Below are 490,182 nucleotides of genomic sequence, written 5' to 3'. Positions count from 1 at the left end.
AATTTATGATTTGCATTATACATATCTTTCCCTTCTCCTAGCTATGTAGTTTTCCTGCAGAACCTTGAAAAACTGAAAGTGAGTTGTAACCTTCTGGTAGTCAAGTCATCAAGTCAAGTGTATTTCATTTAAAACCAGTCAAAATTTACTGCAAAAGTATTCACCTTGCAACTGAAAAGGGTCCAGGATTTCTTTAATTTATACAAGGAAATGGCACAGACTGAGACAGATGGAAACAAATCTCCAGCTGTACAGCCTGCTGACCACCTAGCATGCACTCAGGAAATAGTCCAAACAATATCTTATTCGGATGAGAGCTTAGATCTTGGGCTTTGACTGTTTCACAGAGGAACACAGCGAGAAGGGCACCAAGATCAGCCCTACAATGCCTGGCACCTTCTGAGGTGCACGAAGGGTGAGAAGCCATTTATATGACTTCCCAACGCTAAGGCTGGTGTTCTTAATCAGTGGGACATAGGGGAAGAGGCTTAAATGTGTGTGCAAGACAAGGACAAATAGGGATTGAATTTGTTTGATTTTACCATCCTATGTTAAATCCATTTTTCAGGCCCTGCTGTTCCTATCACTTCTAATTCCACTTTCACTGAATGGAGGAGCACCAAAGGTAACCTATATGCCAGAAGCAAGCCACATTAGCGTGGGTATCTCTGAAGTGTATAGGTTACCCTCAGAGCCAAGCAACTATAATCGATAGGATTTAGACTGGCTCATTTCTGTCATTTAATACATATGTGCAACAAGCCCCATCTAGGAATCCTCAGAAACAAATCCTAGAAAACAAATGAGCAGTAATAGGAGAATTCAATCATTTGACTCTGCAATCGAAAGTTTGCCATCGACTATACATGCAAAGCAAGTTGAAAGGCCTGGATTTCTCTACTTATTCAGTCATTTCCAGCATTTCCATGAGCCAGCGAGACTAAAGACTGATTTTGTTCTTTGCTGGGAAGTCCCAGTAATACTGTCCTTCCTGCTGGCCAATGGAAAAACGGTTTCAGGAGTGCACAGAGCACCTGCAGGTGTGGAAAGCCAGGCTGGGAAAGCAAAGGCATGTTCACATCTTCCCAAACATGCTGCTTCTCCTCTGCAATGTGACTGCATCAGTAAGTGGCAATACACAGCAGAAAGAAAGGGGGGAAAAGCAATGGCAGAGAAGGGGAGGTGGGTAACCAGAGCAGTAGGAGAAGTGGAGATACCAGAAAACAAGAAGACAAGGAGAAGGCAGGAAGACAACGCTAGTTCAGCAGTTATGATTCCCTAAACTAGATGTGGGCATTCCTGGCAAAAGGGGAAAATGGGAGCAATTTAGCTTCGATGTTAAAAAGGCAACGATCGTAGCTCAGTCTCAGTCTGGTGGAACCAGCCACAGCTGCCTACAGGCATGATGCCTACAGGCATGACATGATGTCACTCTGGCTACAAGAACTGGATGAAAGGGAAATCTGAGGATGGAAGATAGGTTCAATGGCTAGGGCTAACACGAGACAGTTTGCTCTTCAGCCTGACATTAGCCTCCTGGTTTTGCTAGCACCGTCTTTGGCCAGCTGATCTCCAAACAGTTGGCAACACTCTGAAATACATCATTATATACCTGACAGCAAGAAAATACATAAGCAGTGTTTTGCATACAGCTGGCTTTTCAAACATGTTTTCTCACCACTTCTGAGCCTCAGCTACTGAGTACATTGAGGGAGGAAAATCTGCACCTGTAAAACCTTGCATATGACAGGAAGAAAAAGCTGGAGTTTTTTTTGTTTTGTTTTTTGTTTTTTGCATTGTGCAGTTCCTCTCATTTCCTCCTCAGGAAAAAGTGGAAGAGATTAATAAAACCAGGGTCAGAGACTCATATATGTAATGTCTCAAGTCAGTGCCAATCTGAGATACGGTCTGCTTTCTGTGTAAATACAGAAAGTGTCCAGCTGAGACAACTAACCAAGCAGAACTGGCCTCTATAACTTTTAGTACCAATTGAACGATTACTATTAATCTCAACTATAAATTGCAGAGAGGCAGAGGCAGCTGTGATCCCGCACTGCAGGACCTTTGTTTTGCTACACGTCAACTCAGCAAGTGTGATCTGCCAGCCACAAAAGTGGCTTGTTACTGTTTCTTATGCTTCAGGATCTGTATTCTTGCAGGCTTAAGATCATATTCTGGGCTGCACTGTCCCACAGTCCCAACAGAGGATGCATAGAACAGGTGTTGGGAAGTAATCATGACTAAAGGGCTTTTCTATGTCAGCCAGCCCCTGCCAGTTCTAGTATAATTTAATCCAAAATGATACAGTTCCATAGGCCAGGAAACGTGGGGAGCTAGCAAGCTGGTCTTTGCTTATCTTTGTTAAGAGAAGTCAAGGCACTGGCACTGTCTTTATCCTGGGATTTGTGCTCCATGGGAACTGCTAGATATCACATTTCTGATTAATAATTTCTAGGCTCTTTCTGCAGGGGTACCAAGCTGGCGAATTAGGCCCCAAAGGGAGCAGAATATCCAATTTCAGCACGTTTGTCATTCATCTGATCTTTCCCGTAAATGGAGCCTCTCGGTCGAGTCCTGCATTCCCTCCCCCCTGCTCCTCTGTTCTCTCCTGACTCCAGGTCTTTGCTTCTCTGACTTATTTTAAACCTCACTGATGCAGAACATCAGTCCAAATGAGGGATGTTTGCCCAGAGAAAAGAGCCAAACAGGACATTTTCATCTTTTTCACAGTGACTTCATTGCAACTCCTCCACTCCCCCACCAACACAACTTTTTTGTTTCTCTGTCAGGAAAACAGGCATTAAGAAACAAACATCATAATTTGAATCCTTGGCCTATCCAAATCTTCCTCCCAACAGTTCAAAAACCCTGTCTTGCAGACTATGTAGTCAGCAACCAGCTCTGATTGCACCCATCAAACAAGAACCGTCCCTGGTAAATTTTGACTCTACTATGTTTTTGTGTATTTTCTGGGTAGATATATAAGAGCAGAAGTTTCTTGAGATCAAAACAGAAATAGAGCACCAACCTACAACAGAACGGCTGTTTTGTTCGAAGTGCTTTCTGTGGGAAAAAGAAACTGGCTACCGGAGACACTTCTAAGCAACCAGAATGTCCTGAGATTCAGAAGCGCCTGTCTGGGGACGGTATGCAACCCAAGTGCAGCTGCGTAGGAAATGTGCAGATGTCCTTCTTTTTCCATTCCGGGGAAGGGGGAAAGGTTTCCTAAAACAGTATATTTTCTCCCTGTCTCAGGAAAAGCTGCATTAATAAATAAGCATTACGCTTACACGAATTATATATTGGATGAATCTTTGCCCTGTCTCCATCTGTTAAGGCACTCTGAGACTGGAGGGATGGTCCTCACACAAATAACACTACGCATAAATTGCAGGCTGCTCTTCAATCCTCTCTCAGAAGCACAGACTCAGGAAGTACAGATAAATCCGCGCTACTAGGGTGAAAGACGTACCCTGCAGGGTTACAGAATTGCCTAGGTCCTTCATTAGTAACTGCTAATGTACAAATGGACCTTACAGAGCATTGGTCAGTTTTTTTGGCACTTGGCAGTGTTTTTTCAATCAGAAGCTGGATGAAACACTGAGGAAATGTCAGGCAGTTTCTGTTGGCCCCGGGGGAGTGCAGAGGCTATCTTGAGGCACGCTCTCCCCTGCAACATGGTTAACAGCGTGCAAGACAGAGCATGGGAGAGACCCAGGGCCCATAAAGCTTTTCCAGAGAAATTTCTCTCCCATTGCACCTGCGAAGCAGTTCCCCTTTAACATCTCCAAAGACTCTCCCAGCTATATTTTCTGCACTAAGATTTTGCATAAGTAGGCATAGATGTCACAGTTACAGCAAAGGAGGATAAAGAGTGCTAATGACCGGATACTGGCACACTTTTCTTCAGGAATGAAACAACCAGCTGCAACTGGAGAATAAACTTGAATGAACTCGGCCTTGGAAAGCAAACTATGCCTTGGCAAGGTGGTAGGTTGCTATTTCAAGAGTAGGAAGGGGCAGTTGGCAGTTTTTGGAATAAGGTTTACCACATAAATGAGATTTGGGTAACATTTGAATTGATTAAGTAAAATTACCCACAAGTACAAGCTGAAAGCAGGAGCACAATAGCTTTCCCTTCCCTCTGGGATCAATACCTCTTTGACGTCCCCAGTCCTTTGTTATACTAACAATACCTACTTTCTTTTGGTCTGTGTTCTAACCTTTAATTTTACTATTAGCACTCTTCCCTGTTACTAAGAGTCCTTTCTAGTTCAGATCCATTTCCTCTATCTTTGTCCCTTTTCCTCCTGAGCTTTCTAACTTCTCTGCATCCTTACTTCTATGGTCTGCTTTCTCTATATACATCAGTCTTCTGAAACTTTGATAACACTCATTCATGTTACTTCATAAACCGTCCAACAAGCCCGCATAATAATTCTCAGTATTTTGAAATCTCCAAATCCTTTCTAAGACTTCAATGTCTGTGCTTTCTATACATTTCTTCTAGTTTCTTTCCAAGCCTTTAGCTTTATACATGAGAATGACTGGCAATACTATAACGTCATTTTGTTGTAAACAGCTCACCAGATTCCTGTGTGCAATGGATACTCTGATCATGCGTGGGGTAACTCTAACCAAGTACCATGTCCTAGCAAATCTACGTCTCTTTGGAGCTGTTTTTTTGGAGGCTTGGACTCCTTAGGCTATCAAATCCTTTAGCTCTTTGCTCTTTAACTCATCCCATCTGAGCACAGAGGAAGTATGACTCAGTTGTGCTGATCCAAAACTTCCAGAGTAGCAATCGCAAAAGGTCAACAGCTGAATGCTGTGAGACTCATGACTAAGGACTGGATAAATCTCAGCGTCTCCCACTTGAGTTACTTGTTCGATCATTAAATAAAACGCCCACCAGTGTACCCAGGAGGTTACCCAATACATACCATTCTCAGCCTTTGCAACCCTGGCATTGTTCTGCCTCCAACAGCAGCCTCAGCTGGCTTCTCCACGTCCTGCTTGTATCCTTCCTATGACATAAGGTGCTATATAATACATAGCAACTTGTTTTTCATATATTGGCCAGGCGCAAAATGCTCTAACTGCTATACTTATACTTTTTAGCTGGATGTCTTGTCACTCACATTTTGGATAGCTTTTAAGTCTTTTTCTGTGTCCTTTCACTGAGAGGTATTAATGTCTGCCAGTAAGCTTTGCAGCTGGACTCTCACGCTCTGCTTCTCTTCCCACCAGTCCCTCCTGTCCACAGAGGTCCCAGGCAGACATCCCTAAGCTCATATTCTTACCCAGTCCCCCAAATCTCTTCTTTCCCTCCATTTTGGAACATTTTCCCTTGCAGCATGCCAGATTCCCTCCCTGCCCCCAATACCATCTCATCTACTGGTTACTTAAAAAAAGCACACATCACTTCTGTCACCATTTCCATGTAAAAGTATATACAGTTCTTGTGACAAAGCTGTCATGGCAACTTGAAGTTTGTCAGGTTTTCACATTATACATAATCTGCAAAACTGCACATTATTAAGCATGTTCTGAAGCTCCCAATTACTTACAAGTTATTCCATTGCCTAGATCCTACTGCTATATTCAGTCAACACTCATCATCCTGAAGAAAACTTCCAGATTAAGTTACTATCACTTCAGGACATTGAGGAGGGAGGGAGGTGCTCTGTCATGCCTTGAGCAGAATTAGGGGAGATCAAAGTTTCTAATACTTTTCTGGCTCAGTCGGTGGACTGAAGAGCTGCGAGAGGATGGGCTGCTAGGGAAACATGATTACTTCTGCAGGCATCTACTGAGCCTTGAAAATGTGATACAACAGCTGTTTTCACCCCTTTTTGAACACATTCTGCGCTAACATTCACACTTTGAGTTTCGCCAGCTAGCCTCAAATAAATGTACACTTATAGATCTAGACATAAATTACATAATGCATCACATTCTGCTGAAACTGTAATAGGTACTTAACAGCCCTACACTCTTCAGCTTGAAGCCTACAGATCACTATTATGTAGCCTTCCAAAGTCAGACATGTCATACACATCTCTGCTGATGACATTTCATTCACCAAATTCATTTCCCATTGCATTTGACTTGTGAACACCTATCCTGAGCCTGGCTCAGCCTCAAGTTTGTGGCAGATGGATTCTCCTTTTTTTTTTTTTTTTTATTAGGCAATAAGGCTGAAATGTGTGGAGACCACTTTATATCCTTTCTGATCTTAATTTCAAATGTAGTAACATGCAACTATTTTTCCACCAGTTACCTGATTTTCTTCCCCACATGCCTCAGACTTCATTGTAAATACTTTGTCCTGCAAAAAATTCTTGCTTTAAGAAAGAATACAGAGACTACTAACGCTTTTTTCTGTGAAATGCATTAATTGAATTTTAATTTTTAAATTTCCAGGTTTTTTTTTAACTCCCAAGAAACTTTTTGTATGGTACAGAAACTATACTAATGGATAAATAATTAACAAGCCAGTTATCAAGAATTAAAATAATAAAGTGCTGAACGAATAATTTAATAAAGTAATACATTGAGGTTCTTTTTTCCTGTATATGCAGAGTGACTTCTAGCTTATTCCTTACGTTGATGAAAAATCATATTTGCTCCACGTTCTCTGAACAGCTTGAAGAGGTTTATTCTATATTTGATCCCACCTGGATACCCTGGGGTAAAAAGCTCACAAAGTTTTAAGAAAATGCATATTTGCCACTAGTTGTGGGGAAAGATCAGGCCAAAGGACACATATTGCCTTCCCATCGAAACTCATTCTCCACACGGCTCGGCAGCATCCTGAGGTCTTTCTTCAATGTTACTTAGAAGGAAGGACACCATTACGTTTTTCTCCATCATTTCCCAGGAGCTGCTACCCTTTCAGTTACCTGTGTTATCCACTGGATGTCCACTGATCTGCATGGCAGTTTTTTCCCCATTTTAGGGAATTCTGAATGCAAAAGCAGCTATTGATAACTTCTTTTTAAGTCAGAATTAGCTGTAGTCACGCATCTCAACCTAACCCACTCTGTAAACCTCTCCCTAGCCACCTCTAGTCACATTAGAAACTCAGCTTGGTCTCTGCACTTTATGAAGCATTTGAGGACACAGTCCACAGCCTTATCCCAGTGACAGTACCTGTTCCTCCTCTGCAAAAATCCCTTTTTGTCCTCCCTGATGCTGCCAGAGCAAGCAGGACACCAGCAGCAGGAGTTCTGGCTCACTAGCTTTTGGTAGAGTTATCTCTTGGCATCCACCTGGGAAATGGGTGTTTGTCATTACACTGTAGTGCTTTCACTCCATGGTAGCCTCCGAATTTTCTGTCCTCCACCCACTTTCTAATGATTGTCAAATTGTCCACTTGCTTCTTTGGTGCTTCACCGCACTCCTCCACTTTTTCTGCCAGGGCTTCAGAAGTTGTAGCACACATCATCTCTCAGTTTGGTGATCTTTTGCACGACTGTATGAATTTTAACCTGCATCTTTTTCTTAATCTGTGTGTTTAACTTTCCATACCCTGTTTCAAGGTCTCATTTTGCTCTGCTGTAGCAGTAGGTTGTGTCTGTCAGGTCTGAAACAACTGCAGCTCTGCTCTATTCTTGACAGTATTCTGATGTTTGAAAAAAAAAAAAAAAAAAAAAAAGGTGATTTAGGGATTTTCAGCATCAGTTTCAAACAACTTTTTTGCCAGATGCTGCCAAATACTTCTCTCTGCATCTTCCCAGGACATCTAGCATCCCAGAGCACTCACTTTTTGCTCCTGGTAATTCTAAATCATGTTTTCAAGATCAGTAACAGCCCAGTCTGAAACAGGCTGCAAATAGCGAAGTGTTTATCCCCTTCAGACCATCAACTCTTCAACCTCCTTCAATCTCAGTACTTCTGCAGTACTGACTTCTGGTTTTCTCTTTAACTCATACTTTGTCACTGTAGGTCCCTGCTACTTTTGGTCAGTTATGGTTACTTTGCATTGCACATGCTTTCCTTTCAGAAAATATTTCTTGTATTTTCCAGCACAGGGAGCACAGTGGTCCAGTTTTTGCCTTTGCTCCTTCTTTCATGATTCACCATTTCCTCTCACTTGCTACAGCTGCTTTCAGATTTATTGATCCTTGCACCCAAGCGGTCTCTTTACTGAATTGCCCAGTGACCTGTGAAGTCTCCCCCAACAAAGGGCTTCCAGCTGCTTGCAAATGTTGTAAAGAGGCACTAGCATAAAGCACCTGAGAATTTAGTGTTGTTTGGAAGAGAAACACCTGTCTCAAATAAGCAGACAAATTGAGACTTCCAGTCTCTAGTCTTGCACTTTCTAATAGCTTCAAATGTTTTGTGTGTTTTCTTTGTCTTGAAACAGCCCTCAGCTCTTCTGACTGTAAACTTTGCATCCAGCAAACCATGTTGAGTTGGTTACTAAAAGCTGATGTAAAGGATTCTCCTTACATTAAACTTAAATATTGCCACAGCACTTAAGAAAGGATCGTGCATGAATGTTGTCAACAGACTCTGAACTTTATGGCAGAAAAAAGATAACAAGCAAAAAGTTGACAGCAACAGCAGGCAGTATACCCACCTAAGCTATGAAGGGTGTATGAAAGACTCGCTGTCTACATATAAAAGAAAATAGATCCACAATTCAAAGAAAAATCTGGTAAAAATAATCCCTATCCACTGGATTGAAACAGACTACTTCTTTGTACTGGTCTAATAGCATTTCGTCTGTCTGGAAATTTAATCCAGTTGTGCTCTGTGTGTGTACAAATATGGTGTTTTATTCATTTGAAATGACTAAGCAGAATTTGGCCTCCATAAACCTTAATACTAGCAATTACTCATCAAAAACATGACAATTATTGGACTTAAATATGACTTGAAATAGGATCAATAATTTCAGATTTACATACTGCAGGGGAAGCTTGCTGGACTGCAAGGCACAATTTCCTCTTTACATGACAAGTGTAACAAATTGCATTTGTCAGTCCATGAGGTCCTCATTTTTCATGGAGCTTTGAGACACCATTTTATGGCCAGGCAGGATCACGCTGAACCTTTGCTGTATTCCTGCATATTTAAGATCAGCTTGTGGGCTGTGTTTCCCAGAAGGTCAATAAAGTAAACTCAAACCAAGGCAGTGGGTAGTAAACCAGGCTAACACACCTCAATTCTGACATGGCCCGAGGCCAGGTAGTACAGTCTGGGAGGCTAGAAGGACTTAGTAACACTGGACACATCTCTTTTCCAAAGAAAAGTAACTCAGCACCATCTAGATTTACTGAGGCTTGGACAGTGCTCGTGTTGTTAATGATTTCTGGTCACACCCCAGTGATATCAGCCCCAGGGACCGTGTTTGAAGGGGAAATTCATTCTCTTCCAGTGTCAGCTGCTGGAGGCTGCATCTTCCCTGAGTTCCCATCACGTTTCTCCTTTTCTTCTAATCTCTCCCCAGTCATGAGCTCTTCCAGTTTTGCTGAAGCTCTGCCGATTCGGAGTAGCAAGGCAGATGGAGGAATGTCTCCCTGGGGAAAAAAGCCTGCTCCCAAACTGGAAACAGAGATAATTTTCAGATGTCCTGCTTTTTCCCACAGGATGGAGGGGCATCCCTTCTGCCCCTTTCCCCTCCCTCCGAGAATATATATATTTTTTTCTTGATCAGCAAATATGCATTAATAAATAAATATAATCAGTTGAATCCTTGTCCTGTCTGAATCTTTTTGCAAAATGCAAAATGATGCTTCTGAGGGAGTGAAATCGGTGACAATCTTGTATTTCAACTGAGAATATTCTAAATGTTAATTCTCCTACAATTTTATTTGAGTTGGGTTTTTTGTGTATAAGAAGAAATAAAACATCCTTGAGATTCAGGAAGAAATATAGCCTCACATGGGGACTTTTTTCTTTTTTTCAAATAGCTTTTCCATGGAAGCTGAGTACCCCAGCTACCAATTAGAACAGTGTTAAAATTCAGCAGTACCTGAATTACTGAATTTTTACCCTGCTACACACGGCAATAGATGTCATTCTTTCTTTCTTCTTTTTTTTTTTTTTTTTTTTTCCCCCATTTAGGCAATTCTCTTGTTTCCCCTGTTCCTCCACCTCCCCATTCTCAGGAAAATTGTGCTCATAAACGAACATCCCAAAGAGTCTAACGTAAGTCTCTGTGCGGAGTGGTCCTCAAAACTAGAGATTCCTCCCCCACAAAAAATTACAGCCGAGGTTTCTTTTTTCACCCAACTCAAAACCACAAGCATGAGGAAATACAGGTAAGCCAGCACCACTCCTCCATCTAACATGTCTCCTTACAAGCCATCTGGAAGATATTTAAAAGACCTAGCCAGTCTCATTCTGCAAAGCAATTTTTTTTTCTCACCGGTCTCAGACTTGTTTTCTGTGCAGTCTAAGTCTGTATCAGTCTTTGTCTATGGATCAAGCTGGATTTGCTAAAAAAAAAAAAATCTCCCTATGGCCCCACCTCAGCCTACCAAGCCACTTTGGCTTTCTCAGGGTTTGGAGGAAAAAGTCTGGGTGCCAGTAATGACGGGGACAGAGGCAGCTACCGAGCTTCAGTGCGGCTTCAGCACAAGAAATATCCATTACCCAAACCCGGATTCAGAGGAAAACAGATTTGACTTGCCGGGCTGGAGGGTGACGAACCCGTTGCTTCAGCACTTGAGCCCTCTCCTGGCTGCTGGGTGTTGGCAGGAAAAGCCGTTTCTCCACTTAACACTGGGGTTAGGCAGGGCAGCCGGACACGAGACCCTGGGCTGTGTTTGGTGGCAAGGGGCTGGAAGGAGAGCGCCTGGTAGACCGTAAGGGTTTGTGAAAAGAGTTAGGACTCTCAAAAAGGAGCATATTTGATGTCAGAGCTGCAGACAGGTGGGAAATCCTTGCTGCTGCTGACACTTTACAGAGTAGAAATGTGTTTTTAAGAGGGCATATATCTTTAGTTACATATAAATATATAGATCATATATATATATATTTAAAAGCATGTATGACACTTTCTAAAAGAAAGACAAATGTTTCCTCTTCTTTCTCTTCTACTTGGCCTGGGTGACGCAAGCAGCCTGTTGGAACTGTTTCCCTTCCCCCTCCCCCAAATTCGAGCATCCGTTTATCTTAATTTCCCTTTTTTTCACGTCGCCGGTGAACAGCAGGCACGCATGCCCTGTGGGGGCTAAGGAGGCTCCGGGCAGCTCCCCGCGTCGCTACGTCCATCTCGGGGGGCCTTGGGGGGTGCAGGGCCCCTGCTGCGTTTCGGGGCCACCCTGATGGCGTGTGACATGCACAGGGGGCCAGGGAGAGGTTGTGACGTCCCCGAACAGCCCATGGCCCCCCAGCAGCCCTCCCCACACCTGTGGCTCGACTCCTCTCCTCCCGCGGGTGAGCAAGGAATGGTGCTGTTGCTGTGTTTTAAGAACGGCAGTTCTTCACAAACAGGCAGACTGCCGTGTTTCCCAGTCTCAGCGCCACAAAATCGAACTTGTCACTTGTTGCCTGAGCCCTCCAGCTGCATAAGCCTTGGGCAGGGCTGTAATCGAAGGTAACTGTATGAAAACATCACTGTCCAGCTCCGTGCTCAACTCCTCTTCAGCACCAAATTCATAGCCATATCCTTGTTCTGTTTTGTATTAAGAAAATATCCTCAAGCTGCAGAAGGATTTTTGAATAAATGTCAACAGTGGGTATTTCCAATCAGCAGGGGACAAAACAAAATTGCATCTTACCTGTGATGCTCCCTTTCTTGGGTGCAAAGTTGCAATGCAGCATTCAGTTTTTACCAGCAAGCATCTCCATGCACTGGCTGCTCAACGCGTCTGGCCGTCTGGCACAGAAGCTCCCAAGCGCTGCAACTTTTCATCTTTAGGTGCTGGAAATATCCCAAATAGACCAGCCCTCTCCCCCGCAAAATCTCCCTGTGGGGGTCAGGCATGCACAGAGCAGCACACTGGGGGAAATATTCCCCTATTTACAGGTTTGTTCCAACTCCCCAAGTGACAGAGCAAGGGATGAAGTAGCAGGAAATTGTTCTCCAACTCAACTATTACAACAGAACTAGAAATCAGATTTCCAAATAGGGCAGTTCAGAAATACCGGAGGGTCTTTGTCTAAAAACGTAGAAACAGAGCTTAGTGAAGTGAAAGCATTTCTCTAAAATTGAAGTCAGACTTTTAAACCATTTGACAAAACTATGTCAAGCAAACAGTGACCCCAGGAGCTGAAAATGTTGAAGGAAAAGGTTTTGGCAGTCCTAGTGAGGTGGATCTGGGGACATTTACAGAAAAAAAATCCCCAGATTTTTGAAGAGCAGATACCACCATATAACTTCTATAGAAAGCCTGATATTTTTGGAAAACTCTGTTGCTGATGGTTCAGATAGGCTCTGTTTTGCACGCTGCAGGGCAGACTGCAATCTCGTTTAAGATCATGGGAAATCAGGGGGACAATTATTGCCGAACACAGCCGCTGTCTTTTCACAAAGCAATGACCCACCGCAACACACACCCCTGGCCTTGGCAGCACTTCCGCTGCACTGCTTTTCGCCTCTTGCCCGTACATGCTGCTAATAAGCACAAATCTGAATAAGAGGGAAATCTGCAGTGCTCATTTCCCAAACACTGGTGATCTCTTCATTACATTCATCAACGCATAGCACAGCCCAAATCCAAACACCCCAACAAATAAGTCTGGACTTGAACTATATGTATGGCTAAACCTCGGTTCTGTAATGGGTTTGCCTGAACCACAGGTTGAAATGTTCCCCGCTTCGCTTTCTGAGGCTGGATCATTTCGTGCCCATCCCATGGGGACACACATCCAAGTCTCAGTGCTTTTGTTCCCTGCCAGATTAGTCTTCAGCACTGGCACATGCAGAATTTGGAGACCACCTAAATATGCCCTCCTTCAAGGCGGAGGAGAGCCGCGGGTGGCGCGCACGGGGCAGCTCAGCACCCTGCCAGTGCAGCCCTGCACACTGAGCAAGGGGGAAGGAAAAAAAAATACAGGCTCAAAAATCCCGAACCCCCTCCGTGGCCCAATGCTTATTTTACAGATCAGGAGCAGGACTAAATGTCATGCAGTGCTGACAGCACAATAAATTGCTGCTATTGCATTTCTGTCCTTTAAAACTTGTCCACAAATATCCCATTAAAATGCACTAAAGACTTGACAGCTGACAGAGCGGGCGATGGAGGCTGCAGGAAGAGACTCCCGCACTTTTTTCCCATCATCTCGTGACCCTGAATCCAACCAAGCTCTGATATGACCAGAAGTCATGACCATCAGCTGCTCGTGGCAAGGTTGTGTGAGAAGAGGTGGTCATGGAGGGCTGGCACCGAGCGCCCCGCTGTCCTGGGCAGCTTCCACCGAGAGTACTGCCGAATAATTTAAATCACAGGGATTTAAAACTCTGGTTTTCACTAGGTATTAAAAGCAAGCCAAAATAGCTTAATTTAAATAGCAGGCTTTGATCTCGAGTTGAATACGTACTCTGCACTTTTTTTTAAACCAAAATTGAACTGCATCAGTGAAGAACCACTGGTGACAATATAAATAACCTTTGTGCAAAACTCGCTTTTTACTTTTCCTTACTTTTTACTATTCAGGAGGGTATAACACAAGGATGTACATGCTCATATAACTTCAAATATATGCATTGATATCCCCACTGTTAGCTTTTTTTAATCTTGTAAAAGAACAAATGACATTTCTTATTTTCTTAATTATTATTTCACTTGTGATTTGCTTGGGATGACAGATGTATATCTCTATTTTACAAGGGCAGTAATATAAAACTATACCACATGTACCAAACACAGGAGAGAAATAGTAAATTTATCTAAAAATGTTCTGTATTTAAAAACAGTTTATTACAAAGGACTTATAAGCTGGGATAGGTATACTTGAGCCTGAAATTTTTTGAATTGATAGACAGCTCCTCATACGTAGTTTGTGAGCATAGGCCAAAGGAACCAAGCAAATATTTCTACTTTTTAAACCCCCAGTTGCTTTTTCTATTATTACTTAGGTATTCTTTGGAAGGAACTACACTGAAATAAATACAATAAAAAGAATGATACATTCTATGAGTCTTCAAAAGAAGTCATGGCTATCAAAAGCTATTTTATCACTTCAGCAGACTCTGGCCCCAGTCATTTAGTTAAGAGATTCACATAGTTTCAGAACTTTACTCTATTTTAAACTCTGATGGCAACTATGTACTGCTTTATTTTTTGTTTTTATTACATTATTTTAATAGAATATAGTAACATTAGACATTGATATAAATTATTATAATTTCAAATGCAATTTTAATTAGATTTAATTTTTAAGTAAGCATACTTAAATCAGATAAAAGTTAAAAACTGATTTAACTCTAACTGTTTTTTATCTACCATCCCTGAAATACAAAGATCGAGCTGGCTTGGAAAAATCAACTTTCTCATTTGGTGGTGCTCAATCCTGGGAAAGCATCTTTCAATCTTCTGGATGCAGCTTTTTCTTATATTTTGTTTCATTAAATCAGATACATATATTCTGCTGTTAATGGTAAAAAGGCTGGCCTGTGAAATTCATGCTCTATCAGACTTGGAGTGATTTAAGAAAAAGAAGAAGAACAAACTCTGTTCTGAATTAGGTAAAGCACAGATTTTATTTTGGATTTTACAGACCTCAGTCACTACCCAGCAGGATTCAAATACACGGTCTGTTTCCACAAAACTGGTCAGAAATTCTGCTTTCTTCCAGGCTGGGTAAAAAATAGATTCTGGAAGCTCAGCAAAGGTGCCACAAAATGGGATTTTTCTCCTGCCAAGTCTGCTCCAGACTTTGCCAGGCCGGCAGCTCCTTGCCAGGCTCTGTGCAGCAGCAAGCTGAAGCCCTTGCTTCTATTTCTGTACCTGCACACGTCTGCGGATGCTCTCAACGTCTTCCTTGAAGAGCCACGACTCCTTGATGTTCACGGGAGCAATTTTGTTCCATCTTCAATCAACAGGTGCCCAGCTGGCCTCACTTTGTTCCCTGGAAATGGAGTATTTTCCTTGTGCTCTGATGGATTAGCAGTATAGTTTCCCTGAGAGGGTCTTAAGTGGAATTCAGATAGACAAGTACCAATTGCCTAACACTTTAATAGACTCTCTAAAAAAAGTTTTGCACTTTGTTCAAAGCGAGTGAGATTTAGTAGCTTTTATACGGTTGCACTTTGTACTCTTTTGTATGGGTATGAATTACTACCTAAGGCTTCAGATAGGAAGACTGTTTGCTTTAGTCTGAATGAACTGAACAGTCAAAAAGAAAATAGCTGCAAGACATCATTTAAAAGAAATTTGTTCCCTGACATGAATGGCTAAAAGCAGACAGGCAGATTAAGCTGTGATTATTTAATGCATTAAGAATCGGCAGGATACGTTCCCAGGATATTCTGAGACATTGACAGATCTTGTTTGTGTCCTGAATTTCCAAAAGATCAGAGCTGCATCGATAGCAAGACATTAACTGCCAGTAGTAACTACTTGACTATGATTTACTGCAGATTTCTGCCTAATAAACAAGCCTTGACGTATTCAGTGACCAGACCATTGTGAGTGACATCTTATTTTAAGTTGTTGCAAAATGAGTATCGATGCACAAAAAATCCTTTCAGCTACATATGCAAAGGTTACATCAACCTTGTAGAGCATTTTATTGATGTTACTAAGAGTAGAGCTAAAACTTTCCCTACAGTTTCTTCATTAGAATGACTTAGTTTTAACCATTTTATCTTTTTCCCATGTATCTGTGTTGTAATAGCTCCTCACCCTTCATAACAACCATTCACTGCTTTGCACTGGGGGTGGCAGCCTGAATCTGTATAAAATGCACATGAAGACAGGCAAGAGGTCTGCACATCATGCACAGAAAAGAATCAGGCTCTTATCCAGTACTTTGCAGTACTTGCAGTGCTCCCTTGCAGTACAACTGATCAAGTTCTAGTTTAAATTCTGCTTGCAAAACCAGGTGCTTACCCAAAGGCCTTGTTAGAGAAAGCATGAGGCTTGCCTCTGGCACAGTGGCATCCCCTCAAGACTTCTGTAGCCATTCAAACCAGCTGTTTCTTCCTTCAAAGGATGACTTTAACAAAGCCATCAGGAAGAGAAGGCACAAATGCTACTGTTTAAAGTGTTATAAGCAGAACTGACAGTGACCAGCCCAATCCTGTATTTAGTCCAGAGCTTCACCACACATGGAAGTTTCCAAATTCTCCATGCCAGGCTTTGCAAACTCTGAAGACAAGCAGCTACAACTACGATCACCTGGTGGAAACTTAGCAGAAAAAGAGGGCATGATGCCCATGTAAAACCAGACTGTGTTTCTCTGATAAAATTCAAAAGACAACAAGGTATATCTGAGGAAGGTGTGCATGCAGGAAGGGATGAAGAGCTGGGAACCATTGTCTGTCAGGCTCCTGTTGGTGACTGATGCCAACCATCTCAATGGACACTTGCCCTCCTCAAAATCACCTCTGGCATGTCATCAAGCAGGAGACCAAGACCTTGGCATGTGGAACTGGGTCACAGAGCCTGGTCCTCTGCAATGTAAGGTTGCCTTGTAGTAGATGGATGTCTGGTACAGATGGATCCACAGCACATCCTCTGTGCATGCCCTCGCCCACTTCACACTGCAAGAAAAGCTTCCCAAAGCCTGATTACAAACATAAAGTCAGATACAATGACAGCTCCTGAGAAAGAGTTGATGAGTTACCAGACAAGGTTACCAGAAGAAACGCGTGCCAAATCACACTCTAAGACTCCACTGCTAAGGCACATGCTCTGCCACCGGCAGATCTGAGCTTCTGAGAGTGTAGTACCTCTGAGTGGATTTGCAAACAGCAAAACCAAGAAAACCTGTTTGATTTACCCTGTCCTTCCTGGATACAAAAGACATGACCTTGGAAGATAATAAAAAATGGGTTTTCATGTGAGACACATGCTGCCTTCCCATGTTTTTTTCAAACTGCAAGGACTGCAGAGAAATAGACTGTGTAGAAGCACTTACCTGACCTGATCATATCAGGGCAGTCAGGGGTTGTAGCCCATGTTCTGCTGTGCGCCAGGGAAAAAGGTGGGGATATCCACAGAGCACGGGGCTCCAGTGGCAAGTTCTCTGAAGCAGAATGGAAAAAATCCTAGGTGCACTACTTGACCTATAGGAAATCCATTATTTTCCACTGAAAAACACTCCCATGCAAAGAGCTTTTTTATGAGTGAAATCAAGGACATGCTGAAATGACTCATGAGTGTGTAACCTGGCTACAGCTGACAATAAGATGACTGTGGATTGACAGGCAGGGATGACAAGCTAGAAGACAAGCTCCCAATGAAATCAATCTGAAAAGCAAAAACAAAGAAAGATCTAATGGCTGTTAATTTAACATAAAAAATTTATAACAGCACATGAAAGTGCTCAGGTGTGCAATTCATGACCTGCATGTAATAAAACAGATATGAGCAACAGTCACATGTGCACACAGAGGTGAAGGAACAATAGCAAGACACAGCATTACAAGAGAAGCAAATGTACAGGCACAGCAGGTTTGCAGCAGAGATGGATTGCATCATGCAAAGCAAAAAGCATGCCCAGCAAGGGGGAAGATGTACAGGGAAAACTATAAACAAACCCATTCTGCATATAGACTAGCAGAAGGGATCAGGGCATAGAGTGTAGAAACAGTGACAGAGATGGTTTGGGGTTGTATGTTTTTTACTATAGGACAAAATAAGATAATGACAGCAATAAAGCATTTGTAACTCACCATCTTAACAGGTCCTGAAGAAATCTCCATAATATTCAAAATTCAGACACAAATAAGACTTTTTCAGAGTAAAAGAAAAAGTCCAAACATTAACACTGTCTATATGAATGACACTAGGATGTTAAACGTTTACCATCTACAAAAATGCTGTATTAAAATGCAGGTACTGTCAATGATAGGAAAATGTCAGAATCTAGGCCTTTTTTATAATAAACATGTTTTCACATCAGTACTAGAAAGAAAATTCTTAAGACTATGAACTTGAAAAGAAACCCATTGGCAGTGGAGTTCATAAAACAAAAGCTCACATTGGAGGACATTGAGAAAAGCTGTCCTGATTCGTTTAAAATCTTACTGAGCTTTGCAAACACATGTTTTCTACCACTACTGCTAATAATAAGGACCAGAATAAAGGAGGGTCTTCAACTTACAGTACAATTATGTATTTTTGAAAAGGCAGAGGAACCATTGGCATGGACTAGGTTGAAAAGAATAACACAGGTGTAATTTGCATACACACACATATATATGTATACACACACATATACACACAGCTCCTTAAGAACTATGAAAAATAAGGATACTACAGCCTAAGACATCAGCTATAAGTCCTTGCAGTAAATACATTCACTGAACAAATAACTCAAGCCAGATACTGGCAGATTAGAAAAGATGGAGAAACAAGTTAGACACTTTCACAATTCCACGCTTTCCCTTAGAGACCTGATCAACTTGGCATGAGATGTGAAACATAAAACAAAGCACTTCCCAGATCAGTGGAAGAGACTGTATTTGAATTACATAAGAGAAAGAAAAGAATAGTTCACTCACTCTGTTTCCTACTAATGCAGAACTATCCCTACTGTATCAATTTATGCTTCTAGCTTGTTTTAGATATCCTAAGTGATAGATTATTCAAAGGGACATTCTTCCTGGCACTGAGCTCTAGCTCAACTTTCCGCTAATATTCAACCTAACATTTAAAAATTATTTTTAATTATCTATCACTTGAATAACACCTATGCATGAAGGATTCAGCAAATTAGTTATTCGTTATGTTGAGGTAATCTAACCCTTTTAGTAACAAGTTTCTGGGTTCTTTATAAGTTTACCTTTATCACAGAAAAGCAGTGACTCACTGGTGATCAGACAGGAGGGTATGATTGCACTGGGTACATTAGAGAGTAATGTTATTAGGCAAATTATGACATTAACAGCAGTGACAAAGTTAGCTCCACTGAGCATGATTTAGGATGGCATTTTAGAGAAGTTTTTTGAAGCAGTAACCATGTGATGGACTAAATAAATCATTCTTATTAGACCAGGATACATTATTGTTGTAACATCTAGCGTGTGTATCTGCAGGCTATTATTTGAAGCTTCTGATGACTGTATTTTTGTCTTAAAGTATTGTTTTGAAGTTTCCTTCCTTATTTATCTGTATGGAGCTTGGACCAAGTAAAGTGTGTTTATTGTCAAGCCATGAAGGTGCAGAGCTCTGCTAGCAGTAGCACAGGGAGGCTCTCACAGCTCTGCAGGCATCACTGGGCAGCAGCCATGGGCCTCCCTGAGCCGTATGTTTCTGTTCAATGGTGAGAAGGAAGCTGTTGATGTTATCCAGCTCAGGCCAGCCGGAAAGCCAAAGCTCCAATCTGGAAGCTGTGACACAAGTCTGGGTTCCCTTTGCTGCCCAACAGATAAGTGTAAATAGGAGAAAGATACTATTGATGGTGGCAATCTCATGGGGCAGGCCAGGAGCCAGACAGGCACCTAGAGCTGTGCCACGGGTATGTCCACATGGCCTAACAAGTTAGCATGGTGCTCCCCACAGGCCAGCTAGCTCTGCGGCGGTGCAGGGCACATCTCTCTGGATGAAGTCACACCACTGTCTTGCCCTCACCTAGGTGAGACCTCGCCTGGAGCTAGGTCAGGGATTTTTTATAGCACCACGATGTGCTGCATAACATCTCCTAGCTCCCCATTACAAGGGTTGGTTCTTCCAAGTTAGGGCTGAAACTTGCACTGATAATACCTGTGCTGCACCCCTCATGCGAACCCAAGCTCTCAAAGGTCTCTCAGTAGAGTCCTGCAACATCATTTAATCCCTATATAACACCAGCCTCTACAGATACCAGCTTATGGCAATTAAAGATAACCAAATATCATGCTTCCCTTGTCAAAAGTCTTGGGTTATTATTTTGCTGTATATCCTAGGCTTCCCAGTATTATGCTTTATTAATATTGTGCAGAACATACCATGTACCTCGGGGAGCAGTAAATGCTGCCACCTGAACCACATCAGCACACAGCTCTGAGAGTTTCATGGCAGATGCTGCCGTGGAGCTGGAGGTCCAGTTGGATTTGCTGTTGGTGGATCACTCATCAGCATCCCGCAAGAGGCCTGAGGCACTGGACCACACTGCTAAAGTGAAGGGATCAAACATCATGAGTAAGAGCTGAAAATAACTGTACATGTCAATTTTTACAACTCTGGAGACCCTTGAGGCCTGCTGGAGGACCTGTAACCCATGAAACACTTTCTGTAAGTCAGCACTGCAGTTGTACTCCGATGCCGTACACACTATTCACTTTAAAATAGACAGCTTTGACTTACTCAGACCACTCAAAAATAGATTCAGATCTCTCTAATCTCTTTGCACTCTACTTTTATGCAGCTGATACAATACGTGCAGCTTTCAATAACACGTATATAACAAAATATAGTAAATACTTCAAGTGTGTTACTCTTTAATTATTCTCCCTCCCCATCACCCAAACTTGGCCTTGGCCTGCAACCCTAACAGGACATGCTCCCAGTTACCTCTTTTTTTACCTCTGGCTGCCCTGAGGCTTTTCTCTTTTCTTCTGGGTTAAAGAGAAGTCCAGGGCAGTAGGCAGTGAGGAAGCTGAATTCATAGTGCAGCACTAGACCTCCCTTTCTACAACCGACCCTCAAAACCCAGGGTCACTTCTTGTGCTTCCACCCCCTGAAAAGGCCTTTAGATCAAACCACTTCATCTAGGTTTCGGCCAGCACGTTGTTCAGGCCAAAGCTGTTAAAGTTAATGACTCCACATACCTCATCTGCCAGAGATAAGCTTCAGCCTGTGTCAGCAAAGTGAGCATCTCTCTTTCACATAGGAGCATTTTGCAATACAGCACTTTCCATAACATCTCCAAAGCACCAAGCAGAATTAATAAAATGTACTTCAGTGGACTTCTTCCTATAGTGTCCCACTGGAACAGGGAGATTTTTAGTGTGAGAAGCAGAAAAGCAGATACTTACAAAGCACGTGATAGACCAACCTGTGCATGTCACACCTTATACTTACTTTTTCATGCTTCTACATTTCCAAAAACTGATGGGGTTCAGACTACATCAACCACCACCTGAAAAACTCTTCTGACAGTATTTCTATTATGATCAAGCTGTTTAATAAATGACAAGGAAACCTGTTGCAATATCTGTTGCAGATTCTATTTAGTAGATTCAGAAAGGTCACTAAAACATACCACTTTTGAATGGGAAACTGGATGTGCACAGCTGCAATTCAAATTTGCCTGAACTCATGGCCTGAGTCAGACTGAAACCAGAAGGGCAGGAATTCTGTGGGAGGGATCACAAATTGAGATAAGGTCACAACCTGTGAGACACTTGTATTCAAAACTTTAAAACAGGAGGGGGAGACAGCAGAGGGTTTTCAAATAGGATCACAGCTTGCAGCCACTGGCGGGATTTCACAGGGCTTGAGGAGTAAAAAGGGGAAAAAGAACTGGTGGGGATAGAGGCTCTTCAAGCAGAGACAACGGGAATTACTAATGAGGACACAGGGAACTAAAAGGAACAATTAAGAGCTCCAATACTTTTATTGGCGAGTTTGACATCTGGTTGAACAATATGCACATTTTAAGCTTGACATCCAGTAGCTCCTGTGTACAAACCAACATGATACGTCAGCAAATTCCCATTGCTGAAGAAAAAGCAATGTGGACACTCCAGGCTCTGAAGGGCAGAGCAGACAGCAGTACACAAGCGGGTTAGCTGGGATGGAGGGATGTTAGTGTGGATGGACGGAAGTTAGTGTGGATGGATGAAAGAGTGCTGGCCACCCAGTGTTACGCATCTGCCTTGGCTGGCTCAGCTGAACCAGCAGATTTCCCCAGGCTCCCTCTATAGAGACAGGCCTCTACAGAGGGCGATTCACCACACAACATTACACTCCTGCTCCCTAGGCCCTAGGGGAATATATACCTCTCACCACCAGCTACTGCACCAGCCAAGGGAGACCCAGTGGCTAATTTTGCAGCCTCTAGCTGGGGAGTGGGAGGTCTCCCTTCCCTTTGCCCTCCCTCTTCAACGACCTGTTTGCATTAGCATGCATACAAGTGGTATTCACCCTGTAGTCACAGCACAGGAGTTTGTCAAGAAGCAGGAGATTTTGTGTGCTGCCATACATAGGAGATACACATACACAGCAGATTTTAATTTCATTTTGATCTGAGATAGACTTTTGCATACACAAATCTCCTGTTTGCAACTCATGTGGATTTCAATCCATTCAAGTCAATAGGAGGCTTTCCACTGATTTTAACAAGATAGAGTAGATTTAAACAAATGTTGTAGGCAAAATCCATTCGCATAGCAAGCTCAAGTTGCTCCTAAAATCTGATTGATTTGGGAAAAAACACCCCACCTTTCCTTCCCTGTCCCAAACACTAACTGCACTGCATCCAATTTCTCAATGAACATGATTAACCTAAAGGAAGGAACTTTTATATCAGTATTGACTGGTTGTAATAATATATATCTTTACAATATACATGCTTCCTTATTAAAAATTTGCCTAAATGATAACATAGTAAAGAGATGCTGCCTTCTGTGTTTGAAGTGCAACAACTGCACACACTAAAGTTCGTTGCTATATGAACACAGACAGATGCTGTAATTAGAAAGTAAAAGGCAAAAGGAGGAATCGTTAATAGTTTTGTGCACTGCTTAGGCTTCTCCTAAAACTGAAATGCTTCTTCAGGGAAGTGGTGTCTTCATATGTAACCTTGGGACTACTATAAAATGCCAAACATCCATCCCACAGGTATGACACTCCATGACTGCACGGCTACATTTGCAAATTGCTCCAGCTCCTAAGGTTCGAGTCTATTTTTATCATTATTTCTACTGAATTTCAGTGTTTCCAGGAGTGTATTATTTCTCATTTTTTAAGTATGTATATTATTTTTAGGAGTGATCCGTTCACATGCTGAATCAGATGCAGAACACAAATGAAGGACAATTACACCCTGCTTTCAGTGCGAGAAAAGAAAAATATTTAGGTCCATCACAATGAAATATAGTGGAAAGCAGGCAGATGATGCATTAGTTTAATGTACTGTACTAATCTCTGATTGCTGGAAAAAATGGATTTCTATGTTGGCACAGAGTACCAGAGAAACTGAGTCAGTGAACTCAAGATGGTGTCTACTAAGAGACAAGATATTTCTTCTATTCGGGGTTGATACCAGTGTAGATTCTGTCTGAAGCTAGCTGATTTCCAATATAAAAAACAAAGGCACAAATACTAATTGGAGCGAACACCCAGGATAGTTCAGGGCATCTAGAAGGATAGGTCAGGACTGTGATGGCACAAGTTCTGCAGATCAAGTAGACTGGATAAATACTAATAAAGCAACTCTGTGTTTCATTCTAGATAATGCTATATGTCTCTCATTTTCAGACATATCTAAAAAGAGGAGGAAAAAAACTGGAAGGGAAATCGTGTCTAATATTTGCTGTACTCCAGGTTTTGCTCTTAGGGACATTTCCAACTGTATTTATTGGGAGCAACCATATGAAAAGTTGCTGCTGCTAGCTTCCTATATGCCTGGCAGGGCAGAGCAGGGCAACGTGTTGTCTAGTTCTGGCGCACATCAAAAGGCATTGGGTATGACCCAGGCTCTCCCGCCCACCCAGAGAGCCTAGGAGTCACAACTAGTCAAAGAGGAGGTAATTTAACAGAAATAGCAACTGTGTGATGAGCTGTAGCCCTACACCTTTCATGATGCCACATCCCTTCTTCCCTACGAGCGGCCTCAGGAACATATTTTCTCCGGCCGTTCACAGTGCTTTTGGATCTCCTCTGCGAGGTCGAGACACCGCAAAATTCTCCATTTCTCAGCAGCCAGCTCCTCCCTGGATACCTGGCCCAGCAGTTTTTTGGCAAAGAGGTTCTGATCCTGCATGAAAAGGCCCACAGCAGACCTCGGGGCTTGAGGGAAGTCCTCCAGGCAACCACTTGTGAAACAGAAGTTGATTTTCTTTTCACGTCTCATCCCTGGTCCTCTTTCTTCAATCCAAGTCAGAGGTCTAATGTGGAGGAGCAGAGAAACAAAAGAGCATTTATGTAGAAATGAAACAAACAGTTCTAGTTCTGTTCCTCAGCATTTACAGAAAACGTCCTAATAAATGTTCCATTTTTAACTTTCAGTCATTGCGTGTTTAGATAACACGTTCTGACCACTGTGCCTTATTACCCCACACAAGGTAACAGTCTTAACTCCACCACTCCTTCATGCCATGACTTTCAGCACACTACCTGATGATGAGCTGCAGCAGTAGCCACCACCTCTAGACCATGTGCTGGTGCCGCTGGCTACTGCACTGGCCCAGCTCCCCAACCCCTGTGCTTTCCTCCACACCTTCATGGAGAGAAGCACCATGGGACAGTGCTGCGTTGCTGCCGGGGTCTTAGCAAACCCCACATCATGGCCCAACACAGCAAACATTTGCAAAATGATCCTCAGCACCAGCCACAGACAACCCCTCTCCTCCTGCTCTTCTTTCAGCTGCCTAAATTGTACCATTAACTTTCTGCAGCCCATTCATCAGCACTCATTACTATTTCTGTTTAGAAGATGCAGACTATTTTTCTTCCTTGGTTATTGATAGCCCTTCCACAGTCCTTTATGGCCCACTTTAGTCTGCCACTCACAAATTACGAGGGCATTGATAGCATGAGAGAATAAATTCTGTCTCCAAGTACAGCCCGCTAAATCTTCAAGATCATTAGCTCTGGAAAGAAAGTCCTTGTCGGTCTAAGCTGAATGCACTCTGCAGAGCTCTCAGCTTCACGACTCTGCACCTCTTTCCCACTTAGGAGCCAGCTTCTATATGCACACTGCAATATCAATTATTCTTTGCTCACCCGTACTGCCATGCATACAACCTACAAAGTAAGCTTGGCCCAGATGGACCTGACTGAACAGAATTAAGCTACTGAAAAAAGCACCCACATCACAGCCTGGAAAAAATCAGATGGAAAATCCACACAGGACTATTAAATGTAAGGACACCACATCTGTTTCAGGAAGTCCCAAGGATACATGCCACTGCCAGCTAGAAGGCTGTATGAAGAACATTAGCACTCAGGGCTTCCCATGGTCTCATTCTCTTCCGTCCATGTTGCCTGCTGTCGACCATAGCTAGAGGCAGGACACTGAGCTAGCTGTGTTTTTCTCTCACTCATCACAGCTGTTTTTATATCCTTACAACAGCAAATAACCACAGAGGTTCCAGGCCACTGTTGCTGGGGGCTGCTTTGTCTCAGGTAAGTGTAAAGAAACTGCAGGTGGTCATAAGCAAACATCTTCCGCCATGTAATAGCAGGGAGTCTGAGACGTGACATGGTCCAAAATGGGCAATGTCAATATAGGCTCACCTCCCCAGAGTGATCTAGAGCAGATGCACATCAATGACGGGACTCAAGCTTATGCCTTCTTCTGCTCTAGCTTGGGAGAGCCACTGAGCCAAAAGCACAACCAGGTAGAGCAGGCAGAATTTAATCAAAGTGATTAAAATGACTGATTTAGATCCATTAGCAGAAAATTTTGATTTCACTCATAGATTTATCTTCTTCTGCAATTGGATTTTTAGTCATTTAACCAAAGCAAGGTTGATTCTATTTGATTAGTAACCAAAACAGGTTAATTCACAATTAATTACCACTTCTACAGTAAAATCGGTCCCTTTCTTGTTGTAAAGATATGCTGCAACTGTGCACATTACTTAAGCGATTATGTAGCTTAAGAAACAAGCTTGCATTTTATGTCAGAAATGTGTGAAGGGCTGCTATTTTTTAATAATTACCCATTTTCACTAAGGATTTGTATCAAAGTGTTATCTGGCTATGGATGTATTTATAAGTATTAGCAATGTTATTTAGAAGCAACAAACCCAGAATTTTTGGCAGATAAATAAAGCCACATTAATTATGCTGGACAGTTAAAGGAAAAAAAAAGTTTAACCAAACATGTGTTCCACTTTTATACTGACTTTTTACAAAGGAAGCACTATCTGCAGTAAAAAAAAACCTCACTGACTTTTTACGGTCACTGCACCTTTCCAGATATTAGACTAGCAGAGCTCTTGTAGCTAAATTTTATTCATAGTCTGGGGGAGAGTTTCTGCTTTTCTGATTCCCAGTTTCCTCAGATGATCAGGGGCCCTAGTGGTTGGACTGTACTAGCTGAATAAATCAAAATGAAGAACACACTCTCTTCATACTTGTAGAAGAGATTAAGCTGGTTTCATGCCTGAAAGCACTCTGGGTCCACTCAGATCAGTATTTTATGCAACAGCTTCTGCAGAAAGTACACACTACATGATTTTTTTGATATTCAGCTTCAAGTTATTTCATTAGACTTTTGCAAGCTTAGATCTTGATAAAGCATCATTTCAAACATTTATCATCAGAATATGTATTCAGAAAATGTATTCAATTTCTTTCAAACATCTCCCTTTTTATGCTTTGAAAATATCAATAATTTTTATTTACCATGCATCTGACAAGGACTACCTTACCTTAGAGGAGAACTAGACCTTATCCCTAGCTAACACCAAAATAGAGGTTGCACAAAGCACTGTCCCTCCAGCTTGCACTAAAAATTCCTTTTTGACATTTACTGAATCCAGGATCTGCAACACTGGGATAGGAACTGCAGTCCCAAACCAGCCGTACTGTCATTAGAGGTTTGTCTTTTTCCAGGCTTGCTCCATGTTATATCACAGAGAGGCTGTCAGCTCAACTGTCTTGGAAACACAACAGAGACAGAGGTCATCTCTCGGATAGCTGGGCTTTAGAAGTTAACACACACCTCCAAAATTCACCCGGAGACACAGCAGCAGCCAGTGTGGGTATGCAGGAGTGATGGACTACAGCCTTTGCACAAATCCCTGCTTAGCAAGCAGAACGCAGGCTGCTGCATTCTGCACCTGCTGCATTCAACGGGGCAGCAAATAGGCTGAATTCACCTGATTTCTCAAGGTTAGTGTGGTCATGCCTTTCCAAGAAGGATGGGACAACTCTCAGGAAAGGTGCAGACTTTTCCCAAGCTGCAGCAAAATATAGGCTGGGCAAATCCGAGCTGGGACAACACTGCCATTACTGCTGGGCCATAGCTTCGCTTGATTGAGAGGGGGGCCAAATTCTCTCCTGTTGTCACTCCGCTGACGTCAATGGAGGAAGGTCAGCAGGAAATCTGGCCCAGCAACCAAACAGCACACTAGAATGCTATGTAACTTGCCAGCCATGTAAATTATCCTAGAGGCATAAAACAGGCCATCACTGAAGACATTAAAATGCTAATGATGTCAAAACACTGACCGATACAAATAGTTAGCAGTGGGCTAAGAAAAGCAGGCCTCTGTTAGCTGTGTAGACCAGGAAATATATATATATTTCAGAAATTGTTCTGCATCTAACAAATACCATCCATAGCAGCTGAGGACTAGCTAAGAGACAGCACAGCCAGGGAAATGTTGAGCCACCCGCTAGTTCCACCTGCCGGAATTAATTCAAACCTCACTCGATATAGTTCGTTACAGCTACTTGCATTATCGGCAAATTGCTAAGAGCATGCATGTTTTATTTAGAGAGGGAGGAAGATTTAAAGGGCAGAGGCTTGACAAGCTGCATCGGGCTTTGTAGGAGCTGGCTGATAAATGCTTCAGCTAGACCCTCAGTGAAACTAACACTTCAAATGAGCCCTGATATTTCACTCCCCAAATATCTAGTTCTCCAGGTTATTGGTTTTTTAACTCAGCACTTATCTGAAGTTCTTAAATAAGTCATTAGTCGTGTGCTTTATTTTTTAAGTGTTTGATTCTAGCCATATATATGTGCAACAAAAAAAGAGAATTTATTACAAAGAAAGATAGGCCAGAATATGTTTCCATGGTGTACTCCTTCCCCATGCTCTCCCTAGTCTTCTCGTGTGCCTCTTCTCATATGCCTGTGAGTCTCCAAGGCAGAGAGAACAATATGGAGAAAGAAGGATATCAGAGCAAAAGGAAAAAAACATAAATTTTTCTATCCTCATTCCTACCTTCTAGAAAACATATAAATCTTGGGTAATTTCTCTATACCTTTTAGTATCAGACAACTCTTGTGCTGCAGCTCCAGCATGCAGCAGACTGTGGTTATAGGTGACTTCATAGGTGACTATAGGTGACTATCTGAAAGGACATGACCTGCATGTGGATGACCCACAATGATCAAAACAGAGACTTTCCAGCAAAACACACCACCAGACTTAGGACCAAGCTGAGTATTCATGACACAGTATGGAACACCAGCTGATGAATTACCTCATGCTCATAAAGTACTTAAAAATAAATTACTTTATAGCAAGGCTATTGTTATCATGTAGTAAAAGGTAGATTAACCTCATTACTATAGAATGCATAATCAGAAGAGTTTTACACAAGAAAGTCGTAGTGTAATGGTTGGACAATTGGACAGGTAATCCTGACTGTTGGATTCTGAATCTTGCAGCACGAGACTGGTGCAACAAAAACAAAAAGACAAGAAATGAGAACTAGACTAATGCCCTACTCAGGAAAATCCAAGGACACTTCAGGGCTTCAGACTTAAGCATTAGTCAAAAGCGAATTCCTCACCTTGGCCCTTCATTATACTTAGTTCGGTTCATTATACTTCTGTGCAAAATGTGTCATTCCCTCCTCACCTTCCACTGAGAGTACTACATGATACTAGTACAAGCATTATAGTGCCAAAAAGCTAACTATTATGAATAGTGCATATCTTTTCAAACAGTCACATATTTTCAACCATTAAAGAAAGGTTACTTTTTGACACACAACATAGAATGTCTGAAGATAAACAAAAACCATCCTGCCTCTGAACAATTTTTCTGAGTGTGAGAGGGGTCTTTCATACTTGGACTTGGTAAAATGCATTACAGACCCATTCCTATATGCTGGCATTGGAAAAGAACTTTTTAAACTGTAAATGGACATTGCTCTTTTTACTGTGAGTACCACAGAAAACACTTCCAGGTCTGTTTCTCTTGTACTACTGAATTTACACTGTCATGCCAGCATTCATCCATTCTATTTTCATGTGAGGAGGAGAAGATGCAGAATACCTGCAGAAGACACCAGAGCAGCCTGGCTGTTACTCACTTCTTGTTTGCAGTCTGAAAATGAACTGTCATTCTGGAATAATTCTTCTCCTTCTGCTCTTCTCGGGTGGCTGAGGTAACAGTGAGGTCTCCAAAAAGGTCAACCAGCCAAGTCAGTCGGGCAATTCCACTGAAAGCTGGGAATCCTGATTGCTTTTCATCAAGGACACTACCTGGTGCAACAGCAACACAACGACTTGAGAAATGGGAAAGAGAATATTGCCCTGCATAGGAAAGGCTGAAGAAATTTCAGAGGTGCGGGCTTGGCCATCAGGGTGTAGAGAGGCCGTCAGTGGAAATCTCACCATTTGGGAACTCAAAAACATGGTCAAACATGAAATGGATCAGCTGGTGGACTATTACAGCAAAGGCAGCACAAACTACAGACACAACAAACCCTTCAGGATGTGTTGAGGACAGAAGTGTGTACGTGGCTTCACAAGGAAATGGAGTAGGGAGAAAAAAATAGCTCAGCAATCTCTCCAACTCTTCCAGGACCAGAACACCAGTGGAAAAGCCTGAAGACCCCCACTGGAAACTGGGACACTTCCTCAGAACTTGTATTCCTCTCTATGAATGAGGGGCATTGGTCACTACCATCACAGCATAGGAGAGATGAGGAAGCACTCTCTCCCCCATTGAACAAGGTACACACTTACATTCTTCATCAGAAGTAGCAGAAAGAGATTAACAAAGCAATGGCCAGTTGTTGAGGTAAAAGTGTTTTTCAGACAGTTCTGTAATTTCATGGAAACATCCAGAACAGACATGTATATCTCTAGCCTGTTTATAGACACACTCTCATCTAAAATGAATGAATAAAGCCTAGAAGGGCTGACATCTCTACTGAGCAGGCAGACAAATCCAAGCAAACTTAGGTCTCCCCATAGCTACTGACCTGTGAAATGTAATGTTCCCTTCACGAGGTCTTTCCCAGCCACCTCCTTTTTCAGCTGCTTGTACTCTTCGGTCAGCAGTTCAATGTGCTCCACATGGAGGACTTTATCTGTTGGTAAGAAAAACAAAAATCAGGCCAGATTAAATAAGAGCTTTCTGCATGAATCAAAGAGTAGTGAAAGCTTCAACAGTCACCAGTGGGAGATCACTTAAAAACATCCTCATTCATGACTGGCAAAATGATGTCAGGGGAAAAATCAAACTCAGGCCCAGTGCTGAGCCACTAGTTTGGGTTCATGATTCTCAGGAGGCAACAAAGAGTCTATAATAACAGTAACCACTGTGATTAAGCAAAACTCTTCAATGAAACCAAACACCTAACTAAAGCTGAAGCTTTAGTCTTCAAAGTAAAACAAGGGTGAATTCTTGGCCTCCTTCCCCTCATACTTCTCTGTTCTACACTCTTCCTCCCAGGGTATTAGGAAAGCAGATTAAGAAGTTAAAAAACAGTACAATGCTTAGACTCAGATTGTAACAATATGTTCAGGAGCACCTCCCTCCATTGCAATTAATTGGGCTATTTTGCAATAGAGGCTATCGAATCCTCATCTGAATCTGGCCCTCATTCAATACATGCTTTTCTGGAAGGTGTCCAAGAGAGTCAATTTAGGCTGCTGACAGTAACTGCTGCTGCTTTGAGAGAAGAGGCATAAATTCTGCTTAACGGGAAGCCATTTGGCTAGGAACAAGTCAGTAATTGGTGTTGGTACAGAGAAATAGCAAAGTAGGAAATTCTATACCTCCGGTGTTTTAGCACAAAGTCACAATGGAAATTATTAAAAAGCAGTGGTATAAATAGTGCAACTTGTCCAAATGCTTTGTAGTCTCCTCCTGTCTAGCACTGTTCCTTTTTTTACAGCCCCATACAACCCCACTGATTGGCCTCAACTGAATTTGCCAGCCTCTGACCCTTAGTACTGCAGGGATGGACCACATGCTTTCCAGAAATAAAGAGATTTTGCTTAGAGACAAGTTTTCTTTCAGACAGGGAGGCCTTACTGGTCCACAATAGCAGGAACAACTGTGCATGACAAGCCTATGTCACAAACACTGGAAGCTAAGGGTGCTGCTTCCAGTTTTATTTTCAGTGCGTAAAAAGGCAGGGAGGTACACAAGTCCAACAGCTACATTCATTAAGTGCTTTACTATCACTATGACAGATTCCTTCTCTTTAGCTGCACTCTTAGTGCCCGAAACTTTGAAATCAGAGCTCCTGTGAGGGTAAACATACCTTAGTCTTAGCTTCAACATTTGTGCATTTACTTCTTCATTGGCACACATCTTAAATCCTAGATTGACAGCCCTCTGAGACAGGCACACTTCCTTGTACAGCATGATTAGTCAAGCCCTGTTCCCTGTCAGATGCCTTTGGTGCTACCCAATGTTTAAGTACACCCTTGAGAATAAATGCCATTACCTTTTCGCTCAGCCATCTCCCAGAGGTCATGGGCTGCTTTAGCAGACAAAGCCATGGGGTACTCAACTAGGACATGTTTCCCAGCTTCTAAAAACGTTCTGAAAGCAATACAATATCAATCTTTAAAAAGTGTATTATCACGATCATTCCTGTCCATTGTGCTAACTGCTTCTCACTCCTGCAGTCAGCCTCATATGGAGAAATGCACAATACGGAGTAACAGAAATAAAAGGCATCTTTCCTAGCAAGATGGTGTGGTGGCTACATCACATGTTTAAGCACCAGGAGAGCTGGGTTATATTTCTCCCTTTTCCATAGACCTTACCCACCTGCAGCAAGTCACTAAAATGCTGCAGTATTGAGCACTGCAATTTCTAACTTCCAGATACCCAAGGGGAAAACTGAGCCCTTCCTCTATATGATCTGCGAAGAAAGGCTCTGAATCCTGCTTTAAGCCACCTGTGCACCATGCACAGGCCTAGAGGTAGCCAACTGCAATTATAGGAGTCTGGCAGTCTCTCCTCAGGTGTTCACATCCTCTCCTTCAACAGCTTTACACAGCTTCTCTATGCTTCTAACTTACAGAAAAAACAAACAAACAAACAAAACCAAAAACAAATTAAGGGAAACAAACCCACAGAATACCTGATTGTTTCTTCATGACTTCTGTTCTCTGTGCTGATGAAGGCCACATGGATATCTTTGCTTCTTAGAGCATCTTCCAGGCTAATCTGCTTGGCCTCATTAATTTTGCCCAGATTTCTCCTGATTATTAACACAATAAACACAATAACACAATCAGAGCATAACTATTACAGTCCATTCTTCCCATTACATGCTGTGCAGCAGCACTTGAAATTGTTCCCATGGCCCACTGTCCCAGTGAGCTAAACCAGGGTAGAAAAGGAAGCTTGTGGTCTGGGAAACAGATAAGCACTTTCAGACAGCAGTGGAGTGCACAAAAGAACAAAATACATGGGTCAGTGTGTAGGTGGTGGTATCAGTATAGAAGCTGTCCAGCTGTTCAAATGTGTTTTTTTTTTTTTAAACAAGCATCATAACACAAGAACAGTTTTAAAAGTGTGACTTGAAAGGGGACAGTGCTTCTATGGGAGAGCTTCTCCCTCATGTGTTGGACTTGGCAGGCAAAAGCACCTAAGCTGTCAGGGCCACGTGCAACTACAAGCAGTGTGGAGAATCAGGAGAGGGACAAAGAGGCTCCTAGGCTCTGACGCCTCGCGATGCAACGTGCACACCATATCAGACAATGCTACAGGAAGGCTCTCTTGGCCACCTCCCTGAGCATATCACCCAACAAAAGCCCTCTGCATTAGTAAAGACTGGAGCAGACACCTTGATAGTAGTAGAATAGATGACAGAGAGGATGAGCATAGGCCACAAGCAGGACTTGAAAGCAAAGACAGGTATGTGTGGTTGGGATGTGAAGAGCAATGCGACATTTCCAACAACGAGGGAGGAAAACTGTCTCTGAAGTGTGTCTTTTGCTAGCACTATTTCTCCACAGAAGTAGTGGAAACCCTATCATTAATGTTCTTCGGTGCTAGCTGTAGCCCTGTTTGGCAGGGCAATAAAGTGGATGACCTAATGGATCCTTTCTGTCTCAAACAGCTCTGACTGCATGATTTAAATATAGCTGGAAAAAATACATTCACAGCCTGAGATCCATACATGTACCACCTAACTATTTAAAACCTTTATGCTTTGCTGTCATGCAGCAGGCAGTCTAGCAGGAATGCTCAGAGGGAGGTATGTGTGTAACATAGTCCTGCTAAACTTCCACTGCTCCAAGCTAGTGAGAGAAACAGTAACATTGCTCTCTAAAAGGCAACCTTACTGTAGGGATTATTAGGATTTTCTTTCAAAAAATCTACAGTTTCAATATCTGGCTAAAAAAAACCCCAGAATGTTATGAGGCAGTTACAGTGTCAGGAGTTCTACAAAAATATATATTAACTTTTCTTTTTGCAACACTTTAAACAGTTCTGTAAATATATTCTATACATTTCATACAGATATTAGCTCATTCACGTAGCTGTTATAAGTTCGTACCATCCTGAACCTACAGCAAATTTCAGTCAGTCAGAATTGCATTTCTTTTTAATCACACAGATCCTGCAGTGAGAAGGTCTCTTAGCTTTCATTTTAAATAGAGTCAAATCTGCACAGTGTCTCACTAAGGTAACCTATTTGCTCCCCTTGCAAAGCTTTTCTGTGCTCATTTCCTAGCTGATACTCAGAATGACAGGCATACTTGCATAAATTTTCCCTTGTCAGGCTGCCTTGATTGTAAGAGAAATATAAAACATTGGATATTCATGCTCCCCCATCCCCCTTAAATAACAGTCCTCCCTATAGAAAGGCAAGTGCACAGGGAGAAAGAGACATTGAAACATACATATTAAACACGCTAAGACGAAATTTCTAACCTGGATACAAATCCGAAGAGTTTCAGATGTTCAGAAGGGCTGGAAGGCATCGGACTCATCAAGTCTTGAATCCGTGCTAAGCCAGCGATTCCAAGTCCAACCACCACAGTCCCAAACATCATCTTAATCTGACCAAAGGAAAAAAACAACAACAAAAAAGACTTTTTGGGAGGGGGGAACAAATGGAGGGGGGAAGTGGGAGGATGCACGAGTCTTTAACCCCACTTTTACACAGCCATTTCAGATGTCAGCAACTAGCTAACAGAGATGTGATGCTACAAGGAACTCAGCCCACTCACATGCTATTGAAATGCGGTTCAAGTGTTTCAGCATGACGTACAACTGGCCTTGAGACTTGTATTTAACAGTTACTATACGCCAGCTCCAGCACAAAGTTCTTCCTTTCTGTGGAAGGAAGGCAGACTTCAAAAGTGAGACATTCTTCTATTTATTTCATAGCTTCCATGCTGGAAAGAAGCTGAAAGGTTCTGCAAACACAGCAAAGTTTTATATAAACTCTGTTCACTTCCATCTGCATCTGCAGCACAGTCTCCTCCGGGCTGACACATGGACATTAACACTGCATAGCAGCACAGCCAGAATACTTTGAGACAGGAAGCAAAGAATATCTATTTTTTTCCCCTTTATAACTGCTGGCAAACTCTACAGTGCCAGGATGCAACTATCCACCTGATAATTTGGCCAGGATGCTTGCTTGACATTTCCACGCTTAAAGCAAGCTCTTTAATGATAAGCTGCCACAGCCTCGAGATTTATACCTCCCAAAAGCACATCCCAGTCACAAAATTGCATTATGTGGAGCACTAGCCAGGGGCAGTACACTCACTGCCCTGGCTGCTGGGCCACAGGTAATAACCTCTCCTGCCTGTTCTCTGCTTGGTCATTGATTTGTGGATGCACTGAGCAGCCGGGGTAACTTTTCAAACCTGCATTGTTCCTCCACAAAAAAGAAGCCCTAAAAATCAAGGCGGGGGGGGGGGGGGCAGGGGGGAAAGCTCTACAATCCAGTCAGGTTGGCCTCTCCGCATTTTTTGTTCATTCCATCCTATTATAAGTTCCCTTCATTTCTGTTTCTTCTATTTTGGTGTTCTCTCTCTGCCAAACCCTTCGCTTGACTGAGCTCTTTTGATTACTTCCAGTACTTGACTGCAACCCTTCAAATCCTTCTGAGAATTAAACAGATAAATGGACAACTTCACTCAGCTGCTCCTTTTGCCTCTTGTCTGATGGGATCACAGTGCAGCAGCACAGCTGTGAGTAACAGTTCTTACAGTGCTAGAGGCTGACAGCTGCTAAGAAATCACATCAGCTGGCACAAAGGAAAAAAAAATAAAAGAAAGCCTTTATCCAATCACGTGTCATGTCTGGGTTTTGTTTCTTTATAACTTGGCTTACTTTATACATGCCAAAAGTGTACAAGGGTAAAACATTCAGTGACTTGTTTAATATGAAAGAAGAAAGGAGTGATATCGGAAGAGCTCTCCAGTGGGATTACAGTGACATGTCATTATCAAATATTTGTGGTATAACATAATGACACTGCTCACCAGTGACAAGAGATGTATGGGGCTCTCAGAAAGAGAGAGAGAGGAGAAAAGAGGACAGCAAGATCACCACAATGTAGTCTATTACGAATTGCATCCACAAGCAGAATTCAGGGATGGATTCTCATTTACACCCATTTTTCTCTACAGCCAACCCAACTCAGAATTACAGAATAACCTAGGTTGGAAGGAACCCCTGGAGGTTGTCTGACCCAAATCCTACTCAAAGGGGGGCCAACTACATTGGGTTGCTCATGAACCTTGTCATGTTCTGGCTGTGTCCATGGATGAAAATCCAGCAACCTCTCAAGGCCCCTGTTACAGTGTTTGACCACCTTCATAATGAAAATTCCATCCTAGTATCTATTCAGAGTTTCCCATGTTGCTCCTTGCCATTCCACTGTGCATCTCCCACTCTGGGTCCAGCTCCTCTACACCTTCCCAACTGTAGACAGCAAAAATCTCCCTTCAAAAAGTAGAACAAACCCAGTTGCCTCAGCTGCTCTTCATATGCTCCAGGCCCCTCCAGCTGGGGCAAAAAGGCATGGAGTACCTTTACCTTTGCCCCTTGCCCCATTGAGCAGCAGGCCCACATTTTCCTCAGCCTTCCTTTGGTTGCCAGTGTACTCATAGAAGCCCTTCCTGTTGTCTTTCACATCCTACTTTCAGCTTCATCTCAGCTTTGGCTTTTCCAACTCCATCCATGCAAGCTTGGGAATTATCTCTATATTCCTCTTGGGCAGTCCATCCTAGCTTCTGTCTTTGTGTCCTTTCTTTTCACGTTTGAGCTGTGAGGAGGTCGTCCCTGAAGATCAACCTCCAGGGCGGTCTCCCATGGGATCTTGCCAAGCAGGTCCACCAACAAGCCAGAACCTGCTCTCCTGAAATCTGTGGCTGTATTTCTTTAAAATCTGGATTCTTAAAGGGCTCCAGTGTGAATCAGGACCAGGTCAGTTGATATTCAGAACAGTCCAACTGGAGGACAGTTGATTGGGGCTTATCTTAAGTTCAGAAATGTTCAAGGTTACTGGAGTCTTAAGCTGTCAGTATTTGCTTACTGCCTTTAGTTGGATTGGCATTGGGAGTCACACAGCAGAAAACTCTCCTGAAGCTTCCACGGTTGCTGTTTCCAAGAACTGCTTTTTCTGGCTAGCTGCTGACCTCCACTTCACCTAAGCAGAAAAGGAGCGGGGAGCTGACCATCTTCTTCCACTGCCATGAACAACGAACAATTCTCAACAGATGCTCAGGTTGCCAAACATCAAAATTTTCACTTCTCCTTTGAAAAGCTTCCCTAATTTCATCTGAAGAACAACTTCTGACCTCCCAAAGCAGTCGTATTTAGGAGAAGCAAGGCCGTTTCAACCTTTTAACAGGAAGAAAAACTGTTACTATGCAACTTGTTGCCATAGCAACTAGCCAGTCCATTCAGGTCTTCCAGCTCTTCAAGGCTTCACAGGTCAATAGGGTATTCACCCAGAAAGAGACAGATACTAAATGTGCATTACAGAACCTTTGCCTGTGCATGTAGCTAAGAGAAAAATCACTATGTCTCCATCACTGGTGCTGTTTTTTATTTCCTTTATTTTATAAGGGCAACTGTCATGCACCGGAGACAGCAGAAATCAGTCCCGATGATTATATGAAAATTTACTCATTTCCTTCTTATTTCAAAACTTTACAGCAGGACAACAGTTACAGCTATCTTTCAAGCACAAAAATGATGAAAGTCCAAACTGTAAATTGCCTTGCCTGCCTTCCATGTCTTTTTCTTAAAATCTGTGACCTCGGCTCAAGCTTTGACAAAAAGATTTCAGCTGCATTTTCAAAGCTGCTGAACCTTAACACCTGTCGTATTGAAAAAACATACAGTAAGTGATATAGCAGTATGACAGAGAGCATCCAAAAGCATTTTTCTCTATCCTTTTCCTCTCCTAATTGGCCGAACGAAAGAAAAGGGGCTGGTGAGAAGATTATGAAGGAATCTCTGTCACACTTAGGGCGCATGATTAAAGTGTGCCCCCCCACTGCCCAGCAGCAGCCTCTCTGGCCTAGGCACAGAAGTCCTTCCTGAACTGGAGGCATGGTGGCTGCACACCAGAGCATAAGCTCTTCCCAACTGACAGAGATGAGCCCTGCACGACACCGAAAAGGGGTGAGGGAAAGGAATCTAGCTGAAAAGGCTCATTTATCCCCCACACATCTATCATTGCCTCTTTGCCCTTCTGCTCTCTGTTGAGCTCTCTGTGCTTATGCTGCTTTCTGATTCCTCCATTGACTAGATGGTTCCTCTGTAGCAAAAAGTGCTCCACACCTAAGTATGCTCAGGAAATTTTGCAGTAAAACAGGAATATTCAGCAGAAAAACAGGCAAGAGAGTATGCCCAGTGGGATCGGTCACACAGTAAAATGCATTCCTCCCCAGTGCAATCACAGCAGGACTTTAGCCCTTAATCTCAAAAATGCTAACGCTTACAGAGGCAAGCTCTAGGTAAGCAAGCTTTACCTCCATTTCGTCCAATGTTCCTAAGACAGTGCAAAGCCAGTGCAGAGGCAAGATAAAGGATGGAACTTAAGAATAAACAACCTATTTATGATAGGGCATATCATAAATGCCTTTCTTCACAGCATATCTAGACATTACAGGATGAGGGCAGGCACCTTCTCTTATGACATACAGCATATTTCAATAAGCTTTATGCATCCTCTCAGCAGTTTTCAAAGACTACTTTCTAGTTCCCACAGGTATGAATGAGTGACTCACATCAGAAATCAAAATATTTTGCAATTAATGTAATCTGCAGTAGCATAACAGTGATATGGGAAGCCTTCCTGAAGTGTTCTCAGTCTGGTCTTTTAAAATGTGCTACTTCAAATGACTAGTACTTTACTGCCACACATATCTGAAGACTAGCAGAAACCTTAAATATGAGTACTTAATCTGAAAATGCTACTGTCAAGGTTATCTCACTTTTGCATATTCAACAGTTGAACTATTTAACTCCCAAAGTAATTCTCTGGGAATTTTCACTCTCTGCAGTGCCCCCTTTCACCAGTCAGATCTTTGCTTATATTAAATTTATAACTTTCTCAAGCCAGAGTGCTTGAAATGTTGTCATTTCCCTCCTGCTACTTAAAAACACACAACACAGTCACCACTGACCTGACAGCCACCCTGTGCTACTCCTAAGACTAAAGAAACCCCAAAGGCAATCCAGGCTGGACTGAGGAAGTTTCCCAGAGCTTCATTTGCAGCAGACTCATGGATAAGACATTACAGAGATCGTTTTCTCTCTTACTGCAGCAAAGCATTGAGACAGGGTTGCAGCATCATCCTCATGGGAGGTTTTTAAGGCATGCCAGACAGACAGCAGCAGTCACTGTAAAATAGACAAGATGAAACCTCGATGTCTCTTCCAGCCCTACACATCTGATTCCAAACATACGGAACCCTGCCAGCATCGGTACTCGTGGTGCTGGCACATGTTGCAGGCTGTGTCATCCCTTCTTACTCTCACTACGGTCTGCTTCTAGCAAGACATACCTGCCTGGAGCAGAGAAAGCAGAGTCTGAGCAGCGTGGCTTTTGTTAGTGTTGTTTTTTTAAAAGGGCAGAACTGCACAAATGCTCCAGTTCAGCAGACTATTCAAAGGCATAAATAACCTTTGTTCTGCAGGGAACGACTTATGCACTTTAACCTCTAGAGGTGCTCAAGTACTTTTGCCAAGTAGACACAGCAAAGGCCTTATTGATCCTAACTAAAGGCAAAAGTTAAGAAAAGAAAAAACAGAATGGAGACGAAAAAAAGTAATTGTCTGAACACTAACATGCTAGAGTGGGAGTTTATGTTTTGCTCTGCCTTTGCTGCAACCTAGAGATAAAGAAAAGTCCTTCTGGAAGAAAGAGATAGTCAAAGACGTAACAGCCAACGCTCTGGCCCTTTGTTGCACCTCTTTAAAACATTAATTGTGTGGACAATGAAAGTCAGAGAAATTTTCTCAAAAAGCTGCCAAGTCCTTTTACAATCTCTATGTTTCAGAAGAAGACAATAGCATCTTGGGGTTTTAGATCAACCATGTACATTTTCCCTGTGAGCACTTTATTATGGTCTTATCTATCAACAGTCCTCTGCCTCTCCATTTCTAACCAGCTATCACAACCCAAGCCACAGTTTCCCGGCAGGCACAGAGGGTCTGGTCATAACTTCCAGGCATAGAAGGCATAGGCTTCTGGTTAAAACTTCTGGGCACTAGAGTTATAACTTCCAGGCAACAGCTTTCACACAGGTTTGCCATCAGAAAACAGTCTCTCATCCTGACTCGCGCCACTTGGATATAGCCAGAGCAAGCTTTCCTTCCTGGCTTTTAATGGCTATTTGAACAACACACCTGCATAGTTTGATATTTATATAAATGCTTTTTTGCCCAGGATTTCTGATTAAATTCTGGTTTTCCAGCTGGCTGCAGAAGCTGAAGTTGATATAGCTATATAAAGATACGGCCAGATGCTATGTTACAGGTGCCAAACACTTTTCAGAAATACTGTGATGCTTAATAATAAATGGCTGCACTTGTAATGGAAATACCATCTCCAGTATTAATACCTGAGCAGAAAGGAAAACTTTTAATAAAACATACTTTGGAAACCTAACTCTGCTGACTACAGTACACACCATCCACAGCTCTCCTGACTCACATCACAGGAACAGGCTGCTCTCCACAGCCTGCAACTCCATGCTGGCACCGAAACATTCACAGAGCTAATATAAAAGTGTGAAAGACTTACTGAAAGAATCTGAAGACCTGTTTTTAATGTATCCCATATCCCATCCTGTGGAGGAGTGAATCAAAAGTGCTATGAGAGGGTGGTCTGCTAGCAATTACAGCACTGTTATGTGAGTGGCTGGGTGGAAGCAACATATGAATACAAATTATTGTTTTTGTCCCGTTTTCCTTCTCTGTCCGCAGTCTCCCTTTGTGGTTCAGATTTGGTTGCGAGACAAAAGAGGAAAAAAGACAAATAACACTTCTGAGGAGGAGACTCAGATGTGAACAGAGAAGTTGGGTCCTTCTCCATCTGGCTAGTTTTGTTCGTAATTCCACTCTGGGACAAACTGTATTGCTCCAGTCTTGGGAAAAAAATGGTGATTCACGTGGCAGTTCAAATGGTGGGTCTTGTCTATTTAAGTGCTTTGCATGAGATAACTGATTTCTATAGGTGACAGTTGAGAGTCAAATTGCATTTGGGTACACCTACACTGCTAATGCTGACATTACCCAGATAAGAACTGGCCCCTCTGTTGGGCACCTGAAAAAATTAAGAGGAAGATATGAAGGGCTCTAGTTTTTATTTTATAAAAACATTTTTGTCATTAAAAAAAAGTTACTTATAACATTAAAGTTCCAGGGAATACTCTGGAGTGAATTGCAAAAAGCCCTGTGAATTTCTGGTGGGTAAATAAACAACTCCACATAACTGTAGCTTCATCACAGCTATTCTTTAACCAGTGTTTGTATGCAGCTGATTAGAATACAACTACAGAAAAGAGAGCCACAAACAATTCATGAACATTTGGTTTAGGTTTTAATATACTGTAACAGTTTTTGAAAGTGAATTAGTGCATGGTGGTAGAAGAAGAGAAGAAGGTTGTAACAGGCAATTGCCAGTTCCTTTGGAGTTAAGTCCAGTTTAGATGAGCATTCAGGAGAGTGAGCTGTGATACGGAGCTACCAGCAATTCACAGATCTGAATTCTCCATGGGATGAAATGATATTATTGCTACAGTACAATTTGTGCCTCAACACAAGCTGGAGGATTATAACCCTGAGTAAAGATAAATGTTACTAATGTTAGCTAAATGGCAGTAATCACCCCCCCCCCCAGATTGTGAAACACCAGTGATCAGCAGTGATTGCTCTCCCTTTCCCCTGAGCGTGTGCTGCACCATTTGCTTGCTTAACGTTCATGTAAGCCCTGAACCATCAGAGCTGAACTCAGAGCTGATCCCTGAGTACTGTGAACCCATATCCTCTTCCCTCCCTGCAGAAAAATAAAGCCAGAGTATAGTCTCCACCTGACTAAGTGGTTGAACGCTAACCACTGAGACTCTGCTTACACATCTATTTCTTACACAGACACTGCTGTTTTGTTTAATTTTAAAATTAAGAGCGTCTCATGTTCCATTTAGGAAAAAGCAGGACTACTCAATCCTACCTGCATTTTTGGGGAAACATTACTCAACCCAATCACAAGAGGTAAAGCTGACAGGGCAGTGGGCCGGGAAATGCCAAGGAATCTCAGCACATTCCCTTCCCTCCTCATGCTGCTCATTTTGTTTTCTCTGTGTCACCCATGGAGATGACAGGCTTCTTCAGGCACAGCCTCCACCTCGCTTGATACATTCCTGAGTGCTGGACAGGTAAACGCCGACCCCAGGAGCAGCTTCCAAACCATTGCTATAATACAAATGAAAGCAATGATGGACAATCACAGAAAAATGTTCTGAAATGTATTCTCAATTCTATGTCTGCCCCTGAATTTGCCCACCAATTACTGCAGTTCTGTAAGCAATTTCTTCATCAGAGGGCATAACGAATCCAGAACTGGGCTGGGCAGACCCAGGAAAGCTGTATTTCCAGACTGTTTTCTTACTTTCTCCCAAAAGTTTGCTGGGTGACCTAAAGCAAGCAAAACACATCACCTTTCCCTGTCAATCCTGCCCAATTCCAAAGCAGGGGAAATTTCTCTCTTCTGCAAAGCACCTTCAGACCTACTGATGAAAAGTATAAGAGGAAGGTATTATTACAACTTCTCCTCTTTGGCTGTAGGAAATCCCCCACAAATCAGATATATGAAGTGGCTATAACCAATTTTGTTTTTAAATATCTAAATAAAACAATGCAATACAATGCACAACAAGAAAATGTGTCTTTTCTTTCCTTTCTGTTGCTTTCTATTAAATTCATCTGAAACCCCAGCCCTGCAAAGAATTATATCCATGCTTAGCTTTAATCATGAGTAATCCCATTGATTTTAACAAGAATACTTATACCTGCACACTAAGAAATAGGAGCCTTTGCTGTTAAATGTAATATTAGTAGGCACAAGGACAAAACACATATCCGGCCACAGGCATGTCCTTTTAATATCTTTATAGACTCAAGCCAAGAGATGATATCTATCTTCCGGTCCACTAAAGGTCACCAAATCCCAGCTCTGTGACAGGATGACCTATTTTGAGATTCCCCCAAAAGAAAAATCCCCCCCTCCTGCTACAAGCTGCAGTCACTATAAAGCTAGTGCTTAGCATGGCTGGTGAAACCCTCAGCCTCCACCGTGAGCATGATGGCAGTTCATGCCACCAGGTGCCTGGCCCATACTCTCTGCAGATCAAATAATATATACATACAGAAATTGTAGCTGGTCAGACAAGTGCCTTTCTCACCTGACTTTCTCCCTCCCCCACCCCATCAAAAAAGTTTTCACCCTTCTAAAATAAATGGGTTGTGACAGAAAGCATTTGTTTTAAAACTAGATTAAGATCACTTGAGAAGTAGATGTTTTACAAAGCACTGTAATCTTAAAAAGGATGCATGCAATGGCTAATACTTGAGTCATTTTATCAGTCTACCACTCTTCAATAGGGCCTGGAAAAAGCAATTGATGCTTTCCACTCCCATTAAGTTTTGGAAAGCTACTGCCTGCAACAATTGCTTGAGAGTAGGAGAGAAAAAATTTCCAGAAGGAAGAGTAACTGAAGTTACTCAAATCCCTCCTACCTTTAAAGCCTACTCGTTGTTTTTATGTTATTGGCCATCATAATGTTCAAAAAGCATACAGGCCAGTCACCAGCCTTGTCTCTCAGAAACTGCTGGTCTGCAATTCAATGTGATTTAGCAGTCAACTTGTTCTGATATACCTCTTACCTATTAACATTGCCCCAAGAAATTGAAAACGCCCTCATTGAAATATCAGCCACTAGAGGGAGCTTTTGGTATGCCATTTACATCATAGTGCTAAAAAATAAAGTGAATAAAAGCATGTTTATACGAAGTTTACAGGATATACAAAGGAATACACAAATACTTTTCAAGTATTTTTCCCATGGTACTTCAATTGCACCTTATGTCTCACACAATTTTTTTGGAAGAATGATGCCCTGTGCGTAACAGGACACATTCCAAAAACAAATTCCACATCTCCCCTTGCAACGTCTCCTCCATTAAATACAGACATGCATTACACGCAGATAAGTACTGCATGTACAGTCAGACAGCTCTGAGCATGCCTAAACCTGAACCTTCAAATTTGAATGGGCCAACCCGGAGCTTGAAACTGTTACGAAAAATGAACTAGCAAAAGAATGACCTACAAAGTGGCTCCAATTTACAACCCTCTGCCTCTTTACAGATCCACCATCATCAGATTTATCACTACAGAAACCCTCCAAAAGAAATCTAATAAACAGCCATCAAGTTGTGGCCCACAGCAAGCAAACAGAAGCGCCTACTTGGTACAAGCCACTCTATCAAGTACTAATATTAAAAACATGTCTAAAGAAAGATAAATACATATTGCAGCTCACAGGACAGGTATGTGTGTCTTGTGCATAACATTAGCATTCTGATTGCTGCCTCCTACTACATGGGCCAGAACAAGTAAAACATTATGCTTTTAACGTTATGCCATCTGTTCATGCTCCTGTTTTTTTTCTTTCCCAAAAGACAGGTCTCTTTTTGTACCCTAAATAGAACAGTGTGTAGAGTCTCCTCAAGGCACTTGCATTTTTTGTTTAAACCAAATCACAAAAAGTATGGACACGTGATGAATATAAAACTCATTAAAAAGTGATTTCAGGACTCAATGGTTGGGCCCATGCAATAACAATAGCTGGCGAAGGATAGGGGATGGATTTTGCCAGCTTACCAGGGGTAGGGTAGATTCTAGGTATCTTGTTAAATCTTCTTGCACTGGGACCTGTGTTTGCCTTTGAAGCTGCTAGCAGCACCTACAAAGTTCATGACCCCCTCAAAAACCTCTGTAAAAAACCTACAATTGTTGAATATGCTTAAACAACATTGCTTTTCACCATCTGGTCTGTCTTCAAAGATGTGGAGCAGGAAGGTTTCAGTGAAGCTGACTACCTGCACACAGGAATATTTTAGATACACAACCTATTCAAGGCCAACATGGGCACGTAATCAGGACGAGAGAACCTGATATCACTCTTTTAATCTCTTCTGTCAAGTGAACCCACAAAGTGTGGGCCACTATGTTAATATAACAACAACTGTTGCAGAACAACTGGATAATATCCTGCCTTTGACAGGATAGCACAACTGCCTAACTTTGCAGTAACTAAAACAGCTACTGCAGAGATTCAGGAGCAGACAACATTCAGATCACTGCAAGAGGAAAATATGCCATGTAAAAGAGGTAGAAAAAAAAACCAGACTGTGAAAGGAAGGGATTTCCAAGAGTCAATACTTCCATCTGAAGCATAATACCAATAGTCTTATCTAGATTTTATCAGAATATATCTATTTCATTTTTTTCAGCAATATTTTGGTGAAGTCATTTATCAGTTACCCTTATAAGAGAAGAACTCCATTCTCTTCTAAAAGTTCATTTTCTTAACTATACCATTCCTTTAACTGTCCAAAGAGGACACTAAGTTCTGACAAAAAGAGAATGGCTGTACTGGAACACTACCATCCTGTGCTACCAATGGGAACAGAAAAGACATCCTAACATGTAAAGACAATCATGTTTGTTAGTTTAGTCAGCCTTGCTTTTTTAAATCTCAGTCCCAAACCCTTCTTTCCTCATTAGCTTATGCTAGTCTAATTTAAAGCATTTTGAGGTTCTGTGTGAGAAACTCACAGAATAATTTCTATTATTTAAATCATTCACCTCTCATGCATGAGACCAGCTGTGATTGGGGTCTCTCCATAAGACAAGTTTCAGACAAATCATTCTTCTCATTTATTTGACCAATAGAAATGGAAAATGCGAGGCATTCTACTTTTGTACCATAAACACAAACACTACACATGAGTATTTGCAAGTCATTGCTGTTTTATAGATTTCTGGTTTTGATATCAGACAATGAATCTCTGTTCTGCCCTCCCATGGACAGACCGCTGGACATAATGAAGATAGTGGAGCCCCAGCAGTTCAGAATATGTAACCAACAACTGTTTGCAATGATTTGTGAGCACAGCCTGTTCAGACCCATTTGCTTTGGTTAGGATTAGATGGAGCAGGGGAAAGGGCACAATGGTGTGGCCAAACGTTTGCTTGTGAGCCAGACTTACAGCTCACAAGCCATTTGAGTACACTTGCTTTCAGGCCAGACAGTTCTTCCTTCTGACCATATGGATTTTAGTTCCACAGTCTGGAATAGAAAAGAAGTTCATTCGGGACAGACATAGATAAAAATAAGGTCATGAAGAAGCTGGAAATTAAAAATAATTATGAGCACGGTGCAAAGAACGTACTTTGAACATCTTTTTATTCTTCTTACTCATTACGAGCCTCTTAATGAAAAAGGTCATCACTGTCAGCATGGTGGTATGAGATCTCGAAAATGAAAACTGAAGAGCTGAAGCCTCATCTAGTAAAAGTTGAAACAATAGAAACTTAATGGCTATGTCTTCAGGATTATCAGCACCCTCATGCTTCCTTAGGAGCTGATAACTCAGCAATACCTAGCAGGACTACACCTCCCACTTTCTAAAAACAGGACTATTTTGTTTCCAATATGATGGACCATTTGAGGCTAGGAAGGTCCCAGCCAACTGATGGAGACAGTACTAAGCTGCAGTGGACCAGCAGTAGTTGTGAAAAGTGCTCTCTAAACTTGAATACGCGAAGAGAAGACAACTGCTGACCCTCCATTTGGAAAAAAAAAACCAAAAAAGTTCATTATGCATTTCCCTGGTGCAAAATTAGCCCTCCTTTGTAGGCAGTGGGAAGCAAGACTTTGTTTTCCATTTCTGCCCTCATGAGAAAGCAGTGTCCTTTCTGGTGGAGCCTAACAGAAGAGCTGGCTTCAAAGTAGCGAGAATTATATTGCCACCTTCCCTGCTTAGAGGGCAACTGGAGTAGGAGGGATGTGAGAATCTTTCCTCTCTCTCTGAAACAACAGAGGACCAGCTGCAGCCTGGTATTTTTATGGTTCTTTTGCTGTGCTTTCATTTTGTCAATATTGCAAATATTATTAGATCAAGCTGGTTGCCACCAGGACCTATGCAGGAAGGACTGGGTTGGAAACATCTGTCAGAATACTGTTATTTTTAAACAGTAATCAGAGTCTACAACTGACCTGTTTATTTCGAAAAGATTTATTCAGTGGCCCTCAGTCTTAAGGGTCCATTACAAATGCCAGGCATATAAGAATGGATGGTATGTCTTATCTTTGTAAATACTGGGCTAAATGCAAGGATAGCTATATTGTGAAAGAAAACAAAAGTAAGATAGATTTCCAAATCAAAGCTTTGCTTAGCTGTTGCCATTTAAGAAGGTTACAAATTCCAAATGAGTATCATGTTTCTCAAAGCAAACATTTTCAATAGCCACCAATACTGGTTATCCCAAGTTCTGGATGATGAACGTAAGGCACTTCAGGCCTAATTCTAGCAGGTACTGCAGTCCAGAAGAGTTAAACTGCAAATTCAAGTAATCAATACTCAATATTTATGAAACAAATCAGGTCTACTCTGTGTTAAATTGGAAGCACTGAAAGCAGACAAAGTCTACAGTTACTTCCCACACCAGGGTTGGACCCACCCTGGTTTATAACCTCATTATTTAACAGACAGTGAGATATCACCAGTACAGAATTTATCTTTATCCTTTTCCGCAAGTTCCTCGCAGATTTTTGCCACAGGAGAATCATAGTTTTAGAAGACGACAGAGGTCAGGAGTTAATTTGCCTTCTCCATCCAAACTTTATAAACCTGTGATTTATCGAGGACAAAATCTCAGTCCTCTATATATTTATATCTGTCATTAGGACTAAGCACAGACAGACATTTATACAGACACGTTGCTCACACTTCCAGCAGAACACGTTGTGGATATACCTGAGAAAAATTAACAAATTACTCCAAAGACAAGTTTGAGCAAGCCACTGCAGTCTCTAAATTCATCACCAAATAATAGGCTAACCAATCTTCTGTTGCTAATCTGCTTCGTGGTCTGCAAAAAACAGTAAATACCAACTAAGGGCTGCTTGCTCTAGCAACGGACAGGTCTGCAGATCTTTTCAGCCTCGCTAAAAACATCCAAGGCATTTCAACTCGAATGACTATGGTCTAAACTCTTCCCCTCATACCCTGTACTACTACTCTCTCTTTTTTAGGAATTATGTGATTATTTACTAATTCCATATTCTTTCTTACAGCTTTCCCTTGCTCTCATTCACAGAACAAAGGTAGCGACAAGACAATAAAGATCTCATATTTTCTGCCTACACATTTTATTAAGAGGGAAAGCTAATAAACACAGTAACATTACTTGAGCCATGAGAACGGCTTTGTTTATTAGCAAATGCAGTGCAGCCTTTAATTTAGTGCTTAGCATAGTCATGCTAATGTAACAGGAAAACGAGTTGCCCAACCCAGGGTCTTGCTAACCGGCTTATAATACTATACTGAGGAAAAAAAAGAAAGAAAAAGAAAGAAACTTCTGTTATGCTAACAACTGAACACAAGTTGTTACAGAAAGTTCAATTCTATTTTTACATGGTGGATTTCATCCATCTGGAATAACAGGATTAGTAATTCCATTTCATTATCTTTCCCAGTCAGGTGTGTTTTCTGCAGTTCTTTCTAATTAGCACAGTAGATCTCTGTCTGGGTTGCAAATGTTTGTAGGAAGTGTTTAAGCTCAGTTAAACAAAGAGCCAAACCTCTTCTTGCTTAGTTGAGAAGAAAAAGGCCAACCTTATTTATATATTTATCACTATTACAGTTATTTTATAAAGTTTGAAGATGTAAGCCCAACAGTTTGGCCCTGTGTGCATGAGAACACTTTTCATGGTTTAAGGCCAGCTCCATAGGAGGGAGGCCCTCAACAACCTTTGTTCTCCTAAATTACAGCTGGGCATGTATACACTTAATATTTTTACCACAGGATTAAGCTGCTAAGTGCCTTGGCTTTCAAGTCTGCTTTTCTTCCCTAAACCCCATTCCCTCCCCTATTAATAAAGTAACTGTTTTAACTCCATACATCATGCTTGTACTGTACTTTACTGAGAAACTTCTCTTGCTACCCTAAGCACTAACTGAACGCTTCAGAAAGATGCAGTTCCTGAAAACTGTAAGTGAAAGAGTCATTCCTGGTCCCATACATGTCAATGTTGCTGTATCACTGTGCTGAAGGAACCCCTTGCCTGAGGAGTTACTGTTCCACTGGGGACACACATCCCAGCCCTTTCTGTTAGTTTCTCCACTTACTTTTAGCAATGGTTTGTTTTTATCTCCTATTACCTGACTGCTGTTTACCTGGCCAAGGAGGGCAGTACAAATAGTACTTTAATGGACTGCACTGGGGCTGACGGAAAACACTTACTTATTGAAGCTTCTACAGCAAATCTGTGCAGAGGTGCACAGGGCATAATATCCTATGAGCCAGACACAACTGTGGTGATTTAGAGGTACCATTAAAATGCACAAATGTCAATGAGCTTTTCACTCCTGCATTTTATTGAAATCCTGACACCCAAGTGCAAGATAGGAAGCAATTCCAGTTTTAATTCAGGAACTGGTCGGTTCATTTATCCATTCATCTTTACTTGTTTCAGCAAGGATGGTTCATGTTCAGTTGCGAAAAGGAGCAAAGATGAAGTTGGCCTTTTGCTCATCCTATTCTCACATGTTGAGCTTACTTTCTGAAGTGAGTGGATACTGCAGTCATTCTTCACTAAAACCAAAAAATAAGTTGGAAAACTAAGAAGAAAGATTCTCTATTTTAGCCACAAAAAGTAAGTATTGCCCTTCCTTTAAGAATAACACATGCCACACTTCATTGATCTAATTTCCAGTTGTTCCCAAACAGCAGCTCAACTGACTTTCAAAAGAAACTATGAGGTTAAGTATTACGAAGAAATCTGTTGACCATGTGCATGTGAAAATTAACAGGACAAGGTCCAGAATACACCAGCCCTCAAGTAGAAGGGAAGTTCTCTGATCTAATAGGAAGAATGATATTAATCACTAATATTTTAGAATCCATTATTGAATGTCTAAGTAACAGGTACTGCCTGTGACAAGAGTTTTAGTAAGGCTTTATTTAAGGCTTTCTGATATTTGCTGTTCACTTATAACTTTATTGAACAAATGTTCAGTAAGTATTTGTTTAGTTAACAAATCTGAATTGTAATCTTTTTGTTATTTGAAAGAGAAGTTTTACAATAGAAATGATACAATTTCCAAGACTAGTGAGATGAAAAAAAATACAACATTAGGCAAGCTGGTGAACTAAAATGAATATTTGTTTAGAAAACACTACTAGTTCTTAGTACAAAATCTGTGAAGAATATTTTATTCCAAACTGGAAACTTCATAAGGTAGGCAGGTCATTCACTACTTCTCTGAATATAAGTTTATCTATTGCTCTGTAGTTTGTAAAAATTAAAACTTTACAATGGAATCATATTATCAAATGTATTTTCTCATTTATTGGCGCAGACCACAGAAAGATGCTTAAACACTACATTATCAATTTTTGGCATTGTGTCATTCTGTGCTAGCATCTGTGATCAGAGGACCAAGAGCTGAATGACTGTTTTCATGAGAGAAAAATTAATTTGCCAAACCAATGCGAGGAGTCTGCTGATGCACTGCATTATCATCTTCTATTGCCCCCCAATACCTGGTGAAAGTTATTTTGCCTAAAACAAGTCCAATAAGTTGCTGTCCTAATTAACACTAACTAGCCTGTTTTTTTGAACAACCTCCAACACAGAAGTACAGCAGGATGCCAGGAAAGTTATATAAAGGCTGAGCCTATCTTTCACTGTGTATAGACTTGAAACAACCACTGAGCCATGATACATGTTTTCTAAGATAGTTTGAAGTAAGTGGTAGCTGTGACTACAGCATAAAGTAATATTAATAAAGTATCAATGTATTTTACACATACACATATATTTTACACATTCTACACAGTATCTGAGAACATAAGAATCACCCATCTCCCAGCAAGGGCCATGTGGAATATTTCAGTATCTCACAAGCCCCACTGCATTTCTTTGCAATAGGAAAATACTATCATCTACACTTTGCACATGGGTAAACTGAGGTACAGCAAGTGTAGCGGTCTATTTTGTCAGACGGGGTGTCAAACACCCCTGGTAACCACGGATTTTAACAGGCTTGCAGGAAGCTCTGCAGGTCCAAAAACAAGCCCAGAAGACACTTTGTATGAAAGGGTTTGAATGAACTCTCATTATCTCACCGTGCAGTGCTCTGGCCACCCCAATACTACTTGGTTACTTTCATATCATTTACGAGCTAACACTCCACTTTTACACAGAGCACCTTGGAAATGTTGCCAAACAAAGGGGTTTTCTGTTTTTCTTTTTTCCCTGTGTTTTTTTTTAACCCCCATCCCCCTTGAGTTCTGGCCTGTTCCCTCTACTCTGGCAGGTTGTTTCTGTCCTTGGAGCAACTAGGACAACACAAATACAAGACCTGCTGGACTCCCTCATCCCTTCACAACAGCAGAGGGGGGGAACACTGGTGGCAAGCGATCTTGGGAAAAGAGGAGGCAGTCAGAAGGCTGAAGTGGTGCTTCCAAATTGTAATTACTGTTAGCAGGGATTAAGTAATAGTCACTAACCTCTTCAGTTCACAGGAGAAACGTGATCCTATTTAATTCTCATCCACTCCCTGCAGCTCCTTCTTACACAACACTCAGCAGCTACAGCATATCAATGTGCTGCTCTCCCTGCTGCTCCTGCTGCTATCAGTGCAGCAACACCCCCTCGGCCAGGAATCCAATAAGGACACTAGAGGGGCGGGCTATAGCCAGCAGCAGCCATAGCAGCAGTTAAAGGCTGCTACAGGCGCTGAGGCTGGGAGGTTTCACCTCACCTAGAAAACACAGAGAAAGCCACACCTGGCTAGCAAGGGGCATCACCTCCCTGGCGACCAGGCCAAGGACCTGATTAACCCTCCGCAGCAGTGCTTGTCCCAGCCAGAGGAGCCCAACTGCGCGCCGGGCTGCGGAGTCTGGTACGTCAGCCTCCTACGCACCCATCCGGCTGCATCTGTAGGCTTTGCTGCAGGCTGAGACCTTGCTCAGAAGAGTGGGAGTTTCAGCAGCGTCATGCCTAGGGTAGCCTCCCCTGCAGGACAGCAAACACGCCAATCTGCATCTGTCTTTGCCCTGGCAGGCTGCCTACAGGAAGCAGCTGTAGGGAGGGCGCTTTCCAGGTTACGCAAGCTTACTCAAGATTACTTCTCCCCATTTCTACAGAAATTGCTTCCTGGCCCACAACACCATACTGGGCTTAAGTCCTAGCTTTTCCTTGGAGAGCCACTTTTTTACCAGATCTTACTCCCAGCCTCTTTACTAGCTTCTCATATGCATGTCTTATCTATATGCAGCAGTGCTTTCAGCAGGTTCATTTGGGGCTGGAAAGATAAAATCCTGGAAGGGTGTGGCTCTTTTCCCTGTGGTTTCTAGTTCCTGCAATGAACAGTGTATGCAATGAGGACAGTCTGAATTTCATAGACCATTCTACACTGTGCTGATGTTGGGCATCTGCAGGCTATTATAGCATCCCAAACTGTATCATATTAGGAGTGCAGATATGAGAGATCAAATTCTGTACTCATTCGTCTCAGATGTAACATAGAAATAAGTGGAGAAATCAGTAGCAATATTGTTTTGCTCTTGAGCGTGTTCAGTTCAATGTATTTCTGGCAAATCTTGGGGCTTGCTATGTGTAAGTAGTAATGGCATAAATAGTAATCTGTCTTCCTCCTATAAGGCTTAAGAAATCATTGCAGCTCTAGATTCCTTAAACTCTTTATTCTGAAATTCTGCAGCATGGGATCATAAGGATATGTGATACATCTTTTCATCTTTTCCCATTCATTTCTTCTGATTAGTTCATTTCCTTACCAGCAAGTACTCAGGAACTCAGTCTCCTAGGTACATCTGCTCCTCTCGAGCCAAGTTTTCTGAGCCAGATAGAGTTCGGACTCAGGCAAAACTTCCATGGTCTTACATGGCTTAATACCAACACAGCTTTCATACTGACACTACTATCCTGATGTTTCAAGTATGTTACAAGATGTTTCAAAAATCTCTTCTCCCCCTCTCACTTAATAGCACCATACCTAAAGCACAGATGTACAGAACAGCAGCTATAATTACAGTAGTTGCACAACTGCAGTAACAAGGAGCTTCAAAGTATGACTAACGAGTTACATACTAGACTAACAAGTAGGAAGCTTAAACTGCAGCAAAGAAAGAATGAAGGCCTGTAACATATGTGTGGTATTTCATAAAGGAGGATTTGCAGACCAGGAGATACAGCATCTAAAGATAAATAACATGAGGTCAATACATGGGACTGCTAATGACTAACACATGCTTATATGCTTAGCATAAAGGAATGAATCAATTAGCACATGATAGGAAACCATAACAAATAGCATAATGTATGAAATAATGCATGTGGGATTGATTAGAAGCAGCTGTAGCTCCAAGTCTTTGGATTCAGCAACAGTGCTAGCATTCGTACAGCCACGTGTTCAACAGGATCTTGGACCTGTTTGATCTTATAATTAACTTAGAAAAAAGAAAGAAAGAAAAAAAAACCCTACTTTCCAGAATGATCAGCTCCTAAAACAAGGAAGGGAGTGGCAACACGCAGCTAAACAGGAGGGCGGATTTGCCTCTTTCCAGCACAAGCACACTGTAGATTTAGGTTAGGTTAAACTAATCAGGTAACTACACTTTTTGGTACTACTACTTTATGTCCAATCCCCTGTATACAGCCTTGAGCTTGCTGTTTGCTCTAGGTTTATTTACTCAGGTGGCTAAGTAACAAATCAAACACTTAAGTGCATGTAGACCTGAGCAAGGTTAAGGGGGTTGAGGAACTGTTCCTTCAAAGAGGTGGAATGAGAAATAGGCGTTGGAGCAGGCATTCGTGGCTGCGTGGTGAGCAGCCATCATGGCAGGAGAAGCTGGGATCTCCAGTGTGGTGGCAGTGGTGAGAGGGAAACACAGACCTTGGAAGCAGCAGAACACAGCTCCCAGCATAGATATAGTTCTGCTGATACATAGATGCCTTAAAGAGTCTTCCCTCTTTCCATATGGAAATAACATAGAAAGTAACTATAAATAATGAGTAGCTTTCAATACCAGTAAAACTTCACCAAAATTGGATGGATGCTGTATAACTTTCAGCATTGCTGAATAACAAGGATAAGGCTTGTATGTGTAGTTAGGCCTATTCAGGCATAGTTGAGAACTGTAGACAAGCTTTTGGCACAAAACCCTTCTTCAGGTCTGGAACATGTAAAACAGATTTCCAAGTGAAATACAAGTTGAAAACCATTTTTCACAGAGACTAGCTAGATGTGTAAGAGTTAGACCACCTCTGAATATAAAGGTGGTTAGTCCCCACAAAGAAAGGATGTTAGTAGTCAGGGAGGAGAATGGAAAGAGGTTAAAAAACCCCATATAATTTTGTATACGAAACAGCTTCTTAACAGGGCTTATCTGCATGAGCATAGAAAGAGCTCCCATTAGAATTAGCTGCCTCCAGTTCCTTCCAGTGGTGCTGTATTTCTCCTTATCTATTTTTTGTCATATCTTCACATCTTTTCATCTGGTTCTACTGGTTGTCTTTTCATGTCTTGTTTCTCCCCGCTCTCACCTTCCCCAGTCCCACAAGCGTTGCAAGTCCTAGCAAGTAGCAGATGTATTAACTAACTTCAACTATAACCTAGCAATCTCCCACTTTTCCATTTTGCTGCTAACAACAAAGCAATGCAAAATAACATAATCACTCTGATGATAGGACTTGATTGGCAACCACTGGAAGTGCTTCATGGGAGAAAACAGTTATATTCGGGAGAACTCAATAAGCAGATAGTATTCCACTAAAACACAATGGCAGAAACAGGAGTTACAATCACAAGCCAACAGTGTAAATAGGAAGCTGGAAACTACTTGGATAAGAAAACAAACCGACTTTGCAAAAAGCACTGAAAAATGCTTGATTCAACTTCTCTCAGCTAGGAAGCTCATACAAGAAATATCAAAGCATGTATATCGTAGTAAGAAACAGCAGCAGAGCACACTGAAATTGGGACAGTCATCATTTAATTTCAGAGGAATCAAGACTACTGAGAGCTGACACTCAGGATCTTGTAATCTAGTAATGTTCACATACACTTTACTGAATGCTAAAGCCTAAATGCTGATCTCAGTTATACCCCTAGAAAACCTACTAAATAAACTCTGACAGCAACACAAGGTTATGTAGTACAATGATGGGGGACAAATCTAGAGTGAAAAGATAAGCAGAAGAGAGCAGTAATTAAATTAAACAGGCATATGTGTTTGTGGAATCAGTTCCCCAGACAGGATCTAAAATTCAAACCCAAGTCTTTCTTGACTGTTGAAAAGATACTTACAGAAACTGTTTACTTTAATGCATATGGGTGGCTTTAGTATTCCTTGTTTTGGGGCTTGCCCTGGAAAAATAATGAGGTAGCACAAAAGAGAATGACTTCCAGAACAAGGTAACAACTTTGTGTTTTGGATTAATGTTTCTAAACAGACAGTTTTGGATACATGGAGGCCTGCACTTTGCCATGAAAAGTTAGCTGAAAACTGCAGCTGTCTCTACACAGCCTTGTAAGACTCTGCTGTTAACTCTCTTTGCCAGCAAATATTATACCCTGCTGCCCGTGGGGAGCACAAGGCACCCGAGAAAAACAAACTTAAATATACAGTGTTTTAACCAGATATTCACAGGCAGCAAAATCCCCTTTTCTGCAGATCACCCCCTAGAGAAAGCAAGGAGCCCACTCAAGCCGCAGCCCCCATTTCATTGCCAGGGCCAAGGCCATAGCTGCGGGCCGCCCTCCCCCGGCCGCGACAAGCGGGCGAGGCACGGACCGAGGAAAGCCCCCGCTCCAGCCTCCGAGGAGCAGGACCCTAAGAAAAATATCCCCTTGTTTAAACACAGAAGGACGCAGCGCCGACGGGGCGCCCGCTGCCACCTTCCCGGCGGCCGGCCCTCCCCTCAGCGCCGCCCCTCAGCGCCGCCTGTCGCTGCCCGGCGCCGTCGCAGGCCGCGGCAATGGCGGCCCCCACAGCCCACGCGTGAGCCCTTCCGCCGACCGCCGTGCCGTGAGTGCAGGGGCAGCGGGGGCCGGGGCGCGGTGAGGGCGGTTACGGCCGTTAGGGCGGGGCCCCACCGCCCCCTCCCCGGGCGGCGCGGCGCACCCGGGCGGGACGCCTCTCCCCATCCCTTTGGCGCGCTCGGCGCTGCACAAAATGGCGGTGGCGGAGGGGCCCTGCGGGGCGGGGGTAGGGGGCGATCCCACACCTGTAAGTGCAGTATTGAATAAAAGGAATCGCGGGCGTGTTTAAAAAAAAAAAAAAGCGATAGCAGTGCAGATGTAAATGGGATAACCTAGGTGTGGAACAGCTGTACAACCAGCTGCCCGTGTTCCTGCCAAGCGAGCAGGCTTAACAGAGTAAGAGGATGAGGGAGTGCAGTAATTAAACGTACATCATCTCGCAGCATGATTACCAGAACAATTTTAATGGTAATTTTATATTTAAATACATCTTAACCGTTTTTAGAAACGGGATGCAAGGCAGATTCATCTAGCAGGCTGTAAACCCGATAAGCCGAGAATGCTTGAGTAATTGTAAAGCTCCGAGGGCTGGTTTCCTCTAAGGCTAGTTTCACCCACTTATAAATATAAGTTTCATTTCCAAGGGCTGTGCTGCCCAGGGACTGTGCTGGCGCGTTTTGGCTGGATAAAGCGTAGGCAGCAGTCACTTCGGCCCCAGCATGCGGAGGGGGCAGACTGTATCAAACCTGCAGGAAAGTGAAAACGGGCATGGAGCCATAATACTCCATGCTGGAGTAAACTGCTGGCAGAAGCATAGCTAGCAAGATTTGAAGAAACAGGGTTAATTTAAAGCAACTCAGCCATGGTGACTCTTGCCCATCTACTGAGGAACCTAAGGCCAGATTTGCTTTGCCACTCAAGCATGGCTTGAGAAGTGACTCATGATCCTTAAGCATGTATTTTTAATATTCATTCTGATGCCACAAAAAGTTGCTATTTCTCCCCCCCTTTAAAAAACCCAAGCCCTCCAGTTTAAGATCATTCTTGTCACTAAACCACACTATTCTCCCCACCCCTTTTTACTGTTCATTTTATCATTTTAAGGCTTTTAATATTTTATATAGATGCATCTCCATAGTTGGGTGTACTGCATTCATTTCTTCTTAGTGAACCAGGCAGGAGACCTGATCTGAGTTGAAACTAACCCAGCAAACTCTTTCTGCCTCCCAGCCTGGCTGTTTTTAACCAAGACCAATTACTTTCTGCTGATTTATATGAACTCTTAAAGCTCCATAGCAAGTATGTAGTGAGGGGTATAAGAGTGGGCTGGACTGCCAGTTTTCGATAAAGTATTGAAACATAAACATGAGTCTCCCCTCTCAGGCCAGCTTCACAGGTTGGAGTAATAGCAGGCTGTCACAGCAAGATGGCCCTATTCCACTGCTGCAGCAGCTGCAGGGCTCATATCAGATTAGGGATCCAGTGGGTTTTGAAGTCGATTTTCCATTGTATCGCAGCTTGCAAACATGACATACCCTGCAGCTACGCAGTCCAGCAGGAGGGAGGGAGAAGGGGCAAGAGCACCTCTTTCAGCAGAAACTTACAGCCACACTTAGGCATTAAAGCTGCATTAAATTGCCTCTTAACCTTTTGGTTTGATTCGACCCTTTGACTCACAAGTTTGAGTGGTAAACAGGTTTCATTTCATGCAGTAGCCCATGTTAAAGTTTTTCATGCTTGAGTGGGGGTTCATGTAGAAAACACAGATGTGTGCATGTTGATTGAGAGATGACAAAATACTATATTTTTGGCAGCCTGCTGCATAAAGATCATTTTTTCTTAGTTAAGACTTGAAAGGAATTGCTGGTCCTCAGCTTCTTAACTTTTCTTTGCACTTTTTATGTTGTTTTCACTGCAGTTTGGCTGATTTTGGATATTTCAGCATCTTAAAAATTGTTACTTTGCTAGTTTAAGATAACATAATTTATTGCATTTATTTCCCCTAAGGAAGAAAGGATTCTCATCAAGAGATGGGTGAAGAGGTTAGTTAAACTTAAAGTGTCATTTTTTTGTTAGATGAGCTTTAATTTGGACTCCTGTAAATTGAATGGAAGAACATGGAGAATGGAGATAAGGAGCTTTTGTGATTAGAAGAAAAATAAAACCCAAACCCTTCATTACTATCCTACAGCCTTTTCTAAGTAGCACTTTGCTGTTACAGTTCTGGAATTAATGAAGTGTGCATGAATTATTGCTGCATGTATTTTACTTCAGAGCTGGTAATTCCTTAGAAGTCAGAGGCTCTGCATGGCTGTTGAAATGTACTTTTCTTGGCCACTTTTCTAACACAGCTTTCTGGGTTTTGCCTCAATGGCAGAGTAGCAAAAAGAGTAAAATACATCCTTACATTGGCAGATCTGGGCCCGGCATAAGACAAAGCAGGAGGAAGGATTGATGCTGGGGGCTTTCATTAGACTTAACGTATTACAACTAAGTCTTGTTGCCCACACAAAGGGACAGGCATATGTGTGTCTTCTCCAATAACATGGCCATTATGGAAGTTGACCTGTAGTTTATACCAGCTACAGACTAGTCAACACAGGTGAATGTGACTTACCTACTAAACACCAGAGCTGCCATCCAGCATGGCTGTTTCACAACAGTTTCTCTGATTTGACCCAGAATAACTTACCTAAGAAAGTCTGCAGGACAGGCCTTTGAGCAGCAGGATTATGTGACAGCAAACCTCCTTGTGGTTTGTTCTGAGAATTATGATTGATCTTGAGATACAGATTTGAAGGCCACATCAGCTCTAGCATAGTTTTGTGCAGAGAGACCTCACCGCTTGTCTGAGTCTTGACTGTACTGAAGTGCCACAAAAGCTGAAGTCAGCAACGGATGTGCACGAACGCTTGATCTTGAAATGCTTGCATATTCAATGGAAAATAAAAAACTTAGTTGGATTTTTCTTTTTGTCCATAGAACTGTTAGTGACTAGGTCGAGAACTTAGAGTGTGATTTTGCATAGCTGAGGAGGTTGCAGAAAAAGGCTGTATTGTTTCTCAGTTTCTCTAAGTAGCAGTTACATGACCATAAAGCTAGTGTGGGAGGTAACCTCTTGAAGATGCAGACTTATTTTTTCTGTTCAGTATATCATAAGGAATAGAAACAATTTGAGAGCATGCTTCAGAAAAGCCATTTGATACACAAGAGCTTGAAACTTTACTAAAATGGTTGCACTGTGTAAATTCGGTGTTGCATCTTAGCCTTTCCCCACTGTGAGCAGCTTGAAAAGCGTCACTGGCTACTTGCACTGGCATTTGCTTTTAGAAGTGCTTCAGGCATGCATTCTGGTATTAGAGTGTCTTTAGACACTCTATTATTATTTAGAGTGGTTATGTGATAAAATACTTTATTGTGGTGGGGTAGGGGTTAGTCTTTTAAGAACTGCACAGCAGTAGTTTGTTGTAATTATATCCCACCTCCCACAGGGCAGGGTAATTTGTTCCTCTTGCTATTATGTACTTATATTAAATGATTGTACAGCATACCACAAGCAAACACTACATAGTTCCTGTTTCTGGAGCTGTCTGTTACAGAATGGTTTCAGATTATTCTGCATAACCTCAGCACGTAGCAGATTGGAGGCAGTGGCAGGGTGGGAACAAAAATTAAGTTGTTTCTGCCATTAATTTAAGCACTACAATAAATACAGTAAGACTCGTCATCCTTTGCCTACAAGGGGATTCTGCAGTCATGTTATTAGACCCCTCATAGATCAAACTGGAGACATGTGAACAGGAAGTGTTTTCCTTTTTCGTATCTGTAGCTGTGTCTGCTTTGAAGAATGGCTTCATAAGCTTCTCCCATTAGTAACTGACAAAGAGATAGAGATCTTCCACATCCCTGTGTGCTGCACTCCAGATGCAGATTAACTTCATTAATGCCAGCAGTAATTTCCCAGTCTGTCTGACAGGTGTTGGTCTATATTCCAGTAGTACTGTAGATGCTCACTTTGATGATCTGAAATGAGTTAGAGCCAAGAGTGTGCTTTTGAAGCAGGTCATCTCCATGTATTGCACTTTGGCTTGAGCTTGAAGTTCTTTCAGCTGGACCTCCAGAAGCTGCACTTCAGGAGTGTGCCAAATGCCCTCCAACTCCAAGTGGGTGCTAGAGTCCATAAAACTAGGCAAGAGCTAGTCCAAACTAACCACACCCTTCCAAAACTCACATAGTGGGAGCAGAGCCTTCAGCATCAGATGTGTCGATTTACAGATCAGCACTGTTTGCTGATCTAGATACAGCAGTCAGTTATAAAAGGGATCAGTCTAGCTTTCAATCAGTTAGAAATGGATCTATTGGGACTCTCCCAGAAGGGAGTCCCATAGGGAATGGGAACACTCTCAGGGAATTTTGATCCAGTAAAAGTCTAGCAGAATCCCAAAGATCAACTCTTGGACTTTCCAGCTTTTCATGCTTTCCAGGCTTTTAGTGGGCCACAAGAATCTCTAGCATTTCTTGTATAACATTGTAGAAAACCACAAATTGAGGGAGTAAACAAGGGTTAGTTTCTTATACTGATATCTAGACTGCTTGAAAAGAGGGACACATTTGAACAACATTCATTTTAATGTAACATGCAAAGTCATTCATCTGAGGATGGGGTAATGTATGTAGGGTCTTTAAAAGATGGGAGACAACGGTCAGGAATGCAGAGGCATTTGTATATACAGGGTGAATAGACTGCTCAACAAGAGCTCCCTGTACTGGGTTGTAGTGGAAGGAATACCAGTCCTGGGCACATAAGCAGAGAGACAGATTAGCAGTTAAGCAGGGACTGATGTCCTGCTCATGGCATAAGAGGGAACCATGAAGACAGTGCTAGCATTAAAAGCAGACACAGAACTTTAAGTTGAAAGATTAGAGAGAGAACTGCAAAAACTTACTCTGGAAAGCATGCTATAAGACATGAGGAGGCATGTTTAGAGGCAATTCAGTTGATCTCCATATAGGTATTTTTAGAGATTTCAACTGGGTTCAGTAGTTTTAGCCTGCTAGAAGAAAGACCATGAGCCAGTGGCTGAAAACCAGAGCTGGAGACAGGTGAAATTCAGGAATAAGGTATATGTTTCCACAGTGAGGAGAACAAGTCATAGAACAGCTCATTTAGCAGCACAGTAGTTTTGTTTGAAGCCTTAAAATTAGGAATGGGTATTGTCTTAAAGATCCTTTGGGTCTTGTCAGCTCAGCATCGACATCACTAAGGAAGGTTCTTTGACTTACGTACAACATGATCTCATTTTTTGTTGGCCTCTCCCCCAAATTAGATTGCTCCAAAACATACAGTAAGCATCTCTTCAGAAGCCTTCCCTGAAAGTTGCCTTGCCAAGCAGTCGACAAAGTCATTTTTCCTTTATGCTATCTGTCCATCATTATCCCCAGCCATAAGAGAAGAGAGACTGTAAAGAAACATTTGCCACACTTAATGGGGCTACTGGTCCAGCAAGTATGTTATTATTGAACATTTGGGGAAAAAGACACAGGATATCTGTCTAAATAGTGGCCTGACAGTATTCCCCCGTGACTTAGGATATCAGGCATTTAACCTACAGTAAAAAAATTTAGGATTAATTTTTTGCTATGCCCCTTTACTGTTGTTTTTCCTTTGGATTCTGAGAGCTTCAACATGATTTAGGTCATGTACCAAGCCATTTTGATTACTAAGTTTAAATGGATGAATGATGATGTTTATTCCACTAGAACTAGAAAGCAACTGTCAGCACTTACAGCTGTAAGAAGCCTGAGAAAACCCTCTGTTACATAGAAAACAGAGAACTGCGTACGGATTATGAGAACTGTGGTTGTCTAAGTTTAATCCTGACATCCAGGAACATTACCCTGGTTTCTACCAGAGATGTATATTAGTGGACATAGCTGAACAAGCACTGAAAGAAAACCAAAAGCCTGTCTGCTTCAGAGCCTGCAGTACATTTACAAAGGTACAGCATATTAGCACAACTGAAGAGGAAAAGTTGTTGTATATGTGAATAACCATAGGGATTTTTTTTTTATCACTACACTCAATCTAGGCAACAGTACAGATATGATACCACTTTAGCAGAAGTGCTGGTTTGTTACAGTACAGCATTTCCACACACTATATAGCTGGATAGCCCACCTAACTTAAGAGATGATATACGAGAAATAGTACCTTTAAAATTCCCTGTGCAGTACGGAGTAAGTTGAGAGATACCCAACAGAAGCTGGCACGCATCAGTTGGGAAAAGACAAGTAATAGTTTACCAAGAGTCCCATTTACACCAAATAACAGCCTTCAGTCCTTTGAAAAAAAATCAAATTTTTAAACAGTTAGTCACCTGCCTAAGGTTTCTGTAGACTCCAGCTGTAGAATGACCCTTCTTGACCCTGGAAGCTCTCAGGTGCCCTCTTTCAGTTCCTGCCTCCTATCAGGGGCTGCTTTTATCACCTTTCTCTTTCAAGCCTCCCAGGTGCAAGGCTTCCTTTTGGAAAATGTACTCTTTAACTCTTCCTTTCCCAGAAGTGTTGAGCAGCATGTTGCCCCGGTCTTTCCCCTGCTGCGTATGGAGACCCTGATCCTGAAACACAAATGTTCCAGGTTTTGCATAAGTAAAAATGAGTTGTCTGAATTTACATTTATTTCCTTTTTTCCAGTCAGAAATTAATTTTAAGTTCCTCAGGCTTCTGAGTAAATGATTTGAAATCTAGGGGTGTATGTGGGTTACAGTCCCTGTTAAACACAGGATGTTTTTTCCCCTTCATTACAAAATCTACAGTGATCTCCATTTCTTCTTCCATTTAATTAGAGTTTTGCCACAAACTTAAGTAGGAGTTAGTTCAGATCCCAAATTCATTAAAATATGGAAAGATTTACTCCAAATGTGGGATGTAGTAGAAGGATGATTAGAAAAGGAGCACTCCCTTTTGGCTGACAAACATGCCCAAGCTTGATGAAGTTCTTTCCTAAACCTAAACTGTGAGCAAGCAACCATGCAAAGTTACAAACCGGTGTATGGGATGCTGCATACATCTCTTGGAAATCATGAGCAAAGCTAATTCTAATCTTGACCTCACTGAAGTTAGTGAAGTATTTTCCATGTACTTGAATGGAGCCAGGATTTTACTATAGGCTCTTACTCTCTTATTTTGCAGGAGTTAATGTATACTACACAGTAAATGTCACTGAAAATTGTTTTAGCCACCCCTCCCCCCATTCTCCCTTTATGATAATTGAGTTTTAAAACACTTTCCTCAACCTTCATCATCTCCATTCCCCCTTTTATATAAGAAACTGAATAAATATCCCTCCAGCGTTCTGCTTGAGCAACACCGTTGGCATCGCTGTTACACTGTATTAATCATAATGCACACTAGTATGATGTCTTCCATCAGAATTTCAAAGCACTTAACAAATATTAATTAAGTATTGCATCTCTGTGAGGTATGTGAGTAATTAATTTTATAAGCTAACACCATATAAAAGAGAGAGAAGGGTGGATTCTCACACTGGTACATAGCCTTATATTAGTTTACAGTTATTTTCTTCACAGGTGTCTGGACCTGAAATAAGTTCCTAATGCAGCTTTGGTAGTGGCCACAGCAGCAGGAATGTTTTTTTGAAGCTTAACTGCAAGATGCCTCTCACCTTTCTGTTAAGTGAAAGCGTGTCCTTTCACTTTTGTTGTAAAATGAAGTTATGGTACATCAGGTCAGTAGAGAAGGTAGGAGAAGAGTCTGGGGCTTGAGCTCCAGCCCTGCCTTCAGTTCATTAGAACAGATGTTCCTAGACTTCTCATGTCCCCTGGTTGCTTTTCTACAGGTAGAGAAGGACTTTCTGTATGTAGTATGCTGCCTTTTCCCAGGCACGTTTACTCTTTCTGCCTGGAAATCACATTTAGGCAGATTTTGAGGACTTCATAAATTTGGCTGGGGTTTCCAGATGTCTGGTAGCTTTACGGAGCATATACTTCTCAACTAGTTGCTGCATGTCTGGAAACTCTGGACATAAGCGTGGCAAGCATGCACTGCAGTCACACAACATGAAGCAGCCTAGCGGGAGCAGCTGTGTGTGTGCTTTGCTGCCTAGCCATGTATAGTAAAACTCTTCAGAAACAGCGCTCACTCTGAACATACTGTGCAGCTGCAGTGACTCTGTGCAGTCAATGCAGTGCTTTAATGAAGGGACTATGCAGTTATTTGCATATAGATTATATATACATCCATGGGTTCCTAGCTGTGCTGCAGTTAACTGCGTATGCACATGCTTTTTTTCTGCCCAGGAAATCCTCTGCAGATGTGTGAGATTCCTACCCGTCAGGTTTGCCTTCTCACATCCATCCCCCTCCTAAACAACATTGATCAGGACCCGCTCTTGTTCCACTTCTCCCTTCTGCTTCCTCTTCCCATCCTATGACGTGTCCTTATGTTGAGAATGTGCTTCCCCAAAATGCATGAAGACAATTTCTCAGTTCACCACCAAAAGAGATGTGGCAGTCCCTGGTCCTTCTCCCTGCCAGGTCCCCTTGCTCTTGGTCGTCTGGCTGCTTACCTTGCACCAGTTCCGGCATTTGTTGCATCCCTCCATTAGCCCTCCATTTAACCAGCTAGTCTGGATGAAAAATAACAGAAAGGCAGATAGTTTTCTGCTTGAATAGCGAGATAAATCAGCTTTCAAAATGATAAATGATAAAGGTAAATGATCTGAGGAGTACTCAAACAAGTACTTCCTCCCCAACTTCCCCTGAGTGGGGGAAGTTTGCAGCCAGGAGGCTGGGAAAGAGAGAGAGAGACTTGTCCTCTCACTTGTGTAGCAGTGACTCGTTACCTCAGCTCAGCTGCTGCGGTGGTTCGACTTCCGTCTTTCTTTTGCAGAAGAGAGGCCCTACTTTGCCTCCCTCTCCCGTGTCGTTTACAGCTTTGTCATTCCATTTGGGGAAATTTGGGGAGTTTCTGAGTTTTCTCCACACTTCCACAGAAGAATTATATTTTTTTGTAGGGTTATTAGGGATTTTCTGTATTGTGGTCTAAGAGGCAATTACGTAAGAAATGTCTTTAATATAATTCTGTGGCTTAAAGCCAGTTGGGTTGGTTTGGGGGATTCTTTTTTCTTTGCCCATATCCTATATCAGAGGCTAAAAACATCGTTACTGTGATGGTCAGAAACCTCCCTACTTTTTAAACATACTTATTCTGATATTAAGATATCCTCAAAAAAAGCTTTGAATCCTGTCACTTCCCCACTTCAAAGGGTTACTTGTTTTTAAACTGGACTTAAAGCTGAATACAGCTCCCATATCTTGTGGAGTCTGTCCTTCAAAATTAAACAGAAATTTGAGAAGCTTCTGATGACCGCCTTGGAGAGTGTCATGCACATGATATCTTCTCTCCAACCCTCTGCAAAATTAATGAAAAATTTAAAAAACAACAGATTTTTTCCAACTCCATAACAGATTTGAGCTTGAGCAGAAAATCAAAACATGATCAAATGCTGATTATTCCTTCAGTATTGTTTGATATAAGGCTTCAGTACATTAATAAGGGAATTAGATATCCATCTGCCACAGTGGTAGAGTGCTGAGGATCAAAAGCACATTCTCATCTGCTTGACACACACACCCAGTGTTCATTCATTAGTGGCATACTTTTAGTGTAGGTTATAACTGTACACATCCTACAACAAAGCCATGCCATGAAGGCCCAGTCTGTAGGGAAGACAGCAGAAAAAAAAGTCACATTGATTAAAGCATTCTCAGCGGCTGAGAACGTCACTAACTCTGACACAGTTTGCTGTGAACTTTGAAAGGGTGGGAAGAATAACTGCGCACCATCATCTTTGTTTGATGGTATTGTTCAGAGTGAATGCCCCACTGATAAAATAATTCTTGATGAAACACACTGTAGCTTTCAGAAGTCGTACAATCAAAGCATACTCGGTGGGTTCGTGTTGAAGTGAAGTATCAGTGTTCTGTAAAATATGCTCAAATTAGCAGTTTGGGCTGTCCATCTGTCTTGGTGACAGAAAGTGAAGGTCTAAGTATATGTATTTTAAACCAAATACAACCCATTTTATGTTCAGCAGAGGAAAGAGAGGCCGTCCTTTCCTGCAAGAGGAAAGAGACAAAACCCATCGTGTTTGTCCTTATATTCATGCCGTAGGAATCTCTCTAAAGACCTAAACTTTAACTGGAAGGTACAAAACATTCCCCTGTTGGTTTTGTGTTTATATAAAATATATTTCCTCACCTCCAATTTAGGAAAATCCCAGTTGTAAAGAGGCTAGCTGGGCAGATTGCAGGTCAAATTCGTTCCTGGCCTGCTGGTGTTGAGGTAGCGGCAGTACCTCAGCAGTGAGTTTGGCCCTTCCTTTCCGTGAAAGTGAAAGTGTGTGAGCCAGGCGTTTCGGGAGCCTGCAATGTAATATGCCTGGGGATTGTACACAGCTAATCCTTTTTATACTTTGCTGACTGTGACCTGCTTAGTCTTACATGAAGTGTATTCCCTGTCTTTTCGTGAGCCTGATCCAAAGCCTGTTGAAGTCAATGGAAAAAGTCCATTTTTTTTCAGTACTTTTGGAGCAGACTCTATATGAACAGCTGGTCTAGTATTGAGTCTTCTAGTTGAAAGACAAGGAAAATAAGCAGTACCAAACCGCATTGGACTCAGCGCTGGATTAAAGATGTAAATGAAAGTAATGTGAAACTTGTAAAACCAGACTGGACAAAACACTCTGAAACATGCTGCAGAGAGCAGTCTGGTGCTAGCAGGGGAATAGGTTAGATACTTAATAATTTCTTTTCCATAGCTTTTAGTCTTCCATGTATTCTGTAATGTAACAGTGCTTTTTTTTTTCCCCTTAGGCAAATAGCTGCCAGACAGCAGCAATGGAATGAGAACATACGTAGTGTTTGCTTTTATCTTACATTACAAAAGAAGTATGAATACCTTGTGATAGTCCAGGTATAAAATTACAGGTGTCAAATCATTTGGTACTTTAGGTGGTGTGCCAGAAAAGTAATCCAGTAAAAATAGCTATGTCCTGTCAAAACTCCACATTTAGTGCTGTTATTACACTTCCTTACTTGCTTGGCTCCAGCAGTGTAGGATTGTAGAGGACAAGTGTAAGACCAGCAAGAAACCTGCCTGAAATTGCTCAGAGCATGGAGAGACAGGCAGATGGACTGCAGATAAACTGAAGGGCCCAATGTTAGCATCTGCCTGGTGTGCTTTACGGTGGGTTTGAACTTCAAAAGGCTGCTAAGCAAAAACTATTTAATATCGTCTCAGAGGAATGGTCCCTTATCCAGGGCTCCCAAAGAATTAAAGCAGATGGCGATTCATGCTTGGTTCTGGATAAATGCATAGGCAACCTTCTGTCCTAAGGATCCTGCCATATAGAGGGAGAAAAATATTTAGCTGGAAAGGTGAAAGAATTATTGCATCTCCTTGTTACAGGTGAGGGTGCAAACCAGAGATTACAATGGCTTGACTGCCTTAGAAAATCAGCAACTGTGTGGCTGTGGCGGAGACCCCCTAGTTGCTATCAAATACTTTAAATGCAAGACCATCCTTGATGAGCTGAACAAGCCTATAGAAAGAAGATTGCTGTGGACTTGAACTAAGGCAGGAGGTGTCAGAATAGGAGCTGGCACAGCACAACACTGGTTTTTGATATGTGAATTTCCCCTCAGTAGAGCATGAAGAGCTGCACACTTTGTGCTGCTGCCGGAAATGAAGTTAATACTTTTATTCTCTACTGCACAAAAGCTGGGTCTGGAGCAAATCTGTTTAGTAGATTATTTCCCTAAAGAGGGCAGCAGAACCACTGCATTTAGTGCTTCCCACAGGCCCCTGGAGCTGCAATGAAACCTGGACAGAGACATGGCCTGGTTTGCTAAATTGGGGCATGCTGCTTCTGTCAGTATGGATGTTAAGAAGCTTATTAAAGGACACAGCAGCTGACAAGTGAATCTTTAATCCTTGGAAAATCCCTCAAGTTTATGATCAGTATAAAGGAGTTCATGTAAAAAATAAACTTTTACTCATTACTTCATGTGTGTTTCCAGATCAGATGTATTTGCTTTCATGATGGTGATCATCACAATGTGTTTTACTTGTAATTTTCAGAGTGAATTTTGGCTGAGTTGAAAAACACCCCTAAACCCAGCTCTCTTCCCTACTTTCTTGAAAAACATGGGAGCTATATTCATTGTTCACATTGGTATTTTAAATACTTGGCACCTAGGGTGTGGCAGGCTACCTACTATACAGCTGAACAGCAGGCCGAATCCTGATGTTAAGAGCCTGCAACTGTGTTAAAACATGAGAAGCTATGAAGCCATGTAATGCTCTACAGCTTGCCTGTTCTGACTGAGATACGAATAAGTGGTTAACAGTCACGCTGGCTAACACAGAGAAAAAACTTTTAATTTGGTTGCTCTTTTTTATTTGTAAGCCACATGACCTCACCGTATGCAAATTTCTCATGCTGAAATGAGTAAGCTCCCTTTAGGTTCCTTTTTCACGCAAGCTTCTTTTCTGTTCTTGTTTCTTTTCTTTTTCCCCGTCGAAAGACTCTGTACCGAAAAACAGAACAAGCTAAGAGGGATAAATCAGTTCCTCCGTTTCTGAAAAAAAGAATGCTACAGTAGGTCTGTCAGAGCAGATCAAAGGCTGCATATAGTGTGCCTCGGTATGCTGTAACATGAGCTATTTGTTCAATAGTTAACTCTAGTTAACTAACATGACTATTCATTCTAAAATAAGCACTCCAGCGGTGTTTGCTCCAAGGCAAATACTTGCTCTGCTACAGTTCTCTCCCGGCTCAGCTGACTGTGATCCCCTTTGCAAGTGCCCAAGTTTTTAGCCTTTGTAGTCATGAGAGTTAATTGCCACTCATTTTGTTCGCTTTTCTGCATGTCCGAAAGCTTTTATGTCTTTTCCATAGGGCAGAGTGGAAAGACTAGCCTGTGTTAAGGGTCTGTTTCTTAGGCAATATATGATTAATAGTTGCCAAGAAGTGGTTGGCCACATGGATGCTGGCAGATTGGCGGCTGCGCAGCTGCATTAGCAGTTACTTAGCTCGGCTGGTTGAGCACAGCATTTTGGACGGTGGAGATACGCTCCGGGGCCCGGCGGGAGATTGGGGTTAGGTAAATTCCGGGGCCACCTGGGAAGGGGCAGCTCACAGTGGCACCTGGGGACAGCTAGGATGGACCATGGGGCTGGGGATATGGGGAGTTCGGCGTAGCTGTGATACGGGGCAGGCAGTAAGGAGCAGGGGAAGAAGTTCATAGCAGGCTAAAGTAATTTGTGTAGTAACCAGCTGTGCTCAGCTCCAGCCTTTGGTATTGGGCTGGACTCTCTTTGCTTTGGGTGTGGTTGCGGTAGTAGTAGAGGAGCATATGTTATTGTTTAGCTTTCATATTGGTCCAGGAAAATCAGATTTATCTCCCAGGCCAAAAACGTTGTCTCCATCAAAGTGGATATTCAAATACAGTGATTTTAGAGGTTATGGCATGCAATAGCAAGAAGAGCAGCAGAGACCACATACTTTTACCATCTCTAATCTCTGGGGTTTTTTTACTTGATTTTTTATTTCCAGCTAAAAAAGCCATAGCAAAGAGCCTTTGACTGTGTGCTAAGTTATTCTCAAGTGCTCTTGTTTCCAAGGGTGACTTTACTGGGGGCAGCAATGCAGTCTCCGAACAGAGTTCTTACGTGTCCCAGTTACAGATTTACTTCCAGTGCTGCTGACAGCTTGATTTGTGAAAGAAAAAAGGACAAAATACCAAAACAAAAACAAAACTCAACCCACAGCCTGTGCAAGAGAGAAAAAACACAGACTTCTTGTGCTACAGCGGAATAGTGTTGAACAGAAATAACATTTCAAAGTAGGAAAACTAGTCTTCATGTACATGATAAAAATCCTTTTACAAGAATAAGTCACGTAGTTGTAACTATTTTTATACTTTATAAGTTTCCTGTTTTATACCTGTGGGATAAGTCTGTGTAGCTAGCTGAAGGCCAATTTTAATCTTGGACCTTTGAAATCTATTGACCTGTGGTTTGGTACAGACCTGGCCATTGTTTATTTTTTTTCCTGCTTTGAAATAAGGGATATCTGGGAACCCTCCACCAAAAAAAAAAAAAAAAAAGAAAAGTCACATAATTGATTGTAACTAGTCATGTTTTACTTAGCTGCCTGGCTCTGCAAAGTAACCAGATATTGAGAGGAGAATGTTGCTTAATTAAGCAGATGTCAGAAACTCACCATGATGCTTTTACACTGAATCTGACAGAGACTAGGATAACATTAAATGCACGTGTAATTCTAGAGCTGTTTCATTCTGGTTTGAGACTAAGCAGCAGTTGTGGAGAGAGAAGGCTGGACTGGGGTGTTCTGCTGTTGAACAAACAATTTTATTTCTAAAGCAGTCTCATGGCAATGCACTGCAGGGCTCATGATTCATAAAGCTGGTCAAATGCTGAAAGGAGCTGTGTCTTGATTTGCAGCTTATAAAAACACGAGTTTGCTAATAAATGCGTTTTTCAGAATTATAGCCCAGCACATTCTTAAAAGCGGAGTTCATGGCTTTATCTTTAGCCCTAGCCTGCAATGACTACTGCATACTGTACTTTTATGATAGATGAGGCAGCTTCCTCCTAGCCACTTAGTTATATCACCATTGCATGGAGAAAAAAATTCGGATGACCCAGTCTAAGAGGGGTAAAGCAAACAGCAGATCATTGCCGTTGATGAAACAAACTTTCTGTGTGTTCTCAAGTTATTCTGAGTAACTGGTCCTCAAAGGGGTCCATCTCTCCTTCCTTAATGTGGGGAATTTCTACTTTAAATCCAGTCTTGTGAGGAAAAATGTATTCTCTGTTCTGCAATGGAACAGATCAGACTTGCTTTTAAATTGCTGCATGCAGGTCTGGCAGGAAGAACTGAGATCTGCAGAGAACAGGTTGGAGCCGAGTGCACCAAAGAGCGAGCACCCACAGTAATCAAACAGGATGTGGCCACCAAAGTGGTTATGCTTTAAAATAAGTGCTACAAAATAAAAGTGGTACAAAAAATAAAAATAATAAGTGGTACAAAAAAGTGATACAGGTGAGCAGATGTGTTCTGGTAAGGATTAAGGGTGACATGGAGGAACTGACTTTCCGGAAATACTAATCAGGGAAGCATTGGTACACAGTGCACAATTTTTCCTAAGGTCAGCCCAATACATGGTTTTGGGGACGTACATCTATTGTGTGCTGAGTGTAGGAATCTGCCTTCCCCAATTTAGGAACGACAGTCCTTTTCAATACCTTATCCAATTCCCTTATTCCTTACAATTCCTTATCAGGATTTGTTAGAAATGTTTTCTTTTCTTAGCATGTCTATATGTGTATGTGTGTTTATATATTTATGTATGTATATATTAGTAACAGTGAGCATTAAGTGTATATATACATCAAGGATGGAATAGACTGTAAAATTACCTTGCCATCTACACAAAGATCAGCCCAGCTTTAAAATAATACTCAGATCTTTACGAAAGCTAAACTGGATGGTGATGATGAAGTCTCTGTGTGAGGCTAAAAATTCATTTCTCAACTGGCAAACTTTTTTGGAAATAATAAGTTTCTGATGACTGATTTGCTCTTCTCCAAATGCAAAATTCAAGTTTTCTGGTTCGTAAGAACTTTGTTAGAGCATTGCATAGATTGAGTTACGGTATGACAAAATGTTTTCGTATTTAGTCCTAATTCATAAGAGGATTTCTTACCCTCCACAGAGGAGAGCTGCTTGTCACCGTGGGCCGAAGCTGCGGAGAGCCCAGATTCAGTGGCAGCAGCTGTGTCGCCAGAAGCTCTGCCCATCCTTGAGAAGCACGGGGCAACAGCAAGACCACGGGCAGCGGTAGGATGGCAAATCTGTAGATGAAAGGATACAAATTTGATTACAGTATTTCTTATGCTGTTACTCAAGTTCAGCCAATCGAATTTATGTTGAGCAAATCCAGAGCCTGCTGGAGCCAGTGGGAGTTTTGCCATCACCTTCCCTGGGGACTGGGATTTTGCTCATTGTTTAAATTAGCAGTATCTTCACAGGAGCATATGGGAACAAATGCAAAGGTTCTGAATTGGAGGAACCAGTAATCAGCTTTATACATTTACTTTGTTACGCAGGTAAAAGCTTAGACAGCAAAACCCATCTGCCAGCCCTTCAACACATCTCTGTAAAACCCGTGTTAGAGTCAGAGCATTCTTTCTTGTTTTATTTATGGCCCTGGCTGCCTGAATGAGTGCATCTGGAGCTCAGATGCCTTATGCCCTTATTGTAAATTAGTTAACTTGAAAAACTGCACACTCTGTCAGATCTTTGCTGTGGAAATGCCAGGCTCTGTAGTTGAGGTGCTTTTGTGTGTGTGTATGGTTTTTACGTGAAAAGGCTGTTGAACTTTACGCATAAACACTGTTTTCTGTCTCTTTTTTCCTCCCTCTTTTGTTACAGACTGTGGACTAGCATTGAATATTCAGGGAAAGCTCCCCAGAGAGATTAGGGACACGGACAGATTTTAAACAGGGCCTTAATGCATGGACACGAAAGGACAAACATTCTAGTGGGAATACTAATGCAAATGCCTTGCTTTTTGGTCAAAATACATTAAACAGCTGCTTACATGCTAAGGATTCTTTTAAAATCCATACAGAAAGGGAATTATAAAATGTATATATATAGAGAGATTTGCTATTTCCTCAGTGTAGTAGCCAAAAAGAGTACTTTGTCTTAAAGCATACAACACTATCAAGTGTCAGTACTAGGGAGAAGAGCATCTATTTTTCACATTTTGCAGGGCTCATAATTCCAGATACTGCTGGAACTTATTTCAGATAGCAGTTGTCAGTGTCTTCCCTGTTGCGCTATAGGAGCTAAGACCTAACAGCAGCAGGAATTAGACACTTTGACTTGAGTAAACTGCTGTTATCTTCAGTTACTCTGCTGTTAATTATATACAGTTGCAGAAAACATTCTATTGCTGTTTCAAGAAACCTGTGTTAAAAGATATCCTGTGAGATTATTGCACAGACAAGTGGTAGCAGTATATATATTTGGGCCAGCTGCTGAGTGACTAAACTGAAATGGAGAAACAGAAATGGAGTGTGCTATAAAAACTGACATCCTAGATCGGTCACCATTTCAAACTGAGTTACATAATCAGCAGCAATATCAAAGTCACAGTGCTGCTTTAATCACCACACAGTGGTATTTATCATTAAAGCATGTGCATGTTAAAGGAATGTTTGACAGGTTAAAAATAAATGTAATGAAAGTTAGAAAAATATTTCAAGAGCCTCATGTTTCCTCCAGTTGCTGAAATAAATATATGGCTGCATCATTGCCTTATGGAACCCTGACTGCTCCTCACTGCTGTGTCCCAGGCTCTAAAATGAAAAACAGGTATCATTTGTGGTATGTAAAACAGCAGCTTCCATATAATACTTACATTATTTAAGTTCCCATTGTGGACCATATTTCATTACTAGTTCACTTCATATGGCCCATTAATCCCAGTAATATGCCTCTATTGACACCATCCTGTGTTATACTAATCCCTAAAGAAAGCTACCAATCAGTTGAGGCCCTTTGCTTTAGGTGCTGTGTGTTGGCAGCTGCTGTAAGCGTTTGTTGGCTTCAGACTCCCCAGAATCCAGAAGTACCAACGTTTCTTATGCTGCACCTCAGTTTGGTGCAGAAGAACTGCTTTCCGTGAGGAACAGTTCAGCACTGCCCTCCCTAGCCTGTAGCTTTTCACAGTTACCTCCTTTCTGCCTCTTCCCCATATCTGTTCCTTTCGGCTTCTTTTAGCTTTCTACCAGCTCAGTCATCTCTCTCCAACCTCACCAACTTTCCTTGTCTGCTGCTCCTAATCATGCTCTTTAAATCAGTCCTTGGAGATGTCATCTCTGTGTCCGTGAAAACTATCACCGAGGTTATTCTGCCAGCCTGTTTCGGAGACTTTTCGTTGTCCACATCCTGTTTTGCCGCTCAGGAGATGACTGCCAGCTCCCATTCTGCAGCTTTAACGCCTAGGTTGAGCTGCAGTTGCCACTCACTGAATATGTAATTTTGGATTCTTTCAGGCTGAGATGGCCTCTCTAACCTTGGGCTTGCTCTCAGTAATGTTTGTGGTATAACCCACACTCAACAGTTTGTGGTTTGGATTTTAAAGAGAACAATTCCCTCTGAGAACACAACTGCCGCTGACATAAATGGCAAGGCTGCAAGATGTCTGTGTTAATCCGTGGCCACTAAATTTAATCTGACAGCAAGACCAGTCAGACCTTTCTCTGCGGACGAGCGCTTATTGAAATTAGTATTGTGTGAACCCCTGAGACAGCTCCACTGGTGGTAATGAGGGTCCCCTCATGTGCCCCTGCCCTCCTTCCTCAGCCCCCCAAAAAATCCCTTTCCCCTCTTTGCTTTTGGTATGCTTGGCTATTTTACAGAGCTGTTTAGAGAAGAAGTGCTGAAGGGCAGGGAATGTTAGCTAGTAATATGTAGTTTTGAAGGATGAACTCTGTGGAAATCTTAAATCCTGCTTGCAATTTTTGCTACTGCTTCCCTGGTGAAATCTTTCCCCTGGGTGAGTTATTTGCTACATAACTATGGATTAAAAGGGGGGGAGTGGAATTAAGACCCTTTTCCTTACTGCTTCCTCCCCGAGGAGCGCAGGGGCGTGTGTCACAGCCGCGTGCGTGTCCAGCAGGTGGCAGCGACGGCCTGAGCCTGCCGGCGCCTCGGCCGCCCTCGGCCCCGCAGCCTTTCGAAAGCAGCCTCTGCTTCACAGCGCCGGGAAGTCAGGGCCCAAACTTTCCCCCGAGGCCTGCAAAGCCAGCTGCGCGCCTCGCGTGCGGTCGTGGTCCTCTGAGCCCACGCGGAGCTGGTGCCTTTATCAGTGCTGCAGCAACAGAGTTGTCACTCTCTTAGGAAGAAGGCAACTAAAAGAGATGTTCTCAAATAGGATTTGTATGCCTAATTAGTAAAAGGGAAGGCAGCGCTTCATCTCCATTTGGGGGGGCATTTTTGCAGCTATGAGTGATAGTCCAAAAGTACAGTTTCGGCCCAGTAACCTGAGGCTTTCAACAAAGGTGCCAGCTGGGGTGGCTGCAAAGGAGACCCCTTGGTGCTGGGGAGGTACCAACTCAATGCCCTGAGCAATGAGGCCACTGCTGTGCAAAAGGAAGTGGGTAAAATTTGCAAGTGCCTTTGAGGAGCCAGAAAAGTTAGGCTTTCCTGTAAGTGAGGCTTTAGCTTTCATGCTTTTTTTTTCTTGAGATGCTTTCAGCTCAAGAAGCATCCTACCCATAGATTTCTTAATGTAGGCAATGTTAATTCAACTTCTGAAACCACAGGGGTCTGTGCTGGGTTTTTGAGATATCCTTCTCTCATTGCTGACCAGTCTCCCCCATTTCCCCATGCTAGCATTATTGCTCTTGGCCACAAAAAAGTCTTTTCTCTCCTCTTTTGTCCACCCTATCTCACCTCAGCAGGAGCCAAATCCAGGCTCCGGTGCCTGCCCTGCCAAGCCAGCTGCTGCCACGGGGAGGGGAAAGCAGGCGACCCGGCCGGCTGCCGCCTGATGCAGGGGGCTGGCTGCTGCGCCCCAGCCAGCCCGCGGCCTCCAGCTGCTGCCCTCCGCTGCTGCCGCCGCAGCTGTTGGGTCGTCAGCTCCAGCAGGCAGCAGGAGATACTGGAGGACAAGCAGTGGGCTGGCTGCTGATAGTGGTGATCACTTCTGCCAAATAAAAGAGACCTAAACATCCAAAATAACCCCCAAACTCCCAAAGCTCTCTCCTTTGTTGGCTCTTTGGCACTAGTAAGTTGCATACAGTGGCAGCAAATTGAAAACATGGAGGCTGAAATAAACTCCTGATGTCTGGACACGGTGTGCTTACTTTGTGTCTTTATTTTTAACAGTGTGCTGAAAGGACCCTTGTTCTTTATAGATGTGCACTGAGTGGCTAAACGTAACTGTTTTTAAAATCCAGATAATTAAGTCAATTTAAATTTTTTAAAAAGTTTTACCACTAAAGAGGAAATGCGCAGGTTGAAAATAACTCAAGGAGTCGGGAAATTATTCAGAGCTGTGCAGCTGACTGTGTGCTCCAACAGTCTGTTTTTTCCCACATGCTTGTCTCCTGTTGATAACACTTGGTATATGCAGAAACACTTCTCTACACGCAAGGAGGCAAAATGTGCATCTGGACAAGAGAGTTACTTCTGTTCATTCTCATTTCTGTCCTTGTTTCCTTTGCTTTTTAAATAGTTACTGTGCTAGACAATGTCAGGGGGTGGGCCGGGCCTCTCATATTTTTCTTTTTTTTGTTCTGTTCTGTTGTTGATTTACATCACTTATGATAGATTCCTTATCACCTGCTCCCTGCAAGGCAAACTGCAGGGCTGCTTCTCTTCTGTAGCAGCTGTGCTGGAGAACTGCTGATGAGGAACAAAATGGGAGTTACTGAGCAATCATTTGGAGACTGGCTATTAAAAAAAAAAAAATCCAGCTAATTAGAGCTTAGAGGAAGAGGCAGCACTTTGTGCAAAAACACCAGAAGGTAGGCCCTCCAAATCCCATACACTCCCTGTAAATAGCTATAATTAACCCCATAGTATTCACTTTATTAATTAAAATTTAATTAATATTTTCTGTCCATGACAATCATCTTAGAGGTGGTCAGGAAAATGTAGTGGTAGCTGGGCTTCCTTGGAGCAGCAGTAACATTCAGGAAGACAGACGCTTGGGAGACTCCTCTGAGTCTCTCAGTTGCACCTCTGATATAACAGAATTAAAACGGGTGACTAAATAGCAGGCGAAGAGGGAGAATGGGAGACTGTGCAAGCCCACAGCCTTCCCCTGCACAGACAGGCAATACTAAACTTCCAAGCACCACTGCAGAATTTTTCCAAGCAGTGTGGCCAGCACTTGCTTGGGTTATTCAAAAGTGCAAGAGGAATAGTGAGAAGATGAATGCCATTGTTACTCATTTGCCCATACCAACTGAGGACTGCTATACAACACCGTGCTTTGCTGTTTTGAGCAAAGATTGGTGCTTTGCCTTAGTGGAGTGAGCTCAGCAGAAATACTCTCCTGAACTTGACAGGCCCCATCAAAGAAGCATGGTTATTGCTGAAAATGGTGTGTCTGCACTAGCAGTTTGGCACACTCCTGTTTTGCTCCGGGACCGGGTTTCCTGATCACTCACATTACATACGGCAGTTAAGTGTCTGAGCTCTCTTCCACAACAAATCAACTGGTATCCCCAAGGGGAAACCTCAGTGTAGTCAACAGTGTAGTTCACTCTAGGGTCTGTTCCACACAGACAGGATAGATGTGGAGGACATCAAGTGTAATTCCTTCCAACCAGGGCAGTCCTTCAGCACTATTCCAGGTTAGGCTAGAGCATTATGTGGGCCCTCCCCCGTCATTTTTTTCCTAGAGCACACAACAAATATTTCTGGCATTGTAATGTTTTTGACCCACCACTGCTCTGCTGGGCTGTAGCATACACCTGTCATTATTCTGTATATTTTGAACTTTTTCGGTTCAAAATTCAGTTCAAAAATCTTTTTCAGAACACCAAGCCCATCCACAGAAAATAACAACTGTTGGCCACAGGGTCACCAGAGGAGATCTGAGCTGAGTGCTATGGAGCACCGCTGCAGCCAGTCTGCTCAGTAAGGTGTGAACTCTTAGCAGTATGGACATAAGCCATTCTGCAAAAACTGGCCTGTGAGCAAGGGTCTACACTACAGACCTCGTGAGAATGACCATGAGGTAAAGAAGGTCTGTTATTACCCGTTTAACAGAAGGACGAAGACTGAATCAGCAAGAGAACGTACAGAGAGGATGTTGAAACCAGATCTCTTAGATCATGGGGAAGAAAGCTCTCAGTACAGAACTGTTAGATAAAAACAAGTGGGGAGAGGAGATGGGACCCAAGTGCTATCATCACCACCATCTTCTTGTCTTCTCTCCGCTCCTCTGGGTGAAACATGATGGGTTAGGCATGTTTTTGATACACCTAGTGGATCAGGCCCTTCTGGTAATGAAGTGACATGCCATTTCTCAATCCCAGGGAGGCAGGCACCAAGCTGTTTAGTGCTATGAGGTCAGAAGTGCTTCTGAGCACACCCAGAAGCAGAACTGGAGGTTCCTGGTGAATGTCAGCATTAGAGAGGATGAGTGTTACAATCTGAAGTCTCTTTGGACTCTAGGCTTCAGTGTGTAACTGCAGCTTTAGGACGGTCACAGACATTGCCCTTATGGTCTGTCCTGTGGTCACACAAGCAACCAACCTCAGGCTCACCAGATCATGAGCTACATTTCCCACCAGTTGTGCGCTCCCAGACATGGCCAGCACTGAGAGGTTGAAGCAGTTCCCTGCCCCCATGAGAGAAGAAGCACCTCTGACACCCTGCAAAGGTGCTCACACAGGGCTGTCCCCAGCCCGCCAGCAGCAAGGTCAGAAGATGGAGATGAAAATGGCCAACATCCATTGCTGTTGCAATTGTTCTGTTGGCTTCAGACTGGGGCATCTGATATGGCAGTGCTGAGTCACAGCAATGTTTAATCTCATGTTGCCACACATTCTGAAACAAGCCTGATCCGTTGTTACAATGTTGATAATTCCAGATGGATTTCAGTAGAAGTGAAGGAGATAGATGCTCAGAATCACTACAGTCTTAACACTGGAGTAGAAGTCAAAATGAGGACGGTAACTGTCCAACAACTATTGCAAGGCTCTAATACCAACGGTAACTGTCCAACAACTATTGCAAGGCTCTAATACCACCCTAAGTCTGCGTATATCATGTAGCTCTTTTTCTCTTTTTAATCCGATAAATGATCTTTACTGATTTTTTTTTTAAAGTACTTCCCCCACCTTTTGAAAATCCACCAGCTTCTCTGACTTTTACCAGAAGACGAATGAGAAGAGAGGCCAAAAAACCCCTGGGCAACTCACTGCTGAGTTTTGAATTCGACATTCAGAACAACAAATACGGCCAAACGATCTCTGCTTTACTGTTAGTCATTTGCACTAACCTGCAATTAAAAGGCTCAGTATTTGTTCTCATCTCTTTCTGAAATTACATTTTCCAGTTCCTAGGCCCTGGCCTCAGGCAGTGGATTTTTGAAGCAATCATGCCTTGATAATTAATGTTTAAAGATGAATGTTGCAACTTTTAACACAGTGTGTCGCCGAGTAAACATCCAGCAGTCCCTTGCAATAAAAAAAAATAATAATAAAAACTACAAGGCTTTTACTGGAAACTGTAGGTCTTGCAGACATTATCTACAGAGCTCGCAGCTGAAATGTTTGATTACTCCTTCCTGTATGTTCGTGGATGTGGGATACTGCCGTGCTTAAAAAAGCCGAAGAAAATAAATACCACATCTAATCTGTCAGTCCTTTGTGCCACTGACTCACCACCCCAGAAGGCTTGCTGGGAACGATTAGCTCATACGAAGAGGGAGGAGACAAAACTTTGACAAATGATCTCTAGTGATAACACAATCAATTGCCATTTTGGATTTTTGCGAAAGGGCTGGAGGAGGCAGGGGAGAGGGAAGATGGAAGGGTTGAAGATGGAAGAGCAGGAAGAAAAGCATGGTCAGAAGCTCCCTTTCTTCCTCCTGTCCCTTTCTTTGTCTCCAGCCTGCATTTTCTTTGTAGATGTCACAACTTCCTTCCTTTTGTTACTAACCCCCCCCTTGGCTGTACCTGTGATCTTGACCTCTCTTTCATGGGGCTTTTGTGTGATGCTGAGTGTTGCTCAACTGCATATCTGACTTCCTTCTGGCTGCACTTTTTGATGCTCTAGAAATTAAAGCACTGTATCATCCCTTTCTGAAAGAAATCTGTGGCAACAGCAAGTGGGAAGATCTGTAATTTTGGCATTTCAGAGAGGGTAATGGGTGGTCAGGATTGAGGTTGCCTGCTTATTTTAGGCATCTGACTTGGGCATTGCAATCCTGATTCAGCCCTTTAGGCAGATACACCTCGTACCTAACATTTCCCATTCAGTTGGCGCGAGGCAGCTGCTTGTTCACCTGAGACTCCTGAGCCAGGCGATGAAGAGTGGGAAAGTGCTCATGCTGTCTTGTGTGTGGTTTCTGTAAGCAGGGATGAGGAGGGTCACACTGTGCCCATGAGAGGGGGCTAGATGTACCAGGGATCCCATATTGCATTTCCTGGTTCTCTCTAGGTATGTCCCCTTCCTCTCTGATCTCAATCTGACCTCTGAGTGCTCTTTTACCTATGCTGGGGCCTTTCCTGGTCCAGCAGGAGCCAGTGGCAAAATTCTCCAGCCAGATTAGTTGGAGCACAAACAGAATTCTACTTTGGGCTAGTTTTCCTCATTTTTTGTTCTTTCCTACCTTCCAGAAAAGAGAAGGAAATTCCTGATCTGACACATGACTGGCAGGTCTGCAAACCAAGTTCAGAGCAGGTGCTTTGGGCTTTGCTACTCATTGATGGTTTTTCTGCTCAAAATAAACCAAAATCCAGAGAGCTCCTGGAAGAGCTCCACATATCTGATTCTGCAATTAAGTGTGAAAACAGAACCTCCCAAATAATCTTGCCTTTCTGGAAGTGAAGTTCAGGCTCTAAGAAAGATTAGTAAGAGAAACATTCAGCACTAGTCATACTCATTTGGGTAATAGGCAAGTTTCTGCCTGTGCTCACGTCTAGTAATGAGTGTGTACTAGTGACTTCCTAAGCAATAATCCCAGCTGAATAATAAATGAAGTGTTGCCTTCTGCTTTAATAATTTCCTGTTCTTTTAGCATCATTTATATACCATCAACAGTGTGCTGTTAACTGGGTGCCCAGTGCTTGGTCATTTTACTATCTATTGCTGTAGTTAGCTGCCCTCATTCCTGATACTAAAAGGATTAAGCTAGCTTTTACATGTTTTTGCTTTTGTGCTGCAGTGATTTTGAATCTTTTCTTGGTTTATGGACCCCCTTAAAAGTTTTCCAGTAAAGGTGCAGATGTATTTGTGCTAAATTTAAGCCTGCTTAGAATAGCTCGCTTTTCTCTGTTTTTCGCTTTTCCCTTAAAAAACAGTGGTCCACAGAGCACTACTGCAGGATACAGGATGCTTTGGTTATGTTTCAAGTTAAACATGACACAAATCGTTTGGCATTTTGCTGAACTGAAGTCTTACTGGGTCCCATGAAATGGAAAATGATCTGCGAGTAAAAACAGTGTGTTTTTCAAGAAGTACTTAATCCTAAACAGATCATGCAAATAGAATGCAATAGAGAATCTAGTGCAGTTAATGAAAAGATTTTGTTTGACCTCAGTGGGCTTTCAAACAGGCCAAGAACATATGCTTGCCATTGCTAACAGCGTTCATTTAGTAGGGTTTCCCTTACCAGATTGGGAATTTGTTTTCCTTCTCTGTTGTTTGTGTAGAAAGACTGAAACCTCTCAAGGAGATCATGTATGAGCCACTGTGTTTAGAAGTGTGGAGTGCTTTTGAATAGAAGATCTCTGTGTTCAGCCATTTAGCTTTGGTCAAGAGAAACACCATCACCAGGCTTTCTCGCTGCTGCCCTGGAAGAGGGCATATTAGTCTCCAGCACACCCTGTCTTCCTGGAGCAAGAGCCTGCAAAGGAATCAATGTCAGCAAACAAAAAGCAGCCGTTTCACATGCACGCTCACATTGTGTGTGTGTGTATGTGCATGCCAGTGAGCGTGTATATTAATCCTTTCTAAGTTTATATGTCTAAGGTGGCAAGTGTTTACCTTTCCTTTTCTCCTAGGCTCCATTCCCATCTCCTCGAAATCCTGTCCCCAGATTTAACACGTCATTCTTACACTTACATTCTTACACTGCCTACTTTGAAGTCTATGGACTTGGATTGGGCAGACTCCCAACAGCTTCATCTTTGGATTAGATGTGCACTGGTACATTTTATCTAGAGGACACTTTGAAAGATATGCGAGTGTTGACTTCTAAAGCCATTTCATAAGGTCCAGGGTTTGTAAAGAAGCAAGCAAAGACACAGAGCTATTTGCTCAGGGGCACAGTTGCCTAAGTATCAGAAATGAGAGTAAAATCTAGGGTTCTGGCTTTCTAGTTCCACTAGAGCAAAACAAATTTACAGTCTTTCTTTTTGTTTTGTCTCTTCCTCTTTCTATTCCCTAAGTCTTCATTGTTGGAGGTAAAATGGCCAATGTGATTTATGATCCTTTTCTTGTGCTGAAACCAACAACGAGTGCTGTAGGTTTTTCTGAAGGAAAACCTTTCTCTCAAGGTGCCATGTGCTACAATTTTCTCTCTGGGAGCATGGGGTGGGGAAAACAAAAGTTCCAACGGTGACCCTTTTGCTATGTAACCTTTCCTTAAAATGCCAGCAACTGAGTTCCCACAAAGGCAAACAACGAATATTGAAAGAGGAATGTGAAGGACATTATGAAAGGGTAAAGCAAGAAAAAGGGATCTGCTCAGACAAGTTTCTCAGGAAAGGTGATGTAATATGTACTATAGAAAATACTGGCAGTTGACATAACTAACTCTCTTTCTAAGTAGCTGTTGCTGCCAGCAAACTGGGAGAAACAAAACCTACAGGCAGGAATACAGTTGAGCAGATTGTTTTCTCCAGTAGAAATACAGTAGGTATAAACCTTGTTTTCAAAAGATGTCATTAAGGTTTAAATGAATAGTATCCTATTAATTAAGGCAGAATAAACAGTGGATGAAAGTCTCATTTCTCTTGGGACCATTTATGGTGATTATTGTAATGTTAAATCTTACGCTTTGGGAGTACTCAAAAGGTTGCTGTTGAGATACCATGGTACACAGTTCTGTTACAAGCTTGCAGGGCTGTTCCAGTTTTAGCAAGGACTGAATAAACATTTTAAGAGCTATCTTGAAAATTACCTGGTTTTGTATTGCGTACTCTCACAGATTTAAGCCTGCTTTCCTAAGGGAATAAGATTGAAATGACTGTTCTCCATGGGTGTGCGTGTGTGTGTGAGTGTGTACACAGCCATGTGTATATGTGGGTTTGGAACCTCTTTGCCTACTATAACCAGATGTGACAGAGAGGCACAGGGTCTTCAAAATAACTGAAAATATTACAAATTTTGTGGGAGTAGGTGACTGGATAATGCAGAGGGTTCCTCCTGGTCTTCTGTGTAGGGGAGAGGCTGCAGGGAGCTGTGCTCTCAGTTGACTATGGAGAACCCATGAGGCCCAAATCTGGAGAATCACTTTTTTATTATTATTCCATTCCTTACAGAGCCTGTGATTTAATCTTGGCTGCAAGATTAAATGTTTTGTCTTCAAAAACATTAGCTCCTGTACTGTGTTCCTCCTGCAACATGTACAGCAAAATGCTGTATGTACAGAAATGGATAAACACAAGCTGCCATTAGAAGAATGAATGTATTATATTCGGGTAAGCTAGTTCATAAAAAGTGGATGAACTGGCAAACAGGAAGTCACAGCAGGAGCGCTACTGTAGATTTATTCTCTACTGCAAACACAGGAAGTGTTGTACAGGAGAAATGTCTATTATGAAAATTGTATTTAGTTCTAGAACTGAAATACATTGTTATTTACTTTTCACAAATATAGCTGTCATTGTTCAGACAGCTGGTAGACATGGTTCCATGCAAAAGAGTGTATGATTATTTTCATAAAGATGTTGTGAATGAACTCACCTTGAGGTTGGACAAAGCTGCAGGAGATCATTATGTAGGCAGCTTCCTAATGTTTTTCATGGGATTACTGCCATGACAAAATGTCATGTGCTAATTTCATGCTTTACTGTAAATTGATTAAAAGTAAAATACAGGCAGTAGGACTGACAGCACTACATGTTGTCTTGGAGTGGGAAGGCAAGTGGCTCTGCTGAATCATTAAGAATTGTTTGAATATTCTTTATTTCCCTCAGTACCTACCCCGTCCTTTGCCTCTTTCCTTTTGGTCTAGGTGAAGTCTGGATAAGAGCTCTCACAACAGCTTTTTAGTTGGATTGAGGCTACCAAGTGAGAGCAACCTTGAACTGTTTTACAGGAATGGCATCAAAAAGCTTGTTGTTACACCAGGTTGCTGTACAGGACAAATAACGTCCCCAGCTTTCATCAGCTGCCTAAAAATTAAGCTTCAAGCTGAATATGATAAGTTAGGTCTCAGAAGTCTGCTTCTACTGCATAACTGAGTTTAAAATGGTTATAATTATAGTCATCAACCTATCATAAAATTATTTTAAATCAGACCAGGAAAAAAATCACTAGAGCACGGTGCCTTGTAGCTAACACTCATATTGCCAATTCTCTCCCTGTTGCACTGAAGCTACAGATGATGGGGGTCTTGCTAGGACACCTTCACGCTGTGTTGACATTGGGTTGCATTTCCCGAAATCCCTCAGTTACAGCATTGCTGAGGTCAGAAAAGTGCAGTGGATCATTGGAAAAGCCCTGCCCACTGCCAAAAAGTCTTGTTTCTTGGCCATGACAAAATCTCAAGACTTCTTTGTGCAACTTCAATTTACATCATAAACTAGGAAGCGCAGAAAACTTCTCTGAAACTAGCCAGTTACTTAATAAAGTGGCACTCTAGTTTTTTTACTGGGGAAGAAAAACAAAGATCAGAAGGAGATACTGCCTATCAGAGTGAAAAGTCACACACACATATGCACCCCTTTCCCATTCCCACATTACCCCCATGCATACTTGTGCTTCTTTCTATAAAAGCCCAGTTGTAGCTCGAGAAGTTCATGTTGAAAACAAAGCGATCTAAAATGCTCATGATATATTTCTTCTTTAAGAGCCTGAGTACAGTTGCTAAAAGTCTGAGAATAGTTGCTACTCTCATTTGAATTTCATCTGCCCCCCGCCCCCAAACAAGGTGACATTTTTAGCTTCAAATTGTATAGCAGGAAGCACATTAAACATCAAGACTGCGAGAAATGTGAAACAACACGATGGGGTTGCAGCTCTAAGGGTTGCAGACAGCACACTTCTTTGTATTAAAATTAAGCCACTTTTTTTGGTCTAAAGCAGGAATGGTCCATCAAAAAGCTGCCTGAAATCCATTTTCCGGATGATGGAATGCATGCCTGCCTAGTTTGCTTCCTATTAGGTTATTAACACTTTCTACATCTGTAACTGCTGATTATTGAAGGAAGGGCTTCTCTTCCTACCAGAACCCTGGGACTAATTAAAACATTGCCATTAATGTTTAATGAGCAAGTTGTTACTGACACCAGTAAACCCACTTAAACTGTCAGTCCTGTAAAGCACAAATGGCACATTCTGAATCACAGCTAATAAGCTGATTTGAGGAGAAATGCAGTCAATGGAGCACAGCTTGTTGCCTAAGTTAAAAATGAGTGGGTGCTTTCTTCTTACTTTCCCCACCAGTCTGTGATATTACATATGCAAGCTAGTATTCATCTCTCAGCAAGGCACCCAGACCTTGTAGGGCCAGTTCTTTCTTCCAGTAAGACCTTTGCATCATAAAAAAGCCCAGACAAAACATCCCCAGGGGAAGATCCTGCGCTTATAGGAACTTCCGAGCCAGGCTGTGGCACTGCTGCTAGCCCAACTCCTTGGTCGGGGCCCAGGATAGTGGCCTGGTAGGAAGGAGAGGCCAGCACAAACAAAAAAGACACCTGAGGCTGGAGCTAATGGGTCAGAAAATAGAGGGCAGGAAAAGAGAAAATTTTGTTCCTGTTCTGTGCCATCCTTGGGCAGAGGAGCAGATCTGATAAGTCTTACCTCTGTGTGTCTATTAGCCAATTCTGCTATCTTGTTGACTGTACATCTGCACAGTAAGCTATCTGATCCTGTTGTCTCTGGTACCAAGTTATACTTTACTTAAAGTGATTGAATTTACACTGAAAAAGTGTTACATGAGAGGAGTATGGTTGAGAGACTATGGGTTCTCACTGCTAATATTATAAAGGTTAAAACAAAATTATTTCAGGCCCTTTCACAGTGGATTTACAGAGGGAATGATAAGAGAAGTGACTAGTGCCTTTTATTCCAAATAGTTTGTATAACTCAGATTAAATACACATCTGAACACCATCACTTTGATGTACATTCCTAATCTGGTTTTTGCTTTTGCTTGTAGTGGTATAAATCAAGAGTAACTCTGCTGAAGTCAGCAAAGTCATTACCTTAAACAAAACTCAAAAAAGAGAACAGGTCTTGCTTTCCATCTCTACAACAAGTCCCATTCAATTCAGTACAAATACAGCAAGCTCTTAAGTGCAGTGCAAGAACAGAGCCAACTGGTAAATCTGTGCCCCAAATTCAGTACAGTTCTCAAGCTAAATTTTCATCTGAGTAAACTTGAACACTGTAGCACTAAATCTCCTTTTCCTGCAGTGTTATCTAGTTTCTTTTCCCCACAAGGAATTATATCTTCCTTTTTGTAAACAGAGGCCACATGGTTTGACTTCTGAGGAAAAACCTCGAAGACCATGGCTTATATATATTAACAACAAAAAAAACCCCTCAAAAACAATAACCCACAAACTTCTGTTCTGAAGTTAGGTGCAGTTTTGAGGGCTATCAGCATTTTTTATTCCCTACGAGTGTTCTGTATACTGGAAAAACACAGCCTTAAAGGGGCAACACAACTTTAGTCATTAAAAAAAAGTTAGTTAGTAAAGTCATTTTTCCATTGAGAAGGTGGCTTGTCATACATTAGTGAAATGAATTAGTCACACAGCACACCTTTCACCACCTCAAAATACCTGGGTTATGGGCTAAACTTTCCTGTGTTTAACAGGAGCAGCTCTGCATGTTCCTCCAGTACGAGGAATATACACTTCTTTTTGTACGTACATGGCTATCACTTTATGTGCATACACTGCTATCACTCCACAGTTTCTGATTATGTTTTATTCTTATGCAGTCATAAATCACTCACAAATCAGTCCTTGACTGAAAACTAACCAGACCAGTTCATGTTTCTGGAGTGAGCTATTCGATTTGCACCGCTCTCCAGATTAAAACATTTCTTGTTGTGATATGAAAAGAGTCCAGCTACGTGGTGTTCAACAGGGAAAGGTGACGTCATGCCATTTTAGGAGTTGTGTGCTTGGGGAAGGGAGGAAGACAGCACAGCAAGGAAGGAAAGGCCCATTTGAATACATTTGCTCTTGACCCACTCAACAGAACAAGGTGAGCTGAGCAATAGCTACCCCATTCGCTCTGTGCCGCTGAGGAAGAGAGGCTCCTCGCTGTTTTGGAATTTCCTTTCAATCGGGAATAGCAAATTTTAGAGATGAAAGAGGTGCTCTCCAACACCTTGCAGCACTGGAGGGTGCTGTCACCCCAACAAATGCACAGAGTTTGCAGTGGGAAGGAATGAAATGCGTGTGGGGTCAGGATGGGCATCCTTACATCTAGCAAATTAATAGGAGCAAAGCAGGAGGTCAAGAACTATGTATTGTTTCCACTTCAGTCACTACAAGTAATGTTCCCATCCCTTTTGTGTCAGGGAGGGAGGGTTGTGACACAACTAATAAATATACTTGAAGTATCACCTGATGACTTCTGTTTTGTGCCAGTGGCACTGGGACCTCAGGAGGGATGCTGAGAACTATCATGAAAGGACTTGTCATGTGCCAAAGCAAACTAGAGAAATGTGGATGCCTGAATTTTATGACTTTTTTTTCAGCGCAGCCTGTTGAGGCTGTGGTGGTTTCTGGGGTTATAAACATGTTTTTCAGACTGATTCACCAAGTCATTCTCCTGCGTAGGATGAAAATAAGCATGTGAAGGGGTGCTCAGGGCCAGGAGCTTTGCAATCCCACTTGCTGCTTCAAGCTGCAACACTTAGTTCTGGGCATAGACAAGAGTCCCAAACTCTGGGGCTGCACTGTGATCACACTGGGGGGAAAAACATGCTAAGAAGTGGCTGATGTGGACTTAGTGCAGTGCTGAGCAATAGAAAAAGTTAGAAGACTAGTTAAGTGCAAGGCTTAACATTGCCTTTTCTCAGGACTTCACCTTCTTGGAGCAGTTTCCCATCAACAAGAATAGGAAGATGGCAAGGCAAGTTGGTAATTTTTTTTTAAAGTGTATTTAGCAAAAGGGCAGGATAGAGGAGGTTGAAGCTTTCATTTAACTCTGTAATGCTAAGACGAGGTCAAGCGAAGGTGCAGTACTTTCAAACCATACCTGGCACACTAAGACAACCGTAACAAGCAAGATGCAAAAGTGCAACTGCAGCTGTGATGTAGAAGTGGCAAGTTTGTGCCTCTGCCATACTGAAAATACAGCATCTTGTCAAGTTGTGAAGGTGGCATTTTTTCATACTCTGCAGCAGACAACCCAATTATCAGACAATAATCACTTCATCTTTCGAGGCTGCCCTTAGAAGTGGAGAAGGGGTTCTTTTAACATCTTGCACTATTCTGCCTCTGCTTCTAATAGTGTAAGTGTGTGCAGCTGGAAAGCTCTATGCTAAGTTGCCTGGTTTCTTTAATGTAGACCTCAGAGAAGCACCGCTAGGGTTAATGTTGTTTTGCCCAAGCACATACAAGTGTATTGCAGAAGGCACTATGCAAATAATGTTCACAGAGTTTATAATTTCCTGTTGAAACAGCAAAGAAAAGAAGGTCATTGATTTAAACCAGAGAATACAAATGATTTCCTGCCCACAAAGCTTCCAAATGCTTGGAGTTACTGATTTTTTTTTCCTCCCTGCTGGTAACCAAACACTTCTGGTCCTGTCATGGGCATCATCAGCTTATTGACTAAGTAAACATAACCCATTAAGCTGAAAATTTTTAAAATAATAGAAAATTATAGTGGCTATAGTAACAAAACATCTACACTCAAAAAAAAAAAAAACCAAAAAGCAGGGGCAAAACAATTCCTGATATTCATTAACTTTTATGTAGATTCAAGTTTCTGGAATTTGGGTTTGTATCCAAAAGAGAGAGATAGGAACAAATTGAAAGAAGACTGAAAAAAACACTTTCCTAAAGATGCCAAAAAGGGGAGGATGCAGAAGAAATGGATACTTGAAATTTTGAGATCCCGAGAAAAACAAATATTGCAAAATAGAGATTGAATGGGTAAAAAGATGTGACAGCAGCGTGGTAAAGGCATGTGTTTATTTATTTATTTATTTTTAGCAGCAGGAGGTCTCTGCTGTTGTCTGAATAATTTTTTTCAAGCCAGTGCTGAGCACAGCTGATGCCTGGCCTTGGAACATGACATTTTGAAGATCGCACGTACGGTATTAATAAATGTAGAACAATACTTGCTGTCAAGTTGGTTACAAGGCAGTGGTTCACTGATGGGGGTCTGACAATGTCAAAAAGCATTAGACTAGAGCCAGCAAATGCTTTATATGCTACAGCTGAACCCAAAAGATGAATTGATGCCCTGGATCTGACTTTAAGGCATCTGTCTGCTCTAGAGAGTGCGTCTTTGTTTGAAGAAGCAGGGAAACAAGTTGCTTTTCTCTCCTCCTCCAACCATCTGCCATAGCTCCAAAGGCAAGGAGCAAGATGTGGCAGAACAAATTGCAGCACAGTGTAAGCAGATAGAGATGCCTTGCTGATGGAAAGGTCTTCAAAAGTAGAAGACACTCAGAACGTGCTCAGAAGAAACTTCTCCTCCAGAGGAGTGTGGCCTCACTGGCAGAGGGCCAGGCCAGAGGAGGTGGCCCCAGCAGGGGACCTCTGCCAGGCTGGGACATCTGGGACGGGGCTTCCTTTCCCCAGCTCTCTGTTGCAGATGAGGCTGCTGGCTTCCCTTGTGGAGAGCCTCGCGACCCAGTGTCGAAGAACTGTATGGGAGCTAGCTGTTAGAGAAGAGGCCCTGGGAGGAAGTAAACAAGCAGATTACAAAGTGATGAAAAATAAGTGTATCAGCCTTCTCCGGTGACTTGCAAGAAGGTGTGACTGTTTCCTCCACCCCCTCACTCTCATGTCTGTTGTCTGAAGAATACTTTTAAGGCAGGTAGTCACAGATTATTAATGACCTGTTAACAGCTTCTTTAATTCTCTAATAAGCGCCAACTGTGGCTTCTATAATTATTCTGCTAGTCCTACAACACACCCTATGCCTGGCTGCAAAGTACATTTTTTTTCTGGAACATGTTGTATCTCCTCACATGCATGTATCGCCCCAGGACCGTTTTGTATCAAAGTGAAATGACATCTTAGGATGTCAGAGCATTTCGCAGCCATTAAATGTCACGATTTTCCAGCAAAGTAGGAACAAGGAAGTGTTTGGTCACTCATTTTTACACGTGTAAATTGAGACACCCAGAGTTTATGGTTTTAGCCACAGTGACACAGTGAGTCAGTCCCCAAGCAGCTTATGAAACCTGGGAGCACTGTCTTCCGCTTTGCCACACTTTGTCACAGGAACTGCAAAAGGCACAGGTAGATTGGAAATCACACAGAGCAGAGGCTTTTTCTACCTCAGCTGAAATCTCTGGCAGTAACATTTTATAAAAATGATGGCATCTCTTTATCACCCTTCCTAATTTCCAGCAAGAGAGAGAGCCAAGTAGTACATCATGGGAAAAGAAAACAAAAACATATGGAAAAATTTGTCTCCTGTGGTCAAAGGCAATCTTTACTGTGCAGTCTTGAATTTAGGGAGGTTGTGGGTATGGATCCCTTCCAGTATCATTAACAGCAATGATTCCCAGCTAACTGGTCCCATTTTCTTTTCTAATAGATCATAAAAAACCTGTGTCTCATGAATGCTACGTTTGTCAAATTTCATTACATTTAGCCCTTGGTAATCTAGCATCTGATGAACAAACATTTACGACCCCACAAATAATTGAAGGTTATTATAGGCATAAGTTTAGGAGGAAGTAACGAATGTTATTAGCACTCCTGAAAGCTACTAGTGAGAGTGTCTTGAAAAGGTCATAAAGCAGCCTAATCTCCAAAGATCCCAGCACTTCTGTGAAATGCTGGTCCTGTAAAGGTACCGCCAGTGGAACATGCACAAATCATTTAATGTCTTGAAAAATCCATCAACAGTATGCAAAAGGGTGGTTTGTGCTTTTGTGCTTATCTCCGGGACTGCAGCACCTGATTGCCAGGCAAAGCCCCACGTGATAGCTCCATAGCACAGGCTCGTCTCTATATACCTCAAAGTGAATTTGCTGTAGGAAACAGCCCTGGAGGCTTGCTGAACCTTCCTAGACTGGGATGTTTTAGCCCAACAGAGACTGGTGCCGGCACATAGGGAATGGCCCTGGTCTCTGGAGACCAAGCTCTCAGGCTGGCACAGACTCCCTGTGAAGTGAGCCAGTGTTTTTCTGCCACAGTTCTGGAAAAAGAAAAAAAAATGGTATCCCTGATTTCCCATGGAGTTCAGGGTTTCACAGCACACAGTGACAGGAGTTACAGAAGGAGCCAAGATTCAGTGAATACAATAAAAAGATCATTTAAACCATTACAAAGGAGAGATTTTTCCCTCAATTTTTTCCCCACACATGTTCTGCAGAGGAAAATACGGATATGGAAAATATGGAAAATACACAGTCAGCTGTTCCTCTCAAATCCTCTTGCCTTGACTCATCTGTTGGAAGAGAAGCTGATTCACACCCAGCTGTCTTGTGAGCATCCAACATACCTTTTTATTTTTTCCTACGAGGGGTTGGATAAAGCAATAGCCATTCCTTAGACTGAGCTAAAGGTCTGCCTATAGATGCTGCATGTGCAAACCGCACCACTTCCGTCACCCTTTTGCTCTCCATCTTTGTGTCACACAGCTCAGTGCACAAGTTAACAAGTTGGGTCTGTCTGAATGGAAACCTTTAAGTGCTGTGGGAGGGTTTTTATTTTTTCTTCCCTTTTTTAAGTGGCTCCCACCATAACTTTTTTTCTTTTTGCCCTCAGAATAGGCTGTTTCTTGGTCAGAATCCCTTCTGGTCTTGCTGTTTTTGATGTTCAACACTTATTAAAAAGTCACAGGTATCTGAGGCTATTTTTTCCCCAGATCTTAATTTACATTGGCAGATTTAGCTGATACTGAACCAGTTCTGCTCATGTAGGCAGGAACCAAGTTCTGGAAACAATCCAGGTGTCCAAGATGTTTGAAAGTAATTAGTTTTTCTCAAAGCCTTATATTTTTGGTGTTGCTCTGATATATTTCAAAGGGGCTTGACTTTCAGAAGAAGGACAGGGTCAGTATTTTGTGAAGAGGAACTTCTAGTGGAGTGTGAAGATGAACACCTGAAATAAACTTACCACTTCTGAGCATCTTGGGGGGATTGAGGATACCATTTTATTTGGTTTTGCTTCTCAATAGGAAAACTGAGCAAGGTGTTTGTGATGTGACAAAAATTGGTGCTGCTCTAATACTATGTAATAAATGGCATTACACCAACAGTATGTTTGGGCTTAGGGCTGCAAACCTTCCCCTCTCCCCCTGCTATTTTTTAAAAACTTTGTAAATCGGACTCCAAGCGGATCACAACAGAGTGGATCTCATCTTTTACTCCCTCACTTCAGGAAGCAGATGCATTACGGGGGAACAAGCATCATAGGATTTACACTATGTTCCTGCCTTAAATATTTTTTTCCGGTGACAGCCTCCCCTGGCATTCAGTTCCTTTAGGTTGCTGTCTACTGCATGCCTATTTAATGCACACATGTGGATCATATATTGAGGTTAATAAGACTACAGACAGGCGTAAGTCTTACCAGGACTGGAGTTCAAGACTGTAAACTTCCAGGCAGGGACTTTTGATGTAGCTATGTACAGGTCCTAGCCCAGTGATACCTGAGTACTTCTATGAACTTTTGTGACAATTTCTTTTCTTTTTACAAGGTAAAATTTGACCTTTTTACCAAGAGCGATATTATAGACTCCTTGTACTTCTGGATTTCCTCCTCCATCATCTCAGGATTTGCAAAGTTGAATTCAAGCTACCTAAGTCATTGGTTTTAGCTTTGGGAATTTGTCAGTGTCTTTGGCATAATTAATGTAGTGGACACAAATAAATGGCCAGAGACTGGGTCTGACAGCCAAGTAGCTACTGTTGAATACAAGGCATTGCAAACTCTTTGATCTTTCCCTCAGAAAAATTTTGGTATTCTCCGCTGATGACTTACCTCGCAGGTTGAGTGAACCTATTCTAGGAAACTACATACAGAAAATATACATCACACTATGAAGAGGCTTGACAGTCTGCTTCTGCTGAGCTCCTGTTGTTCCTCCCTCTCCTCCTGGCCATGCAAGGCAGCTGGAGGAATGCGTTTGCTCTTTTCTTTATGGGACTCTTTTGTTATAATGTGGCAATGGGGAAGCTGGGCCGTGACGCAGGCTGCAGGGAGGCACCGGTATAGAGTGGAGCAACTCTTTTGAACCCTGGATTGCAGCTCCAGTGACCTCACTCACAGTGGCAGGGAAGCCAAAAGCCAAAAAGCTGTCCCTTAGGTTTCTCAGGTAAACCACTCACAGTTAAAAATATTAATACCACTGGCTTTTTTTTTTTCCCCTCTAACTTGGATGCAGCATTTTCATTTATCCTACTTATGACTTCTTACTCTTTAAATCTTCTGCAGTTCACCTTTCAAACACAAAAAGGTGGTGAATTTCCACCTCCCCCCATGGTATCCAATTACAGAAGCATACAATTAGGGATGTTAACGATAGATTATTCAGCATTAGCCTATAATGCTGTACTCTAATAACAGCAAAAATGGGTCACACCGTAGGTATAATTATCCTGCTTCTCCAGTAACACACCCAGTTTCATGTCTCTTTTCCGCGATATGCCTTATGTTTCAGTAGAAAACGTAGGTAGCTATGTTTGTCCACAAGGATCACCTGGGATGTGCTGTTAAACTGGCTGGTGCATAAGCCAAGCCTTTGAAAACACATAACAAACAGAGATGTAGCATCAATGAGACTCAGGAGAAACGCAAAAAGGGCTTAAATCCCTGCCTTCGTTATCTGCAGTTAGGTAGACAAAATCCTTTTTCCAGCCAGCTAAACTGAGGCACGATGACTCCTCGGACACTGGGAAAGGTGCCTTACTGTTTCTGTCTGCACAGCGGTGGTCAGCACAGGGGAAACGTGGGCACGGGAGACACATGAGGAGTGAAGGTGGGCAGATAGGAGAGGAAGCAAAGTGCAGGGAAGCCCGCCGGATGAGACTCCATAGTTGGAGAGCATGTGGGGAGGTAGACCATGACAGTGGCGCACAGAAGATGTATAAAGATATATATATAGATACACAAATGTGCAAATGAGAGCACCCAAAAGAGGAGGAAAAGAAAGTAAAAACTCTACAGGCACCATGTTATGCTTCTGTACTAACTGAGCGAGGCACCTGCACTGTAGCGTGTGGCCCCGGGAGATGTGCTACAGCTACACGAATAAGGTGGCTGTTTAGAGTCTTTAATCACTCTGTTGACCACTTTCACTTTCCTTGTTAATTAGCTAGCAGCAAAGGCAGGCTATAAACTGAGCACAGTTTTCTGGCCTACTAGTAATCTTCCTCTCATACAAATATTTGTTCCTTCAAAGCATTTTAACCAGGATAAATTATACCTTTTCAGGAACCAGTCCACAAGGAGACCCTTGAGGGACCATTTCAAAGCTGGCAAAAAAGGTGTTTTACCTCCCTAAATATAAAAATCCTCCTTCTGAGTGCAGCTGGAGGAGAATCTCTGAGGAAAAAAGCATTACTCCTACTTTTGCTTTTGACTGTAAATTAAGCAAATTTCTTTTCTATCTTTCCACTTTTCTGCTGAGCTTTTGCTGAAGGCACATAGTACATTCAAAGTCTTTGGCATTTCTGGTATTTTGCTGGCAGGGGGCACAATTTGTGCTGTTACCTCTCAGAAGTGTGGTAAATAGTATGCTTAAGCTCTTTCCATGAAAAAAGGGAAAATAATATGCTGAAAATCATTTCAAAAAATCCTATCAAAAAATTTCTGCTGTACTGTCTTCTCTTTAGTGACAATAACAAAGAAAAGATATTTTATAGACAGTGTCAACAAGCTGTCTCTAAAATTTTGTCCTGGCATGTTATTAGTATAGAAACTGGCTCAAACCCAGATGCCTTGTGGATCTTAGGAGATCAATGGATAGGTTGTATCTATTCATCTGAATAAACCAAATAGCAAGAATGTGAAATACAAATGTTTACTTGTGTGCAGTTTCCCTGACATTACCCTCATCTTCTGAGGCTCCCACCTACGTGGGTGGTTTTCAAAAGAGCTGAATCTGGGGCCAAATCAAATCCCACCAGCTCGAGTGAGAATTTAGTTGCAGAAAGGTTGTTGGAGGCTTGTAAGATGGTGGTGCCAGTCTTGGAAGTTAGATGCTTAGATCCAAGTTTAGACATCCTGGTAAGTTATCTGAATTTAATTGTAGTCTTTTGCCACACATATTTAGCACAAGTGTCATGCTGACAGCTTAGGACTACAGTGGTTTAAAGGCCTGTATTAGTGGCCTGCCAATATATTGTCTTGGCCAGGTGAGTAGTCAGTGATCTAAATTGAGATAATCAGCAGTGCTCACCGTAGGTTTGCATTGATCAAGCAGCTTCTCTCTGAATTTGGTGCAATATTACTGTTTGCTGTTGGGACTGTGATAGCACCTGGAAGCTGGAAGAGCTGCTGGAATTCGGTAGTGCTGGAAGGAGGAGGAAATGCCTTCCCTGGAGAACCTGCCACCCCGGGTTTCTTGCTCCAGTGGCTGCAGTCTGAGGCAAATAAAATGAACGCTTGTAGCTTTGGGAACATGCCCTTTAGTTTACTGCCACTCTGCCTATGGTGGAGGTGCCCAAGACTGACCTTTAGTGCCAGCGGAAAAATAATGACCTGCATGAACTGTAGAGATCAGAATATAAAATCTGAATTTGCTGAAATTAGGGAGAATGTCCTAAGCCTAGCCTATTTTTAGAAGATCCGCTGTGGAGAAAACAAAATCTAATTAAAAGCAGATGTTTTTGTTGCAGTAACCTGCCATTTCACATGTGACCCTGGGAGTCTTCCACCTCTCTGGGTTTGTTAAATCTCATTGTTAACTAGCTGAGTCCTGCTTAACTTCAAAGCCAGGCCTGGATACTAAATTTTCCAGTCATATCTTCCCGTTTTCAAGACATGAGATGAACATTGCCCTTATTAGGAAGTTCTGATCTTTAATACTGTCTTTTAGAGACCATTAGTTATAGTGATTCTCTTCTTTTGATAATGAGGCTCTTCTTTTGATAACTGGGGGATCAGTGGGTTTGTGTCTGTTATTCTCCACCAAGGCTTCTTACGGCTGTGAAAAGCATGGGGAAAAAATTCTTTTTGCAGACCAGTTTAGCTTGGAAATTGTACTTTTTTAAAAAAAATTATCACTGTGAAGAAATCTGTTTTTCCACAAGTTGGCTTGCATACTTTTTAGTGGTATAACAGGTTCTGAGGAGAGATCTCTGTCACAGATAGCAATTTGAGCTTCCCTCATTAAGAAGCAATCGCATCTTGTATTTATAAGGTTCTCCTAAATGCATTGTGTTACAATTACTCTCTTTGTAGCAAATGATGCTTTAGGTTTTCTCCCCTTCCCTTTAATACCCTCTAAGCTTTACAAGCTGTCAGTGATTTTCAGAAAGCCTCAGGATGTGAGGGTCTCTTGGCATGTCTTCGCTCCCCTTCCCTAATGTGCCAGCTCCACAGCATTGCAGCAAAGCAGCAGGTGGGAGCAGCACATGCCGACAGCCAGAGGGCAAAGATCCTAATGATGAATCCTTGCAACAATTCCTCACTATGTTTTGGGCTTCCACAACTTATGCCATTAGTATCTTCTGTGTCATCACTCAGAAAGTCATCAGCCGTTGCATGCAGAGGGATGTTGAAGGATTTGAACGCACTGTCTGGACATCAGTGCCACAAGGTACCACGACAGCAGGGCAGAAGAGCCACGGCCCCCACTGCGAGGAATGCAGTGGGCTCCAAGGACATCTGTACACTTGCTTTCAAAGCTGATAGGAAATTGTGGTAGTAAAGAAAGGGTTTATCAGGTCTTTGGAGACTTGTTAAAATCTGTAGCTCTGAACCTCTTCCCGCAACGTACTGTCATAGGAGTAGGTCAGAAAAACAGTGGAGAAACAAGTAGGAGGAGAGCACAGAAGTTAAAGGGCTACTTTGGAAATGCGAAAGGCTGGCCTGCAGGCTTTCCAGGATGGCTGAAAGCAAGTAATGGAGATATTCTCCCTGTGAAGGCAGTGAAGACCTTCACAAGGGTCCAAGTGCAAGTTAGGTGACTAATGACCTTTCTAGCACTGGGTGACTAAATGTGCACTGCAGTCCTCAGCTTGGCCGCCTCGCAGGGGCTCAGGCTAGACAGGCACACTGGGGAGCCACTGCCGCTTGCCATTTACCGATGGCCAAACCGCAGTCCCGGACGTCCCCGTTTTGAGATGTCATCATGAGGGAGCTTGTGGCTAGTGATCCTCTTCCACATGTGCAAAGCAATTTGTCTGTGCTCACGTGGGCTGGCGGGCCGAGATGTACCACAAGCAAAGGTGGTGATTAAACGGGTGCGAGCACGCAATGAACTGGCAAGAAGTTCCTCTTCCTTTCCATCAGGCTTCTTTGAGTGCAACCAGACCATGAGACCGAGCGAACCTCAAACCTGCTGATGGGCAATTGCGCGTCCTCTAATTTCAGCCCTTTGTTAGGCAGTTCCCTTCAGCCCTGTTGAAAAGCTCCTCACTGGAGCTAGGGCTCCCTATCTTTCTGCTTTTACTCAGCCAACTGTCATTAGCACCCCCCCCAGGCCCAGACATTTGTGTTCAATTACTTGAATTTCATCACAAAAAAAGCAAATTTTGCCTGGCAGTTTTAGGCTGCAGCTTGGAAAGGGGCAGAACAAATGCCTCAGGTCACAGCCTGTTATATCTGATCAGCTCGCCAGATTTACGACCTTTTTTTCTGTTACATTGTGTTGGCGTTGGGCATGTTTCTAGCTTTATTCTGCGTTCAGCAGAGCAATCAGTGTCAGAGCCTGGTGAGAGCAGTTGGTCAGCACCCCGAGCTAGATGTGTCTTGCTCCTTGCAAGATATATCTTACAAGGAACTCAATTATTAATCAGATTATGCACTTTGAGGGGGAAAAAAAAGTTGTAGACTGCTTTTTAAAGAAAGTTAAAAACACAAGCCAGCAAACAGAAAGCATTAGTGTCCTTCTGAATCAACTATCACCATTGCTCTACAAAAACACTACTTTTACTTCCTCTGCTGCAGCTTTTCATGATACTCAAGTTCCCCAGGGGAACAGAAGAAGAAAACCCAGTGGAGAAGCAGATCAGGAGGGAGAATAGATGGAGGCTGGTTGTACAGATGGCATAACTGGGGGATTTGGGGCATAATGTAGACATAACATCTGTATTTCTTTAGGTTGTTACCACTGCTAGCTATCAATAATTTTTCCTTAAAAACAGCAAACCCAAACATTAAGAGCTCTTAAATTAAGTGAACTAGGTAACAGAGAAAGCCTTCAACTACGCTTTATAATGGAAAACTAGTACCAATGAGGCAATAGATAAAAGTTATGTCTGGATTACATTCATCATTTCCCTCAGGCTGGAACATATACAAGATTAAACATGGGCATTTTGGCAAACAGGTGAGCTGAAGTAGGTTGCGAGTACCACTGACCCAGCACATCACGGGAAGGAGTCCTGACATTGCCTCTCCACCCTCTCTAAACTGTGGTTTGCAGCTGAGCAATACCTGACTAATGCATAGTTGAGGGATACTATGGGTGATTTTCACAACAGGACTCAAATGGCCTTGCCTAGGTCGTACTTCTGTAATTGGTTAGGCGCTTTGCTTGTTAAGGAGCTCATGCTAAGCAGAATGCTTGTGTCACAGCATCGGGGCACGAAGATTTTGGTTGGAAGCCTTTGGGATCAGAAATCCTGTACAGCTTCCCCAAGCATGCAGATGTCTGCACTTTTACATCAACAAGTCCTTTGCTGGCTTTTCAATTTTTTAAAATGCTCTCAAGATCATTCCTCCCTGTTGTCCCTGTTGTGAGAGAAGTTGAACATAAGCAAATACTTGGATGCTCAGCCAAGTCCTGTCCTGCCACAGCCAGGCCTGAAGCAATGTCCTGCTCTCACTGAAGGCTCTTACTAACCTGCTATGGGCAGGAGCGTTAGATAGGTATCTTTTGGCCCTATGGCCTCACTCTTACCCCAACCATGGAAGCATTTACTAGACTGACTTTCTTGGAGGTATTTCTTACTCTGCTGTGTCAGTCACTCAGATGCCACAGTTGTGACTCATTAAAAGGGCAAGATGGGGCGGGGGTGCGGGAAGGAAGAAATTATGGAGAAAAATAGGCTTGCAAGAACCTTCCTGTTTGTCCACGGCTTGGAAAAAAAACGGAAGAGAATACACACACCCTGGCTACATTATCTTTGCTGGCACAGCGCCAGCTTGGCTCCGCAGTGTAAGACTGCAGGCCAGATTCACCCCTTCTGCAAGCATGTTTACATCAGAGGAATTTACTCGAGAGAGAAATGCGGCCCCTCGAGCCTGAACGCCAGCAGCGCGCTCGCGAGCGCTCATGGGAAGCCCCGGGAGCAAGGCGCCCTGTCGCTGGCTCTCCACCACACCGGTGAGGTCATTCTCTGCTCGGCAATTAGCAAAGTGGTGGCATCGCTAAAAGGGGTGAATAAACTTAGCCCCAGTTTGTTCTGTTCTCACCACGGTTCCTTCTGGGGGTGCTGGGGGGAGCGAGCCCGATTACTGCACCCTGCGCTTTCATTCAGGCCCAGTTGGCTGGGGCAGCAGAAAGGGCTTTTAGGAAAGGGAAGGGTTTTCTTCTTCTACAACAAATGTCTCTCCTTTTTCTTTTCAGGGAGGAAAAATGCCAGCTTCTTTAAGAAATCTGCAGGAAATGGCTGTTTTTATGGGAGTGTTCGGCACTGGGGGATGTATAGTTATGTACACTCTTATGCAAAGTAAGTCTCCATGCTGTTAGCAACCTTATTTCTCCTCTGCGCCTTTCATTTGCTTTTGTGCAAATAACAATGTTTAAGATCTGAAAAGTTTATGAACCTAAGGCAAGTGTGGCTGATCTTCAGGGATATGCATGCGTAGGCTCTGCTGTGTTTAATCCCAGGGCTGATTCTCTCTACAGCACTGCTGCACTTATTTCCCAATGTGGGTGTTATGCAGAGGGCAGACTGCTGCGGTCAGTGGAAAATCTGGCTTCGGGGAGGTTTCCTTTGGGGTGGGGGGAAATAAAAGGTTGGGCAGTCATGTAGGCTTAGCTTCCTATTGAAATTTTACAACTGGGCAGGAAAAGAAAACCACACAAAGGGGGTATCTGTGAGGATGTGTTAAAATCTAGCAGTTTTATCAGCATCTCTCTTTGTGGTGCTGGCCCTGAAACACAACTCACCAGTGAGGTGCGAAGGCATCATTAATTTGCCTGGAAGACAGTGAAAGGCAGTGAAGAGCGACCCGCATGGAAGAAAACAGGACAAAGAGAGCCAACCTAGGCAGATAATGTTGCCATTTATAGACAGATCTAATTGCTACACGTCTTTGGCTGAGAATTCATATTATTAGTCTAAGTGATAGTTGTTTATTTTTCCTCAAATTGCTTCTAGATGTTAAGCATCAGACCAGAAACAGGCTTTGCCTCTCTCTCTGGGGTACTGTAGGCCTCTTGGCCCTTTGCCTCTCCTTGTTGGTACTATCAAACAATATTGCTTTTCACCTACCCTTGTATCAGACAAAGCTGCCAGAAAAGTATAGCCAAGCCTTTTCCTCAAGCCCTCAGATTAGTTGTGAAACCTCTCCTTCATTTTACACGTATTAATAACAAATCAGACAAGGCTGGAAAGTAGGCTTTAATTTTAGGCAGCTCATGCCCTCAAGCTCTGGAGTACATGAAAGATATACAGTCCTCTTATGCTTTAAAATATTGACTCTGGCTTTAAAAAGGACATTAGCATTTTTTTAATTTTCCATTGCAGCACTGTGATCTAGTAATCTCTGAAAATATTTCACCCGCTGTGCTAATGAAAGTAAAACAGCTCCTTCCCCAGATCACTTAGCTCTATAGTCAAATGATTCAATGTGATAGTTGGTTCTTGTTGAAAAATATCTTGACCTGCCGCAGTATTGATGGCCATGCAGTATCTCTCTGGGGACATCGTCCTCTAGCTACCAACAGATCGGGGAGCTGCCATCCTACACACCAGCGTGGCATTCCCCCCTTGCCTTGGAGGTTTCTTCGCCCAAGGCGGTTAAGCACCGGCTCTGTTCATCACGTTTGTGACTCTGGACACTCGTGCAATTGGGGAAAAGAGGCACATTTCAGAATAGAAAGGCAGGGGCAGGCAAAGGGCGAGTAGCTGCAGTGCAGGGCTCAGCTCTGGGGGGGCCTCAGCTGTAGTGGGACTCGCGAGGAGCAAGCACAGCGGTGGGAGTAGGGGTAGAGGAGGGCTTCCCTCCCTTCAGGCTGAAAGAGTTTACATGCGCACAGTCCCTTCGAAAGCCGGCACAGACACTCAGGTAGTCACGTTTCTATTCTCCCTCTTCACCTCCGCTCCTGCTTTACGGCAGCAGTCTCCGTAGCCGACACCACTAGTCTTTCAGCTTTCCGACCGCAAACATCCAGACAAACAGATGAATTGGGCGATTTGCAGTCAGTACTTGGGCCAAGACACTGAGAAGGTACCAGTGTCTGCTGGGAACAGCTGAAAAGGGGCACAGGGAAACTGGCACTGGTTTCCCCACCAGCCCGGAGGACGGGCATGACACACCTTTATCGTGGCCTGGTGGCTGCCTGCTGCGGTCCGTAGGTGCTGCGGCGCCTTGTGGTGGCCCCAGCGCGCTGGGGCTGAGGAGGACAAGCACCAATGCAGCAAAGCAAAGCTGTTTCTGGGCCAACTGGATGTTGCCTGCTTGCGGGGGAAACCTCTAATTTGGCAGAGCAGCAGCTCCGAAAGAGGCAAGACCAGGAAAGGGATCCAACCTCTTGTTTTATAAAACTTGGAAGGCGAGAGCAAAGTTGCCAGAGTCAGATTTTCACACGTGCACACTCAGCCTAATACTGCCCTTCTTGATGTCAGCAGGAGCGAAGTTAGGCTGGGGAGAAGCGCATCTAAAAATTGCAGCAGGCAAGCCTTGAAACTTTTTGAATAAACCTCTGCCTCCATATGGAGGGCCGGCTGGCTTCCAGCCTCACAGCTCTGCGCTGTGCAGCGGTCCCCGACAGACAGCTTTTCCCAGCTATCCATAGCGACCAGACATTGATAAAGAGCAACTTGCCACAATTGTGCTCCATGTGCCAACGCTGCAGTGCCTGGTCTGCTGCACTGTTGTTGTTGCTGGTTGACTGTTAACTTTAATGGCACTTCTTTGTGCTTCCGTTTTAGTATCGCCTTCCCTGGAGCTGCAGCTTCGTGGCTGCCGCTTGAAAAGCTGTATCAAAACCACAGCAAGGGTTTCATAGCAACAGCAGCTGTTGCTGTCCCACATCAATGTCTGAAATAGTTCTTAAAATATTTTCGGTACTTCCTTTAAAAACACTAAATTACATTCAGAATGTTTCCAAATGTTCATCCTTATGCCTTTTTTTGTCTTTTTTCCTTTTAGATGATCTGCAAACATCTGAAAAGCAGGGACTTTCCTTTTAGATGACCTGCAAACATCTGAAAAGCAGGGACACTCAGCCATAAGCTGAACTGTATGTCAATATAGAATGGGCTATACTCGGTGCCCTTTTCACTTGGATACACTGAATAATGTTTCATTTCAGCCCTGTGTCTCTGATGTAAGGGTTGATTTCCTCCTTCAGCCAGATTTCTCCTACTTAATAGTTTTGAACTGTTTTTCAGGGAGGATGTAGGAGTCTGGAGGAAATGTCTTGTCTTTTTCTCTTTTTATTTGTGTTTCGATTCCAAGTGGACTGTCTCCTCACTATCCTGTTGTTTCTCTCATCTAGAAAGTTTTGCCAGGACCCAGTATTATCAGCAGGCTTTGGAGCAACTGAACAACCACCCTGCTGCCCTGGAAGCCCTGGGTGCCCCCCCGCTTAAAGTTCATAACATCCAACTGATGGATGGGAGTAATCGCGTGGACAGGGAAAGAGCACAGGTAATGGTGGGGAGGCTGCATTGCAGAGTGGCTTCCCAAAGAGGCCGCACGGTGGACGAGAGATCAGCAGGGGGATTTCGAGCAGGTCACAAGTGACGCAGGAGCACAAGCCCCATAGGGAGGCAGTACACTGGGGCGCCAGCTGATCTGGGAGAGGGACAGATGTCCAAAGCAGAGATGTAGCACGCCAGCGTGAGCGACTGAAAACAGCAAGAATGACGCCTTCATTTTGTGCTGCGTGGGCACATCACAGAATGCCAAGGGACCTCCTAAGTCAGTGTATCCAGCTCCTGCTGCTGTAGCCCACAAAGTCCTTTCCAGAAACGTGTCAAGATCCACCTTTAAAATCATGGGTGCCCCCTTCTTCCCCCTCTCCATTTGTTCCCTGTTAGTTTTTAAAGCTTTGTCCAGAGCAGAGTTTTTATAGCCACTCACAAGCCGTTCTGTGGTACAGCCCACACAGTATGTTTTTAAAAGCACCTGCAAGTCTTCAGCGTAAAGGCCGACTGCCTTGCATGGGGCTGAGCCCTGAGATTACACAGTCGCCGGAGAATGCTGCCCTGGGTGCTGACACATTGCACAAGGCTGACTTGCGTCAGCACAGGGTTGGGCTGAGGCAAACCTCTCAGATACAAGCCCACTTCCACTCCGGGCTGCTGTCTGAAAAGGACATCCGTCCTTTACATCAGTGCTGCTGCTCAGAGACTTTAAAAGGAAGTTCTTAGTCAAGGACTGGCTGTTCCTCCCTGATTTTGCTGGAGATCCAAGAGGTCATTAGAGAGCTCTTCGAGCAACTCACTGAGGGAGTCTGTCACATTTGAATCATTTAGTTCCTTCTGAATGTCTGTGAGTCCTAGCTACCAACCAAGAGCAGCGAGGAATGGGGCGGAGAGTGCAGGTGAAGGATGGGAACTGTCAAGGGTAAGAATAATCAAGCTTTAACCAATTCACATCTCACAGCAGTCAGACTTCGCCTGCATGATACGCAAGGCCAAAATGTTTCTTAGTTTGCCAGGTTTTTAGAGAATTTATCAGGCAATACTTGTAAGACCAAAAACATGGGGAAAACGCACAACCTCTTATGTTGATCAAAAAGAACAGGACCTTTCCCACTATTTTTTTCCTATGTCACCTTTTAAGAATGCTAGTCATTCAGGTGACTCAGGGTGAAATCAAAACCCTGTCTTCTATGGACCTCACCCAAGACATAAACCACCAACTTTCTTTTCCACTTTTCATGCTCTCAGTTGTAATGACCATTCATGTTCCTCATTAAATAAACTACTTAATCATCATTACAGATGATTTTATAGATTGATTTATTGACTCAACTCCACAACATTCCTAGTTTCTGCCTATTGGACTCATTTGAAAAGGTTTGATGTTTTCCAGTTGTACAACCAGCAAACACTACACCTGGAACATACGTCTTTTATTCAAAGATTAGACTGTGTGCAATTAGCTGTGGTCAGTGCTGCAGTTCTTTGCCTTGTTTATTAACTAATTGAATAGTAGAATTTGTGACGTTGACCAAATAATTGAATGTCTCATTGCCTTGATGGATGTTAATGGACTGATCTGTAGAGCATCTCAATCCACAGGCTTGTTACGGTTATAGGAAGGTCTAACACAACACAAGTCACTTCTGGATCATCGCACATTCTGGTAAGGAAAGGTGTTCACTCATAAATATTTCAGAGAGTGAGTGACTTTCCCTGGGGTAGCAGCTATAACGCAGAACATTCTGATTAACGTATGCCAGAACAGATATACTCATATAGCCATGCATGCATTAAGCATTAGAAAAGGATAGTGAAACTCTGAAATACATTAAAAAAAAGTATCAGAGTTTACGTTAAGAGGGAGATAGCTGTGTTGCTTCATTGGCTGTAGAAGAACTAAATGTCCATTGCAATAACACGCTTCACCGAGTCTCTAACACACTTTTATACCTGCAGATAAAGTTACCGGTATCTGGAACAAAATCAGCAGGGTACCTCTACATTAATTCAGAAATGGACCATTCCTGTCACTGGTACGTACTGGGGGAGAGACTGAGAGAATCTCACATAGATGCAGGGATAGAAACTGTAGGAGAAAACAGTGGAGTAGGGCAGGATATTTGGTTTAGTCATCTGTGTTGCTGAAATCATGCTCACAAAGGAAGAGGAAATTCATGTCTGAAGATCTTGTGAAAGGTTATTACCATTATTATGACAAAAATGTAAATTACTTGAGAAATACATTGAATGCATCCCTATGAGTACTAATTTAAAAACAACTGGGGCCATTTATGTGTGTGAAGTGTGTGTATTTGTGTGAAGCTTAGTGTACATGGTAATACCGGGGCCAACATAACGTATTGTTCCCTCTCAGCCCTCCTCCCCAGGGAGATGCAGAGGCAGTTAAACAGCAGTCCTGACTCTAGTCTGTCACCAAGTACTGCAGTAGGAGAATATCTTGTATATTGTAGCAGAGCATATCAAGGTGAGCTAAAAATCATGCAGTTTTCTTCAAGTTCTGCAGTAAATATTGTCCTTATAGTTATTTTAAAAGTGCTAGAACAGGTACATTGTAGCAGAAGGGTGCTCTGACTCCATATTATGTATTAGCAACTTTACGTTTTGGTACTACTGAAGCCTGAAAACCTCCCTTTTCAAGGTAAAACTGATTTCTAGAACTGAACAAGTAATCAGTACCTGAATTCAAAGTCCAGCTTCTGTTGCAAAAGAGGAATTTTTTAATAGATGAAAACCTCCTTACACTTGCTTGTTCTTGGAGTTTGTTAGATGCTTCCATTAGCTCTGTTCAGAAATCCAAAGCTACAACAGTTGCTCAGCTGCCACCAGCCATATGGTATTGTTTTCTTTTCACAATTAGATAAGCACAACTTACTAGATTTCTGTTCAGAAGGGAAGTAAGTTTAAAATTATGGGAGGACGGCACTCGTCTGGGACTTGAGAGACTCGGGGCTACACCTGGCCTCCTCCCAAGTGACCAGAGACACCACCAGGGGCCCCCGGACAGCCTTCCTGCAGCCCCGCGCTTTTGTGGGGATCTGGGCTCTGATCTCCTTGCTCCTCATTATCCCCCACTGACAGATGGGGAGAAAACAATCCCTATCTCCTATTTCAGAGTTACTGCAAGAATAACTGAGGACTGCAAGATGTTAAAATGCAGCAGTAATTGAATATAAACATCTAGCACAGTTTTGTTTTAAAATGAGCTCCCCAAGCATTCCCATATGCAAGCTTGAAAAGAAAAGAAAAACATCTTCTGCAGAAACATTAGTGGCACACAAATCTTTCAAGTTCAACTGTCATTGCTTAGGTACTGGGCCCTACAACACAGCTCCGCTTCGTGATAGACAGGGCTTAATGTCCTTGTACCTGGCTGAGAAACTACAAGTAAAATGGGTCGTTCCCCCCCGCCCCGGTCCATGGAGAGGACCTCCTGCAGTCCCCAAGAGGAGTAGCGAGACTGTAAGTGGGCCGCCCTGGTGCGGCTCTGCCGAGCGCGCAGGTGTTTGCAGCCAGCAGAGACCCGGGAGACGAAGAGACTGATATTCAGATACAGCTAAATGACATTGGGAGGTTAGTCCTCCGTACAAAAGTAATTTAGGCTCCTAAGCCACCTAAATGCTTCAGGCTGTGAATAAGCAGCCTGCCTGCTGGGGTTGTTCTTCTCCTGTCCTTTTTTTTTTTTTTTAAAAAGAGGCCACCTGAGAAAAGGAGTACTTGGAGGAGGCGAGCCGACGCAGGTGTGGCAGAGGGAGCATCTGCTCAGGTGTCGGCAGCACAGGGACCGGAAGGGCACAGGTGCATGGGGCCGACGCGCTCGATGGCACAGGGATGCTCGCAGCTCCCTGACCCGAAGGCAGCCAAGAGCCTGGGCTCTGCCCTGAGTGAAGGCAGCAGGGGGAAAGCTGAGAGCCTGGGCTGTGCCGAGGAAGGCAACCGGCAGCTCTTCCAAGCCCTGCGCTTGCTGAGCACCGGCAAGCGTCACAGTTACGCCTTGCGGGTCAGACGGAACTGGAGGCTGGCGAGTGAAGACCTGCTGCAGATTCATTGCACCAAGGTGCAGCAGTCTAATTACCTAATTGTGCACGCTCAGCATTGACTCCCGTAAAAGCAGAGCTGGGCAAGTGCCAGCGGCCTTTGAAAATCGCATCTTAGTGTGCTGAAATAATAGTCTGTCCCAGCTGGAAAACCAGCATGAGCAGGCTCACAGAAACAGGTCTGGAGCAGAGCTTTGAGGACAGCAAAAGGCTCCCCCCCAATCTCCAACAAATGCACTCTTCCCTCTCCTTTGACTAACCACCATCCTACTCTGTCAGTTTTTTCAGTGATCGCATTGAGTGATCACACAATCTTTAAACTCTTCCAAGCTAGGATAATTACTTAGCAACACGGTCCAGCTCCAAGGCTGGAGCAGAGTGAGGCAAGGAATGCACCAACAGGATGAAGAAGAAAGGCGCGGGGTCGGGGGGAGAGAGGAATGTCCTATCTAAAAATAGCTGTCAGGATTTTATTCAGGTTGCAACAGCTAGGAACACACAGCCCAGATTTTTAAATCTGGGCTGTGGGAAGCTATTAGGGAAAATAGCTGTTAGAAACTGGCACTTGCAAACCAAGTTTTAAAACACTTGAGAGAATTTTTAAGAGCAGCGAATGCATGGAGAGATTTGTTTCTCCATGCCAGCTGTTTCTAGACCTAAGTTTACTACTGTATTAAAACCAATTGAAGCAAGTTAAAAGCTCTTTTGGTGTTTGTCAGCTGGTCCCTCCAGGATGTCACCTTGAAGCTGCGGGATGGTCAGAATATTCCAGTTTACCACTCCCCTGTGGAAAGCATCAGCATGCAAGAAAGCTAAAAATCAAAGGCAACTGCTTCTCCACCTCCCACTGAACCGAAGAAGCCATTAATTGATTGCATCACGCTGTGTATGTGGAGGTACACTGTTGTCACAAACAGACAATTTCACTTAAGTGAGTGCGCTAAAGACAGTTTTCTCTCTAACATTGACCTCATCATTGCCATAATTGTCATTTCTTTGGTTTGTTGGTTTATTTCTGTGTACAGAAGAAGCCTAAAATAAAGATTTTGCGACAAGAGTTGCTGTTCCAGAAAGTCATGTGTTTGTCTTGTATGTGCTGGTATTGTGAATTGAGTTTGAAATAAATAAACAAACTGCCAGGAAAATGCGGTTTTCTCCAACTGCAGGCCTCAGTCTGGGCAATTGGATTGCTCTCTCATGACTAGAAAACTAAATCAGCTGCTTAAAGCAATTCTCACGCTCTTCTGTTTTCCACCATTTCTCAGCAAGGCATTACCTAAAGCAGAATTACCCAAAGCAGGTAAGGTGAAGCTCAAGCAGGATCCCCCTCCTCTGCACAAGAAAAAGTCACATACCAGATAGATCTGCACTCTCACAAGTATCATTAAAAAAGATCATAAGATACCAACAACCACTCATCCTAGCTTATGAATTCCAGGAATTTCTCAGTGCTTCCACTGTTCACTCTAAAAGTGGCTCAGGGTATGCCAGTGTTTCATATAAACGCTGTCAAACGGGTTTGGGAGGGCACATGCATTCCCTCAGTTCCATTTAGGGAGAAAAACAGTAGATAGGTACAGCACAGGTAAAATACTGACATGGCTCAATCGGACTACAATGAGAGATTTTGATTTTGGCATGGTTTTGCCAATACAGCTGATCCACCAACAGAGTAAAGAATTGTCCATCACCAAAAGCAAGTCAGGGAATAAGCAAAAAGGAAAAATAATCCAGGAAACTGCATGATCCAGCAAACTGTAAAACCTAGGCAAAGTCTGAGAAGGTGAGGAGACAAGTATCTGGCGTGCCTTCATACAAGCCACTAAGAACATCCAGAAAGGGAATTACTACTTTGAACTATTGCAACGGGCAGAGCATTTACCGGCTTAAACAAGACATAGCTCGTGAAGGCTTAGAGCATATACCACTCAAATCCAATTTTACTCCATCTCAGCATCCAAATATGAGTCCTAGAAATCCACCAAAGGCACAGGCAGTGCAAAGCCTTTCACAAGTAATGAGCATGAGATGAAGAAGGGAGAGCTAGTGCAAAGGATTGTAAAAGACCAGCAAGCATTTTCCTGCTGTACAGTGACCAGCCAAACTAGATGACACAACCTTTTGAGTAAGTATAAATGACTGCAGAGCCCCTGCCAAAGCAAATGAAGGAAAGGACTAAAGTGTCACAGCAAATGCATCTTTGCATCAGACTGCTTTTAGAAAGAAAAACCATGTGAGATTTAGTCAGGGATTCACAAAATGCTACCTAGGAGGAACATTGCCTGTGCAACCTCATCCAACCTGTGTGTGTGCGCCCAGCACACCAGGGGAGGGATTCGGGTGAGTCAAGGAGAGACAGTGCAACCCAGGTTTGAGATTGTAATCGCAGCTATAAGGTTTCACAACAAAATGCAAATTGAGTTTTAAAAATGTTATCCCTGCACTCCTGCAGCCTGCCTAGCAAACAAACTGCCTGGGAGCTGGGGCGATCTCTGAGCTGCTTGCTGTCTCAGAGCGTGGGGCTCTCTGGCTTTTGGTCACCGAAGGTGTTTGGCAGGGAGTCAAACAGTCCAGGAGGAAAGGCCAAAGCAACCGCCTTACGCTCGTCTGTTATCACTTCCCTCGCTGCAGCTTTGATTCTTATCAGACTCCAGAGATGCAGAAGCTTTTGAGAGCAACAGCTCCGCTGCAACACCAGCCTATTCAGTACCTCCCTATTTCCATGCTACAAATTCACGTATCTGGCCCGTACTGCAGGTCACCTTCGGTTTGTCACCACTACACACTTCATTAGCCTGGGATTTCCTGTGGTTGGGAGGTGCACAAATGTCAAGGAAACCCAGCCACAACCATCCAGCTGACAGTAGTGTAAAAGTACCTCACCACCAACCTGTATCTCAAGCAGACACTCGTGATATCTCAAGCCTGGCTTCACAAATCCTTGGGGACTGCACTGTACCACCACTCAGCCTGCCTCTAACTCTTGGTTGTCCTAGGCCTGAAGGAAACATTCCCACACTAAACTTCCTAGCAAAAGAGAAAGTTTTATTGTCTTACTTTGGGGAAGCAGAGTTTAGGAACAGGCTGTTTCTTTCATTTTCCCCCTGGAAAACTTGCAGGGCACCCTTTAGCCATTTATGATCATTCCGCTTCCTCCATGTGTTCACACAAACTGTGAGAAAAGGCAGCACCATCATCTCTTATCAGCATCTCTACAAATCAAATCTTTAAAAGGAAGAAAGTGTTGGATGGAGCTGGAGACCAGCAGATCAGGGGAGTGGGGCAAGGGAAAAGTGAAAGGGGTATTACTCATTTACATTAAAATCCCTGCATTTATTTTATGTATCTAACAGCAAACAAAAACTTTTTTACCTCTTGACCTTGAAGAGCCTCAGCAGCTACTTCCTCTCCACATTTGAGCTATATTAAGTTGTATATATTCAAAAGGGGAAAAAAAGCAGCAAGTTGGTTTGTTCAGTGCTGAGCTACTTCAGCCATGTGGCTCCCATTAGGCACAGCACAGCCCCCGGCTGCTGCTTGCAGAGGGGACGCAGGTGCAGCGGGAGCAGCCAAGCGAGCCAGCCCACACCAGGGGAGCGGCCAGAGCAAAGGCCTCTGAACCAGCAGCAGCTGCTGAAAACCCAGTTTCAAGAGGGCTCCTGTGCACCCTCTTAGCCCTGCAGTCTTTCCCTCTAAGGCATGCCAGAGCAGAGTACCCTGCGTATGGCTTCTTCATTAGGTCGGTGAAGCTCTAATTTGCCCACTGTAATTACATTGTGTTGCAGGTCACTAAAAACCACTCTGGATGATCATTTCATTGCATTTTGAAAACATTCATTTTTTGATAAAAGGCCTTGAAAAGACTAACTCCTTTAGAAAGCCATTCTTTTCTAATCACAGAATAGTTGGGGCTGGAAGGGACCTCTGAAGATTGCCTGGTCCAACCTCCTGCTCAAGCAGGGTCAGCTAGAGCAGGTTGCTCAGGGCTGTGTCTGCAGTCTGGTTTTGAGTATCTCCAAGGATGGAGACTCCACAGCCTCTCTGGGCAACCTACTCCAGTGTTCGACCACCCTTAGAGTAAAAAAAAAAAGTTTTTTCTTATGTTTAAACAGAATTTCCTCTCGTCCTGTCACTGGGCACCGAGAGGAGCCTGGCTTTGTCTTCTTTACTACCCCCCATCAGGTATTCATACACAGGTAACATCTCCCTGAGCCTTCTCTTCTACAGGCTAAATAAACCCAGTGCTCTTGGTCTCTCCTCATATGACAGGTGCTCCAATCCTTTAATCAGCTTAATTATTTAAGTATGTTAATTTATTTTAAGTTTGCTTGAAACTTTCCATAGCCCTTTTGCATCTGTTGGTGTGGTTAAAACAACCAACATCTTTATGGCCTTTGCTGGACTGCATATTTGAGTTTCTTACTCTAAAGTTTGATGCTTCTGTCATGCAGTCATCACCCTGAAGAAAGTTATCAAGAAGGCAGACTGATCGGGGGCAAGAACTTAATTTACAACACAGGAACAATAAGCAAATAATGCTTAGTAGAATTATACAATATTTGCACTTACTTGAGTTGGAGATGACTAGTGCATACAACACCATAAACTTTAAAAGCAGTAGCTTCATACAGCCTAAGCAGGCACGTGTTGCTTTTCGGACATGCTTCTCTAGGCAGCAATATGATTCTGGCAAACTCATTGGCCTGTCAGTTCATTTTTTAGTTTGGACTGATTTTTTGTTTTGCACAAGGAATGTTAATCATTTTGATTCACTTCTGCATTTAGAAGCAAGGCTAGATTCAGTCCTTTCCTACCTTTTGCATGCATCTTGTCTGCTTTTCAAAATGAAATCATTTTCCTACATGCCATCTGTAAAACTTGCTGCAAAGTTCCCAGCAGCTAGGTCCAGGAAGTCCTGTAATACCAGTAGTGAAGGAGACATGTCAGTCTTGATATGTTACTTTGAAAGACACATCACACCTGGCTAAAACACCTTTCGTTCACTTTCTGCAAAACAAAGTATACAAAACACTGGATTCATGTCATTTTTGTATCAATCTAATGCAGTGTCTGTTAACTGGCTTAAAAAAAAGAAAAAGCTTTAAAAATGAGCACCTTTATTTAATGACTTGTGAGAGACAGCTTTTGCCTTTCTGCCTGTTAAAGCCCAAGACAAGAACTTCCATCCAGCAAATGAGCCAGTTGGATTTCACTGGTAGCTATCAGTAAGGCGATATCCCCAATGGTTCAAATTTTCTTGTAAGAGGTTGGTGAAAGCCCCCTGTGTTATTCAGTCTATTTGCTGCAATTACAAATTCATCTAAAAGATGGGGTACATCTGATTTCAGTACATAGCCAGATTTTTGTGATTGTGATTGCACAAGCAAGCAAGGAATCAACCCAACCTAATTTCCCCATATTTACAAAGAGGAAGATAATCCCCTCAAGGATGAAGTTCCCTCTCCTCCTCTAATTTTGCAGTAACTGTTGTGATGCTGATGCGCTCTTTCACTTTGGAAAATTCTAACCTTTTCTTAAAGCTTCCAGGTTGTGTATTTATGGAACCAAATTATTTTACTATTATAAAGCTATACCGTTGTCAGTTGTCTTATAGCAGGAATAATTAATGAAATTAAATAGCGCTAGAAAGGGGCATTCCTTTCCATAGAAAAGAAAACTTTTTCGCACCCAACACCTATTTGATATTGTGACTTTCCCCACAGGAAGTTACAGAAGCCAAATATACATGTATAGCCCCAGATACAGATTTTGGAAGGGATATTGAAGCTTCACTACTTCAGAGTACACATTTCTGCATGCTTTGTTAAAACTAGATTAATTTGCATCTGCTCCAGCATGTCCATCCTGGATACGCACTCATCCTAAATTACATACCATCCGTTGACATTTAACTGCTGTCTTTCCAATCCCACACCTTCAGTCCAAAGGGTTTCCTTCTGCCAGACATCTGAAATGACGGTCCTGAATTTAATGGCAATACATTTCTAGGACACACCAAGGGAGGAAAAAAATAAAAAGAAAAACAAAGAAAAACGAACGAGGAACATTTACATGAGTAATATGACTATATTTATTAATGCCAATGAAGCTTAATTCAACATCTGTAAAAGTTGTATCATGAAGATCTCTGCAATGCAAATGAGTATTGCTTTGGAGCGGGAAGGATTATTGGTGCACTTTGTGCAGCCAATATAAATTGAACAAATACTTAATTCAGAAAACTAAAGTATCAGTAATCTTGTTATATGGATGTTGAGAAAAATACAGAAGTTTTTGGAGGCAGGCAAGGGCATTTGAACAAAAGACTCCATATAACACCTTACCACCCAATTCTGGCAATACAAATCTTGTTCTTACTCAAAGCTAAAGGTGAAGCAAGGTGTACAGTTACCAAACACAGAAAAGAATCAATTTTAAAGTTGCCATAGTTCACATAGTGCAACACTGTACTTGCTTTAGCTTTAATACAGATTCCAGTAATCATTCAGTCATTTTGCATCAGATAAGGTAGCATAACTTTTGAAATTCTGTTTCAAATCAGCAAGTGTTGACTTTAAGCTTTTTTTTAAAAATCATTATGTTTTAAAGTATTTTCCAATGAAGAACTAATAAAAAGAAACTTTGCAAAGGCCTGTCTACTATTCAAGAAGAAAGTTTCAGTTATTGCAAAGCTTCTGAAACAGTAAATATATTGAGAGACATATAATGAGCTGGCAGCATTTCTTTAAACTGTAGAACTGTCTTCCAAGATGAGTTCCTGGAACATCTTAAGAGAGATCCTGAGCCATGGAATGAAGTGGTCCAAGGCCCATCTTCCTCCCTGCCCCCTACCAGCACCACCAGTTGAAAATGGGCAGTTAACTTTTGTTCAGGTTTCCTAACTGACTGATACCAAGATCCATCTGGTAGGTTACAAGCTGGAATTCACTGCTTTTGCATTTAGGGATCCTCAATGGGAGAGGAAAGAAAAATAAAGGTAAGTAGTGAGACAAATCACAGTAAAAATTCTGTTTTGGGCAAAGAACAGGATTTTTTTTATAGAGCTTCTGGTTTAATGACTGTATGTCTGGAGCCTCCTCCAAAAAGAAAAAAAAGAACATAGCAGTTAGCAACAAACAGAGGCAAAGCAACAGGCTTTGCTTTCAACTAGATGTGTTTGCTCTTCATGCCAACAATCACAAGGGACGTACAGGCCTGCACCTTTCAGACCTATCATACTGTCCCCCACCTCCAAACCCCACAGTACATAGGGAGCCAATAGTTCAGGTCTTTTATATCAAAGCCCTAGAATTAGCAATTCTCTAGCAGTTTCTAAGAACATCTGTTCTTCCCTTCCATTCCTTTGATTCTTCCATTCAAGCAAATAGCAGCCTTGCTCCAAACCTCATGCAGGCAGGCTGTGGCACTGGTAGACACAGGGCCCCAGCAGGTGCCAAGTGTAATTGACTGAAGAGCTGGAACATGTGGGCAATGCTATTTCAGTCCCAAAGGGATGAGGGTCAAGGAGTTTATTCCTTCCCTCTCTCCACCCACCAAGCATAAGCAGCTTTTTTTCCCCCCTAGATAAATTGTGCATACAGCAGTCCTCCACATTCAAGGAGCTGCAGAGAATCAGCTGTTCTTCACAAGCTAGTGATTTGTTGTCAGTCTTAACAGATCAGTTTGCTAGTAATTAAACCTCTCAAAACCAGTAAGCTCAACAGCTGCTTTCTGCAGCATAGAGAAAGAATACCTAATTTACAGCTTTACCCACACTTATAGTGGAATAGAAAGAGCTTCAAATGCAAGTGAAACTGGCTGATAGTCCTGCAGTAATACAGCATAGAAGCTTTTTTGGATTATAGGGCCAATTTAAAATGCCTTGCTTATAGCTTATATTATTAAGCTTTCACAACTTTATATAAATTCTTAATGACATTAAAAACACTAAAAAAAAAAAAAACCACCTTAAGGCACAAAAAGTTAAATGAAAGTGCAGCACACTGGAAATCTTAAAGCAGCCAATTCAAAAGAAGCTGGCCTTGTAACAAGTACACCATTCATTCATACATGTTAAGCTTCACTGTCATATATTACAAACAGTAAATATAGGACAAAATGTATGCTGCCCAGCATCCACTCTTTCATTAGTGCCAACCCACATCCCTAACTATGAGGGCTAATCTGTGGTTACACAGAAATTAAAACAGCTTAGAGATCCATCAAATGATTTGCCATGAGCAACCATGAACTAGAGTATGATTTAGGTATCTAGATATAGCAACATAAATTTGTGTTTTGTAACTGTGGGATGTGACATGTTTGAGTCTGTGCTTTGTGCAACTTGTTAAAAGCAAGGAAGTTCAGATGTAAAAAAAACAAGTCAAGGTTATCCAAGCTTTAATCACTGCAATTTTAATTGAACTTCAAAAGTTTATGTAACTCAGATTGTTTTGGGCAAACGACCGAACACTAAAAGAAAGATGCCTATGAAGAATACTGACTTGAGTCTAACAGTGGTCAGCACTAAGGGTAGAAAAACATGTGTAATGCAGCTACTGTTCCTCACTTCCAAGAATGCCCATATAACACAATGACTCTGTGGGCTCAAAGATTCTTGTTTAATTTCTATTAATTGCCAGCCACAGTTATCCAAAGAAATCTTTATGGTACAAGTCTACCAGGTTCCTGTCTACAGGAAGAAAAAAAGCAGCGAATGACTGATTTTGAGAGTATGAAAGGCATCTCTGGATTACAATATAAAACACATCCAAATTGAATTATTCAAGTACTACTGGATGTTTTATTATATAAAGGTCTTCGTGGAGTGAGATGTTGTCCTACCTACATGTACATTCAATATGTAATTCAACAGGAGAATTGTCTCATGGAACTGTTTAATTTGGGTGCATTTTCTGATGTGGCTTCAAATGAAGGCAACCAGACCACTGGCAATGAAGCATTATAGAAAAATGCACATTTCCTCAATGTCCCAGTGCTCTTCCTGCAGTTTTTTCTTTACCAATGCTTTGTCTAACCCTTACAGTAATACTAATCAGATCACATAATAAGCCATTTACCTTTTGTGTGAAGGAGGAACTGTAATAGTAGCAGAGAGCACTGAACTCCTGTTCATTAAGAATAAGAACATTCCCAGTACATGTTTGAAATTAGGAGTCTGTTGCAACATGGAAAAACAGAAAAACTAAGCTTAAGAATTTCTATTCATTGTTTTATAGCAAGAAAACTTTTGTCAGGGTTTATTATAAAGGAACAGCATAAGAAAACCAAATAAATAGTTGAACAGTTAACAGTATGCAATATAATAGCACTAAACTTCCATTACATAAAAATTAGACTTTGGAACAGCATCAATATGAAAGATTTCTAAGAAAACTAGGACTCCATCCAAGAGCCTCGGATCTGTACATTGAAAAAACCAGTTTTGATGCCCAGGTGGTCCCTGCTTTATCCTGTAATGGAGGACCCTGTCCATTGAGAACTATGACCCATCCATACAGCTCCCTAATCCCACTCTGCCCCATCATACACATACTGTTTTATTAAATGTCTAAGGGAGAGTGATTGGGAAGCATGAGGAATGAGATGTGCTTCATTACTTGAGAGGAAGGGGTATCCTTTTTCTCAACTGATAGCTATATTGAACAAGGTTATGCAGTTTAGCTTAAGGATGCTTTTTTCCTGCTTAAAGCAGCTATTAGAAGAAAAGAAAGAAGTCAGCAATGACCTCAGGCTCCCAGTAAAACCCCAGCTGGGTCTGGGGTGGGGGAAGGGGGAACACTCCCATCAAGGGCTTATTTATCATTAGTTGGACCAACATTCTGAAGCCAGTGGAGAGAATGTCAATAACTTCAGTAGAGCTACTTCAAGCCCTGTGTCATTTTTCCTTCTCATCAACACTTTGTGTAGTCATATAGAGCTGGATTTTATTAGGGCATCTAGCCCAACACAGGAGAAGGGAGCAGTCTCTGCTAGTTCTCAGGAGTCTTATTTATGCAGACTTGTCAACCTCCAGACCAGGATCTTACTGTGCTCCCAAATCATGAAGCATCTCCACTGTGATCTGGAATTGTTCACTGATGCAGATTTCTTTACCTGTGGGACACATCTATCCCTCAGTAGATAAACCCAGCTCACAGTTAGCTTGGCTCCAAGCCAGATGAGTCTGGGTCTTTGACCTGATGTAAACTCAGAAATACACAGTATAGCTTCAAAATCTGTAGGTGAAACCAGTCAGATTCTCTCCTTGTACAATTGTTAAATCAGTAGATAGTTCCACTGAAGTCAGGAGTGATAAAAGGTGTTTGCAGAAAACCCAGCATCGTATATTTGCATTAAATGGCAGAATGTATCCTAAAAAAATACTCCTTTTGGCATCTGTCACTGAAACTTCCTCTCATGTCAACTTCTCCAGAACACTGGAACAATTAACGGAGACTCTGCTATACAAAGACTAAAGTCAGAAATAAAAATGCAAACAAAAATAAGTTTTTATCCTTGTTAAGTTTCCTATCAGCCACTTGAAATCTTGTTTAACTGTTCCACAAAATTAAAAGCTTGGCACATTTTCCTTAGTTGTCATTTATGAATGTTTTCCTTTATCTAGAACATCTATTGCATATCAGAGATTCCCTTGGCTAAGATATTTTTGTTGTTTAGTAGAAACCCCTGCCTTTCAGTTACAGCTATGAACTTCCACACAGTTCAGTAAATGAATTCTCCTGGTAACTCTTGCAGCAGTGGTTCCTCAAATTTAAATCGTTTGGAAATGGCTTTCTGCTCAGTTACTTTTTCTTTTTCTGACTGCCTACATTGTCCCAGTGTGTATGAAGCCACTACAATTAGTTCTTCTGTCACAACTGAATCCTCCTCTTCAGTTTTCTCGGCCTCTACAGATTTTCCAGACGCAGAATCTGCATCTCTCTGGACATCACTGGTCTCCCCTCCTGTATTCTTACTCCAGACTCTGTGAGCACGATCATCACTTTGTTCTAGCCATGGATGTTGAAGACATTCTTCAGCAGTTGCCCGCTCCCTATGGGGAAAAGTGTTAAAAGAAACATTAAAATAAACTTGAAATCTAATACTTTGAATATGAAATCCATACAAATTATTCCAAGGATATGACTGCATTAAACACTGACTGATGTGACTACTAAAAGTTGTGCTGATTATTACCTTTTGCCAGAAAAGACCAACAGCAATCTAAGGAAATGAATTAGTAAGTTATTTAAAATAAAAAAAATTAGTAAAACTTCAATAATTTTTTATATATATAAATTATCCAATCCTTGCATTCGGGTATCTCCATAGAGAAGCAGTAAGCACCTTCAATAGCTGATAAGTCCTGTGAAGAATTGGTTCTACAGATAACATGTCTTCTGTCTTGAAAACTGGAATTTCTGATTTGTCTCCCATTGAGAGGAGCACACTAGTGAACCAGAAAAGAGTAAGGTACTTCACCAAATCGAAAGTAGAAGGCTCAAACCACAGTTCATTTACATATGCCACTAGCAAGGTGCATATAAAGAAAGTGAGTACAGTATACTGTACCACGCATTTTACTTCATTTCCAGTTTATTTCCAAAATGAGTTAGTTATAACTACTATCACTTGGGTACATTGAGAACATACAAGTTTGGAGGCAAATGGAGAGCTTCTCTTGTCATATACATAAAAATTGATAGTACATAATGAAATGTGAATAAGCAAAGTACCCTTTACTTTAAAAAAAAACAAAAGGAAAACGCAAGCATTAAGTGTATTTAAAAAATGAATAAAATCTGACATCTTATCATATACAATTGTATATTTTACTTACTCAGGTTTTTTAACCAGCAGAGTTTTGATGAAATCCACAGCAGACTCTGATATGAGGTCAAAGTCTTCTCCAGAGTAACTTATGTTCATTTGAGATATATTTAAGAATGTTTCTTGTTTATCATCTCCTAAGAATGGAGATATCCCTGTTAACATGACATATGCCAGTACTCCAATGCTCCTAAATTAAAAACAAAACAGAAAAGCAGGTAATTAAACAAAAAAATCCAGAACACTTTCAATGAAGTTATGACTACCATTAATTTTTTCAACTTACCACATGTCTGTTGCTGTACTGATTGGGTCGTAACTCAGAATTTCAGGAGCTGTTCAGGGAAAAAAAGTGCTATTTTTTGTCATATGCAGACATCACATTGTGTGGTTATATAGTGCAATAACAGGCATGTGGTATAATTTAATACTACGAGCCATCTGAAGCATGACAGTCATTTGAAATAAAGATATTTCTATTCAAGCTATTTAAACAGTTACTGTCATTTGTTGGTTTAAAGTTTTTTTTTTCCCCCCTTTTACTGTCAACTTTAGAAAGTCAGACCAGTCTCTTTGCCAGTTAAGGAAACTCTACCAAAATTTCATATGGAAATATAGTTTCAATATCTAACATTCCATATTCCAGCACTGAAATCCATAAAGAATATACTGCACAACTTCCCAAAGATCTCTTCAAGTACTTTTTCAAGGTCTGGCATCGTTTGATTTTTTTCCTGGAAAAAATGAAATGGATGCAAGCCTACCAGGGCTAAAGTATTCTACTTAGTAAAAGGCTGAATACACCTTTTTCAACCTTTAATCCAAGTAATACTTGTTATCACTGTTGGTCAGAGTTGCCTAACACATGTACTCATCTGTACCACAGGCACACAATTATCACTTATTAGACTGGCAAGCCATGTCACTTACAGCTTTACAGCAGTACCACATCCAAGTGATAACTGAGTCCTTCAACACAGGAGCAACTCATCCAGCCTGGCTTTCAGCAAATTTGGAAGTCGTTTTTAATCTCAAATCTCCCAAAGCCTGAATAGTTCAGTCCTCAAGACATTGTTGTTTTAGTAGCAACTTACCTACATATTCTGGAGTTCCCATAATTTCTCTTAGTTCCTCACTGCTCTTCATTATTCTGGAAAGACCAAAGTCTACTATCTTTATGTTACCCAGAGGAGATTTACTGGTTAGTAGAATATTTTGGGGCTGAAAAACAAAACAAGTAGACTTTCAAGATCACCCAAGTCTAATGTCTATGACAACGCAATGTTCCATAATTATTTTAGATTGTAAGTAGCAATGATGCATTCCATAATAAGTACAATAACCAGGATTTGTTTTTCCAGGATGAACCTGAACAGACATGTAGGTTAGAAGGAGTGGCAGGATTTTAAGTTTATGACTGAGAATCAAGCGCCTGCCTTTCTTGCTTAGAACACACAAAAAAACCCCTATAATTTAACATCTGCATATGAAGACCTCCACTTCTGTACTTTTACTCATTCATGCCAACTTTGTCCCCCACCCTACTTGCTTACTTCCCGTAGATAGTATAAAATTCCTCTCGTTAAATGGTTTTTGAAGACCATTCAATCATGTAAAAACAAAACAAAAACCCACAGAACACATGAAACTACTTTGACTACACCTGTCTAAAGAAAGTCTGTTGCAACTGACCTCAATCTTTTTCAAAGTATGAACAATTGTATTATAGAACACTAACTGAAGAACAGTTTAAAAAATACAGTGGCCTGAAAAACAGGTTTAAGAGCATCACCTTTGGATAAACCTGTTTGCTTTGACGTCACTAGGTCCTGGCTGTCATTCTTCAAAGCTGACTTTGTGGCCATGAAGTGCCTTACCTTTTATTTTGAATGCTCCCTCAGTTAAAATAAATCTGAAAGCTAACCTCAGACAGCAAGTTTTACAGATTGTTTTTTTTTCCTCCAACCACAGCACATTTTTTTGGGGGGGGCGGGCGAGGGGGAGAAATATCCCCGCCACCTCCAGGCCATTTTTCACAGTGGGTTTTATCATTAACTTTTTGAAAAGGTAAGACTGACAGTTTACACTGCCTTCATGCCTCTGGTTGGCCAGAGTTCCATGAAACAGATGAAACGTTTATTGAGACCCTGGATCATCTTGTATCAGAGATTGTTGAGAAGCAAGGGGGGGCAAAAGATTAAGAACACAGAAGCAGCTGCTGACTGATAACCCAACTGAATTAACACCATCCACACTTACTCTTTCCCTAATCACTGGGCCATCCCCTCCTTCATCTCCTAATCAATCATGATGTCATGATTGCACACTGATAGCTTTGCTTTTGATCATAGAAATAAAACTGTAAAAGAACATTCTAAAAAGCTTGGCCAGTTCTTGCTGAAAGATCTGAATAAAATTAAAATGCTTTCATTCCTGAATAGTTAAGCCACTGGTATTTAAAACTCCATGAAGCTGTCAGTCTATTTTCTATTTTTGAATGTATGTATTAAGAACAGCTTTTTTTGCTTAAACTGGGATCTGGTTGCCATACAAAAGCTTTTGGAACTACGTATTACCATATGCTTTACAGGTCACATTTGTTATTCTGTATTTGTATTAGAAAAGCAAACATCCCAAAAAACTGCTCACGCCCCCCCCTCCCCCCATTAGCCTCTCCGATGTACTTCCCAATGGGAAATTTAGTTAGTTTGTGAAAAGACTGATAGAAAGCATGGGAAAAGCATTCATTCCCTATATTTGAATGAAAAAAGTTTTTAATGAAAACATTGCATGAAACCCTTAAGCCCTATGTTGTAATAATCAGTATTTCAGTAGCTAATGTAGTTGACAAAAGAGTTTGTGCTCTTTAACTCATTACCCACAACACATATATGTGAAACAAAACCCATCTATAGTTCAGGCTAAGTCAATAATCCTAATTCATACTGAAGCATCAGTCACATTTTCTTCTTTTAAAGAATCATTACAGGGTTGAAATGAAATGACAGTACAAATTTCAGCATAAAATTTTCATGATACCATAGGCTTTAAATTTACCACAATTTTCAGCTTGACATAATTTCTCTAAAGCTTTAAGAAAAGGAAGATTAATATTTTTCCTATGCCTATAAAGGCATTTCTTTTGTTTTTCCACCAATACTTTTAAACACCTAGGTTTGTGTAATGCTGATTAGCATACAAAGAGGAAAGATGCCCAGGACAGAAACTCTTCTGCTAGTCTTTCTAAAAAGGGTCTTTCACCCTTACCACTAAGTAATAAGGAAATGGCTAATTAAAACTGCCAAATCACAACACACTTAACTCCCCCACATTTACCTATATTAGAGTAAGGCTCCCAGGTTCCAATTTTGATCCTCTTTTGTATGCTGAACAAAAAACCTCAAAACAATCCCTGGCTGAATAGATGATCAGCATGGATGTACATCACTACAATATTGGTATGTAGACAAAAACCTAAAAATGGCCAGTGAGTCTAGCCCAATGTCCTATTAGAATGGCCAGAGATAGATACCTTGGGAAAATTATAAAACAAGGCAAATTAAGTTGTATCCCCCCAGGCATACCGTCAAAGGTCAGAAAATTTGGGCTTCAGGACTTAGATACATCGGTTGTACCTGTATCATCATTGCTTAAAGGAGTAGCAATGGAAAGCTTTGTTTGTGTTTGCAGGTACTAAAGAGGAGTCTTAAATTTTGCACTTAAAAATGGGACTAAACTACCATCACACAAAAAGAGCATAGCCTTCCCGATTCCATGAACTTCCGCACAAAGGCACTTCTTGATCTGAAAGGAAGTTACAGCAATACATACAAAGATCAGTTCTCATCTAGGATTTTATTCTTCTAGTCACATAAATTTTTTCCAATTAGTATTCTTAATAGAATGGGACACAACTCTATCCTACCTTGCAAGTAGAAGTTTTGAAGTCTGGTAAAGTGATTATATAATGGAAAAAGCTGTTAGCAAGTTTGCCATTATTCTAGAAGATTCTATAAACCCTTAGCCCTAATATTTCTTGCACCTTTAGCTGGTTTCAAGAGTATCATTAAAGATGTATAACAAAGATCTTTTTAAAATGAGCAGTGCCTCACATTAGCCTGTAACAGTAATGAAGTTAGATATCTAGCTCAATAATACTGTAAAAAAAGGTATTCAGAGCCTTAAGAGACAAAACAGGAATTATCCAATGAAAAAATAGACAGAAGTAGGAAAAAACAGACTAATTAGAATACTAGTTGCTACATTGCGTGCAAAGATAAAGTAGGCTCAGTCTGCCTTAAAAAAGAAAAATATTTAAGGGCTCATATCTTTAAGCCATTAAAACAACAGCAGTGAAAATAATGCAACAAAGTCACTAAAGAGTAGACATAGTTAAGCTGCATTGTATTTTATTCTGCAAAATAAGCAATACAAATTCCAGAAACTGAGAATTAAGGTTATAAACAAAATAGATTCCACAGACACCCAGATTCTCTACATCAGGTTAAAACAAATAGCTATGCCCTAATAGTTTTAAAAATTTAATTGCATATTAAACTATTTCTCCTTTAAAAATTAAAATGTTAATTTTTAACTCTTAATTTCTTGGATTTTCCTTCAGATAATACATAACTTGCTACATTTGTATGTAATAAACATTCATCCTTAATCCACCTGGAATATTCAGTTGAGAAAATTAGTCTGTAATGCACTTTGTAACAGCCACTTCCCTAGTAATTGCATTAATTTACTTTCTGAATATTGGTGTGAGCCACATCCTTCAAATAATGATTTTGGTAGCTGTCCTCACTGTACATAACATTTTGAAAGCAATACAGAAAGTATGGAAACTAGTTTGTTGGACAGAGTAACACATACTATAGGAGAGTGCTACTTAGCACACTCATTCTCCCTGACTACAGGGCAGTTTAAGGCTCTTTACTTATCACCATTATATGTGAGAGGCAGAGTCCTACCTTACAGGGAGGAAGTCTGCCCATTCTCCCCCCGCCCCTTTTTAGGAATGGAAGAGAAGGTTTTTTTTTTTTTTTTTTTAATCACCTTAAGTTTTACCAAACACCAACTGAAGATCAAGTCAAACAGCCAAAGAAAACAAAGCAAGTCTCCCTTACTCTGCAGCTTTTATGCACCACTATGGAGGAGATGAAAGACTCCACACTAGAGTCCATGCAAACTGTGCAAATTAAATAGAATTAACACAGTATTGTTGAATGATATTTAATTTACACTCAGTAGGATTATATTTGCTCCTTCACCAAACTGAAGCTAGATGATTGTATTTTGCCATTAAAAATAAGTCAGGTTTCAAGCATCTTTCAGGAGATCCACCCTTTTGGAAAGAAACAGGTGGCAGCTCTGCTAAGCCAAGTCAAAGAACAGGTTTTTTTTCTCCAGTATAGAATATAGTGCTCAGTCTCACAGGAAAGATCTTGCAGCTGATAAAAGGTCAGACAGCAGCCAAAGCAAGCTAGCTGTTAGTGCCACTGATCCAGTTGATTAGATTTTTAATATAATTCTAAGGCAACAAGCTTTGTAAACAGTAACAACTACAATCACATACTGACAACCATTTTGACTTCAGTTCTTCTGGGATAGAGTCTGACCTTATCTAAAGATGTCACAGAAAGAACTGGATGGACCTTTCTAAAGGTCTTTGTACAAGACAAAGAAAAGGGAAGCCTTATATTGAGAGACCCAAACTAGTACTATAGCAGAAGGAAAAGATTTTAGCAAGTATTTGTAAACTTTGATATTGGCCGACACATTCCCTGAGTTCCCTAAGTATTATTTTGCAAAAGACCAAGAGTCTCATATATCACCAAGTAAACCACACTGTAATTAGGAATCATTAAAACCCTTTTACTTTCCAAAAAAGCCAAATTACACACACTGCACTAATGTATAAACATATGAAAACTCAAGCATATGGCAAAATTAATTTGCTCTGCTAATTATAAAGTTATGAGCCAGTAAAGTAACACTGATCTTTCAATCAGTGAGAACTAGAGATGCTGTATTTCATAACACTAATTTTCTGATTTGTCAGAAAGCTTAAGTAAGCTTTTTCTAAACATTGAAAAAGCTACCTGTATGCAAGTTGTAATCAACATTCCAGTCTACTTCTGCCATTAAGAAAAAGCTGTAGTCAAATAAAGCACAATGCATTTCTGACTACAGATACCCAGCTAGTGTTATGTTAAGGAACACCACAGATTATACTTTCATAGATTTTTGTAGTTACTGTCCACAAAACACATGTTTTAATTTTACATAATTTGCCTCAAGGAAATTTAATGGAAATATTTTTGGCCAAGTATAGTACATGTACAGGCAAAGTAGAGACACTGCACATCTTCTGTAAGCAAACTGGAACCTTAAAGGATTCTAACTGCTTTCGTTTTTAATCCTTTTGAATCCTTATTCCCACATCACTTGCTAGAAATTTCTCATTAATTATTTTAGTACAACTATTAATATTCTATGCATGTGTGAATAAACTAATGGGCTACAGAAAATATCAAAGTATCCCAGAGATAATTTGAATAAATAGTTGGGAAACAGCCATGAGACATTTGTCTGCAAATATTACCCATCACCTGCTTTAGCAAGTAATGAACCACTTATCAGTTATGCTTATATATAAGTATGTATAGCTTGACTGGAATCTACTTGCAGCTTTGTACTACTGCTAAAACACAATGAAGCACAAACAAGGATCTCAGCAACAGAACAGAAAAAACATAGTGCCTTACAACATAGTCAGTAATCAATAGGGGAATTAGAAATGTAAGAAAACATTAGAAAATTTTAATGGAAGATACTTTTTATGTTGCCTTGCTTAGTAGTAACAAGGTAGCTCAACCTCAAAACTGAGATATTCCTGGAAGCTGACGAACATTAATTACAGGTTGCTACCAGAAGAGGATAATCATATTCTGGATTCCTGTTAGAGCTCTCAACCATACACAATACTCTGAATTTACTAGGATAATGGCAAATGAACTGTTTCCTTGGTTTTGTCAAAACTATTATTCAAGTAAGAAAAAAATGTCTATTCTAGCAACTCATGATAATTTATATTCTAATAGGAATTTTGCCAACTGCTTAGCAGTAAATGACAGCATTTAAATAAATCAAGTTCTAAAGCAATTTTTTTAGGCAACTACTGAAGCATTATAAACATATTTAATGCATTTATATATTGTTTACTAGTCCTGTAGAGAACACTTTGTTGTGAAACATTAAACTTCATACTACCAGTGTCTCTCTGCCATCCTTCTGCTTCATTATAACTGAAGTCAATGCAAAACCCAAATCTTTTTTTTAAATGGTTATATAATACCTAGACATATTTTCACTGCACTTTAAAACAAGTTCAGGTCTAAACTAGAGTACTCATTCCCAAGTTAGGGTGCAATGAAAATTCACTTTTAAACTCATATTACTTAACCAATATAAGTTTACATTTGATATGCTCATAGAAATATATGAGCATATCACATTCTTCAGTATAACTTGTCAATGCAAAATCCAAATCTATTTTTAAACGTCTATATAATACCTAGACATTTTTATTGCACTTTAAAAGAAGTTCAGGTCTTAACTAAAGTACTCATTCCCAAATTAAGGTGCAATGAAAATTCACTTTCAAATTCATAACATACCATTCAACCACTATAAGCTTACATTTGATATGCTCATATCAACCCCTCAGAAGTCCAGCAGCTTTAGTATGTACTGCATCCCAAAAGATGGAATTTTATTGTTTGAGGAATAACCCATTTAAGTATTAATTATAAATTAGCACTACCACAACATATGATCAATAAGAAAGTCAGCAACTAAGTCAAGAAAGTCATGAGAAATACAGCAGTCTTACCTTTAAGTCAAGATGAACCACATTGTTTCTGTGCAAGAATGAAACTCCTTCTAAAATTTGCTTCATAAGTCGTTTAACATCTTTTTCTTTAAAGGCTTCCTCCCTTTCAGCCACACACTGGTCAAAAATTTCACCTCCAGCAGCACTATGGAACAAAATGCCTTTTATTATTTCAAAGAATAAGAGGTAGCACCGATTTTGTTGTACATACACTTATTTAGAATAAACAAATCAAGATCAGCAGATGGTAGTGTCCCACAGTGATTTTTTCCCAATTATTAAACATTTTAAATGTTTAAACTTTTATAGTCTAGGAAGACAACTTCTATTAAATATTGCAGCCTCAGAGAGAAAAATCTCTCTCACTTAGGTTAGAGAGTATGAATACTACAGAAACTTTTGGGGCTCTTTTGGAAAGATCAGCACTCATCTCAAAGCATAGTCACTACATTTCTTTAAGGGCAATGTTTACATCAAAGATGTGCCTTTTGCCATTCCTATGGAAATGCACTGTAATTTGATCAAGATAAGGCTTTGTAAATACAAAACAGCCCGCACCATCCTCTCCACAACACTATTTGCATATACTCAAAAAGACTAATTGTAAAGTTTATAATGTAATTGACATGTTTGTGAAGTCTCTGGTATATAAGGATGCATTAAGTTTAAGTGGATTCCATCTAAAAAGTGCTTCTGAGAATTTTTAGCTCTTAAAACTTGCTTTCTTTTGTTTAAATAATATGAGGAAAATATAAATAGCTAAAAAATAAGGAATAAATAGAATATTTTTAAAGTACTCTGGAGGCATATGCAGTACCATCTCTGTATAGCAGTGACTCTAGAGAACTAAGTGTTTCACATGACCATGTAGCATCAGAAGTAAACCAAAGTAGATGCTCCACCTTGAAACAAGAACAGGCATAAGAACATTAGAATGGGGCCATTTTGTACACAGATTGTTGAACTATTACTTATCAAAATGTAAATGAAATTAACAGGTACATATGTTCTGTTTCACATGAAATCGTATAAACATCCCTTAGTGAAAGGTAGTGAAAATCCTGGGGACAGTATCTTCTTCAGTTGTTCCAAACTGTGACATGCCAAACCTGAATTATCACAAGCGTTAAACTTTATTCATGTGCCTTTGCTTGTTAATTTTTAATAAATTAGACTAGCTAGACCATCAGTGAAGAGAGGCATATTCAAAGATGCAACAGCAAACACGACAGTTCTACATGAATGGTGCATTTGCATTATGTACCTCCAGAAGAGAACACTTAAATACACTCAGAATTTTCATTACACCAATACCAACTTTGCTGCTACAGTCCAAGTGCCTTAAAATGCCTCTTGCTATACAAAAGTTTTCTTTGCTTTGACAAATAGCCTCATTACCATTATTTGAAATTCTCCCTGCAGATCACCTTATAAGAAAAGAAATTTAGAAAAGGGTTAAGTTTCAAATTTTTTCTTAAGAGCTTTATATTTCTATTCTGTATGCTGGCGAAAAGAAATTTAGAAAAGGGTTAAGTTTCAAATTTTTTTCTTAAGAGCTTTATATTTCTATTCTGTATGCTGGCGAACTGGTACAGCAGTATGATTTGCTTTATTAAATGAAGATTTTTTTTGTTTTTGTAAATCCACTAAGTAATCCCTTTTCTTTATGTTGTATGAAAGGTGATAGCTCTGAAGGACAAACTGAGTTTTCATGAAAGTAGTAATACTTTCAACTCCTCTATAAAAATTGCCTATACCTGACATTCTTCATCACAGCTTCCTTCAGCATGTTATCATTTAATTCAAGGAAAATGGTAGTAACATTTCAGCTTTGGACAGGATTCAGGTATCAATGACCTTTCAAAAAATGCACATTGGATACTGTATTCTAATATTCTAGAACAAATTCTTTTAAAAAACCCATCACTGATCAAGACAGGGATAGAAAAGTGACTACTGTAATAAATGAAGGAAACAAAAATTAGTCTTTTTCAAGAATGTCATAATGTGTTACTGCAAGGACGCATTTAATTCCTCATAGCAGTAAGTTATAATTCACGTACAGTGATAAAATCTACTAGCAAAAAATCAGCGTAGATCTATTACACCTACAACATGGATTTAAGTGGCAAAGCAATACCAGAAAAAAATAAGCAAAATAGTACTTCTGCTATTTAATTCTATGTGAAATAGGATTCCCCCCAAAAAACAGTGTCAACCAAGGATCATAATTCATTTTTAATAGACCCAGCTGAAAAATCAAAGGGGAGACTTAAGCCTTTTGTCTACTATGTCTGCTCAGTAGACAAAAGTTATGCTAATGAACAGATTAAGAAAACTGAGGTTCACTGAAGAACACCGAGCTAAAATGTACACGCTAGAATTCTAGTACTACACTTCAAGAACCTTGAATTATATTTGTTAAAAGTCAAGACAATAAGAGTTGAAGGAGACATTGTCTCATCACTGAAATCAAGAGACAGCTCTAGCATATGAGAACAGAAAAAAGTGGATCCTGAAAAGTTTTTTCGAAAGAGGTATTTAAGTAACTTGCAGGATTCTGAAGATGCCCAGGTTCATCAGCATCTTTAAGAGAGACAAGCAAATATGGCCCTTGTAGAAATACACACCCACTTAACAACTTATAAAACATGGCCCTTCCCAGCCACCACTGACATCAATACACTTAGCTTTACATAAGAAGTTTTACACGAATAGATGGCTTGATATGGAATGTTTTGTTTTTATATTAAGTTTTAATTTGGGATATAGATATGAAAACTTCTTCCAGACAATTCACTATCAAAAAGACACCATTTTCAGAGAAATAATTAGTTATCCTTTACGCAAATGCAAGAGGATAAATTAATTACTCTAAGACTGTTTTGTGTATTGTTGCTGTGCAGTGAGCATAATTGATTCCCTTTAAGCAAGACAGTCAGCTAGCTATGAGCCAGTACAGTCACAAGTGGTTGGAAGCACAATGTCAAAAAGAACTTGAAAAGATTCTAGTGCCTGTCTATGTCCAATTTTGCCAGGCTCCTTAACAATACTTTCAACTTGGTTATTTTGTATTTCCTAGCTATACATAGCTCATAATTCTGGGGGGGGGGGGGGGGGGGGGGGGGGAAGGGGGGACAGGACACCCACAAAAGGGATTGAAATAGCTGTTAGAAAAGTGTTATGGGCATGTCATTGCTATGATTTCAACACACACAGACCAAGAATTCTCTTGTGTTTAATATTTATCCATTTCTCGTCTAAGAACATTAGAGGAGAATTAAGTTCTTCCATTAAGTTGTAGCTTTCTGAATGGTCATTACAAAACAACTGCTTTGCAAACCACCGGACCCACCCTCCTCCACAGAGAATGTTCCTAGGATGTAAAAGCAAATAAATGTAAGAATGTTCAGGAGAAAAAGCCTTCTTAATTTGAAAAAACAGAAGAAACTTTCAGAAATAGTGTTGTTTACAATACTTGATTTCACTAGTACATACTCCCTTAGGTAGCTGTAAGAAAATGTGTGAGAAGTAAAAACTCTTTCCAAACTTAAAAGCTACAGCAACTGGAATTCCTTCTCCATTCTAACCTGTTTATGAAAGTACTGCTGTATTAGTAACTTCTCTCTAATTTCAGGTCAAATCCAATTGCTCTTCAGTGATGAAAATCATGCTAACTTTTACTGCTTATCAGCATAAACAAGCTAAAAGTCATTGGAAGAGTCTGGAACATTAATCATGGTTACAATCACGTTGCCTTTAAATTCAACTGAGATTGTTCAGCTTCTTTCAAAGCTCTCTTAACAGTGGACTGTACAGAATTCAGCATATTTTTTTCAACTGCACTTATAACATACTACCATAGTCATTTAGCGTACCATGAGAAAGACTGAAAAGAAAATCTCTATTTCAATATGTCTGAAAAATTTAATTCCTCCAGCTTTAATGGATCAGACATTAAGGCAGTTTGAAGGACTGAAAACCACAAATCCTCCAAGTACAGATATGTGGTTAACAAGTTCAAAGACAGTCATACCCTCCTTTTCTTAGCTAGGTATACAATTAGACAGGAAGCAAGCAAATGAATTTATTGAAAATTTCTCAAGCATGAGGCTACCATAGCACACTGATATCCCCACAGCACACTGATATCCCCAAAGTCAGAAGTAGCTGTGTAAATCCATCTCTGATGAGAAGACATAAGGAAAGAAAGTATTGAAGATAGTAAAGAGTAAGAGGAAGTAATTAATATAGCATAAGAAGTTTTTTCCTACACCTTTCAGAAGGACTCCAGTTTTCATTAGAGACTATCTATAAAGCTTTAGATTAAGCTCTAACAGACAAGGTGCTAACACTGGAACAGAACATTATTTCCCATTGAAGTGTTTTTGCTTCAAATTCCATCTGTTGAATCCTAAGCCGAAAGAAGTTTCCTGCCAGCAGACCCTTACTTTATCCAGTTGTAGGACAACAAATAACAAATGAAACATTGCGTGTCAAACCATCTATTCACACACAGGACAGTAAGTAATGCCCAAGATGACACAAAATAGTAACATTGTCCAGGTCCAGATAGCTAAGAGATGGAAAAAGCACTTTATCCAGCCTATCAAATATATCCCAATCATCTCTCCAAGACTGCAAAGACTTTTTTAAAGTAAGGATAACAGAAGTCTAGTACATCTACACAAATCTACACAAGTAGATCTACAAATATTTACACAAGACCCTGTCAGTCAGCTCCCCAGTTCAGAAGCTCTTCACAGAACAATACGTAACAGCCTAGATTGGAGTTCCACATACAAGTTTAAAGTCTGACCCACTAACACAGTATCATCTGTCCCTTCCACAGATGTAAACATAGCGATGAACACTTAAAGGTAGAAAAGTCAGTTCTTAAGCATCAGATGCACTGTTGCTCTCCGTCAAGAATCAGAAAAAGACAAGTTTCTTACAAATATTGAGCCTAGAAGTTAAGGCAGGGGAGCAATTTTAAAATATGCCAGAATTTTCAGATTATATCTCTACATTTTTCAAGGCATGCCCAGCTTTTTCTTTTCATTTTTACTGAAATAACTGACCCACAGATAGATTCCAGGCTTCACACACTATCCCTTCAGACTAGTTCTTAATCAAATTCTCTAGTTGAGGTTTTGTGCCAACAGAGAGAGAAGTCAGTGTTGTCAGCTATGGATACAAGCAGGTATAGCTTTGCCACTCTACAGATCTAACCAACACTAATGCCTCATTGCTTCCCACAGTTTAGAACTTGGATTAACATTTACCAGGCAATTTCAGATTTGCTTCCTGTCAAAACAAGTACTGCTTTAAAGACAGCTCTCCAGATCACACTAATATTTCTCTTCAAACCAAAGCACCAGCATTCCCTTCACAACAGATCCAGTATCAAGACACAAAACTTCAGAACCACAGCAGATAAACTCAGGGGGCAACAGTTAACTATCTGTTTTTCTCCTTTCCCTGATAAAGATCTCCCACACAGACCATCAAGCTTAATAGAAACAGAATAATCTTATGCCCTAGAGAAGCTTGCAGTCTAGATACATTCTTTAATCCTTTGCATACAGAATGTCAGAAATTTACTAACACTCATACCTGTTTTGTTGCAACTTGTCTCTGAAACATGCTGACATTAAAGAAGCATCCAGGCATATTTGCTGAAGTCAGTGAAAGAGTTCTTGTAATTTATAACTCTAACACACAGCTATTCATCTAGAACAAAGTATGACTGTTTGATGCATATAAAGACAATAATGTTGCTAATTAATGAACAACCTGGTTACTAGCTAGTACTTTGGATTAAAAATGCCTTTTGTAATTGTAATAGAGAATCGAGCTCTTAAAGAAAACTAGCAATTCTGCATTACAAGCATCACAAAGCCCATTGCTCAAATCAAGCTTTCAATTCCAGCACTTGGATTACATCCCTTCAGAAATCTAAACTGTATTTTTAGACCTTTGTTGCTCATGTTTAAGATACATACATGAGTCACCAATTTCTATGTAACAGCAGTTAGACTCTAGAGGCTCTGTCACATTTTTGTATTATGATTTGTGACGTTCAAATGTCTGCTGTATTTCATAAATCACTAATGCCTTAACTGCACAATGAAGTTTAAAAAAGTGTATTCTAGATGTCTTTTAGCAGTCTCATTCCATTTCACTGAACTTCAACAATAGTTTCTTTTGACTTCTAAATAAGATTCAGATTGGAACACAAGATTTCTCACCATTCATTTTTATCATCAAGGAAGTCATATAAACTAGATATATTTGGCAGACAGGTTAAGCAGCTTCTGAACTGTTAAGCTTCCCTGCTTCTTTCCTAGTTATTAAAAAATCCATAAAGCTTGAACAAGGTCTTCACTGAGTTTATTAGCAACAAGCATTTAGCTACTTCTGGGTAGCTAGATGTGAAAGATCTAAGCCTCTGGAATGCTAGATGAATATTTGCAGCTGCAGAAACCCCCATCTGAAGAAAATCAATGGGAAGTGGGGGAAAACGGACAAGTGTAGAGTCTCAAGTTAAATATCATTCAAGAGAAACTATTCTAAATCAGAATTCTATCACTCTTATAGACCTTCCCTCCCCCCCCCCCCCCCAAGACACTGGACCACTATGATGTTAGATACTTGTCTTTGATTCCTGCCCAAAAGGTCTTCAAAGAAACATTGATACAGTGCTCTTGCCTTTTTTCAAAGGGTAAAAGACATTTTTTTGCCAGTGCCACATTAAGAAAAAACAGTTAAGAGCTTCTAAAGTTGGTCTAGTCCTTGAGAAAAGTGGAACTGCAAGTGAACATAAGCACTCAAGCCAGATAGCATGACCAAATAAAGTAGGGTACAGGTGTTCAGTATTGAGGAGCCTGCTGTTCTAAGTTTATATTTCCTGAAAGATCTTGCATTTGGAAGATTTATAGTTTAACCAGATACAGCAGCCAAGAAGAAAGGTTTCTGCACCATTTACCCTAACATTAACTGTGATAAGATACCTATGAGTAAACATCTGCTCCAAGTTCTAGCCTTGTACAATTCATGCAGAGATATATCAATCAGAAAAATGAGAAAAGATTCTGATACTTGTCAAGTTTCTCAGCTTCAGCTAATTCTTCCCTCAAAAAATGAGCCTCTAAGAGAAACATTCTGCTTAGATTTAATTTTGAAGAGATTTCAGAACAGTTTTTCCACTGAGACTGAAAAAGCAACAATGATCACAAATTAGAGAACTTCTCATTGTAGATCACATTGAAATGCATACTCTTTTTTAAAAAAAAACTACAATGAGATTGTTTTAAATGCTTTTTTTAAAACTGGACTTTAGCCAAAAACAGATTTCACCCCACCTTTGGCACTGTCAATGAAACAGACTTCAGTATTTGAACAGATAATCAGTGTTTCTTTCCCCACCCTCTTTTACAAGTAAGGAGTGTACAGAGTTGATATTTCACTGAAGATTTTTAACTACACAAATTAAGGTTCAGCTCTGAAAGATGCTACGTAATTGGAGGATTTTATTGTATCCTGCAGTAGCTACAAGATTGTACATAACCTACTAATTTTTCTTAGCAATTCTTTTCAAACTCAGGAAGGATAATTGGCAAGCAATAAAATCTTTTGTTACATTAATCACTGATGCACAATATTTTATATTATTTGTTTTGAGCAAACACTGCAGAATATTACTCAAAGAATGTTAGTACTTACTATTCCAGGACTAAAATCATCTCCGTGGCAGTTTCATAAACTTCATGCAAGTTAATGACCCAAAGGTTGCATTGTGCCAACTCAAGGACTGCAATTTCATGGATTATTTCCATCCGACAGTCTTGGCCCTTTCTTCTTTTCCTCATGAATTTTGCTGCAAACTCTCTTTCAGTCCCTTTCTGAATGCACTTCTTCACCACTGCAAATTTTCCTCTGAAATCAAAGAATTGCAAGTTAAACATAAGTTGCTCGGTGACAACTTTAGTACTGTGGCCCTTATAATTTAGTATTTCAGGAAGCTTGAACAAAATCACTGCTAATGGGTACATTTAAAATATGTCCTAAATTTAGAAATTAGGAGCACCACAGCCTAGAAAGCTCTTCAGTCATTTCCACCAAAAAAAGGACTTATCCATCAATTCAGGGAAGCCAGGATTTCAGAAATACAGAACAAATAAGCTGTGCTAGTTAGCAAGATTAAGATATTCCCAAACCCTTCATGAAAACACCTTTTTTTCAAAAACAAGGTGTACATATAAACAATTCACTCTATGTGAACACATTACAATAATCTAAGTATTTGATGCTTTACTGCTTTCCAAAATATCCCACCCTATTCAAGGCAACAACAATTAGCACTCTTACTGAAACATTTCTCAGTATCCTGTTCCACTCACTATGCAATATCCAGATGTTGCTCTGCAGAATGAAAAATAAACTTGTAGACTTTTTGTGATTGCTGCTCATACCCAAGCACTTCCCAAACCAATCTCCAGGAAACTACCAATATAAAGGTGTTGCCTCATTTTACAAAAAGTAAATAGAAACACAAAACTTAAGGCCTCAAATAACTACCAATTTCAGGTATCTTATTTAAAACACTACAATCTGCATTCTCGAAGGTGGCACATGGTATTTTTCACATGCTATGATTTCAGTGATAACAGCTATAGTTTTGATTGCTTAACAGTTCTCAAAATCTCTTATTCCTGGTCTCGCTGTCTAAGCAAGGAACACAGTTCATTAGAAAAATAAGCAACTTGGCCAACACAAACCATTCTAACAAGATTTTTATGACAATGTTAACATGAACACACACACAGCAGAACTAAGCATAGAGCTTAACCCATTAATGAGTATCATTTTGGACAAAACATGACTTTAGTTATATTGCGCCAGCAATCTAGCTAGAACCATATCGTAGTGCTGAGTTCAGAACTCCTCTCCTATAACATTTATGGACTGAAGCATCTTTTCTGAAATTTCTTGTAATAAAGTGCTCAGAGCCATCTGCCCACCTCAGTTCAGTTCATGAAGTATTCAGTACTACAATGAAAGTGTCTATTAATCTATCATTTAATGCAGTTATAAATAATCATACTTTTAAGTACAGCAATCATTTTTTAATTCTGCCCATGCTAGTATAACGTTTATCAAAACTGTACTTTTCTTTTTATGTGTAAAAGACTCTTATAAAGCTGCAGGAATAGCTTGAAAGGTATACTGTAGTTCTTTTTATTTAACTTATTGTAGGATAGCAAAAACCAAAATAAGAGTCCTCATCAGGTTTGAAATAAAGCTACGTGGGTTTTGCCTCTCCTCCCTCCAGGCTGAAGTTTACAGAATTAATTCATTCAGCTCACATCAAAATTCTTTCCCTCTCATAGATCTTAACCTATTGGCAGGCTGCTTCTCATGAACAGTTAAAGAATGATTAAATAAGTTGTAGTCAGTTGGCTTAAAATAGATATTTGTTTCAAAGTTATCCAGTCAAAATGAATTAAGTCAAATAAGCATCCACAAAGTAGGTATTTGGTAGATTATTTCAGTGAGATCATCTGACTTGTAACTACTGATATAGCCGCAATTACTCCTCTAGGAATAATATGTTGCATAAGCACACATTATTTTCAGCACTGTAGATACTAGAATGGATGAGAGCTAAGTCCAGATATCTGTGAGGGCAGACAAACAGTAACAATATGCTTTAAATGCCTTGAATCTAATTTTTTGGACAAAGTTCTCAATTAACAATATTGGTATTATGACAATATTATAGGTTTGCAAATGCAAAAAAAGTATCATTACAGCTTTGCGGTACCAGGAAGGTTGGGTCAAAAGATCACTTAAAAAAATGCTTTAATCAATAAGGAAGTTACCACAGAGTACCATGAAAAGAGCAGCCACCCAAAGCCTCAAATAAAGGCTAACAAATTACTAGGTACCTGCTACAGGCAAATCAAAAACCACGTTGGAAGAAATAAAAAGTGTTCAGGAGGGACAGCTCATCAGGAAACATACAAATAGCCTGAAGACTGTGTGCTCCAGAGCCCAAAGAAAAAGTGCTGTATGGTCAGTGTTAAGTCCAGTTCTGAGAAGCTTGCAATGTTTGTGTCGCATCTACAAGTATAAACCTCTCCAGTACTGTCATCCTAACTGTGATAAAGAGCAATCACGCTTACGTAAACAGTGAAAAGGATCTTAAGTTACTCCAGATGGAGACATATCTGTATGACACAGATCTGTATGACACATACAATACAAATTTATTCATTTATCAAGGTGTTACAACCCCTGCTTAAGTGGCATTTCTTTAGCAATGAAAGCAGATAAACTGCATGGAGAAAAAAGTCACATCTGTGCTGACAAGAAAAAAAAAAAAGAAAGAAAATCAAAGACCCTTTAACAGCAAGTTATTTTAATACCTGATGACACCAAACCTTTATGCTAAAAATCTAGACCCTGGGTTCAGCCTTCCCCCCCCCCGCCCCCACCTTGAGTAGTCTCTGAATGTATGATTTTCTTCTGAATTTCTCCTTACTCCAGAGTCAAAAGCTTTTAATTCTAGCACCAGTGATGTGTCCAGAAAAAGTAGTTTAGAAAAGTTTAAAATCTAAAATTAATACTGGTTTCAAGAAGCACACTTTCAAGTGTTTAAATCACGAGATCTACCTGGAAGCAAGTAGTCTAATGAGTACCATTGTTGCTGATTCATCACATATGAGTCACTACGGAAATAAAGCAATATTCACAACAGCAGCAAGAAACAGTAAGAGACAGACACCACTGTGTGTGGCCACATGTGTACTGTATAGCTGAGCTGGACAGAAGCCCAATACATGACTTAATTAGAAGGGCAGGTTACACAAGCGTTCAGCTGGCTGACAAATACTAATTCTTAGTTGTTTAAGACTAAAACTCCTTTCCAGATTCTTGATGGCTACACCTATAATTAGAGCTATTATAGCTACTGTCTGCAGGACTCACCTTTTCTGACTATATCCCCCCAATAGATCAGAACTCGATAAACCTGATAAGCTTTATTAATTATAAAGCTTATTACTATGCAGCTACCTAGGTTCCTGTCCAAGACAGCTTCAGAGATAAGATCCAAAGGTACCATCCACTGGACAATCAAAGCAGGGAGTTAAGCCAAGGGATACACTCCTAATTTTTTTTTTTAGTACACATAACATAGTAGATGTAAACAAGTTTTCTGATAAAGTACAGACTGCATATACTTCATTGCTGCCCCTCAAAATACTTTTCTCAACTCCCTATAAAAAAGAAATCTGCTATTAAAAGCAGTATTAGATCACAGCATTGCTAACTTAACTGTATTAAGAACTACGGTGGGAATGTCACATTTAAGGAAGAATAACTTTGAAAAGATATATTTAGTTCCCAAGTTGTCTTTGTTCCTAAAGTTAAAAACTGATTACCAGACACCCAAACACAAACCAAATGCCTTAAGACAAACATGAATAGGAAACCAGAAGTGGTTCTCAGTCTTCACAAGAGTCTTGTTCAAGAACTTAAATTGTAAAATTTAAGATAAATCATATTGGATTATGAAGAAGTTCAGTGTCATCTTTTTAGATTGTCAATAGAATCAGCATCATTTCATCTGGCATACAACACAGCTTAAGAGAAAAATCTCAATCACAAATCAAATATCGAGTCAGATAAGCAAGATCATTTATATCATACCAGTTAATTTTGGTTGTCATAGGCTCAGAAGAACAGAGAATTAACCTTACTTTAATTATTATTTTTAAAGTGACCTATAAAGCTTTTTGTAACTGTAACATGTACAGAAATAACATCAGCTCCTGTGAAGATATTTACCTTTTAGAAAGCTTAGGTGGCTTTTCTGAGATCCACAAAACTACATACAATTTATGACATAATTCATATTGGACATTTTGTCTAAGGCACGATGTCTTCCATGTCTACAAATTGAGATAGTTTCTGATCTGCAATTTACTCACACAAATTTAGTCTCAAATGGTGAAACCAACTACTTGCAGCTCTTCATTTCCAAATCTATGCATTTACTTTCACTTTATTCTACAACTGTTTTACCCTAGCTGTGCTATTGCAAAGAACAGCTTATAGTAAAAATGTGATAGTGCATACATCCTTAGCATTGCGCAAAGCTGTACAAGTATCTAATAGCAAATAGGATGCAAGTTAGAAAACTACTTGAGGAATAAGCAAGTTCATTATACGGTTGGCAAAAAAAGCATGAGTTATCTGCACATGAAGCTACAGTCAGATCAGTAGTTGAAAAACTTCCTTAATACTCTGTTCAGTTCCTCAGCTGATTTAAATACTTCTAATTCTCAGTTCTGAATAAAGAATGAGATTCTGTTTTAACAGAAAAAAACATGACAATCAACAGAATTGCACTTTGTAGAGCTTGTACATTTTGCCAGTAGACTGCTGTGTTTAGAGCTGATCATTTATAACCACTGTTACCTTCTAGTGAGAAGAAAGCTAGATCTGCCATTTATTATTTTCTGTACACAAATTATGAGCACTAATCTGGACACAGCTCGTTTACAGCAATACTCCATCAATGACCTTAAGAAATAATAGATGACTAGTATTTTGTTCACAATTAGTTAGGAGGTTCTTTTATAGAGCAAAAAGAGCAAAAGTAAATAAATACAATTACACTAGACACTTTATATAAGCTTTAGGTAACATAAATCAGCGATGAAAAATTTTCATTGGGGTTGTGTTTCTGGAAGATGGAGCTTAGGCATACAGAAGGTCCCATAAGTATACTCACAAGTATCCTTCAACTCTGTCACCAGAAAAATATTAAAAATATTGTTCCTCATTTTACAGTAAAACTTTTGTTTGAATGCAGATGGTAAGGGGAACAGTCAACCAACCGATGCCTGCCTTGTCCTCTGCAAAGGTTACACTACTTCAATTTAACATAGTTCAAGATAGTACTTCTGCAGAAAAACACAGAAGCACAAATGAGTTGACCAGCAGTGGCACCCCTAAAATGCCCATCAGACATAAGTTTGATTTTAAACATCATGCAACTTGAAATGGAGATTTGGCAACTTGAAATGGAGATTTGTGTGGGAACATTCTGATTTCTGGACAAATTCTAGACAAGTTAGTAAGGCTGTGAAGACTAGCCCAAAATTTAACTTGCTAAGACATTTAACTAAAAAAAGCTATTTCCATGTTAGTTTAAGCAACTTAATTTTTTTTTTCCAGAGTAGCCATTGTAACCAAGCTTTCAGTATTTTTCCTGAATTAATCTGTTTTCACCGAGCAGTTGTGTTTGGATAGACTTACAAATGTCTGTTCAGCTACAGATTCAGGCTGTAGTCTTTTGAAGCACATAAGCTTTACACTCTCAAAGCAATTTTCTCCTGTGAGCAGAATAAATGAAGCCTGACTTCCTATGGCTTTGCATCCAAGCCTCTCCACTGACATTATGGCTAGGTTGCTCCCATGCTAACCTGTGACTCTCTCAGCAGTACTGCCCCATGATTTCCACCCCAATATGCCTTCATTGGCCAGCAGGCCCAGTACCTTCCTTCCCCACACTTCTAGGGCTACAATGCCCTCGATGTCTGCCCTCGTTCCCTCCCCCTTCCCACCTCTTCCACACATAAGTGCCAAGTGAACACAGGACAACGGCTCCAACTGCCATGGCCACTTCCAACATACATGTGTGCTCACTGACTGAATTGGAGGCCAAAGAGCACATACCTGCTGAGTCCATGCAGCTGCCTCACTCTCAGCAACAGTACTAAATCTGCTTTCTTTTCTCTCCCAGCTACCAATTTGAGACACAATTTATAGGAACAAAATTATTTTTGAAACCCCTATCCAAAGTTCAACTTTTAAATTATTTCCTCAATTCTAGTAAAAGGGATGGACTAGTAGAGACTGTATAAACTTTGTTTCCTCAGCAAGCTGGGCTATCAAATAGGAATTAAGAGAGTATGTTGTGTGCGTAAGAGCTGCTTTTTGTCCAAGACCTAAAAATGTGTCGTATCCGGTTGACAATCTGATCAGGTCCTATGCAAAGATAAACTCTACTCATAAGTAAAAACTTACGCACTTTACGAACAGGTAAAAGTGAAACAAATTCTGCTAAGTGTACTTTCTCAATAAAACACAATACAACAAGACACTTAGAAGTGTTTCACCATTTTCCATTTCACCACCTTTGCTTTGTCATAACGAGTTAGCAAGAAATCGTCTTTCATGGAAATGCTTGTGCTGAAAAATCCACTGTTCATTACAGAAGTGTATAAGAACCCCTAAATATTCCAAATTGTTGAGCTAAAAAGCACATACATTCAAATGTATAAATTTCTATATTTAAGAGAAGATACTGAAAAACATTTGTGAAGTTGAGAGAGAGAGAAAGGCAGTCTGAACCAAAACATATGCAGTGATTGCAAAACACAAGACAAGCATTTAGAACAGAAAACTTATTTTAACATAACTGTAGGTACAGAATTGCAACCACTATGTGAAGATCACCTTCATGCACAGTTTTGGTCAAGAAAAACTACATACAGAAAGCCATATTAAGATTTCCTTGTTCAACCGGCAGAATGAGATGTAGTATGAATTGCTGTTCACAGAGTAGAAGCAATCATTTTGGCTGTAGTTTTATGCACCCAAAGGAACCACTACCTTCATCTAATATTCATTGGCCTAATCAAAAAAATATCACCCAGCTCAGAATATAAGCTCTCACTCCATGGCAGAGCTACAAAGTATTTTTCTGAAAAGTCATCTGACCTTTGAATAGAAAGAGAAATAATAAAAAACAGAACCACACACACCACCACTGAGCAACAGTGATACTAGCACATCCTGTGTTACATTGCTCCAGTGCTTGCTTAACTTGCTTAGAATTTATGCTGTTCTCTAGCTTCAGTTTGCAGGCCCTGGACATCAGGGTTACATCATACTAAAGAAAGCTTTCTCACTCTACAGGTTCTTTCTCCCACCTGCTTCTCAGTGTGAATGCTCTAGGCTACTATGTTTAACCAAGTATTATTCTATCAGTATACCAGAGCTGCTACAGTGAGCATTAGGTTAATACCTAGACACCCCAAAAATTTGTTAGTTACTTATAGCCAACTATACTTGCTCTGAAACGCTCCTTTTCTCTCTCTCTCCAAAAAGGAGATTTTTGCTGCCACATAAAGTCAGCTATACAGCTACCTTAACTTGCCAAAGAATGTAGATTAAAGAGTATATCTTGCAGTATATCTTGAGGTATATGATATGTTTCTGATCTGAATGCTCTTTAGATAAAGGACATGAGAACCTGAGTAAGAGTACTATCATTATTATGAGAAGTGACAGACTTTCAGACAAAAATATTGGTTTAGTGGTGCTGAAATTCCATGTACATTGTTTCTAAGATGCAAAATCTTTTAATGAGACCTTCTGTCTCAAACCTTGTTTGCTATCTGTGAGGTATCCTTTTAAAATTGCACACTGATTAAACCTTAGACATGAGGCATTGCAGAAGTCACTTTCAGAATTAGAATTCTTTAATTCTTTGAAAAGTTCCACCATTACATTAAGCTTCAAGCATATATGACCATGAACTAGTCTCTTGTATACCTGTTTTTCCCCATCTCAGAGTTTACAAAGCTCACGAAAAAGCCTGGCAGGTCTCTGTCTCCAATCCAAATCTAGAGCAGCACACTGTACTCCACACTCGCTCCAGCAAAAGAGTGCAGTCTCTTCCCAGCTAGCAATGACTTGTTCAGTAGAAGCAAAGCAGTCAGCCGTGGCCAGCAGGAGTACAGCTGTGCTGACAGTTGATACCCAGCACCCTTTCTAGCTAAGTCAACTCCTGCCCAGCCAGAGCGATGGGCATTTCCTTGGTGCTGACTCACAGCAGGGCGAGGCCAGGAAAGGATACCACTAACCACAGCTCTGGCACGGCAGGGACAATTTCCCCCCCTCCTCCCACTACCATCTATTTCTGCTCAAGGCTACCGTGCCTCAAGCCAGGCAGGGGAGGAAGGGGAAGCAGGTGAAAACTCCTGGTGACTGCCTGCCTCGCAACTTACTGCAGCAGCTGGGGAGAGCAGAGAAAGGAAGAGAAACGCAGAGCAGAGAGGAGGCACCAACTTCGACGCCAACTCCCCCCTCAGCTGCGCGGCAGGCGGCACCGCTCCACACGCCATGCGGGCAGCCGCGACGCGGCCGGCGAGACCCATCGCGCAGGGACCGGGGTTCAGAGCGCTGCCTGACTCCAGCAGGCTTGGGCAAAGGGCATGGAGACGGGGGCGGCCATCTCCCCCGAGCCGCCTTTCCTACATGCGCTCAGACCCCAGTAGCGGCGGGGGGAGCTACGTCTCCCCTCCCCCCCAAGCACACTCACCTGCCGAGCTCCCTGCCGGGGCTGAGGCTGTAGCGCTCCTGGAAGGGATCGGTGCGGATGGGCGTGCGGATCTCGGTCAGGAGGCCGCCTCGCCGCCGGCCGCGGCCGGCGGCGGGCTGAGGCTGAGGCGGACGCTCACCGCGGGAGCGGCTCGGCGGCGGCTTTTCCTCGGGGCTCATGGCGCGGGGCTTTCGCCCTTCGCGGTGGGACGGTTCCTCCTAGTCGTCGTCCTCCTTCTCCTTCTTCCTGCTCTGCCCCGCTCCGCTCCGCCGCGAGCTTCCTCCCGCCGCCCGCCAACGGCCGCCGCTGCTCGAGGAAGGCGGCCGGCAGCACGCGCCGCGCCGCGCCGCACCGACCGGGCAGAGGGGCAGGGCCACACGCGCACGAGGCCCCGCCCTTTAACGCCGCACCTTGGTGGAAGGGAGGGGGGCAGAGGGCGGGGCGCCGCGCGGCGCCAGAAGTGACGGTTGGGCAGCGCCACCTGCTGGGGCGGCGCCCGCGCGCCGGCACGCGGCGTGGCGGTGGCGGTTGGAAGGGAGGGGACGGCGATGGTTGGGAGGCGGACGGCGGGCGCCGTTTAGCAAGTGAAAGCCGGGGGCTGAAGTTTTTGGGCTGCCGTTTCCTCGGTGCTTTTCGTCTCGCGCTGGCCTGGCCCCTCGCGCACCTGCGCAGGGAGCGGCCGTGGCGAGGCAAGAGCCACCGTTTTGGAGCCCAAAGGTTGGAAGGTGGCCTCCGACTCCAGCACGGGAGCGAAATAAACCCCAGAAAGTCATGAGATTTAAATACTAATAAAGCTGAGATAAGTGTTTGACTTCTGGGTTTTTGGCAGAGGAGGCACCACTATTTGGAATTTTCTTCATATCTGCTTGACTGAGGAACTCCATTTTTAAGTGCTCACGTGTTTTTTGAGGGAAGGCTCAGGAAGAAGCCGAAGCCTGAGGTAAAACTGCACGAGCTGGTCACGAAGCACCTGCCCTTGTGGGGAAGATGTTCAAACCTGTAGTGGCGGCACTGGAATGCAAGGCTGGAGAAAGGCGGGGACAAAAAGGACTGCTGTCTTAGTGCTGCTTACAGGCATAGGGGCAGCTCTGAAAGGGACAGATGTATCTAGGCCCCTTGCATGAAACCGTGGTTAATAGGGACCTGTGCTTGTGTGTGGGTTCTGTGGTACCGAAGGGACAAGCTCCGATTAAAGCCTTTCTCACAGCGGGGACATACCTAACACTGCTCTCCTCCATGCATGCTTGAGCTCAGTACTAGGGCTTTCTCCTCTAGACGGCCACCTGTTTTTATAAGATGTGTAGGAGCTGCCTCACAGTTACCATTTGCCCAGTTTGGTTGAAATTGTCTCATGGATTTAGGAGTTCTTTGAGAAACCCACATACTCACTGTAAGGCATATGAATAAGCCTAGGCCTTGTTTGTTTAGGAAGCAAGACTAACAGTGATGAGCCGAAAGAAGTTCACTATGGAGAGCTACTGTTTTAACATTTTGTAATATTTGAGCAAGGATGCATCTAATAAGCTGAAAAGCAATACAAAAATAATTGCAAATCTCTTTTATAATGAATAATGTACTTTAACAGCTTACCACAAGATACAGCAGTAAACAAATCTAATATATTTTTGAAGGGATTATATATCAATGAGTATTAACATACATCCTTGTATTAGCAAGATTAAAAATTTGGGATGTAAAAACATCATAAAGCAATTGCAAAGTTTTGCCCTGCTTATAGTTATATATCGTTATGTACATAGTCCATAGTTAGAGGTTAATTTTGTATTCCTGTGAAGCTTCTAGTTTTGGTCACAGTATATTATGTAAAATAAAATAATGGACAAAATTACAGACTAAAAAGAGGATAGGATCGATCTGATGTGAGAATTTTTGCACCTCTAAGCACATTCAGATCTGGCAGGGCAGACCTATTGTACTGTATAGTTTTATTGTGGATGGAGTTTGTTTCTGCGGTTGTTCAGTTGATGAGTATAACTGGGAGAGGCTTCAGAAATGGACATGTTCACCCCATTTCACAAGTCCTTCACTGTATGGCTTAAATGAGCATTTTTAGGAGAACTGTTCTGTGGGGCACTCATTTATAAAGACAACGCTGCATAATTTGTCTCCACTGATAGCACAGAATCACTGCCACTGCCTGCCAATATGCAGAGCATGAAGGAGAAAATAATAAGGAAATAAGCCAACATACAGGAAAGGATTCAGGCCAAACCCCAGTCATTGATCAATGATGATTCAAATGTAAGCAAGTACAACTGCTGACAAGGCATTTTCTCAAATTCCACCATTTACTTAATGTCAAATCAGATTTGCTGAAATAAATAATTTAGGAATAAATTCCAGAACCAGTATGTAGAATAATGGAAAGATCAAGAGTTACAATATCAATGTGTTTTCCACTCAGAATGTTGTTTAAATTGTAGCAAGGCCATATTATTTCTGCTGAACAATAAAACTTGGATTAAATAGTATTTAAAAAATTTTTACATCTGGAAGTGCATATCAGAGGCATTTACTTGTATCTGGGAAAAGAGATTGTTTCTTGAAAAATAGTTCTGTATCTTAAAAGCATGTTAATCCTAAATGAATGCTTCAGATACTTTATTCTTATTATGTTTTCTACTTCTTTACTTATTTTCACATTTACGTTTTCCTAGGAAAAAAAGAAACTGCAAAGGAAATTTATGGAAATGACTGCAGTTACTGGTTCTGGAACATGGAACAGAACTTCTTTGAACTACTTTGGGATCTTTAAGGTCCTCTGGCCAGATTTTAAAAGAAATCATGGGTTATAGATACTTAAATGCCTTAAAAAATCTAGCCCATTGGTTCTGTATAAAGCAAAACAGGGGCTCCCATTTGTTCTGCATATGGTCATTTTATTTAGATAAATTTAAAATATGTTGGCATCTAAATTATGGAAAGTTCTGAGTATATTGCTTCTTCCTATCTGGGTAGACATTAAGTAAACCTCATATTTTACTGAACTTTTTACTCCCTGCAGTTGTAAATTTGCCTTTTTGTTCCGGAGGTAGATTATACCAGACATCAGAAGCTCAGCATCTTACTATAACAGAAAGATGGACTTGTTGCATCACTAAACAGAATTCTCCACAGAATAGACAATGAAAAATTCTGCTTCACTCTCTTGAAAACTGACTGAATTAAATTTTTATCCCACTTTACTACACACTAACTGCAGAATAAACTATGATTGGCTCAGCCATACCAAAATACTACGGAGCTGATATATGCTGTATTCATTTAAATTTTCCCTGTGGAAAGAATAAACATAAGCTTTATGACTCACTGTAGTTTCACCTATGTATTAAAATAGTGCTTATCTAAGTCTTAAATACTGCAGCATAAGCTTATATGGGCTATCCGCCTAGACAGAAACATGCATATGTGAACAATGCTTGATTTATTTAGAGATAAGCAAACAAGACATATCTAGGCTGGTTACTCTCCATTTATTATGAGAAAATATATATATTTTTTTTTTGCTGTTTGTGTCTTTGGCTTCAGTCACTGAAATATTAGCTACTGTATGCTCAGTTGCACTCAGATGGCATAACAAACATTGATTTTTGCTTGTATTGGTAATATTAACTGTTTTATATATTTCAGTCTCTTTTTTCTTTTCTGCCAGTAGTGTCCAAGGAATTCATTCTTACGAGCTGTGTTTGGCCTGCAAGCTATGAAGCAAGGAGGTGAGGTGGAAGACAACACCACTGGTACTCTGTTTAAAAGAATGTCTTTTTCGATTTATATCGGCATGCACTGAAGTGAAAGAGTATTTTCAGTTCTGCGCTGAAGAGCTGGATGAAACATATTGCTTAGGGACATAAGATTTGCTCGATTATATCAGTCTGACTCTAGCTCAAAGGTCTTACAGGACCTTCCTCTTCCCAACATAAGTACATTCAGGCAACATGTACATGAAGTAACAATTCCCTTTATGATCAGCATGTTGGTCAGTTTATAACAGAAGCATGAAATCTAAGCATCCTTAGCTCAATAGACATAACTTAAGATTGTTTTCCAGGTGTTAAAATTCATCCTTGAAACTTCTCTTGTGATAGAAAAGCATGATCTTCTGTGGCTGGAATTTCTGCACGCTGCTGAAGTTCCATATGAATTTATTTATTTTGCATTGATGAGCTGCTTATTTCTTGATGTGATTGTTTTATATATGAGGCAGCAGGAAAAGAAGTGGTACACATTCCTCACCTGAGTTGCTTCACCCATGTATTCCTCAAGTTAGTCTTGTCATTATGTAAAGCAACTTACAAAAGAGCTCTGAGTACCCAGCACCACTGAGAAACAGTCCCATGTTACGCTTTTTGTACAACATAAGTATTTGAGAACTGAGGTTTCTCATGAGCTACAACAGAAAAGTGTTGCTAATCTTCACTTTTTCAATTTCAGGAAGGAAAGCACAGATCCACTAAGTGGCAGCACTAGGCATCAGTTTTGCCAGCTTCCTTGAATTACTGTTTTACATATGATAAAGATTAAATAGAAACTGCTACCCACCTGGCAATACTATAGGTCTATTTTTTGCTTGCAGTGCTTGATTTAATCATTTTCAGGACAGGTGAATGTACTCATTGTAGGAGAATCTAAGAGTATTCTTTCCAAGACACTTTCCCATGTGAGCACAGGTTCACATTTTGCAGAAATTTCCACTTGAATATTTTACATACATTATAGTAACATTAATTTACCAGTAGAAAAACACATAATATGGGTCCCCACTCATTATATCAGGTGTTCCTCAGATCATTTTCACAGCTGCTTCAGTGCACACGTCCCACAGACCGATTCATCTTTCACAAATCAGGTAGATTTTATATTTTACAAAATCCAGGATGGAATGCTACTTTTTTAGGTCTATGTGCAGAGCATAAAGATAACCTGTTTCAGTTTGTATAGTAGGAGAACTTAAATACATATCTGAAGCACAATTAATATGTTCATAAGCTGTGTCGTGTGTTTTGCATGCCATTCCAGTAGGGGTTAAATTCTAAGAGCCCAGTTATATTAATTAATGCATGAATAGCTAGAGCTGTCAATTTATATGCCAAAAGCGGGAAGGTTTATGTTCAATTGACAAAGATGACAAAGCTGTCAGTAAACACACCCTCACACATTGTATCATCTTATAATATAGTAATCTGTAATAATTTCAGTCATTTTAAAAAAAATCAGATTTGTGTTTCTGAAGCAGACTTGCTTCAGAAACACAAATACTAAGAAATACGTAAAAGGTATTGAGGTCAAATCACAGCTTGTACCAAAATTCCCAAGGAGATTGCAGTGATGCCCCAGCTGCATTCCTGAAAAGTTGTTATCTAAATATGATGACTCCAGGAAGCATGCCGCTTAGGTACTTATACTGCTTTTTCTACAGACTGAAGCATATAGTGCTGGGAACAAAAATCTGAGCATGTGCAATTTATTTTTGTGTGCTGTTCTGATTCTGGAAAAGCAGCATTAATAAATCATTCACAACAATAATCCTTCAGCTGCTGTCTGTAGTCCGTATTGAGGCTTCAGGCAGGCTATAGCTATATTTTAATGGAAATTCAATAATGTATACCACAGAATGGATTCTAGTGATGGAATCTGCATAGTTCCAGCCACATAAATAGATCAGCATTACAGAAATGTACAGCTCTGTTGTATCCTCATGATCAGTAGTTCATTTCACTGCTTTTTAGTAAATATTACTTCTTCCTTCCTCTATTGGTGAAGAGTTCAGAGAAATGTAGCTTAGTATCACAAATGCCCTTCTCCCCCTCCCCCCGCCTCTGCACATACATGCACACACGGACACAGATGTGTCCCGAACAGAGACTGCGCTGTGCAGCCCAGGTGGCGCCATGGCTGCTGCTGGCGTCCCTGCCGCGAGAGAGCCAGCGCTGGCCTCGGGCTTGTGAACTTGAGCTCCGCACGTGACAGGAAATGCAGTGCTGACTCCAGAAGGCCTCTCACAGTTGTCACAGTCACATTGTTTTACATTTGGTACCAGTTTGTTTGCCTCATGTAAGATACACTTACCATTTTCCTTGGAGCCTCTTCTTTTTTCTTTTTTATTTTTCCACACAAAAACCGTTCCTCATATTTGATTTAAGCTTCCCCATAGTTCGTTTTGTACCATTATTCCCCATGTGATGCCGTTTATATAAGAAAACAGGTATAGTCACCAGTGTGTCTGCTGACTGTATAAGGTGTGTTAATCTATCCTGGAATGTGCTAATGAAACATGCCTGAGATACTACAATGACGAGCAGTAGAGAAATGGGTGTGACATACTAAGAATGCCAGAGCATCTGTTACTTATTTGCTGTCAAAACTTAATGCAGACCCAGCATATGTTATTAAGAAATCATCCTTGCACTTGCATTTCTAACCTGCAATGAAGTAATTATGCTTAGAAGTGTGGTACACACAAGTAGCATATATCTCTTTTGTCCCTCTATCTGTCTGGGCATATTCTGTTACAAGGAACCAGCTCGCATGCTTTAAAGGCAAGCCCGAACTTAGGATAGTCTAGGAGAGCACAGGGGCTTCAGTTATACACATTCATGTGGAGAACCTCAGGTTTTAGACACATAACCCTGAGAGACTGAACGAAAGCCGTTGAACGGCCCAAATGCAGTGGTGAGAAAGGATAGCATCCTGCCCTGACAGAGGAAGCGCAATTCCTTAAGTCAATGGACTTCCACTAGTGCCAATATCCCCCCACTCTAGTAAAATACATCCTCTACAAAAGAAATTACTTGTAACAGAAAATACACACAATGCCATAACAAAGTGAGTTTATTGACATTCCTCTATAGTGATATGATTGAATAGAAAGCACAGCCTGAGTATCATGTGACATTGTTCTGTCAATATAAGCAAAATCAGTCCAATAATGAGGACCTTTCCTGCCATTGACTTTATGTAGTCTTTAACAAAAACTGTAACAGACATTTCTGTTAGATAAATTGGAAGCTGCAGGGAATTTGGCTAATGGTACAATATTTACTATACCTAGTATCTACTATCTACAGGCATCTGTTTTTCTACTAGAACAAAGGAACTACACGACTCACTAGAGGGAAAGTAACAATCCAATCTTTTGGACCTTGTGATAACTGGAAAACCCAGATTTAGTATATTGCAGTCATTTTTTTAAATAACGAACATTGAGGTACAGCAAGAATAAGAATAAAGCACCGCATTTGTCATAAAAAGATCTGTTGGTCTGCATTTGACTGAAAGTGTTCAATCTTTACTGGGAAGCCCTATTAATGTTACTATAGAGACAGGGTGAATAATTATTATTTCAATAGAAGTTAAACAAATCTGCAGTCAAATTCATCCTTCTGTAATTTCATAGACTGTCACAGGATTAATAGCAAAGGATGAGTTTAGCTCATCCTCTGTGTGGTATGTTTTAGCTTATATCTTAATTGATTTCCATGTCCAAATTCAGTATCCTGCTGTTTTCAACTAGAAGTATGTCAACTATTTGTTACAGTGAAACTAGAACAAACCAGCAAAACACAAAACCAATCCCCCCCCCCCCCCCCCCGGCTGTCTCTCAGGCTAGACTGAAAACTCAAACCTCAGCTACAGATCTTTGAAAAGTTCATGGGCACTTGAGCAAAATTGGTGAAAAAAGTCCTCTGTGTCAGACCTGTACAAAACTCATGTGTTCTCTGGACCACTTTTGTGGTTTAATTTGGACCACTTACTTTTGGCTTGTGATAGCCATGGATCTCCCTGGAATATAAAAGTCAAGTTCAGGATACACACAACCACATGACTGAAACCGAATGCTCATGCAACATACTCCAAACTGAAGTGACAACATTTATAAAGTTTAGACCTAATGCAATCAATGGTAAGGTACAGTTGTATTTGTACTGCATTAAATCCTGCATAGCTTATTCACTTGAGCAGTCAGTAAGAACATTTCAGGGTGGAAGACCTACTGATGATGTAGAATATCTATTTTCATTCATGTATCTTCAGCTTAATGCTAGTTTAGCATCAGGATTTCATGAACAGAAATCTTCTTTTTCCTTCCCTCTACCATTAATATCATCACAACAGTCACTTTCAGAAAGATAACACCCCTCCTCAACCGAACCTACAAATTACTCATTTTCACTCCTCCTGTTGATGATTGCAATTCACAAAATCTTTCAGATTTCCTGTTCTATTTCTTTCACTTGCATTTTAAAGTCTACTGATGTTGATGTCTTGTCTTAGAATAATAAGCCAACATATGTTTCAAGGGAATGGAGGTGAAGGAACTGAACAGATTATGGTTTTTTGACTTTCATTGCTGATGTATTTCACCAGAAATCTACTCTATAGAAAATCTTACAGTCTTTCCTGTGGGAAAAAAATGAAACCAGAAATTCTGTAATGAACAGTCAATGTTTCAACAACGAAAATGCAGACTTGGGGAGAGCACAAATGATCCTGTATGTGAGTGACAGCATTTGAATTGAAAGGTGAACAAGGAAGGATATTTGCCTCGTATTTGCAGTAACAACAACAATAAAGGCAATTAATTGCATAATGGGCAGGTTAAATAACAGGGCAAGGGAGGTGGGTTCCTCCCCCTCTCCTGTTAGCACCAGTCACTGCCTCACTTACTCTCTATAACACTGCTGTACCACTTAGATGCACGGCTTCCGCTTCGCGCCAGACTGGGACTGCATTCAGTCCTTGGCATGATATAATGAATGGAGAATTGCACTGTGTGATGTTGATCCTGGTATCCTAGAGATATCAATGTTTCAAAACCTATTGAGGTAGGGCATTTGGGAAGAGAACTGGAAGAGTAGAAAGCAAGAAAAACAAACAGTAGTATGGTGTTTTCTTTCTCTTTGTTTTATGAAAAAGAGAGTCAACTGTCTTTCCCCATTCTTGGCTTTACATCCAAAAAAAAAAAAAAACCAAAAAACAAAAAAACCCAAAACAAAAGAAACCCAAAACCCTGCAAGCAAAAACCTGCAAAGTAACAAGGATCTTGTTACTTTGATGTCATCACAGTCACCGAAGAAAACAGCCTTTTAAAAATATTCTAGACTCTGCACTTGAAAGACAGCTTTTGCCAAAGGTTCTGATGGGAAGTAGCTGGCTAATGCTGTTTGTTTCCTAAATCAGGAACACACAAGCTGCCTGAGATGGCATTTGCCAAATATGGAGATGTATGCCACCTAATCTAGCTCTTAGTGTATGGTGAGTGCCAGAACACGATATGAAGAAGAATTTCAGGAGAAAGCCTTTCTTGTTTCAATCAGTGGGGTTTGATGCTGTCTCTGAAATACAAATATCTTTTATTGTGCTACAAAAAATAGTTTCACTTTTTCTTAGTAAAATATAGTTTTTAAATACTTAAAAAATTCTAACTATACAATATTGTAAAGATTGGAACTTTTTATTTTTTTACTATGTTAATGAGACAGCTCTTGATGCACTATTTTCTTTGACCAAACTGGGACCAACCAGTTGGATACTTCTTCTTTTCTTTTATTGTTGGAAGACATCCAACTTTTGGCATAGTGCAGGTAACTATGTAACACTACCAGGAATAAAACAGGAGCCATACATGAATCACTGGACTTTGGGGCCCAGTGGTGAAGGAGGCAGAAATTACATATGTTGACAACTGAGTTGTTAGGTCTCTCCTGGTGTGACTCGCTCTGATGTAATTCATATGCATGTGACAGATGCTCTCAGGAAAAAGACAAAAAGACAAAAAGAGTTCCATCACTACTGTGCAGAGGGGCTGGGCATGTGCAATAGATGACTCGGAGCTACTTTGTGGAAGTAATAAGCATCATTTACAGTCACTAGTCCAATGGAGCTAGCCTGTAGCTGAGGCCTTGGTAGGCAACTGTAATATGAGTACTCAATATGAAAAATAACATGTACTATAAAATAGATCCTCAGTAAAAGTCATATAATAAATTAGTATAAAAGTGGCTGAAATGTTACAGAAACAGAATGAATGGGGCAATTTAAATATCCCAAATATTTTATATATCATTAACAAAAAGCTACTATTTCTGCCTAAAAACATGTCTTTGGGTCCATCACCATTCAAACATCTATTGACCTATGAATCAATCAGGAGAATGATTTAAAACTCAAAGAATGCAGTCATTCGAGTGTGATGAGTTTCTATACACCATACAAATACATGAGAAAGCTGGGCCTGGATATTTTCTCCAGAGAGAAAATTTATGGGAATAAGGTGTGTCTGACATTGAACTGATCTCCTGGTTTGACAATTTTCTGAAGCATAGCTAACATATGACTAACAGTAACAAGCTCCCAAGGAGATGTGGCATTTCGTGTGAGCTGCTAGACACTATGTTATGTTCTTACTTACCTTCAATGCTACTTCACAAGTCTCTTGCTTTGTATTTTATGCATCCTTTAACACCCTTATCATCAGAAGTAAAAAGATACTTCATATTTCCTTTTCCCAGTTAAGACAAACACTTTCAATCTGAGATGGATCTTGGAAAACAAGGGCAGCAAAGTTTGAAAGTAGAACACAATCAGAGCTGTGAGGTTGAGCCTCAGCAAAATCCATCCAAAGACAAGTTTACTGCTCATTTCATTCCCTGGCTTCAGAGCTGGAATGCAAAGTACACCAAATTGAAGAGGGTTTTGTCTGAAATAACAAGAGCTAGATCTTTAATTTAGTTGTACCTAATATGACTGGAGGGTCTTTGGGCTTACTCCAAGAGGAATTACAACAAGTTCTTAACCCAAAGAGGGTTACAATCGCCTTCATCCTTGACAAGCACTCTCATTCACTGCAGCTTCTCATATAATAGCCCCTAGACTAAAACCTTCTGTATACAACCATTCTTGAGGTTATGGAGATTTGCACTGAACAAGGAAAGGAAAATGACATAACCAGAAAAAACCCCCAACAACCCAGTAACCATAGATTAGCCCAGCCTGACAGAAAGTAAATGGCTTCTGATACAGGGGATGGGATTGTCTAGACTTCTCATTTGGAAAGGAGCATTTTAAACATCAGAAAACAAAGATCTGGTAAACAGAACTCAAAGATTTTCATAAGAGCAGAACATTCTTCTTATTTCCCCTTTTCCTTATCACATACAATACTAAGGTAAGGGAACCTTGTCCTTTATGCTACATAATAAGACATCCTTCTTGAGTGTGCACAGCCTTGTGCTTCTTGTGTGGTAAACATTACAATAGAGATGCCCCTCCCAATACCTCTGAAGTGCAAGTTCTTTCCAGTACTTGCAAGAAACAATCATAACAACTGCTGTTATGCTTTGCATTGCGTTACAGGTTGTTTTTCAATTTTTGAAGGTCTTATCTGCACCATGTATCTGGGCCAGTTCCAGCTGATGCAACTGATGTGGATCATGAGTTCGTATATAAAAATTTCAGTTCTGCTCATAGTTGTCTCTCAGATGAACAATATATACAGGGAAAATAAGGATGGATGAAAGATATATTTGACCAGCTCCTAGTACTGCATTCAACTGTTAAGAAGTAAGATGGACGGTGGATTGATTTAGAAGATGTGGGCATATAAAAGCTTGGAATGCTTGATGAGGGTTTTTTTATTTTTTAATCAACGTAGGTGGAAGTAAACATTTATTAACATTTGGTCAAGTGTAGCATAACTTGCATTTGTATTTTCATTGTTACTAATGGAGGTATGTAAAGATATACAGAAACCTTGAGACAGTTGTTTTTCTATTGCATACAGACTAGCAGTCCATTGGAAACAGAGGATGAAAGCATGAAGGTTAGATCTTAGAGGGCGGCAGTTCTTCATGCACAGCTTTTGTCAATCTTGATTTTTTTTTTTGTTTTCAAAAATAAAAACATGGGAAACCAAGATCAAATGATGGTGGAAAGGAAAGGTGACATCATCAGCCAGAAAAATACCAGAAGTGCCTGAACTCCCTCATTCAAGTCCAAAGGTACTAGTTTCTTCAACAGCTGTCAACAGCTTTTCATACAGCATAGAATATGAGGGATAAGGTGGAAGATCCAAACGGTTGAAACATGTGTGTGCCCTGCAAAAGGAAAATATGCTACATGTTAAATTTAATCTAAATAAACACTCTAATGAGAAAAAAAATTCCTGCTGAGACTCAAAACACTTAAGCTCACTTAAGACAGATCAAAAGATCTAATCATTAAAGTGAAACTCTTAAATTGCCAAAAGTCAGAAAGTACTGAAATATATGTGTGCATGCACATGCGTATTTCAAATAGAAGAGACAAGCTATCCCTCCATTAGATGTTGCAGGGATCTGCAACAATCTTCATGGAGAAGTATGCTGGAGGTCACCGAGGAGCTGTGATATGAGATCAGATAGAGAGAATAATGCCACCACTCTAATTTTGATTGCTTTGAGTTTTTCCACAAAATGCAACTTAGCTGTACATCCAACATGAGTAGCTAATAAGTTTTGCACCAGTGGACAGGCATAATGTGATGAACTATAGTGACAGAACGGGCTCAATGAGTGCTTATAATGAGACAGGGCTGACTGGAAAAAGACCATTCAGGGATCTTGAATCCTGGTAACTGAAGAAGGAAGATTGCTAAAAATGTTGCTGTAAGTCATCTGTAAGCCATCTGCTGCAAGTTTGGCCTTTAAATGTTATTATTTATTTGTGGAAGCCAAGGCAGAAGCAAAATATTTTCGTCTCAGAGCAAGCTGCCAACTTGATGACCCTCATGTCCCCCAATTCTGTCATTACATTTACCCCCAGTTGGCAGCATCTTCACAAGAACCCCTGGAATGGGAACCAGTCTTGCCTCCACCTTGTTGCAGCTTTACTGGTGGCAGCAATTAGACCCAGATGTGGATTTCACTTCACTATGCGAGGTGCTATGCAAACACAGAACAAAGAGACAGTCCCTGCCCCAAACAGTTCATCCATTTAAACTGAGTGAAAAACATAGAGCTCGTTCAACAGAGGAGACATGCTTTCGTTAACATTATTTTTTCAGTCAACTTGGAGGTTTACATGATGCAAGGAATCTTTCTGTTTCCTTTTGCTCCCTCTGATAAGTGTGAATTGACAAAACGCTATGGAGGAAAATACAGCCTCAGTGGCTAACAATGTCTAGTCATCTGGTCCTTGGTATTGTTAGAAGCAGGGAAGTTGTTTTACTTCCAGCTCTTCTATCTCCTACCTTAATACAATGCTATTTCCTCAGTACTGAAGCTGAAGAGCTATCTTAGAGTGGACACTATTTGAAATCCTGTTACTTACCTCTTAGGCCACCCATGAAGTCAGAAAAACATGATACTAGTAGACTGCCTGGCCTGAGACTTGCAGATTTAAAGGGAGAGATTTATCAAGCACCCATGGTGAATCATTAAAAGCAGTCAGGCAATTGAAATAGCCAGAGGCACATAATCTTCACTGTATCATGCTATTTCAATTAGGAGAACTTCTACCATCTTTTTTTCCTTCTCCTGAATGAAAATTTATTAGTGTTAGCTGGTCACTCTCTGGGAGAGTGTACAATAAACAGAATTTGTTGAAATAGCTGGGAAAACATGTGAGTTAGAGGAAAATATGCGTAAATAAAGCAATTATTTAATACATCTCTTGAAATTAAACATGGTAGATCATGTGTGTTATCCATGAGTAGCTCTGCACTGTTTATTGTTTATCTCAGTAATCTTTGGCAATGTAAATTGCCAAATCCAATCCATTGCCAACAGATATTAACTACTGGGAGTTAATTAACTGAAGGATTCTTTTAGTCCATTCAGGACACATTTACCCAAGGCAACAGAGCACCATTTGGAGACACCCAGTTTAACTGTATAGCTCCAGAACTGGGAGTGGCATAGTCACGACAGCTTTGGTGTGGATTGTGCTAATGTAACTACACTTAGCCCAAAGTGATATCTCTGCATGGTATTCAACTGTGGGCACATTTAACTGTGTGAGAATATGGCATCTTGGACATCTCTGTCTTGCACTGCATTGTGTGGTGCCGACATATCCACAGCCAATGGTTCTGCTGTTTATTTTCTTGCAGACATTTGTCTAGTAGGAGACTGATCATCATCTCTCTCATTTCATACTGGCTAAGAAACAACCTTGAAATGTTGTTGACTTTTAGTCATTCTTGGCCTGGGTCAAACAGACTAAAGATCAATTCATTTTCCTATTACAAGGTTCACAGAAGTGGGCTCTTCTACAGAAGGTCTCAAGGAGTTTATTTTGGGAAGAAACTATTACAAAGAAAGAAAGAAGAGGTTAACATGTCTAGAAGCATTTAAGGATCTTGCGAAGCAATACTCCTGTGTTTTCTAATCCAACAACTTTATACAAAAAAATCCTTTCACTCCAAAAAGTCCCATCAAATCAAAAAGGAAAACTAATTTTCAGGAGTACTATGCAGGTCAATGACTCTACCTTCTCAAGATGCAAACCACAATATATTGCTGGCTAAAGGGCAAAACCTGAGGTCAAATTCTGTTCTGGGAAACAAATGTAGATCTGCTGCAACTCCAGTGAAGCCAGTGAAACCCACTCAATCTTATGGCTAGGCAATTATGTGCAAAATTGTCTGGTATGCATTCTGCGATGAGCCCAAGTGGTTCTTTGCTGCAAAGGCCACAGTTGGTGTCTTCTTGTGTAACTGAGCAACATATTCTGCCTTATCTGAGAGAGAAGGATGATTGAGACCCCCTTGTCATTCAGTGTTCCCTCTCTCCATGTAGCTGTGCACAGCCTTTGTCTCTTGCAATTAAAAGCTGAAACCTTTCTTTTCTGAGCTGGACCAAAGACACTTAGCTGAACCTCTAGTCTGTTTATATCATGTGCTGCATGATACTGAAGTAAACAGGGCAATTAAGAGGCAAGGATATTTTCCGTAACATCCACTATCACCTAACTCTGTCTCTTGTCCTACAGTGGGGTAAGTTCCTTCAGAAAGGTATTGACCTCCTACTACTGATCCCAGTGAGAATGACTGCAGTAAGCATATTCCAGGAGACACATGCTGTTTTGTAGTACTGGGCTTGCTGTACATATTGGGGTGAAAACATTGCATCAGCAGTAGAAGAAACAGTCATTGCAATGAGAAAAGTCTTTCTTCCTTTAATTTAGCCTCCAGCCATGCGAGCCTACTGACATTTGAGAGGGTGTTCAGGAAGTGAGAGGTCTGGAATAAGAATTAGATTGGCAAGGGCTTTCATGGAAAGCATTCTGACTTCTCCAGAAGAAAAGGCAAGATAAAGTCATGTAAACCAGTTCTGACCCTCATATGTCCTCATTCTCCGGTAAGTAAAGCACTAAATGGATCACTTAAAATTTCATCCTTCCTGGCAGCTTGCTTTTACTGCTCACAGCAGTTTTAGTAGGTCTGATTTTTTAATCTTGCTGACACTTCACGGTGCTATTTCTTTCCTTTTAAGAATTCTCTCTAAAAATTGTGTTAAGCTTTTAAGCTTTTTGCATTCTTCTTTCCTTGTCACTTCTGTTAATCCCCATAATGATGAGAGTCCAAAGGCAGTAGACACACACAGAGCCCCCTCCTATCTAATTTAAAGCTTGAACCTGCCAACTAAAGTAGGATTTGCATTTTGACATAACCATGCCAGTCAGATGGAAACCATGCATTTCTCCTTTTCACCTTGCTGTCTTTAAACAAACCCACAACTCCCTTTAGATCAACCTCAAGGCTCCCAGATACCTACTTTTGTTCCTTTGATTTGTAAGAAGGAACACTGTCTGGGAAACACTGCTTAATAGATGAATGTGGACTGGTAGATGATAGTTATGTTATATATGAGAAAAAAGAGGGAAGAGAAGAAGCAAGAGAGATAAGGCAAGATAAAAGACAGCAAAGCGTGCGCGCGCGCACACACACACACACACTCCACTGGGAAAGGAGGAAATGATGAGAACAAAGTTCTTGTAGTCACACACAATCTTTTTTAATTGCTATATGGGATTCTGGGGATTTCTGTTTAAATATTTTATCATCTAATAGGGACAGAACTCTCCTATGAAAGATCAAATATTTGCTAGCACTGATCATTTTTATTATATATAACCTCCAGACAGTATGCTAGTAATGACTAATATCACTCTACTGAATGAAATCACTTTTGATGGAAGGCTAGTTATCAGCAATGATGGGGAAAAAGACCTCATTGTGTCAAATAGGATTATTTAAATTGCTGGGATACATGTTGAGATCCTTATTTAATTGTTGCTCAAGCAGAACTATCCTTGAATCTGACATGAGCTTTGCCCACATGTGGAGTGCAACCAGAAGATGGGACAGTGGCAACTGTAGGTATTCAGAACTTTGCAGGCTGAGATTTTAAGAAAAGGAACTGTTTCCTCCTATACCATAGTAGAAAATACTGCTGGTTCTTTGAATATGCATGTTTTGGGCCAGAAGTTCTGTTCCTACAATATCACATGAAACTATGTTATTCCAGGTAGGAAATTAGTTTCTGTTCATTAGTATTTGGTGGGGAATGAAGGATAAGTTTTTGCAAAACTACTGCTGAAACCGGTTTAGTGTTAAGTATCTACATGACCCAGGAAAGAAGCATAGAGGCTTCCTTCTTCAAAAGAGGCTATAGCTGGAACAGTTTTCCATAGATCCCTACTCAGGCAACTAGAGAGTAGAAAGCCAGGTCAGTTACAAAAAGTAAATATGTAATTCCTTTATTTCAAGGGAAAGTTTTGCATATTAAAAAGGGAGAGTAAAACTCAACCCTGATGAACAAGTGTTTGACCCTGTTACCTATTCAGTATTATTTCATCTGATATGCTACAGCAGTTTGGAATAAATCATCCTGACAAGTTGTAAATCTGGTAGTCTCTTTGGTACCTGCTTAAGGGTCATGGTCTGGAGATCTGGGATTTGAGCAGCATCTCTGAGATGTGCACTACTTTAACTTTCTAACGTATGTGCACTCAAAGAAGATGCAGATAGGAATAATACGGGTTATTTTCTGAGTCTGTTTGTACCAGACAATGTTGTGATCTAATTCTTATTTGTCTTACATCAGCATTTTACACCACTGTTACTGTGTTCATGTACCAGAACTGCTCCTGATGAACAAGAGCACCAATAAGCTTAGAATAAAGCTTCTGGCTTCCCAACTTTCCTGAAAAAGACTTGATTATCCACAGTGCTTTCAAGCAGCACTCTAGGTGTTACATATTAGTGGTTATGCTATTATGTCATTAGGTGTCATCACATCTTTGCTCGCTATAAGCAAATTGCAGTTGCATACTCCATCACCAAAGCATAAGGACAAGATGTAAAGGAGAGTCTCCTAATCACATCAGCTGCCTGGAGAAGGAGTGAGAGAATATAGGAGTCGTCCTGGGCTCTTCTGACACAACTAAAAGTTATTTCAATACTTTGTAAAAGACCTGAAAACACAAGGGCCAGACTAACATATCGCCAGTGACCCAGCTTCTACCTGGACTGCAGGAAAGCCAGATGCATCAGGTGTCTGGAACTTTATGCAAGCAGCTATTATAACATCTCTTAGGTTATCACAGCTACTGTGGGCCTAAGAACTTAGGTCCAGATCTGTATCTAAGCACATAAATGACCAAATCTGATGACTGCTAAGGCACATGAGAAAGCTGTTTTTTTTCCATATACCTTTGAAAATGTGGAGCAAGGGTAGCTCTCATTGTGAAGTTGGAGGAATTGTTAGTGGGAGACAGGAATTTGTTGTGAATTATTTTAAACAGCTAAAGTTAGTGTGTATCATAGGGCCAAAAGGTCTACAGGATATGACATATGACTTTTTTTAGCCTCTAAATCTAAGTAAATACCTAACTAAATAAACACAAGCAATCCCTGATCAGGCATTTTTTAAAAAAAAGTTTAAAATAACATTTATTTAGTTGCTTAACTAAGGATTTAGGGAGCCTCCAGGTTTAGCCTGTGTGTTTTATGTATTTCTTAACACTGTGTATACTTGGCAGCACCCCATAATTTTATAAAAATACAGGTAATAAATTCACAGTGATCAAGCTGTGTTTATTCCCTGTGAGCAAGTGCTGTTTCTTTTTCCCCTGGCTAAAATGAACACAGAGCTCCGATACTTCTAAAGGGTGCTAACAACTTTCACCTGGAAAAGAGGCCTCTTTCAGGGAGAGCAACAAGTTCAGTGATCAGCAGACAAACCTAAAGCTGTTAATGTGAATATCTCCGGGCAAACTGAATCTAGGTCATGAGTAATGCCTAGGTTCACAAAATAAAGTTCAGCAGAATAGGAGGAGGCCAATTACCTTTTGAGAACTGGATTGATCAGTCCAGAGCATTTTCTGTGTCAGCTCCAAGGCCAACCCTCCTCTCTCACCCCTTCCCATTCCAGCAAGATGTGCAGAGAGAGCTCTGCAGAAACACTGCACCATCTGCAGCTTGCACTCTGAGGTTCTGCCCATCTACAGGCAGGAATGCCCTCAGTCAGCTCTGAAACCTGTATATAGCACCAGACTATATATAAGCTGCAGAGCTAAGATCAAGCCTAATCAAAGCAAACTAGCTCTCGGGCTTTCTTTCCTTTTTCCTGGCTGTTATACTGGCTGAAGTGCAGAGGGCATGAGTTATTTCACTGACCTTACATGTTTTCACTTGCTTTTAAATCTCAATGCCTACATCTCGCTCTCATGTAGGCTCTAGCCCTCTGTATAGTCTTTATAGTTGATGGAAATAAATCAGAACATACCAGGTGTGATTCAGCTGAGCTATTTTAAAAATCTGTGTTAAGATGTGATGAACCATGCCTTAAAAATACTCCCTTCCTTTTTCCTGACCTTAAATGGAGTCCACATAAGATATGAGCTCAGAAAGTCTGCTGATGTGGTGCCCAGGCCCAGCTCCTGTGTATCCCCACTGCACAAACGTGGGCTTGAGCATGCTTGTGCTTGGATTAAGATGCTGACCATATTTGGATTTTCCCTCTCCAGAGAGCTCTGGAGGTCCTCTCAAGTCTGTGCCTTATAGCATGATTCTGTTTTAACAACATGGATGGCAGATAACTGGAAAACTGGATCAGACCAATGGTTAATTGACTGTCTGAATATGTACACAAGGTCTGGCAGAACAGATTTTGCCGTGTGCCATTGAAGTAGTTAGTCTCCTTTGGACTGCAGCTGCAAGCAAATGATGGAGTCCAAGGGACACTCTGAAAATGCCTTTTTGCCTGCCTGGTCTGGGGCCTTTCTATGGAAGATTTGCCCTGATTCTAGCCAGTTCTGGCCTGGAGAAAGCCACCAGAGGAACTGAATACAGGCAGGTAAAATGCAAAATGTGAGTGCAGTGAGAGTTTCAGGCTCCTTTGGCTTCCAGTTCATTTCCAGGAGGATAATTCAAATGTAAGTAGGTAAGGAGGACCTTGAAGTGCAAGAGGAAAGCATCCTTTGGAGGGTAAATGTTACCTAGAGGGATCACTTAGCAAAAGTATCCTAGAGGCCCTCAGATGCAGCCCCATGAAGAATGCTCTGCATTGTAATCTTGATGGTGTAGAGCCTCAGGCAGCTGTAAGGACATTCAAGAAAAGATGACCCAGTTCAGGGGGGAAGGATGAGTGCTGGTCAGGGATAAAGTGCTGGAGCAGAATTCAGAACCGAATGTATTGTTGGCTGTGTCACAACTCTCTTCGGTGGCCTTAGGTAAGTCAGATCACCCCTCTGTGCCCCAGTTCCTTCATTTTAGAAAGGAAGATGACCCCTGCTTTGGGAGGCGTTCTGAAGTCTGTTGACTCTGTATGATATTATGGCTCATTTACTCCTAGTTGGCTGACTGAACTAAATGTAACAAATTGAGTATTATCACCACATGGTCTAAAGTCCCTTTGCTAAGCCTCCTCATGGTGAAAAAGTGGAACCATCAGAGCAGATGAAGGGATTACACTCAGGTCTCTGGCCAAAAGTCAGAGACAGATTTTGGCTTTCATGGCTCTGTAACCTCACAAGTATTTTTACTGGCATTTTGGAGGCAAAGAAAACAGAACCAGCTGACAGGCTTCTGCTGGTCTGGATCTTATCCAGAATCAAATATAAGACAACTAGGTTTGAATCTAGGAAAATTTGTATCTTAACCATTTCCCAGGATTCAAAGTAGTTCAAATTGAGCCTGCAAATCAAAAAGAAGGCAAAAGAAACCGCTTTTCTCTGAATGCAATTACAGAATAAACTGAAACTTGTCTCTTTGCAGCAGTTTTAGGATGTCCTTATTGTATCCATTATCCTTCACTGCAAGACACACTGCAGCCAAGTACCAGGTTCATCTTTCCCACAGCGATTCTGTTTTTTCATCCTAGTCTTGACATACCTTGGGAGGGATGTTATTTTCCCCCATTTCTCTATACAGAAGCGCCGTAGCCCATTGCTCCCTCGGAGAGCTGCAAAGCCCTCGTATGGCACACTTGATGTTCCAGTGACGAATTGTAACAACCGGAGTCTCTGTTCATTGTTAAATCTCTCCACTGCTGCCCAAAACCACCGTATTACTATGTGTCCATCATGGTAACCTAAACACAAAAGCAAGAGAGAAAAATTAAATTCACACCCTCCAAATGGGGACTGTAACATCTAAATACATTCCCACTAACATGGGCAGCAGCTCTTCTTACTGATAAGATCTTCATCAAACAACATATCTCATTCTTGACAAGTGGTAGATCACAGCCCCCCATCTTATGCAGTATCTCTGGATACTATATTATGACTAACTCATCTGAAACCCTAAAACTCAAATTAAAATCCAAGGTACCTTGGCCTCTCACAAATCCCTTGGCAAGCATGGGGTTGTCTGCATGAAATATAAAGGACCAGTAGTGAAATCCCACACAGTGTGCATCCTGATAACTTAACAAGCAAAATTTCTGGTTCCCAAATACGTTCTCTTCTGGGTTGTGTCAGTGTCTAACATACGGAGTGGAGTTTGCTCCTATAAGTCTTTCCCTGGCAGACTTCTCACCTTAGGGGCTCCGTTCCTTCATTTGTGCTAGTGAAAGCCAGCATAAACCCAGGATAAATCTGTCTCAATAGCACTGCTGAGAAAAGGAGGAGGAAAATAACTTAGGGGACCAGTCCTGCTTGTGGTTAGCTGAGTATTTCAAGGTAACACAAAAGCTGGGCAGTAAACAGCAAAGACTTATGCCTTCTATTTCAGGGAGGGATATGTGAACCTCAGGGACTTTCCTTTTGTAGTGCAGAACTGGCGGATTTCACATTTATCCATCATCCAAGACAGCCTGGATAAATCATGCTCAGCATTTAAAGCAAGAATAGGCTAAGCATTAGAGAAGGGAAAAAATCCAACTTGACATAGTTTAGGCAAAGGGGATGGTTAAGAAAGATCGCTATTTTGTTGAAGTGTAATTGGGAGCAGTGGGATTTGGCTCTTCCACCTCCCTCCCTGCTGAAGCCAAGAGGACTTGTGATATTATTTCCAATGAGGCCAGGAGTTCATTCACAGTCAGAGTAAGTAACGTTTAGACCTAACACTGCAGATTCGTTTCAGTCCTTACTAGTTAAAACTCCTGTTAAGTCAGTAGAAATTGAGACTAAGTAAAATCTGTGAAGAAGCAATTTCAGTATTATTAAACCTGTTGATCAAATCCTGAGGTCTTATTTATTTTGTTTCACGAGTCATTCTTCACAAAGACTTTCTGAATGAAATAAGGTGTTTCCCTCAGGAAGGGCAGAAGGAAAAAACAGACTAAGTCTTTCATGATTTAGACTGAAAAAAGTCGAGCTATTAGTAAGCATTAGCAGACAGTTTACCTCCACGATATTCTGTGTTGTTACGCCAGTCATTGAGATCTATTTCTGCAGTGCCAGCAATAACCAGCTCCAGTTCTCTGGCATCAAAAACAGAGACAAGCCTGGAGTCTACAACCTATAACACAAAACACTTGTAAGCACAATTTCAGACTGGAAATAAAGCAGACGCAATGTCTCATAAATCTGTGGCTCTAATGGCCACCTCCCTATGGCTGCATGCTGATGGACAACTTCCACTCTGATGATAAATCAGTGCTCTTCAGTGAGTCTGCTGGTATTCTGAGCTGCAAACAATACTGACACATGAGATTTGACCAGAATAAAACAATACAAGTGGCAGGACATAGTTCGCGCAGAAGATTCTTCACCATTACAGTGGTTCTGATAAGTGATTTTGATGGTCAAATGGGTACTGGATTCGTAACATGGAGGGGTTTTTTTTGTTTTTCTTTTTTTTTTTTTTTTACATTGGAATTTGTTTACGGTTGTTCACAGTGGCCTCAGGTCTTCATCCACTGAAGCAGCAGAAGAGGTTTATCTTCTTCATTACATGAAAACAAAAGCTTTAACAGTCTGCAGTATCCACAATGAGAAAAAGCTAGAGAGGCACATGCATAGCTTTGCGAACTGTAAGGAGTCACCTGGCCAATCCCATTATACAGCAAAAACTCTGACCAGTTCTATTCAGCTACAAGGTCACCCTAACCGGTTTCCACTGCCAGTAAGCATCTGTGCACGGCTTCTCAGTGCCGTCAGCTACCAGTACTGTTCTGTATGCTCATTATCTGCTGTTTCATTTTCCTAAGTTCCCATTCTTTTAGTTTGTTGACTATACGCTGACCAACTTGCCATTCTGTAGTTTGTTCTTTTAGTTTGTTGTTGCAGGGTTAAACAAAGTTTTCAAACCACCACTTTTCTTACTATGGGAATGGACAGCAGTGATCTTCCTTAATGGTGTCTCAATTTTATCTGAGGCTTCTTTTTCCTCTTCATCATTATGCTTTATCACATTCACAATACACATTTCTTTCCTTTCTCCCTTAATGTTAAACATGCCATCACCAAGGTTCCTGGCTGCGACAGATTTGGGCACTCCAATCCTTTCCACCTGTGCCTTTTTAGCCATTTTATAGCGTGTTGATGCAGCATAATTTAACCATGGGGTCATTAAATTGAGATGATAAATGGAAGATGGTGGGAACATTGTTTGTTACTTACTTCGTAGAAGCCACGGACCAGGGCCTCTGTTTGCTGAACAACTCCTCGTTCCACTCGCCACTTAACCATTCTCTCTATGTACTCTTTTTTGTTCTTTTCTGTCACTGCTGTATTTGCCCCTCCAGATTTCAATTCTCTTTCTGTCACCTACAGAACAAAGAAAAATAATGGGGTAGCAATATATGGATCACTTTGTGTTTCAAATTTCAAGCTGTGCTTTGAAAACCTAAGTGGAAAATAGATATAGCAGCCATATTTCTTGTTCTATCCTGGCCCTTCATCGATTTGTAGCACAAACACAAAGGATAATAAGGGGATTTTGCTACCCTCTTCAGTTTTCTGCTGCTATAACAATGTTTAGCAAAGATAGTAAGTGAGCTGCATGAATACATATTCATTATTTCTATTATTTACATATTATCTATTTATTTATTAGCCCAACAGATGGCATACAGAGCACATTTAGGACACTTTGCTTGAGGGACCTACAGAAACATCATGAATTATGGAAACACTCAGTGAGTCACCTAATCTGTAGCTTTGTTGAGAAACAGCAAGAACAAGTAAGGCTGGATGTAATGAGCTAGGAATTTGCAGCTGGTTCAGGTTAAATTCCCAATCGTAAATCACTGCATTGCCATTATACTGACAGAGTAGCATCCTCCAGACGGGAAGACTCTGGCCAAGCTGCCACACTGTACTCTTCAAGATTATGCAGCATCAAGATGTAGCTGTTAAGAACCACCACTAAACATTGTCTAGCTTGAAGCATGCCTTCAAGTCCAATGGTTCTGAATCTCCTCCAAGACTTCCCATAAATAGCCAGATGTGTTGGTGACTGATTTCATCAACTTCTCATTATCTGTATAATTTCAAATACAATTAATGATCTATACTTGGAGGCAGCCAATCAACAGCAATGGGTCCCTGTTTTTTCTTTTTTGTTCAGATAGGTTTAAATCACAGCTGTGAGCTAGAATTCAAAATTATGTTTTGGAGCAGTAGAGAGACAGTTTAACTCCAAAAGGAAATGTTCGAGAGTAAATACAACTAATTTTCACTTCAGAACATCCAGATGATAATGTTCTCCTGAAACCTGCATGTTAGATCTCGATTACAAAAAACCTGATGGAAAAAGTTTCCCCTTAGACTGCCCTGACACAGTCTACCAAACTGCAGGCCAATCTAGCCCACTCCTTGCCTGACTGGAGCAATTGCCATGGCATCCACATATAGGGCTTGGAGGTAGTTAACAGGCCTGGAAGAACACTTTCTAGTGCATACAAGCATGCAAAAGTACTTAGGATAACAAGCAGCTGCCACCTCTTGGGTCTTGTAAGCAAAGTCTTCAAATTGGCATCCAGCCCCCACTGGTAAGACTTTGGGACTCCTGGTTCTATATCATATCTTTGGTATTACGGTGGTGCTCTAGGGACCTGTAGGCAATAAGACTGGTGCTCCTCTGTAGTAAATGCTATAAAAAAATGTATCATGAAAGAGAATTTGGCCCAAAAGGTTTAAAAGCTAAATCCACAAGCCAGAGATGAGGCAGGAAAGAAATGATGAAAGAAGTGATGACTGTCCATAATAAAGTCATTGTGGAAACAAGAAAAAAGGCCTGTGACCCATCTATAACATAGCTCGTCAAAGAGCTATTCTTTGTTTCCCCTCACTCAACCCTTGAAATGCAGCTTTACAAATATTAGCAGAGCTCCCACTGTGATCTGTGCTTGCATATGTATCCAGCAAAGCAGTGTTCGGACAGCATTTAAGTGTCAGATACTCTTGACATGCAAGAATTTCCAACTGGGATCCATCTGTGAGCAAAAAATGTGATTGTGATTTCTTGGGTATTTTGCTGTCAGCACTTAGCAGATTTCAGAAGAGGGGGGGAAAATCTCACTTTGACTTAGGACACTTGGATTCTGACACTCTAAATTCACGGTGAGAATCATTTTTTTCCATCACTAGTTCCAGCAAGGTTAGTGTCTAGTACTTACAAAGTACTAGACAACATGCAAGCTGGCATCAAAATCTGGCTTGAAGTGTTCTTTTGCTTTAGCATCATAGTATCTACAGCAGATTATGAATTTTTTCTTTTCTCTTTGGAGCCACCTCTTTTATCTTCCTCAGCAGACTCCTATGCAATTGTCTAACTCTTTTCTTTGTTGAGAGTATAATCAGTAATTAGTGTGCCAAATGTTACCTTCAGATGCATCAGGGCAATTCAGATTGAGATTCTTATTCACCTTTGTAGTTTACCAATGCAAATACAAACTTGTCTCATCTGTCTTTGTGAATATATCCACATGTTTATGTCTGTATGTCTTCATGCATTAGTCTTACATAGCCATACCTTCCAGGGAAACCGCTGCACTGTCAGTTGAATGTCATGTAAACTCTCAGCTCAAAGCCAAGGAAAAAAAAGTGCATTTAGGTCAGTGAAACACAGTGTTATCTTTCCTAAAGAGGCCTCTTACTTCAATTCTTCCTTATCCTTTTGATTTTATCCATCTTGATTCTGCTCATCCCTCACACCCATTTCTCTTTCCTGTTTCCTTTGCCTCCATTTGCAGTATAAGCAGAATAAATTCAGTTTTGAAAATATCCTCTGAAGTCTTGCTTGCTTTCTTTTACTTTCAAGCTCCTTATTGCTGAGCTGCCCGTTTATTCTCAGGGTCAGAGTTTCTCCCCTGCAATACTAGTCTAGCTCTCCACCGCCTCTGCAGGCCTTCACTCTGTGCAGTCTGCTCCTGTCAACTTTGCTTTTGAGGTCCAAGAGCCACTGTCTGTATATTCTAGCTGATCTCTGCTCCCTTTGACACAATCCATCAACTAACACAATGATTAACTTCTATCCTTCGAGCTTCTGTAGTTCACAGCAAGCTTGGTTCTTCAGTCTCTCTTGCTTTTAGCATCTCCTCAGATGTCAGTAAGCTTACCCTGAATATTGCTTTGGTCGTTTCCAAGGCTTTGCCAGATCTTCCTTATGTCAAGGTGGTCTCACCCACTCCCATGTTATTGGGGGCTGTTTTCATGCATGTGCTTCCAAATCTCCCTATCTATTTTTATTTATACATCAAGATCAACTTCACTGAATATAATCCCCCCCCCTTTTTTTTCCCTCTTTCTTCTTTCTTTCTCCTTTCTTTAAATGTAGAGCAGGTTACAACTACAAAGAGGACCAAGGCTTTGGTGTAAGCAAAAAAAAATCCACAGGAGACCTTGGTATGTATTCTGATTGCCAGCCTGCACTGAAACCAGGGTTGCTCCCTCCTTAAAGCCATAGTTATCCAGATCAGCTAAGCTAAAGGGAATCATCCATCTGACTAATACAGAGGTAAGTGGTAAAAAGTATTATAACTGGATGTACATACCAAGATGTTACCTAGGTGGAAGGGTGCAAGGTAGGTGAAGAGACACAGAATCTAATAGGAAAATATCCGACAAAATAGTGATGAGAGTTGCCACGTCTTTCACCACCTGCCAAATGTTTTTCTTCCGTCCCAACCCCCATCCTTTCAGTCTCATCAGCTTTAAGTTACATTGCGAGCATTCACCGAATGCCACATCTGCGTGAACTACACCCTGGAGAGAGGAGCTCTACTCCACTTCAGAGAATTCCTCATGTTCATCAGTGTGTGGCTCAACAGGCCTGCAGGGGAGCTGGGGCTGGTATTTTACATTAAAGAAGCTAAGAATAATCATCTGCAATGAAACAGGTAGCTTGAAAGAAACAGAAGATAGGAGAAGAAAATGTTATTGAAAGGCTAAAGGATCTGTTCTGACAGAATGGTGTTCATCATACTCAACTCTGTTAGCTTCAAATTTGTTTTTCAAATTTTTTGCATAAGTGTGCTCACCTGTCCAAACACCTCCTCATTCACTGTGAAGGTGAGATCCAGGATATCTGTGATGTTGTTATCCTTCATCCACTGCAAACTCTGATGGAACTCTTCATCCAGGTACTCCAAGTCACTTAAATCACATGGCCTGATTGTGAGGCAAGACAAAAAGATGTAGCTAAAGACGACTCATGACTACTGGCAGAATGACTTACTACTCAGAATACAAACAAATTTATGATAAAGACCCAACATAAGGCTCGTGTTTTCCTGGCTTTGTTAACATCAAAGCCTGTTCCACAGACCCTCTTAAAACAGTTCTGCAAGCGTCTGCTTTGCATGGCTGGGCTCGAGGCCAAGTCTGTTGGCTGTCTGCACTATTTGCTGTCGGAAGGCATCCCTCGGGCTTGATTTTATGCGAGTCTTCAGGACGCCCTGCACTTCAGAGCACATGCTTACCTTCAGTGCGGATGGGCCCCACCACGCTGTGCCTGGCTGCTTCCAGGCATCCATCACTCTTGAGGTGAGCTCACAGGACTGACAGAAGGCAGACCGGGCAGCCTAAATTTTGGAAGAACTCGCCTTGCTTGCTGAAAGGGCAGTGGACGTTATGAGCAATCTGGTTTAAAATCCCCCAAAGTGGCATAAGGATGCAGGGAGGACTCCAGTTTCTAACTATTTCCAGGACTGGTCAGTTCAGATACAACATAGACATAGCTGTTTGGATCTCAGTAATACTCATTTTTAAAAAAGAAAATGAAATACACATTAAAGAACTCTAAAGAATATTAACAGAAATATCTTTGCTAGCTTGGATTCATCCTGACTGACAAACTATTTCAGCTAAACTTTATTCTGCTATTTGTCATTTAATTGCATTTTGATTTCTTGTTCATGTTTTTTCTTTGCTGCAAATTTTATATGCCTTGCCTTATTACAGTCTGTTAATTAAAGAGGAACAGAGTATCAATTAAAATATTAACCTTATAAAGTTGACATAAAAAGTAATACATTAGTGGCAACTTCTGGTTGTTAGTGTATAAGACCAATAAAAGACCAACAAGAAGCATTCATTGGTTTATATCTACATTAGCATTCCTAATTAGCCCAATTTGTGTTTAGAATGAAAATTTATCCCAACAGTGAGGCATGAGAAATTGTGTATTTTTCTTAATATGAGAAAAAAATACAGTTTTAAGAGGAAAGAATGATGTCTGTTCCATCAAAGATGCTTTTCAGTTTTTCACATATAATTTTAATTGCTTTGAAAACTTTTCATCAGTAGTAAACTTTGGAATTATGGGTCAGTACTTTCAAAAGCATGTTTCTAAATTTCTTATTAACCCCTTCTATCAACATAGTCAGTATTCATGAAGGGCAAGTGGAGGAAAAAAAAAAATCAAGAAAAATTAGTAAGGCCTTTGGCCTTTTGTTTTCTACCGCAGACCAGTCAAGCAACAATGTAAAGAACTGGAAGGTCAGAAAGCTCCAAGTGACTCCACAAGGGTCTATATCCATATAGGACTCACTGCTTGATCACCATTTCTGCTTGGTTGCATGCTTATACTTACAGCCTTAGTAGTGCTTTGTAGAACGGCCTTGTGAAGAAAGCATCAAGAAGGTACTGATGAATGAGAGCAAGGCCAAGAATACGACCACTGAACCTGAACCTGGGATATGAAAATGCAGAGTAAGTGAAGTGTAACTCAGACACTCAGCACAGGAACTTACAGAGGTAGCAGTTGTTCTTTGTTTCTGACTCAGTTACTTGCATTTATTCATCTCTTCTATTTTTTATTTTCAGCAGCTAACACCATCCCTCACATCTCTGACTGATCAGTATGGATCTTTTTTGGATCTATCTCCTGCAGTACCCGTACTACCTAGTGGCTTTGGCAGCCAGCATGCTGCATGTTCTCATGTACAAACCCAAGAAACACTCTCGGTATTCACTTTGTGATTTTTAGTTGAATGCTCTGATACAGATCAACTCCAACAAACACTATGTTTAGCCAGATCAATACTGTACTCCACCTCATCTCAGCAAAAGATATATTATCTGTTTCAAAACAGCTGCAGGGAGTCTTCAGCGAATCCATATATCCAGTTTCTGGTTACAACCCTTTCCAAAGTGGAGCTTTAAAGTACTTTAAAAGGGTAATGAGTCATTGTTGTGATCAAGAGCATATATAAAAATCAACTAAGTAAAGCTCAGTCAAATCACCCCCAGATCACTTTCCTAATCGTGATGCTCAGTCGTCTTCAGTATAACAAACTCTTGTATTTGTTTTTGCTCTCGAAAAATTACAACCCCCATTCCCACCTCAAGTACCTTCAAATAATACCCTATTTTCTTTACAATCTATGACATATGATAATAACCTGCTGTATTTTTCTACTACTTACTAGATATCCTTCCATCAAATCTGGTTTTAAATCAATAGTGTCAGGAAAAAAACCAGAACTTGTATGAGTCCAGAAGAACTTATTTTTTGTAAAAATGCAATCCCCATCTCCCATCCAGAACTTGCTTATTTGTAGGACAGGAAAAGAAACACCACCACATCCCAAGTGTGAGCACTGCAAGCCTAAGATGCCTGACATCATAGTAAAGTTCTACTGTACAAAAGATGAGAAACAGATCAAAAACCCAAGGAACCATTCCTTCCACTACAGGGAGCAGTGCAAAGACCCCTCCTGCCTATGAATGAAACATGAGTCTCGTTGTAATAAGGGCAGCACAGAATATCTGTTCAGTCAACTTTATGCTCATGGGACAGTACAACAAGTGCTTAGCTTGTCAAATGGGGCACAAAATAGCATGCTGTGGGCCCAATTAGCATTTACATCACCACAGGAGCTGCCTCCACATCCCTCGCATCCAAGAAAGGTGCTTATGGTATGCAGCTGACTTTTAACAGAAGAGTGATTATATTACCCCCTTACAGCTGTTTCCACATCAGCAACAAAAGGCAGCTGTTGGGTCTAGTTAGGACCTGCTTCACTTCACTTGTGCTCCAGTGCAAGGTTTCCAGCAAAAAGCAATGAAAAGAGGGGGAGCTGACACAATGGAAGCACAGTGGAAGCCAGACAGCTAAAATCCCAGAAACACTGAGCCTGTAATCCATCAGTTTTATGGCACCTTCAGGATGCATAATCAAGTCCGTTTGTCCTAAATAATGCATATCATCTTTTTTGGTTTTGCTCTTCACCTTCCCTGCCCCCCATTCTTTCCCCTTATATGTTTTGAAAGCGAACACTGAATGAAAATGCTCTGAGCACTGAGTGTTCCTCACCACAATGCCCATCCCGTGGTTACTCAACTGTGTGGAGCTGCGAAAGCAGCAGCCATTTGGGATAAAGTAAAGCTGAAAGTAAATTGCCAAGAAAAGTTCCACTGATTTTGAAACTCTGTTTCTGCTAAGAAATTGCCTGAATGTGTGAACAGGGTCAGGTTTTCTCCTTGTTACTTACATCGCTTTATACCTCTACATGGTTTTGGGGGATTCCAGGCAATAACGCAAAGCTGACGTTAAAGGCGAGTGCATCTGGATCAAGGTGTTTACAATCACAAGTGCATGTTATGGTTGCAGTTAATGGGAAGTTTAATTTGAACCAGTGCTTTATGGCAGAGTTGTATTAAACCATGCAGAGGCCCTGGGCAGTGTTTCTACATGAGAGGACTAAGTCCAGTGGGTCAGCAAATGTGTGCAGAGCAACTCTATGTCATATGGTCCATTGGTCTGGCTTTGCCCTTTGAGCCCTCTAGGACATGCCAGGGCCCATTCAAATTGGAGGCCTGACTGTGGTTACATGGTCCCAAGGCCTTTTGACGGGACTGTATGGGATAGGAAGTCCCGTGCCAAGTGGTCTGGTTAAAGGAGATAAAATAATTAACAGAACATTGCCACTCCCATCCCCTGGCAATAAAATAAATTTAAAAAGCTATTAAAAAAAAAGCAGTATATGACTTTAATTCTTTACTTGGTGACTCTGTATGACCCCAGCAAACACAGTGCTTCGTGGGCTTCCAGGGGGCTGCTCTTCTACCCTGAGAGGGACAGAGCAGAGCTCTCCTCACACCCAGACTCTGGTATCTTTGTAGAGACTTACTGCACCTGACTCTGTCACCTGAAGCGTGGTGTAAAAGGAGGACCTTTGGCCCTCTGTCCATAGAGGGGGCCCAGGATCATAGGCTATACTGTTCTGGTCCAGCACTGGACTAAGAGCAGGCTGAGATATATGTACTGTGACAAGCCAGAGGATACCTGTCAAAGGGAGGTGCTTGCTATTATGCTTATAGGATAACTGTACAATCACACTGCTCCTGCTATTGCCAAGCATAACAGCCCCACTTAAAATGTCTCCAGACTTAAGAACACCAACCAGAATCAAATTACCCCTCTCACAAAAGCCAGTTAAAATGAAACCAGACTCTTGTGTTTACGTCTTCCTGAAGGATTTAGACCATAGGTGAGATTTAGAGGTGGGTGAGATGGTCATTTCAGAAAAAACAAGTTTTCTTGACAGAATAAGCAGCACAGAGGTAAATCCTGACTGGAGGGCACATACCTTCCTTAAAGCTGACTTACCATTTATCTTTCCAAGCATGTGTAAAGTGCTGCTTCAATTTCTTCCTAGCAGGAAAGGTTAACTCGGTAGGGGTGGGGAATGCAAAGACCCATTCTGGCCCTTTCGACACCCTTCTCTTTCCAAGACAAGGACCAGGTCTGAGTAACACGCTCCCAGCAAAGGGGGAAATGAGGGAAGGGGTTAATGAACAGGAAATGGTGGAATGAGAGACAGAATTAACGAGCGGGAGAGCTGCTCCTGTCTGCCTGCCTATCAACACTGCTTGGCCACTCAAAAAGGACATTGTGTGCACCTGCTTTCTGCTTTTAATAACGCTACTCTTTGACCCATTTGCAGGAGTTTCCACACTAACCAGCTAACTCGCTTTCGTTCTGGAGGCTGCAGGTGCCCCTTAAACAGCATGTTTTCGCAACAGCCTCTTGCAAAATAACAAGCACATTCTCCTCGGTGGGACTCTGCATATTTACCACATCTGAGTACATACATAGACAAATCCATATGCTATAGCAGCAACTGAGCAATACATTTTCCTCCAGTTGCAGATTACTCATAGGAAATTTAGTCTACTCTGGGCCTTATCATATAGCAGCAGAATAACACAGGACCAAGAACAACCTTCTGTTCCATGGCGCTCTCTTAATGGGGTGGACCAATGCAGCTGTACCTTATATGACAATCCTTGTTTGGATTCATATGGAGAACAGTATACCTTGACAAAATTGTAATCTATGCATACCAGGGAAAGATGGGTTTCGTTAGATGGGTTTCATTTTATCATTCTATAGAGCATGCTTTGGTTACCATGTCTCGAGAATGAGGTATGAGAAAATCTAAACCCTAAGTAAAGGAAGCACCTGATGGGATTAAAAAGATTAAAAGTTTTGCAAACCTTATCTCACTCACACAGGTCATTTGGGCTTAAGCATGCCCTTCTTGATGCAGTAGCTTGCTGAAAAATCATTCAAAGGGCTTATGAGAGCTGAATATAATATGATTCATGCTATATTTGAAAATGGTATTTTCCTTTCACAAGACTACTAAAAACTTGTTTTCATCTATAAGACAAATTTAGCCCCTCTGATGCATCAGTTTCAAAGGTTCTGACTGTTTAATCACACAGGTGAACTTCTGCCTATCCAAAAGAGGAACTGAATAAATGAGGCTGCACTGTGGTACAGGGTTTCTGCCCTTGACAGTTGTCCTAAGGGGCAATGATGCTTGGCAGGTGGATCCAGCCAGAAATCGTATTAGTCCTTCTACAGAGGGAGAGGCTAGCCCTGATCTCAACCATTATTAGATACCAGAGAATCTACAAGGGGAAAAGGATTTAAAATGGCCCAGTCATAGGAAAGGCATCACTCCCAACCTGCACCTTGTTAGATACCAGAGAATTCCATCATGAGACCAGGCTTCACTGGTTCCACAGCTTGTTTTAAAGGACAGCTGTAGCATCCATGGTCATGAGGAGTCTCGTGAGCAGCCTAATGGCCCAGAAAACACAGATTAAAAGAACTCAAAATACATTCTGATAGCCTTCTTTTTTTTCCAGTCTTGATGATCAGGGCCACAGAGGGAAATGGGCTGATTCCTAATTTTTGATTCTGGTGGATTCAACATCACTAGCACTTTTTAAATGAAGAATGTTTTTTCCCCTAAAAGATAGACTGTATTTTGGGTTAGAAGTAATGTAAAAAAAGTTCAAAGAACAGGCATTTCACAAAAAAGCAGACCAGATGGTTACTGCAATCCCACCTGGCCCTGTACACTACGAATTTTACGCAAAACTGACAGTGTGCACCAGAGGTGTCTGTTTACATGTTAGCAACACATATCCTTGTGTTGGCTCATTGCAGTGATCAACATGTCCTGTGATGAGTGGCATCTATAGAGCAATAACCTAACAATAGACCATCCTTACAAAACCTTGGCAGCGGATCCAATCCACACCTTCTACCATCCTTCCTTAACAAATGTCTTTGTCTAGTTTGGTACGCATATTTAACTTGTGCGCATAGTGACAAAAGTTTTGAACAGCCTAATGCAACGTCACTGAGTGATCTACCATCAGGAAGGTCAGCCACGCGGGCTGTGATAACTAATGCTGTTTTGTTTATCTCACTTGCATCTGCAAAGTTTGCAGATAGCCTCTGTACCACAGTGTCATTTGAAGTTGTGGCAAATTTGCTCTGCATATCTGCAGGCTCAGAGGTGGATGCTGTAGCATTCCAGCTCGCTGCCTTTTTGCTTCAGGAATCTGATGAGCTCAGGTTTCATTAATACAAAAGGAATGGCTCTTACAAAGGCCAGGAGAAAAAAGTTCACAAAGTCTCAGCGTAATAAAGAATGAACATAAAATAATTCCTAAACTAGTCCTGAAGGAGAATTCCACTAGAGGAAGTAACAATGTTAACCCGTTTTCTTTGTTTATATATGTCTCTAATATGAAGAATTATATAGTGTTAGATTCTTGGAGTGACAAAGACATAATGGCAGGTCACCTGTATGGTGCAATTTCTTACGTCACGCTGAGGCCTTATCCCACCTCTTCTGCTATCTCATCACATTGGCATTCCACTTGAGAACTTGCTCTGGATCCACACACGTCCTTCTGATATAATGAACTGATCCTTCGCTGTCTTACCAGGGCAGTAAATGAGAAAATGTACAGTAATGACCCACCAGACCAAGTTCTTGTTGTTGTTTTCTTTTTTAACCTCCTCTGAGTTAAATGCTGAGTACTGAAGAGTATCTTATTTCATATATGGTCAAAATTAATTCTGGATTTTCAGACAGTTACACGTTTTCAAGGGGAGTCTCCATACTTCTTCACTATGAAACCATAGAAAATTCTGTCACATAAGCTTCATTTTCAGTTTGCCTTCCAAATTAAAACTGAAACATTTTAGAAGTGCTGACATTGAACAACTGTTTGTCCAGATTTCCAACCTGGAAATAGATGGATTTTAAACAGTTATAGACTATAGGGATTTATCCCTGCAGCCCCTGCAAATGTTATTGGGACTTACAAACATAAATCCCATGCATATCAAGAGGATACATTCTGTTCAGAGCCAATGCATTTTGTTCAGGTGCTGAAAGATGAAAGACCATATTCCATGAGTCCTTCTTTGATAATATTCTGTCTGCTTATCACTCCTGCAAAACCTATGAAATTTTATTGTATTTTAAAGGAAATTTGTGACACTCATTTAAGAAAGCACTGGCCTTTCTGAAGTAGTCCTGATTGGAAAGTCTATGGAAACTGAAACAGTACAGCTCATCTACTTACAGATTGTCATAAGACACAAAGAGGGTGTTCAGAGATGCGTAAAATATATGCATATCACCCAAGAACTGAAATTAAACAAGAAAAAAAAATACTGGATGAAAAATGATTCTCAGAGAGAAAACCAATTTGGTGCAGATAAACTTCCACCAAGTTTCAAATCCTGAACTGGTAATGTTTCTCTTCAGGTGAAAGTGTACAAGAGTGAGCTATCTCTTGCCAGCCTTCCTTTGCATAATTTTACTTTTGCTGGGCACCTGAGTTTCAGATGATGACCTGTTACTGTAAGTCACCTTCTTGGTTTATTATCAAACTGGATAAAAACTTTGTCCTGCAAAAAGCCAATACAACATTAGCACTTCAGTCAGTGCTTGCCCTACTTTTCTTTTCTGGATCTATCTGCAGATACAACACAATATTTCCCTTAGTAGTAAAGAGTAAACACATGAAAAAGAGCTTTGCTTACACATGATAGAAACGTGAACTATCTGTGTCCTATTAAATCTTTGAAGCACTTGTACCTGGAGCTAGCAATTAAACATCAAACCATTCCTGAGGCTTAATTTACCAGTAAGTGAAAAACAATTAGATAATGCAAACTTCATTTCTTCTTAATTTAACACAATCAAATCTTTCAAAAGTCTTTTCCTTGTCTTCAACCTAGCTATGTTGTATTTTCACCAAAAATGCCATTTCGTCCTCTTTATACCCTGGCTACACCCACCACAGAGAACCTTCAGGAAAGGTTCAAAGACAAGTTTTGTCACAGAGTAAAAACATGCTTTTCTCAGGAAGGCTGCAGGCAGTTCCACTTTATCCAGAGAAGTTAGGGGCAAGAATAATGCAGATAATGGAAAAACAGAGCATCACCTCAGTTTTTTTCTGCAGCACAATCTATCAAACATCTCCTTCCAGGATGACTCCTTAGTTTAAACACTCGGTGACTTCATGTAAATACCCACACAGAGAAACAGTTACAGCTGTTTTGCACGGCACTGTGTCTGACTTTATGCGCCCTCACAGAACTGGACGTGTACAAAGCACCACACAGACGTAACTGAAGTAGCTCCTTGCACATCAGCTGTGCTCCAGCAGAGATTATTTCTGCAGATACAGAACTGGGCAAATATGGCTCTGAGACTTCTGCTGCACAGAGGCATCGCAGGTATGTTAGCCTTGGGTTTTCTGTGTGCCACAGAATCCAGGCGTAGGAATTGGAGAACTGATTTCCAATCCTCTATCTTAAACTAGTAAGGAGATTAATAAAGTAGATGGTCTTTCTACAAGAAGAAATCTCTGCTGCGCCTCATTTTACCAATAACAAAGACGTCCCCTCTTACGAATGTAGTTATTTGGGGAAGGAGGAGAGGAGGAGTATGACAGAGTGCTGGGGCAGCTGCCTCTGCTCACAGAGCTGTCAGCCTCTTGGACCATAACGTACAATTATCCTCCTCAGGGAGAGTCCCGGGGAAATATGGCAGCACAAACATGACTAACCATCAAGTAACCAGGCTGCTTGCAAGGTTTAGCTTCTGTTGCTGGTACAATACATAAAATATGCAGGCCTGTATGGCTGCTGGCAAATTCTGCTCCAATTCTGGCCGTTTACTACAGAGTAGATGCAGACTGAGGTATGAACAACTTGAATGATTGAATGGTTGAATGATCACAAATCTCTACATTTTGTGATTCCCAGATCTTAGTATTTTCCACCAGCAGATCTGAATGCAGCTTGGAGAGGAGATCAGTACTAATGTGTCACTTGATAAATGAGTAAACTTAAGTACAGCGGTAAAATAACTTGTCTAATGTTATCCAGAAAACAAGCAGTAGAGACAGCAACGGAATCACAGTCCTCTTGGTCCCAGCTCCACTTTAGTTGTTTAGTGTATTTGACATTTTTTACTTTCTTACCTTCTGTAAGACAACATGTGGTTGTGTGAATCAGCTCTAGTTTATGATCAGCTCCTTATGGATCAACTCAGTCTGATGCATATAGTTTGTTTTTTAAGCCAGCAGAAGAGCATTTTTGTCAAGAGATTTTGATTTCTCAGTGAAAGCTTTTGGAAAAGCTGGGTGTGGGGGGGAGGACACTTTGTAAACCTATGAATTGTTGAAGTTTTATACACTGCATGATTTTGTTTGCTTTTCATAGCTTTGCCATGTGTTGAAACAAACTAGTCAAGCTACAGAGGAAAATCTGTAGATTTAGTCATCTGCCAGACAAGAGGGCCACAAAAACACAAGCCAAATGACCGTGCATTTTCCTACAATGGCTAACTAAGAACTCTGAAGCTACAATAACTGAGTTATTGTCAGTCACAGGAGGCCTGTATCTTCTAGTCTGCCTGGGGAATTTAAGCTCAAGAGAGACTGCTCATCTTTGAGACATTGGTAAGCATGCAGGAATATTTACACTGTGCAATGAAGCATGTTGCAGATATCCTTGAGCTGATTGCAAACAGGTAGCCCTCAGGTCCAGAAGCTGTGCACTTGGGTTTACGCTGTGCTGCAATGCAGCGAATAATCCCTGCCTCGTTGAATGAGCTTTCTGAGCTGGGTAAGCTCAGAAATCTGTGTGATAAAATTCAGAAATGCTATCAATTGTTTGACAATGTGTTTTAGGTCTAGTTTTGCCAACAATTAAGCACCTTCAACTTATATTAATGCCACTGCAACTCACAGCTCTGATCCTCCCCTGGGAACATTGCATGCAGCAGACCTGGACCTTTGCCTTGCTGTTCTGCAGCCTAAGAAACATTTTGATTTTTCTATTATGAATCTTTCCAATACAACTAAATAATTCCAGTTTCTAGTTTTTCTTTTCCACAATGTAATTTATGAGATGCAATGTAAAAAGCTTCCTTCTGTTGGACACAGATACTGAATTTATCTTACTATATTCCTGTTTTTAAATACATATTTTTTTCACAGAGAGTGGACACACTATGATTTTTCTCATCCTGCATATTTTTGTTGAGATTTTGAAAAATATTCCTGTCCCAAGTTAGGGCAAACTGCCAAACTTGACATTCCCCTCCTACCCATACAGGCATTCAGATCAGATCACTTCAAATCTTTCATGTTCACTTTTTCTGCATTTTTAATGTAACATTTAGCTAACATTTTGAAATGAAAAATAATTTTCAATAGACAACTTTTAACTTTCAAAATATGCCAGGAACAGAACTTGACAAAGGGAAATGCCTTTTCTACTTAAGAAAAGAAAAAGAGGATTGAATTACCGAAACCAATTCTGCTCTGCAAGCAGTTCTTCTTTTAATGAATGAACTTTTACTAATAAAAAAGGTTAGCCTGGGAATTTCAGCACATGCTCTTCTTTACCTTTCCAAAGCCTGAATAAAATGTACTGAGAACGAGGGAGGGGTAGAAAAGACCCAGTGATACTTCACAGTGACAGCTCAGCCTTGTCGTTCCAGTGTGCGTGGAACAGGAGATATGAGGACATTCATCACTTGGTGGGAGTCTTTAGCCACTACAAAACACAAAATAAGTGCCCACCCTGATGCTTCCCTGCAGGCCAACATGCTCACAGACAGTGTGGATTTTACCCTTTTCTACTCTACCACATGCCAGGTGGCGACACTACAGAGATTTTTGTGCAAAGTCTCCCATCACTGGGCAAATTGAATCTACAATGTTGCAAAAGACTGACTGGGCCTTAAGAAAAGAAAAAAGGAAAGAAAAAAGATGACTTCTGTAAAAACAAAACAGAACACCCTCCTTTCCCTCAAACCAAACTCTAATTATGGAAGATGTGCTAGACAATATGAGAGCCAGAGAAGGGAAGAGGAAGGGGAACGGTGAGAGACACATTTCTTCCTTCAACCTTTGTGATATCACCACTGAGATCCTCAAAAGAACTTGAAAAAATCTTCCAGTAAAAGACAGAAAGCCAAGATTAAGATAAATATAAAGCAGAAACTTCTGTAAAAAAAAAAAAAAAAAAAAAGTTGCTGTAGAAGCTCAGTTAGGGAGAATGTTTTTTTTCTCCTTCACTGCAGTTTGCCTTTAATCTTCCAGTTCCTCCTGACCCTTAATAAATAATTAACCAGCTGTTTAGGCAGGCTTCTATATGATACAGTCATACATCAAACTTAATAGGAAAATCAAAGTTTACTTAGGTACAGAAGGCATCAAGAGAGATCATAGTATGGTAGCAAGAAGGCATTTCAATAACATAGCCTTTTCACATAGTGAAATGGTCTTATAAAATGATTTCAGCTGCATATTTATTTTAATATCAATCTTGTCCAGAAGATTTACAATAGTGCTTGAAAATTTCTCATGCAAACATAATTTAGTTAAAGTAAGACATTGTTAGTAATTAAAATGTATAGTGTAATGTAACATTAAATGGTTTGGTTTTCTATGGTGCCTTTCATCTGAGAATTTCAAAGTGGTTCAGGGCATTAGTATACATCAAATGGATTTCAAGTTGATTACATACAAGAACTCTTCAGATGGAAACTGAGGCAAAGAAGCTATGATCCAAATTTCAAAAGCAACTAGATGCTGCTGGAAGCCCACTCCAAGGTACTCTACCTCATACCATTTTTTTAGAGGATGGTTGTTCAGTGTTTAGCAACAATCAGGGCCCTTCAAGACGGTTGTCCAAATGGTTTTCTAAATTCCTTCCTCCCCAAGTGCAGAGAAACAGCAGACCCACACGACTGGCCCATTTGGGGCAGCAGCAAGGACAGAACCAAGCTCAGCGCTTCTGACTCCTTTTAATAAAACAGACACTGGGCCATATGCAGGTTACCTGCTACAGCAGTTGAAACATTTAAGTTCAAGAGATAAATGAGTAATTCAAGCCACATATTCCCCAGAGCTACAATCAGTCAGTGGACAGGAGCAATGACTGTTTGCAGACCTCCTGCTTAGCTGCAGTGACTACTTTTCTCCGCTGCTTCTATAAAGACCCACACAGTGTGCCTAAATCTATGTTAGAAGCTGGTCAGCATCCAAATGCAACCCATTAGATCACAAGGCAATTTGTCACATTCTTTAAAAAGACTTTAATTAAAAAAAGTTATTCTATGTGTGGCAGAATTAATGAAGCTTTCTTTCCTATAGATCTGTCTCTGATTATCCTACATCACTCCACTGCAATAACTCCTGTTCCTCCTACACATCTCTCCTGGCACGTCTCACCCTTTGGAGTATCTCCAGTTTCTCCCTTCTGCCTCCTCTGAGCATTCACAGCTCTCTCTCACATCCTCTAGCTACTGAGCAAGATGTTAGAACTAGTTCATAGCATGTGTCTGCGACTGAGCTGTCAGCTCACTCATGCTAACTGGCCAGTCAACAGGCCAAGCAGAACAGAAGACTGTTGAGCTCACCAGCCCTCCCTCACTGAGGCACTCGTCTGCATATCCGTCCTTTACTCAACCACAGGTTTCACAAAGCTTTTATGAACTTAATATCTTAGAGACATTTACCTTCCTGTCAAATAGGTTCTAAACTGATTAGGAAACTGCCTGATGGATAGACAGGGCAATTGCCAAAGATCCTAAGGAAGCTGGACTAGGAAAACCAACCAGGCTCTCTAAGGAGGAAAGGATAGCTGAGGTTGTGAAATTCTTAGTTCTTCTTGAGTTTATTAAAACAAAAAACTGGAAAAAACCCAAAACCCTGCATTCTCTGATGTGCTTGAGCTAACACATGGATACCAATGGCTATGTGATTTCTGGTTTACACAAAATAAATAGAAGGGAAGGTCAGAGTTTGGCTGGGGGTATACCCACAAAGTATTGTGTAAGCAAAGAGAGCTTGCTCTACCCATGGCCAAACTTGCCCGAGCATGTAAAAGCAATCAAGGCAGTGCCAAGCCTGAACTAATCAGCCCTGATGGTAGGCAGCGTGTAGTTGCTCAGCTCAGTATTGCAGTAATCACATCGGCTGGCTTGGAGCACGCAGAAAGCAAGTTCATGTCTGCATGGAGTGTGGGCACAATGGACTTGCGTCTGCCTGCACAATACAATGTAGAAGTACATGCAAGTTTTCTGTCTGGCTCTGTTCAGCAGTACAGGCTAGAATATGAGGGGTATTGGAGAGCAAAAAGAAAGGTTAATTATCAGACTAGGAGGAGGACACTTCTGCCCCAAAGCTGCAGTTCTAAATAAGTGCTAAATTAATGGAACTCATTGAGACAGCCAGGAATCAATTCACAGCTTCTGAAGACCTGGGCCACTAGGTCCAACTATGACATCTTCTTTGTGGTCTTCAGTAGGGTTCTGCACAAAGACATTTTACTCATGGCTCTTCAACTTTCTGATAAGCTTCTGCTAAATAAATGTATTTAGCTTCTATTTAAGAGAAAACAGGACTTTTTTGAGATGAATACAGAATTCTGAATATGATTAGCAAGCTGTAAATATCTCTAAGGTAAGCATGACACTGTGGTACTGCTCTGTGCATAAATGTTACGGCAAGGTCCATGAATGCCTAATTGTTAAGAAAAAACATGCTAACTCACTATGAAAACACAAAAAAAGATGTTTCAAGTTAGCATCCCTCAGATCTCCAAATGAATGTCTGTGACTGATTTTGTCTGTTTAGGTCATCTAGCTTTCTATGCAAAGACTGGGCTTTTTTTCACATTTCTGCCTTTGTTTCTACATTTACAAACAGGCAATGAACTAAAAACTCAAAAGCAGAAGGTGTGAAAAGGATTGCCGAGGCAAGTTAGATAAAAGAACAGGCAAGCGATCTAGCCTCAAAAAGCCTGGTGTGGGTGACCATGCCATAACTACAGCAGTCTCTAGAAAAAGGGTGCATTACATTATCCTACTAGATTACTTCTGGGGCCAGGACTAGTATGAAGAAAAACTCTGGCCCACTCAGAAGACACAAAAAGAGAGACCGGATTTCCATGTGACAGCAGTTTGTGAACACAGGGTTTTTTGAACTGAAAAGACAAAGGTACTTTTGTTATCATTGTCAGATTAACTACTCATAGCAGGAAGGGAAAGTTCACAAGAAAAAAAGACATTGTTTTATACTAAGAAGTAGAACTTCTTAAACAGCCAAATATTAAACATCTGAAATTGGAAGCCACATAAACAATGAAATAGCACAGAGATATCACTCTTCGGGTATGGTCAGAATGATAAAAAAATCATCACAGAAAGTGATGTCCAGTTTACCATGTTGTTTAGCTGGAGCAAAGTAGAAAAATAGATAGGATGGAAGATGGCAGACAAAATGATGGCCTGAAATCACAGAGAATCATGGTGTATCACAGCATGGTTAGACAAATTATTCTATTACAATACTGACTGAATGAGATGCAGTGAACAGATGCTAACAATTTTCTAGACCCATTGAAAAAGCACTATGAAGAAGACAGGGAGTGTAACCAGTGCCCCATGTGAGGATTTGAGACTACGCAAAGTCTCGAACTAGCTTTTGTTTTCCCAGAATTTAGAAACACATTTCCTCCATCTACTATGCTGTTTAGATGCAGGATTCTTTTTCTCTCAAGGTTGATTTATCCATCCAATTGTTCATTCATTTACTTATTTTTGGTGAAAAGGGAGACCATAATATTCAAATCTTCAGTCTTCAGTCAGGGATAAAAACCCTGCCCCAACCCCTGTCAATAGGACTGGATGCCCTATTTACATTATCTCCAAGAGAAAGGTGCCCTATCTTCCCTTTCCATCTACAGAAGCCAAAATTAAGAAGCATCACTGCTCATAGCAAACTTGTATCTGAAGTGCCTGAGGGAGTTAGAAGTTTATTTCCCAAAAGTCTTTCCATCCCTAGAACAGAGATAGTTCTTACCTACCTTTTCCAGAGGTTTGCTGATAAATATCAACATCTATCATCTCCTTATACCCTAAGAGCCCTCTGTATTGTATGCAATTGTATGTAATCTAACAGATTTCATCATTCTGAATGTCATAAGAGGAAGAAAGCATCAGAAACAACATCAGAGCACAAGTATCTTTGTATATCCAATAATACTGGGATCCTGGACCCCAGTGCTTCAGTGCTGCAGGCAACTGAAAGCCACTCTAAAATCTTTCGAAGAACTGTTTGCACGGAGGAAAGTGAGAAGCTAATGTGGCAGGCTACTGGGAATCTTTATTAGTACATAAGAACTCAGCATTATGGTAATGACCAGGAGCTTTACTGAATATTACCTCTAACTTTGTTGGAAGTTGTTAAAGAAATGCCTAATATTCCCCACTGCTCTGTCTCTCAACACGCGCTAGACCTTGAATAAAACCTGAGATGGATCCTTTAGTGACTCACCCCATTTCAGGTGCCCAAAACACCTGACCAAGAACAAAGAGAAGAATATTCTTTTCAATGAAATAATATGTCTGCCACCACATTTTGCCCACTTCTTTGGGAAGGTAAGACTACCTTAAGCAGTGGGGGTACACAGTATTTTAGAAGATGCTTTCAAATATTCAAGCAAAGAGCTAGGCATGTTAACTAGATTAGACAGAATAATTCATTACTGGCATGGATTAAAATAAACTGTTCTGGCTATGAATTTGAGATATATCCTGTAGCAGGCAGATAAAAATGTGTATCATCAAACGTTTTAGATCTAGAGAGATGTAACTGTGTCCTTTGAGATACAGGAGTTTTTAAAATAATTTTTTAAGTTTGAAAACATGCAATATTTTATATTTTGTCTTCAGCATGCACATATGTGAACTCAAGGAAAAAGTCTTATTCAATGGACGCTTGCAGGAAAGGTGTTAAATCTCAGTTTCTCCATAAATGAGAAATATTTTCCAGTCATTATGTCTCTTTTTTTCACTTGGCAAACATACAACCACTCTGTGCTTTGATGTGCTCATTTTGGGCTCAGAATGTTGTTTGTACAAAGAGCAAGGCATGAAATAAGCCATTAACAGGGGCAGAGCTGTAACTTTTGGGCTGGGGGAAATAGAACAGCGAATTTCTCAATTCTGCCAGTATGAAAAACACTTCACATCTTCACATGTTCTTAGATGTGTTCTATCTCAAACTCACCACTGTTCACTTAAGAGAAAATGTAAAATAATTTTGTGGGAATTTCTGTTATTTCTTTTCTTGCTAGAGCTGTTTCTTGTTATATCCGTGTCTTGCTAGACCTTGCAGAACTACTATACAGAAAAACATTTCAAGGACAAGTTCCACATAAATAAGAAACCTCACAGTACTGAAAGGTATACAGTTCAAGAAGTCTATAAATCTGAAACAATTGCAATTGTGTGCTTTTAGTGATTGACATCAAACTTTAAGCTTTGAAAAATACTACAACTATTAATTCTCTGTGACATAAGACTCTCAAAACTGATTCATCCATGTATGTTAACTGATATCTCATAACAGAGTTGGGAATGGGAAAAAATCTTTCATTTCTTGCATGTTAGAGAGCAAGGAGGCTCTGCTGGAACCCTATCAACAGGTAAATTTTAGCAACAAAAGTTTTAGCACCAACCTCGATGACAGCAAAGTTAGAAAAATGCTGAGGACTTTAGAAAACCCCATTCCTCATGGACAAATGATCACAAGCAAGTTAGTACACCATCCTCAGAGAAGTTAGCCTATGTACCCTTACTAGAAGAATCATATTCGTTGAGTTTTAACAACCTTGGTCCGATTCTATTGCAGCTGACTACACAGACTTCTGAATAAAGTGCTTTAGCATTACACGTGTATGACTGTGATCAGTCAACACATACAGCATGAAAAAGCATTTGGAATGTCTAGATATCTAAAAGCCAATTGTGAAACCTATCAGACTAATTGTAAACTGCTGTTCTCAGACAGCTATTTCCATAACAGGTTCAAGAAGTATTACTTAGCACTTACTGGATTTCTTATCTTTCCCTTGGGTTCTGCAATCTTGCCCTATTTACATTGCCTTATGTACAAACCTCTTTGTTTGCAGCATTTATTTCGGTCCACAAGCCAAGGGACTTCATCTCTTTGTTCTTAAAAAAACCAAAAACAAATAAAAAAACCCCAAATGTCCAAATGCTGAATAACATTTTGAAAACAAGAAGGGCCAGTATAGATAAATATATCTGGAGGAATACCATCCAAACAGTCTAGGTGCTACTGATTTCTGAGTTAGGTGCTAACTACTATAGAAAATCCTATTAGGTGTCTTTCTGCCTTTTTATATGCGCGAGATACCTTCAAAATCTGCCTCTTCTCAGCTGAAATCTCTCAATGAAGAGAAGGACAAAGCAAGGAGACAGTGCAAAGTATATGCTTCTTGCAGCAGAGTTTATCACTTTTGATGAGAAAACTGCAGCTGAACTCTGTTCACAAAGACAGTATTTATACTGGAGAAGAGGCAGGGCCTATTTCAAACACTGCTGGGTTAACATGGCAACACCTCTTGGAGAAGGAGGCCTGTGTCCAGTTAGCTCACAGTGTGGGCTGAATGATCTTGGGTTTGCATCTCCCTGAATGGTTCTGTAGCTTGGAACCAAAATGCACCTTCACAAACACAGCCTCCAAAATCAGGAGTCTATCAATATTGCCTTTGAAGTCAAATAAAGGACTAGCTGAATTTCCTATTGAAAACTGAAACTGAGACAGCCATTGCCTAATGCTTAACCAATGGACTACAGTGGGAGACAGAAGAGCTGTAAGATCCAAGCCACTTTCTTCCTGCTAATGTCAGCATAGAAACAGTCTAGTGCAAGGATCATGGTCAGCATGGTGCTCCACTGCTGGGAGTGATAATAAAAAAACAGTTCAGAGACCACTGCTAGGTCCTAGCAACACCTCTTTCTTCCACTGCAACCTTATGAGAGGTGATGGTGCGCATAACCATTTAGTTGTTCTTGATCTTCTGCCCACTGTAAGCCAAAGCAAAAGGGGAATGGTTTACAGGAACAGATGGACATGTGCTATTTGCAATTCAGAAGGGGCCTTAACTGCCTTCCGAAAAAGGATCTCTGAGGGGTGCCAGTGAGATTGGTCAGACAAGGAAAAACATCACAGGAAACCCGTGTGTCAGTGTTTCTTTGACACAATGAAATCTCACAAGGGATCAAATGAAGCCCAGGGTTGGTAGCCCATGGTTCACTGAACCACATTTTAAACTATCACAGGGAAAACAACTCCCAGAGACAGAGAGATCTGGCGGCAGAGAGAAAAATAGAGAGATCACAACGAGCTCTCAGAATTTTTGATAAAAAAAAAGATCAGCAATTTGTGTTTCCACACAAATACAGTAAACTGAAGAGCCTGATATCTCTACCGGCCTTGCCATACAGAAGCAGAGACACTGTCAGGAGGAAAAAAAGGGAGTGCTTTCACCACTTCTTTTTTAAGGCCTGTAGTAGGTATAGAAAGGCAGTGTGGTTCTTGGAGGGCACTGGCCAGCTTCCAAGCACAATGCTTGGAAAGAAAGATCACACATGTTATTCTTAGAAAGGGACTAAGGAGAAGAGGCCTGGATTAAGTAAAGCTCTTCTCCCCATCCTTTTCACGTGCACACAGAGGCATGCAAACATAACATCTCAACTACTGAGAACAGGACATTTTAATAATTGTACCTGATTACACCTTTTTCAGGGCCTGCTGTTGTATTTACACTTACTCCCTCCTTTCCTTCTCCCAATCTGCTTCTCATTTCTTCCCCAAAACAGCAATAATATTTATGTGTAGTCTAGTCAAAATTGAGAGCCTTTGTGCTTTGCACCTCTATTTCTGTATGACTGTGAAAGAATTGTTCAATTCTGCATAAAATGTCCTTACCATTCCAGGTGATTTTCAACAAAGGCAGACATGGGGCTGATCTGTACAGTGTAAGTGTCATTGGCTGAATACTCAAACAGCCCATAATAGGGATTGAAGAGCTCCTGAGACAGTAGGAAGAAGAATTCTCGGGATGGGCCACTGTAGTCCAACCTAAAAAGGAACAGGATATAAAATGAGTACAACTCCTATTTAAGTGGATTTCCTGATTTTTGCCTACATTGGCTGCTATCTAACACCTACCCCTGTGTGGTCAGGCATTTCAAACATGTTATATCTCCTCTCAAAAAATTTGGACCTGGTTGATGGGACAGAGCACACCCTCAACAAGTTTGCTGATGATACAAAATGGGGAGAAGTGGCTGATACACCAGAGGGCTGTGCTGCCGTTCAGAAGGACCTTGACAGGCTGGAGAGATGGGCAGAGAGGAACCTCATGAAGTGCAGCATTCTGCATCTAGGGAGAAATAATCCCATGCACCAGTACAGGCTGGGGCTAACCTGCTGGAAAGCAGCTCTGCAGGAAAGGACCTGGGAGTCCTGGTGAACAACAAGTTGACCATGAGCCCCAATGTGCCCTTGTGGCAAAGGTCAGTGGTATCGTGGGCTGCTTTCAGTAGGGCATTGCCAGCAGGTCAAGGGAGGTGACCCTTCCCCTCTACTCAGCGCTGGTGAGGCTGCATCTGGAGTACTGTATCCAGTTCTGGGTTCCCCAGTACAAGAGAGAGATGGAGACTCTTTTCTGCGGTGCCCAGTGAGAGGATGAGAGGCAACAGGCATAAACTGAAACACAGGATGGTCCATCTGAACATAAGAAAAAGACTTTTTACTGCCTAGCAAGACCAAGTCCCAACAGAACTATGTCTTTTAAGATGGACTGGTAATTCCTCAATTGTTCTAGCCATGCTCTTCTAGTTTTCTGATTGTTTCAAATACGCGTGGCACACCTTAAGTTGTGCTTTGCAGTTCGTTTGCATGATTTTACTCTGTAGAGGGTCACCTTCTTTTCCTTTTTTTTAAACTCCAACTTTTAAATCAAGCTGTTTCCAATTATCTCAACTTAAAAAAAGAACAAAAAAGCTTCATGAATACATTAATCCTAACTGTGATGGATTTATTAAAAACAGATCATCCTGTAATAATGGTAGGTAGGTTTTTCAATCTAATATAAATCTCCATGTAGCAATAAGAATGAATGATTTATAGCCATATATCACGTGTGCCAAACAGTTTCTGAGGCAGGCACTACTTCTGCTTAACAGACACAGAGTAAATGGAAAACTCTGCAGCTGGATCAGAATATTCTATAATGTGCTTAAAGTTATGGAGGCATAATCACAATGGGCTGAATGACTGATTTGTGCAACTAGAAAGAAGATAAAGGGCAGGCTGGCACATCTTCTTCCTGTTTTACTTTTGGAGATTCGGTACTTTTAGCAGCTTTAACTGTAGAAGCATGCCACAATGACAAAAGAGGATGGTAATAAACCCACTTGAACTACTAGTGTAAAACGTAACAAATCTGGCTCAATAGACATTAAGATGCTAGGATAAGACTCACAATGGCTGGCATAAAGAAGTGCAAACAACACCTGTCTATCTTCAAAAACCTCCAAGGAAAGACCCTTCATAGTTTATTTTCAACATCATTTTGGCTTTGAAGCATGGTGGAAGCTGTGGCCATACAGCATCACGCAGCCATAGAGCATCACCTCTTCTTTTCAATAGGAAATTGCTATCTTGGAGTCCCTCCAGTGCATTAAACAGCAGAAACCTTGGGGGAATGTATCTTCAGATGTAAATGAATCAGTGAAGAATGAATAAAACTGCAAATCAAACTGGTTTGTAACTTCTCCTGAGGACACTGTACCACACATAGTAAAAGTTATTAGAGATGTGGGGAAAACCACATGACTCTGGCCAGTGTTAGCATACTAGAATTCTACTCCAAAACACAAACGGAGCTACGCTGCATGTTTATGCCTTACTTGCGAGCCAGTGACAAAACCAGTTGTAAAAGAAGGCCTCTATTAGATGATACTGAATTCATGGAGTATAAAAAGTAGAGTTAAGAAATCCCCTTTTACTGATGTCACTGGGAGCAACTCACATTGAGATTGGTGACTTTTATTTTCCACTGCACCTAACATGTCTCCAGACAAATTCAGCTATGCAGAGGCTCTTCACTTGACATGCTACTTTACAGCTGACAGTATCAGCGGCTGCTGGACCCTCTGACGGCTGCCCCAGAGTTTTACCGTTCTAGTACCTTTGGAACTGAAACTATTCCAGCATCCTGAAATCTTATCCTTGTTTTGCTTTTTTTCTTTAAAGAAGCTTTAAATACAAAGCTATTGAAATAGAATTTCAGGGCTTTGCTACATGAAACACTGGAAATAAGCATAATGGTCTTTCCATTATAAAAGCATACGGATTAAGCCTCAATTATAATGTAGCTCTTGAGGTGAGCAAGGGTGACTTTGAAAGGTTCTGTTTAGATATAGAAACAAAAGGTCAGTGGCTTACTTAAACATACATGAATGGCTCTTGGGTTTGTAAGATCAGCAGAAAGTCTCCTGAGAAAAGGCTTCCCGGAGAGAATTCTATTGCTTTCAGCTTCCAGTTGGGTGAATTAAACTGCAAGGACTCATTTTTTAACAGCATTCACGCTTCTCACTTCACCAGAAACAAGAAGTCCACATATGGATAACAAATGATCATCAGATGGTATGCAACACAAAAATTTTTGAACCAAAAAAGATCCATTTTGAAGAGGTATAGTAATAAAATGGATAAAAGCCTGGTCTCTAATTTTAGTCCTGAGAGTGATTCAGTGTGTAACCACGGGTCTGTAGTTTGTTTCACTTTCCATACAATAAAAACATCTAGGGCAGCAGGATGACATTAGATTTAACCACTTAAAGGGTCACTTTGAGGTATCTCGATGGAAGGTACTATGGAAACATGAAGCATTTTTGCTATTGGGATTTTTAACAGATGTTTGAGCTAATTGAGATGGATCACTTAGATGTAAAACAAAAACTAAAATAAACAACACATAACAAGAGAGGCTCAGTTTGGGCATTCTTGCCATGTTTTGCAATGTAACTACTTCACAACTTAGTTACTTCACAACTGAAAATAGTTAGCAGTTCCCTACCCTTCCTCTCCAACAAACGTGACGTAGAGTTTGTTCCGCTGGAGCTCCTTGCGTGAATAGGCCATTACCTGGTTGAAGGTGCCTTCAAGCAAGTGATCACGTCGTATAATTAACCTGCAAAGGGAGGCAGAAACAGAGATCTAATGATTGAGTCTTGTGTGAGTAGGTGAGGCTGAAGGTAAACAAGAGCTGGATAAGGGACAGATTCATTCTCAGAGAAGTTGATAAATTTGTGTCCACTGGTGCAAAAGCTAGTTGACTATAATGGGTTTTCAGTGAGTTGCTTCATTGTGCTTCTCTATACGCCTCACAAGTGAATTTCTTCATAATGCTGTGATTAGGTTCAAAGTGTAGCTGTACTGCTAAAAGGCTCTCTGTAACACCCTCTACATATAGAAATAGTTCTGTAGAGGGGTCTCTGAGTCTCTGCTGAGTCTCCTGCGTGTATGAAGTGACACTGTTCTGGGACGGGCCCCAAACTTTCCCTGGATTTAATCCAGTGAATGTCCATGGAATTACTGCTTCTGTAGTAGGGTAAGCAAAGGGAGTATCAGCCCCTGTTTATACAACACACCTCTTGCTCCTCTGCCAGCCTCTAAAACAACTTAATGAATAGTGCATTTAAACACCATCTGTGCAAGAAATCCTGCTTGTTCATATGTCATGAACATTTTAAGACAGACCTTTTGGAATGTATTTTGTGTCTGCCTTGGATCCACTTAACAGGACTTTGAAAAGGGATAACCAAAGACTAGGACTCCCCAGCTCTGTAGGAATATTTTGTTGATGACGTTTGCCTGGAATAAATTGCCTGGTTTCAGGCTTTTTTGTTTTTTTCCCCATAACAGATGTGATTTGGTAGGAAGCCAATCTGATGCATAAATTTAACCAGATGCCCAGGAAATACCTTAGAAACATATAGTCCTTCAGCCAAGTAGGATAACTAGCACAAGCAGGTACAGAGTCACAAGCCAACTACCAGGCTGTCTGGGAAGCAAACTCAAAACCCAGGGACAGAGTGCGTCAGAGACAGATCCCCAGAATATATGAACAGAGGCAGAAATGTTGATTGTTCAAATCCAGGAGGGCTACCAACACAAAGAGCTACTGAAAGTCAAACCCACATGGACAAGCTAAAATCTGTACAGTCAAACTCTGGTCCTGAGTTACACTGATATGTAGATTCAAAGGATTTGCAGTTACTCCATCATTACAATGATGTAGTAATGCTGGTAGTAATGTCTAGTTCATTACCATGGACATTTTTCTGAATGGATGATTTTCCTATTGGGAAATTATAGGCAAGAACTCCAACATCTCAAATAAATAGAAAGCCTCTTGAAGGTCACTCTTGTGCAGGATACACTAAGGTCTTATCTTGTCTTGATGACTGATTTATAAACTGCACTCTCTGGTGTGTTTCCCGCTCCCTAGCAGTGATTCATGATGAAAGACCAAGTTATGCCACACTAGACTATTTGAAAGACTCATTATAATACTCACTTAATTTTACCTGGACCTTGCCCATAACCTTTGGCTTCAAGTTTTCGATAGAAATTACGTAGCTTGGCTTCAAAGTCCCTCCTGTATGGAGAGGGTGCTCTTGCACTTGCTCGCTGTAGTCCTGGTGGGAAAAAGAACAGCTTCCTAAAATGTAAGAGGCTTTAAATCACTCCAAATCATGCAGCTGTTGTTTCCACACACTACTGGCTATGAAATGCAACAGGAGCTTTTTACAGGCATATGAAAGATTTTTGTGAACAAATTATTTTATGTTCTACCTGACATTAATTGAGTTGTTCCTATAATTCAGTGCTTCCAGTGACTTCCAGGGGCTACATCTGCTCACTAATGGAATGGTTAAGCTGGCTTTATGTGTGCCCTTCTGTTGCCTGAGCCTTCAACTATGATTGATCTGAATGGAATTTCAGGGATCAGAAAGACATGAGAAAGACTGATGTGCATAATTCCTGGTGATGGTCACTGGTTTTAGGTTTTCTCTCCCTTTTGCACTTTTAAGAGATCTCTCTCCTCTGCATTGTATAGGAGATCTCATTACTTGGCAGGATTAAACCTCTGGAGCTCAAAGTAATGCCTCTATCTTGAGGCTAGTGCCGTGGTCAAGCTGGGAATCAGGTTTCCCAGAGTTAATCTGACTGTATATTAAACACTTCCAGCCATCAACACAAAAACCCTTTGTGGCTTCAAGAAGGACTTCTGTCAGGAAGAAATGCTACATTTTCCTATTATGATTCACACATACAGCAGATTTTCAGCAATTTGGGACGTGTTTTGTTTTGAAGACTGCATTCTCAAAGTAGCTGATTAGTCCTTTTGTATAAACAAGTGTCATGCCATAAAGGGTCAAAGAATGGATCCATGAAATCCCATTTCCCTGTCTCATTAGAGAAGACAATAAAAACAAGCCCTTTTATGAGAAATCTAGCAGAAAATCCTCCATAGGAAGGCAAAAAAAAAAAAAAAAAAAAATCACATTTAGTGGGAGCACAGTCTTGGTTGCCAGGAGGGAAGGACATTACTAATTGTCTCTGCTGGTAAAACAGAAAGGCATATTTACATGTTGTGCAAAGAAAATCCCTTGTGACACTTCTTTTCTTCTATTAGATACTTTTCCCCATGACATAAGAAAATGCTTCTCATGGGCTATGTAACCAGCAGCAGAAATAAGGAAGCAGACAGTATGTTGTCTGAAATTACTATTTGCCCTTCTCATCTTTTCACAATTGGTAAAAGCTCCTGCAGTTCTTTTAACACCCTTCTGACTGGTCAAATGGTCAAATGCTGCTATTTTTGTTTTGCAGGAGACTTATTTCTGGCCTATCCTGATGTAGAGGAGGGGAGTGTATTTACAATGGTGTTCAAACTCTGTAGTGACAACAGGACATTCTCACAAAATATCATTGTCCTATAGACAAGGGTTCAGCATTTAAATTCTGCATATCAAAAAAAAATTTTTTTTCTAAGCCACCTCTGAGATTTGGCCCATAAATTTTGTTTGAAACCAGATAATTTAAATAGACTTTTAAAAAGCTCAGCCAAAAAAGGATTTCTTAAGATCACATTTCTATCCATTCTCTCACAATGGCCACTGGACACAGTCATGCAGTGAGGCTGCGGTAGGGGTTGTATATCTTGGCAAAAGGGAGGCATTTTCTCCTCAAATTTCTATAGCATAAACAATAACTACAGAGACATATCACAGCTGGAAATAACCTTCTCAGACAGCACATCTTTCTGGAAAATATGTTTCCTGTCAAACCTAAGTTAATGGGCTCGACACAGGAGGTCAGACTAGATGATTAAGATGATTCCCTCAGGTCTGAAAACAGATGAGTCTCGGGAAGAAGCAAAGTCTTTAGAACACGGTGTGGAGGAGAGTTAACTTCATAGGAGCATTTTATAGGAGTTAACTTTATGGGAAGTATTGTGATACACCTGTGATTTGGAAGTTGCTCTTTGCTCCTGTCACCTAATACCAGTATCCATGAATGTATTCCCATATCAGTGAGTTACGCTTGGAGATCACCATTCTCTTCTTATCCTAACCCTTTCAGACCATTTGAAAAGCAGGACAATACTTTCTTCTATATGGACAATTCCTAATCTCTGTCTTCCAGCCATTTTAACATTTCAACAAACAGAACAGCAATGGCAACGGATCCAGCACAAAACAGTTTGGTTCAGATTCAAAGTGGGCACTGAAATCAGCAGAGTGACAATTTACATTGGCTCTCAATTTGTTCCCTTGTAATTATTAGGTGGAGAAATAACACAAATGCAAGATTTTGTATTATCTTCCCCTTCCCTTACCTGGAGAATTTTGAGGTGATGAGCAGGGTGAACAGCGAGGAGAGAAACTGTAACCAGGATGGAAAGCAGCCTGCAGTGGTATGTAGGACATAATATCCTCTTCAAAAAGGCTGTGCGGAAAAATGATAGAGAGGTTTGGTTCACATCCATCAGATGAAGGAATATAAATATGCAGTATAGTGCAAGCCTGCTGTAGTGATAAGTTTGGGCAGCTCTCTGAATTCATGGATTAATAAAACCCACAGATTTCCTAAATCAGGCATGGTCACCAGCAACAAAGAAGAACAAAGTGAATTTTATTAGACATTTCATGCTGAGGCAGCGCCTCAGTCTACTGATAGAGAGTTAAGCCCTGAGGATATGTGGTAAACAGGGACAACTTCAGCATGTTGGAAGCGAGTAAAAAGGAGACACACCTCTGTCTTCCAGCTTGTTTTTCTTTGATCACGTATTTTCATATAGGCATCTGCACAGCACTTTGACCATTCGTATGAAGGTGGCAGGAATAAGTGGCAAAGTTCTTGCATTAGGTAGTGCTGTACTGTCTATTTGCTGTGTGAGCCCAAGATCATAAAAAAGCCCTTATCTGTGTTAAATAAAAGTAGCTATGACCCAAAGTTAAAGCCTCATCAACGTTACCCCAAAAACACTCAGGCTTCAGGATTTCATCAACATGACATGGCCCAGCTTGTGTGAGCAATGCTGCAGTGGTAGAACGAAGAGTTTCATGAACAGTTACATTCTTTACTTCTACAGAGAAAGACATGATTTTTTCCTCTTTTTTGAAAATAGGAAACAAGAATGTTTCCATTAAAAGCAAAATTTTGATCTGATCCTTCTTCATCTGCTACTTGATGGTAACAGCCATATTGATCGAGTTGCTGGCTGTGACAGAGTTCTGGTCACTGGAGGCTGGCTTCCAGGAAGTAAGATTTGACTGATGTACTCCGGTGGAATTATTTTGCGTGGCTATCAGTAACAATGAAATCCTATTCTAATGACAAATGACCTGGAAGATTTAACAAAATCTTTTCAATTACGTTGAAAAAAAGCCAGCCAGATTCTTTGGCACCATAAGTAACAATATTATGCTTTTGGTCAAATTGATTACCTCAAGAGGATTACTAAATCTGCATCACAGGACAACTTTTCAAGCCCATGGGTACCCTCTGTCCGAATGTAATGGATCTTCTCCCTGAAACATAAATTATATTATAGACAAGAGGACAAAGGAAAAAAAAAGAAGAAAACATGCCATTATCAAGGCATGAACTATGGACAAAGTTATTATTCCTTAGTATTTTGCCAGTTCCTCTTTCTCTGCTTACAAAAATGGCAAACATCTTAACTGCCCTGATTCATTTTCTAATCTCATTAAACAAACTTGTAAAAAAGAATCTATTTATATCACTCATTTCCTGACCCCAAAGCAAGAGATTTTATATCATATTTTAGAAAACAGAGTGATTCCTAGTCCTCTGCGCTCATGTGTAGCTCTGTAGCTTATGCCGCAGACGGACAGACTTTCGCTTAGTTAAGGCCACAACTCACACACCAATTTTCTGTAATAGTTTCACATAATACCCCTTCCTTTATCTCTGTCAGTCCTGGCTAGCAAATGATAACTCTAACAAATATTGATATCAATAGGTCACAGAGAGGTTATATAGCATATGTATAAAATTATATACTTTCTCAAATAATGAATGCCAGTAAGAGTGGGAAGCATAGGACAGGACTCTACCAGCAGGGTAGGACCATGCAAGATACAGAGTTACACGCCAGTCTATCACTGTGCTTTCAAACATTAGAGTATCCAAGAATATTTATTCTAATATCAAGTCAAAGGTTTCTACCTCAAGTCAAGCATGTGCTTTAGGACCTTGCTAGGTGGGGCTACAATGCTTTGCAGAATCAAGCCCTGTAAAAGATGGACATTTTTCTCCTAAGAGTTTGCGCAAGACCAACAAGCCCATTTCACAAAGGCTACTGAACAGGCATCAGGTGGTAGCTTTGGATCACTCCTGACCTAAGCTATAATCAAAGCAATGACCTGGAGGTGAAGGGCTCAATATCCTGTTACAAATCTCATTACACACTGGCTAAGCTGTCTAGTCCCTATCACTGGTCAATTTTGTTCTCTGCTCCAAAGGAGATAAAAGCATCATCTGTTCTCTGAGGAATAAGAATTCAAATTACAGCTGTTAAAAAATAATAATCTGGAATAATTTGATGGTGAAGATAAAAAATTCTCAGTTACAGAAATCTTGAATACTGGAAGCATTTTTCATTCTCTCTCCCTAATTTTATTTGCATATATTAATTCCCCCAGGAAACAAGTCTAATCCTTACACCCAAAGAACTCCTTGTCTGGCCCTCATGGGTAAATGACAGCCTGGGAGGCCTATCAGCAGAAAATACACTGGAGAAACTTCAAGGTTCTTCTCCTTCCCTCCTTTAGCTCCCCTGCAACAACCCACAGCTGTACTTTTTGCTGCACGGCACATACCAAATGCTTGGGTCAAAGTCTTAGCTGGTGCACACTGGCGCTGCTAACTGGGACTGACTAACAACGGTTCAGTTTCTAGGCCCTGAATTAATTTAACCTTTGGAATTACAATGCATTCAAAATTGTACCGGCTTTTGGTTCCACATTTTCTTTTTTTTTTTTAAATCTACTAGGTTAAAAACCGTAAGAGAGGTGACGATAAAATTTGATTACTTTGAAAAGGACTGTTACTAAGTCATCAGTGAAGAAGAGTGAAGATGAGCAAAACCTATTTCATAATATTCCTATTTCTTCACAAAATCTAGGGTGACTATGTTCATGGCAGGGGTGTAAATCCAACCATGAGGTAAAATCCTGGTTCCACTGAAGTAACTGGTAGCTTTGCTGTTGACTTCCACTGAGCCACAACCTTACCCCTATCTTCTGAAAAGCAAAGTGATAATTATAGGTGAAGCCTGGTTATCCACAGAGTTTCTGCTATTCAGTAATGTTTAGAGTGGATATTAGATTTGTCATTATTTGCCCACGGTTACTTTTATTCTTCTTACTTCTTGGGCAGCTGTAGAAAATAAGTATATTAACTGCTTAGGTTCTGGTGGTCCGTGCCTATTCTTTAATGGTGACAGTTTTATCTGGGGTCTGAGTTCATCCTTTTTATTACAGCAACTAGAATTTGTTTTTTCCACTACAAAGGTCACTTTCAGAACTTGTTTTCAGCAGTCTGGAAGAAAGACTACCTGAGTGCATGATTTCTGGCCAAGCTGGGCTGACGCTCCTGCAGCATCTCAAAAATGTTGGGTTGGCGTAGAAATGCAACAATCTTGTCATTGTAAGCTGGAAAAGGGAAAAAAAACACAGTGGCTTTTCTTTACCATCGAGGGGCCCTTCTGGAGTTCACGATGACTGTGCTGGGGTGCACTGACTGCATTGCTAGCAAGGCACAGGGCAATATGAAGCAATGGATGTGGTTGATGAGTAGTCTTAGAAAACATCTTTGTGAGCACTGCTTCAAAAAGAAAACAAAGCTGGCTTACCCAGAGGCAATGTCTCATGATGGTGCTGGTTTCGAATAGCTGTTACGAGACTGTTGCCTGGTCTGGCCAGGAGAGTAACTCCTCTGTTCCGCGAGACTTCGGAGGCCTACAACAATGGAGAAAGGGAGGAGAATGAGAAAACTGGATCATCAGCAGTGCATTAGTCAGTAAAAAAGGTTTCTGATTTTTACTTCTGTGACTTTCAGAATGGTTCATGATGCTGACTGACTGAAGGACAGAAAGCTTGCATGGAAATTATAGCTTTATACTTCAGCCAGCTTAAAAAAGACAGGTGATACTGTGCTTCCAAATGGAGGGACGCAATTATCCATAGTTATTACACCTTTTCTATACTGCCATGAAGGCAACAGAATCAAGAAGTAAATGCAGGTTAATACAGGGCTTACAGTGATGGAGTTCTCTGGTTCAATGAAATAAAATTTCTGTAATATAAAATACCTTGTTCCAGCTTGATTCCATTTACTTCAAGGATTTTACAGCAATATTAATTTGAAAAAAAGAAACAAAGAACTGCAACATGTTCACTCAGCATTGCTGAAGGGCAATTTAATATTAGGGTAACACGGGAAAGACATACCTATGTAGATGACAGCAAAGAAAAGGACTATATTATCCCCAAAGGTGTGGGGGGGAATCGCCTACCTTGTATTATTAGAAATAGAAGTTGAAGTGTATACACTGAAAGAAGAACATGATCTTAAAAGTAAATAGAAAAAGCAGTAAGAAAGAAATTTACAACTACTACTTAACTGAAGCACTTAATTTAAAGAATGCCATTGTCCTAAACACTCTAGTTAAGGGAATCATGTCAGGAAGGAAGATACATTAAACAGTGGGAAAATGCTTAGATAGCCCATTCTACTGGGCTGATGTCTGTTTCTTTCTCACTGAACAAATTGTAGTACTTGGCAACAACTTCAGAAAGAAATTGCCCATACTCCAATATTTTAAATGCTCAGCTTTGCATCCAAGCAAATAGTGCCAATACATTTTCAGTGCTACAGCCAAATGCCACGTCTTCCAACTGGATAGAAATGAAAACCGAGAAGCTAAATGTGACTGGCACGTTGCCTTAGAACACGTAAAGTATAAAATGTTTATATGTAATAAGATACCAGTCAATGCACTTGATACTAGTCAATACACAGGTTAAACAATGAAAAACTCTAATGATTCTGATTAAATATACTGTAACTGAAAACACAAAACTGTTGTGAAAGTGCATGGTGAACTTTTGCTCCATCATGCAATTATGATTTCACTCGCACCCATTTTATGTTGGTATGTATCTGCTGACTGTAAGAGACTTGTGCCAGTGTCAGAGACAACACAGTCAAGCCTGCAGTGTTTCATAGACTGATGTGCTAATCTTGGCCCAAACCTTCTTGCCTTTAAAAACAAGCAGTTTATGACTGAACTTTGAAGGAGGTCATATACAATGTACTAACTGCGACAGCAACTAATGCCACGGGGATTGCTGCAATTTTAACAACATCTACATTTGGGTTGAAAGCTGCTCAGGTGCAGCAAAAATCTTGGCTGTGAAACTAGCCGTCCTCCCTCTCAAATACTCCTTGTCTAACCCTGTTAAGCAACAGATTGGAGGTATAGTCTTTCTGCTCTCACTGGCTTCTTCTCTAAGTCTCGTCCCAAAGCCTTTGTAGGACACAAGTCCTTTCTGTGCTGTGCTACATCTTCTCCTTCTCCTTTCATCTCCTTGTCACATCGCCATGGGCCTACTGACACTGTGAGGCTTAGGCAGCTCTAATCCTGTGATACTAGCATTGACTGTGATGGGCACCACGTGGCCTTTACGGCATCCACTTTGTGTGATGGAAGAAGAATGAAGCTTAGGTGCAAGAGGAACACTACAAGCCACTGCCACAGCGGACACGAAGCCCTTATGTGAATAGCTGTTTTCTTCTGGACTGTCTGTGGGCAGCTGAAGACCATGCTCTGGCCCTCCTGCACCTGATCAGTTGTGTTAGTGGGTATGTTTGGCCTTGCACTAAGGCACAGTGTGTGCTCAGCTTCTCCACTTCCACTGAGCTCTGGAGATCAGGCGAGGATGTCTTTCCCCAAGCCCCTGTAGAATGGGCTTGTGTGCTAATGTGGATGTGGATGATGGGTGAGCCTGTTTTTGAGGGCAGACTCTGACTCATGCTTAACTGAAAAGAAAAACCATGGGCCCCTATTGCTACCAGACTTACTGCCCTGAAGGTAGGAAGGGGGAAAGGGAGGAGCAACAGAGGAGCTGAACTCCTTTCTCCCATAAAAATGAGCACCAGCTAGTGTTTCCTTGTCACATGGAAACCACACAGTCCTTCAGTCCAGCTTGGGGCCAAATCCCCACCTTGCTCATGCAATCTGATTTTTATTTTCTTTTGGTTTGCTGTCCAGTGCTGTAAGGTTATATGCCTGAACATATTCTCCTGAAGCAGGAAAGTCTGAAAGTAAATGTGGATACAGCTCATAAAGGAAGAGGAAGCCTTCACACTCCCCTCCCCTTCTTCCCTCACCTGGATTAAAAGTTAAAGTCAATTAGAACATAAGCATTGAGTTATGTCTGCAGCTTAGCGGAATAAATCCCACACTCAGTGTGGTGGTGTACTTCTCTTCATCACCATCAGTAGGCATCACTAACACTATGTTTGGATCATGGCCTTTGCACATTTATACCTCTAAACAATTTTGCTCTGGCAACACAACAAGAAAATTCCCAGCTGTCTAATTAACTTCTACTTTACTAATATTCCTCTTTCCAATCTTTTAGCTAATACGGTACAATTGATTGCTCCAATTTGCTGTTTAATTACAATTGCCTTGTCTGCATTGACATTCTAATTTAATCATTTAATTTAGATTAGTACATTATTTTCTAATTAAAAAAAAAGTGACCCTGCTAATGATTTAGTGACCTAACTCATCTAGTGCACAGCAATCTGACAGATTTATAGACAGGGTTTAACAGCTTTGCCATTGATCCTGGGATGTTGCAACCAGAGTGGGGAGTACAAACCAACAGCCTTCCAATGACATAATACCCTTTCCTGGGTCTTACATCATTGCTGGATTTGAAAGGTTCCTGCCTGTTTGAGTCCTGCTACTTGCTTGTGGTTTTGGTTAGTAAGGAGATTGTATATTGCTGCATCCCTGTATTTATATATACTCTGCATTTCATGCTCTCCAGGGCCTCCTGCCTCTCCATTATGGATAGCTACTTCTTCTTTCTTTTTGTCTTTAAAATCTATACACTGTCATCATACATGGTGACTTCCACTGCAGAAAGATTTTTTCCTAGAGGGAATGGAAAGTACTCCTCACCTGCTTTGTTTACAGCAGTGGCAGAGGGTACTGAAGCACATACTGTCCTTCGTTCTTTCGGTACTGATGCCAGTACAGCTAGCTCAGCTTTTTTTCAAAAATCAGGTAACCAAAAGCAGCATCAATGGCTTTTTATCTGTAAGGCTGATGCCTTTACTTTAAGAAAATGAAAGTGTCTACTGAAGCATCTGTAGCGTTTTTGTCAGATTTATATGTAGTACCATTTAATATCAAGAATCTACATGGATGGATGTCAAAAACTTTAACAGAGGTCCTTCATTTAGGAGAATACTTCAACATGGAGAAAAGCACAAATATTACAGAATCATTTAGGAAATGGATGCTTTCTTTCTTGGAAGAGGCAAGCGGAGTACTATTATATGCACTAATAATTTTTTTGAAATGCAGTCCACAATACAGAGATTAAGGGGAAAAAGGGCATTCTGAATTTCTGCTTAGTCTGTTAATAGTTGGGGTAAACCTTGAATAAAAGTCCTTTGAAGAAACAGACAGCCTTCTATGAAAGCTGCACGACTTTGCTTTGCACAAGCAAAGAGAGAACGGATTTTAAATGTCATGAAGAAAAGAAAACTACCATATTTGAGAAAGCATATTTATATGATCCAATTTCATGAGGGAGACTTAAAAGTATATTTGAAATATGAAAAATGAAATCCTTATTAGTGGTGCAGGGGTATTCTATTCAACACCACAGTTTATATTGGGCAGGAATCAAGGCCACGTTTTGGTGAGCCAAAAGGATTTAGTAGGTCCATGAATGTCACAGAAGGGAGAGCAGATCACCGTTCCTTAGTCGAGCACAACAACCCATCCACCCCCCCTACCTCTACTACGGGAGCTCAAGAGCTCGTAGGTGGCTAGAATGGAACCTGCTTCTGCTCAAAGTATATCCTCCAGAAAAGCACAATTTCTTGATCTGAAAGTATGAAGAAATGGGGACCCAATACTTAAGTAAATCATTAGCTCCTATGGTTAACGGTTCTCACTGAATTTCAACCCTGCCTTCTTTTCAGTTGAATTGGCTTGGCTTTCACTTGCAACATTTAGTTCTTGTAATACTTGTCCTCTCCTAGATTAAATAGCCCTTTCTGTTCATTTTCTAAGAATTTCAGACATTATTTTTCCTTTTTTTTCCACAGTTGAGTACTGAGATCAGTTTCCTAGAACGTAATCACTTCTGCATGTGACTCAGCTCAGAGCCATCCATGAGTATGTGAAGCTGGGGTATTTCTTTTTTCAACTTCAGGCTCATCTGCCTATGATTTTTATCTGCTATTTCATCTGCTTAATCAATCATGCAGTGTCACAAAGCCCTTGGGAAGTCCACACAATGCTCTCGTGAGTCGTTTTGGCACCGCGGTAGGCTGTCAGGTGTGTGCGCAAGGCATGTGTGGCGGTGTTTTGCTTCCCAGCACCCTGGCTCCTTTCTATGCTCTCCGTGGCACCCACAAGGAGTAACGACTAAAGATGCACTGTTTCATTCTCCTTCATGCTCATTTGGCACCTGTACGTAATGCTCAAGACTAGTGGTTGTCTTTCTTGGTCCTTCATACAGTCCTGGTGATAGATTCAATCCTGGTGACAGATGTCAGAGGCCACACCACCTGCTCAGCAAAGAAACCAGTTGGACCGTAGACAGCTGACACATGGCCAAGACAAAGCCTTAAGCGTGTTCATACAGACATGATTTATAGGACAGAAGCACATCCAAATATGCTTGGAAGAGAGGGCATGGAACGCATGGCTCTTGATAAATGGGCTGAGTTGCAATGGGTTGACTCTTTTCCTTGTAAATGGTGGGCTTTTAAGCACTGAGCCAAAGTCTGTGGAAATCAATGGGAGTTCTTCTGGCGGAGCAGCAGATGCTCCCAGAAGGGAAGCTAGTGCCTATGACAAGGCTGCAGAAGCCGGTTCCAGCATGGGATACAGCCTGGGCCCTGGGCCCCATGAGCAGTGAGGGAAGGGTGCCAGCACTGACCAGACAGAAGGCCCTGTTTCACTCCTTGCAGTGGGGCCTAGGCTAATCGTGCCAAACTGGTGGACTTGACAAACAGTTTGCAATTTCCCCGGAGTCATCACTCAAAAGTATTCAACTCTTTTCACTCCCTTTCCTGTAAATGACATTTTGTTTTTATTGTAAGTTGTTCTTTGCCAGCCCTACTACCAGAATGAAGTGTATTTTCTATGCTAGGTTTGCTGAGTCGTTCAGCAGTGATTCTGTCACTGACCGGGTGAATACACAAGCAAGCCGTGGGCAAACAGGGCCCCTAATCTGAATCATCGTGAGGGTGATTTTCACATTTGCATCACTTGGATCAGTCACTAGCAACACTAAACTGCAGGATATTGCCAGAAGGAAGTTGCTAAGTGGGGGAAAGATGTGATGGAAACAGATTCATTAATACACATCTATCTGCAGAAAATATTTTGCTGTATTCACCCAAGATGGGGAAAACCCATCCAAGCTGCTTAAACCTGGTCTGCCTTTGGTCCTGAAGTACTGACCTCACATCCTATCCAGCTCCTGATCCCAAGTGCCTTTGGCAGTAGGAAGTATTCAAACTGAACCTGCTACAGTAAATCTTAATGTTAACTCCCTTACAAATCCTCACCTGTATGAATTTTCTACAAGAACAATCTGACTGCTGGCACTTTTGCCTCCTAATACAGCAACTGGATTTATGCTTCTGTCATCCTGCCCATGCTGCTCAGTGGTGAAAATCATCCCCATGAAATATAGGGAAGCTTGTTTAGTCTGATCTGAAGGCTATGGAAGCAAACCTCAACATGTATTACTGTACTTGCTAGGGAGTATATCTCTTCAGAGAACAGGGTCATGGTGTGGAATGAAGAAAGATTTGAGGCTATATATCTGTCTGTCTGTCTGTCTATCTATCTACCTATATATATATATCAGGCTATGAAAATAATGAATGACTTGCCTTTACTAAAATAAGGCCAGGATATTAAAAAAAAATCTGAATCAAAAATCTATTTTGTCGTAATTTCACTTCGGTTATTTAGTTTTATTGATTTATTATTTTATTCTGAAAAGGGTCAAAATTTAAACCTCCATTACCAGCAGGCTCTTAGATAAAGCCTTTGGAAAGAAAAGACCCCTCACTTCCTTTGGAAGGTAAAAATCTGCAAGGTAATCTGTTTAAACACTTCAAAATAATAAGCGTCTGTAATTCTACAGAAGATTAATGTCAAAAAGAGCTCTAACAATAGCAAAGAGCTGTAACAACTGTCACTGTTACCTCTCCGGCACTGTAGCTACGAAGTCGCTGAAGATGTTGCCTGTGCGTCAGGTGATTAGGGAGACGACCATTCTGCAGTGGGATCCTGGGATCTATGAAAGTGGTAGCACGACTGTTGTGGTCAACGAAGAAAGACTGTAACACATAAGAAAAATGTTTTTTTTATAAGCAGTTAGTCAACACTGTGACAGTAGTGTAAGATTATGAAGTGAAACCACTGGCGACTGAGTGCCTGAAATCTCCTCTTTAGGCACAAACTGTGTAGGATGTCTGCAAAGAAAGGGGCTTTTCAGACTAAGCTAGAACAGCTCACAGGAAATACTTGATGCTACAAGGCTAAAAACCATATGTAATGACCACAAGATAAACGTGACAGAAGAGCTTAACATTATCAAGAACACTGCTTTAATATATGGGATAGTTCCAGAAGTCACCCAGCAAAGCGTCATGGAGGCAGAGACACTGAGCCAAATTTTGCAGTCATGACAGATCTTAAATTTTTTTGTTAGTCCAACACTGCACTGACCATGTGTGATATTCCACAGAAAGGTAGAGAGTCACCACTACGATCTGAAACATTTATTCTTGAAGTTTTTTTCTGCTCTTAAAATAACTTTGCTTGTTGCTTGTGTTGTTTAAACCAAACCATCACCAATTTTGAGTCAAGAAAGAACCCTGAGTGATCACAGTCTGATGTGCTGTGTAAATCATGATCACTTTTGCTGACGCTCTTACCTTGCCCTGTTGGTCAGTTTTGATCTCCCAGCCACGAGGAAGTTCCAGTCGGGTATCAGCAAACATGTTGATAAAATTTACCAGGTCTCTGTTGTGCTGATAGCGCTCAAAATTACGAGCATCTCTGCGGATCTTCAGAATCATGTGCTTCAAGCAGGTACTGTTAGTGAAGACTCGATAGGCACTCTATAAGATAGAAAACAAAGGTGAGAAAAATCAGTTCCAATGTCAAAAGAACACATTTGTTTGTTCTATCGGATGTATATCTAAAGAACTGAAAGAAATCCCATTAAAGTTGAGAACAATTTCCATTTCATTTCAATGATTTCAATGACTATTTTATATGAACACCTAGAAGTAAGAAATATATTTTGGAAATACAAACATCCCGCACGTACTCTGCACAGTAAGCTTGCAAACTGCCTCCTACTGCACTGCTAAAAGACAGTCAGCTGAGACACCACACACTCACTATGCATGTAGTTGTGTTTGTTACATTGCTTTCATAGTCCAAGGAAAACACTGCTTGTGTGATTAGATGATTCCAGAAAGATGGAAAGGCAGCTGTGAAAATGTATATATGCTATAATTCAAATCAAGGTGCTTGTAATAGGATTCATCAACTCTGGAGGACTGCATTACAGATGTCTACATCTGAGCTTGTCACCTTAGGGTCACTTCATAGTCATAGGACAGAAACGGGCAGTTAAAATTTTATGTTTTGGAAGATATAAATAGTTCCCTGGAATTGCATATTTCTTTCTCCACTGACTGCGAAGCATGTCAGATGGATATGTTTTCGTGGGTCAGATGAACACCATCCTTGAGGCAGCTCACTGTATCTTACAATGGACATTAACTATACTTCTGCAGGAACAGGCACTGATGCAGAGCTGAGTGAGTTTGTGCTGACCTGACTGCAGAATAGGGGCCAAAATCAGTCATGTTTGTTGCTCAGTGTATTCAAGGATACAGCACCACAAAATACACATGACGACAATACAATACTTTTTTTATCCACAGTCTACTCTTTGGACCTTTTACTTTAGGGGAAATGTTCCTCGAGACAGTGTATAGAACTTTACAAAAATCTGTGCCCCTTCTGAGCTTTTTACTGGAGAGAAAATGAGTGCATTGGTTCTGCTGGTCAGCCCAAAGAATTTAATTAATCACTAGAGCTTTGGTTACACTATACAAAGCATTTCATGCAGTCTCTGTCTTCTGGAGCACTAAGGGGTCACTGAAGGACTTGTGTCTCCAGGGAAGTTAGCTCCAGCGTGTATACCTGTCCAGAGAATCTGACCTAGCAACTTTGAATTCTCAATTTGTGTGTATTTTTAATCCATTCTAACCACTACAATGCAAGAAAATAGTTACAAGTATTATTTTTATTATGTAAGGATTTATACTGGTGGTAGTATTGAAAAGAGAATACCCCTTGCAGCACAGGGCCACTAATTATGATAAGTATTGGTAAATGTTGTGAAATCACAGAGAATGATCTCTGCCTTGAAGATATAACCTAAGTTATAACCTAGGAAAGCTCCATGGTCACAAATTGCTTAGGTCCTACTCTGTAACAGAAGTTATATTTTGATCTAATGTTTGATCAGTGACTGAATATCTCTTAGCTGCACTAGGGAAACCAAAAATGTAATGTAGTTTTAGCCCTCCATGGAAATAAAATATCTGCAGAATGAGAGCCTTTTCATTTTAATTCTAACTGCTGGATAATATTTTCCACTCTCAACCTCACTGGCATAATTAGTAGCTCTAAATTTTAATAGCGGCTCGTGGTTAAAATATTACAACCATGTTAAGCCAAAAGTAATGTGGGCCATTATTTCTGTACAAGTGGCATCTGTATGACTATTTGACAGATGTTTCAACAGATTTTTCTGGCTCACATGTTAGAGACAACTTTGCAAGTTTGAACTGAAAGCCTCTTTTGGCTTTTTCTATTTTAGTGAGAAATGAAGCTGGGACTCAGTCTCTTGTGAGCTGTTCGTGTACCACTATGGAATCAGTTGCTCATTTCTCAAACAATTAAGCCAAACAAAAATGATATTGCTTCTAGCTATAAATCATCATATATCACCCTGTCAGTGGAAGACATTATGTGCACTCTATAACCTACTTCAGGTTAAGTCAGATGAGTATCCCCTCCTCTGCAAGGTTTCAGGGGCAATAATCTCTGGCAGAGAATTGGAGATGAACAGCCGGCATCAACCTGCACAGCATCAGAGCCAGAACAGGATGTCTGTCTTTAGTGAAAAACTTGAGCTGAGACAACTCTTAAAGTTTTAATTTCTCTTCCTTTCAAAAGAAAGGCTATTCTATCCAGGAAAGGAGGATTTTCCAAAGATTCAGAAGTCATGTGTGTATGCCTAGCTGAACTACCTCCAAGATACGGAAAACTAGGACTGAAACCTGGTAACTGCATCTCCCTGTGAAATCTGCCTAACTGCTATCTTTTGACTGACCTACCCTTAAACTTTTTCTAGTGCACATGAGGTTTGCAAGAAGACATGCATATTTGTTGCATTTATGGAAAAAAATCTATATTTTTGAAGATCCATTTTGCTTCTTGTTTTTTCCAAAATAGTTAGGCTGACTCAAATGAGTATTTCCTTCACTGCACGACAGATTATGCCCACCTGTTTCTCGGAAGTGCAAACTGCAGGAGTAGATAATAAATTTGCCCTCTCTCTATTTCTGTGAGATTTGGTAGCATCTGAGTAAGATTTCTCAGGAACATGGCTCCAAAGGCAATAACATCAAGCCTTGCAGCGAAAGAAAACAGAATCCACCAAGCACAACCCAAAGTTTCCTGCATATTCTGGAAGGATAATATTAATGAGGCAAGAGCTGCTTCTATGCCAGGGAGTTCCCTGTATGAAATAGAATCTCAGCAAAAGTTTCTTCAGAGCAGCCTGCCTGTGCCATGCTCCACCTCATCTGGTGCTCAGAAAGGACAACCGAGTCCTGAGTCAGGTAATTTACATTCCCTGCTTGTTCTCACAGAAGGCCTGGGGCTCAGCCTTTGGACTCAGAAAGCAGTAGTGTGAGAGAGCAAATTGTAATTACTCACATAGTTTGCATGCAGCACAGTGAAGAACTCAGGATTGGTGATGAACTTTACAGCTGGAGACTGCAGCAACAAGGTGATTTTTTGAGAATTCACAGGAGAAAGGGAACCTTCCCTCCTAATTTCTGGAAAAAAAAAAAATAAAGCAAAATCTTATTAACATAGCAGGCAATACAGTCTATTATTTAACTTTTATTGCATGGCCACAGAAGCAACTGTGTAAGAATGTCACCATCCTGCCCAATGCACCTTTGTGTTTCCAAGACAAGCCTGCTGGCAAAATAACAGATGTTCTCCTTACAGTTAGTGCTGCAGAGCTGAGAATGGCAGGGCAGGACCTGGATGTTTTTCTACACTGCATGTTATAAAACTCTGGATCATATCCACTGCTGTTTGCATTGACACTACACGTCAACGTGACCACAACAGTTTTTATCAGCTGAGGGCTTGTTTCAATACTGTTAGCCAAATTCTGAGCGTGGTTCTCCCCACGGTTGATTTTAGAGGAGACAGCTGATTTCCAGTCCAGCCTGAGGGGTTCAACAGCACAAAGCATTTGGTAGCAAGGCCAGGTTAAGGTAGTCCCCTGCTCAGCTATTCATGCCCATGTTGGTGATGCAAAGCATCTTAGTGTGCAAAGCATCATGCAATGGCATGACTGTTTGCAAGTCCATGGTTTTGGGGACGTACGTGGTAAGAAGGAAAAAAACAGATGCAGCGGGATTATTTCCACTCTGTATCAATTCCTGAATCCTTCTGCCATCAAGCTGACTTGGAAGCACAGGAGCAGAACTGAGTATTTGAGAATGACATCTCTGCAGAGGTGGGAATTTCTTAACCTCTATCAAATGCTTTCCGTGGTAGAATTATGGCATTAGTGTGCAGTCCTAGTATTTTATAACACAAGCCAACTTTTATTTGCAGTCCAAAGAAACTGAATTTAGACATCATCAAGAGAATAAATGTAGATTCCCATTTTTTTTCTTTTCAACTATCTTTTTCTTTTTTTTTACTCTAGTACTCTAGTACTAGTACTCTAGTACTCTACTTTACATCATATTATTCCATCCAGTTATGACTGCAGGCCAGACCCACTGCTGGAGTTAAACTGATTTATACTGGCTTAGAATGTAGATAAATGTGCATAAATGGTATTCCTTCTGATATTTTCCTTTAAAATTTTATTTTTAAATTGAAAGGCAAATGTATCATACTGCAGCTTCCTCTTCTTCTAGTGTGGTTTGCATCTCCCCTTAATCTTTTAATTCTTGATGTTATATACAATACTGACTTTTTCTCCTAAAAAACAAAACAATAAATATAGCAAGGGCCATTTACTAATCACTTAAGATGACATATAGTATACTTATTGGCTCTTTGGGGTTAAAATAAAAAAAGGGATTGTTACATAATAAACTGACCTAAAAACTTACTAGTAGCAATTCCTATTAAATTACTTTTTTATTATATAGACTATGATAGTAAATGATGTAACTGATATAATACATTACTTGTAATATAAATAACAATAATAGAACATGTACCTCATTTCCATCTCAGCTGCTAAGAGAAAGGACTGGGTTCTCCCCATAGGATTCAATGTAGGTAGAAGCCTCCCATAAGTTGCAATATAAAGGATTGCAAAGAGGGTTTGAATATCGAATACTAAACATTCTTGGTCAAAATGGATTTTCAAGCTAAAAGCATCTAAAGAATCAGGCTAACAAATAGACAAAACTGAACATTTTACCAAACTGCTGTTTGCAGTTCATTTTGGTGGCACAAGTTTTCCAGCAAAGCAGATACCTATTTCTGGGTGCCACAAGTTGCCTAGTGGGCACTAGTCTGATTGCTGTTTTTGTTTTTGTTTTGTTTTTTTTTTAATTCCAACAGAACACTTGGGCTCTGCTTCCAGAATTTTTAAGAAAATTTAAGTATGACTACCACAAAGAAGAGTGGAACATCTCTGTGCCCATCCTGTCCTGCCCCTCAGTACACGTTCTCCTCTTCTCCTTTGTACTGTCACTAGTTCTTGTCTGGTCATGTAAAGAGTCAGATGAGAGAACTGATCCGGCTGTAAACTGCACTAGCCACAAGATAAAAGATTTGTTTTCAACCAGATCTGTTCTCTGCTCTGGTATAGCATCTTGTCATATGAGTTAGCAATGAGCAAAGAGACAGCTGTACCTCCAGTGGTAGCCCACACTTGGATCAGCTCATATCTACCACAAAACTGCAGCCTTAAAAATACAAGTATTCCATACTCGATGCCAGGGCTGCTGCAGGTGCAACCACATGGGCAAATGCTGCAGTGAAAAAGCCATGCTCAGGGAGAATAAACTGTCCTCAGAAGGCAAGGCCCCTGCGATCAAAATCACATTTCAGTAAAAATAAAATAGTGCAGTTTTTGCAACAGCTGAGCTAAAAAACATTGGTGTCTTCTCTATTTTCATTTCAAATAACCCTTTACCAAAGGAAAAATACCTTGTCTGTGTTATTAGTTGTTAAAAATACCAGGGCCTTCTGTATCTGGCTTTGTACCTGTAGCTGCAGGGTTACACCTCTTTCTTTCAATTTGCTTCTTCACCCTGCTATAATGAAGTTCCAGTCCCCAGCAGAAATGCAGAGTTCCCCAGAACCAAATATCATCATTCAGTGACATTGAACATGCCACTGAATGGCTTTTTTCTCCATACCTGAGCTTGGCTGGGAAGGCTCTGCCTCAGAGTCACTTCCTCCTCCAGTGGGAACTCTTTCCACTCTGCTGTTAACTACAGCATCATCCTCAGTCCGCTCTGTTGCAATAGTTCGCTGGATATTTTGGTATCTGCACATTTCCAGAGAAAGGAACGATGTACTTTAGTTAACAGAAGAACTTTCTGGTGCTTTCCACCTCAACGATGAACATTGTTTTTGAACAATTCCAATACTTATATCTGCAGCACGCAACATAATAAGAATATGGCTGACTTCCTTCTTCAATTGATGCTGCTCTTCACACCTGGACCTACCATTACATTGCAAGTGTGGCATTTTGCACTGATTAACAAATGGCTGCAACAGAGAGTGCAAGGCAAGAAGAGTCAAAGGTCAAGTTTACAGTCGTATTTAAGACTACTGGTTCCTATTAGGCTTCTATTTCAATCATTTGGATGTCTGACACCTAGAAATATCAGTGGATCATGGTTCCCCCTCTCACTTAGTCTTATGGTAACATAACCAATCAAGTAAGGATCAATCCTGTGATGTACTGAGTACCCTTCAGTCTTGCTTATTCAATATTGGATACACGTGTCAACCCTAAAAAGGCAAAGGCTATTATGAGTGCTGACAGTGTGTTTATCGTGACATGGCATAGCCACCAATTGAGAACACTTTCATTGTGGTAGGTATAATGGCACTCAGACTAGCAGGTAGTGTAAGCTCAAAGAGCTTACAATCTAATTGATATGACACATACAGAAAAGGAGAATAGGATGTAGCATGTGAGCTGAGTGAACAGTGTGAGGATGTAAGTGTTGTGCTATTTCTGGAAATTAGTGGGATGGGGTATTTAGCTTGAGTTGGGTGATACCTAGATGCAGAGCAAGGAGAAGGAAACAATACAGAGATAAGCATCAATAGTGAGGAAGACAGAAATAAATGCTGAACTAAAACCTGCAAGCAGCTTTAAAACTCTATAATGTCATTTACACATTAATTACAGAATGAATTTCCATATTAATTGATGATAACAGGACTAATCATGGCCTTAGAAAAGAGCTCAATCTTCAACACTCTACTAGATCAGGATCAAAGTATATACCAGGCTGTGGGAATAACCTGGAGTGTTTTAAATAGGCACTACAAAAAACAAATTCTAGTTAACATGTTCACCCACATAAACAGATGAATAAGATGGGAGATCAGGATTTCTTTGGTTTTACTAGCAACCTATGAATATAATAAGTCTTTTTACATATTGAAAGATAAAAACATAGAGAGAGAGAGAAAGAAAGAAAAGAAGGAAAGAAAGAAAAGAAAGAAAAAGGCAAGAAGGAAAAGAAAGAAGGAAAGAGAGAAAAGAAAGAAGGAAAGAAAGAAAAAGGAGGGAAAAAAGAGAAAATAAAGGAGGGAAGAAAGAGAGAAAAGAAAGACGGAAAGAAAGAGAGAAAAGAAAGAAGGAAAGAGAGAAAAGAAAGAAGGAAAGAAAGGAAAAAGGCTCTCTTAATTATTTTAATTAGCTTTAATTGCACCCTGATATTTTTAATCCTTATTTCTGGATTGCATTCCCATATGATATAAACTGGGATAGCTCTACTGGCTGCATTTAATCTGATCCAGCATTATTTGTCTCTCATTTTACTGACTTACACTCTCTTTTCTTTCATCAGCTCATCTTCCGACTTCTACATTTTCCTTTCTTCCTCTCTCTCTCTCTCTCTCTGTTTGTTAATGCGTACTTTATTCCAGATTAGGAGTTGGTCAGGAATGAGTTCCTCAAAGTGACATGGGATCATTAAGGACAAGCAGTTAGGATTTAGCTTTTATATATCTCTCAACACACAGCAATGCCAGTAGTCTACTCCAACCTGACCTCAGGCAGAGGGGCTGGAGATAATTAAGAAAAATAACCAAACTTTTAAGAGATTTATCCTAAACTTACAAAGTAGAATGTATTTTCCCCCAGTAATCAAAGTCATTTGAAACTACATTTCATATATGCTTTGATAGCTCAATAAACAGCATCTTTAGAAGATTTTTTAAAAAGACTGGGCATTTTGTTTCTAAGTAAACATGTAAAATTTGAAAAGCACATTTCACAACAGTGTAACTTTACCTCAGCTGTTCTGCCCCTGTGTTTTAGACCCATGTTTTACATTTTTATTCACTCGACTGCAGGCTAATTGAATGAACTTTCCATTCCAATACTGGAGGAGTTTTACGACACCCACATGCAATAGCAAGAGGAAAAAAAAAAAAGGAGTTCATATATTCAAGGGATATAAGCAGCACATAGTAAAAAAAAAACCCTGTAGCTTCAATTTAATTAGATGGCAGAAAATCCCTATGGCAATTTTTAAACAGTAACGTTAGCTGTATGCCAACAAAAAGCTATTTCTTTTTTTTTTTTTTTTTTTTTTTTGGTCTCAATACTATAAAATTGTCTTATATAAATACCAGAAAATGCCAAAGTAATTGGAGAAAACATTGAAAAGGTAAAAGCTATGGGAATACCTCTGGAAATTTCAGTCTCCTTTCAAAGTGATTTGTCAAAGAAATAGAGGTTTAGAAATATCACACAGAGGCTGTCTTAACTATATGATTATAGTTTGCTATTTATTACTTCTTAAAGTAATGCAAGGACAAGTCTAGCTGCACATGCATGTATGCTGCACAGGATCTTTCCAACAGAGTTTGAACAGCAATGGCTGTTATCTGCTTTGCAAGTAAGTTTTGCAAGCAAGTTCAGGTGGTGCTGTAGAAAATGAGCAAGGCTCTTTAAAATAAAAAGTAGGGATGTTTCTTTGGAGCTTGCCCAAAGCCTGGATTTCAACTTTGCATTCTCTGTATCCCCGAATGGCCAGTACAGCTAATAGGAAGCTTTGAGCACAGAAGTAAAGCAGGACTAGGCTCTTGGATTTGAACAATCACAGCTATGAGTTTTTTACAAGCTGAATTTCCAAAGCCCTGTGGTTTTGGCTACGCTGGAAATACCAAGCTTTCTTGTAATATTTTGGTCTTTCCATTCCCTTCTCCATATGAAACCAGGAAGCTGAAAAGTGAGTAGATTAGTTTAAAAAGAAAAGTGGCCAAGTTTTTTCAAATTGCCAAGAGGATTTGAGTTCCATTTTGTCTGAGCCTGGAGCAAAAGTTCAGGCTGCTAAGTCTATCAGCAAGGTCTGTGTTTGCTGTTGCTTTGCCTAAAATGATTTTCTGGTGTGTTTGCTGAAGATTGTTTCAAATAATGAAGCTTGAAATACAACAGAAGAGTATTTGTAAAATGATTGCTTAAACAAAGCCTGATCCTCTGTAGTGCTTTTCAATAACCATTAAGGAAAAGTTGTTTTTCTCATAACCCCAAAATCTGGAGAACTTGAAATATTTGAAATCAGCTTTAGGACAATGACAATTTTTAAATTTATGAAAGTTAGGTTGAAAATATAGAAATGGCTTTCCACTTCAGAAATACTCAGTTTCATTGAAATCATTGTAATGTTCAGCACAAATCTCTTTCCCTGGATTCTTAAGAAATGTTTCTATTCAACTACCCAAACTTGGGAACAATAGGAGACCTCCTTATTCTAAAAAAATGTATTTTTTAATTTTAATTTTAGAAGCTTTTTGGCAAAGAATACAGAATCATCATTTTTTCCATCTGTCCTGAGAAGCCATGGCAGTCCACATTTATTAATTTGCAAGGTGTTTAGTCTCTACTGGGACTTAGGTGAGAAGAGCTATGCTACTACTGAACATCTCCTACGCTTCTCACTCTAACTGGATATCTGAATAGTAATAATATCAAGAGATAGAAAGAAAAGCATCATATCAACAACCAATTCCCAAACCAAAGCAGTGATAAACAAGTCATATTCAAAAAAGCTAGGCAGCCTACAGGAAAACATGGAAGAATTAAGTTTGAATCAGGGAGGTCACAAAGGTAATGCCTACCCTGCAGTTTCTGCTGAGATCTGAGATAGCTGGCGTACTGATTAACCCGTGTCAGCTAACAGAATGGTAAGTTCCCATGCAGACACTCGCAAACATTTATTACTGGTTGTGTTGGGCTCGCATGAGAGTTCAACCTCAAAAGAAAAAAAAAGAAAAAAAAAAGAAAGAAAACCCCTAAGCTCTGAATTACATCCACAACAGAGCTTTCTGTGTCAGATAACTTGCTTAAGTGGCAATCAAATTGTCTGAGTTTTGATATGACCCAAATCTTTCTTAAAGACAAACCCTAAATGGCAGAGAAGAACCATGTAAATCCCTTCAAAGAGTCTACTAGAAGTATCCATTTTTCTTTGTTTCTTTAGTGTTAACATGGCAGCTTGACACATTCTGAGAAAAGCTATAATGGAAATAAATACTGAGCAGGTTCTTTCACCTCTTCAAGAAATAATACATGGTGTGAAATACCATCTAGAATAATGAATTTGGAAAAAAAAAAAAAAGAAAGAAAGAAATTCCTCAAGAGTGTGTTGATGGTGTCAACTTACTGTGCACAATAATCACTTCCAAAAGGTTGCTTTGCTCTCAAAAAGCTACACAACTTTCTAGCCGATGTCATTCAGGACTCAGTTCTCCTTACAAAGGACGCAGTAACTCCCAAACTATTCTGAGCCATGGAAAGAATACTTTAAAACTCTGTATCCTTCTCTTAGCTCCTGATCTTTCTTTTAATACAGAGAAAAAACCCAAAACTTCTGTGGCATTTTACATACTATGATTAGAATATAATTTCAGTCTTGCTTGTCTAGAAAAGAAACCATATCATTACAGTAAGCAGAGAATAAAAACAAAACAAAACAAAACCTTTTCTCAAGTAAAAAGGGAGGACTTTTGCTCAGCTATTTTTTCTCTTTCCTCCTAAATTCAGTCTGAAAAGCAAGCATGAGTAGGAAATGCTAAAAAAAAGTATCTGTGGAGTAGTCAAACTAAGTGGAAAATGCATGCCATGTTAGAGATATCTGAGCTAGCTCTGAACAAACTGACAGATTTACAGGGCCCAGTGCAATACTAAGCAGGTCTGTCTAGGTCTAGAAGGTTTACAGTCCTACTAGTTCAGTACTCTGCCCTGGAAAAGGAGACAGGCCTTTTGGCGGGCCAAATTTGCCTGGATAATGTCACGCTGATATGGCAACACTATTTCAATACAATTCAACTCAGAAACCTCTGCAGATACTGCACTGTGGTGCTGGAGGCTGACCCATGGATGCTACTCTTAGAGCTGAATAGCAAAAAACACTTCATCCCTTCTCTTCTGGGAGTCATTTCAAAAAGGTTTTCCAAAAGCCTCTTCTTGCTGTTTGAAATGTGTTGCAACATCTCTCACTCAGTGACCCTCCCCACATGGGCAAGTTTGGGTACAGGATGCTCACAGCAGGCAGGAAGGTAGAGAGTGATTGGCAGCCAGGACAGGAACAGGTAGGTTGGATGAGGAGGAAAGATAAATCCTTAGGGAGCAGATACTATGTGATAGGGAAGGAAGGAAGCCACTGGGGCTGTGAGGAAAAAGGGGAGCATGAATCTCTAGGGAACATAGGATGCAACACTCACCTCCGATTTAGCTGCTCCATTTGCTGGACGGAGCCAGACCTGTGGATTCCATCTGGTGTTGCCGCGGTTGTGGGACGCTGCCACGTTGTGGTTCGGTTGACGTGATCGACATAGAACACCCTGCCGTGGCTGTCTATCCGAGCTTCCCAATCTAGGGTTACAAAAAGATGATGATGATGCTCTCAGTATGATGCCTTTCCTAAAGCCTAGATGCTGGAGATATATATACACACACATACATATACACAGACAGTGGATATACATACATGAGATAAATACTACATATGTGTGTATATGTATGTAATATGTATTATAATGTGTATATATTCAAATAGATATATTATGTGCATGTCTACATATATGTATATGCAGTATATTCATATACATATTACTTCACTCACAGCACATAGGCAGCCTATAGAACTCACTACCATAGACTATGAAAAACAAGTGACACAGTGGCTATATATTAAGGGGCTGGATAATTTTACAATCAGTTATACTGGTTGGCTGGATTTATTGGAGGTCAGGGTAGCCATATAGAACAGGCCCTTAGCAGAGAAAGATTAAATCTCAGCTAATGTTTCAAATCCCATGTTTTCTTTTTTGTTATGTTTCAGAATAAACATGTTTCATTTCTCTTTTCTTTTATAAAGTGGCTCAGAAGGAAACCATATAGTAATTAAAGGCTCCCCACCTAAAACTGATCACAGCATGGTTGGGCATATTTTTAGAAATCTCTATAAATACAAACAGATGAGTGTCATAAATCTATTGCCCTGATGAATGCCAATTAGATGGAGAGTTTGCAGCATAATATTGAGCCTTCCAACACTACTGTCTCCTGTCAATATTACTCTAAGTTGCCCCATGAATGAAAATTAAAAGTTTTGTATATCTGATGGTTGTGGAAAATTATGATTAAAAGCATGAAAAGCACTGAAAATGTTGATAAAAATGTTTGTAACAGGAAATTCAGAACTAAATTAGAAAACTAAGCCATACATTGAATTGCTTGGAATGGATGGCGTGAAGTGATATAATTCGACTTGCTAAATTCATATTTCCACATGATTCACCAGCTGATGACATAGCTATGCAAATATGTACATACTTGCTACATATATTATATACAAACCACCACCCAAATTCACACACAAATGCACATATAGTAATTACCTTTGGGGGCACACACTCCTTCTTCTCCCCATACCCTTTCTATGACTCTCTCCTCCCCCGCTGAGGTGGGGATGAGTCTATTCCTTCTTCCACGGCTTTTTATGACCAAATTCAGGATCAGCTGGGTTTCACTCTTATTATCCCCTACCCTCTAAGGGTAGGATTGAAGTTGTGCCTCTTCCTGCTGTGTCTGGAAACCAATTCTCAACAACTAGTTCCCCTCCCCTGAATACTGGCCCTGTCTGAATTCAGTTCCCATACTTGGACTGGTCCCACCCAAGTATAGGCTGTCTTAAGCCTATGGCTGGTTGCTCCTGGCATGTTAATCTCAGGAACCTGAAAACGTGGACTTTGGGAGTCCTCAGAGGAATTTTCTGTAGGACTAAAACAGCAGGGGCCACATACACATGCATTATTTCTTTAAAGCTGACTGTAAATACCTCTGTATTTACAGGTGCAAAACATACGCTCACACCACAGGTGTACACACACACATGCACACACCCACAGTCTCTCTCACTGTGAACATCACTATATAATTTTAAGGAGAGGGCTCCCTGTTACTCTCACTGGGTTAAGTTTCCCAAGGATGTTGTAGGTGTTTCAAGAACAAGAACACGGCTTAGTGAAAAAGATGCCTGAAACATAAGACAATGAAAACGGGCACAGCAAGTACAATAGATGCACACTGAAGGAAGTCAGACCAACACCTTTTGATATGCAAGCCAGGCTGAAGGCCAGAACCTTGCTGAGCACACTATCACTGGCAGCAGGTGCGCCACCTCGGATGGGGAATGGAGCCACGCATCATTTGCAACATCAGCAATACAGAAATAATATTGGCCAGATCAAAGGTGACATGTTGTACCATAATATCACTAAGAAGATCTTCATTTTCCTTACTGCTGTCTGGCAAAGACCAAATACTTGACCTCACACCACACTGTAGTATCATGCAACAAGTTGAGAATAATAAAGCTCAGTGGATAATTAGATACTTGCAGGCAATTATTAGACTCACATTCTGGCCAGCCTACAGAAGACATCAATTGATACTGGTCATATTGGTCTGTAGCTTGTTGATGGACATTCGGTAAGAATAACACTACCCGATTACACAGTTAAATAAGTGCTTCTCATAATCCAACCCTATGCAATACTGGCTTAAGAGTGTATCATTAATTAAATGTAACTCAGAGATCCTAAGTCTAATGCTCTTAGAAAGCTAAGAGCACTAAACCTGTCCAGAGCTTGGAGGTCACAGTGAAAACAGCAGGTGTGAATGGTGCTGCATTACAATTTTTGGAAGACTCTCTCTGCTGGATATATTGCTTACGGTATACATGTGAAATTGGGCCAACACTTGCACTGTCATACTAAAATATTAGGAACTATGCTCCACATGGCTTCTGGAGAACGTGCTGCAGCCCTACATGAGTACTGCTCCTTGCAACTGCACCTCTGATCAGCTGAATAGTTATCAGCTTCTTCTGGTCAACTGGGAAGGCTGTCAGAAGGTGGCAGGTGCTGATACCTCTGTTGCATGTATGCCTAACCATGTTGTACTTTCCGCCTTCCCACAAGACAACCAGTAAGTCAGGGAAGTCACTGAAGCTACATACAGTACCAGATTTGCAGACAGATGGATGGATGCCTGCACAGAGAGATGAACAGGCTGACAGGTGAACTGACAGACAGGACTCTGATTTGGAGCTGCGCTCAAGTTCCTTCATGCTACTCCAGGGGCACAAGTGATCTAGGAAGCAGCCAAATCTCCTCAGGGTTTTTTGTTACTTTGTTTTTTTCAGGCAAATAAGACTGTGACCACAACACAAACTAACCTCCATCTAACCTCCACAGTAGGAGCACGCTGGACCACAGGCTGGGGACAGGACAGTATGGGGTTCTGTACTCCAGCGATCCCTCTCTATCAACCAATTCATATTTCACAGCAGCCTCTGAACTGCTCTTATTTATACCACAAGACGCAATATTTTCTGGCAGGCCCATAATCCTGGAGGGGCAAAATAAACATACTTGCTTTCCCTTTCCAAGCTCAGCCACACCTTCGGCATAGAGCAGCTCTGAACTGGGCACATGTATTTTTCTTGGCTTCAGTTCTCTGGGGTTTCCAGCAGTATTAGCAAATACATGCATAATAAGAGGTGACTATTAAGGCTGTCGTGCGGCCATACAAACTCTGCAAATCTTCTGTCAATCTCAAATGTGCCTTAACTTTCAGACTAGTCATTACGGCATTCCTACATAAATAATAAATCTGCTCTACCTTATGTTGCCAAATAAACTTGCCTGAAATTAAATTTCCTCCCTGGGACCAACTGTTATGGAGTTACGATGAAACAAAGTTATTTGGAAGACTTATTCAAAAGAGAAGAAAAGACTGTCCAGTGGATTCTCCAGGACAGAGGTAAAACCAGTCAACACTGGTAAGGTGTTGGTAATGGTAAATTATCTTCAACCCTACTTCCAGACAGCAGCTAATGCTGCATGTGAGACACAAACCAGCTGATCATGTAACTCAGGTTTAAAATAAAAAGTGTCTTCCTCTCAAACAATTCAAGAATTATCTACAGATTAAGCTTCATTAAAGGCACTGAGATGGCGATACTGAATGCTAGAAGAAGAAAAATTTCCAGATTGAGGCAATATTTTTCATTTTGAAATTACTTCAAAATTTCATTGACAGTTTTGGGCAGTGCCTTCCTAGGTGATATTATCTAACTCACCTTTTTTTTTCCCCCAGAAGTTAACCTAGCACACTATATTCCTATTAAAATCAATATATTTAAGTCCATAGTCTCAATCTTTATTGCAAATATAATGTTATATGCAAATGCTCAAATACAAAGGCATATCACTTCACTACTGTATTGCTGTACTTTGGATTTCATGTCCTTATGCCCTATCGTGATAACCTTTGTGAAAACCAGTGGCAGAAATACTTGCCTTTTGAGGATGACAATCAGAGAGAGAAAAAAATGTTTTAAACTGTCAACAGCAGAAAATGGGACACAGATTCACGTCATTTTTTTACCTGAACTGCTGTCAGTGTCCTTCCATTAAGTTGCCTAATTGAGAACGTGCCCTATTCACAAAGTATTGAGGTAAAAGTGGGAAGAAGAGAAATATTTGCCTGTTACACAGGTAACTGTTCCCAGTTCATCACTCACTGGCAAGCCACAGTGGGACTCTAATAAGACTTCATTGGGCTAAAGGCATTTGAATCATTCATTGCTACTGTGTAGCTGACACCAGCATGGAGGCTATTTTCAGTTTAGGGAATACTGACAGCATGGTCGGTAAATGATGAATTATTTGTCAAGGGCAGCATGTGCAAAATAAGTGTGTTCCCTGCTTGGGCTTTGAAGAAAATAAAGTGCTTTGTTTATACGTCTGGTTGTTTTTCTGAGGCACTGAACATTTTAGGTTGTTAAACCATGTGCTGAAGTTGAAAGGTGATCCCAAATGTTGCAGGGCATAGAGTGCACTCTGCTGGGCAGTTCATGCTAATGCAAAAAGCAGGGTAATCCTCCAGGATTATACACTGGAAAGGCTATGGAGACAAGTGGAAACACCTTCAGCAATTGATATGGAGCTAAAAATTCCATACTATCAGCCTGCTAATCCACCACTTTGCTTAAAATCCTTTCATTTTTATTCCTGTCAAGCAGACCCCACTACAATCCATAATGAACATAAAATTCATTGATCATCAGATCCAAAGACAGTGCAACAGGACATGGAATGTGAGGTGTCTTTTCCCCAGAGTGTGGGGGTTTTTTGCTCAGATTTGGGCCTGTTGTCTGTCCCAGGAGCATCCTGACTGTGAAAAGGTTCCTGCTGGACCTGCAAGCAGAGCTGACAGGACCACAGAGAGCACCATCCCAAACCAGCTTTGAGATTCGTGATGGAAAAACCTGAAGACAACCTTTGTAGAAAAAAGCAAAGTATTTTGCCATTACAGCACCCAGAGGCTTTTTGTAAGGCTTCCAGATCAGTTTACAGAGACCCACTCATACCAGTCTTACAACAGTGACTGGAGACAAGGGAATATTATTATTTCCATTTCATGGTAGCTAAGGAGGATGGACCAAGGCAGAAGGAGGTTATAGAGCTTGTCCAAAATAACATGACAACATTTGAAGTCAGGATCAAATACGGGAAACAAAAGGGCTTATTGCTTGAGTTCTGGAGAATGAATATACAGGACAGATGGGGTCATTTAGAAAGATATACTGACCTCTACACTGTTTCAGTTAACAGGAAAGGTTGAGAAATACAATAAATTAAAAAACTAAAGCTTACTTGGTGGAAGAGGCTCATCGATAGTTGGGTAGTGATGATGGTCAGGCCTCAGAGAAGGAAGCTGGCTGACTGGCTGAGAATTATGGAGTAAAGGGCAATCACCTATGGACAAGATATTCAAGACATTCACAGTCATTCACTGCTTTCACAACGTGGTTTAAAAAATGTGCTACTGTAAAACAAGTGATTAATCTTTCGAAAAGGTTAGCCTAGTGTTGTACTAGCAGCTCCGGTTATTCCTATTTTCAGGCACTATTTTAATAACCACTCACATTAAAATAATGCAGTCAAGGATCTGGTCTTGGGGTTCAGTCAATGCTAAACTATTATGGGCCAGATTCTGGACTCATTTACTCCAGACATACAAGTGTAAGCGAAAGAAGAATTAGGCTTGATCTCTGAAAAGTACTGTATAAGTACAACCAAACTGAAGCTTCTGCAGAAATTGGGCAGAAACGTGCAAAATCCATTCCAACTTTTAATTCACCCCATCAGAGGAATGTGAGGCTAAAAGTTGCCTTTGAAGCCTTCTCTGCTTTTCAAAACAGGCCTTCTTTTAAAACAGATGAACAGATTTATATGTGGACTGAAGTGGCAGGATTTTGCAGTCCCTGTAGAGCAGAAGATCACCCCCTTCTATAGTCATTTTTCAAAATTCAACTGTCCATCTTGAGTGTGAGGAAGGAGAATGAGAGAAAGACCAGAAACAGGTAGGAGACAGGTGGTAGAAGAGGAGGATAAAAGATAGCGAGACAGAGTCAGGACCTGAAATAAAGAGGGAAGACCTGAGATAGAGAAGTGGGAAAGAAGAAAAGGAGACACACAATAGACAGGGCAGAGGAAGTTTTTAAACACCAATATTGTATATATGCCTGTATATCCAAATATGAAATAACGGAACCTAAGCAAATTTTCAATCTGATGTTCTGTTGATGGGAACAAGTAACTCAAGATTCAGTCAATGGTTACAGAACCCTTTAAGAAACTAAGTTTATTGTAAGGATGAAAAACTATTCTTAATCCTAGAATTAACTGTGAGAATGAGGAACCTGCAAGTTAAAACTCCACAGGTTTCAGAATTCAGATGTCTTCCCAGTTTTCTTTAAAACCTTAGAAATCAGGACTATTTATCCTACTAATGCACATATTTTCATGCTGTATAACAGTTGTTCACTACAACCTCCAGCTCCAGATGAGCCTGTATTATAAAGATACAATCTAAGTTACATAAATATAACATTTATACGCATCAAAAAGATGCGAGTTAGGGAAAAAATGTTTAATGTTTCTGATATCACCAGAAAATTACACAGATACTTTAAAATTCAGAACAGACTATTCAGCTGAGCCAAACTCACTATATGCTGGCTGGTTTAGCTATCGTTAATGTCAGAATCTTAACACCCTAAGAATAAGCATTCTATAAAAAATAACATCTAGCTTTCAAACAGTAAAATAAACAGTTACCTAAAATGTATATCTGTTTTTCCAAGGCCTTTGCAAATAGCTAGAGGGCAGAAGCCAATTCTGAGTACAATCATTAAAAAATCTCATACCATCTAGAAGTGAGAAAAATCACTTACATAAAAATACTCCCTCTTCTAGGTGTTCTGACGATACTGTTCAGCCTCTTAAATGTCTTCATTAAACTAATTGTGTATAGGCATATCTCACAGTCATAAGCGCTGCATGTTTTGAACAGACAGCAGAATTACATATGTTATTAATCAGTGCTAGAAGCCCATCTCTGGTATCCTTGAAAATTGTGCTTTTACTACAGATGTTATAGCACCAACTACCACATCATCTATCTATGTTTTTTTACTTACCTCACCATAATTGACTTTCCCCTAGTCAAGATAGTTACGCCAAGTCAGCGGAAGCATGGTAGTATCAGTCACCTGGAGTGGATGGAGGTGACCACATCTACTGTATTTGTAATAGCCACCAAATCATGAAACAATGTCAACATTTACTAAAGCACCCAGCTGATATCAAGAGTACTAAGCAGCTGTGCTGCCCTTCAGACATATTTTCTCTTGGCTAATCAAAGCAAAGCCACTGTGAACACTGCAGTGCCCTTTATACGGGCTCAAGGGACAAAACCTGGAGCTGCACAGAATTCATATGCAGAACACACCCTCCCTCCAAATCCCCTCTTGCAAGTACACACATCCCAAAATAACTATTAAATCTGTAAGCACAGTCTCATGCATGTGCATACACACACACACACACACACATTTGTGCCCCCCACAGGCATACATGCAAATAAATGCTGTCCACACACAAAGAACCTCGTCTGCAAGAAAGAAGGTCCATCTCACTGCGGGTTTCTCTGCCCCTGTATAGTTCTGAGAATGTGATTATTTGGGCTCAATTCTGCTCTGCAGAGCAAACAATTGTCTAGCCATCGTAATCTAGAAAATCCTTACATGGTCCAGGGTAAGGACACGCTACAACCTTTCTGTTTCTGCCAGAGTAGGGCCTGTGGCAGTGGAAGGTAAGGGGAAATGACGTGGGAATAGAGGAGGAAAAGGTGGAAAGCTGCTTTGTTTGGGGCTTCCAGTGATCCCCAAATATGTTATCTTCTTGGTGACATTTTAATTTGATGTCACTCTGTCAGGCAACAGATGGTTCAGGATTTGAGAATGCAAAGACTACTTCTTGACCTTGCTGCACATTCCTTAGCTGTAGTTGAGGCCTTTACTTTTTCAGCCTGAAAAAACAGTAACCAAGCTGAAGAGGAGATGAGTGACCAAATCTGATCCTCATGTAACTCCGCTATGTAACATGAGTTACTGAAGGGAGGAATTTAATGCAAGGGTTTGAAGGGTTTGGGGAAAAAACAGTACCTAAATTACAAACAATGTTAATCTTAAATATCTTATATCTCTAGAGAAAGTGAAGGAGATGAGAACTTCATTTGATATAGTTACACTTGCCAAGCATCCAAGAAACAACAAAATCTCTGCTGTGGTGTCCTGTAGTTTGTGAAATCTCAAGTAGATTTGTTTACTATCGAGGGAATTGGAGAAAACAGGGTTTGTAAGAGGCAGCTGCTTTCCTTCCTAATTAGAAAACATTTGCATTTCTCCATGCTTATGACTGTGTATGGCTACCAGTCATATACACATCCTGGCCCAGATCTTTAGCTAGAATATATCAGCATGTCTGCCCCTTCGCAAGCACAAGTCAGTCCTCTCACTGACTATCAGAGATATGGCAGTACATCGGATATGTGAAATGGAACAATCCCAGGAAATAAGGAATGGGTTGGTGGATGTGAGAATGCTGATCTGCCAGGTAACTACTGGAGCTAACCACAATTTTATAACGATGCATGTATATCTACAGCAAACTGTATATACAGATCTCCACCCAATTTATTTGGTTTTGCTGGGATTTTTAAGGACAGGCTCAATTATCCAACCCTCCCTGATATCTGGTCCAGCTCACAGCCCTCAAATTGGTACAAAATAAACTGTGAGCTTTCTGAAACCTCAATTATCTGATGCCTTCTGTGACATCCAGATAATTAGGGCACTCAGCACATCGATTCTCAGGATCTAACCTTCTCTTCTGCTGCTTGGACCTGCTATTGGAGTGTCTAGACCCTCTTTGGCTCTTTGTGGATTCCCACCATGAGCTACTAGTTCATCTGGCCACTGGGAGGAGCCATCCACTTGCTCCCTGTCCAGCTCAGGGCTCTGTACTGAATCTGGCACTGACTCAAAAGCACTGTTCTCCTCTTCCTCATCATCCTGTGAGGAAAAGACTGTGCTCTCAGAAATCTTTGCACTGTCGACAGAGGAGAAGCGGGTATGGCTGGAGAAGCGATTGTTACTGTCGTAGCAGGAGGTACTGTAGCAAGAGGTGCTGTAACAGGAGGTGCTATAGCAGGAGGTGCTGTAGCAAGAGGGACTGTAGCAAGAGGTGTCGCACGCCTCGCATTCGTTGTCCCCATTGGGCCTGGAGCTTGACTCGCTCTCACTTCCCGTCCTGGGGTGTTCCCCATCCAACAGCCCTTCATTTAAGTCAGAGAGTTGCTCGGCCGAAGTCCCGGGAGGCACTGTGACCTGGCTGAAGTTCTCTTCAGCCTCACTCTCCAGAGGAGGCTCTGCTGCTACTGTCTCACTCTCACTGACTGTCTCCTTCTCCAACGCCTCCTTGACCGTGGACTCCTCATCATTTTCCCCGCTATTACCGCCATCTTGCTCTTCTTCCCCATCACTGCTCATCTGTGCTGAGGGCAGGCTGTGGAGCAGGTTGTGAATCCGTATGTAGTGTGTGCGAGGGGTCTCTGGCTCACCACAAGCTGAAGCTATGACTGTCTCAAGTTCGGACACAGGCAGGGAGCAAGGCCTGTTTTTCCTCTTTGCTGTGGTCCTTAGTTGTAGCTTGTTGTCTTCATCCTCCTGGGCTGAAGCCCCTTCTTCTTCCTGACTCTTCTCTAGATCCTTGCCAGCATGTACATTTGCACTCACCTCATCGATATCTAATGTTTCTATGCTGGTCAAGACTCCACCATCTCCCTGAGGACCAAAATTGACTTTATTATTTTCCCTAACTTCAGTCTCAGGAGGAGACATACAAGCCAGCAGAGCCATTTGCTCCGTGAGGTCCGTAGCACTCAAAGAAGGCAGCACTTCTCCTGGGTTGGATTCCAAGGGCTCAGGAATTGGCACCGTATCAGCCTCCCCATCTCCTGCTAGCTCTTCGTTTAAGCTGTTCTGGTTGCCTTGCCCAGGTGGTTTGACAGCCCCTGGGCTATCGATATTGTTCACACTGTATCCATTTAGCTGTTCTGGAGCTGTAATTTCTGAGGTCACTGTGTTGATGCATGGAGGCTCACCGAGGCTTTCCTCTGTGGGGTTGTTCACTGGGCTTTCCTGGAGGCCAGCTGGCTCAAGATCTGCACTAATGGAGACCTCTTCATCATCTGTGTAAGACAGGAAGAGAAATTACTTACTCCTTTAACATGAACTGTTGACTGAACCAGGGGCATAGTTGTGGGGGCACAGGCATCCACAGCAATCTGAGGAAATTAAAAGCAAAAATTACAGTGTGAGAGTGGGCAACTAAGCAACTATCAAGACATGCTGCTTTTTTGCTAGGCAGTCTTTTTACAACGGATTTAATAAATATGGGGTTTAATCCCTGGTGGCACTCTGCATGCATCACCCTGTCCTCCTTGCAACATGACCTGAAAGTAGCACCTTCCTGAAACTCTTCTGAGTCAACTGGCAAGGGAAAGGATATCATAGGAAGAACAAGAAAACCTTCCACAAGGTCTTAATGACATTACTCCTGCCATGCTGAAGCTACCAGGATTCCACAACAGAAAACTTAAAAAACAAAACGAAACAAAAAGACAAAAAACCAACCCCACCTTTTCACACCTCTCTAAGGTGAAAACCTTTTCAAAACATCCTCTGATATGACCCTCATCTGTCCTACCTCCTCCCAGATGACAGACAACCTGGGCTCTTTCACTCCACTCACCAAACAGTCAAAGGACAGGAGGCAGGGTTTCCCAGCAAGGGGCAGGTCATATTTTCCAACTACTAATAGAACTGTTGATTTTCAAAGTGCCCCTGAACGAGCACTATCACAGAGAGGCAAAAGGTCCAACACTATTGAGGGGGCAACACTATTGAGATTTTCACATAAAACCCAAAGTTCAGACTGACATCATGAGAGTAACTTCCTAATCACTACAAGAGAATGTAAATCAAAACCAAACCAAACCAAAAGGGATGGAAGGAGGGAAGCAATATTTTTCTTTTATTTTTATTCTTTTTCATTAAAAATAAACAAAATGAGAATATTTGCAATCATCTCTCCTATTACATTCTCTATCTTTCCTTTACAGAGTGCTTAGATGCAGATGACTCTGCTAGTAACAGTCCTTCCAGCACTTCCTTGGGAAAAATGATAGAGAAGCAGATGGGACCTTAGTTTTCTACCCTCTTCACTGTAACTTACATGGCAGAACATCTGAAGCAGCCAAGAATCAGGTGATATGAGACACCAGTAACTCTGAGACCTAAGGAGAATCAGGGGAGAAATTGTGACTCACGATGCCTCCTGTGGCAGGGAGCTTTATGCGTTTTCCTTTGGTCATGACTGTACCTAAAATCCCGGAGCAGCCAGGAATGAATTCAGACTTCTGTGGAGAAAGGAATGCAAAGCAAAAACCAGATCTAGATAAATAATGGGTTAAAACTGAGAATTACCTGGATGGATGGAAGAAGTTATCTCAAATCGGAACTGCAGCTGGCCACTGACATGATCTGTAGGAAGCCTGCGACCCAGAGTGTAGCTTACAACCCTGTCTCTGAAAAAAAACAAATCTTGTCACAACAGACCATAACCTACCCAATGTCTACTGTGCATAGATAAAGCTGCTGAATCCTACAAAAATACATAATGGTTTTCAAAGGCTATTCAAACCAGCCATGAGGGCATGTTGACTTGCATATGAGAGAACGAATGGCAGAGAAGGAGAGGACAATGTCTTCAATTACAATGGAACAGCTGAGTCAGTGAATTAGGCAGGCTTTTGCGATACACACGCACATATGTATATATAGAGGGATAACGGTGGGAATGGAACTTCTGCAGTATGGGTATGAAAATATCAATATGGGAAGCAAACAAGTCCCACTGCAGCTACTATGAGAAGACTTTACTTCCCTGCTGATCTGAACATATCTACCCCTCTGCAGAACCTTGCATTTCTGTATTTCCTTCCCTTCATCTTTTGTATAAAATTCAAGCTTTCCTGTTCTTGCTTTCAAAAGCCTGTACAGGCTAGTTCCCACTTACCACCTTCTCTTCTCAAACTGCTTGAATGACTACTCTTCATCTTTTTCTACCCCTCTTACCTCTATGAAGCTGAAATATCAGGAGAACACCTTCCTGACAAGGTTGATCAATGACTCCATTCTGTTCTTGTGCAGGTCCCTCCCTTTGCCACACTTCATCCACCCCTCAGAACAGAATGAAACTATAGAAGAGATTAACTTCCCAGCTGCCCAAAACGAGGCTGAATCCATGTTTGTAAAGCATTTTTTGAGTGTAGAGGGTTCACTAAATAGTAATATTTATACAACTTTCAAAGAAACATAGTCCACTTTCAGTTGGGCCCATTGCATTTGCTAGGATAGTTTCACATGCATTGGAAACTCATATAAATGAGACAATCTCAAGATTTGTGTATTATTTTTCTGAATTTGTGTGTATGCTCTTCATTGAACTTTCCTGCTATTTAAAAGCCACTATGGTATTAAAACTAAGCCAGATCTAGGTACAGGCTGGAGGCACTGCCCTTAGCAATGTCCTTTAGAAAGACAGTGTTTACAATGAGAAAGTAAAATAGGAAGATATAATCAGAAGGGATTCCCTCATGTTAAGGGAAGCCAATGGTACCAGTTATGGGGCTCTACCTTGCCCAAGCTGTTCTCTTCCATCTGCTTTCTGAAGAGCCACTCTATCTCCCCTACTTGAAAAACATGAAGGTAGTTTAAGTCTCTTCTGGTAGATTCAGCTGTCAAAATCACAGCCAGTTTCTGAACCAGCTGTTAAAAAACACTTCCAACAAGCTCAGCTTCCTGCTGCTCTGCTGAATTGAGATCCAATTTTCAGAAATGCTTTCTTGGGATCTGTATTGCCCATGCTCTCCTCAGTATATGGTTCCTTCTCTCCTTGCTTCTCAAGGTCTAAACCGCAAAATTTGAAGCCACATTTTTGGCTTTGTCTACACCCTACCTGCCCTCCTCAAATTGATTTGTGTCAATTTGACAGCACACACCTTCCTAGGACATCCATACAAAGGGGAAGCAGGGCAGGCCAGCTGAGCTGAAGTGAACTAGTTATTCTCTGGCAGCAGGGAAGGGTCAGAAAGATTTAGTTACACATGACGTATATATTTTTATAGTATTTTCACTGTCGAGAAATTAAAGTAACATAGGAGGAACAGATCTGGCATGATTTTAACCCATAGGTAATTCCCTGAAACATGAAAACAGCCTGTTGATAATATTAGAACAATATTCAAATTGAAAATATTGCACTCTCCAGATTTGCAGCCATGATACATACAAAACAATTTATTTTTAATTGCCAGCTCTCATGTTTCAAAACGCAATGAATAACCTTACAGTGAATTCATTGGCTGGCCCATAGTCCTATAAATTCTAATTAAGATCACCAACATCATTCATGAGACCACTGTCAGTTTAATAATTCCTGCTCAACAACATCGTAATATCACTATAATGATATACCAAAACATCATAATATCACTATAATGATATACCACTAAAGACTTCAATTGCCTTTTCAAAATGGCAGCATACTCCATAAACAATATAAAGTAGCATGAGCAGGGAATTTACCCTATAGCATGTCTCTCCAAGAGTCGCTGAACCGGCATAGAAAGTTTTCCGAGGAAGCGCTTGATGATCGGTCGGCTCTTTGCAAATTTGTCCTTTACTTCTATTTCCAGGACATCAGTGGGCAGGGAGACGAAGCTGAACTGCTGTAATAAAGGAAGAGCATAGCACATGAAGTTGGTGGCTGGGCCATGACAGCGTACTGTTGTCAGCACCTGATTGACCTGTGGGACTCTCTGGCTCTTTCTCAGGACAAAAGCAGTCCTTGGCACCCAAGGCATAGGCCTGCAAAATAAAAAGAACTTGGCCTCAAAGCAGGCAAGTGAAAGCACCCTACAGAAACCATGTAATGCTGCAACATCAGGCTTGAGGAATGCATGAATTTTATTTATTCATGCCATATTTGCATCTAAAGACTCTAAACAAGGCTTGTTTGTGGTAAGGACAGTACACCTCTGGAAATCTAACATTCTCTGCCATAGCAATGATTATTGATCTAAATATAATGGGCCAGATACTGGAGACTTTTTTTTTTTTAACAAAATTCTAATAACTCTAATTGCCTTGGAGAAAATAGCTGCATGGAAGTACAACCAAACTGGCAGACTGAAGAGCTACTTTGCTGGCAATTCCCTCCAAGTGAAATTAGTGGGAGATTTTCTATTGTCATCTGTAGGAGAATATAAGACTGTATTATCTCCAAAACTCTGCTTTAGTAAGCATCCAAAAATAATGGTAGCAGCTTGCTCATAAATTATTTTTCTCACACTTTTGACTCTGATTAATGGTGATGAATTCATCATCTAAACCTTACAGCACTCACTTTATCTAAAGAACAGGGACAGTGGCATCATAGCATGTCCCAGCTCTGAGCTGGCAGGCCAGCTGCTAGACATGCCTGATCAGGCTCTCAGCATCACTTCTGAGTTCTACTTTGGCAACATTTTTTGTAAAGGCTCCTCTGTACCAGGAATTTCAATGATGATATCAACTCATTGGCCACAAAAGTCAGTCAGAGGTATGACTATCCTATTATTTTGGTTGACTGACAAAGTCTGCTTGTAGAAAACTGAGATACTGCTGTCTGGCTGTAACTTGCAACACTGCAAGAAAGCCTGAATCACCTAAAACAGCCATGTCAGTTACATCGGTAGTTACTCCAGTCACTTTGTAAAAGACAGAGCAAAGTTAGTGGAAATAGTGGAATTTATGCCAAAAAATCACCATCCACAGAAGCACATTTTAAGACTGCAGGTGTTTCTGTGTAAACATTCTAGTACATAATCAAAGCAGTAAGCAAGGCTTTTTTTTTAGTAACCAGAACTGAAATTTATTACACATGCTTTGTGAGCACATGTTATTGAGCTATTTATTTTTATTTACTGCAAGCTAAGGCCAAAGAGCACCTCCTTCAACCAGTTAGGAATTACTTGTGCCCTGCCAGACTCCTCTTTGTGTTTGACTGGCTATTTGTGGCACTTCAGCTGTGAGGCACACCTTAGCTATTAAGAAGTATGGATCTAGCGAGATGAAGGGCACACAGCCCACAGTTTACAGATAAAAAGTCTTGAAACTTCTCCCTCTCTTGCTCATACCTGCCCCATTTAAAAAGGAAAAAGCCTGAAAATGCTGTTCATCTGGATCAATCTCCTGACCTGGTTTGCAGCATGGCCCCACAAAGAGCCAAACCAGAAGGTAAGCCATGGCACAGGCAACCAGAACAAATGATACAGGGGAAGATAGGAAAGGTAACACCTAAAACGGGTATTGTCACTGAGCACTTCGAAACATGTAACCACTACCTCTGCTGATCTGCTTTTAAGATCACCTATTTTTATTTGTAAATAATGTTTCAATAAGCTTTTGGAGAGTGTATACATGCAAACTTGAGGTAGAAACAAGGAGAGTGTTTCAGTATTTCAGGTTGTAAGCACAAAGTCGTCCATGTGTAGAGCTTCCAAGCATAGGTGCATTAGGGCACTTGGAGATTATGGATCTCCCCATAGGTAGACCAGAGCTCTATTTAGGAGTAATAGTGCAAAGCAAATGTATTAGCTAACTTGGACCTGCTTGCTCCTAGATTGGCTAATTTCAACACAGTATTGGTCACTGAATCCTTTTTCCAAACAGATCTGCCATTATTAGGACATCATCAGTCAGAAAAGGACATCTCTACTACGGTGTGTCTGTAGTGAGATAACTGTAAGTCTGCTGTTTGTCTACAGCTGAAAGGTCAGTACTGAACTAGAAGACTTCCGTAATAAGTGAATCTTGAGATGGATGAAATAATTTTCTAGCTTTCCCACTGCCAAAGACAACATTCCCAACAGAGTAATGCTTTGGATTATTGAGGCCTGGAGTTAAGCCTTAAATTGTTTGCTCTACTGAATCAAGATCTGATTTTCAGAAATGCTGAGTCCAAACAGCTTCAAGCAAAATCACCATGAGTGAGATATGCTGCTAATCAGGCCCTGAAAAAATGTAAATAATCAAAGAAGTACAACTAAAGTAACAGCTAAAGTATTATTTTCTTCTCATTTTCTACATCTTCTGCAACAGGCTACCAAAGAAGCTAAACCGTACTAAGGGGAGAACATTAATTCCCTATGTATATTGAAAGTTGCCTTACAAAAATAATTTGTGTTATTATTATTAATAGTAGTATTTTACCTGCTAAACCCCTCAGGCAAATGCTACTTCACGACACTTACGAGGCAAGCAGAAGAAAGGAATTAATTTGTAACTCAGTGAGGTTATTGTAATGTATTGCAGTTTGTTATTTAATGAATTCTCCATTACAATGCTGTTGACACCTATAGTGTAAAAAAAAATCCGTGTGGGGTAAAACATGGACATACACATGTGAAGACTGGACTGTCCACAGGTAGAAAGTAAAACCTACGCTAATGATCTACACCTTCCTACATCATTAATTTTTTGTCATGTGGTGCAACTGAGGTAAATCAGAATCTGCATGGACATTTGTTTCTGTAACGTTGGGGGGAACCAAGCGTGATGATTTCCTTCTTGCAGAAAGGTACTGACATTATGCAAGTACATGTATCAGCAGCTGAGCAGAGAGCCTTGATGCATGAAGGAAGGTGTGTTGGAATCAACCTAGGGAGACATCTCTGTTTCCCAGGACAGCTGTGTCACTCAGATGTAAAAAACAGTGATGTTCCATATACTCCACAAAATCAAATTGTGTTCTGAGTACATCACCTGCCAGCTCTGTTGCATCTCAGGATACGCAAGACTGCCCTATGACCAGACTCCTGGTCCATGATCATAGATCTTAAATGCTTCTGCTATCAGCACATTTTGATACTTTAAAACAGTAGTATTTAGGAAGCACAATTACACCTTTAAGACCTGAAGCATTCTGTGTAGCAGAGCTCAAAGGATTTGCCATTTGGAAACAACTGCAGTTTGAGATCAAAACTGAAGTCAGTGAAATGGGTTTGGAGACAGCTTGTAAAAACAGTGATAATTTTATGCAATTTGGTTTTCCATTATGTAAGCATTTTCTGCTGCTGTTATTCTCACCTAGTTTAATTCTTGATGGACAGGATTTTTCAAAGGCAGTCTCTGACTGTGGATGCCTCAGGTTTAGGCCATCCAACCTGACAAGTCCTAAGAAATCCCTGCTTGCAGACGATGCTGGGCACTTGTTTTTTGAAAAATGAATCCTGCCAAAACATGTAGGTGTGAGAACTTGAAAATCATTTTCAAAAACCACCAATCATTTTTGAAAATATGTAGGTTCTTGTGATTTTTAAAGATAAGATTATCTTGTTTGGATGCAGAAGCTAATCACTATCAAGCCCTAATTTCTCTCTCTCCCTTCACTTCTTTTCTATTCTGACAAGTGCCAATCCCTTTGCCTTAGCCATGAAACACTGGCTGCATTTCTACTGTTCAAGGCTTGGCCTTTAACATCTCATCCATCTGCGACAGAAGGGACCTTGAATTTCATGGTCTTCTCTAATATAACTAATGTAACAAAGCTGTAATGCAATACTGCTGTAATAAATGACATTTTGTTCCTTGCCTAATATTTGCTAACTGTCACACAGCAACAGCCAGCTTGTGCACCGAACATGACAGCGTAAACTTTCTATCCATAAGTTTAAAGAAAAGACACTGATTCTGAATTCTGCAGTACCCTTGGGTTCACACTGAGTGATGTTGTGATGAATAATTCATTCCAAGGAGGGGAGAGAAAAAGAGGCTATGTGATCAGAACTTGAAATAAAAACCGACTCTTTTCTAGATGAGGAAAGCTAATGTTGCCTCTTATATGTGCCCACAAACTACACCACTGATAACATTGGCTAGAAGGGAAGCATTTTAAGAATAAGTCTGCTGCCATTTTTTGATATTATTGTCACTTTTTTTACTGCAAGTCTTCCATTATTTGGAATCTCAATAGATTTTTATGACCGTCATTCCTTACAGCCAGATTTTTGTATGTTTGGCAGCTGGTATTGGCTACCTTCCATTTTCTTTCGCCACCTAAGACAGCAATCTTTAAGTTGCATATTTTCACTAGGGCCATGGCTTGTTTTCTGTATTTTTTGTTTGTTTGTTGATCTTTTTTTCCTTTTCCTTTTTGGCAGTACAATGGCTGCATCTATGTTACTGCATAAGAAAACTCTAAGGTGGAGGCTGTAGCCAAATTGACTGTCTGCCAATTTTAATTGCAGGACTACCTGCCCGGAGGGATCTGAGGCAGCCCAGATGTAGTCATCCCTAGGCGGGCTCACAGGTGAGCCCTGTGCTCTGCAATGCCCCTCATTGCTCACTCATCTGCCACCTGGGCACTCTGCCTCTCATCTGGCAATTGCTATCCTAGTTGTCCCCCTGTGGTGATCTCAAGACACTATTGTTGAGCTAACAGTATAGCTAGGGACCTTTCTAGAAGGCCCTTAACACCATCTGTCGCAAGGACAGATGAGATCTGTAAATTATCTCAAGTCTGAGGCTGGGCTATCTACAGAAGCATTAGAGATAGCAAGTTCATGAGTGCCTGGTCTTCAGCCTGCTTTTGTGACTCACAGTCTCAAGATCAAGAAGTCAATATGCATTTTTCTATCAGCTATGAAAAGAGGCCTGGAAGATCCTCTTCCCCACACAAGTTCAGAATTGGCAGATATTACAACAATTTGATTAATGGATTTGAAACAACAAGGTCTGATTCAAAGCACGTGGAAGCAAAGGGGAGGAAAAAGGTTTATGTGGATGAAGACTTCACGACAGTCTCACAGGATAGCAGAAAATAGTATCTTTCAGGAGCAAGTTTACCCAGTGTAACCATGCAGCTCTGAAATCCTCATGATATCTATATCAGATCTGTACCACCCCTGACAACCCTTATTCCCAATATCTCCTCTGTCAATCACCACTATTTGAATTGTGTCATCCAGGAAAAATAAATCTGTGTTTTCAAATTCAAATTTCTGCTCAGAGCCCCTAGCTAAGGGACCGTGGGCAAAGACAAAGGAGAAAGGATTGCTTTCCCTCATAACTGGTAGAGCCATGCCAGATATTTGTGTTCTCACCACTACCTCAAGATTAGGTCCACTGCAGGTGTCTAGAAACAGACTATGGGCATAACATTCACCTCTCAGAAGGGATGTTTCTATTAAAAAGCTTTTACAAACAGGTTAAGAAAATCAGCTTTTTTAAAAAAAAGTAGGCGTTTCATCAGAATGTCTGTTGTGAACTGAATCTGTCTTAAGCAGTCCATTTTTACGTTCTTGTTAATAAAAGGAAGAACCTACTCTTGCTTTCCTTGTTAATGTTGCTGGAAGCTGAGTTACACAATAATTGCTGGGAAACTACTGAAGCAGCCAGCTTACAAAACAAATACGCAAAACAATTAGAAACCCCCCATTGATGGTTTTTGCCTGGCAACTATGAGCCACAGCACTATTTCAGCTTTTCCAACAACAACTGCAATTTTTTACAGAATTTTCTTTTTTTCTGCTTTTGCCCCCCAGCAGGACACTGTATTATACACCCGTGAAAATTCCTTTCATATCCATCAAAGACGTGCACCTATGTAATTTATCCATCAAAGACGTGCACCTATACACCTATGTAATTTAACTGCTCTGTAACAAGTATTTTCATTAAGATTAGAAGACTCCAAATGAGGTCAAGACATTTTATTAGAACACGGCGGATAAAAAGACTAAAAAGGACTTTTCTTCCTGGTAAAGTTTCTCAAATACCCTTCCTTTGCTTTAATATCTTACCATGGCCTTACTTTACAGGAGTGTATATCTAGAAAGGGCGAGAATTTTTTTTTTTTCAGATTTTCATACATTAAGAGGATGAATACTATATATGCGCTTTGTGGTTTTTGCTGGAATGCAAAATAAAAGATTTGTAGAGGGTCTGGTATAAAAATGTTACCATCTATGTATCTTTAGGGGACTTACTGGATTTTGAAACAGCAGGAACCTTTTTTTCTGCAAGAGTAGGGGCCTGAGGAGATTGCAAGCTGTGCCAAGCTTTTTACAAAAGTCAAGTTCTCTGAATTGCAACAGCTAGTGCAAACTCTGCAAGACTGGTCAAGAAATTAATGGAACCTGCTGGAACCCAAAGACTGTAAAGTTCACATTGCAACCAACTGTAAAAGAGTGTACTCAAGTTCACATTAATATGCTTTTTCCACAGTCAAAGAACAAAGTGAAAATAACATTCCTGGCAGTTTTTGAAAAAGTTACATCGGAACATCAGGATTCAAATTAGGCTCTCCAGCTGTCCAGAGGTCAACCAAACTTAGGAACGGCTGCATGGATGTGGTCTTTCTGTTGCTGTGGTCAAATTTTGTCTGCTCTCTTTGTACTTCAGTACCAGCATACTCAAAGGAAGTCAGTGATTTCAACATAAATGCAAACCTGTCTATAAAAAACAGCTATAGCTTCAAGGCCAAAGCCCCACTCAAGAAAAAGGCTTTGTCTAATGATTGCTTATGTATTTGTTCAGATAACAGTAGAAAAGAGGGTAGAGGGGAAGGAGAGTCCACAAAAACTTTAAGTGATGGCTCAAGCCTGATGTTTTTACTAGATTTCTTAAAGAAATTCATGTAAAATGCTGTATAAGAAATGAGTGGTGGATAGATCCTTTAACGATAACACAGGACCCAAAGTTTATAGTTGATCTGCAGTGGCCAGTGGATGGATGGATAACAAACAAGAAATTAAATTTATATTCTCTGATTAGCCCAACCCAGTAATTACCCACCATGTTGTTTTAGTCACAGTGCATCATTCTGCATATAACATCAGCTATCACTTGGTACAAAATGGCTCTTAGAACCTGAGATGATATATGACACAGCACACTCCACAGAGGACATGGCAGATTGCCTCAACAAAACTGCCAAGAAATAATCGTTATGAGCAATCTGTTTCTCACAGGGTGCCTGGCTCTACAAACAGCATCAGACCCCAATTCATCCATGTGGTGGATTGGCTGTCCGTTTGTCTGAGCCTTACTGGCTAGGGATGAGATAGTTCCTGTTTATAGGTTAGATGCAGGTGAATGGAGACCATGGACTTCCCCCATTGTGAGGAACCCACTGGAATGATGGGGTGAGCAACTAGCCGCCCCTGTGCCTGGCCCTGGAAGACTCCCAGTTTGGAAAACCCACAGAGTTAGTGGCTTTGGAAGAGAGTGCAGGAAAGCTCTAGGTGCTGAGCTCGAGAGAAGGAGAAGACCTATTCATTGTCCTCTAGAAAATTTTTAGTTCTGTTGAAAGAAATGGCTAGCTGTCGGGAATATTTCTGAAAGGAAACTATGCGCTGAAAATCTGAACAAAAGAATGATTAAAGATCCCTGGGATACCAAGGAAAGATAGCATGTGCCATGAGCAGCTGTAGGGAAACCTTATGGAAGCTGATGTTTCCTGATCAGTGGAATATATGGGCTATGTCTACATTAGCAAGTCATGTGGTGCTATAGGAGCAGATCTGGACAGCAAAGAAGCTGGTGCTGTGGACCTGATGACCACATCGAGACATGCTGCAAGGGTTTTATTATGCGCTAACTCCACTAAATCCGGTCCCCGGGACTGAACTCCCATTATTGGCTGAAGAATGTTAGGTGCACACCTGGAGCGCATCACTTGGCTTAGTTTCATCTCAAAGTAATCTAGTCCATGTGCTTTGAGACTGCTTAGTAGCAAGTCATGAAGAGAACCACATCAACATCTGTGAGCTAAACAATGTATCATCAGTTTTGGCTCTAGTCAGTAGTAAGTCATTAGGATTCTCCTCTCATTCGCACAGATTTTACATAGTCAGCTCCTATAGATTAGCACTCACACAGACATAGATCAGAATCAAAGATACGCAGCACCAGCTGACTTGTTCATCCTCTCACACCACCTCAGCAACCTAAATATAGATTTGAATTTACACTGCTGCTGTCGTCTTGGAGCTAGATCTGAAAACACGGTTGTAAATGCCACTGAAGAGGTTTCAGACTGTAATCTGCTTTTTAGTGCCTGTTTCCTCCCAGGCCCAAGAACGGTTTTGCATACACAGATGCTTCATTTTCTTAACATGAATAGATCACATGGGGATTTTGCACATGACTTACATATGGTGAAGAATGAAGGCACATGATAATGCTGCCCCAGCAGAATACATATGTATCCATTTATAGGATAATATAACCATTTCCAGAGTTTAAGAATAATTTTCATAGAGAGTCATCTGATAATGAGGATTAATTGCTACTTTTTTATTTTTTACCAGTATTATTTACAGCCCTGAATATGGATGGTTAAAAGCTATCATAGTGATCAGCTCTCAATAAAACTAAGGAAGCTGTTGAAATGAACAGAATATGTCCACTTACACTGATTAGACAGAGTTAGTACAAGCTCAGTCATTTAAACACAGTCTATATAACTGGTGGAAGTAGGTGAATTAAAACAGAGGTGACAGGAAGAATTAGGCTCTTGATTTGGAGTTGAATAAGTGATAAAATTAACCAGAAATTGTAATTGTGATAGCTATCATGCCACAGGGACAATATGAGCAGAAGTAAATCTTAAAAGGCTGTAAATTACTTTTGATGGATGAAGACAGATTTAGTCTTTTAGCTGAATATTTCATTAGTGGGTTTTTTTGATTCAAATGCTCCAGTGAACCAATTACATTCTTAATGCACTCACCACTCTCCATCTCTATTATTCCGTTCCCCATTCAAAAACCTCCCGTACATGTCACTATTGTCCCATACAACACTACCTGTCTGAATGACTGGATAAGCTTGTGGGGAACTCCAGTTTCTTAAGCTTGCTATGGTATTCATCAATGACGGTCCAAAACATTGCAATGTCACTACTATAGCGCACAGAGCTCCACTGCTGCTGAAGGCTGGGGCACCCCTACAAACAGTCTGAGAGAGTCCACTCTCCTGGGATCCAACAGTGACCATAGAGCACCAGAGCCAACGTCGTACCTTATTTAGGCATGGCACAATGTTTCTTACCCTGTAGTAAAAGGGGTGCACATAAATATGTGCTGCTGTTCTGAGGTCTGATCCAGCTCTTTCTACTGAATTCCTTAGAAGTTGGATAGGGTCTTCAGTGAGTTGATTTCCTAGATTTTCCTTCAGAAGTGCTATCTTTCTCTAATTGAAACAGAGGGGAGAAAAAAGCTCCTTCCCATTTATTTTATGTGTTCTTTAAACTTCAGAGTTACTGGTTAATAAGATCATCATCAATTCTTCTCCAATTAGCTTAAAATAGTCCTGCAAGATGTCTCTTTATTAATGGCGAATTTCAGCACTAAGATGTGAGAAATTTAGAAGAATCTCTGGAAAAATCAAGTCCAAACAACCACTTCAAGGACCAGTTAGAATTCTTCTTCATCCCTCACGTATTGTCTACAAATTTGTTAGTACAGCATAGACTGAAAATGTTTGAGAACTCTCATGAGCACTAAAAAACATGACTAGCAAGACTGATACAGTCTTCAAGGTGCAAACTGCAATTACAATTACAATTTCTTCTAGAAGAATATACTAAAATGATCTATTTTTTTTTCTCATCTTAATCCATTCCTGAAGGAACTGAAGTTGTCTTGGGCCTTCACATTTCAACCATCACCAGATATTCAAAAAACTGAAGCTTCTAAATCACAGCCTTTCTGTATAGTTGAGCTATATTTGTTTAACACTTTGCTTTGGCATATGTGCAGAAATGTTATATAGTGAAGCTATCACTCACAAGGCTTCACCTAGTCCCAGAGAAGCCTTTGGCAAAACTTGCACTGAATTCAGGATCTGGATTTCACTGGGCCCATGCTGGACTTACGTTTAGGTGTAAAGGCCTTCCTGTTTCTGCAGCTGATTCTTTTGCATTTGCCAGTGAAAGGGGGGAAAAGGTTATCTAAGTTAAATAATAAAGCAAACAGTTCAATCGGTGAGATATTCCTGTTGCGTTTTTTCAGCTTGGACTTCTGGTGAAATCAGGCAATAATTTTGTGAGAACACAGTGTTATGGTCAGCCTTTAGTGTTCTCAGTACTGGATCAAAATCAGAACAAAACCAACCTGTTTCTAGTTTAAATTCACAATCTTGATTCAAAGATCTTAGAGCCTCTTAAATGGTTCACGTTTGTACTGGAAAGATTCATCCTTTATCAAGTATCCTTTGCACCACTCTAGTTTTGTGGACATCATGTATCGCCCATCCCACCTGCAGCCAACATAAAGCCTCAAGAGAAGCACGGAGCTAGCATAAACCCTGTATTGTATGCTCTAGCTACTTTGACAAAATGTCCGTCAGATCCCGGCCTGCTCGGTGATCTGTCACAGGCAGGTCCAGATTTTATGATCACAGAATCAGTGGCTGAGTTATAAATCTGCAGCATAAGGAAAGGAGTCACAAACTGGCACTCATAGCATGTTGGCACTCTTGCAGCCAGCACTCACACCCAATACTTCTAGCGCTGATGACTGTCTTCACTACGGAAGCCCTCACTCCCCAAATAGCCTCCCTCTGGTCTTCTGACATCCTGCCTGTAGCCCCCGACTCCTTCCTTCTGATTTTGTGTTGAAGAGACAGATTATGTGAAAATTTATTCAAGTATTTTTGAAAGGTCACAGGTTGTCTGAGGTGACAAGAGAGTGAGGTGACAGAGAGTAAAGTTACATATGGGAAAATACCATACTTTCATTTATCAGATCTGACACATTAACTAAGATCTGTTAAGTGCTCTTGCAACAAAGTACTGAATGCCTCTGCTTATACAGATCAAGTTGCTCATCAGCGAAATGCAGCTATCTTCAGAGTGATGAAGCAGCCACCCAAAACATTATTTTGTGCCTCAGCTATAAATTAACAGTATTTGTAATGGGACAGGTAAAGAAAGAAACAGCAAGCTGAAGCTGCAGAGAGTTGAGATGGGTTGTATCGTAGTGATGGCCTCAGACTTTAAGGAAATCAACTCTTCCAAAACTAGAATTTCCAGAGTCAAAATTTGATGCGTCACCTAACAGATAACACTTCCCACTACTTTAAATATATTGGGTAGCTGCAACAGCCAAATTTTATAGTCCTCTCACTGCCCACTTCTCAAGGCTCTCTCTCCACTCACTAGTAAATAAACAAAAAAATTTAAAAGCAGTTAGCTAAAACAACTACTACAGTATCATAAGTATGTCTAAGTGAAAGTCCAGATGGCCTGAAGTACTCCACTTGCAAAAATCATTGAGAGAGTTTGCTAACCAGCTTGAGGTGCATAAACTACTTAAACGAGTTCGCTTTGTTGCTTATGATCCCTAATTGCTCAAAATCCTTTAAAGAAACAAAAAAAAATACCTTGGCACTGAAAAATTTGACACTCAAATAAGCTGACACTTATCAAATTACGCAGTTGAGGGTCTCTATTATACTCAAATTTTGTAGTAGCCAGATCCATGCTGATTGCCTGAACTATCACTTTATTCCTTGATGACAAACAAAATGTTTGTAAAGAGAACATGACAAGAAACAACATGGAAATAGTGTCATTATTCTAATAGCTATATTAGAAGAGATATGATCAACATTCATCTATCCCAATTCTACTAAACAAACAAAATATTTGGGAAAAGAACACTTCCTTCACAGATTTTCATTGCATTTTACCTCAAGTTAACATGGTAGGACAATGGGCCTGTTACACTCTTGCAGTTTTGTGAACTGCCAGAGAGACGTCTACTTAAGATATGTATGGGCATTACGTGGAACCTTACTCTGACCCCAAGACAGTTCAAATCAGGGGAAGCACCACTGAAGTCAAATGGCAATGTGCTGGGGCACTTGTGGTCTCTGACACCAGCATGCCTGGATGGGAGGCATAGCAGCCACAGCCACTTTCATTGTCCAACTTGGGAGAGGGAGCGCCAATTTTTTGCTTTCAGACAGCAGAGGTATCTTCCATCTGGTGGACTCTTCCCAGAGCAATACATTTTAAAAGATAAAGCATAAGCTTTAAATTAGTCTAGGAGGACTCTGTCCTCTTGAAGCTAAGCTACAGTGCAGCCAGCAACGCAAAAGCAATGAGGTTAGAGGGGGTATGACCCTGGCAGCTACTAAGTAGGGCATTAACCCAACAACACGGTTGTTTTCCGATTCTTCCTGTCTGGATTGTTTCTGTTTTTATCCAGTTGCTATCTAAAATATATCCACAGCATCACTGTCACCTGCAGTGGACGTCTTTTAATGAGCATGCATTCTGCTCCCCTCAGCTGTCTTCTGTCTGAAAAGGATGGCAGAGCAATGGTCCTGATAAGTTAGAGGTACCTCCTGGGCATGGCTAATCACAGGGTATCAGATGTGATGGAGCTGGTCAAACCCGACAGTTAGAGCCAGATGTAGGTAGAGAGTGGAGACAAGTGCTACGGTCAGGGCAAGATGAAACCAGGAACCCTGTTATTCATATACTAAAGAGAGTCACAGGCCCATGCATTGTCCGTGACTGTCCACAGTTCTTGGCATAGTTTTGGCCTGTACAGACAGAAACACTCTCCCAAAGAACTGCCAGGTATGGCACACAAGTCAATATAAGCAAGGGAGTACTCCAAGGAAACCACTTGGATGCAGTCACTGTTTTTTAGAGCACAGGAGAGTTTAACCACATAGATTCAAGCTGTCCAGGGTTGGCTGGCTTCCAGGAACTGACCTATTTTATTTATCAGTACAGAGGTAGCCAAAGAATGCACCAGATTGAAAGTCAAACCAGGAGTAAGAAAACAAGTGGGACCATTAACCACAATTCAGCAATAAATTCCCTGTCCGAATACATTTCTGTTGTGGGGATTTTCCAGATCTTTGTCTTTTTCTTTTGTTTTGTTTGTTTGTTTTTGTAGCTGCCTACCTCTTCTCAGTGATCCTGTAGAGGCCTAGGCACCATCAGTTACTAGTCTGGATCTCTCCCAAAGTACTTATCACTCATCAGTACTGCACATTGCAATATTCTGCACTCTGGCTTAGCAGAACCTGATCTTATGCTTCTGCGAACATATGAAAATGTACAGAAACATCACAAAATGACCCTGTTCTACGACAGCAAGATACCAGCTGGACTGTGACCTGCCTCAGTGAACAATCCTCCAGTCCTCAGTGTGATGGCTCTTTATGCTCACACAGAGCCCTGTCCCATGTGTCAAAATATCACAGACTACTCTTATCTCTTTGTAAGAAATTTCCATTTGCTTATGCCCTCTTGTATAAAAAGCACTACGAAACAGATCAACCAAAAAGCTCTGATTCAGGATAACTTGTGCTGAATAGTATTTGAATAGCTTGTGAAATAAAGATCATCATCAATATTACATTTGACATGGATGAAAAATTGGCTGGTGCTCCTAGAGTGTTATTATAAAGCAGGTGGTTATTATGCAAATAGAACAACCTACTAAGTATATGAGGGGGAGTATCAGAGTGTATTAACATAAGCAAGTAAATGAATCATTTTCTCTCAGTCTGTAGGATTTTGTTTTGGTGGGGAGCCCCTACAAAACTAAGGCAACTCTTTTACTTCTGAATTTGCCGAAAGGTAATCAAGAGCATAAATAAAAGATTCCAGTGTGCAGACATTTCTATTGAATGAACTGTTTTATTTCCCTATTTCAGACTTTGTCAAGTAAGTTTAGCAGCCATACATCATTCAATTAAAAAAAGACCATCTGGCTTCTACTGACATGCAGAGATTGCATAGTGACAGAAAATCTTAGGAAAGAATCATCCTTCTAAAATAATTCATTGCCTAAAATATTTTTTGGGGAAAAAACCTAGTGACTGATCCATTTAATGAAATAGCTGTGATTCCTCAATGATTTTCACTTCATGTATTCACACCTATCAGTGTAAAGGGTGGACAGAAGAATGACTACCACCACAATAGAGCAAGAGTTTGTAGTCTTCCTCCTTCCCTTGCGGCATAAAGGGACAAAGCAGAAGAAAACTTCTGTGCAATAGAAACCAACATATGCTTTTCAGTGCTAAAAAAAATTTTAAAAGACTTCAGACCAGCTGATGTGTGTAGATTGCAACCCAAGTGCATGCAGTTAACATCTCACTATCAGTTGGAGAGAAGGTAGAAATTGGACATGTGAATAATGACTCTGTTGTTTTAGACTCCTTAGCCACTAACAGGCTAACAACAGAAAAGGAGAAGCAGTGTGCTCACATGCAATCAAGAAAACCACGGGGCTGAACAGAGGAGCTAGAAGCCAGCTGTGCTCTTTTGCTTTCCTATGTCTATAATTAGGCCATTTCATTGTTTCTCCTTTTCTCACTGCAAAATTCTGTTGGAAAACAAATGTCAGCCCACAAATTCAGCCATCCTGCACGGCCTGAGAAGAAGAGACCCCTGACATTTTATCAGGGTCACATTCTTACTCTTTGGCTATTTATCCTCCAGCAATGCAAAAGGATCTTACAGTGAGAGCAAGAGGCATTGGCTGGGAGTTTTCTTTGTTAAGAGCAGTACTGAGTGCATCTAAAAATCCTGTTCTTGGCCTCCCTCGGCACAGCTGATACATTCCCCTCTGAATAAGGACAGCTTGTGTGCCACCTCAGCAGTTAACTTCTGGCTGTGACAGTGTGGTGGGACCACAGCCATATCCTATGTCCTGCTTTGAGTGCCAACTCCTGGCATCTACACCGTCTGCCAATGCACATGCACTGAGTGTAACACACACACAGAGTAAGTTTCCCCTTTATGTTTCCTCACCTTTAGGCCTGTTTCTTTTGTACTTTATTGAAACATCTCTGTCAACTCCCTGATCCTCCATGGCAGTTCCAGCTCCTCAGCTTGATCTGGGATCCCTCAGCCAAATACATCTGATGCTTGGAGCAAGAAAGAAGTTGCAGCTGGGCAGATGTTTCATGACAGAGCCTTCTACTTAATTAAATCCCTGCTAAAAGGCACATTTCTTGGGCTATCTATGAGGTGTGCTCCCACCCACCATATTACCTTCTCTGCATTACCTCATATGTCGCATAACTCAATGTGCTACCTAACTTCTAGACTATCTGCAAGGAAGGAGCATTCAGTGATTCTCCTGTCCTTCTCCACTCATGCTCCCACATCTATGCAGTTTGACCTAATTATCCCTAAACTACTTTGCAATTTGCATTTAATTTGAATAATTTTATATAGTCTATTTATTTACTTTTACTCTTTCCTGAAGTGGAGATATTGGTCTGACAGGGAACAACAGTAAATCACACCCTTTATGTCAGTCTCCTTTAATTCTGAAGAGACTTCTCATCCTTTGTTGTCTGTTGCCATTTCGGGTGTAATTTAAAAACAGCAGGCAACAATTGAGCTCTCAGATCTCATTAATACCTACTAAGCTCTTTCTACAAGGAGCAGCAGACTACAGACTACTTCAAGGTGATAGGCAAATGTGCCAAAGTTGCCTTTAATTTATATTACTACTGGCATTTTTCAATCACGCACATAGGTTCTTTTTATTTTCTGCTTCACATAATATGTCCTCTCCTTGTAAAAACACTGTGATAATCTAGCAGCAGCATTTCTAACTGTGCAAGTTTATTTTTCAATTCTGGATTATGCCTACCTACAATAATTAACAATTTGATAAATTACATCCCTGGAATATAACACGTACTTTAGGGCAAGAAAGTTTTAATCTAAAATTCATCTTTGTAGCAAATTAAGCCTTTTACATTAAAACAAGATGTCATGAACTGTACATCAAGTGCAGTTAGGTCAACAACTACTTAGTCGAGAAAGGATTTCACAAGAAACTCAGAGGATATTGCTAGAGTCATTTCCATGTTTTAAGAAAAGGTATTCACACACACACAAACTGCTTACCTCTCCTTGCCAGATTGGGTTAACAGTATTACACATGATTTTAGATCTCTTCTCCTGTCCATGATGAGGAAGTGCTGGGAAGATGCTATGCTTTCCAGGCTGGATGGAAATCTTCAGATAAGGATCTGGATTGAAAAACATTCCTTTCTTCAGACCAAAAGCCTGGAAATCTGAAAGAAGGTAAATAATCTGATTATTTTTCACATTCCTGTCAGCCCTCCGGAAGGTCAGGAGAACTAAACATGGAATTGGTGAGGAATTCAAATAATATGGCAGGAATATAAAAAACCTCATGTTTCTTGTGAGGTAGTTTAAAGCCAAACCATAATAATCTAGTTGTATAGAATTTACAAAGCATTATATAATGAAATTGTAAATTTTACAACTCAGTTGTGCAGGGAAATGTGGCTTCTACATCAATATTTATACAACTAAATAAAAGTGATCTGCTGATTTTTCTAAGGAGCTGAGCACTTGCTCAGCCTGACTCCAGTGACAGGATTGCTCTGAAAAAGAGATCCATTCATCTAATCACATAGATGTGGCATTTAGGTACCCAATGTATGTCTTCTAGGGTTTAATTTTCTGTTTCTATGAGATTTAGCTGTTAGACAGGGAAAATCATTTTACTTCTTTTTTTCCCCCCACTTTAAAATGTTTCCTTCCCTACAGGGGTTAGCTTTCCCTGGACTAACTTTGGAAAACTCATGCATATATTACCCAAGTTTTGAGCAGACCTTTTTAGCTGCAGAACTCCCAGGGAGCATAATATGAGTCATGCAGACAAAAATGCAGGCACTTATTTCAAAATTTACCCAAAAGGTCCTGAAGAAAGACATACAGTCTGTTATGACTTGTCCCTCTGAAGACAATAAAATGCAAAACAATCTATAGGTATCTCACTAATTTTTGCTGAACAGAAGCTACAAACTGAAGCCTCTGGCTTTCTCTTTTTCCAGATCCATTCCTAAGCTTTCTTTGGTAAATATAAGCACTTGCTTTTATTAGTGAGTTCAATAGCTAATTTCTTTTCCACCATTCTTTGTACGGAGATTCTGTTTAAAGCTTTGTTTCACATAGGGCAAAAAGCAGTGAAGTGCATTTGTACTACTTGCTTTCTCTTGCTGTCTGAAAGACACACAAAATATTAATCAAGACAATTTCCAGAACTGCTTAGATGTATTCCTAAATATACAAGTTAAATAGGTAATTTTTGTTTTTAGGGAGGATTTCAAAACATTAATTTTCACAGTACTTTCATTCTCTTTTAACTGATAAAAAACAATTGTTCTAGCAGGTTACAGGAGACCACATGAAACCCTCTAGGAAGATATTCTGGATGAATCTGAAATTCATAGACTTTCCAAATCAATTTCCGCATTTTTTCAGAAAACAGCTGAACAGGGCTAAGATACACCAAGTTGTATTTTGCTTCCTTAACTTATGGTAAGATCCAGTGCAATAAAATATGCAAGCTAAAAAGCAATTGTTTGTGTTCTGACTGACTTTAATCATATATTCCAGCACGCAATTCCTATGGCAGAGACTTCAAAAGCTGTTGGATGGATGGGCCTGAAACAGACTGTATTTTAAGAATTCCATTCTTGTGTCTCTGTGACACTAACAATTAATAAAAATAGTGAATATCACGATTAATGGCTCATCTGAAAGTACTTTGCTGACAATACGTACTGCCATGGTCCTAGCAACAGCATTACACAAAGAAAATGATCTGGTTCAAACTGATAACACAGATTTCTTTTCCGAGCGGGCAATCTCTGTGTAACCAGCACGTATTTTATCTACCAGCCCTGCTGAAATCCTTAGTGGCAAACTGTTTTGCAGTGGAGTTGTACTGTTAGAAGTACATGCTGGGAACTAGAAACCAAGACTGCACAAGAACTATGAATGACAAGGCTCCAGCAGTGTAACAGTGTAAGGCTGCTAACATATAAGAGGAAAGAAATACCTCTGGGATCTTATTTTCTTTTTCTCTGATGTCTCCTCAAAAGATTCTCAAACTGAAATATTTATTGCTATATATGTTTCTCTTTTTTTTCCTTCAAAGAGGAACTGTACTATCTTTGTGTAATGCTATGCAGAGAAATGGGTTATTGATAGAAATTAAGATTACTAGCACTTTATTATATACACATATGCACTATGTATCATAAAGAACATACATATACATATATATTCCTCATAAGCTGATAATTATCTAGACCTACCAACCTTTTCTCACTTGTGGGAATTAATTACAGTCATGAGGATGAATGTACTCCTAACCTTAATTAGTACTCTAATTTTTGTATTTGGATGAGAGAAGTGATTTAACCAGGCACACAGCAGGAAATTTCTCTATGTAATTTTCTTGCTAAAATTGCATAATACACTAAATTATGTGAAAAAGTCAGTTAGCAACTTCCATTTTTAATGTCTAACACACTTGTAGGAATAGCAGAATTAGCTGTCTCAAGGACAGATATCCCACTGTATCAAAAATACAAAAGCTCTGAATAAGGCTACATGGGCATCTTCAAACATCCACAAAAAAAAAAAAAATCAATTTGATGTGGGACCCAAGAATGTTGTAACTTCCCACCCAAAGGTGCAAGAAGAATAAAAAGCCCTCAAATTTCCAGGTGTGTTTCTGGTACTCTGTTAGCACTGCTGGGGCCCCCTGTAACATCCGAACAGAAGGATAATACCACCACCTATTCTGCTTCCCCATATGAAAATATTTCTCTCTTATCTTCATTGTCTTCAGAGAAAGGCTCTGAAGATACTCAGTGTTTATAAGTGACATTTTAGGATTAACTGAGTTTAAATCTTTGGTCAAACCAATGAATTCCAGAAGGCTTAGATTTATCTTGCTGTATCCTGCAGTTTTACAGTCTGTTTCTTGGAAGCATATGAGGAAATGCTACCAACATAATTCATCCTTGCTTTTCAAAGGTATATTTTCATCCAGTCTATTTAAAAAGTTACTAATATACCATATGTCAACTTCACATCTACTCATAAATTACACTTTCGTGTGAAGGGGGTTAGATACCTCAATATGTTTGATAATGTCAGGTGATCGCTTGTGAAAATGACAGAAGGAAGGAATCCAGGTGGAGACAGCAACCAGCAGGTCTTTCACCACTGCAGATGTTCAGCGATTGCAAGAGATGTGTTCTAAAGCACCCAGGCTCACTGCACTGGATACTAACGGCTATCAGCGGCTCTCTCCAAGTGAGTTATCAATTTATTCCAACTTGAGGGCTTCCTTTTCAGACATGCAGATTTCTGAAGGTCTGCATGAGATCTAGGAAACCTTTGCTCTAGTGCACCTGCATGCATGTAGCCTCTGTCCCTAAACTGGGCCACAGACTCCCCGTCTATGTTGCAAAGGACCACTCTAAATTTTCCACGCAGCATTGCAAACTCTGTGGCACTGCTGAGTGATTAGTAATGGAGATGGTTTCTTCGTGACAGTCTGGAAACTGCTGTGTTTTTAGTGGCAAAACATGGAACTAGGCTGGGATATTAATCCATTCTGACAGACACAACTCAAACACATCTGTGTTTACCTGGTTTCAATTTGCCTCAATACAAGTGACTAAGCTTTCCAAAGGGCAGGGCAGAGGTATGATTTGGGTATGAGAATCACATTTTGTCATGCACAGCAAGGAGATTCTGAGATCATAATGGTCAGCAAAACCAAGGATGGTATTCCAGTCCCCTGTGAATGCAGCAGAGGTAGGGGACCAGACCCATGCTTGTAGGAGCATGACAGAAAGGGATGGAAAAATCAGTGTGATAACCAGATTCTGCAGCAGTCTGTTTTCTAAACAAATTATGGTTTGTCTGGTCATCAGTTTGTGAGTAGTATGTTAAAGAAGCTGGAAGCTGTTCTCGCAAAAGATGAGAAGCTTTCCCCAACAGCTGTGGAAGAACTTTCTTAGAAATAATATACAAGAATATTCTGCTCAGTTTATGTGTCCCAAGAAGAGTCTGTCGTTCTAGTCTCTTGGTGGTGTAAATTTTACTCTACTGAAGACAGAGTTTGCCAACCAGCAGAGGGGTCAAAGGCCACTGAGTAGAAGAGCTATTTGAGAAGCTGATATTAATATTCTAATACAGTTGGCAAGTTCTTTCCAATCATGTACTGAATGTCCTTCGTGTCTCCAAGCACCATCCAAGTGATGATAGCAATTCTCTTGCAGAGATCTATATTGATGCTTCTGGGAAAGATCATTAAGCTCCAGCAATTCTATGGTCAACTCACTAAACTCACATTTTTCTTACTTAGTGTACCCGCCCTGTGTTCTCAATCTCTCCAGAACCAGGAAATGATACATATTGCCCATGAGTCACTTGAGCCTCTGAGAAGATGAAGACATCTTTCAGACAGGCCAAACTGGCCCAGAACATATCTAAAAACATACCGAATGAAGTATTGCAAAGTTGCTAAGGCATGGGAAAGACCAAAGGGGCACTGGAAAGACCACAGTCAAATTCAGACTGGTGAATACGCAAGCAGAATTTATGCTCTCCATAATCTGCTCATTAATGGCAAAAAGTAAAATTATTCACTATGATCTTACTGAGATTCTGATAGTTCACGCATCAAGGCACAACGAACCATCTTCATGATCCATCATCACAAAAAGAATTTCTAATTAAGATATCAATGGACAGATCAAACATTTTCCTTCGGTTTTCCTTTGTGAATTTTCAAAGAGCTGTTAACTCAGGTTCTGACACTGAATAAATGTACTTGAACAGAACTGGTATCTGGGTTGACTATCAATGAGGTGAGATATTCGGCAGGGTGCAAATATGTCTGTGTTTCTTTTGTTGAGTGCACCACGTAGAGTGTGACCAGAGCAGGTATGACCTATTTCAGAGGGCAGCAATCCATATACCGGGCTAAGCTACATAAGACATAGTGGTGATTTCAAAGCAAGGGATGATAACCCCCTGCTTGTTCAAGATTCAACAGCAGGCATGTAAGTATTGCCTCTCAGCTACATGCTTATAAAGTAATAGAGATAACTGTAGCTACCAGTAGTATAATAATATTTTAACAGTCAGAGATAGCAATATTGTATTGGCTTGGAAATGCCACTTTGAGTCATGCAGCAGTTGTTAGTACACAATTCTAGAACTCATAGTAAGGAAAGTGAGTAAAGGTTTGGCAGTGTTGCATCTGGTTTAGATTTCAAGACAGCAGATATTATGGAATTTTAGAAATCAAAACAATAATGTGCAGGGACAGGACTATTAAAATCCAATATGGCAAAACAATGAAGAGGATTAGAGAAAGGTACTGCATAGTATACAATAGATAACTGACTTGATCAGCTACTGAATGAGGTTTTGTAACCAGCAACATGCAAGAAGTTAAACCAGATAACTGCAGTGGTCCTTTCTCTTCTCAAAAATCTATAGACTCCAGTTCTCTTCAAAAGAAAAAGAATCCATTAAGAATTGGCCAGTGTAGCTGCACAAGGAGGTGTTTAAAGATTTCAGACTTTAAAAAAAAGTACTAAGTAGTGTAGATAAACACAGAACACTTCTGTCACAATGAAACTACCAGGCAACATATTAAAGACAGTAGAAAAAAGGAGAAAAGATTTTTTTCTAGCTGGAAGTGTTAAGGGAATACAAAAGGGATTCTCATTTGTATCAAGAAGGGGTAGAAGAATTATGAGGAAGAAAACAGGTCTATTAATACATTAACAGATATGAAAAAATTAGTTATTCAAAAATGGCTGAAAGACAGGCTACTTGTTTAATTGTCTTCACTGAGAAGGGAAATACAGGAGGAGTTTGAACTGCCATTGTGAACAGTTTTAACAATGAATAGGGGGTTCTTAGGACTGCCAGTGGTTGCTCACTGGAGCAAAGAACCACCTCTTGTTATCCTTAACTACAGAGTACATGCCTTTCTGTAAGATACGATTGAGCCAAACACAAGCTATTGAGCTCCACATCATGGATCTGTGGCGACTGTGGCGATCATGGCGACTGTGTTGCACACAATATTGCACTAGTTAAACTCAAAACCTTTTTAGGCCTTTAAATCTGTTAGTTCAGAGCACCACAGTATTTTGTAGGCACAGGTGTACTGGGGGTAGCAGAAAGAGACCTCGTCTTAACACAAGCTCTGAAGAGTAAGAAAAACTCAAATGATTAGTAATTCAGGTTTATGAAGAATACAACTAGGCAGGTTAGCTTGATTTGGAGAGGGTAGAAGAAGGGGTAGGTTTATAGCAATAATAAAAAAAAATAATGACTAAAAGCTGAACTATAGCCCAAGCTATCATAAATTTGGACACCCATCTCCTGTTATAAAATCAGTCACTAGAAAAAAAAAAAAAACGGTTGGAAGATACTGTATGTTATAGATCTGGATTTTGGTCAAGCACTTCATGGTGAGTATAATTTTCAAAATCACTTTTAGAGGACTCAATACTATTTTCAGTTGTGATTTAGATGCTGACTTCAAGAACTGAAAAGTGACGTTACCTGAATATCTGGTCTAAAAGCTACATAAAAAGAGGGTAACAAAACTTTCAGGGCAGTGTGATAAGGATGAATTCCTGCTCTTCTAGTCATCTCTGCCACAAGAACACTTGTAAATAAAGAGGGTGCAAATACATAAAATGTGTGAAATATTAAAGCTTGAGAGAAGTTATTGAACACAATATATAGCTTATACCAAGGAGCAGTGGGGTAGAACTGAGAAAGGACAAATGCAGGAGCTATCTCATGCAGAACTCATTATAACACTTTGTATCTATATCAGCCAAAAGGATGTGTTCAAGGGCTTTCAGCAAAAGCATTTTACAGGTGCTAAATGATGACCTTTTGGTGAAGTGGTTAGTACATCTGGGGAACCTTAGCACATTTCTTCTTTCTGTGTTTCATGTGAGAGAGCTCTGACACTTTCAGTCACCTTGTCCGAAGTGTGACATTCCATGGTAACAGCAGCAAAGTCATGTGGGAAAATAAATGCAAAGTAGCTGTATAGTTTTCTTTAAAGCCTATATTAAACCTAACTAAATTAGGCTTATAATATTTCTCTTAGCATTTTATATAATGAAAGCTATAATAATACAGTCATCATATAAAAGATTAAGAAGCCTAATCATGGGGAAATTATCTTCTTTGCAATCAGTGTTCTTAATGAACCTATTAATCTGAACTAACCTTTCACAGGACCAACTTCCAGTTTCCCAAGCAGCAAATACTCAGAAAACAAACCTCCTACCAAAGTAATAAAAACTCTCATCTTTCTGTTCTCAAGAAGTTTGTGATTTCCTTTTGCCCTAAAGCATTGGTTTATACTTTTTTCTTTGGTTAACTTCTTTATCCAGTCTAGCAATCTTTCCTCAGGCAAAACTTCCAATAAAACCAGTGTGATTTTGTCCAAGCAAATTCTGAATAAAACTACAGAAGGAACAAACAGTTCTGCCACAAACTTTTACAGAGAAACTCTTTTCAAAATAGGGTCTTACTGGAGTGTATAGGCAAGTAGAGCAAACAAGATCATGGACTGATCTTGTTTGGCAGTTTGGGGGATTTGGTCTACTTCTAGACTTTTTTCTCTCATTCTATCAACTCTGTCTCTTAAAACATTCATACAATAAAAAGCATAGCTCTCCTTGCATTCTTTAGATGAAATACCATTTGGGGCAGCATGGCTTTGTTGGTGCAGTACTCAACACAATTGTCCCCAGGCGAAAACTAATGGCCTTAAACTTAGTTACAATTTAAAAAAATCACCCCATAATTTTGGAACATAAATTTTAATTAATGACAGTGAAAGTATGCTAATACTGAAGGATGGATAGTGAGAAGGAGCAGTCTATGTTAGCTGAAAGGATTTGTGACAGTAGGGAGGTCTTTGCTATTACAGTGGCATAAACAGAAAGGGATCCTGTTTCCTTCCTATGCCTCTGGAAGGTCTAGCTTGGTCTGAATTTTATTAGCTGGCGTAACAGATACAGGAATAGCAATAACTTGCCATTGACAGAGATGATAATTATTTTTTATTGATCAGATAAGAAGGCAATAAAAACATCCTTGTGATGTGTTAATCTGTTTAACTGAAATGCCTCAAGTTTACGCTCTCAGGAAGAAAGACTGAAGCTGGGCTCTTTTGATACCAAAGATTTTTGATAAAATAATTGTGAGCTCAGGGCTATACAAATACCTGGCCATGATGATGCTCTTAATATGGATGTGATACAAATGTAAATGAATTGCTGTTTAACCACTAGAATAAGATATCCCGAATGTCTTATGTGGCATGGCCCTTATGTACTTTGAATCCAGCTGTAAATTAGATGGTTTGGTTTATAAAAGGTCACACAAAGGTAATATTTTTTAGCAGTCTTACAAATTATTACTCTTAACATGTCTTGGCCTACTAGGCCAAAGAATTTGAAAGAACAGAATAGTGTTACAAATTCTGTGCAAGATTTTTGGTGTAAGTGTATTTAAGAAAATTAAAAAAAAAATCAACTCTACTTCTTAAGTCCTGTTGAGCTAAATCTGTGGTTTTCTTTAGCAAATGAATGTGACTGGTTAGATGCCCAGTGTCCCACCTCGCACAAGTAAGTGTTGTGTTAAAAGGACCCCATCCAATCTCAGTCCAGCCTGCCATACAGCATATATAACCTCTTCAGAACCACAGTGGGGCACCTAGTTTGGACAAGCATTAATATGCAGGCTTCATATGAAAGACACACAAAAGTTCCAGTTGACATCAAAGAGGAAAGCTTAAAATAAATCATATGGCCAAGGCAATCATGTAACATGATGCTTGTCTAAGTATAGGTCTTTTTACAGCCTATGCTTGTAACAATCAAAAATTAGGATAACTGGAGTACATCAAACCCACCCTCTTTTCCCTATACTACTTTCCCAAAGAATTTCCAAGTCAAGTTTGGCACCTTGGTCCTTGTCTTCCAGGAGCTAAAAACATGGGAATCAAATAGCTAGTGCAAACCTCCAAAATGAGGAGCTTTCTCACAATAACCCTCCTTTGACAAATTGAATTTTTCTACAGTGGTGATTTCCAAATTGTTGTCACCAAAGCCAGACTGAATAGTCCATAGCTGCTTCATGGAACCATATTAAGCCTTTAAAACTGTAATGATAAGCCTAGTAATGAGAGTGAACAGCAGCCTTCAGAAAATTTAGAGAACTGAGAGTGGTCTATGGGCTCAAGAAGCCTGAGAGTCACAGTTGAGCAATAAAAATAAACCTCTGTATATGGAACGTGGATCTGTCTCAGGTCCAGACTAAGACCGTGGAAAGTGTTCTCCAAGAAACAGAGGACTGCCACAAATCAATCACCTTCCACTCCATAAGCAAAGTGCACGTCTTTGCTCTTGCTTTCTCTGACCTAAATACACAGCATCACATTTAATCATAAACAGAAAAAGCTTTGCCTAAAGTAAATCTGGCCCCAAAACTCTACTTGAACAAGGCACTTCAGCACATAACTCTTCTTCCTGAAGGAAAAGGATGTGGCAATAATTGTAGGACAGATATTAGTTCTCCATCTCAGTGTCACTGCTAGAGCAACAGTCATAAAAACATGCATATATATATGTGTGTGTGTATATATATATATATGTAAATAGAAGGGTTTTAATAGTTTGTCTCTTGCTCTCTGGGCTTAAAACCTCCACATCAACACTGACTTACCTGATAGTGAAAAACTGATCAGTCTCCGACTTCCTTGTCCCTGGATTGAATCTTCATTGGTGATGCTTTTAAAAATCTGCTGGAAGAAGAATAATGGTGAGAGAGAGGAGTCTCCAATATCTCTTGAACAGACAAACTGCTTAGTAACTCTTTTTTACAGTGTAATCAAATAAGAATCAACCAGATGACTATTAACCAAGACAATGTTTTAATCCAGGTAATGATTTAGGCCACTAGTAGCCTAAGTGAGCCCTTTCTGAAAGATTTTCTTTAGGAAAACATAATGATAGAAAAATAATTCTGTAATTTTAAATACAGTAGTTCCTCACCCAAACAGGAACTATTTATTAAACAAGGGATGAAAGTAGCACATAAGGATGGGGATATGGCTCTCACCTCTAATAGTAACTTCTGCATTTGTAAACTGTTATTACTAGAGTAGAAAATCTTGTTCCAGGAAAATTACTGCATGCATGTGCGAAAAACAGCACTGAGAGCTTACTAATAGCCTGTGCAAACAGCAAGTGCGAATTATGATAACAACAAATACCGAGGGTGAATCTGAAAAGAGTATGAAAAGATGACCTTTTGTACTCTCTCACAGGATAGGGGTCAGGTCCACTCTGTGGGTTTTAATACTAGACTCTGGTTGAACGAGTTTATCGATGGGCTGCTGCGTGTGCAAATTAGGTCATAGACTACTTGCTGTCCGAGATCAGAACCTGGCAGCAAAAGTGCCCCTGCTCCAGGCAAGGCATCAGGAGGAACCAGCATCAGCTGAGGGATAGAGTTGTTAGCTGCAGTTTCCTTGCACACAGCAGAGGAGACGCAGTCATGAGTCGGGCTACAGTTTGGCAGGGAGGTGGTGCTATCAGTTACTACCTCCCACTGACTTGGGAGCCAGACTAAGTGTTGTTCTGCTCCTGGGAAGCCACAGCTCCTCACTAGTCTTGCTGCTCGGTTTTCAGACAAAAAAGAAAAAAAGAGCACTTAGGCAGCGAAGTTCCACTTTCTGCCAGGAAACCATAACTAAAGTCACACTCAGCTGTGACTCATTGCTCAGTATACTAAATATTGTGTACTAAAGCTTAACTTGGAAAACTGGCTTTTCTTTGCCCCAGAGGGTTCACAACCTGGAGAAGGGGGCACTGTAGCACAGTTAGAAAGATCTAAAAACACGCACAGTTAAGAGGTTAGGACACAAGTGACGCCTGAAGGAAGAAAAAAAGGTGGATTTGGGTGCCATTTAAAAAAATGAGCTCTTTTGGACTTGACTTTTCATCACAATCAGTTTGTTTCTTACAAACTATTTAAACGGGACAAGGACTACTGAATAGAGTCGGACCAAGAACAAATTTCAGCAGAAACACCCCCTTAGATCACAGCTAATTAATTGCAATTACAGTTTTGGACTTCTCAGCTAACCAGATTTCAATCTATCTAATAAAGCCACCATTGATTTCTGAAAAGAATTTAAATCAGATTATTATATGTGACTAAGAGATTTGTAATGTATTTGATGAATGTTATGATAAGAATACAGTTACCTTTATCAGACGAAGCTGTAATCTCACCAAGAAACAATTACAAATTTCCTTGTCGAAACATATTTTTCACACTACTACACTAACTGGCATTATCCTTTAATACTTACCACTCATAGTCTTCCCATGATTTTGTCCAGGACAATGACTGGGCCAACTGATCTTATATGCACATATGGCAAAACATGCACTTTTTTCGCAACCCTTAAACATTTTTCCAGGGTTCCTAGTTCTGACACAAATCAGTAATAACAGTTTAACAGTTGATGTTTTGAACAGACTGGGGTGCAACTGATGGGTCCTGCAAACATCAACATGTCCAAAACTTAAAAATAAGTTGCTATTAAATGTCCCTTCTTGGTCTGCATCTACACTGGTGAAATTGTACCAGCACAGTTATACTACTATATTACACCGGCAAAGCACTCCCAGCATGGCTGAAGCTGCACTGGTAAAGCTTGGCATAATACAAGGAGAGTAATAAAATGTCCAACCCCATGAGTGGAGGAAGCTGTACTGAGGGGAAAAAATGAATTAGATTTGCTCCTAGAAGACCTAGCTATTCTGTGGAGCAGGTACACTCCACACTGTCCCTTTTAGTGTTCACCCCTCAGTCGAGCAAGACAGAGGACCTTTGGGAGTGCTTCCCCAATTTCCATTTGCCCCATGCTTTCCCATGGAAATCAAGGCACAGGGAGGAGGGGGTAGAATGAAAAGTGAGGGTATGCCCTAGCTCTCACCCCTGCAAGAAGGTGGGATGAGGCTAGTGTGCACATCTGTAGCTAGGGGCTACGAAGTGCTTCTGGTTTTCGCTGTATAGATACAGCTTCCATGAATTACATCAGAGTCAGCTCTTAAACAACTTATCCCAATTTTCCTTATTCCAAGGACTAGTATCAGCAACTTTCCTAGTTGTAGCAGACATTGTGCAGCCCCTTTGGTCCCTAAAACTGGCTATTTGCTCCTTGCTCTTCACTGCAGGCTCTCCTTGAACCACTGGCTTCCCACTCTGTGCTATGACTTTTCTTCAGCTTCCTCCCCTGAACAGGCTCTGGTGCTCTCTAAGCCCAGGAGATATCTCCCTTTTCTCTGGTGGTTCCAACTCACTGGCTTGTCTTTAAAGAACATAACACAACTATGAACAAGAAGCAACAACAACTACAGCAAATACTGCCAATCTCAACTCCAAATAATTAAAAAAAAGAATGCCAGGGATTCCTATCCATAGAAATGAAGTTACTACAAATCCCTCTATAACATTGACTCTTAGTGAGAATAAAATAGGGCTGATTATCACCTATAAACATCATGCTTTCTGTTGTTTTCTAATTTAAAAAAAATCTGCATGGAAAAAATATCAGATCTTTTTCAACTGTGGTCTATTTCAATATACCATGGCATATGAGATATGCAAGAAACATACAGTATTTCCTATCATCTAGCTCATATTATTCCAAAAGCAACAGGTTACTTTTGAAGGATTCTTAAGGATTTTTTCAAAGGTCAAAAAAGGTCAAACGTTATCATAAAGACAAACCAAGCCTTATAAGCATCTCCTGATAAGAGGAATTCTACAGCCAGAATACTCCCACGGATATTGGTGTGATGAGTCAAGTACACAGCTGCTTGCAGCAGCCGACTCTTGCTTTATCAGCAGTGTCTGAAGTTGCAATATGAAAGTAAGACTAAAAAAGAGCACTGCTGTGTAACTGAATTATATACTCTTTAGTTTATCCCAGTACAGCTTTCTGAGATACAGTGCTAGTCATTTTGATAATGTTTAGTATTTAACCTTAGTAATTTTAAACACACAAGAACACTCTTTTGAAATGTGTCCAATTCTACCAGAGTCCGGGCAGCCAACAAAAGGAAAGCACACCAGTAAAGTGGTGGAGATGGAGGCACAACTCAACGGAATAGATAGGTCATTAAAGACTTCAGCATACGAACACCAGGTGACAGTTACCTCCCTGTGCTCTTCTTCCCCTCCCCACTTCCCCAAACCAAGATCCTAGTCGGAACACTTCCTAAATGCCTCATAACTCTCCTGAATGCCTATACAGGTCTACCACCCCAAACCTGTATGTGTTTTCCTCTAGCATTTCAACTAAAAACTCGCATGTCCCTCAGCTCCGATTCTTGACTCTGTCTCTCTTACCACACACAGGTTCCCCCTTCGCACCTGAAATACAGGTCCCAGAAGTGCTTCAGACATTGCAGAGTGTGTGCCAGAGCGGGTTCAAGAACAGTAGCACATCCTCTCTCAAAGGAAGAAATTATTACGTATAGTAACACACTGGCAAGGATATTATGAAGATTGGGAGAGTAATTTTACTTTAATATTGATGTTTCAAGAAGTCAAAAAGAATGGTGGGGAGGGAGGAAAGATAAAGCAATAAGCTGAGCATGCAAGGGTTCTCTCCTCATTTTTTTGACAACACGAGGTCATTTTGTTTGCACTTCTGTCTAGCTGAAGGTAAGGTTTTCAGGATTAAACCAAACAGCTCGGGAACTTAAAAGCGATGAGAAAAGTCTTCCAGTTTAAGTCCAATCTTCTAGGTTAAAAAGAAAAAACTATTTGCTTCTGTTCAGATGTACCATTTTCTAATGTAATAGCCATATTCTATACAGTAGTGAGGAACAGGCTAAAAGCATTCTGTATGGTATAGGGTGAAGTTGAGTACATGCTCACTATTTATGTCTAACAACTGCTCTGACAAGGATTTAGAAAGTTTTGAAGCCTGAGATGAAAAAGTGCATGGGTCATAGTCTTCCTTCTTGTCATTCACAGTAAAAGAAATCCAGACTGATTCTGTGACAACAACACAATTACATCTGCAGTTTTGTCACTGTAATTTGAATTTGGTCATAGGGAGGTAAAAAGACCTATCTTCTCAACTGTCAGTTAAAACACAGCTAGCTGACAGAAAAAATAACATTCATCTCATCGCTTGGTATTTTAGACTGATGTCTTTGGATGAAAATGATGAAATGTAATTTGCCCTCTACAACTTCAGTGTTCTTTATACCTTTGAAATGAGAGCTCAGTCTAAATTAGTTTACTAATTTTTTAAGCAAGAGGGTCTTGAGCTGCAAATTCAAGTCTACCTGAATCTCTCAGAGGACTACCGGTTTCCTGAACTAGATTCAAACCTTCTTTCACTTTCCTTGCTTAATCAGAACTGTCACTGCCATGATAGGAATGTGTGTGCTCAAGTGGTTAAAGGAAGTATCAGTGCTTACTCGGAAATAGTCTCCAGTATACACACACCCTAAACACTCTTTTTCTGGTCTAGTATAGAGTTTCCCAACTCCTGAAGCACACATAGCAATCTCCAGAGCACCTCATGGCTACCTGCAAAATCTGCGTAGGTACTTGAGGCCAGATGCAAGTCTCTCAGGACTTGCTGAATTCTGGGAAAGGTCCGTGTTTGCTATTGTTGTTCATTTTGTCAGTAGAGAGGAAAAATATAAGACAGAAGAGGATGACAGAAAGCTAAAAATAATAGTTTTCTCCTAGCATCCCTTTTCCTTGTGAGTAGTTCCTGCAAATGCTAGAATGAGGCTGTGTGACCCTGAACGAGAAAGAATGTAGGCTACACATTTGCAAACAGAGTCCTTGAGACTCCCTCACTGCCATGGTTAGCGTTATGAAAAAAAAAAAAACTTGAGAAATCGCAGAGTATTATGTCCATCAGTTCTTACTGAGACAAAACTTCATGTGCATCAGCAGGAATTCATCTAACCAGGAGCTAAGAAACCCCACATATCTCCTCAAATACCTTTTGCTTCCCTGGTCCATTCAGATACATAGAGGAGTAACAGGGACAAGATTCCTCCTCCTGAAACTGAATTGGCCTCCATGGCCCACTGCAGGTGTCCCTCTTTGGCCTCCTTGTACCTCTAGGTTGTGATAAGGTAAACGCTTTGGGACACAAGGACAGCATGAACCCAGGCCTGGGAGAGGCTGTAACCATGTTTGCCTGGTGCTGCAGGAGGTAACTCTGCTGCCCAAAAGGAAGATGAATTGTAACAGTACCAAGTATCCACTAAGGGAAAACCTTGCCACGTGCAGCCCACATGCTGGTAAAGCAGGGTCTGCGCAAGTTTTTAAGATCCTTTTAGTATGTTTGTGTATTGTGCAGCCCAACCTAACTATTTTAAAAGTCCTGCTGATATGAAATAGGATTAATATGTTTTTATTGCATGCTTCTACCATATCTAGACATGCAGAGCTGGCAAATACAAGGACATACTCCTTTATCCACACACACACAAAGAAAAACATAGTTATGCTTTAGTCTTATCATTATGTAACATACATTCCTCTCTAAAAGGGCATTTTTAGCCACTGTGACTACACAGACAAAGGGATTAAAATGAAGCAAATTCCCTTCTCTAGTAAGTACAAGAAACCTCTGGTTTAAGAAATTTTACTCTTCGCAGATAGCCAGAATCTGCTTCAAATTACTTCAGTAGCTTCTGCTGTAAAACTTGATAACATTTAATGATCATAATTAATGTGGATTATCTCACGTAACCCAGTGTTTCTTGCATTTAAAACACAGTACACAGCAGCGACATTAGACACTAGCTGTTTGTACATGATGACTTTTCCTATGGTAAACATTCTGGAAGTGATCTAAATCTTAATCCTACACAGTTCCGGTTCTAAAGGGTGTTAATTAAAACCCAGAATATTTTACATTGACAGCACAGATTGTAACTGTAGTAATATTTCATGTAGATTAAACATCCAGATACTGTAAATTAGCACAGCTCAAGCCTGGACCTAGCCTATCTATTAACAAGATGAATCTTTTATTAACTCTTTTAACTAAAAGCAGTTCTTTGTATGAAAGTTGGAAGTCCACAGTGAAAAAAAGCTAAGAATACAAAAGTAAAGCAACAAAGTATTTTTTGTTTGTATATGGCAGCTTTAAGGGTGAAAAGCAGTAGACAAGATAAAAATGATCTTTGCAAAAAGGGAAGCCTGTGGCCTGTTTTGGTTCACATCACAAGTGAAAAATGGCTTCTACTCAGTCCTAAATCGTGCATCAGCAAAAGAAAAGCGCAATAGTGCCAGATGTATTGGAGCTAAAGATAGGCTATTGCAAAGCTGGGAGGAAAGGCAGGCTGTCCAGTAACTGCCTACACTATGCTTGGTTCAGGCTCCAGTTCTCTGTTCTCTGCTTTTCAAGAGGACTTAATTTGGCTGCAGATTTAAAATGAAATAAACAAGGTTAATGGCCTGAATGCAATAGTCAGGAGCAAAAGAGGAAGCCAAGGCTTCGTACTCTGCCTGCTTTCTGTTTGCATCTTTCAATTTGCCTGAGAGGTAAGACAGGTCCAAAACTCTCCGGGTTAACAGGCACAGCAGAGTGACACAGAGGCATAGTACCAGTTTCTGCTCTGCACTGCTTTGCTGATGTCCATTTAAATCAGCTTTCAGCTCGTGTTTTAACAGAACAATATACGTGACACAAGCGCCAAGAACGGTTCCTCAAAATTTTTTTCTCCTCTAACCTAGTTTTGCTGTCTTTTATTGTTGGCCTCTTGATTTCACTGAACTCTTAATATTAAGACAATCCTTTGAGCAAGTAGAAGACAGCTACACAGCCGTTCCACAGCTCAGCAGTGAAGGACCCTTCTACAGTAAAAGAAGGTAAGACGTTGTCCCAAGTTCATACTTCACATTATATCAGACTCTTCAGAGAGGAAATTCCCCTCAATGGATTTCCTGAGAATGCATAAATACTCCCATTTCTCCCAGTGCTGAGTTTAAAAAGGAATAGTTTTAGGAAAAACTCTGACTAAATAAATATGGACTTAAAAAGTGCTTCCTTTCTCCCCATCACTTGACTTCCTCTGTATCTCGGACTGCAGAGCACGCTGGGACGCAAGGAGTGAATCATGAAAAGAGCAAATGGAGAGCTGAGCTCCATGACTCGGTCACTGATAGAATTATGGCTATAATCCCAGGCACCACTTTGAAAATCCAGCCCTAATTAGCGGCAGTGCTTCAGCTACCACCCTCACTCTGTTAACAGAATTAATCCAGCTCTTGAATGCAATATATTCCACTTATCCTGTTAGCTAGTTAAGCCACTGTACTGGCACTGCAATATTTTTCTGTCAGGTGATTCCAAATAGCATGCAGCCAATTTCCCTATGAGCAGAGTCTAATTCCCTGCTGGGTTCTCTGCAGCCAGCCTGGATCCCTGAAGGACTGCGACCACACACACACAGTTTTCCTCGTGTGTTGTGTGGTCAGTCCTATGCTAGGCTTGTAATACTAGGCTTTGTGAATGTCATTTCCTAATCGAGGAGAGAATTTACCTATTGCAGGCATGTGGCAATAGCCCCATATCCACAGAGGCTGCTCTTGCTGCATCTTTTAGCAATGCTTATTGATGTCTTAATTTTTTTCAAGGAGATAGAAGCTTTTAGTTCCCAAAGCGCCTCTCCTACAAACCCTTAAAAAAGCTAGCAAGCAAGCAAGCAAGCAAGCAATTTTTTTCCATCGAAAATGTTACACATTCTTTCCGTAGATTCTAGATAATGAACCGAGGAAATCAAACTTAATTACAGACCAAAATTGCTGTTTAGTGTCATCAGTAAAGTCCTCAACTATCAACAGTCTGATGACAACAGGGAATTCAATGGCAGTATACAGCCAAGCATACCAGGTCTCCATGTTGGCATGAAGATATTTCATATTACCCATCTACCCTATGCAGGTAGAATGCTGTTTCAGCATGACCAGAAGCTACAAAAGGGGGATGTTACGAACAACCGCTTTCAACTAAAGCAAAATTGAGGCAACAAATCAGTGCCTCCCACAGAGTGCAACATTTTTTTCTTCCCAGGCTTTATTAGATTCAGTTTTTTCATTGTTTCAACAGTTCTGCCCAATAGACTTCAGCTATCCTTTGGCAGCAGAGGAAAAGGTTTGATTAGAGACGTCGATCTTCCTTCCCTTTTTGAAAGTACATATAAATAAATTCTTAGTCGCAGGCACTTCAATACAATCACACGTGCATGTTAATAGAGTTTGGGTTGATCTTTCTGAGTTGACTGCTGGCTTATATCTAAGCAACAGTAATTTTTCCCGAATATGTAGCACGCTTCTGGGAGGACTGCTTTCTGCAGTATATCTCACCAGATGCTCACATTGGCTATGCCATTTGATGTTCATGGGCCTTTGAGCATTAACAAGCCTCTCAGCAAGTTTAAAGCAGTCCAAAGAATGATAGTTGTTTACAGCCCCAGTGTGCAAACCAGACTTTTACTTAAATACTGCCCTTGCCTCTGTTCCAGTTAGGGGGGGCAAAAGGTTCTTTGCAGTTACTAAAAGCTCTCTGCTCCCCAGAGTTACCATCATCCAGAAAAAAAAAACTCTAAAGAAATCTGAAGATCAGATTTGCACCAAACAAACTGCCTTAATGCAGGACAAGATCAGCCCTGTAAATCTGACAGGTCCATACACAGAGCATTAATGTGCTTAAGCACTCTGACAGCAAAAACTGCTTGTAAATATTATCCTCCCAGGATGACCCAAGTCCCTAAACCCACTGAAATATCTGGGAGCTCTATCTTGACAAGCAAGACAGGCCCAGTGGGCACTGTTCACATCCTATAATTCTGCACAACATCTACCTCTGCAGATGATAAATTCAAACTTTTCAAGAAAATATTTTTCTTCTATTAAGAATTAAAAAATTGCCACTAATGCCTTTTTTCTCTGAACTGCAAAGTGATGAGAGCAATCAAAATGTAGGGCATACATTGTGGAAATACTTGATACTATGACATAGCCATGTCATCTTTGGGAGGCAGGAAACTGCATTAGACAGCACATTGAGCTTCCAGGCAGTCTCTATTGGAGCTTTAGAGACTCCTCATTCTTCTAATGTAGTTTGGTTGAGACAAGGACGCAGATGAGAAATGCTCATGATTGTGAGAGACAACCATATTCTTCAGGTGAGCTGTTTTTGAGGAATGGCTCAGTGCATTAATCTTGCTGTCAACGAGCCTGGCTGAGGGAATCTATCCAATGACCCTTTACACCATAAAGGAAGAAGCAAGCCAGTGAACAATGCCCATTCTTCTAAATGAATACCCCAAACGCCAATTCACTATGAATGCCATTTTTTCCAGAGGTGAGTTACAGGCCCTTTACTTTCAACCTTGGATCCTACTTTAGGCAGAAATGAGGTGACTGCAGAGACTTACAGCTTGATTTAATAAATAGAGAAATATGCCTGCTACTTCAAATGTCCCTCAGTCTTGCCAAATTACTAATAAAACATTTATGCTCCACATAACATTTTTCCAGCTATGATGGCATAGAAAAGGTAAAAGAAGAAAAAAATCTCTTTCATTTATGGTATCTACAGTTTTCTAGTTAATGTAGTCTCCTTCATACTCAGTGTTTCTCCTGTGTACCTTTTGGGAGATGCATCAAACCCATTAGAAAATGCTCATCCTATTTCAGTAAACTCATGGAGTTTGTTTTTCTGTAAAAATATGCCTTTGTTTTCTTATTTGGCCATTGTAGCTGAGCATACACTGTTTTGTTTTTCTTAGTTTGTTACCTTGTACAGCAATGGGCTTTAAAAATTCAACAGTCTTCTCCGGTGAAGTGGGCTTGTGGGAATATTCATCCTAATCATGTTCTCATAGAATAACCTAAGTTGGAAGAGATCTCTGGTGGTCACCTGGTCCAACCCCTCAGTCAAAGCAGGGCCAATTTTAGAGCAGGTTACTCAGGGCTCTGTGCAGTCAAGTTTTGATTATCTCCAAGGATGAGGACCCCACAACCTCTCTGGGCAACACATTCTAATATTTGACCACTCCCATGGCAAAAAAAAAAAAAAAAAAAAAAATCCTAATATCCAAAGAGAACTTCCCTTGTTGTAACTTGTGTCTATTGCCTCTTTTATTTCACCATGAATTGCAAGAAGAGACTGACTCCTTCTCTACACCCTCCCATTAAAGGCATCAATAACATCCCACCTAAGACCTCTCTTAAGACTGAACAAACCCAGCTCTCTCATCCACTCCTCATACATAACAGCACAGACCAATCTGAAGGAGGAAAAAACAGGGGCCAAACTCATTCTAACAATGACTATGGTAGGGTTTTATAGCAACCCTGAGATATGCTACAGACTTTGGGAGAAAACACTGAGAAATTCAATCTCTGCTAACAGCTGAGTACACTACAGTAATTTAGATATCATGGAAAGCCTCAGGAAGGATTTGACCTGCTGCATATTGGATGCAAAAGATTTCTGAATGTACAGTCATTAAATATGACAGGAGGGGGAAAGGAACGTCAACTAAATGCAGGAGTGCTGTCACTACAAAGAAATCATTAGCTACAGCATGCGTAATGATTTAATTTTTGTATATGTTAATAAATAAATCATGTCCTATGAGCAACAGAGGTGTTTTCTGTTGCCTGTGTCAGTTTCAATGTAAATCTGTGCAAAATTGGTTTCAAACTTTTCAGTTAACCCTGTGAAACCTTTCTGGTGGAACAGAGCATGGCATCTCAGAGGTTAATACCCCACATGACTCAAACCACCCAACTCATCCTCATTCCAGTGGGGAGGAATAATACTCATATAGACAAGAAGTGGGTCCCTTCCCCACACGCACTGCATGCCCCCCATTCCTCAGATCCCTCCCTCTGCCAAACACGCTCACTTGAAGGCAGGTATCTTCTGTATAAAATATCTCTCCCTTCACCCCCACCAGGAACATTCCTGCCCTCTGCCAGGCAAACAGCCGCTTCCTTCCCTACAGAGGCAGCCACTAAGCTCAATTGTCTGCTGCTGTATGAAGGCAACAGAGAAGGGAAAAGTGGAGTGTAGAGCTGCTGGCATTGCAGGGGCTGTGGTGACCAGGAGGCTGGGTGCTCTGGGATGAGGCTGCCCTTCCTGTAGCATGGCTCACTCTGCTCTTCTCTTCCCTGCAGGAGCAGGAACAAAACTTTCTTGGCCAGTGTTCAAAACTTTGGGCTACATGGAATAGATCTGATCCAGGGCACCTCTTGGACCATGCCCCTTTAACCACTTGGAAAGGGGCTAACAAGAAATACAACTTTTCCCCTCCCATTTTGGACAAATCTGTGCTGCTAGTCCGCCAGCGAGACATGAGGAACGACTGCTGAACCTAGAGGTCAACTCTAACCCTTCTGAAAGTGGCAGGAGTTTTGCCACTGACTTCATGGCATTAATATTTTATCTTCTGCTGCTGCAACAGCATTATACATCCCTGAACTGCAGGGCACTGAAGCAGCCTGTGCTGCCCTACCTATTCCTCTCTGTCAGTGATGCATCACTTGCAATAGCAAGTGAGGATGTCATGAGACAGAGATGTGGCAGCTTTCCTCTCCTTTCCTCACCCTCAAAGGCACAACTGAACAATCAACTTGTAAACCCTGAGCAGCCTTTCAGTAGTAACAGATCCAAAAGGCACGAAGACTCATAGGGTGCTACTGCGTAGGAAGGCAGCTTCACGAGCAGCAGGTCTGCAAGCTGAGCCTCAGGCATAACCACAGCTTGCCCTTGCAACAAAATAGGAGATCTCGAATGCCAGGGTACTCCTTGCAGCGCAGTCCACCCCACTTCCATGTTTACACAGTGACTGCTCTTAGCCAGCTGTCTGAGAGGCAGCTACATGGTCTCAAGGCTGGTAGGGGCCAGGGCACAGCATGCTCCTCAGGTTGGAGCTCCTAACCATGAGCTCTACAACACTCTAAAGGGAAGCAGACAACAAAACCATGAAAGGAGTGTACTAGAAAAAAGAGAGGGGGGAAAAGAAAGATGAAAAGGGCAAAAGAGAAAAGGCAAGGCTCTGTAGAAGGAGATTGGAAAGCAAAGAGTGGAGTAGTGGAGCACAACATGAGGAAAGAACATGATTAATTTCTAAAATTTCAGATCTTCCACAACCTAAAAATTCCCTCCCTCTCTTTCTCATAAGAATTGATCAGTACAGCTTTGTCAGAAGTCAAAGCTGATGGCAGCAGTTTTCAAACTTGCTAAATTGCTAGGATAGGTTAGATCCTGTCAGGAACACTGAGAGAAACAAGTAGGCTGCTACTAAAACCAGGGTTTCCTAACAACAACAGGCACCTCCAGCCCTTTCTAGTAATAGCCTTCAGTGTTCCCGCATACCTTAATCAGCCCTATGGCAACAGATATTAGCAGCCCTCAAATATTTTACCTCTGGAATCACCGTCATAGCACTGCTCTGGTCTGCTAGACAAAAGCTCATAAATGCGCTGGTACCTGAAATAATATAGTCTGTTAAAAATTTTGTGAACTGGCCCCAGGTTTAACAATTGCCCAGCGTTAGTTAGGTAATATGAACAACACTGGTGGCCATTTGCTAAGATTATCAACATGCAATCTAATTAATGTGGTTTGTACTTATATTCACCATAAAGTCCTATTGCATTGCCAGAAGGGTAGAAAAGGCCTCAATGTAAATATGAATCAGACCCACTGAATTAAAACGGAGCTGTGTAGAAACAACTTAGCTGATTTCAATCAGATTTTACAGACACAAGAATTTAAGCCTGCTTTTAAACTAGAGATTTTAAGCAGGGAGGGATGGCATGCTTTTAATATATACAGAAATATCCCTGTCTGAGAACTCAGCTAGCTAGCTGGGAAAAACAGACAGATGTTCAATATAAGTGGAAAAATGTTTCTCAAGAGATTCCAGAATTAAAAATGAACAAAGGATTCAGAACTCTAATTTAAAAAAAAAATTCCTAAGCACGTATGCTGAGGTATAACATACTGACCTACATCCATTTCCCCACTGAGCTTCTTTTGCTCTTAATCTTTCCTACAAGTAATAATTAAAGCCAAAATGATTTAGAAAAGTATGCAATATTATATAACTGTATTTCATCATCAAAATTATGTTAAGGGAACATGATTATCCTGCCAAGGTCTTAGAAACCAGGAAATGCAAACCTAAAAGATAACTATGAAGCTTTAACTCTGCCTCTTCTTGAATATAAATGGTAATCCTTCTTCTTTTTTTTTTTAAGCTGTCTCTCATTATCACCTTTCACCAAGTAATATAACATAATATATATATAATTTGTATCATCTGAGTTTCGTGAAAAGTAAGTACAGGCAAAACAAGATATTCAAGGTTCAAATAAAACACAAACCTAAGACTGAATCATTGGCAGAAAAAATAAGAAATACACATCTGAAAATTAAGAGTAGAAAACATAGGAGAGGCCAAGAAAAAGAACTAGAGGGAAAGGATTATATAATTATGATAGGGCTTGCATGCATGTGCAAACAGACATACATACACAAGCACAAACACACACACACTACACTGAAAGGGCAGATAGCTGCAGGCACAGATGTAAGGTGGGGCAGTTTAACAACTTTTTAGCTTTCTGTCATCATCTGCTCTTCTTTTTCACCTTCTCACAGTATTTTCACCCAAAGAACCCATGAATTATGTCCAAAAATTTCAATATGTCACGTCCACATGTGATATATATGTGCAAGCTAAATTAACCTCACAGACATCTCTGCTGTCTGTAGACAGCTGCTATCCCACTGCCCCTCTTCCTTCCCATCCTGTTCCCTCTCTCCCATTTAGTCACCCTGCAACTCATTCTCATTGCCTTGCAGGACTAAAGTCAATGACATCTATCAGCTCCAGCAGAGATGGAATTTCATTGTAGGACTATGTCTGCTAAGACGGGTTCAGTGAAGGATTCAGATCTAGCTTAGGCAAGTTAAATAACGTCTGTCTTTCCCTCTAAATGTATGGCTGTTTGTCTGTGCTTGAAAACAGCCACCTTAGGAGAAGTCAGCTGTTGAAACACATGAGTGAGAGACGGGGCACGGAGCTCCCAACCTCAGCCTAAATTCATACCTCAATCTGTATTCAGATACAAGCAATGTCTGGACATGAGAAGAGGACTTGTACCTACTTGGCTGTTTTGCTTCCACTATATCAGTTCTCCAGCTGGCCGTAGGAATGAAGTACCCTTTAGCTTAGGAATATCTGATTCCATTAAATCTTCCAACTGCTTAAGTTGTGGGTGTTTAGAGACTTTATAATCAGTACTTCGAGCCAAGGATTTCTCAATCTTCTCAATCGTGAACTGAAGCTTTGTAAAATTATACTTTGTTTTTGCACAGCAAATTCACCAGTGATATATTCAGTTCATTTCTCATCTCTGTGTCCTAGATATTTCCCTCACATCTGTAAACCTGCAAGCTACAGCTACGACTGCAAGACAGAGCAGAGGGCAGCTGAGGCAGTGCATCAAGAGTCCCAAGAGACAGAGACTCAAGATAAGTCTCCTACACTCCTTTCTGCAAAATGTTTAAATTTTACTCAATCTTCTAGATGATTTGCATTATATCCCAAATAACAGTCCAAAGTGTCATGCCTTACAGCAAAATAAGATTAATTAAAAATAGACAGGCAAAGAAACACAATGTATATGACAAGCAAATTATATCTAGCTTGAATTTCTGCCAAGTTAATCTAGTCTTTGAGATAAAGCCCTACAAAATCAGAAAGAAGATCTCTATTAGCTTCGATGGATCTAGCTTTCAGATTGGCATGATCTATACCAACAGACTTAAAAACCATAACAACATTTTTTAAACATTCTCCCTGCAGCTTAAGCCTCCTCTTCCCTTCTTTTTTCACTGGGCAGCATATCTGAGACCCAACAGCAGATACTGTTACACAAATCACCATCATCAAGAGATGAGACAGGCCTCTGGCATCCTAACATTGTTTTAGAAATCACTGATCTCTTACAAACATCACAGATTTTTAAAAACAAACCCATAAATTGGTAATTCTGCTGTGTTTCCCAAGTGTTGCTGATGCTTTATTTTCATATTATCACAGAGGTTTTATATCACAATAGTTTTATAAAACACGTTCCTTTCACTGCCCCAGCTCCATCTGCTTATTTTGCCTTGTTCTTCGTAAGCTCTTAGAGAGTCATTTGGGATTTTATTCATTGCTTTGAATAAGTACTATCTGAGTTCATGCCTTTCCCTGTACACCTTTTAATATTTATACAACTTCTTTGGAAGGCTTATACACACAAACAGTTGTCACTCAGCTAATATTTGCATTCCTTCCTTAACATAAGTCATTTCTTCTTTATTCTAATCTGATGACCATGGTATAGTATGCTAATCGTCCTGGATGGACACGCCAGTCAGAAACCAGGCCATTCTGCTTTTCAAAATAGCTAATGTTTGCTCAGATGTCCTCTGCTTTGTCTCATCAGCTAAAAGGAATTATTAGCAAATTAAAGACTATGACAGCAACTTTCATTTTAGAATTTCTAAGCACTTCGCAAACCATTAATTCCTAGCATATACCTGAGAGATAAGATATTGCCACCCATATAAGAGATAAAACATAAAGATATCCAAAACAGTGCTCTAGAATAGCACACATAGAATGGACAACTAGGGCAAATACATGGCCAGCAAATACATGTGGACAGGCGGTTCTGGAAACATAGTGGACAAATCAAACTCTGGTCCTTTCCTCTTTATAACACATCAGTCGGTAATGTAGACATAGCCAATGAGACCTAGGGAAAGAAAGTGCTTGTTTCATGCCCATGCACTGCAAGGTTCTTGTAGTTTCCACAAACCTGGGATGCTGGACTAGCTGGATCTCGCAGAGAATTCAGCCTGGTGGCACTCATGTTCCTTTTTCCCTATTGGAAATTTAATTTTTTTAACCAAGAGCAGGCCAAATATAAATGGTGCCATCTCTAAATGATAGTCAAATGTACACCAAAAATAGATAGAATACAATGTGCTTTTTTAATTCCATTAGCAAGCCTCCAAACCATCCAGTGAGACTTAGGCCAATGCATACAAAATTGAAAATTACTAATAAAATTGATAAACGCAGGGAGAAAGGGCAGAAATCATCTATTTTGTAAAGGAACATCAAATCAAATCTTCTTGCAACTGATACATATTGGAAAGGTATGTCATGTAACATAGAGCACCTCTAGTAATTTAGTTTATGTCTTGCCCACAATCAATTAGACATGATCTGTGCCTCATCACAGTAACTCCTAGAAGGGAAGAAGCAGGAGATGCTTCATTCAAAAGTCTATCATCTTCACCTCCAAAGCACACTCCTCAGCTCTAAAACCTTCCTTCCATCCTCCCTCAACAAAACTTGAAATAATCTGCCCTCAGCCACACTGTATAGTTCCAAGAACTGTCCTATTTTTCACAGATGTAATCGGAAGCAGTAGAGAGTACATAAAAATATAAAAGGCCAGAGCATAACCTATTATGCTGCTATCAGATAGGAACAACTACACCAAAGTCAGGAGTTTTATGCTGTGTTTACAAGGCCTGCACGTAACAGAAATGAGAACACCGCTAGCACTACATACCAGAACAGAAATGATTACACCAGTCCAGCGTGCTGAACCGTCACTGATCTTTCCATAATTTACTAAACTACAGAAGGCAGTAATATGATGTGCAGACTATTAGTATGGCTATTATGTGACCATAACAAGAGACATTTGGAAAGTAAGTGGCTGGGAAATACCAGACACGTATTGAACCCATTATCAAGTAAATGGCTTGTGTAATGATCTTCTTGGTGTTGCTGAAATAAAATCACTCCAGTTCCCCATCTGTCATGCTTTTTATTTGTTCATTTCAACTCTGTGCTGCACTGTAAGTCTGCTAATTAAACCACTCTAAATCTACATTTAGAAGTTCGTATAGGATCAGTTGCCCAGTAAGGTTAAACCTGTGCATCTTCACTACCTTCTCTTCTTGATCAGGCCCAAGTGCTTTCTTAACTCTGTTTACGAGTGTGCAGGGAGATGAGGGCAACAGGGAGGAGCCCCAAACTGGAGAGGTTGATCTTCAGTGAAGACAGCATGGTGGCCAGGGATCTGTAGGGATTGCCCAGCAGCTCCACGGCTAGTTCTGCTTACTTGGAGTCCACAAGAGGGCAAGGAGTTGGCAACATTTTAACAGGAGATGGGCAAATGGTGGCCTTGACCCTGCCTTTTGTTCTGTCCCTGCTAGCTTGACTGTACAACTGCAAGTTTGGGCTAGCCTAGTAGGAAAAGTTTGATGAATTAACACTTAAAGAACTGTTTTGTTTAATAATTTAACAGATGCCAGCTCTTTCCTATGCGATCTCGTCACCATTTAAATCCATTGCAGCTAGGCCCATGGCAGGGCATGATGTGCAAAATAAAATAATTAGATTATGAAGTTACCAGGTGCGTAAGCATGCCTGCGCTGAAAGGATGAAAGAGGACCAAAGTATTAGGAATGTCAGTACCACACAACTTCCGTTTCAGATCACTCGCTCTCCACTGACTTTTTATGCAAAGAATAGTACACACGCTCCAACTGCTCTGTCTGCATAGGCATACAGCTTTAATGTACTTTATGTGTCTGGTACTCTGCCAGAGATAGATCTGCTATATAGGATTAGCTTTTTCATTCTGTAGTGTATTACCACAGGATGCAAAAGGACAGTGGTTTTCAATGTATCAGCAATATTTACAAAGTCGCAACTTGACCCAGTGCTCTGTATCAGCTCTTTCAAAGCTGCATGACCAGCGTGCTGCATGTCCCCAGTGACACCTACGCCGCTCTAGAGAGGTAACGTGTTGAGCCATGTTGATCAGTTCCCCTGCATCACCCTCGCACCCACACAGGTGCCTTTGTTTTCCATCTTTCCCAGATGCAGTCCTTGAAGATGCACGTGAAATATGCAGGTGATTTAGTGCAGAAAAAGCACTGAAGTGTATTCTGGGTTCATTTCTCATGTTAAAGCATTCTCAAACCAGTTCTGATTTTTGGCACTAATCCTAATCTTAGGCGCTTGTATTTGAAAATCCATCCCTTCATTACAAATACACTACACCTCCCTCTTTCATACAGGCAGATCAGGAAATTATGAAGACTACAAAATTAAGTGACTTTTAAATATGCAAACAGCTGTGTGCTGGAAAGAATAGACACAATCCGCTTAGCTTGGAACAACAAAAAGAATGTACTTCTGTGTTGTGAATTACAGGTTGCTACTCAGGAAATCATTCACAAAGAATATCATTTGTATCTCTTCTGCTCAATTTGTGCTTGTTAGATAACAAACTCTGAGCACCTCTCTCAAGTGGTGTAAGCCTGTCCTAACATTAACTGGTGGCAGTAGGAGTTTGAAACACACTGAGCTGAAAAAGTCAACTTCAAGAGAGGGGAAAAAGAGTCACAAGCCACACAGAACTGGGTCATCTATCAATTTAGATTTAGTTATTGACGTATTTTAATTTACAGGATAAAAATGCTATTTTGAAGTGACTCTACTTGCTAATTCTCTTTTGTTTTGAAACGTTCTGCCAATTTGGAAGAAAATCCCTAAAAATTTCCAGTAGAGTCAGTGGGACTTCAACCTGTGCCCCACAGCTTTACTGAAGCAGGACCATACAAGCCAGTATTACTGAAACTGGTATAGTCAGAAGAGGCCTTCAGTGCAAATGGATTTTCTTAATATTTAAAGAAAATCTCTTGCCAACCGTCCCAATTTAAAATGTGAGTAGAGGAAAGGAAGAAAAAGGTTATTAGTTATAATGCAGTGACTATGGTTACGCTGCAGTTGCAGACCAATTACGTGCCGGTTACGCTTTCTGATTCCACTAATTCATAGAAACGGAATGCTCACTACATGACAGAGTAATAGCAGTGTAAATACAATATCCTTTATGTATCTGCAGTCTAAAAAATGCCTGTGTTACTGAGGTGCCTATAAGAAATAATTTGGACATGTTGTTAACCTTCAAATTCTGCAAATCAGTGCTAATTAGGATATAGAAAAGCATAACCAAAAAATGTAATTATATCGAACTAAGGGCTCAACTGTGTGACTACTAGGGGGCCTCTCATGTGAGTAAGTATGCCACAGCATAACTGAATATTGCCAAATCAGGCTGTAAAACACTACCATGGCTTTATAATGAAGCAAAACAGAAGTGAAAAAATGAATTCATGACACTTTTTAGCTGTAACAAATGCACTGAGTGTTGTTCTCACACTAAAAATAATTCTCCTGTATTTTGCACCTAATGGGGACAAATTCTGGCAGGAAACGTTGCTCTCACAATGCTTGTTAACTGGAGCTCTTGTACTGGCTGGCATACGCATTCAAGGCATAGTGCCCTGAAGCCCAAACCCGGATTAGGGCTTTAGGTGCTTCTACGAACTGGCGTTCAAAACAATAGACTACTAGTGAAAATCCTTCTGCATTGCTTTCCTTGCTCTCTTATTTTAACTTCACCTCTCTAGAACATTTCAAGACAAGCACAAAATAAGTGCACGTAGAACTCCATAATGTAAAAATGTTAATAAATTTCGTGTGCACATATTAAAATCTTTGCCAGTTCCCAACGAAGAGGTAAGACTACACTTCTTCATTTTACCTCTGATTAGCTTACTGTGAGGCATTACATCTTCATAACTCCAGACATCATCAGGTCCTTCGTACACAAGCAACCAAATTGTTACTTGAATATTTACAGAAAACCAATGACATACAGACCTTTCTGTTAAAGGCTGAAGAAAATCTACAGTCATTTAATATTTTTAAAAATTCAAAGACTTATACTCTCACATTATACCCCTTCATGGTGTTGCACTACAATGATGGCAAACTACGAGCACATAAGGCAGATGGGATGCAGACAGCATTGCAACTGTTGTGAAAGAAAAATCACATCAGAAAAACATCTAAAATGGACAGCTATTTCCAGCAGACCAGAATCGTATATGGAGATTACCTTCCACCCACAGTTTGTGGATTCAGCTCCTTTTTTTCAGAGTTATTCACCTTGAACAGCTAATGAGTAGAATTCCCTTATTACAGCAATTGTTTCTTAGCATATATATTGTTAGGGGCCCTTTTACATTGGTATCCTGGCAGAGGGAATATTGCACTTGGCTGCTGTAGTCTACATGTCTCTTCCTTCCAGCTGAGCAAATATTTCCAGTTTCAGTGATTTCCCCTGCTAGATCTGCCCTGACTTTCTCATTCCTAAATGACTCCACCTCCTTTGTAGGTAATCAGACTAGGAGGAGACATACAGTGGCAGGGTGAATATGGGTGGTATTTTGATGCCAAGACAGTGGCAAGTTAGGAGAGCTCTGACTACTTCTCATCTCCAGATATGGAAAGGGGATTCTATTGCTGCGCCCTGCCATATGCCCGGTCACCTAAATAGATGCAATAGCCTCCAGGGAAGTGGTGTTTGCCTTCACAGAAATGCTGATCCTTGCAAGGTACACCACTTACACTTGTTAAAGATGTACCTGGCTTGCATTCTTCGCTGTGATTAATTGCAACAGCCTGATGTTGTGTTTTCCATAAAATTTTTTACCTTAACTGCTGAGGTGTGCAGCAGAGGTTTCTGCTACCTCCTTATCCTCTGCTTCTCAAACTTTGATTATTCTTACACTCTCAAAATCAGACTGTTAGATCTATTCCAGACATAGTGATGCCCTGGAAACACAGAGGGTTTTAAAAGTTACATATCACAGAATAACACATCAAGTAAAAGTGAAAATGCAGCTGAGATTTTAAATCCAGTCTTCGGGAAGAATGAAAAATACGCCTGCTTACACATGCAAACTCTCTCATAAAATCCTGTCTTGCAGCACATCCATGGAAATGAGGCAGAATGCTTCATTATGAAGGCTTCCTTGGCAGCCCACACTCTGACGTGACAGCACACAATGCAAATATTTATAGCAGGAAGTCCTCAGGAATGATCAGTCCCCTTCAAATGGCAGTAGCTTATCAAGCAGTAATCCCTGCTGTGGGAAACCCAGCTGAGGCAGTGTTTCCACATAAACACAACACAGGGAAGGTCTCTTCCAATAATTAGCTCCAATTTACAAAGCTTTCCCCACGATGCTAAGTGTATTTGACAAGTGCCATAATGATCTGCAAGACAAAAATTGTGGCACGAAAGCTCCAGAGGTTCGATCAACCATCGCTATTTGCATCTAATACACAGCTAGTGAATACGCCCAATTTAGTGGAGACATTTGTCCTAAGGCTAAAACATTGATTCTCCACTTACTGTCTTTTAATTGTGATGTATCCAATTTATCCTTTTAGGCTATAAACTCTTTGGGGAAAAGATTTTTTTTTCATTCAGTATGCTGTTCTTGTGCCTGCTTTATTTTCCTGCCAAAGAGCCACATTCAGATTAAATCTATTTCACACTCCCAGCCTTTCCCACTAGGAAGATACAGCTTTTCTATTGCTAGAATTAACTGCAATAATTATAAATAAACAATTTTTCATTTTTCCACAATGACATCTGATGTAAAGGTGATTTAATGGCTACAATATTATGACTAAATAAAAGAGTAACAAAGAGTTTTAGATGCCATAAAAATGTTCTTTTCTACTAAAGGGATGGTTCAGCTCACCTATATTACACATTACATACATATTATCCATGGTAATGCTTATGATTATAAAAGCATAAGCTCCTGCGCACAAACAAAAAATGCTTTATGTATGCCACTAATTAAAAAAAAAAAAATTCAAAGCCAGACTGCATGTTCCTTTCTTCCAGGATTGCAGGTGCTCCATTTTACTGCAATCACCCGCAGGCCTATACCCTGCCCTAAATTCACATTTACAGCTTCTGCCATGTATGAATTGGGCAAAGTGCACAGCCTTCAGTTTCCAGATATTCAGGCTTCTCATGATGATTCACAGGCAATAAAATGTGACAAGACGTTTCACTGACAAATGAACTGCAGGGCATCCTAATCAAAGGGTGAGGAAACTCTAATAACTGGGTTAGAGTCTGAGGAGATAAATTCAAATGGAGCAGAACATTCGTAGCATCAGAAACATGAGATGCTACTGAGCCTAAAGCACAGTCAGTGCCATACAAAGACACCCAACTAATAGGGCAACTTTTTTCTGTTTGGAAGTAAGATTCCTTTTAACTGCCAGTTAAATATTCTCTCAGTAGTGTGTGAACAAGAATGGCAACCATTTGCAGCCCCCAGCATGACCATTTCCAGTTTCTTTTGCCTGTTCAAAAGTAGCAAACCACAGTCAGACAGACAGTGAGGGTTTGGGCTTTTTAATTGTGGTGTTAGGACACTGCTGCTTATCGGTGTTTGCAAGTCTTCTTGCTAGACAGGACGGATCTATCCTGAGGGGCCAACATGCCAGGTGTTGACCCCTCCAGGGAGGTGCTCCGCACTGGAAGGCTGAGGCAGAATCTGCTTGGGTGGTTCTGCCATCAGCTGCAGACGAGTCTGTGGTAGCAACAAAAACAGCCTCCAGAAGGTCACCTGTCCCCAAATGCTGCTTCCCGACGGACATCTGCTCCTGATCTTTTTCCCAGGCTGTGCCAGATGAAGAGGCTTGCTTGTGTCAAATACACAGAGCCTCTTTCCCCTGTCCTCTAGCGACAGCCTAAGTTTCAGGGTGAATTTGTGACACCATTACTACAACGGCAAATTCCCTCTTGTTCAACGGGAATCAGCTTTTCAAAAACCTTCAGCCCCTATACCCACAGCAGGAGATTTTCTCCCTGTAAAGCTATTATTTCTGACAACGCACTGGGGTCCCTTAGCTGCAGCTAAAGCTCTTACTGATTGAAAAGTGGGTAAATTTCTGATCGAGGACCACAGGATTCCCTCTTCTAGGAGAAAAAAACAAACAAACCCCCAAACACCAAAACCTGCCCAAGGACCTGAAGAAAGCTCTTTCTGAGAAAGAGCTGCACCTAGGCCAAACAAATCAGAGGACCAGAGCTGGCACTGTGAGAAATGCCATGCCTGGGACCCTGGGGCAGTGCATTGAATCACTGGAGCAATGAAAACAACTGAGGAATTCGATGTGTCAAATTTGCTAACAGAGGACTCAGTCTATCAAGTCTCACTAGGATAAGGAGTCTCGAGGACCCCAAAGAAGCTATATGCATGGAGCTAGACTGGCACAGGCCTTAATTGATCACACAGGGGAAAAGCGAAGATAAAACAATTTCTTCCCTGCTTTGCCACTCTCAGATTATAATTCAGAGACAGAAAATAAGATGGGGCTGCCCACTCAATGTTCTTCATTGGGGAGTGACTACAAAGGATTGGGGAGGAACGCAGCAACACAGATAAGGAAAGCTGTGCATTCACTGTCAAGCTGACAGTGCAAAAAAGGCATAGCAGAGTAAGAACCAGAACAGCTCCTTGTTCTTTTGGATAAGAACTTTCTGATCATTGTTCAAAAACTTTATTTAGAAGAATTATACTTTAAAATAGATTTAGCAGATTATTTTTGGATTTCTTTTACATTTTCTCCCTCTCTCCTTCCACTCAAAACATACAAGGGTCTGGAATGCTTGAACTCCTGGTCTCTTCTGAAAGCATTTTTTCCTTTCTCCAGTGTTGGAAGTTCCCTTCAAAGCAAAAGACTGGGCTGTAACTTTTCACTCCTCTATGAAAACTTGGGCTTTAAAGGACAGAAAGACAGAAAGATAGAAAAAAAAAAAGCAGCCCCAAAATTTCCTCTCTCCACCAGATGTTCTCAGTTGAATCACTATTAGTGAAATCAGTGAAGTCACACTCAAAAGGCAAGGGCCTCTGGGTGTGCAGCTCTAAGAGTAATGTCTGCACTTTGCATGGCTGATATGTCTGCGTTAGAGCAGCCTCTGGCTTCAGGGGCAGCCAGTGCAGAGGCATACAAGAGCCCAGGCAAAGGCTGGAGCTGGGCAAACCCCTCATTTTTGACTTCCTCATCTGTGCACTGGGAATAACCCCACTTCCCAATGGTGCAGGATGTCATGAAGCATTCAGATACTCGAGTAATAAAGGTTACACACGTACTTTAGAGAGCCACATGGATGAAGCCATCTGATGGCTTCTGCTGGGACTGGAGTCTGAAGGAACTTAGCTAGCTAAAAACCTTGATATACACAAGAACCAGCCTATTATTTTTCTCCATATTCATAAAGGATCTTTCCAATCTACAGCAATTTTTTGTCTTGCACTCATACAGGAGGGTCATCTAGGCTCATACTCCATAAACTTGTTGCTATTCCTTTGCTTTCATTGTCTTCACTGCTTAGCATTTGTGTTATCATACACCAAATATTTATGTCATGCAGCAAACAATGAACAGAAAACAACAGAGAAACTGATGATGTTATCTACAGTATTGCTGGTCTCTCCAGGTCTGCAAAGGATACTGGTATAAGCAAACATACTATTCTGGGACGTAGAAAGGCAAGAAAAATTCGGAGCAGATGTCTTCGTTTTCTGGAAAGGAAGGCAATGCTATTTCCAGGGACACTGTTTTGACCCTCAAATGGAAAACTACTGTCTGACGTTACTTTTCATAGTATTTTATTTTTCAGTCATGTACAGTATACTCAGCTGAAGGTCATAACAGAAGTTTCTTTTGCTCATCCAATCTCAATCAAGATTACAAGTAATAGACAAAGAGGACTTTTCTTTTAAAGGTAAGTCCTGCTATTCTGCTAATAATGAATGGCTGCTGAAGGCTGTTTATTTCCCAAATATGTACAAATGAAGAACTTGGAGAGATTACATATTTAAACCAAAGGTGCAGGCTTTCAGACATTTTTGTGTTAAAATATACTGATGACATTTAATAAGGAAACAGTTGTCCTTCCATGCTAGATCTGTCAAATTTATTTAATCAGTTCAAACTCAAGTCTGAGACATAGATATGAATCATAAAAAAAGAATCATTCTAATCTCGCAGCCAATTAGTATTTATTGTTTTGGTTGGCTGGCTTATCTTGCAGGTAAGACTGGGACTCAAATCAATGACATAGATGGTCCCCCCAAATTGAAGCTAACTGGGAAATGAATGGCAAGTCCCAAGTCAACTCACTACAAAGTACTTCTCAGCATCCTACAAACTTTGGATTTGCCATAAAATATGCAAGGTCAGATCAGGCCTCTGAAGACAGCTGAAGAGAACTCTGTAAGCTCCCAAACCAGTGAATGGCTTCACTTTGAGCACATGACAAAAGCATACCATTGAGACATGAATGCCTTTTATTCCTGAAAGATGCATCACCAGCTCCTACCCAGTATTCAGTTTCCAGCTGCTGCTGAATTCCAGCTCTTCAAGAGGGCAAAGAGAACTTTCAAAATTTAAGCTTCAGCGACATCTGCTGAAACCTCGATATACCCACAGAGAAGACAGGCCTTTCCTGAACTCAGTTTCCAGGATAAACAACATCTGAGCTAGTCTTTGTCTAAAGCTGGCTGGACTAAAACTTCTTAGCTTATGCAGGTCTCTCCCAATATTAGCCGCAGGCCAGTGAAACTCTCTCAATCAAGCTAGATAATCTTTGAAAATTAGCAAGTCCTTCATCGGGCTTCTAAAACAATTTCACTCTTAAGGTGATTAAATTTTCCAAAACCAGGCAAGATATATAGCTTTTTAAGAGCCATTTGATCCGTTTGATGTTTTAAGCTTTAGCAAATCAAAATTGCTTTCAATGATGTTTTAGTCTACCAAAAATGATCTTCAGTACTTTGCTGGATCACAGTCTAAATGCCCATACCTTACCATTGATGTTAGCATGTCACAGTATAGCTGATTCTGAAACTTAACGGTGGCAATGAAAATGTTCACTTCTCGATTTTGAAAAATGCACCTTAAAATAGTAAAATAAGCTTTCTTTCCCAGAGGTTTATGGTATTTGCTATCCAAGAAACCCAAATCCTTTAGTAATATCAGCTATGTCTCACAACACCTGGTACAGAGAAGATAATTTAACAGAAGGGTTTATAGCTAGGACATGGGACTTGCCCAAAATCACAGGGGTTACCCTGTGACAAAGTTGAGAGCTGAATCCAAGTTCTTTTGGCCTATAAGTCCATGTTCTAACTAAAAAGGCTATCCATTCCTGTGTACTGCAATTCATTTAATAGCAAACGTTATGTTGAATTTTTATATAAAAGTATACAGAGCAGGCAGGGAAAGCAACATATAGGAGAGTGACAGTAGGGAAGATTTATGAAAAAAATAAAAGGTTGGCATAACTTACAGGAGCCGCATTGTTTTTCACTGTGACACTGGGGGTTGTGGCTCGTAGTGCCCCACTCACGCCGTGGTAGTATTTGAAGCAGATCTTTGTTTCAGCTAAAAAAGAGAATTATTCTGGATTAGAAAAACTGCCAGGGAGAAACTACATGACTGTTTGCAGTGGACAGGTAAAACCAGGTTTGTTCTAAAGGCTAGCAAGTACCTGAATTGTGAGTGGTTTGTCTCTGGTTGACTGGCACAACAGAATACCTCCTGCCTCTGATTTTTTACTTTGCCTGAGTGAAATTTAGAGTTTGGTTCCTATGACTTAAAAGAGTTTAAACCCCAGCCTTCTCTGAGCAGCAGTTATCACTGTCAGATCTGAGAATATACGATCAACATCCTTTAGTTACAATAGGAAGAAGAAAAATAGGGACAGAGAAACCATTTCTGTTCAGATACATCAAATACTAACTCACAGAGTGAGAAACTTCTCTTAGGCCTGCATGATTGCATAATTGCTCACTGAAAGGTTTCACTGAGTCACTTTGTTCTGGCCCTTGTCAGAGAAAGCAGATTAACTGCTCCGACAATTACTACATTAAAGCATTGTTCGGCAACCGGGTAGTACCACCAGATCTATTCTTAGTCTATTTCTACTGACTTCCAAAGATTTGGATCTGATGAGGAACACAAGCGAGACCATGATTTTGGACTCACAGCATTACTGTTTGCAAATTACATTGATATTCTGACAAATACACTAATTATGAGAAACCCATTTCAATGACTGAATCAAAACACGTAAGAAATGCAATCAGCTTCTTGTTCAATAGTGCCCTTACAACCCACCAAATCGTCTACTGCAAGAAGGAAAGGCATTTTCAGCCAGCTTCTCTGACTTGGTCCCTAATTATAGATGGATATTAATTGCTAATAGGCTCCACAATTCTCCTCTCTTACCTGCCTAGATCTGGTGGAGCACATCCTGGCTTCCTGCCTGCCTGCAGGCTTGAGTTTTCTGCCAGAGGAAACTGGGATGTGAACTGGCTTGGTTTGTACCTAGATACAGTCAGGATACAGTGGGTATGCACTACATACCTGTAGTGCATGTGTTTGTGGGATCTGAAAAATGCTCATTTAAATGAATGCAGCACTCACATCTTGCAGTTTTAAATGGGGAATGCCATGGAAATTTCTAGCAACTCCACAGGATATCTGAACATGCTTTTCATATCAAGTTTTTCCTTTATATTTTGCTACTTCTCCCATGCACAACTACTGTGCACAGTCACTTCTACGATTATACAGTAAAAGAAGTTCTGTTGTACAGAGAAAGGCCTGATTTCTCTATTGCTGAGATCATTACATTGTTTCAAGCTTTGTAGCACACCAGTACGTAGGACAGTGCCCATGTCTAGCTCTGCACCACTACCTTCCACCTCCACATTCACTGCCTTGGTGCTTTGCAGCTGCTGCCTTCCCTGAGGCCCAGGAGAGCACAGCAACCTTTGCCTGCAGTATCACTACAGCACCTACATAAGAAAACAGTAAAGTAAAGCCAATGTTTTAGTGCACAGAGTGCATTCCTGTTTTAATGCCAGTAACTCAGTAGCTGAAATCAGTGCAGTTGTTACAGAAGATCATGTAACATTGAGAGCTGAGACCTTGGCCCAAACCACCATGCTGTGACCTGTCCCTAGGTAGATCCAAGCAACAGCTACTCAGTGCCCCAGGTGGAACCAAAATGTGGGGACATGAAAAGCAGTGGGGGCCCTTAAAAATGCAGGCCTAAATTGTTTACCCTGATTCTTACAGGTATACAGAAACACGAAAAGGAAAATAAACTCTGATTTATTTTTCAAAAGACAAAACAGTTGAGGAGCTTAGAGTTTTTCCATATTCAAACGTGACTCAGGCACTGATAAGTTTAGTTCTACCTGAAAACCAAGGAGCTTATGATCCTAAGTAGTTCAACTGCTTCAAATTTCCAGGTCACTTCTTAGCACTCCTCCCTGACGTCAAGGACATCCAATCTATTGACTAGAACCAGAGAGCCAGAACAATTCATTTGCCACCATATTTTCCACCTCCACAGCTCATTCTTCATCAGATGACCAGACTTGCATTTCTTCTCACAATGAAAATATAGGTATCTCCCATTATACACGCAGATGCGTATCCCTCGTACTTCACAAGAAATGGAGTGGGCTACATAGTCCTTGAGTCCCTCCATGAGGGGCTTTGTGGCTCATCTGTGGTGCAGGGTTGGGCACCACAATATTTAATTAACAGCTAACCCCAAAATACACTTCTGCAAATTCAACAGAATTACTCCAGCACTTGGACATGACCACCTACATAGTTGCACCCAGGAGAGCAACATCTTTAAGAGGACAATTTTGCAGTTTTGAGGGTTAAAGAGCCCAGAGCACCACCCCTGACTCCTGAACACTGAAACAGAAGTTAAATTGGCAGTAAAGCTGAACAAGTGACACCTTTGTTGTATCTAGAAGCAGCAGTTGTTTCCTTTTAGCAGCAAAAAAGCTGGAGGAGCTTGTTGCACAGAAAAACTGCAAGTCCAGATTGAATTTTCATGTCGCAATTTTCTCTGCAGGACTTTTAACAGCTCAGCACCTAAACCATTTACTTACTGAGCAGACAGTAAAAGCTGATGATATCAATAATAGCTGTAACACACAGTTCTCACCAATTATTCAAATTTTAATTTTCTTCTCCCCTGGAGATTTTTAGCTACAGTTTGTGTGGAACATCTAGAGCTAGAATAAAGATAAGCTTTTTTATTAACTCATGTAGTTAATAAAATATAACTTCTGTTAGTAGCCTGAATGACAATGTTCAGGCATTTAGATTTCGGCAGGAAATCTAGCCTCAGGTTGACAAGTAGGAAATCAGTTACCATGTACGTTGGGACACTACAGTTTAAAAGAATATATTTAATTACACCCAAAATATTAAAAAGAGAAGACATAAAAAGGAGTGAATATATCTTTATGGAGATATTCTGGACATTAGTATTAATTTCAAGGATAAAAAATTACTAAGATAATAAATAACCAAGTGAGTATTGAAGATTCCTCTATTCTCAGTTTCACATAATTATTGTTAATTTGGTTTTCAAGCAGATTGTCCAAATACAGATGCAAAGTGAAAAGAAGGCACTCAAGACGCAAGTGCCACATCCAATTCAAAGTGGTGGCAGAGGAGGAGTTACTCATAAAACGATATTTGTGATGGTGAGTTACAAATGTCAATGGTTCATTCAGTCAGCAGGTCTGATGGCAAAAAGGCTATGGGAGCCTCTCTAGCTTGAGACATTTCTCCGGAAACATCAGGAGAATACTGCTTTCTTTTTTCCTGATCTTTCTTCCTTTTTGCCAGATTTTTTTCAGATTGGAAATATTAGGAAAATGGCTATTTTCACTGGATTCAAAGATATTTGTTCTGGTTGCTAGGTAAAACTTTAACAACTTCCAACATATGGAAAGTTATGTACGGCATCTTTATTTACAAAAAGTTGAGTTTTTTCATTGGGAGCCATTCTTTCCAAACAACATGTTTGGTGCCTTCTTTTTCACTTCAGCAGAGTCCTAACATTTTAATCCCTCTGAAGATTGCTCTTGTATTTCTGAAGTACCTCTGAAAGAGGCTTTTCCAAACCAGATGCAGACATTCACTGCTTGGTACCATTGCCTCTGCAGATGAATTGAAAGCATATAAAAATAAATGCAAGGTGATAACATGAATTATCCTGAATATTAGCCAGCTGGCACTAGTACATAATATCCAGGTATAATGGCTGTTTGCTTTATAGTCTTGTAGATTAGCTTGTTCTGGAATAAAGGAGATCATTTAACTCTGTTCTGTCACCCTCGCTGCATTGTGCAGTGCGCAGGTCAGGAGTAGGTGTCATCCAGTTAATCTCCACTATAAATGAATATTTGCTATTGTTATTTTTATCTCAGTAATTACGAGTAACAGTTCACTGGATTAGGTGATGAAGTTGCAATGTTAAAGTAATGATATAACAAAGTTAAATGCTCCTTTCAATTAGCATAAACAGGAGCTAGATTGGTAATTCCTCCAAGAGATGAGATGTCTAAAGATGCTCAGAAATCCTTATGCCCCTGACAACTACTAAACTACTTGGCAGCTTTCATGGATCAAGAATAAAACAGTATTGTATTCCCTTTGCACTAGGCCTGATATCTCCATTACGCCATGCCATTGTACTGCCTTCCACTGCACTGATATAAACAAAACAGATGCCAGTTGTATGCTTGGATCCACTGAAGTAATTACCACAGATGCAAAAAATACAACTGCCCAGAAGCAAGGCCTCCAAGACAGGGTATGGCAAGGTAATTAGTCAGATGACTAGAGAAGCGATTCTGTTCCCCTCCTTACACCACAATTGCCACTGTATGCTATTAACCTGAAATTCCACATAGATGGAGCGTCCTGGAGAAGGGTGAAGGAGCAGTGGTATAGCCTTTCCCCAGACACCACTGAGATCACACCTGGTTCAAAGAAAAGCCTTGAGAAGTCTGAGTATTGCCAGAGAATTCCTCTGCCACGGATTTTCATCCCTCTCACAGGAAAAAATATCCAGTCCATGGAAAATGTTCTCTCTATCAAAGGTCTGCATTACCTGAGTTACTCAATCAGTTTTGCAAACTAACTGGAAAACTATCAGCTGAACATTACTTTTTTTGGTAATATTCTACACTGCTTCCACAATCACCAAGCCTTTGCAAACATCATACTTACCTCCTCTCACTTCAATTTAGTAATAAGGTCTAGTAGGATCTGCTGATGAATTACAGGCAGAGATACTGAAGACTGAAAGCCTCTAGCTAGTTGCCCAGCTCCCATCACCCACCCATTCCTGCCCTCTGGTCAGAGTTACTCTTCCTGTTGGCTTATTTTATACTCTTTTCTTTGAAAATACCTCCATCCCTACTTGTCTTCCTTCCTTCCACTAGATCTGTTTGTCAAAATTACCCTAAATCCCTCCTCTTTCTTTCAAACTTTAACTTGCCCTTATAATCCTCTATTCCTCACTTACTAAGGCTAGTCTGGTCTCAGCAGCTTAGCTTTCACTAAAAAGGTGGATTTATTCTCTCAAATGTAAGTAGCAGCACTGCTAGGATTAAGCAGTTTTGCTTGTTAGGTTAAAAAACTTCCTAAAGGGTATTTCAAGGAAAGGCTAAATGATATTCTTTGGGGAGACAGGAAATATCAGTGCGCTTTGCCAATTGGTGTTTGATAGGAGTATGTTATACACATGAGGCAATTTAACAATCTGGTTGTAATTTACTCCCATGATACTTTCTGTTTCAATTAAATAGCTAAGGTGACTAGGCATTAGCTAAGCATTTTTGAGCACAGAACAATCTTTCAGGGAAGAAATATCAGTCTCCAAAAGCAAGTCATTTGTGATCAATTTCATCTATTACTAAAAGAGCTGTTGTTGCTGTTTTGGGGCAAACTTCATGCATAAAAAATGAAAGGTGTCAAAAAATAGTAATTGAAAAGGTAGCTGTCCATGGTAAGCAGGTGGGAAACAAGTGAACCAAAACAGAGAAGGGAAAAAATTAAGTTTTGAATCATAAAGTTGTTCTTAGAGAAGACCCAGACATGGAGTATACAAACATATGATACTGTCTGTAATCAGATTGCTACAGCACCATCTTGAATTACAGTAGCAACAGTGATTTCTGAAAGTGGAGGCAGTAGCTGGGTCTGGGAGTCAGGGCAGGATAGAACTGTGATTGAATGCAATGGGGAAACCAGGACTGCATGTGGGAAAAAAAAAAAAAAAAAAAGACCAAAAAACCCCCAAGGAACTATTGTGGGAAGTCAAGACAGAGAGATTAGATGAGAGGCAGAGGCAGATCTGATGGGAAGTTGCGGACCTGTAATTCAGTAGGTGAAGACACTGGCACAAAAGTTGAGGGAAGAATAGGCCTGAGATTAGAAGAGAGGCACTGAGCAAAGAGAGTGGGACAGGAAGCGGGGGAAGACTAGGACTGCCTAAGTGAGAAAACAGGTAGAAGAAAGTAAGGAAAAAGAGGCAAGACAAGAACAGGCAGAGGGGGAGAGAGTAAAAAAGTCAAACCCAAGGAAGAAAGAGGAAGCAGTGATCTCTCATCAAAAGCGTTCCTTCACTGAGCATGGAACAGAACCTAGAAGCTATATTAGCAGCTACCCATGAAACCTAGCACACAGGTGTATGTCCTGTCCTCCTCTGGTGCGTGACCACAGATTCCTCAGCCTGCTACTGCCTGCCTATGGCACCCAAATCCTGGTTTTGAATACTGCTGAAAGTATAGAAAGAGTGGGTAAGCTCTGGAACCCAAAAAGTTCAAATCCAATACTCCTGAATTTGCAGGAGCCTCTCCCTAAACATTGGTAGGCTTTAGATAATTTGGATAGGTTCTCATAGGAATGTACATACCCTAACAGCAAAGAGTTAAGATGCATATTGAAGATACAAGGTAAAGTTACTACTAGCAAATCTAGTTTGTACTTACAGCAGCAACGGACCCTAAGACAGCAATGAGACGTGTTACTGTGTCTGTTGTTGCTGCATGCAAACAACCTGTTTGAGAAATTTACTTCCATGGCTCGTATTCCTTGTGCTGTATCACACAAACCACATGTTCCAGAAGTTGCTAATCCCATATGCAATGGTGACACACAGCCTTGAAGCTGGTCTGCTACTCAACAACCTATGGACTGTGTATTTCCTTAGGCTGTAAATTGCACCTGCTCACAACACGTTTAGTATCACAACTGTCTATGGTCACTGTAGAGTATGCTAATTTTTAGATAATGAATTGTTTAAAAAAACAATCAGATCTGCACAAGTGCCTGCCTTTAATACCAGTTGCAGAATTTCTTCTAATCTTACAACAACTTTTTCCCTGCCCTGTTCTGGGATGGACATGCACACAAACACACATAAACATGCACGCACACAGACTGTTAGAAAAAAATTTTTTTTTTTTTTTTGAGACACTGCAAGATACAAGATCTGAAAATCTCAATTTTCAAATTATTATAATGCTTCCAGGCAAGAGAGAAAAAGTACCTGGAGGCAGAATTAAGATTGAAACATGTATCAACAGTTTTAGACCTAAATTTGTTTCCAGCACTTGTATGAATTTCTTATTATAGGCAGGACTGCTAGCATTGTTGATCATTAAAGTTGCTTGACATTTCCCATTACAAACCTTGTTTTTGGTTGCTTATACCTTTCTCTAGCATTAGACACTTGGAATAAAATTTTGCATGCTGGATGTCTGCCTCAAGTCTACATAGATACACACCAAGAAAATTTCATCCAGAAACTTGTAGCTGTGAGGGTAAGGGAAATCACATCTTTTAAAGATTTCTGAGGACCTTTTCTTTCACCCCCCCATCTTAATTTGGAGCAGCAGAATCTGTACTAAGCATATATTTCTTGCTGCTTCTGTAAAGACACATTAAGATTCAGCTAACTTTTAAGGCTCTGTAAAAAAATCAGTTTGATATGCTCATTTGAGACTTCTTTGATTTTACCATCAAACGCCCAGGAAATCCTATCTGTGCTGAGCATATTCCAGACGGGTGCTAAGAAAGACTTTTTCTGCAACACAGATCTAAGCTCTTTCAGGCTGTGCCACGTCTGGGCATCTCTCTGGAGAGCAGGACAACTCTCTCTCCAGGTATCTCCCCACTGTGCCAAGTAGCATGGCTGAAGAAAATATGGATCCACTGCAGAGTTGCCTTTGTTGGAGGAAGAGATGGAGGCAGCCAGGGGCTTTAGGAGCTTGTAGCGGGGAGGCAGAAGCCTGGACAAAAACGTAAGATGGGGAAGAGAAAAACTGTGATTTGTAGTAATCACAGGCACTGACTAGAGCAGGAGCTTGGGAGAACAGGTAGCAGAGTACTGTTCCAGGCCTGCCAGCACAGATGGGCACTGCCAGCTGCCCTCACAGTGGGAACTCAATGTGGGTACTGAAGGACTTGTATTCAAGCTCACAACTAGGCAACCATAGGGCAGCAGCCCTTGTGAAAGTCCACTTTGCCACAGACAAATGTCTGTAGCACCAAAGCTCCCGGTAAGTCTGGCATTTAGATCAGCAACTAAAGTTGAGGCAGAACAGAGTAAGGCAAAATTTCCACAGCTTCTCACTACAGGAAAGGTCAGTGGAAGAGTGCTACTGCTGAGCCAGTAGCTAAAGATGCTAAATATCTTTTAATAAAACAGGTGTTTTAACCCTTATGTAGCTAGGAAGAACACCTACAGTTTGCAGTGGGGCATGTTCTCAGACTATTACCCAATTCACAGGTTTTACTGTTTAAAGTGAGCAATGGGACTGGAATTTAGTTTGTTCAGACAGCTCACATCCTTGAAAATAACCATTTCCTCCTAAAATAATCTGCAGAAATGTGAGAAGGGGAAAAAAAGACTCAGCCTTTTTTTGGCTGTCACTGAGTCATCTCTCATCCTGTTGAAACCAACAGAACTATTTTCTCCATATTCATAAAGATAGCAGAAGCCAGTCCAAAACAGGCAAGACGTATATGTAATTACTTACAGTCAAACCAGGCAGTGATATCTATCTGCTCTCCCTTTATGGATTGTTGTAAAGAAAGAACTGATAGGCACCAATCTGAGTGAATGAGATTTTTGTGGGTTTTTTTTGTAATCACTTACCTGTCTTTCACTAGAGGAAGGAAAAGCTTTTTGAGACAGACATTTTATTCACTGCAAACAGCAAATTATAAGGGCTGCACTAAAATCGAGAGTTTAATGAAATCCCGGAGCCTACAGGCGTATAATGTTTTCATGTAAATCAGCTTAATGATGCGCTGTTCAGCATCAGTATTAGCAAGTGAGCAATTTATTTGAGAAAAACTTGAAATCATCAAAGTATTTGTAAATGTGTGATAGTGGAGTCCATCATAACTGGAAACCATGCCTAAAGTTCGTTCTCTGATTGTAAGTACTTACATACATTGCATGAAAAATAATATTGCAGGCGAAATCAAACACATGGTTAATCCATTTACAACAGAGATGATGTAAAATAACTTCTGAAATGCAACAAGATTAAATTTTAAAATAGAATTTCTGTCTTAAAACTGCTCGCCTTCTTGGTTACAAGTCACTCTTGGCATTTTGTTATCAAAACAGATTAGTAGAGGAAAAAACCTCTGCATTCACAGTTCTTTTTTTGTTACTTTAACACGTTACTCTCATATAATCATCTCTGCTATTTCTTCTGTCTAGTTGGGTGAATCAAATCCCCCCTTTTTGCTCAACCAGTCAGTTAAATTCAGAGGTTATTAGGACTTCATACACGCATGCAACTATTTGTTCTCTGAAAAAAGAGAACAACTAACAGTTAGACTGGCTCTTCCAAGCACACTAGAAATGAGCATCACCTCATACTCAGAAAGGTGTCTGTTTCACTATGTTAGAACCACATTGTCCTCTTGGGTACATTAGAGTTGCCAACAATATTCAGGAGGAGAATTTGTACTAGAGATGTAATGTCTAATTCTGTTCTCAGTTACACCAATATATATTAAAACACTATATAAATACACAGAAAAATAAAAACATAGAAATACTGACATCCCTGAGCTTTGTTCTGAGAGTCATCAGAGGTAGCGAGTAGGTGGTCCAGAGACTACAGATAAAGGTGTAAACTCAAAACTATAAGATAGCTAAAAGCTACCTAAGAAAGGAAGAATGGACAAAGCTAGAGACCTTCTCCTTTCTTTCCCATTTACAGGCACTGGGATGGACCAGATGACGCAAGCTCTTCTTGCCTGTCCCTGCTGCAATATAATATTTTTCAGGCTTCCAGGTATTGTCTGTCTCAAGTTAATTGTCTCCTAGAGCATTAGTCTGTGAGCCATCAACTCCTTGCTTTTTCAGGGCACCGATAGTTTAAAGTCTTAATTAAACATATATGGCTAGATTATGCCTTTAGGCACAGCCTTGAGCAAGAGATAATGTATAAACTTCAGAAGTAGCCCTAGGAAGCAAAGCGCCTGAAACGCACCCTCCTGTGTCACAGCACTTTTTTCTTCCTCTTGATCTGGAAACATGGGTGGGCCTGGCATTTCTGCTGATTTATCCAAGCAGAAAATTACATCGTCCTTGTATTAACTGTTTAGTACATTGGAGGGTGTAAGCCATGACTTTATCCTGTTGTCTACCTGGGGAAGGGAGAGGGCAGCATAAAAAGGGACCTCTTGCAATTCCAAAGCCAGGCTAAGTTCACTACACTGAAATTAGGGAGGACTCATGCTTTTGTTTACATCAGCAACAGTTTAATTCAAGACACTTACTCCAGAATTTCTTGAGCTGGCCTTTAATCACATATGTCTAATAAGCACAAGTGCATTTGAAGTTAGAAACAGAATAACATTGCCATGAATCAGTTTTATTTTTTCTCCTCAAGAAAGTCACCTTTCAAGAGACATCTGTGCCAAAGCTATATAACTGTGGACTTCACCATTCCTCCAGCTCCTCTTGCATGTCACATCCATTCTCTGGTTCCTCTGCAAACTCTCTGGGTCATAAGCCCAATCTTCTCATGTTTTAAAGTGCTAAGCTCTCTCTAGTCGCTGTAAGAATGCTATACAACTTTAGTTTCTTTGTGTTTAGCAGCCACAATATGCAATATTAAAACTCATAGTGTAACTCTGACTGGGAGCTAACTATAGTCAGTAAAGCACATGCCATGCAGCTCACTTTCTACAAAGAAAGTCTTGCAATTAAGTCCTTGAGCAACAAGGTGTGAATATTACCTACATAAAAACCCTTTGCACTTGGATGCAGAAGGGAATATCAGGAGCTTAGCACTCTTACTCATGATATAATAGGGACTGCTTTTCTTTTATAATACACTTATCACACTTCAGAAAAAGTGTGCACACATTTCTTGTCTCCACTGCACATCAAGATATTTTTAGCCTAATATTTCCATGACAACGAAGCAAGAAATGGTCAATTTTAGAAGACGGCTGAATGAGAATTCAAAATGCTTGTAGAAGCAGCTTCCTCATGCTCAAATTCTTTCAGTTACCCACTACAGTAGTATGTTATTGTTTGTTGCTGCTGTTTCTAACCATTACATTTAAAAGCAATTTGGGGTGATTAGGAGAATTACACATTGTGTTACCATACAACAAAGACTGTTCAGTGCTGTCATAGTACAAACACCCTAATACATGTAAAAGACGACAGCAAAATGATACTTTAGATTATATTAAGAGCTCACAGAAGTTCTCAGTACGTATCTGTTACTGGCCCCAAACCCAGAAAAGAGTAAGAGGTGGTGTGATACTCCTTTAGACAACTGATAACTTTATATATCCAAAGAACACAGAGGCAACTATTACAGTTCAAACTCTGGGCTTTCCTGGCTCTACTGCAACAGGAATAGAAGAGAATTATTTACAAAATCTGGAAGACAAAAAAGAAGGCAAGTATTCTAGGTACTAGACTTAAAAGGTGAGTGGTAAAGAATGTATGAGGGAGCAGCCCAAAGAAAGGCCTGCACATCTGTTTTCTCCTCAGGATTGTTTGGTCTTATTTGCAGGGCACTTAACAAGTTTACACATTAGGAGGGGGTAAAAAAAGGATAGTTGTACCTGTGTTTTGCCACTGTAACTCTTCTGAACACAAAAGGCAGGTATAGCACAAAAATGGTGTAGCACAGCAGAGACTGAAATCTTTGGTACACTGGTTCCTGTATTCATGTTACTGTCTTGCAAACATTTCGTTCCTTTTCATATTACCTTTTTCCTTCTTTGCCACAATGAATAGCAGACAACAATATAGAAATTCTATCACTAAATATTTGTTACACTATTAAATACATGTATGAGATGAACAGCCTTGCACTGTAATTATGCAATGACCAAAATTCTCTGAAGTTCAGTTATTCTGAAAAACTGCATTCTTAGAGACCTATTCTCTTCTCACTGTACCAAAGATTTACTTGTGTGGGTCCTGTAAGCATTAATTAATCAAAGGAAAACAGGCTTCTGTGTCTTCACAACAGACAGCCGTTCTCTTGTTTACACATCAAAAACACTTACAATTAATTGGGTTTGCCCACTCAGAACCATTTTTGAATTAAAACTGCATGTCAGCTATACTTCTAAGGTATGTTTTCCCTCTCTTCTTTAGTCTTACAAATCCTCTATTTAAGAACAGTGGGGCTATGTTCCTTCTATTGGCTGAGAAATTGCAGGCAGAGAACAAGTTCTCACACAGATTCATGAGCCACGCTGCAGACTGGTGAAACTCCATCAGCGTGATGCCTTTGTAAACACAGTGCTGCATCTGGGTATAACAGATAAAATGTTGGCCTTACCCTTATAAAATAGTGTTGCTAAAATTCCTCTCCAGTTTATTGCTGATAAACCCAACAGGGAGGTGTGTGGCAGATGCAGGTTTAGCCAGATTTACTTCTTCCACTGAGGACTGGTAAACGGAAAAATAAACTCAAAGTCCAGGTTACCTCGGGACACACTAGAGACACCAGAGTTGTCTACTGACACACAGCCCCTTTGCAGGTCCCTTTTTTCTCTGAGCCTGTGCAATCTCCCCAGATCAGAGGATCTCGGATGCTGATAGCCAGCATACTAAACATCTCGAAGAGAAAAGCCCTTGGCATTCTCGCTTCATGCACTCTAATCAGCCTCATTATCATGGTTTCTATTTCAATATCAGCTCACATACTGTCTGACTGTGGCCCATGCACTGTGAGTTTCAGAATTACCACTGCTTTACATGATATCATGCGTTGCCACCACCTTCTTTTCCAGGGACAAAAAGGGAAGAGGAGCCACAGTAAGCCCAAGGGAAAGAAGAATCCTTTAGCAGTGCCTCTGTCCCTCCTTGTACAAGTGTTGCAGACCATTCTTTCTCCAGCATTGCTGACTTCTGCATTTGGCAGTAAAGGGAAATTTCTTTCCTAGAAACTGTCATTGTGCTCTCTGTACGTTTTCATATATTTGCATCTAACCAATGCCACTGTCTGTCTACTGCTAGAGATATTACATGGACTGTGTATAGTGACAGACTATATAGAAACAGTGAGCATGGTCCTACAAGACTTTATGTGAAACTTCTTCACAGGGAAGCAATTCACAGGAATTTCTGCCTACAGATGTGATGTCGAATTCTGTCCAAGATGTCAAAGGGAAAGAACATCTCATGAGGGAAACTATGGAGGGCTCAGGATCTGAATCAACATAGAAAGACGTAGGATGAGCATTAACACTGGAGTTCAGGTTTGGATTTAAAAATCCACCTGATGTTTTCTGAAGAATGGTAAGAACCTCTTGAAGATACTCATTAGAGCTTTGCTACATTTTAGTGGGAACCATGAACTGGACTTCTGCTTTTGACTATAGTTGGATTCAAAACCATAGGGAATGTTGGAACACAGTACTGAGCCTCTTTGCTCTCTTTCCACAGAAACGAGGAGACCCATCAAACAGTGCTGCTCTTCTGACGTTTGCCCCTAAAGTAATCTTCTACAAGAAGCATACTTTGACTTTTGTGAGTCACTTTACAATTTTGATCGTAGAAGCAGGAAGCAGGTAACTTGCTACATTTGGTTGAGTCCCATGACAGCGAATGACTACTTACATTCTGGCTTGAGATGGCCCACACATGGCTGTTCACCCATCCAGAAAACACTGTTCACAAGTCTATTTTGATTAGCCGCCACTGCTGTGGTCCCCACTGTCAATTTCTACAGGAGTTTATAAGACTTGAAGGACAAGCTATTAACAAGAAAAAGATCAAAAAGCTGCTACAGAAAAAGCATTATACCTGTTACTATTTCTCACCTTATCTCTCTCTCTCTGCAATCTCCTGCTGTGACTACTTTTTTCTTTTTTAATACTTACTTCTGTTCACCATTTATTTGCAAAGTAATAATTAGGGAAGAAAATTGCTGTAGTCTAGTAAGAAATGTCACTTTGGAAAACCACCAATTCCTATGTCACCTACTAGCTCCAAAAGAATGGGCTACACCTGGGTTAAATTAAGTTGGGAGGCAAGATAAAATATCCTGACTGTAAAAAGGCCAGCAAATCTAATGATAAGAGCTTTGGATGAGTGTACTTTCTTTTAAGCGCAATAAAGGTACAGAACTGTGGGGAGAAATTATTATGAATCAGATGCTGCATTTGTGTAATGTGCATATGACCTTACAGCACATAAAAATGAACATCTTACGACACATACTGGAATACGAAGAAATGGATATACTACGTTTAAATAAGCAATGGAACAAAGAATCATAAGCAGCCTGGACAAGGTACTGCCAAGTCAGAAACATTTATTCTATAGTAAAATATATCAAAATATACACTTGAGGATTGTAAAAAAAAAAAAAAAAAAAAAGATCTTCACATCGTGGTTAGTTCCTATTGACGAAAAAGTATCCAAATGCCAGTATGTCAGTCATCTGAGCATCTCTTCCAGGTGGCTATTGCAATCTGTCTGGCTTAACACTCACTTGGACCCACTGTGCAAGTCACAGATGTATGCTCCATTGGCTGGCACTGACATTTGCAAATCTCCAGAGCTGCTGTCCTGACAACAGCAACTCCCACCTTGCTCAAGCCCATCCAAGCTGAAACTGCGGCCGTCACACAAAGGGGGTTACGGACAGGAAAGATTTTTTTTTTTTTATTTTAAAGTAAAGGCTCAGATCTCAAATCTGAGCACTCTCAACCCCTACAGAATTTGCTGCACTGTGAAACAGCTGTTGTGTCAACATACACTAGGATGACTGCACAGTGCAGCTTGCAGATAACTTAGGCTACTTTTAAAATAGTGTTTTCCAGAAATAAGTCTGCAGATAAGCTAGGCAAAATCAAAAGCAGCAGTAAAGGGCATCTGAAAAAAGAAGGATTAGTGGAGAGAGGATGATTCTGGAATAAATTCCCTTTGAATCACCTGCGCATTTGTAACAGGTATGACTGCTAATTCATGGTTAAATATATATTATACACATTCTTCCCCAAATTTGCCCGTTATATACATAAAAATATGACACAATTCTAATTTCAGCATTCACATTCCTGCTGTGGCCTCCTATGGCCACAGACAAGTGACTCTCAACCTTTGCTAACCTACATGCAACAACACTGAAAAAGCAAAGTGCTGTGGCTCTTACTGCAGTCTAGAAGACGGGTTGTGCCTAGGGTAACGCTGGAGACCTTAAGCGGCTGGCAGAACCTATGCCACCACTTTGCCATCTTTAGCAGAAATGTACTGAGCATTCAGTGCATAGGATGAAATCCCTTAAGTCAGGAGACCTTGATTCCCTCTGCCACTGACCTGTGTAGAAGTAGTCTCATCCTTTCCTGACTTGCTTCCTCCTCTATAAAATGAGGGGAATGATACTTCCTTCAGCCCAAGGGAGAGAAGGATATGAGTGTCTGCTGGTCCTTTCATAAACCAGTTTTAATAATAACAGGGCTATTCTTGTGTCACAGAAGAAAACTACTGTTTCTCATAGTGCAATGCTCATGATTACATTCAGAATCAACCCCCAAAAAACTAATTAGCATCTGGGAGCAGCATAATGACCCAGTAATAGTTAAAATCCCAACGGGTATACATTGGCATTTTGCGAATCTGTCTCTGTAGAGGTGAGGCACTCCACGCATACTTCTGTACTGACTTGAAGGGATTGGACTGAGCAGGTTATCACAGGATTAAGATCTACTTGTTACTTAGGCTGAAATTGACCAGGTCACACTAAAATTGAAACGTACATTCCAGAACTTTTTAAAGCATTTGTTTGTTTAGATATCCACTACACCTATTTCCCCTTCAATCACAGACAGCTTTGTGCTTTAAAAGTTTCTGAACTGCAACCCTGTCACCCCTGATATTATAAATCCCACTGCCAGAGTATGGCATTCAGCGAAGCACTGTATCTGGCACCTTGCCCAGCAATCAAGGAAGGAAGGACTGGAAAACAAGACTGAAAGTTACTGGTCTAAGTGGTTGGCCTTAGATGCCTAGAGCCAATACATGGAGAGCACTGGGATGGAAACAACTGTCACTTTGGAAGGGAGCTCTTTTGGAATGTAAATGGTAGTTTACAATTAATGCAATGATAACACTAACAGGCACACATCTAGACAAATCCCATCTGTCTTTACTATATAATGTATTATAGATGCATTAATCAAACACAGGGGTTTTTAGATCATTTGAGTTTCACCACCTTCAGGGGAATTGTCACCTGCTTACAATAGCCTTTTGAAATCAGTACCATTTGTTCAGATGCTCAGGCATCCCCTTGCACCCCCCATCCAAACGTCATGATTTGTTACCTTATAAGTTTCAATCACAAAACACACTGCCAAGAAGGTGATTTTGCAGAAGTATTTATAGGTAACTTTTTTTAGTTCACTTACCAGGTCAAAAAGAATCTAAAAAACCCACTATTAATGACTTTTAAAGTATCTATCTTATTAACCATCACCAGTAAATCTGCCATTTTCAATAGAGTGTTAAGAGCAGAAAAAGAAAGGACAAAAAAACAAAGCATGAGTGAAGTTTTAAGAGCATAGGAACAGAACTAGGTGTCCTACTAATTTGATATTTTTTATTTTAAAAGGAGGGATAGTGAATTCCAAAACAGGTTTGCAATAGATTGATTTGTTGGGCTTTTTCGTCTATTTCTGGGAATTTTTAGTCTGAAAACAAAATCCTTAAATTCTCATCTGCTGTAAACTGACATCACCTTATATAAACTAATGGATCTGGACTAGCTAATACATGCAACACATCCAGCTTCCTGTTTCCAAATAAGCATCCCTCACTAGCACATGCATATTCCAGATCTGAAGTCTCAAATGAGCTAGGAGGATATACAAAGATCAAATTTACGTCGTAGCAGAAGGCCAGCATAAGACATGCATTTTTACAGTGTCAAGTTGGTCTGTCAGAAAAAGCATATGCAAACATACATTGTCCACTTATGTAATGCTGTCATAGACGTCCAGCTGCTGAATGCCCTCATTAAGACTCTACCAGAAGTAAATGTATCTCCAGTATTCACCTTCTTGTTGGCTTACAGATACAGCTACTGTCATGTCGGCATCATGGCCTCAGGGAGGGCTGGCAGATGCTACTTTGAGTCAGATACCAACGTGCAAGAATCTTTATGTCAGCGTTGACAAGTTATGGCTTCTCAAATGAAAGTGTTTTGAAGGACTAAGTAATTTTTAGTCCACAGCATAACAAAAACTGCTTACAAATTTTAGGTTTAATTTACTTTTTAAAATATCTTCTAAGATCTGTTCTATATTAGCTATCCAAAGCCTGATCCGTCTCTTGATAAAGCTAACAGAAAAACTCCCATTGATTTGAATGGGCTGAGACCAAATGTACCTCTTATTTTCCTTGCAAAAGAAATAATCTCCTGAGCTGTAATCCTTTCCTTTCACATCCACACATCACTCAATCCTGCTGCCCTTCTCCAAAATGTTTCTAAAGCTGCTGTACTGTTTCTGTTTGAAAATATCTAAATAAAGAAAAAAATCTGCTAAATGCACTAGCAATTGGATTTGCTAAATGCACTAGCAATTGGATTTATACTCCACAGCACCTAATATGCTTAGGTTAGCTAAATTATTCAAGTATGTCATGGAGATATTATTCAGCATTTTATTGCATCTAAGATGCAACAAATTTATAAAATTTACAAAAAGAAATAGCTCTGCTAAAGCAAGACTAGATTCTATTATCCTAACTGCACAAAACCAAAATAGGTTAGTTCAGAGGCAGAAACTTTATCTTTGCACACATTATATATTTAAAAGGTTTCTACTGAGTCATTTTCTAATAGAAGAAAGCACAATATGAGATTTTTAATTCATCAGAGAAGCTCAGCACACTTCGTAGAGAAGCAGTAATTACAGAGGTGCCTGCTAGCAGTGCTACTGTTAAGACTGTTTTAGGGGGTTCATTATTAACCCAGTTTTCATGGTTTCACAGCTCTGTTACAAAACACCCATGTACTAGGTTTAAACCACTGTAGAAAATTTAGTCCCAGGAGCAATTTATTTAGTTATTTTTTCTGGTTGTAAGAGTGCAAAGAGAAAAAGGCAATTTTATCAAATTTTCATGCTTTTCTATGAATATGTACAAGAGAGAGAGTTAATAATTTTAAAACACAGAAAATTCTGACACTTTTGGGTGAAATCCTTATCCTGTTTAAATGAACAGCTAGATTCTCTTGACTGCAGCAGGTACAGGATTTCAGTCTCTAAATCCTGGAGGAGTTCAGATCATGCTGCCCACAGAGCTGCTCAAAAAGGACAAGTGCTTTCTCCCATCTAATTTAAGCCTGTTCCAGTTGCAACATAATGCAAATTAGCTCAAATCTCACTGAAAAATGTGCATGTAAATTATTACACTTATGCACTGTCACACATCTCCCTGCTTTGAGCATTGCTAAATGGTTTTGATGCAACTAGAGATTGGATCTTTTAAAACACATGCTCTAGAGAACAACTGGGACCCCCTTCCAGTTGGCTGCTCACATCCCTCAAAAGACACACTCCACGCTGTATTCACCCCTGGCCAAACCATCATGCCTTCCCCAGACACAACTGCCACCACTGCATAGTACAAAAAGCACAGCTCAGGATACTGGAGTTGTAAGAGCTCTACTCTATTACTGTTCAAGTACAAGTGAGTTGTTACAAGAAGTAATGAGACTTTTATCAATCTTTCTGAAGAACCACCATGCTTTGCAGCAAAGCTAAAAACTCATCAGCATTTCCAGGATAAGCTTTAAAATAAGCTTTTGAGTTGAATTAACTCTGCCTACGAATGCATATGAACTTGTAAGGTGGAAATCACAGGAAATTTGGTTGATCTGCTTGATTGCCACAAACTCTTTAGTCAGGGAAACCAACACTATTGCAGGTGAGTTTTCCTCTGGAAAATCTGATTTTCTTTCCCTCAAGTCAGAGTGAAATTCAAATAACAAAGCAGCATGAACCCTCATGAAAACTGCCTCTGCACTGCAGTGTGATAAACAAAAGCAACAGTCAGAGGCTTTTGGGTGAGCTGAGTTTCACATCTGAACCCCACACATCTGCAGTCCCCAGATAATCTGAGCTGATTCAACCCCAAGTGTTTGCTTACATCAGCTCGCCTAGTAATAAGCGGAGGTTTTTAGGAATAGCACCCAAAGATGAGCTAAGCTACTGGAATAATAGCAACCGTTAACAAGGGCAGTAGTCAAATGACTACTCTAAAAATTGGTTTGGTGGTGAAATACTATGTCTGGCAGAGAGCCAACATAGACAACTGAGGGGCAGTAATGTCTTAAATCACCACAGATGATTCTGCTGCAGCTGTCTCTTAATGGAGCCCCTATAATTTGAAATGTTGCTGTATGCCTTTTCTTCTACATTTTCACCTTAACACAAAAAAGGTACATGATGGATTCACCTAAAGCTAAGGAGGAACATGGGGAAAAGAAGAAATGAAAGGATAATATTGAACTATACCTGCACTCAAATCTGTTTATTTTCATGCCACGACATGCACAGATTTCATGCATTTCACAAAGAGAAATGAAAAAAGTAAATCTATGTGTATTTTATATTCCTCAGAGGCAGCTAATAAAATTTGCCACAATATTCTGTAAACAGGTAAATAGCTTAAAGCCTGAACCCAGAAATGTGCTAATTAAGGAATACCACAGATATGTAAATGAAGAGACCTTAGGCAAGAGAAGGGAAGGAAATAGTTTCATCTACCCCCATGATCATGAGATGCCACCATGATCAACCAGAAAATAAAAGTAATCAACGTTTTACATGTGAGCAGGGCCTGCTCATTCCATCTTGGGCTAGAGACAGGGTATCGACAGGGTTGACTCTGGGCAGACACCTCTAGCAACAGGAACAGGAAAAATACACCTCCAGGAGCTCTCTAAGTTAACACAGACTGTAGAGGCTAAGAAGTCAGAAAAAAATGCTAGCTAATATACTGGAGCAGCTATGGAGAATTCCGTGTTGCAAGGCAAAATCTTAATAGTGCACTTGTATTCTCTTTCAATGCAATATATTCTTTTATCCTTAAATCGTGTGTAGCAATTAAGCAGACTAAATAATCTAATACGTTGTTGGCATATCACTTTTTGGTGTGATGAATCTGTCATTCAAGTGTTGCTTGACAGCCTAGGGGTTTTATCACATACCAGTTTGTGTAGGTTCTCTGGGGTATTTCAAGGATGCCAAGTTAGAAAGCAATTTCACTCTCGGGAAGTGCTGTTCAGGAGCTTTAACAAACAGCAAGGTAGTAAGATGACAAACAGAGACTCTGAAATCTCTAGAAGCCTCTGATACATCTTGATGCATTCCCAACTGCAGACTGACTTTAAAGGCATACGGAAGGGGAAGCAGAACTGCTGTCAGATGCTTTAAGTCTGCAAAGCCTCTGCTAGACAACAGCAGTGTTAAGAAACTTTTCTGTGTGCAGACTGATTTTGGAAGGCAGAAGTATGCGAGAGGCACGCAAGAGACGTGCACTTCTCCAGAAAGCAATTTCCTTAAACATCCTGACTGCTGAGTTTAGAGGGACCCTTGGGAACCAAGAGCCCTTACCATGCATTGCCTGCAAAAACTCCCTGGTGCTTCTCTACTGCAAAAAGATTATACCTTTATTCTGATTGCTTTTTCCAGTTTGTGTTTGCATACTTGATTTCCTTGTTTCATGTTTCTCCAGACAGAACTCCCTGTCTGAGGGAACACTGCTGGCAAGCTTAACACCCCTAGCTTAAATTCTGATACACATGCATCGCTCATAATATTTCTACATCCAGATGCACCTCATGCTTGTAACAAAACAGCAATTTATTTTATAGCTGACATCTATTTTGCTTCTTACGAAGCAATTTTTTTTTTAACTCTGTTCCTGGTATCTGTGTGTTCTATTTACAAGACAATCATTTTTTCCCTGATACTTGTGATGTGTGTAAAACTAAAAGCGAGCTGTGACAGCTCCCCAAGGTAAGTAAACATGTCACCTCCCTACACCTCTGCTTCCTACTGTCTCAGAAGTGAACAAATATCTGTCAGATGCACAGGCCCTGCTACCTAGGGAGGAGGAAGGGTTTGGACTAAACACTGCTGTCTACTATTAGAGGTCTCAGTGAAGCAGCTATTTATGATAAAGGAGACGTAAAAAAAAATCCATAGGCAGGACATCATTTAAAGAGAGAATACATAATGAAATCAGCATAGATAATTTAATGAAAGGGGAAGGACAGAGAGAAGCATCATTATGGAGATTTAATTAAGAAACAATTACAGCAAAAGTATCTGTTTCAAGATTTTTTTTTTTTTTTATAAAAGGCCATCAACATTGAGATATGAAAGGAAATTACAGCTGTTCCTAATGGAGAAAGGTGAACATCTAACGTATTGGAAGGGTTGGAGAATAGCTTGAAAGTACAGTACACTATTCTTCCGAGGCTCTCAAGATCCTATTACCAATATTAAAGACCTTGCGGAAAGATGATTCTGCTGTGCAAAAGTGCTGGAACCCTGCAAGGAGGTAATTCATTCCTGCTGACCTCTCACTCTCTAAGTAAGTCTGTCCTGGCTATAAAAGGTGTTCTTGACATCTGGGAGTCCTACAGCAGGAAACTCCAGACCAGGGGTAAGAAGACAATAGGGCTACATTTACTAGCTGGTTAGCAAGGAAAGCCAAATATCAAAAGGTTCCCTATATTATATATCTACTTTTTCAGAAGCAGGATGAGTTACTACAGCACTACAACATAGATATAATTCGTCCCTCTTCAGTTGGACAAGACCCTCATGGAAGGTCAAGTAAGTTTTCTATCTAATAAAATTGTTCAAACACCATGTATGACTTGCATAAATGTTGCCATAACCACTACAAGCCACAAGAGACAACGGCTGGCCAAGACCAAACAACGACATAGCAGGACTACAGTCAAATTTCTTTATTAAGTGAAGGGATTTATCACCATTTATACTGAGATTTTCCTGTGTCACACTGGATATTTAAAAAGAGCCCTTAAGGTATTTTACCACTGTAGAGAGATATAAAAGAATGTCGCAGTAGATGAGAATCAAATTCATAGCCTCCACGAAGCAAGCAAAATGGGCCCTCTACATTCGGTTTTGATCAATTACTTTGATGGCATTTTTTTAACAGGACTACCAAAAAACCCTAAAAACCCACCAAAATTAGAAATGGTAAATTATTGATGCTGATTTATTTTTTAGGACCTTGAAACAATTTATGGACTTGATCATTAAAGCAGTCTGTTGAGTTTGCTTTCTCAGGAAAGTCCTTGAAGTGATTTACCCTTTGCTCCGAGACCCTCATCCCTGGACAGATCTCCATAAACAGAAATGTTCAAGTTTGATGGTGCTGAGATCTCACACTGCCAAGGAAGTCTCCTTATCTCCTGAATTATTTTGTATCTGTGAGCTGAACTTATACCCTTAGTTTTAAAAAGCCTGAATAAAGTTTTATTTTTATTTAATTAACAAGAAAACAATCGAAACTAGGCTTGGTATCTTAGCATTCTTTTGGAGTATGGAGTCTTAAGTACAACCTTTTTGATGTTTGTGCTGATACCCTTCCAGGCACAGCTGCTTACCATTTCCACTGTACTTGCCTTCTATGCAAATCTCATCTTCCATTTTTCTAGAAAGATAAAATCACTTGGGCCAAAGTCTGCACCTGGGCCCTTGTACCTGGTTGCATATGAAAGGTCCTGGGCTTGATGTCACACAGTTGCTGCATGTGAGCAGTTCTTACTGATTTCAATGGGGATATACTGGCTTGCAGCAGTATCAGGAACCTGCCCAACGGGAGTATCCAAGGGGAGGGTATAGGTCCTCTACATAACGGAGCAAAGACAACGGTCCTATCTTCTACAGCAATTCCACCAAATCCCTAGACAGCACAGTCCAAAAGAGACTTCCCAGTAGTATTTCACAGTGGCAAAAACTAACTGATTTGTGAATCAGAGCTGACTTTGTAATCTCTTCCTGTCAACAGTAGAAAAGGTCACCAGGCACAAAACATTATCTGAGTTATACTGATCCATTAAAACAAATTGTTACATGATTTCAGCATCCATTGTGCAGAATACTAACATTCAAAAGTTCAAAATAAAACAATAGATATCTGTTCATGCATTTTTCAAATACTAGGTTAGATAAGAAAAATACAGTTATTAGCCACACTACTGGATTTTAAGAATGTCTCTTCATTTTCTCAGGTGCACACCCCTGAATGATATCAAAGGCAAGGTAGAAAATGCATTTTGTGCACCAGAGAGTTCTGACTCTAAAGCAAATACAACATGTCCGTGGATATTGCTGATGTGATTTGGAAAGCAAAACAAACATGTATGTCACCCAGCATTTTTGCACTTAGGCACTTACAGTTAGACTCCTAAAGAACCAAAACAAACAGATACTGACAGGTATGGAGTAGTCTGATGGCTTCTACTTAAATTCTCTATTCCGTGGAACAAATGCATGAACACCACAAGCAGCTCCAGAAGTCTTGAAGGACGTAGGCCCTCCTTCCTATCTTTAGCGGGATCTGGAGAAGGGACAGCAGTGCAAAACAGGGCAGAAATTACAGCTGTCTACAGATTTTAATGCAGGGGCATGGAAAGGCCACAGCATTCCCAATTACTGAGAGATTTAAGTGGAAACTGTTGTAAGGAGTACACAGCCTCTTTTCAACCCCCAGCAGTGGCAGCACTATAGGCTGCCTTCCAAACCTTACCGGTTTCTTGTAAAGGACATTAAGCAATGAGCTCAGAGCAAGACAAGGAGAGTTCTTGCCTGGAAAGAATATTTGAACCTTCTGTCAATTTTCCCCTTCCCTTATGATCAAATGAGCCCCAAAGACTTGTTCCTTCCAACAATCACAATTTTATTGGTGTTCTCCTAAATCTCCCTAGGTCAAGTTAGGAACTGGCAGATCTGTACAAGAAGAAAAGATAAAGAGAATGAAGAAAACAATGTGATAAGTGAAGGAGAAGAGAACAAGAAAGGGTTGTGCTTTTTCTCCCTTTATGCTCAATTTCATATCTTTCCCAAGGGATGAAATCACATGATGTTGCATCTCACAACAGGAGGTAACACCAGGCGCCTCAGGTACCACTTGGCACTAGCTTGCTGCTGGGGGACATCCTCTCCAGGCTGCACCCTTCTCCCTCTCTGGGCTACAACATGCCAGGCACAGCTGACAGCTGAAACTACGGTCTGCACATCCAGAACATGGGGTTACCCAGGAGCACCGGGTGCTGCTCTGTCTGTGTACATAAGAGACAAACCCAGCTGCAAGGAAATAATAAGGCTGGAGCCAGCTGCATCAGCCTTATGTTCAGTGGATGAGACTTGACAAATCTTTGCTTTCTTAGGTGGAGAACCAGCCAGGCAAGAGTCAGCTTCCCTCGCAGTTCAACAGCCTAACACTGTTCCTTGACCTGATGACACCTGGGAAGGAAAAAAAAACAAGCAAATTCGAGATGCCCACAGCTGGCTTAAAAATAAAAGATGGAATAGAAATACGAGGCAAAATGTCAGTTTATTCAACACCGCTTTTCCTCAGGCTTGCCTAACTTTGATGAAGCCAGAACAGCCCCATGCAAACCCTCTCCTCTCTTCAGAAGCAAAGCTTTCAAAAGCTCTGCTCCTTAGAGAACAAAAGGGAAAGGAAGGCATCATACAGCTGGGCATTTGCAAGGTACAACTTCTGAGTAATTCTTAATAGGGCAGACTGCAAGCAGACTAAAGACTGCCTAAAATAACAGATGAGACACTAAGCAGAGTTCTGGAAACTAAAGTCTTATTTCCAGTTGTACCAGTGCACTGGCCAAGTCACTTCACTCTGTGCCTCTGTTTCCACCTACCACCTTTTAATCTATCTTCTCTGTTTCAGCTTTGAGGCATAGCTCTCAAACATTTCCATCGAATACAGCACCTTCAAAAACCAGGCCTTAGCTCTTTAGGACAGAGACTGTCTTCGTACATAGGAAAGAATAAGGAATTGCTCTTCATTTGAGCCAGGATACACTACTAAATAAAAAAATGCAAATAAAAACTGTCATAATCGTAATTCACTAAGTGTCAAATTAAGGCCTGTCAGCAGAATCAAAACTGTGCTCAGAGACAAGAAGCAAATAGTTTTTAAAGCAAAATATTTACAAATTCCACTTTCATTTCTTCTCTTTGGCCCCAACACATGGATCTTCCCCCTTGAAGAGACACCAAGAGGGGTAGGGAGCACAGCTCCCTGCTTCAACATTACATCAGCCATCACAGGCTACGATACTGAATTCTGCTCTTTGAAAAGTAACAAAGAACAGACCATGGGTAAAACCATGATGCCTCCAGATGCCCCGAAGTTCAGATTAGATCTGAAGTTTTGGTTTAAATCCTACTGTAACTTCCTGATCATTCGCTCCAGATTTAAGAGATGCTCAGTCTCTGATGCTCTGATACAACGGCTATGCTTGTTTAGAGTTATGTGTCTGGGACATTAAGCTGTGGTCCCTGTGTTTGGAAACTAAACCTTAGGGAAGAAAGCTTTGCTCTGACTTTGGCTTGCCTAGGATCAGGCATTATTGCTCTTTTAAAGCTTTTCAGCTCATCTTGAAAGAGCTCCCTGAAGTTTCTACTGCCAGCACATCAGAGGTCTCACTGCAACCTCAGCTTTGCGTAACAAAGATTTTATAATTTTAGGTACTGCTATGAAAAGCAGAGAGCAGGTAGTGTGGGGTCCAGCCAGGCTGTCCCAGCATGATGTCACCATGCACACATGCTGCCTACCAAGCACACACTTCTCTGTGGAAGAACAAACCAACAAACAGCACTGATCTCCACAGTGCAAACAAAACATGTCCAAGTGTCAAAACAAGCTGTGGAAAGGGAAAGAAAAAGACAAGTCTGTTTTGCAGACAAGTCTCACATATAAGCTACCACAGTGCAATGATGCAGGAAGCTGAGAAATAGCTGTGTGATGCCTTCTGTGGATTGACCTATGCTTTCATGCACGGTAGGTTGCTGGCTGCAATCTTGCCACAAAAAGACTTTGTAAGAGAAAAACCACCAGGAAAGGAAACAATGGCAAAGATTAGAGGGCCAATTAAAGGATCCAAAATAAAGGGTTCTTGAGGAACTGCAACAGCTCTTAACTGGGAAATGCCTGCATTCAGGCCCACACTGTTCTCCTCTTCCCAAAGCTAAGCCCAGTTCCAAGGTGAATATTAAACCTGTATAGGACAATTGGGCTGAGAAAAAAGGAGGAATTTAAAAGTGTCAAGTGTGCACGTGGAGAAGATGACAACCAAAGAGCATCACTAAAACTAGTACGTGTGCAAAGAGATAAAGAGAGGGAACCTCGAAACCTCTAAGGACTTGGGAAAAACACCGACAGTACATGTGCCTTTTTGTGCATAGGTCTCTACTGCTTATCTGTTTTTTCTCTGATGCCTTTAAGCATTTTGTTAAATAGTTTTTATACTGTTGATACTTTTGTGTTGCAGCAGCTGCTACCATTTCTGGACTCTTGAAAGTTAAATTCATGAAGAATATTCTACTTCACTCAAAGGCAAGGAAAGATGCACTTGTGATGGCTTTATCTCAGTTTTCTCCCCTCAAACATTCTTTGCTCAGTGAAGATGTATGTGATTTAAGAGAAGGGGGGGGGGGGAAATGAAAACTGAGACAGGAAACTATTTTAGGATGTTGGACTTGTCAACAGCCTGCCCAGAAAAAGGAAAAATTTGCAAGGACTCCAGCTTCATTAAAGCTTTTGTTGATATGAACCCCACCTCATTTATTTGGAAACCTTTGCAACTACGTCTATCAAGTATCTGCACTTTGAAAATGGCCTTTAAATCAGCTTAGTAATGCAAAGGATAGATTTTCTAGAGGGTGCCCCCAAATGAGGCATTACTGCGTATCAGTTTTGGGGATGTTTCTGTTTGCACTCTATAAACATGCACATATATGGCTTATATTAACATGAACTATGACATATGGTTCATTTGCTACCAGTCTTTCCAGCAAGTGTACTGCCTTGTTTAGTTGCATGATTTCTTTAACATTCTTTCCCTGCTAGTTCTCCAGGTCAACAGGAATAAATTATTATTTCTGCTATTTGCAAGGCCTGTCACATGCCTTTGCTATTAATAAAAATGCAGCAGCAACAACAGGAACAAACTTAAACAAAACAACTGCATGCTCAGCTCATAAGCTTCCATGTGAAACTGCTATACGGATGACTGGTTACACTTGTAAAATGTTTTCTTAGTTATCACACAGTATGATCTACAGAATGCCTAGTAGTTTGAGAGGTCCCAAGTATTTCTCTACCTTCAATGCAATTTTGAATCATGTAAAAACTTTTCTTATCTTTTTAGGGAGGTGCTAGTTTGACAGTGTGCTTATTAGGAAGATGCTGCATCATACCTCAGTGAAATGGTCTACTGCACTCTCTCTGTATTTGCTGCATAAGCTGAAAAACTATGCCAGAAATTCCAATGAAGCAGAGCATGTTTACTTTCCTAGAAAACCTGTTACAGGCTGGTTCTTTCACTGCAGTGCCCTCCAAGCTTTAACAGAGACAAAGTATACATCCCTAGTGGCATGTAACCTCTCTTCCCTCCTCCTTCCTCCCCCCAAACTCCAGCCATTTCATGTTTACAGTGGATGGTTACTGTTTATCACTGGCTGTCATAAAACCCAAATTGCTGGACTTCTGCAGAAGTACAAAACTGGCCACAGTGTGACATTGCCTCTGCAGCTATTAAGGCTTTTTATATGCTGAGCATTAACAGGAGATGCATTCTGTTCTGCCTGCATTCATGCGGCAATTTGGAAGCAATTCCCTCTCTTGCTCACACCAATTACATATCTGTCTAGCAACATTATATTGCAAGTTTGTGATATGCAAAGTAGAAAGGCATATGCCTCTCTGGGAAAAATATTAATCCCTTTCAAGGTGAATAAATAGAAGCCTATAAAGCAAACATGAACTTTATATGGCCATTGTATCAGATAATGCTTTAATGGTATATATTAACAAATTGTCTTTCTGTTTTGAAAAGTAGCAGGACTGTCTAGGTTGTCTAAGCCAGACTATCAGCAAATTCAAAAGCAGCACATGTTTCATCCAAATACCCCAAAATGTAGAAACCTGTACCAAAAAGAGAAAGATGCTTTGCACTGCACGCTACCAATTTCTTAACTTACCATAATTTTAAATAGCTGAAAAAGTAACCACTAATGACATAGACTAGGCAATGCCCTGAGAATATTGTGAAGGTATAACTTAAACAGAGAAGCACCTGAAATTGCAGAATTTCAGTTTCATAAAAGTACAAGCAGTGTAGTTTATACAAAAAATGGTTTCAATTTCTTCCCATACTTTCCTTTGTGTCTTCTACTCCCGACACTTCTATAGATCCCTCACAATATTGCTATAGTTTCTTCTGCCCATAGCAACAAGATGTGCACTATTTCGGTCCAGTGGAGTCCTTCAAGTTGATGGGTTTTGCTAGTAATTATCATTAATAACTCTATTAGCAGATTTCTGCTGTGATCATCTACCACCATGAGGAAAATAACCTCCAGCAATTTTTGCCTTTACTTACTCCTATTCCAGGTTCCAGACCTTTGCATGCAAACCAGTACCCACATGCAAGGACTAGATGTCAGTTTTCTGTTCCATATCTAAACAGTGCTTCTCTGTACCATGACTGCAGGCTACGTAGCTAGAATATTGTATTTCATTTTCCTGTTAATTTCTAAAACTGATGGAAAGAAAGGATAACTGCATTGGGAAACATTAAGGATTTTGAACAAAACGCCTATAGATTCAAAATACAGAAAATGGTAACGAGTATGTATTTACTTGATTTCACTCCTAAAGTTTCTTCTTTTTTTGTATTGATAGGGATTTTACTGTTGCGGATGCACCAAACTTTAATACCTGTGATGATTTTTTCAAGTTTACTTATATACCTCTTCAATAAGAAATTATTCAAAAATGTCTTTTAAGCTCTTTGCTGCAAGTGGCTAGCTGGTAACAGGAAAAGGGTGATTTCCTTGCATGTGATACAGAAATACCTGGTGGGGAGTCCTAAAGTCTAACTCTTGGCAAAAGAAACACTTTTCAACTTCTGAGTTTGGACAGGAGGACCTCAATGGTCCCCTTAAGCATATTTTACCTTAGACAATAACACTACCAAAAATGTTTAACCTTTATAAATTTCAAGAATATGTACTGAAATCTGTCTTCCTGGGGTGCAATCTTGGGAACTTTACATTTTCTACATAAGACTGATTCTTCATTTGGCCATATCGTGATTTCACCTTTATCCTTTCTCTCCTGCCAGCTGTGATGGGCCAAACACTGCAGTGTGTAACATAACCTCTTCTGAAGCACTATGCAATTGGTACATTTCCAATATTGAGTAATATTTGGTGAACGGATACCAAGGCACAGGTGTCTACAAACAAAAGCAAAAAAAAAGAAAAAAAAAAAAGCAAGCAGTAATGAAGGGATGCCTTTGCAAGTGAGCTACTCTTGTTTTATAGAGAATTAATACCACAATCAGTGAGATTCCAATCAATTGCAAGGTAGGGAAGTATAATACAATGCATAGAAAAACAATACGGATACCCTGAAAAATGAATCTACCTACTATAATCCTTGATCAATAGTAAATAAAAAGGCTACCTGGCTCAGGAAGTGCCTGAGATACAGATTAACAGAAATGGAGAAAACTCCAGCGGGAAGAGTCACTAATGCCTGCTTATCTTTTATATGTTACCCCAAGCCTCCTTTATCGGCCATTTTTGGAGACAGGGTCAGGTAAACCTTTGACCACTGAACACGCTCTCGTTCTGTCCTCAGGTTCTCTCAGTAACCTTTTGAAATAATGAACAAACTGCAAAAGTTCTGCAGTGAATGACAAGAAAAAGAAAATGGATCTTAGATGAGTTTGATTGTAATGACCAGCATCTGTTTGATTCCTGTAAACGTCACTGCATTGTGTGCTATGCAAACATAAAAGGAAGGAAGGTGCAATATCTGTCCAAAAAACAGAAGTCTGAGGAAGGTGTTTTACAATGTTTCTTTAGAGAGAAAACACACAAGGTTTTTGAACACTGCAGCTTTTAACGTAATGTTTAATCAACTACAAAGCTTGCGTAATTTCACATATAATTCTCAGCAATGAGCAGGTACCCTCAAACACGTGTTTAGACATAATGAATTACATCAATATTTTTTCACTACTTCAACTTCACACTCAATAGTCAAGCAACTCTAAGGTTATGCATATGTACTGTTATTTCCTACTCCTTACTTGTTTTTCTGCTCTTTTAAATCTGGACATGGCAATGACTTGAGAGTGTTGGTACAGAGTCTCAGGGCTCAGATTCACAACCAAATGATGTCAGCATAACAAGTTACTGCTCTTTAATAGATAGGCAGCAACAGATCAAATGTAGGCTGTCCAGTGACAACATAATACAATTTAGTTTAAAGCATCAGTGAGGGATCATTAAGCTAAGTTGCATTTTTTTACAATAGGGCAAGTGAAGAGCGTACATACTATCAGTTAACAACAGCTACCATGTCTTGGCTAACGTGGGCAACCTATTAAGCTGTCATAATTCACTGTGCAGTTAAGCCCTTAATGAAGTGTGGGCTACCTAAAGAGGCTTTCTCCCTTCTCACTCACATTGCCTCCACCTTTTTTTGTTATGGATTGGACAAGAAAGCAACTGGCAACCCAGTTCCACTTCCACCTTTCCTCAGTACACTGAGGTAACAAGGCCTCTTCAAAACCTGCTTCTGGGATATTACCTCTCCTCTCCCACATTTTTTTTTTTAAACAGAAGAAAGCATTATCAGTCTCAGATTGGTAACAGCAGCTCAAAGAAGCAGCTGTAAACAAAAGCCTTTGCCTCAAAGGTTAGATCCCACTGTGTATATTTGCTCCAAAATCGGAATAACTATAATTGAAGTTCTTAATATTAAAAAATTGCCCCCAAATGCACATCTTAAAACACAGGATGAAAAACCAGACATCTCTGCAGTTCCTGTTAATTCCTTAGAACAATGTTCTCCGTTTAATTTAACACGGAAAATTACAGAATATTAACAATAGTTTCCCACTGCAAAGTCATAACTAGTTTCTAGGACTGAATATCTGCAAAACTTCTGCATGTAGCAGAATACATTCCTGCTGATACCACATGCTTGAGGGCAAAGTCAGAGGTAAATCTAATCAAGTATAATTCATATCCTTTCTAATTCCTTTGAAATTTAGGTTATATCAAAGATTCCCTTGATTGCCCTCAAATTCAGACAATCTGAGACCAATACCACCCCTGACTTTCATGCAGTTTATATCTGCTTACACAGCACTTCTGAATTTTAGCCCAGCAGGCTAACGGAGATCATTGGAAAACTTCAGTAGAATTGAAAATTTGAAATTTTTGTATGTTAGACTTCTTTACACTTAACTCCTTCTTAAACACAGCTCTTTCACCACCGATGTTTTGCTATAGACCTCAGTCCAGTCTCATGAATTCCCTATTTCTGTTATCCAAAGAAGAGCGCATGTTTACTTTGGGGAAATTGGAGGTCATAAATTCCATTCCCACTGGCACATGGTGACTATTTTAAAAGAGGAAGGACACGAAGGCTCATGCTCACTTTGGACAGGGATGTTGGACAAGTGAGTCTGGAAATACTGTTAACTTGATGTACAGTAGATACATAGGCATATAGTACTTTGCATAAGAGAATCAGTATTTGCATATCTTGCTTATGATGGTGCAGGGGTTGTAGAAAACAGTTACACTACATGGCTTCAGATTCCCTGGGCAATATATGAATACGAGGAGAAAGTCCTTTGAAATCAGTGTAGCTATATCAAAGTATGCCAAACCTGTAGTTACAGCAATCTAGATAAAGATTAGAACTATACCCTTTTTGGTCTCTGAATCCACCCCGAATCTGGAGGAAGCTGGACCCACCATGACATTTTCTTTACAATTAAGACTCAGCATGACTCTTCCTGGAGTAAATTATGTCCCCAAGTTCAGTTTTTTTAAACTACTATAATTAAAGTTAATGCAGCTCATTGCTAACAATATAGTCCCAATAGTCAATAGCTTTAATACGTGCTTACAGCAGTATTTTAAAAAAAGTAAATAATTCAATATCTACAAAATGTATGTGCTGGTAGAAACTGTGGTTTACTACTCCATAACACTTAAGTTACTCCTAACGCATTCAAAGTTTTTGATAATATTCTTAGCCTTTCCTAAAGGACATACTCAGCATGAGAATATTTTAAGAATAACTTGTGCAGTTCACTTCTCTTTCTGCAGTGCTGAATTGTGCTGTAGTAGGACTGGAAAAATACTTACGCTCTACAAAGTAAGAGCTGGCATCAATCTTCCAGATGATCTGACCACGGTGAGAGCCGTTGACGCCACGGTTCTTGTAGTCCAAAAAGTTTTCAGACAAGACCTCATCTACAAACAAAGAAAATAGTCTCATCAACTGCCTGTTAAGACAACACGCATAGCAGAGAGCCAGCCTAAAAATATGCCTTTGGCTCCACAGAACATACTATAGCTGCTAGACAGCTTGGCACCACATGTTGAGAAATTAGCTTTTTCCACTCATTTCTATTTTAAATAAATACAGCACTTAAAATTACAGCTTTTCTTGAATGTAATTAAGAATATATATATCCCTGCAAAACTCTCAAAAATTAAAACATCTGGTCTAGCACAGATCAATCCCTACCTAATTAAAAAATAATCATTTAGCTGGAAGAGAGAATGAGAGCAAAAAAATAATCTCCCTTTCCACCAATTCTTCCCTTAAAAAACATGGAGAATAGATATGTTTAGGCACCTGTACTACACTGACTGTTGTCCTAACAGATATGTTTATTTCTTGTAGTACACAGTGAAAGATATTTATGTTGGAAGAAGAATTCCACAAACTGGGTCCCTTCACAGAAAGCACACAAACAGCTCCCAGCCTTTAAATCCAAATGACTGATAGTGAAATGATGTCCACTCTCAGCATTTTGAGAGACCTAGCAGCTGTCAGACTACTAAATTGATTTTTGGAGAAGTCTGTATCAATGAGTAATTTGCAGAAAGCTGCTGAAAGCTTTGAGGTTGAGGGCTGAGAAAGCAATTTTCTTGCATGCAAAGGGCTGTGGGTAAATAAAAGAAGGCTGGGCAGTAAGTATGAAGAGTGGCCTTCTGATTGTCCACATAACTACATTTTTAGTTTGTTTCCAGGTTTCATTTTAGACTGCCCCAATGAGCTCTTTCCCAGACAAACCTGCAAGGCCTCTGCAGCACAGATGTGAGCAAACACATCCTTCCTGGCCCCAGGCCAAGGGACTGCTCCCTGACCCTCATTTATCCAACAGCGTAGAAAAACTTGCCACAGCCCTCAGCGCCACACTCATTTACTTATGAGCTTACACTACCTTTTGAACAAAAAGGTACATGTTGCCACCATACCATGCCAGTACTTGTGGTTTTGAGCATCAATAAATAGAAACAGTGCAGCAAAAATAAAATAGACGTTTACCTATTGTTAGAGGGGAACAGGGCTCATGGGCATTGGCCTGTGACACGCTTAAGTGGTTGTGAACTCACAGGCTGAAGCAATGACCCGGGATGGGCTGTGCCGCTTCTCCCTGCCTCGGCCTCATTATTCAAGCTTCAAGGGAATGAAATGGATTTCACATCAGTGAACTATCAAAGCATTTTGCAAAGTGAAAGGCGAGCAACCTCCTGGATTTTTACTTTCAGCAATAAAGACAGCTTTACATTTAACAGAGATTGTACAAATACATTTTAACCAAGTCAGCCTTGTTGCCAAGAGCCCTGGGTGGTTGCTGAAATTCTGCTCTGAAGACAATGATACTATATTATTGGTCACAGTAAAAGCTAGCAAAAAGCTCAAACCACTAAATCCTAGATTACAATATATTAACTATAAACACTGTGTGAATCACTTGCTCCATTATCTCATGGGTCAATGAGGAAACAAAAGAGACACCAGAGAACCAGGGACATTGTGTCTGAGCATGCATTTACACTGTGACAAACTGGAGAGTGGTGCAGATAGGCCAGAACTAGCTCTGAACACGCTGCTTGCGGAGTGGCACACAGTAGTGCAGGGACATCAAATCAGTTCCCAGAGCTAACATGGTGAAAGGCCTCCAGTTCCAGAGCTCATAATGCTATGCTACCCCTAACAGGGTGTATCTCACCGTGCTTCATGGCACATTACGGGCATATCTGCGGCAGAAATGATCACCAGACACAAGACAAATAAGCAAAAAGGAACAAACATATAAGCAGAGAGGTCCATATCAATAGTCAGGTCTATCTGTCACGGAAAGTGTGCCAAGATTCCAGTTCTGCTGCAGAAACCTCATGCAGTTTTTGGGAGACATTCTCTTTGACTGCGGAGATGCCTGCATATCCCCCTCCCAAATGAAGGCACAGGTACAGCAGGCTACAGGCCTCAGTTCAGCAATTATGGGATTGTCACACAAAACTGAGTGTGGCACTTTCCACTGTTCTGTGACTTACTGTTGAGCTTAAATGAGTTTTCAAGGTGGAAATTTGGTCATCAAAAGAACAGAGCAGTTGATTCAAGCCACCTAATTCGATGGAGTGCCAGGTGTCTGCAAGTCCCGGTCAGAGTGCGCTCAGGTTTTCATCACAGTAGGTCCAAAGAACAGGTGTTTTTTCCAGCAGAAGTAAAGAAATAGGAAGGAATAAAGGCATGTGAGGTTTTGAACAGATTTATCTACCATGCCTATAAACACGGAAAAAATAAATAGGAGAAGCTAATTTGTTGATGGATTAAGGTACTGCAGAATCCAAGCAAATATCTGTGTTGTAACTCAGCAAAAGTTAATCTCTCTCTCAGGGCGTTGCTAAATGATATACAAAGGAAAAAGGCAAGAAAACCAAAGAGCAACATATTTATTAAATATAAATGCATATATATATATGAAGGTTAAACCGAGATTAGACTTCTAATTGGAAGGAAACTAAACTTTCAGTGAAAGAAAAAAGCAGCAGGCGGATACCAATGTTATTCCTTTGGTTTTCCATAGTTGTGCTCTCAAAGGAGGAATATAAGTGGGCTACCAACACTAAACTCTTTGGTGCCATTCTCTTGAGAGATTTACAAAGGAAATCCTTTTAAAGAGGTCATTAATGATTGCAATGGATAATTATAAATGGCAATGCTATCTACAATACATTTTCCCTTTGCTGACTGGCTAATTGTCAGTAATTATTTCACTAGCTGGGTTTTATCCCCTTTATAGTAGTGGAAATTTTTCAGCACATTCACATACTATATTTCTACAGTAACCCTTCAAAAGTAAAATCCTTTGGTACGATTTCTATTCTTCACCTATATTTTATAGTTGGTTTTGCTTTCTTTTAAAAGTAAAATTATATATTAAAAAGGCCAGAAAAGTACACATCTTTCCTAAGAGCTTTAGCTTACTAATGGCTATTTCAGTAAAGCACCATCATGGATACAGACTATCCAAAATTAGGAGCACTATTTCTACATCATTCTATGGAAGCAGAAACTCTCTTATGTACATGATTAGATTTAAACTTGTGAATTGACCCTTTTGCTTTGGCAGGGAAAACACTATACTTAAAGGTGAGCCTATATTAAGCTGTTATGCTGAGCTGGAGCCTGGGAACCCTGACCAACCCCCTCACCCCAACAGGGCAAAGAGAATGTTCTCAGTTTAGACACACTGCTCTCCAGTTTCATCACACATTGAATTTATTTGTCATATTTAGCCTCTGTAAAATGCTGGAGATGCTCTAATTTCTGCCATGCTGTTAAGGGTAATTACTGTTTCTCAAGATACATTGTTTATAGAATACTGTGCTTGCTTGAAGAGGTTTAGCTGAGCTAAACTGAGTGGCTTTGTTTAGGAAAGAGCAGGCATTTGAGGCCACAGTATAGTGATACTCGAGATCCCAGAATCAGATGAAAAATGCTGTGTTCATGCATATTATTTGTTCAGGCCAGCTGGCACATACACTGGATCAGTTATTGCCTGTCTTCCCACAGCTGGCACAATGGCAGCACGAACTCTGCATCACACACTCCTTAATTTGACAGAAATGTGAGCATGTGCACATACCCCAACCAAATGACATTTGTAGTGCAGCCTGAGCCAGTAGAGATGACTGCATAAAGCCCTTTCCTCCTTTTTGTAGGAAAGAGGCAGGAAACACGGAAAATCAAGCCGGGAAAGGGACTGCTCTGCATTTGCCTGTTCAATGTGTGGAATGAATGGAGGAAAGGGAAAAGCAGGTCTGTCTACAGTCATAAACTGACAGGTGAGAATAAAGGAAAGAACAAGCTGTTCCCACCAAGTAACATTTACACACCATCTCTTGCCATAGAGAAGAGAAAGTGGTGAACAAAAGGACGGTATCCAAAGCAAAAGGTCAGCTAACAAAGCATGTTTTGACAGGGAAAGGATGGACACAGACACACACTTATTCATACACATGCAATTTACAGACAGTGGCCACTTACGGCATACAGGTTCAGGCAGTAGAAAAGATGTCTTAACATGAATTTACAGCTCCCCACAATATGCAGATCACCGCAAGCAGAAGCTATGGAGCCTTTAAGCATCACCTTCCAAAGCTATCCATTTATGTATGTCACAAGAAAGAAAACAATGTCTTTGGGCTGTTTCTTTTAGCTCTTATAAAATGAAGGAACTTGTCGACAGAAGCTTAAATGTTCAGAACAAGAATGAGACAAACTTGCAATTAATACAAGTAAAACATGCATACAAATGTCATGACTTAGAAATCCATTGCGCAGGGTCTTCTCACAGCCAGAAGCAACCGCTGTCTCTTTTGAAAAGCTAGGTATCACCTCTTTCCAAAGACATATAACTTATTTTTATTCCACCAGAAGTGTGAGATATCAGGGATTTTAAGGCCAGACAAATTTTAGCTCTAGAAAAGCACATGCAGGTCCAAAAGGGAAACCTTCCTTTTTTAGTTTTTTTAAAGGATATATTTTTGGAAGGTGAAAGATAAAAAAGAAATACTTCCTGGCAGGGAAAAAAACCAGCATTCGTTAAAACCGTTAAGGCGGCTGGAATGTATGAGTACGTCCTAGCAACCTGCTTTAGTTGGCAGGTGATAGAATTCCAGGCATGCTCTTTCCTGAACAGGGGCATTATAGATGTAGCACATTAACAGAGAAAATTGCACAGGTATATCACCTCTTCCTATGCGAAACACACAGCTGTTTAGCACGCTATATTTATAGACCAACACTCATGCCACAGCTAAGTGAAGAGATGATATGGTATGTTTAAGAGAGAGAGGATACGTGCAAGATAAAACAAATGTTACTTCGTATTTCTACTGAGAACTCCTGTAATGAAGGAACTGACCTTTAAAAAAAATGTTGCACATTAATTCCCCAAGGTAAATAGTGAAATGCTTAGCTTCACCTCTACACAAAATGAAGAACAGTTAATGCTGCTCCCTTTCATACATTTCAACCAGCAGCTAATGGCTTTTGACATTTTTCCAATGAAGCATTGTAACACATCTCTCTCCCCTTTATTTTGAAATGAGATTAACCTTTAAACCAGCTCTCTGGGCAGCTGGCAATCCCCACTGCTGTTCCTGGATAGTCCGAGTTTTGGCCTACTTGACCGAAGCGAAACACTTTGCAGTAACACCATCAGAACCGAGGCCTCATTTCCCCAGGTGGAAAACAGTGGAGCTAAAGTAGAAAGCTGCCAAACGGTGGAGCGGTTGGGATGTGCTATCCTTTTAACATCAGCTGGTTCTGGTGGTGGACACCAGGGTCGCCCTGGTGGCTGAGCCAGCGGGGAGCTGAGCTGACACAGGTTGTTTCCCAGCTCCCCTGTGGCCCCGCACGCAGACAGGCAGGCTGGCGCCCCCAGGCCCCTGCAGGCCCAGCGGGCAAGAGGGAAGGAGGCTGCACACCCACGGAGCTGGGCCAGGGCAGGGGCTGAGACAGCCAGGCTGCCCACACCGCGCCGGGCTCAGGCTGGACAGGGGAGGTGATGACGAGTGAGCAAGGTGCTGGACAGCCGGGTACGTGAGAAAAAGCTACAGGGACCAAGGCATGCTGGAAGCGAATCTTTTGCGAGTGGTTTGAACCAGCAGCAATTTTGACAGACAGCTTGTCCTCACCAAAGACCTACAGCACAGCCTGCCTCTTACTACTAAAAATATTCTGCACTGTCACTTCCATGCTGAGAGATCCCAGCATACTTCACAAGAGCTATATGCAGACAGATAAAGAACCATCACTACCAGAAAAAAGCTATCTTTCAGACGAAAGACAGTAACCAATTGACGAAAAGCATGCTGTTCTTCAGAGGAATTAGGAAAAACATTGATAAAGGCCACCCATCAAAAAGATCTGTAAAAAAATGTTATGGAACTTGAAGCACTGTCAGCAGACACTGAACAGACAAAACCCCAGCATTTGAAAGCTTGCCTGAAAACCCCACAGAGAAACAAACAGATAGTCAATATAGCTTTCTGAGAAGGACTGATATAATACAAATTACAAATAGCAGAGTGACCCTTTTGGTCAGTTTGGCTTTACTTAAGAGGGAGAGATGAAAAAACAACCCCCCTATCCTCCCAAACAGCATCTTGCTGACAAATATAATCCGCCTATCTTTCCACATTCTCCAAGAATAATAAGGTAACTACAGAATTTAGAATAACATGAGCTATATTCAAAGAAACAAATATTTAACATGAGATAGGAATGGCACATCAGAAAGGTTCCTGAACTTGGTACACTATCCCAATCTCTTACTCATCATTAACTTGATTTAGCGCCATGTATTACAACACTTGCTTTCTATAAACTTAATGTAATTATTGCATAAAAATAGAACCTATGCTTTATGCCTTGATCCCTTATGGATAAGAAATGCTGTACTGCTGAAATTACAGAAGGATTTATAGTCCTTAGTTGAACAAATTTGCTTTAGCTTGAAATTTACAAGTGCTTGTGGTCAATATGTATGTCTGTACTATAATGACATATGAATATAGTTAGCAGAATGCTTTTAAAAATCATTTTCTGTACAAATTGGCCTAGCTCTGGTTGATCTGTTTTGCAATTTACATGGTAAGCTGTAGGAAAGGGATGCTGCAAAGCATGGAACATCAATAAAATAAAATTACTTTTTGCAAGATAATACAAACGTAAGCCATGGATAAGCTTTCTATTTCTTCTCTTAGTGCCTAGTTCAGCATTCAAAGAAGAACATAAAAGGATGACAACAGCTTCTACAATTTACAAGTGCAGAATGGTAACAAGCCGTATCATGTTATGCCAGTGGTTCCTTTCTGCAACCCATTAACATTGCAAAACGTAGTCCTTGGAAATCATGCTACCAAAGAGTTATATAATAGAAGTGGTCTGCGTTCTGTACTAGATGAGCTGTTAGTAAGAAATGTATACAGAAGAATGATACCAGTTCCTTGCTTACAAAGACACAACAGTAGAAATCTATAAATAATGACTATCATTATAGGAGTCAATAGGAATGTTTCCACTGGCTTCTATGAACTATGGATCCAGCTCTAATGTGAATCAGAACTTCACTATGTTAATTCACTTGCCAATTTCTGCTGCCTTTTTTATGTAAGGCATGAATGCAACACTGCTTTGGTAGGTACAAAGTTTGTGCAAAACTCATCTGGAAGGAATTGCTGCATTTATTTCAAACTACTCATTGCCTTATTCACAAATCACAGCATCTCTGGTGAAGGTACATTCTAATCATTATAAGTCACAAAAGGATAACAAATGCACTGCAGTTTACAGTAAGCATCTATCCTCCCAAAGTTTCTTACAGAAAAAAATTTTGGAGAACAGGAGTCTAATCTTTCAAAGGCACCGAAAACTCAGTCCCTGATGTAAGAGCTAATTATGTACCTGAAGTACATGAACAGCTCCATTTTAATCCCTCGGAACCTATCCAGTTAAAGAGCAGCAAGTTGAGAGGGAGAAAACATGAACAATGAGTGGAGAAGAGCAACAAGACAATGATGCGGCAAGAGAAAGATCTGAGGAAAGTTGAAGTAGGAAGATGAAAGAGCATAAAATGTAATTAAGTGAAGAAAATCAAGTCGACAAAATTGCAACAGTTCTTAGTCACCAAGGACAGAAGGCACTGTCCTAAAGAAAGCCACTTCAGGTATATCTAAAGACAGGCATGGTAAGTTTAAAACCTGAACCCTCTGATCTGAGGTAGAATGAATTGCTCATAAAACCTAAAAGAACACCGCTGTCCACTCCCCAAATTAAGGGGTTACAACCTTCAGCAAACCACAATTCTTTCTGAGCATCAGATTACCTCCAGAGCCATATGTGACATTATCTTTTGCTTCCACAATCTCAATGGCCTCCAAATTATTGCTGAGAGATATCATTCTGAAATTGCATGACTCTAATATCAAAAGTAAAAAGGAACACAAAACTGTCAACTCCTTATTAAATCTTTGGAGTGATGTGCCTATGGGTTTTCAGAAGGCTCTGAATGCACTATGCATCCCATTCTTCCTCACTGTCCTGCCCTCCTTGCTTTGTACTTGATCTAATCTTGCTGAGAGTCTGACCTCTGTCACTTGAGGGACTTCCCTCTCCTTCCCTGCCACAGTGAGGCCTGCAGCCAGAAGTGGAGCTTATGGCAATGGGCCCTCTTTTTCAGTGATATTCCTGTGGTGTTTGTGACTGACTCCAGCACAATCCATCAATCTTTCAGTGCTCTCCAGTAACCCACAAACCATCTGCTGAAGAGGAGGAGAAAGTGAGGAAGGCAAAGAGCTGAGCTGGGGCTCAGCAATACCAGTTTCAGTGGGCTAAAAGGCCCACAGCAGACTTTAGACTGCAGTAGTACTGGTGCCTAGGCATGCTGGTGTCATTCGGCTCTGCATATCCTTAGAAGTGTAGTACTTCCATGGTATCCAAAGAGCTCTCATTGCTATCTTGGGTATGCCTATCTCAGCTATAGATTTCTGATTTAGAGCTCCCATACTTCCAGACTTGTTCTCATCACTGTAGCACATGGAACACATCTGTTTTTTTTTTCAGCACAGCTACAGCTGTACTCTAGCTATGCATTATACAAACTTCTCTACAATTAGTGACATTCAGCTTGCATGGCGAACTAAAGACGAGAAGGAGGAATCCAAACAAAGATGATCATGACTGCCTCAGTGCATGCTGAAAACAGAAGCTATGCAATGTTTGGTAGAGTATAACAAAGAAGAGTGTTTTTTGTTTGTTTGGTTTTTTTTTTGTTTGTTTGTTTCTTTAATAATGCCTGGTCCAAAGTTCTTGCAGTCAGTGGGAACATTTCCATTGATTACGGTGGAATTTAGAAAATAAGGATTAGGAAAAAACAGAACACTCATGAAATTTGCTAGAGGATATTAAAAGAAAAGATGCTGCAAGCCCAAGGCAGTATGAAGACATGATGTAAAGGGACATAGGAAGATTTGAAATCTGAACAGGAATGACAGTCCAGGGTAACAATGGTCATTAAATAACAAGGGGGAATTGGTTTGAAGTACTTGAAAAATAGGCCTGTAACAATGTTGAAAGAGGTAACAACAGCCAGCAAATTAGACAGGAGTTTGCAATCTGACACAGCAGGAAGAAAGAAAAAAAAAAAAAAAAGAAAAAAAAGGCCACCCTCAACTCGGGTGTGTATGCTGAAGCACCATGGTGCAAAGAATCTCTTGAGAATCTAGTGTGATTTATTTGGAAAATAGTATTCAATTATAAGCTTATTACAAAGTGGGAGACCTTTAGTGAAGAAAAAATGTCTGTAGGGCTAGAGAGATCAATTCATGAGAAAAAATTAAGAAAGCTAAATGCTTACACAGTGATTACAGTAGTTGTGAAAGGCAGCATGAGAATATTCAAATGTTCTAAACACTGAGTAGTGAGAAGAATGACTCTGTTTGGTTTAGGAAACTAAGAGGAAAAGAAAAACATATGCTGAACCTTCAAAAAAAAAAACATGTGGGTAGCTTGACAACCTACACAGAATGCATTTCCTGTGTTAAGCTTTATCCTGCCGAGAGTTGTGTGTGTTGTCCACTGTTTAGACTGTGGACCACCAGGCAATGGTCTGAACTTGCTGTGTGGCTTAAGCTTTTTTGCAGAACCAAAGCCATAACTTGGCTTTTGGATCACCAATATGCCCCACTGACTAAGTTCTTCAGAAATATTTTAACAGCTGACCATTATTGACTTCATCATCAGTCTGGTCTATATAGCTATATGGTCCCTTCTTCCACAGCATAGAAGCAGTTTTATATCAGCATAAAGACCCTGGAGTTCACAGAGAAGGCAGGAGGCTGGTATACTCCTTGCCTGCATTATTTCCTTCTCTTGACATTCAGCATGACAGCTGAAGTGGAATACCCTTTTCCTCCAGTTCACCTGGAAAGAGTTTCACAATACCATGGCTATTATTGCATGGAGAAACACTAAATGAAAATAGGCATCTTCTGTCACCCAGTAAACATGTCTCTACTCCATACTTAAGCTATAAAAAGGAAAAGAGCTGGCAGCCTACTGGCTACTTTGCCATGACTTTCCTAAAAGGCTGTGAAGCACAATACCACTGCACGATTCCCTTTACAGGAGCTTTTTGGTCCATTGCTACTAACTCTGCTAACAATACACAAACAACAGATGTGAACCTTGGAAGCACTGAAAGAGAACGGGTCAGAAGCTATATGTGTAGGAAATATTTAAAGGCCCTTGCATTTAAGTGTTTACTGTATTTGTAAGGGGTGAAACTGAAGCAAAAGCTGTGTCAGTGTCACACTAAGGTTGGGTCTGGAAATGGCCTATCCTGATTTTATTTGGCTAAAGAAGTCTACCAAACACAGAACTAAGAAATGCAAAAGAGAGACCCAGCCTGATAATGAGAAGCGACTCTCACCAGATCCAAGAGCTCCCATGGGAACGTGAGCCAGATGGGAACAAAGAACTGGTATTGCTGCAGTAATGCATCTGCCAAGACGTGATAGCTAATATCTCCTCTGTTCAGCATTTGTGTAGGCCCTCTATTGTTTCTATGACAGGTTTGCTCCCCTAACACTTTTTGTTCCTAAAATAAACAGTGCTGTGCTTTGTGAAAGCTGTCTGGCCACTAGGCACCTCTGTTATTGTTTTACAGAGAGTGCAGAATTGCAGGTGTTGAACAAAACTTAACTTGCTGAGGTGATCACAGCCACAGCCTCAAACCTCAGCGTGGAGCGAGACTCAACTACAAAGCCATTTTACAAGGAAGAGACCTAAGACCAGAGCGGGATTCTCTTCCAAAGACCATAAAAGGATCAGAAAAACAGGTAACTCCAGAATATAAATTCCTAACATCAATAAATTCATCATCCTCTAGGCAGGCACATTATGCAGAGTTGTATTTTACAGATGGTTATATCTGAGGTGGAGAAACCAGGCCAAATGCAGAGATAGAGCCAAAGTCAGGGATGAGAACTACAAATCAGGCTCCCACAATTCCTAGCCTTATATGCATAGTGCCATTGCTAACATTTTCTGTCTCTGCTGGCCAAGTGTGATACATTTTCTGCCTGTATGTAGTAGACGTATGGTAAAATAGCTGTACAAACAAGTTCTGATCCAACTCTTATTGCAGGAAAAATATGTGCATCTTTCCATTTGCTTCAAAGGGCAATACAATAACACTGGGCCCTCTAAGCCTAAAATCTATCTGAAAAATATTTAAGTGTTTGACAATCATAGGCTTTTAAAAGTGACATTTGTCAGATTATGGCAAGAATTGCCTTTTTGGCAAAAAAATAAAATCAAAGGCTAGAACAGAAGAAAAACATACTGTTTCAAACCTAAAATTTAGTCACTACGATATTCTTTCTTACACCAATCTGAGAAGAAACACTGTCAAAAACAAATATAGACAAGAAACTGGACCCTAAAGGATTTGTGTATGAAGAAAATTTTATTAATTAGCCTTTAATAATGTTTTGCTTTTACCATAAGGAAATACTAAAAGAAAAAAAGCCTGTTGTATATTGGTAAGAAGAGCATAATGTTAGTACTGATGAATTCTTAGCATCAGTGTGCACAGACACCCGACCAAAAGATTCTTTCAAAGTCTAGCTTAAGCATTTCTCATTAGCTACTCTACATCAGATATGGAGATGATGACAGAAGTGAAATCTAGTAGCAGCTAAAATGCTACTGCAGTAATTATAAGATAGCTCTTTATCTACAGGCAGCTGCCAGCAGTCCATATTAATTTATCTAAAAGGCTTCACACTGTAGCAAATAGTAACAGTAAATGAGATAAGAGAGAAAGAGAAAACTGAGATGACAACTGCAAATATTCCATTTGTCATACAGCAGCCACTAAACAACAGTGCTATTAAAACATAAATACACTATCATTATTCATAACTTTATTTTTGGTTTCAACTTTTTTTTTAATGTGCATTTTCTTTACAGGTATCTTCTATGCAAAAAAACCCTTAAATTCCAGAGATTTTTAAATAGCAACAGAGATGTGTAATCAGGTTAAAATTTCTCAGAGAACTCTTTTTGGGTGTTTACGTATGTTTTTGACTGTGAAAACTTTTCTGAAAGAAGGCTAATATTCATAACACTATAGTTCTCTTGAAGGAAGGCAACAACTCATCTCAGGTAAGTAGTTAAAGAATTTAGATATTTTCACTGCATAGCTTAGAGCTGATGCACACATAGTATATACCAGCAGGGAAAGTTAGAACATCTTTAGCTCCAGCTTAGCAGCAACAGAATGTAATTCCTGTTCCTGAAGGCAGAAGATGTCTTAAACAGCTAGAGGGCTTCTTCAAATACTCATAGTTTTTGTTGTCTTACCATTGCCAATCTTAAAATGCATTGAAGCAATAGAGCCCATATTTCAACAGAGTGCACATTTATTACTTGCCCTTCAATTAAGGAGGCTTTCTATGTCCCTTCGATAAAATCAGGCAGGTGTGTATGGGCGTTTTCATGCAGCTACTGGGTGGGCATACTTAATACTGTTTTTTGGCCTAAGATACATGGCCATCATTCTTTTGCGCTGTTTTACATGAGCTCATCTGACTGCCTAGTCCATCTGCTGAGACCATAAGCAAGTTTACTCTGATACCAGTTCTAAATCCAGCTTTAACCAGCTTCTGTAAATAACTGTTTCATGGCTGGTCATCCTTATGAATCTCCAAACAGACTGAAGTTGAAGGGGAGGAAAACAGCAGATACCTACATTTTTGACAAAAAACTGTGGCACTCCTATTCATTGGCCTTGCTTCAATGAGGAGCAAGCTGAGAGGATTTCCATACATGGAGGACTCCTTTAATCCTCCTTCATACTACTTTAACCTTTGAATAGCATCCCCAAATGGCATATGGTTTCTCTATCTGAGTATGTATGATCTACCCCATTTTTGCTCCTCTTCTTCTGGAAACCTTTTATACCAGATGTATTTCTCCAGTCTTGAGACCTCCTTATTTTGAAGTCTGCAGTTGATTGGTATCATCAACATTTTAGTGATGGCAGTACTGGTGAGAGCAGATTTAATTTTATGTATTTCAAAACCAGCACTCTCCTAAGATTATTTGGAGATACTTCCTAGAATACTACAATGGTAATGATCAAACTGCTGTCAGGTGCGAACTGTCTTTTGTTCTGCTTTTCTATAGCCCCATCCTGGGACTACCAGGAGCTCCCATAAGACAAATAACAAAAAATAAGAATAATGCTCCCGCACTGAGTTCTACATTAAATCAACAGCACACTGCCTGATCCCCCAAGGACACAATTTCTCAATGTTCTCATGACTCACCATAATATTAAAGTGCTACATTGCTACATTTAAGTCTTTTAGCTCAACTTTCACAAACCCAGTCATAAAAAAAAGATCTGGCTGTAGCCCTGGCTTCTGAGACAAACATTAAAATGACTGGCAGCAATGAAACAGTTAACAGTGCTGCCATGTAAGTGGTAATAAGAGGCCTCAACACTAATCCCTTATTGAGCAGACTGGGAAAAGCTCATACTTTCTTTGGTTCTCTTGTTCCAGTCTGGCTGGCTGCTAATTCAAAACATAGACCTATATCAGTTTACATTGTGAAGGTCACATCCACAAGGCCAGGGACATTTCCTCCTTAAACAGGAACATAGGCTCAGGAAATCTGCACAAATGCAAGGAGAAATCTAACCCATTCAAATGTCTGGATCTCCTAACTCTTACAGATTTATTTTGTCATAAATGTTGAAAATTTTATAACTTTTTTACTATTACTTATTTAATAGGTGCTGAAACTGCTGGAGAAGAAAAAAATGTGTAATTATATAGTTGTAACTTACTAATACTACAAAGGTAATTATCTGTGCCACAAATATGGCCTTTACCATTCTAGATTTCACAATTAGAGATTTGGAATACATTTCCAGCATTATTATGTTTTAAAGACATATAGGATGCATCTACATTAGTGTTTTATTGAAGGTCAGGAGCACGGTTTTTGTAATGAATCTTCCAGTGGTCCTCACTTTCGTTCACATCGTGTGGTAATCTTGAGGCACAACAACTACTAAAAGGGCATTCAGTCTGCCAGACTGAAACTGCGCTAAAGTAAAACTCTCTGAAATGCATACAGCAGCGGTGTACAGTTCTCAACATCAACTCTTTGTTGCTACAGATCTGCTCCTATTGCTTCCCTTGGTTCCCCCTACCTCATCAAGTAGATACAGTCATAGTGCCAGTCATCTGCCTAGACACGGTGTTTTCTGCATCAAACCAATACCAATAACACTGTGTCAAGTGATCTTCACAGAGTCTCTCATCTTCTTTAATGGAGTCAAAACACCAAAACTCACCTTATGTTAGCAGTGAGAGGGAAAAGGGAAAGGGAAGAGAAAAAAGGAGGCAGTACTGTCTTCTTTCAAAAAACAGCAATTTCCTCAGTTATTTAGATTGGGAATCAGAGAGGTTGGAGACAAAACATTAGCTGCAAAGACATTCAGGGTCAATTGTTGGTTTCTTGAGGACTGGACACACTATTCATTTTTCATTTGGCAGAAGTGTTCCTTGGAAGGAGCCATGCACTATTTCCATTAACATCAGGCACTCAGCCAGCAGGGGCAAGGATCTACTTCACAAATTGTACTTCTAATATTTATTGGGGTTTCTTGAGTAACATTCTGTTTGACAGAGTAAATTAAGGAGGAGTAGCAGAGTGGAATTTTCTTTCCCAGTGAATCCCCCACGTATCCAGGTTATTTACCTAAAAAATCGTAGGGATGTGTCTTCATAGCCCTTGATACAATGTCTGAGCTATGAAACCTGGTCAAATAAGTTCATTCACATTGCAAATGAACCAATGACAGCTCTGTGGGCTTTGATTCTGTTGATTCCAGTTCAACAGAAGACTTGCTTTGTCCCTTTCTACTGGAGCAATATAGTCTTTTACAAGTTGTCCATGCTCCTGCACGATAAGCTGAAAGTATGTCTATGAAAGCTGCTGAGTCTTCTCATCTATTCCAGTAAAACACTCAAATGCAAGCTTAATTGTAAGCACAAGTAATTCTGTTGGAACCAAATCCAAGTGTTTCCAGTGCATCTGTTTTGAATCCTGCCTCTGTTTTTTTCTAAAAAATTTTAAATTTCAGAAGCCTGTTTCTATTTATTTTCAAGGAAGAGTATTTTATGAGGGTACTCATAGGAATTAGTACTGAAGCCTGGTTTCCTGTGCCCTCCACTCCCTTCCCTCATGTCTTAAATAACCCATCCTCACGTTCCCCTTCTCCAAGTCTCTTCAATATCCCAAACTCCTTCTCTGATGTCTCTCTGCCATCATACCAGCCAGGTTTCTCTACTTTCCCAGACCTCCCATCTAGTTCCTTCTCACACTCCCTACACTACCACCTTTCATACTACCTTCTGCTCCCTTCTGTGTCCCCAGCATGTGATTCCACATGATGCCAACTCTTCTGATCTTATTCACTGAAGCACTCAAACATGAACTTAAACAACATCTTAGCTCCCTACAATGCCCCTTATGATTGCCCCAAAGTATCCTAGTTTCCTCTCACGTCCCCTAAGCCCAAATCACAATGCATATGCTGTATCTATTTTTCTTTGGCTTGCTATCTGAGCAAGATGCAATATTGTTATTGGAACTATGTCTGCTTAGTGCTAGACACACTTAATCAAACATAAGGGCAGCATTTTACCAACATTCCGCTTTGTGGGGGCATCAATTTGAGTCTCTTCTTTACCCAGCTACTGATTTTAAGAAACTTAGAACTTCACATCTTTGAGAACTCTAATCAACACAGGAATGTGGCTGAAACTGATTTGACACATTCAAAACTTAGAGTGCAAAGAAACAAACAGACTTCAGTATAGGCTGTAGGATCAAACTCTTCCGGAAGAACCAAGCGAGGTTAAAAAGTGCTTATTTTATACTGAAGTTAAACTGCTAGGTAAAAGTCCATTGAAACCATTTCTCATTACTCTTTTACGGGGCTGACTTTACATGGATGGAGACGCTAAAAATATGCTGATATATATGGCTAAATACAGCTTCCAATATACAAAAAAAGTCCTCTGGGACACCACTCCAGCCTGCCTTACTCCATAGTTATTATTGTTCAAATCAAAACATCATTTGGCTATACAGGAAAAGGCATTCTGTTTCTTTCTTTTTTTTTTTTTTTAATGATTCATACTCTCGACTCATAAAACCTCTCGTTTGTCACAGATTACTCAAGGACTTACAAGCAGAGAGCCTGAAAATATTATGCTTTCTTTATACAGGAGGTATTTTCTCAAAATCCGGAGCAAAACAGCTTGAAATTTCAAGAAATTCAATAAAGGGGGTTCTCAGATCTCTACTAGGGGAAGAAAAAAAAAAAAGTCGGGGTCAGGACTGCTACAGTATCTAGCAACTCAGGAGCAGAAGAAACCTTGTAATACATGAGCTCACTCAAAACCATTACACTCAGTGGAACTGTATTAGCTAATATCACTGTAATGCTTACAATTAAATTTAAGAGTAGCAAGAAATCCCAAAGGTGAAGGAGTAAGGGGAACTTACCTATGAGATACATGCCAATCCAATCCCCTGCATCCACTTCCTCCTTTATATCCCAGTATATCACTAGGTCTTGTGAGTGCCCGATTGAATAATAGGAGCTGCTGACCATCAGGGTTGATCGGCTGTCTGAAGTGACAAGGTCCGTGTCACTGGTAGACCTAGGAATGGTGACTGCCTCATGGGAATTGTTCCTGATGTCCATGTTATGGAACTGGTCAGGGTTATAGCTATATCTGAGAGGCTCTTTGCACCGGCGCCGATTTTGAGAGTTCCTAGATGGAGATGCCATGGCTGCCAGGCCCAGGAACCTGTTTTGGTACAGATTCTGTGAAGAAAAAAGGTGGACAGAGTTTACAACATGTTTCATATTTCAGTGGTGTCAAAGCTCTAGGAAAAGTACATGAGAATGAGCAAGTAACAAAACAACAGATCTTCTTCCATTTGGGACTGCAAAAAAGGCACAAAAAGATGCAGCAGGAAACAGATACTGCTAGCCCGACTTTACTCCTTAATCCCTACTGTGAAAACAAGTGTAAAAGCAAGCCTTAGCAGCTTTTGCTGCAATTGGCAGTGTGTTAGAATAATCAATAGTAGCTGGCTTTCTCCATGTTAATATACACATCTAGACACAAACACCACCATGGCTAGCAACATGCTAGAGAGCCATTCTCTTTTAATGTTAGGAGATATTCTTTCCACTTTTGATGCGTTGAGCTAAGCCTTCTTCCTAGTGGTTCTATAGTTACACTTGCAGAGGAATCTTTTTTTAATCCACATTCCATTTTGTGAGATTGGACAACAATGAGAAAGCTTTTCCTCCCAGCTTGAGATCTGAAGAGTTACAACCATGAAAAGGGAGTTGTCCCTGATACCAAGAGAGAGAAATCTTCACTGAAGTGTAAATACAAATCAGGTGTTGCAGTGTCACTCATACAGCCAATAGCTCCTGATGCTGTTTCTCTAGTCGGCCCTTCTCAGAAGACTGTGACAGAACATGTATATCCTTTGCGTTATGTACTGGACAATTAAGCAGAATCAATGAGGCTACTGCAGAGCAGACATCATGTTAAGTAGTTGAAAAAATTATTTAAATTTCATCTTACCCTCCTTCCTCAAGGCAAGCTGACTGGCTTGTATTAGAAGTGCCACGGTACATGAGTTAAGAGTGCTATGAGTTGGTGGATGGATAATACTTAAGTTATGACTTGGGTTAATTCTCATGTGAAGACATGCTTTAATACTGATTGAAATATTGGTTATTGCTTACTTCTGTGCTGTTTGTTTCATTTCCCTTCCTTGCTTTCCCTCTTTTCTCCCTGCAGCTCTATTTCAATCACTCAGCTTTTCATTATTCATTAGCCTTCCATTTTCCACCAGTTGCCAACCATGCCGCCAAGTCCATCTCATAAACAAACAGACAGCTTTCCAGTATGCTATGAAATGCTTGTCACATGATCAGAAGTCAAATCATCCTTTTGAACACAAACAAATTAAGTGGAAGGAAAAATCATAGTTTCTTTGTCCAACCAAGCTGTTATTTAACCCTAAGGTTAATCTACTAAGGTCATGGTAGTACAGAAGGACAATAAGCCTGAAAAAATAAAATATCTTGATTTTTATCAAATAACACAGATTTCTGTAAAATAACTAAAAGCCTTATTATTAGTTATGTCTTAAGATTCCTTTGCACAAGAAGCTGTACAGAAACCAAAAAATTCAGCTGGAATGTTTGTACACCTAAAATACGCTGTCACTTTATAGACACTGCCCCACAAAGCTTACAGTCCAATGACCCAAATCCTCACTTACTGCATTAAACAGTTTATAGCAAAAATAACTCCAGTGGGGATGCTGCACCTTATAGTGAGTGCTATCAAGATTGAAATGAACAATGCAAAAGGCTACACTAAAAACACAGGAACAGAAGGAAGAAGGAATTGTGCGGGGGGAATGAAGTACATGGTGTTGCTCACATAGACTAGCCTTTGTTATGCATCTAATCATGCCTTTGCTTTTTCTTTAATATTTACATTTATTCACTCTCTTGTTTGAAACAGGAAAGAGCTCACTTCATAGTATAAGAAAACAGCACTCCCTGTCAGAAGAATATCTCCTTCATGTAGAAAAAAACACAACTCTATAGATTCTATTTGATTGTGACTACATAAAGAGAAAATACATCATTTTTATACAAAAAGGCGTTTCTCACACACTGTGAACATATTTTAAACTGGGAAGCACTTGTATGAATCCATAATTACTGGGTTCTAGTCAGTAACTTAAATCTGATGGAAGCTTCTATCACTTAGCGCAGAAAGCACTTGCTGTCACACCGACAGTACCTGAGACAACTATTATTGGCTTTATAATGGTGAGATATCAATACAAAGAACTCTGAGCCCACTCTTCTGGATTAGTCTGTATTATTAACGTGGTTTCCTTAGCTCATAATGCATTACCCAGCAGCTACTTCAGTTCAAAGGCAGACATTTTACTTCTAGTGACAAATTACTCCAGGGAACAGTGGTTCTGCAGATACTTTCATTTTTGAATGTTAATGGGTGTAGAGTATTAATTAACTACACACTTCCAAATTAAATCAGACTTAACAAACATTTATTTTTTTCAGCTTCAGCATGGTTTTAATCAGTTTCTACCAAAAACACTAAATTCATCACTATGTTCTAATTCTATAAGTTCCATTTTCCTGCATGTTGATGTCAATGGAAAAAGCAGCAATATCTGAAAGTAACCCTTTCAGAGTTACAAGGCTACATTCTCCAGAAATCTGAGTCTTCCATATCTCTAGCATTGGTTCTACAGACACATGTTAACCTGGAAAAACAAAAAGCCCCAAACTAAAAAAAACCCCACAAACAAATGGCACAATGTATTCACTCACAATTATCTGGACTAAGTAATGTCATCAGAATACAAGCACAGCTATGTGAATAAGCAGAAGAACGGTGATGAGAAATAGCTACTTCACATGTGATTACCATTTTTGCTTCTTTTTACACAGCTTTCTATCAGATCTGTGTCTGCAAAATATGCATGCAGCCCCTAAATCCTGGTGATAGGATCTTAGCCATAGGGAGATATCAAAAATTATAAAGACATCCTCTCTATCCCCTGTGGAAGCATTCTGATCCTACCATAAACAGCCAGTATAATAAGAATTAACCTTCTTTAGATGTCTGATGTTCATGTTTAGTCCCTCTATTCCTCTGCATAGGTGTACACACCAAGCTATAGTCTTGTTCCTAATATACAGCATACAGTATAAGTTACAAGGCAGAAGTAAGCCATGGCCAAATGTTGACCCAAGAGCACAAGAGATTAAGCTTTGTTGTCAAGAGAAAGGAATCCTTCTTTCTTCTTAAGTCAAAAGTCACTCTATAGCTGCTTCCTCATTCACTCTTTCCTAGTGGTGTTTTAACTCATGGACTCTTTCTAGCAAATAACTCTCAGGCTTTACTTTCCCATCCACTTCCCTCACCACCTGTATGACCACTGGCAGTAAGGAGAGCCTTTATAGATGAGACATTCACTGCATGTAAGAGGAACGGAAATGTGCATTTCTCCTCACAGCTAGGAACCTTCTAGCTTAGAAGGATGTAATATTTTTCTTACAGGTGCTGAAGATGTTGTCCTAAAAGGGCCCCTGCCTTGCCACATTTAGGTCCATCATGTATATGATGCACCCAAGATGTGAATTCAAGCTTGTCCTAAGTTGTGGGTGCCAGTATCATCTTGGTGACTGAGCTTGGCTATTTCCAATGTCTGATTTTATCTAGGATAGGAGATATGATGTGACAGGGACCTACAATATTTCAGCTATATCAGTGATGTCCAATTACTTCAGTGATAGGCACCTGAAGTAACAGATGTAAAAGTCCTTCCCTTGTCATTCCTCATTTGGTGTCCAGCTGCAGTTACACTCCCTGTGTTTCCAGGAAATTAGAAGTCTCTCTCTGCTAGGCTATTATATTCATTAGCGCCCCCCCCAACCCCAAGAGTCATGTACAACACAGCTCTTGCCCCACCATCTCTGCACCTGCTTACAGAACTGGCTTCCTGCAGGAAGTACAGTCGAGGGGAGAAAGGGCAGAGCAGGGCTTGCCAAAAGCTATGCTCTACTCCCAGTCTCCAATGAGGGCCAATGCCCAAGAAGCAGATAGCTGGCCTTACTACAACTTAAACCAAAGAAAAGTTTCTGAAAGCACGTGTTCAACAATATCTGGAGCAATGCTGGACAGCCCAGGTCAACTGCTCTATGCTGTTGTCACTGCTGTTCTAGCACATTTTCTGAGCACGGCGTAGACAATGGTTACTGCTCTAAAAGCCAAGCTGTTTCAGCTGAAAACTGAAACATGGGAAAACTGTTTCCAAAGGCAGCTCTTCTGCAGCTGTTGTCAAAGACTTTGAATGAGTTGAGATTATAGCCCGATCCAGAGCCCACCAAAACGAATCAACTCCAAACAAACTCCAGCAGATACCAGATCAAAATTGTGGAGCAGACCAAGTCATTTCAAAACCATTACAAAAGCACAATTCTGACTTGTATACAGAAACAGCTTGCACAACAGAGAGAAAGCAGTGGAAAAACCCTTTATCCATACCTGTCTATCCCATATCCAAACCTATCTATCCCATATCCAAAACCTATCTATCCATAGTCTATAGAAAATAGATTGAAGGAAAGCTAGCAATGTCCACTGTTAGCATAGTTCACCTGTGCTGATAAGGAACACCAAAAGTATTATCTGCGGATCTTAAAAAAACCACACCCACCCACCTGTAGAGACATAAAACAAGCGCTTTATATTTTTTCCTCTGAAAATAGAAAAACTCTGTCCAAAAGAACCCAAACATCTCAAACACAAAATGCACCATAATAGAGTAATTTTCAGTTTCGTGAATTAAAAAAAACCTGGACAGTAGATGTATTTTAAATTAATATCCAATCAAGGAATGTAAACAATATCATTGCTGTTGGACAACACATATAGGTTTTCTGCTGCTATCAGTTATGCTAATGTAAATTAACATTTACTCCACTGAACTTGGTAATTAAATGGTTGATATCAGAAACAGCCCTTTTATGTACCGACAGCTAGAAGTATTTAGTTATAAAATAACAACATATTTAGCAAAACCAATGGATGATTTTTCAAAAAAATATGAAAACAAGTTATCTCTACAGATCACTCAGCCGCATAAAAGTCCTAGTGGTAATAAGACCTTTGCCAGATTATCTGGGGGCAGAATTTGTCTCTTATTTACATCACTTAGCCCATCTGATGAAAATAAACTTCAGATAAAAATGAATTTTAGGGTGGTATTTTTTTCATACAAATGCAACTGTCACCCCTAATAAGGGAAAACATGAAGGAGCAGACAAGAGGAAATGACAGACATGATCCAATTAGAAAGAAAATATCTATGTACACATGGAAAAAAACATAACCAGTAAACACTGAGAAAAACATTTCATGGGCTTTCTTTCCACATTCTCTCCCTTCCACATTCATCTGTCTCCGTGCCCTACTGCTGTTTGGCACTGGGACAGGGCAGAGCTGTCATCACCACAACCTTCTCCTTCCCTGCCTGACAAAACAATATCACCTCCCTCTCCGAGATAAGCAGAGTCTTACTAGAAGGCTTCGCATGACTCTCGTGAGCTGAATCCCACCAGAGGATTCAGAGCTGCCAAGCAGCAGCTTCTGCTGGAGCACAGTAGTGCTTAATGTCAGATTTTTATTATTGGTGACTATTTTCATCACACCAGAAGACACATGACACCTTCGCAATACAGACAGATTCCGACTCAGGATCGGCAAGGGCCAAGCTCAGTCCTCTTTTCAGACAAGTAAGAGCTGCCTTTGAGATACTTCGATTGACAGCAGTTACTTCCTCTTGCTGCTTTGGCAGAGGAGGTTCATTTGGGCAGGTCAGGAAGGCGGTGTGATGCAGGAGGGCTCCACAGCACATCAGCCTCCAACAATCCACTGCAAGGTGAGTGGTCACTATGGGTCTGCAGTGCTTCCTATGATGTAGACAGCAGAGATCTGTTCTCCACATCATCTCTTTTTAATTTCTTTGAACATAAACCATTTGAGTGTGCCAAACAGCTCAGCCACATCTGAACAGAGCCCTTATTCCCCACACAGTTCTAGTAATCCTTTTTACACAGCAATGTTGATACAAAACACGACTACTTTTCATTGTTAGTTATGTATTGATGAGTGATAATCCCACATCTCTCATTTCAACATACTGTTCAAATTACTGGATTGCAAAGATTGGTTGCAAGGACTGCTAGGTGGCTGGATTTTCAGCCCCCTTTTATTCACTTTCAGTGTCCATTCCAAAGATACTATGTGACTGAAACACAACACATCGCTGGCATATTGACAGATGAGGAAATTAAAGAAAACAAGGAGACAATACTAGCCAGCATATCAGCAGGATCAAAGCAAGGAATATGCAGTCATTCATATTTCCACAGGCATCACTGGAACACAAATTTCAAGGGAAAACACTGAGAAATAAGTGAGGTAGCTTTGGATGATGGGAAGCTTGGGATACAGCATATTTATTCATCTGAAAATTTAACATGTCAGTAGTTAAGTCCAACATCATAGGCAAATTAGAGGAGGAATCAGCCTCCTGCTTTCTACATCAGAGATGAAGGTTGTCATGACAATCCTTGCAAATGAAGAATAAAAGCTTGTGGGATTTTTTTTTTTTTTGTAAAAGACAAGGAGACAAGACAGAAAATTAGGGTAGCCTAATGAAAGTGATAGAATTTTCACAGCAGAAGTCTTCTGAACAGCTTTAAATAAGGTAAGATCATATGTGCCAAAGGGGATATTGCACTAACGCAAGTGTAAGGTAGAGATGGCCTGGATGAGAGATGTAGTTGGGTGGATGCACAGGAAAAAACTGGATTCCTCCAAGATGATATAAAAAGATTTTAAGGACCTATTCTCAGCTCAGGTGTGAACATCCAGAGCAAGATCTTCAAGCTGGGCCAGAGAGACAAGCAGAAAAATAGCAGTGCCCAGTGTCATCAAAAGAAGGGACACAATGGGTCTCTATAAGCCAGAGCATTAAGGCAGACCTTTTACTTAAAGGTGAACCTACCAAAATGGCTTTTCAGTATGTAAAGAGCATAGATTAGAATCAGGTATCTTCTAAAAGAGAGAAAACTCAGCTCTGTTAGATAGAATAGTAAAAAGGCCGAGTAAAAGCAAAAAGATTCAAAAATGAATCTTGCTGCTGCTCCTTATAGAGCAATCCTTTCCCCTCCAGTCCTGCTCTCAAACTAGCAATGCTAAGGCCTTCCTTGGCTGGAACAAACTCTCCTGCTTTCCATGACTCTGAAGACTTGGTTCAGGATCTACTCCCTGCTCTCCCCAGCAAGCTGCTCATTTCCACTCCTGCTTACTATTCTCTCCCCAATTTGGCCTCCCCCGCCCATAGCCCTTAAGGTCCCTTGGCCGCCAGCACTCAGTAGCTTTCAGGGAAATGTACAGCCTCCCTCTTTCAAATTCAGAGTTAAGAAAAGGTAAATAAAGTAAATAGCTATCCTCCTTTTTGCCCAGGCACAGCCCTCTTAAACCATATAGTACCTGCACAGTAAATTGCCAAAGAAGACATTTGCATTCTCCATCAGTAAGGGTACAATACAATTGACTATACAAATTGCAAGGCATTGCAGGGTTAAGAAGAAATATAGCTTAAAAGTAAGCTATAATCAACGTTACAGTTTCAGCTTCCACTGTAACTGCCTCCCCATCCACTTACTCCCATCTGTCTCTCACACTGAAGCTTACATATTTGGGCCTGCAGCTATTTATTTTTCATTATGTGAGAAAAAAATCTTTTTGGTCATTTGAATTATGGAAGACTTGCAAGTTTCACTCCTAGTGTAAAAAAAGGATTTTTAAAGTAGCTTATAGTATGGCCGAATCCAGCAAGCAGGGTGTGAGAAACTGTACAATATCTTCTCCAATGTCATGCACTACAGAAGTCATCAAGCTTGGGACTGGGGAGTACTATCAAGCCAAAGAATTCGGAGAACGCAGAGAACTTTCCAGGATCAGGCCATTTAAGAGGTACAAGAATGGTTTCTCAGAGCTCCAAAGGAGTCACTTAATAGCATGAAAGAGTCATAGACTTCCATAGTCTAGTGAAACCCTTTTTCCTGCAAGATGTTTCAGAGATCGAAACTATTTCAGAAACTGCTGCTCTTGGGAAGATTTAAGTGAAGGTTGCAGATGTCTCAGAGGGATGCCTGCCATAATAATGGCAAAGAATTTTAAGTGCAGATTTTTAATCTGTCTCAATATTTCACATCCATGGCACACTGTGTGTATTTATGCCTATAATAAACACTAATCGGAAATCAAAGCCATTATACATCTACAGTAGGGCAAATGGATGTTATTAGGTAGTTCATTTTTCCATTTCCTGACCTTTGTGCATTTCAAGTCTAGCTTTACTGCTACATTAATGTATCCTCTTACTTTTAACTTTGATCCAGTGATGTGCAAATCATTGCACAAATTAGAATCAAAATGAAGGAGTTGGCCTTGAGGTCAAACTGGCAAAGCTCTGTGCTGGTGTGCAGGATTGATTCCCAATGCAGTCATATTAGTCAAAAGGCAGAAAAAGCTAGCAACACAGTAACTAGAGCTACTCTTAGCATCTACAAGGAAAAAGTACCTCCAATAGCTCTTGCCCCTGAAAATTAAGATCAGTCAACATTTTCTGAGAGCACTCAATCTCTTGGGCACAAGCAGATGGAAGCTGGAATATGGAACAACATAACTGATGACAAATTCTTGGAGTTCAGAAAAAGAAAAAAAAATAACAATGCTTTTTCTCTTCTCCTTCTGAAAGAAAAAAGAGTGCTGCCTAATGAACCTGCGGGAGCATGCTGAAAGATATACACATCTTGCTTCTAATTGGATGATTCCAAGAATTAAATTTCCTCTTCATGGAAGTATATAAACTGAAGTTTCTATGAGAAGATGACGTTTTATTTGTTCTGGATGAAATCACTCCAAGCTTCCACATTGTAGACTACTTATTTCCAATCAGGAGCAACTAATAATCTTACATTAAACAAGTTTGTAATGACATAGTGATAAACCAGTTGCCCTTCACTACATAAAGTACTGGGAAGTTTCTGCAACAGAATGCAGCTATGGACAAAACTAATTTCTTAATTTCTCTTAAATCAGTGGCATACAAAACAGCATCATTGCAGCAGTTAGGCACAGCAAGGAACGCGAAACAGCCATCAGACTTACCCATTATAGAGAGAAGTTCTGAAAGCACTGGAAATATTTTTAGAAGGTATATTTGGGTACACAATAACAGGTAAACATGCAATATGGCCTCAATATAAAATCTGGAAAAGATAACAATAAGGAAATAATAGACATATCAATATGGTGACATTCTATGCAGAAAAATAGCGTTGCGTAGCTTCACTCCATTTTCCACAGTACAATGTGGAAGACCTAACAGCTAGAATCTGCTCATATGATACTATTGAATACTCTGAAGTCCAAAATCCTTTTAATTTCCACAAATGCTAGCCTTTCCTAGTGCTTTATGATGCATATTATAACAGGAAATCTATATTTTTGCTTGGTTGGTTCTAAACGTCAGGAACAGACCTCCGAGATGCTGCCATAGTACTAGACAGAGGTAGCACAGAGACTGTGTCTGGCCGGGAAAGAGGTACAAGATGAATTATTTGGTTGGTAGGGCAACGCATCCTCTCCTAGCAGCCACACTCATGTCCATCAAGGCTGGCATGTACCACGCCAGCTTCACGGATACACAATCCTAGTGATTAAGATGCTGAAAACTGAACATCTTTAATCATTTCAAATCCAAGGACAAACAACAATCACTGCAAGAAAAAAAATCATTCAGTACCACGTAGTTTCTTTAAGCTGCTGCTTGGAGCAGGGAGACATCAGTCTCAGGAGACAGTTGTCCAAGAAAACATCTGTGTGCAGTGTCCATAGATTTAAGTCTCATCATTTCATTCATCAGTTCTACAGTACAGTTAGATTTTGCTGGTCTCCCAGGAATATTATTTACACTGGAGGAAGGAGCAGGTAAGAACAAGAAGGTTCCTTTTTTTGCAGGCAGCAAACATTGCTAATGGTCTGTAAAGTGATTAACTGTTATTCAGACTGAGGGAGCACTGAGAAGCCCTAACCATAACAGATGCAGTATTGTTTCCAGCTCTGCACACCACACAATAATAAACAACTCTTACCTGATGGATTTTATAACCAGTGGCTTCAAATCTTCAAGTACTTTACCCATGCAAAACATCAGTGATGTTAATAGCACTCAGTGCCCCAGATTCACCCTGCTCAAACTTTAAGTACTTAATTGAGTCACAGAATTTAGGAATGCAGGTTCCTGAGAGTCCCTGTGTAATCATAGAGGACAGACAGGCTCCTCTTGAAAAAGACTGAGATCTACATAAGGCTTTCCCAAAGATGATTCAGCTCCATCTCACTCCATCACCTCTACAGAGGATCTCTGACTCTCGGGATCCTGGAATAGGAATATTCATTTAGGATAGAGTAAGACTTGCGTGTGAACCTCTCAAGCTATAAGATTTTACAGAAAAAAAAAACATATACAGGCAAAGCACTCCTGAGGGTGGCAGAAAATATGTGTAAGTATATTTAGTTATGTGCAATAGAAACAGAGCATGAGGCATATCAAAAAAAAGGGAGAAAAACATATTAAACTCTACTACCTGATTATTTAGAAACTGTCTGATTTTCAAGCAACAATATAAAATTACTGCAAGCTGGATGGCACTTCTGGAGAAAGTCAAGGTAAAGAAAAATAGCCTAACAAAAAAAATTACTCAGTATACTGTATACATTGTATGTACAGGTCTCGTCAAATACATGGTACCAGTAGATGTAGCAGAGGTTTACAGGAAAAGCTGTGAAGAAGTCTTACAAAATTTAGGACATGCCTAAGGAAATGATGTAGGGTAAATATGAGCTGCAGAAAGAAAATCCAGTATAACCTTTCCCAGAACTGTGAGCTGCAATCATTTTTCTGCTCAGAAACCACCCAACATTTCCTATCTCCTCCCCAGAGAGTCCAAAGATTCTTCTGAAAACTTTTTGCAAAAAAACTCTTAACTTCTTACGAAATGTATGAGTTAAAGAAAAGAAGCCCAATATCCTCTATTGTTAGGAATGTATTGTACATTCCACCATGACAACCATTTCGCTAAAAAATTAAGCTTCTGTGATTTCTATAGTGCATATCGCTATCAGATAAAAGGAAGAAAAAGTTATGTATTACACAGATCTTGGGCATAACTTCATATAAAATTTGCACACACAAAAAAAAAGCAAAGAGCAACCCAGCACAGATATCAGAAGTTTTTAATATTAATTCAACCTCCTTCAGAAACAAGCATGAATCTGTGCACACCAAAGGACTGCACAGGTGTGTATCAAAGGAGGATTTATTCCACATGGCTTAGACCCATTGTGTAATACTGCCAGCACCCACACTTCCCTCTGCCCAGACACTCCCAGGTGCAGCACACACAGATCCCTAAACACATGCCATCAGGTGTTCACCAGTTCTATTAGCTGCAAAATTTTTTGTAGACACCATGAGTGCCATTCTCTGCAAGAACTGTGTACAGCTTTCCTCTTACCTGCCCTCTGTTATAGGCTCTGTTACTCTGTGCCCTGTCCCTCAGGCCACAGCCCATGCCATGCTCCTGGGTGACTGCACAGCTTGCTCTCTTCCCCATTCCTTTTTCTCCTCAAAACATCTCTCCTTTTCCTCACTTGTTCTTATTACCATCATCCCCTCACTACTACATAGGAAGGAATAGAGAATTAGGTATTATTCACTGTACCAGCTGTAAGACAGGCAATGGATCCCAGCTGGGGACAAGAAACATTAAAAAAAGGAGGAACCAATAAATAAATAAATAAATAAATAAATAAATAAAAAGAAAGGGTAAAGAGAGGAAGAGTGGAAGAAAACTCTCACCACTCATGGTTCCTTCCACTTGCCCATGGTGGTTAACCACCCAATCCACAGCACAGAAAGCATTCTACATCCACAGTTTCTTTCATGGCCCCAATCTCTATGCTGCTTCTTACCCCATCTTTATTTCTAAGAGGAAAATGGTTTGGTATCAATATCTTAATCTCCTCAGGCAGACAGGCAGAGCTGAAGCGGGTTCAGTATACTGAATACTCAGCAGGCTACTGAGTATTAATGCCTGCATCAACCACTTGTTTCACCCACAAACAACAAACCACTGAAATAAGCCAGTCTCTCAACCAAATGTCAGCTTTGGTGCACACTCTCAGCTCCATCTTTTACCTTTAAACAAGGCCTGGAATATTCCCTGACATTCTGAAGTTAATTGGATACAGAGCTCTCTTATTATCATATTACCTGAAGACAAATACAGAAAAGCCATCAAGATAAGTGTGCTTGATCCTGGTTCCTATGAAAGTAAAGGCAAACTCCCAACTTTGATGTGGGACAAATACTTTGTAAAACAGGAAAATCCATATATAGCAGTCAACAGCCACAGTCAACAAGGTTAATCCACAAATAGATTATCAAAAGTGGATATTTTAACTAAAACACTTCAAAGGTTGTCCTCCATGCTGCTAGCTATTCTGTTGGAAAATGCATCAGACAAAAATAGAGTGATAAGTTGCATTTTACAGAACAGAGCACAGAACTTGCTCTTAGAATGGGGTCTCAAAATTTACATGTAAATCCATTAATTAGTTGATGGTTTAAGGTTAATTTAAAATATATAATCTTATTTTTAGCACTATAGCTGAATGGGTTTTTTCCTAAGCAATTTTAATAATAGAATAAAATAGATACTTCACTTTTTTTAATAAGAAAGGAAAGCCCTCATCCATTTAACCTGCAACATCAGACACTCAAGCACATTCATCATCACTGCACATTCCTGTGCCGTGTCACCAAACGGCAGAATGAAAACTGCTTGCAAGCTATAAAAGTGCAACTGTCATATTTAAACATTCTTGTTCTTTACCCAAGCTATGACTTACTATGTCTGTGTACTCTTGGGTAGACTATGACAATGCCTCCATCTTTTTCTGTAATTATTTTTAAATATAAATATCCAGTGTTCATTGCAATGTAGTATTTTTTAAAGCAAAAATCTATTATAACATGCAGAATCATGAGGTTTTGAAAGAAGAGTTCTTAGTCTGCACTGAAAAATAGTAAAGGAAAAATGACTTATACTTAGTAATTCCTCAAATCCTACATTTTATTCTTAAAAAAAAAATCCTCACTCATTAAATACTTCTAATATTACTGATAAACCACAGGGCAAAGTTCAGAATGAGATCTCTCTGCTTCTGCATAGGTGAAACTTGCCTCACATACTTACCTCTCAGCCAGTTGCTACTTACTGTTTCATTTTATTAATAGTTGTTTACATTTTAATGGTGGAAATGATAATAAATTGTTACTACAACTGTAGTCACAAGCAAGCAAAGAAACTGGCCAAACTATCCCAAGAGGAAGTGAGTCACTCTGGTATTACAGAAAACGGTCTCTAGTTTGGGAACGAGATTCAGATTCTACAAAAAGAAAGTGTGATTGCTTTATCCAGGGCCCAAAAAATCTTATGTGGGAAAATAGGAGCTCTGTTAACAAATTCTGTTTTCTTCTAGATCACTGCAAGGAGACATTCAGCTCCATGTCGAATGTTTTCTGGGGGACTGCTAGCCAAGACTGGAGCAAAAATAGCTTGGCAACTTCCCCCTAGAAAACAGGCGTAGGCATAAAGCAGGTTTTCAAAGCAAAGACTGCCCAGAACAACTGGGGCAGGACAGATAAGCTGGCTGAAGAAGGGCAAATCAGCACAGCTTTCTCCGCAGTCAAATAGATATGCAGAAGAGAAACAACACCTGCTGACCACTGTCAACATGCAAAACTGGACCTGCCCATAGAGGTTAGAAAGGCAAAAGCCAGTGTGAGATTACAAGTTCTGAACCTCCTTACTGACCGGCAGCCAGAGTACTTTATAGCTGGTACCCCTCTAACACATTAATGAGGTATTACTTACTATGTTGTTATCACAAAATCATATGCACAGGCACATATGTCTGCTCACATTATTTTGCGGGTTTCTAATTTGCTTTTTCTTTTTTACTCAAATTCAAAAGGGTTTGTGCTCCTGTGTTCAAAAGGTCTCACGAGAGTTTTCAGATAGGAAGAACATCTGCAAAGGTGACTAGAAAAGTATTATTTCATTACCCACAAACAAAAGCACAGGAATGGCTGTGAATGAAGGATCAAGCCATAGTTTCATTTCATTTTAATGAGGACCCTTAGCTAGAACTTAACCTGATGCTTTCTTGCTGCTTCTAGTCCCTAGCAAAAGAGCTATGACAGTTTTAAATACTACACTTATAAAGTAAAGGCCAAAGTAGAATTTTTAACCTGGTTTTCTGGTAATAAACCCTCTATTGATCAAGTGTCCTAAACCCATTAAGGATTAGAAGCTAATGTATTGCAGTGAAAGTCTAGGGTTTAATTAATTAGTATTTACAAAAGCCTACAAAAGTAGGCAAGTTGGAAAATTATTCAGTTTTGCAGGTGTTAAACCGGACTTCTTGAAGACAGGTCGAGAAACTCGCACAATGTCACACAGTACGACTGTGGCTAAAGTAAGAGTCATATGATGTTTAAATACATTTCTTGTTTTAGGACTTGGTTCTGTTGTGTTGGGGACCACAGAAACTACCTACAGTGCAATTTTGTGCACGAATCAGTGAAGTACATTTTGGTCCACCGATGGTCCTTTGAAGTTAGTGATGTTACTTGTCACATGAGATGTTATTTATCTTAATTTTAGGTAGTAAAACTGGAATGTCAATGAGATTAAAATTTGACTTTTGTACAGGTATTACTCTAGAGGTTCTCAAACACTGCAAGAATATATTTTTGTGAAAAATATGCAAACAAAATACATTAACTTGACAAATTTATCACTTGTAACACATTAGCTTAATGGCCACATGCTAACATTTCTAGTATTTTTTCTTTATTAGTGATAAATGTACTTGATAATTGCTCTACCTTTCTAACCTCTAATGAGAATGTCTTTTCATTAAACCCATTCAGGTCTGATGTGGAGAACACTCCTGGAAACAAAAACAAACAGCCCTGTGAGCAGTGGAATTAATGAAGCTGGTTTCCTACAGAACTGTGTCCTTCACTGCCACCAAACCTCTCTAGACATCCCAGCTCTCCATCCTTCCCTCTGTGAAAGCCACGCTGAGCAGAGATACAAATAATCTTGGTGACCAGCCTGGCCGCTGCAGTGGGTAGAGGGGTTCTGCCTCCTTTCCCGCTGCACCCACTGGGTTGTCCCTCTTCCCTCCAGCCACTGAGGCCCGTAGAAATTTAATTATCTCCAAGACATCTACTCCTCTCTCTCAGTTTGGCTTGAAATTAGCCAATAGCTTCACAAGTAATTAGTGGGGGGACTGACAGAGACAGAAAGTGCAATCACATAAGCTTTACCAGCCTGGGAAGCTAAGCTAAAAAAAAATTTACACACAGCCTCACTGATTTAACTGATTACCCAAACAAAGGAATTTACTCCTGTGTACAAGTTTCCAGAAGTAGGCATTATGGCATTTTACAAGCCATTATAAAAATGCAATAGGAATCTAATCCAAGTGACTTCAGTGGGGACAGGATCTGTAACATATGCTTTCAGCTCCATTCTTCCAAATTGCATTTTGTCACACAGTCTAGTGCATTATTCTCACCCTGGTGGGAAAGTTTATTTACAAATGAAACAAAATACATTTATATTTTCTATATGGAATTTGTGGTAGATTTCTAGTTTGCTAGTAAATCAGATATTACTTTTTTTTTTCCCTGTGATAAAGTATGTAATTTTTCTTCAAGAAGCAAAGGAAATTCCTACAGATGAAAATTTATGGTGTCACAAAGAACAGACTAACTTAAACTGCTAGGTACAACAGAAAAACCTCATTTATATTTTTCATTTTTAAAATCCCAATGCAATTATAGAACATATTCACATAGGAGTCAGAGATAATGTATTTGACAAAGCTTTCCCAGTGTATTGTAGAATAATTTTTTCACTATGCAACCAGCTCTGTAGATGGTTTAATCAAATTAAATATTCATTGATTTTAATTAGTCTTTTATCATATAGAATCTCACAAACTAATGGAATTATTCAGTCAGGTTTTCTGTTGGCTTTAAAGGGATGGGCCACATTTTGAGAACAGACTGTAAAATTTCCCAGTAAAATAAAAATATTTGTGCATATCAAAATCAAAATGTGTGTGCACATCATGCAAAGACAAACCTGCAAAATACTATGCGTGCCATGTAGGTGCTCAGTTTGGAAAACCTAAATATAAATTAAAAGCAGATGTATGTTTTACCCCCCCCCGCCAAAGTATTAGTTTATCTCAAATTTAACTTTAAGCACGTAAAATAAAAGGCCCATGACTTTCTAGCTGATAACAGCTGTTACAACAACAAGAGATTTAAAGCAGCATCAAAACTTCAAAGGCATACAGTGCTGACCTTGTTTCCAGTGTTGCCAGCATGCCCTTCTCCGATACAGCCAAAAGCTTGCGCAGGTGGGTATGGATCCACACAGAGCCTTTCAGTTCCTCAGAACTGAATTCAGCATAGGCCTTATCTAACATATCCTGAATCTGATGAAAAGACTGCTGTTGCTTTCAACAGACTTAGAATCAGATCCTGGCCCACTAGTTCATGTGGGGTTCCTAAATAGGCAACATTAGATAGAAAGAATCATCATCGCAGCCTTCCACTTCTGCAATATCAAGGCAAGAATGGCAAACTTACCCCCAAATTTCCTTGCAAGTGTGAATGATAGCATTGTTCAGTTGTGGTGTTTTTAATGCATGTCTTTGTTTCTGATGGCACCCCTTAGCCCCCTTGTGCTTTCCCAGATGTATAGTTATTCCCTTACAAGGCTGGTAGATAATAAGCAAATACAGAGGATCGTTCCTTCAATTAAAGTGTTGCTGGAAATAGAGACTGACGTAAACAGGAAGAGGGAATTGTGCCAAAAATTAATCTATTTCTTAATTTCTCCATTAAAATATAACCATCATCTTAGCCAATATTTATGTTACTCTAATTAAAAAGAAATTAGGAGAGCAAGGACTTGGTTTCACAGCTCCACCTCTCCTCACACTACCATCTCCCACTGCAGGTCTGCCCATCTGCTGCCTTTGCCTGGATTGCCAGGTCCTAGCTGAGGGTCCAGGGAAAGTCTGATGGTTTCTTTCGCACTCGCAGTTCTACCAACCACCACCCCTTTTGCAACTGAATGGATTTTGACGGATCTGTTAACTCTTCTGACTACCAGAAAAATATTTGAGAAGAGCTGCTAAGTTCAAAACACACTCTTGTACACAAGCTTTATATTTTTTTAGTTATCATTAGCAAGAAGAAAAGCAATGTTAGTGCATAAAGTACAGTACACAAAAAAGGAGCTGTAAGATGCTGTATTTTTGACATGTGGGAAGGAGAGACATTTGGTTGAGAAACAACTTTCAGTTGGGGCTTCTACTTATGTCTGCTGTTATTGTTGGTTTTTGCTTAAGAACCACACTGCAAAAGGTGGTTTGAAAATTTCTTGTATACTGAATCTTAAATGAACCAGAGAGAACACAATTCTGTATTAACAATGTTTGGATTAGGAACGCTAAGAGATCTTTTTTCCATAACTAACTTGTCTGATTAAAAGGATGATCTCCACACATGATGAACTCTCCAATTTAGGTCTTTTTTTTCTTTAGAAGATATTACCATGTCTTAATATAAGCATACAGCATACTACAAAAAGCATATGTGCTGTAATATTCATAGACTGAATGTAATGTAAAGCTTGCACATCTCCAGACTTTACAGATAAATGGAAATAGTTAAATGGAAAATCTCTTCCCTAGTGAAGGACCAAGTTCAAACCAAAATGTTAACATGCTGTTCCTTGTCCCTTCTAGAGAAGACCTTCGAAGAAAACCAAAAACATCTTGCAAGAGCTAGTCTCAGCCACCCTGTACTAGAGCACTAATACCTCTAAATAACTACAGTTCATTTATCAGCAATCAATCAGTAAAATACAAAGTTTTCTAAATGAGACCCATATTGTTATTTTACCACAACAGTTTTTCTGTTGTGTTTCCAGCTTTTCATTCCACTCTGCCTGTGGTTGCATTGAGATTTGGGTGCCTAATTTAGGTGCCTAACTTCTTGACATTGCTTATATGGTCAACAGAGAGTAAGGGATGCTCTGAATTACCAACAAAAGCAGCATGATTTTTCTATGTTGACTATACAGGGTATGTAGGGAAACTAAATTAACAAACTAAATTAGGTGCTTAAAAACAGAGGCTGTGAATAGTCTGCAGTAAGGTCTCCCCAAGGATGTGGAATGGTACACACTCTGCCCAGCAATTCTTCCTATTGCTAACACATACCAGCATTTTTCTCAAGTTTCTACATTCAACTCAAACAAAAGCCTTTTCTGTAATGTCAACTATACGCCCTTGCAGGTACATAGTGTTCATTGCCACAGATTAACTCATGCATTTGTTTTACTTTTCCTCAAGTAGTCCTTCTGAGATTGAGAGGGAAATCAAAACTTTTTCCAAAAATGAGAAAAAAGGAGAAGTGTCCAGTAAGAGCTGGAACTATTGTTATAAACTTGATTCAACATGTTTTCCAAGTAGCAGGAGAGAAGAGGGGAGATGGAGGCAGGGGGGAGTGGAATAAGAGTTGTCTTTCAATTAAAAAAATATATGTATACACAGTGGCTATTTTTCTCCAGACACAGGGGACAGCAGTAGAACCTGAGCCAAAGCCTGCATTTTCGGTTAATTAATTTTGTCAATAAAAAGCTGGCAATGTATCTATTTGACAGCACTTTGTGACAGGGTACCTACAATTTGCATCACTCTAGTAGGTCTGAGTACAGTTGTCCTCGCAGACTGAGGACCAAAGTAAACTGAAACAGCAGATTCTCTGGAGGGGAGAGCACATCACAGTCAGTAGAACCTGCTGCAGCAGGTAGTTGCCTTCTTCCTGCCAGCATGACTTACTAGAATATACTAGCTACCTATTTCTGGCAGGATCCTTGCTGGGATGTATTTACTACAGTATCTAGGATTTCCTTCTTGTTGTATGTCAGGGCACAAATTTGTTAAGACACTAGTAAGCAGTAAGAGATGCAATTTTGCATACTTGAGAAATATTTATTACCACAAACGACACTAAAAATGCTGTAAAATAGATCCTTCTGGTTCCAAGCAAAATACTTCTTTTCTGATAAGTTACATGGATATAATTCACTAACTGCTTCACCAACAAACCTATCTTCAATTATTTTGGTATGCTTTTAAAGGCATCCTTCCCTCTAAGCCTCTTTGCTTGGGGGCATGGGGGAGAAGCCTGCAATGAACCTCGTCTTCCCTCTGCAACTATTTGTAATATTGTACAAGCACTTTTGCCCTCTACAGGTGTTTCAACACAATTCCTGTGATTTTGGGTTATACTTCACTTAGTTTTTGGTCTGTGGCCTAATGCAATTATGGTTTTTTTCAGAGTAATGGAAAGAAACCGCTGAATACCTCTGAAGATGTACTTATCTGATGCAATAATCGCAAAATTCAAACTACTGCCATGTAAATGTCAGGTTTCAGGAGTGCTAAATGGTTTTATAAGCAAGAATTTTCAAGGATTACTTTTCACTGACAGTATTTTTCTCCCCACTATTCTTCAATACATTTTGTGATTCTGTGTGCATTACATAGCACATACTTCCAGGGAAGTTTCACACTATATTTAATGTGGAATACCACTGTGTTTACAGTTATGGAGAGTTGAAAGAGGGAGTGCTGTCAGATACAATCACAAAAGTCCTCAGTTATCATCACATGGCTGCATATATTTCCTCGACAATTATAGCACTGCTTAATCTGCACAAAGGCCCCAAATATCCCCTAGCAAAATAGCCAGTGTCTGAGGCTCTTGTTGACTACTACAAAGTGCAAAATTTAATGTAAAAAGGATACATCCTCATGAAACTGGAAGAATATAATGACCTATTATATACACGGTGGTTCACGAAGTTTTTATTCTTCACAGAATTAAAGTTATTTGAAGGATTAGTAACAAGGAAAAATGTAGAAGCAAACAAACAAACAAACAAAAAAATCCAACCATAGCAACATTTCAGTGATGGAAATAACACTAAATAAGCATTAATGCACATTCTGGCTCTCTCTGATAATGCATAGCAATTTAGAAAACTAAGCTGTGTAGAAAGATGCATACAACAGCAGTGTGTTATACATGCACATCATCTTACAGATTCCCCTATTAAGTGTTAGTGCCAGTCACATTCCTGCATCTCACACATTAGAGTGTCTATTGTGATGGCTGATTTGTGTGTTTTGATGACTTAGAATTAATTCAAAGTTAAAAGCTGCAGGTTTCAGAAAGTGCCTTGTGAAGGTGAGTGGTTGATGCATTCTGTGCTTTGCCTATGCATGAATGCGTGCAACTGCAACGTTACAGTTGCCTGCTGCTCCCAGGACTTCCTTGCTATGATCTTATGATAATTACCATGTCTTAGTTCAATAAAATTCTTGGGCAGGCCATATTAAACACAAAACGAAAACAACATTGACATTAGATGGATACTTAGCAGGTTCAAAAACAAAACAAAACAAACAGAAAAACAAGAAAAGATCACTTGAAATGAAGCTTGGACTTAGTTGGAAAGGTTCTCAAATTACCTAACTGCTTTATTTGGTCTTAAACATGTACCGGGTGCAGCTGCAACGAGCTCTGAGCTTTGGCACATTCCATTATGAATGGTAGTGAATTTATAATGGAATGGTATGGATGGTTTTTATAATCAGAAAAACACACTGACCTTAACACTACACAGGTGGAGCAGCATAATGACCCGCCAATTGTAAGCGCATCAATTCCTGGGGAAAAGTTCAATGAGGTTAACTCAGCATGTATCCCAAAACCAACATACACGACATTTAAAAACAGAGCATTGTCTTTTCTACTAAAACCTGTCTTTCCTTCACCAACATTTTATTATTTGCTTCACTGTTCGGTACGGAGTATATCTTACCCATTTTAACAGTGTACTATATTCTGCTCCAGAGGATCTGTGCGTTGTCATATGCATCAGTGCTGAAACACGTGTTTAAAAAATAAAAATAGAATTAACTACAATAAACTTTGCAGACTGCATAAGATTAAGAATAATATTCATTTAACTCAGGAAGGAACTAGAAGAAAGTAAGATGGCTAGATATGATGAGACACCACTAGTAGATCCTTCAGCTTCATCATAAAATCCTCATACTGAGTAAGTTTAGATGGGTGGCAGCCAACCAGCATTTCTGTTTTGCACCAATTTATTTATATCCTTGGATACTCATAGGGACCAGCTGCAAAGGAAGTTAATTTCAATATACTGTACTTGATCTGACCTGGTATCCAGTGTAATTCTAATAGTCCAGGATTAAGCCACAAAATGCAGTGCACAAACCTCTATTTCTCTAATCGCAGCCAGTATCTAAAAAACCCCCACATTACAAAACTACATAGAGAAAAGTGACGAAACAAAAGAAACTTCAATATAACTCAGAGAAAAGAAGGTTTTCCAAACACGGAATAATGCAACTTCAAATTAAAAAGGTGAAAGACATCCATTATTTAGCCACAACTGGAATGTTTAAATTTTTAATTTCAGTTCATTCTCCCCTGCTTATCTTTGGTGTTTGAAGCACTTTGGTATTTCACAGCTTCTCCACTAATACCAGGAAAGCTCCTCAGCCAACAAGACAGTATCAATATCCCTTGTCTCCTCACTCTGTGCACCTCCACAGTCTGTAATCCCACAACCTAAAATTCATTCTCCTCAGTTTCTGCTGCATGCTCAAGAACAACTGAGAAGGCTTGTGTAGGCAGTAAAATAAAAATCTTTAATAATATGATCAAAACCACGGCTAAAATTGTCAATTCAACAAAACTTCAAAAATGAATACAAGAACCAAAACAGAAGGGAAAGGTAACATTTTAGCAAGCCATTCCATTGTTCAGAAATGTTCTATTAAAAATAACTCATTTATAAAATATAATAATGCCACTTGATCATATTCTACTTAGATTGAAAGGCTTTCAAAATTCATAAAAGCAATGAAATTAAACAGAAGTAGATATTGCCTGTCATCTCTCCATTCCTTTCAAAAGACGCTAAATCTGATGGACATAATCCATTTCAGCCCCAAATTTACCAATTGCCTGCAGCTTGGTGTGCCTTTGCTTTTACTGAAAAGGGGCATTTACAATGGAAATGGAGTAACCTGAAAGTTAATCAAAGAGCCACAGACACACTGAAGATAATCTCAGAAAGCTTTAGCCACACGCACACTTTTTTTTTCAGCTGCCCTAATTTTCCATGGTTTTCGCCCCTCACACAAAGTCCTGCCTAAGGCTTTAGGGGATAAGTTACACGCCACCTTTTCCTTCTGTGATTTCTCCACCTCTTCAACACCTCTTCAATTCTTTTAACTTCTGTGGTTCAGAATCTTCCCCCACCCCAGCCCCCAAGGAATAGTGTCCAGCGTACTTGAGAAGGACAAGATAATACAAGAAGTGAGCAGCGTATGCCTCTGGGCTAGTTTGTGACGTGCCAGGCTACTGCAGTGATTCTCACCTGCAGTCCCCGTGGCTGCAGTAACATCAGGTGTGGACACAACATAAACATTCTTCCAAATAACCACGACTGCAAAACAAACTCTCAAAACCAGTCACTATGAGCTTTTTTCAGCCCCACATGCTGGTTTCAAAACTACCAACTTTACCCATAGCAAGCAGTAACATACTGCAGCATTTTCCCTAATGTAGCTCAGTAGGTTTGCTTTCCTGACAAGCCAGAAGTGAGGCAAAAACACAGCATGCCACCTGAGGCTGCTCCCCCTTGAAGTACCAAAAGTGATAGTGTGGCAGACTAGTGCAAGGTACATACAGGGCTTTCCTAATTTCTGCCAGCATGTTCGTAATCTGACCCATGATGACGTATTGGTGTGGTGACTGATGTTAACCATTGCTGAGAGCACCAGCAGACATATGAACACAGCATTGCTAGAAAGAGCTGAATGATGTAGCAGTAGCTGCCACAAAAACCTCCTGTGCTAAGTCTGTTTTCTGCGATTCGGGGTAAAGGCACAGTTGTCTTCCTAATCATACTCTGATGAGGCTTTCATAAAGGGAAAGGGAAAGTTTCATCATACATAGGAGATGTGAAAAAAACTACAGCACTTCTCCCTCCTTCAAAGCCATCCAGACTGTACCACCCTAGAGCAGCTGACCCTTAAGGTACTGTACTGGAAGCCAGGGATGCTGTGCAACAAAATTGGGCTCTGGAGCAAGAGTGAGCTCCTGACACACGGCTCCCCTCTGCCTCCTGTTGCGCAGCTGCAGCAGATAATCCAACCCTGAGGCATTAAAATGAATTAGTTCTCTGCCCCTTCCTCAAACTGTCTCAGCATTAGGAACCGCAAGTCACTTAGTGAACGGGAAACGAGAGTAAAGTGATACACCCATTGGTATATCTAAACTGCCTGCCCCCCACACAGTGCAAAACCAGAGCTGAGTCATAGAAAGTGTTCTTGGACTTACTGAAATAGGATGTGTTGCGATGCTTTAGCACATTTGAGCCAGAAAGAAAAGCTTGTTCACTGTTTCTAGCAAGACGGAGAGAAGCCCCAGCTCCCAGTGCCCTGTCAGTTGGACGACCCAGTGCTCCAGGGCCTCCCCGGGCCCCACGTTCTGTCCATCAATGTGTATATTCACACACGTGCTCCAGAAGAAATGGCACGTGCCTGCATGTACTCAAATTTTAATAGCAATAGATGGGAAAAGTGCTATCTTACATATGAACAGATTTACTCAGGGGTACATTTATGTTAAATAAATGCTTCAGATATATAATTACGGTTGAAGTACACTTAAGGTAAATTGGAGAGCCTGCGCTCAGGTAGATCATCATCATACTGATAAATACTGTTTTCTGGATTTCTTTGTCTGTTCTGTTCACCTGTGAACTCCTGTCTTTATATTTAGATTGCACACTTTGACAATTTTGTTCTGTTTTCCTGCAGCGCTTGCTACAGCATTTTTGCCCTCCCCTTCTCAGTCCATGACTGGGTCTGCCAGCTGCTATTGCAATAAAAATCTATTAAGTATTTAAACATATATACAAACAGATAATCTTGAGGGCCTGAAAAGTCACTAGGATCATGTTTTGAGCCTGGATGATAAAGAGAAATAGGAAGAGAGACTGATGACTACAGGAGTGTTGTTGTTTTTGTCAAGACTACTTTGCAGCCAGAGTACCCGTTCTAATTTCTGGTTGAGAACAATACAGATTTTCAACAAAATCAGTCCTGCATTCACAGAAGGTGTGCAGTTTCTTCTGAGCTCTCTGTAGAAGATTGGCATGATCCAAGAGAAAAGTGAGAAGCAGGGAGGAGAGTCCTTAGGCAGTGCAGCTGGGGGGGGGGGGGGGCACAAGAGGGGTTCCTAACATATTTCTCCTGAAAACACTGGAGAATTCAAGTTTATTCAGTCAACATTTACTCCCTCTCCTCACTTCTATTTTTCTCTCTCTCACCTCTTCTAACATCTTATCTTTCATCACCCATCACCTAGCATTAGGATTTCTTGTTTGCTACCTAGCTCTGAGAAGGCCAGCCGTGCCTTGACACCACTCCCTCCTGGTTTCTTACCTCTTTCATTCCTGCGATTATTCTAGCTACCTTTCTCCTCCTCCACTTTTCATTTCCTTCTGGTTTGTCCCTTTCTGCATAGAAGCAGCTGCTGGTCTCTACAGCTGATGTTTGACCCCCACTTGCCTCTCCAGCAGTGGGACAGTACCTTTTCTGGATTTTTCTATTTTCCATACAAATACCTTAGCAACTTCAAAAAAAAAAAAAAAAAGAAAAAGAAAAAAAGTCAACTTTGTGCATACAGCACCCTGCCTAAAATGATCCTGGAGACTGGTATGCTGCTGGTACCTGGCAGCTCGCTTCAAATCCCTACTCAAAAATGCTTTTGGCAAGAAATGTTTAGAAAGTCAAAAACCAAAACCCTGATGGTTGCAAAGTTGAGGTGCAAACAGCAGAAACCAGACACCTATATATGCCTTCATACATATGTACACACCTACTTCTACATGATTACATTTCAGCTGTATCCTTGCCTCCTGCTGCTCCCCATGCTTTCTGCACTACTTGCTCTTAGCCTGGGAGCTGCACAGAGCCCTGCAGTTGTTTGTATAGTAATTAGCACAAAATATCTCCATCATGATGTGCAGTACCAGTTGCAAACAATTCAGTATTGCCAAGAAAACCAATCCAAGGCTGAAAAACTATTTCACTCAGTGGTCAGCAGTTCCTTTCTAGAGTCAGTGAATACTCACACTGATGCTGCCACCAGGGTTGACCTGGCTGCAGTGAGAACAGACACAACTGCCCCAATGTTGAGCCCCCACTTTGTATTGAGATGAAGCTCTGCACCCACAGGTGCCAACAGGAAAGCGCCTAAGCTTTTCTGCCATCTCTTCTCCACTTCTTTGGTCACCCCCACCAATATCAGTCCCAACGTCCTGTTAATTAATAGTTGTCTACTGCACGTTTTAAGCAATGTCTTTACATTGAGATCAGAATGATTTTTAACTTTCTCGATAGTTTGGTATTTGAAAGGCTTTTTAAAATTTTTATAAAGATCAGAGAAAGAAAGGAAATACTTGTTTCTAATGTTAGAACGGTTTGTTCCTTCTGGTTGAACAAGCAAATAAAAACACATAAAAGAAAGTCTTGTGTTTTTCAACTTTTCTAGTTAAACCTGCTAGCTGAAGCCGTGTCTTAACACATCTAACTACAGCAGGAAATATATAAAATACCTCAGAATAAATGTTCAGTTTTCTGACTGCGAGACAAATTTTCAAAACTTATCATGCATAAATTAGATAAATCTCTCACAAGAACAGTATACAAATTAGTCATTATTTTCTTTTCCCTTCAGTAGACAAAAAGAAAAAAAGAGTCATGTCATTAGGAGAAAGAATTAATATGCTAATTGAGAATTTAACGTGAATAGAGACAAACCTCAGTTGCCTTCAAATCTGGCTTAAATCTGTTGTGGAAAGTACTCTAGCTTTCTCAAGTATAATAAATTCATACATACGAATACAAAATGAAATCTCTGACTGTTCTACAAAGGCGAATTAAAGAGACAGCAACATCTTCATGCCATTTACAGATGAGCCCTTCCATCCACTAATCTGCAAATCTACTGTACTGTTCCCATTTGCAGCCCAACCTTGGAAGGTATCAGGTAGCAACAGTAACAACAAATATTTTTGCTGATATATTAAGATGAAACTTAGCTGTCTTCACCTCGAACTAAGACCCTCCCTATAGCAAGGAGCCATATCAACGCAGAGTGAAAAAGATTATTTCTGCCCCTGACATTTCATACACACACAGAGGAGCTTGAAATAAACAGAGACTGAGGAGAAAATGAGATGATATTCATTACTGTAGTAAGCTGTGGTCTCTGGACAAACAGAGCCCAACTGTTTGTCAAATTTTTTGTAGGCATTGTGGAAAGGAGAACTTTTAAAGAGGGGGGTCAAAACAGGATGATGCAGGATTTCATTTGCCTGACAACAGGAAGGACAGCAAGGAAGAGGGTGTGAAGATGAACTGAAACAGGAGCTGGTGCGCCAGAGATGTTGGCAACCAAGGCTGATCAACAGCAAGGCTGGACTCTTGAGGTGAAAAGAAAAATGGTAGAAAGGGTATGGACAGATGAGTAATTCCTCTGAAGACCAACAGCTGATACTGGACACATGCTGTGGAAAGGGGAGCCAACAAAACAAAAAGAGAAGAGGGAACAGAGTTGAAGGAACATGTCGTGTAAGTAAAGGATCCTTCCAGCAGTATCGTGGAGGGATACAATGAGACATGTCTGTTCTCACAAACGATATTGCAACAGCGCAGGTCCCAGGGAACACAAAACTGCACAACAATCAGTTGGAAAGCTCTAGACAGCCTTACCTCCTACAGAGCCAACCTCAACCAACCAGTTTGTTTCCATCATCATTTTCTATCCTCAGGAGAGAATCAAGCTGTGAACAAGCACAAGTCCTAACCTGCTTTGCAGAGTCTCTGGAAACCTAGGATCCTCAGCAACCTCCCCTTCTTCCTCTGGATTTTGCCAGGCTATTGAAACTCCTTTGCTGTATATATGACACTGGCTACTGACCATACACAATGAAAACCAAAGCAACTTGGTATTATTACATAGGTAGGAAAGGTCTCAGGGTTGACACATCACCATCTATATTATTAACTTCCTATATCATCAACTTTAGTTATCCCCTTTGCACATGTGGTGAAATGAAGCACGTGTCCCCTTGTACCTAACGCTTTGGCTCACAGTGATGGTTTCCAAGATAAGCGGTCCATACTATACATTTTTGATTGTTCATTTGCTCTTTTTCTCCCCCCTTGTTTTAATAAGTAAATTCCATGCTGATGACAGGCACTGGCAGTTCAATCACTGGCAATAAATGCTTCCGTATCCTGCAGGACAGGTACAGGAACAGCAACGGTCAGCCTCCTCTGAGAGCTGTCACCGGGACTCAGCGCTGGCTTGCACAGACAACATTTTCTGTGACGAGTTGGAACTGTGTACAAAGCATCTTCAGAGGGAGTAAATTCTCATCGCTCCACTGGCTCCCATACACTAGAATTAACTACCGGTTGAAGGGCCTGGCCTCAAGACTTCGGTCTCTCTCTGACAATTGTGATTCTCCTAGTGATATGCATACTTGGCAGTACACTGACTTAAAAAGAAAAACATTTTAGCACAGTCCATCAGCCACTTGTGAAATGAGTCAGATCTGAACTGCTGTCCTAAAGGATCAGCAGAATACTAACATCTGCAGAGAAATTAATGCTCACCAAATGAAGTTTAACACTGAACAAGCTGTAAATGTCAAGCACAAAGAAACCAGGCCCATCTCCCAGAGAACTGAGCATCAGTGCAGAGTCAGCACGTGTAACCCTTGTCTGGAAGTCTCACATAACTTGTACTTGCAAATGTAATTTCAGGTTATGTCTGGAAGCATCCTTTTGCTACAGCAGAGTGTAGGGATGAGGGAATGGAGAAGAGATATGAAAAAATAGCACACATGACAGCGATGCAGTAAACTATTACTGTATTTTGTATTAGGTAGGATGTTAAAGCTATTAGACTTGCAGCAGGGAAAGGTACAAGACAGAAAACTTTATTTAGCAGTGCCTAAATGCCATTACTTCTTTCTGACTGCAACAAACCACTAAAGCTTGTATCCGCAAACCAGCATACTTTCAAGTATAATAAATTGCTGCCGGACCTCTCTGGAGCTGGCAGTCTCCTCAGCTTATCTGATGAATTGTGGCACAGAAACATCCAACTATCTATTAGCAGCACCAGAAGCATCTTCCCCACATTGCTCAGCATAACAATCAGTATCTGCAAGCCACAGCGTACATTTATAGGTGTAAAAACCAAACAAAAACACACAGCAATAACAAGCTTCCACTGTAACTGATAAGTACCTAGCCCTTTTGCTCTTACTTTTAAACCACCGGGACTCTCTATGCTGCACTGCCCTTCTACCACGACAGTAATGCACCTAACTGCTACTGAAGGCAGCCGACAAGGCTCAGCGTTCCTATTTCAGTGGAATTAACCCCGTTCCATAATTTCCACTCTCTTTGCACAACAGGTATAACTGCATGTTATAAGAGCAAACTAGTATTTTCTATGCTTAAACAATGACTTTATTGCAGTCTTAAATGTCAGTCTTTTTAGGTAGCTCATTGCAAAATTTGGGAATTATGTTAAAGAGATGATATTTGAGAACTGGAGCCACTGTAGAGAAGGATTTTACAGCTCTGGACCAGGCTGTGCATGCAAGACTTTTTTTAAAAAAAAATTATAAACATGCAGGTAAAGGTTAGCATTAGAGCACCTCACAGTGAGTCTGTCTGTACTCAGAATGGCACCAATCACTTCTTCAAAGCAATATTCATAAACCAACTTGTTGATGGAAGATGTAAGAAGGAATAGAAGATTTAAAAGCTTTCTCCTACTAGGAAAAAAATAATCTCAGACCAGAAGCATTATTTTTGATAACTGGTTGGCTCCAGCCTGCTCTCCATTAAACACCTCTGGGAGTACCTGAACAAGTCTCAACAGACATGTTTTGGGGGACCTGAAAAGTAGATAACCAGTGTCAACTCTGAAGTTGCAAACAAGCTAAGTACCTAGACAAGCTGAAAATTTCCCCATGGATAAAATGAAAGTCATAATGATTACTGAATATTAGTAATTATTATTTATCCAATAGTCTACTTTCACAGCTCTGCACGTTTGCCATAAGCAGAGATTTTTATACCTCATACAAGTTATAAATAGGCTAATCAAGCAGGCAGGCAGATAAGGGACACTGCTGCATTTTTGTACTTCAGTTTGAAAGAAAGCAAAGCAAAGCATCAGTGTGACTGATAAGCCTTGGCTTTGGAAAATCCAAACCTATCCTTATTTTTGTTCTCATCTACCTCTGCACTCGCTTATAACAGGAAATGTCTTCAATATTTTGCAAGTTTTAATTATTGTCATTATTACTGGCAAAATAAAGTGCCGTGGTTATGCACGAACACTTCAGAAAATAGAAAATGGTAGTATTTTAATTGTCAGTTAAATCATTCAGTGATTTTTAAATAGCAGAAGAATGCAGGCTGACCATTTAAGGCTATTCAGCACAATGAAGCATAACAAGAGCATGCAGGGGAGACTTCCGAAAGACATGGAAATAGCAGATTAGAGATGTTAAATTAGGAACCAGCAGATTCTACAGTTGAGCGGGGAACTTCAATTTCCAGAAATATTCACCAAGCAATTCCCTTGAATGGGGATTTCTAATTTCCTAGAAAAATAAGACAAAAATAAGGAAAACAGTTGCTCCAGACAGTTTTGTTAAACCACAGGCTCAGGGAACTCCTCATTCTTGGAGCGAGCTAAGTTACCGGAGTGAGCTCGCTCACGATACAAATCACTTCTCTGTGACTAATCAGATGTTGGGGCTGCTGCAGAATTCACCTGTCTGTTGTTACTGCGGCCTCAACTGCATGCATCAGAAGTTCCACCTATTTCTTACACAGCTCCTCCACTGAAGATACAGAGCTGTTGAAAGATTTGGAAATAGCATTATATGGCCACAGATAGTGGGACAGACTATTTTTAGAAGGGTTTTCTGGCACTGTGGTTCAGAGGGAAGGTTGAAACAGATTTAAGAGAGACCTCTAGAGAGATTTAAGAGGAACAAGAAGAAAATGAGTATTCCCTCATTTGCAGCATCTGCCAAATAGATAAAAATACTCAGTAGGCAGGCAACTAGGCTTTATAAAATGCCAGCGTAAGAAGGCAAATGCTATTTCTCAGGTAGATACACGTGGAGCAAAGGACACATTCACCAGAGGAAACACTGGCCTATTTTCATAGAAACCTGCCCATTGAGACAACATGACATGGCCCAGGACATCCTACCCAGACTGCTAACTTCCCACTCTTTGCAATGCGCAATTTTCTAAATGAAAGGAATGAGACAAAACACTTTTTTAAAAATGGGCCACTTGGTAATTCCCATCCAAAGAGGGTCAGACCAGCAACATTCCATCTTCTCTTGAAGTATCTAAGACAGCCTTAAATAAATGACCTGGATGAAAAGAACTATCTGATCCATTAAGTCAACAGATGCAATTGATTTTTCCTTTTATTTTTAGTAAGACCTAGGGAATATTGGGGTGAAATTCTGGCACTGCTGACGTTCATTATAATTTGATATTAACAACTTCTAGGGTGAAATCTTGGCCCCATTAAGTCCTTGCTTGCCCATTAGTTTTTCCCCTATGAAAAGGTAGCAGATAATTAAATTAATTTGAAAAGAAAATCACAACCAGGTTCTACTTCTGGAAGCATGACAGTAGGTAAATGGAAAAAAAATGAAGAATAGAAATTCAGTGATTAAAACTCTCTCAGACAAGTAGACACTAAAGAAAAATATTCATAAGAAAATATTTTTCTGCCTCTGCTTTCCATACAGTTATTCTTCATACTAGACTAAGAATACAGGGCTAAATCACCAAATAATTTCTGAGGATAAACTGTCTTTTTCAAAACAACAGTTGTTTACTTAACACCTTTCATCATCTCTGATGAAATTAAAGGACAGTCATCCAAAAAAGGATAAGCAAATATACCATAAAATTAGTATTTTTGAAGAGAAACTGATCAATTTCCTCATGTGCTTTCTTGCAACCTGCTTAAGATCACTTCTAAACAGAAAACACCTGCAGTGCCACCTAGACACCAGTAAGATTTGGTTAAAAACTTAATGTCCAGTTTTGCAGATGAACATTACCCCTGTTGGCTATGGATTCTCCGAGTTCACCAAGGTTCCCGAACAGATTGAAGCTGAGCTCAGGATTTCAGGAGTGTATATCTCTATCTCTTCATGGATGACAGTCTCAGTGAGAGCAAGTTAAAAAGAAATTATGCAATGCAAAAAAATAAAAATAAAAATAAAAACAAAAAACCCACAAATGCCATTTTTCAGACTAGAGAGTTTTTAGCCAGTAGGAAGAGAAAATTTTCTTACAAGTTCATAAACAAATAACTATCAGGTGAAACAACCACCTCAGAATAAAGGTTTCCCTTAAGAGCAAAAGACCACTAAGTACTGCACTTAAAAGTAGTTTTGCGTGCATTTTTCCAGTGTCTAATGACTGCTGGTCCTAAAGAATTCTTCCTTATAACATTCTACTGGTATTTTCTCTCACTGGTACTCTGCTTAGTTTGATCCTAAAAGACACGTGCATTTATATATACAACTTCTCCCTGTTTGTGCCTCTACTCTTCATACTTATGGCTTACAAAGGCTTCAAAGACTCATTTTCCTAAGACAGTACCTGCTTTCTCTATTTGCCTCAGATTATATCTTGAATCATTCCATCTCAGTTGCATGGCCATGATTTTAAAAGCATAGGTTAAAAAACCTCTTGAATGTCCTACTAATTTATGATATTGTTCTATTATCTTGAACATGAAGTTCCTCCGCTATTCACAGAAATCAGAGGCAGTCAACAAACAGGCCGATCATCTAAATTTGTCTTGTAGCCCCTAGATTTGACCATGTCTGTAGTTTAAACAGCATACTAGTATTATATTTTTACTGGATGCTATAGACATACAATATTTTATGTATGGCTAAATTATATATGAACATAATAGTCTGATTTAAACAGCACATCTGATTTTAAGAAAACCTTTAGTAAATTCATTTTTGCGTGACATCAGAGTTTAAGAATACAGGATCAGCATTCCAACTAATGCCAAGATTTCACATCACAGTCATTTGACCCTAAAAAACAGTGGTGCAGGATAAATAGTCAGCTTCACAATTCTCCTTTCTTTGTATCAAAACAAGCAGGAGCTAATCTCCTTTTCCTTAATACAGCTCATTACACAAAATCATTTCCTTCTTTTCTTGTACCCTTCTGTTCTTTTGTTACTGCTTTTACTGTACCATATCATCTTTCTAGGACAGCTAAGTGCTCTTTCCTCTTCTAAAGTTAAAAAAAAAAAAAAAAAAAAAACCACCATAAACAAAACTGAAATGGCACAGGGTTGAATCTGAACAGAATTACTAAATAACTGTCTTCCAGTCATGGAAAATGAAATTATACTACTCTTCTGCAGGCTAGTCTGAGTCTAATCACCATATCTGCTAAAATCAAGCCTGGCTCCATCTCTAGCAAACAGATCAGTGTCCAACCACAGGTTATTGTGCTAGACCCAGGCTGTTTCTGTGGCAGGAGAGCAGGTCAGGTACCATATTAGTCTCATCCTGGCCTCACAGTCTGTGACCATGCAGTACGTATCCCTCAGAGCAGAGCTCCTGTGGCTCTGCTAAGGGATAGATAATGTTAACGGGAAGAGGGGACGGTAGATCACACTACGAGGCTCTTGCATGAACCTAATTCCTGCAACAGTCATGGTGCACAGAGAGAGCAAGGAGGAATGAGGCAGGAGATGAACAGCTCTATCCAAACCCTTGTCTGCCAGCAGGAGCCTGGGAAGGCCAATTGCAGAAGATGCTAAGTATGACAGTGACACAACATACACAGGGTTTTAAATCAGCAGACAATTTTTTGCCCCCTCTCCCTCCAGCACTGCGTCTTCAAGTCTGACCACTGGACTTGACACAAGACACGAGGCATGCTAGCTGAATATTGTGCAGCACTTCAAGATCCTGTCTGCTAGGGGCCTACAATGGCTGATGGCTATTACTACTTTTAAAGTGCACACTATCTCTCAGGGGATTTGAACTGAAGTAGCTGTCTCCTGGAAATTTTCCATCACTTAATTTGCACAGCCATTGCTCAAGAAGCATCAAGTGGTGGAGTCTGAAAGAGAAGAGGTGCTTAGGACAGCACTATCTATTCCCTGTTATATAGTCTGGCCTGTTTCTTATACACAGGCACCAATCTTATGTTGATGACAGCTGTAATTGATGTACCAACCTCTTATCTCCAACATACATGCTTACCTGATGGTGTGCGATTGTTGCAGCTACATAGGTTTTCAACTAGAACAGCCTCTGCAGAATGCATTCTGCAATGGTGGGTATTTTTAATGTATATTACACTATTATAAATAGACTGAGAGCTAAATCCTGGAACTAGCCCATGGTATTAATTCTAATTTAGTTTGGGCCTGATTCCAAGTGGGTGACTATGCATGCAAACATTTGTCTGAGTGTACAATTGGCTGTTATGAACACAAAATTATTTCTTGTGCTCATGCATGCATAATTTACATGCACTAATTTAGACACCAAAGTAACTCCCTAGCAGAATTCCACTGATCAGATTTAACTTGAAGACTGCTGTTAAAAAAAAAAAAAAAAAAAAAAAAATCACAGTTGTATATTCTTTAGCTGCATAAAAATGAAGTAACTGAGAAATTCACTGCTGTTTCTACAGTTGGAAAACCTTCAGTATAAACCTATTACTTTTCAGCTGATTGTTGTTTCCCCACCCCATCCCAAATCCCCCAGTTATTTTTCCCCATGCAATTTAATTTCTACTAATGTATATTTTAGGTTGTGGCATACAAGCATTGTTACTCATTAAAAATAATCAATAGAAAGTGAATACGGTTAAGTAATATGTTTCCTAGCATCTACATTTTAGGTTCAACAACAGACTCTCTCAAGAACCAATAGTTGGCTTTGCACTTTTGAAAGGAAATACCACCACCTTGCACCCCAGTGAGCCTTAAGTAACCTATGCATCTTAATCTAAGAAAAATCTAATGTGCATTAGGAAAATCGTCAAGATAAATATATTAGGCAAGTTGCGCTGATGAACAAAGTGATATTATTTCTCTTCAATTAATTCTCACACTAAAGTTATTTACGAAATAAATTAATAAACATTGATCAAACATATGTTTGATTAGCTGTCTAGAATATTGCATTTTGTCAGAAAGAATGTAGAAATCATGCAGAATCATCACAATTAGCACAAAAGTACTCCTTGAAACAGGAGCTAAGAAAACAAAGAGACTAATTTTTCCAAACTCCTTGTGTTCTTCACAGTCCTAGAGAACTGCATAGCCTGTTGCTGCACTAATATTCCCTTTTTGGCCACCTTTATTTAAAAAGGGGGGTTAATTGTTTTAAATTACAAGAGAATTTTAAGGGAATTCTAGGAAAAGATGTGAGTTATGAATAAGAGAGTATTTAAAATTATATATTTTTATATATATATTTAAAGTATTTGGCAGAAAAATGCTCTTATCTCTTTTGGAGTGTTTGAGGGATTTTAGGTGTGAGGGGATAAATACCAGGGGTAGTAACTGAGATTTTATTGCAGCTTTCCCAATATTTAGTATTTGTCAAAGTCCAACATCTGGGGTAGTGTGAAAATGTAAAATTCCTCCTTTTCTTTATGGTGAACTTCTAGTTCTTAAGCTTTCAGAGAATCTAGAAAACGTAAACTCTAAAGGCCCAAAAAACATCAGACAAATTTAAAAGAAACCATGCTTTTTTAGCACTTGGGATAAGAAATCAGAGATAAAACACACTAAGATGCAAGCAGGGAGCTAGCAGAGGAAGAGATGTGTGCGCTGGCTTGTGCGCTGCACACAGCAAAGCAGAATTGTACACCAGCTCATGCAGAGCTGTCCGCAGGTCTCTGCCCCGCTTCCAGTTCACAAGGGAGATGCATCTGGAGAGATCTGCACAAGACAGGCAAAGAACTTAAGCACATCCAGAAAACAGAATGGGACAGACCAGAAGCCTTATACTGTTTGTCATTTGTAGAAATGCCCTTTCCCTTGATCAACTCCTTTCTCACAAACAGCAGAAAAGACAGCATAGCATTTCACACCTAATTATCAACCAATACTACAGTTGAAAACACACCCTGTAAGACTAACACTTGTGAGAAGTCTTGTCAAGAACATTTTCTTCAGGAGAGATGGGATTACACCCAAGGTGGAAGAACACCAAAATGCAGCCAAGATGATGCTCTCAAGGGATACAGATGGTAATGGTTATTTTTATTAGACTTGGGCCTAAACTAATTCTCTTCACTCTCGCTCTTAGATTTTTTGGATCATAGATTGACAATTCTGCTCCCATGCTGAGCGCATTTGTTATGTTTCAGTGAGACACAATCTTCTGTGATAAATATTAGTCTGGATCCTGCAAACATTTGCACAGGTGAATAACTTAGAGCATATCTGACTGCAAAGTCATTTCATTGCCAAAATGTTTGTAGGAAGGGGCAAGAGGTACAAAAAAGATGGGGAACAGCAATTTTAACAGTTTATTGCTCAAACAAACCGAGTGGAATTTCACGTACAGCAAAGAGATGAGACTTTACTAGTTAGAGAGCCTTCTCCCTTCTGAACTAAAAAAAAACTCCTGCAAAAAATCATGGTTTCATTGTATCAAAAAAAGGTTTCCAAGACATTTTACAGTAGAAAGCTTTAATAAAAACAATTACAGACATCACAACCAGTTCTTAGTATTCTTTCTTCCACAGTAAATGCACAATAAAAATCTCTTCAAAAAAACCCATTTTTCATTTCAATTTAAACAATTTAAATGTCATGCTCCGAGCAGATGTTAATAAATTAATAAAGATATTGAAACCTGCTTGGTTAGGCATTTAAAAATAATTACATCTAGAATAATGTATGTGGAAGAAAAAAAAACATATCACACCAGTATATTTTCATAGGTTACCATTAAACAGAAGAACGGCCACATTACAAAATTTCAGATTATACTGCAAAACCATACACACACCTCAAATCATGCCATGTGGCTATAAAAAAATATACATATAAATTTACTGGCCAGCTTATCTACTTTGTCACACCAGTTTTACACTCATATATATAGATGTGGAATCAAAGCAATCACCTCAGCTTAGCAGTGATGCAATGAAGTAGGGAACCAAACCCTTCACATTTATATACCTTCAGCAGAAGGTAAAGCGAGGGCTACATTTTCCAATGGCTAAAACCTCATATTCCCCCACCCCACATAACAGTTTTAATTATTCATTAATTTATGGTGAATATCTATAAGCAGTGAATTTCTAAGAGGTTTGTTTGGCATACAAACATCAAAAAGATTCTTTTTGTCAAAAATACGCAAACTTATTCATTACACAACTTTTGCATTTTCCACATCAGTAGTTGCATTTTTTAAGAAATATGGTCCAGGTTTAAGAACAAAAAATATCTGGAGAAAACTGGAAAATTTTCTGGCAAGATTTAACGTGATCAAGAAGATCTTGGGCACCTTAATTCAAAAGCAGAGCAGATGCCTGTGTTATTACTTATTGCACTGTAGAAGTAGCCTGAAGCAGAAGCTAAGATCAGGATCATGGTAGCAGGAGTTATAAAAACACAGGAGAAGAGAGAATACCTCTTAGAAATGCTTAACTTAGATAAAAAAAGAAAAGTGAAAAATGAATTATCCTCACTTTGTAGATGAAGTACACAGTGCCCCTTTGCATACCATACTAACCCCAGATTCTGCAAGCACTCAGAAATAGACCCCACACAACTTAAGCATCAATCCACTGCCTTTGCTCCAAGATCATTTTTTATATCCTTTAAAATATTTTTACCCTCTGAATTATGACCTCTGAAGGCAGCACCAGAAACCCCATAAAAACCAAAATATATTCAAAAGATAATGTGATGAGACACAACAAGAAAATTGTTCTTCCTGAAAAAAATATCATCTGATCATGTCCACCCTGGAAATTTATGTTATCCTCTAAGTATCTTTATGTTTGGAATCAAAGAAACCACAAAGTGTTTCCAAGACATTTACTCATCCTCTTTTCAAAAGGCCATTTACTCGTAAGTGCTGTAAGCAGATAATGATGAAGAATGGTTCTGTTTCCTCACGCTTACTCCTGAATCTCTTCTGATCACTTAACAGTGAACCACTACTGATGTATGACTTTAATTGTACCATCATACAGTTATCACTTACATCTCATCCCCACTTGCTCTTGCTGTGCCAATAAACAGAGTGGATTCTAGCTCCTAATATCTCCTGTGAGAACCAACTATTTCCAAAACTCGCTAAAATTTTCAAGCCATAACAGATCCTTACATGTTACAAGCTATTATGAACTGCAGCTCATTAAGCTACTCTGAAAAATTACTTAATACTGGTACTTTTTAGCTGGGATAAATCTCCTCATTGTGTCTTGGTGAAACCCACTGAGTCAACAACAGACTCCCCTTAGAAAGTCTCCTAAAACTCCCTTGACAGCTACCAAATGTTTGCTTGGGATTGAGGAAATAACTTACTCTATTTGTTGAAAAAAATCTTAGTGGTTGCTTTTTCTTGACATTAAAAGGATCTTATATGACACATTACATGTAATAGCCCTTGGCTTACCCTCTAAGTTACTGCAATTCAGGTTGCTATGGTTAACGCTGTACTCGGCCTGAGCAAACAGGCCCTGCAACAAACTGTCTTCACTCTGTCTACTTACGAAAAGTCATAGGGACACAGCTAAGCCATACAAGTAATGTAGCCCACTAGTCTACCAGTTCTTTTATAGACTCTGCACGAAACGGCTCAGATGTTCAGAGGGTCTCTCCAGCGCTCTGAAGGCAGCCTTCTGACCATCAGTAGTTCACAGGCCAGATCTCTGCTGTTGTCTACCAACAGAAAGGCACTTGCCTTTTATGTGAAGCCTCCCCTCTCTGAATATTGTATTGATCTGGGGCTGGTTTTATTTGATATCATGCTGAATCTCTCACTAGGGTTTGCGTTTCTCTTTCTGGTGCCAAATCCTTTCTGCTTCTCAAACAGTTTTGTAGCATGCCCTCAACCTTGGCAGATCCCTGTCAAAGTTCTTGGCTCAAACGCCCACCTTTTAAATTGCCTTTCACTGAAAAGGTCTTTGCCTACAGTGGCTTAACAACCACTGTTTCTGAAGAGTAAAAGAAACCAGTCATCCCAACTAAACTGACAGTAAGACTTCCATCTCTTTCCTGAAATCCAGGCTCTAGAGCTCCTGATGAAAAATTTTTTGATTTCCTTTCTCCACATGATAACACAAATTGAATATATACCTCCCTTACTACACATGGACAAGTTAAAATTAAAAATAAAGATACAATTATCACAAAGATGAGAAGTGGACCAAAGTGTCTCTTCATAACTACTCTAAAGTTAATAAAGTTGTAGAAATGAATTTGGCTCAAGCTCACTATGCATTTAAAAGTGATTACAAAAATTAGGCTATCTTCTATTTAGATGTCAGTGGTTACAAACACTAAGCATTCCTTTTTCTTAAAATTACAACTTGCAGACACCACAAAATTACCTTCTTGCATGCATAAAGCACTTAAATTAGCTTTATTACTATCCTTCTTTCCTTTAAAGCACAAGGCAGTGACTTGCCTGTTTCCATGGAAAGAAAGAGTAAACCAAAAGTGAAAACAGAAGCTGGTGATTTTACAAATTTCTCAAAGTTCTGAGTAGCAACTCCAGTGTGACAGAAACTCCAAGTTAGAGAGACATGAATAACCAGAAGCAATCAAAACCTTCTGATTTTTTATCATATATTCATCTTTATTGCTACCACAATGGCATATGAGGAAGACAGAAATGAAATTTTACAAGATGACCCTAACCCCAGCAACACAGGCTGAGTAAAAAAAGAGCAGGCTGCAGCAGATAGCCCAGGAAACAGCTCACCAACCAAACCATGGCTGTAGGTACCACAGCACAGCTATCTTTCTGTTTTCATATGCTGAATAAGAAACTCTCCGTAGTTGAGTTATTCATCTGGCATCCTTTGAATGGCCAAAGCCTTAAGCTTCAGAGTATATCATCAGGCACCTTTACCTTTTGCTCTGGCCCCAGGCACTCAGCCGAGATCCAGCTTTGTGGGTCATCAAAAGGGAAGGGGCTACATTCCTTCAGAGCTGATTTCAAGTCCTCAAAAACAGAACAAGCAAGCTACAAAAAAGTTAGTCTAGAAAGACAGTGTGCATGCTATGACACTTCCCAATTTCTATTGTGCTTCATGTCAAAAGGCAGCTCAGAAGTTCGGGTTTAGCTTTTTTCCCCTCTCACATCACCCGTCAACCAAGGTAGACAAGCTGACCAGGGATTCTGCCCAGGCTCTATTTTTTGCTGGAGGAGAGGTGGCAATACGTGGTAGGGATTGCTCTCCCAGTCCTGGGAGTAAGGGGTTTATGTAATCAGTAACTGAGCCCTAAAGGATGGATGCGAAAGAAGACAGCCTAAGGCTAGGTAACATTTAATTCAGTCTCTGAACCAGAGAGAACTTCCCTGATTATATTACTCCAGACGCTGAACTCACATTCCACAATGATAAAGCATTTTTGTGCAAACCTCAAAGAAGTCACACTGAATATCATAGACAAGTCATTATTTTAGGAAACTGTCACAACAGGGGACAGAAAAGTAATATGAGAACACTAATGTGAGCCTTTTTAAAGTGCCTCCTACAAATCACAGAGGCAGTAGAAAGAGCAATTCAAAAAAGACAACCCCCGGTTTTATTTTAAGGTTGGATTTGAAAGCAAGTCACAATGAGAACCAGGCACTTATTTGGTAAGTGATATGAGAGACTGGAGCTTTTTTTCCTTCTCCTGTAACCATCTTCATTGTTTTTCTTCTCCCCACACATACATAGCTTTCACTGTCTAAACTATATCTGTGCTATGAGAACAGAAACTCTGGTGTGATCTCTCAGAAACCTGCCTAAGAAATGCAGCAAGCCCTGGTATTTGCATGGGGTAGGAACCTTTCTGCCTCCTCCCACTGCCCCAGAGAGGATTGTGTGCTCTGCATCCCCATGGCCAGCCAGTCCAGCTGCCTGGTGAGAAAAGTTGAACAGAGGCAAAACCTCACCCTGTAGCAGCATTAAGCAGGACCAGTTCTCGCCTCTCAGAAGCCTTCAGAAGAAGGTATGGAACAGGCTCTGCCCCTTGTTGTAATCATACTCCTTCTTGCTTTCTTCATCCAGGTTCTTTAGAAGGCAATTCTAAAGGCTCTGGGGAAGAGGCATTATATTTAGGGGCAGCCTACCACCCTTTCGCTGTATCCTCACCAACTTGGCCACAACCTTTGGAATTCCATTCCCCTACCCATGAAGCAAAAGGTAGAGTGTTCATTACATCTGCCGTCTTTACAGTCACTACAGCCTACAGTCATTTAGCCCTTTTTGAGGACAGTTACATGGTGGTTGGAGATGGCTGCTTTTTGGGGTGGTTGCTGGAACTTCCACCAACATGAGCAAAAATGATAAAGTCTAGGGAGAAAAGCTCCTGAGACACAACCATTACAGGACCAGAAATTACAGCTGAGGAATCTCTTGGAATAGCAAAGGGCCACTAACCTCACTAAACCTAAATTACATTTTAAATGAAAGTGACAAAGTACTGCTTGCTATGTGACACAGTGGAACAATAAAGTGAAGAAAATGGATACCCTTATCTTTTATAGACCACTCTGAGAATTGCCAAAAAGTGTATTCCCTCAGCATCAAATTAAATCAAGAGAAGCAGAAATTCTTTCAACTGTGCAGTGTCTCCACAGTTATGTAAAATTCATCTTTCTTCTGTTCCCATATAGGTCATTTCATTGGATATCTTTTCCGTAAGAAAACAGCAAACATTATCTCTGTAGCATTCTTTCAGTCCCAAACCTGTTCAAGATGGCAGTACAACAGCTTGCATAATTTACCATATCTAGCTGTTTTTCAGCAGATTTTATTAAGGCTTAATTCATTCCTGCAGGAGTTGAAATTTGCAACCATTAGCACAGTGGCTGAAGGCAGATTTATGTACTGTTTTCCATGCATGCAAGTAAGATTGTCTGAATTTAGAAATCTCTGCACAATACCTGATTGCACACCATAACAGCTACTGTTTGGTATTTGGACAAATTAGGAGCTTTTGTTGACACAGATGGATCTTTTACTCCACCAGAAAATCTATCTAGGTGACTCCTGATTGCCAAAGTTAAGTAGTCCCAAACTCTGCCTGTAGCTCCCAGTTGAATCCACTGACTTTTGGGTTAGCTGGTTTGTTTTCATGATAAAGAGAGGAAGGACTATGGGCTGGAGATTATCACACTGACAGGAAGAGTCAGCAAGTTAAAAACACCAAGTTCAAAATCCGGCTCTGCCACAGAACTTCCTGTGCCATCAATTTAATCTGCGTGCTGCAAAACGCGAATACTCACAATGCCTCCTCGATGCCACTTGTCTGGCATCTCACACATTCAGACAGCAAAATCCTTCACAGCAAGGGTTGTGTTTTATTTTGTGCACTTCCCAGGCACACAGCAATTCTGGTCTCTGCTGGGGTCCCTAGAAGTACCTTCTATGAAGGTTATGATTCATTCACCCTTCATACACATTTTTGGAACATTGAGGCATTCCATGCAAGTATTCCCTTAAAAAGCAAGATTTTGCACTGGCTACAGTTCTGCACCTAGCCGTATTTTGTAGTGAGCCTGCACCTCCAACATTCTCACTGGGGCCAAAAGGCCATGATTTAACTGTAGGTTTTCAAGCTCGTGTAAATCCAGTTTTATATTTTCCTCAAGCCTCCAAAAACCGGGCAAATGGGTTAGTGCTGTCCTGTGAGCTGCAGCTTTACTGACCAAGTCTGATATTCAAAAAGCTATATGAAGAACAATGATATGAAGTTTAACTTATACAGATGACTCAAAACAAGAGCGGGGGGGGGAGGGGCTTAAAAAATTCAGAGAGCTTTCTAAGCTTTCTACAGTTTTGCAATATCCACGACCTCCTTAAAGAGCACAACATAGTGAGATGCAGAGATGTTTACCTCTAAATGATCAAATGTGCATATAAAAATTATAGCTGTGTTGGAACTAACATGCACAAACTGCTTCCCAACCAAATTCATGCACTTACAGGGAGTTATATGTTTTTGCACCTCCTTGTATCACGCAGTTTCCAATTTGACCAAGTTCGAACCTCCCACATCTCATCATAGATTGAGAAATCTGATCAAAGGATCCTTGGACTGTTACATGTATGGCTCTTAAACATGCTAAGGCAGCAAGCCAATCAACAGCACTTCAATAAGCGTTAAAACTAGAAAATTAAGAAGTTTGGCTGACTTTAAATTAAACTGATTTTATATTAACATTTATTTCTCAACTTCCAAGGGATTCAGTATGACCCATTTAAAAAAACCAAAACACTAGCAATTCTCTATGAACACTTTTTTCTGTGAAGAACAGTAAAGGCAGCAAAGATCTGATGCAGCTTGATTAACTACAGAGTCCATAGTTAATCACAATAATCAACATTAAAGGATGAAGGATTAAGTTAAAGGGTGAAGACATATCTCAAGTGTCTTGTTAGGCTGAAACAGTAAAAAAGGTTTTAAACAGATCCTTGCTCAAACCAAACAAATGAGTTTCTGAGGTCTGTATTTCAAGCACTTACAAGCTGTTCCTTATGGGTTTGGTAGTTTCTTCTCCTAGAAACTTGTAGGAACAAAACTATGGATTCTTCCCTCAGTGTGCAAGTAACAGTCAGGCTCCTTCTTACTGCTTCTCTCCTCTAGTGCCATTAACTTCGGCTGTACAGTACATCTTTTTCATTGAGAGGGAATTCTCTTGTCTAAGAGAGTTTTCTTACCCAAACCTAATGCTAGTCTGATGGGTAGAAACTTTTCAAAGGAAAAAAGATTGGATTTAAAAAACGCTAAAGGAAGGATAGAGAGGGACCTGACCTCACCCAGGTTTAGGCTCTTGTGAGGGACCTAGGCAGAGAAACCTGTAGTTTCTTGATCTTGGTGAGGAGACAGGTACCTTGTTGTTCTGCCCGAGGCAGCTCTGAACAGGGATGTAAGCAGAAATCAGTATAATTTCTAGGTCACACAAAACTACTGCATTAGAAGCCTCCATGCTGAAGGCAGCAGCCAAATGTTCAGTTTCTTGTTATTGTGAACTTGGACTTGAGAATCTCAATTCCATATACAGCCTGCTTTAATTAACCAAGTTTACATTTTTTAGTTCACAAGCTTGGCAAGTTTAACTAATTTTCACTGAACATAGTCCTAGTGCCCTGATTCTGCATAGCACTTCAGCTCAGGACCACCTTCAGACATGCCACAGGCCAACCAAATTCAGTAGAATTACTTGTGTACCATTTATTGCTGGTATTGCTTGCTGGTGCAAGACTGACCTTATGAACCACATACCACGATCTTCACAGGACTGAGAACTAAAGCTCATAACACACTCCAAAGAGGCAAGAGGGACTCAGTTTCAAGAATGGCTCAGCTCTACAATGGTTCAGGGATGGGGGAAGACAGTAATTTTGCAGAGGTCCCTGCACCTCGCTACAGGAGGAGCCAAGTATACTCAGTAGCCTCTGCACCAGCTCAGCCTCACGCTGCTCAAGTGTCTCAGGGAGCACCAGCTGACCACTCTCAAATCACAGTGCACATCCCGACGAAGTGTGCAAACACCAAACAACAGAAACAGTTCCAGTCCCAACAAGCCTGTAACATAAATACAAAGCAAACACATAGGAATGGCCAGAAAGGAGAATACAAAGGAACACAAAGCACTATCTGGCAGTGAGACGAACCATGGTCACTTTATTCCTATGGTCTAATCACTGTTCATTTTTGGATATGCCACATGGCAAGGAGAAGCATGAAGGAAAATCTGAGGTGGCTTTGCAGTGCTTTCAATTTGTTTTGGCAGGAGAGATTCTCCCAAGCATGAGGGCAGAATATGAGAAAGTATAAAGGACCTTGCTAACATCTGAGGCCATATGGCAGCTTTTGCACCCTCAAAGGAAGCACCAACACAAAACTTCTCCCATTCTGATGTCCTTCTGTACTTCTTCCTTCTCCTCAGTGGAGAGAAAGGCCAGGATACTAAGAAACACACAGTTATAGGAGCAGCTAGAATTCTAAGAGCCATGCACCTTGCAAGAAAAATTCCAGGATTACTGGTAATAAAAAATAAATTTTAAGAGAGTCATAAGAATATTTTTTTAAATTCAATGATTTTACTGCTGGTGAGATTCTACAGAGACACACTGGAACTCCGGCCTAGAAGGAATTTTGGAAGCAAAATCTGAAGCTAGATTTAAAATATTTATAAAATAAGGTCTTGTCTCTTAGGATTGGAATAATCTATCCTTATCCGGAACAAGCTTCATCATGTTTTATTAAGTCCCTTTAAAAGTTTGATTTAGTATGTCTCTAAAAAAAAAAATTCAAAGACACCCAAACTTCATTGGGCTTCTGAACAGTGAAATAACCAAGATTTCTCTGGAAGAAAAACAGAGAAGTCAGTGCTTCGGTATGAGACCACAGGATCCCTGAATAAGGGCTTTGGCTTTCCCCTACACTCTCTCATGGTGAAACACTGAGGACTGATGGAAGGTTAACCAATCCCCCAGCAAAAGTGACAGCAGCTACACAACTCATCTAAATGGTTTCAGTAGATCCTGGTTTCCAAACAATCTCAGCTGACAGAATTGGCCATCACAGCTTATTTCCCCATTCTGCTCTCACAACAGATGTTTTGATCATCACCTCATACTAAGTAATGGTGCCTTGTAAGAAAGAGGGGGGAAAAAAGGTTTTGACAGTCTTCTATACCCTTACCATGACTTTACTTCTTTGGATACTTTTGTGAAGGACAAATTGTTTTCATTAATTGAAGCTGTGCATCCTAGATTTTACAGGGAAGATTTCTCAACAAATCACAACCCCTCTTTGCAAGGAATCACAAAATATCCCCACTAAAAAAATGCACCTAGGAGAAAACACAACGACTTGACCAAAAAAAAAAAAAAAAATACAAAGCCTCATTAAAAATGAATGAACATCAGTTCAAGATGGCTCGGATATGAGCACTTTCACATGGACACAGCTGTGAGGAAGTGTCCACAGGGATGCCAAAAACATGGCTATTCCATTCAGTTTAACATCTTTATTATTAATCCTCCTGAGGGGCAAAAAGAAATACATTATCTCAGTCTGCAGATCTCTCTAAACTGAGAGGTGCTCTTGACACCAGGGTGCTGATGCTCCAGCATGCACCCAGTGAGCTTTCAGGGTTGGCTCACTCAGGTCCATGGCAAGTTTCTCAGGATTCCTAAAGCCTCGCATGCTTATGAGGATTAGAACTTGAATTCCAAGGAGTTATGCAGGTGCTACAGGTTAACACATCCTCACAGGGTCAGGCTTAGCAGACTGCCTGATCTGAAGTCCCTTGAAAGGAATGGGACTAAAGTTTTGATCCATGATCTCTGGACAGACCTCTAACAAAGTTCAGGTCGGAAAGTCAATACTTCAGATGGCAAATAAACTGTACAGAAGAATATCCAATACTTCAGCTCTTTCAAGCTGGGCAAGTAAAATGTGCCAAGGGTAACAGTAGGAAACTATCTTGGACTGGCTGTGAGATGAAATAACTTACTGGGTCATTTTCATCACTGATTTATCTGATTGTCAGCCTAAAATGAATAAGCCTAGAAAGCTCATCTTTATACCTTTAAATAACTAGCCTTAAGAAAAAGATACAGATAATCTTGCCAAAGTGGCATTTTTCTTTCAACAAAAGCAGGAATTGTAAAGCACTGATTAAAACCTTGTAAATACAGGAATAATGCTTTTATTGACTTCTTTCAAACAACTAAAATTTCTTCAATGGATTCAGCTACACCTAAAGCTTTCTCTTATGTGTAGATACACACACGCACATACACACACGCACACATAGATATATATGAGATAGACAAGCTTTGGATAGATAGATAGATACAAGTCAGGTCCAGTTCAAAACTTTTAAACACTGACAGCATTCAACTCTCACCCTTATGAACCATCCATCAGAAATGCCATATCCAAAGCAGAGAAACCTCTTAAGACAGTTTAGATTCTATCTTCGCTCTTCATTCAAGGTAAGCAGGGGAGACTCCACAGCCTGCCTGCCCGCAGCACAGAAGCTGAGATTTAGCGATAGGCCCTGCCTCTAAGAATTGACTAGACATTTTCATATCACCCCGTGTCAAATACACAAAAGGTATTTTGTGAAACAACACAAGCACAAATGCTAGAAGCCTAAACAAATGGAGATATCTAACTCCATTTTGAGCCTGAATAGTTGTGATAGGTAGAATATTCAAACACCACATTTAACCTCCAGATGTGGATGTACTCCTGACTCTGTAAGGCTTACCATACTGGAGCAGTGCAGCAGAATGGACACAAAGCCATGGTAAAGAGCTTTTACTAAACAAATAATAATAGAAGTAAAATGACAACATAGTTAAGAACAGAGATGTTTTGGTAACAGTTTACAGAATACATCCTTGGCTGCTTTGTCTTGTTTCACACAAGACTGACTTGCCTAAGTGTATCATTGTCTGCTGGTAGGGCAAGAAGCAGCTTGTTTTAAGGACAACCACAGAACACAACTGCAGCCTTCTACTTCTGATGACTGCCAGTACCACATAACCTCATGCTTGCTAAGAACTACTACTCACGGGGTCTTATGTATAATGCACTAGCTGAGGCGTCCAGTGGTTTCTAACCTAAAAACAGGAACTGCCAGGTGGTTCTTTCTCTCTTGCTCCCATTGGGGATGGAACGCTTTTCTTAATCTGCAATAGCATGAGGATAATGCTAGGGTGTCTCTGGTCCCCTCCAAAGGTATCTGACTGTGACAGTAGCTCTTACATGGTACTCCCCTAATCCTTATCTGCATGAGGACATAAGATAGCCATTTCATCTCTCTAATGTTTCAGAGAGGAGGCCCCAGCCCTCAGATAAGCAAACAGATTTAGGCTATGAATCCCCTGGGTTCCAAAAGCAGAGCCAACACAACCCCTTCTTGCTCACAGAGGGACTCCCTAAGAGTGACCAGCTGGAAAGGCACTGCAGGAGCCTTTCCTTCCTCCCTTCCCAGCCTCTTGTCCTACTCATTGAGCAGCTCTCCTTGAACACCTTGGGAAATCCGCTTTGGAGAATTAAAAAACGGTAGAGCCAGGACCCTCTGGTAAGAGAAGGGGACTTTGTATAGCTCACTGGAAAGGCACAGAACAGCCCCATTATCTGATTCATCTCTTTTCCTTGATAACAAAACCCTACACATTTCTCTTTATTCAACCCCACCTCATGCCAAATTATTTAGTCCCTGTTGCCCTAGACTACTGCATTCTGCAGCCCAACTGCCAGCTGACAGAGAAAGGGTAAAAGTGTGCAGACCTGCTCTGCTTTAGCAATACCACACTTTAAACCTGACAAAACGTAGGTGTTCCATTCAGCTGAAAAACTGCATTTGAATAGGTTCTGTTAGAGTCATAGGTTCAAATTTCTTAAAAATTACTTCTTTTATGTTAACTGTGACTGGTCAGGAACTTGCCTATAATTTCTAGTAATTCTCACAAGACATTTTACAGATTGTATTTACAGTAAAAATAATACTTCCCAGTTCAGCAAAATTCTACCAACAGGCCTAAGGCAGGTCTCATCTCACATGTTGTATTACAGGATATGCAATAAATGGCTGTTCTTAGACTGGTATATTCAGAAACTATGCCAAATCCTGAGATGGGACAGATTAATACAGATCTGTTGAAATGAACGGAGTTATTCCAATTTACACCTGCTAGTGATTTGGCCAATTGATGCAACCAGCTGTCCCATCACTTGTAAGGATGCTCCCTTGTCAAGCAGGATACTTCAGTCCTGGTCTCTGCACTAATGAAAGCTTAATTATTTATACAAAAATGAAACAGAGAGGTGACTGTGAAGACTCCCCAACTACAGATTAGCTTACAGCTTTGTGGTTAGTCACTTGTGTGACACGCAAGTTTAAATGATCGCTCAGCAAAGATGGGCAGTGAATGTGAGTCTTCCACATCCTAGGTAAGGACACAAAACAACAAACTTCCAGAAGAAAAGGAGGCATCACCACTGTGATTTTGTGAATGTAGTGATTTCCTTCCTTTTTCTCAGCAGCTGCTGAAAATGGTAAATGTTACATATGTTTTATCTTGGATTGAGTGAATAATAGCTTGGAAAGAAAAGGGAAAAACTTTACATTTGGCATAACCTGAACTGGGCTTTTTGCTTTTTTTTTTTGGTCACAGTTATTCAGTTCACTTGCTGTACTTTAAAAAAATCAATTTTCTGGACAAGTCAAATAGAAACATTTGGCATGTTGATACTTCTGCTTTTGGTCCTTGCACCAAACTTGCACTGATGTCAATAGAAGTCATGCATGCAGATCAAAGGCAAATATTCACCTACAGTGTAATCCCTGAAGCAGCTCTGAATCACTGTTTTTGCAACAAGGCAAGAATTAATTTTAATTCTTGTAAACCCATCATCAGAACATCTCAAATCTGCAGTGAACACCACAGCTGAAAACATACATGAAAGTACTTGAACAGATTACAGAAAAGAGCTGTTCCTTAGACAGGGGGAATGCTACACTTGAAGGAATAAACCCCTTTTGAAAATGTTTTGCTGGGTTCAGGCTAGACCTTATGCCCGTTTCTACTAACGCTAACCTATTGCTGTTTTTCACCCAGGATAGGACTCAACACTCAAAACACAAGCACAGCAGAAGTCAGTTGATGTCCAGGTAAGTTCTCTACAATGGCTATGTGCTCAATTGGACTTGGTAAATTTGAGGTCAGGATCCTCACTGTGATGAGGCTTGCAATATTGCATACATCCCAAGGCCCAAGTAGCACAGAATTACGTACAGTGGATAGATGAGCCAAACAGCCAACATAGTTTTCTGAAGCTTAACAACGTATTTTCATTTGACACTAAGATTTTATACACCAAACATTTGTGGAGCTGAGTTTTAAGACTCAGGTTTTAGATACTGATATTTCTTATGTATTTCTTCTCACTTAGGAGCACAATCACTAGTTCTCCTGAATGTTTACAGAATGTTTGAACAATATTAATGTATTTGTATCCCTTATATGAAGGGCTATTTTCATTATCTCAGTAATAAATAAAAGGTATTTGAAATTAGCTCAGAGTTTTCTGCAAGCTGAAACTGAGGCTTTGCAACATATCTAATTCATCCAACATCTCTTAAGCTATTTGTGATCAAGTTGGCCTCTATTACACTATCAACACTCCTGTGAGTTTCTGAACTGCCCATGAGAACTTCAAGAGAGTTCCTGGGGATAATAGGTGTTCTGTCTCCTAAGGGGGAAAAAAAAATCATAGAGTTCTCCTCCCAGAAAAGATCAGTGATTTTTGCTGAATTAGACTTAAATTTTACACCATTTGTTCCTATCAGAGAAAAAAAAATCTGCCATGCAAAATGTCTCGCTCAGGTAACATAAGGAAACCTGCACTGAATAGTTTTACTGTACATTAATCTTAAAAAGCAACATATTGCTTATCCTGAAAGCAGAGAGAAAAAACAAAACCTTGGCCTGTAATTTGCTGATTCAACTTGTTTTTGACTTCCAGCTTTTGCAAAAGACAAAAGTAGTACTTCATCTTCTGTATTACCTAGCTCATTCGAGCTAAGTCCACTACTGATTCAAGCTAAGTCTATTCTTTAGAATAAAGAAATGCTATTTATTCTTTCTGTTTAGATGGATTTTTTTCTTAACTTCTGCTTCTTCAAAGATATTCAAATTTCAGGGATACATCTTTCAACTTTCACTAACAAACCCTGAATACAGTACCTTCATGGCATTTTACCCTGATGGATACACGTTGGTAGTGAGGAATACAAGCATAAAGCTTTGATTGCACAAGCTTAAATGACTTAATATCTGATTCCTGGGAAAACTGAATCTGCCAGTTGTCTTGGGGTCCTGACTCAAAATTTCCTCCCAAGGCGTTAAGAGACATATTGCAAACATTAGGTCACTCTAAACTTTGCATCACAATCTTCTTTCCCTTTCTGTTTCATTTCTTTTAAACTTCTACAAATATTTATTTCCAAGAATCTTGACTTCCATGTTAGGAGAACAGCAGCGAGATCAGGCACGACATCTGTAAATTAACTTCACTTCTTCCAGTGCAGAGAAAATACTGAAAATATCTCCAACTTGTATCTTGAACCATCTCCAGGACAGACTTCTCTTCTTCCAAGGTACCTGCTATCTCTTTAAATCTATTTTAAACACCATTGGTTGTTTTTATTTGGTATTCAGAAAGAAAATATTTGTTAAAAAGAAACCTGCACCTTTAAAATGCGCAGAATAAGCATTTAAATGAACAGTTTAGTTGCCAAATGTTGTGTGAGTAATAATTAGGAGACAACTAAAAGTTTAGGCAAGTGCAATGAACACAGATCTGAAATACAGTACTTCTAAATATTGGCAATTTCTATTATCACAGCCAGTGTTATTTCTAGGACTTGTTGAGGGGAAAAAATAACATTATAGTCTGCTCTAGTCTCACTGCAGTGGAATCTAACTCAGTTTTGATGCTGTGCAAATAACATCTTTTTGAATGAGACACCTCAGGTGGAGTTTATTTGTCAGGAAAACTCAGCAGTGTCCCACAGTGATTTACAGTTCCCCTTTTACTATTAGAAAGCAATATTAGAAATCCAAATGTCCTTTGACTTGCATCTGAAATTCTTTCCTTTCACTGGTGAAAAAGGAAAAGAAATTTCTTTGAAATTCATTTTTAAAAGCCTGACAAACCTCTCAAGATGATGACAAGGCTGCTTGCTACATAAACTCCTCATATGCCCAATTATATTTCCAACCCTTCAGCTCATTAAGAGGCACATTCCAGGTTGTAATACGTTATGAGAGCTCATGTTTCCAGCTGTGTTTTACCATTTGACAACTGGGCTTAAGGTATACCAAAATAGCAGCATGGGTCCCAATTCGACTTGCACATGCATTAAGCAAATCACTGAAGACAACAGCAGTCACACCTAGGGGGAACTGAATCCTGTCATATACAGCTCAGGTGGCTATTTCTTATTAAGCAGGGAGGGAAAAGGGCAGAAATTCAGATGTAATAGAGGCTTTAGGAAAGAGAACTATGTAGCACAGGTACATCATGGCGGCTGAATATTACGATACTCATGTTTGGTGCAAAAACCTCAGTGCTGAGTCCTGACACTATCATAAAGTATTTTGTAGTGTTTATCCTGCTCTGGAGAATAAAAAGTCTTTAGGAGCTCTGTTTAAGAATAATTTGACTTACAGATTATGGTTTAACAAAACAAATATCATTGATGAGACAATCTTTCATAAATCTAAAAGCCATTAACTCCATTTTGATTCCAACACATTCAGGTACTTTTTAGTGATAATCAAGAGAGGTGTATAAGTGTCTAACAGCTAAATTTGTTAAAGCGCTTAGGCAGAATGTGCCTTTCTTTGCCTCCAGGTAGCAGTCATACCATTTACACAGCTATCTGATCTTTGCCATCCTCTTCCCAAGATATATTTTTCCTACCCTCATATCAGCTCATGAATTCTCTCAGAGAGGAGAGAAAAGGAGAGTAGTCGTCTAGGCACACTGAGGGTTATCACATTCAAGCGATAAGGTATGAGCACAAATTTGGGTGGGAAGAGCTCTGTATCAGATTGCTGCAAAACTGAAAGAATAAATTATACAGAGGTATTGCCCACAGCATTATCAGTTAGCAGATTCTCTACATGACATTTATATTTGGACAAGAGACAACTCGCTGAGACTCATGTTCAAGGCAAGGTATTTCAAGCTGATTACTTACTCAATTAGAATGTACTGTAACCAGATTAAGGAGACTGCCATATTTTAGCCCTCATTACTTTGTATGGTTTAGTTCTTACCATTTATAGAGATGTGGCAAATCTGGTAAAGATATTATGTTTAATATTATCATCTTTATTCTAAAGAAATACCCCCAAATAACTCATTCACAAGTACTTTTGCAAAAACAGTGAATCATACCTGTTTGAATTACAGTATGTTTGCAACGGGACTATCATATCATCTCATGTCTCTGGCAGACAGAAACTATAGTTTAGAGCAGACATACCTTAGGATGGAAACCTCATTTTGGTGAGAAATTTGGTCATGAGGAGTGTGAAAGGGAGAAGAGGAAAGACAGGGGATAAAGTGGAAAGAATGTAGCTATTATTCAAATAACTTAATAAAAAAATCCATTAAGAGTTATTAGATAACATAGACAAAGTGCCCTAGCCACAGACTACTGCTAGTTGGGAGAGCATACTGGCGAAGGAACATTACAGGCCTGCAACATTTCCATCTTTCATTAACTAAACTTATTATTGTCTGAGAGGCAGGAAATTGCACAAGGGGAGCCTTTGCTTCTGATCCCATACAGCTGCTCTCATTTTTTCATGAGCAACTTCATTACTATACACAGTGATGATCACAACAACTATTATTAAGGTTACTCAAACCTCCCAGCATACAGATGGTATTCAGTTACTCAAAACTTGAACCAAGTAGGTTGGCCTCATGAAAGCAAGCTTAATTCTGGTCCTTCCTAACTTTGAAACATTGCAGCACTTTTTTGGCAACTTAAGGAATAAATCAAAAATATAATAATATTGCTTATGTATCCAGGCATCTCTTTGGCTGTCAACAGGACAAGCACTTCATCCAAAAACTTCTTGAATTTCAGCAGCTGTAGTATATAGCCATTATGCATACATATATATATATATTCATATAAATACATATATAAATATGTATTTGTTAACCCATTAAGAGTGACAGTTTCCAAAAAACAATCAGCATTTTAGCAAAAGCTAGTCCAAAAGAAATCAGTGTACAAAACTTGACCTCAATGACAATGCAGTTAGGCCAGTCAATGAAATATCCTATCCTGAAAGAGTACTTCTTACTGGATACTCAAAAGCCCTGCAGAAACCTACTTTTGCCATTTTCCCCCTCTCAGATATGTACACACGTACATGCCTCTACTACATTCTGACAGGACCATGAGAACATCATCAATTATTTTTCCCAAATACAAACACTGCATTCAAGAAAATACAATTCACTGGCAAATTAATATCACGTTCCATTAACTGGGACAAACACTGGGGAACAGACCGAGGGGATGTTTAAGAAACCTTGAAAAAGCTGACTACACAACGTACAGCCTGTGAAGCTGTGTTTCAATTAAATGGATTTAAGGTACTGAACCCTGCACCAGCCAACTGCCACACGGTAGTCCACTTGGCCAACTGCTGCCAAATGGGAGTACTATAAATGGTTATGAGATACAGGAGTGCAGAGATATTTTACAAGTGGAAAGGAGAAGAGAGGTCAGTAGAGAGGAGCAGAGGGGAAAAGAAAGATACAGAAGAAACACTGGATGGGTTGGAAAACAGGACATTGCGATCTGATGTTGATTATGTCAGTGATGATAAAATGGCCATTTTTCAAGTTATATACTCTGCCTTAATCGATACATGGCACATGCTTGCCTCTTCACATAGTATATTTTGCAAGTTAGCGGGAACTTTATCCACAGTTAACGACAGGATTCATACACTCCTCAGTATATGTCTCTGCCTATTATCTGCTACTTTGCTATGAAACTGTCCATCAGCATACCACATACTCCTGCTCTGCCATCACTGCAAATAAACTGTCTTTTTTGTGGTCTTTCTGGCTTAAATGATTACAGCTTATACCCTTCTGGTGCAGGCCAGTGATAGAGTAGCCAGAGTTCAGGCAAAGGCTGGCACCAAGAACAAAGGAAAGCACTTGCTTTTCTACCTAGCTCCACAGGAGCAGGAGGGCAAAGGCAACTCCTGGGCAGAAGCACACGCCCAGAAGTATTTGTCCTTATGAGAAAACTACCACACACACTGCTGTCAGCCTGAACCAGACCTCATGTCACTGACTGTGGCAAACACACATTTAAGAGCTACTCTGGATATCAACAGATTATTAGCTTCATCTTTTGTGGACACAAAAGAACATTCTCACCCCTCACAGCTCCCTTCACCAGCTTGCACCACATCAAAAAGTTGCTGTGTGGGCACAGCCTTTTAATTAAAACCTTTGTTATGCTCTGCACAATGCTTATTTTTAAAGCAGTGCATGAAATAAAAAGGAATATCTCCCAGCACAATATATTCCTAGGAGCCTCTGATAATTAGGGCAGTCACTTAATTTTCACATTTTGGTTTCTACTGGGGTATGTGCCAATTAGGAAGCTTCTGTGACGTTCCTGCCGCCTAAACTTTCTTTTTCCTCCTGAAAAATTCATGAAGCTAATGTACAGCTGCCTGCAAGTTCCATTTATGTTACAGCAAGCATTAAATATTAAAGTGCCCATATAGAAGTATTATGTAAGCTACAGCCAATTCACCGGCACTAGACAGTGCTTTTTTAACCCACTGATCTTTGTGCATTATATCTTCCGTTTGACGCCCAGCTCACATATGATACAGGCTTGTGACAAGAAGCCGATGGGAGCCCAACTACACAGCCTAGGCTGCGGACATGACAGCATCTCCAGCTCAGTCTCAAGCATCAGCCACCCGTGCTGCCCAGGACATCAAGTCCGACAGCCTCTGGGCAGTGCAAGTAGAGAGTTGCTCCCTTCTTCCCTTCAGAAACAGCCAGGACTGTCTCAACCTTACACAGCAAAAGAGATGCAGAAAGAGGGTCTCTCAGTTTCCTGAACTACTCATCCACATCTTACCTTTTTCTTTCAGTGCTGAACAAATCCACTTCTTCAGCGTTATCCCTTGCTCACACTTTCGGAGCGTGAAGTCCAAACTCCCAAAGTATGCTGTACCCGCTCAACATGCCACTGTGTCACCTGTCCTCTCGGCCTTCTTACACATGCAACACACAAACAGAGCAGCAGCTAGTTTTGTGAAATCAGTTCCAGTTCAGCACTGTACTTAAGTATGTGTTTAATTTTAAAGCACTTGAGTAATCCAACTGTGTTTGGATACTGTGTTTAAAGACAGGCAGAAGCTCAACTCTCTTGATGAGGATTATAAACAAGTGATTTTAGATGTTAAACTGGAGTTTTCTGTAAAAATGAACAAAACCCAGAACATACACCCCTCAGAATATCCCAGTTGTTTGACATTTGCTTTCATCCCTCATCAAGGCAAATTCAAAGTATCAGAATAAAGCATTTAGAAAGCATTATACTCAGATATTAAACACTTCAGCATTTCCCAACTGAAGGTGTCAGTGTCTTGGACTAAATCGAGAACTCTTCATTTAAACTGGTTTGACATTAAATTTAACTGGGCCTAAATTGGCCCCAAGGCCACATAGGATCCACAGAACCTCACAATAGCATCTCCTGACCTAATTCTTCCCTAAGGACTGATCTTGCCAGCTACATTATATCTCTCACTATGCTCAGTGTACAGGGAAACATGTAGTTTAGCAGGAGAGACAGCTCAGTCAAGAACCCTGTGCTCACTGCAGGAAACAGGCTCAAAGATGCATAATTTATCTGGCCAAAAGGGATGACAGGCTTTTTTGTTGTTGTTGTTTTTCGAAATTAATTCCTGTATGCCTCCTAAGCATACATTTTAGAAAGATATCTGGAAAGGACTAAGATTTCAGATGAGACAAAAACCACACAAACCTTTAAAAATTATTTAAATTAACTACATCATAAGTTAAAGATGCCTGTTACAACCTCCATCTTCAGGGTTTTATACATTTGCTTCAGATTTCAAACTTTTATTTCCTTTGTAAGTATTTAAGGTGATGATCAAGGTACCCTTTAAATTCTCTATGATAACTTCATTGAAAGATTAAAGGGGCCCACTAACTCCAATTCATCACTCCTCCTTGTGGCTCGTTTCCAGATTCCACTGTCAACATCTTTCCTGAACTGTGAACAAAAGAACAACGCACAGCACTGAAAATAATGGTAACCCTCTTCATGTCAGCAATGGTTTGTCTATTTATAATTACTTTTGGAGACCTCAGTTACAGAGCTTTTATCTATTTAATGTGTGTCACATTGATTGTTATCAGTCTAGCATTCTAATCAAAATGTTGTACAGTAGCAAGGTAAATGCCTCATAGTAATCTCAGTGTATTACATCAATTTTGTAACTTCTTTTAACCAGGCTTACAATGGCACTAAAAAAAGTCACTCTGACAAGATACATTTTCCACAGGTCAATACCTATGTGGGCTGGCATTCACTATGCTACCCCTGCTTACAGCTATATTAATCATGTCCCTGGCATTCTATGATTTTATCTTGGCACAAATAACAAGTAATGGATAAATAATTACCTGGGTTGCGTCATTCACCCTTAAATACTGACAAAACAGTTCCATTTTCTAGTTCTCCAGAACTTCTCTAGGGTTCTAATATATATTAAAAACTGACATTAGTGGCCTGCAGAAAGCCTTGCTAAGCTCTTTTAGAACTATCAAATGCAAATCTGTGGATCTGCTGACTTCTGAAACCTAGATTTAGATGTTTCTATTTTCTGTCACCCCCCTTATCCAGTAACATATAAGCAATATGCCTAAAAGCCATGCAAGACAACAGATTCAGCTTAATGTTGAGGTCAAAATGTTTTGATCTCAAAATAAACTGAAATGAATTATTTTGCTCTAATTGTGCAGTACAGAAATCTCTACATTTTTTCCTGTAATATTGAAATCTTCTTGAGGAATACTTTGATTTTATGGATAATAAATTTTGCACCGAAAAATAATCTCAAATGAAAGTTCCTGACCAGCTTTATTCTTAAGTGCATGGTTGCATGCAGATAATCTATGCAACCTTGCTAATCTCTTCCCTTATTTCACCTTCCTACTATTTGCTGCATCTCATCTGTATTTAAATTTTAAATTCTCTGGGGCAAGGGCTGTGTTCTTGGAGAGCATCAAAACCAGGAATCTGTATGAGGTCTTTTAGCCGTGTTACAATTCCTTTTCTTCCAGTTATTTTCATTTTTTCTGGCTCACCTTAATGTAATTTCTTTTGCACCTACCACACTATATTCATGTCTAATGCCCTACAGAGAGCATCATCATCTTGCTCTGGCCATCTCCCAATATGTAACAGTGAACCTCTTTATGATCCTTTTCGTTGGACAGAAAAGCTCCCATTTTGCATTCCTGTGGCTAAAAATAAAATAAAAATTGCTGTCAAACAGTAAAAGGTAGAATCAATACAATTTTCTTTTCCACCCACTCCTGCATTGCACAAAGCAGTGGATAACCTGAATGAAACCAAAGGAAAGCTGTATGTTCTGGGCAAGTCCAAGGGGCTTCAAAGTAGCTGACTCAGGAAGAAGGTAAAGACACAAGTTCAAAATTGCATTCCTCTATCAAAATATCATGAACAAGTCAAAGGAAACAGAATGTGGGTCTCAGCTGCACAAACAGTAATAAATCTGTTTTTGTGGTTAATCTTAAACAAGTTTTCCATGAAGAACATGGGCGGGAAAAGTCCAGTGTTCATTTGGAAAAGACAGGAACAGCAGTTCTAGGCTTCCGGCAGAGGACAAGGGATCAGATTTCCCAACTCCTCCTAGTTATCTTGTGGTAAACCTGAGCTCACGGCACTGATTGAAAATTTTGCCTCTGGACCTGTCAAGAGGCTTAGTAGTGGAAAAAGAACAGGAACAAGTGTGTGAGAAGAAACTACCCTATTAGTTTAAGATCACCAGCAGCCGTGTTACTCTTCCACAAAAGCTACAGCAAGGCACAGCAGTTGGAGCAGCTTCTACCATGCAGATACTATGTGTCCTCTTTGGGGAAGATAAAAGAAAATGCATATTAAAAGAGGGTTTCTCCAGTCCTTTCCCACCTCTTCCCAACCTTTTTCTTCCCGCTTGCCCAAGGACCTATGAGAAATTCAATTTTCTACAGAACAGTTTGTTCTATCAGTCATTCCCAGTGAAATGCATTGTTGTAAGGAGTTTTCCAGACCAAAAAAAGGACCAAATTTGCATCTCTATTTGTTAAATCCTCAGTTTTCACTGCAGCAAAATGGAAATAATTAGACTTCTAAAGTGAGAAGCTGCTTATCCTGCTCCTTGAGCTCCTCAGATGGAAACCAGTATAGGACACAAATGGCAAACTTACCTATGCAATTCTTTCCATACTGATGTAAATGGGGTTTGAATACCTCCTAAATCACTGCAACAGCAAAGCAAACTCCAGCAGCATTAACTTTTTTTTTTTTAAAAAAAAAAAAAGACTGTTACACTTGTGTTTACAGTGGTTGCAAGGATTCAGCAACTTGCTTTTTTTAAAAAAAATTAAACAGGTGCAAAAAAAATATGCTAGGAGAGAGGGAGTGGAAACCTGCACACCATATCCCTAGTAATAAGACTGATGTGGGAAGCTTATACAACTCTGTACTGCCAAAACTATCTGCTGTGGTAGCTAGGACTTGGAACAGGCATGCCATTTCTCCACTGAGTTTTGCAGCACCAACCATGCTACTGTGACCACACCACTGGCAGTACTTAGGGAGCTTAGATAAAAGCTCCCTCAAGCGTGCCTTCATAAACTACAGTCAATGCAGTCATTACAGCATACACAACCTTCATCACCAAATGAACTTGCTTGCTGTTACTTCAAATAAAATTTGCTTTCCTCTAACTCTTGACATTAAATTTTTCCTAAGGATATAATTTCAAAATCTCCTCTTTACTATATCACTGTTCATAGATCTCATCGCTCATTAAAAATAACAATGCCTTAAGGGGTAAATTGGTAAATATTTATGAAGAGACAATCACAACATCTATTTTAGAAAGTTTTAGAAAACAGATAAAAAAAATAAATTCAACGTGTTGGGACTGGTCAGCCACTGTTTGGGAATGAAGGAAGTAAACTTTGAAAGTCAAGGGATGCTTTGGTCTGCATCAAAAAAAAGTAAAACCAAGCACATTAAATATTATACACATGCATACAAACTACACCTGTGACAGTTCGGTCAGCTGTCCTCACAGTTCAGTTTGGTTCAAGCTTTTCAGTAAAGATAAATTAAATGTGGAGGTTTATTATGGCCAACATCTATGTTTAAGTTTACCAAGACTAAAGTTTCTTTCTGTTAATCTTTTTGAATATAGTGTAGACATTTTGGAAGATAAAGGCGATTAGAATATGTTGCCTAGAGACTTCATGAGAAATGCAAGATAAATAGGTTAGCTATTCCCTTTTGTATACTACTCACGTTAGTTCAAAAAAAGGAAGCACAAAAATAAAGAAGTTAAAAAGTGATCTGTAAAGTCTAGTCATAGCAAAAAAATATACAAAAGTAGATTACTCAATAAACCAGATATTCCTACTTGCCAATGGAACTACCCATGGAAAAAGCCTTTATTTACTTACCACTGATAACCCCATCCCTATCTTTAATCATAAAGCAGCCCTCTCTTTCAAGAGACCTGGAAGCTGTCACTGTCAGTGGCTAATTACTCCCTAGGGATAATTTATCTTCTCAACCAAGAATTCAGCTTTGCTGCCCACCTACTGGGTGAGCAAAGGACTGCGACAGCACACAGCACAGCTGCTCCTCATGACTGCCGCAGATGGTTTCCTACCAGGCTCCGGGAACACACATCCTGGATATTCTCTTGGTACCTGAGCACCTTGGTATATTTTGACATGCACCAAAACATCCTCCCTACAACATAGGCAAAATAAAGGCATCTAAGATGAATAGTTAAGAATGTGCACACAATGGGAATCGGATGAGTCTTGGGACAATAACTTGCCCTACTGTAGTGACTTGCTTGCCTATGCCTAGGCCTTTGAAGGAAGAGTGTTCAAGTGCCTTTTCAGCATTTCTGCTCTACTAGTTAAACCTCTAAGCTTTAGGCGGAAAAAACAAATCTGTCAGGCCAGGGAAGCCAGATTTTGTTATGTAGTTCATTCAGAACAAAGATGACTCTAGGTTAGTGCTTCCCACACTACATTCCTCCAATGATTGGCATGGGGAGGAGCTTTCTTAATTCACTCATCTTCTAGTGAGTTTTTTTGTTAACCATGTAAGATGGACCATGAGAAATTCTGAGATTTGATAGTGGTCCATTTCCAAGAGTTTTTAGAAGCCCTGCTAAGGACTATACACATATTAAATATGAGTACATCCTACTGACTCTTGTTCTTTGGTTCAGGACAAACTCATTCAAACTACTAGTGGAAAGAAATCCTTCCCTCCAAGTAACAGCCACATGTTGCTGCTGAGTAGGAAGTTAGCAGCAGGAATACTAGCATCAATTAAAAATAAAGGTTTGTTTCTAATGACAGTATGGCCTTACAAAAAATCTCATTTTAGAACTGCTTCACTTTGCATTATAAAGTGGTTCTAATTTTGACACACACAGCCCATTGTATCAAGAGATTTCCTGACATCTCCCCTGCTACCTTATATTCTTCAACACTCGTTTTCTAGAGGGGCCAGTGAGGAGAGACAGCTGAAGAGTCACATGTTATGGGGGACAATTTTACACAGTATCCCTCTTTACCTACCTGTGCAATGGAAAGTAAACTCTGAAGGTTTACAGATGTGGTGCATGTCCCACATACAACACCTCAGAATTCAAGACAAAAAATGTAGCAGAAAGGCATGTAGCAAAAGAGAAAGTCTGACCCAAAAAGCAAAGTCCAATTCTAAAATAAAAGGGACTTTATAAATCATCTTGTTCAATGCTACTGGAGCCAAAGGCAAAAAACACATGTAAAACATTAACTCCTTTCCTTGTCAAACTTACACCACAAAGCATGTATAAAACTGAGTAAGTTATTGTGTTTTGTTAATAAAGAAGCTTTCCTGTAAAACAGTAAATGATTCTTTTTTGTTTAATAACAACAGATGGAGCATCACAGAAATCCAAGTCCTTTAAGTGTCTATTGTAAGGTAGACAGGTAAGCCTGACATTTGCTCATTATTCTTCATGCTGCTTATAACAAATAGATCTTTGCTCTCACTTTTCCTTGGCTTAATCAAGGTTTCTCTACAATATGCAATTAACCTTTAATATGAAAAAGTGAGTAGGAAGAAGACACAGCTGAGCATCCTGACCCCCTGAAAACCAGATTATGAATTTACTCAATATCCATTTTCTTGATACTGCATTTTTACGATTTGCAAACTTTGTGATATGTGAAATCTCAGTGAAACAAGTTTATTTTTTACGAGCCATTGAACAGATTCACAGCTTTCATTCAGGCAAATATGCTGGTAGTTCTTCAGCAGCGAGCCCACATTGCGATTTTAACAGTCTGAGGTAAAGCAGAAAAAAGACATTACCACAGTTCATAGAAATGTATTGGGAATAAATATTGAAATCATAATACTGGAAAACTATGCATATCAATCCCATCCTGGTCATAAACATGCTAAGATACAGATGTGAGTCTAATTTACCCTGCCTTGCTACTCCTTGCCTGAATGACAGGTGTGAAAGACAAACTTAAAACCAAGGAAGAGGGTAGGTGGAAAAGCTACTTTTGAGTGGTGCAGGAAATAAGCCGAGACTCTTTAGGACAGGCTTGACCACCAGTGCACAACTAATTCAGGCTTGAGAACCAGTGACTTGGTTTGGGAAGTCATAAGGGCAGGAAGAAGGCTGAAAGCTAAGCAGGAATCAGCCAAAGATGGATCCTGTTGGTTGTCAGTCTGGAAGGGACTAAACTCCTCATGACACATAGGCCGGCTACAGCATAACCACCATGAAAAGGAATTAAAGTAGAACGTCCAGATTCCCACATCAACTCTTCAGACTGAACATTATGAGATGGCACCTCAGCTACTGGAAGGTATCAATATATTTTTGGTATTTAGGAAGTTCAGTTGTTTTCATCACAGCTATTACTTTTTTGAAGCAGAAACAGAAGCATAGCCTAGACTTCTTATAGAGTCAACGTTTCTATAGGTAAGATTTGTAATATATGTGTAGTGTCTGCATGTTCCTCTGTTTTACCTGAAACTTCAGGGGACTTAATTTTCAGGACGTGAAAGCCATCTAACAACTAGCGTCTGAGGAGATCTAGGGAAAGCAAGATTCTTAAAAAACCATCACTGGTCACTCTTCATTTTTGAAAACTATAGTAACCAGGTAAAATGGAAAGGCAGGTAATAAATTCTGACTCTGCACATCTTTGATCATTTCAGCAAAACTGTGTTTGATAGACCATTTCTGCTGGGATCATTTCCAACAGTCTAAACTTCTTAGCAGGTTCAGACACTGAGAGGAAACAAAGATATCTGTCAGACAACTGTTTTCTTTTCCTTCTGAAGTATGGCATCTCTCACCACTGTTAGTTTGTACAGTAAGCAGAGCTCTGCCATGGTAACTCAACTCTGAGTAGTAATGTACCAAAAGACCGAATCCTCTAGGATCCACTGGAGCTGGAAGTGGAGCCCTACTTTCCTTAACAGGAAAATGTTCCCAGCCTTTAGCTAGGAGTTCAGAACCTACTTTTAACTCTGAAAGTTTCTCAGACTAAAGCTGCCTTCTATTTGCCACATAGTTATGTATGAGAATACTAGCTTACGTTATCTGTATTTGCTCTAACCAACAGAGTTTCTCTATATGTATGGGTTCTTTCCTGCATTTAACCCTACACAGACAGCTCTAAAATGTAGCCCAGTTGAATCTTTAAACGAAACAAAACCTGACACCTCTCCCATCTACCCATAAAAGACAATGTGCAGAATAGTATGGCATAATATAAAGTTTCAAGGGAATCACTTCCAAATGAAGAGAATAATTTGGTAGCCTTGCACTTCTAGGCCAGGATCAATATAAATATTCATGCTGCTTTTTTTTAAACCATCTTCAATGTAGCTGAGAAACAGACACTGCCGAAAGTAAACTACCTTTCAAGTGATACGCATAGTAACATAAACCTAAAGTCTTTTTTCTGCATGTGAAATTGTCTATCTTGCAGAGATAGGAGACATGTGCGACCCAAATGAGGGAGTAGACCATTGAAGACACTAATTTATCCTTGCCCACACTCCCAAACCCTCCTATTACTAGTCCTCTGTCTCCCCCAATTTCAACTTGCATTTTCACCTTCAGTTCCTAGCATTAGCCCACCAAGTACATGGGAGGTCAGGAACAGCTGCCTTTTAGCTTCCCAACCAGACAACATGCAATGCAAGTGCAGTACAAAAAGCCAAACAAATCATTCCACTCATTGCTTGCAATCCTTGCAATAAACAAGCCTGCTGTACGGATTGTATTCAGTATACAACTGAAAGCCCCTTCACGGCTTGTAGCCCTTACTCAAATTTTTTCTCATGTGCCTTCCCAGGGCCATTATCTTGAAATAGAAGTATGCTCATTAACTGTTTCCCAGAATATCAGTCCCTCACACTTCCCTCACACTTCCCTCACTTTGCAGTTCAGGAAAGCATCCTGACATGGGACAAATACACTAAGCATGTGCTTAAACGTTTTCCTGAATTCAGACCATTACCAAAGGAATACAGGCTTTATTATACTGCTTATCATAACCATCTAGTTTAGATGCCTGTAATTACCCAGTTCTCTATATGCCCACAACCTTATTCCAGGAACTGAACAGGGAGACAGAACTCAGTTTTCACAACACCTAGAGGAACATAATTCTTTGGCTTTGGCCCCTCTGTCAAATTTAGACAATCTGATCATTGGGTCAAAAGCTATAGGGGAGACAGATGGCAGGAAGGAGATAGAGACAATCAAGAGAGACGCCTGTTATTCCATAAGCCTCATTTCCTTAGGAAACCAGGCTAAAGAAGTATCTTGGGACAAAAGACTTGTGACAGCACATCACTTACCTACTCATGCAGGAATGCAGCTGGGTAGCACAGTAATTATGGACTAGAGAATATAGGTTTTGAAATGGTGTGCTTACCCTGGAGCAAGAGCTTTAAAAGAAGAAATTGCAAGAAGTCATTATCTCGCCCAACGTCCTCCTCTGGTCCTCCTTCCCCCCCCCCCCCCCCCATTTTAATTTTAACCTTGATAAGAGCTTGTTCCAACAGTCAGGCCTCTCCTTTTGTTTAACACTGTAGTAAAGTTGTAGGGTTGTTTATGAAATGGGTTGCCATGGAAACTAATGTGTGCTGCCATGGAGATCATGTCAAATCCAGCATTTCATCTTCACTGCAGACTCAAGAAAGAAGGAAGATAAGCTGGGGTGAAGAAATACTTCCTTGAAAACCAAATGTTTTGAAATATTAGCAAATGTAACAAGACAAGCGACAAAAATTGAGGTCACTATTAAATCATCAACATTTACTAATATTTCACCCAATACTTCTTGAGATGTCACATTTTTCTTTTAAATGATGTTCTCAGAACCAGCGTAGTTTTTCAAAGGGGATAAACAACATATGTGAAAACCCAATAGACTCCTTTTTAGAACATTTAGATACCAAAAAACAAACCCAACAATTTTGCCAAGTCAAATAATTTAAAAAGGCATAGAAGACAGAAGGAAGACCGCTAGCGGCAGTGTCTTGTAAACACTGCATAAAATGCATGTGTTTAATAAGATAATGAGTTAGAAAATGTTCCATGCCATACATATATGGTCAGATTAAGGCCTCAATTAAAGAAACTACTAAGGAACTGCTCAATTTTGACTCTAAAGAAAATAAAAGAATTTAAAAAAATCATCTAGGCATCTTTTTTAAAGTGAATGGTAGATAGATAGATGCATTCATTTGGCAATTCTTTAAAACTTTAACTAGGCAATCTCACTCTTTAATTTTCCTGCATTCTTTAAATTAAAAGAAAAAAAGAAAGCCATAACTAAAGCCACCACTAAATTACTTTAGGAAGTTATGAGGTATCTTAAATCCTCCCAGTAGTCAAATCCTAAGCATTTAGGCTTCCTGAATAAAATCTGGTAGAAATGTACTCTGCTTGAGCCCATTCAAATTAATTTTAAGCAGAGTCTCACTAATCACTTTACACAGTCCTCTTGCTTCAAAATTAAAGATATGCCTAAATCTTTGCAAGATTACAGACAAAATAAGTTTGTTGGCTCGTAAAACAATTTCAATTACTGATAATATAAACCCTGAAGAGACATCTAAATGAATGTTTAAAGACCACCTAGAATAGGAATCCTGTGTTGAATTAAGGCTAAATCTTGTCAAATAACATTTCTATAATGTTTTATAGAAGATATATTGCATGTCTGTCTTAGTCATATTACAGTTCACCACATCTGATGTTCTGCATCCAACACTGACATTTTTCAGCTTTTTGTAACTCACATCCACTAAGATTTTTGTCTTATAAGTTTTTTTCTTAGCGAAGATTAAGACTAGAGATTTAAGTTTCAGCCACTTAATCTTCTGTGAAAGTAGTAAAAATAAATACTAAAAATAGAAATAAATATTTTATTTCTCAAGCTTGTAGAGTCCAGGAAAAATCCAGAGCTAAACTCTTGATGACACTTAGAGCAGTGAAAACCTTGCAGATCCATCAGTCCGAAGGCATCGTCATAGAAAAACAACACAGGCATAACAGGACAGGTGTCAGGCACCTGGATAACTATAGACGGGCCACAAAGACCTTTTTCTGAAACCTTAAGAGGTCTATGTGTTTTCTTGTATACAGGGGGTGTTCCAAAGTCTTTTTCACAAACATAGAAACATGGTCAATTCTTCTGTATCGACAGTGCTAACCTGCAGGCAGACATGCCTTTCTTATACCTAATAGAACAACTTTGTGGCATGCAACACTATTTTCAGGATTCCAGGAAGAAGAAAACTTAAAAAGGCAGCTAAGCTCCACTGTACAAAATGAGAAGGAAGGCCAGTACAAGTTTTCTATAGCTACACAGTGATGAAATAACTTTCAGTAAATAAAGCATATTTTAGACATGAATAAGTTTTAGGATTCACGGATTAAGTCAGCTCATAAGTGAAGCTTTTTTAAAAAATGCACCTTAAAAACGGATTAGTGTGCTTCAGTGCTTCACTTCCCTCTGAAATTATCTAGGATCTAACATCTGCTTTGATGGGGACAGGCTGAAACCTCAGCAAAACACCCCTACTAAGACTACCCTGATTCACTGAAATACTACACTTCTCATTCTGCTTTTTTTCACACATTAACATTTTCATGATAAACAGGTATCTAGGAAACAGAGAGCTTCAAGGGTTCTCATCTAAAAAGATTTTTCTATTCACAGAGTAGGGGGAAAAAAGCAGATGTTAAAACTACAATAATTTCATTTTAACCATTCATGAATAAAATAAAGTTTGTGCTATATATTGAATTCCACTTTCTTCCAATCTTGTTCATTTGTAGCCAAATGAATGAGATACCAAAAAAAGAAAAGAGAAAAGAAGCTGATATTCAGTTTATCTGTAGTAACAGTGTCTTTTATGCTTGGGTGCTATTTAAATAACATGGAAAATATTCCAGTCGCTACTACCAAATGGTCTTTTGCTGGCTGGTGACTGTTCGGACTGGTTGATACACTGATATGCCTGACCAGTTTATTAACTTTCTGAACCTTACAGTAGTCCCCAGGGGAAAAAACAAACAAACAAAAAAACAACAACAAAAAAAAAAAACCCAGATTTTTCCACTGCCAAGACACTGAATACTTACAGTCTTATTATTAGACTTCAGCAATACTCAAGGCATACCAGATGCTTCTCCAGAACAGGGAGGAAAACCCAGAGCATGCCCCAGAGCCTGCAAAGTGTAGATAAAGAAGAGTAAGCAGGGACTGGACTGTATTCCCTCTGGCAGGTGTTTAATTTCTGACAAGAGATCCCAAACGCTCTTAGAATGGGTCAGATCCAAAAAAAGCATCAAGAGGATTGGGAACTGGAAGTAACAAGAAATACATTCATCAAGAACAAATCATCTAAACCAATTTCATTTCCTTCTGCAGCAAAGTAACAGTTTTTGTGGCTAGGGAGAAAGGACAAATACTTTATACCTTGACTTTAAATAATGTTTTTGACATGGTCTCACCTAACATTCTCATAAGAAAGTTTGAAAAACACGATCTTAATGAAATTAATTCAGACTGGTTGGAAAACTTGTTGGAGAGCTCTATCCAGACAGCAGTTATCAACGACTCTACATGGAAGTATGGGGTGTACCAAACTGAATTCTGTGGTCATCCTGTCTGAGTCTAGTTCTGTTCAGTGTTTTCATTAGCTGGATCACAGAAAAGAGTACACTTATTAATTCTGCAGACAACATGAAACTAAGAAAGACTGCAAATATGTTGGAGAACTGGATTGAAATCCAAAATTATCTTGACAAACTGAAGAAAATGAAAAAAAAGAAAAGCAAAGCTGTACACAGACAAATAACTGCGTAAATAGAGGGAGAAGAACTTCTAGCAAGCTAAAAGTACTCTGGGAGGGAATCCGTTGGTAAGAGCAGATGACAAACTGAACATGAGTCAACAATATCAAGCTATTGAGCAAAGGACAAACAGCAGGCTGGAATGGATAAACAGGACTGTGGCCTGCATAACACATGAAATCATACTTTCACTCCACTGAGCATTAGTAAAGCTTCAACTGCAGTACTACATCCTCTCCTGGATGCTGCATTTGAAGAAAAATATGAGCCAATTGGAACAAGTCCAGAGAAGAGCCACAGGAAAGCTTAAAACTCAGGAAAATACAACCCATAGGAAAATGGAAATATAACAATTGGAATGGCTAGCAATAAAACAGGGAAAAAGACTGGAGATTCAGGGGCAAGAACAATGTAAGTAAGTGACACTCGTTAGTATTTAGGAGTTTTCTGCAAAGAAGAAAGCATAATTTGTTCTTTATACCCATACTGGATAGGATGAGAGGCAAGGGGATTATACTGCAGTGAGAAAGAGTCAGGTTAGACATTAGGAAAAACTTGTTCATGGTAAGAACAGGGAAGCACAGGAACACACTGTGATAGGAGTGTTTGGACTCTCCATCCCAGGAGACCTTTGAAAGCAGCTACATGAACTTCTGATGAACGTTGCAGGTATTGCTGCTCCTGCCTTTACAGGTCACTTCTGGCTTTGCATTCCTATGCTCCCTCAAGCCTTCCTTCTAATCACAGTCTCCCAGAATAGACATGTCAGGCAGTCATTTGTGCTCTACAACACTTACTGCTCTAGAAGAGTACTAGTAGGGACTCATCTATGCTACTGTACACAGGTCTAGGCACTGCATTTCAAAAACAGCAGTGGTCAACAGAAGGGCAAAATTGGATCGATCGCAGGAAAGAAAAACAGATACTTATTTGTTGGAATGATGTTTTAACCCTAGAGCAGACAAAATAGGGCTGTAAAGTCATCAGTATTTTGCAATAGAAAGGCAGTGGGAGAGACACTAGTGGAAATGAGAGCCAAATTTATCTTCCTTTTTCATAAGAGACAGCTTAGAAATGATCAGTACACCATTTTATCAAGTAGCCACTTTAAATATCTCTTTACACTAGAAGATAAGTAAATAAAAGCAATGATTGCTAGTGATTAGAATCAGCTGTCTCAAAATTGAAGAATTACACTTGGCAACAAAGTAACTGAATGTGGGGGTACTTTTGTTGTTTTAATTTAGCCTTTTCTATTATATGCATACCTTTTAGTAAGGGGGTTTATGGAAGATGGTGGGACATAACAAGATATGACAGTTGCTCTAATTTCTTGTCAAATTCTTTCTATTTTCATCTGCAATAAAAGACAAATGGGACAAAGCAATGACAGGTACCCTTCTCACTGTGAGAAGGTGGAGGAAAATTGCATAAACAAGTTGGCCATTAGTTTAATGCGAAATAGATTACAGAAGCAGTAGTCACTCGGAGCAAAGGGATAAATAATGTTCTTGCTAGCCATTATACAAATGGTGAGAGTAAAGGAATGCTTGCATAATTGCCAGGGAGCAGGCTGAGAGAGAATTGTGCAGTTACAAAAAGCTCACAGGGCACAACAGAAACCGCTCAGCCATAGCACTGTGACAACTACTGACTTAAACACATGCGTTATTACACACATTGAACCCAGCCTTGCAGCCTTTATTTGTAAGCATCATCCCCTGGTTTGTTAAAGACCACGAGTCTAGTCAATCTCAAAGGTATGACCTAGGTGAGCAAAGGCACAAGAGTTAGAGTTTTTATATCCCCTCCTCCTCCTCCTCCGTTCAGATGTTCTTTCCACAGAGTTTCCCAGTTTAGTTCTCAGTCAGCAATTGTAAAACAAGCCTCACCTCTAAAGCTGAGACCAGGACCTCAATGCACTTTCTCCTGATGCACAGCTCTAAGCTCTTCACTCAGTCACATCAAGGAAATGAGTGAGGCTCTTCCTTTCCATGCCCTTAGTAAACCTGAGGCAACAAGGGCCAATCTGAGAAAAACAGCTTTTGCTGCTTTCTTAGTATCTGCAGTCAGGCATAGGTATCCACTCCTTGGCTGATCTTCTGCCAGCCAGTTAACTGCCCTTTCACCTGCAGACATGAACAGACAGAGTACAGTCGGTGCAGAAATGAATGCTCCTGACCAATATGCATGAAAAATTAGCCCCAGTGATTTAAAGACACATAAACCTGCTGAAATTTTAGTAAACTTACCTCCTCTGCTTCAGAGAAAACTTTGCACGTAAGGCTTATGGGGCTATTAAATAGTGCTCTTCAATTGATGCCATGTACTAGACTGCAGCTCCCTTTTAACCAAAGTTATAAACAGCCAGTATCTATAAACTGCATATTAGGTCACCCACCAGTTCAAGTGAGGCATGAGTAGGGATCCACACAGGGCCCCACACCATTACCAGCCAGATCCACAGAATTTGTAAGACGTTTCATAGACTACATGCACTTCTGCAGTACTGAATTAAGGAAGATGACCTTAATCAATCAGGTAATTAAACATTGCTTTAAGCCACTCACTTGAGCATTGTTATCTCACAGCTTGGTACACTTACCAATGGGCAGACACTGCTAAAGAATTTCTCCCTCATCTGTTGGCTGTCTGGCAGTCCACAATGGGTCACTCTTAATGCAATTTCATTTTCTTAATTAAATCTTCCTTGAGGTATCACTGGGGATTATTTCCCTTTGATTCCTTTATTTAATATTTCAGAGTAGAGAGTATCTCACCCTGCTTTCGTGGGTTAGAAAGTTTCTCTTGATTAACCTTCAGAGAAGATGAGAGAATTTTTTAAGTGAATAACATTCACGTTTGTTATATGAACAACTCATCTCTGTATAACAAGGCTTGGGAGATCATAAGAGAAAAATGGCCAAATGAAAAAAAATAGAAAAAAAAAGATTTTTCTTGCTATCTCAAACTTTACAGAGCAGGGATTCATTTGCAAAAAGTGGAAAAGGCCCCCAAATCTAAATGCTTTCCAGTGGAAAGAGCATTCTTGTGAGCTTAATATAAATTGTTGCTTTTCCTACTGTTGTAATTCCTGCAATCACAGGCTCAAAGGAAAAAAAAGGAAAAAAAGGGGGAAAAAAAAACCCTCTCAGCTCTCCTTTTCAGGAATAAATCTCTAACTATGTGTTGAAAAGTCTTGAAATTGTGAACCATATAAGTACCCGAATCCCATAAGAGGAAGAGAAATCTCCAAACCATCAGTTTTACAAATTTCTACATTGTTAGGGAGTCCCACTTATGATTTTTCAGTGCTTATGGACAGAAATACTGGCTGAATACATGATTACCCTTTGTACTTTCCAAAAAGGTTGTGCTATGTAGTTATGCACTGGTGATTATGAATCAACCTTGTGACACCTTCCATTGAATGTAATGATATGCAGCCACTCAGTTAAAACAAAACTAAACTGTTCAGGAATACAGAAGTGAACCATGTTAGCAACACACACCTCAAGGAAAAGCTGATATGAATCAGCACAGGAATATTGACCACCAATTCCAGTTCTGTGCTGCCTGAGAAACACTCTTTGGTAGATATACAAGGTAAGATTTATGTTATCCAGTTCTGGCTGTTTTGCTTAAGTTTGTATCCAGGTTCTCTCTGGAGAGAGGAGTAATCCCTGCAAGAAGATCCAGCTCATCTTAAAACAGAAAATGCTTCATCCCACCTCTCTCTCCCCACTAGAGAGTCTAGATGTTCCACTTACACAAGATGGCTCAATTCTTGACAGCTGAAATAAGGTGAGATATATGTAATCTGTAGTTTAGGAAGAATCTGATCTTCAGAACATCCCCCCAAATGACAGGACACCTCAGCAGCCTCTAACAGTCATTCAGTCCTGATAAGCAACTTGCTCTGCATAAAATCCTAAGCCAAACTCACCAAGGTTTTCTAGCTTTGGAAGACTTAAATATCATACCAACTACTAATATGCAAAGTCATAAATGTCTAGCAGTACAAAAACCACTCTCTAGCAAATGATATGCAAGATATAGCACTGAGCTGCAAAACACCCAGTCATGGTCTGTACACCAAAAAATTGATAACCTTATATAGACAAGAAATACAGAATAGCAGTTTATTAATATTATTCCAACAGTCACTTTGAAGTAGTATACCTTTGGGAAGGATCTGAAGGAAGAAAATAAACTACTCACGTAATCTTCTACAGCTTGCTCTACAAGTAGAGAAAGTGGCATGAAAAGGGTTGCCATACCAATGGCAGAAATCAAATACTTCAGGCACATTAATTATCAAGCAAAAAAAGGGATAGGAAGACATGAGAACATGTACCTAAGAATTAGTGGTATTCAGCAGATGCATGAAGATAAAATGATAAGATAAAGCTGACCAAAAGGTTCAAATAGAACAGAAGAGAAAAATGCACTCAGCAAAATTTTAACTTGCAGAAAGCTGATGTGGTGAACACTGCAATAGAAAAAGGATAAAAAAGACCAAGTTATGGGCAAAGACTTCTGGTTATAGAGATCAACAAAAAATGACATTTTTAATAACATGACAAAAGAGCTGAATTTGGCTTGGTAAAGTCGAAGACTTACTCAAAGTCTGTTAGTCCAAGACAAAGGCAGGGGAGAAGAAGAGGAAGTAGAGAAAGGGATCACAAATATAAGAAACTGAACCGTATCCAGATGAAGTAGCAGTGAGACAGGACTTCACAGGATGCGCAGGAGTACAACAAAATTGCACACTAGGGAGTAAGATAAAGTTAAGGGAAGGTAATAAGGATAATCAAAGATATGGAATGGCTCCTGTATAAAGGATGACTGATTATGGCAAGACTCTTTAGTCTGGAAAAGACACAGCTGAGAGAAGGTATGACAGAGGTTCACAGAATCATACATGGCAAAGAGTCTCTTCCAAGTATGAGAGGGCATCAGTAAAGTCAGAGCCAGGCTCACAACAGGCTAAAGTGTGTGTAGCTGAGCTCTGAAGCTTATTTCCAAACAATAATAAAAGTGTAGATAGGTTCAAAGAGGGGACAGATTCATGGAAGAAATCTCTATTGAAGGGTAGTAAGTACATAAAAACACATTCCTTCAAGAATGTTCATGAGCAGAAAATGTTGGGGGTAGAAGATAAAAGAATATTACAGAAAAGTGATTTCTTTTTTTTTTTTTTAAATGGGAGACAGAAGTGTTTGCCATATTCTTTAGAGGTCCTTCTTTGGCCACAGAAGAGAATACTAGACTGGACCGACCTTTTGTTTGACCCGCCATGGCCATTCTTACGCTAAGTTCAAGTCTACCATGCAGTACAAAAACAGAGGGAGAAAGGCTAAGAAACTAATTTGGAAAGAAAAATGCACAGAAGTTGAGGAGGAGGAGAAGGGAAAGATGAGGAGAGCACAATCCTTACATCAAGGGTAGCAAAGAGTTCAAGAGGAAAAAATACATGAGCCACTGCTCTCCTCTGCCAACCAACTTTCTTGGTGGCTTCATGACTCTAATGTAATTCCTGGCAAAATGCCAACTCAGTTGCTTTGGTTCATTGGTAAATCTAAACCAAAAGATTTTTACCCTTAGGTCTTCAGATCTGTTCACGGTCCACACGGGTAACTACTGTCACAGTTCCACAACTACTTTGAGACAGCATAAACTGATGTTCTCAGAAAGAAACATTTTTCCTTCCTCCCACTCCTTTTTCCCACCCTTTACTGCCTGTTTCCTTGCATTGGCATAAGTGTTCTTAGAATGGTTAAGTGAACCTGATCTGGGTTAAAACTACATGGCATAAATAGCAGGTTCAAAAATACTGTCAACCCAGATCAGTTCCCTGATGCAGTTCTCCACGTGGCAACACAAATGCAGGTCTTGACATAACAAAATGAGTAACATGCAGCAAAGAGTGGCTGGAAAAGCAGAAGGATGTGACCAGGACTGTTTAGCCTAGAGAAGAGAAGGCTTCAGGGGAACCTTATCAATGCGTATAAATACCTGATGGGAGGCAGTAAGGACAGACTCTGCTCAGTGATATCCAGTGAAAGGACATGAGGCAGTGGGTAGAACTTGACAGACAGGGAATTCCATTTAAATGTGAGAAAACACCTTTTTTTACAGTAGAGGTGGTTGAACACTGGAACAGGTTGCCCAGACAGGTTGTGAAGTCACCGTTCTTGAAGATATTCAAAACACAACTGGACACAACCCTCAGCAACCTGCTTTAGTTGACAGTGCCTTGAAAATTAGGGGTTGAGCTAAACGATCTCCAGAGGTCCCTTCCAACCTCAACCATTCTGCGATTCAGGGACTGCTGCTTTCAATAGCAGGGCCAGGTTATGCCTTTTTAAAGCGCTTGTAAAGATGCTTCCTTCTACAGCCTGAAAACAATCAAGATATACAGATAATTGTATAGCAGATACAGCATCACATTTCTAAGAGGAGGTTCACATCCCTGCTAGGAAAGCATCTAAGGTCTGAGATACAGGGTCCACAAATCAGAAGACATTAAGCAGTCCTGGAATAGCATAACAATCCTCTCAAAGATCCCACTTTTGATCCATGGACAGCAGGACACCCTAACAGAAAGGGTAAAAAGAATTTTTCAAAATACAACTATTTTTCATATATAATACTTGGCTATCTACACTCATCCTATAAAAGCATTAAGGACAGTGATAGACTTTTCACTATTCTCCTTCAGTTTTGTCCACAGGTAGACAAGAAGTTTGACACCTACAATTTTTGCCCAGATGATAGAGCACTTCAAGTCAAGACTAGTCTGCCTCCAGCTATGCAGCTAAGCAGGGCAGTGGAACCAGTGACAAAGCAGGGGGCATATCATCTATCAAAAAGGACACAGTGAAGAGCCAGAAGACTGAAAGATATCTGTATATGCAGGTAGCAAGGCAAATGCTAACAAATAAGCACAAGAAATTGGTGAACTAAATAGATGAAAAATATTCTTAGAATTAAAAAAAAAAATTAACCTTCTCTTTCTTCATCTTATGTAGGAGATGACAAAGCTACTACATTGTTGCAGCACAAGGGCCTCTGAACAAGGAAGTATTCAGTCACTGAACAAATGCAGTGTTGAGTGTTCATACTAAGAAAAGTGCATCTTTCCGCATCCACATTTCAATAGACTAAGCAGCTAAAGGATCGGCTTCCAACACACCAGAGCAACCCGCAGGGCAAAGGATGAAAAAAGGTCTTTGTAGGAACAAGACGGATAACCACAAAAGGAGAGAGAAAAAGCTCTTGAAATGGTAAGACTTTATTAAAAGCAATCATTTTTCTGTTTATTGCACTGAAGCCTGGTTTGACTGCCATAGGAGAAGCAAAGCCGAAATAGGACATTTCTTTCCTTGATTAAGGCCACTTTTGAACCAGCTGCTGTAGATACAGCAAAGACAAACTCTCTAAGTAAAAGAATCCAGCTGTGTCAAAGCACAGACCTTTTGCAACCAAAAATAAGAAGGTCCCATCACAGCTGAAAACAAAAAGGCCTGAATAGTAGTACTACGCTTGATTTGCACCAGCTTATATTTGATGCCCAAACATTTTATAGGCTTGCTACTGAGAGAGTAGACATATTAGCCTCCAGTGGCTATAAAAAAAAGCTGCTTGTGAGGTGGACAGAAGTAGAGATAGTGACGAAAGAAAAAAATTTTTGCTCCCAGCACTGTCAGAAAAAAAGAAAAAAGAACCCTTCTAAAACAATAATAGTATCTAAACTGGACAAAATGAATTGGAAAAAAAAGAACGTGGGGGCCCCATTCAAGGTGATCTTGTTAAGCTGAAAAGCTAACACAAAATTTTTTTTTTTTTTTTTCCCCTCACAGGCTAACACATTTCTGCTTTTTAACCTGTGAGTGTTATAAAACTGATAGCTTAAAAAGTCTGTATGGTCTCTGTCCCACATAAGCATTCAGTAAATCTTTCCACAGTTATTTTAAGACCTCATGGGCCAAATGCATCCCTAGTGCAAGATCAGCGATTTAAATGAACTCAGTGTAGCAGTGAGATTGGCCCCAGGCTTCTATGAAGTAAATACAATAGTATAATATTGTAACGATCATGTGCACTGGAGACAGTTAGATAGCTTTTAAGACATAACTGTATGAAGCAGAGTAGGTCAAGTCGCATTTTCTGCATTGTGGGAAATTAAAACATTTTTAAGTTTTCCTTAAAACTGAAGCATAACAACAACAATAATCTTGCCACACTTCAACTCTGATCTGTCTCAACTGGATCTGATCATTAAACCAGGCTGCAGGGCTCCAGGTCCTCTGAATGGCTGCCAGCCGCAATACAGACACATTCTCATGAGAAACACTTTGAATCTGTTTAAAACAGCATTTTTTGACAGAAAACTGTTCCACTGGCAAATTTTCATGCAGCTCCACTACTTAATATGCCTCCCCTCCTCCCACATGTGCATGCACCAGAATTACTTCAAGAAGATAATTACGCTCCACATTTGCAGTTTATTGGATTGCTTCTGCCAGTTTTCCTGCCTTTTCTTTGCTGGGAGAGCAAGACTCCAAGAAAGAAAAGAAGTCAAAGTTAGGGTGATCTAACGTCTGCACATAATGATACATATTCTTGAAAACAGATGCAAAGAAATATATATATTTCCTTCAAAAAAAAAAAAAAAAGGAAAAAAAGAGAGGTTTGGTAGCCTCAGGGTGGCCTGCATAGAGATGACTTCAGCTCTTTACTCAAGCAGCCAGCCATTTGAAAATGAACATAATTATACTGTCTTTGTAACTGCCACATCAAATAATTTTGATCAACAACTGAAGAAACATGCATGATTTGTTTGGGGTGGGGGGGGTCTCTTGTTTTCAGCAAATAATCTATTGGAGCTGCACAAACTCTAGTAACATTTACGTCTCTGGCTCTGTCTTGTGACTCAGCATTCAGTAAGGCTGCTCAGGGCTGCCAAAGACTATTCAGAGCTCCTGAACTACACCTGAAGTTGGACTGCGAAGATGAGCCTGGCACGATCGCAGTGCAGGAACAAGGAGTGCGTATGGCAAGAGGAGGAACATCACACTCAGTACAGTCTCTTAGAAAATCTACTCAATTCCAAGCCTCTCTGGCCTAACATCTGATTTTTACCCAAAGCAATTACATAAAAATGTTTTTTTTTATTAGACAGAAGACCTGCTACCTCAAGCAGATCCAGAATTTAATTGCTGACTTCAGCACAAAAAGAGCTTATTACCCCGTTTCTGACAACCCTGCAAAAGAATTAAGCAAAAAGCTCTGAGCAGGAGCTTATTTGACTCATTAGCATCAACTGCAATATTAAGTATATTCCTCTGATGGCAAATCTTTGATTTATGTCAAGTCCATCTGAGACCTGTTTGGCCACAAAGTCTCTCTCCTACCCTGTACCTATCAGAGATTGAGAACAGAGGATCAAGTGAGGGCATTATGAAAAGACTGATTTTAGCCAAGTGGTGCAGCTGGAAAGCACTTTCGAGTAGTCTCTCACCTACATCTCATCTTTTTCTTAAACAGAGAGGCAAGTCCACCAACTTTCTAAGCTGTGATCCAAGGTCCTCTAAGGTTTCAAGACTTGGATACCACATATATTTAGAGCTTTGATAAGCAACAGACTGAATTATATTTGTATTCTATTACACATGAAGTTGCATCTCAAAGCTTTCATATTCACCATTAGCTACCAAGATTCCTCACAGAAAATTACTGCCCAAAACAAGCCAAAAACATGCAGATTCCCAATGGACACATCACCAAGGCATGAATAAATGCAGACAATGGACACATCACCAAGGCATGAATAAATGTAGAGCTCAGAAGACTACAATACTGAACACAGATATTTTGGGCCAGATCAAAAAGATAGGACTTAGGCATAGTTGAGGCATTAAAGTAGAAAACAGCAATCCTCTGAGCCCTGCTTTCAACATTAACAGCACTCAGGCACCTAATGTTCTGCTCTTGTGCATCTCAAACACCAGTCTTGACATCCCACTTGGTATTCAGCATAAAATATATGAACCACTCCTTGGCACAGGCACTGGAACCCAGAAACTCCCCCCTCTACCCATTAAACCAGAGTTATGCTCCCTCTTGCTCCTGCTCAATGAATCTTCAATTCCTCTATGCAGAACATAGTGAGTTTGACAAGATGGGTGTAAATCATACCCCATACACATACACACTCAGAAGAGCTTCTAGCCTGTTAGGCAGTTAGGGCAGGTTCCTGGAAAGTCAGAGATCTAGGTTTGATCTTTCTTGGTGCAGAGGAGAAAAGAGAGCGCCCCATCCTGGAGAAGGCAGCTCCTCCCTGTCCCAAGGCAACAGGCCCTACTCAGGGCACTGGTTTTGGTGTATCCCCTTCTGAAGGCCTACCACCCCTCTAGCACCATTAATCAGCTTTGCACTTAATGCAGGGCATGACCGCACCAAGGGGGGAGAGACACAAGCTGACTTTGCTTGCATTACACAGGAATTAAATGCACTGAGGAGCACAGAGTAGGAGCCCTATTACCACCTGCACATGAGACAGCAATGTGCAGCAAACTTAAGCACTGTGCAGTGAACTGGTTTTGGTGCAGTGCTGCACAAAACATGCCTATAAAATCCCTGGACCTAAGCTGGTAAGCTCACAGAATACCATGCAGACTTAGCAGCCTGGACCTTCACTTGCTTAAGGCCCTCTATAACTTTCCACTTCAGTGTGTGGATGCCCCTTTCCAGCGTCCCACAGGGAGGGCATATTATTAGTTAGCACTATTGCATTTACATTCCTTTTGGTCCAGATGGCTAAAGGAGATGAACTTGGTTTTCCTGTGAGTTATTAGAAGGCCATCAAGTAGATTGATCTCCTGTCCATCTTTTAGAGCTATTACAAGGATGTCATGAGTCAGCCAAACAGATAATTCATGATGAACCTTTCTTGAGCTACTAGATGATACAGTGCTAATCAGTACACTCCTCAAACACCCTATTCAGTTTGTCTTTCCCTTGCTGAACTAGCCAGAGAGCCAATCCCATACAAATCCTGAGCCTGCTACTACCACTTACATACTAACTTTCCCAAGGTGAGTTGTCTTCCTGAAGTTAGTGGGACTCTCTAAACAAGTGACACTGCGTGTGCACACAAAGCGCCTGCAGAATTAGGTTGAGAAAAATAGGTCAAAACAGGCATATATTTAACTTGCGAGTCCAAACTTCAGAATATTTTACTAACGCATAATTCACAGACATGTGCACAAAACCCACGTTTTATAACCACTGAAAAGACATTCTGATATGAACTAAGGGGCCAAATTATTTTTAAACGGAGACTCTACCAGATACATCTGCGTTACCATTCCAAAGACAGGTTAGACATCCAACCTCCCCCCATAACCCAAAATCCTTCCCTTTTCTCTAATCAAAAACCCTCCTCCTGTAACCTCTTTTGGAAAAATCATTTCTTTATCCATTTTCAACTGGAATCGTAAAGTATATGGTGAATGTGGAAGGTTGAGACATTCATGCAAAGAGCCTGGTCAGGACAGTCAACCCAATTCCAACCCTAGAAAAATACATTTGCAGGGGGTTAAGCATCAGAGGCATGGTGTCAAGTTCTGGCAGATGTACAAACAGGGAAAGGAGGAAGGGCACATGAACAGTTTGCCCCTTTCTGGAAGTTCCGCAGAGACTCCCATGGGCTTGTGATGATCTTCCAAGCTGCCCAAGACAACACAGCTGATGCCAAGAGGAATTTACCATGTAGCTCCAACAAGCAAACCTAGTAGTTGCTCCTTAAATCAGTTTTCCAGGAGGCATTGTCTGCTTCCATCCTCCTCTAGGGTCCACCTCTAGCCAAACCTTGGCAGCACAAGTGGCAAGATGAAGCCACAGAAGTAGTCAGTATCATGCTGTCACTACAATTTTGCTGCATTTCCTGAAGCATGATTGCTTATTTTGCTCCCCAGTCCCAACCTCTTTCATTCCCTCCACAGCAACATTAAAATCCAACACCATAGATTTGTTGCCCAACCTAAGCACTTCGATAGGTGCATTCCCTCTCTGCACCTGCTTCTGCTTTATACACAATTAAGCACAAAAGACACACAGAGGCACTTTAGCATTCAGACATTTATGCTGAGGTAATAGATACTTTTAATTTATTATTAATGTCCTAGTAAAATTGTTCAAATACAGAAACTAGGGGTTTTGCCATCATCATGCTGTTAGGTACAGTGTGTTAGTCATTAATCCATTTTGTCATTGTCTGAGACAAAATTGCACAGCCGAGAAATGGCAACATTTGTAACAAGGTGTGTTGGAGATAGCAACAGTACTTTGCATTTGCCAAATTCTGGGGAGGGGGAAGGGGGAGGATATCAAATTTATTAAAGAGAATGGAAACTGATGTGCAGAGAGGGACAATCTTTGAAAATTCTAAAAGATGGCACTTAGAGTGACCAAACGATTTTGAGGAGCAGGAGGGAATACGTTCAAAATCAAATTTCAGAAGCAGATAATGGTTTTATACCACTGTATGGTTTCTTGTGCCAACGTAAGAAAATACTGCCTTTAGTCAGGTGAGAAATCTCATCTTTAATGAGAGCTTGATTCATGTGAAAATTGGCTAATTTACTTCCATGCTTAAAGCAAAATCCATAAGAACCGTTAAGAAGTGGAAAGCTGAAAGTAAACAAATCGCATAGCCTAACTCTTATAAGCTACCACTTGCTATGGGTCTTGGAAAGGAGTTCCATCACAGGACCAGCTCTTATACATTGGAATCCTTTTCCAGCCTAACAAGAGCAGGAGGAGGAAAAGAGGCAGTTCCTCTCATTATCACTTAATATTTAGGGTGGGTACTCACTCCTATATAGTTCTGTTTTAGACTGCTGCCAGAGCAATGAGAAAGTGTCAGTGCTTGACACTGGCACAGTGAACAGCCACCTTTCCCTACATTTTAGCTCTGTAAATAAAAGCCACAAAAGGCCAGATGCTACTGCCCTTTATCAAGCAAAGATTCCAATAACTTTAGTAGGAGTATTGTTCATTTTTAGACCAAAGGGTTTGGCTCAATAATATTTTATCTCAGCACCAGGTCTCTACTACGACTCACAATACGCAGTATTTCTGAAGCATGGTTCAACCTAACATTGACTACTACTTGCAAGAACACCATGCAGCCAAATTACACAACTTAAGTTCATGAAAGGATCTCATTCCTACTCTCCATGTAGCCTCCACAGGCCTGTAACCAAGGCAGCAGACAACTTAACAGCTAATGGGCCTTTCATGAATCTTGAACAGCACCAACTTGGACATGTGAGTTCTGCCTTCAACATTAAATATTTCATCCACTTTTTCCCCCCGTTTCCACCATGTAACTAAAACCTATTTCACAGAGTAAATTTTTGCTTTATCATCTTCGGACAACCACACAGTTGCATACAAAGCAAAGTAAATATTTCTACACTAAAAATCCTCAGGCCTCTCCCATAGCTTTTCTTTCTTTCTTTCTTTTTTTTCTTTTTTTTTTAACACATCATTAAAGGCAAAACACCCAACATTTGATGGATGTTCTGCATTAGAATGTGAATAAAAAGTTTATTTTCCTGAGGCTGCAGGTACAAAATGACATCTGCTGCTTTCCCAAAAGGAGCACTCTAAATCTTGGTATTGCCCAGATTTGGAAGGAAAGCAACCAGCTTCCCCAAGACCAGTCTGGCCCCATAGGACATTCCCATCCATCCTACTATTTTGTCAAGCACTTCTAAGAGTGACTGCTGATACCGAGGCAAGTAGCCCCCCATGCATTCATTGCATCCAGCTGGAAGGAAGGAAGATCTAAGCTCAAACAGGCATCCAGCTCATAGGTAAAGCTGGACTAGACCCCTCTTCATTGCTTCTTACCTAGCTTAGCAAAGTTGTCCATACAACGTACACTCTGCCAGAGACAAAGGCTTTGGCGGGATACTTTTTTGTTTCAGGGAGGAACAGAATAAAAAGCAAGGGAAGATCTGGGGAACAGATCTTTGACCTGTGTACTCCAAACAGCCCTCAGAGGAGTTTCATTGCTATATAGGAAAAACCTTGTTCAGTGGTCTCTTCTAGCATTCCCCATTTCTTGCTCTCCTCTCTCCCTCATGAAGGGCAAAGAGAATATGCTGTACCACCTCCTCTGCTTACGCATGTTTGCGCAGAGTACCAATCAGTCTTCCCCTTTGCAAAAAGTATTGTAGGTAGCATGCCATTAACCCTTACCAAGCTTGCAAGATGCACTCCTGAATTTCACATGGAGATGTCTGAAAGTACTTTAGCAGCACTAGAACTGCATGTTTCTCCTTTCTCCAAAACAATAGGTCTGTTGAACCACAGATTTTGAGACCTGAGAAACCTGATTCAGTAACTGAAGGTGCATTTTCCTACAGTATGAAAAAATGTCACATGACAGATTTCAGTCCTGGTGTTCAAAAGCTCATTAACAAAACTACTTTAAAGCATGCTAATAGAAACAAATGCCTTTAACATCACAGACTTCCCAGATGACTCCTGCTACAGAGATGGATGACAAATCACTGTCAGTCATCTTTAAATTCCATATTGACTACACTGAAGCAATTACCCATTTATTTTTAGAGCATGTTCCATTTTAAATACAAGTGATTCAGTTCAAGAGACATTGTACACTGCATCACTATTTCATGGGTTAACTCTCAAATTTAAATGGATTTTAATTCTGGGATAAATATTTTTGCCCCTTTTTTGCTTCTAAACATTGGATTGGAATTTTAATTCAGGCTTCAAACCAAACAAATGTTGGTGTTCTACCAGCATCTGCAGAGAAATACAAAAATATCTAGAAAGTGTGGAAGAGAGCCTGTTTTGCTAAATCCATAAAAAGAAACCTCGGCTAAGGTCTCAATAATAGCCTTCCTGACTGCTGTGCACACGTTCTCTCCCACAGACTTTCTGCTCTGCAGCAAGGGAACGCTGCCTGCACCACGTCCTCAAAGAACTTTGCAATACAATACAGCACAGCAGTTCCCCAGAGAGCATGGCACTGATCGCTTACTTTAGTATTTCAGACAATAGCAACAGGGTCTCTCCCTTTTTTTTAAACATGTAAAGAAACAGCTTATCATATTGTCACCTCGAGCCATTGAGACTTATCTGCATTGTAGGCAATACTCTTGACAAAAGGATGAGGAGCTGGGCCAAAACCTTGGCTACTCATAACCCATGGAAAAGGAGGGCAAGATAAACAATGGGAAGTTAGGGTAGGAGAGTCCCAAGGAGCTGGGACAAACAGAAGCTGCAACAGGTACTGCAGCAGGGGAACCACGCTTAGGAATCAGCTGCTGCCCCACTCGATGCATCTCCTTCCTCTTTCCAAAGGGAAAAGACTGTGCCCGTGACAGTAGCCTATTTTGCCTGTAGCTTGGACCAGTCTTACTAGTCCATATTATGATGAACCCACAAACATCTGAGATGAGAAGAGGACTACACCTTGCCAAGGGATCATCCAAGCACCTCATGAGAAGTAGCACTGCCTGAAAGAACCTAAACCTCCCACTTAAAAGTTGAAGATGCAATATCCTCGCCATGGAATAATTGATCCAAAAATTAGGAATGACTCATAAGCCCATTACACAGCTACCTAGCTGCTATTCATTGAACATAACAAAAATGACCCTTTACTCCGTATGTCAGAGAACCTAACCATTTCTTCTTAATTTTAAACATCTTGCTGTCCTCAGAACAGCCTGCTCTTTGCTAGTGGCTGTACTTTTTACTTTTTCTGTGATGTATATCCCTCACCCTCCTAAGGGTGCAGAGAGAAACCAAAACATTATTTTCAATTTTAGGACAAATACAGATGATAGGGAGTATATAACAAGATATTATTAGACTAAATGTTTATCAAATCTAAGGCCAATAGAAAGGTATTTCTAAATAATAATAAGAAAAACCTTCAGTGTTCACCTCTCAGACACTGCAGAATTATAATAGCACATGAAAATCTTACAAGAGAAACGGGTTAAAAAAAGTCTTAAACAGAAGTGAAACTGACTCATTTCTTTATAGCCAAACCCAGGGAAGACATTAAAAGTAAACAAACAACAGACCTCCTGAAGAAAAGGGGGCGTCTCAATTTCTTTTAATGCTAATAGGCAGATACACAAGATGGTATGAGCAGAATCATCCTCTAGCTACTCCCACAGACCAACCCAAGGAAAACAGTCGACACCCGGAAAGGCTACAGCAGTGTTTCCAGCAATGTGATTGCCACCAGTTGACACCTGGAAAGGCTGCAGCAGTGTTTCCAGCAATGTGATTGCCACCAGAAGCCCAGGAGCAGGCAAGGCACTGATGACTCCCTGTGCATTGATAGTTCCTAGTGATATACGCTGGAAAGTGGGCACAACAGCAAACAAGATCTACTCATGGAAGCCATGTGTACATTTGGACACCCAAAACTGTTGTTTCGGGTGGCATTCGCAAAGGCTTATTTTGGCCTAGCTATTCATAGGCTCCCTCTAGAGCTCCAGCAAGCCAGAGCACTTATGTTAGGCTGAAGCTCTCTCCCCCATCTACAGGAGTCTACAAAAACAACAGGCTAAAGTCTGTAGGCTTAAGTCAGTCCTTGTGAATACCCCAGAAGTCCCTTTTAGAGAAACTCTGTAAGTATGTAAGGCTTAAGATCAGAGAGACACTTAAGGAAGAAAGGGAAGTCATTGTATAAGACAAGTCAGATACTCTCGCAATGTCTGTCATTACAAACTAAGATGCTTTAGAGTAATTCCTTTTTTGGTTACTAAAAGCCCTTCTGTTTGAACTTTAGAACATACCTACCTGGCAGGGGAATGGGGAGGCTGTCTGTCTTGTGAGATTTTTTTTTTTAAGCAACATTTATCCAGATGAAACCATGGAGGCAACCTTAATGACCGCATCAACAAAATCAGGATTTCCAACAATTTCAAAAAATAGGTAACACGACTTCTTTGTTAAGGGAGTTCATAGCCTGACATCACACTCCCAAACTGAACTTTTTCCTCCTCTATATCATTTACTTACACATCTTTTGCAGCATTTAAAAAAAGTAGCAGATAAACCAAATTCTGCTTGCGCTATTTACGCAAGTAATTACATTGCTCATATGAAGACTGTTCAAAAGAACAAAACAAGAAGGATTTAGCACTGACTTGAATGAATGCTACTTAACGTCAGTGGCAGAATCTGCAGAACTCCATGAAACTTTACAGGGCTCATCTTGTGTTTGCAACGAATGCTTGACAGAGTGCCACACAGATGAAGTATAAACCACAGCAAGGTACACTTTTTGGTTTAACAGCAACTCCTACCCAGTTTTTTACTGGAATATAAAAAATAGCAAGCTATTTATTAGACTGAATTTAAAGTACAGAGCATATGAATTTTATGCCAACTATTTGAGATGTCCTGAATGCAACTGTATGGTTTGCCTTCAAATAAGTCACCACCACATTCAGATATTCCTACCTCCTGATAAAGTCACCGAGTGCATCAATTCATGCTCTGCCCGCTCTGGTTTCAAACAAGCAAGCTTATGAGAAAAAGCTGATTGATGCTAGAAAGGTTAGGAGTCCAAAGCTCAGGTCACATTATGTCAGCAACACGTTAGCATATATATCACACACGCCACATAGGACATGCCCTCCACTACAGATTCACATGATACTCCTCACAAATACCAGCTAGCTGACTAGTCCTTGTTCTGAGTTAACTTCCCACTCGCTCTCCTTACATGAACAAGCAAACAGAACCCATGTTCCTTCTGTAAGGATAGACACTCTCTCTTCCTGTGTCAGACACACTTCATCAACAGGATGAGTATTGTGGGTTAACTCAGTGCATGCTGCTTTCTACTTCTAGTGCCGGCATGAAAAAAATCATTGTGGCACCGGTGTTGTCCGAATGGGTGTGCATTTCAAAGATGGTCAGAAGAGAAGTAGAAACAGCAGCCAGAATACATACTATACTCCGTTTCTTCACAAAACACACATTCGACAGGGAAACGATAATCCCTTCTTAGTGGAAAATCCAAATTTTCAAAATGAATCCCCCAAGCTAAAATGAATTACTGTAATAACTGCAATCCTAGTACGAGCACTAATCAGAAAGGCACAGCTGACCACCTGCTATGTGACATCTTTGGCACAGCAGCACCATGCCCCTAATTGCTGCTGTGTTCAGAAAGGGTTAGGAGCCCCACAAAATGAGATGGTAGGCTGTTAAATATATGGACAAGAGCATAGTCTGAGCGACTGTTGTACAGCCTCCCTGCACACTTCTGCTGAGTGCAGCATTAAAGAGAAAAAAAAAAAAACCAAAAAAACGAAAGGCACTACCGCAGCTCCAAACAGCAGGATGAAAAAATCTAAACCCAGGCCAAGTAATTTCTTCTGCAACTATAAAGAAACACACAGGAGACTAGGCAAGAGACAACAAAACGAATCGTATGTGCCGATGTCTGTACAAACCCATTATCTATGCAGGCTATGAAATGAGAAAAGCAGTGTTTGACAATGCTACAGGCTAAGGCAATGTTCTTAATATACTTATAACAAGCTATTTTATTTAATTGGCAATGAAAAATGCAGTTACATAATAACAGAAGATAATAACCAAAATATGAAATCATAAGAATAGCTTACAGCAATAATGGAAAAAACAGACAGTTTGTGCTTTAAATTTTGCTGCATTGTCAAGGAGCCAAGAACCAAATTCGGGGGTTTCTTCGTTTAAGGGAAAAAGATACAGTCATGAAAAATTCAGCACGGGACTCTTCATCGGAGCCTGCATACATTCACGTTCCCAAATGATGTCAATTCCTGCTGGCACGCAGCTCATAACGATCCTACACTGTTTGCTCGCTAGTAAAGATTCAGCTGACAGGCCAACGGCTAAGCATACCACCCAGCGCAGCCCATATGCTCCGCGGCGAACAAAACCCACACCACCCCCCACAGCAGAGGTGCCCAACGTACGCAGATGGGTCTCCCATTCCCTCATAGATCCGCCAGCTCCGAAACACAAAGACACGCACGGCTGCAGGCTGAAGAAGCTCTGAAGCAAATGACAGCGCACACACACCACACGCACACACCAACCTGCCGCCGCACCTGCAGCCGCGGGGCGGGGCAGGGCAGGGGCCGCCCCCGACCCCGGCCCCACAGCTCCGCCCGGCGGAGGCGCCCCCCACCCCACCCGGGGACGCCCCCCGGCTCGGGGGAGCCCGCCGCCGCGGCGCCCGCCAGTAACGGGGACGCGGGCCGGGGGGCAGCCGCCTCCCCATCCCGCCCCGCACTTCCCGCCGGGAGGCGGCGGGGGCTCCCGGGCGCCGCCGCCGACTCCCCGGGGGCGGTCGGGCAGCGCGGCGCCGCCGCGGCACGGGCAGCGGGGCCGGGCCCAGCGCCGCCAGGCTCTTACCTGGACAATGCCGGCCTGGGCACAGCTCATGCTCCGGCGGCGGCGGCGAGGGCAGGTTTTACATCCCACACGTGCGGCTCCTGGCTCGGCGCCTGTCAGCCCGCCGCGGCCGGAGGGCTCCGGCGCCCCCGCCCCGCCCCCTGCGGGGCCGTTAGGGCGGCCGCCGCGCGCGTGTCACCCGCGGGGGGGGCGGGGGGAGGGGGCGCGCGCCTGTCACTCCCTGCCCGGGCGCAACATAGTCCGGCACCGGCTCCTCCGCCCGCAGCGCCGCCGCTGCGCCCTCCTCCTCCTCCCCCCGCCGCCCCGCCCGTCGCTGGGTACCGGCCGCATGGAGCCAACCACACGCCGCGGCGGCCTCCCGGCAGCACCGCCCGGCCCGGCCCCGGCCGCCCGCGCACACCGAGCCCGGCCCGGCCCCGCCTCACGGCCCGGCCCGGCCCGGCCCCAGGGACCCCGCCGGGCCCGGCCCCGCCTCACGGCCCGGCCCGGCCCGGCCCCAGGGACCCCGCCGCCAGGCGGGTGGGGGGCGGGGGCGCCCCACAGCCCTGCCCAGCGGTGCCGGGGCCTCTGCACCCCTTGTGGGCCCCAGCGCTGCGCTCCCTCACCCCACACGCAGTGCCCCACGCCACGCTCGTCGCCTCGGCCAGCCGCCTGCTCAGAAACTCCCGTGAGGCACGCCACCGGGAGCCCCTCAACTCACCTCATTTAATCTCACACGTGGCCCTCGGCCCCACAGCACATGGTCCAGCACCCTACGCGCCAGCCTACTGCAGACGGATGCCTTTGGCTTGGCCTCAGCCACGCTTACGGAGGTCTCCCAGTGCTGAGGGAGTTGCACTGGTACAAGTGGGCATGGACACAGGAAAAAAAAAACCCATATTTCTCCATCCATTTTCCTTCTTGTGCCCTCCCTCAGCCCTGTGACCCTCCCAGCAGCTCTTTGCTAGTGCACTATAGTCTCATGGGTGATCAACATTAATTTGTTTCCCCACACAGAAAGACCTAGCTGAAGCAATAGCTGGGGAAGGCGCTGCGGTGTTAGCAGCTGTACCTCCCCTCTCCCGGGGAACACACACCATTCAACTTCCTTGCCATGTCACAGGGTATCTCCAGGCTCTGTCCTCCCCCTTCTCTTCTCCTAGACAGGGCTTTATGGATTGCACTCCTTGACAAAGAAACCTGCACTTCCACTGCTGGGAAGAGCAAGGGAGTTGGGTGCATTCTCAAAACGCAGTTAATGATCTGTGCAAAGGTGCTATATCTCTCCCATGGGTCCTGCATTTGTACTAGCATCAATTTCCATGTGAATCTACTATCAAAAATAGACCAGGAGCACTGCTGGGGGCTGCAGTGAGCTGCAGCTGCCACAGGCAATGTACTGTCTAGGTACCCATCTGTCGAAAAGGGCTGAATACCAGCTCCTAGTTTCAGCTGGAAGAGAGGAAATATGGACAGAACAACCCTGTCAAGTTCTGCTTAATCCCTCACCTAAGTAATTTTCTTAGATATAAGTAAGATTTTTAGACCAAAAAAAGATTTTTCCTGTCCATCTGGTGGATTTTTCCCTGTTGCTAAATATGCCCATTTTTCAAAGGTCTTCTAGACCTTAAGTTGCATCCTGAAGCAAAACCATGTTGATAAAAATTGTATTAGTGAGAGCTAATACATCTTAGGTCAGAATTAGCACCGTACAAGTAGGCTACTTAACTATGTTTAGTCAGAGCAAGAAGAAAGGCATCCATTAAGCCACATGAGCTCTCCCATGATCAAGACAGACCAGAGATGTGTTGGACCACAGAGGCCATATTCAAGCAGGTTAACATTTATTTCAGGATGCATCTGCTTGCAAATACATTCTCATCTGCAGAAGTTTGCCTGAGGAAGTTGGTGTTTGGGACAGTGCAATGTCTGTCCTCACCCAGTGAAGCCACTCACTGAACACTGCTTGCCACAGTAATGCTAATAAATACCTACAGGAGGCCTCAGTCCAGATACTTGTCTTCATGTGTTATAAAGATGTATAGCAATGCTTAACATTACACTAACTGCTCATAGTGAGTAGGCATGTGCTTACATCCTTGCACATTCAAAGTCTAAATAAGAAAGAATAAAGCAAGGATTAGGAAGGGAATCAGAGGCACAGAGAGGTGAAATAGTTTGCCCAAAGGTCACAGAGCAAGTTGCTGGAAAAGACCAGAGAACAGATCCAAGCCTCTTCACTCCTGATTCAGTGCCACCTCTGAGCTTTTCTCCAACTCCTTCCACTTAATGCAAATTACTGGTGTAATTCCACATCATGCGTTATTCTCAGAAGTGCTCAGACATAATACAACATTCCTCAGTTTCAAAGGTGGAAGTATATATTTATCAAAAGCATTAATTTAGTCAAAATGGGAAGGGGGGGGAGAAAAATAAAGGCATGCGCTTTAGAAAAGAAAGATCTAAATCCAGCAGATGTAACTCTGCTTGATTCTGATTTGTAGAGGCAGTTTAACATTAGTAGTGTGCAAAGAGCAGCCAAAAAGGTGCTACATCAGCATAACCTTTCAGGACCATGAGACTTCAAGAAGCACAAGGCTTTGCCATGCTGTGTCCCATGTGGGAGAGGAATCTCTTCTGAGGAGGACTGGGCACATGTTTTTCTCTTCACTAGCAACCACCTCTGCTTTCCTTTCAGACTTAAAATGATATTCTGAATCTCCCACAGAACACACAATTTGTAAACTGCATGTTGATATCTAAGTAAAACACAGGAGATGAAAATTAAGATGAAGAGGCAAACTGCATTATTCCATATCCATCTCCTGTAGATGTACATTCAAATTATGAGCATAATATAAACGTGGTTCTGGTTCTGTGGCAAATGATTCAGAAAATGAGCTAGACTTTGAAAATGACACTTCTCCCTGTTTCTCAAAAGAAGAAAATGACATACTGGAAATAAAGTGGTCTCCATCCATTGTATCTGCATTTTACTGGAAAGGAGGGGAAGAGCTGTGTAATATGTGAGGAGCTTTAAAACGGGACTAAACTTTGACAGTTCAGATAGGTGCTTACCTATAAGCAAACCTCTGAATTTTATATGTCTACCTATTACACACCCAACTTCCACAGTCCCCAACCTCCCACAGACTAAGTGAAATAGCAAGTTTTGCTGTCTCACAAGCTTATTGATAACTTCTGGTCTCTTTACAGCCGTAATTTAAGGGTTACACAAGCCTCAGGGTGGGTCTACAGACACCAAGTTGAAGATGATTTGGGCAGCCAGTGTGACTGAGATGAGTGTCTGTTTTACAGGGAAGCAAGAGTTTTGGCAGCCAGCTAGTCCTGCAAAAACAGGAAAAGAAAAATTCAGCTTGGAGAGGAAAAAAGAAAAAGTTGGAAAAAATTGCAACTTTCCCTACCAAGTATTTCTGAGGCATCTATATGTATGCTCCTGATTTGTGCAGGATGAATTCCATTGCATTTCCAAAATCTATCATTCTGCTGGCTCATTCATCCCTGGTAATTATCTGAGGGAGTTCTGCTTAGTATAGCATAGTACTTTGAACAGACAGTTTGTAGTTATTTTAAAAATGCTTTGATTAAAGTAGTGAAAAAACAGGAAATTTTAGTTATTCCTAAAAAATGTCAGGTACTCCTACATTTGGAAAAAACAGACTAACATGGCAATTGTCATGTTACAGCCAAAGGACACTAATGCTCTTCTCCACAGATTCTTAGCTTAAGCTCATCTGGGTTACGATGGAAGGGAAGATTAAGGCACTCATAGGATTTACTCCCTTTTTTCTTGCATTTATAGGCGACCAAGTACAAAACCAAACCAAATTTCTCCAAAGAGATGGCTCTGATCAGCCCCTGATCCTTTACTCAGCATGCTCCTGCCTTAAAGCTGTATATATATATATAAAAAAATGAATATCAAGCTACCTAAGCTTTACATTGCTTTTTAATCCTGTCAAACATAGGAATGTAGCCTTCCACTGGTTCTCCGTGACCAAGATATACATAAAGACTAGGAGACTGATAAATGGAAATTCACCAGCTTGGCAATATGGGCAGAAGACACTGGATCATGAGGGCCATTTAACAGCTCAGATTTACTTTTTGGCATGTCCTAAGTTTTTGTGCTGGATTCATCTGTATATAAGTATATGTATATAAGTACTCATGCACATCAGTATGTCATGTATACAAGTACTTCTCTTTGCTGCAACATAACAGTGTTCATTGAATTTCACCAATTAAAGATAATGTTTGTCCAACAAGGAGAATGCCACTCAGAGGTGATGTAGCACAGCATTTCCAGATAGTGGACTCATTTATGTCCAAGTCATTCTCATACCTTGCTCAAGTGGCCTCTCAGATTATTCCCTTTGTTGGGACTCAGAACTCCATTACTGACTTTGACACATACAGACCATCTGTAAAAAAGGCTCTTGGCTGATGCTAACTTACATCTTTTACTATATTTTGCCTTACACAGATGGGATTGCTCAGCTGACTGCTGTGCTTATGCATAGCAGTAGGTACTTGTCTATTATGTAGGTGCTAGGCCTTTAGGCTCCATAAACAGAGATTTTTCTTTAAACAGCTTTTGGGCAAATGTTGCCTTTTTCATTTATATTAAATTCTTCCTTCCTGGCAACACAGATCTGAACATTTGGGGAGGCCATGACACAGACTCTCCTAAAAGTTTACCAAGGATTATAATTGCTGGGAAATTACACAGGGCAGGCCAAGAGCGACTTCCGCCCAAACAGGACTACAACCATATAGCTATATGGTTTATATGGCTATATGGTTCCATTCAGGAACTGGTAGCACATTATGGAACAGCCTGAACCCTAACCTTGTTTTATTCTGGGTGTGCGGCTGAGTTGCTTTGCATGGGTACAGAATTACTAGAGCACTTACCTGTCTTGATCAAAAAGAAGTCTAGCCCTTTGGCTGCAGTCACTTGCATGAGCTAATTTTCAGTTTTTCCTAATTGTTTTATATGTGCATATACACTGGTTTGACATTTCTCCCTGTTAGTCCCTTTTTCTCTATCCAATTCTCTTCCTGGAGAAAATGCTAACCAGCTTCAAAATCAAAAGAGGTTAAGCATTTGCATCCTTGGCAAGAAGGGATACACAGTGTTTATGAAACATTATTCTATGTGGGCAAAAATATTAAATGTTTTTTCTACGTAAAGCCTGTGATAATCCTACAAGAGACCAACTTTTTTTAAAAAACAAATAAGGCTCCATGTGAAAAAAAATATCATAAAACATGTTCAATAATCATGCAAAGACTGACCCCATATCCCAATGAGTTGTTCTGTCAGCAGCTAAATGATTAAAGCATAGATTTAGACAGTGTCCCTGTAGCCTCTTTGATGTCCAGTGAAAGGCAAGAACTTTTTCTTCCACACTAGGTAAGCAAAGGTAGGAATACATACTAACAGGGTCTCTCTCCTCTACCTGATTGTCCTTCACAAGGCTTTTAAGAACTTAGTATATTTGAGACTTCCCTCATCCAACATGTTTGGGAGCTCTCAACCAATTTAAAGAGTACATGGATGGCAGATAATCAAATACGCATACTTAAGAACCTAGATTCAAAAAGAAGGATAGTGGTCTCATCTACATCAAAAAGCAGAGGTCTACAGCACGTCTGCAACAACGAATCCAGACATTCACAGCACCAAAACCAGACTGATTTGCCTTATTTAACACATTTAGTTTTAATCTAAAGTGGTGACTTGCTCTGAACTGGCAAAGTGGAAAAAATAGCTATAGGATTTTGAAGGTAGCCAGAACAAACAACTTCTGAAAAAGATGGACCAGCTTCACCTATCACACAAGCAGCACTACTGCATTACTGACCAGCCAACTAGTCACATGCTCAGACATATGCTTTAACATTGTGCTGAAACAGAACCAGAGGGAATATTTTTCTGGTGAGGATGTGGATTTAAAAGACTGACCTAATACCTGTGTGCTGAAAGGGATGCTTCTGCTCTTGCTCTGCACCTTATTGCTGATCATTTGATCCCACCCCTTTCTGCACACTGGCTCAAGTGTTCACCTCATCTTTTGGCAATGCAGTTTAGCTGACTAAACCAGCAGAAAGCTACACACTGCTTTGCTCAGTTATTTTTCTGCTAGCACAGCTGGGGTCAGACTGGCACCAGAACAGCACCAGAGCAAGGAAGAAAGCGGTGAAACAGGTGTTACAGGTGATCCTGGAACAGAATCAAGCCCAAAATGAGCAGGGATATTCCCTCATACCTTGTGAAGGCACACTAAGCCAAAATTGCCGCATACTCAGTAGGGTGGTGAAGATGAGATTGCTACTGCCTGCATCCAGGCCTTAGAAAATTTTTGAAGATGCCAAATATTCTGGTGTTCTGGCCTCCCTCTCACAAAGGGCTCCCAGACAAATCATTACTAATTTGCATTTTTCTCAGCACTGGCCCACCACTGAGTAACAGGCCTGTTTTAACTATGTTGGAGGGAATAGAGCTCATCGTCCATGCTCATTTGGCTGATAAACAATTCAATAGTAACAGAGGGCTGAATTAACAGAGGAAGGCAGATGGGTTTATGGAATAGGGAGGGACTGAGAGAGAGGTTATGTTGAGAAAGCAGAAGGATTGGAAAAAGATCAACCAAAAATGGGCCAGCATGTTAAGCCATATGGCTCTTCTAAACATTTTTTCTGCTCTTGTTGTTCGATTGTCACAATGCTTCATAACTATCTGTTATGCTGTTCTAAGATTTAGATTTTTTTTTTTTGCAATCAGCAATGCTTCCCAAGAGTCCAAAAGAGCAACATCCCCCCACCCCCAGTTTGTATGGAGTGAATATCTTTGTAATTATACATGAAAGTAAAAAATATAACAATAAGGTGAATACAGCCTTCAGCAAGCACAGATTATTAACTCCACCTCTCCGAATACTGTGGAGATAAGTCCGAGATGGGTTCAGTTGCCACTGTCTTCCCTCATCTGTCAATCTGTCCTACTAATAAAAGGAAAAAGAAAGCAGATATGCCTGTAAATAACATATCCCTTCCAACTGAAGCCAGAAGAACCTAACATGAAACATCTTAATCATTTAGGGTAGATGGCCTGAGCTAATACTCAGCCCTGTGCAATCTTTCTGCCAATCTTTGATTGGTATCAGCCGTGCCAGGTTTAAACTTCAGAGGCCAATAGTATGCCAGCTTGAATCCCTACTCCAAAGCTGGGAAAATTAGACTAAGCTGTCTCATGCTCAGAGGCCTAGCTTTCCACACAAAAACAATCAGATGACATAATGAACAGTTACTTAATTCAATGGGAGAAAAAGGACAACAGGAAAACAAAAACACTAAGATGCAACACCTTTCTTAAAATAGCATTAGAACTGTTTATAGCCATCCTCCCTTGCATCCTGGTGTAGCCATCTATCTGGCTGTTTCCCATCTTCTACAGTATTACTTGCTGTTTGGTTTATAGTCAGCGGGTCCCAAGGCTCTGGCACCTGAACAGTATGGTGACAAGGCCTTACCCAAGCTGCTGCTGACCCCACAGCATTAGCTGCTCTCACTAGCCACCTGTGCTGCCTGCTCTCCTAGCTGAACCCTGCTCTCCCTTTGAACCCAGCCCACTTCTCCAGCTCTGCCCTCCCTCTACCAGCTCTTCCAGCTAATCACAAAGGCTTTGGTCACAGCAGCTGCTCTTTTCTATCAGCTCTTCAGCAAAAGCCCAGGTAGCTTGCAAGACTACCCACAGTCTTCTTGATGGAGGAAGTATCTAGCCTTAACTACCCTTCCAAAAAGAGGAAAATTATGTATATAAATTAAACATGCTTCACCTCTCTCTCCCTTCTTTGGGTGTTAGAGTGCACTTGATCTTTTGGCTCCTCTTCCAACTGAGGACTCTGCAGACATGGCAATTCCTTTTAGGTCTCAGCCACCAGGCTGACACCTGAAATCATGCAGACAGCAACTTGAAATCATGCCACCAGAACACTGTACCTGTTGATACTGAGAAACTGTTACTCCACATTTAAAATCTGACCATCTCTACTTGAACTACAGGAGACAACCACAACAGGTCTGACCTAGGAAGACTGAGGGCCACATTTACAAAATCAGACATAACAGCTTGCAAAGGCTCTTAGCCACCCACTATGTTTACAGAGTACCTTTCCCTTTAAAGGCTTACATGCCTCAATCTCTAGTTACAACCAAGACAATGCCTATATATGCAAAGAATTCCTGCTGCAGACAAATCTCTGAAGATTTCAAGTGTAACTCTCTTTTCTTTCTCTAACTTGCATGAGTTACACTAAGGATGTTTACTAGCCCCAGCAAACCTTTCAGCTGTTCTAAGTTTAGGGATCAGCTTGGAGAGTCACAAGCAGTGCTTCTGATGCTCAGTGTGAAATACAGCCCATTCCTTTGCTTTTAGCAGTTCAACTTTCTCTTAGCAGCACTTGTGTAAAAGCTAATGACTGAAAAAAATAACCAAGTTATATCTGTATATAGAACGCATGTGATGTTATGTACAGCTGAAAAATATCAATATGAGAGAAACATCGAGTCTACTACAGTTACACAAATGCAATACAAATCCACAATCTTCTCATGAAGACATAAGCAGCAGCAAAATTTAGGGAAACAAAACAGGCCTTGTCAGTTTTGTGTGACTAGAATTACACCTGGGATTTCCTTCTGTATTCATGCTAGGCAATTTTAAAGCATATCTATTCTCTGAAGCATGGTGATAAGAAAGTTCATGTTCATGACTTTAGTTTGAATCTAAGGTAAAATTTAAAAAAAAAAAAAATCACTTCCTTTGTTGGCAGTGCTACATCCAGCCTGAGATCAGAAAGTCAGAGGGTTCGCTTCTGGCTCCTACAGTACTGCCAGAGAAGATCCTCTACAGGGAACTCAGCAAATGAGCCATTAATAATGCACCAGCCTTGCAATTCACCTGTATTCTCTGCAAAGCTAACATGAATAAAAAGCAATAAAAACTGTTTTGATGCTGTTAGCGGATGTGACTGACTACACATGCTTTTCTGTTAAGTAGGAGTTGCACGCATTACATCCTACAGCTAAACCATAAAGAGTCCGAACCAGAAAAGGCAGGGACAGAATTGTGGAGAACACCCATGCAGGGGCAGCTGAGGTTCCCTCTGAGAGCCATGTGCACAGGACTCCCAATATTTAATTTTCTCACTACCATAAGTCAATACAAGCAATGCAACAGTCTCTGCAAACTAAGATGCACCTCTGCAAAGTCAGTGGGCATTATATTATAGCATAACATAGCGGCCTTCTGTGCTGTTCAGTTGTAAAGGCACTTTTCCCAGGTTTTCTCCCTCTTCCCAAACAGACCTGTGACTAGACTTCTTCCTTTTACTGCATAAAGGCAAGGAACACACCATAATGCAGTCCTCTCTCCCACATCAGTTTGCTTGTGTGAGGGAGAAGGAATTTAAGTTGTACCAATTTCTCCAAGACTAATGAAAGTTCTTGCATTTTGCTGCCGACACGAAAGAGACTTTAATAAGGGATAAAAAGAATAAATGCCAGGAGGGGATCTGAAAGCAAGGTAAAATATGGCATCTGGTGGGGAAAACGACTTGAGCCATAAAGGATATTGGAAGACAACTGACATGTGAGCAGGGGACACATCCATAACATGAGACACTGAATGCCTGGAGCTTGAGCCCATTCAGTAAAACATTCTTATTCCTCTGCCTTTGGTATCTTCAAGTCTTACAGAACATTTTAATCCACGGTTAAAATAGCATTATCCTAAAGGGCCAAGTTCCAATAACTTTCACTGTTGTATATACAAAATAACTACTGAGACCAGAACTTGCCCTCAGTCATTGGGGGGTGGGGGGGTGGAAATCAATGCCAAAGCTCCAGCCAGAACCACAGCATTGTCTTGTCTGAAATAAGACACAGGAATAGATTCTTAATTCCTGCATCAGCACCCATTCTGGCACTCTTGCACTTCCCAGTTGAGTAATAACCTATTTCTGTTTTTAATTTTAATATTTGTCATTGGCTGTAAATAATATAACTAAGCTTTCTTAAATATTTTTCAATGCTTTTTAAAAATCTAAAATATTCATCTTTATGTGATCAATATCTCCCAGGCTCCATATCTCAGAGAGCAGAGATAAGGAGGTAGCTGAAAGGAGGACATCTAGCTTCACTGTAATCCAGTGATTTTTGATAGAGCTTTTGTTCATGTCTCACCAGAGAGATTACTGTGTGTATAAACAAAATATTTAAAGAAGGGATAATAGTTTCCAGTTATCCAGAGATGTCTGTGTAAAGGAGAGCTGCTTATGGACTTCATGAATTCACTCATTTTTGTCCTTTAAGTATCAAAACTCTCCAGAACATAGGGTGACACACATACCTTCTCCATCCTAATTTAGTATGGCAAGAATTGTTCATACAGACGATTATTCAGTCACCGTCCATTGGCCTAGAGCACTAGCCTTGCACACAACTCTTGCCTTGCTTGCAAGCTGTTGTGTCCCTTACTGTCAAGGCAAGTTCCAGCTCCCAGGAAACCTGGGGGAGCTAATGGAAACAACTTTTTCTGTTAAGTTAAACCCCACTGGCAAATTTTCTTTGCCAAGCTGACCAAATCATGTCTAACTTACAGAAAGCTGCAATGCATTCCTCTTCAAAAATGACTCCCACCAGAAAACACGCTTGCAATGGTACGTGCCTTTTATTCCTAAAGCAAGCCAAAGCACTCTGCCCCATACACAAACCTCTGATGATCATACTCTTGAGCTCTGGCACTTCATGGACTCACTGCCTCTGTCCTTTAGGCACACTAGGTACTCTGCTGGCTTATGCTGAAGATGTTCAGGCACTTCTGTATAACAGTGCAAAAGTCTAGGACAAAATTTTATTACACCTGCCTTAAATACTGTGGATTTTATTTTAGTTTTATTGCATTACTATTCGAAGTTACATTCTTGTAAAATAGCCTTTGCAGTAACAAGTTCCATGCTTTGGGAAGAAAATGGAGTTACAAAACTTCACACTATTTATTTGTATTTGGTTCTTTATTACAAAGTGGTACTGTACCCATACAAGTATTCTTTTCTCAAGTTGTTTTGGTTTTATCAAAGTGTTTCTGATAATGATCAATTTCTACCAAATATAACATGACTCCTGACACCTATGACAAATCAAAGTGAGCAAACTAAAAATAATAAGTACAGGAGTACAGAAAGGGGGGCGAAAGTTTTTAGTATCTTGCTAAAGGATCCTATGATGATTTTGGGCAGTACCTGAAGTCAGCAATACAATTTTCTTTCTACAGCACTAAAAGAAATGGTGAAATTTGCCTGCAATGTCTTCCAGGGTATTTCAACAGTAGGAGAAATGATCACTTTCCCTATGGAGCCAGAGGAAGAAGGTTGTCTAGTGACTGTGCTGCAACTCCAGATGCTCAGATTCAGGTCCTAGCTGTTGGACTTCCTGTTTAACCTTGGGTAAATACTTTAATCTACCTGTTGTGTCTATTGCTTGTGTGCAAAACTGAAAATATTGCTCTATCCAGGGAAGTGTCACTACACAATAAAATAGAAAGGATTGTGAAAGTGTCAGATCAGATGCATGTTATGAATGGCAAGGGTCATGAAAGTGTTTGGACAGACAGGACAGGATATAGACTGAAATGCACAACAGTGCAGGAAACAAACATTTTTCAAGGGTATAATTCAGGATCAGTACTGTGGGGCAGACTGAGCACCTCACTCTTCAAGGTCCAGAAATGAACAATGAATTGCCTGGAGTTCTGTAGACTTCTAAAGCCAACTAGGTCTGATTCTTCATGCTTAAATTAGTATTGACATAATATGAAAAAAGATTATATGCTAAAGGGTTTTAATTTTCCCTTATTCTTAACATGGAAAAAATCTACAAAATATCAGAATTGCTCCATAATTTCTCATAATCCCAAATACCTTTTTAGAAGAAAACAAGACAGGCAAACTGCAAAATTGTGACTGGAAAGTAAATGTGACCAAATTATTTTTTCTCAGTTCTTCAATGGCAGACCCCTTGTCAAGTAAGTGTATAATTCCAATTTCACTAGCTTAAATCTAGAGTAATTCTCCATTTATTGCAGTTACTCCAGGTATGTCCAGCTGTATCAGAGGACAAGGACAGGGAGTAGAAAACCTTCAAAGAGAAGTGAAGGATAGAGTTTGAGCCATTCAGTCCCTGTTTCCTATTGCAGTATTTAAGCTCTTTCAATTGACAGAGATCTACAAATGAACCAAAACCTGAATACAGGTAGGTACACTGATGCAAAAATCTAAATATGAAAGTTTCCAGACTGTTGTGTTGGACACAAAACATTTCTAATCCAGTCAGCAAGCATGTGCATCCCTTCTGCACAGTGATGTTGCAATATTGCCCTTCTTCCTCTAGACATTGTCCTCATGTTTCATGGAAAACAAAGGTACCCAAGGGTTTACCCAAGGATGCTTTGCTGATACTCCCTTGGAAGAATAATTAGTGTTTTTAAAGAATAGCTAGAAGTATCAAATTTCAGTTCCTTTCTTTCCATTACAAGGTTCCTGTTTAAGATGGGATCCTAGAGGCAATTTCTAACAGGGTAAGTTTTACAGGCAAGAGTTTTATACATCTAAACTGCTAGGGCTCATTTGGTATGGAACACATCAGAAAACACTAGCAGAACAGGGCCAGAGGTCTTTCAAATAGCTATTTGTAGGAGGGAACAAGGGAGAGAGCATGAAAGATGGAGTTCAGGGCGTGGACCTGCAGAAAAAACAGGAAAAAACCTGTTGGTATAATCCTGCTTAATTTAATGCACCACGTTCTGAATAGAATTCTAATTTGGTCCTTAGAGTGGAGTTATTTTTCAGTTTGTATGTGTATATAAATGTGTTTTCTTCGTTTAGGACATTTTTAGACACCCCTTAATGTGTTTTATGTACAGGAATTATTTTGATGTAGATATTCTTCCTAAACCAAGTCATTTCACATAATCCACTCTTGTTACTACCCAATCTGCTATGTCTCATAATACTTTTCTAATCAGGAAGTGTCCTATTTTATGATTAATCCACAGAAGATTTTTTAGAAGTGTTTTCTCTGAAGTACATTTTTTCTAATCTTTCTCAAATTTGTTTTTAAAATAAACAAGAATGGAAAAGTCTTAGGGATATGGAAATAAACTTTGGATTCAAGGCCAACTTTTTGAAGGCTTGGAAATAGTCTGATCCTGAGTTGTGAAGTACATTTTGGATTATGCTATTGATTATTTCCACATTTGTTTCACAGCTTTCACAATCCATTATGAAAAGATGCATTAATAACATAGGGAAGTTGGAAGTATTTCCTTATATTTAATAAATTATAGCTTGAAAATTTTCTTTTGGTTTTAAAGAAAAAGTTCATAGGTTTGGGATAAGCTTATTTTTCAATGGCTTGAAAAAAAAGATTTTTGTAAAGAGGAATATCTCAAACAAATAGCCAGGCCAGCAATACTACATCTAAACACATACTGTTAAAAGAACCTTTAAAAAGATTAATCCCAATTTCCAGTGAAAGTTGATAGCAAAAATAAATATCTGCCATGCAAATATTGATAACCATGCATTTTCCACTAAAAAACTTGTGGCTCTAGCATCCAGTACAATGATTACTGCATCTTTCGAAAATCATTTATCCTTTTTTCTTTGTATTATTTCTCAATTATCTCACAACATGATGGCTACATCTACTTCAGGCCTCATGTTTCAGTAGGCTTGAAAGTTTGAATGCTTTAACTGCCTTGACATTGTTTTATTTCTTGACAGTTTTATTTATTCAGATTCCAGATCGCACTGAAGAACGCCATTGCCACTTCCTGCTTGTGTATGGATATAGTTCTTGTTTTCTAGAGAAACAGACAGAACACAAATTGAATCAAGCTAGCAATGTTCTTTGCTAAAAAAAGCTATTCTTTGAGAAATGATCATCATACAAAGGCAGTGACAGTAGGACAGCTGAGGAAATAGCAAGTGCATTATAGTGAGGGTAAAGTGTTACTCGCCAAAGTTCTGAGGAACCCTTTGCCAACAAGGACTTTTTTTTAAGCAATCCTTGTTATTTCTGACTCACTGAAAACCCAATCAATCAGCTCAGCAGTGAAAGATTATTTGGAGAGCTATAGCATTCACAGTCTTGGGAAAAGAGCTGAAAGTCATAGGTACAAAGATGAGACAGCCATCATTCAGGCTACAAGGGAAAGTGCTCAAGTGACCCTATTTATTGACTGAAAAGCCAGTATACTTTTATAGCAAACATTGTGTAGGGTCAAGAATCAGTCAAAATAGAAGTACGCCATGAAATGCTAGTGGATGTTACTGTCATTGAGCCTTCTGACTCAGCAGTGACACATGCTACTGTGTACACTACGGAGTTTCTTCTAGTGTCTTAATATTTTAAAAGAGTGTCACCGACATTGAACAAAATAACAGCTCTGATACAGTCCTGCATTTGCACTTTCTTCTCGAGTATCACCCTGTTAATCCAGTTCTTGTAAACAGAGTAAGGGTTACTTAATAAGCATCTCAAGTAGACACTTCATAGTTGGATAATGGAAAAAAACACACCACCAGGAAAATGAGAGAACAGAAAAATACTGCTATGCCAAAACTGTTTGGAAGTTCAGGTGGAATATAGTCCATTAGTACTGAAAGGTATTATTTGCCACAACTTTGTCCACCCAGTACTGATGCAGATGTGAAATCTTCTAGATCTCACTGAAACTACCATTGAAATTCTTCCTGACCCTTCCCTTTCACAAAATTCATTGTCCAGACATCCTCTAGGTTCAACGCTTTCTAATTCTTGTTTTGATACACACTACCCTAAATTAAATGCTCCAAAATGTAATGTTAGGATTTTAACATTCCAATAACTTTAGAACACAGTAAATAAGCATTTTGCTTTTGAATCAGTGCCTCCTCTAGTTTTGTTTGGCACTGGCTAGTGTTGTTACTACTTTAAACCCTTTACTTTTGCCTGGTGAAGTGAACTGTATGAAGGAATTGCATTATGCAGATATATCAGTTTGTACAAGTTAATTCCAGCTGGATAAACTGGAACAGAAATTCAGAGAATAGTGTGTTAACTGTCCCACAGAGTCCTAAGATAATAAATGGCTCTTAAGTGAGGGCAAGTAACACTAACTTAGAGTTTGGTTAGTAACTTGGACAATTTAAATCTCCTTCCTGTAAATGACTGTACTGAGGCACATACTGTAGCCAAGGTCATGCAAAAAGTTGGCAGAGAGGTTGGAACAACAGCCCAGAAATTTTAATTCTCCAGTTCCTCCGAGACAAATTTCATTTTCTTAGCATTCATCTTTTTAAGTCAGACAGCTGAAAACTTGAGTATATTGCCTATTCTCTTCAAGCCTCACCCAAAAAAACAGTTAAGTTTCCTTCCATCTCTCCTCTCACCACAACACATTCTCTCTCAAAGTTTGGTTATCTGTTGTTCCATTCTAGTTTGCAACATATTACAAGAGATCTTAAATTTGATGAAATCAAGACAAAGCTTATACCAATTTATTGGGATGAATCCTTCATTGATATCAGCAGTACTGCTGATGTGATCAAGGTGAGGGGGATTTAGCCCAACATAGATGCACTGGAAAACACTGCTACAGCAGGTAGGACTTGAAATATCCATAGAAATGGATAACAAATATTAGAGAAAAGACTTTCAGGTTTGCATTTGCTTTTCAGGTTATAATAAAAACCAATACGCAAGTCCCTTCGGGATTTTTAAAGTGTTCTAACTTCTGCCTGTGGAAAACAATTTAGTTACCATTCTTCAACTGTGCTAGTGAAGGGTGTATATCACAGATCCCATCAAGCTTTACTCACTTTCTTTCTGACTAGATTATGCAAGGCATTGTAACTAGGTATTTTCCCCTTTCTATAGCTTCATTTGATGGAAACCCAATTTTCTTCTGCCAATCGTAGTACACACATGGAACAACGTAACAGATAAGATTATTTTAATTCCTTTTTTATAGCCTATACTACAACCACTCGGCCAGTTTGCCACGAAAAGTTATCCAAGTAGCCAGTTTAAGACCTCCCCCCACCAGCTTCTGTAACTATCAGCTAGTAAACATCCTAAGCTATATACTTAAGTGATTTTCCACAACTAGTCTCCCTCCCTCTCATCTCCAAAGACTTAACCTCAACTCCTCAGAAAACAAACCTGGAGATTGCTTTTCTCTTATGTCCTTTCCTTCACCCTTCAACAGGGGCCTAACACACTTGAATAGTCTGCTGCAAGATGAGTTTTAGGGAGTTTGGGGAACACTGGTCATAGGTAGCCCACATCCAAAACTTCATGTGCAAGCTAACCAACTGCCAGTGTCAGCAGCTGCTGTGCCCATGCAAATTTGGAGCAGGTGCAGTGCTTCTACAAGAAGGGAGCAGATTTGGATTCTCCCGCTCAGATTTGCCCTTCCTCCAGATTTTGACAGGATGCCCAGTGTTATGGCACACAGAGCAGGGCTGTCCAGACCTGTCTTTGCTCTACCCATGCTCCAAGCCAGGATAACAAGCTCTGCCAAGTCATTGCAAAAAGCCCTTAATTTGCAGTTTGGCACGTCCAGCCGGTTTAGAGCGTAAGTAAAACAATCCTAGACCATCTGCAGGGGGCCAAGCAGATTAACAGAGTTAGACTATATGACAGTTCAAGTGCAGACATCAGTAGATATGTGGGGCACAGGGTTGCTGAGGATACTCAGACATAGCCCTAACACATAAATGCGGCATTTAAGTTTTGCCCATACCTCAGGTTTGGGTCCATTCCAGATTTGAGCAATACTGTATGTTACACTTACGTTGCCTTGGAAATATTCCTTCAAATCCCTAACACTTTTTATATCCCACAAAAACTGTTCCTACCGGAATGCATCACAAGTATTATAGCAATACTACTTGAGTTTCTTCCCATCCTTCTAGAAATCCTGAAACACTTTTCAAAAGGCCAAATGTTTTTATTAAAAATAGCACCAGCATAAATCAGAAGATTGACCAGGAGAAGGTAATGCACAATTTTAGAATACAACACAGGTGTAGGTACAGCCTAGCTAGGTTATTGCCTAACACTGTGTTCTCTGTAGGCAGTCCTTCTTAAAGCTTATTACAGCTAGGTTAGACATTTGTATGCTTATTTACATGTGCAGTTACTGTAAGTACTGAGTTGAAAAGAAGAAAAAGTACCATTTGTGAGCCAGATCTCTTCTCAAAGTCTTGAGAGAGAAGGATACCTGAGAAACTGGATATTTCCACAGTCCTCGCATTTCAGTTCTGATCTATTTGTTCCATGACCAAAAATGTGTCTTTAGAAAATGCAACAAGCTTAAAACCACTTATCCATACCATATCAAAATGAATTGGTGCAAATGAAAGCCTGGACCATAAAGGGACTTAGATTACTTCACTTACTGATACCTAGAAGCACAGAAGACTTCTAGCATCACATTCACAGTGCAGAAGGACCAAAAGCACCAGGTTTTCAGTGGTTTCAGAACCTTTTTATAAGGTCACAACTCATCCCCAGAGATGACATTAGATACCAGTCTTCTGCATAACCTCTCCTCTAGACTGAGTAGTATGGGAACTGAATCATCCTTTCTATATTGGAAAGGCTCCCTCTGGATCATGATTAGAAAACATATGCAGCCTTCTTGGAAGTGAGAATGGGATTAGGGCCTCCATACCATTGCATTATGTGGAAGACAAAAATACACATATAAGCACTTATATAAAAATGGAGACCCAATTGCCCAATGGCTTTTTAAGCTCTTAAGGTGGAGCTCTGCTCTAGCATAAGCCTGAATAAATCTGAATATAGTCTTACTAGTGCTATAAGGTCTATTGTTCCTTGCAGTCTATTGTTTCTTAGAGGCGTTCAAGTGAGTTTTTCCCATTCACTGCCTACAGAAGGTGTGTACCAACACGAAAGGGCCACAAGTAATCTGTTTTGACAAGAGCTGCTGTAACAAGTCACAGGTTACTTGCACCTTTGAGCCACACCATTAGCTCCAGGGTAAACACTTTCCAGAGCAGTGGAATGCAGCCTGCATCTGCACTGTGAAAGCTACTGTGACTTCCCTTCAAAAAAAATCAGCGATTTTTCCTTTCTCTTTGGAAGAATTTTAGGAATTCTGTCTTTGAGAAGGAGGTCACTGAAGTGGCACTAAAAAGCCATATAATGTGTGATACTATAACTTCTGGAGCTATTACTGCAGAAACCCTGCTCCAGCTTCCTGATGGAAATGGCAGTACACCTTGATTGCATTTGAGGGGGTTGTCATTCCATCTTTTTAGAATGCTGCTAATTAGTGGACAAGCAATATCTTCTCATCCTAACATAGTTCACAAAAGCTTTCTTAAAAATAAACACAAATCTGTCAAAACATTGTACATTAAACCAGGACCTAGCTTTTTAAAGATCACTAATGATTCTGAATCTCCAATGTGAAACATTTTACATGAAAATGAAATTATTTTACACAGTGTAAAATATAAAAACACTGAAACAGACACTTCTGGAAGCAAGTCATCTGTGAAAGAGCCACTCACCATCTTAAGCACTCGTTGCTGATGATACATCATGTGATTTCCTTATTCAGACAACTTATCTATCATTCAGTTTTATTTCTATATATTACTGATAGTTTTACAATAGCCTGCAAGAAGTCTTGCAAGTCTCCCTGCAAAGGTAGTATTTGGTCATTAAAAAAAAAGAAAAAAATCATTCCACTTGCTTAGCTGCCTGAAAAGGTGGGATTAGACAGTTCTTTCCCTGGCATCCCTTGAATAGCTGGGACAGGAGTGGGAGAAAATTATAGTTTAGATAATTAGTGGATTAGATTTTTGCCTCCGTTAGCCTAACACTATCCTATATTACCCATGGCAGATTTGTAGCTACTAAGAAATGGCCCAGTGAATTTTACCAATACAAACCATTAACATGGGATAGATTCATACATAAAACAGCACTGGATCTCACCACTGACTAAAAAAAATTAACAGTAACAGTGCTGTGTTTGATTAAGCATAAAAATGCAAGGCTAAAGCAGCATGCTAGTTTGACTGCCATGTTGTTACTCATTACTGTAATCTTGTTTTCTCCTATAGCATGAGGCTTTGTTTCTGGTCATGTCTAAAAATACGCAGCCCCAAAAGCATTGCTTCCTGGAATGGCAGCACAGCTATGCAAGCCAGTGACCTTTTTGTGGCTTTCGCAGCACTGACAGTAGCTGTGAGCTTCCAAGTGGTCTTTTTTTTTTTTTTTTTTTTTTTTTTTTTTTTTTTTTTTTTTTTGCAGCTCAAGAACTCGATAATTCAGCTTTTAGGTACAAGAGGTTGACTAATAAAAAGAGGATTTACATGGACACTTATGCAATTGGTTTCTGGAACTTTTATGTCAGAAGTTGTTTCATCTGAAGAGGAGATTTATTCTGACATTTTGTGTCATAAGGGGGAATTTTAAGTGATATGATAGGCTGGCTCAGAACTCCATAGGGCAGGAAATCCCCAGCACCCTCTGAAAGGGCCATGAATTAGCCACTAGGCCACAAAGCTAATTGCCATTAGAAAGAGATGTCCCTTCCTGGGTGGCAATAAAGAATGGAACAGACAACTACTTTTTTCCACACCAGAGCAAGAAGGAGAATAAGATACAAAGGCAAGAAATCTGGTAAGTGAAGAGATCTTGCCAAGCAATCCAGAAGAGTCACTTAGTGAACTAAGCACAATACTTTGTGCAAGTTGGGCAAGTTCTGCAACTGATTTTAATTGAATTAGTGATATTGGCCAAGGATCTGTCCTTTTGAGATTCCTCTATTTTTAAAACTGGAAACCAAGGAAAATGGCTTTAGTTTGGATGTAAATTGTGGGATTTGTGATCTGCATAGACTGTATCAGAAACAATGCAGACCAAACGCATTTTGAAGAACAGTTAGTTGCATTAGACAGTCAAATTTGAAAAATCACCTGTTTAGAAAATGTTTTATTGGCAAAGGAAGTAGTTAAGAGGAATATGCATCCTATCCAAACAAGAGGGTTTCTGCATCTTACCCTTTTCCTCAAAGAACTCATGCTGCATCTCTAGTAAAGGGGTCCATGTATAACTTGGCAGAAGCTATCCTACACTACTGATGTCTCAGACATGCTAGGAACATGTTTGGGCTGTTAAAGAATAGTCACACTGGGTCAAACAAGATCCACCAACCCCATATCATGTTTTCCAACAGCAGCAGATGCTCAGGCAGGGCCAGATACCTCCTTTAGTCCTCTCAAAGGATTATCTTCCAGTCCCTCCTTGCCCTGATAGCTTTCCCCATCCTCCCCCGACCTCCCAGCTTCCTTCTCTTGTGTTGCATCACCTTCCCTGACTTTTTACTTTCCCAGCAGCAGATTTCTGTTCACTGCAACTCAGCAACAGCAGTACAGAGCTACTCCTCTCCATTTCCCTCTCAGAAGACTCCTGTTTAGAGAAAGACTAAGAAATAAGGCAAATACACAGTAACCCTCTTCCTAGTGTGTCCCCTGGGCAGTCAGGAAGCCAAGAACTTCAGGAGCTGAAGAGTTGTTGGTACCATTATGCAGATGACCTTGTCCATCAGTTTTAGCTCTTCAGTACTTCTGGCCTCCACAAGTTCTTCCAAGAATGAATTCTACTATTATGCCCTCTGAAAAAATACTCCCTCCCCCCACCCCCATTTCAAGCCAGTCCCTGATATTGGAAGAGCTTGAGGTCAATAGAAATAATGAATAGGCATTCTTTATTCATGCTCCAATTCATCCCTAACCTTAAACCTTTTCCACATTCTTCCTTCAACTTGGGAAGATAAAAAAATATCTGAGGAATCTCACTGTCTCCTTTGCATGGAAGCAATTCTACAACTGATGAGCCTTCCCTGTGCCTTTTCCAGTAACTCTCTCCTCTGAGGGGGTGGCAAGATCTACAGTCTGCAAGCACACAGTTTACATAATGGCAAGATATTTACTCAACTCCTTTCCTACCAAATCCTAACATTTGATTTGATTTTTTGACAGCTCCTGACACTTCCAGAGAACTTGAAGTAAATTTTAAGCAAAATAAACTCCCAATTATTATTGCCTGCAGTACATACACTATAAGGATTTTTCCCTTCTGTCCTTCCTTTCCCAAGAGGCATTAGCTATCAAATACCGATGTTGTTTTGCCTGATCTTAAGCCCCAAGCCTGCTGATCCCCCAACTAGCAGCCCTGCCTCAGTGACATTTTGGTGTCCCCTCTGACTGTAGAAGCCCCTCAGAGTATGGGACTCCATAGGGGATCCAGCCTCCACTGCAAAGCCATACCCCTCTTGTTGTGCAGCATAGGTAAACCAGACAAACACCAGAGCCAGGAAAACTAGTAACCTCTTAGACCACTTTCAGCTGTCTTGAGCAATGTCGGTTCCTTGTCCATCTCCCATGCAGCACTGCTGAAGGTAGTTTGAAACAACTCAATTCACCTGCCATTGGGGTAGATGAAAAATATCCATAGTCAATTAACTCTGCATATACTGAGCTATGCCTTTACATATATTCTAGTGCCACCAATTTCTTTTGATCATCTTGTCTGTCCTCCTACATAAGATAGGCCATGGGACTTCACTGAATTAATTCCTGATTGGAGTTTAATCTTTGTGACAAGCATTCTTTATTTTAAAATGCTCAACAATAGGGAATTGGCAACAGTCTTAATAAAAGGTTCCAATGATTAACTGCATGTGGTTTCAAAAGTATTCAGAAACTGAAATTATTCAACTTCTACTGTTGCTGAAATTTGTTATGCTCTTGTTGGCTGAACTAAAGAGTCTTAATTCTAATTGTGCTTCCTATTAACCTTCTCTTTGTTAAGCTACATAGACTAAGTCCTAGGACTCTTAATGTAAATCTCATTTTCTAGCCCTTCAATCACTCATGGCTCTTCTCTCATCTCCCTAATTTCTCAGCATCCTTTGGGAGGACAATGTTTGAATGGGAGAACCATCAGTGCCCTTGCCAGCCTAACAGTCTCTCTACTCCTCACTTGAGTCCTTGCTTTTATTGTCATTTGTCCATCCAAGAGCTGTAGCAGCTCTTTTGACCACTGTAACTGGAACTCATGTTCAGCCAGTTGAACATGAGGTGCTCCTCTCACCTCCTGCACATGAGCAGCTCCTATGTCTTTATTATTTTCTAGGCTGCAGCATCAGTTTTTTCAGCAAGGTCCCCAGTCCAGGGCCAGCTCTGCCAGATTTGATCAAAGTCATCTAATCCAACAACCTGCCTCTGATGACCAGCAACTGATTCCTGCTAAAGAGGAAAAGGCCCAGGCAAGCACATAGCCATACTTTCCTACAAGACTCATATCTGCTGATTTGTGGCTTGGGGACTTCCAAAGCCAGAACCAATGACTGTTCCTGTCAGCTTTGAACTATATGACCAAAAGGCCGAGTCCCACCTTTCTGTTCCATATGGCACCTAGATAGGTGGTGAAAGAAAAAGATATTTATTTTTCCAGTCTAAAGACTAACTTCCACTATGATTTTAAGCAATAGGTAGAAATTAATATATACACACTGGAGTTAGATAGTGGAGAGAAGCTGCATTTTAAAGTTCTCTAGAGGACAACTCCTGCAATCTTCAGAAAGCAGCAAGATTAGCCACAGAAGAACAGTTGGCATAATCATTCTCTTTAGTAAGATTTTAAATTAAGTTGACAATTTGTTTTAAGTCTTACAATTTAGCAAGATGTCTTCAAAACATAGCAAAACTTGAGAACAACTAAATATTCTTTTTATTCTACCAAGTTTACTACTTCAATTGTACTGAAGTACTTGGATAAGTTTAGGATGTTTGAGCATGAAGTTCCCTTTAGCCTTGGACTAGATGCATACATGTAGTTCTAAGCTAGGTGGTTCAGTGTCAGGAAAAAACAGTGCAAGCTTGGAATAGCTCTGAGCTTGCTTTGACCTAAATCTGGAATTGAGATTATTGTAAGGATAATATACTTGAAAAAAGTACATTGATTAAATGTAGAGTTCCATATCTTTAGATAAACAAAAAAGTCCAAGACAATAGAAAAAAATCTGTCCAGAAATACCATGTCTTATTAAAGAGAATGAATGACAACAAAATAGGAGAAAAGAAACTGGATTTTTTGAAAAATATGATTCTTCAGTTCTCTGAACAGGATTTATTCATGTGAATGGAGTGCTTGCAAAAGTAAAAGAGCATAAGAACAATTTTTAAGGGGAAAAACATGTTGGTTTGAAGTACTAGTTTACAGTAGCCTCAGAGTCACAATTTCAAGGCCACGTTTGAAAGTAGATACAAGCTTGTGGGTCTCCACTGCACTAAACATGACGTCTCATTCAGTTTAAGCCCTATTGAATTCATCTTACCTTAAGTAATATTTACTAGAAACAAGTCAGAACTAAACAAGGTAAGTCACTGCCAAAAGCACATCCAAAGAAGTGTTTGTTCAATTAAACTAGCATACATTTGTAGAAAAGCAAAGCCATTCACTTCAACCAAAACCTTGCCATTCTAAGTCAAATAAAGCATAAAACAGTGTCCAGTGGTAGAGAAATAAAGAACCCAAGGAGTTCAGTTTAGAGGAAACTGTTATAGGAGGCCATCACAGGCTCTAGGAGTCCAACTATAATTCAGTAGATCACTTAGCGTGGGTGCTGCACTGCTGCTTCTGAGCACCCTGAATTTCTTTAGCAGACTGCCTCAGCTGTTGCAAGAGCCCTCTATAGAGAGATTTACTGAGTGAAACTTAACATAAATGATTTAAAAACTCGTGACTGGCTCAAGTTAAAGAGATCATGCAGGCTTTTATCAGGAAGTCTTGTCTACTTTTCTAGTCTTGAATCAACAATCAGAAAATCAAAACCAAGCCTAAACAGCAACTGAAAAATAATAACATTGGCCAATTTCAACTAAGTTTGACAGTAGTAGAGGCTTCAATGGCATTGCATCCCTCAGATTTGAGGGAAGGCGGATGCCTGGGTGACCTCCTGGAGCCAAGGAGTGCAGCACGAGCTCCCACTTACAGGGCAGCTGGGAGCACCCCAGCAGGAGGAGCAGCTTTATTCCAAGTACAAGGGAATTAACATGACTTTCTGGGTGAGGCTCTCTGTTGCTTCCCCCCACCCCCATCATTACTGTCCCATTGCCAGTGCCTACACTTCTCACATGAGACTCAAAACAGTTTCAGCCTTTCTGTAAGTTTGTTTCCTGGAGTCATGAGGTGGTAAAAATATCCTTTTCATTTAAAGGGAATGTAGGCTTTGGCTATTGGACATGAACCTATAAGGTGAAAAACACTACAAAGCAAGCATAAAACCCAGTCTTTCCCTTGGTATGGGAAATAACTTCGAGGGACTGAGAGTCACATATTGGTATTGCTGTCTTTGATCAAAGTATAAAAAATTGTAAAGCAATTCTATTCAAATAATGGAAATATATGAATACTAGCACATTTAAAGTGTTCTTGGCTTCTTTATCAGACCTCACCCCTTTATCAAAATTGGAGTAATGTAGAAAAATCCAACTTGCTTGTCACAAAAGACCTTTCTTACCTCTAAACTAGCAAACACAGCCTAGAAGCCTTGGAGATTTGTTTCCAGCAGATTAAACACCTCCCACGCCACCAGTACATTTACAACAGTTGTGTAAGACATTAAAAGTCAACCAATATGAGGCTTTACAAATTTTTAATGTGAGCAATTTCTATAGTATCCAACCTCAAGACTTTCATACCTCTTTATGAGCACTGGCAAGAAACATTACTAGTAACCAGTCCAGAGAAGGCATTACCAAGGATTACCAGTTTGGCAAGTAGTGTTGGCTTCTATATAGGTGTTTTATTTGCCAAACATTAGCAATATCTTTCCACAAGCACTTCAGTATAGTACACTGCAAGTGTTATTTCTATTCTACCTGTAATTTTTTCCCTAATTAAATTTTAAATGTGAGAGATTTGTTAGATATTAATTTTCATTTAACTTGTGTTGATATTTGAAAGGATTCAGTCAAGCTAGTTGGAGCCAGTGGGTCACCAACAGGTCCCTCTAACACAGGAAAACCTTGGGGCTATAAACAAAGGCATAGCTCAACAGGAGGGGGAAAGCATGGCCTAGAGCCTCAACAACTTCTTTCCCTTTATCAACTTTTTTTGGTGCCTCCTAGGAGTAAAGATTTGCACCTTTACTTATTACTGCATTGTTCTATTTACATGCTTCCATGGAAAAACTCCAAGCAATTTCTTGAAAGCCTATTGTGCACACGCACAATAGATACTTACTTTGAAGCCAGATTTCAGTATAACTTTCCAGCTATGACTCACATTAGCCACTCTGTGGCCCAGTGCAGTCATGTTGTTAGGCCCTAGCTTTGATGCCAATTCACTTTCAGTAATGGAAAACAAATCTACAGTGGTAACATGGGATTTTAGGCAACATGAACAGTGAAGCTTCCTAGTGAAGGAAAGTGTTTAGGACCAGATGCAAAAAAGTACATTGCAGAAGTTTAGCACTTAAACCCCCAAATGGGCAATCCTAAAAATACATCCCCCAAAATGCCTAACGCCCATCAAAAGGAGCCTAATAAGGAAAGCTGTAGCTGTGTTTCAGAAGTCCTGAGGATTGTGTCCTTCATAAAATACCCAGATGGTTATAGCATTTGCCCAAGAAATGGGAGACCCTGGTCCTTTTCCTTTTTGCTGACAGCACTTCCAGCCACCTTGCCCTGGGCTCAGCAGTACTGGGAAGCAGGGATGGGGTGGAAAATATCCCATACCTGTTCCTGGGAAAGTTACAGTGCTCCACAATTAAAAAAAAAGGAGAATCACTGGGCCAGCAGAGAGCCTGTCACAGTGTGGTGAGAGGACTGAGCTCAAAAGGGGAAGGCCTGTGTTGCAGTCTCAGCCACAATTGTGTTTTATCCAATTAATATTTTAGTGCAAAATACATCAGTAGGTCTGGGAGCAGGGATGAAAACTGAAGCTTCCTGCTGGTGTACTAGATTACAGTCAGGATTTCTTCTGCCTGTCTTTCCCTCCCACTGGATCCTTCTCTACCTTTCATAAGGGAAAAGCAGCTTTTAGAGAAAGGCTGTGATTTCCCAGGGGATGCCAGCTAAGTAGGATACTAAGCAAGTCACCCAGGATAGAGGATTTAAGACTCAGCCCTACAGTTAACACATCCTTTAAGGTACCTCCAAGACTGGTGTATACTGATTTTCAGGAGCTTGGTGCTCAGCATGGTGGCTGTCCCGAGCTCCTTGCAGCAGAGCTTTGCCCTGTGGCCAGTAGGGAGCCTAGCCCAGCATGCCAGGTCCCACTGCAGGGCACTAGCACCTGCCACTGCACTGCCAAGCCCTGGTTTCTTACACCATGAGCTACAGAGTATTTGCGAGGTTCTTATACCTTGCACTGGGTAGAACATCTTTTACTATGGCTTGTTTCATTGGCCATCCAGTTCCTGAAGTGCTGAGATAAAGTTTTCAATGGGTCACATGACAGCTATATCTTGCTTCACATTTTCCTAGGCTTTAAAATCTGCTCCAGTGGTTTGAGAACTTCTTTCACTGAATACCACTTGCCCAAGGTGGACAAGAGAATATGAAGAGATCTTGTTGGAGGCACTAGGGAACTGCCCCTGTCTTCTGTGTTTATTAAACCATGTCCAGCCTCTCTTGACTTTTACACACTATATGCTACCTACCACATGGTAAATATATTTCACTTTTTGCAATCAAAATGGCAGGGCTGATAAAAGACTTGAAAAAAATCACCTCTCTGCCCATCCTGTAACAGGTTCCTTCCAGCCAGGAGCATTCTTGAGAGGCTGTAGTTGCTCTTAATCCTAGCTGGAGGAAAACAGTGTTGTGCACAATTATTTTAGACTAAGTCAAAGATGGACCACCTCATACTGTTAAGCTTGGTGCCCAACTTGTAAACAGGAGGTAGGAATTTGCTTGCCTTGCACTGTCAGTAAACCTCAGTCTGCCACATAATTTCACCATCCCTCCACCAGTTAGCAAAGGTTTGCATTAAAGAACAGGAAAGATGTTCTTTTTCCCTTCTAAAGCGGCATGAGTTAAAGATCAAGGTTATATCCTCTGGGCTTTTTTCTTCTGTGAAAAACCATATTAGGCTTCAACAAATAGACTTAAAATAAGCTTATAAAATTATGACCAAAGCCCTCCAACTGTCATAAATACAACAGATATAACAAATGCACAAGTTGTACCCCAGTTTACTTAACAGCATGAGGCCTGATTGGTAACAAGTGAAGTGAGAGAAAAGAGAAACAAGTTTGCATAGTTCTATTTTATAAAAAGTAGCAAACCATACATTTTGATATAAGAGGTCCAGAAAATTTAGTCAGATATCAAAGGGGCCATGGGCAATAACCCCCCACTGTTTTCCCATTTAAACTGTAGTGTCAAAATACCGTCAAACCAGACATCCACAAATACTGTCAGGACCCAGGAATCATGAATTTAATTCTGAAAATTTGGATAATTATAGATAACTACACACATGAATTTTAAAAGTACCAATCACCTACAAGTATAACTGGAATAAATGATGGCCAGAGGTCTTCTGAAAAAGTAGCATCAGGCCTTTGGAATACAGAAAAATCTCAGGAAGTATCAAAATAAATGACTAGAAAGGAGTAGAGGCATTAGGCACTGAGGAACAGAGCCCCAGAAGCATTTGAAATCTGTCTTTTTAAAGCCTAACTTTGCTTGCAGGCAACAGCATTTCCCATGGCCCAGCAGAGGTAGGTAGGTGCAGAGCACCAGCAACTTCAAAAAGTCTCTCCTGTGCCTCAGAAGCATATGTGACTAGTTGGAAAGTAGCTCATGATAGATTGGGAGAAAAAAGCAGGTTTCAAAAACAGCTTTTAAACCTTCTTGCAGCTTGCCTTTAAGTTGATTTAAGATCTATTTTAAAAGCCTGAGTGCCTCTCCTATATGTATATCATATACTCCAAAGGTAGCTGAAAAAAAATTCTGCCTTCGTCTAGCTCAGCCTCCCCAATCTCATTTGATCATTTGAAATTTTTATGTTTTGGTTGAATTGCATAGGTTAGAGGTCTCTAGGAAAGCTGGGACACAAGCTGCATGCTCCAGGGCAATTCTGACTCACCTAGACAGCTTCCCTGTTTTAGACTTGAAGTAGTAGATATGAGCTTACCTGGACAGTTAATATCTGTGTTGCCAACTATTACATTTTTCAAAGTCTTCCATATCTGCAGCTTTTCCTGAAAGCCCCTGCTCTTAATTTCCTGTTTTTTCATGAGAATATCAGGTTTGTTTTATTTAAGGCATGTTTTTTGCCCATATTTACAAGACAGGAAAGGCAGGAAGAACCAAATGAACCTGACTTAGGTCTGAAACCAGAAGGAAAACACAGCCAGGAAAATAGTGTCCATTTTAAAAATTACTCACCATTTCTGTGGCTGACTCAGTTTTCCCAAAGGCTTGATTTAACAGTGCTTCAATAATCATATTTTGATCTAGCTATCTAAAAAGACAGAGGAACAGTGTCTGGCTAGATTTCTTGGAAGTCTTCTCCTTCCCTTTCAGCCCTGGACATTCCCTCTTGGGCTTCTGTCATGGAAGAAACCACCATCCTACCAAACACTAGCTTGTTCCAACCTGTAACTGAGATTTTCTGCTCAAGAGCTGGCCCTTACATTACCCACAGTGGATGTCCCCAGGTTTGGAGGATTTGGGGTTCTCTCTGTTTCAACACTGGATACACTATCCCATCACCAGGCCTTTGAGAGGCTGATGCAATAATTTAACTAGCAGAATCAGTCCTCACTGCAGCTGGAGAGGCTGCCCAAGTGAGCAAGGATAACACACACTAAGCTTAGCCTGAAGCTGCACCACTGAGACTGGTCTGCAATGCTGCTTAATATGCCTGAGAAATAAGGTCCTGACAGCAAGTTTTGCAGTTATCCAAATAAGTTCAGCTTAGTTAAATTACTTAACTGCTCCACAAGCTACCGCACAGGATTTAGCACATCTGATCTGAAATGGTACCTCTGGCTACTGATACAATTGCAGCATTAAGGAAAAATGAATTGAAAATTTAAAAAAGCCTCAAATCTGAAAAAAGATAGAGAAATCTGAATCAGAGCTGTTCTTTTGACTATTGCTCTGCTTAGGCAGGGACTTGCTTCTACTCTCATTTGTGCAAGCATTTAATGAGAAAAAAGATGCAGTGTTCTGGTATTGGCACACTTTTCGCTTGTAAAAGCAGTTATGCATATGCCTCACCTTCCTGGTGAGCAGTACCTTCTTCCAAGTATATTAATGTTCTTAAATAAAAAAAAAGAATCATTTCAAACTGAAATCATCCCATTTATTTCATAGGCATTACCAGACTACTGTAGTCCACAGGAATAGCAATACCAGTCTGCATTTCTTTTTTTGGGGGGGGGCGCTGCACAGCTGTGCTAGAAGAGCTGCCAAAAAAATAAAGAATATCTAACAAGACTGAGTGAGGTCAACAGAGGGTGACCTCTTTACATGATCCTTTGGATGAGGATCTCTGACAGCTCTTTCAAATCTCACATTTGCATTCTGTCCATGAGCATCTGCTCATTCCTGATCACACCACTCAAGAGGGAAGCCTTTTCCCTTCCCAAAGGTTAGAGCATGTTGGATATTTCTTTGAAATCTTTTTATTTATTCATTTTAAAACCCTCCTCTACAAACATCCTTTTCCAGTATTTTTATCTTGGCCCAATACTTTTTAACTGATAGATAGAGCAGGAGACCAAATCTGTGCTTTAGAATATTCAGCAAGTAGCAATAGTGAAAGCCAGACCTAACTGAGGTGATTGCCATCTGACAGCCAAGTGGTAGCAGGTTCTTACCAAGTCAAAACTATCAGTGGCTGTAAGTTAAAAGGGCAGTTTCAGGTTTCCAGAAACCTGAGATTCTTAGGTGTTTATCCACTAAATTCAGGTACTGAAGAAAGCAACTCTAGGGCTTTTCTCCTGTGTTTTGCTCTTTCATGCCTGTTTTCCTAATGTCATCTCATTTGATTTTTATACTGTTGCTATTATCAGGTCCAGCCATGTTCATGTCTCCACAGAGCTTGCACCTTAATGATTGGAGGAGTGGTGGCAAATGGTGATTTTTGAAAGATGTACCTCTCCTTGCTAGGTAGGAGGCTCTCCTGCTTGCCTGTTAGTATTGAGTTAAAACAGACAAACCATGCAGCCCCCTCAGAAACTATATGGACTGTATCTATATATACACAGCATATATAACTCCTTCATTAACATTTAAGAGCCAGAAAGTAATCATCTAATGAAAACTACCACCACTCCAAAACTGTAATTTTTGTGTCTAAAAAAAAAATCTTCTAATTTCAAATAAAATGTTCCTATTCTCTGCATTGAAGGGGGAAATAAAGCCCTCCTCACTTTTCAGTAGGGGTCATAACTCTAACAGTGCTTTGGTGTTACAAGTTCAGGGAAGCCCTAAGGATCAGGGTGGCTTCCTCCACTGCTGCATGGCACAGGGACTCCGATCAATGCTCGTGACTAGGAGGCCTCTCTCACTCCAGCACTCTGCTTGACCAGCTCTCCCATTGACCTTTCCAACTTTAAACAGCATCAGGCAATTTTGGGGCACTCTAATCTTGTAGTAGCATGGAGAGTGGAACAGTACCCCTGTTTCAGATCTTTGCCCCCTGGAAAGAAATCCCTCCAGTTTTCCAGGCACCCAGAAGTCATCCTTAATACTGAGGCAAAAACAAAAAGGAAGTTTATTTTACTACAGTAAAAAGCTTAATAGAACTTGTTAATGTATTTAGAAACAGATACCCAGAGAGAAATCAAACTATATTGGCTACCTGCACCATACTTGAGTTTTCCTCCATGGTATTCTCTTCCTTTCCTCTAGCTCTCTGGATGCTTACATAGGTTTCTCAAGTGGGATTCAATCCAAGACCCCTGCTCAGGCTATCCTTATCAGAAATAGATCCCAATCTCAGCATGCAAGAACAAGCCTGTCTGCCTGGTCCCCTCACAGATCCTAATGCAACACAAATTCCTCCTGCTGACCCCTCCAAGGCCTTCTATAGGTAGCGATACTTTAATATTTGTCTCAAAATAATGTTAACTTAAAGATAAATATGTCCATTGGGATAGGTATCATATGCCAGACAAAAAACAAGCCATGTATTGAAGGTGAATAAAACAACTAACTTACTTAACTTGGCTGTAGAAACAAAACCATAGAAAGTTATATTCCAGCTCCAGACTGGTTGGAGTGAGGACAGAAACCTTTGTCTGGAATGTGGTTTTCAATATATGAATAGAAAGTAATAAGCTGGTTTGGTTACATTAATACCTAAACATCTATCTTTAAGACAGAACACCAAGCAGTTACACCCCAACTCCAGGATGAGAGCATGCCTGGGGTGAGTGACCTTTAAACACAGGCTGCTGGACACTGACTTTTCAAGTATAAAATATACTCTTGTTTTGCCATTCCTGCATAACCTGGGTCAGATATTGCTTATATGTAATAATGTTGAGAGTGAAACCCATCAGCTAGGGGATTCATTATCTGTCGGTCTATGAGATTGTGCTTCATCACGTTTGGCGAGATGTGAGTCAGAAAAAAAAATATGAGACTACTACATCTCATACCAATCTCTACCTACATCAGCTGTATTTTTAAACAAACATGAAGTGTTATTAGGCATATCCAAATAGTTCCTTTGTTTCTTTAACTCACACTGCTAATGAGGTAATTCTATGGAAATACTGTAAGCGCATAGACCTACTCTGCCACACCATTTTCTGGGAAAGCCTCAAGTAGTTTGAAGGAGAAAGATGCTGAGTGCCCACAAGAACAGAAGACTGATATCTTCCCATCTCTCCTCAGTGGGGATGACAGATGAAACATTACAAAGAATAGCCTGCTTAGTATGACACTTCTCTATTGAAGATTGATTAGTCTAACTGCACCAGAGGATTTAGCACACATGTTAAGATGCTGGACTGTTAACTGGGGGGGTAGGGAGACAGACCCATCCAATTCTGCTGCTGCTCCCAGCAGAAGGCAGGGCAGACAGGCAGCAGTATGTTTGGTTGCCACAGCAAACCTATCAGGACAGGTAAAAGTCCCAGCAATGAAAATACAGCAGCAAGAACAGGGCTTGGGCTATGCAAGTAGCATGTGTGTCTGCTCAGGCTTAATATATAGGTATAATTAACTTATTTACCTTTCTAGTAGGATCAGTTGCTATACTCAAAGATCTGTAACAGAAAAAAAATCCCTTAAAATAGCCCTTAAAAATTAAATCTTGTAAATGAAGAATGCGTAATAAGATTCCTGTGATGTGTATATACATATTTGTATATGGAGTAGATCTCCAAAACTCTCATCCTCCATATAACGTAAAAGCTGTAGATTTTGCATCGTAAGTGAGGTCCATAAGAGTTTTACAAGGGTCTCTATTGGAAAGAATAGACCTAAAGCCTGTTTGACCTACATGAAGTATACAGGGAGAAGCATACCTTGGACCAAAACCAGCCCACAGCGTATTTATTGCCCCGGTACTAGCAGTGTTTATCCCTTGTCTAGTCTTCCAGTAGCATAGTTTCAAAAGCTGAAATAGTCTAAACTCTGAGGCTGACCCTACAAAGACATCCATGCAGAAGTAGCCACACAAGACTCCCTGAAGCCCTTGTCCATTTGGCAGGACCAGACCTTGCCAAATAGGAGGCAGCCAGCACGTTAATACTGAGCATCCTCCAGCTCTCACCAAGTTACACAAAGATCCAGAGTATTCATGCAGCAGCATCCCAAGCTGCAACATCATGGCCCTCACACTAGTAAACACTGAGTCATAACAGCAATGCCATCCAATGATAGATGCCCTTAATGAGACTGCGCTATATGATCACACCACTCATAGTTGAGTCAGAGTTACTTTTCCACCCCTGACATGCAACTTTGATGTCACCATATATTTCAGATCCAGAGAGTCCCTGGGATGCTACCAGTGGAGTTTAGCCCACACTGCCACAATTTCAAACCAATCACTTACCTAAGTCAGGCAAATACAAAGCTCCACATTTATAGACACAGCAATTACATGGTTTGATTGTGGCCTGCTCAAGTGAGTAAATGTTTGCAGGATTAGACTACAAGTATTATGTTACAGATATGAAGAGACAAAATGCAACCCCATGATCCATTTCTATTGTATTTGGGAAAAAGAAAAATAACAGGCAGTGGGAAATGCCTGGGCTTGCCCCTATCCCTTGATGATAAAGTGCCCTGTTCCTTTTTTCTGTGTAGAAAGGGCAAGCTATTCATCTTGGCACCAGTGACTGAGACCTGAACTCTGCTCATGGCCATCACAGACCAAGTGATCTCAGGCAACTCACATTAAACTTTCCATGGCTGAGCATGCTCATGAGTAAAATGAGATTTTTATTTCCCTCTATTCCATTTCTGAGAAGGGTGGAAAGATACACCCATGAGTACTGGAAAGCAATTAACAGTTCTGGACAACAAACGGGAAATGCTTACTTAAATTCAGTAAGTGCAGAACTCACTGCAGTGCAGTACTCCCAGTGCAGTACTCCCCTAAGAGTATTTCAAGTTAAAAAGCACCTTGCTCTGCATTTCTCTTATCTTCCATCTGAGACTCTCCAGGAATATTTATAATATTCCTGAAGACTGCAGCTTTACAAAATGAACAAGGAGCACAATTTTGTTCTTGCAAGAAACAGAAGGACAGATATCAAGCCGCTTTTCAAAGGTTACAAAGCAAGGCTATACAAAAGACAGAAAAATATATCTTGACAGGCAATCCTGCTTGCAGTGAAGTCTCTAGCAGTGCCCCCAGAAGTCTCAGATTGTATTCTTAAGAGCTGTCAGGTCCCATTTCAGTGTTCAGCAAATTTTAAAATTTGACACAACAGCCTCAATGGTTTTTGATTTTTAGAGGAAAAAATGATCTACAGACCTAAATTCTGTGTTCTCTTCAGAAACAAATACCAATGCAGAAGGGTCTAATACACCGGACCTGGGAAACAGTAAGTGGAGACTCCTTCCGGAAATGGTAAAACAATTTCTTGTAAGAATACTCAAGTTTGATTTTTAAGCTTCATTTGATTCTATTGTTTAAAATCTCCTTTTACTGTATTACCATGTTGAAAAAGGCTCTTGCACCAAAGTGTCTTTTACAATAGTAACTTCCCAAGTTAGTTCCTAAATACAGGCTTCTCAGCTGAACTCCAAAGAAAGCAGGCTGGGCCTCTGTCCTAATTTAATTGTAGTTCTTTTAAATTAGTACTTGCAGCAGAAGAAGCAACTGTGAAATTAATAAATCCAGAAATTCATGAAATAACTATAGGCTTTCTTGAAAAACAGCATGAATGATTCATTGCTTTAGTTAAACTACTTATCATTAGCTCAAGTGGCAAAAAAAGAAAAAAAACACAGCAGCTGGTACTTTAAAATCTTAAGGAAAAAATCAAAAGAGGAGACAGCATCTGGTCTCTTGGGAAAGAAACTTGGAGTGTTTTCTCCCTTATGGATTCAACTTCTAAAACCCCAAGAATAAGAAAACACGGTCTTCTGGGAATGCCTAACTCTGCATCCTTTTGATGAGGAAAACCTTTTGCTTGATCCAGGGTTAAATTGAGGAGTTTAAAAAAAAACACCCATTGCTTTTTCACTCTAATACTTTAACATGCAGCCTGTAGGTTCAAAGAAGGGAAAGCAATCACTCAAAATCTTATAGGACTTTTCAGAATAAGGTGTATCAGAAAGCTACTAAATGCATGCTCAAAATCCAAAGCAATGTGGAGCTGTAAAACCCAATTGAGACACTTTTTTAGAGCACCACAGCTCTGAAAACAAAGCTATTTTTTCCCCAATGATGAGCCTAAAGCAAACTTATTTAGTTTGCTGAGCTTATTAATGTATTTTAAAGCAAACTATCATTACTGTTGGCATTTACCAATAACTTTGGGGATATAGTTCTACTAGTATGCAACATCTACCCTGGGGACAGCAAGTACACCAATTGTTCATATGACTGGACATTACATTTTGTTAAACCAGTCAAGAAGGTGTTTACTTCAAAAACAAAGATCTGAAAACTGACTAAAACAGCAGCATTTTGTACCTTTTTTGTTTCTTTGAAAGAGAATGTTAGAAGGTTCATAAGACACCCACCTTGTTTTTCTGCACTTTTCCTCCAGAGGAATTAGAATATATATTCCTGTAGTAAGCTTCAAATAAAAAACTCAAAGGAGAAAAAAAATTTAACTGAGATGTCTAGAAAATGCAACAGCCACAGTAAGTTAAAACACCTGAAATTCAGTGAGCAGGTATTCACTTTTAAATAGGTGTTTTAAATCAAACATTATTTTACTTTTGCTTAGTACCTTACAATTATTAAAAGACTTATTAATTAGTATTGGTGCTAGTCTATTAATAGAAAAGACACTTTTATTGAAGAAAATCTAAGCAGCAATAATGAAGTTAATTAAAGCCAGCATTTATACATGGCTTAAAAGTAAGCTGAAAACAGGGGAATCAGAAGTCAACGGGTGATTTGTCCAGGTCTACCCCACTTAGCACTTATTCAAACTCTATTTTGCCTAACCTGCTACTTGACAAGTTCACTAATTTACATATAATCTGCAGGAACTTATCTCCGAAATTGTTATCTGCAAATTTGGTTACATTGATCAGATATCTTTAAATATTAATAAGCAAGGAAAAAAGAAGAGGAAATGAACACCTTGAGAAACTGGACCAAAATCAGAGATTAAATAAGACTTCTAACGTTTTTTCTTTTTTGAATGAGAATTGGAGTCAGGTATCCACTGAAGCTCATGAAAGCACTGCATAGAAACACAGAAATTGAGAAGAAATCTTATTTCTTTCCTTAACTGCAGGCTTAAGGTAAAGCTTTGGAAACTCTAAAGCAAAAGACTAGGTGGCCAAACAGTTGCCCAGATAGTAACTGCACAGATGTCCATTCTGAATCAGACCAAAGTTCCACCTCACCCAGCAGCCTCACCAACAGCAAACAAGGGTACACAGCCACAGATGAACATACAAACAAAGAAAATACATGGAAATATATCTCCAAACCACTTACTTAACATCCCAGGTGAGATAAGCAGTCAGTCAGGGAGCAGCAAGGGCATGGCTGCTCTATGGAGGAGAATGAGTCTGAAGCTGAGGGCAGCCACAGTAAGCAGTGCTAGGCTGGTGACAGGGACAGGGTCTGCTGACAGCCCCCAACACAGCAAGGGGATGAGCCAGGTCCAGGGTCTATCCCAGAAGGCCAATCACAAGCAGCAGGAGATAGGGCTAGAGACAAGGCTGAAGCCTATACCCCAGGCCTGTCCAGGAAATAGGACCAAAGGCAGGACAGGAAACAAGCTACCTACAATACAGGTCCAGAATCCAGGAAGGCAATCCCTAAAACCAGACCAGGGCAAGAGAGAACAAACAAGAAGCAAAGTCCCAGGCCTGAGCTTAAATGAAGCTCCTGGGCCCCTGGGCAGGGTGTGGGTGGAGGCCCCAGGTGAGCCTGATCAGGGCACTTAAGGCTTGTTAGTGTTCTCAGGGCTATGCTATAGCTGTTTCTAATTTGTTTTGGTGTCTTTCTTTTTGCTGTTTTATAGATCTGTATTGTACTCTTATTCAGTTATCTCTTAGTAACTTAAAAATGTCTAGTTATTCTTTATTTGAAAATTGCATGATTATTGTTCTTGCCTTTTTCTGAACCCTTCCTAACTCTGTATCCTTCTGAGATGGAAGAAAAGTAGTAGAACTTCATGTGGTATTCCAGAGACAGAGGTACTGTAAGTTCATAGTGAGTGTAATTATTGTCTGTTGTTTTATTCTGCCTTCCTTTCTAATAATTCCTAAACTGTTGATTTTTCTATTCTAGTCACTACCAAGTACTGAACTGCTGTTTTGATAGAGCTATCTATTAAAACCACACTGATATCCTGTATAATAATAGTCTGGAACCCATTATTTTATGTGTAAAGTTAAGGTTGCTTTTTCTTCTGCCTTTTTTAGCTGAGTTAGATAGTCCTATAAGGTCCTATTACCTGTCTTCCTAGTTTGCTCTCCTCTTTACTACCTTGACTTAACACAGGATCACTAGCAAAAATTGCCATCTCTCTATCTGCTCCCCTTTGGGGTCTATAGGATGATTCAGGTAGTAAGGCAGCTTGTAGTGAATGTGTTTGGCAGGATGGTGGCAAGACATCCGCTCTAGCCACATGCCTGACTTGTACCCCAGCCTGGGGGTCTCTAGGCAAGCCTGTGTGCTGTGAGGCTGGTAGCACGGGTTGCCACACAGGTGGGGGGCAGGAGTGACATGACAGAGCAGCTAAAGTGCTTGGTACCCCCAATAAAAGGCCACGGCATCTTTGTCCTTTGCTGTGTTAATCCCCCTCTGTATTGTCTCTGTTTCAACAGAAATGATGTGGCAGGCAGAGCTGTGGGAAGGAGATGTCTTTGAGCTCTGGGATATATAGCATGAGGCTGGGGAATTGTCTGCCTGGTAGCAGTTTTCCTGCAGCAGGGTCAGAGTGAAGCATGAGGACCATGTAACTTCCAGGGTATCACGTGTACGCACACACCCCCACCCTCCCACCCGCCTCCCTACTTAAACATTTGAAGTTTGGCTCCAGAGGAAGCCTGTTCTACATCTCATTCTCACCTTTCAGCCTTTTTCTTGCTTTTCCTATTTCTTTTGATCCCGTGTTTTCACACATCTGCCTCCTTGCCCTGTTATTTAACAGGCATTTATAAGTTTTTGGCTCATGTAGGCAGCCCACTCTCCCCTCCATCATGTCTCCAGGTATCCATGTGAACACCAGAGTTCCCCCTCTAGGCTTTCAGATCTTCTCTTCCAGCTGAGAATTCATCTGTGGAAAATTCCCTTCAACAGTAATGCAACTCCTACAACCCCAGTTTCCAGACATTTCTGTTGTCCCTGCAGTACTTTAGGCTCCTTGAGTGCTATTTCAGGAGCTACTATCATCTTCCCTTGGTTTCCCATTTCTTTGAAGGTAGGCATGAGAAAAAGAACAAACCCTTCACTTCCCCACAGCCCTTGTTTGCTCTGGGGCTTCTTGACATTTTAATTCTTTTGCCTGGCTCAGCCCCTTTCCCTCCTCAGTTGCAGCTGAAAGTCTGCTGAATACTGCCTTTTTACTGCTGGTTGCAAAACATCTGCCTTGTACAGGACGTGCAGTCCCTAAACAGACTGGAAACTATAGCCCAACTACAAACCCTGTAACTTACAATTTGTGGTCAAACATACCACCAAGTAACAGAGAAAATATCATGTTACCCCTCGCTCCCCCCAATCACTCACACTTGTGGAGAAAGAAATACTCCTTCCTTAAAAAAAGTCTTGCATGAGCTTCCAGCTTTCTTCTCTCTCCTAGTAGCTGGGGTCTAGTCTGAGAAAACCACCACATAAAATTATTGATAGCACTGCAGAAATACATGCACTGGCATAGCTATTAGCAGCTAAGCTGAGATACATGAGGACCAGCTAGGTGCATGGAGTATTTCTTTCACTCATGTCTTGTGCACTGAAAGTTCAAAGGCAAAAAACATGCCACTTCTGCATCTGTCAAAAACCACTGAGCAAAAACGTGCCCAAAGCAGATCTTACACATGGAGAGTAGAAAGCTGTTTTGTAGCATCACCCATAATCATGCTTCTCAGCTGATCCTTTCCAAGACCCAGAAATAGTTGTTCATAGCATGAAGAGACATAGAATGAAAACAGCGAAGAGGTCACAGGCTGAAAAAGAAAATGTTAGTATGCTCCTGCTCTCCTAGCTCTCAGGCTATGTACTCCTGCCCTAAAAATGATCTGACAGTCTTTTCCTTAACATATAATTGCAGAAATCTCTCTTCACTGGTCATCTATTTCCCAATAGATGGTAATGCTGATTCCCTGGTAATCCTCTGGTAATGCTGATTTTTTTTTAAGCATTGTGTATGCTTGAATACTAGGATTTCTTTACTGTCTTTCAGAAGCTATCAAGAAATCTTACAGAAATTCAGTCTGTATTTTCTTTTATTAATTTATTTCAATTTTTCCAAGTTATATAGAACGTGTCAATTAAATAGTGTAGCTCCCATTTAAACTGGTACATTGTTCACATCACTTCTTATATTGGACGCTTTCAGTATAAAGGTTTTTAAAGGAATTTTTTAGCAGAAATGTATTAGGATTTTAAAAATATGCTTTCCTCTTTCATAAACTCCCTGAAGTTTAAGCAACATTTACCTAGCAGTAGAAAGTAACTATTATTACTATGGCAGGTGTGGTCTCACCTTCCCATTCAGAGAGGGCAATATTAGGAGGAGGAGTGTAGGCACAACTCAAATGTGATGTCCACTACTATCCTCAGACCTGCTACCAGGAACAATGTATTTGATGAAGAAAATAAACCTTTTGTTTTCCTTTAAACAGAACTACACAGAATTGTCATCCATCTGCTTGATAGACTGCACTGCAATTTTTCTCTCTTGAGGTGGCAGCTTTTGGTCAGGTCACAGCATTGTAGCTTTTATTTTTGCTGTCCCATAAGCAAAAGTTATCCCTGCTGACTGCATTCCTGAATAGCTGAGAAATGACTTTATGCACATCTTGTAGGCAGTCAACACTGGAAGTAGCCACTACAAGAATGGAGAGGGCGATTTTCAAATACCTGAATGTATGTGGGGCTCATGAACACAATTTTTATCCACTACCTCATCATGTTTATGACAAAGGCTTGAAGAAGACACAAAAAAGACACATCCTTCCTTCCAAAAGCAAAATATTACATAGACATCAAGATAATTCAACTGGACTGTAAAATAATTCCTGCAATCATTGTCGCAAAAATCAATTTGTTCCACTAAGAAGAATAAGCTTACGAACTTCCAAATTCACTTTTAAAAACAAAGAGGTACATTCAAATGGTAATTTAGGGTGGGTTTTTTTCAGAAACATAAGCTCAAGCTATAATCAAGGCATTTTACATGGTTACACTGTTAGAGACAAATACACGAAATAGCATTCTTGTTCTGTTGTCTCCTTTCTTCACAAAGTTGGTCCTTGCAGTAGCCATTCTGCTGTCAATGTACATTTCTCACACTGAGCAAGCATTAGGCTGCTGTTAATATGGCAAAGCAAAGACCAGGGCTCAAGCAAGTCTTTTTTTTTTTTTTTTTTTTTTTTTTTTTTTTTGCCTGTTTTCATCTTTGTTTGGAAGGGACTAGAGAAAAAGTAATCTGCACTGTGATATTCCTCCACTTTAATTTCTGTTCTTCTCTGAAGTCCCTCTTTCCCTTCAGTAATGGGAGGTCAGTTGCAGGATAGGTGCAGAGGAAAACAGTGAGAAGTACAAGAGCATACTCTTTATTTACTGCAAAACAGTGAGGCAATACGTCTGTGCAGAGCTTCATGTCCTCAGTGACAGGTGCCCAAGCAGTTGACATTAACTGTCAACACATTACCATTGAACAAACAACCAGGTGGTTATTTCACTGACAGCTTATGTTCATCTCCGTTGTTCATTTGCTGAGTAAGCTGTCAGAAATATAAACCCCCTCATGCAGTGAGCCAAGCCAAGTCAGAACAATCTTCTGCTGTAATACCAAAAGGAGAAGAGGTATTTCCTGGATCTTCTCTTTTTTGATAACTATTTTTATTTCACTGTTATTTCATAAAAAGTTAGTGGCAGCCAGGCAATTTTCCCTGTTTACAATCCAAGCAGCTGCAGGAGCCAGTCAAACCAAGGGCTTCCCTCAAGGTCAGGCTGCAATCAGGTGAGGAAAGCTGTTTAATAAGACACTGAGGCAGATGTAGGGTAGATTCAGTGGGCAGGTGACAGGACAGAAAACTAATGGAGCAGAGACTGTACAGGCTGCAGAGAGACTTTACTGGTTTTCCATCAAGACTCCTGTTTGTTTATTATAGACATAATCCTGCAAGGGAAAAAGTACCTTGCAAGACATGCTGAGCACATCACTCTTGCTGCTGTCCTACCTGAACTTCTCCCAGACAGGGTCTTTAGGAGTGAAGGACATGACACCTCCAGAAATGAGAAAAAAGCAAAGTTATCCCTGTGGGATGGAAAATGGCATGAAAACTATCCTTCAGGGGTGTCAGGATAAAGCCATGGAAAAACTTGGATCCAAGGCTGAGTCTTGCTGCTCATGACTCAAAGCAAAGTAAAATAAAACTAGCATTTTTAATAATGTTACACTTTCAAATTAAACAACATGACTAGTTCTAGAGCTGGACCTCAATGCAGGAATACCAAAACATCTTGCATGAGATTGTTCTAAAAGTATCTAAGTTCCCAATTTAGCTAAAGATATCTAATACCCAGTATATGTTCACATAATGCTTAAAAAAATTCATATAACACCTTTGAACCTTCCAAGAGTCCACTGTCACTGCCCCCAAAAAGGGTTATATGACAAATAAGCCTCAGGACTTAACAGTCGAATAAACCAATGAGAGATTTCAGGATGCTTTCTGGTCCAGCAGGTCCTTTAGCTCAATCAAGTCATCTTAAATTCAGTCAGATTAATTGCAGCACATCCACTTGCAGGTTTACCTCTTGCTTTTCAGGATCAAAGAGATATGTTGGACAAGACTTTATGAATCAATCACAGAGGTGAATTTATGTTTATCAGGTGACCTTGTTTCTCTTCAGTCTTCAACTGAAATGGCAAAGAACTCTAATAGGCATTTTCTGTAGGGCTGCCTGTTTCAACTAAGGACATAAAAATCCCACATTACAGATAAATTAGTAGCATACTCAATTCAGAGAAAAGATGGATTTGTGCCTGGATGGCAGGCACTTGTCTTCTATTCTCCCATCAAAAATAAAATTTGCTATGTAATTCTGAGGAAATACTTAGGTCCTTTCTTTGTCTCCTACCCCACTAAATCATAACCACATCTGAATCTTCTTATCACAAGTGCCACTGCAGTCCTTGATGTATTTTTTTGTTTATTGGGCTTTAACTAAAATTTGTGCTTTCTAAAAAAGAAAGATTTGTGTTTTCTAAAAAGCACAAATGTTTTAAGTTCTCTGTCAAAAGGCTAGGAAATGGTAAATTATTCCTAAAAGTAAAGTATGTTCTTAATGAAAGACTAATTTATAAATGTTTTATTTGTAACTGTGAGCATGTACAGCTACATTCCTCAATACATTATTAATAAAGGCTGGCAATGCCATGGCAACTGACTATAAGAACAAGAGAAGTGTTCGCCAGTAAAACAAAGATTCATGCGTGCGTGTATGAAAATATATGTTTAATACTGAAGATTAAGTGTCATCAGTAATGGTATATGGTACAAGAGTACCTAGGTTTTCTTAGGCAAATATAAAATCATGTGATTCCAAAGTTTTTGGTATCAGCTGTTTTCTTCAATAAGAGGCCCTGCAAGGGTGTCACATCCCTCTCTCAATGGTTTAAACAGCAAGACAGTTTTCTGGGGAGGAACATAGTGGCTACCACAGCATTTTGCTCAGTGCCTGGCACATGTCGAGGGAGCTTTCATGAGTTACTATGTCCTTGCCATGTATTTGTATTTGCCTGTATGCGGAGTTAAAGGTCAGTTATCACAGGTACTATCAGTACCTTGTCATTCTTCTTCTCTACAAACGCAGAGAGGAATTTCTCCCATCTCCCTCTCCCATTAAGCTGCAGTAAGGGTATTTGCAGCCATCAGCAATACACAGAGGGACACATACTTACAAAGCATCTGCTTGTTTTGAGCTGCTCCTAAGCCACCTATGAGTTCATGGCCTGTGCTGCTAGCCTTCACTCTTTCGAGAAAGATATATCCCCCAATAGGGCCTGGGTAATAAGAGTAAAGACAAGCTAATTCAGCAGTGTCCTCGCACTCCCTCCATCAGCATGAAGCTGCTCATACATCATAGCAAGCAATGGCAATGCACAGAGACTGAGCACTTCCCCAGCATCTCAATTTGTCCCGTATGCCAAGGAAGGATGTGAGGCTGCAACCTGAGCAGGATCATATGAATGAGGATTATTTGTAGTTCACTGCAGCATGAAAGGCTGGCATTACCTTGATATCTATGTCAAGGATTTTCGTATTACTGATTATTTTCTAATCAAAATGCCAAGCTCTTTTTCATTACTGTCTCCTGAAAATGACCAGAATACCCATGAAAAGCAGTATATTGACATGCTTGGAGGCTGGAGTCTTCTCATTTACTCCACAGATCAAGTACAGTGTGGTCAATGATATCTCACAAACATGAATCTTACTAGGCCTATCCATAATAATTGTCTTCATTCCCCTCCAGGTCCTGTCCTGTCCTCCAAGGGTGCTACATACAAAATTTTGGAATACACATTTTAGAGAAGGAAGATTTCACAACTGAAAACATGACGGTGGTCCTCACTTTCTCCTGGACTGGTTGGACATTAACAATTTTTAACTCATGCCATCATAAGCTCCGTTCAAAATGGCAGCCTGAAAAGACCAAGTTTTACATGCCACTACCATATCTAAAGCTGATAAAGTCAAAATTTCAGTATAATCTCTTCAATTTCACAGATTCAGGTAGTTTTTATGGAGAAATTTCAAGATGTTTTCCCCCTTCTCCCTTCCTCCGCCATGGTCCATAAGCTCTTTAGTGTTTTAATACAATAGCAAATGTATGGTATTACAGACTGTTGAGACAAAACACGATTTAGCTTCTGCTCTACTCAGAAATGACCTAGTCTTCAAAAGGTACTGAACTGGGACACAGGAGATTTGTTTTCCGTTCCTGGATCTGCTACAAAAGCTTTCTGCGTGATACTTGGCAAGTCATTTTATTGCTCTGTCCCTTCCCTATTTGTCTAATGTCATTTTTTCCCTCCTTACAGGGAAAAAAAAATTCTTTCTTCCCTGTTAAATTGTCGTGGCTATACAATGTGATGGTGCCTAGGAAAGAAGATCCCACACTCAGTTAGGAATGTGCAAAAAACAACTATGCGTAACAGTAACACTGGTAATGTGACACATCCACAAAATACGCTTCCTTTGTCCTTCACCATTCAGTTTATTGCTCCATACAAAACACGTTCTGGTATGAATAGACTAAGCCCACCTGCTTTATTGTAACAAGGAGAATATTGTACCATTTCTTTTCAAAATAAGTTATCCTGAGCAGATGCAACACAAGCAGATGCATTTGATTACAGGCAATCTTGCACACCAATCTGTTAGATATCAAAGTAAATCCCCATCTTGCATGTTACTCTGCACAGATGTACTCATGTTTTCACATCCAACATTGTTGATTTTAAAGGGGCCCCTTGCACGAGCAGCATTTGCCCACACAGATTTCACCGCAGAATCAAGAGCCAAATTCATAGAGATATCTGAAAAGCAGATTCTTGCAAAATGCAAAAAAAACTGCATGGGTGAGGGGTGAAGGCTGAGATGAGGAAAGACAAAGTGTCCCCACACCGGTTCCGGCAGAGGGATGGGACACAAGGAATTTCTTTCACTTGGGATTACCATTAAATATGCACAACTGTTTTGACTATTTAATTGTTATGCAAGGATCGACTGGAAATGAAAAACAGACTTAAAAGAAACTGATGAAAAATGAATTGCCTCTGAGAGAAAAGTTATCAGATAAAACCTTTTCTCTTCTCTTCTCTTCTCTTCTCTTCTCTTCTCTTCTCTTCTCTTCTCTTCTCCTCTCCTCTCCTCTCCTCTCCTCTTTTCTTTCCTTCCTTCCTCTCTCTGTCTCTCTCTCTTTCTCACCTTTTTTTTCTTTCTTTTTTTCTTTTTCTCTTTCTCTCTCTCTTTTTTTTTTGTAGGGAGCTAGAGAAGCAGTTATGCCTACGAACGACAGAGTTACCAAGCAACCTCCTTATGACCTGAACATACAGTCTGCCCTGGCACTGATCCCTGGAGCTTTTGAGGTAGGTTGGGATAGCTAGTTTGTTCCTCTGTGGCAGCACCAGACACCAACCCGATGCTCTAGGGGCTTGAGTGTCTGCTAGTAAACCCTGCCGGTCTTTACCAGACAGTGACTCACAGGTTTTGTCTGGCAAAAAAGAAAAGGAGTTTGGTTTTATGCGTTGGAAGTGCATGCAGCAGCCAAGCGGTGCCCTTCACTGCGCCTGTATGGGACTGACACCAAGCAGACGTGTTGTACAATATATATGCACCTGAGTTACTGCTGCTCAGTCCCACCACCCAAAACAGTTCAGTTTCTGAGTATACTTTGTATCTCTACATCCCTGTGTTTAACCACTGGCTCTGCTTTGGTGTATAAACATGAATTCTCACTAGCAGGGAAGCTGCCAATACAGAACCTAGGAACAGAAAAGCAGACTGCAGACTGTGACGGATAAGAGCATATTTTACATGAAAACCATTGTAGGTCCAAGGAAAGGATCTGTGTCCTGATCACTTGCAATCCATGTATTCCCAAAATGGTCGGAAAGAGACAGAAATGCTAAACACGCTTCTCCAAGCTGGCTGCTGTCACAAGCTCTGGATTTACAGCGGGTTATTTTGGCAACGTAGTCTTTCCCTTTGCATGATGTATAGGGCTTAAAAGAATGGACGGGGCATGAACACATTTCCATGTACAGGGATGCTCTGACTCTTCCCTTATGAATATACCATGCAAGTTATCTTCATTATGAGTGCATTTTTCAAAACTGTGTTAGGTTTTGCCAGTTTTACAATATATCAAATGAGAGCTGATGGTAGTTTTCAGCAGCCTACCTTCCAGCCAGAAATGAAGTGATAGCTATATTTTAAGTGCTTTAAAAGGAAAACATTGCCTCCTCTTAGTGATCCTGCCCTCTACTATGATGAATGCAACTTGAGTCACCAGAAAAAAATGGAACTATGAGACATTTGTAGTCATTTTTTTTCTGAAATGAGACTTGTCATGGTATTAAGCAGTGCACCTGGTAGCAAATGATTGCTGGATTGGGTCCTAAAAAAGATGCTAATTTTAGAGTGTCTTTGTCATGGCTTAAATCAAGAATTACCATGAAACCAGGTGTCCAGCTTCCAGAAATACCAGCTGGGACAGGAGGAGGAAAGACTGTGCATTGTATCCAGTTTAAGCCAATGGTGTCGTACCTTAAAATTAGGACACAAGTTAGAGTGAAGATGGACCTAACATTGTAAAATACCTGTGGTACTGGTGCTGCATTTGTCTAAAGGGAAGTTATTGCAGATTCCTTTAGGGGTAGGAAGATCAACTCATAAATAAGCTACTGGCCTGGGACTTAGGCTAGTATAATTTTTGGCCCATAAGTTTTCTGACTTTATTTGGACAAGCCAGTTATCTGCCCTCTGTCTCAAAACTGCACCTGTAGACAACGATGCTGCTTTTCCATCTCACAGCATTTGGGGATGGAGACAGGGATTTCTGCACACATGGGGCCAAGAGTGCCTGGAGGAAGGAGCCAGAACAGGCGCGTGGTGGTGGCACTGGCAGGACCAAGCTTGACTGTCTGGGATGGGCAGAGGGAACTCGCCACGGCGCTGAACATAAAAGATGTGGCTTCCAGGAAAAGAGGGAAGCTTGCCAGAGCTGTATTTAAACAGGTGGTTTAAAAACACCATCTGCGATTTCAATTGCCAATTCTGAACCAGAACGAGCCGCCTTTTGCGGGGAGTGTATGAAGATGAAAATCCACTAATGATGCTCTGGGACTACAACAGCAGAGATCAGCCAAGGAGCTTTGGGGCCTTGTTCTCCTCACCTGTTGTGTGCCGGTGTTGTGCTGCAGCACAGGGCAAGGAGCAACAGTAATATAGATATTGTCATAGTCTCATGGCAAAACTGATGGTCTAAAGATATAAAAGAGGTGGGATTTGAAGGAAGAAGGGGTACATATTATCAGCTCAAGGGGCAGAGTTGAGGGAGTGGAGGAAAGACCAAACAAACTGCCGAAGACCAAATCCATGGCACAGGCCACCCCTTGGACTGCGAAAATCTTGCAGCTGGTCAGGGCCAGGACACAGACCACTGTCGTACAGCCTCCGCAGCAAACTCCGGCACAGCCAGTCAGGGTTGCTGATTTGCACAGCCAAGGATGCAATCGTTTCTCTGAAAGCAGTTATAAATAAAAAGACACAGCCAAAATTGGTGGATGTCCTTTGCTTTGAGCACAAGGGCAACAACCTCCATAACAGCAAAGGACGTGTTGTTTGGGGAGGGGGGGGAGGGATTGGTGCCGCTGAAGCTAATAATGACTTTGCAATGAGTTTAGCAGCTGTGCATAAAACGAGTCTATTAAAATGTATCACCTCTAATTAGATTATCGGACTCTCATGTGTGTATTCGATGAAGGCCTCCATCTTTTTTAATTTCTAAGGGCCATGTGTCAGAGGAAGATGCAGGTGAGAGGAGTATTTCAGGCAGGGGAAAGATGAATTCTCCTGCAAACCCTGTAAGTGTTATTAGCCTCCTAGCCAAACACACAGGCCTTCATACAAGTATCTAACTAGAAGGAACAAAATAAATTAAGCAGCAAGTAATTTATCTAATTATAACCTGAAACCTGACAACTTTTCCCTTTCTTGAAAATCGTGAGCACTTGCAGCACCTCATACTTGGTTTCAGTAGCTAAATCGCCTCAGGAAATAAAAAGCTTTAAAAAAGTCACAGGCAGGATAGCTTTGAAATTTCAAACTGCCCCCATAAAATAAGAACAAAGCAGATGTAAAGCATATAGTTTTTGCAGCTATTAATTTGCTTTTCTTTTTTTTTAGTTTAACTGGCATAATGTTAATCTCTGCCTCTTGTACAACCCCCTAAAATCCTGAACTGTATGACAGAGAAATCTGTGTTTCTTCAGGCCTGTTCTTTTATAAAAAGCTTCTAACGTTGCCCAGTAAGGTCAGCTGACTCTTTGCATTATAGGACACAGTTGCTTCTGGCTTTGCCAAACATTATCCATTTGGACTGATACCGCCTCTGCTGAATGTTTGCTTCAGGCTTTTTATCTTTAATAAAATAAAGTTTCAGTCAAAATGGTTCATCTGCTTCTAAATAAAATACTAGAAAAAAATACTGGTTTGGACAGTAGAAGAATACAGGGGTATTTTTTCTTTTTGAAAAGCCAAGGTAACTTGCTATTTTGAAACAGAAAATTGAAGCTTGGCAGAGAGAGCTTTTGAGTCAGGCAAATAAGAAAATATTCCCATGAAAATCTGGCCAGGTTTCAGACAAGAGGGGAAAGAAAAACATTTCAGAAGGTCAAATGGCTAAAAATTACACTCCTGACTGAGCAGGCAATGCCCCAGCATACAGCCAAACTGCCTGAGCTCCATCCTCATGGAGGATTACCAGGGCAAAACTGGTCTTTCCTGCAAGCGCCAGGCAGCGTGGCAGCAAGCCGCGGAGCAGAGCCCGGGCACACTGCCTCCCTCATGCTCTCCACAACCGGCGCTGCCAGCCCGCGAGCTGGGAGCGGAGAGCCATCTGCTTCAGCCAGCAAACTCGGCTGGGAAGTGGAGGCGTATACTAAAATAAGGAGTGAAGACTAGGAAAGACAAACTACTGTTTAAAGCAACAGGGAAAATTAGGCAAGCCGCTTATATGGGCTTGGACTAGAAGCCACACCGTATCCGCACAGCTGGCATCGGGGCTAATGGCAAGCAGGGCGAGAGATGAGGACTCAAACAAAAGCCATTTATGTTTTCTGTTGCTAATGTAACTGTGCCTGCACGGATTTTCAGGGACTGGGAAAGATGTGCCATCTCCTGACAAATCTCAGTTTCCTAGTCTGGAAGCTAGGCTCACTGTAACTGGTGGGTTTTTTGCTACATTGTCAGCCCTAAATTTCTAAACATGTTGAGACTCCCCAGCTATATTCTTCTGTCCGTCCATAAGGTCTAGCAACCATTTTTTGTGTTATACTCATATGGGAAGTTATTTAAGACAGGAGCTATCTTAAATTATATGTTCAACACCAAGTATGAGAAGGTCCACCTCTGGGTTTCTAGGTGCTACAGTTACACACAAATAAACTCCCCAGAATACACCCATTTTTTGTGCATTTTATGGCACCCAGTGGTGCCATACTGCTAATTTTAAGGTAAAGGAGTGGCAACAGGGCCATGGCATCCCCCTTCTGAGCACTGATCACAATAAAGATTTATTGCATAATGAATTTTGTTCATTATCTCCATCTTTCAACACCACTTTCATGCATGCAAACTGCAATATGACCACTTTAGATTGCATAAACCACCTGTATTTTAGCTTGCTTTGACTTTTGTTTTTCCACCTTGCACTTTAACAGTACAACCAACCAACCACATAACTTGCATTGAAGAAATCAATGAATCGCTTTTCCCACCCCATATCAATGATTCTGAAAGGACACTTCATACTCCACAAAACCTTTTAGAAGTTGCTTAAGCAAAGCCTAGAAATTGTTCATTCTTGACCAATTTGTGATATTATGACATTAACTGAATGCTGTTAATCTGCTGCTGGACAAATGTGGAGTGATTATCCCTGAAACTGTTTCTGCTGCCACCTTCACTTGGGCCACAGCAGAATTACACACGATATTTTGCTGGAGTCTAATCAAATTACTTATTGCGATGACGATATTTTGCTGGAGTCTAATCAAATTACTTATTGCAATGACAATCCCTGCTCATAAAAACTATAATTCTTCCATCTTTGAGGGTTGAGACCCATTAATACTAAATTTATATATAATAGTCTCACCCCACCAAATCTTCGATATAGCAGGCCCATAATTTTTGCAGTGCAAGAGAATCCCCCTTCAGAATATGATGATTACTGAAAAAAGAATCAGACCACTCAGTTTTAAAAAGTAAAGTGTTAGGTCATGCACAGAATATGAAGTCATGTGGAAGACAGTCATATGGATGCCGTTAGTACAGTTTGTTTCACTGTAGCTTGGTTTCAAATGCCTTTGATTTCTTCAGCCCTAAAAACACTGATATTTTCATGGAAAACAAAAAGTGAGCAAAAATCTTCTGTTAGCTTTAGTACACCATGCCACCACATTAGAAACCCTGAGACATCCTAGCTAGCAGCTTCTTTTGTCTGAAGTCCATTCGTATGATGAGTTTTTTGACACTGTATTTTATACTCTCTTTGAACAACTTTACATAATGTGACCTTCCTGTCACTGTTTGTTCCCTTCAGACTGTTTGAGGTTTTAATAAAGACATACTTCAACAAAATGCATCAGATAGAAGCTTGAGGGTACAAATGTTTAAGGACAGAACAGATTAAAACAAAAAGAATCAACACTCCATGACTAGCATAAATAGAGAAGGGAATAATATTTCAAAATTTCAGAAAACAGAATTTGATGGAGCAGTTCCCAGATATCTTTGGGCAATTTAATAACCTGAAAAGAAGTTGCTCTCAAACAAAGACTTCCAGGAAATTAAAACAGAATAGGCCACTGGTTTATTTTTCTACAAAGGCTCCTGTAGACTATATACGATTATGCCCCAATCTGCAGAAAGAAACAGGTGGATTTACAGGCCCATCCCTGTGGTTCTTGGTGCCAGCATTACAGTGCTCTGCTTGGTTTGACACTTCCCATATCCACATCAGACAACGATTACCTGCTAGGTGACAGTCAACAGCTGGCCAGCACCCAGGTACCCACAAGACAGTTATGCTGTCAGGATCCATCTTTCTTTAATAACTTCTGAACCGTTGGCTCAGAGGGGTATGTGTTTCCAAGATAAGTAAATTCTTAAAAATCTTATTAAAAAAATTAGCACCGAGCATGGCCAGCGTTTGCTGCAGGGGAAGTGAGTGTGGGGCCATGGGCAGCATGCAGCTCAGAGCGAGGCACAGCACAGGTGGTCCCTGGGCTCAAGGGGGACACAGGGGAGTTAAATGGAAGGAGGAGAAAGTAAGATCTTGAAGAGGAAGGTGAAGGTTACAAATCCCCAGGAAACTGAGCTGCGTGAACTCCATGGCTAACAGAACTACTTGTTTTTCGGTACGGGACAATGAAACTTATCTCCATGTCTTCCCAAGCAAGTATAAAATATACCTGGCCTGAAATGAAGGATTCTTAGAAGAAGGTGCACTGTACATGAACACGTGACTTACAGAGGCACAGCTTGTTAGAAATTGCTATGAGAATCAGAAAATACTTGCTCTATTTTTGGTATTTGTCTCCTGTTAGCAACGTTGTGCTAGAGGAGACAGTAGCTTGCCTAAATCCTTCACAAAGATCTCAAACTAACCTGAGGTAAGAAAACTCATTCCTTTCAAATCCTCCTGATGCCATTCATAACCAAGAATTCAAGTCCTGAGGAGGATGCTATGCAAGATAGCCAAAGTCACCTAACAAGATCGTCCTGGTGCCTCCTTTATGAACTCTTGTCTTTTCCTAGCCTCATTAATATTGTCCTGGCTTGTCTCCCTTGTAAACAAGCTATTTTTCAGGGACAAAAGCAGTGGATTGTTTATTGACTGGTCTCCAAATTTATTTTCCCCTTACATTTATTTTTAAAAGCAGCTGCTTCAGCATGTTGATGCGAAGAAAATACTCCCCGCCCCCATCAAATACGACCACATCTTCAGATCTTCTCAGGTCATTTCTAAATTAAGGGAATAATCAATTCCAGTCATCAGCTAGGAGAGATTAAACAGAATCTCCAGCCAGGTGCAAGACTTAGTTTCAGTAGTTTTTACTCTGTAAGAAAGGTTGCACCAAACAGTCACTCTCAATACCACAACAATTTTTAACTGAACTCCACCTCCTTCTGGCCAAATGCCTGGCTATTTCATGTCACTACAATATATAGCCTCCTGTGAAACACATACTTCTCACTACAAAGATTTTGTTAGGGTTTTCTTATACTGTTTAGAAGTTTTAGTCATAAACATGTACAAGCAAATCACAGTGACAGTTTGCCGGACCTGTGAATTTAGGCCCTACATTAGTGCTTTTATTCCAGTGCTAAAGGCATTGGTTAAAAGTTTTTCAAGAGGGATATTACTAACAACTGCTACCCAAACCCTAGATATTTTCTGGTACTGCATTGTTACAATAGTCCATTTATGATAGGGATACATACTGTGTTTTCATTATGCATAGCTAAATGGGCCATATGAAACAACCAACCTTCCACCTTGTAACCTTCCTGACTGCTGAATAATATGTCATCAAGGGTAACAACACATGAGTGTTTGCCCTAGTCTCTCTTACTCTCCATACTTACTGCTTTTCATCTCTCCCAAACTATGTTGGTAAATTTAACTGTATGGAATTACCTAGAGTGTGAGTAAAAAAATATGAGGATTTAATCCTACTGATCACCTTCTGCCACTTAATAATTGCCATTTATTTGTACATAAAAGCTGTAAAAAAAAAAATTCAATTCACGTAATAGTATTCCATTCCATTCATCTGAAAATACTTAGACTCCAAAGATCAAGTGCACAAGGTCTACTCACTTATACAGTCTATTCAAAATAAAGATAAATATGTCTGGTAGCATTTGTTACAACCTCCTTACCTCTGACATTTTCTGCATAGGGGACCAAAGACAGGAGATAATCATTACCAGGAATTTTTTTCCCTACTTCAGAGAAAAGCAAAGAATGCTACTCCTTTTTTTTATAATTTTCTGATACTTCCCCCAAATCTCCATGACTTTGCAATTGGCACTAGCCCAGTAAGTTCATCAACCTATTCATTTAAATCACCAATGCTTTTTTTTCATTTTTAATTTTTTGGCTGACCTTGAATTTCACAAAGGCTCTTACCCAAATTTGGTTGCTACTATGGCGAGAGAAATTCAAGTCAGTGATTTAGAAAAAGCAGCACCTCCTTTGCATAGACCATCCAGTTCCTGCAATACTTCACATATAATTTAGTTCTTCTTGCATTATAATTAGTGCATGAGTTGTGGTACAACAATGAAGGAAGTGAGTTAGTTTTCAATGTCTGCAATTCTTCTTTAGGCGATCTTATCCAGATATGACTTTTTGAAAAATCCATGACCAATTCGCTGTCTACCTGCAATGCAGATCTATAGTGTTAGCAACTCGAGGACCCATCAGTTTAGATGCCACTAGGTTTTGTACCATCTATTCTCTTACTAGGGGAACTGGTTACCAATTGTTTTAGTTCAAAGCCTCCTAAAAATTTTCTAATAGAAAGATTGATCTTCTACAGTGAAATTAGGCTCACTGACACAATAGGCTTAAAAATCAGTAAATTACCTCCTGCCAAATCTTTAGAACTATTCCATGGACCACAGATGTATTAACATTGTCCTACTCCAAATGTGACCAGGTGACATACTGATACAGGGTACTAATGGTAGGGATGCTTCAGCAGCAGAGGGAAATTTTCAGAGAAGAGTAAGGTAAACACACAGTAGGAATTACAGTTCTGGACTGCATTAAGATTTTGAAACTGCCACAACTTGTTTATTTATGGCGATACTGTATTTAAATGGGAGAACATCTAAATACGGTATTTGAACTGGAAAAACATAACCCACACTGTATTGTGATCATCAGCTGCAAGGGGTGATTAAAAAGGTAAAAGTAACAACACAATCCATTGTAACAAAAAGCAGCACTGAAAATAACACCCTAGATCACTTTGCTTAAAAAAATAGTGGGACCAAACTCCTCCTGCTAGGAACAGAGATCCTGTTCACAGCCTGTAAACAGCAGGCACACTTTCTGCAAATAATCCATGAATCCTACAGAAGAGTAGGATATAACCAAGTGTGTGAGCTCAGGCACAAATGCCAGCACTTCACTGCACTTTTGCATTAACATTTGTAAACGCTGCCAGGAGAAAGGCAGCTTTGGCAGCCCTATAGCCACACCGCACCCTCCTTGCAAAATGTCCTTAATGGCAGCCACATGCACACAGATTTTATGCTAGTTTGTGTAGACGGCCTTTTCCTGGCATGCAAGAAAATGTTCCAGTCCCATCCCTGTTCCAAAGAGGTCAGCAGGGAAAAGCAATATGGCCATGTTAGTTTTGCTGCTGCAGGTAGGAGGGGAATTGCATGCTTGCTCTGCCTGTCCTCAGCGAAGACAGTCAAACTGGCACGGACCAGGCCCATGGCTCTCAGCCAGCATGAGGATGACACTGAAAGCGAGCACAGCATTAGGACAGCAGCTTTTTGCTCCCACTGTTCACTCAGGTTGTGAAGAGGAGGAGGTCAGTGTCCTGGCAGAGGAAGGGACAGGACGGGCTGCAGTGCCCACCTCAGGCTGTGCAGCGGAGGAGACGATGGATGACCTCCTCTGCACCGGAGGCTGATGCATCTCCTTCTGCACTGCTCAAGAGACAGTGGTACAGGGAGGACTACAGGGCCATAAACACTCATGGCATAAATTTAGCTGAAACACTACATTCCTTCCCCTTTCTTCTCCTTCCTTTCTCCCCCAAGTGTTTTAACAGCTATAATTAGAACAGTGCCAGGGAGAAGTAGAAGGCTATACCTCATCTTAACATAGGCCAAGTTCTGTTATTTTGGTGCCACAAACCCATAAAAGAATAGCAGCCCAGGGCTGAAAAACAGCCACAAGATTAGGTAAATGCTCTAAAATAGTAGTCTAAAAACTATATAGAGCAGCCTAGCATTCAGATGGTTTACACTTCCCTCTTCTCTGGCACAGCCCGGCCATACAAACTAACTACATCCCTATTAGAGTACTGGCCAGCTGAGTTAAAGAAATACTTTAAGAAGCATTAATTTTCTGTAGTGTCTACACTATTCTAGTGTTCATCTCTAATACATCAAGATTTGTGTTGCATCTTTTTTTAATTATCATTTTGATCTTAAAGGTTCCTGAATGAAAAGTGAAGACAGACATTAATGAACAGGAGAATTTACAGTAGTTTACAGAAAAAAAACACATAAACATTCTTTAATGATACTATTTTCTTCTTCAGCTTTTTATATGAGTAACTACTTATATTAACGTATATAATAAAGTATGTGGCATAAAAATATAAATAAATTATATACAGTACATAATAAAGTAAGTAAATGCGTACTAATGTCAATATAACCAGCTCTGAAATAGAACCTCTGTACTGACTTCTTGTATCTACATCTTCACCTGAATTTTTCCTAGTTCTGCTGTTTCATGCTGAATATTAGGCTTTCAAGGCAAACCTATCATAGCATGAGTGTAACTCACCTGCCATGCTAACCCCTCTCTTTTCCCTCCATGCCAACAGCACCACCCTTTCTCTCTTAAGCTTGAAATTGCTCACTCCTCTTTCCCTCATCTCGCACAGAAACGGTCACAATGGAGCATCATTCAGCTTTCTCTTCCAGTTTGTAGTACTAAGCGTCCTGGAAGGTGATGCTTGGTCTAGAAAGAACATTTTCTATCAGCCACTCAGCATTTGGCCACTGAGCAGAGTGAAAGCGTGGCTATTTTAAGGTTCTTCAGAAGTCTTCCCTCTTTGTAAGCAAACCAGTGATTTCATTAAAAATCAACGATTTCAGCCCAGTGATTTTCAAGTACACCTCCAAAGGGTTTCATGCGAAGCCTGCAAGCTAAGTTACGACAGCCTAATTACAGGGTTGAGCACAACAGGTGGCTGTGAGCACACTGCACATTTGCCTCCCTTGATTTGGGCAGTGCAGGGTTCACGCGCACCTCACTGCTGGGCCCAGAGCAGCAGACAAGTGAGTGAGCTGGTTCTCTTGTTCTTATTTGATATAGAAACTTGCCACTACTGTATCACAAACAATGAAAAAAAACAAATCTGAGAGCCTCTGGTTGAAGCCAGGCCTGTTTGCTTAGGGACAGGGGCATAAATGCCATATTCCCAGATGCCCTGAGGACTGCAGAACACACACACTGCAGGCAATTTTCACAATTTGTTCAAGGAAGGATGACAGTTACAGCTGAAAACCCTCATCTCTCTTATCTGCTGTGCCCCGTGCAGGATGGCTGGCTAGCATCACATACAGTGTGGTATTTAATTAACACAGCCAGAAAGGCGGTTTGGATTACACCATGTGGAGCAATAGCTTTCACCTTAGAGCCTGACCCTTTTCTTCAGCCACAACGGAACGAACAGAGCTCCCTTAGAAAGAGGGTGGCAAATATATTTGTAAGCATCAATAACCAGCTCATTCCCTCCCGTTCTCCCACCAGTCCTGCAAACACAGCCCGACTGTGAAGCCGGCTGTGAAACCCACACGTGTTGCATCCTGGGAGGCGAGTGACGGGAGAGCATCCTTTTCATTTCCTAAATTAAAAGCGGCAATTGAATTGGCTCCCCTCGGCATCGCTGCTGCCCCGCGTAGCGTGTGACTGAGCTGGCTGCCTCCAAACAATAGGCCCATTCGGAGGAGGCACAATAACTCAGTGGCCAACTTGTGATCTATCTTGGCGGCACCTGCCACAGCTGAAGCCCCCATCTGTGCTCCCCGGAGAGCTATGACATGTCGGTACTTAATGTGCTTGGTTTCACTTCACTTCCTCAGCTCTTGTTTGCTACAAAGGAAGGGAATTTGGGAGGGAGAGGGGGGAAGAAGGGGCTCACAGAGCCGCATGGGTGAGCACACGCCTCCGGAGCATGAGTCTCAGTTGGAAGATGGGTCGAGGGCACAGACACCGGGGACAGATGCTTGCGCAGAGCAGAAGTAATTAGGTGCACAAATCTCTCTGTTGTTAACAGACTCCGCAACACCTATTATCCCCGGCGCTGCACAAAGGAACGGATCCCATGTGTGAAAGGGTTTGGAAAGCCTCCGTTTCACTTCTTGCTATTGAGGCAGTTTGGGCAACACAGAGGGAATGAGAACTGGGAAGGAGACAACACATCGTGACCAGATGTGGGCACCCTCCAGCCTCCCTTCCTCACTCCCTCGCTCTTCTTACCTCTCCATCTTCCATTGCAAATAAAATCGTTCACCCTTCCCAAGCTATGGACTCATTTTGTTACAGATCTGGCATTTGTTTGTTTGTTTTTTCTCCCACTTTCATCACTTTATTATTATACTTACAAAGTTTCACCTTTCTCCTTCAGGGCTTGCACTGTACCCCCAGGCTAAGTTGATAGGTAGGAGGCCAAAGCCAACGTCTTGTTTAATTTCTCTATACTTTAAGGTTGCTTACAAACCTTACCTAAATGTGAAGCGACCGGTCTGTGCTGGAAGCGTGAAATGACAGTAAAAGATGCAGAATCTTCTGTTTGGTGCAGTTACTTTCTGACACTGTTAAAAAACAACCCCCCAAATTATTAGGACCTTTCATATAATATGTTGATTCTGCTCTTTATATTCTGCCAGTATAAACCAGAAGCAACTGACCTGAAGATATGAGACAATACCAGTTTGCATGACATCAAACATACAGGCAAATGACATTCTGGACTCACATAATTAAATTCCACATCTGCCCCAGTACTTCAGATAAATTTTCCCTGTATTTTACTAAAAAATCTCAAAGATTTTTTTTTCAGATTTAGATAACTAAAGTTAAGTGCCTGCATCTGCAGATGGGCACATAAATGAGTGTCCTGCTTGCTCTCTTCAGCTTGCACTCTAGAAATGATGATAAACCTGACCATTCACACAGGACCTGCTCCAACACCCGCTGAAGCGCACAGGAACCTTTTCTTTCAGATCAGCAAGCCCTGACTCAGCTCCTGTTGCACCTAACTTGAGGCACCCGGGTTTGGAAATACAGAGGGTTGTTCAAGGTCACAGGAATTGTCAATGGAAGAGCCAGGAAAAAAGCTGAACAGTCTTGTCTTCCCATTCTTTGCTTCACCATCGCAGATCAATACTTCGGTGTGCATAACTGAGTGAAACCTTTAATTTACATTGTTCTACTGCTTGGCTTAAATTATTTCTTTATTTTGTATGCAGATGCTCTTTCCTAGGCTAAAAATGGGAGTCTCATAAAAGAGAAAACATACTGCCTATGTAAGAACTGACTGCAAAAGTATTTCCTCCAACTCTAGAGATACTTTGAGAGGTGCTGAGAAGAGTTCATATGCAATTGTACCATATGGCATCATATTAGGGCGTGTAACAGCTGGATGCACAATTGGCTTTGCACTGTTGTGACCCTGAACACTGCTGTGACAGGACTGTCCCCTGTTCACACACTGCAGTCCTGATGGCTGTGCTCACCAGCTGCACATACAAGTGTGGAAACCAGTAAGCTCTGTAAACACTTGGACAGAGAACCACTCAAAAATACCCATCTAAACACAACAAATATCACAATGAGGGCTGAGAGTTTCAACAGAGACTGTTGTAACTTGCTGCAGCAGTTGCTTAATGCCGTCCCAGGAGATCTACACTGCAGTCCATGGGCACCTTCACCTCGTGGTGAAGTGCTGGGGAGTCGTCTCAGCATGAAATATTCCATCTCAATTCGCTTGCAGGCTATATTATTTCAATACTAGAAAAGCTGAGTTCATACTATCAATTACATTTTCAAAGCTACTTTATGTCATTTGAGAGAAGCGCTAGGCACATAATGCAAAACCACAAAAGTGCTTTTTTGGCATTCTTTAACTTAGGAAGAAATGGCTATGCTAATTTAAGATTGTTGTTACCATCCTCAGACTGAATTTCAGCCCAGGGAAAGGTTATTATTGTTATATGCCTTTTCAAAAAAAGTAGGCTTATTTTAAGAGGTTAAGATGACCTTCATTTGAGGTAATAGTCACTCTAACATCATCATTTTACTAACAGCAAGCACGGAAGGGAGATGCCTAGTCACTGGAAAATAATAACAGGAAATCTGAACAATTCAGTCTGTCCTTTGCTCTGCTATGGACTTATTATTTGGCTTCATGCAAGTCCAGAGAAGTAAGCGGAAGAAATTCCTTTGACTTCAGTTGTCTTTGGATGAGACTCTTAAAACATCCTCTACACAGGCTCAGTTGACCTCTCTGCAAACCTGAGATACTGAATGCTCCCAGAAATTGATTAATCTTTGCAAAACTTTTCCTAATCCTTGCACAAAGCAACTTGATGATTATTGCACACATTAAGTTATACACACAATATATATATACACACAGATAAATATTCATTCTTCTCTCTGAAAAAATTCCAGATAAAATATTTAAAGTTTTTTTAAGAGCATACACCCTTCTATTAATAAAAAGCAAATATTTAAGTATACTTTTAGCTATAAGACCCTTTTCAAGCTACATGCAGACAACATAAATGACAACTATATCACCTCTCAGTGGGTCAGTTCCATAACTGCTTTAAGCTGACTTAATGCAGGCTGCCACCACCAGAAAAGGTAGTTTCATCCTCTCCCCCTATATTTTCCTACCCATGCCCTTGTGTTGGCACTAGTGCCTGTGCATTGAGAAATCTTACTCTTTTTACTTTTTCCCTTCCCCAGGATAATTTTCAGGCAAGATCCATTCCTCTGCACAGTACGGTTTGGTGGCTGCACAGCCACAGGAATGCTCATGCTGGCACAAATGGGGTGTCAGAAACACGTGGTCGGGGTGGCAGCGGGCGCCTTTCCTAAGCAAGCAGCCTTCAATGAAAGATAAGCATCCATGTCCACCCTAAGCCATCTCAGATCATGGCTTTGTGATCAGTAGAGAGGTTGTGACCCAGAGCACAAAATAATTTCACTAGGGATCCAGAAGCCACAGTTCTTTTCCATATACCAGCCATTTCCTAAACCTCCTCTGAGCACCAGCTTGCAAGCAGCACCAGGTCTGCCTGCCAGCTCAGCGGCAGCCCAGTCCGCATTTCTCCATGGTGCGTGGGAGCTTTCAGCATTACTATGTGAAATCCATCTCTGAGTACAAATATCACATGAAATGACAGCAACAGGAGAGAAGTGTAAAAGCTGTCTGTGCTGAGAGCCCAAATACACACACAAGCCTTAATAACACAGATTTAAGAAGTAAAATAAAAAATGGCTCATTTAGCCAGACAAATGAAGAAGAACAGTTACCCTGGCAGCGTGTGTTCTATATATAGTAACAGGTAAAGTCTCTGAGGACTGCCAGATACTGAGCAGAACACAAGCAAGTGCAGTGCAACTATTAATAATAAATTTTAACTCTTAGTTGGCCACTTCACTCAGATTCCTTCACTTCTCCTGTCAAAGCAGCAGAGCAAAGCGTGCTGACAGCTTCCATAAATAGCAGAGATTTGAATAATTCATCAGCAGGCAAACGGGATGCACATTTATACGGAGCCTGGGCATCTCCCTTGCCGGCTTTGAGAACCCAAGTTAGCTGAACGCATTTCCTTGTAGACATCAGTCAGCTCCAACATAAAAGAGTAATATACGACCACAGAATCAAAGAGATTCATCTAGTTTTATCTAGGGTTTTAAACAAGGGACCAGAACTTTCCTGATTCTTAAGACTGACTTTGGCACTTGCTAAACTTCTTGCTTCTACAATGCAAACAACTATATTTCTCACTTAAAGAGCCCTCCTGGATGCTGAAAGAATGAGTAATACGTGTTTAAAAGAAGGAAAACTGGCTTCCTAAAATGCTTTGGATGCTTAGGTACACCCACTGAGATACCACTAACATTCACAAACCCATTCCTCAGGTGACACCTAAGAAGGTAGGTGCCTCGTGGTATGTTATAGCACTGCCATGTCCCATTTGTAAAAGCTAGCTGTAATTAAGGTACCGTTGGTGTTGGGAGACGCACAGCAAAGTGTGAGACTCACAATCTGATATATGTTGCCTCTCTACAAGACCAAAAAGAAGCAGGGCAAAGTATCACAGTAACATGGCTAGATTGCTTCCAAGACTCAGTTAATATATTCAGCAATGGCTCAGATGCCTTTACACAACACCACTGCTTAAATGTTTGCACTGCTATCCGAATGCGCACAGCACTGAGGAACCAGGTATTTAGTACATGCCGAGGCACCATGAGGATTCATGAAATACTATGAGCCTGCTTATTTCACCTGCAAGGCTCAAATGAGGAGGTGTGCTCTCCATGCACCAAACCTCCTCTGCTGCCGAGGGAGAGTGCAGAGGACACCAGCACTTCCTTTTACTCAGTGATTTAGGACATTCTCCTGGAAGGCTCTAGGAACTAGTGCAGAGTCTTGCACTTTGGGAGATGCAAGGCAAGTTTTCCAAACGAAGAAAGGTTTCAAACTGAGGTCTTCTATACACATGAATGTTCTAGCTGATGACCTAGTGGCTACGAGGAGAAGATTCAACACCAACTCCTCCTCTGGCTAACTGCTGGAATAAAGCTTATTCAGAGTGCAGATTCCTGACACGCTCAAGGGGAGCTAGTTGTTTGCAGAACGTAAAAGAAGATGCATGATGCGGATCCTAATTTCTACAAGGATCTAAATTTCCTTTATAACATATAGTCAAGAAGAACAGGCTCCACATAAAAAAAAGATTGCATGAACAAAAAAAGGTCTCCTCTTAAAATAGTCAGACTGATGTACAAGGATCAGCACAGCCCTTGAACATATGTAAATATCTGTAAGAATTGATGTGACTTTGCTTGCACTTAACATTGAGCAAATGAATTGATGCAACTTTGCTTGTGCTTAACATTAAGCAAATGATTTTCTGGATCACAGACTAAATTTTCTTCTTGCAAATAAATAACACCATGGTAATTAATATTAAACAAAAAGAAATATATGGTACAAGATTGATCATTTCAACAAAAATAACCTTACTATCTGAAGGCAAACGCCTCAATATCCAAGAAAAATGAGTTCAGCAGATCATATATTTGCATCAGGAAAATCTATTACTTATTCAGTAGCAAATGCATTAAGGGTATCATCACAAGCAGTAGCACTGCCAAGTACTATTAAGAAGCTGTGCATTGAGTCAGGCTGCCCCTCATAATTTATTAAATGAATGCCTCTTTCTTCATTCCAGCAAAGACGGGCTTCTGAGACTGTGATGTTAAGAATGATTGGCTAAATTGTTTTCTGCAGCATGATTTTCCAAATAGCAATGATTTCTACTTGTTTCGTTCACTTTGGAAACCAGGGCCTGACGTTGCTGCCGTCTCAGTGGGCCTCGCCACCCCCACAGCAGCATGAACTCAAGCTCCAGTGAGGAGTGGAGGGAACCTGTCCTCCTTCGGGAGCTGTAACCGTCTCCGAGAAAGCCAGCTGAGATGCCGGCAGTCCCATCAACTGCCCTGCTGGAGAACTGAGTGTGCTGAAGGCTGGGGACTCCGTTCTCAAGCAGCTTGGCATCGCACTGGAAGAAGGCAGGGCCACTGCTCGGTAGAGGCTCCTACCTCCATGCTCTCCTCAGTTTTCCTCTTACAGCTCCAGAAAGCGCCATCATCCTTCAGGTGTCTTAGGGATGGAGGAAGTGAGGGGTTGCCCTCACCCCAGTGGGTTTTTTTTATATATGTGAGGCAGGTTTTACAATCAGCGTTTGAGTTTTTCAGTCTATCTGCAACATATGTCAACCAGCAGCCAGGCATCGCGTTGGCACAGGAGCCACCACAGCTGCTGTAACATGCATGAGGCAAGGATTCCCCTCAGCTGGGGGAGTTCTTCGGCAGCTGCAACCCACTGAATTTACATTTCCTTTAGCGTCTGTGCAAAATAGCATCTAGGGATCTGAGAACAGAGCCTTCCAAAGATAACTTTCTATTATTTCTGGTAACTATGTAATTTTCACATGTTCTGTTATTCATCCGCACAAGATAATGCCCCCAGGTACCCATGGGATAGGGAGCAAAACATAAAGGCCTATGCTAGCAGGTCCCTCTGCCTCTCCAAGTTAATCAAAGATTAACCTCTTTGGTTAACTTTAGTGGGATTCTAGGCAAATACTTTAAAAAATGCAAGACAAAGACCGAAATCAGGAGCACCTTGATGTAAGTTCAAATCCAGAGGTAGGTAACACAAAACTCTGTGTTGATTCAATACCTTTTTGGGAGAGCTGCACTTAGTAATGCTCCACTTCTTGCACCCTTTACAACCGTGTTTTCAGATAACAATGGATAATTCTCTGTCTCAGGAGTCATCTGTGCTTTTATTTTAAATAACACTATTATATGATTCTGAAATTATAGATGTCCTGGGAACCCATTCTGCTTAGCCTCAACACAAGTAAATGCAAAATCTTGAAAAACATAATATATATACATATATTTAACTAATTTGGAGTGTTTTGAGTTTGAAGTCTCACAATAAAAATCCTTAAGAAAAGCTTCTAAGCATGGTGAAATGTCCCATCTAAACAGCAACACGCAATTTTGGAGCAATGGCATAAATTCTGAAGAAATTCAAATCTGGGATTTCACCATTTTGACTTATCCCAGCCTCTTTCCTGCACAATATTCTTGATAAGTAAGTCACTTTTTTGCTAAATCTTAATGTTCTGGTAACATAAACATACACAAAGCATGAAAAGCAAGCTGCATTAGAAACAGTGGCTTCATGGAAATGCTTTATGGTGGGAGGAGGGAATGGTAATGGAAGAGGTAAGAGGTACTGATACCATAGTGCTCAGACACCCACACCCTCGCAGGCTCGGAATGGGAATTCCCTCACACTCACTGCAGTAGCACAGGCATGCAACAACGCACTGCAATCATCTGTTATGCCTCTCCTTGAAGTTACCATTAATACATCTGGCCACACTGGAAGTCAATCATTGATGGCTGAGCTGAAACAAAGTAGTGATCCCGGTTTATTTCTGAGCAGAGCAGCCATTATAACACAAATTACGCTAACTGGCACTTTCGTTGGCTGCTTCAGTGGCTGCAAGGCCTTGAAAATGAACTTGCTTCCCATCCCCTGAGGGGCTGCCTTGAGCCCAAATTAAGCAATGTTGTTGAGACTGTGAGAGAGAGCCCTGCACCACTGCTGTATATTTTCTTGGGATATGCAGAAAAGTTCAGTATAGAAGGCCTCATGTAAATCCCATAGTTAACAGATACACATATTATTCTGTTTTTCTTCTAGAAAAATACATTTTTGCTTTCCCAACACAAAACACACAGCACGATAAATTATTAAACCAGAGCTTCAGACAATCATGTTGTTTCCACATCTCTGCACATCTAAAATCTGACAACATACATTTCTAAGAGCAAAGGTGTCTTTTCCTTTTTTGTCCCCCACTTCTCCCCCCTCTCCATCCTACTTCCAAAGAAGGTCAATTTTTCATGCAAGCTGTACAAGTAAGTGGCTCAGTTGTTTTGATTTTGCATTTCTGAGTTTTTGTGGTGCTGGCACCTGTGGGAAAAGTTCACTGAATCTGGATAAGAGATCTACCTTGGTGGATTGAAAGAGGGCTGGCTGGAAGCTATGTTTTGTTTTTCTTTTTTCCATTTTTTAAAAATAGAACAAAACCTCAGTGGAGACCTAAGACTTAAAAATACTACTGCAAGAATGGGGAGAGCAGAGATGAAGGGATATGTTCTAAATTCTCACTCATCCTATATATCTTCAAGGAGTCAGGAAAGAGGAGAGGGAGAGGTGGCAGCTGTTTCCTTTTGCATGATTCCCTCCAGGAAAATAAACTTTGGGTTTAAATGAATATTTTCGGAAACACACACAAAATGGATGCAGTAGAAGGACCACCTCGGACATTTGTGTACAAATGAAAAGGGTCTCTTATTTCCTCGTTTGAGGAGAGAATTGTTTTGAAATGGAAATCACTCTCTCTGACCTAAGCAACCTGTTTCTACCTGGTATCAAAGTCACACTGGCTTTGAGATCTATTTTTTTATTGCTTTTTTTTCCCCCAAGGGGAGGGACAGAGAGTATCCAAGCCTCCCTGTGGGAATTTATAGTTTCAGTTAAAAGTGTGTACTTCTCTGAACATGCTTTTCTATTTGTTTGTTTCCTTAAGAGGTGACTAAAACGGGCCTCTCCGAGGCATGTGGGGGCCAGTTGAGGGTCTTCTCCCCTTGCATCACAGGTGGTCATCCATGCCACATCTTACTCCCTCCACAATCTGCAAAAAACAAAAGCAGCACTAATAATTTCATTCTCTTGCTTACTTCCCTTCCTTGCTAGTAGCTATGAAGACATAGAAAAAGCAGAGTACCCTCCAGAGCTTGTTGCAAGAAGTGCTTCTGAGAGGCCATGTCTTGGGAAGCGGGTGAATTGGAGTCACTTCAGTTTCTCATGTTAGTCTCTTTACAGGACTAACTGTAAAGTATTCTGTTTAAGAACCTGCAGTAGCTCATTGTTTCCAGGGGACCATGTTTCCTTTCTTAGTCATTTCTTCTGTGTGTGCTTTTTCATATGTCAAAGAGTAAAGAAGTTAGATTTTGCATAAAGCATTTTAAGCTACTGACTTGATCTTCCCAACAGGATGGCCCCTTTCCCTGCACCTCAACCCAGCCTATTATGAACCCAGCCTCCTGAACAGGGAGGAAAGCTCCATATTAAATGGATCTCAGGCCTTCATGACCATTGGAAAATGCACAAAATTGTTCAGAGTGAACCAGCAATAAGTTCCAGTACTGGGAACACTGGGTGACAGAAAGCTAGCAGAGATCTCTGTCAGGAGGCAAGCTCCTCAGTGTTTTTTTAAATTATTTTGGTGGTTTCTGAGCAGAGCAAGGAGACACTGGTAGAGACAGAGAATTGGTCAAGGGAATCAGAAGCTGGAATCAAGCAGTATAACCTGTAAAATCACATACAATTACTCTTAGTTTCCTCTACCCAAAGGACAATTGAGCTGGGCGACTAAGGATGACCTATGCTGAAAACCTAGCAAGTGTCTCTAAGTGCCTGCAAGAAGAGAAAGAAGCTGGAGGCCTAGTGGCAGATTTTGCAATAGACAGAGTTCTCCATGTTAGAGGCTAAAATATGTCATAGCAGAAGAGATCAGAAAAGACACAACGTCATCTCGAGCTGTGACTCTGGGATTGCTGCAACCTGAATAAAACCAAAAGGTTCTAAAACTTCTCTCATTATTGCCAGCAACAGTTTCATCAAGGGTTCAGCAACCTGCAAGACTGGTGTGCCAGATCGTATCTTTCTATACCAAATTAGCATGCAGACAGCAACTCAGTGGGAGTTATGCTGCTGGTGTGACTTGCCTCTATGTAGAACAGTACCTCAGTTCTGCTGAGTTTGTTTCTCAGTGAGAGCTGCTGCTTCTTGTAAATGTCTCCCTCAAAACGCTGCAGATCCCTTGCAAAGTTGCCAGCGTGTTATCTTTGGCAACCACGCTTGAGGTGCCTGCATCCCAGTTTTGATGTCAATAGAAGGGCACCTTACCTGCTGTCACTATCCTACACCAGTAACATTTCTCGATATGAGTTTGGCTCAGTGGGAAGTGACCTAGGTCTCTTTTGGCATCTATCTGTCTTCACTCCTGTACGTTCATTCCGTTTCATTCAAAATCCTTTTCTTGGCTTACCCTTTCTTCACAATGTAACACAAGTCTACTTATTCCCACAGCGCTTTCTTTCCTCACAAGTCTGGCAGCCTTTTGACCTGCAATGTATTTGGCAGCTGGCTCAGTACAGACTCATACATGATTTTACTGAAGAAGTTTAGTCCAGTCTGGTTTTGACGGAAGGTCAGTAGTACAATAACTAGCTGGAATATAAAGCAAAGTACAGTGCCCTGTGTAAACCCTCCCTGCCTCTGTTTTGTCTCAAGCTGGAGAGGTAAAGACCATAAGCTCAACGCAAAAGAAGCAGGGAAGGAGAATTTCTGAAGAGAAAGAATTGAGGAAATCATTTAGTTTATTTGATAAACCTGTAGAATTGCTTGAGACACTTGACAATATTAGCTTTCAAAACTTTTGTGACTCAGATTTCCTCTGCAGAGGCAATTTCAGCTCTGCCTGTTGGTCAGAAATGACCTAGAGAATCTTACTATGAGTTTAACTTTTCTACCTTATTCTCCATTTAAAGAAGTTCCTAGAATCCTTGCTAGCTTAGAAAGATGTTTGTCTTTATATGCTTACTTTGTAGCGAGAAAAAAATGCTTAGCTTCTCCCTATGTCACCTGTCCTTGTGTTTCTCTGCAATTCACACAATCACAGAATAAGCTGTATTTCACCTGCATTTTAGTTGTCTCTGACAACAATAGATTTTTTTAAAATCAAGCTCTGTATTACTGGCATATCTTAGACCATGGAAAAATTGCTAAATAAATTAATTTCAACATTTTCCCAAGAGGATATGGATTGAACATAAACATTCTGTTGGATACTTCTGCTGTCGAAGAAGTTAAGTCAGAACAAGTAATTTAAAACAAAAAACTGAAATAGG

General features: G+C 40.5%; 4 protein-coding genes and 1 long non-coding RNA gene across 21 annotated transcripts; 2 read left to right on the top strand and 3 right to left on the bottom strand.

The window, feature by feature from the left end:
* Positions 1-21,647: 21,647 nt before the first annotated feature.
* On the bottom strand, positions 21,648-51,919 carry BLVRA (biliverdin reductase A). Of its 4 annotated transcripts, XM_026121423.2 has the most exons (8): positions 51,506-51,919; positions 34,395-34,500; positions 34,096-34,223; positions 32,294-32,413; positions 31,649-31,746; positions 30,173-30,280; positions 29,276-29,447; positions 21,648-24,160 (listed from the first exon to the last, which is right to left on the bottom strand). In XM_026121423.2, exons 3-8 carry the CDS (start codon positions 34,215-34,217, stop codon positions 23,887-23,889), a joined length of 894 nt encoding a protein of 297 aa, XP_025977208.1. In that variant the 5' UTR covers positions 34,218-34,223; positions 34,395-34,500; positions 51,506-51,919; the 3' UTR covers positions 21,648-23,886. The 4 variants fall into 4 exon arrangements, with proteins under 4 accessions (XP_025977208.1, XP_025977205.1, XP_025977206.1 ...); XM_026121420.2 differs by lacking the exon at positions 34,395-34,500 and having other exon boundaries at positions 51,506-51,915; XM_026121421.2 differs by lacking the exons at positions 34,395-34,500; positions 51,506-51,919 and adding an exon at positions 40,445-40,497.
* Positions 51,920-55,930: 4,011 nt separating this feature from the next.
* Positions 55,931-108,299, top strand: LOC112996105 (cytochrome c oxidase assembly factor 1 homolog). 2 transcript variants are annotated; one of them, XM_026121425.2, is made up of 6 exons: positions 55,931-56,047; positions 71,826-71,950; positions 99,932-100,034; positions 103,034-103,185; positions 105,144-105,220; positions 107,962-108,299. In XM_026121425.2, exons 3-6 carry the CDS (start codon positions 99,941-99,943, stop codon positions 108,056-108,058), a joined length of 420 nt encoding a protein of 139 aa, XP_025977210.2. In that variant the 5' UTR covers positions 55,931-56,047; positions 71,826-71,950; positions 99,932-99,940; the 3' UTR covers positions 108,059-108,299. The 2 variants fall into 2 exon arrangements, with proteins under 2 accessions (XP_025977210.2, XP_064362693.1); XM_064506623.1 differs by lacking the exon at positions 55,931-56,047 and adding an exon at positions 69,170-69,188.
* A 5,010-nt stretch (positions 108,300-113,309) lies between these two features.
* STK17A (serine/threonine kinase 17a) lies at positions 113,310-143,781 on the bottom strand. Of its 2 annotated transcripts, XM_026121411.2 has the most exons (7): positions 143,377-143,781; positions 134,700-134,912; positions 126,975-127,119; positions 120,169-120,295; positions 119,361-119,409; positions 119,085-119,264; positions 113,310-118,298 (listed from the first exon to the last, which is right to left on the bottom strand). In XM_026121411.2, exons 1-7 carry the CDS (start codon positions 143,553-143,555, stop codon positions 117,968-117,970), a joined length of 1,224 nt encoding a protein of 407 aa, XP_025977196.2. In that variant the 5' UTR covers positions 143,556-143,781; the 3' UTR covers positions 113,310-117,967. The 2 variants fall into 2 exon arrangements, with proteins under 2 accessions (XP_025977196.2, XP_025977197.2); XM_026121412.2 differs by lacking the exon at positions 134,700-134,912.
* A 6,426-nt stretch (positions 143,782-150,207) lies between these two features.
* On the bottom strand, positions 150,208-423,162 carry HECW1 (HECT, C2 and WW domain containing E3 ubiquitin protein ligase 1). 10 transcript variants are annotated; one of them, XM_064506615.1, is made up of 31 exons: positions 422,797-423,162; positions 405,204-405,440; positions 402,598-402,684; positions 356,223-356,280; positions 335,165-335,489; positions 318,349-318,456; positions 285,818-285,912; positions 259,136-259,214; positions 249,425-249,594; positions 233,068-233,210; positions 230,905-231,005; positions 228,240-229,607; positions 224,666-224,767; positions 219,161-219,311; positions 213,601-213,731; positions 210,908-211,029; positions 207,817-208,002; positions 207,082-207,216; positions 200,456-200,561; positions 200,159-200,255; positions 198,024-198,107; positions 196,913-197,022; positions 194,585-194,705; positions 193,082-193,195; positions 189,922-190,074; positions 171,863-171,961; positions 170,310-170,439; positions 166,447-166,593; positions 165,229-165,343; positions 163,772-163,970; positions 150,208-155,489 (listed from the first exon to the last, which is right to left on the bottom strand). In XM_064506615.1, the coding sequence occupies exons 4-31, from the start codon at positions 356,247-356,249 to the stop codon at positions 155,378-155,380; spliced, it is 4,830 nt and encodes a 1,609-aa protein (XP_064362685.1). In that variant the 5' UTR covers positions 356,250-356,280; positions 402,598-402,684; positions 405,204-405,440; positions 422,797-423,162; the 3' UTR covers positions 150,208-155,377. The 10 variants fall into 10 exon arrangements, with proteins under 10 accessions (XP_064362685.1, XP_064362689.1, XP_064362686.1 ...); XM_064506619.1 differs by lacking the exon at positions 356,223-356,280; XM_064506616.1 differs by lacking the exon at positions 405,204-405,440.
* Positions 396,796-416,959, top strand: LOC112996098 (uncharacterized). Of its 3 annotated transcripts, none has more exons than XR_003262346.2 (4): positions 396,796-396,895; positions 410,036-410,232; positions 410,346-410,600; positions 412,254-416,959. It is a non-coding gene; the product is annotated as an uncharacterized LOC112996098 (long non-coding RNA). The 3 variants fall into 3 exon arrangements; XR_003262345.2 differs by lacking the exon at positions 396,796-396,895 and adding an exon at positions 406,787-406,917; XR_003262347.2 differs by lacking the exons at positions 396,796-396,895; positions 412,254-416,959 and adding exons at positions 406,787-406,917; positions 412,186-412,226.
* Positions 423,163-490,182: the final 67,020 nt, after the last annotated feature.

This window comes from Dromaius novaehollandiae, chromosome 2, assembly GCF_036370855.1.
Source record: "Dromaius novaehollandiae isolate bDroNov1 chromosome 2, bDroNov1.hap1, whole genome shotgun sequence".
In the NCBI taxonomy this organism is placed as follows: Eukaryota; Metazoa; Chordata; class Aves; order Casuariiformes; family Dromaiidae; genus Dromaius; species Dromaius novaehollandiae.
The sequence above is the reverse complement of the archived record's forward strand: the minus strand, read 5'-3'. Positions and strand labels throughout refer to the sequence as shown.

What these genes read in the sequence shown, in the direction of transcription:
- BLVRA (XM_026121423.2), bottom strand. Translation starts at nt 34,217, where the DNA reads ATGATGTTTGGGACTGTGGTGGTTGGACTTGGAATCGCTGGCTTAGCA. An exon ending in CTCTTCGGATTTGTATCCAG is followed by an intron (nt 32,414 to 34,095) that starts GTTAGAAATTTC and finishes GTTAATAATCAG; the next exon opens with GAGAAATCTGGGCAAAATTA. An exon ending in AGTCATGAAGAAACAATCAG is followed by an intron (nt 31,747 to 32,293) that starts GTATTCTGTGGG and finishes TATTGCTTTCAG; the next exon opens with AACGTTTTTAGAAGCTGGGA.
- STK17A (XM_026121411.2), bottom strand. Translation starts at nt 143,555, where the DNA reads ATGAGCCCCGAGGAAAAGCCGCCGCCGAGCCGCTCCCGCGGTGAGCGT. An exon ending in ATGATTTTAGTCCTGGAATA is followed by an intron (nt 127,120 to 134,699) that starts GTAAGTACTAAC and finishes TTTGTTCCATAG; the next exon opens with TGCTGCTGGAGGTGAAATTT. An exon ending in CTGCTGGTTAAAAAACCTGA is followed by an intron (nt 118,299 to 119,084) that starts GTAAGTAAAATA and finishes TTTTCCCCATAG; the next exon opens with GGAGCGGGCAACTGCTGAAG.
- LOC112996105 (XM_026121425.2), top strand. Translation starts at nt 99,941, where the DNA reads ATGCCAGCTTCTTTAAGAAATCTGCAGGAAATGGCTGTTTTTATGGGA. An exon ending in TATGTACACTCTTATGCAAA is followed by an intron (nt 100,035 to 103,033) that starts GTAAGTCTCCAT and finishes TCTCTCATCTAG; the next exon opens with AAAGTTTTGCCAGGACCCAG. An exon ending in TGGACAGGGAAAGAGCACAG is followed by an intron (nt 103,186 to 105,143) that starts GTAATGGTGGGG and finishes TTATACCTGCAG; the next exon opens with ATAAAGTTACCGGTATCTGG.
- HECW1 (XM_064506613.1), bottom strand. Translation starts at nt 422,826, where the DNA reads ATGAGCTGTGCCCAGGCCGGCATTGTCCAG. An exon ending in CGATGAGCCTCTTCCACCAA is followed by an intron (nt 219,312 to 224,665) that starts GTAAGCTTTAGT and finishes TTGTAACCCTAG; the next exon opens with ATTGGGAAGCTCGGATAGAC. An exon ending in ATCACCTCAAAATTCTCCAG is followed by an intron (nt 194,706 to 196,912) that starts GTAAGGGAAGGG and finishes TTTTCCCACCAG; the next exon opens with GACTACAGCGAGCAAGTGCA.